General features: G+C 39.0%; 4 protein-coding genes and 2 pseudogenes across 9 annotated transcripts; 4 read left to right on the top strand and 2 right to left on the bottom strand.

The window, feature by feature from the left end:
• Nucleotides 1-6,391: 6,391 nt before the first annotated feature.
• LOC137228588 (chromobox protein homolog 3 pseudogene) lies at nucleotides 6,392-6,934 on the bottom strand (annotated as a pseudogene).
• A 111,044-nt stretch (nucleotides 6,935-117,978) lies between these two features.
• On the top strand, nucleotides 117,979-351,234 carry CDK6 (cyclin dependent kinase 6). 4 transcript variants are annotated; one of them, XM_067746412.1, is made up of 8 exons: nucleotides 117,979-118,113; nucleotides 120,952-121,559; nucleotides 178,816-178,951; nucleotides 228,470-228,637; nucleotides 278,177-278,286; nucleotides 331,000-331,050; nucleotides 335,119-335,254; nucleotides 340,745-351,234. In XM_067746412.1, the coding sequence occupies exons 2-8, from the start codon at nucleotides 121,327-121,329 to the stop codon at nucleotides 340,889-340,891; spliced, it is 981 nt and encodes a 326-aa protein (XP_067602513.1). In that variant the 5' UTR covers nucleotides 117,979-118,113; nucleotides 120,952-121,326; the 3' UTR covers nucleotides 340,892-351,234. The 4 variants fall into 4 exon arrangements, with proteins under 4 accessions (XP_067602513.1, XP_067602515.1, XP_067602514.1 ...); XM_067746414.1 differs by lacking the exon at nucleotides 117,979-118,113 and adding an exon at nucleotides 119,367-119,502; XM_067746413.1 differs by lacking the exon at nucleotides 117,979-118,113 and adding an exon at nucleotides 120,630-120,769.
• A 4,203-nt stretch (nucleotides 351,235-355,437) lies between these two features.
• FAM133B (family with sequence similarity 133 member B) lies at nucleotides 355,438-379,792 on the top strand. The gene is made up of 11 exons (XM_067746420.1): nucleotides 355,438-355,573; nucleotides 361,786-361,883; nucleotides 364,039-364,117; nucleotides 364,803-364,877; nucleotides 365,014-365,046; nucleotides 365,488-365,550; nucleotides 366,017-366,109; nucleotides 367,457-367,507; nucleotides 372,615-372,707; nucleotides 375,262-375,309; nucleotides 378,199-379,792. Exons 1-11 carry the CDS (start codon nucleotides 355,550-355,552, stop codon nucleotides 378,283-378,285), a joined length of 744 nt encoding a protein of 247 aa, XP_067602521.1. The 5' UTR covers nucleotides 355,438-355,549; the 3' UTR covers nucleotides 378,286-379,792.
• Nucleotides 379,793-381,583: 1,791 nt separating this feature from the next.
• LOC137228701 (calaxin-like) lies at nucleotides 381,584-398,402 on the top strand (annotated as a pseudogene).
• On the bottom strand, nucleotides 397,242-405,789 carry RBM48 (RNA binding motif protein 48). Of its 3 annotated transcripts, none has more exons than XM_067746419.1 (5): nucleotides 405,605-405,780; nucleotides 404,884-405,074; nucleotides 402,625-402,770; nucleotides 400,734-401,289; nucleotides 397,242-399,111 (listed from the first exon to the last, which is right to left on the bottom strand). In XM_067746419.1, the coding sequence occupies exons 1-5, from the start codon at nucleotides 405,713-405,715 to the stop codon at nucleotides 399,048-399,050; spliced, it is 1,068 nt and encodes a 355-aa protein (XP_067602520.1). In that variant the 5' UTR covers nucleotides 405,716-405,780; the 3' UTR covers nucleotides 397,242-399,047. The 3 variants fall into 3 exon arrangements, with proteins under 3 accessions (XP_067602520.1, XP_067602518.1, XP_067602519.1); XM_067746417.1 differs by having other exon boundaries at nucleotides 397,242-399,114; nucleotides 400,736-401,289; nucleotides 405,605-405,778; XM_067746418.1 differs by lacking the exon at nucleotides 404,884-405,074 and having other exon boundaries at nucleotides 397,242-399,114; nucleotides 400,736-401,289; nucleotides 405,605-405,789.
• A 236-nt stretch (nucleotides 405,790-406,025) lies between these two features.
• Nucleotides 406,026-486,231, top strand: PEX1 (peroxisomal biogenesis factor 1). The gene is made up of 24 exons (XM_067746416.1): nucleotides 406,026-406,203; nucleotides 411,540-411,683; nucleotides 414,369-414,452; nucleotides 419,358-419,472; nucleotides 419,571-420,337; nucleotides 422,239-422,358; nucleotides 432,092-432,215; nucleotides 432,443-432,546; nucleotides 433,449-433,531; nucleotides 434,914-435,046; nucleotides 439,400-439,496; nucleotides 440,948-441,118; nucleotides 442,961-443,115; nucleotides 451,566-451,755; nucleotides 452,183-452,349; nucleotides 453,860-453,994; nucleotides 457,074-457,138; nucleotides 459,546-459,688; nucleotides 459,771-459,874; nucleotides 460,664-460,840; nucleotides 461,931-462,161; nucleotides 463,171-463,359; nucleotides 463,634-463,764; nucleotides 485,946-486,231. The coding sequence occupies exons 1-24, from the start codon at nucleotides 406,072-406,074 to the stop codon at nucleotides 486,028-486,030; spliced, it is 3,846 nt and encodes a 1,281-aa protein (XP_067602517.1). The 5' UTR covers nucleotides 406,026-406,071; the 3' UTR covers nucleotides 486,031-486,231.
• Nucleotides 486,232-487,587: the final 1,356 nt, after the last annotated feature.

Consider the following 487,587-nt stretch of genomic DNA (forward strand, 5'->3'; position numbering starts at 1 on the left):
ATATAATTCACCACCATACGATTTACCCCTTTAATGTATACAATTCAGTGGGGTTTAGTATAGTCACAGAGTTGTGCAACCATCACCAAAATCAATTTAGAACATTTTCATCGCCCCAAGAAGAAACCCATTAGCACACACTACCCATTCTCCCCACCACCCCAATCTCCCTTCTAGCCTTAAACACCTATGTTTGTAGATTTTATTCTGGACATTTCATATAAATGGAACTCTCAACATGTGACCTTCTGTTACTGACTTCTTCCTTGTAGGATAATGTTTTCAGGGCTCATCCATGCTGTAGCCGGTGTCAGTATTTCAGTATATACCACAGTATATCTATTCATTCATCATATTCTCTTACGGTTTTTTGTATTTCTGTGGTGTCAGGTGTTTCGTCTCCTCTTTCATTTCTTATTTTGGTTATTTGGGTCCTGTGGTTATTTGGGTCCTTTGGTTATTTGGTTATTAAGTTCATTGATTTTGTTTACCCTTTCAAAACACCAGCTGTTGTTTTTATTGGGTTTTTTTTCCTATTGTTTTTTATTCTCTATTTTATTTCCTCTCTGTTCTTTATTATTTCCTTCCTTCTGCTGACTTTAGGTTTTGTTTGTTCTTCTTTCTCTAATTCTTTCAGGTTGTTTATTTGGGATTTTTCTTGTTTTTTGAGGAAGGCCCGTATTGCTGTGAACTTCCATCTTAGGACTGCTTTTGCTGCATCCCATAGATTTTGTATAGTTGTGTTTTCATTGTCATTTGTCTCAAGGTATTTTTAAATTTCTTCTTTGGTTTTATCATTGAAAAATTCAAAATTCGACATCCATTCATGATAAAAAACTCTTACCACGCTATTTATGACAAAGCCACAGCCAATATAATACTCAACAGGGAAAAGCTAAAAGCCTTCCCACTAAAATCTGGAATAAGACAAGGATACCCACCCTCACCACTTCTATTCAACATAATATTGGAAGTCCTAGCCATGGGAATCAGACAAGAAAAAGAAATAAAAGGTATCCAAATTGGAAGGAAAGAGGTAAAATTGTCATTATGTGCAGGTGATACGATATTATATATAGAAAGCCCTAAAAGACTCCACACGAAAACTACTAGAACTGATAAACAAATTTAGCAAGGTAGCAGGCTACAAGATTAACATACAGATTCTTTACACTAACGATGAAATATCAAAAAGGCAAAGTTAAAAAAAAAAATCCCTTTTAAAATCACATTTAGGGCTTCCCTGGTGGCACAGTGGTTGGGAGTCCACCTGCCAATGCAGGGGACGTGGGTTTGTGCCCCGGTCCGGGAAGATCCCACATGCCGCGGAGCGGCTGGGCCCATGAGCCATGGTCACTGAGCCTGCGCGTCTGGAGCCTGTGCTCCACAATGGGAGACGCCACAACAGTGAGAGGCCCGCGTACCACCAAAAAAAAAAAAAAAAAAAAAAATCACATTTAAAAAATACTTAGTAGTAAACCTGACCAAGGAGGTGAAAGAATTAACATGCTGAGAACTGTAAAACACTGATAAAAGAAATTGAATATGATTTAAAGAAATGACAAGATATCCCATGCTCTTGGATTGGAAGATTAATATTGTTAAAATGGCCATACTACTCAAAGCAATCTACAGGTTTAATGCAACCTGTAAATCAAATTCCCATGACATTTTTCACAGAACTAGAACAAATTATTCTAAAATTTATATGGAATCACAAAAGACCCATAATTGCCAAAGCAATCCTGGGGAAAAAGAACAAAGCTGGAGGCATAACCCTCCCAGGCTTCAGACAATACTACAAAGCTACAGTAATCAAAACAGCAGGATATTGGCACAAAAAACAGACATACATATCTGTGAAACAATAGAGAGCCCAGAAATAAACCCACACACCTACAGTCAATTAATCTTTGACAAAGGAGTCAAGAATATACAATGGAGAAAAGACAGTGTCTTCAGCAAGTGATGTTGGGAAAAGTGGACAGCCTCATGTAAATCAATGAAAACACTTCCTCACACCATACACAAAAATAAACTCAAAATGCATTAAAGACTTAAATATCAAACAGGACGCCATAAAACTCCTAGAAGAGAATATAGCCAGAACATTTCTGACATAAATCATAGGAATGTTTTCTTAGATCAGTCTCCCAAGGCAATAGAAATAAAAATAAACAAATGGGACCTAATCAAACTTACAAGCTTTTGCACAGCAAAGGAAACCATAAACAAAACGAAAAGACAGGGCTTCCCTGCTGGCGCAGTGGTTGAGAGTCCGCCTGCCGATGCAGGGGACACAGGTTTGTGCCCTGGTCCGGGAAGATCCCACATGCCGCGGAGCGGCCGGGCCCATGAGCCATGGCCGCTGAGCCTGAGCGTCCAGAGCCTGTGCTCCACAACTGGAGAGGCCACAACAGTGGGAGGCCCACGTACAGCAAAAAAAAAAAAAAAAAAAAAAAACGAAAAGACAGCCTATAGACTGGGAGAAAATATTTGCAAATGATGCGACCCACAAGGCTTAATTTCCAAACTATACAAACAAACAGCTCATACAACTCAATAACAACAACAACAAAAACAAACCAGTCAGAAAATGGGCAGAACCCTTAAATAGACATTTCTCCAAAGAAGACTTATAGATGGCCAATAGGCACATGAAAAGATGCTCAACATCTCTAATTATTAGGGAAATGCAAATCAAAACTACAATGAGGTATCACCTCAACTGGTCAGAATGGTGATCATTAAAAACTCCACAAAAAATAAATGCTGGAGAGGGTGTGGAGAAAAGGGAACCCTCATACACTGTTGGTGGGAATGTAAATTGGTGCAGCCACTATGGAAAACAGTATGGAGGTTCCTTAAAAAACTAAAAGTAGAGTTACCATATGATCCAGCAATCCCACTCCTGGGCATATATCCAGAGAAAACTCTAATTCAAAAAGATACATGCACCACAATGTTCATAGCAGCACTACTTACAGTAGCCAAGACATGGAAGCAACCTAAATGTCCATCAACAGATGAATGGATAAAGAAGATGTGGTGTGTATGTATACACACACACACACACACACACACACACACACAATGGAATACTACTCAGCCATAAAAAAGAAAGAAATAATGCCATTGCAACAACATGGATGGACCTAGAGATTATCATACTAAGTGAAGTAGGTCAGACAAAGACAAATATCTTATGATATCACTTCTATGTGGAATCTAAAATATGATACAGATGATCTTATTTACAAAACAGAAACAGACTCACAGACATAGAAAACAAACTTATGGTTACCAAAGGGGAAAGGGGGTGGGGGAGGGATAAATTAGTAGTTTGGGATTAGCAGATACAAACCACTATATATAAAATAGGTGAATAACAAGGTCCTACTGTATAGCTCGAGGAATTGTATTCAATATCTTGTAATAACCTATAATGAAAAAGAATATGAAAAGGATTATATATACACACACTTATGTATAACTGATTTGCTTTGCTGTACACCTGAAACTAACACAACATTGTAAATTAACTATACTTCAAAAAAGAACAATGATCTATGGACAAACATACTTTAGTAAACTGTTGATGAAAAATAAATTTTAGGATATAAGTGTTGAAAATGGCATTTTAAATGTATTCTAAAATTGATTCTTAAGACCTAAATTGCCCAGGTTTCATTCCAGAGTTCCTAAATGCTTTTATTGCAGACTTTAATAAGATTTCCTCCTCAAAGTAATTATGGATATCTCATTTTTGAATGCTAATATGTACCATGATCATTCTTCAAATTCTGAGAGTGTCTTAAAAACATATTTTAATCAACAGCACAGAATTTCACTGATTTTTCACAAGTGTGTGGAATTCACTTGGGGTACAGAAACATTTTTAAAATAATGAAAGGACTTCAATTATTTATGAAACAACTATTGCCCATACAAAATTGAATGATTCTGTAATAGTCTGGTAGAGGATCAGCTATTGTTCAACTAAATGCTAGGGACAGTTTGCAAAATGAGATAATTCATATCAATGACCAGATTTTATACTATGGTGACACGATTTTTAAAAAAAATATCTATGAACATGTAACTCCTACATCATTTCATTCTTTCAATTTTAAATGTGGCAAATTCTGTTATCAAGCATAATTGGGGAATATGTTCTGCTTAATCAAGTTTCAGTTCATAGAAATGGTTTAAAAATTTATATAGAAATATAATATATAAATACATAATAGATTATAACATATCTATGCACATATATACCAGCTTTCAAAGAATTTCAGTGCCTAAATGAGCCACTAAAACTTATTTAACCACAAATAAATGGTTAAACACAATCATCATCTCATTCTAGAATTTAATCCATGTGTGTGACAATGTTTCTAAGGAAAAAAGCATATATAATTCTTGCCTGTGATGCCTAAAACTTTGTTCCTACATAAAGAAATCGCCTTACTCCCTGTTCCACTTGCCACCCCTGACCCTAAGCAGGCAATAGGAGCTGGATTCCCACAGTTCGTACCCAGTGATGGTAGCCTCTAAAGCCTGATGATCATTTGAGGAGGTGCAGAGGCTGAGGGTAAACTCCAGAAGGCTGAAGAGCTATGATGGAGTGACCAGAGCTCCTCCTCAAAATTCTACGGAAATCTGGGTCAGGGAGGAGAGAATACTTAAGACAAGAACTTGAAGATAAATTTTCAATCTGATAAATTACGTGAGATTATTCACGTAGCAAAAGGATTACAGTGTGTCCCAGGGACATTTGAAGAAACACATTTTCAAGCATTATGAAACACAACTCTTTAAATAATTACAAAGAAAAAAATTAGCTAAAATGTTATAGCTACTGATAATTTGCAAAAGTGGAAGTTTGCATATCCATTTTATTTTATTTTATTTTTTTGCCATACGCGGGCCTGTCACTGTTGTGGCCTCTCCCGTTGTGGAGCACAGGCTCCGGACGCGCAGGCTCAGCAACCATGGCTCACGGGCCCAGTCGCTCCACGGCATGTGGGATCCTGCCGGACCGGGGCATGAACCCGTGTCCCCTGCATTTGCAGGTGGACTCTCAACCACTGTGCCACCAGGGAAGCCCTATTTTATTTTTTAATATAAAACTATGGACCATTGTTCACCAATGTTTACAATAAAGTAAACAATATACAGTTGGATAACATTCTGATTACTACAAAGTTATTGCTTTTTTATGCTTCTGCTGAACCAGTAACCCAGATACTGAAAAGATTGAGCCTGTGTGTAAGGAATCAGTTGAGGGTAAAGAAAAAACATATAGATCAATAGTTTAGATTACAAAAGTTAATCTAAACTATTTATTTAAATAGTTTTATTAAGTTGATCTAAACTATTTATTTAAAATTTATTCTATCAGGTCCTAGATTGACAGCATCTCTAACAACCTGGTTAGGTTTCCATGAGCAAAGTCTTAGACATCCTCTTAGTCAGTACAGCACAGGGATTTCAACTTCTAGTAAAGAAGAGGTTCACTAGAAGAAACCTTTAAATGTCCATTTAACTAAGTCTTGCTTGGCTAATTGAAACACACCAGGATTTTTCTAGTTTTCTCGTCTGGGTGGGGAGATTCTTGGTAGTGATAAAATTTTTCCTGTCAGGAGTTTTGCAAATAAACTTCCATTTATGTGACTGTAGTTATAGATATGGATTCAGATACAACTGCTTTTATTGTCCAATTTAAGTTATTTACATTATATTTAAATTTTCCAATTAATTATGGAATCATCTACCTAACTTGAAAGGTTAAGCCTTCAGGAAAATTTTCCATTTAACTTGAACGCATTTATTTCTTAGGCTGCTCAGAGAGATGGCATCCCAGAAATATGGGCTTATCCCTGGTTATGAATTGGCATTTTTGTTTCAGCAAGTGTTTTTAAAAAATAAAAGAAGGAAAAGAAAATCATTTACATATGTGTTTTATGTATACACACAAAAAACCCCCTCATAAACGAAAAACCCGGAATGGTCCTTAGGCATATATGAGTTAAACACAATCTGATCGCGTAATGACTGTGGAGATTTCCTCCAACATTTAGAAAATTTGTTCCCTAATGCAGAGAAAATAATATATCATGGTATCAAATGTTCTTTTCTGATAAAGGAAGCAACTAAGAAAGCTTTATTTATTTGTTCAATGTAACCAGTGCTATAGACTCAAAAAAACAAAAAACAAAAAAAACCCCTAACACTCCTTCAAAATGAACATACAAAACTTTATTTTCATTAGAATCTAGTTATTTCTTCACACTAATAAACGAAAAAAACCAAGACCCAGAGCTTATATGCATCAACTTATGTGCGTGTGTGTGTGTGTGTGTAATTATATATATGGCAATGCAAACAATTATTGAGCTTCATTTTCTGGACAAGAATGCCAAGTTAGTCTCTGAATAAAAAGCACTGCAATTTGAGGACACTTCATTTTTGCCTCTTTGGTCAGCACCAAGTCTGCCTCATCTGAATCTTCCCATTTCATGAGAAACACCAATTCTCCACTGCTGTCTGTGGCACCAGTTATTCATTCAGGGTCAGACCTCCCACAAAGCCTCTTGCTTTGCCCGGCAGCATCTCTCTTCTTTGATTCACTATCATCAGATTCGCTGCCAGATAAAGATTTTCTTTTTGTACCAGCTTTTTCTGTACCAGCTGTTGGAGAATTAACAAATGTTTTAATTACCGCTGGGCAGTATAGGTTTTCTTCGGGTTCCTAGTATTGTCAGCATCTGTATTCCCTTCCACTTGAGGAAATAACCACCCCCTCACTTTCACTACACGGCAGTTCTGTCTTTTTCCACTACCAATGCTTCAGGCTCTTCCTCTCTGACTTTTTACTCTTTGCATCCTGTTTCTTTCCCATGTTTTGCAATGCAGTTTTATTGGAGGCCATTTTTATTGCAAACTTGAAGAGGTATTATTCCTTGCCTTCGAGCTGCCCCAAGGTATGCTTCGTCTCTGGCCCTGCATGCCTCAGGCTCGAGTTCCCTTTAATCCTCATGTTTCAAGCTGCAGGTACAATCCCAAAGTCCTGGCCGAGCCAGGCAGGAGGGCTCCCATGGGTCTCACCAACATCTCTGCCTCAGGCCCCAGCAACCCCCCTCCTGCCGAAGCACCCCCTTGGTTCAGACAGCATCAGTCATTGCGTCTCTCCACAGGCACAGAAGAGCAGAGTGGAAGTCTCACAGGACAGATATCCCTCATGTGTGGAGGACAGTAATAAAGGCACATCTTTGTGCATGAGAGCTCTCCCAACTCCTCCCTACCTTTGACCCTCACTTTCACAAGCCTTCCTCCTTGGTTGTCACTCCACAGGCCTCACCCTCCCCTGGTCATCTTTTTGACTCAAGCAGGAAAGAAGTCAGAAATGCGTAAGACTCACCATGGATTGGACAAAAGACTGAGGAATTATCTACATTTGACACACAGCTACTCTCCTTTTCTCATCAGGATATACTCGGTGAACATTTCCTGACAGAGCTGTACTGGAGGTAGCCCAGGGAATTCATTCTCTCTGTCTCTGACCTGGTTTTATCAAGGGACTGCTAGCAGGGAAGTAATAAAGGTAAGTGAACCCCCGAGGCTACATAAAACATATTTATAAGCAAGCATTTCTAGGCTGTGTCTCATCACAAGCTAACTGCAGTCTAGAGCTGGTCTTTCCAGCACATCACCACTCCACTAAACTCCCTCAGTGTTTGGTAGCAGGTTACTGGGAAGAAGTGCAGGAAAAGATGCCATGTGCCTCAGTTAGACTGATACATTATCTAAAAATATTTGCACCCGTGAGTTCATTGTGTGGGAAAGAATCTTTTCAAAGAGCATTGGTTGGGTTTTTGTCTGCTTGTGAAAGTAGTGGAAGATCAACTATAGAAAAAGCCCCAAAAGCATAAGGAGGAAAATAAAAATTGTATGTCATTCCACCTCACAGAGACAACCAATGTAAACATTTTGAGATATTTCCTTTCAGCCATGAGAGAGAGAGAGAGTTACCACAATTGGGATCATATTTAATTATGTATGCATTTTTGTGTCTTGCTTTTTTCATTTAACACTACATGATTCATTTAACATTCAACAAATGTTAATGGACCATTATCAATCAGAAGTACACTTGTCTCTGAATTCTATGAGAATTTTCTGATAATATTAAATACTCTTCAAAAGCTATTTTTTTTAATTTATTTATTTTATTTATTTTATTTTTGGCTGCATTGGGTCTTTGTTGCTGTGTACAGGCTTTCTCTAGTTGCGGCAAGCGGGGGCTACTCTTCGCTGCGGTGCGCGGGCTTCTCACCGCAGTGACCTCTCTTGTTGCGGAGCATGGGCTCTAGGCGCACAGGCTTCAGTAGTTGTGGCACGTGAGCTCAGTAGTTGTGGCTCGCGGGCTCTAGAGTGCAGGCTCAGTAGTTGTGGCCTACGGACTTAGTTGCTCCGTGGCATGTGGTATCCTCCTGGACCAGGACTCGAACCCGTGTCCCCTGCATTGGCAGGCGGAATCTTAACCACTGTGCTACCAGGGAAGCCCCCAAAAACGATTTTTAAAAGATACAGTATTCAAAAAATTTACTGTTCTATAACATAATTAAATCATTCTCCAATTTTTGAACATACACATTAGTTCTTTTGTTGTAACAGCTTTATTAAAGTAATATCTGCGTTTATTTAAAGTGTAGAATTTGCTAATTTATGACTTATGAGTGTACCTATGAAACCATCATCACAATCAAGATAATGAACGTATGCATCACCCACAAGAGTTTTCTTGTGCTCTTTTGTAATTCCTTCTGTCTGCCTTCCCCAACCCCACCCCTGTCTCCAGGTAACCTCTGATCTGTTTTCTGATGCTATAGGTTAGTTTGGATTTTTTTAGACTATTTTATGAATGGAACAATACACTATGTACTCTCTTTTGTCTGACTTCTTTCACTCATAATTATTTTGAGATTCACCTATGTTGTTGTGCAGTCGGTAGTTTGTTTACTTTTATTGCCAAGTAGTATTCCATTGTATGGCTATACCACAATTTATTTATCCATTCACCTGTTGATGGACGTTTTTGTTGTTTCCTTTTTTTAAATGTTATTAGAAATAAAACTTCTGTGAACATTGCATGTATCTTTTTACAGCCATACATTTCTTTTTCTCTTGGATAGTCTGTACAAAGACTTACACACAAATGTTTTCGATTCTGAGGATGAAATAGATGTGTTGGTCATATGATGTGGTTGCGGATACTTCTAAGAAACTGCCAAACTGTTTTCCAAAGTGGTTGAACCATTTTCATTCCCGTGAGCAGTTCATAAGAGTTCCACTTGCTCCAGGTCCTTGCCAACACCTGGCATGTTCAGTCTTCTCAATTTTGGATATTCTACTAGGCACATGGAGGTATTACCTTGTGTTTTATTTTGCATATCTCTAATGAGTAATAATTTTGAGCATCTTTTCATATCCTTACCCAATCTATTGGGCAAATTTCTCAAATCTTCAATCATGTTTAACCGAAAGTGATGACTTTCAGTCACAGAAGAGTACTTCAAATTTTATTTTATTTTTTTGGCCACGCCTCATGGCTTGCGGGATTTTAGTTCCCTGATCAGGGATCAAACCAGGGGCTCTGGCAGTGAGAGTGCCGAGTCCTAACCCCTGGACCGCCAGGGAATTCACAGAAAAGTACTTCAAAATGCAAGTTCTTAGGGCTTCCCTGGTGGCGCAGTGGTTGAGAGTCTGCCTGCCGATGCAGGGGACACGGTCTCGTGCCCCAGTCCGGGAAAATCCCACATGCTGCGCCCGTGAGCCATGGCTGTTAAGCCTGCGCGTCTGGAGCCTGTGCGTCCGGAGCCTGTGCTCTGCAATGGGAGAGGCCACAACAGTGAGAGGCCCGCGTACCGCAAAAAAAAAAAAAAGTAAGTTCTTAGAAGATTCTTTCATTAATGATGCACTTGTGCCATTTTGTCTCATTCCTATTCAATGCACTCAAGATGGTCTTAGAGATAAAAGATTGATCATATTACTAGATGTTTAACAGGTGATGATGATGATAATTTAAAAGTCTTACCTAATCATCAGGTGGACAGCTGCAAAACAAATATATTTTAAAGAGGAACATCATTCTTAGTACCCACCACTACTTTCTAAAAGACCAAAGATCCCAAGGTCACGACAATTATGATACTACTTTAAGCCTTTCCTCAGAAATCTACCCACTTCTTCAAGGTCAGTCCTGCTTAGCAATTATGATCACTTCTGGCTCTTTTCTTCCACCCATTTCTCCCTCACACTTTCTATCCCACCCTATTTCACCCCCATTCCATTCTCCCCTCTCTCAGCAGATGGTCTGCTTCTTATTTTCTTGATTATTTCTATCAAGAAAATAATCTATCGGGTGTGATTTCTACTCCCTTCTTTTCCCCAATTTACAAACACATCTGCTTCTTCACTCATGCTTTCCCCCTCTGCCGTGTGTAAGAGAAACACATAGTTCTCTTCGTACCTAAGGCCAGCACTGCCTCCTCGAGACTAGATCTTTTTCCTCTCAATCTGAGGGCATCTAGTATCTAGTATCTGTCTCTTTCCTGCATCTTCAATTCTTACCTAACCATTGACTTCTTTCCTTCTGCATCCAAACTTGTTTAAGGTTTTTACAGCTTAAGATCAAAACCTTCTTCCATTTTGTGTTTTTCTTCAGAAAAATCTTTCCTTCCCTTCAAAGCCAAGCTCCCAGAAGACAGATTCCCCCCACTTCCTCTTCCTCATCTGCCATTCATACCTTATTCCCTGCAGTGTGGCCCAGTTCACCTCTTGGCCAATTTTTGCTAAGGACATCAAAGGCCTCCTAATGGTCAAAGCTACTGGACACTGCTCAGCCCTGATCTTACTTGACAATATAGCTGCTTTTGACCCTCTTGAGAAACTCCCTTCCTTTGATTTCTGTTTCACAATTCTTTTAAAATTGCTAAAGTGGTTTCTGTAATCTGCACCTGAACACTGAATGATCTAGTGTCGTCCTGTACTTTATACTCCAAAAGGATTAAACAAACTCTTCGCACTGCCTCTACACACGATGCTATCTCATACTTCCCAATCTCTGATCATGGCGTTTCTTCTACCTGGAATGCCTTTCCCTTTTTATTTGCCCAGGGTACTTTAGTGAGATGAGAAACTTGGCACGTAATAAAGGAGCTGCCAAGGAACTGTGGTATGTAAATGTATCAGTCCCTAGGTTTGTAAAGCTAAAAGCTTCTCTGTAACATTTCTCCTAAATCTTTCTCCTATACCTGATTTATTAATGACAAAATATGTCACCTCAGATCATCAGTTCATTATATACCCATGAAACTTTGCTGATTTCCAATAGCCAACTACCATCTATTACTATCTCTCCTTTTTTAAAAAAAAAAAAACATTTTAAAATTCCATTTCTATTTGTCTCTCTAAAATTCCTAGAAGCAAATCAAAAATGAAAATCTCTGAGAAATACCCACTCTCTTTCCTCGGGAATCCATTTTCTATGGTATTCGTGGAAAACTTCCATAGTGCAAAGAGAAACAGAAGTGATTAGAGGCATTTTTTTTGGAAAATACAAGATCAAATCCCTGTGAACTTGAAAGTTTTATTCCTGTGAAGAGCTAGATCTCTCAAGCTCAGGACATGACCTCTGTAGTATGTGAAATTAAAATTTTTTCATTGAGTAGTAGAGCATTAGTGCTAGAAGTAATTTTGGCAACCCATCCCCTTCCTTTACAGATGAGGAGACAGAGACTAAGAAAAGACAAATTACATGCTTACCATGGTCTTGCATATTTATGGCAAAGTTAAGTATCCAGTTAAGTACCATTTTCACTATTTTTTCAAAACCTTTCTTTTTCAACATTTCCAACACTGATTAATGGTCTGAAAGATCCAGTTTTTAAATTGTTAATTTTGGGGCAACTGGGAAATGGAGAATTTTACACAATGCAAGCAAAAGCAAAGAACAGCATTTTCAAAACCTGGAAACTAGATTGACCCTTTCAAAAATCATTTGTTCTATCCTAAGTTAGGAGGGAACAGGCCCTGGAGAATTTGTATATGATACAGGACAATTCAGTTCAATCTTTTCTTATATTTCTGCTGAGCCGGAATGGGCAGACTTTCAGTTACTGCCTAGATTCAAAGCCATCCTTCATATGTACTAAACAAGTTTGTGACTTCTCTCATTTCAAGTACATTTTGGGCTTCCCACAAGGAATTCCAAATAAGTACCACTTCTTAACTGAGTTAACATAGCCATCAGAATGTGAGGCCTCTTTCTTAACCAAGTGGAAAGTAAATCTGTTGCAAGCAGACCTGTTTGATTACCATTCCCACTGCCTTATTTTGGAGCTTTCTGACTACCCAGATATCAAGACAAGATCCATAATGATTTATGAACCTCCACAAATTAGGAAACTGGAAAAGTACCAGGGACAGTAACTTGGCACTGTCCCAGAAGCTCACGTGCTGTCTCATACATATGAGTCCCTTAGAGAGCAAAGCCTGAATTATCATTGCCGATGGGTAGGTCATCATCAGACTCTAAGTCAGATAGTAGTTTTTACAGATCTAACTACTGTTGCACAACTGGGTGTCCATGGAAACTAAAAAATTGGTTTGTTGCCTAGAGAAGTGGAAAGAAAACCAAGTCATTTGGTTTCTATGTGGTTTCCATGAAGCTAAAGAAATTTTTTGGCAAATGATAAAAACAAGGATGGCTAAAGCTACATGATTCCCTTGGTCATTTCTTGATCTTATCAAGAAGTATTCTATATATATATTATTCAAAAATATAAAAATATTCTAAATAAAGATGTACCAAATTCTCAGGTTATCTGATTCTTGGTTAGATTGGGAACAATTCCTTAAAAGAGTGACCAATATATGTAACAAAATCGAATAGGTTAAAAAGTCCTTGGATTCATTATATATGGAAAATGTTTCTCATCCACAAATTCAACAGAGTTCCAAGTATGAAAGAAAAAGCTAGTATTTAATAAGGGCAGAGGAGACTGAAACACCTATTCATTAATCCTATGGAAATATTTGTCACTCTTACGTGGTTTTTAGGGAACTGCGTAAAAATAGCACCTTCCTAAGAATTCACTCATCTGGGCATGGGCCTTTATCTATCTGAATAAGTAAATATGACATAACAGTGGACAAGGGATTTGTACAATGAAGTCCCTGATAAACAGGGGTACTGAGGTGACAACTTGGCACATGTTGGCATGATTTCGCAGCATCTGTTGGCCTGCCATCAAATAGAAAACAACTTCTGGCAGATTCTGTTTGTCAATGAATGCACAAAAAATTAGCCGGGCCAAGAAAGGTGGTATACATGAATTACAACCAAGAGTTGGCCTGGCCTCAGCTGTTCAGTATTTAGGGTAGTTAATGCTGCTTTTAGCTTGTCTTAGAATATTTAGAAGAAATACCTATAAAAATTCAACTTCAGACAGGAAAAATCAAAATTGGTGTTATCCATGAGTCACAAGTTAAAATGTCCACAGAGGCCAAGTAGGGAACGAAAATCAACGTATGGAACCAAGTAGAAGCAAAACAAGAGCACTATTGTGATGATAAACACCAATGACACACAGGCTCAGGGTTGGGAAATAAGAGGGAGTAGTGACAACTGTAGCAAAGTTAGGAACATATTTCTTCTTGAAAGGGAACAATCGCGGCTCCAGTCTAATCATTTGATGCCACGTCTTCAGATATTTCAGAGGAAGCTAGGTTTCGTTTGCCCACATCTTGCTGGAGTCCCCACAATGATCTATCTATTTAAGGAGAGAATAGTAAAAGGAATGTGGACACAACCACTAAAACAAATTCATAAATCATTAAAATTGCTGTGTAATTTTGTACAAATCACATATACAAAATGTATTTTTAGAAAAACCTATACACTGCTGAAAATACATATGTGTGTATGTATACAAACACACACACTCGGTGTACATGGCTCAGAGATAAAGGGAAGCTGACTTGGTTAATATACAAAATAGTGAAACATGGGCTCTGAGTCCATTGCGGGGTTGAGGAAAATGTTTTCCTGCTTCACTTCCTTCATGCTCCTAGACCATTTCCTGTGTGTGTGTTTTGGCTTTGTGTTTGGGGTTTAAGTCAAGAGGTTACAGTGAAGGAGCACATGGAGTGACTGCTCACGTCTCCTCTGCCTATAGAAGAGTTATTTCTTTATAAGCCATCCCATATCAGTCACATTATTTTTCAATCCAGAATCTTCCCTGGTTTCCCAATACCTGTGAAACAAAGCCCCAACTCCTTGGTTCAGGCCCCAACGAGCTTCCCGCCTGTGCTTCCCTGCCGCCTGCACCCTCAGCCTTCACCTGACCCTCCTCCTCACAGTTCCTTGTAACCCACAGCCATATTTTCCTCGTCTACCTCTGTAGAATGTTTTTTCTCTGTCCCTCTCACCAAACCCCTACTTTTTCTTTAAGATCAACTTAAAGGATTCACTTTGTATGAATCCCTCCTAGACCAGCCCAGTCCAAGGTGACTGCTCCCTCCTTTAAGTTTTACATGGACTCATAAAAACAGTGATGGGGATCCTAACCAACATGTGCTAGGCTCTGTGCTTAATGATTCATTCGCCTGACTAGTCCCTGACGCTCTGTGAAACAGGTATTATTATTCACCCCCATTTAATAAGTGAGGATTCTAGGAACCAGAGATAAGAAGAGTAGATCTCTTTCCTGACAGAAAAATAACAGGGAGGGATCTCATTGGACAACTTGGATTATTTACTCATTCCTGAACCAGTTACTGTGGCCTAGGCTCTGAGTCACATACTGATGCTATGGGGGTAGGATGAGCCAAACCCCAAATCATACTGACTGATGTGAGAGGGGAGGGGAGTTTCCAAAGGAAAGTTCTCACCTAATGAGAGAAAATGCTGTGAAAGCAAAAGCAAAATATTCACTCTCTTTCCTTACCTGGAGAACTGTTAACTTCAGCTACAAGATTATCCCAGCCTCCAGCTTTCCTTCCTTAAGTAAAGCAAGACTTCTAGTCAAGATGATACAGGGAGTCCACACTTTAATACAGTCCCTCTGTTCCAACCACATAAAAAAGGGAAGGTAAAATAGGACAACATGGGTATAAAAGTAAACACCATTATAGACCGAAAACAATAAAGAAACATAAAGTTCTGAGTAGAGCTGCAGTTGGTAGACATATGACATTTTCAGTATTTAAAGTTAAGAGTAAGTTGGGCTCTCCCCACTTCCAGCTCCATTCTTAATCCTCTGAATTATCAGCCCCTCCGACCATATGACCTGTGACCTGTGAAAGAGGACTGGAAAAAACAGTTACTGACCAACAACTAGGGCTATGCCTTTAACAAGGTGAAAGTCTACAGACTTTCAATGAAGTCTTTGGCTGGCTCACTCACTGAATATGCAATATCCCCAGTATTGCCTTTTAGGGTGAGTCCTCAAAATGCCATTATAAACTTTGTTCAGGGTAGAGGTACATGGTGAGCCAGGTGAAACTACCACCGAACTGTTGGATAGGAAGACATGAGCACAATGTGGAGGTAATAAAATACCACTCCAACTGAAAATGAGCCTTCACACTGAAATTACAAAATGTTTGGGGAAATATACTAAGAAATACTAAATAATTAGACTATCAATTTACTCCAGATGAAAATAATTTATGAGAGTCTGATGAAGACTTTAAAATAAATAAATTTTAAGTGTTCATACAAAAAACAAAGGCATGATTTCCATTTTTTTAAAAAAGAGCAAGAAATGATGAAACAAAAATTATCACTGAATACAGTTTAGGTGAGAATTAGAACCACAATGAGATTCCCCTTAACACCCACTAACATGACTAAGATCAGAAAGCCAGATAATAACAAGAGTTAGCAAGGGCATGGAGAAATGGGAGCCTTCATACACTGCTGGTGGTGATGTAAAATGATGCAGCACTTTGGAAAATATTATGCCATTTCTTCAAACAATTAAATACAGAGTTACCATTTAACCTAGTAATTCTACTCCTAGGAATATACCTAAGAGAAATGAAGCAGATGTCCACACAGAAACTTATACAAGAATGTTTATAGCAGCATTATTCATAATAGCCAAAAAGTGGAAACAACTCAGACGTTCATCAACTGGTGAATGGATAAACAAAATGTGGACTAGCCATACAATGGAATATTATGTAACCACGAAAGGGAATGAGTACTGATACATGCTACAAAATGGATGAATCTTGAAAACGTTATACTAGGTGAAAAAAGCTAGTCACAAAAGACCACATGTTGTATGATTCTGTTCATATGAAAGTCTAGAACAGAGAAGGCTGTAGAGACAGAAAGTAATGCTTAGAGCTGGTGGAGGGGAAAAGGGGAAGATGCAGGAATGGAATGGTGATAACTAACGGGTACAGGGTTTCTTTCTGAGGTGATTAAAATGTTCTGAAATTGACTGTGGTGATGGTTGCACGTATCTGTGAATATACTAAAACCATTGAGTTTTATATTTTAAACTGGTGAATTGTATGATATATGAATTATACTTCTTAATAAATCTGTTAAATTGTTTCTTAAAAGATAAACCCCTGTAAAGTTTGCTTAGAAATTTTTAATTTGGAATTTTCACTTCAATGAAAAATTTTAAAGTGTAATATAAATATTTGATGAGATTATCTAGATAACTAGCCACCCCCAGATAATATTAGTGCCCATGCTCTGTTCATGTTTACAATCTCATTCTCACCACCTGAAAGGCCGAAAGGCTTTGAGGCTAATAGCACAAATTAGAGGTTCAATGTCATTTAAATATAGAGAAGTAATGGGAAAACCCAGCCATCACCCAGTGTATGGTAATAAAGAGGAAACCAGACTCGAAAAACTGACCCACAGCAGTCAGGACCACATTTAAAAGAGTGGGTATACCATGGGTCCTGGTTTATACCTACCATCTTGTATGGTGTTGGCAATAAGAGTAATGGCAAACCCACAGTTAAGGATTTGTTATAAAATAACTTTTTAAACTTTTTAGTATTATTTTTGGGATGCATTATTCAAATGATTGGGTCAATGGTAACACAACATCATTGATTAAGGGGAAAACTAATGATAATGATTCAAACCATGGTTTATAGTGCTCAAAATCAAAAGAATCAAGTTAATATAGATATTTTTTTACATATCTAACCCAAAATTCAAACAAGACCATCCATCACATCAAGCTTATGTTGTTCATCTGAATTACATTACAGTAATTACAAAACTGTAATTACATTACAGTTTTATTTGTATTAGATTCCTAAATTTGTCTTTTTTAATTTTAGTAAGAACTCTAAGTATTATAAGTTTAAATCTGGTTTTACCACTGTACATATTATATAAGTATAAAATTAAAAATAATTAACCTCAGCATTAGAAGTCCATGTAAATTACTTTCCTCTGAAAAGGTTCTGTGCATTTCTTTCTTGTGAGGATTCAGTGAGACAGTTTGTAAAGTGCTTCAGCAAGAAATACAGATTTTAGACTTAGGCAAATAACTAATATTCAAAATTCTCATGTTCTGAAACTGCAATGAAGCTGGACTTCAGAGAAAAAAGAACAGAGTAAACCTCCATAAACTAGAATGTTTGAGACTGTGCTTTGAATAACCAGATATATATTTTTAAGTTTTAAGCCTCCTTGAAAATATTTTTTACAGTGTATTGGTATAATTTAATCTTTATTTTATGACCTAGAAACTGACAGTGCCTCAGGTTCACCTTTCAGTAATAAATTCTTACTATAAATCCATAATTGCAGAAAACAGAGAAGAAATTACTCCTTAAAAAATGTAGATTTTCGGGCTTCCCTGGTGGCGCAGTGGTTGAGAGTCCATCCGCCAATGCAGGGGACACGGGTTTGTGCCCCGGTCCGGGAAGATCCCACATGCCGCAGAGCGGCTGGGCCCGTGAGCCATGGCCGCTGAGCCTGCGCGTCCGGAGCCTGTGCTCTGCAACGGGAGAGGCCACAACAGTGAGAGGCCCGCGTACCGCAAAAAAAAAAAAAAAAAAAAAAAATGTAGATTTTCAATTTCTCTCCTTTTTCAGCAATAGAGTATATAACATGAGTTTTCTTCTGTTGGAATCCAGTTAATTGAAGTTCTACTGTATATATATTGCTACTTTGATGTAGCATTGATAGGCCTAAGCGTGGGGGGAAGAGGAGGTGAATTATTTGTCCCTGTGGGCAAAGCAGCCAGGAAAGTTTATATTCAATTTTATATACTTTCATTGAATGACTACTATGCACATGAAACTAGGGGAGGGATCCAGAGACACATAAAGACATGAGTGAGTTACTATCACAAACTTCTTAGAAGTGTATAGCCAAAGGAGAAATCGAAACTTTGTAATCCTCTTGCTTCAGTGGACCTCAACACACAGTTGCAGTGATCAGCCATAAAGCTGAGAGAACAGTTGAACACTCAGGATTCCAACATCATCCATGGTGGTGGTGGCAGCTGTCTACTGGGCAGTAGTCTTGTAAACCCATGTAATTAACCAATTGATGTCAGGACAGGGCAAGTCCCCGAGGGAGCACACAGGATCTGTGCAGAGCCCTGTCCTGCTAAAACTTTTTAGAAAGATGAGAATTAAAAGATATTTTGCAAATTTATCAGATTTGCAGTTAAACCAGAAAGGACAGCAAACACAGGATGTGAGAATCAGGATCCAAAAGGCTGAAACTTTTGGCTGAATTTAACAAGATTATTACAAAGGGGAAAATGTAAGTTCCTGCACTCTGACCCATTAAACAAACAAACCAACAAACCACTGTGTACAAATACAGGATGGGAGAGGCATGGAACTGTGTGTGTGTGTGTGTGTGTGTGTGTGTGTGTGTGTGTGTGTGTGTGTATTTTAAAGAGTCAGGCTTGAACTGGCCTGAACTGACAACCATACAAAGAAGAAATATAAATGATTCATAAACAAAATGGTTTATCCTCATTATTATTCAAAGCAATTTAAATTAAAACAGTAATCCCTCAATCTACCAAATTGATAAAGGTAGGAAGAATGGTAATTCTCAATGCTGACAAAGATTTGAAGAAATAGGCATTCTTGAGAAAACCATAATTCAGAAAGACACATGCACCCCAGTGTTCATTGCAGCACTATTTACAATAGCCAGGTCATGGAAGCAACCTAAATGCCCATCGACAGACGCATGGATAAAGAAGATGTGGTACATATATACAATGGGATATTACTCAGCCACAAAAAGGAATGAAATTGGGTCATTTGTAGAGACGTGGATGGATCTAGAGACTGTCATACAGAATGAAGTAAGTTAGAAAGAGCAAAACAAACATCGTATATTAATGCATATATGTGGAACCTAGAAAAATGGTACAGATGAACCGGTTTTCAGGGCAGAAATTGAAACACAGATGTAGAGAACAAACATATGGACACCAAGGGGGGAAAGTGGCGGGGGTGGTGGTGGTGGGATGAATTGGGCGATTGGGATTGGCATGTATACACTGATGTGTATAAAATGGATGACTAATAAGAAAAAAAAAATAAAGTTTCTACAAGACATGGTGGGAGAAAAGCGGTATGGATAAGATGCCTCATAATAATAAAAAAATAATTTAACTTCGTATTTTATTTTAATGCTTATATTTACATATATGCCTATGTGAAAGACAAAAAAAAAAAGAAATAGGCATTCTTATATGCTTCACGTCAAAGTGTGAATTGTTAAGTCCTGCAACAATTTGGCAATATGTATTGGAAATCATAAAACCATGCAGACCTTTCATCCTAATAATTACACTTTCAGAAATTTTCTTAATTAAATAATTAAGGATGCACATAAGTGTATAGCTACTGGAGCATTAATCATAGCATTTATTTTTTCCAGCTTTATTGAAATATTATTGACATATAATGCATAATTAAGGTGTGCAAATAGATGACTTGATACAATTGTGAAATTATTACCTCATTAATTAGTTAACATCTGTCACCTCATATAATGACGATTTTTTTTCTTTTTTGTGGTGATAACATTTAAGATTTACTGTCAACAACTTTCAAATATATATTATGGTATTAACTATAGTCACCATGGTGTACGTTAGATCCTCAGAACTTAATTCATCTGTAACTGGAAGTTTGTACTCTTTGACCAACATTTTCCCACAACCACCATTCTACTCTCTATTTCTGTGAGGTTGACTCTTTTAGATTCCACATATAAATGAAAACATACAATGTTTGTTTTTCTCTGTCTGACTTATTTCACTTAGCATAAGGCCCTCAAGGTCCTTCCATGTTGTCACAAAAAGTAGGATTTCCTTCTTTTTTATGGATGAATGCTATTCCATTTTCTTTATCTATTCATTCGTCTCAGAGATTCCTTATCCATTTATTCATTGCTGTACAGTTAGGTTGTTTCCATGTCTTCGCTATTGTGAATAATACTGCAATGAACACAGGGGTGCAGATATCTCTTTGAGATCCTGATTTCATTTCTTCAGACGTATACCCAGAAGTGGGACTGCTGGATCATATGGTAGTTATATTTTTAATTTTTTGTGTAACCTCCATACTGTTTTCCACAGTGACTGCACCAATTTACATTCCCACCAACAATGTAGGAGGATTCCCTTTCTCCATATCCTTGCCAACATTTGTGAGTCTATAATAGTTCCAAAATAAAAGGTAGAAAAAAATAAACTTACTGAAATAGAAAGCTGTTCATGGGGCTTCCCTGGTGGCGCAGTGGTGAAGAACTTGCCTGCCAACGCAGGGAATACAGGTTCGAGCCCTGATCCAGGAAGATCCCACATGCCGCGGAGCAACTAAGCCCGTGCGCCACAACTACTGAGCCTGTGCTCTAGAGCCCGCGAGCCACAACTACTGAACCCATGTACTGCAACTACTGAAGCTCATGCGCCTAGAGCCTGTGCTCTACAACAAGAGAAGCCACTGCAATGAGAAGCCCACACACCACAACCAAGAGCAGCCCCTGCTCGCCATAACTAGAGAAAGCCCGCGCGCAGCAACAAAGACCCAACGCAGCCAAAAATAAAAATAAAAATAAAATAAATAAAATTTAAGAAAAGAAAGCTGTTCACAATATATCATTGGAAAAAAGTGATAAATCAGAAGGTATAATTCTATTTTTTGTAAAATATACATGTAATTCATTAATTATGATGATAATAGAATACCATTTTCTGAAGTCTTGTTTTGTGGTTTACAAACAATACTTCATTTAAATCTCACAACTAATAAGGTAGATGCTATTATTTTCATTTTACCAGTGAAGAATGGGATTAGGAGAAATCATACAACTTTTCAAATGTTACACAGCTACCTAGTATTTCAAAGTTTGTGCTCTTGCTATGTTCCCAAAAAATTCACTACCTAACATACCTTTACAATCTAGAAAGGTACATAACAAAATTTTAACCATAGTTATCTCTGTGTTACGAATACTGGTGACATTATTTTTTCTTTTTGCTTATTGAATGTGTATCATTTGTATAATTAAAAATGTTTATTTTAAGAGACTTCAGTGTTTTAGTTGAAAGCAAGGTCAATATGAGTCCATAGGATGAAACAACTGTCAAAATACCCAAGTTTGGCTACATTTACAGAAGAATAGTATTTAAAATAAAGAGGCCGTAGTAGTGTTCAACAATGCAGAGATCAGATGTGATCTGGAATATAGAGCCATACTTTGGTAAGGGCATCAACATAGAGACTAAAGGGTATTTTGAGGGAAGCAGTCTGAATGGTGAGGAAATCCAAAAATCACTTCATAATATGGATGGTGAAGAGAATTGGGGCCATCTAGCTTAGAAAGAAACAAGACTCAGAGGGAACATGATAGCTGTCTTAAAAGTTTTTTAATGTTATTACTTAGAATAATAATCATAAGCAGCTACCATTTATTGAGTGCTCACTCCATGCTAAGTATATGCATTATCTCAATTAATCCTCACCACAACCCTATAAGAGAGATACTAATATTATCCTCCACTTACAGAAAAGGAAACTGAAGCTCAGAGAAGTCAGGTAACTTGCCCGCAGTCACACATGCATTAATGATAGAATCAGCATACAAACCCAGAACCTGTCTGTGCTGTTAACCTTCATACAGGGCTATCTCACATCCCAACAAAGGAAAACAGACTGGGCTTGTTTGTGTGACTCCAAATGAGTAGAATTAGGACCGCAGAAGAGAGATTCAGGGACACAGATATCAGCTCAATACTCAGAAGATTCATCTCAAAAAAAAAAAAAAAAAAAGCTGTCCCACTCTCAAATAGGTTGCTTTGGAAGGTAGTGAATATCCCTCTGTACATTTCATGTAGTGATACTCTGTGATGTCCGAGAAATCTCAAACTCCAGTACACACTGGAATCACCTGAGAGAGCTTCATAAAACAGATTCCTGAACACCACCCTTAGAGATTCAGATTCAGGTGTCCTGGGGTGACGAGAGTCATGAATTTGCAATCCTATCAGGCTCCTAGGCAATGCCAGTACTGCTCTAGGATCACACATGGGGATTTCTTCAAACCATAAAATCTTATTAGTTTGTAAAAGTCGTACTCTACAAACTGGACAAATTTTGTGTCCTTCACAACCTCTCTCATGGAATGGCAGCCATACTGCCCCTAAGCCACACAACAAGGCTTGTTTGTTTGTTTGTTTTTCCTATTTAAGTTACCAGTCAATAGAGTGTACTACATCTTTTAAAGTAGATGTTCATAGCTAGTTTTTTTTTTACTTCCCAGAGTTTGCTAATATATTAGAGACAGGTTTATTTTTTGTTGTTTTTGTTTTTAAGAAATCCATCTATATTTCTGATAAAGAATGGATAAAAGCAAACCTCATTAAATTATGAGACAAGAGACTGATAAATCTTAGCATGTTCACTCTATCCGAGAGGAAATGTACTTTTCTCATAGTGATTTAATCTTCAGCTGTCTAGCTCAATTTGGAATGAAAAGTGGCAATGCTATCGTCTGCCAAGAAATAAGGACGATAGCCATATACTGTAAACTATACTTTATTATTTTCAACAGTGGCAAACTTAGCATTAAATCATGGTAATTTTTCAGAGCTTCTGAACTCTACTCATGTTTACCTTTAAGGACACCTTCATCTGTTTTTTCCCCCCCACTTTTTGATGAGGTTAAAAATTGCCAAGTGTCTTTGTAGTAGGCAAAAACACTCCAAAATCAAATATCAAGGAGAAAAAATAGGTCCCTGTAGACTGCACCCTTGGCTCTCTCCTTCCTGGAGGGCAGCTGTTACAATGCCCACAGCTACTGCTTTACACACAGGATAGTCCTCGGCCACCCTGAACAGCCAGCAGCCCCATATAAGAACCACAAGTAGCTTTTTAGTGATAAGATAGAGTTTAGCGGCTGTATTTTATGACATAATTCAGTCAGTGTTCCTTTACAGAGTGCCACTGGCTGGCCAACTTGAAACAGTCATAAACATTTGACTGTGGAGTAATTTAATTTAATGATTTCTTTAATCTTGAAATCACAAGAGGCTGTTTTCAAAACATTTTGTTGCCATGTTGATCTTCTTTCAACCTACAGGATTAATAATTGATGTTGAAATATGGTTGGGAAAAAAATTGACAATGAACTTCTTTCTCAAGGAAGCAGCTCTTGGAGGAATGTCAGATTTACACAGTGACTTCCCCAGATAACAGATAACTTTATTGACCAAACTTGTAAAATCACAACATTTTGGATTGAAATATTTCTAAAATGTCTTAAATGCTTTCTTACCATCTTAAACAGGATAATGGAACATTCTTAAACATCCTTTGATGAATCAAAATAATCCTTATAAGTAAGCATTATTCTATAGTATAACCAAATGGTATCCTCAGAGGCACAGTTGAGACTTGAGTTTTTACCTCTAAAATGCCTTCAGAACTTTACACCATGTTAGTCCTTTTATTTAATTTTTATAGTATTACACTTCCCCTTTTCACTTAAATGTACTGACCCCTGTTAATTTTTCCTTCCCTTTTAATTTGCTGTTAAATTTACCATGTGCTAGAAATCTGGATTACTAAATTTACTGGAAGTGTGTGCAAATGAGTGAGGGGAGTTTCTGAGAATTGTCTGTGGCTCCTAATACGTGTAGAGTTTGTGCTGTAGGCTGTAGCCTCTCGAGGAGTTTATTTTGAACTATTCCTGCTGCTTCTCCGTCTTGTCCGATAAATCAGGTTGCCAGATATGTGACCCCTGGTTAAGAAGTCTGACTGTGGTCAAGTAATGATAATCACTGATGTTTGTTTTCTTACTACGCCACTCTAGCCAGGCAAACTCTTTGTATTCAAATCTATATCTTGGAGTATAGCACCCACAGTAGCAAAAAGAATTGAGATGACTTTCCTTTTCAAAACCCAGCATTCTTCCATCTCTTTATCCTTTAGACCTCACAAAGGAAACTAGAGTGAGAGAAGAAAATTTGAGTTCAGATAGGAGTTTAACAGCTCATGAGTTTAATATCTCATGAACTGAGGAAAGTCCTTATGGTGGAGTTTTTCATCTCCCCTAATGTCAGAGATTAAGGAAGGAACAGAAATAGGAAAGCAAGAAAAGTACACCATTTTACCCTTCTGAAAGTCATGATTCTTTGAAATGTTTTTCAAGTTATAGGTACATATTCTGTGTGCTACTGTGAGAAATGGCTTTTATCACTTTCATCATCAAGTACAAGTTCGAACTCTGGCCCTCAAAGTCCTCTAGGATGTGGCTCAATTCACCCTTCTAATTGCGTCTTCAACTGCTCTCTGTATGCCTGACCAAATCCTCCCAACTCCCACATCTTTCACTTTTCTGCTTTGGAAGCACTTATTAGGTGCTAAAATGTGCTCCTCTGAGGGGAAAAAAAGCAGGGTCAGGGTGCCATGGTGAAATAAATTTGGGAAATGCTAGAGTAACCAGTATAAAACAAATTTCTTTACTAGAGTACTTCTCAGAGCCTTTTAAAATCCTAAATGTTCATTTAAATCTCCAAAAGGGGATTATGGTATTGAATGAGGGTAACCACTTAGCCTAGTTTGCCTGGGACAGTTCCAATACACACCTGTTGCCCCAGCATAATTAATATCGTCTCTTTTAGTTTTAAAAATGTCTCAGGTCATACAGTATGGTTTTCCTATCTGTAGCACTTTTTAAATTAATTTGACCACTACACTCATTTCCTATAGAATATCTAAGTATCATGTAGAACAGTTTGGGAAACACGACCTTTGCCTCACTTTGCTACTAGCTGTCAATGCCTATCCAGATCTCAAATCCCATCCCAAATAGTTTACGCTGTAGTGGAGGCTTCCCTTATAGTGGAGGCTTCCCTTATTATTGGTCTTCCTCCGTGGCTGGAAGTACTTTCTTCCTCTGCTGAAAGTCATAGTACCATCTCTCTATCTTTCCCTGTGACATTAGCATTTTCTGCCCTATTTTTGGTTTGGTGGTTCAAGCCTTCCCTCCTCTACTGTACCATTCATAGTAAAAGCCAGGTAGTGTTTCACTTTGTCTTCACCCTCAATGCCAAAATCAAAAACTATCTTTGAAAGATTAAACTTAGTTGCACCAGAAGCTGTCCTGTGTTCTCTCTCTCATTATACAGAAACAGATCCTCAGTGCAGGCTGAGGCAACTCCCACCGCTGCCCTCTCCTGCCTTCTCAGAGACCTCTGCTGATGATCACCACCCTGGCTCCTATCTCTCACGAGCTCTCAAAATGCTCAAGATTCTCCTACTTTAAAAAGCCTATTCTCAACTTTGTTCCTCCAACTATCACCTTAACTTTCTCCCATTTTTTCAGCTCTTGTGAGTCCAAATTCTCACAAGAGTTGAGCAAATGGCCATTTTGGCTTACCTCCCATTCACATGCCAACCCACTCCAATCTGGCTTCGGTCTCCCCACCTCCACCCAAACTGCTCACATCAGGGTCACCAATTACTTTTCTTTTTTTCCTAAATCCAGTGGACACTTCTCACTTGGGTTTGCCTCTGTGATTTATACTCTCTTTAAAAGTGCCCAAACTTCCTTGAAAAGTTTAGCGTAGAATTGCCATTTGATCCAACAATTTCACTTCTAAGTATGTACCCAAAGGAATTGAAAGCAAGGACTCAGATACTTGTACACTGATGTTCGTGGCAGCATTATTCATGAGAGCCAAATGGTAGAAACAACTCAAATCTCCATTAACAATGAATGGATAATCAAAATGTGGTTGACACATGCAATGGAATATTATTCAGCCTTAGAAAGGAATGAAACTCTGATAGATGTCAAAACGTGGGATGAACGTTGAAGACATTGTTCATCTGGCTGAGAAAATAAGCCAGACACAAAGGGACAAATACTGCATGATTCCACTTATATGAGGTACCTAGAATAGACCAATTCATAGAGACAGAAAGCAGAATAGACGTTACCAGGGGCTGGGAGGAGTGGAAATGAGGAATTGTTGCTTGATGGACACAGAGTTTCTGTTTGGGAAGATGAAAAAATTTGGGAAATGAATGGTGGTGATGGTTGCACAACATTGTGAATGTATTTAATGCCACTGAATTGTATACTTTAAAAATGGTGAAAAAGATAAATTTTATGTGATGTATCATCGTGATGGAAAAAAAGAAGAAAAGGAAGTGCCCAAAGTATCAAAGTCCCTGAAATTAAAACCTTCACAGTAAACAGAGAAAAATCAGTTTCATAACTCCCTTCTGTTCAACAAGAATCTCATTCCGGGGGAAAATCTGAAGTGGGGAATTCCCAGCCAAGGTAGGTGTCCTGAACAGGCACCTTGGAAAGAGCTTTCTGCTTCAGCTTATCTCTAGCTTTTCCGGTTACACAGCCACACCTCGTTTTCCCAGTACCGATTGTTTCTGTAACGTTAGAAGCTAAATCATATCTTCCCAATAACTTAGGTTATATAGGCAGAAGGGTTTTATCTCATTTAATTGCTCTTCAGGTGGCGTTGCTCAAAAAGTTTTGCTTTCAGTTTCCTTCAGTCCTCTCCTACCCCGACCCAACACCTCCCTCTCCAAGAGGACAGTGATTTGTAAACAGGTGATTTGTAAGCAAGGAGGGAACCAGCCACTTGCAAAGTCAAGTGAAAAGAGTAGGTATGATGTGACTGGTCCTAGATGATTGGAGAAGCGCCCTGAAATCCACTGCTGCAGGCACAGATTAAATCTTTTATCGAGCCTTATCAAGTTATCGATGCTCCAGTTTCCGGCCCGTGGTGTATTTTATACCTGTGTAATACCCTGTGTTGGTAATGAATGGCCTGCTCCCCGTGCCCAGATTTTCTGTAACAGCAGGGAGCCAAATATGTAAAGGTGATTTCTCTGACGTTTCAAAGGTAACACACTGCTTGTTAGTATTCCTTGATGATGTACCCATTGCCTTGTTAGGAAAGCCCTTATCCTAAAACCTCATGCTTCTCCAACCCCAAGTAAAGCGTCTTGTTCCCTCACAGGATTTGCTGTCAGTCTATCATAGGAAAAAGCCCCAAGTGTTTCTAAGTGTGGCTTTTATTTGGTCTGGTAGCACTTGGGAGCTCCTTGTAAACTTCTCACTCAAAGGGTACGAGGTCCAAAATCGTGCCTGGGGCGATTTTCTCCGCTGTGAATTCAGTAGACTTGGGGGAGGAGAGATAAAAGCACTGAGGCTTCTCAGTGCCTTGAGTTATGAAGGCCTGAACGTGCGCTGTGGTAGTGGAAAAGGAATGATTCCAAAAATACTAAAAACGTGAGAAAGGAGAGCACTTGGTATCTGAAACATCTGTTTCTCTGAGCATCTTTTCCTTAGCTTCTCGGAGCTACCTGAACACATGGGGAAGAGTTCCCTGTTAGAATAAAGTTACAGGAAGCCTCTTTCTCACTTTTTTCCCCTTAAAAAAAAAAAAAAAAATCTTGCCACAGGAGCCTCTTGCTCCCCTGGGATTTCGAGGCGATCCCACGAAACGGTGCGGGAATCGTGCCTCCTCCACGGACACTCCCTCATGAACACGACGCCGGCCGGATTTTGTAACCGTGTTTATGACTGATTTACAGACCTTCTACTTGGCAGGCCGTGCTGTTACTGTTAGCCGGTTACTATGGATCTTGCAACATGCCACTCTGGCACGCTGCATTAAAAATAACCTCCCAAGACTGTACAGAATACATAGAACAACGGCGGTACAGTCATAGCCTCAGACTCGAGGCTCTGTTTTGGTGCCTATGTATTCCCACGTGCTCACATGTGAAGCAGAAGCAGGAAAAAGTTCAGACGCCTTCTAAAATGTCTGGTTGCGTTATAATTTTTCTAAACTTCCCCAAAGCAGAAGTTCTCAGGGATCAGCAACATCCTAAAAAACTGTAGACCAAAAGAATGACAAAACACAAGTTGTAAGTATTTGTGAAGGGCACAGATCCAAAGGCAGACCGTCTGGGTCTGACTCCTGGCTCCAGTACTTAACTAGCCCTGGGATCTTAGCAAGTTGTATCACGACCACAGCTATCTCACCTGCAAGACAGAGTGATAACAATATCAGTCTCAAAGGGTTCTTCTGAGGGTCAAGGGAGATATTCAGGTAAAAGTTCTTGCTTCAGTACTTGCACGTCACAGGTGCTTATTAAATAGATTATTATCCTTTGAACACCATCGCTGCAGCACGTAGACTCGCAGCATTTATCAGCATGCAACTTATAGTACAGTGCCTGGCATTGAGGAGGTACTTAAGAAATATTTGTTGACTAAAAGAGTGATGCCCAGTAATGTATGTACATGCCTGATACTTTCTAGCTTATATACTTCTTAAGATCAGAGCTGTATTTGATTCATTTTTGTATTCTCCACAGCTCTGTGGTGGATGCTAAATAAGTATTTATTGAATTAAATGGAAAGAGAAAGACCATTACAATGTAAGAGGCAACAGTTAGTATGTAAATGGTAGCCAAAAAAAAAGAAAAAAAATCATAGGCTTTAAGTGCAAATAGAATCCAGGGCCAAGAAAACCCTGATGTTCCCTGAAACTAAATGAATATATCAAGCTACATATGAATACAGTATTTGTAATGCTGGGTCTGGTTCAGTGAGTCTGGTTCTAACTGGGTTCTGCAGAGGAGAGAAAAGCTTTTATCTCTATCCCACCCCTGGCCTCAGCTCATGAGCCAGTCTTGCCCATGACTCGAGAAAAGAATTGCTCTCCCAAAGCCAGACACCACAGTCGCCACAAGCAAAGCAGTTTCCTTATGCCATTTCAAACGCCATTGGATTCAGTGGCAGCAGCACAAACACAAGACTCGTGCTGAGGGACATGAGGCCAGTATAGTGTAGACTCTGCCCCAATTTACAGCAATAGTGCTTGGACCAGCATGAACAGAGCTGCACCCATGCAGCGGTGAGAGGAGGCTGATAGGAAAGCCAGTGGGCCATTCAGGATGCTTAGCAAGGATAATAGCAATAGGGTCTGTGACTGTGGACTCATGTCTGACCTCCCAAGCAAAAATGAAAACATAAATCTGGGGTGTGTGTATATGTTTGTGAAGAACACCTTTTTTTTTCTTTTTTGACATTGTGTCAACACTCTCTAGCCAAAGGCCACTGGGAACACAGTAGTTGTAAGTTGGGTTTGTTACTTGTTACAGCAAGGGCTCGCACTCACTCTGGGGAGACCAAAGGGCATCTCAGTAAGAGGGCATTAGAAAGAAACTGTTACAGATTTGGGTCTTGATTGGGTGATTTAGGGGAGGCTCTGGCGAAGTTGGAGTTCATTCTACACTGGCTGCTGTCGGAAAGCAGGGATAATTCTATGATTAGGTATCTCAATAAATCTTCTCTATAGGAAGGACAGACTAGAGTGAGAATAAAGCTGTAATTGCCAAAGAAGCAGCAGTTGCTTAACTGGGAAACGGGATGATTGGTAATTTGTGGCATGGACAATATTCATGTTTCGTCTGTGTTCGGGCATAATTTCCCAGTCACTGTCTTGATCCTTTATGGTCAGAAAGTGGCCTTGTCTGATGTTGCTGTTCTATGACAGTGTTTATGTTCAACAGGTGAAAACCAAGACCTAGCTATGAGTAACAGGCCAGTTGGCAACACCTAGGCCTAGCTGGTTGTTCCTGGCATGGAGTAGGAGTCAGTTACTAAGATAGCAGAAGAGAAAAGTAGTAAACCAACTGGAAATGTATTTCAACAGTTCTTCTGATAAGGTCTCCTGGAGCTTGGTAACCATATATCAATGTTTTTAACATCTTTATTGGAGTATAATTGCTATACAGTGTTGTGTTTGTTTCTGCTGTATAAGAAACTGAATCAGCTATACATAAACATACATCCCCATATCTCCTCCCTCTTGTGTCTACCTCCCACCCTCCTGTCCCACCCCTCTAGGTGGCACAAAGCACGGATCTAATCTCCCTGTGCTATGCAGCTGCTTCCCACTAGCTATCTATTTTACATTTGGTAGTGTATGTATCTAAATGCTACTCTCTCACTTCGTCCTAGCTTCCTTTCCCCCTTCCTGTGTCCTCAAGTCCATTCTCTACGTCTGCGTCTTTATTCCTGTCCTGTCCCTAGGTTCATCAGGACCATTTTTTTTTTTTAGACTCCATATATATGTGTTAGCATACGGTATTTGTTTTTCTCTTTCTGACTTACTCCACTCTGTATGACAGACTCTAGGTCCATCCACCTCACCACAAATAATTCAGTTTTGTTTCCTTTTATGGCTGAGTAATATTCCATTGTATATATGTGCCACATCTTCTTTATCCATTCATCTGTCGATGGACACTTAGGTTGCTTCCATGTCCAGGCTATTGTAAATAGTGCTGCAATGAACATTGTGGTACATGACTCTTTTTGACTAATGGTTTTCTCAGGGTATATGCCCAGTAGTGGGATTGCTGGGTCGAATAGTAGTTCTATTTTTAGTTTTTTGAGGAACCTCCATACTGTTCTCCATAGTGGCTGTATCAATTTACATTCCCACCAACAGTGCAGACGGCTCCGTTTTCTCCATACCCTGTCCAGCATTTATTGTTTGCAGATTTTTTAATGATGGCCATTCTGACTGGTGTGAGGTGATACCTCATTGTAGTTTTGATTTGCATTTCTCTAATGATTAGTGATGTTGACTATCTTTTCATGTGTTTGTTGGCAACCTGTATATCTTCTTTGGAGAAATGTCTATTTAGGTCTTCTGCCCATTTTTGGATTGGGTTTTTTTTTTTGGATGTTGAGCTGCATGAGCTGCTTGTATATTTTGGAGATTAATCCTTTGTCAGTTGCTTAATTTGCAAATACTTTCTCCCATTCTGAGTTGTCTTTTCGTCTTGTTTATGGTTTCCGTTGCTTTGCAAAAGCTTTTAAGTTTCATTAGGTCCCATTTGTTTATTTTTGTTTTTATTTCCCTTTCTCTAGGAGGTGGATCAAAAAGGATATTGCTATGATTTATGTCATAGAGTGTTCGGCCTATGTTTTCCTCTAAGTGTTTTATAGTGTCTGGCCTTACATTTAGGTCTTTAATCCATTTTGAGCTTATTTTTGTGTACGGTGTTAAGAAGTGTTCTAATTTCATTCTTTTACATGTAGCTGTCCAGTTTTCCCGGCACCACTTATTGAAGAGGCTGTCTTTTCTCCATTGTATGTTCTTGCCTCCTTTATCAAAGATAAGGTGACCATATGTGTGTGGGTTTATGGGCTTTCTATCCTGTTCCATTGATCTATATTTCTGTTTTTGTGCCAGTACCATACTGTCTTCATTACTGTAGCTTTGTTGTGTAGTCTGAAGTCAGGGAGCCTGATTCCTCCAGCTCCACTTTTCTTTCTCAAGATTGCTTTGGCTTTTCGGGGTCTTTTGTGTTTCCATACAAATTGGAAATTTTTTGTTCTAGTTCTGTGAAAAATGCCATTGGTAGTTTGATAGGGATTTCATTGACTCTGTAGATTGCTTTGGGTAGTATAGTCATTTTCACAATGTTGATTCTTCCAATCCAAGAATATGATATATCTCTCCATCTGTTTGTGTCATCTTTGATTTCTTTCATCATTATCTTATAGTTTTCTGTGTACCGGTCTTTTGCCTCCTTAGGTAGGTTTATTCCTAGGTATTTTATTCTTTTTGTTGCAATGGTAAATGGGAGTGTTTTCTTAATTTCTCTTTCAGATTTTTCATCATTAGTGTATAGGAATGCCAGAGATTTCTGTGCATTAATTTTGTATCCTGTTACTCTACCAAATTCATTGATTAGCTCTAGTAGTTTTCTGGTAGCATCTTTAGGATTCTCTATACATAGTATCCTGTCATCTGCAAACACTGACAGTTTTACTTCTTCTTTTCCGATTTGGATTCCTTTTATTTCTTTTTGTTCTCTGATTGCTGTGGCTAAAACTTCCTGAACTATGTTGAATAATAGTGGTGAGAGTGGGCAACCTTGTCTTGTTCCTGAGCTTAGAGAAAATGGTTTCAGTTTTTCACCATTGAGAACAATGCTGACTGTGTGTTTGTCATATATGGCCTTTATTATGTTGAGGTAGGTTCCCCCATGCCTAATTTCTGGAGAGTTTTTATATAAATGGATGTTGAATTTTGTCGAAAGCTTTTTATGCATCTATTAAGATAATCGTATGGTTTTTCTCCTTCAATTTGTTAATTTGGTGTATCACATTGATTGATTTGCATATATTGAAGAATCCTTGCATTCCTCAGAATAACCCCACTTGATCATGGTGTATGACCCTTTTAATGTGCTGTTGGATCCAGTTTGCTAGTATTTTGTTGAGGATTTTTGCATCTATGTTCATCAGAGATATTGGTCTGTAATTTTCTTTTTTTGTGACATCTTTTTTTGGTTTTGGTATCAGGGTGATGGTGGCCTCGTAGAATGAGTTTGGGAGTGTTCCTTCCTCTGCTCTATTTTGAAAGAGTTTGAGAAGGATAGGTGTTATATCTTCTCTAAATGTTTGATAGAATTCTCCTGTGAAGCCATCTGGTCCTGGGCTTTTGTTTGCTGGAAGATTTTTAATCACAGTTTCAATTTCAGTGCTTGTGATTGGTCTGTTCATATTTTCTATTTCTTCCTGGTTCAGTCTCGGAAAGTTGTTCTTCTCTAAGAATTTGTCCATTTCTTCCAGGCTGTCCATGTTATTGGCATATAGTTGCTTGTAGTAATCTCTCATGATCCTTTGTATTTCTGCAGTGTCAGTTGTTACTTCTCCTTTTTCATTTCTAATTCTGTTAATTTGAGTCTTCTCCCTTTTATCCTTGATGAGTCTGGCTAATGGTTTATTAATTTTGTTTATTTTCTCAAAGAACAAGCTTTTAGTTTTATTGATCTCTGCTATTTTTTCCTTCATTTCTTTTTCATTTATTTCTGATCTGATCTTTATGATTTCCTTCCTTCTGCTAACTTCGGAGTTTTTTGTTCTTCTTTCTCTAATTGCTTTAGGTGTAAGGTTAGGTTGTTTATTTGAGATTTTTCTTGTTTCTTGAGGTAGGATTGTATTGCTATAAACTTCCCTCTTAGAACTGCTTTTGCTGCATCCCATAGTCTTTGGGTCATCGTGTTTTCATTGTCATTTTTTTCTAGGTATTTTTAAATTCCTCTTTGATTTCTTCAGTGATCTCTTTGTTACCTAGTAGCATATTGTTTAGCCTCCATGTGTTTGTGTTTTTTACAGTCTTTTTCCTGTAATTGATATCTAGTTTCATAGCATTGTGGTTGGAAAAGATACTTGATATGATTTCAGTTTTCTTAAATTTACCAAAGCTTGATTTGTGACCCAAGATATGGTCAATCCTGGAGAATGTTCCATGAGCACTTGAGAAGAAAGTGTATTCTGTTGTTTTTGGATGGAATGTCCTATAAATATCAATTAAGTCCATCTTGTTTAATGTGTCATTTAAAGCTGTGTTTCCTTATTTATTTTCATTTTGGATGATCTGTCCATTGGTGAAACTGGGGTGTTAAAGTCCCCTACCATTATTGTGTTACTGTTTATTTCCTCTTTTATGGCTTTCAGCATTTGCCGTGTGTATTGAGGTGCTCCTATGTTGGGTGCATAAATATTTACAGTTGTTATATCTTCTTCTTGGATTGATCCCTTGATCATCATGTAGTGTCCTTCTTTGTCTCTTAAAATAGTCTTTACTTTAAAGTCTATTTTGTCTGATATGAGAATTGCTACTCCAGCTTTCGTTTGATTTCCATTTGCATGGAATATCTTTTTCCATCCTCTCACTTTCAGTCTGTATGAGTCCCTAGGTCTGAAGTGGGTCTCTTGTAGACAGCATATGTAAAGGTCTTGTTTTTGTATCAATTCAACCAGTCTGTGTCTTTTGGTTGGTGCACTTAATCCATTTACATTTAAGGTAATTATCGATATGTGTGTTCCTATTACCATTTTCTTAATTGTTTTGGTTTTGTTATTGTAGGTCTTTTCCTTCTCTTGTGTTTCCTGCCTAGAGAAGTTTCTTTAGCATTTGTTGTAAAGCTGGTTTGGTGGTGCTGAATTCTCTTAACTTTTGCTTATCTGTAAAGGTTTTAATTTCTCCATCGAATCTGAATGAGATCCTTGCTGTGTAGAGTAATCTTGGTTGTAGGTTTTTCCCTTTCATCGCTTTAAATATGTCCTGCCACTCTCTTCTGGCTTGCAGAGTTTCTGCTGAAAAATCAGCTGTTAACCTTATGGGGATTCCCTTATATGTTATTTGTTGCTTTTACCTTGCTGCTTTTAATATTTTTTCCTTGTATTTAATTTTTAATAGTGTGATTTATATGTGTCTTGGCATGTTTCTCTTTGTGTTTATCCTGTGTGGTACTCTCTGTGCTTCCTGGACTTGATTGACTATTTCCTTTCCCATGTTAGGGAAGTTTTCGACTATAATCTCTTCAAATATTTTCTCAGACCCTATCTTTTTCTCTTCTTCTTCTGGACCCCTATAATTCGAATGTTGGTGTATTTAATGTTGTCCCAGAGGTCTCTGAGACTGTCCTCAAATCTTTTCATTCTTTTTTCTTTATTCTGCTCCCTGGCAGTTATTTCCACCATTTTATCTTCCAGCTCACTTATCTGTTCTTCTGACTCAGTTATTCTGTTATTGATTCCTTCTAGAGTATTTTTAATTTCAGTAATTGTGTTGTTCATCACTTTTTGTTTGCTCTTTAGTTCTTCTAGATCCTTGTTAAATGTTTCTTGTATTTTCTCCATTCTATTTCCAAGATTTTGGGTCATTTTTACTATCATTACTCTGAATTCTTTTTCAGGTAGGTTGCCTATTTTGTCTTCATTTATTTCATCTTGTAGGTTTTTACCTTGCTCCTTCGTCTGTAACATATTTTTTTGTCGTTTCATTTTTTTTTTGATGGGTAGTGCTGTTTATTTGTCTTACTGGTTGTTTGGCCTGAGACCTCCAGCACTGGGGTTTGCAGGCAGTTGGATAGAGCTGGGTCTTGCTGCTGAGATGAGGACCTCTGGGAGTCCTCACTCTGATTGATATTCCCTGGGGTCTGAGTTTCTCTGTTAGTCCTGCGGTTTGGACTCAGAGCTCCCACCACAGGAGCTTGGCCTGACCTCCAGCCTGGGAACCAAGATCCTGCAAGCTTCATGATGCAGTTTAAAAAAAAAAAAAAGGAAGAAAGAAAAAAAGGAGCAGTACAATATCAAAGAATAAAAAACAAAATAAAATAAGAAAAATAAAAAATATATTAGGAAAAATAAAACTATAATTGAAACAACTGGTCGCTGGGGCTTCCTCCCATCCCCTTAGGAGTCCATGGTCCCCGACCAGTGCCTGGTGGGTGCCCTAGTTGTGAGGAGACATGAATTCCGCGTGCTCCTAGTATGCCATCTTGACCCATATATCATTTTAACTGAATGATGATGGTACTCAATGAGAATTGATTGAATAGCAGGTTGAGATCAACCTGTGCTATCTACTGGTATGCCACAGGGCACCAAACTTGGTTCTGTCTTGTCAATTTCCTTATGATTGAAGGCATGTGATCAAAATCTAAGCAGATAGAAAATATATTGAGTGGCAATTTATGAATCCAGGAAAAATCTCCACAGGCCTTAATCATGGCCTGAGTCAAGTAAGATGAAGTTTAATAATAATTAATGAAAAGCATTTAATTTGGGATCCAAAAAATCAGTATCAAGGATAGGATGGGAGAGACTGGCTGAGAAGTAGCAGAAGGGAAAAAAATACTAACAGTTTAGCTGACTGTAAGTTTTACTGCAGTCAACAGTGGCCATCCAAAAAAAAAAAAGTATTGCTATTTTAGGTTGTATTAATGGAAATATGGAATATTTAAATCTTATCTAGGTCTGGGCATCACATTTTTGAAGGATATAAGGCCTCAATAAGAGAAGGGGACTAAAACCCTCCCCTTCACTTAGAAATCAAACATGGGCCATGCCAAAACAAAACCACAGAATAATACCAGGGATAATCGACAAAGTGGTAGACATTTAGCCTGGAACACGGGAAACCCAGGGGAAACATGAACACTGTATTCATGGATTTTAATGATTGTCATGTGGAAGAGGAATTAAACCATTTTTGTCTGTTTTAAGGACCTAGGATCAGTTAAAGTTAGAAAGGTAGATTTTGCTTTTAAAACATACAAACACACACACGCAGAGACTCACACACAGTGACATCAGAAATCATCTTTCTATTGAGACAGCAAATTCCCATGATTATACCTGCAAACAGAAGCTGAAAGACCACTGGTGAGGATATTGTGGCAGGCATTCAGTCACAGAAGATTGAATTTCTAACTCCTTGATTGGAACTTTTATATGGTAAATACCTAGAGTGTGATATTCTCTTAACATCTTTTCAGATTCTGAATCTGCTTGACATCTTTCCAGTAGAAGTTATTTTTCTCTAGGCACACATCCCATTCAGAACCTTATAGAACAGTCTGCACGTTTATCACATTTATGTACAGCTCAGCAAGAATCTTAGGAACTTAGGTGTGTTTTCAAACAATTCAGTGATTTGGGACTTGATAACTAATTTGGCTCTATTCCACCTACCTCCTTGTACGTATTCAAATCTTAAAATATTTGCTTTATATATGAATATTAAATATCTTCTTGAACAAATTCTATTTGTTGTTTTTATAGCTACACTGGTCTGTGCCACATTCTACTTTTATGTAATGATTAGATTTACCTTCACAACAATATAGTTCTAGTTTTGTAGAACTTGAGAATTCTAAACTTTTATAATGATCTCAAAGTTTCGAAAACTTTACATCCTCCTCTGACTTGACAGTGAAAGATTGGTAAATACAAAAAGGAATGCTTTCTGAATATACACAATTATCTCTTAATTTATAATCAATAAAAATGTTATTCTTTACGTTTTCTTAATGTAAATCTTGCATGTAATTAGTACTTTTAAACCTTCGATAAACTTGCATAGTATCAATTCATTTTGCACGGAGGCTTCTTTTAATCTGGGGTCTCTAGAAAGCAGAGCCTGAGGCAGGAGTCCCTGATGTGTTGATGTTTGTGATGTTGTGGTATAATAAGAAATATATATTTCGGTCTTCATCCTGGGCTTCCAGCCAGAGCTCCTAAAACCTTTGTAATTTCCTAAGCAATAAAAGTGCTAGGAGAATCTTTCATTCTGATGTTTGGTCCTTGACCTGGTTCCTGACACAAAGCTCCTAAATCCCTTGGAGTTTCCTGGGTGATTGGATAATCTTTTGTTTTAATGAGATGGCTCCTTCTGTGGACTCCTGGACAACTTTAGGATGGGTGTTGGTCATCAGAAAGACCAAGCCATGATTAAAACTTGGAATTTTCAGCCCAATCCCCCATCCTCTGGGGAGCGGAGAGGGTCAGGAGATTGAGTTAATAATCAATCATGCCTATGTGAGGAAGGCTCCGTAAAAATGCCTGAACTATGGGATACAGAAAGTTTCTGGGTTGGTGAACACATCCACATGCCAGAAGGGTGACACATCCTAACTCCATGGGGACAAAAGCCCCCGCTCTCAAGACCCTTCTGAACTTTGCTCCACGTATCTCTTCATCTGACTGTTCATCTGTATCGTTTATAACAGGCTTTATTATGTAATAAACCAGTAAATATAAGCATTTTCCTGAGTTCTGTGAGCTGTTCTAACAAACTACTGAACTTGAGAAGGGGGACATGGGAGCCCTGAATTCTAGCCAGTCGCTCAGAGGTACAGGTGGCAACCTAGGATTTTGATTGGCCTCTGAAGTGGGGACAGCCTTATGGGACTGAGCCCTTAACCTGTGGGATTTGACGATAACTTGAGATAGATCGTGTCAGAACTGAATTGAATTTCAGGAGACCAAGTAGGTGTCCACCAAGAACAGAAAAAATTCTTAACATGTGGTGGGGAAGGCCCACACATTTGGTGGCCAGAGTGTGAGTATGGGAGTCAGAGAGAGTAAAGCAATAGAGAGGCAAGTGAGGTTTTCCTTACATTGTTTTATCTGGGAATGCAATCCCAAGGCAGCAAGAGTAGGGGAAAAGAAGATGAAGCAGGAAAAGAAGGGAAACCATATAAGGTGAACGATTTCCACGCTGGCCACTGTTTGCCACGCGCCAGACACAGCATGTCTCCTGACTGACCTTGTGGAGAAACTGTGCCTCGAGGGAAGGAAGAAGAAGAGAGAATGGATCTGCCTCCTTCCCTCCTGATTCCCATTTTCCATTCATCAAAGTTTGACCTATGGGCAGTTAGCTTCCCAGCCGTTTCAGGTTGCCACCTTCAGCCCCTTTGGCATCCTCTGGGAAAGCCAGATTCCACACCCTGCTGCGTAGCATTTCATGCAAGTCCAGAAAAGACAGGAGAAGCTAAACTGCCCAGCCGTCCTGGGACTGGTCAGCAGCAGGTGCTGGAACCACCTGGACTCTGCAGCTGAGACTGAGACAGAGCAAGTGGCTGAGGGGCCGGGAGACACTGGTAAAGAATGGCCCTGAGGAAGCACTCATGCTGTTTCTGATACACTTTCTCTGACCTGCCAAGCTTCTCTCACTTTCTGCTTTAGTGAACTTTCAGCAGAACTTGGTCTACACTCTGGATGCACAGACTTCTAGTATCTCCCATACGTGACTCTCCTCTCCCTCCAAGACACACAGCAGGTTTACACCTCCTGCCTCCTTGCCGTCAGATGGGGTCATATGACTGGTTCTGCCTAATGGTTGTGAGAGGAAGTGCCACGTGTGCTCCTGGGCCAAAGCATGTAAGAGGGAGTGTAAGTTCTCACATTCTTTCTCTGCTGCAGTTACCCTGGAAGCTATGCTGAGTTAGGGGGAGCCGCAAGATGGAGGTAGACTGAAGCCCTGAGACAGTGTGTGTGGAAAGGAGCTCGTTCGTTAGTCAGATTTAGCGACCAAGCAACAGAAATCTTCTCTAGCTAACTCAGGCAAACTACAGAGGGAGGCTGGGGAAGCAGAGAGCAGGCAGGAACCAGAGACTCGACAGTAAGAATCACAATCACGTTCCGGCCATAGGAACTATTGGGCCAAGCACTGCTGTCAGCCACACCATCCCTACCCCAATGGACACCACTGCTGCTGGACTCTCTTTGCTGCCATAAGTAACTTCTAAATGATCCCTGCGTCTTTGTATCTCTTCTTTCAGGATAAAAATTTTAAAACTTCTAAATGATCCTTGTGTCTTTGTATCTCTGCTTTCAGGATAAAAATACCAAGGGGAGAAATTATCTTAGCCTACATCATATGTCCACACCCCAGCTACAAGAGGGGTAGGGAAAAGGAGTCTCATGCTCCTTCCATCCCTCCGATACCACACACTGGGGCATTCCTGCAGATAGGAAAGAGCTTGAACACTGGGCAGCCAAAAATTTTTTAAAATTAAAAATCCTAAAAATGTCCACTGCAGTCATATATGTATGCAGTCATATGTGTATTTAGTGATATGTAACACAAGTCTTGTGCTACAATGCCTGGCTACAATGTTTTCTTGAAGTAGTCAATGAATAATTATTTGTGATTGATAAAGAGCTAAGTAGTTTAAATTTAACTATATAGAACATAAATGGGAAGCTACAGAATTCAGTCCCTACATACTGGTCTATTTCTGATGAGCACAAATCATGATATACGAAGGGAATGAAACAGGAACAGAAAGTTTTATGTCAATGGTGCCTATTCAGATAGTTATTATCATACTACCTCATAAGCAGAGCTTTACCATTTCTATGTGGGCCTAGAGATCTCCTAGCTTTTTCCTTCTGAAGTCCCATTTTCTAGGACAAATGAAAAACACCAGATCAAAGCATTTTTCTCTCTACTTCTTTGCTGAGATAAACACATGATCCCAGTTATCACCCCATCTCAAGCATCTCTAGCGTACACACCTTAGGTGACTGTTTCCCAGGGTCTGCAGAAAGCTTGAGGTTAAACTTTAAAAAGATTCATATCCTTTCTCCTTTGGGGCTCTCTCTACCATACAGTATGTCATTATCTATTTCAAGAAACCAATCCTAAGGAAACAAAGAAATTCTAGATATATAGATAATAGGTTATTAGGAAGTTGTTAAAGATAAATAAGGTATCTTCAAAACCTTTTGAGACTCCCTATAAAATTTTGGTGTAGAAATACAATACTGATATGGATAGACCCATAATCTGACAGGTTAGAACATTTTATCTCTTAAATTCTTGAAAGGGGTAATTAAACACTGAACTCTGAGTTTAAGGAAGATTATCCTGGTCATTTGTGTAGAAAGAACTGGAGCAAGGTGAATGAAGGTAGGTGATAAAGACCAGGATGCAGGCTGTGGAGATAAAATGACAGCATAAATATAAGAAAATTCTACTGTCTTATCCAGCAGGATGTGTATGATAGATGCTGGGGATGGGGAGGGGTAGAGAATGTACCACTGGAAGCAAGAGGACTTCAGATAGGCAAACATTCCAGCTCCCCTGTTTCAACATATGGTGACAACCTCAGGGTGAGTGCTGAGGTAGTGATTGTTTTGGCAATAATCAGCAGGGCAGCAGTCAAAGGGGTTCCCCCTTCACTTATTGCCCTAAAAATGTATGGAATGGTTTCAAGTGTTCTGATTAAGGGCAACCAAGGGATGACTGGATTTTTGCCCTTAATAATAACCATCACTGATTAAGTAGCTACCCAGTGGGGACCACTATATTAGATACTTAACATGTACTGCCTCATATACTCTACATAATTTTACAGTTGAGGAACTGAAGCTCAGAGAGGTTCCATAATTTTTCCAGAATCACATAGCAAATAAGTGGCAGACCTAGGAACTGAATCTAAGGATCCCCACTTCCAAGTGCATCCTCTATTTACTGAACCACAGCATCTCAAAACAAACGTGCTGAAAGAGAAGGTGCTTGACTTATGATTAAAAAATAATGCTGTTACCAGAGGGAAGACAGCAGAAGCAAGAAGAACTACAACCATGCAGCCTGTGAAAGAAAAACCACATTCAAAAAAAAAAAAACCACATTCACAGAAAGATAGACAAGATGAAAAGGCAGAGGGCTATGTGCCAGATGAAGAAACAAGATAAAACCCCAGAAAAACAACTAAATGAAGTGGAGATAGGCAACCTTCCAGAAAAAGAATTCAGTATAATGATAGTGAAGATGATCCAAGACCTTGGAAAAAGAATGGAGGCAAAGATCGAGAAATGCAAGAAATGTTTAACAAAGACCTAGAAGAATTAAAGAACAAACAAACAGAGATGAACAATACAATTACTGAAATGACAACTACACTAGAAGGAATCAATAGCAGAATAACTGAGGCGGAAGAACGGATAAGTGACCTGGAAGACAGAATGGTGGAATTCACTGCTGAGGAACAGAATAAAGAAAAAAGAATGAAAAGAAATGAAGACAGCCTAAGAAACCTCTGGGACAACATTAAATGCAACAACATTCGCATTATAGGGGTCCCAGAAGAAGAGAGAGAGAAAGGACCCGAGAAAATATTTGAAGAGGGCTTCCCTGGTGGCACAGTGGTTGAGAGTCCACCTGCCGATGCAGGGGACACGGGTTCGTGCTCCGATCCGGGAAGATCCCACATGCAGCAGAGCAGCTGGACCCATGAGCCATAGCCGCTGAGCCTGCGCATCCAGAGCCTGTGCTCCACAACAGGAGAGGCCACAACAGTGAGAGGCCCACGTACCACGAAAAAAAAAAAAAAAAAGAAAAAAAATATTTGAAGATATTATAGTCAAAAACTTCCCTAACATGGGAAAGGAAATAGCCACCCAAACCAGGAAGCACAGAGAGTCCCATACAGGATAAACCCAAGGAAAAACATGCCGAGACACATAGTAATCAAATTGGCAAAAATTAAAGACAAAGAAAAATTATTGAAAGCAGCAAGGGAAAAACAACAAATAACATACGAGGGAACTCCCATAAGGTTAACAGCTGATTTCTCAGCAGAAACTCTACAAGCCAGAAGGGAGTAGCATGATATACTTAAAGTGATGAAAGGGAAGAACCTACAACCAAGATTACTCTACCCAGCAAGGATCTAATTCAGATTTGATGGATAAATCAAAAGCTTTACAGGCAAGCAAAAGCTAATGGAATTCAGCCCCACCAAACCAGCTTTACAACAAAGGCTAAAGGAACTTTTCTAGGCAAGAAACACAAGAGAAGGAAAAGACCTACAATAACGAACCCAAAACAATTAAGACAATGGGAATAGGAACATACTTATTGATAATTACCTTAAACATGAATGGATTAAATGCTCCAACCAGAAGACACAGGCTTGCTGAATGGATCCAAAAACAAGACCCATATATATGCTGTCTACAAGATACCCGCTTCAGGTCTAGGGACACATACAGACTGAAAGTGAGAGGATGGAAAAAGATATTCTGTGAAAACGGAAATCAAAAGAAAGCTAGAGTAGCAATACTCATATCAGATAAAATAGACTTTAAAATAAAGAATGTTACAAGAGACAAGAAAGGACACTACATAATGATCAAGGGATCAATCCAAGAAGAAGATATAACAATTATAAATATATATGCACCCAACATAGGAGCACCTCAATACATAAGGCAATTGCTAACAGCTATAAAAGAGGAAATCGACAGTAACACAATAATAGTGGGGGACTTTAACACCTCACTTACACCAATGGACAGATTATCCAAAATGAAAATAAATAAGGAAACAAGCTTTAAATGACACAATAGACCAGATAGATTTAACTGATATTTATAGGACATTCCATCCAAAAACAGCAGATTACACTTTGTTCTCAAGTGCACACGGAACATTCTCCAGGATAGATCACGTCTTGCGTCACAAATCAAGCCTCAGTAAATTCAAGAAAATTGAAATCATATCAGGCATCTTTTCTGACCACAAAGCTGTGAGATTAGAAATGAATTACAGGGAAAAAATGTAAAAAACACAAACACATGGAGGCTAAACAATACATTACTAAATAATCAAGAGATCACTGAAGAAATCAAAGAGGAAATCAAAAAATACCTAGAGACAAATGACAATGAAAACACAACAATCCAAAATCTATGGGATGGAACAACAACAGTTCTAAGAGGGAAGTTCATAGCTATATAAGCCTACCTCAAGAAACAAGAAAAATCTCAAATACACAATCTAACCTTACACCTAAAGGAACTAGAGAAAGAAGAACAAACAAAACCCAAAGTTTGCAGAAGGAAAGAAATCATAAAGATCAGAGCAGAAATAAATGAAATAGAAACAAAGAAAACAAAAGCAAAGATCAATAAAACTAAAAGCTGGTTCTTTGAGAAAATAAACAAAATTGATAAACCATTAACCAGACTCATCAAGAAAAAGAGGGAGAGGACTCAAATCAATAAAATTAGAAATGAAAAAGGAGAAATCACAACAGACACTGCAAAAATACAAATCATCCTAAGAGATGACTACTAGCAACTCTATGCCAATAAAATGGACAACCTGGAAGAAATTGACAAATTCTTAGAAAGGTATAACCTTCCAAGACTGAACCAGAAAGAAATAGAAAATATGAACAGGTGAATCACAAGTAATGAAATTGAAACTGTGATTAAAAATCTTCCAACAAACACAAGTCCAGGACCAGATGGCTTCACAGGTGAATTGTATCAAACATTTAGAGAAGAGCTAACACCCATCCTTCTCAAACTCTTCCAAAGAATTACACAGGAAGGAACACTCCCAAACTCATTCTATGAGGCCACCATCACCCTGATACCAAAACCAGAAAAAGATACTACAAAAAAAGAAAATTACAGACCAATATCACTGATGATTATAGATGCAAAAATCCTCAACAAAATACTAGCAAACAGAATCCAACAACACATTAAAAGGATCATACACCATGATGAAGTGGGATTTATCCCAGGGAGGCAAGGATTCTTCAATATATGCAAATCAATCAATGTGATACACCATATTAACAAATTGAAGAAGAAAAACCATATGATCATCTCAATAGATGCAGAAAAAGCTGTTGACAAAATTCAACACCCATTTATATAAAAACTCTCCAGAAAGTAGGCATAGAGGGAACCTATGTCAACATAATAAAGGCCATATATGACAAACCCACAGCAAACATCATTCTCAATGGTGAAAAACTGGAAGCATTTCCCCTAAGATCAGGAACAAGGCAAGGATGTCCACTCTCACCACTATTATTCAAAATAGTTTTGGAAGTTCTAACTACGGCAATCAGAGAAGAAAAAGAAATAAAAGGAATACAAATCGGAAAAGAAGAAGTAAAACTGTCACTGTTTGCAGATGACATGATACTATACATAGAGAATCCTAAAAATGCCACCAGAAAACTACTAGAGCTAATCAATGAATTTGGTAAAGTTGCAGGATACAAAATTAATGCACAGAAATCTCTTGCATTCCTATACACTAATGAGGAAAAATATGAAAGAGGAAGTAAGGAAACACTCCCATTTACCATTGCAACAAAAATAATAAAACACCTAGGAATAAACCTACCTAGGGAGACAAAAGACCTGTATGCAGAAAACTATAAGACACTGATGAACGAAATTAAAGATGATACCAACGGATGGAGAGATATATCATATTCTTGGATTGGAAGAATCAATATTGTGAAAATGACTATACTACCCAAAGCAGTCTACAGATTCAATGCAATCCCTATCAAATTACCAATGGTATTTTTTACGGAACTAGAACAAAAAATTTTTAAATTTGTATGGAGACACAAAAGACCCCGAATAGCCAGAGCAGTCTTGAGGGAAAAAAAACAGAGCTGGAGGAATCAGACTCCCTGACTTCAGACTATACTACAAAGCTGCAGTAATCAAAACAATATGGTATAAAGAAGATGTGGCACATATATACAATGGAATATTACTCAGCCATAAAAAGAAACGAAATTGAGCTATTTGTAATGAGGTGGATAGACCTAGAGTCTTTCATACAGAGTGAAGTAAGTCAGAAAGAAAAAGACAAATACCGTATGCTAACACATATATATGGAATTTAAGAAAAAAAAATGTCATGAAGAACCTAGGGGTAAGGCAGGAATAAAGACGCAGACCTCCTAGAGAACAGACTTGAGGTTATGGGGAGGGGGAAAGGTGAGCTGTGACAGGGCGAGGGAGAGTCATGGGCATATACATACTAACAAACGTAGTAGGGTAGATAGCTAGTGGGAAGCAGCCGCATGGCACAGGGATATTGGCTCGGTGCTTTGTGACAGCCTGGAGGGGTGGGATAGGGAGGGTGGGAGGGAGGGAGATGCAAGAGGGAAGACATATGGGAACATATGTTTATGTATGACTGATTCACTTTGTTATAAAGCAGAAACTAACACACCATTGTAAAGCAATTATACCCCAATAAAGATGTTAAAAAAAAAAAAAAAAACAATATGGTACTGGCACAAAAACAGAAACATAGATCAATGGAACAAGATAGAAAACCCAGAGATAAACCCACACACCTATGGTCAACTAATTGATGACAAAGGAGGCAAGGATATACAATGGAGGGAAGACAGTCTCTTCAATAAGTGGTGCTGGGAAAACTAGACAGCTACATGTAAAAGAATGAAATTAGAACACTCCCTAACACCATACACAAAAAGAAACTCAAAATGGATTCGAGACCTAAATGTAAGACTGGACATTATAAAACTCTTAGAGGAAAACATAGGAAGAACACTCTTTGACATAAATCACAGCAAGATCTTTTTTGATCCACATCCTAGAGTAATGGAAATAAAAACAAACAAATGGTACCTAATGAAACTTAAAAGCTTTTGCAAAGCAAAGAAAACCATAAACAAGACGAAAAGACAGCCTCAGAATGGGAGAAAATATTTGCAAACAAATCAATGGACAAAGGATTAATCTCCAAAATATATAAACAGCTCATGCAGCTCAATATTAAAGAAACAAACAACCCAATCCAAAAATGGGCAGAAAACCAAAATAGACATTTCTCCAGAGAAGACATACAGATGGCCAAGAAGCACATGAAAAGCTGCTCAACATCACTAATTATTAGAGAAATGCAAATCAAAACTACAATGAGGTGTCACCTCACCCCAGTTAGAAGGAGCATCATCAGAAAATCTGCAATCAACAAATGCTGGAGAGGGTGTGGAGAAAAGGGAACCCTCTTGCACTGCTGGTGGGAGTGTATATTGATACAGCCACTATGGAGAACAGTATGGAGGTTCCTTAAAAAACTAAAAGTAGAATTACCGTATGACCCAGCAATCCCTCTACTGGACATATATCCAGAGAAAACCATAATTCAAAAAGACACATGCACCCCAATGTTCATTGCAGCACTGTTTACAATAGCCAGGTCATGGAAGCAACCTAAATGCCCATCAACAGACGAATGGATAAAGAAGATGTGGTACATATATACAATGGAATATTACTCAGCCATAAAAAGGAATGAAATTGAGTCATTTGTTGAGACATGGATGGATCTAGAGACTGTCATACAGAGTGAAGTAATTCAGAAAGAGAAAAACAAATATCATATATTAGTGCATGTTTGTGGAACCTAGAAAAATGGTACAGATGAACCGGTTTGCAGGGCAGAAGGTGAGACACAGATGTAGAGAACAAATGTATGGACACCAAGAGGGGAAAGCCACTGTGGGGTGGGGATGGTGGTGTGCTGAATTGGGTGATTGGGATTGACATGTATACACTGATGTGTATAAAATTGATGACAATAAGAACCTGCTGTATAAAAAAATAAATAAAATAAAATTTAAAAATTAAAAAAAATAAAATAATGCTGTTGTGAATTATATTGATGGGTGATTAAAATGGTATTTCCGGGCTTCCCTGGTGGCGCAGTGGTTGAGAGTCCGCCTGCCGATGCAGGGGACACGCGTTCGTGCCCCGGTCCGGGAAGATCCCACATGCCGCGGAGTGGCTGGGCCCGTAAGCCATGGCTGCTGAGCCTGCGCGTCCGGAGCCTGTGCTCCGCAACGGGAGAGACCACAACAGTGAGAGGCCCGCGTACCGCAAAAAAAAAAAAAAAAAAAAAAGGTATTTCCTTTGGTGGCATACTAACTCAGCAGCAACAGAGCAAAAAGCATTTCCCTGGTAATACTGTCACATTTAAAAAAGAAATTTAGGGCTCTTTTGTCCGTGTTACTGGGAAGTTCTGGTTATAACTTTTTGACAACCTGGTCACCATTTTGTAGGTATGTACAGTATTCTTTATTTAATATGAAACTTCTGCTTAGAAAATCAATTTATAACATATTACTTAAATGCCCCCAAACAAAGGTTAATTATGCATAATTAGGTATAAACACTGCTTCCCCACGAATGTGTTTGCCTTTTCCTTTTGGTAACGATAATGTGATTTTTCTGTTTCTCTTTTTGCCCTGGCTTCAAGAGCCAAATCTGGTTTCAACGACAAAAATCTACATCAGTCTATGTGTTTAGAATACTTGCTTTCTCTCATTTTCCTTGATTCTGATTTTTATTTAATTATTCACTCATTCAGTAACTATTTGAGAACCTAATATGTGTCAGATGCTTTGCCAAGTAAAGTGGTTACAAAGATGTACACAACTTGGTTCCCACCTCCAAGACCCTCATAGTCTAATGAGAAAACAACTAACCGTAAGACAATATGATAAATGCTATATATAATAAAGTTATGCACATGGAACAGTAGAAGGACAAGGTAGAAGGGTCAGATTGATGAGGGGTTTTGAGTTGGATCTCAAAGTTAGAGATTGGGTTTGATGGATGGATGGTTGACTGAGGGTCAGGAATTGGGAAAGAGCATCGCAAGTAATTTTATAATTATTTTGCTTTTTATTAACCTTATTGGGTAGATATATTTTGTTTAAAAATTGCTTTAAATCCTTCTGGAAAAGAGATGGAAGAGGTTAGAATAGACAGACAGTCAGATTTCCATGCCAATGGATTCTCATGCAGTTTGGGCAAAATAGAGGCAGACAGCCAAAACACAGCCTGAGCACAGACTCAAGAATGAAAGGTACATTGACTTGGAAATCCAGAGTTCTTCCATGTCCACTTCTTGAGGAGGTTTGAAGCTGATCCTGTTCATCTCTCTTCATTGCTTTTTTTTTTTCCCGTGGTCACACCCTATACTGCTCCTTTCTGACGGCTCTCCTGGGACGTTAGCCTAAGTCTCAACAGATTTTTCAGTCTTTATTTACTAGTGATAAATGCAATTCAGTTCAGTCGTTTAACCTATCATCAGTGACTACTTTTTCTCACATAAGGAAATGTACCCCCTTAAGTGCTGAGGTGGCTGTGTTGCATTGTTGCCCAGGGTAAACGGTTAGCTGGACTATGCTCTAACCCTCCTGTCTGTTCCTCATTCCTTGACATTCTCTTTGCTTTGCAAGGAGCATGGAGTAAAAGCGTAGACTTTGCAGTCAGATCTGACTTCGAATTCATGCTCATCCACTTACTGTCTGTGTCATCTTGGGCAAGTTCCCTAACTTCTGAACCTCAGTTTCTGCATATGTAAAGTGATGACACTAAATGAGCCTTTCGGAGTTGGTGAAATAATATATACAAGGAGTCTAGCAGGTTGCCTGGCACGTGGTAGCTTCAATACATTGTAGCTGCTGCTAAAGCATTAATGCTGCTTTGCTGTTCATCTAATCATTGTCACAATGAGATTCATTTTTCTTAATCTTTTCCCCTGCTCTCAAAAAAAGTTTTTTTCAAGGGCATTTTACTGACTGAACATCATGTTTACTTTTAAAGGATTTCTTTAGAAGTCCTCCATTCCCTCCACATTCCCATCTCCACCTTTCCAGAGATTTCGGCTTCCCTTCTCTTCTACCTCGGCAGCCTTTCCCTATCTGCTAAGTCCTCCCCAAAGTGAAGATCCTACCCCCACTGTTCTGTTTGTCCACATTGGAACATAAGCTCCCCAGGGCAGAAAACTTGTCTTTCTACATATTTGTCAAGTATTGAGTTCATTTAGAGATGAACTAAATACATAACAAATATACAGTCAGAATACTGTGTTCAATAAATACCTTAGGTATTACCTCTAGGCTCTAATCACACCAACTCTATGGACATGAGATGTATAAACAGAGACCTGGCTACAAAAATAATAACATTAAGTTTTTGGCTGTTCTGCATCAGAAACAGGCTGTCAGTGGATGGGTAGCCAAGGTGTTTCCTGCCCTGCTCTCTCTAAGAGCAGAGCCTCAGCTATCACACCAGGGATCATACTCACAGGGCCACCCATAGTCCACAGACTAGCCCAGTGCATCTTCCTTCCCCTGCAGCATCAGCCATGGCCAAGCTGCTGAAACCTCTCAGGTGCAATTTCTCCAGCACGAGTAGGCTGTGCTTCACAACTGCTTGCCTCTGTATATGTCGTTTCTAATTATTGTATGGGTCTGGCTCTGTCTCAGCTAATCTCTAGGCTCCTAGAAATTGCCTTTTCCTTCTTTTTTCTTCCCTTACAATACTGAGCACTTAATCTGTGCTCAAGAATTAATTTGTTTTGACTCTAAGAGGCTCAAAAATGATGGTCCCTCCCTGTAAAGTTTTGACTGACTTCTCATTTCTTTTTAAAATGTTTTTTTTTAACAATGTTTATGAGATTTTTAATAAAAACTATAGTTGAGTTTTCACAATATAAATCATAACTAATACAGAAAAGATCAAGCACTATTATGTAAATAATTTTTGTAATAAAATTCTTTCCATAAACTTCCTAATAGACTCTTTTGAATGAAATGACTCTTCTCCATTCTTAAATGGATAAGTTTCTGTATAACGAATGCACATTCATGGTTTAATATAGCTGTTATTTGACTGTAACTTTCCCCCACTTTCTAAACCCCATGGTGCCTGCAATTAACTAGTACATTTCTTTTTTAAAGTTTTATCTTTAAAAAAAGGAAAAGGAGGCAGCAAGTTTCATACATAATGAGACTTAAATTTTCATCTCCTTAGTTTTTACTTAACTCCCCCAAAGAAGTAAGAATCTTGACAGACTTGAAAAATAGAAAAGAAATTATATTGCCACAAGTCCACAGATCATGAAGAAACCATTCCAACCTCTCCCCTCACCCCCCATCTCTCCCAATACCTCTCTTCCCTCTCTCCCTTTCTCTCTCTTTTTTCCTTCCTGTTTCCCTCCTCTCTCTCTTGATATTAAGCAGTAACGGCAGGATTACACAAGAAATAACTGTCAAAGCCAGCATTTAAACCTGTATCTTCCCTGACTCCAAAATTTTGTTTTTCAGGTGTCATTTGTGATTTCCTTTTTTCTCCACATCTTTATTGGAGTATAAATTCTTTACAATGTTGTGTTAGTTTCTGCTGTACAACAAAGTGAATCAGCTATACATATACATATATCTCCATATCCCCTCCCTCTTGAGCCTCCCTCCCACCCTCCCTATCCCACCCCTCTAGTTCAAATTCTGTATATAAAATATTTCCAACATCTAGAAAAGAACCAAAAGATAATATGATACTTATGTACCCAGTACCTGGATTAAACAAATGTTAATATTTTCCATATTTTCACCAACCCTCTTTTTTGTTTTTAAATGCTACAAGCACAGAGAAAATCACCCCATTTCTTCTTTCTCCCTCTGTCCCTCAAGATAAGATATCTTTCACTTGGTCCAGTTCATTCACATCTAAGGTTTTTATCTACTACATATGTAATTATCTATAAACTATATATTATTGTTGCAAGTGTTTTACTTCTTTGTTTGAATTTTTATTAAAATATAGTTGACTTACAATGTTTTGTTTCAGGTGTACAGCAAAGTGATTCAGTTATATATATATATATGTATATAAACTTTTTTTAGATTCTTTTCCATTTTAGGTTATTACAAGATATTGAGTATAGTTCCCTGTGCTATACAATAGGTCCTTGTTGGTTATTTATTTTATATATAGTAGTGTGTATATTTTAATCCCAAACTCCTAACTTATTTCTCAAGTGTTTTAAAAAGTTTACATCATCCCTGGTGTTACTGTATATATCTTGCTGCACTTTGCTTTTTTGTACAATATTCTATCTTTGAGCTTCGTCTATGTTGATATGTGTGGGTCCGGTTCATTTATTTTAGCTCCTGAAATAGTAGTCCATGGGTATATCCACCCATTCCCCTTTGGAGGGGCAGTTCGGCCATTCATGCCCTTTTGCTGTTCTAAGCAGTACTGCAGTGACCATTTGTAAACATGGCTCCTGGGGCATGAACTTCTCCAGGCAGAGTTGGGTGGATAACACCTTAGGCTCTGAAACGCAGTTGCCCACTCCAAATGCAAGCTCCACCACAAAGTCACAACAGTGTGACCTTGGGCATGTTACTAATTTCTCTGTGCCTGGGTTTCCTCTTCAGTAAAATTAGGATAATGATAGCACCCCTTTCAAGAGAATAAAGCTGTGAGAACAGAGTCTTACACAAAGTAAGCACTCAGTATATGATAGCAATTATTAGGAAAAGGGTCTAAGCATCTATGGCTTTACTAGGTATTGCCAAATTGATTTCCAATTGGTTGTAACAATATACGCTCACCAGCACTCTCTGAGTTTGTTCCCCACATCTCAAGTTCCCCAGGATTTGAGATTAGCAATGTGGCTTCCTAATCTTTTCAAATGCAAGAAGATCCAAGAATGAGATTAGAGAATAGGAGGAAATAGAGGTGTGCTGGTAATTAGTGATCAGAGAGTCAGCTGACCAGCAGGAGGGAAAGGAATCAGTGGGAGATTTGGGAAAATGGGGGAATGCGAATCATTTCAGGTAGGAAGTAAAAGGTCACTTAGAGTCTGACCCACTGGAAACTCTAGGGACTTAAAGAAAATACGAAGGCATGATACTAAGGAATAACATTAACAGAGGGAGTATGTAGGGTGAGGGGAGGAGAAATTCAGTTGACAACAGGCCTTTTAGGAACCTGTTGGTGACTCTCAGAGAGGGTCTGGGCTCTCTTGGGTGGTGTAAGTAGGGACAGGAGAACTCTTTCTGAAAAGGGACAAGGGAAGAGAGAGAGTAGCAAAATATCAGGGTTTGTAGAGTAGCTGAGATGAGGAGACCAAGTTTCAGAAAAAGAAGTCAATTGGAAATAGTATTTTTTTCTGGAGACCAGCAGACCAGAGTCACCTCTGTGATACAGCATCAGCACCTGCAGCATCTCTGATTTGTTCCTTTCACTCAATTTCTGCAGACCCTGCTGCCCTCTAGATCCTGATTCCATCACGCCTGCGTGGCTGCAGTGACTGACAACAGGATGCTGAACCAGACTGGCAAGGCAGGTATTATCATTCCTGTTTTATCAATACAAGAACTAAGGCTCAGACAAATTCACTAACTTGCTCAAGACTGTGCATCTTGAAAATGGTGAAACCGAGACCAGAGCCTAGGTGTTCAGATTCCAAGTCTAGGGCTCTTTGCATCAAAAGGAATTGGTAGTCATCTTAAATCTTTCATTCTCAACTGAGATCTTAAGAGGGTTCCATTTTTCTCCCAAGACAACCACAACTCTCCTTTTTGACTTTCACGGCTTTTCATGAGTAACTCTTGTCTCTCTCTCAATCCTATTTCCCAACACACTCTTAGCCATACTCTCACCTCTCCACCCAAAGCACGCCTCAGCCTCGGCTGATTTGTGAGTTCACCAAGTTCTTTACCACCTCTGTGCCTTTGTTTATGCCATTCCCCTCTCTTAGAGAAACTTCCCTTCTGTCTCCATCATCCTCCTAGGCCCAGTTCAAGTCTTACACATTCTGTGATTGCTTCAGTGCACACTTTCTAAACTGCCATATTGGCTGTTTCATCATGAAATATGACTCTATTGTACCTTCTCTTGAATTGTCCTCAAATCGTTACCCTGTGCAACAAGATGCAGAGCAGATCACTGCAGGCAGTTGTTTGCTTGCTTTGTATTTTCTTTTTTTTTACCAACTACTTCTTGTTATACAGGGATTTTCTAATTACCCTTAGCCTAACACTAAACATACTTGACAACTTATGAAATATGAAAGAATCAGAATTACTAGGAAATACAAAGTATGAAGACTTGGAAGTTAGGACAAAATCAATAGTCAAGGTAAAAGTCTCAAAGGCATGATAGAAAATTTAAGTGACAAAGTCATAAGGCAAACTGTTTAAAAAGATACAGAAACAGAGATCAGCACCAGATTGAGCCGTAGCTTTTTCTGTTCCTTCTCTGATGGCTCTGGCTTTCTGGCACTCTGCAAAACAAGAGAAGTGACTTCTCATCGCTACTTAACAAACAGGCTCCCTCATGCTCAGAAATAACCAGTATTATCTGCAAATGATGATCACATTGTGTGCTCATACAGCCAAAGTTGTATTTAGCATTTTATGAAATGATGCAAAAGTTTGTGTGCATATTCAATTCTCCAAACTTATTGAGCATCTTGTATGTGAAGAGGTATCAAGAAGGACATGACCCCTGCCCTTGAGGAGCAGAAAGTGTGTATAGTTAGTAGAAGGTACTCATATTTATGCACAAGTAAATTGGTCCTTTGCAGAGCAACACGTGAACAAATGTAAGTTCATGTGACATTGTATGTATTTCCGTGTTGAGGTAACACTGATAAAAAGGAATAAAAAGAATTAAGTGGAAGATTTCCAAAACAAAGTCAGTAAAAAGGATGAACTTAATTTCATGTAAAGGAAGGAGGAAAACATTCTAATGTATGCAAGGTATTGGAAGTGGAAACACATACCTTATCACAGTGCACCTAGTAGAGAATACATTATTTGTATCAGCATAAGTATTAGTATTAGTATTCCCATTTGGTATTAGGAGATGGCTAGACCTTTAAGTTAACTTTTCCTAAAGCATACAGCAAGTTACTGGCATAGCTAAAACAAGTGATATTTTGGAAGCAGTCTTCATGAAACACTGAAGCTGTATATTTTTCAATACATGCAACTACTCCTAGGTACTCCTTGAACAACAGCTAGTAGGAAACTGAAATATATTCTTAAAATGCTTGTTTTACAAATAGTGCAAATAACAGAACAAGAAGTTTTCTTGTTCCCCTAGATCAGGAAATCAGAGGATATTAAAAAAACAAAAAACAAAAGAAAACACAAGACTCATTAACAATATTTCCTGAGGGAGAATATAGACATGCAGACTGCGCCAGAATTCCACATTACTGCCTGAATTCAAAGATTAAGGGTGTGTTTTGCCCACACCCTACATTTTTGGGAACACAGGCCCTGCCATTATGTAAGGGCTACTCACGAGGCTAACATGACTCTTCTCTTCTTGGCGGAGCCCTTATTCTGATCCATAATACATATATTTTTAAATGTACCTCATCCATTAACCAAACTGACAGATTATCACCCAGATTAACACAAATCTATTTATCTCTACGTCTGCCAGCTCCCATAAATGGTAGCACTTACACAAGACAGAAATATCTCTTGGAATGACCGGCATACTTGTTTCAATCATCTACAGAGCCATAAAATGGGAAGGATTCAGAATAGAGGAGTGCCTGGTTTTAAATACGATATAATTTTCCTCCCAGACCTCTACTGAGAGCCTCGCACACTACAGTATAGTATGGGCCTTTGTTGAGGCTTATATTTCCCACCTGTATTTCTTTTTCTTTTTCCAGCAACAGTCTGTCTTTGTGCCAACTCCTAAATAACCATAAATTTTGTTCTTATAAACCTTAATGAATGCTTGGCCAAGATGCTGTAACTATTGGCTTCTACATTGGAGCATAAATGGAAAGGAAAAAAAAAAAGTGTGCACTGTGAAAAACTGGATAAAATGGAAAAAAGATCACAGCAAACCCAAAGTCGCAATTTGCCTTTAATGTGAAGGAGGCCTTGTTTTCACGGTGTGGCAGCTTTCAGGAGTTTTAATCTCAAAGTAGCTGATCAATTTAAGGTAAGTGGCAGGCATTTGGCCTGGTTCCCAGGCTTTGCTTTGCTGCTCTGAGAAAAGAAAGGATTCAGTCAGACACACAGACAACAGGCATCATCAGCGGCTCCCACATTCCAAGCATTTTAACACAGATTAGGTTGGCATGATTCTACTGTTTACTGAAATCTCCTAGGTGTTGCATTTTTCCTTCTCCTTGCCACGGTTATCCAAGATGGTTTTCTCAGGTCAAGACCTTCATATGCCAAATAACTTGCAAGCCTGCAAAGGAAAAAAGAAGAGCATGGGTCAAGGCTTCTGATTAAAATGCTATTTCACTTGCTCACTGCAGAATATGAGACTTCAGACAGCAGGTAATTGAGCACTGAACTTTTTGCCTTAAGCGTGCATCGAGACAGGAACTGTTTTACATGCATTCCTGAGGGGGGAAGAAAACGAAGATAATTTCTTTAACAAGCACAAACCTAATTCAGCCAGAAATGCCCCATGGATTAACAGGGTGATTTGTGGTTATTTTCTCTTCAGATTTTATAAGCATGAGCCTTATACATCTGTCAAGCAAGATTGTAACTGATATAGCCCACTTTTGAAATTAACATTTTCACATTAAATATTCTTTTTTTCAGAACAGTAATATTAAATGAGCTTGACAGATCCCTTACCACTATCTTATTTTCCTAGCAAAAGTGAATTTTCTTAATCCATTTGACCTATAACCTAAGTTACGTAAAATATGCATTCAATTAATCAGACCAAAAATTATATATAAAAATTGTCTTTCATGTGTTTTGGGGCTGTATTTTGTATTTTTAAATACATTATCACAGTCTTTAAAGATACTTTGTCTTACTTTAGTATATTCAAGACGCCTCTCCCTTTAGTCATCCTCATGGCAGATTTCCTCAGGTTTTTTTCCTAAGAATTTTATCAAAACAAATAACTAATAAGGATTTTTAAATATAATTTTTCTAGTCCAAACAGTGTCCAAATTATTATACTTTCTAAATCCAAAATGGCTTCATAACATTTCATCAATTTACATGGCCATGTTTCTTCCAAAACTAATATTGTTGCAATTAAGTAATTTACGTTAAGAATATATATTCTTGTCAATAAGGGTTAGCTTGGAAACTAATGCAATTATATGCACTTATTTTGATTTTAGTTATTGTATATGCAAGGGTGTTTTTAAAAAGATAATATATATTTCCTCATTGATTAAAGAAAAAAAATGGAAAAATAAGAAAGCAGATAGCAGCCATCATTCTGCTGCTTCTGGATGTGTCCTGTTGAGATGTGATGCCTGGAACTACAGCATCCATCTTGCAACCATGCAGAGAGCTAGCCGAAGAGACCAACCTGACATGCTGAGGATGACAGACAGGGAAGGTGAAAAGAGCATGGTTCTCAATTATGCCACTGAGCTACAGAACCAACAATCCTGGGACCACCCAACTTGGGACTTCTTACATGAGATAATAAATTGCCTTTCCTTCACTCAGCACTATTTATTGAGCACCTACCATGTGGGATGCCCTAGGTGCCCTGTTCTAGGTGTTTGGAATATCTCAGTAAATAAAATACACAAGAGCCTACCATGGTAGAAGTAACATTCCAGGTGAGAGAGATAAATTAAAAACATAAAAAGAAAATACCACAGTATGTTAGGAATTAGTAAGTGGGGAAAAGGTAAAAAGGATCAGGACTGCTGAGATGGAGGGGACAGGTTTTGGTGTTGAATAAAATGAGGATTGATCAGCCTCACTGAGGAAGGGAAATTTGAACAAACATTTGAAGGAAGTGAAGGAGTTATTCTTGAAGGCAGTAGGAGGTGGGTTTTTTGGTTTTTTATTTTTCTTATTGATTAAAATTCACTAAATGAGAGGGAGAAGTCAAGAGATCAAGAGATCAAGAGAGAGAAATTGAGATTGATTTAGAATATATCTGATGCCTATTCCACTTCAGTTCTTCCTAATTCTTGTGAGACAAAACATTCCTTCCTTTGCTTAACTTTAAACTGGGTTTCTATCACTTGCCACTGAAAGGGAACAGGCTAGTACATTTTAGAGTGGTCACAAATGAACTATCTCTTGTTCTACAGACAACAAGTCCAAATAGACAGTGGGCCATATTTCCATCCTGTATGTAATGAGCTTTATTTTCCACACTAGGGGTATCTAAGCAGTGGTAATCAAGACAGTGTGGTATTGGTCAAAGAATAGACAAATAAGTCAATGGAACAGAATAGAGGGCCCAGAAATAGACCCCCATAAATAGAGTAAACTGATTTTTGACAAAGGATCAAAGGCAATACAATAGAGCAAAGATAGTCTTTTCAACAAATGATGCTGGAACGACTGGACATCCACATGTTTTTTTTTTTTAAAAAAGGGATCTAGACACAAACCTTACACCCTTCACAAAAACTAACTCAAAATGAATCACAGAGCTAAATGTAAAACACAAAACTATAAAACTCCTAGAAGGTAACATAGGAGAACACCTAGATGACCTTGATTGGGTATGGCAATGACTTTTTACATACAATACCGAAGGAATGATCCATGAAAAAAATAATGGATAAGCTGGACTTCACTGAAATTAAAACTTCTGCTCTGCAGAAGACAATGTCAGGAGAATGATAAGACCAGCCATAGACTGGAGGAAAGTATTTGCAAAAGACATATCTGATAATGGACTGTTATCCTAAATATACTAAGAACTCTTAAAATTCAACAATAAGAAAACAAAAAAACAGATTATAAAATGGGCCAAAGACCATAAGACACCTCACCAGGGAAAATATACAGATGGAAAATAAACATACGAAAAGATGCTCCACAATACGTGTCATCAGGAAAATGCCAATTAAGACAACAATGAGATACCACTATACCTCTGTTAGAATGGCCAAAATCCAGAACACTGACACCACCAAAGGCTGGTGAAGAATTCTCCTTCATTGCTGGTAGGAATGCAAAATGGTATACTTTGAAAGACAATCAGGCAGTTTCTCACAAAACTAAACACTCTTACCATATGATCCAGCAATCATACTCCTTGGTATTTACCCAGAGGAGTTGAAAACTTAAGTTCACACGAAAACATGTACACAGATGTTTATAACAGCTTTATTTATAATTACCCAAACTTGGAAGCCACCAAGGTGTCTTTCAGTAGGTGAATGGATAAATAAACTATGGTATATCCAGTCAGTAGAATATTATTCAGTGCTAAAAAGAAATGAGATATCAAGCCATGAAAAGTCATGGAGGAACATTTAATGCATATTACTAAGTGAAAGAAGTCAGTCTGAAAAGTCTACACACTATATGATTCCAACTATATGACATTCTGGAACAGGAAAAACTATGGAGACAGTGAAAAGATCAGTGGTTGTCAAGGGTTGGGGGGAGATGAAGAGGTGGAACACAGGGGATTTTTAGGGCAGTAAAACTATTATGTATGATACTGTAATGGAGGATAGATAACATGATCCATTTGTCAAAACCCAAAAAGTGTACAACACAAAGAGTGAACTGTAAATGTAAACTATGAACTTTAGTTAATAATAATGTATCAATATTGGTTCATCATTTGTAAAGAATGTACCACATCAATGCAAGATGTTAATAATAGGGGAAACTGTGTGTGTGTGTGGGGGAGAATATACAGGAATATTGCTGCTTTTTCTGCTCATTTTTCTATAGGCCTAAAACTGCTTTAAAAAATAGTCTTTTTTTTTTTTTTTTTTGTAAAGCTGTAACTGTAATAGGAAAGAGTAATCATTTGGACATATTGTAATTTAAAACTTCTGTTCATCAAAAGAAATCATTAAGAGGATGAAAAGGCAAGATACAAAGTGGGAGAAGACATTTTACGTGTGTATACACACAAAGAACTTGTATCCAGAGTGTACAAAGATTTCTTATAAATCAATAAGGAAAAGACAGGCTTAGTTTTTTTTTAAAGAAAGGGTTAAAGACATGAACGGGATTTTTACAAAAGAGGATATCCAAATGGCCAATGAACATGAAAATGTGTTAGTTATCAGGAAAATGTAAGTTGCAAACGTAACAGGATATCTCCGCACACACCCCAGATGGCTGAAATTTAAAAGGTTGACAATAGGAAGTGTTAGGATATAGAGCAACAGAAACTCTTGTAATGCTTGAGAGTGTAAACTGGTAAAACCACTTTGGAAATTTTGTTGCCAGTTAAATTAAGCATATGCCCACTCTATGACTCAGCAATTCAACCCCTAGATGTAAATCCAAAAGAAATGCATACATACGTGCACAAAAGAGAGTTACAAGAATATTCTTATTACATTATCCTTAATAGCACCAAACTAGAAGCAACCCAAATGTCTGTTAACAGTAGAATGGTTAAATAAAGTGTGGCATATATTGCTATACAGCAATGTAGAGAACTGTTTCTATGTGCAACAACATGGATGAATCTCAAATATATAACATTTAGCAACAGAAAGATCACCTACTATAGAATCTCATTTAAATAAAGTTTGAAACAGGCAACACTAATTTATGGTAAGAGAAATCTGTGTAGTGGTACCTCTGGAGGGTGGGAGCACAAAGTAAGCCTCTGTAGTGTTGGTAATGTTCAATACCCTGCTTTGTATGATAATCAAGCTATAAACTTAAGATGCGTGCCTTTTTCAGTCCATATGTTAAATTTAAATTAAATAGGTAAAACAAAATATATATGGTTGCCTAAATCAACCAACCATAAATTAAAATCTGTGAGCCATAAAAATTCCTAGGTTACTTTTAATCCTATTGTTGCAATAAAGAGGGGATTAATTCTTCAACATAACCACTCAGATGGGGTCACAATACTTGAATCTTGAAACTAACATATAATGATCTCTAATTTCTAAAACTCCAAGCTGTAGTTCCTAACTCTAAGATAAATGGCAAGGACCTTCTCATACCAAGCTTCACTCTTACTATAAGCAGTCCAATGTTCTTGTGCCCAACAAATTATTAAATAATAATAGCTAACATTTTAGGAACCCTTACTGTGTGCCAGCACCACAATGAGTGCTTGCATGCAGTAACGTATTTAAGTCTCCTACTAACCCTAAGAGATAGATACTACTAAGCTACTTTATAGATGAGAAAATAGGCTGAGAAAACTTAATAAATTTTTCCAAAGTCATTGTATCAGTCAGTAATCTTAGTTACATTTAAAAGAAACCAAAAATTTGTTTAAGCAAAAAAAACAAGTGTTAAAAGATCATTGTATAACTCCTGGAATTGCCAGCATGGCCAGGTTGAGGACTCTGCAGTCGTGAACAGTACTCCAAATCAAGTCATGGAAAGTTAACGCCCAGCGCTGGACAGTGTGACCCACTCTGCCACTCTGCCAGCCCTGGACCCCAGACACAGCCACCAGCAGAACTGCCAGTGCTCTGCTGAAGCTTGCTGTGATTGCTGCCACTGTTGCACCACAAGGATGACCCTCAGTTCCGGCTGCACCAATCACATTAAGAGCGCAAGATTCATGCCCTGGGGCAAGAAAGAGTGATTTGCGCACACTTGTAAAATCACAAGTCCAGGGGTGGTGAGCAGGGATTTGAACCCAGCCAGCTTGGCTCCATCACCCAGGGGCTCAATGACTATGCTAGGCTGCCTCCAAATGAGTGATGTTAGTTTATCATTTTAAGGACCAGGTGAGACAAGCAAGTATCAAAATGGCCAACAACACTTCATGCCACCATATCATGTAGATCAGAAAACTTCAACCATTTGCTGCTTGACTAATTTGGAAAGATAAAATAAAACTACTCATATGCAAATTGGGCTTCTGAAAACACCAAGTGCTTTAATGAAGGCAAGAAGGGAGGATCTGGTATGACAGCTCATCAAGAGCTATCACTGTACCATATGGGGCCATGTGGCTGCATGCTGACTCAAATTGGTGGTGGAGAAGGGGGGGCGCTTCTGAATCACCAAGACCACATCCTGCCCCTCCCTCATTTTTTCGCCTGGAAGCTGCCCATCAGTCTTCTTGCTGAGATCTCCACCCGAAGCATGGGGCTCAGGTATTTGCACCAAATGGCTGTGAATGTCTAAGAAGTCCCATTTTCCAGGAACATTTGGCCCTGGTTGTTTCAGTGGCATCTATGTGTGAAGTTGACTATGACTAAGTGTGAAACTGATAGTCTGTGCGTGAAGACTCAGGGCTCAGTTCGGGTCATTTATTTATTTTTCACTGTGTTTTTGTGGACACAAACTAACATCTAACATCACATATACTTGCCTTTAACCATTTTTTTTAGCTTATTTAAACTGAAAGGAGATTCTTAATCACAGTGCCAGCTAGATAATAACTTGGGAGAAATGTGTTCTTTTTGAGAATTGTGTCACAGACACATATTCATTATAGCCAAAGACTAAGCAGGCATCTCATCCTGCTCTGATTCACTTTAGAAAAACATGTGGTAGGCAATTCAAAATCCTCCCCCGTTTACTTTCAAATAAAGAGTAAGAGGAAAGGTCAATTTTCTTTCTTTTTTCCTTTTTTTTTTTGTAAAGGCAATTTACTAGAATTAGTATCTGTTGGGGCTTTTTTTGTTTTGTTTTGTTTGGGGCTTTTTGGGTTTCCACTGAAGACAGTAGTGGGAGTTAGTTAGGATTACAGAGACTGAAAAGTCATCAGTAGATGGAGGAATTTGAAAGTTCAGATAAAGGAGTTGGAACTTTACTCTGTAGGCAGGGAGTAATTCATAAAAGTTTTTAAATTTTAATTTATTTTTAATGATTTTTTAAGTCAAATACAACAAAGTGAAAAATGTGGAAGTCATATGTAAATTTAATTTACAAAATGACAAGGCAAAATTTGTGCAGCCACTGTATGTGACGGGATGGAGGTGGTAGCTAATACTATGGTGCTCATCATTTTGCAATTTATAAATGTATCAAATCAACACGTTATACACCTTTAACTTACACAATGTTATAAGTCAGTTATATCTCAACAAAGGTAGGAAAAGAAGAAAAGAGAAATAGAAGACTGCCAGCCCCTCAGACAGTTCCCTAGTGACATTTTTTAAAATTATGAGAGTACAGACAAAGCATAAAACACTTAACGTTCAGTTTAACGTGTCATCACCATCAGGGTCAAAAAGACGAAGATCAACAGCATCTCAGAAGTCTCCTTGAATTCACCTCCCCAATTACAACTCCCTTCCTCCCCCACCCGAGGTAATCACTACCCTAACTTGTAGAAAAATCACTTATTTTCTTGCTTTTCTTTATGGTTTTACCCCCTAGGTATGCATCCCTAAATAAGGTAGTTTAGTTTTGCCTTTTTTGAACTTTGTGAAAGTATGAATGGAATCATACTTTTTGTTTTCTTTGGTTTTTGCTTCTTTCGCCCAACAATATTTTTTGAGAGTCATCCATGTTGATTTTTGTAATTAATCATCCTTCACTTTCTTTATTGTAAATAAGTTATTTATTCATGCTATAGTTGTTACACAATTGGGTTGTTTCCAGCTTGGGACTGTTGCAAACAATGCTGTGGCGTAGTTGTGTGTGTGTATGTGTATGTCTGTGTCTGTGTGTCTGTGTATCATAGAAAAAGAGAATTAGGGAGATCTATCTAGCAGTAGTGTAAAGTTGAACTCACATAGGGAGAGAAGAATCAAGGGGGTATTAGTTGGAAGTGCAATCATATAAGATTTAACATTTGAACTTGGTGATTAACAAAGGGAGTAAGAGAGGATAGATGCCTAGCAGTTCACTAGGCAAAAGGTATGTTCGTGTACAATTTTCATAGATAACTGTTAAATTTCCTTTCTAAAAGCCTTTGTCAATGTACTCTTACCAAAGGATTTTTGTATGAATGAGAATGCCCATTCCTCTGAATTTTTTCCAGCTTTTAATATTACCCACCTTTTAAATCTTGCCAAAATTATCAGAAAATAAGTTATAATTTCAAATTTTATTTTCTTAATTATTAATGAGTTTGAACATTTTCATACATTTTTTTCATCAGACTATTGTGTTTTGTGTATGTATTGCCTATTCATATCCTTTGCCCATCTTTCTATCAGCTGTTTCATGTCTTTCTTGTTGATTGGGGGAACTCAAGAAATTTTGAATATTAATCCTTTTATTATCTATGTTGCAGATATATTTTACCTATCTGCTGTCTCTCTTTGTTCACAGAGTCTTTTGCTGAACATAAATTTTTAATTTGTATGTATGATGGCTTTGAGGTGTCAACTTGGCTTGGTACAGTATCCAGTTATTCAACCAAATACTAATCTTGGTTTTGCTGTAAAGGTATTTTAAGATGTAATTAAAGCCCCTAATCGGTTGGCTTTAAGTAAAGGAGATTATCCTGGATAATCTGGGGGAGGCTGATTCAATCACTTGAAAAGCCTTAAAAGCAGAACAGAGACTCTCTCCAAAAGGGGAAAATATAGTTCCAATCTGCCTGTGATATTCCTTTCCTAAAGATTTGCCCTACTGATTTCAGATCTGCTTAGCCAGCATCCCAAATTGCATATATATATATATATATATATATATATATATATATATATATATATATATATATGCTTTCCCCTGTTGTTTGTTCTGCTTCTCTGGTTGAACCCTGACTGATACAGTGTAAAATTTCTACATAGTCTATCCATCTTCTCACTTATAGCATCCAGGTTTCATATCTTACTGAGATAGGCTTCATACTAAGATGTATGTAAATAATGTTCATACAACATTGGCAGTAATGGCTAAAAACTGAAAAGTCCTCATTTACTCCTCTTTACCATTCCTTACCCATCTAGAGGTACCCACTGTCAATAAATTGTAAGTATATTTTCCAGCCTACATTTTATGTAAAAAACTAATAGCCCACAACACATTAATAAAACAAAAGATAAAAATCACATGGTTGTCACAGTAGATGCAGAAAAAGCACCTGACAAAATTCAGCATTCATTCATGATAAAAACTGTCAACGAAGTGGGTATAGAGGGAACAGACATCAACATAATAAAGTCCATTTATGACAAACCCACAGCTAAGATCATACTCAATGGTGAAAACCTGAAAGCTTTACTTCTAAATCAGGAACAAGACAAGGATACCCACTCTCACCACTTTTATTCAATATAGTATATTGGAAGTCCTAACCATAGCAATCAGACAAGGAGAAGAAAGAAAAGCCATCCAGATTGGAAGAGAAGATGTAAAACTGTCACTATTCACAGGTGACATGATACTATATACAGAAAATCCTAAAGACACCACCAAGAAACTATTAAAACTAATAAATGAATTCAGTAAAGGTGCAGAATGCAAAATTAATATTCAGAAGCCTGTTGCATTTTGAGAACACTAATAATGAACTATCAGAAAGAGAAATCAATAAAACAATTACATTTAAAATTGTATTAAAAAATAAAATACCTAGGAATATAAATTTCACCAAGGAGGTGAAAGACCTGTACTCTGAAAACTATAAGACATTAATGAAAGAAACTGAAGATGACACAAATCAATGGAAAGATATACCATGCTTAGAAATCAGAAGAATTAATATTGTTAAAATGTCCGTACTATCCAAATCAATGAATAGATTCAGTGCAATCCCTATCAAAATACCAATGGCATTTTTCACAGAACTAGAGCAAAAAAATCTTAAAATTTGTATGGACCCACAAAAGATCCTGAATAGCCAAAGCAATCTTGAGAAAGAAGAACAAAGCTAGAGGTGTCACATTCCCTGACTTCAAACTATACTGTAAAGCTATACTAATCAAAACATTATGGTACTGACACAAAAAAGGCACACAGGTCAATGGAACAGAATGGAGAGCCCAGAAAAAAAGTCACACACATGGTCAATTAATCTATAACAAAGGAGGCAAGAATATATAATGGGGAAAAGATAGCCTCTTCAATAAGTGGTGTTGGGAAAACAGGACATCTATGTGTAAAAGAATGAAACAGATCATGTACAAAAATAAACTCAAAATGGATTAAAGACTTAAATGTAAGACCTGAAACCATAAAACTCATAGAAGAAAACATAGGTAGTAAGCTTTTTGACATCAATCTTAGCAGTGTTTCTTTGGATCTGTCTTCTCAGGCAAGGGCAACAAAAGCAAAATATAAACAAACGGAACCAAATCAACCTACTGAATGGGAGAATATATTTGCAAATACCATGTCTGATAGGGGTTAATATCCAAAATATATAAATAACTCATGCAATTCAATATCAAAAATAAACCAATTGAAAAATGTGCAGAGAATCTGAATAGATATTTTTCCAAAGAAGACACACAGATGGCCAACAGGCACATGAAAAGATGCTCATCATCACTAATCATGGGGAAATGCAAATCAAAACCACAGTGAAGTATTACTGTCAGAATGGCTATTATGAAAAAGGCAAAAAAATAATAAGTGTTGGCAAGGAACCACTGTGTACTGTTGGTGGGAATGTAAACTGGTACAGCCACTGTGGAAAACAGTATGGGTGTTCCGCAAAAAATTTAAAATAGAACTGGCATACAATCCATCCAGCAATTCCACTCTTGGTATTTTTGCAAAGAAAACAAAAATGCTAATTCAAAAAGATATATGCACCCCAATATTCATTGCAGCATTATTTACAATAGCCAAGATATTGAAGTAACCTAAGTGTCCTTTGACAGATGAATGGATAAAGAAGATGTAATATATATTTATATATATAATGGAATATTACTCAGCCATAAAAAAGAATGAAATCTTGTCATTTGTGACAACATGGATAGACCTAAAGAGTATTATACTAAGTGAAATAACTCAGAGAAAAACAAATACTGTATGTTTTCACTTATATATGGAATCTAAAAAACAAAACAAATGGACAAATATAGCAAAACAGAGACTCCCAGATACAGAGAACAAACTAGTAGTTACCAGTGGGGAGAGGGGTAAGAAGGATGGGCAAAATAGGTGAAGGAGATTAAGAGGTACAAACTACAAGTTATAAAATACATAAGTCACAGGGATGTAATGTACAGCACAGGAAATACAGTCAATAATATTGTAATAATTTTGTATAGTGCATAATCTATAAAAATATAAAATCACTATGTTGTACAATGGAAACTAATATAATACTGTAAGTCAACTATACTTCAATTAAAAAAAATTATAATAGCCCGTGTGTGTGTGTAAAAGTCTACAAAGTGGGCAGGAAGAATGCACCCCAATAATGGCAATGGTTACCTGTAGATGGGGAAGAGGTGGTAGAGAGAAGTGAAAAAGGAAGTTCAGGGCTTTTGTATTTCTGATTATGTAAATCTTATACAATGAGAACCTATTCACATTTAATTTGGGTATTTTTTTTAACCATCTTAACCAATTTAAAGTGTATAGTTCAGTGATATTAAATACATAGGGTGATTTTTTTTAAAGAAAAAAAACTTTATAAAAAATTATCAGCAATGACTCCAAGATTTAAAAGTTGGGTAACTAAGAGATAATGCCTCCACTGAGATAAATTAAGATGCCAAAAATGAGATGGTTTGTATTACAAGCATTACAAACTCCAAAGCCTTTATGGGCCTGGCTTAAGTGCAGACTAGAAGATAACGTGAAAGTTGAGTGTAGTGTCTGCCTACAGAGCACATACTTGGCCTATATTTCAAAAACCTATGGACCAAATAAAACATACCTACAGGCCAAATTTGGCTGGTATCACCCTTGCAATTGTATAGGAAGAGGTGAGGTTGATTTTAAATGAAGAATAATAGAATTTGAGCCTTAGAGATATCTTTAAAATCACAAAAGCTAAGACTCTAGTAAAAACAACATAACTTGGTCAGGATGTGTTCTGTTTACAAGGTATATTACAGACATATTCATTTTGTGTTTAAGAATTTCATCCTGATATGATTCAATTTAGGCTGAAGTGCTAGGGACAATACAAAATTTTCTTCTCCTACCTTTAGATAAATAGGAAGAGAAAAGACCAATTTCTCACACTTTCTAATAAAGACAATTTAGTAAGAGTCCTGTAAAAATAAGGAAACGAGAAGTGATAAATTACGGATTTGACAGTGTGACGTTCCATAGGAGATGGCATTAGAAATGCCATCCTTAGTATCAAATGGTAAAAACATTTTTGTTTTTGTTTTTTTAATGAAGGATAGCAACACTGCCTGGATTCGGTATTGATCTAACACTGGTCAAGATATAAGTCTGAGTTGAGCAGGTGCAAAAGTGGATAACAGCTCGGGAATGCAAGATTGGTTTACAGCCAAAAATCAATTAATGTAATACATCATATCAATAGAAAAAGAACAAAAGTCACACGATCATCTCAATAGATGCAGAAAAAGCATTTCACAAAACCCAACACCCTTTCATGATTAAAAAAAAACACACACATAAACTTAGAAGGGAACTTGCTCAACCTGATAAAGTGCATCTATGAAAAACCCACAGCTAATACTATCGTGTTTAATGGTGAAAGACTGAATGTTTTCCTCTAATATCAGGAACAATAGAAGGATGTCCACTCTCACCACTTCTGTATAACATTTTACTGGAGGTTCTGGGTAAGCCAGTTTGGGGTGTGAGGGGATGGGATGATAGGACTGAAAGAAAAGATATCCAGATTTGAAAGAAAGAAGTAAAACTATCTCTGTATACAGATGACATGATCTTATAGACAGAAAATTGTAGGGAATTCACTGAAAAACTATTAAAACTAATGAATAAGTTCAGCAAAGCTGCAGGATACAAAATCAATATACAAAACTCTATTGTGTTTCTATACAGTTGTAATGAACAATCTGAAATGAAGTTAAAACAATTCCATCTACTATAGCATCAAAAAGAATAAAATACTTAGAAGTAAATTTAACAAAGGAATTGCAAAACTTTTATTCTGGAAACTATGATAATTTTGAAAGAAATGGAAGACATCATAAATAAGTGGAAAGATGTTTCATTTTCATAGATTAGATACTATGGATACACTCATGCTCATGAGCAATACTTCCCAAATTGATTTACAGATTGAACTCAATCTATTAAAATTCCAAGGGGCTTCCTTGCAGAAATTTACAAACTCATCCTAAAATTAGTGTGGAAATTCTAGGGACCCAAAATAGAAAAAAATCTTGAAATAGAAAAACAAAGTTGGAAGGCTCATGCTTGCCAATTTCAAAACTTACTATAAAGCTACAATAATAAAATAAGGATGGTATTGGCATGAAGATGGAGATATAGATCAATGGAATAGAATTCAGAGTCCAGAAAATAAAGCCTTGCATTTATAGTCAATTAACTTTAAACAGGGTGTCAAAACCTTTTAGTGGAGAAAAAAATAATCTTTCCAACAAATGGTGCTGGGACAACTGGATTTCCATACACAAAATAAGGAGGCTGGACCTTTGCCTCACACCATGTAGAAAAATTACTTCAAAATGGATCAAAGACCTAAATATAAGAGTGGAAGCTATAAAAATCTGGGGAAAAAGGCTAAATTTTCATGACCTTAGCTAAGGCAATGGTTTCTTAGATATGATACCAAAAGCATAGCAACAAAAGAAAAAATAAGTTGGATTACATCAAAATGAAAAACTTTCATGCTGAAAAAGTTACCATCAAAAAAAGTGAAAAGAAAACCAACAAAATGGAAGAAATGTTTGCAAATCATATATCTGATGAGGGACTTGTACTTATATAAAGGACTCTTACAACTCAATAATAAAAAGATAAATAACCTAATTTTAAAATGGGCAAAAGATCTGAATGGACATTTCCTCAAAGAAGATATACAAATGGCCAATAAGCATATGAAAAAAATGCTCAACAACATTAGCCATGATTAAAAAAAAGCAAAACCACAATGAGCTACCACTTTGCACGTACTAGATTAGCTATAATCAAAAAGACAGACCATAACGAGTATTGGTGAGGATGTGGAAAAATTGGAAGCCTTATACACTGCTGGCGACAATGTAAAATGATGCAGTCGTTTTGGAAAACAGAATAGCAGTTCCTCAAAAAGTTAAACATAGAGTTATCATGTGATCCAACAGTTCTGTTCCTAGGTATATACCCAAGTTGAATAAAAACATGTCCACACAAAAAATTGTACAGGAATGTTCATAGAAGCCCTGTTCATAATAGCCAACAAGTGGAAACAACCCAAATGTCCATCAACTAATAAATTAATAAAATGTAGTGTATGTATATACAATGGGATATTATTCAACAGTGAAAAAGAATAAAGTACTGATGCATGAACAACATAGATGACGTTTGAAAACATGCTACATGAATGAAGCCTGTCACAAAAGACCACATATTGTATGTTTACATTTATATGAAATGCCCAGAATAGGCAAGTTTATAGAAACAGAAAGTAAATTAGTGGTTGCCTAGGGCTGGGGGGTAGGAGTTGCAGAGAAATAGGAAATAACTACTAATGGGTACAGAGTTTTGGGGGGAGTGATGAAAATATTTTGGAATTAGTAATGTTGGTTGTGCAACTCTGTGAAAACACTGAAAACCATTAAATTGTACACTTTTAATAGGTAAGGTGTATGAATATGAACTAGTCTCAAGAAAGTTGTTATCAAAATTAAGTTAAAGACTGGATGGCAGAAATACTGCGCAGCCATACCCCTACAGTGAGTGGAATGGGATAACAATAAAGGTGCTCTATTGTTGGATATATGGAAACTGGCTAACTCTGACATCCAAGTCTTTCTTATATAAAGCCCAAAGATTTCCAAATTTTTCTCCTACAGCCCCCAACTTCAAATTGAGTTCAATAAAACACAATTTAATATAACGATAGCTTTGGACCATTCTCTGGGAGTTTTGGCAGACTAGAACACTGAACAAGATCATGCATAAAAATCAGGGATGGGCAAGTTTTTTGGACAGAGGTACTAGACAAGCTAAAAGGCAAGAAATCCCAAACAGTTGCAGCCTCTGAATTGCATCTGTATCTGCAGGCCAAACAGTTTCCGCACTGGCTTCCCACTGAAAAGACTGTCCATCAGTAGTAATGATTGCGTGCCCACTGTTTGTCACACACTGTGCTAGGTGCTGGAGGTGAAACGATGAGGAAGGCAAACTCTCTGCTTCTGAGACGTGCCCAACTAAAGGGAAGCAAATAATTAAAGTAACAGATAAATGCTGTAATGGAGGTCTGCCCTAAGTACTGTGGGAGCAGAGAGGGGTCTGCACAATTGACTGCATGAGTAAAGCTGAGAAATCTTCTTGTGAAAGTGACCTTCCCGCTGGGTCTTGGAGAATGAGCAGAAAATGCATGCAATGCCCTGTAGGCATTTTTTTATGCCTATAAAATTCTTGTTATGCTGTTAAGCCAGTGTTTATATATACCATTATCTAAAAATGAAGCAGAATCAAATAAATACCGAAAAGGCACTAAATACTCTAAAAAGCTACTCAGAGAATAATAGACATGTGTATGTGGTTTGAGACATTTACAGGCATTCTTTATCCTGCATTTTCTTATAAGAACACAGATAATTAAGAAAATAATCTATTGTTGACCCTAATTTATCTGCTAATAGTTAAGGCTCTTCTGTTCTATTTTGCTCTATCAAGCAATTCATTTCCGTATGAAAGACTGGGCTGAACCACAAAATCATTTAATTATAGAAATGGAAGTGACTCCAGTGTTTTCTCTGTGCATCTCAACTTTAGGCCTGGCTGGGTTTAATTACTCCTGGTTTAAAATTTTTCTTTTCTTAAAATAGTTTAGAAGGATTTTCCACTTTCCCTCATAATCTGTCTTCTGTCATCTGTGGTCTTAGATGTCATCTGTTAAGTGAAACAAAGTGGAGTTTTAATGTGCAATTACAAGTAAAAACAAACTGACAACCCAAAAGAATACTAGGATGGAATTTCTGAAAAGCTTGAATTCCTCTGAAACAGGAGCTTATCAGCAAATGGCCTGTGAACTCATTTTGGCCCCCAAATATTTTACTCCATCTCTGAATAAGCAAAGTGCTTTTATCTCAGTATGATTCATCAAGCAATTACAAAGACACCCTACCATTTGATTTCCAGGCTGCCATCTCCTGTTGTGATAAAATTGAAATTTCTGCTGTGTTTAGTGGCAAAACCGTGATATCAGGAAGAAAACTTTTATTTTAGGAAAAAAATAAGAAACTATCCCCTCACAGAAGAGAGTTTTCTTTTCTTCCATCCTTGGACTTTATTGCTAATGTCCTAGGAATAGACAGACACACCTTCTCACCTACTATGCCTGGTTACCCTCCAAATTAGCCAAATAGATTTACTACTTATATTTGTGGGTTCCTTCCCTGTGTTTTGTGCAGCTAACAGTGTAACAGGTTTTGTTTGCTATTCAATACATATGACTTTAAATTTCCACTGCTCTCCATGTACTTTCTTTTTTTTTTCTTTTTTTAAAAGTTGTTACTGGAGTATAGTTAATTTACAATGTTGTGCTAGTTTTCAGGTATACAGCAAAGTGAATCAGCTATACATATACATATATCCACTCTTTTTTAGATCTTTCCCATATAGATCATTACAGAGTATTGAGTAGAGTTGCCTGTGTTATACAGTAAGTCTGTATTAGTTATCTATTTTCTATATAGTAGTGTGTATATGTCAATCCCAATCTCCCAGTTTATCCCTCTCCCCCCTTCCCCCCCAGTAACCAGAAGTTTGTTTTCTACATCAGTGACTCTATTTCTGTTCTGTAAATAACTTCATTTATACCATTTTTAAAAGATTCTACATGTAAGCAATATCTTATGATATTTGTCTTTCTCTGTCTGACTTACTTCACTCAGTATGACAATCTCTAGGTCCATCCATGTTGCTGCAAATGGCATTATTTCATTCTTTTTTCATTTTCATTCTTTTTTATGACTGAGTAATATTCCATTGTATATATATACCACATCTTCTTTATCCATCCATCATTCGATGGACATTTAGGATGCTTCCATGTCTTGGCTATCGTAAACAGTGCTGCTATATGAACATTGGGGTGCATGTATCTTTTCGAGACACAGTTTTCTCTGGATATATGCCCAGGAGTGGGATTGCTGGATCATATGGTAGTTCTATATTTAGTTGTTGTTTTTTTTTTTTAAGATGTTGGAGGTAGGAGTTTATTTATTTATTTATTTATTTTTGCTGTGTTGGGTCTTCGTTTCTGTGCAAGGGCTTTCTCTAGTTGTGGCAAGTGGGGGCCGCTCTTCATCGTGGTGCGCGGGCCTCACTATCGCGGCCTCTCTTGTTGCGGAGCACGGGCTCCAGACGTGCAGGCTCAGTAGTTGTGGCTCACGGGCCTAGTTGCTCCGTGGCATATGGGATCCTCCCAGACCAGGGCTCAAACCCGTGTCCCCTGCATTAGCAGGCATTCTCAACCACTGCGCCACCAGGGAAGCCCTATATTTAGTTTTTTAAGGGACCTCCATACACTGTTCTCCATAGTGGTTGTACCAATTTACATTCCCACCAACAGTGTAGGAGGGTTCCCTTTTCTCCACACCCCCTTCAGCATTTATTGTTTGTAGACTTTTTGATGATAGCCATTCTGACCGCTGTGAGGTGATGCCTCATTGTAGCTTTGATTTGCATTTCTCTGATAATTAGTGATGTTGAGCATCTTTTCATGTGCTTTTTGACCATCTGTATGTCTTCTTTGGAGAAATGTCTATTTAGATCTATCCATTTTTTGATTGGGTTTTTTGGTTTTTTTAATATCGAGCTGCATGAGCTGCTTGTATATTTTAGAGATTAATCCCTTATAGGTGGCTTCCATGTACTTTCTTAAGATTTAGTTCTTTGCTTTAATTCCTTTAATCTGTTTCAATCTCAACACCTCCTCCCTCCAAGAGGATTAGCTTTGTTATGCTAAAAAATAAACCCAAAAAACAAAAAAAACCCTACATATCACTGAAATGTAGGATGAATTTGAAGGTGTCCAGAGATTCCTGGAAGTGTTTCTCCCAATATAATTTGGGCACAAAATGGAATCAGAACAATCTTGAGCTTAAATTAGTACTGAAAGTTTACAGACCTTCTGCTAATGGCATGTAATAATTGTTTCACTGGAGGCCAACTGAGTCACTAGTTTTGCATGAGCAATTTCCTAATGGGCACAAAAGCAGAATGTTATTTCTTCTCAAAGGAAAGGTTAATTGCATATGACTGCCTAAGAATTGAGCAGAGAAATGGGGTATAGGCCCAATTAAGGACCAGCAGGCCTCTGGCCCCCACCACCACCAGTTCTGTCCCCCGAGGCCTCAGATACTGGCCAGCTCTAGTCTAACCACTTCCTAGGAGCCTTTGTACCATGAGCTTTGAAACCAGAGCCTCTCCCAGAATAAATCCAGACCAAGAAGTTAGTTCATCCTGGCCAACTCCTTCCAGAGAGGCAAGATTTAGACTCTTTCCCTGAGTCCATGGTTTCTTAGAAGTGTGGTCAGTCCATAGTGTGGTGACTCCTTTCAACGAGGGTTCACCCCAGGATGCTTCTATTTCCAGTCTTATGGTGGGACCAAACCTGAGAAGTGGTCAGTATAGGTGGACCCATTCTGAACAGTTTCAGAGCACCTTGATCCATCATTCATTTTTTAGACAAGTTTACAGGTGGCCAGTCCCACTGTGCGGTGGGAAACTGAGTTTTGGCAGACCATGCTGGCTATAAGGAGCCCATCAGAGAGCAGCACAGCAGAGTGATCAAGAGTTAGAGCTCTGGACCCAACTGTATGATCTTGGGCAAGTGACATAACCTCTCTGGGACTTAGTACCTTCCTCCATAAAATGGGGATAATTATAGTACTTACCTCAAATGTAAGTGGTTTTGAGGAATGAATAGGTTAATATACCTAAAAATGCTTAGAATGGTGCCTGAAACATGGTAAATGCCATATAAGTATTTGCTATTGTTTTTTTTGAGCATGGCCAACAGATAGGTATATAAAAATCAGTCTGATATAATTAAAAACAAATGAAAGTGCACTTAAATAGGCTTCAGCTTTGACTGAATTTCCTTAGATATCTGGCTATATTACAGCATGTGGGCACATATTTGATAATTGTTCAAGAGCAACTATTCAAAACACTTCTCAAACTGGTCTTAACACAAGATTATTCCAGGAGACGTTTATTAGGTGTGCTAGAAAATTTTTTTCCTGCAGCAATCAAATTTGTTTGTCCCTCCATTAAACAAAATTTAATTGATTTCTTGACTCCAGGACTTCTCAGTCTTTCATGTGATCTGTGCATTATGAAACCCAGGAGAGAGATTTGCTATGCACGGTTTACCAAGTGTAATTGAATGCAGAACCCTTTGTTCTTAGAGTTCTGGTACATTCACTATCTTTCCCAATCTGTGTTCCCAAGGGGATGCTAGTGGATGTTACTTGGCAACTGACAGAAAGATTATTAATGTCAAATAACATTTAAGTGTTGCCTTCCTAATTCCTAATTGGCATGAACAAGTCATATCACACTGGAAACAAAGATTTGCAAGTGTGGAAACTAATGTGCGTTTCTAGATTCAGAGACTTCAAAGACCAGTAAAATCAATGGGTTGCTACTATTTTATCTTGCCAAGAAAGATCATTGAAATAAATTGTCATTTATTATTACCATTGTTTCATAAAAGAAAGATATTTTAACAACCAAAAGTGAAGGAATAATATAATTTAAGAGTAAAGGGCAACTATTGAAACTGAATGTATTTAGCTATATAAAAAATTCACTACATTATTTGCATTTTGTCCTTTTGCCTTGAATCGGGGAAAACTTATTCTTGGTCTGTTGTTTGGGAATCACTGAAGTCTACAGCAGCACATGGAGCTTGTCAAATTAACCTTGCATATTTCAGATTTGTTTTATTTTGCAAAAGATTGCTTCTTTCTTATTTATTGGCCCCATTAGTCACTGTTACGGAGTCCTACATGTCTGGATGGTTATCACATATATGTCTGGATATTATCATCATGTAGAGACATGGTGCTTTTATCTTGCTGGTATGTTAGGAACCCTGTGGCACAGTGGATGGGCCACTCCAGGCATACCACTGTCCTGTAAACACATCTCCATGCTTCTCTGGGCATTTTTTCCAGACTTACAGCTATATCCTCTGGAAATCCCTTCTGTAATAAAGGAACACCCTCTCTTTTCTCAGACTCTCTGAAGGTATACCACCTTGCCTTAATTAAGACATGGTTCTCCCTTGAGGAAGCTACAACTTCCGCAGTCTCTCAAGTAGAAGTTATTCATTTCCCCCCTCCATATGGGTTAGAAGGAGGGGCCAGTGTCTTCGTTATTCCCCAATACAACTTCCAGACCCCCTTGATCCACCTGTGTATAAAAACTGCTTGAAACACTCTCCTCTCAGACTTCAGGAATACTCCCTGCTTCTGGTTTCCTCCTACCTCTCCTGCTTTTCAGACTCCTTCAGAGGATCCTTTCCTCATCATCCCTTCAAAGTTGTCATTCCTTGGCTTGATCTAAGACCTTCCTCTTTCTCACTTTATATTCTTTCCCTAAAATTTCTCATCTAATTCCGTAGTATCAATTACCATCTATTTGCGAATGAGTCTCAGATATTTACGTCTTGTCCAAAACTCTTCTGGGCTTCATACCTGTATCCTCCTACTCGTCCTCCATGTATCCCACAGGTTCCTCAATTCCTCAACACATTCATAACTTCTCCCAGAACCGGGAGAAGAATATGTTTCCTATTTCAGACACTGCGCTGTCATCTGAAGACCCAAAGCTGAAAGCCAAGGGACGTTTCTTCTTTTTTCTTCACCTTCCACAATCCCAGTGTCCAAATCCCATTTTTCCTGGAGATCAGTCCAGTTAACCTTCCAAATATCTCTAAAAATCTATCATTTTCTCTTTTCCTGGACTAGTCCCTGCTCTCATGCAAGTTACCATCACCTCTTGACTGTGTAGACTCCAGCCTCACCCCTTCATTGTTTTCTCCGTTCTGCAGAGTGATCTTTCTGCTCAGATCTGATTACAACATCCCCAGGCCTGAAACCCTTCAATGGCTTCCCCTACTCAAACTCTTTAACTTGATGGCAAGGTCCTTCCTGGTCTAGCCCATGCTTGCTTCTGCAGCCTGTGTTGTCTTCTCTCCACACCCAACGACTTTCAGCTCTTAAAGAAGCCGCACTCTCTTAGGATTCTAGGGCTTTGCACATGTTACTCTGAAGCACTTCTCCCCACTACACATACACCATCCACCCCACACCTCCCTTTGCCCAGCCATTTTTCTCTTATTTCAAGCCTTGGCGCACATATCTCTTCCTCCAGGAAGTTTCCCCAGATGCCTCACTTTAGTATTAGTTTAGGAGCCCCCCACTCTGTGCTCACATAGAATGATATCCTTTCCCTACTGTAGAATTTCATACACAAACAATAATTATTTGTTTATTTGTCTGTCTCCTCCACCAAACTATAAGCTCAGGATGACATGGACCATGTTGCTTTTATTAACCATTATATCCCTTGAGCCTAGCACTTGGCCAGCTCATAATAGGCACTCAGTAATATTTGGAATAAATGAATTAATGCAATTGATGGTTGTTTTTGATTTTAAGTGTCCTAGTAGTGGACATATCACTTAAGTCCCAAGAGGAAACAGCATCATCAAAATAGGATAATTCAGGGACAGGTGACTTACAAAGGGATTACGTATAAATATGGGGTAGAGAAGAACCACTAGTAATGATACGGTTACTGTTACCACCCTTAGTCCAGAAGCTGCTACAGAACAGGAAGGAGAGAGAGTCATGTGCAGTCAGACACTCGAGAGGACCACTGGCTTTTGGTTAAGAGACACAGCCAGCTTAAGGCTACGGCCAGGGTTCAACCGAAGAAATATAACTAGTAGGAGATAAATATTAGGAGATTTATTACAAGGAATTGGCTTATGTAATTGTGGGGGGCTGGCAAGGCAAGGCCAAAATCTGTATAGGAGCAGACCATCAGGAAGGGCAGGGTGGGACTCTCTCATCTCTCGGGATGAAGCTTCTGTCCAGAGGGAGAATTTGTTCTTCTGGGAAGCCTTGGTTCTGCTCTTTGAGGCCTGTCAATGGATTAAGTCAAGCCCAACCAGATTCCTTAGGATAATCTCCCTTACTTAGAGTCAATTAATTCTTGCCTTGAATCACATCTACAGAATACTTTCACAGCAGTATTAGTATTTGTTTGAATAACTAGAAACTATAATTTAGCTAAGTTGCTACATAAAATTGGTCACCTCAGCTAACTTGAAGGAAGGGAGCCAGGGAATATACACCCTGACCTCACTCTTCGGGTTCTCCATTGGCTGAGCCCGATCAGTAGTCAGAGGCAGGATCTATTGATGGAGTCCTTAAGGTTACTGGATTCCACACACTACCTGGAGTGTGAGGGAGGGAGATGAAACCAAGCTTGGACCACTTTGTGGGTTGAATGTGAAATTTCTCAGAGAGACGAATGAGGATTAATTTTCAGTAGTTTTAAAGAAAGAAGCTCCTTAAAGAAGAGAGGAGCCTCCAAATTAGAGAGCCTCCAAATTAGGAGCCTAAAAAGAAGAGGAACCCAAAAGGTTAGAAACAGGGGTATTCCTCTCAAGGGCTCCTGTATGAAAGGTTTGTCTTATTTTGTGCTTTTCCTTTGGGCTAGACAGGCCCACGTAGTGTACAGTTCCACATATTTCCCCCTTAAGTCAGAAATCCCATGACTCATGCCAAGGCTTCCTGACAATTTCGATGCATCTCTACCAGTTCATGTGGTGTGTTATGAGGAATAAAGAGCCAGGGCAGTATAAAGGGATTTGGCGTGACCCACATCCTTTTTCCAGTGGCTGTCCACATGGGGAAACCGCAGCCTGGTGACTGAGGGCCAGCCACTCCTGAAGTGGAAGGAAAGCCACCAGCTGGACTGCTCAGGTACTGTGAGGTAAGCCCACCTGCCAGTCTTTCCCAAATGCAAAATAATGAGATGACACTGGAAAACGGTAAACCGTCTCCTGGGTGATGTTTACTTTTCATGGTTAAAAGTTCAGACTCTGAAGTTAAACTGTCAAGGTGAAATCCACTTAACCTTAAGCTGCTTCACCACTTGCTGAGTATATGAGATTTTAGACAGGGCGCTTAACCTATAAAAAGAAAATTTGCATGGGGATTAAATTAATAAAAATTTCAGAGAAGTACATGGTGTCAAATGAATGCTAGCTATTATTATCACCATCAAAAGCAAATTGATATGTTCAATTTCCTAAATACAATACAATTCAGGAACTCTTCATGAATTTAGAGCAGGGGTCAGCAAACAAAGCCAAATCCAGTGTGTTGCCTGTTTTGTAAATAAAGTTTTACTGGAACACAGCCATGCCCAGTCATTTACAAGCTGTCTGTGACTACATTTGCTCTGCAGAGTTGCATAGTTGGCACAGAGATGGTATGACCCACATAAACTAAAATATTTATATTTTGTAAATATCGAGTATGTAAATATCCTTATCTTTTTATAAATAAAGAAAAAGAGTACCAACCCCTGATTTAGAATATGAAAGTGATAACTTGAAAGAGATTACATGAAACTGCTTTGTATTCACAAGAATAGATACCCTATTACAATACATTACATTCAGTTTTTCCCAAAGAATCTTACCACTCATGACACAATATTCAGAAAAAGGTGTAAAGGATGTTCTCCTCCATGCATATTCCTCCACCCCCTTTTAAAAAATTTTTGCCTAGACTAAAAAGAGAAGTCTGAAATAAGATTTCAAAATTGAATTTTAAAGATAAAGAGCCAGAAAATTCCCTTTTATGCACAACTTTGATGGCAGTCTGTCCATAGCAAGTTAGTTCAGTAGGTTACAGAGGGGTGCTACTGAAATCAACGTCAAGACTTTGACCCATAACTGGGTGCTGATGTTTTGTTCTGTACAATGACCTCAAATACAGATCAATAGCTGTTTCCAGTCAGCTCCTTCACCAAGGTACGCAGGGCCTCATAGTGCTATGCCAGGTGTAACTTTGGCCCTCCAGAATTTATCATCACTACTGATAGAATCAGTCAAGAAATATGCCCTTATGTGGTGATTCAGAAACATCCTGTTTACCTGAGCTAGATGACCTATTTCCATGGACCATACCATTTGTGTATTCAGGGAAACACGTGGGTTGACCAAATAGGGCCTTATAGGTGAGATCAGTTGGGATTCAGAAGAAATATTAAACTACTTAAAACACTCTCTTCTGGCCATCTGCCTATCCTTTGTTGCAATGTTTCCCCTACCTTTTCCTTCTTTACTAATTACTACATGCTCCTGACCTTGACTTGGCAAATCTGGCTTTGTTTTCTAAATCCTGATTTAAAAAGTGGCAGCCTGCTTCTGCTCTCCATCTTTCCTAGATTCTCCCCTCCATGTTTTTATTCAAACCTGGTAACTTGACCCTGAATTTCTGTTACTTCCTCTGTTACTTGTTTTTGGAGAGAGAGGTGAGCCCCTTCACACACATAAAACAGTCCTGCAATGGCAAAAGCCTATCAGTGCAAACAGGATCAAATGTGGAGAAGGTCAAACACTCAGCCTTGTATTTCCTCACTTCCTACTGTAGTCAGCATCACATCCATGATCAGTCTGCACTAAAAATCTTCACGTGAATTATATATATGAAAAGTAGACATTTGGGAAAATGCTTTATTTCTAAAACACAATGTCCTGTCTCATAGCCAAGCATACTTATTTTAAAGAGTTGGTATGCAATTAATGTATTTGGAACACATGACTGATTAAAAATAGCAGCACTGTTAAGTTCTAACTTTGTTCTTTTGCCAGTTTTGAAGTTCTGTGAGAGCAAAGGATTTAACGATCATAGTAACTAGATAAAACCGAAGCTTGTGTACGTTTGCCTGCTTTGTCTCATTGAACGTGTCCAAATCTGCATATGTAATCCAGATCAGGTACTGCGACGGCAGATTTTCTCAGTTCAGTAGATCGTTTAAGACCCTTACATCACTCAAGGTTTTCTAATATATTTTACATGTTAGCTTACTTTATTAGATACACTTGTTTTCAGTGGAGCTGGACTTGATAATAATAATAATAAAGCACAATTTAGAGGGTTGTTCAACAAAATAAGCCTTTATTTTTCAAGCTTACCATACCCTAAACCTTGTGCTTCCTGAAATTCCTTCTGAATTTTATCCCCTGGAACAGGTTTCTTTTCAGAAAAGAAAAAAAAAATTTATTGATCTGTCAAATTTATTTATTTAGCTATTTATTTAGCTCAGTCCTTAAAAGCCATTTCTGCCTTGCCAGTTCATGAAACCAAATGTACCAACATATTTATTTCTTTTACCTCTGTGCTTCTAGAAACACTAAATTAAATAACTATATTAATCAGTTCAATTAAAAGCTTGTGGTTGGGGCCTTCATACTTAACCACATACACTTGTGTTATCTTTAGTCAGCCCCCAGTTATCCTCCACGGCTTCTGTCTGGGACTCAACTAATGATGGAACCTCCTGCTTCAGAAAAAAACACACCTCACATGGCCTCCAGCCAACTCCAGACCTCTGTACCATCAGTTATTCTCTCTTCGCTCTTCAGATTCCCCCTCCTCGTTCTCTCCCTTCAGGCTGTAAACAGGTTGAAGTTTCTCTGATTCTAAAACTTTTTTTTTTTTTGCAGTATGCGGGCCTCTCTCTGTTGTGGCCTCTCCCGTTGCGGAGCACAGGCTCCAGATGCGCAGGCTCAGCGGCCATGGCTCACGGGCCCAGCCGCTCCGTGGCATGTGGGATCTTCCCGGACCGGGGCACGAACTCGTGTCCCCTGCATCGGCAGGCGGACTCTCAACCACTGCACCACCAGGGAAGCCCTCTAAAACTTTTTAAATGAATACATAGAAGTAAAATAAAAAGTAAACCTTGCTTCTTCTATGCGCTCTCTCTCAACCTACAATCCTTTCTCTCATTTTTTAAACTGATTTACTTCTTCAAAGGGTAAATCTATACAGATTGTCTCTGTTGTCCTACTTCCACTGAATTCTGCAAATCTGATTTCTTCCTCACCATTCTACAAAGATTATTTTGGTCCTCTTCCTCGTTATTCTTTCTGTGACATTTAACATGATCAAACACTAATGTTTAGAGGGTACCTCCATTTTCTTCTGGCTTTATTGTTTTCGCGTGCAGCAAAGGCCACGGGTGTAGCACTTTCTTTGCCATCCACAGGGAAGGAGTGAATTTTATGATTAATGAGTTTGGGATAAGGAGCAGAGTTTGCTTCCTCGATAATAGGAAATGGCTTAAATAAATTATAATAAATCCATATGATGGAATAATGCTTCCTCAGCTTCTTCCTTGCATGAGAACACATGTCCTTCCTTGCCTCTCCTTACTGTGAGGTAGTTGGGAGGCTGTCATTGACTGACAGTAAGATTGTATAGTTCTGGTAAGCCTGCCTAGCTAACAGACCTAAAGGCACATCCTCTAACCTTTGTTAGCAATAAAAGTGATTGTTTTGATCTCCATTTGCCTCTCTCAGTTGGTGCCAAAGTCCGTGGAGTAGATAGGTGTTTTGCATGGGTCCCTCTCCCAAAACTCCAAAGCCTGCTTCTTCAGCCTCTTTTTATGGCTTTCATGTCTTTCTCCTCCTTTTGCACATATCCGTAGGTACTATATCATAGCACAAATTACATTGCATTTTGTAACATTTTTCTAATTATGAAAGTAATTCTTGCTATAGAAAATGTTTTAAATAAAAACGCATAAAGACAAACGTGAAAACTTAGAATCCAGAGATGTCCTTTAACAATTTGGAAGCTTTCCTTCTAGTCTTTTTTCTAAGGGTATAATAAAAAATTATATGTGTGTGTATGTGTGTGTGTGTGTGTGTGTGTGTGTGTATATATATATGTATACACATACACGTATAATTTTTCATCATTGGAATCAAATTTTATATACTTTTGTTTCCTGCTTTTTTTCAAATTTACAGTGAACATTTTTTCCCTATCATTAAACATCCTTCTAAAATAAGATTTTCAGTGCCTGTATAACATTCTGTTGTATGAATTTTTCATAATTTATTTAAACAATTTCCTATTATCGAAAACTGTTCCTCTTTTTTACTGTTAAGTATACTAGCTATTTATTCATGTTTATTACATGCCAAGAACTATCTTATGTCTTTTTATAAAGGTTGCTTCATTATTTATCACAACAATCCAGTGAGGAGGTGAGGTCCTCACCATTTGACAGGAGAGGAAATTGAGGTTCAGAGACTTGCTCACCACATACAGCTAACTGGTGGCAGAGTTTAAGCCCTGGTCATCTGACTCCAGCTCATGTCCTCTGAATCACCTCTCTGTGCTCCACCTCTAAATGATGTGATAAACATCCTAGCACATAAATGACTGTAATGTCAATGTTTTAGAACACTTTTTGATCACACAAGACCATCCTTTTTCATTGCAAACAATCAGAATTATCAGATACGCACATATTTTTTAAAAGTTTCAATTCTTACATCACACCATTCTCAAAAATAAAGTCAAGATGAATTAAGAGTTAAATATTTTAAATATATATAAAATGTGGAAGATAATATGGGAAATGTATTTGTAAATTTAACAGTAGAGGAGACACAAACTCCAGATGCAGTAAAGGAAAGGATAGACAGATATAACTACAGAAAAATGTAAAACTCCACTCAATAAAACACACCAATCATTGGACACTGGTTGGATTAGGCTGCCCAGAATCTAATCACCTTCCTTTAAGTAACAGCTGATTCCTGTTTGTCCATCCAACACCCCCCCTCACCGCCCCCCTCAGCTACTGCTGTTCCAGGGCAGTTGGCTCCACTTCTGATTCCAGGGAGGTCAGGAGATCTGTGCTCCATTAATAAAAACAACACAACCACCTAATAGTGATTGTTTCAGAAATGGGCACAAATTCTAAGGCAGAAATATTAGAGTCAAATTCAGTTGTTGGCTTCTGTTTGACCTGTTGCCGAAGCTGATTTTCCATCTTCTCCTGGACTTGGTGTTGAATGATGTGAGCTGTTAACTGCAAAGTAGAACCTGAAAGTGAAGCTATCACAATCAAAGGCACAATGTAAACTCCACAAACAGAAATTTTTGTCTGTTCGGTTCGCTCGCTGATGAATTTTTAGTTTCCTAGAACATTGCCTAGTACATAGTAGGCACTGAAATATTTGTTAATGAATGGAGAGAGAAAAAAGCTAAGTCTTGATGACATCAGTTAAACCCTGAATCCAAGTGTACTTGCCACCAGTCCAAACTTGGGCTTTTTAGATATTTAATAAATTTCCGTTATTACTTAAGGCAGTTTGATTTGACTTTTCTCTCATTTGCAACTTGCTGCGGTTTGAATGACTGTGTCCCCACAAAATGCACATGTTGAAATCCTAACCCCTAAAAGTGATGATACTAGTAAGTGTGGCCTCTGGGAGGTGATTAGGTCAGGAGGGTAGAGCCCTCATGAATGGGATTAGTGCTACAATAAAAGAGATCCCACTTATCATTGCTCTTTTAAACAGTCAATATTAATCTAGATTTACCTATATATTTACTCTTTCTGTTGCTTTTTTTTGTCCTTTGTGCATCTCTGCTTCCACCTATTATTATTTTTCTTCTTTTTTTTTTTTTTTTTCTTTAGCCTAGGGCAGCTGGTGGGAAGTTCTCTTAATGTTTGTTTGTCTGAAAATGATTTATTTCACCTCTTTTTTAAAGGCTGTTTTCACTGGGCATAGAATTTTAAGATTGGCATTTCCTCCCCCACGCTTTGAAGCCATCATTCCATGTATTTTCTGTAGTCCAGTGTTTCTGTTGAGAATACAGCTGTCATTAAAATGTTTGTTCCTTTAAAGGTAGTATGTACTTTTACCCATTTCTGACTGCTAAGATTTTTTTAATTGCCTTTTATTTTCAGCAGTTTTAGTAAGAAGGACCTAGGTTTAGTTTCTGAGCATTTATCCTGCTGTCATTCTGAGAACCTCTTGAATAACTTTCATTGATTCTGAACATTTTCAGCCATTATTTCTTCCCTATTGCTTCTGCCCCATTCTCTTTCTGTTCTCCTTCTGGAGGTTAGATATTTTCACTCTGCCTCCTGTATTTCTTATTTCATTATTTTTTATTGAGTTATAATTGACATAACATTACATTAGTTTCAAGACTGGTATATATTGCAAAATGATTCAATACTTGTATATATTACAAAATGATCACCATAGTAAGTCCAGTTAGCATCCATCAGCATACAGAGTTACAGCTCTTTTTCTCATGATGAGAATCTTCAAGACCCACTCTCCTAGCTACTTTAAAATATGCAATACAGTATTATTAACTGTGCTGTATATAACTATTATCACTGTGCTGTACATTATATCCCCATGACTTATTCACTTCATAACTGGAAATATGTACCTTCTGACCCCCTTCACCTGTTTCACCCCCCCAACTCCCACCTCAGGCAACCACAATCTATCCTCTATATCCATGAGCTCCAGTATTTTTGTTTGTTTGTTTATTTAAGATTGCACAGAAAAGTGAAATCATACAGTATTTATCTTTTTCTGTCTGACTTATTTCACTTAGTATAATACCCCCAAGGGTCCATCCATGTTGTCACAAATGGCAAGATTTCATTCTTATTCATAGCTGAATAATATTGCATTGTATATATATAATACCACATTTTTCTTTATCCATTCATCCATCAATGGACACTTAGGTTGTTTCCATGTCTTGGCTATTGTAAATAATGCAATGAATATTTTCTCTTTAGAGGCACATATATCTTTGATGAAAATAAACACTAAAAAACAAAGAAGAAGAAGAAAGTGAAAGGGATCTCTAGAAGTTAATCAGATATAAATGGATTTCTTTATAGGAAAACGCCAGACAACCCTCTGATCATACTAAAGTGTTTGCATGTTAGTATCTGTCTTAAAAAGCAAAGAGGTTTTTATTTTATTTGTCAGACAATGGAGCATTGCTGTAAACTTTTGAGCAGAAGAGACCCATTTGTTATGGCAAGTGGTGATGGAAAGAAGTAAATTGAAAATGTCTTAGGAAAATTTTTTTTAAATAACAGCAATGCTGCTATGAACATGGGGGTGCATATATCTTTTTGAATTAGTGTTTTCATCTTCTTTGAACACATACCCAGAATTGGTATCGCAGGATCATAAGGCAGTTCTGTTTGCAATTTTGGGGAAAACATCCGTACTGTTCTCCATAGTGGCTGCACCAATTTACATTCCCACCAACAGTGCACGAGGGTTCCCTTTTCTCCACCTCCCCCCAACACTTACTATTTCTTGTCATTTTGATGATGGCCATTCTAACAGGTGTGAGGTGATATTTCATTGTGGTTTTGATTTACATTTCACTGATGATTAGTGATGTCGAGCATCTTTTCATATGCCTGTTGGCCATCTGTATGTCTTCGTTGGAAAAATGTCTCTTTAGATCCTCTGCTCATTTTTTAATCTGATTGTTTGGGTTTTTGCTATTGAACTGTATCAGTTCTTTTTTTTTTTTTGTATCACTTCTTTATACATTTTGGATATTAACCCCTTATCAGATATGTGATTTGCAAATATCTTTTCCCATTCAGTCGGTTGCTTTTTCATTTTGTTGATGATTTCCTTTCCTGGGCAGAAGCTTTTTAGTTTGTTTATTTTTGCTTTTGTTGCCTTTGCTTTTGTTGTCAAATCCAAAAATCAGGTCTTACCTTCAAGTCTTTGATCCATTTTGAGTTAATTTTTGTGTATGGTGTAAGAGAGTGGTTTAGTTTCATTCTTTGGCATGTGGCTTTCCAGTTTTCCCAACACCACTTATTGAAGAGGCTCTCCTTTCTCCACTGTATATTCTTTGATTGTAAACTAATTGACCCTATGTGGGTGGATGTATTTCTGGGCTGCCTATTCTGTTCCATTGGTCTATGTGTCTGTTTTTATGGCAATGCCATGCTGGTTTGATTGCTATAGCTTTGTAGTATAGTTTGAAGTCAGGGCATGTGATACCTCCAGCTTTGTTCTTTCTCAAGATTCCTTTGGCTATTTGGGGTCTTTTGTGGTTGCATACAAATTTTAGGATTGTTTGTTCTACTTCTGTGAAAAATGCCATTGTAATTTTGATAGGAATTGCATGGAATCTATACATTGCTTTGGGTAGTATGGACATTTTAACAATATTAATTCTTCCAATCCACGAATATGGAATATCTTTCCAATTATTTGTGTTTTCTTCAATTTCTTTTATTAATGTCTTATAGTTTTCAATTTACAAGTCTTTCACCTCGGTTAAATTTATTCCTAGGTATTTTGTTCTTTTTGATGCACTTGTAAATGGGGTTGTTTTCTTAATTTTTCTTTAGTGTATAAAATGCAACAGATTTTTGTATATTGATTTTGTATCCTGCAACTTTACCAAATCCGTTAATTAGTTTAACGGTTTTTTGGTGGAATCTTTAGGGTTTTCTATATATAATATCATGTCATCTACAAATAGTGACAGTTTTACTTCTTCCTTTCCAATCTGGATGTCTTTTATTGCTTTTTCTTGCCTAACTGTTCTGGCTAGGACTTCCAACACTATATTGAATAAGAGTGGTGAGAGTGGGCATCCTTGTCTTGTTCCTGATCTTAGAGGAAAAGTTTTCAGCTTTTCACCATTGAGTATGATGTTAACTGTGGGCTTGTCATATATGACTTTTATAACGTTGAGGTACGTACCTTCTATACACACTTTGTTGAGAATTTTAATCAAAAATGGATGTTGAATTTCATTATTTTTATTTTATTTTTTTAAAATAAACTTATTTATTTTTGTCTGAATTGGGTCTTCGTTGTTACTCGCGGTCTTTCTCTAGTTGCAGCAAGCGGGGGCTACTCTTCGTTGTAAGGGGGCTGCTCTTCATTGCAGGGGGGCTGCTCTTCGTTGCAGTGCCTGGGCTTCTCATTGTGGTGGCTTCTCTTGTTGCAGAGCAGGGGCTCTAGGCATGCGGGCTTTAGTAGTTGTGGCACGCAGTCTCAACAGTTGTGGCTCACGGGCTCTAGAGTGCAGGCTCAGTAGTTGTGGCACACGAGCTTAGTTGCTCCGCGGCATGTGGGATCTTCCCAGACCGGGGCTCGAACCTGTGTCCCCTGCATTGGCAGGCAGATTTTTAACCACTGCACCACCAGGGAAGTCCCATCCATTATTTTTAATATTCAATTCTTTTTTACTTCATGCTCCACTTTGGATTTTTTGCCTTACCTATCTTCTAGTCCTTTATTATTTATTTCAAATGTGTTGATCTGAGGATATTAATAAAAATTAATTATTAATATATACAATAAAAGTGATCCCACAGGGCTCCCCCTTTGCCATGTGAGTATACAATCAGAAAAAAGAGCCCTCACCTGACCATGCTGGCACCCTGATCTCCAGAACTGCGAGCAATAGATTTCTGTTGTTTATACACTGTTCAGTCTGTGGTATTTTGTTACAGCAGACCAAATGACTAAGACACAGAACTGACACCAAGGGTGGAACTGCTGCTGTAACAAATACCCAGAAATGTGGAGTGTCTTTGGAACTGGATTATGGGTACAGACTAGAAGAGTTTTGATGTACATGCTAGAAAAACCCTACATTACTGCGAATGAATTGTTAAGGGTGACTCTGAGAAGAGCTCGGAAGAGGAAAACTATAGCAAAAACCTCAGTTTTCTTAGAGAAAAACTAAGTGGTTGTTAACAGAATGATAGTAAAAATATGGATGATAAAGGTCATTCTGTTGAGGTCTCAGACGGAAATGAGGAACATATTACTGGAAACCGAAGGGAAGGCTATCCTTGTTTTAAAATGGCAAAGAGCTTAGGTGAATTGTGTTCCTGTCCTGCTGTTTTGTGGAAGGTGGAACTTGTAGGCATGAAAAGTGGCTATGTGGCTGAAGAAATTTCTAAGCAAAGTGTTGAAGGGACAGCCTGGTTTCTCTTAAATGCTTATGGTAAAGCTCAAACAGAGAGAAATGACTTAAAGATGGAATTGTTCATCAAAAAGGAAGCAGAACTTTAAAATTTGGGAAATTCTCAGCCTATCCATTTTGAAAGAAATAAGAAAGAACACAATGTGGCCAAATTTGATAAGGCAATTGACGTGGATTGACCATCTCAGTGGAAGACAGGAACTATTTTCAAGATAATGGAGAGATCAGGTTGGCCATGCAAACAAAAGCCAGGACCTATTGTTCAAGACAATGGAAGAATAACCCTGAAGGCATTTCGGACTGGCCCTACGTCACAGGTCCAGAGTTCAAGGGCCTGGGGGCACATATCGATTTCAAAAAAGGGGCTGCTGGCTGCCCCACAAAGCAGGCTCTGCTCCCCAAATACCGGTGCTGTGCTCCTCAGCCTCCAGGTGCCACACATGGCAGCCATGGTGTCTGCCCTTGTGGAGGACACAAGTAATAAACCTTGGAGGAGTCCCTACTGAGTGCAGAGTGCAATAGCCCTGGAAGCATGGACAGCTCCACCTAGATTTGGAAGAGTGAAACCTCCCAGAGCAGTGGACTCAGGATGGGGAGGGGCCACTGCAGAGAGTCCCCCATTAGGTCAATGACCAGTGGGGCTGTCGGCGCAGGGCTGCCCCTGATACCACAGTCCCAGAGAAGACGGGCATGGGACTCCAGCCTGTGAGAGCTGCCCCGTGGGCTGCATCCAGCAAAGCTGTGGGAGTGAGGCCACCCAGAGCCTTGGGGGCCCACCGCCCACCCCAGTGTGTCCAGAGGTGAGCTTTAAGGTTTTGGACTTGCTCGGAAACTATTACCCCTTTCTTCTTCCCTATTTCTCCCTTTGGAATGGGAATGTCTATCTCATGCCCGTCCCTCCATTGTATTTTGGAAGCACCTAAGATGTTTGATTTCACAGTTCACAGCTGGAGGACAATTTGCCTGAGGATGAATGTCTCACCCATATTTTGATTTAGATGATATCTAGATGAGATTTTGGACTTAGACTTTTGAGTTGCTGCTGGAACAAGATTCCTGGGGTTGTTGGGATGGAATGAATGTAGTCTGCATATGAGAAGGACATGAATTTTGGAGGGCCAGGAGTGGAATTTTATGTAGTCTGAATGCTGTGTCCTCCCTAAATTCATATGTGGAAATCCTAACCCCCAAAGATGACTGTTGGGCCTTTAGGAGGTGATTAGGCCATGAGTGCAGAGCCCTTATGAACACCATTTATGCCAATTCAGAAGAGGTTCCAGAAAGATCCTTTGCCCTTTCCACCACATGAGGGCACAGTGAGAAGGTGCCAGATACGAACCAGGAAGAGAGCCCTCACCCAACCATGCTGGGACCCTGATCTTGGACTTCTCAGCTTTTAGAACCGTGAGAAATAAATTTCCGTTGTTTATAAGCTACCCAGTCTATGGTATTTTGTTATAGTAGTCATATGAATTAAGACACAACTAAAAGAATCTTAATCAATATATCCAAGTTCACAGTTAAATGACAAAGAGCAGACAAAGAGAAAATACTTGCTACGTACATAACAGACAACAGAACATAAAATACTTCTTCAAATCAATGAAAACAACTACCTAATAGAAAAATGGGCAAAGGAAATTAACAGGCAATTTAGAGAAGTAATACAAACAAAGCATATGGAAAGGAGTTTAACCTCACTGGTAATCTAGGCAACATAGGTTAAGTCAACAATGTGATGTAATTTTTAAAATATAATTGACAAAATTTTAAAAGATTGATATGATCCAGTATTAATAAGAATGTGAGCAGTCTCTTTCCTATACTGCTGGCAAGAGAGTAAACTAGCAAAAACCTTTTTAAAAGAAGACAATATGGCAGTATCCATCAGAATTTTAAATATGCCTACCTTCAGTCCAATATTTCTATGTCTAGGGTTTAGTTCTTGTGAAGCACCCACATATATGCCCAGAGACAATTACAAAGGTATTTACTATAGCATTGTTTCCAATAGCCAAAAATCAGGAATGGTCAAATGAATTATGGTAGACATCTATGCAGCATTTAGAGAGATTAAAGTAGATCTTTATATATTAACTTGGAAATATCTCCAAATACATATTTAAAATAAAAATTACAAAATAATATGTATGTGTAGAGATATCCTATTTATCTAAGAAAAATTATTTACATTGGTAAATATAGGTATATATAGAGAAAAATTAAGAAAGATACACAATAACTCTCAACAGAGTTGATTAACATTTATTAACATCAAGAGATGGGCTAAGTAGGGCTTCCCTGGTGGCGCAGTGGTTGAGAGTCTACCTGCCGATGCAGGGGACACGGGTTCGTGCCCTGGTCTGGGAAGATCCCACATGCCGCGGAGCGGCTGGGCCCGTGAGCCATGGCCGCTGAGCCTGCGCGTCCGGAGCCTGTGCTCTGCAACGGGAGAGGCCACAACAGTGAGGGGCCTGCGTACCGGAGATGGGCAAAGTAGGACTTTAACTTCTTACCCTGTACTCCGAGAGAAAACCTCCATTAATATCTTTCAATTCTTCTAGACCTTTTCTGAGCATATATTACCCAAATATCACCAGGCTTCCCAATACTATGGCTTTTGTTAGAGTGTTAGTTCCAAGTAAATGTAAGAACATGGAAAACAATGTCTTCCTGCCATTCTTTGCCCCAGGGCCACCTGCACTGCTGTGGTCACTAATCTTTACAAAGTTCTGCTCAAGCCCCAGCAGCCCACAACACAATCATGGCTTCACATTTGCACCACAGCCCTATGCTTGACTCAGGCCACTATCTCCTCTCCAACATCACCTCTTCAGCAACTTTTAGGATCCATACTTATCCTTCCTCTGAAAGTGGACAGGAATGGGGCTGTTCTTCCTGGGTTGGGCTCTCTTAGGGGGTTCCCATAATAGGGTGGCTTGGACCCTAAGGTGTTATAGCCCTTTCTAGCTTTACACATGCACCTCCTTTCTCCCATCAGGGTGCATTTCCATAGAGAGGATAACTAGGTGGTCACTTGCAAATAACAAAAGCTGCTAAAGACTCAGAATTACTTATGGAGGAATTTATCATGCAGATACTCATGCACAGGGTGAGAAATGACTTTTGTGCAAAGTCATTCACTGTAGTGTTGTTTGTAATAGCCAAAGATTAGAAACAACTCAAATAAATGTCTTTCAAAAGGAAATGGTTAAATAAATGATGATATATCTACACCATAGAACATTAAGCAGTGGTTTAAAAAGAATGAGGAAGCTTTCTTTATACCAATAGGGAAAGAAGCCCAAGCTAAACAAACAAACAAAAAGCAAAATATGCTACCTTTGTAAACAAGTGAAGAACAGTAAGAAGCTACATCTGGTTTTGCTTGTATTTGCTTGAAGAAACTATGGAAATTGACATAGGAAATGAAGAACAGTTACCAATCTAGGGACTGGGTGAGAATTGGTCAAATGGAGGGCAACAGTAGGATAGTAGAGAGACCTTTTATTGTATATCTTTTTATATTCTCTGGTTTTTAAACCATATTTATGTTTTACCTATTCAGCCTTCAGATTTTCTTGTCTTAAGGTCAAATCCTTCTCATGGGGCCATACAAGTGAAATCCTTGCAAGTTAGCTTCCTGACTCCAATCTTGTTTTGATTTGTTCTCTCAGGAGGTTCTTCTGGGGATGTGTACATTCAGTCAGTGTAAATAGGTGTGAGAGCACAGACCTTTTCTACCTGATCTCCCCTTGCCCAGCATATAGAACTTTGTTTTACACACCCACAAAGACACATGTGTATATAATAACATGTATCATGTTTACATAAATGAATTATCTTTGGGTTACAAATACCAGAAATTCAACTCGAACAATGATAATAATTTTGAGATTGCCCGTGGACACCAAGGTCAAGAAAGCACTTAATAAGTTTCCTAGGGAATTCCCTGGTGGTCCAGTGGTTAGGATTCTGTACTTCCACTGCAGGGGGCACGGGTTCGATCCCTGGTTGGGGAACTAAGATCCCGCATGTTGCTGCATGGCGCGGCCACAAAAAAAGATTCTTAACTTCTAGGTTGATGGAAAAATGAAATAACGCACATAAAGAACTTTGCCATGCACCTACTTCATAGTAAATAGCAAATAAATGTTAGTTGTTATCATTTGTGGAGATTTCAAAGCATAGTATATGTCTGAATATTGTTTATAAATGAGCATGATCTATTAAAGAAGTCTTAGGTTTTAAGATTTGTCCTTCATTTACACACAAAAATCTCTGTAGGGCAAGACAAGAAGAAAAAGCTCACAATGAATTTTGAACTCAAAACTTTTAAATGATTAGAAAAACTCAATTCAAACTTCCAAGTGAAACTGAGACCAAGACTCTATGAAAATGCCAAATAAGAGAAAACAGGGGATTCCAAATGGTGCTTGATAAACACTCATTCAATACCTCAAATACATACAACAGGGGAAAAGATGAATGATTTGATTGGGCAGCAGTTATTGTTAAGGGAAAATAAAGTGGAAGAAACTGAAATATTTAGGTACCTATCGAGAAGTGATGAAAGCCAGCTGTGGAAAAAGATTCTTTAAGGGAAAGTTTCTGTATTACAGAGGAAATAGCTGTACAATGTCAAGAAGGGAATCAGTGAGATGGAAAGCAAGGAAACCCACCACAATAAGATGCCATATTCACAGAAGCATTATTCACATATAACCCCAACATTTTCTTCTTACTGTGCCGTGGTTTGAAAATTTTGCTTCATCACTCATATGAATTTACCTCCAAACTCTTGTGGCTGTCTCATTCATTTTAATATTTGTCTTTAAAAATATCTCTTGGGATCCCAGGAATGTCCTGTGGTATGTCTATTGTTCCACAGGCTGAATTTATTAGTTGGGATGTGGATGGGGAGAATGTCTATGGCAATTTTCAGAAGATAACACTTCAGTGTTAAAAGCCAAATGTCTAGATTCCCACCCATTTATGACAGTAATAAATCAATGACTCTGAATTATTCTTAACATATATGTAAATACTGAACAGCATTTGTATAGTGGCAGACCTGTTGGCAGCACCTTTCTTGTAATAAATATAATAATGGTGATGGCATTGATCACCATTTAGGTAATGACGTCCAGCCACTGGACGTCATTACCTAAAATTTTGTTTTAAAAAGTATCTTGAGGTTGAGCTATAAGTAGTCCACTGAAATGTTTTGCTGTAAGATGTGTGACAACTAGAATGTGAAGCTGACTAGACACACAGCCACAGTTGAAGTTTGTGCTGTTTGAAACATCAAGTGTTTTGAAGCAGTCTTGTGGACTGGAAAGCCAATGATAAGCAAACTGAAAGTAGCTCATTTCAGATATTCATCAACAACATTGTGATGGTTAATCGTACGTGTCAACTTCACTGGGCCACGAGGTCCCCAGATACTTGGTTACACATTATTTCTGAGGGTGTCTGTGAGGGGGCTTCTAGATGAGATTACGGTTTGAATCGGTAGACTGAGTAAAGCAGATTGCCCTCCCAGTGTGACTGGGCCTCGTCCAATCCACTGAAGGCCTGAATAGAATAAAAGGCTGAATAAGAAAGAATTCTCTCTCTCTGCCTGACTGTCAGGGACATTGGTCTTCTCCTGCCTTTGTATTCAGACTCAGAAAGAAACTTACATCATTGGTGCTTCTGGTTCTTGGACTCAGACTGAAACTATACCATAGGCTCTCCTGGGTCTGGACTTCTCAGCTTCCAAAATTGCAGGAGCCAATTCTTTATAATAAATCTCTTTAAATAAATAAATATATATATAGATATAGATAGATACACATATAATGTATATATACACACACATATACTATGTGTGTATATATACATACATTATATGTATATAATATACACACTCATACATATATACTTTTTTTCCCTCCAATTATTTCTGTTTCACTGGAGAACCCTGACTAATACAAACCAAAAATAGTTTGGGATCTTAAAATCGGGCTAGACATCATGAAGGAACAGACAGTCTTGCAAGATTTCCAGGACTTCCTGTGTTCAGTTAAGGCAGCAATGCCATGAGATGAGCCTTTCTTGTTTATTTTTGTACTTCCACTTCCTGTCAAGTGCTGTTTACCGTCGAATTCAGAGGTGTGTGAACATTTAAATAAACTCAAAGTGTGCAAAATTTTGTGTTTAATACCACCCCCAACAAGTTCAATCTCTTTAGAGATTTCTGTGGTTTTCATCGTACTTGATTGGCTGGCAGAATTTTCACTTTCCTCTAATGGGATATGTAAAGATAGTGTTCCTTCTAGGAGAATAACTATAATAACAAAAGCAGTAACACCACCCATCAGTCCTTTATGGCTTATACCAGTGTTCCTCAAATTCTGGTCCTCAGAACAACAGCATTAGCATCATCTGAGAATTTATTAGAAATGTAAATTCTCAAGCTCCACTCCAGACCTTCTGAACCAGTAACTCTCTAAAGTTTGAGAACCACTGGCTTACATCATCACTTCATCAGCATTACTTCATTAAATCCTCAAAACGTAAAGTTGGTACTGTTTTCCCCATTTCATAGAAAAAAAGATAAAATAAATAAGGCTCAGAGATGCTAAGATGGCTTCCAGTGATCACACAAGTAAAAGGCAGAGCTGAGGCTTGAACCAAGTTCTTGTGACCCAAACCCAGTGCTCTTTCCACATTGTAGCCCTAGCCTCAAATAACTCAGGTATATTCCTAACACGTACCCCCCTGCCATGCAAGACTTGGGATACTTTACATAATGACTCCACATAACGGAAATGTGCCATCCTAACAGGGAAACAACAGTAAGTGGCCCTCTCAATGAGCTCCTGTGTGTTTCCCCCCTATTTATGCACGGCAATGAGGCACACAGAGAACCAGAACCTAAAGTGGTTCGGTTTACGTGACAGCAACAGTTCATTCTGTCCCACCTTGCCTCCAGCCCTCCCATTATGAGGGTTTCATGTTGTTCTTTCTGCTCAGTTATAATGCAGTACAGTTTTGTAACAGCAGAAGAGGGCAGACAACCTCAATGTCCATCAAAAGGGAATGACTCATTAAATTCTGCCGTGGTTGTAAAACATAAGGCAGCTCTATATGGACTCATAAGGAAAGATCTCTAAAATACGTTGATAAGTGGAGAAAGTAAGGTGCAGGCAGTGTATAGAGTATGCTATCATTCAAGACTTGAAAAAAAACCTCACACACGTGTATGTTTGTAAATGCATAGAATTTCTCCAAAAGGATAAATAGCAACTAAGTAGCAGTGGTTTTGTCCAGCACTGGGAACTGAGGAAGGAGGTGTGTGGCAGGGAGGGGGGTTATGAACAACGAGCGGAAGAAGGGGGACTTATTCTTCATCGTACACCCTTTTGTAATGTCTGAACTTTTTTAAAACCATAATTTAAATTACCTGTTTAAATATATCTTTATTATACATATGTATTTATTTATATTTGTTATATATTGAAAAAGACAGTTATGAGCTCCCAAACGTCCTGACTACCCTCAATAATCATTTATGTTTTCATTCCCAAGAAGAGTCTTATAATTTTAGCCTAAACTATCTCCTTATGTAAATTCCCAAATTTCATCTCACTGGGTGAAGCTAAATTTATTCTTTTTAAACTTGAAGCACTGCTTCCTAATTCTAGTATACTAGGAGTGCTTTCTTCATCCTTCAAAAGCTGTTAAAAACTCCCAAATCCGAAATCCTATTGCAGGGCTGGGTCATCTCTCTGAGTTTGGGGCTCTCCATCGCCATTCTTTTCTCTTTTATTTTTTAAAACGAATATCACATATTTTTAAATTTTATTTATTTTAACTTTTAGCTACATTGGAACTTCATTGCTGCATGCGGGCTTTCTCTAGTTGTGGCAAGCGGAGGCTACTCTTCGTTGCAGTGCCCGGGCTTCTTGTTGCAGTGGCTTCTCTTGTTGCAGAGCATGGGCTCTAGGCACGCGGGCTCAGTAGTTGTAGCACGTGGGCTCAGGAGTTGTGGCTCACGGGCTCTAGAGTACAGGCTCAGTAGTTGTGGCGCACGGGTTTACTTGCTCTGTGGCATGTGGGATCTTCCCAGACCAGGGCTCGAACCCATGTCCCCTGCATTGACAGGTGGATTCTTAACCACTGCACCACTAGGGAAGCCCCTCAATTCTTTTCTAATGCGGACAAATTGCTTTCCACCCCGATTCTTCCAACCTCCAATCCCAATATGCCTAACAGTTTTCAAATGAGCCAATGCCCAATAGATAATTAATGAGCTGTGATGGCCCTCACAGTCAAATGCTTTTCTCCCAGGGAGAGAGAGAGAGAACTCCCCCCAGATCCCCAGCCTCTGCAAAGAATAAAAAAGATGAGCACGGGAAAAAGAAAGAGGAAAAAGTCTTAATAATTACTTTTTTCCCTTTCTTTTTCCCTGGCTCATCATAAGAGCCAACTATAATTATGCAAACTAGGATGAGCAATGATGAGTTCATTTAGGAGGGATGTTAAAAATATTTCAAGTAAGGGGGGGAAGAGTGGTTGCTATATTCTGAAAAGTAAATATGTAATTTCTGGACTATGTAAAATTTTTGAGTGATTCATAAGTAAAGCTTAGAAGAGTGTAGGAAGCAGGATATGGGCTAAGTGAAAATGGATGTACCTGGGTTGGTAATATTGGGAAATACCCATAACACAGCACAGCACAACATGACTCAAGGGGGAAAAAAAAGAAAGAAAGAAAAAATAAAAGGGAAAAATACAGTGATAGTAGCTATTGGGTTGACTGAAACAGCCTTATTTTATTTATTTATTTATTAACATCTTTATTGGAGTATAATTGTTTTACAATGGTGTGTTAGTTGCTGCTTTATAACAAAGTGAATCAGCTATACATATACATATATCCCCATATCTCCTCCCTCTTGCGTCTCCCTCCCACCCTCCCTATCCCACCCCTCTAGGTGGTCACAAAGCACTGAGCTGATCTCCCGAAACAGCCTTATTTTGAGAGGATTCACCATGCTAAAAGAAAATGTGGAGTTATTCAATATAATTACTAATGATTTAAAGTAGCTGAACTATACAGGTAATGAAGAGTTCACAAAATAACTCACACTTTGTTAGCCCATAGAAAATAGGAACTCTGAAACCAGACTCACTTAGATCAGTATTCCAATTTATAGACCAGGGAGCTTATCCCTGTTGACTGATTTTTATACAGTGAATGTGCATTATCTGTGCAAATCTACAAGAGTAGAGGAACCCAGGGAAGAGAAAAGAGCTGATTCTTCTGATCTTCGCTTCCCCCATAACTTTCCCCCAGCTTGCCCACCTCAGCTGATTTTAAATATAATCACGTTTTCTTCTGTCCCATAATTTGGTGATTATGAGGAAAACACCAGTAGAAAACAGTCTATAGAAACACTATGGTTTGGGGACCAAGGGGATTTTCAGTGTAGTTTTTAATCTTGGTTTTGGGCATAAATTTAAGTAACTTCAGTTACCTTCTTTTTGAGTTTCTCTTTTCCAATAGATGGGGGCATAAAAAGGAAAAAGAAGAAGGAAAAAAAAACCCTCCAGGGTGTGGGATGTTACACATTTATTGGCATTCCAGTGCCATGAGGAAGCACTGTATATCACTTTATGTGTTCACTCCTTTCCTTTTAATTCAGCACTCTCTCAGGCTCAGTTTCCCACAAATCAGGATTGTTTTCTACTAACTTAGTATGATCCTTCTCTAACAAATGAGATTTTTCAGTTTTCTGTGCAGGTGGTGATCATTGTTGGTGAAATGTTCATAGTGAATTAATAAGCACTTAATAAAATGTATCCTATATAGCTGTTCAAAACAAAAGCGCCATTTGACATCTAAAAATAACCCAAATACAAATAATAAAGGCTTAGGGGGGTGGCAGTTTATTTAACAAACGTTTATTTGGTACCTACAGTGTTCTGGGCACTGTGCTAAGCACTTGGGTGGCAATGACAATGAATGAGGCGAGGTTCCCTGCTCTTGAGATACTCAGTCCAGTGGGAGGACATGGAAAAGTAAACATATAGCATCAATATAATAAGTGCTGTAATAGAGAGCATGAATAGAAAATTATAGGAGTGGCGACAGAGGACTACTAATGCTTCCTGAGGGAAGCAGCTAAGCCTGTCTGTTTCATCTTGAAGACAGAGTCGGAACTTGGAGAGCATCCTTGCCACGGGGAGAAGTGAACATAGCTTTGGAGGAGCTGGTAGTCTGGCAGGGAAGACAGGCCAGCAGGAGCACTTCAGGGAAAAGGATTACCTCAATCCTGGCTATGAAGGCACAGATAGATAGGGAACATTCTGGGGTGTGGAAAGGCATATGGGGGTGGGTGACCAGAGGGTAATTAGAAAACTAGACTTGATCATATTCTGAAGGGGATCATGTGCCACACTAAGGAGTCTGGACTAAAATACATTCTGTAGGCAACTGGAAATTGAAGGAAGTCTTTAATCCTGGTAGTGACAGGATCAGATGTAGTTATAGAAATATGACAAAGGAAAAGCCTAGATGCAGCCTTCCAGGAGTGAGATGATGAGCTCTAATCTAGACTGAAGCAATGGAATGAAGAATGAAGGGGCACAGAAGGTTTCTCAGGAGGTAGAACTGAGAGGAAGTGAGGAGATAAGATAGAGGGTCACGGTTCCCTCCAGGGCATCTGAGAGGATGTTGAGGTCCTGACTGAGCTAGGGAGAATGGGAAAGAAATGTGTGTGAGCAATCCACGGAGGAGAGGCGGGGCATGTCAATTCTTCCCTGTGTGTTGAATTTGTTTGTTTGTTTGTTTTTGTTTTCGGTACGCGGGCCTCTCACCGTTGCGGCCTCTCCTGTTGCGGAGCACAGGCTCCGAACGCGCAGGCTCAGCGGCCATGGCTCACGGGCCCAGCCGCTCCGCGGCATGTGGGATCTTCCCGGACCGGGGCACGAACCCGTGTCCCCTGCATCGGCAGGCGGACTCTCAACCACTGCGCCACCAGGGAAGCCCTGTGTGTTGACTTTTGAGGTACCTCAAGGAGAATTCCTATGAGTAGTTGGAGATGCAGGTTTGTGGCTGTCGGAAATGTCAGTCCAGTGCATGAGATTGCCTAGGGCTGAAGGGGAAGAGGATGAGAAAGAAACCTCAGGGAACCCCGTCTTCTAAAGGATGGACGGAGGGACAGTAAACAAGGGAAGAGGCAGAACATTTAGAAGGATATATGAGGGGGACCGAGAGAAGGAAATGAAACAGAACTCAGAAGAGAAGATGCTTTCCTGTCGGAGAGGCTAATCACCAGTGGCAAATGGAAAACAGAGGCGAGTCAGAGGAGAATTGAACAGTGTTCCGTGATTCGCGAGAGCAGCAGGGTGGGGGCAGAAATCGGATAATAGTGGATTAAAAAGAGAATAGAATAAGTCATGTAGTCTTTCTTAAGAATTTGATGATAAAGAAAAGGTGAAATGTAAGGCATCAGCCCAGAAAAAAAAGGAAGTTGAGCTAAAGAAGGAGTGGTTGTTTTTGTCACTGTTTTTTTATTTCTCTAACGTCTGGTGGAGTCTTGAGCACATGTGTACCCAGAAGAGAAAGGAGGGGTCAAGACATGAGAGGAGGGGGGATACTGAGGAAGCCAGGTCTTTGGGGCACAGATTGAAAAATGAGACTTAGAAAGAGGTAGCAATTTTTCTTCTGGGATAGAAAGGAAGAAGGAAAGAATCAGTGTAAGCCTAGAGAAGTCTGAAGGTGGTGAGGAAGACAAACTCAGTGAGTTTCTGCCTGGTGACGTCTTTTTTCTTGAAGAAGCAGCTGGCTAGGAAATCTCTGAAAGTGAAGTGAGAATGAATATACTGAGAGAGAATGTTGTTAATACCTACCAGTGTCTTGTTTGCTCCTTTAAAACACTGCTTCATTTCTTCAGTGAGAGAAGTCAAGTCTTGTCTCAAAAGAAATGGTTAACTAGGACTGTGGAACAGTCAGACTATAAACTTCCAGATACAGAAGTCTACATGTAGCAGAACTCACACCAGGCTTACGTAGCTTTGCCTGGGGCTTAGCAAATCCTTTTGATAACGCTTCCTTTAAGCAACTTTGGGGTAAATTCTGGGTATAGGACTTAGAATTAATTTGGAGTTAAATATTCTGGTACTTCATATTGTAACAAAAAGATCAAAGAGAGAAACAAATAAAAATTCTGGACCTTTCCTTAGTATGAGAAATATGTTAAGCTTAGGAGAGAATTGATGTGTCTCACCAACCTCTTCAGAAACTCAAATCACTGATTATCAGGTCTGGTGTGTGCTGCACGGTCGCCCTGAACAAATGAGCCACAGACACAATCATAAAGAAAGACATCAGACTAGACAAACTATCATTTAGAAAGAATTAGGACAACCAAATTGCATGCTAATCATCAGCTCATCTACTGCAGCTGTGGTGTCACTGGTCTCCAGAGGCTACTTAATCTCATTGAGACAAGACAGCCAGCCTAATTGATACAGAAGATGAAAGCCCTTTGATGTCATATCAAACAGAACCAGACTAAGAGAAGGCTCCAGCAGGCAAGATGACCATCTTCCAAAAGGGAATTAACACTGCAGGAAGGAAAGTAGGAAGGTGGTACTATCTTACTTTGGAATTCCATGGACTTGATTTACTTAAGTAAGGATTGAAAAGTAATACATTCATCCCAATGAATGAGTAGGGTTTGTTTGCTCTGAGTGATAAGGCACAAACAGTATGGTCGCTATGAAATCTTTTGAATTATCAACATTTTCAGATAAGTGTTACAGTAGTGATGAAAAGCCCAACCGAAGCACAAGAAGTGTAAGAACACCTGCCTTTTAGCACTTAACTGTAAAGGACAGGTGTTGGTCAACGTCAACCATATACTGCCCCTACTAAAGAATTTCCTCGGAAGGGATTTTATTATGATTTAAATAGCACTCGCTATGCTTTACCAATAAATTAGGGAACCATCCATGCAAAAAATCGGCTTTGCAATAATCAGAATATCTACAAATATACTAGCGTGACTGTAAAGTTATCAGAACACTATTCATATGTCAGGAAACTTCGTGTTCTCTGTTCTAATGCAAAAGGTACACATTTCAATAATCACATCAGTTGTATTTTACATACTTAGTATAACGGTGGTTTCAAAAACGAGTCCAAGACTATGATTATGGAGTAAGATTAAATACATTATGGCATTTAGGGAGGAAAAAAAAGGAACAATACAGTGTTTTTCTTTTAGATACAGAGGATTACTTTGAAAAAATACATGCTCTTTAGTTTAGTGGTTCCACCAACTGGATCTCATTCTTGATGTATGTAGAAAGCCTAGGGTATCTGGTATTTGGGAAAGTGTATCCTCCCACTATTGGACATTTTTAAAGCTGGGAGCCTCTGAAGAAATATTACAAAAGCAGTGTCAGAAAGAACTCAAGGAAAAATATAAACTAACATCTTTTTCTTACCAGAGACAGTATCTACAGCGATGAATAAACAAATCAACAACAACAAATTAGCATTTATTTGAATGAATCTAGAAAAAATGTGGTTGTCTGATTATATATAGTATATGGGTGTCTTCAAAACAGGTTCTGGCCCCCTTGGGGTTTATTCCTCCAGTAAATTACAAGCCCAGACTTTGAACTTTTGGACTACTCAACTGTCCACTTCTTTTTCCTCCTCATTTAAAATTGACATCAGTTCTCTCTTCCACCATCTTAAAGGCACCACAGATATTGTTTACTGAATTCCTGTGAGACCCACTTCCACCTTCCTAGATGAACACAGCACCTGGCTAATGATTTTCCTCCACGTCCATTTTCCTCCTCATCATCACTTCTGACATCTTCAAACTTCATGCTAGAGCTCCATCCGTCACCTCAACTGTAGAGTCCCATGATCTTGTTTATTCACTGCAGTCTTCCAACTGCACCCTACTTCAGCCATGCACCAGCAAGATCACTCACTGAATTTAACCACTAGAGGTAACTTGGAATGTTTGTTTTTCATAGACAACCCCATATCTACCACTGAACCCCTGCCCCTTCCAATGCCCCTCCTTGCTTTGTGCTCGCCAAGTTCAATGAACACTAAATCAGTTTGACCTACCCAGGAACCCTCTACTCAGCCCCTGTTATTGCCTTCCCTAACAACGAGGCTCCTGTCATGTTCCTGTGACCCACTCTGTCAGTGGGCAAACCCACACCAGGCACACTGTCCAATTTTTCTGTTTGTGCCCAAGAACATTGCTGGAGAAAACCTGGGAGTTCTCTTGCATAACACACTCATGCTTGCTTCCACAGTGCCAGGAATGCCAACAAAAATCCCCTGACTCATTGCTGGGAATATTCTCCCAACAATTCTATGCACATAATTCTCACCTATGTACCTCAAAACCTCCTGTATCTTCTCTGTATCTTTCATGGCAAAGACTTCCTGAAGAATCAAATATAACACATATCCCTTCCACACCTCCTCAACATCACTTGTCTCTCCACTTAACTCCCCTCAATTCCCCTCTGTTTCAAAGACACTTTTTTACTACCATTTATCTGACTTACAGTTCTACATTTTTGACCTTAAGATCTCTCCAATGCCACATTAACAACTTCTGACATCCTTGTACTTAGTACCGAGCTGGCACACGGTAGGCACTTAATAGATATGGATTGATTCAGTGAGTAAATAAATGAATCTACACCTAGATGTCCTACTTCCAGTTCAACTCTATATAAGTGACTTTACTAAAGTAGAAAGAAAAGGATCATCAGAGTGGAAGACTGCTTTCTGCTCCTTCCACTCCGGCTGCTATGAACTCCAACTCTAAGTCTTCGGGGGTTCCATTGATTTTTCAGCAGAGGCTTTTTTCGGAAGTAATTGGAACATGGAATTGGACCCACATATAATTGCTCTAAATGAAATAAAAATAATTGATTGTGTTTTAAAGGGTAATAGTTAAAGGTATATTACTTAAATACACAGTATACGTAAACTAACATACTTGTAAAATCAAAGGGGCATAACATCACCCCCAAACCATCCTGATCACTAGCATTCTTTTGCTGCATTCAAAGTCTTATATCCCGATGACTGCTGTTTTTTTGTGTTCTTCAGGCATGTAGGATCTTTAGGATAGTGTAAAAAATAGTCACCCACCACCCACCATTGTTCTATATGCTTTCCCACATGCTGTTTCTATTATGTATACTATTTTGAATTTCTTATGATCTTGCTTAAAATATGTTTATAAATTGTAAATTCTGTTTTTCTGGTTTCTTCATCTGTGATTTTTTTCCCCTCTAATATGGATGGATTCCAGAAAACCCAGAAACAATATCTAACAATATCTGAGCAGAGGAAGGAGAGGAATAGCAAATAAACATTCTCCAGTGTCAGGTTAGGAAGATATTCGATCTTTCAATGTGTTCAACAAATGGGTTTAATAATGCACATTTCAGTATAAAACAGTTCACAACAGAAATATTTGCTACTCAGCCCATTTATCCTGGGAATTACACAACATGGACCATTTTCAATAACTCTCTTCATTATAATGATTTCCTCCTGCTCAAGCAAGAGAGATGTACAAACCATTTTGGTCTAGAAATGTAATATGATGAGATACAAATGTATTAAAGAAAAATTAAAGTACAGTAATTTTTATCACTTCGTTTTAGTGTTATGTTGTCTTTCTCAGGTAATTTAGTCTCTTTAAATCTTTCCAACCAGAATATAAAAATTGCTTTTTATTCAGAATCCATACAACTAAACAACTTGAAAAAGCAGATTTATTTTAAAGGCTTGGTAAAATACTGGTAGACCAAGAAAAAATTAAGTTATGTTTTGGGGTGCCTAGTTGGTTTCTTTTAATTTTGTAACTTAAAGATCTTGAAGTGCCTTTTGAGTCATAAAAGATAACATTATGTTTAATATAATTTTGACCTTTTAATGTTATGTTCTAATATCAATCCGTATAGATTATGTAGGTAGTAACTTTTGCTTAGTAAGACCATCCAATTATGTGAAACCTTTTCAAACATTCTGAATGAATGGAAGTATAACTTCATCCATTTAATCATTCATTCATTTACTCAGCAAACGGGTACTGAAGGTACATGATGTGTATGGTACAACAGTAGGAACTAGTTCCCCAAGTAATAGAGTAATAAATAATAAGTAATAGAAATAAGATATATTTCCATATCACTATAATTTTTAGTAGTAATTCCCAAAAGGGTGCTATAAAAATTCATAGAACTGTAGAGAATTGTGATAATGTTTTCAGTGGTGTGACAATTTAGTGCTTAGACGTTTTTGTTCTACTAACCTACCTGCATGACAATCCCATGAAGCACTGTCCTTATTCATGGTTTTCTTCTTGTCGTCTTTGTGTACTCAGAATTTTTTACCACGTTTGTCTAATTCTTGAGAAGTAAAAATTCAGGGAATGTTTATTTACTGAACGCATATTCTGAGTAAGGCACTAAGCTGGCCACTAATCATATACACTGAAAATACAGCAGGCACAGTCCCTTCACTCACGGAGTTCCTAATCTAATAGGAGAAAGGAAAAAAAAACATGTTTCCACTGAACATGTCTTTCATTCCTTCCTACATTCTCACCATCACTGGAATTGAACTTTATTAGGCACCAAAACAACCACATTATCTCATTGATGTCTCCTAGGAGCAGCAAGCAATACAATTGGTTATGGTCGATTTTACGGTTAGCCCGTGATTGTTGATAAGACAAGTCAGTGTTTTGTAAAGCGCTGGGTGCTGCTGGCGTAACCCACACATGGGTTAGAAGTGCTGAGATGGCATTTCTGATTAACCTGAGCAGCAAACAGTCCCTCTGATCTCTAAAGCAGGTGCTGCCGGAAAGAGCAAAATTCTACCCAGGAAGTGAGCGCTCTGAAAGATTTGCTTCTGGGGACTCTTCCTGGTGACATGACAGGTCCTTTCCTTCCAGAACTCTTACTCTGTGGATGAGAGCAGAGAGAAACAGTGGAAGAATGGAGGAGAGGAAAGAGAGAGCTAATGCAGAACGGACCGGGCAGTGCATGAGAGAGGAAGTAGAGGAGAAAGTAAGGAAAGGCAGAATTTATGAGAAGGAGAAAGGAAAGGAAGGGGAGGGGAGAAGAGGGGAGGGGAGAGGACGGAGGGAGGAAGGAAGGAAGGGAGGAAAGAGGAAAGGAAGGCAAAAGACTGAGCGTATAACGCTAGCAGCAAGGGCTCCAAGGGTGTGGTGGCTGTACCAGTTGGACACAGAGTACTGTGGAGTAAATCCTGGGCCAGGTGCCCAGGAACAAGGACAGTAAAACTCTTAAGAAGTGACAGCTGTTTCATCAGGAGGAATATTAGTAACAATCATAGCTAACATGAACTTTCTTTGCACCAATCCTCTAAGTGCTTGACATGAATTATCTCATTAAATCCTCAGGACAACCCCAGAGGCAGAGTCTTAACCTAGAAAAAGAAACTCAGAGAGGTTAAGTAACCCATCCAAGGACACAGAGCTTAGATTTGAACCAACATAGCCGAGCTCCATTGCCCCTACTCTGAGGCACTGCGCTCCCCATGGCTGGTGCTCCTCAGGCATGCAAGAACCTGCAGTAATAAGATGGTAGGAAAGAAGTGTGTTGGATTGAGACGTGAATCTGGACATTTCTGGTTCCCAAACTGCTTCCCACTCTTCATGTGAGGAGAGACAAATATTTTAAACAAAATTTATGTTTGTTACACACACATTCCACTGTAAGAGATAATTCCAATCAATTGAATATCCTGACTTTATAGTCATAGTCATTTTAGATATAATTTAATCTATGGTGCATGAATCAAATTATCCTTAAGTGACACCTTTGTGAACAGTCCCAGCTGAAGTCCCCTAGCAGAATATTGGTTGGATGTAAAATACCTAAATTTAGGAGGCTTGCCCTAACGTATATATTATAGACAGTTATTCTTAATAAGTAAACTTAATTAATAAACCCGGCCAAGGACTGACTAGTTGTAAACCTGGGTAATAGGAGGGAAGTTCATTTATTCATTCAGCAAATATTTATTCAGTACCCACTCTGTGCCACGTGACTATTTTAATGATACAGGAGCATACAAAACAAAGCTCTTCTGTAGATTACATTCTGGGAGGTAGGGTGGAGACCGATACAAAACAAATAAATAAATAAACCTATAATGTGTCAGATGATGGTAAGTTCTAAGAAAGAATGATAAAGTGAAGTAAGATGGATAGAGAGAGACTGGAGTGGATGCAATTCATGCAGCATAGTCAGAGAAGGTACCTCTGATGTCTTTTGAGTGAGACCTGAAGGAAATGAGGCAGACAGCCATGCCGATGTGTGGGTGAAGAGCATTTCATCCAGAGGGAACAGCAAGTGCAAAGGCTCAGGGGCGTGAACGTGCTTGGTGGGTTTGAGGAACAGCAAGGAGGTCAGTGTGGTTGCAGCAGAAGAAGCAAGAGGGAGAGAGATGAGAAGAATCAGCACAGTGATGAAGTAGGGCAAGACTATGTAAGGCTTGTCAACCGTGGAAGGGACTTAGATTTTAGTCTGAAACGGGATGACACTGGAGGGTCTTGACGCTGAACAGGAATGGTATGATCTAACTTCAGTTTTAAAAAGCATCTCATTGACTGCTGTGTGGAGAAGGCAGAGGGGCAAGGCTAGAAGCAGGAAGACCAGTTAGGAGGCTATTGCAAGAGACCAGGTGACAGATGATGATGGCTGCTCTAGTGGTTGGAGAGTGACTGTAGGGCTGGTAGGATTTACTGATGGAGTGCGTATAGGGCATGAATAACAGAACGGAGTCATGCTGGGTTGCTAGATTTTGGACTAAGCAACGAGACGAATGCAGATTTACTAAGGTGGAAAAAACTGTGGGAGAAGTAGGTTTGGGGAGGAAAATGAAGAGTTCAGTTTTGGATGTGTTAAATTTGAGATGCCTATTAGACATCTGTGCACGCATCAAACATCACGAAGGCAGTTGGAGATATATATATATATGTCTGGAATTCAAAAAGGATATCTGAATGAAGGTGTAAATCTTGGAGGATCAGTATGCAAATGATATTTAAATTCATGGCACTAGATGAGGTTACTCAGAGTGTGAGAGAGAAGAGCAGGGAAAGGAGGTGTAAGGATTAATCCTCAGAACATAATTATGGACTCCCTGTTTGTGTCTTCCCCCAGTTGATACATTGTAACGCTAATCCCCAATGTGATGGTGTTTGGAGATGGGGTCTCTGGGAGGTAATTAAATCATAAGGGATTAAGCCATCATGAAGGGATTAGTACTGTTATGAGAAGAGAAATGAGAAAGAAAAATGCTTCTCTCTCTGCTCTCTGTCATGTGAGGAGACAACCAAAAAATGACTGTCTATAAACCAGGAAGAGGGTCTTCACCAAGAACCCAACCATGGTGGCACCCTGATCTTGCACTTCCCAGCCTCTAGAACTATGAGAAATAAATATTTGTTGCTTAAGCCACCCAATCTATGGTATTTTTGTTATAGCAGCCCGAACACCCTGACACACACCAACATAGAGGTTGGGAAGAGGAAAAACGACCAACAAGGAGAGTGAATAGGAGTGGCCATGAGGGAAGAAAAGAAGCAAGAGAGTGGGGTCCTGGAGACAGTGAAGAAAGCAGTTCAAAAGGGTAAGCATGCATGCAAGTGTATGGAATTTCTCCCTTCATTTCTTCTATTTTCTCTGTGAAATAAAAAGTAAGGGCATCATTGCAATGAGCATGGGAAGAAAGTGCTGGATATCTGAGAAGACGGAAAATAGGAAATAATCTTTGGGAAACCAAGATAGAGAATGGACTAGGGAAGTATAGTAGCACTGCCGAGAAGGAGGGGCTCTCAAGAAAGTTGGTTATTGGGCAAACACATGGGCAGGAGCAGGATAGGTGGGGTGGCTCTGCGATGCAAAGTTCAATATCAGGCTTGTTCATCTTCGGGGTCAGATACGCAGAGGTAGGGGAGGGGACACCAACAGAGCTGAGACAGACTTGGTAGGAGCGTCGGCTTCTAGCACCCTGTCAAGATGAAAGGCCAGGGCACAGGGCTGGATTAAGCCAACAATTTCCCAGTGTGGCCTAAAACGGTTGGAATTGGGGAACACCCTGCGACGGACTGGTGGTTGAGTAGAGAATTCAAAGGTGAAGACCAACAGAGTAAGAAGAGGCCATTAATTTGAGGAGTTATGAAGTCAACAGGCGGAAAAATTGAGAACAGGTACAGAAAAGGAGAGTGAATGAGGTCGGGTTTGTGGTTAGTGTCCAGGCAGTGACTACTACAGGGATGGTAGAAATCCATTTTTCTATGCATACCACAAGGGACGTTCTGATAGGTTAAATGGGAGTAAGTGAACTCGCAGAAGAGCAGTTCAGCTGCTGATTGTTGAGTCGTAGAGGATACCTCCAGGTATGGGGCAGGACCCAGAGGAAAAGCTGGCATTAGAAAACAAAAGAACATCAAATCAAGAAGTGGCAGAAGTCATGGGTCATGACAGCTAAGACAGGAGAGAATTTCGAGAAAGCATGAAAAACCAGTGTAAGAAGTGCAGAGCCTAACAACTGAGAAAAAACTGGCACTGACTGCATCAATGATGATGTGGGAAAGAACAGTTTCACAGAAGCAGTGAAAGGAGCAAACATCCCTTGAAGAGTGCCAGGTCACTGCTCAGAAGGAGGCCTGAACTGTGAAGTGAATGCCCACATCTGAAATGTCCATCCTAGATGTTCCAGCAGAAAGGCAGGCCCTCTACAAAATTTGCAGGCCCAGTCCAAATGAAAATGTAGGCACCTTGCTCAAAAGTTATTACGATGGCCACAGCAGAGCATTCTACCAAGCACAAGACCCTTCTGTGCAACCCATGCAGCTGGCCCTGCCAATAGGAAAGGGGAAAAAAAGCAGAATGCCATTTGAAAACAGCAATGGGTTTCTCCAGGATGGTGGATCTGGGTGTATTTTAAGGCAGAACCAGGCAAAAGTGAAAGGCTCCCCACTCCACGTGACCACTGGATATTTTCATTTGGCTGTCATCTCAGATTCAGAAATGGAACTCCTAACCCTTCACCAAGCCATCTTTCTTTTATCTATTATACACTATCTTATTAGTAATATTTTAATTATTAATTATTTTCATACCTTGGACCCAAAGCCTGGTTAGAAGTTTGGTCCTATGCTTCAGTTTCGTTGTCTGCAAAATGGAGATAATTAGGAGGTTTAAATAGGTTAATTTATATAAAGTACCAGAGCTGCCCTGACAGGCTATATACATGTTAAATTAACTCGTCTCATTTTTGTCTTATCTTGTTATTAACCAAATCCTGTCAAATGTTTCCTCTGAATTCTCTCTTGTAGCCATTCTCTCTCTCCTTTTTTTTCCCCCATTCTTAACTATCATTCTGGGTCTTTTCACCACCAGCAGGAGCCTGTAATTTGGCCTCCCTGATGCCAGGCTCTTGGCCCTGCTAGTACCAAAGTCATCTCCTTGCACATGACTTCTGTGCTATCACTGCTCTAAGAGCCACCTTCCCTGTTCAAAACTCTTAAATCAGTTTTGTGTTTTGCCTAATAATCGAGTTTAAGCTTCCTTGCCTGGATTTCATGGCTCTTCCTGACCAGCATGAACCCATAGGTCAGATCAATTCAGCTTCATGAGCTTTCTATCAGCCATTCTATGTACTCCTGTATCAAGGGAGGCGGGGATGGTGCAACCCAAAGGTGGAGACCTTTACCTACCCTGCTCCGGGGTTCGCTCTTAAAGAAGACAGCATGGAGTCCAGAGCAGCGAGGACACAGGTGAGCAAGATGTGCCTGGGAGAATGCCAGGTCACTGCTCAGATGGAAGATCATCTGATGGCACCTGTGTTTCCTATGATACTGTAGCTTTCCTTTAGCCAACACCTCTTGTTCACTGACTTTGGGCCAGGATTTAGAGATGAAGCAATAAAAGCTGCAGACCCCTCTTTGAAGGAGTCCACCATCCTGTGGGACCTCAGTAGGAGACAGTAGAAGACAGAACTCCAGGAACTGGGTGGTCCAGGTATCCGATGGCCCGTGGGTAAGGGTGAGAAAGCAATGAGGAAAATGGCTCTCAAGGAAGCATTTGAGTATCAAAGGACAAGAAGCTGAGGAAATATCCCTGGGGAGTTCAAAAAATAAAAATTGAAAAGGGCAGGGGAGACAGGGTAGCTCCCCTCAAGAGTTTCTAAGGAGAGAGTATGGGGTAGGAAATACAGTGTCATCTAAGGAAACTTCTGCTAAGCCAGGAAGACCAGGTTGATGTGTAGGAAAGAGATGGAGAGGATGACAAACAGGGTAACAGTCAGTACTTCGAACAAGAGAAGTAGGAGCCAGTGACAGTGGAGGCGTGACCCACAGAGAAGCTCTTGCGGGTAGGCAGCCGAGTTGCAGGGCTTTTAAGACAAGTGTCCACGAGTATGGGGTACATATTTAAGGGACAGAATGAGTTGGCCCTCAGGCCACACCAAAGCAGCGGAGAAAGGAAGAACAGAGCCACTTGTAGGGAAGAGAGTGAGGGGGACAGTGAGGAACTGACTAAGAAGACTGAGCAGTACTGGGATAAGAGCTGGACAAGACAGAGAGGTCTCAGGCGAGACACCCCACCCTCTCCTCTGTTCCTCACACACCCAGAGACAGTTGTGGTTTGGTCAAAGCCCAAGATAATTTTAGGTGTGCTCTGTTTTAGGCTGCTACTTCTGCAGTAGGTGGATGTTTCAATCCAGTTAAAAAGAATGACATGTCAGTCAAAGGGTTAGCTGCCCTTAAAAGAGAAAGAATAGGAAATGTGATTTCACAAAAGGGATATTGATTGTTTCCTAATATTTGTTAAATGTCTGCTAAATGCAAAATGTACACAGTTGGCACTTGTTTAGTTCTCACACCAACCTATTGTGGTGGAGAATAGTATCCCTACTTTATGAGTGAGGGAAACTAAGGATCTGAAAGTTTAAGAACCTAGTCTAGGATTACATGATGGAGCCAGGCTTCTGATCCAGGACCGTCTGGTTCCAACTGCCTAAATGTTTTTTCCCTGTACATCTAGGGAGGACCTTAAAACCATGCACATGGCCTCATGTGGTAGAAAATTAAAGCACAGAGGCAACAGTCTGTTCTTCTACACATGTTTTAATAATGGCTTTGGATCCTCAGCTCTCGGAATTTCTGCTCTTTGATGGAGCCCCTCAGACTCCCTGCCTTTCACCCACCCTCCCGCCCCCCTCTTTCTACTATCTCATGGGGGGCTGGCAGCCACTGATGTTTTTAGTAGTTTACAGATATGTCCCGTCACATCTCCCAAAGTTAGGCTTCATGATATCTTTGAAGAATTTCTGTGATCGTCCAAGATTTCTAATCTTGAGTATCCTAGTTCTGTATGTACTATTGTAATTTATATCAGATGTTAGTAATGAGAGTTGATTTATTAATGCATCATATTCAGTTTTAGCTAAAAAGATTAAAACCTGGCTCCTCTCTCCCCATCTCTAATGAAAACGCTAGTGAATTCCCCTAATGTTTTTCTAGAAGTCCTCATTTCTATTCAGTCTTGAAAATCCAGAGGTTTAAGTTAGAGAGACCCCAATATAATTCACATTTGAAATCCAGACCCCTCTCTGGGTTGCTGACCTCAGAGTCCCATCCTCCGTCACTACTCTAATTTAGGGCATTTATAAAAACTGATGTATCATGATGGTGCCAGGCATGGACTGGACTACAGCCTTGTAAAGTTGCAACAGCCATACAAATCATCTAGTCTCATCATCTCTTTTACGGACAAGGACCTTAAGGCCCAGGGGCTTAAGCGTGTTGCCCAAGGTTACGCAGGTAAGTTCATAGCCAACTTCATATTAAATTTCATGTGGACCAGCAACCTCCATTCTACTCCCATATCTTCTCTTACGAAGGTAAAACTCTTTGCTGCCTCTCTCCAAACTATTTTCATAACATCTTCCTGAATGATTAGCAAACCCGTTTAATAGGCATAGACACTGAAGGTCAGAAAGGTTAAATATCTGTCCCCTGAGGGTACAGTGAACATTGCTGAGAGAGGAAGAACCACGAATAAAAGACAAAGCTCCTGACTTAAAAATCAAGGATCCTGCCCTTTAGGATACATAGATATTAAGGATATTGGCAAATAAAATGAGCAATCTTTCCAGGTTCTGGGCTCTACAGTATCTAAGTTACCTCCGAGTTTAGTATTTCTTCTTTTCAGAGAAAAATCATTTAATCAGGATTTTCAGGGTTAGGGAATGGAGACAATTACCTAAACACATTTTCTTTCTGATAAGATTTTAGAATTTGTCTTTCAGACAAATTTAGTAATTTATCTAAACGTGTTTTCTTTCAGACAAAAATGTTTTAAACGACTAATATCTGCAACACAAAACATAACAAATCCACACAAAGTAGCAGGATGCCATTGTTCTTTCCTGTTTAAGCAAAGTGGAACACCGTCCTCCACTTTCAAACGTTATCCTAGTTATGTCACACGATTCCAGGCTGCTCTGTGCCTGCTTGACTCAGTAACACTCATGGAGAGAGACAAGAGCCATTGGTGCGTTCACTGACCACCTACTATAGCCAGACGGTGCAGCCAGGTGCTGGGACATTGCCAAAGGGAGCAAGGCACAGTGGATACTCTCAGGGAGCTCATGGTGGCGGGTAGCAGAGCATCAAGCTTTGAGGAAGGTAGGAAGCAGATGGCCTCTAGGAGTTAGAGCAAAGAGGTTGTCATTGGGCTGAGGGAATCTTCCAGGTTTTAAGGAAGAGCTGGGCCCTGAAAGGACTGTAGGATTTAGAGAAGAGGGCTAAAAGGAAAGGGAACAGAAGGTAGAGGAGATACATTCCTGGGGTCCTGAAATCAGCACACTGATCCTTAAATTTTGGAGGGATTATATAAAAAAATTATTCTAATATATCCCCCTGAAGGAAATCAATAGATTGTCCCAAAGAAGAAGGAATAAAGGATACAAAGTCAACTTTCCCATTGACAAACACTTCTTGGACATAAAATACTTGCCAGTTACTGTGCTAGGTATCGGGGATACAGAGCTATGAGAAACCTAGAACAAATTTATAGTAGGGATTAAAACTTGGATCCTCTCTTCAATTTATGGTAAACTGTTTGATCCACAGGGCTATGCTATTATGTACTTTCTTCTAGGCATTCAGAGAATTCTACAAAGAATTCCATTCTATATTATTTTCAGGGAAAATCCATAAGGAGACAACATAAGAGAGTTACCTGAATATGGATTCATACACTAGACAATCTCATTCATTGCATAATAGGATAGACATAGAATGCTGTTCATTCCAAAAGAATCAGTTATCTAGATATGCCATACCTAGAGCACTGAGGCACATCTCTTGGCCTCGGGACCTTAGCATGTGCTTTCTTCACATATTCCTACTGCCAAGCCATTCACAGGAGGTTCTCCCAGGTGACTTTCTTTGTCCTTCTTCCTATCTCCCAGATCCCACTATATCATCGTTCACCCCCACTGTGCTGGACCTTCACTGCTTCATCTGAACAGTTTATCTAGAATATGTACACACCTTTTAGCTCAACCAAAGGCAGCTATGGTGACACAATTGTTAGGCCATGTGTGCAGTTGAGATGCAAGTATAATCTTGGAAAAGAAATGTACGAAGTCAGTGAAAAGTACAGGACACTCTAAATGGAAAGGAAGTGTAGGTATTTCAGTGTGACTATCACCATCTTTGTAAATGTATTTCCATAGTTATTTTTCTGATTACTCAGAATTCTAATATACTTGATGAAAGAATCTTAAGAACATGTTTGGAACGTGTCACAACAATATGCCAAGGAACATACAGGTACTCTCACACACACACAACGGAAAAAGAAGATATGAGTGTCTATCAAAAGGAAAACATTGAAAAGATGATGACAATTATACAAATATGAACATAGTACTGACATGTTGCATAGGGATAATTATAATTTCACTCCATGAAAACGGAATGTTTTCAATAGATAATAATGTTTGGTTTTTCTCCTTAAATTTTATAAGCTACTAACTCATTATTTTTCTTCATGGCAAATATCAAAACCTTTTCAAGTTCCACTGCTCAAATGAAATGCACTAGATAATGTGCAACAAGAAGAGAAAAATCCAGATCATCTCCAAATTGACAGGAAGCAATTTATTTAGAAGGTTGAACTTAAAAAATAATTAAGTCCAGAATTTTACAATTGAAAAAGTTGGTAGTACAATTGATTTTTTTCTAGGATATTTAGCAAATTTTCAATATTATATTTTAAAGACCCCCCTCCCCCAAAAAAAACAGCTTGGAAATGCCTGGGTAGGGGTAAAGAATTATTCAAATCCATTGAATTATATTATGCTTTTTCTGTTAAAAAGTTTTTTATGGTAATTACTCAATAAAGGTAATGTTCACATACCCATATAAATCAAGTTAAAATGAAGGTAACTAATTTCAAAGTTACTAAACCAGAAAAGTTTTTTTATCAAGATGATAAACAGAACTTTATAGACCAAAAGTATAAATTTACATGGACCTCTAATTAGGATGATTGTGTAGTAGATTCTAGTAAAACCTCATTTCTGAGTTTCTAGAAAATGTATTTTATAAATTCAAATGGCTAATATAAATCAGAGATCATTTAGAATTAGATGTACATTATATAATTACTAATTTTAAACAAATTTCTTCTTTCTTAAAGTGTTAAAAATTTAATTCTGGTCTGTAATTTATATTTTTATTTTAGTGAAAACAAAAATTTACAGATATTTGGTATAAAATGTTCACACACAGAATATATCTCTTACGTGACACTAAGGAAACTTTTAGGGTAAGCTGCAACATCATATCTGGAAATAATTCCATGAATTCTAATTTTTAAAAAACTGTAAGATGATTTGCAGCTTTAGAATACCTGAGATGCAGTGTGAAAATACTGGTACAAATCACTATTCCAGAATGATGTATTCATTCATCAAAGACTCCTAAACAAAGGAGTCAGAATTTGGTTCACAGTTTATAAACTTTGTGCAAATTTTGTTATGATAACCTGTTACCCACAGAGGAAGTTATCCATAAACAAAAACAATCTGGTATTTACTAATTTTATACAATCCATTGTAAAACTTCCTGGTCTGAAGTTTTAACCAACCTGGAGTTAATGTGAGCCATAACCAGGGTGAGTGAACATGATAAATTAACAGTATCAGAGAAAGCAGATGACATAAAGAAAGGTAACACTCAGTAATAACATATATAATTAAATAAAGTTTCATTGTTTTTGACATAGCCCAAGTGATGTAGTAAGCTAAATCATGGAGTTTCTAATCCATCTATGGTTGTTACCAAATTCAGCAATTCAAAATGCAACCCAGTGTAGAAAAGACATTTTTCAGTTAATTTAAAAGATATTTACAGCTTAATATTTTTAAACAAATTATTTACTCAAATTCTTACAATCATTTGCTGGTTCCTATGACTATTTATTGACAATTATTTCTGAATTTTATAAATGTGTTAATTACCAGCAAGTAAATCATGTTTTAAAAAGCATTGATAGTGTAAGCAATTATCAAAATGGAGGATTCCCATTTGTGTCTCTGGTTTAAAGTCTAATTAGTGATTTGTAGTGATCCAATATTTTATATAAATACAAAATCCAACAATTTGCTTTCTTAAGTCTGTAAGGTATATAAGATTATAGATATCTTTACACATACAAATTTTGTTCAGAAATTGGATTTCATTTTAGAAGATATGCTTCTAAACACAAAATGTATTTTATGAACTATCTTAAGCATAAAACCCACAATTATTCACTTTTATTTTTTAAGAATAAATTATTACAATGCATTGCAAAATATTCGCTAATGGAAATGCAACAATTTTTATTTACCTAACCTGTTACTTCACACTGTAGTATAGAATCAATTTTATAAAGCAAAAGTTTGATCTACTGTGCAGTCAGAAGATTTATAAGGTAGTGTTTTCAATTCCAACAGAATTTTTCTGGGTTTTAACTTTTCCACAGAGCACTGAAATAAATAAAATTTTTTAGGGTTTGCATTAAGATATTTAAAGGGTTTCAAGTATTCTACAGATAGAGATTTTGGAAAACACTGAATTCTTTCCAAAAAAATAGCTATTTTAAGTTTTGTTTTACATCACTGTAGAAAGTCTAGAAGACTTTTATTTTTCTCCAAAATCTCATTTTCACCTGAAATAACTGTATTCAGGTTTTCTCAGCAGGTAAAGTATACATTCTTACAAGGTTTCAAATTTCAGAATTCCAATAATGCATTTAAACTGAGCACCCACCGAATCGTGTTGTTTCCTCTTTGTGTGTGTGTGCGTGTGTGTCTATTACCTTGCAGTTCTGTTCTTTACAATCAATTTCAGGCTTTTTACCTCCCCAGAAATACCTTAGTGAACCCTCAGCATTTGCTAATCTCTTAATAATTGTGAACCGGCCAGCTCCTTCAAGTAGATCGTTAACCACAAGAGTGCCTGACAATTTCCAAGTCATATCCTCTGTCCAAAAGGAAAAGATAGGGCTTTGTGAGGCCGAAAGGAAGCGAAGGAAAACAAAACAAATGTAGCTCATGCTGAAAGTGAAAAGTGCTTGGACAGATTAGTATTTTCTTTTCTGCAAGGCGTCCTGCCAATTTTTTTTTTTTAATAGAGAAGAGTTATTTTTTTGGTCTGATTTTTCAGTTTCTTGGAAAGTGTTGGTATTTACCATCCCCACCGGCCCCTCATAATTATTGTTGGTTGTTTTGTGTTTTTCCCATCCGTCTACATCACAGACTGCTGATACGCCCAGCCCGCCTCACTCTGTCAAAACCCCAACTCTGGGCGACCCTGGGTTTGGTAACTCCGGCGACTCCCGACGACACATCCCACTCTCCCTCTCACGCCTCTTATTTTAGTCGCAAGATCCCTCACTCCAGTTGCAGTGAAAGCCGGAAATTTTCATTGAACTCCCCCCTCTTTCTCGCCCCCCACTCGGAGCAGAGAGCTAGGGAGTGGGGAGGCTCAGAGCACAGCCGCGTCTCGGCCGCCTCCCCTCTCTCCGGAAGGCTTTAATTTGCACACTCGCTTGCCACTGAGAGCCGAGCCCCCAACCCCGCCGCCGGGAGGGTCTCCGGCAGAGTCAGCCTCCGGGGCCCCCAACCCCGCCCCCGTCGCCTCCCCGGCTCGGGCCCCGAGCGCCGGCCGGAGCCCCGCAGCCCCGTCCGCCCCCAGCGAGCGGCGCGGGCGGCGCCCTCCGCCGCCCCTCCTCCCTCCGCCGCAGTGCCCACCCCTTCGCCGAAGAGAGTGCTGGTAACTCCTTCCTCCAAGCCGGGTTACCTGCTCCGCGCCGCCGTGGACACGTGTGAAGGTCGGACTGATACCCGCAGCCCCTTCGCGAGGCCCGACGCGGCCGGGCCCCTCAGGTAAGGAGCTGTGCGCTCGGGTGGGTGGGCTGCGGGGTGGGGGGGAGGGTCCCCGGGGGAGATTTGGAGGCTTGGCCGGTGTCGGAGGCGAGGGTGGGTAGGGGGGACGGGGACCGGGTGGGGGGGGCGGTAGGTTCTCGGAATAGGCTTTGGTTAACCCCTTACGAACCGAGGCGCGGTAGTTATGGGGGCTAGTTTTGGGGAGCTAAAGGAGTTTCTCCTAATCCGGCCAGAGGACGCCAGATTAGGACGCCACACGAGGGACGACCCCCAACACCGAGATCCTGTGCCAGCTCACACATAGCCTTAAGCACAAACGCACCCACAAACACTTTTTATCCAGCTTCTTCAAACGGAACTCAAACTCCACTCGGAAACTCACATAATAATCCACATTTAGGGTTTAAAATGCACTGCTGTTGGGGACTCCATGGGGGAGAATGTGTTTCGGTGCCTTATGTTTATGTCCCCCGAAAGCTCGTTGAGGTACGGTGTGGGCTCCACCTTACCCACCAAGAGATAAATGTTAACGCAGACTTCTTGCTGGCAACCCCTGCGGGCGTGTTATGCACACTTAGAGGAGTGCACGCAGGCGGCCAGTGCCCAGGCTGGAAGCCCCGCAAGGATGCACGCTTGCTTTAGTTTCCCAGTTTACGTTTCTAATTTAAAATATCGAAGTTAAAACGCACGCCCCGGGGTGAGCACCTTCGGGCCCAGCACCGCGCCCGTCAGTGTGCACGTGGGCGCATCTACTTGTGCGCACACGCGGGAGTCGTGGTCCCTGGTGCGGCCTCTTGTCGCTGCGCTGGTGGCGACCCTTGCGGTGCTTGGCAGGCTTCGGGAGAGGCACATGAAGGATTTCATTGAGTGTGAAGACAGAGAGCAGAGACAGAAAGCAGAAGGAGGCGGCTGCAGCCTTTGTAGTCGCGGAGGAATGCGGAAATGTTGAAGCACTATGTCAAACTTTTTTGAAATGGGGTCAAGACACATTCAGCCAGCGTGGGAAAGCAACAACAACAACAAAAAAAAAGTGGAGGAGAGGGGGGGAAAAGGCACTGCTGCTCCCGTTTCTCTCCGCCGGAGCCTACAGTCCCGGGAGCGAGGGGGGAGAGCGGGGGCGGGCGGTGCGGGGCCAGGCGGGGGCAGCGGGCGCAGTTCCCTGCGGGGGTGGGACGTCCCCGACGCTTCCTTCGCTGCCGAGCGGCGGTCAGGACTGGGGAGCGGAGGGGAGGGGGGGCCGCGGGAGGGGGCGGGCTGCGCAGCCTGCGGCGGCTCCTCAGCTACCTGTGTGGCCCTCGGCCTGCCTCAGACCGCGGTGCTGGCTCTAGGGGCTCGTTCCTCGGCTCCCCCAGGATTCGCCTTCACCTTTTAAGGAGAGTTTTGAATAGAGTGAGTGTGAGGGTCTCTGCCCTCGCTGCGGGCCCCTCCGCCCGCAGGCCGTGGGGGTCGCGCATTTTGTTTCTATAATGCCTGGCAGAAGGCGACCGCGCCAGCGGTTGCCGGGCAGGTAATTCCGAGGTGCCCCGAGAATTTCGGACACGCGGCTGTAGTGGCGAATGTCCGGCCGAGGCCAAAGCGGCGGTGGGGAGGAGGTTCCCTGGGTCCTGGATTGCAGCCGAATGGGAAGGGATAGTGCGTCGTCCCCTACCCACCCCACTTTGTTGTGTGGGGGGCTCCTGGGGGGCCACTGGCTGCTGTTCGGACCCGGCCTTAAGCCGAAAGGGGAATGGAGCAGCCACCTCTGCTGCCTACTTTGGGGACGACCCTGGGAGTGGGGAAGGGTTCGCGAGTCCAGGCCTCAAGGGCGCAACCCCTTCTCACTTTCCCCTGGAGGCTCAGCATTTACTCCCCCCGCCCACCCCTTTTAAGGGGAGGCTGAGTTTTGCTCAGGTTCAATCGGTTGAAAATTTCTAGGCGAGTCACGGTTATGCTGCCTTCCTTCTGAAGTTGTTCTCCAAGGAGACAACAAGCTGAAGTGCGGTGAACACCTCTTTCTCCCACTCTTAGGGTCCCGTGGGCGACTTCCCACCCCACCCCCAGGGCCCTGTCGCTCACCCACCCCCGAGGAGCGGGAGCTCCAGCCCTCCCCGACCTGATGGGTCTCCACCAGGGAGGTCCTCTAGGTCGGAGGAAGAATTCCGCTTCCAATCCAGATTCCTTTACCCTAAAAAGACCATTTGTGTGTGCAAGTCGTTTTAAAATGTGTCCTCGTAGAAAAACTGAAAGTGGAAAGAAAGGAAGCAATTTCCGAGCAGATGTCTGACCACCCCTTCTCGCACACTCCCAGCTTCGGGTTACAGGGTCCTGGGAGCCCCCACCCACATTCTGCGGCCGCACACCAGTGGACCCGCGGTCTCTCCACACCAGGTTGTGCACGACCCCGAAACGCCCCACGGCATCCCAGGAGCCCCTCTCCCTGCACCTCCAGGCCTGGGCAGGCGGGGAGGGTAGCAGCACAGCACAATGATATAAGGATAAATATTAAGCCGTGACATTGACGTGCCCGGCGCCTCCCCTCCCCCGCGCTCCCGGCACACTCTGGGCTGCTTGGCACGCCCCCTCTCGTTCCACTGCGTCTCGCGCCCCGCGCTCATCCCCGAGGGGCCCCTGCAACCTCTCCGCGCGAAGACGGCTCCAGCTCTGCAGGGAAAGAAAAGTAACTTCGCTTTTCTCGGAGGAACCAGGAAGGATTAAGCGGCCTGGGAGAGGGCAGGAGCTCGCAGAGGGTAGCGAAGGGGGCTTCGTAAAGGAGGAGGAGGGGTGTCTACAGGAACCCCGAGGAAGGCGCCTGGGATGTCTGATTACACTTTCTTCTTGTCCTCCCGTCTTCTCTTTTAGGTGGAAGGACTGTGGAGTGAGACGCGCTCGAGCAAAGACTATGTAATCGCCTTGGTGCCTGTACTGAGGACTGAGCTTCGGGGAGGGAAGAGGAGGGATCGGCTTGCTCCTCGGCGACTCGGCAGGCGGAGTTTCGCAGCGGCGGCACCAGGGTTGTGCCCGCCCGCGGGGAGGTCGCTCCATCCAGCCCCGGCGGCCGCGAGAGTCCGAGCGCCGGACCGCGGTAGTCGGCGGGGGTGAGAGAGAGCGAGATCGAGCTCTAGGGCGCGAGGGAGCGGGCCGGGGGTCCGGGAGGAGGCGAGCAGCGGCCACGAGCGAGCCGAGCGCGCCCCCCGCCCGCCCCAGCGGCGCCGTGCCGGGCGGCGTCCGGGCGGCATGGAGAAGGACGGCCTGAGCCGTGCCGACCAGCAGTACGAATGCGTGGCGGAGATCGGGGAGGGCGCCTATGGGAAGGTGTTCAAGGCCCGGGACCTGAAGAACGGAGGCCGTTTCGTGGCGCTGAAGCGCGTGCGAGTGCAGACCGGCGAGGAGGGCATGCCGCTCTCTACCATCCGCGAGGTGGCGGTGCTGAGGCACCTGGAGACCTTCGAGCACCCCAACGTGGTCAGGTGAGCGGTGGAGCGGCGCCCGCGCCGTCTGGGGCCGCGCGCCGTGGGAGGGCCGGGACAGGGATCCTGGGGCCCACGAAGATTGAGGGGCGGGGGGGCGGCTAGGGAGGCCCGGCGCGACCCGTTGACCTTACCGAGTGAGAGTAAGTTTTGTCGACAGAGCCACGAGCCAGAGCCGGTGACCTTGCCAGACAGCGAACAGAAAGACAAGTCATAAAATGTGACCTGCGCAGGCCTCCTTGCCGCTGTGCAAGTTCTAAGTGTTTTCTCCCTGCCCACCCTGAAAGGGATCCAGAAAGATGGGCGTCTTTTAGGGACAGAACAGGCCAACCTGAGACGCGCCCCTCCAGCCCCAGCATGGTTTCCATGGCCATTGGGGGAATTTTTGAGAGAATGAGTGAGAGGTCTGAGGATATGGTGATGATTAGTAGAAAGAAAGCTTTATTGTCGGGGCCTAGTAGAAATAAGGTTTAAAAGTGCAGAAACTTTTAAGAATAGTTTTGCCAGTCACACCTACAGTTTCTTTTTATTAACGTTGCATAATAATAAGGATTTCTGATGGTCTGAGGACTTCAGTGCTGATGCCCAGTTTGTGTCATTTAAAAAATTTCTTCCCAAAATGTTACCTGTTTGCATTACTTTATGTCTCTGGGCCAGCATAGTCCTTAGACTCCTTCTCCAAAGGGTCAGATGTGAGTCCAGGTTGTGGAATCTTTATATTCTAAAGGTGCTGCCCTTGCTTTTCCTGGGTGGGTTGTGCTGGTGGGCGAGGAGGCACCAGTACTTATAGCCTCTCTTGTGTGGTAACCAGTATTAAACCAAAGTGTTTGTCGCTTAAGATATATGATGTTTTCTTAGTGATCCTGGAATTTCCCCATTGTGTGTTTGACATTGTGTGGTGTGTCATCCTTTTCTTTTTAAAACAGAGGTGCATAGTTTTAAGCTGAAAAGGAATGCCCAGAAACTTCTACAAATCAGGGTGTGATTTCACCTTTCTCAACTCCTAAGATAGTATGTTCCAAAAAGGAGGTCTTGAGGTCTTCTTCCTGTCTTCTCATCCGTCTAGGGGTTCTGTTCAACAAATATGTGTCTACTACTGTATGTGTGCTGTGGATGAAATTATGTAAATAAGCACAGCTAAATATTTTTGTAAAAAAGTCAAACAGTTTAACATTAGTCATCAAAGCGGAGAGACCCAAGGCTGACCTTTGAAATACCAAGCCCTCTATAGTTTCAGGGAGCCCAAGTGTCTACAGAATCTTCCTGGGAGGTTTCAGCTTGTCTCCTCTTATCCCAGGTTGGATGATTTGTGTTGTGCTTTGTTCCTGACACAGTCAGACTCAGGCTAGAAGGCAGCAAAGAATCATAAATACCTAAATAAAGTAGTAAATGGCTATAATGACAGGACCCTAATATACCTCTATTTTAGCCAGTAAAGAAGAGAGGGACAAAAGATAATGAGACTGAGGGAATCAGTGTTTTAGGAAGATGGGATTATAAATAAAAGCAATAGATAACCTTTTGTGTGTATGTTTTCTTTGTTGAAAAACAACAAAAACCCTTTTGGGGAGTCTTTTGTGATATTGGAGAGAAAAGTTAAGGGTACATTTTGTCCCCTGTAACTTAGTTATCTTCTTAGTGGAATCACCTAGACACTTCCCAAAGGGTGAATTCCACCACTAGAATTGTAGGTCCAAAGTTCTTGTTTTATTTTGTCTGTTACCTTTGGATAGCGTCCAGTTAAGGATGATTATCATGTATATAAATAAAATCATGTTCTTCCAATTGTAGCAGTGTTACAGAGGCACCCCGGTGTAACATCCTTTAAAAAACACAATTTATTCTTGTGACAGAGGAAGGTTGTTTTTGTCATTGTGCTGGTAGATTTTGGCTAATCCATCTTATTCTCTTGATTTAGTCTCTTGAGGTTGGCATGTCTTTACAGATTTCTAACTAACCCATGTCTTGGATTCTATACTGAGAAATTTTAGGAGACTATACTTTACAAGTTGAAGACAAAGGCATCATTTTCTAAAACTATGTCACATGTTAAGTGGTGATGATGACATCTACCTCTTAAGAATTGTGAGGAGAAACTGAGATAGTGTCTATGAAAACACTTTGTAAATTTAAGAATGCTTCAAATGTCCACATATTATTTGTGTTCAGGCAGGTTAGCGTGGCCCTTGCCATGGAGAAAGTTCCCAGTAAGGCCTCAGTTCACCTGACCTTTCCTGTAGAACAAGTCATACTCAAGCCCAGACATTACAGGCTCTGGAACCAAGAAGCTGCTTGAATATAATGAGACTGTAGTTTGTCAGAAAAGACCATCAGTCAAATGCCATGAAATTCAGTGACACTTCAGAAAATTATTGATGATGTCATCCTCACGGGCTGCAGATCTCCATTCCGTTTTGTTTCCTTCCTGTTTCTTCTCTTCCACTTCTGCCTTGGGGCAATTACTGGCCCCCATGACTTACTTAGCTGGACTAGGAATTCAGATTTTAGAGGATGCTGATATTTGTTCAGGCAGGATCAGGAAGTCAAGCACAGGTGACAACAAATTCTTTCCTTCCAAGGGAGAGTTGTCAAAGTTGGGCCCCCAAACCTGTCATTTATTGTTGTCCCGCAGGATCCGTTTTACAGTCCTATGGCTGGTTCTATAAAGGTTTCTTAAAAGGGCAGACGCCTTAATAAGTGCCTTCAAGTCCCAAGTAATTGATCATGATCATAGGCACCTCCCAGAGATAGTTAAGCTTCTAAGCTTGAAGGAGCATAATAAACATATTCATTTTTCAAAAGTTTAAGATTTAATTTTGATGGATTTGCCCAAAAAACTGTCTTGTTATTGCTGGCACTGGTACTGCCTGCATGCACAGGGATGATAACTTGAAATTCTTGCTTACCTGTGCTTGATATATCCCAGGCCCAGGCTCGATCAGCCAGTCAGTGTCTGGGATGTAGACTTACTTGTATTTTGCAGTTGGTAATCCCAAATCCTGGAGACTTTGCCAGAATCACACTTCAGTATCAGCTTACATTAGAGCTTCTGCACTCCACAAACGAATCCTATTTTACATTCTGAACTAAATATATATAGTAGATAAAGTAATATGTTTTATCAGCAATCTATTCATTCATCAAATATTTACTGAGGGCCCAGTATTTGCCAGACACTGCTGGAAGCTGGGGATACATCAGTGAACAAGTCAAAAAAGTCTCTACATTTACAGAACTTAACCTTGTAATGGGATGAGCAGTTCTTTTATCTTTTTAAAAATTCAGTTCTCTTTATTTCCATTGGCTTGTTTTGCTATATTTAAGCTAACCATTTTTTTCAGAGCAACTAATATTTGTGGTAATTTGGTTACCCTGAATTTGCTGATTGAATAGTTAGATAACTAAAACACTAATCAGAATCAGATGCTTTTGGGGGATTAAATTTCACTTTAGGCACAAAAAAAGAGATCAGTATAAGAAGATGTTGACATGTAATTAATAGATATAGATACGAACATTTGAACTCCACTTACTCAACAAGGATTTAGGAAGGGACCTAATGTTTAAAAAACGTGGGGTTAGGTGCTGGGAAAGATACTTGGGTAAATCATACCTGGCTACTCCTCCCAAGTAATTCCCCTGTTTTTGAAGAAGTAAGATGATCATCATAACCCCCGATACATGATAGTATCATGTCACTACAAAGTCCTGGTAAGTGCTATCAGTGTTGTCTCCAGGGATTAAATTTGTTAGTGTAGCAGTAAAGGTAATTCAAATTCAAGTACTGGTTCATGAAACTACAACTCATGGTATTTCAGTGAGTAAACTTGTGTCTAAATATGTTAAATCATGATTATTAGTATATTTAATCACTGCTTAAAAACGCCAGAAAAATGCGTGCAGCTCAATGATTATTAGGTCATAACCTCAGGTGGGTTAGTTCATGGGAATCCTTCTGAATAAAAGTGGTGTTTTGTAGGTGAATAATATGTTCATTAGGGCTTGTCTCAGTGAAGGCAGGAAAAGCAGGAGTTTAAATTGCCTTTTTAAATGTCAGTATGTGGAAAGTGTGTTTGGTCTTTCATTCTCTAACAGTTCCTGAGAAGGTCCCAATTTATTGAGCTTATTTAGTAAATACACATTTTCACAATGATGTTCTGCCCATTCCTTGTTCCTGCAGAACTTGGTCGTGCTGAATTGTTGCCATTGATTGCACTGTATCCTTTTTTTTTTTTTTTTTTTTTTTGCTGTACGCAGGCCTCTGTGGCCTCTCCCTTCTTCCGTTGCGGAGCACAGCCTCCGGGCGCGCAGGCTTAGCGGCCATGGCTCATGGGCCCAGCCGCTCCGCGGCATGTGGGATCTTCCCAGACCGGGGCACGAACCCGTATCCCCTGCATCGGCAGGCGGACTCTCAACCACTGCGCCACCAGGGAAGCCCTGCACTGTATCCTTTTTACACAACTATTATCACCATGGAATTACTAGAAGTTTTCTATCAAGGAGAAAATGGCTTCTAAAAGGGAAACTTGTATAAATGTGAATATCTTTTGGTGTATTTTCTTATGTTTAAGACAAGGGTAAATGGATATCTATGAAAATAGACTCCTTGTTAAAAGTAAATTACCCTTAAAAAAATATGCCTCACTATTGATGATTTTCTAGGAATGTTTTTTAAGAACAAAACATCCAGTACTCACACTGTGTCGTTGGAAACTCATGAATATTAGGGTTGAAAGATACTTTGGAAGTCTTTCAACCCTTTTATATTATAGATAAAGAACCTAAAGGCCAGAGATCAGGCAGCTTGTCTGTCATGCCATTTTAAAGTCATTGACTTTCTCTAAAATCTGAGTAGAAATTTTAAAATAATTCTTTTTGTTTGGTGGAAGAAGTTAACTCAAGTGAGTACATTTCTAGTTCGGAAAATATGAGCTATATGTAGACAAAGGTGATAGTTTGCCAGGAATAAATGACATATCAACTCAGGAAGTTCCTGAATTCTGCAGTATGCCTTACTGAAGTAAATCTGTAAAAAGTGTGATGATTATCCATTAAATTCTGCTTTTAAGGAAGTTGGGTAATAACTATGATTATTTAAATAGCTGGAGTTAAATAATAATATGGGTAAATAATGTAGTTAAATAATTAAGTAATAATATTGAATTCATTTTAGACAGAATAGTTAAAAACATCTAAATGCTTGGTACTCGTCGTATGAATGAGCTATTACATAATGCAGCTCTGGCATCTAATACCCATTTAGTGAAATAAATACCATAATACTTGAAAATTAGGTAGCATAACAACCTCTAGACACCTAAGCAAATATGTTTTACCCATGCTTCTTGAAGAACTAGTAACACGATTTCTATTTCTTATGAAGTTCAGATAAGCTTCTCAGTCTTCTTAGGAAAGAAATTAATTGTGAGCTTCCTGCTGTGGTAGAACATAGCAGGGATGAAATCTGGGTGCAGGAGGAGTGGCAGTAGAAGAAGGTAGTATTGGTAATGTTGGGCTATGTTCAAGGGCCAGGAGGTAGCACTGAAAATGGACACAGGTGGTTGGTAACAAGCCTGCCTGTGTAAAGGTTACCATTTGAGTGGTGTTCTGTAGATGCTAAGTCTGCTGGGACAGGCAGGTGAGCAGTCAGAGGGAGGAGTTTTATAAGAGCCACTGGGCAGTTGTTTTGAATGTCACCAATGTGCTGCCATACTTGATTTTGTTTTACCAGCTGCACATGTAACTGCTCTCCACTGAGGTGAAATAAAGGCATCTTAAGGCATGTGGCAGGAATCTGTGTGAGTGTGCAGTAGTAGCCTGGAAGTCCATTTGGGATGGAATCATTATTAAACACTTAGTAGTTTACCTAAATTTGGACGGTAACTGACTTTGTCATTTAAGTAGCCATTTTAATTATTGATTCCTGTTTACCCTTCCTAAAGGATTTTAGTTCAGTAGAGTTAGAATCACAGTATAAGAATTTTTTCATTGAAGAGGGTCTTAGGTTTAACCTAAACCAACCCCCTTTGGCCTGTGTAGGAATTGTTTTGTAAATGCATAAAAGAATTGTCGTATTTTTAGTCAGCTATTTTATTCCTTAGTTATATGCATTGTAGATACAAACTGAGGATGACTAAGGTTCAAACGCAGGTTTATATCCAGTGTTAACAGGACAGGATGACTAATGGTCACTGTATATTAGAAAACATTCCCTTGGGATAGAAAAGTATTTTCTGTTTAATGATTTTATGTTTGCTGACTTGAAGACAAGGATTGCATGTATCTTTTATATTCCTGAATAGCAGTGTCCGTACTGTTAGTTGCCCAATATGTTTCCTGAATGAATGATGTAGAATAAATTATAGACCCCTTAGATGAGAACTTTTCATCCTTTTAGAGTTGCGTATAGCATGAGTAGGTATCTCCGCCTAACACTGGGAGATTATTGGTATTAACTGTACAGTATCTGTATACCAAGGCTGTATAATAAGAGCATTCAAATACTTATTGATATTTTAAATTTTCCCTGTGACTGTCCATTTCTTCATCTTTAGTACTAGCTTCAACTTTGATAGGATTTCCTTGTGTTCTTCGTGTGCATTTGCTGCATGTATCCTACAGTCAGACTGACTAATCCATTTCCCCTACATATATATGCTCCTTGCCATCACCTCTTCAACTTTAGTTGGGGCTGATCTCAGAATGTGTACACAGTGTTCCTCCCTGTACCACTCTTTCCACCTGTTGAAGCATCTGTCAGAACCAAGCTCTAATGCCACCTTTTTGTGTGTGTGGTGTACTCCTTAATACCTTCATTTGGATAAAATTTCTGCTTCCTTTGAACCCTGACAACTTTGGCCCTCCCTTATGGCACTTAGTCTATGTCTGCTCTTTAATATTATTATGTCTGTTATGTAAGATATAATATTAATCTTCCCCCCCACCCGCCGTTTTCCACACCCCAGCTGTGAGCTCCTTGAGGCAGGGAATGTGTTTTGGGTCATGTCTGTTTACATTCTACATCCAGTGGAAATAAATGAACAAGTGAATGAAATAATGGAAAGGACGTCCAGTTACTGAGTAAGGCACCACGTGGATTATTTCCATCACATGCATGTTAATACTAAGGAGTGTCAAATAAAGAGGGAAAATGGATCTGTATATTGGGTTATGCTTACTTGGTTTCCTGGGAATAATAAATACTGAAAAGAGAAAGTTTCATTTTTGTTTTATTCCAATCTTTATAGTTTATATTAAAGTGAGTTATAAAATTTAAGTAGTTCCCATAGTTGACTGCACAGTCTTGGACTTAATTTACATACTGTAGAGAAGACATTAACATTAGGAAACGTGCACACATCCAGTAAAAGTTGAAAACGGTTTGCACATCTTTTAATGTAATAATGTATTCTGGATACACTTTAATCAATTGCTTGAATTCTTCTACTTTTTTTCCCCGCTAATTTGGCTTTCTGTACTGGAAAAACCCTTGTTTTCTTGTTCCTTGCTGTATCCCAGGCACTTAGCGTGGTGGCCAGCATCTTGTAGCCCAGAATAAATATCTGTGAATGAATGAATGAGTATGTGCCATCTAGGAATTCAGAATTGATTTTTTTTTTAGTCAGAATTGGGTAATAATGTCTGAAAGCATATGTAAGATCTATAGCTTTCAACAAGTATTTATTGATTATCTGCCGTATTAAGCATTTTGTTAAACTTGATTGACAGTGATTACAGAAAGTACCTACATCTTGAAATGTTTACCCCCAAAATGGTATTAACTCTGAAATTTGTTTCAAAATGGGGTAGAGCTGAAACAAGCTGAACGTTGTTGAAGCTGTGGAAATTCTTTATACTATTCTCTCCTCATTTGTATATATTTGAAATTTTCCATTGTAATAAGTTTAAAATATGTTCCCAGTCAGGGACTAAGAGAATAATTGATTCTATTCTGACTCCTCTATTAGCTGAGTGACCTGGAGTTTCCCACAATAAAATAGAAATTATTACAACTCTTTTGACCTGAGAGTTACTATGATCAAATGGAATTATGTCTATGAAGGTCAAATATTACACAAATATAAGATATTAACAAAACAAATTCTGCCCTTGAGTAGTTTATAATTTTGTGGAGGAAACTGACATGTACACAGATATCTGTATTGCTGATTGGTAGTGCTTTCATCCCCCCCGCCCACACACACAATGTGAAAGTATGAATGGAACTAAGTATTTCTGAAAAGTATTGGATTTATAGTAATTATAGTAAAGTACAATCTTTAATCTATGTATTGGTAATTTGTGTCGCCTTTACCCAATACTGTATCCTATTCACTAATGGATTTATTGTGGGCAGGTCTGAGGACATAGCACTCCTGAGAACACATTGTCAAAATTGTTGGGAGTTTGATGATTTCTTTTTTATTTCACTATTCAAATTAACTCAAAGAGGAGTTGAATTCTTTGTTCGTTCTTTCTCCCTCTCTTTTTTAATTTCAAAATCTCAAACAGAATTATTCCTTTTGAGGTTACGCATTGGAATTGCTGCTTGTTTGTTTTCTGAGGCTCTTATGGCATGACTGCCTTATGACATTTCAAATTTCGTTTCATATATTCTGTGTTTAAGTCATTAAGACCTGTCCACAGAAAGGAAGCAGTTCTCTTTCAGGGGCAGTAATCTCTAGTGAAATATATTTTTTATTTTTTTTCCTTTGATTACTAAGTAATCTCAAAATTTTCTGTGTTAGGTATTCCTAATGATTAGTATAAAACATTTACTTTTCCTAAAATGTTTTCTTTTTAGAAGGTATAAAAGTGTAAAGTTGGGAACGTTAACACTTAACCCTGTTCAGCAGCAGAACAAGAAAAACAAAAGACGTCTTTGCATTTAAAATTTTAGGTTATTGTCTCTGACCAATACATTTTAAAACTTTCTGGTGGAAATCAAGAAACTATCTGAGTAGTTTCAAGCTGAGAGTTTTAAATGATGTCATCTACGTTCCAACTGTGTAGAATCACCTAAAGAAGTTATTAAATAGCCTTGGGTGAAAATGGGATGTTTTCTTGTTGAGCCATAAGAAAGCAAGAGATAGATTTAGAGATTGGGCTAGAATGGACTGTTGTTGCTGATCATGAATGAAGTGTATTTAAATTATGGAAGTCCCCTTAAAGAACTAGGACAGCATCCCTTCTTTGAAATAACACACTTCTTACATATTAAGACACAAAAAAGAGTTGCGACATCCTTTTAGTCATTACAAATTATTTGAAGCCCGTGAAGTTTAATCAGTGGTAATTTAGCTAACCAAGAGTTCATTAGACTAGAACTTAGGGTTGATGATGCCAGTTGGGTCCTCAACTAAACCAGTTAGTTTTGCAAAGAGAAAAAGATTGACTCAGAGGGATGGGATTGGTTTCCAGGAGAACTATACAAAAGCATGGTTGATTCGGTGGTACCAATTCCTGATCCTAGAAAAACAGGATTTTTGAGATGAGTCAAGAGTCGCATCTTTGTTTATGAAAAACGGTATAGTTTTTTTTTTTTCCCACTTTAGTTGATGAAATAAAATTGAGAGGTGAAACCATCATTAGGCCAGTAGAGAATGGTCAAGAGATGTATCTTATGAACTGAAAGGACCACATGCTCATTAAAAGGAGGGAAGAATGTGGCAGAAGATGAGCTAAGTTGGGGTAGAGGTGAGAGAGAGTGTATGGTGAAGATGTAAAACAGTGACAGAACCTGGCATTGCTTACGTAAATCTGAATTTTCTTAGACTTCAAAATTTGAAACCTAGTGATCTGAAAGTAGATGAAAATTCTGGCACGTTTGGAAAGACCACAGCCAGTGCTTGTTGAATAAGTAAACTCAGACTATCATTCTTTTAATTCCATAATGATAAAAATGTCATAGTTGTCTGATTGCTTTTTCTTGGGAGCCTTATTTTAGCCATCTTTACATTGTCCATTGTGCCTCGCACTCAAATATGTTGAAGTAATGCATGAATTAATACAGAATGTAAGTTACCCATTAGAACATAAGCTCCATGAGAGCAGGAAGTTTTGTCCATTTTATTCAGTGCTTTAATTCTCAATATCTAGAACAGTGCCTGGCACATAAATATCTGTTGAGTGACTTACTGAATAATTAAACTGGGAGCAAAGATTACTCTTTTACACAAGTTTTATGAGAGTAAAAGTGTATATTAACACCAAAATTTAGCACATATGTTATTTTTCTATTCACTCATTAGTATTGCATTTAAAACTCTAGGATTACATAGTCTCTAATAATTATAGTAATAAATTGGATTATGACTTAGCGATTAGGAGTTATTTAATAATTTAATGATTAGCAAGTAGACTGGACACTAAGATATATCCTCTCTGAACTAATTCTTCTGATGTTTTCATTCAATTATGAACATAATTTTATATAAACAATATTAACTGGCATTTTATATGGTTGTATCATTTGCGGCAGAATTGACTTAGATGTTTTGGTGGGAATTTTAAGACATAGTTTCAGGTTGTGAAATTTTATAAAAAGGATTGACATACATTCTCTTAAAGAGTTTGACATAAGTTGTAAAGTTGTCGTATAAGCGTCTGTAGCTGTCCTTACAAGTGGCCAGTCCCATCGTGAACCTTGTCCCAATACTCCTATTTGGTGCTGCCATTCCAAGCACCTTTCTTTTCTGCTTAGACCAGTTGATTATCATCATCTAAGGAGTCTGACATTACTTAGTTATGACTACTACTACTACTAATAATAATGGAAAGAAAAGGAGAAAAAAGCGAAAGAGGAAGGAAAAAAGGGAAGAATGGAATGGAATAGAACAGGAGAAGATAGAATAGGGTGAAAATCTGTGGTGGTCCCAGTCGATTGTCAGGTGTGTTGCAAGGAGTTGTTACTAAAGTAGAATACCAAGGGAGTCGTTCGTCGTTTTTTATTTAAAGTAATTACATTTTCTGTTAAAGAAATTGTTCTGATAAATATTGCTGTGTAGTAAATTACCCCAGAACTTAGGGGCGTAAAACAACCATTTTCTTATGTTCGAGGATTCAGTGGCTGGGGAACAGAGCACAGTGAGAATGGTTTATCTTTCTGACGTCTGAGGCTTCAGCTGGGGTCGACACAGCAGCTGGGGGTTTGATTCATCTTGAGATGATGTCTTCATTCTCAAGTCTGGTGTTCATGCAAGCTGGTTGATGTAGGCGAGGACCTGAGCTGGGGCTGTGGATCAAAGCAACTACACCTTGCCTCTCCGTGTGTCCTGGGCTTCCTCTCAGCATCAAGGCTGCAGAGTAATTGGACTTACGTGAAGCCTCATGGCTCCAAAGGCCACTCAGTGTCCTTAGGAACAGGCAGTGTTACTTTTGCCATGTTCTGCTGGTTAAAAGTGAGTTCAGAGCCCCACAGATTCAAGGGGATGGGACATACACCATCTCTTATTAGAAAATGTTGAAGAATTTGTGCCCTCCCTTTTTTTGGTAATCATGACATTCGCGCTTGGTGATTAGTGTAGAAGAGTATGTGATAAAAAAGCAAGGCTCCTGTCCCACCTATCCCTATTCCCAGTACTCAGATACAACTTCTTTTAACTCTATTTTTGGTGCTTCTGATAGTTCCTTTGCCCGTAAATCTAGATAATATGCTATGCTCTATTTCTTTTTCTTCTTTTTTTTTTTTTGCGGTACGCGGGCCCCTCACTGTTGTGGCCTCTCCCGCTGCGGAGCACAGGCTCCGGATGCACAGGCTCAGCGGCCATGGCTCACGGGCCCAGCCGCTCCGCGGCATGTGGGATCTTCCCGGACCAGGGCACGAACCCGTGTCCTCTGCATCGGCAGGCGGACTCTCAACTACTGCGCCATCAGGGAAGCCCGCTATGCTCTATTTCTTGATATCTAAACTTCAGATAATAACTATTGACTTCCTACTCCGAAAGATGAAGATTTAGCTCATCAGTACTACTCCCTGTTTATCTCCCTAATGTTTTGTTATATAGGGATATTTTTATTTTTTATAATGATTTAAAATAATATCCTTAAACATCATTCTTTTGTTCTTTCTCTTTTGATAGTATCTCTTGATCCAGCATTTAGTAAGAGAAGAATTTTTTATTTCCCTAACCTTTCCTCTACCTTTGTAACTCCCTTTAACATCACAACTTCTATCAGCTACTTTGCTAGAGTTGTTAAACATTTGCATTCTGTTTTGCAACCACAAGTGTAGGTTCAATGTTATAACCCTATGAGGCTGAAGGAGTCCTTCTTTCTTAAATAAAGACATCTGGATTCTCTTTTCTTATTCTGCATCACTTTTAAAAAATTACACCCTATTTTAGTGTACTGCTTTTTCAAACCATGACTTTTTTGCATTGCTTTGTTTTTCCTGGAGTTTATAGTTGCCTTTCTGTTTTTCTTGTACTGCTTGCCTTTATCACAGCCTAAATGTTTTCTTTTCAAATACTTCATCATACCGTCTGTTTCTGGTAAATCGCCCCATTTCCTGAAGTTTCTCTGAAGTTTTGGTTTACTTTGGGTTGGTTATTTACAGGCTTGATGAACAGTTGTCTTCCTGGGACTTTTTTTCACTACTTCTCTGACTCTGAGCCACTCATTCCTGCATCCTGTCTCTTCCTCTAGTGATTCACACCCTTCTTTTGCTAGTGTACATTTGTGAGTAACTTCCTAAGAAATTGTTTATGGGAGGTAGACTTTCTGAATCCTCACCTATTTGGAAACATCTTTGTTGAACCTCTCATTAGATTATTACTTGACTGTTTTTAGAAATCTAGGATGAAAAATTTTGCCACAGAACATTGCTCTCTCTGTATTCAGTGTTGCCAATGAGAAATCATCTACCAATATGATTTTCTAATTAGTTCTTAGTGAATTTTTTTGTCTGGAAGCTGCTAGGCTGTGTTCTTCAGAAATATGTGACTAGGCATGGTGCTTTTTTAAGTTCAACTTGCTGGGCATTCCTTGGGATCTTTCTATGTGCGTATTTATTTTATTTTTAAAATACTTCTTTCTCTATTTGTCCTGTTATTTCTTTCTGAGTTTCTCCTGTTAGTCAGATGCTGTCTTTCAGTTGGGACCTCTAAGTCTCTTAAAGGTCAGTCTTACAGATTGACCTCTGTGTCTCTTACCTTCTTTTCCTCTATTTTCTAATTATTCTATTTTTTTTGGTTTTGCTTTGCTCTATTCTAAAGAAATCTTCTATATTATTTTCTAAACATCCATTGACTTTACATTATTTGCAGTTATATTTTTAACCTCACACCATCGTTTTTGTTGTTCTCTGCTTGTTTTTTTTTTTTTTTTAAGCATCCATTTTATGGGTGTAATATGTTCTTGAATTGCTCTAAATTTTGAAAAAAATTCTCCGTATTACCTCTGTTTTAGTCAGCATTTTGTTTCTAACTTTTTTGTTTTTCCTGTTGCTGGATTCCTTAAATGCCTGGTAATGTTTGGATATTCTTTTGTTTTTTTAAAAAATGAAGTTTATTGAGATATAATTTACATCAGTAAAAGACATCCATTTTTTAAAAAAATTTATTTATTTTTGGCTGCGTTGGGTATTCATTGCTGCGTGCGGGCTTTCTCTAGTTGCGGTGAGTGGGGGCTACTCTTTGTTGCAGTGCACCGGCTGCTCATTGTGGTGGCTTTTCTTTGTTGCGGAGCACAGGTTCTAGGCGCACAGGCTTCAGTAGTTGCAGCACATGGGCTCAGTAGTTGTGGCTCATGGGCTCTAGAGCACAGGCTCAGTCATTGTGGCGCATGGGCTTAGTTGCTCCACGGCATGTGGGATCTTCCTGGACCAGGGCTCGAACCCGTGTCCCCTGCATTGACAGGCAGATTCTTAACCACTGCGCCACCAAGGAAGTCCCAAAAGACATCCATCTTAAGAGTTTGTTTTTTTATGAGGTCTGACAAATTTATGCTCTCATATAAACCACCATCACAATCAAGATCTAAAACATTTCCATTACCCCAAAAGTTCCCTTAGGCCCCTTTGCAGTCAGTCTCCTTCTCTACCCGGACCCCTGGAAACCACTAATCTTCTTTTTGTCATTATAGATTTTGTCCTTTCTAGAGTTTCATATACATGGTATCAAACAGTATTGCGTTCTTTTGTATCTGACTTTCACAGATATTTTTGAGATTCATTCATGTTGACTCTGTCAGTAGTACGTTCTTTCTCATTATATGGATTTGCCATAATTTGTTTATCCATTCACCTGTTGATGGTTATTTGTGTTGCTTCCAGTTTGAGGCTATTATGAGTAACGCTGCTATGAACATTCATGTACAGATCTTTGTGTTGATATGACACATGCTTTCATTTCATTTGGGGAAATATCTAGAAGTGGTTTACTGGCTTGTATGGCAAATGTGTGTTTAATTTTCAAAGAAACTGCCAAACTTTTCCAAACTGGTTGTACCATTTTACATTTCCACCAGCAATATATGAAAGTTCCACTTGATTTTCATCCTACTCAACACTTGGTATTGTCAGTCCTTTTATTTTTAACCATTCTATATTAGGTGTGAACTGATACCACATTGTGGTTTTAATTTGCATTTACCTAATGACTAGTGTTGTTGAACATCTTTTCATTTGCTTATTGGCCATTCTCTTACCTTCTTTTGGGGAGTATCTATGAAAATATTTTGACCATTAAAAAAACTGGATTATCCTATTGAAATGTAAGAGTTATTAATGTATTCTGGAATAGTCTTTTGTCAGGTGTATGTATTGCAAATATTTTCTCCAGGTCTTTGGCTTGCCTTTTCATTTTCTTAATGGTGTCTCTCAAAGGGGAGATTTTAATTTTTCCAAAGTTTATCATTTTTTTCTTTGATGGTTTATGCTTTCTTTGTATCCTACCTTTGCTTACCCCAAAGGCACATAGATTTTTTCATGTTTTCTTCTAGAATTCTGTAGTTTTGGCTTTTATGTCAAGTCTATGATACATTCAAGTTAAATCTGTGTGTGGCTTGAGGTAAGAGTCAAGGTTCATCTTTTTCCTATATGGGTATCCATCTGTTCTAGCACCATTTATTAAAAAGACTGTGCCTTCTCCATTTTGAATTACCTTGGCACGGTTGTCACAAATCAATTGACCATATAAATTTCGGTCTATTCATGGGTTCTCTGTTCTGTTCCATTGATTTATATATCTGTATTTTTGCCAATGCCATGATGTTTTACTATAGTCTTACAGTAGGTCTTGAAATCAGGTAGCGTAAGTTTTCCAACTGTTTTCTTCTTCTTTTTGAAAATTGTTTTTGCAATTTTGCCTGCTGAAATTTTGCTAAGAATTTTTACATCTGTGTTTGTGAAGGATATTGTTCTATAATTTTCTTTTTTCATAATGTTTCAGGTTTTGGTTTGGAGGTAATGCTGGCCTCATAAAATGAGTTAATAAGTGTTTCCAGCTTCTCTGAAAGATTTTCTGAAAGATTTCATGTAGCATTAGTATTATTTTCTTTTTACACAATTAATAGAATTTACCAGTGAAGTCATTTTCCTTATGGGAAGGTTATTAACTTCAGATTTTATTTCCTTAAGGTATATGGGCCCATGTAGGTTGAATCACTTTTATAACTTGTGTTTTTCAGGGAATTCATATGTTTCATCTAGGTTTTTAGGTTTATTGGCATAAATTCTTTATCTTTATTTTCTTATCTTTTTAATGTGTAGAATCTGTAGTGGTGTCCCCCTTTCATTTCTTTTTTTTTTTTTAATTTTTATTTTTGGCTGCATTGGGTCTTTGTTGCTGCGTGTGGGTTTTCTCTAGTTGCAGCGAGCAGGGGCTACCCTTTGTTGTGGAACATGGGCTGTAGGCGCGCAGGTTTTCTCTAGTTGAGGTGAGCGGGGGCTACTCTTTGTTGCGGTGCGTGGGCTTCTCATTGCGGTGGCTTCTCTTGTTGCGGAGCACGGACCCTAGGCGCACGGGCTTCAGTAGCTGTGGCACATAGGCTCAGTAGCTGTGGCTCACGGGCTCTAGAGTGTAGGCTCAGTAGTTGTGGCACATGGGCTTAGTTGCTCCGCAGCATGTGGGATCTTCCTGGACCAGGGATTGAACCTGTGTCCCCTGCATTGGCAGATGGATTCTTAACCAGTGTGCCACCAGGGAAGTCCCTCCCCTACCTGTCATTTCTGATATTAATAATTTGTATATTCTCCCTTTTTTTTGATAATACAGGTAGATTTTTGTCAGTTTTGTTGATGATAAACCAGCTTTAGGTTTCATTAATCTTCTTTATCATTTTTCTAGTGTCTGTTCCACTGATATTTACTTTTAGTTTTATTTCCTTTTCCTACTTACTTTGGGTTTAATTTGTTCTTATTTTTAGCTTCTTAAAATGGTAGCTTAGTTCATTGTTTTTACAATTTTCTTCTCTTCATTTTTCTTTTAATATTTATTTATTTATTTATTTTGGCTGAGCTGGGTCTTAGTCATGGCATGCAGGATCTTCATTGCGTCATGTGGGATCTTTTAGTTGCAGCATGCGGGCTTATAGTTGCAGCATGCAAGCTTCTTAGTTGTGGTATGTGGACTTCTTAGTTGCAGCAAGTGGACTCTTAGTTGGCGCATGCATGCAGGATCTAGTTCCCCGACCAGGGATCGAACCTGGGCCCCCTGCATTGGGAGTGCAGAGTCTTACCCACCAGACCACCAGGGAAGTTCGTCTTCTCTTCTAATATAAGCATTTATGTTGTTTTATTTGCTGCCCACAAATGTTGACATATTGTGGTTCCATTTTCATGTGATTCAAAATATTTTAGCCCTATTTTGGTGATTTCTTCTTTGACCTGTGAGTTATTTAGATTTGTGTTTTTAAATTTCCAAAAATATACAGGATTTTTCAAATACCTTTCTGTCTAATTAAATGCTTCTGTGATCGGAGAACAACTCTATATGATTTTACCTTTTTAAAATTTAAGACTTGTTTTGGTCCATATAGTCTATCTTGGCATTTGTTCAATCTGATTCTTTTGAAAATATCTCCCATTTTCCTCTCATTATGTTCATGTTTTCCTGTAAGTCTTTGAGCATATTTATAATAGTTGCTCTAACGTCTTTGTCTGCTCTTCCATAACCTGTGTTACTTCTGGGTCTGTTTCTATTGATTGATTTTTCTCCTGGTTATGGGCTACATTTTCCTATATGCATGCATATCTAATACTTTTTCATTGGATTCCAAGCAATGTGAATATTACATTGTTTACTGCTTGATTTTGTTCCATTCTTTTAGAGAATGTTGAACTTTGTTCTGATGGGCAGTACAGTTACCTGCAGTTCAGGTTGATCTTTCCAAGGCTTATTTTTAGTTTTTGTAAAATGAGGAGGGGAACTACCATACCTTAGGCGTACTTCACAGGTAGTTAAGGCCCACTACTAAGGTGGCATTACCCTTTTGTGGTCTCTCCTCTTTGGTTAGTGGGAACTAGAAAGATTTCTTGCCTTGTGTGAGCTCTAGGAATCATTCAGTTTACACCATCCTGGTAACTGTTCTTCCTCAGAAGCAGTGTTTCACCTGGCTTCACGCAGGTCCACGTGTGCAGGTTGATATTCAGGCAAGAACTCAATAGATCCCAGGTAGATTTCTGAAGCTCTTTTTCTGGGTAGCTTTTTCTTCAGTACTCTGTCTCACAAATTTTAGTCACCTTGGCTTCCTTGTCTTCTCAACTCTGATCTCTGCCTACTCAATTCAGACTATGGACCTCACAGGCTGTTCCTCCTCCCTGTGCCCGTGGTTTGGAAATTGCCTCCAAGCATAAAGCCAGGGCAGTCTAGGGCTCACCTCATTTGTTTCCGTTGTCTCAGGGGTGCAACCTGTAGTCCAGTATCTGAAAACAGTTGTTTCATATGTTTGTCCAATTCCTAGTTGTTAATGGCGGGTGAATAAGTCTTAACCCTTTTGCTTTCTTACTGCCTGTGTATCCATTAGTTTTTATAAAAACTGGGTAGGTGGTATAGCTATTTTTGCCACATTCCCTAATTTGGAGGACAGTATAATGATCTGGAAAGGAACTATAAATGTAGAAAGAACATCATCTCTTTCTTCCGTTACCTGTTGCACCTGGCTGTCTAAATTCATTATCATTCTAGATTTCCATGCTGTTAATATTCCATCCCTAAAGCCAACAGCTGGTATAAATCCATACACGTGCAATAACTAATTTGACATCATACTGGGAATGTTAACCAGTTGATTTTTCTTAAGAGAAAAAAACTGAAAAAATAAACTCACTACGAAGTAGTTCTTTGCAGGAATTTCCCATGTCTTGATGATTTAAAAGAATAAATTTTGCATGTAAATGAATTATTACAAGCTTAATTCAAGCTTGTTGGATACTCAAGATTACTCACTGTAGTGTGTTTTTGATGGAGACAGGAAGTGAAAAAGCAAGGTCTATGAGATTTTTGTGTGTGTGAAGTCGTTTAATGTTTCTCATTGAAGCTTTGGTCAGTAGGGTAAATGACTCAAGGTATCTGTTGCTGCTTAGCTGTTTTTAAGGGGGAATTTCCCCCATGTTCCTCCCCTCCCCAAAATAACTAATTATATGCTGGAAGTTTCAATACATTGTTCACAGTTTGTGAAGTCAGCATATTTCTGGAAGCTCACTGTGAATGTAATTCTTAGCTGTACTAATGCTTTTGTTTCTCCATCCCTGCAGCCAGCACTGTACTGTAAGGACACAATTCTATCGCTATTTTTTTTCCCCTCACATTTGATGTGGTAGTTTGCATACAGCTGCAGAGTAGACAGTTACCTTTGAAAGGAACATTTGGCTGCTCTAATTTGATTAAAGAAAACCACCTCAATCATTTCTAGACTGAGAACGTTTTCATTTTAACTTGGCAGTAGGAGTTGGGAATGTACTCACTGCGCTTAGATATGTGGGAGAGCAGTCAGGGAACAAAACCAACCGCTCAAATGAAGAAAGCTTTGGTGCAAATTTTTTTTTTTTTTTTTAAGGCAAGCAGTGTTATATAGGATTGATTCTCTTTTGGTCCCAAATTTTCTACAACCGTGGTTTTCACCTCCGTCTCCTTTTCACAGTTATTTACTTAGGAATCCCAATAAACTGATTCTGGCAGGGGTAAATTACTACCCTAACACGATTTGAAGGACTTTGAAGTCCTTGAAAATTATCCCATTTTTATATAGAAATAAAACCCCAAATCATAAATGACTGTGAATTGAATGTGCTTTCTCTGCCACTGTCGGGAATGGCCAAAAAAGTTTTTAGACTATAGGTATGCAGAACCAGGGTTGAGAATTTAGTTGTAGCTTGCATAGAAGAAAATTTCTCCCTTTCAGAAGCCCGCAGCCCCAGTGCTAGGCAGTTATCTCACATGTGCATCCTTCGATTCTGAGATGGAAGATCTGATCACCCGGTTAGTGTGACAGTTGAAAATATATTCTGCTGATTGTGGGTTGGCATCAACTTCATAGATATTATTGAGAATGATTGAGCAGGGGCTTAGTCTCTGTCGGGTAAACCGTGAACACATCCATGAAGCACAGTTCAGCAATTTAATGTATGGTATTCTTGGGAAACATACTGTGTGGGCATCTTAAATTTGAAAGTTTGAGTGTGAAATATTAAATGGGCATTTGGAGACACAATGACATTATTATTTATTGAAGAGTCCATGCCCACAGTGGCCGTGTCTTGAAGCTGCTATCTGATATGATGTCTGCCTGCGACTTGCTATCTGAAAGAAAACTAGGCAGACCTGATAGATTCCTGCTGGACTTAATCACTGTCCAAGAGAATGAGATGCAGAAAATATTAGAACTCGAAGAGCACTTTATGGAGTTCAGCCACCTATTCCATGAACAAAATCACTCTCCTTCAAAAAAAAAAAAATATTCCAAGTGGTTGAGTGGTTGTATTAAGGACTGTTCAATAAATGTTTGCTGTTTGATAGAGCTGTGTTGTCATCGTGCATTCTTCTCCATCTTCTGCCATATTCAGGTGCTGGAGTCATTTCTACATTTAATCTCAAGACTTATGCACTTGAAGTCACCCTAGTCTTATTCTTCTTTTTGAGAGTCAAGGGCCAAGAAGCAGTCTTCCTGTTCTGTTTTTACACACAGTAGAGAGAGTGTAAATCTTTTTAGTTCCATCTACATCACCAAAGTGTATGAGGATGGTAGAGGGACTGAAAAGATGACTGCCCAAAGGCCACTGCTAAATCGGGGCTTGGGGGCTCAAGGTTTTTGGTGGATACAACTTTTAAATGTAGGTGAACCCCTGGCTAGCTCACAATGCTTATTCGTTCCTTAATATAACTGAATAATATACTACAATGCAATTAAGTATTGCAAAAAGTAATGCTTGCTGTTTTTGTTTTGCTCAGATCCTAAATAGCATCTTAAAAATAAAATGCTGGGCTTCCCTGGTGGCGCAGTTGTTGAGGGTCCGCCTGCCGATGCAGGGGACACGGGTTCGTGCCCCGGTCTGGGAGGATCCCACATGCCGCGAAGCGGCTGGGCCCGTGAGCCATGGCCGCTGAGCCTGCGCGTCCGGAGCCTGTGCTCCGCAACGGGAGAGGCCACAACAGTGAGAGGCCTGCGTACTACAAAAAAAATTAATAATAATAAAAAAAAATAAAATGCTGATGATTAAGGACAAGTTGGTTTAATTTGAATAAGATATTTGGAGACTTATGGAAATTCTGGAGGAAAATGCTGAATACTGATACTCTGTGTCACTTCAAACTTTCTCTTTCCTCAATAAAGTATTATTGTAATATTTCTCATACATAATTGCCTTTTTTAAAGTATACTTTTGTATAGCCCAGTACTCCTGAACATTGCCCATGTACTATTATTAGTGTTCCCAGGTTTATCTTGTGTGGATTCTAACCTGGGTGACAGCCATTGAAATGCAATGAAATTATTGAACATTTCTGATAAAATGTATAGAAGCTAGCCTGAGACCAAGGCCTTGTTTTGTTTCGATTTGTTTTTAAATAGGTAAGGAATGTATCATTCCTTTCTGCATGGCAGTTGTCTACTTCTTTTTTTCTAATTAATTAATTAATTAATTAATTTGGCTGTGTTGGGTCTTCGTTGCTATGCATGGGCTTTCTCTAGTTGCAGCGAGCAGGGGCTACTCTTCGTTGCTGAGCATGGGCTTCTCATTGTGGTAGCTTCTCTTGCTGTGGAGCACGGGCCCTAGGTGTGCAGACTTCAGTAGTTGTGGCATGCAGACTCAGTAGTTGTGGCTCGCGGGCTCAGTAGTTGTGGCTCGTGGGCCCTAGAGCACAGGCTCAGTAGTTGTGGCTCACGGGGCTTAGTTGCCCTGCAGCATGTGGGATCTTCCTGGACCAGGGCTTGAACCTATGTCCCCTGCATGGGCAGGTGGATTCTTAACCACTGCACCACCAGGGAAGTCCCTGTCTACTTCTTAAATTTTATTAATATTCTCACAGTAACAGTAACAGAGGCTGGGGCAGGATTGTTATTCCCTTTTTCCAGATAAAGAAACAGGCACAGAACAGCTAAATGATCTGTCAAGGTCACCTTGGCTCCTGGTGTTATTTCCCCTTAGGGTTTTCTGTCTAGTACTACAGGTGTTTTAGTCATGCAAAGATCATTTGGACATAGGACTATTTGTCTAAGGCCTGTTTGGGAAATGAAATGCACGTACACTGCATGCTGACAGAGGCTGTGCTGATTATTTGAGGAGGAAACTCTCTTCTGATAACCAGAAACTAGAGGTATAATTGCTTAATTATGACAGGTATTAAATGCTGTATATATAACATATATATATGTTTTTAAATTATATTTTATATTTTCAACCATTTGTTTTAATAGCCATATGTAGAGACAAATGTACATGGAATTGGTACTGTTAAATAGTGTTATTTGTTAGGGTTCATGCTGCTTCTCAACTTGATGGCAATCAGCTTTCCATTCCCTAGGCCAGTGAGAAAAGGAAGGAAGAGCGGTAGGTCAAAGGAAGTATGCTCACCTCTGAATCTGGCACCAGAAGTGCTGACGACAGTGTCACTTATGCTCGAGATGACTCAGCACTTCCTGGTTTCTCTTCGCAGCCTTGCTGCAGCTAATAATATCAAATGACCTTGGTCCAAACTGAGGGTTTCAGGGAACCTTTGGTTTCCTCATCATCAAAACTTTGAAATCAAAAATCATGCCTTCCTTTTTGTTTTTACCAAATTCATGATATTACACGTGAGCCATTAGACTCTGCACTGCATTATGTGCTTTTTGTTCTTAGGATTGGAAGTAGCTTTGGCCTTGAACTATAAATAAATAATATCCTTACTTCTCAGTTTAAGGTAGTCCTGTTATAATCATTTGGTCTTTGTATTATTTCTGTGCAGTCCAGTAACTGGGGCAGGAATGGAAGGACATGAAGTTCAAACTACAGATGCAGTGTATTTGTTAGTTCGATTTAGGAAAGGTTTAGTGACCCAAAGAGGCCGAATGAGGGAGGGATATGATGGATCTGTTCATTGGGACCTCATCACTTTCTGAATAGTCCAGAAAAGGCCCACTATGTGAGTGAAACCAAATCGTTTTTATTAATTAATTAGTTTTATACTTAGAATGAACCAAAATTATTATACCTTAAAATTATTAATATTGAGACATCTGAAGATGAAATATTTCAGAAAACCTTGAAAATTCTAGAAGACTTTTTCTACCTGTTTTCCTGTTAGCATTAGTTAACAGGACCTGGTTGAGAGTTTATCCGTGTTAACAACCAATTTGTTTAAAATTTTATGAAAAAGATATTAAACTATTTTTATAATTTGTAATATAGTTTATAAACATAAAGTTCTTTAAAATTTTTTATTATTAAAGTAGTAGTTTTCAGTGAAGTAATACCTTTATCACAGCAAGAATAATGCTGAATTTAAAACACAGATTCTTATTATTAAACATTTCTTTATGTGTTTTCATCTTTACAGAGGCCTCTAAGTAGCAAGAATTTCTGGCCCTATAACTGCTTCCAAATAAGCAAAAGTGAAAATTCCTACAGAAAACATAGCCCACCTTTTTGCACATGTAATCCAAATGAAAAGTTAGCTTTGAAGTGGCGTCTTGTTACATAATCATACTGAAAATATGCAGTAATATGTATTCCTTTGAATGTCTTTCATTTAGAAACATATTTTTGTTTATTTGACTACTCTACCAGCTGAAAATCGGTTATGTTCTGGTTGTTCATCTAACCACCCAACCTCAAAATACTTGAGAAATTACATGAAGAGCTTCATTTCAAAGCATGAGATTTTCAGGGCTTCCCTGGTGGCGCAGTGGTTGATAGTCTGCCTGCCGATGCAGGGGACACGGGTTCATGCCCCGGTCCGGGAAGATCCCACAGGCCGCGGAGCGGCTGGGCCCGTGAGCCATGGCCGCTGGGCCTGCGCGTCCGGAGCCTGTGCTCCGCAACGGGAAAAGCCACAACAGTGAGAGGCCCACGTACCGCAGAAAAAAAAAAAAAAAAAAAAAAAGCATGAGATTTTCAGAAAGGTTCAGACCACCAGAAAATTGAAAGTGGAATTTCACTCCGTTGATGATTAAAATAAAAAGTAAATAATGGAAGAAGAGAAACAGAATTGACAAACCCAGTTTTTGCCAGTCAGAACATCTGTCCAATCAATAGTAAATTACTTTAAACAACATTTGCTTTCTAGAAGGTGCTTAATGTGAATCATTTTTTTTATTTTTACTTTTTGCGGTACGCGGGCCTCTCACTATTGTGGCCTCTCCCTTTGCGGAGCACAGGCTCCGGACGCGCAGGCTCAGCGGCCATGGCTCACGGGCCCAGCCGCTCCGCGGCATGTGGGATCTTCCTGGACCGGGGCACGAACCCGTGTCCCCTGCATCGGCAGGCGGACTCTGAACCACTGCGCCACCAGGGAAGCCCAATGTGAATCATTTGTTTGAGACATGTCTAAGCATTTCTGCCAAACTATTTGGCCAACTCAACTTCAGTGTATAGAGTGTTTGAAAACATTGCAAATCATTACAGAGAGTATGAGAATAATGACCAATACAGGCAAAAGCAAAGGAAACCCCTTCTTTTCTTGTGCATTCTCTGAGATGCTGCCGTAGAACTCTGAGAATTGGTAGCATATGCTTAAGACTCCAAGTTTCTGGTACTGCCCACAACAATACAAAAACTCACATTTTGATTCCTTCTGGATTTTCTCATCTTCTGCTGATTTAGTGAGCGTTTTGCATATTGAGCTATAGCAGGAAATTCTATGTGATTATCACTAAAAATGAAAAATACCATATGAGATTTCTAATTTTTTAAATTTTTTTTGACTTTTATAGGGGAGTCATTTTGTTAACTTGCATAATTAATTGAGGAATCAAGTGCTCCAGTTAATAAGAAATCTGGTGAATAGAAAGTTGTCATCTCTTCTGAGCATTGTCTCATTTTCAAAGAATTAGAGTATGACAAACTACATTTAACACTGAAAGTCATAATTTAATACTTTGTTGATTAATATTTAATACTTGCAAATATTTCAAGACATACTTTATTGTAATTTTTATGAACTACAGTTATGATGAACACTGACTGTGCCTGCTCTTAGAGAATTATAGTTAATAAAATGTTTACTTGGTTATACTGTTTGGCTATTCATGATAGGTAAGAGAAGGCCTTATATCATGTCTATTGAAGAAACAAAATCAGTTGTATTATGTTTTGGTGAGATATAAAATTTTACTCTTTAAACTTATAGATTATGGGGGAAAAGTAGAGAAGTTGAGGTAGTAGTAGTGAAAGGCATTCAGGGAGTTTAGATGGAGAATAAAATAAAGAAAGATATATAGGAATAAGAAAATTCTGAAAGTATATATAAATAAATAGAAAAAGACCCTCCCCCCAAATTTAAAAGAGATCAAATTAAATAAGTTGTGTCCTAAAGTTTTGAAATATCATTGAAAGATCAAAATTATTAGTATGGCAGAAAATTTCTGATTCTGACCAGCTGTCTCTAGACAGAAGAAATGAAGATAAAGGGAGAAAACAAAGCAAAAAACACACCTAAGAGTACAAAGGAGTCATAGAGAATTAATGCATTTGGCTCCAAAATTAGTAAAAGGTACAATTTCAGTATGGTTAATCTTAAATTGTTGACCTCTAGCCCAAAACCTAAACAAACATACATCTGTTTGTTTTTTTCATATTATGTCTCTTGTGGGAAACATAAGGTAAATTCATCCTGCATTCATCCAGCTTTTAGTCTTATAGCAGAAAAATAGGAATAAAAGTTGTTATACTTGACATGCAAACGAGTTTTTGGTCTGTCCCACATGCTGTAAAATTCCTGTTGGTTTTTGTCATTGGCATTATTATACATGGTATGCTGTCCCCACTATCTGGTTGTAGAGAAACTCTTGCCGTGTTGTTTTAAGACATGAACTGACTTCTTTAAACATATAGATAAAAATCAATTTAGGCCATTGGGTTCTTCTTTTCTCATTCACAGCCCCACCCCGCCCCATCTTCTTTTTCATATGGGTAAATGTGCATATCCACTTGCATTTAATTACATATGTTTATAAAGATGTTAATAAAGTGGTAAGTAGTGACAAAAATAGAGGAATGGTGTTGAAAGGGAATCATTATAAAAAAGGAAGAGTCACTTCAGAGTCTTCAATTGTTTACTTTTTGAAAGGGACATTTTAAATAGTCCTAGATACATTCTCAAATTACATCGCTCAATCTGGGAGAATTTGGAACATACATTTGTATATATTCCATTAGGCGAAAAACCCCAACTATCTAGTTTTACTTTATGTTGAGGATTAGAATCATCTATAGACAGGATGTTTCAAACATACTTTTTTTAACTTCTTCAAAAAGTTAATTTTTTTTTACTTTTTTTTGTGGTCAGATATACATAACATAAAATTTACTGTTTTAACCATTTTCAAGTATACAGTTCAGTGGTATTAAATACATCCATATTGCTGTACAACCGTCACCACTATCCATCTCCAAAACTTTTTTATCATCTTACACTGAAACTCTGTAGTCATTAAATACTAACTGTCCATTCCCCTCTCCCTCACAAGAAGGTAGATTTACAAAAAAAATGTTTATTTATTTGTTGCACCGAGTCTTAGTTGAGGTACGTGGGATCTTCGTTGCCGTGTGCGGGCCCTTAGTTGCAGTATGCGGGATCTAGTTCCCTGACCAGGGATCGAACCCGGGCCCCCTGCATTGGGAGCACAGAGTCTTAACCACTGGACCACCAGCGAAGTCCCAAGAAGATAGATTTTTTGTTGTCGTTGTTTTTATAAAGTTATTTATTTTTGGCTGCGTTGGGTCTTCGTTGCTGCGTGCGGGCTTTCTCTAGTTGCGGTGAGTGGGGACCACTTTTCGTTGCGGTGCATGGGCTTCTCACTGCGGTCACTTCTCTTGTTGTGGAGCACGGGCTCTAGGCGAACGGGCTTCAGTAGTTGTGGCACGTGGGCTCAGGAGCTGTGGCTTGCAGGCTCTAGAGCGCTGGCTCAGTAGTTGTGGTGCATGGGCTTAGTTGCTCCACGGCATGTGGGATCTTCCTGGACCAGGGCTCTAATCCATGTTCCCTGCACTGGCAGGCGGATTCTTAACCACTGCACCACCAGGAAGTCCCGAAGGTAGATTTTTAAATTACATTTTATGACCCGGAGATGAGAACCAGGTAGCAGTACATGACATAGCCAAGTAGGCTTAGTGTTAGGATTGGAAGGAATAGAGACCCACTCTAGCTAGCTCAAGAAAGAGGCATTTTATTGTAAGGGAACAGGGCCCTCATGAGTAACTTTACACATTTGGCTTCCTGGGACAGGGGCTCTGGATTCCCAAGAGTCCATAAGGAGGGCCCATAATTCATCTTGCATCAGGGAATTACTTGCCTGTGAGTTCTGCCCTCACTGCTTCCTGTATGTCTTCATACTCAGGGCTCCCTCAAGCTCCACTTCCATGAGCCATTGTGGTCTTCACAGCACTGGCTCTGTATGAGGTTTTTGCTGTGGTCCCCCATATTCCAGAGAGTCTCAGGCCAGGTTAGACAGGGACAGAAAGCAGACAGGGATAGAAGCCCCAGTCTGCGAAAGACTGGATTTTGATCTTGGTTTCACATGGTTAAGAAAATTGGTTGACATTTGATTCTTTGTTGTTCTAGATAAGGTCTGAGTCTTTAAGAAGCAAAATCCCATGTTTGTCATGAAAATGCAGCTTTAGGATAACTCTTAAATCCTTTCGAAGTTTGACTAAGCATTTCAAAGCCATCTGTGAGTCACTAGACAGGTTTGAAATTGCATGCCAAGACTCAACAGTAGTTTTTCATCATCAAAACTTTGAGAAATTTCAACTGTAGCAGATCCTTAGAACCCTGGTGGAGTTCATGAAGGGTAGGTTGCATGGATGAGCACGACCAGTTACTGGCTGCTGTGCTGTCTCGTGCTTACTCATTTTGGTGGGAAAATCATTGTCTTCAGATGGAAAAGTTGGAACATCATCATAGAAAATGGATTTTAAACCATTGAGCAGAAACGCTGCTTGGCTTCATGGTGGCTAGACGACACCTTAAGTATAATTAACTCACTAGCTTTTGCCTTTATCAACCAGTCCCAGAGTAGAATCTTTTTGATCCCAAATGACTTGAGTCCAGGGAAGTGGCAACATGGTGGTGGTGGTAGCAGTGGTGGTGGAGCGGGCTACGTTATTCAACTTTTAACTCATCCCAGGTCTAGCCACGCCACACTTCACGTGCCTACCTTGGGGCACGGATTTGTGACCAGTTTTCTTTCATTGGGGCTTCAAGCATTCTTGAATCAAGAGAAAGGGCAATGTGTTTTTTAGAGCTGAAGAAGTAATAGGCTTTCAGAGCTCCTCCTATGTATTCCTTCTGTTCATTTGTTCAGCCTTTGACCCTGGATTATATCAGCACTGCTTGACCAGTATTTGTCTCCCAAGATCCCATTACAGCAGTGGTCTTGAACCGGGAGTGGTTTTACCTCCCAGGGACTATTTGGCAATCTCTGGATGCATTTTCTTCGTCACAGCTGGAGCAGGGTGTTGCTACTGGCATCTAATAGGTAGAGGTCATGGATGCTGTTAAATATTCTGCAATGCACAGGACAGCTCCCCACTACACAGGAAATTTAAAATGTCGATAGTGCTCAGATTCAGAAGCACTGCATTACACAAAGGCACCAGTTAGCCAATTTGTAGGAGACAAAAAATTACAAAAGTCTGTGGCATAAACTGGAGGAAACACATGGGCCCAACACTAACTAGCATTACTAAGCTTAACATTCATATAATCGGCACGTCAATGTTAGTGCTTCCTCCTACCATCAAAGGGTGAGAAGAAGAAAACCTGGCACAGGGATAACTTTTTTCCTCAATTGTAATTGGGAGCAAGATGAGATGGCTGAGACCCATGGAATTAAAGGCAACTGGAAAGTTGGGGAGTTGCTTAGAGTGTGGCCCAGAACTGGCACAGTGATGGAAGTTGAGAGGTCAGAGATTGTTTGTTGAATTTTTATGGTTCCTTGTTGAGTTTTTGATTTCATTGTATTTGGACCCTGCTAGGGAATCAGGGTTTTTTAAAAAAGGACTAAGGAAGTGGGAGGGCTCAGTGACCTGTACTTGTCCTTAGGAGAGGATATATTTATATTCAAGTGAAGAGAGCCTGAGATAATTCCAGACAACTGACACCTCAGATTAAAGTTTCCTCCAAATTATGGATACATCGCCTCATCTCTGCTCCTTACTGTCATGTCTGTCACAGTGGTTGGGTGTCATGTTTTATGGGTGTCCTTCCAATGCCTCCATTTATAAAATGTCATTAATCCATATGAGGTGAATAAATAAGCTAATCAGTGGAGAACTCTTAAGATTAGTTAGGGTGGGTAATACTGACATCTTTGAATATGGTAGATGCATCGATAGGTGGAGGCCTCACTTGTCATTCGGACTTGAACCTTGAAGATTAATTTCCCTTCTACTTGACACAGCCTGATATTATCCAAGTCCAAAACGTTTTCCCTTCAGAATGTCCCTGGTGCCCATTTTCCCCTCTTCATTGTCATTGTTACTATTCCAGGGCTCTATCAATTTAGAGTCATATAACTAAATTTTTTTTCCTGTCTTTTGTGTTAACCATCTTCTAGTTCATATCATGCCCTCTTCCCATAAAACTATGTGCCCACCATAAAAAGAAACGAAATTGAACTATTTGTAATGAGGTGGATGGACCTAGAGTCTGTCATACAGAGTGAAGTAAGTCAGAAAGAGAAAGACAAATACCATATGCTAACACATATATATGGAATTTAAGAAAAAAAAAATGTCATGAAGAACCTAGGGGTAAGACGGGAATAAAGACACAGACCTACTAGAGAATGGACTTGAGGATATGGGGAGGGGGAAGGGTAAGTTGTGACAAAGTGAGAGAGTGGCATGGACATATATACACTACCAAACGTAAAATAGATAGCTAGTGGGAAGCAGCCGCATAGCACAGGGAGATCAGCTCGGTGGTTTGTGACCACCTAGAGGGGTGGGAAAGGGAGGGTGGGAGGGAGACGCAAGAGGGAGGAGATATGAGAACATATGTATATGTATAAGTGATTCACTTTGTTATAAAGCAGAAACTAACACACCATTGTAAAGCAATTATACTCCAATAAAGATGTAAAAAAAAAAAACAACAAAACCTATGTGCCCAAAATGACGTTTACTGTCTACTGCGTCAGGTCCAGATTTTTGTGGCTTTCAGAGCCCTCCATAATCTGGGCCTGTCTTAGGTGTTCATGCTCCACCATCCTCTAAATGAACTCTGCTCACGTGGCTATCAGGCAGAGCCTGATTGCTTCCTCCAGCAAGCCTTGCTCACGTGGCTTCCTTGTATGGCTTGCCTTCTCTTCTTCTCCTTATTTGTTTGATATGCACACATCTTCAAAGGTTAGGTAAGCTCAGGTCTCATCAACTCCATAAGGGCCTTTCTGGAAACTTGAGTGCTATTGATCACTTCTACCCTGAGAAGTTTCTTTCACCTGCTTAGCTCTGTGTCCTGTCTTGTCCTGCAGTGCCCGTGGCTACTTCACGTGTGCATGTGCTCTTTCCTCAACTTTAATGAAAGCTCTTTGTGAGAAGTGCCCACGACTTTTAGCTCTCTTTGGTGGTTAGCATAACGCTGACCGTACAGCAGGTGCCTAATAAATGCTCATTTGGTTGATTGTGTGAGATATTCTCTTTCTTTAAAAATTACATCGAAATAATGTGCACAAATTCAGTAACAATTTTTATATATAAGAAAACTTGAAAAGATTAACTACTACTGGTCATCCTAACATCTGGGTTACATGGGAAGGGTATGTTTTAAAAATTGTGTAAGAACATAACGCAGCGTGAACTCTCCTCCTTCAGTAGCAGTAGTTCTCAGCTGAGGGTGACTTTGCCCCCAGGGGCATTTGGTAGATATTTTTTGGTTGACAACTGGAGGGATAGTACTGATGTCTGCTGGGTAGAGGCTAGGGATGCTGCTAAACATCTTCCAATGCACAGGACAGTCCCCCACAACAAAGAATTATGTGGCCTCAGTACCGAGGCCACATAATTATGTGAACAGTACCGAGGTTGAGAAACCCCAGTCTGTAGCATTGTGTGGGCACCACCATCGACATTTTTTGTCACCTAAAGGAATGAGAACATTCAAAAAACGGTGCCGTTTTATATGGAGGGAATGATCATAATTATAAACTCCTAAATGGTGGGAACTGCAGCTATGTACATAAACCAGAATAGTTTGACAGTTAAAAAGTTGATAGCTGTTTGTGTAATAAATGGGCACTTTATGTCTTTGGCCATGCCTTTGGGGAGGAGAGGACAATACGTAGAGAGAATTCTCTTAAGGCTGAGTGCACATATCCCATGATTTTAGGAAATGAGAGGCATTTGCTAACCCAGAAGGATGTATTAGAATATTAGGTCACATTTTTAATAAGGTGAAATTCCTTCGAAAGGATTGATAGTTATGTCAGAAGATTGAAGCATACACCGTTCTACTTTTCCAAATATTTTGAAAGCTTCCTTGAAGAATACTTGATAATTTTTAATGTTCTCTCTTCTGCAGTTAATTTTGGGAGGTACTTTTTTGCTGCATTCAGGGGCAGAATGGTGCAGTGGAGAGAACAGTTCACAGAGAGATCCTGGGTAGGTCATCTTAATCATTCCCTGCCTCAGTTTCCTCATTTTCAAAAAGAAGGACTAAGACTTGATGACCTCTAGCTTTGAAATTCTCTGTTACTGTAATTTCAGTTTCAAGTAGTAAAAAAAATAGATTGTTTACACAAAGTAGTTTATGAAAGAAACTTTGAAGGAGTTAATTATTTCAGTTTGTTTCTTAGAACCTTCAGAAATAGTCCTTTCTATAAAGGCTTAACTCCAGTGTTTAAAGAAAGAAAGGAATTCCTATTATAAGTAAAAGTTGTCCCCACCTCCAAGCAAAATAAAAAGAGTCAAATGAAATTTGCCACTGATTTTAAAATGTCATTGTTAGCTAATTTTGAAAATTTTGTTCATTTTCTCTTACGTGTTTATACTTAGGTATAAAGAAAATATTTTAATAGTACTAATAGTACTGAAATTTTCACACAATTCACGTTAAGCTAGATGCTTCCAGATCTTAGAAATTTCCTGTTTGTAAAGGTGGAACACATTTGGAAACTTTACTCAGGGTTTAAACTACCACTTAGTAAGTTATTGGGCTCTGAACCAAATGATGAAGCTTTCCTGTTTGCTAGATGGAAAATTAAACAGCACCTTGATAATTTTCTCCTTTTTCCATTCTTAAAGTTGACAGTTCAAGATATTCGCAAGGTTGGGAATATTGTGGTATCCCAAGAAATGAAGCTTGCTTCTGTACTCTCTGTATTCTGAAGAGACTAGAAGGTTGGTTCTGGCATATTCTAATTTCCCCAGAGCCTATTCTAGAACTTGGGTAATGAGATTGCCTGAATTGAAGATGCTTTCAGCATAGGTCCAGATGCTAAGGGCATCCAGCTACAGTTTGGATCTCACTCCCAGAGTTAATGTTGCCTACAGGGAATAGCAGTATGTGACATGGGCTATGTTCATCAAGTAGTGCCTGAGATGACATTGCATGTAGCAGCGGTTAACTAGCACCTCCTGAATGCAAGGCACCTCCTAGAGGCAGTGGGCACAGTGGGGAATCAAAATGTGTATCGCTCAGTCCCTGCTTTCAATGAGTTTATAACCTAGTAGGGGCAGAGAGCGGACCCTTTGCAACCTGCTGTAATACAAAGCATACAGTGATAAGGACCGTCCCTAGGTACAGATACAAATCTAGGCTACATCAGAAGAAGAAATGTAGTTTAACTTGTGGGAGCAAGAACATTTGGCTCCCCAGAAGAGGTGACCGATGTGAGCAGAATCACGATCGTGGAGAGGAATGACATATGTGTGACAGATGAGCCTGAGGTGTGGAGGTGACCAGAGTGTGAGGGGGAGGGGAAACGTAGAGATCCTCACAGGTGGTGGGGTCGGAGTAATAGCAGAGGGTAAACCAGGTTGAAATAGAATCTAGAGACTAGTAAACGAGTTCGGAGATGGACCATTTCTTGGGGAGTGAGGAAAAAATGGTGGCCTAAACTGGGATCATTCCCTTGAAATGAGAGATAGCTGAGTGCAGGAATTGGCCAGTCTGGGTAGCCGGGTGGGTGTGTGGGTAGACAGGGCTATAAAGTCAACGAGATAAACTGCAGTTTTAAGCTTGACTGAGAGGATGGTGGTGCTGCAGTCCTAGAAGTAGGATTCGGGTTCGATGGGACACCGATGAGTTCCATTTTGAACGTGTTGAGTTGTATGTGCTCTCAGGAAATAGCCAAGGCAGAGTTATGACTGAAGCACAGGAAACTGAGAGCTCCAGAGAGGAGTCCTGAAAACCTGTGACATTCTTAAAGGAGATGTAGATCTTTTTTGAGTCCCACACTTGGAGCACCACGGATGTACATCAGCAGGGATGTTCCACAGCAGGGAGCAACCCCCAAATGCCCCAGTGTGGAAGCTGAGCACATGACTAGGCTTATGTCACCAGCTGGGTGACTTGTTCACACCTGCCAGCCTTCACAGCACAGGTGGTTCACATCGTACCCCAGACACAATCACTGTCTGTATAGTAGATCTATAGGATATATATATACTACACAGTAGCGTATAGTAGATATATAGTAGATCTTGAAGGTCACTGTCAGATACAGCCCTACATGTTAAATAAGTGAATGAGCAAGAACTCCCATATTTTGAGGGGAAAAATAAGACCGAGAATGAACCTTGAGATTATGTGCATTTAGGATTGAAGGAGAAGAAAGGGTCAGAGAGGAAGGCAGAGACCAGAGAATTAGAGGGAGAAAAACAGAAGAAAACTCAGGGAAGCCGCAGGAGGGAAGCGTGTCAAGGAGAAGGAGGCATTTCACTCCGTTGCCTGAGGTGCCGCCAGGTGGTTGAAGAGATCGAATGCTGCATTTAGCGGTGGGAAGCTGTCAGTTTACTTTTTTTTTTTTTTTTGCGGTACGTGGGCTCCCACTGTTGTGGCCTCTCCCGCTGCAGAGCACAGGCTCCGGACATGCAGGCCCAGCGGCCACGGCTCACAGGCCCCGCCGCTCCACGGCACGCGGGATCATCCCAGACCGGGGCACGAACCCGCGTTCCCTGCATCGGCAGGCGGCCTCCCAACCACTGCGCCACCAGGGAAGCCCCAGTTTCCTTTTGAGAGAGCTTTTGCTGGAAGAGAAAGAGGGGAAGCAAGTGAACAGACAACAGAGAGTAAGAAAGTGTAGCACAGGGGCTTCCCTGGTGGCGCAGTGGTTGGGAGTCCGCCTGCCGATGCAGGGGACACGGGTTCGTGCCCCGGTCCGGGAAGATCCCACATGCCATGCCGCGGAGCGGCTGGACCCGTGAGCCATGGCCGCTGAGCCTGCGCGTCCGGAGCCTGTGCTCTGCAGCGGGAGAGGCCACAACAGTGAGAGGCCCGCGTACTGCAAAAAAAAAAAATTAAGTGTAGCACAAATTGTAAGCGATCCTAAATAAATTGGGGGAACGGAACGTTTTTGGAAGAATGACACCCAGGTTGAAGTAAAAGTGGTTTAACATTTTTGTTATCAGACAAAGGAAGTATGAGTGTGTTTGTAGGTGTGTAGAGGAGAGATTGAGGAGGAGTGATAGGCAGTAAAAACTGATGAAATGAGGACTTAGCAGAGGGTGGAGGGCACCATGGTTGGGGGGGACACTTCTCCCTGGAGAGGAGAATACTTTCCTGTGAAACACAAGGGGCAGAAGATCCATAGATGAGGTGAATGGCTTTGATTTTCTTCTGTTATGGGAAAAGGCCATTTGCAGAGAGAGATGAGGAACTGGGAGCCCTCAGGGAAGGCTGGAGGAAGTCTCGAGAATTAGATGGTAAGAGTGGGCCACATGTTGACGACCGAAGTAGAGGAAGTAGCCGTCCTGAGGGACTTGAACGGGTAGAAGAGTTGCAAGTGGTCAATATCTTTGGAGTCCCTCAGCCACAGAGGGGCTGTCCGTTGTTCAGCAGTAAATGGATGTTTTATAATGTGCTGAAGGCTTGCATCAGGAGAAGCCTTATGCTTTTAAAGAAATAGCTCTAATAAATGAAATAAAATTCTTAAGAGTAAGTCATTTTCATCCTCTTCCTCCCCATCGTCATCTCACAACTAATCTTTAATTGAACATTTAGCATGTCCCAAGCCCTGGTTGCATGTAGTACATGGTTTCATCTTCACAGCAACCCTGCTGTATAGGTGAGTTTACCTTAAAGTAAGTAGTTTCCTTATTTTGCATTCTGTGTTTGTTGTTTAAAAGATATATAACTAAATAGATAGATAATTTTTTGGTATAAACTAAAGGTGATTAATTAACTTATGTGTAGACACTTAAAAATTGTTAAGGTGACATATTTTATAAAAGTAAGACCTCTTTTACGTGGTAGCCAATCTGTCAAAATTACTGTGCTTAGTAAAAGTTGGCTTAGTAAAAGTTGGGTGAGCCTTCCATGAAACACAGTTACTATTTGGTGAATTCCTTTTTCATCAAAATGTTAACTTAGAGTTGAAATGCAAAAGAAGAGAGATTTGATACAGTGTTTTGACATTTGACATTTTAAAGTAATTTCGTTAGATCATCAAGCTATGAATTATTGAAGATTGTTCTACTGTAAACATTTTTTTCCATTATCTTTCTTTGAATTAGAAACAAGTTGCATGCCGTTTGCCTGGAAGAAGATAAATGTATTATGTGCTAAAATATACAAAGATTTTGGCACTATGTTTTCTCTGCTTTTTATTAATGAATGCTTTTGTTCAGTCTTACATCAGATGAATAGAACAAATCTGTGTTTTGAATAGCTAAAGGCAGGAACAGAATTCTCTGTAACAGTGTTGACGAAATTTACTTGAAAAGACTCACTGAATCTCACTCAGGACGAGTCATTTTCAGCCTTATTTCTACACCAGCACACCTGAGACAGGAAGTAGACTTATTGGTTATAGTGGCTCCCCAGGACAATGATTCCAGTAACTTCCTGAGGGGACAGTTTTGCTAACTGCTACGTCTCCAGTGTTGGCACATTGAAAGTATCCAGGAACCCACTGTTGATTCATTGTCTGATGCTCAGTGGGCGGTAAGGAAGAAGTGTTTGACAAGGCCCTATAGTGGGTTTTATAGTATCTGTTCCTCACCCTCCAGCATTTCCCACCCCAGGAGGCAATTCATAAAAAAAAAACTCAATATAAACGAAGTCTAAGAATTAGCCTTTTCAAAAGTGCTCGTCTGTACTGCTCAAAGAGATGGCCTCTGTCGGAGGAGTTCTTCTGGCAAACCTGGGTGAATACATCCTGAGGCAATGTCTTTATTCTTACAGTTAAAAGTTGCATGAAATAAAAGTCAAAATGCAGAAACATTCTGTTACAGTGTGAAGAAAAGGTATGTCTCAAGGTCAAGGTAACCACTGTTCCCTTTTCAGGAGGCAGTCAGAATGATGGCTAGCTGCCATCATTACACAGGGAACCAATTCTGTGGTGTGGTTGCCATGTTCCAGGCTCTGCCTGGCTTTGAAGGCTGGGAGCCCAATTTTATTAGTATACCTAGAGGGATTGAGAGTCCAGGGATTGTGGACTCATGCCAACCTTACAAGAAACCGAGGTTTGAACAAAAATGTTGAGTTAGTCTTTTCCAATAAAAGCTGTACTTCTCAAGGGTACTCTGCTCTGTCAACCAAGGCATTGCCTTCCTTGTGTGCTCATCTATGGGAAAGCCAGATGATAGGGCACTGTTGCGCAGAGAGTATAGGACCCATGAAGGGAGTTGGAAATAATCTTCAGATCTGACAGCCTCAAGCCCTGTGCCCAATGCATAATCTTGACTGCAGGGAAGGCAGTTCTCTTTGTCACACAAACTCCCTTGCCTATGACAGGGTCAGAGCCCCACTGCCAGATTGTGTCTTTCCAGAGTTTGCTTTTATAGAGATAAAATATGGGCTTTTTGTAAAAGTAAATTGGGTTGATTACATTGTGCTCTGTGAGTTGCTGTCATAGCCTGGTCCCTTAGATTTGGGGTGGCCAGAGTCTCTTGGGCCTTTTTACTGGTAGCTCAGCCTCATCACCTACATTTTGATTTTCCCTCCTTCAATCTTAGAGTTTTTGCTTCAGTTTAGTTTAAGGGCTAGCATGTTTTCTGTCCCATGTCCTACTTATGGATACTTTTGTGTCTGTTCATTGAAATAACTTCCCTGACTATAACTAACCTCCTAAAGATAACTTTTCGGCACATCGTTTGATAGTGGTATTTGAAAAAAGTTAACTAATATATAAGTGGAATATTTGAGTTCCCTGTTAATTTATTTACCTCTCCAATTAACAAGTACTGAACTATAAGGTGTATACTTGAGGTTTTAGAATTTCCATAGATGATTTTCTCTGGAATATCTAAAAAATAATATGTGTGTATTTAAGGAGGAAAATGTCCTACTCTCACCAGCTCAGTTTTTCTTTAAGAAACTGCTGTTCTAATTCTGAAAGGGAAATGTACTGTATATCTGAAAAACAAAGAGAAGAGAAGTGAAATATCAAAGAAAAAGCTCCAACAGTATGTTACAATAAATAAGCAATATTAATACATTTAGAAGCTTGTAAAATATAACTTGCAAAGTATTCTACGAGCATGATTAGAAAGACTAAAAAGGGACTGTAAACTATGAGGTTTATTATCATTTTAGCATCTCAAAAAGGTCAGTAAAAACTGTGATCTCACAGAGCTGCTTATCATCTGCTCATTTCTCTGTTGAAGAGGGGTATATAGCTAATTTTACTTTTTGGTTTTACTTCTAACAAAGAAGTACCAGCCAAGAGGACAGTGATTAAATATCCACCTGTCTAAAACTTTTTAAAAATTGTATAAATATGTTCATTCCTAGGGTTATATTTTTCAAAATATAACCCTAGGAATTTATTATCTAATGAAATTAGATAATAATTTATCTAATTTATCTAATTTATCTAATTTATCTGGTTTATTATCTAATGAAATTGAAATATTCTAAGTGAAATTCTTTTTTTTTTTTTCCTTAGGATAGGATTTCTTTTTCCAATTAATTTCTGCTGCTAGTGATGTTGCCTCTTTTCTGTATTTGATAACACTGCTGTGTTTGCTATTTCCCATCGTAGTTGCAGTGCGTATTCTGCAGGCACTGATCTTATACTCAAATAACTGCTGTATGTAAGGTAATAAGAGGGAGGCTTTAGCAGAGTGAAATCCTATCAACAGCTAACAAACACTGGTAACTGACATTACTCTAATAAGCTGAGCTGTGCTTATTGAGCTGATGCTTAGCTCTAACCTTTGTGTGTACTGATTCCAAATGCATCATGTAAAAATCTATAAAATTCTGACATAAGAAAAGCTGGTTAAATGAAAATATATGAATGGTTGTATTTAGAGGATTGGACAAAACCTTTGAAGGGCAGTGAGACGTGGATGGGCTTGTTGGTGTGTCCAGATTTAGACTTGGAAGAAACAGTGAGGTTGGATGTGTGCTGCGGCACAGATTAGTTCTTGTCTATTGTCTTGATAGTGCCCTAAATCCAGATTGGGGCGGGGCTTCTCTAGGATGTGATTTAGGGTGTGAAGTTGTTTCTTTCAGGAACCTTTCTTTTTGTAGTTCCTTGGAAATTTCTCAAAATGTTGGAAGAGTGAAACATGTCGTGTGAAAACATTTTGTGACCTAGTTTTGGCCTAAGTATACTCTTGTACTGGCAAGATACACAGGGGATTTAGGCTTTACTCTTAACAGCTAAATGAACTCAAATGTATACTGCATATAAATTGCTTTGAAGGCTGTGGATCACAAGTTAATAGATTCTGGACCTTATTTTTCCTTTCATGAGCCAGACATTCCTTGGATTTAAGGGTAGGTTAAAATTAAAGAGTAGCAAATTGCTTCCCTCTTTGGAAATAAGCGAAATCACCCTCTGATAATAAAATATTTCTTTAACATGTCAAGACAGTTACTGAGGAAAGAAAGCACAAGGGGAAGAAATGGGGATAACTTGTTTAGTGGCTTGCTCTTTAGGAAATGGAATATTTTTAATAAAAATGAAGTTGTCTTACACCATGTGACTTGAAAATAATGAGAGACAAAGAAAAAAATGTAAAATGCCGTACTAGAACTTATATGACCAAATAAATCTCGTCCCCCGGGAGGCAGTCCAGTTTTTCTAGCTCTGCTCTAATTGAGGAAAACACTTTCAGACTCTTTTGGAATTGTCTTCAGAACTGTTTTATGAGCCAAACCCCAAAATCAACATCTTTACTTTATTATCACACCTCTTTTTGGACCCGAAAGAATATTATTCAGCCTGATCCCCCACTTAATTTATCAGACTTGGCTCAGGCTATTTCCAAAAATACAGTGAACTCTCTTATAGGACAATTGAATATTCTGATTCAATTATTTATTCATTCACACATCATGGCTGAGTGCCTCCAGTGAGTCAGGTATGTTGTGGTAACACATAAGAGTCTTGGCTCTGGAAGGGGAAACGTAGAAGGGAGACAAGTGAGGATCACAGAGGCTGTTCACCCCTGAGCAGTCTTTGCCAGTGAGTAGGAGGTCACGAGATGGACAGAGAAAAAGAGAGCTTTCTAGGCAGAGGTAGCAGCTTGTGTCAAGGCCCAGCATAAAAGCCGTGCACATTTCAGGAAATGCAAGAATTTTAGGGTGGATAGAATCTAATTAAAAGATGAGAATGGAGTGGTAATTAGGGGCAAGATCATGAGAGTCCTAGTACCCATGGAATGGAGCATACAGTGGTTAAGAGTGAGGGTTCTGATGCCTGATTATCTGAGCTCAAATCTTGGCTCCTTTGTTTACAAGCTTTATGACACTGAGCAGTCTACTAATCTTCTATGCTTTGGTTCTTTTCATCTATAAAAGAGATAAACACAGAGAAAGGTCTTAGCACCATGCCCAGCACAGGGTTGTGCAACCATCACCACAGTCAAATTTAGAACGTTTTCATTCCCCCTAAAAGAAATCGCATACCCATGAACAGCCACTTCACTTTTCCCCTCAACACCCACTACCCCTCACCCTAGGCAACCACTAATCTACTTTCTGTTTCTATAGATTTGCCTCTTCTGGCCATTTCATGTGAATAGAATAATACAATATGCAGTCTTTTGTGACTGGTGTCTTTCACTTAGCATGTTTTCAAGAATTATCCATGTTGTAGCATGTATCAGTACTTCATTCTTTCTTTGTGGCTGAATAATATTCTATTGTGTACATATACCATATTTTATTTATCCATTCATCAGGTGATGGACTTTGGGTTGTTTCCACTTGTTGATTATTATGAATAATATAGCTCTGAACGTTCCTGTGCAAGTTTTTGTGTGGACATATAAATTTATTTTTCTTGGGTATGTAGCAAGGAGTGGAATTGCTGGGTCATATGATAACTCTATGCTTAACATTTTGAGGAACTGCCGAAGTGTTTTCCAGAGTGGCTGCACCATATTACGGTCCCACCAGCAATATATGAACGTTCCATTTTCTCTACATCTTTGTCAACATTTGTTATTGTCTGTCTCTTTCATTTTAACCATCTTCCTGGTGTGAAGTGGTATCTCATGGTTTTGGTTTGAATTTCTCTATTGACTAACAATATGAACATCTTCTCATGTGCTTATTGGTCCTTGTTATATCATCTTTGGAGATCTGTCTCTTCAGATCCTTTGCCTATTTTATTTTATTATTTTTAGCTTTATTGAGGTATAATTGACAACCTTTGCCCATTTTTAAATTGAGTTGTTTGTCTTTTTATTATTCAATTGTAAGAATTTTTCATATATTCTGGTTACAAGTCGCATATCAGATGCATGATTTGCGAATAGGTTGTCCCATTCTTTGGGTTGCCTTTTCATTTCTTTGATTGTATCCCTTATAGCACAAATGGTTTTATTTTTGATGAGTGCAGTTTATCTATTCTTTCCTCTATGGCTTGTGCTTTTGGTGTCATATCTTAGCATTGCCTAACCCAAGTTCATGAATATTTACTCCTACATTTTTTTTCTAAGCGTTTTATAGTTTTGGCTCTTATATTTAGGTTTGTGATCCATTTTTAGTTTAATTTTTGTGTATGTTGTGAGGAAGGAGTCCAGCCTCACTATTTTGCATGTGGATTTTCAGTAATCCTCACATCATTTGTTGAAGTCTATTCTTTCCCCATTGAATGGTCTTGGTACCCTTGTTGAAAAATCGATTGAGCATAAACCGGAGAGTTCATTTCTGGATTCTCAATTATATTCCACTGATTGATACGTTTACCTTTATGCTAGGCTAGTACCACACTGTCTTGAGTACCAAAGCATATTATAGTAAGTTTTAAAATCGAGAAGTGTGAGTCCTCCAATTTTGTCAAGATTATTTTGGCTATTCGGAGTCCCTTGCAATTCCTTATGAATTTTAGGATCAGTTTGTCAACTTCTGCTAAACAGTCGGGGATTTTGATATGGATTGCATTGAAGCTATAGGTCAATTTTGGGAATATTGGCCTCATAAAAATATCAGGTCCTTCTGATCTATGAATATGGATGTCTTTCTACTTACGTAGATGTTCTTTAATTTCTTTTAACATTGTTTTATAGTTTTCACTGTACATCTTTTGTTAAATTTATACAAAAGTATTGTTTTCGAAGTTATTATAAATAGGATTTTCTTAATTCCCTTTTTTTCTTGTGATGACATTTTCTTCAGCTGTTTTCTTGCCCACCTTTCTGATTTATTCAGGGGTGCTATTCTTCTTGTTGCATATTATAGCCCCCAAGATTGTTTCACTTGTATACTTGATAACTTCCCAAACTGTTACTTGACCTGTGTCCAAAACTCCAAGTATGTGTTTGTAATTGTTCACTGGACGTTACCACCTGAATGTCACAAGCATCTCAAATTCGTGCCTTCTGGAGTGACCTCACTGAATACTCTTTAAATCTTCTTTTCCTTTTTCGTTTTTTCTTCTGCTGTTTGGAAATAGCACCACCAACCTTGTTGCCTAAACCAGAACTCTGAAAATCATCCTTACCTTCTTTTCTTCCATCAGCTTTTATATCCTAGTTGGTCACCAAACCCTATGGATTCCACCTCCTAGATACCACTATGGGAATATAAATTGATGTGATCTTCTTTAAGGCAGTTTGGAGTAAGAACTTTTAAAAAGTGTATATATTTTGATTCAGAAAAAATGTATACCTTTTGATTTTGCAGTGCCACTTAAAGGAACTTACCATAAGGTAGTGAGCCAGTGTTATGAGAATAGAGAAATGGTTTAATAGATTACAGATATAATGTAATTGAGTGCAATTTAAACATGGTTTTATATATGTGTATACATAGCCTTGTGAAAGTATTTGATACAGTGTTAATGTTTTTAATTGCGTTACGTAAAGCATGATTCTCACTTTGTTTAACAATAGAAAATAAGCTCTAAAAGAGCAGGGATCTTGTCTCATTGACCTTGATACCCCCTGAAGGGAGTAGATGCTCAGTAAATATTTGTTGGTTGTATTGGTCTCTCTCTGCTGCTCCTGTTTATCTAATCTATCTGTATTTCTTACCTGGGCTTTTGAAGACACTTCCTACATGTTTTCCTCACCTCCCATTTTATTCCCCTACAGTCCAACTTCTGTTCTACGGTCAGAGTGGTATTTCCAAGTGCTAAATCTGGCCATAGCATTGCCCACTGTAAAGTCCTTTGGTTCTTTCCCAATGCCCATAAGATAATTTCCAGACTTCTTAGCCTGGATTAACAAACTCTTCGTAATTTCACTTCTGTGTACTTTTCCAGCTTTTCTCTTGCCATCTTCCAAGATAATCACCAAGTCATGCCAAACTATCCACAATTCCCCAAATATGAATTTTCCTGCATACCTACATACCTTTGGACATGCTGTTCCTTCTGCCTGGACCATGCGAAACTTCCTTTGTTTATCTGGCAAATTCCAGATCATCCTTGGAGACTCAGCTCCCCAGCCACTTCCCGTCTAGGCACATTTGAGTTCCTCTTCTTCAAGGCTTCCATAACTTCTTGAACTCTTTTACAACCCTTAATGTATACGGGATGGGCGTCCCTATAAGGCTAGAGAGTTAGCAAAGGCAGGGACTGTATATTCTTCTGCCTTCCACTCATCATCTTACTGCTGAACAGACTTCTTCTCCTATATCTCCATCTTAGGGCTTCTCAGTGTTGGTCTGAGGCCTGGTACCAATTTTCCATCGTCTGTGATGAAATTAGAAAAAAAAAGGGCCCTGTGGTGAATTTTTCAGAAGGCTAAATCTATTTACATTTTGGGTGTTAAAATGTGCTTTCTTTATGAGATGATGTTGATAGTAGATGGTAGGGTATATTTATGTCTTTAGCTGACAGCGTGCTGTCAGAGCCCTAAATTTGTTGGAAATTTTACAGGTCCCTGGAAACCAAAGGTCTGGGAACACTGCTGTATCTCATGGGGTGGCACCAAGTCCCCAAAGTCAAAAGCCTATGAGTCATCCTTGGCTTCTCCTCCTTCCTCATCCCTCCACCCCCGCCACATTCAGACACTTAGCAAGTCCTGCCAATTCAACCTCCTAAATATTTCTGGAATCTGTACTCTCCTCTCCGTCCTTGCTGCCAGTTCCTTAGGACAGGCCCTCTTTATTTTCCCTGTATAACTGTGGCAACTCCTTATACTGGTCTTCTTGCCACTATTCCCCTCTTATTCCTGCTCATCAGAATGAGCTATTTAAAAATCAAAAGAAGATACCCGTTTCCCACAGGATACAAGTTTCTTGTGGCATACAAGAGTTCTCTCCAGTGGGACTTCTCGCTGTCCCTTTGCTCTTACCTTCTCTTGGTTTTTAGTGCCCGCCCTTTGCCACTTGCTTGGGTAACTCTTGATGGTCTAAGATCGTTCCACTGTCACTTCTACAAACCTTTTCCTACGAGTCTGGGTGAGATGCCCCTCTTGATTACTCTTAAAATACCCTGTATTTATCTCTACCTTAGCATATCCAGCTTAGTTGATATTCATCTATTTATGTCTGCCATCTCACTAGACTCTGAACAACATAAGAAAATCTATTTTATCCTTTGATCTTTCTGTCCCCAGCACCCAGTACAATGCTAGAAAATAACAAATATTGAGTGAACGTTTGTTGGCTAAATGCATTTGTTCAGTGTAATGATCAGATGTACATTGTAGAAGGCTCCACTACCCAGAATGAGGGGTGAGTATAGGGAGTCTCCACGAGGCAGGAACACAGGATAAAGGCCCTCTGTAGAAGTTTAGGTAAGAGTGATGAGTACTGAACTGGGGATGTAGCAGTGGATGGAGAAACATTTGAGTGGTAGAATTGATGGTTGCCTGGATATTTGGGGAAAGGGAAGAATCTCGGATTACTTGAAGGTTTCTGGGCTTGGAAAATTGGTTGGATGGTGTGGTTCACCAAAGAGGATGAGCTCTGTCCCAGATACTTTGAAACTGAGATGTTCAGAATACTGGTTGAAGTTTTCCAAGAGGTAAACTGGATGTGGACTTTGGGGAGAGAATTATTTTGGAGAGAGACAGATTGGGGATTTGTCAGCCCTTAGGTACTATCTGAAGCCATGGCCATTTGTTGTTGGTTATGTTGTGGTAGTGGTGGTGCTGCACTGAGTGAAAAGAGAACAGGACCTGAGACTCTGGATGTTGAAGGTCCACATCAAGGAGGAGAGAGAAGTCTGTGAAGGTTTCTAATTGAAATCCTGGTTTTGTGTCATACCTGTTCTATCACTCTGGACAAATTATCCTCTGAGTCTCAGCTTCTTCATCTGTAAAATGAGAGTAATAATACCCACTTAAGTAAAATGAGAGTAATAATACCCACTTAATAGGGATATTGAAGAACTCAACGAGTTTACGTATGTAAAGTCCCTGATAGGTACAGTTCCAGGCTCATTCTAGGGGCTTGTAAATGATAGATTAGAGAGGAGATTCAAGAAAGTATTTCTCAGGGTGTGAAAACGTTTTGAAACAAAGAATTTCTTAATGATTATGCTGGAGATTACAATTAATATCTTAAATTTATAAAAATCTAGCTTGAAATAATACTAACTTACATTCTATAGTATATAAAAACTTTTTTCCTATACAGTTCTGCCTTTCCCCCTTTATGTTATTATTGTCACTAATTACATCTTTATACATTGTGTAGCCATTAACATAAATTTATGATTATTGTCATATGCATTTGTCCTTTTAATTATATTAAGAATAAAGAGCCCAAACCAAAATACAGTAATACTGGCTTTTATATTTACCTGTGTGGTCAGTTACCTTTGCCAGTGATCTTTATTTCTTCATATGGCTTTGAGTCACTGCCTAGTATCCTTTCATTTCAACCTGAAGGACTCCCTTTAGCATTTCTTCTAGGATGGGTCTCATGGCAAGAAACTCCCTCAGCTTTTGTTTATCTGGAAATGTCTTAACTTCACCTTCATTTATAAAGGATAGTTTTTATCTAGAATTCCTGGTTAACAGTTGCACTTTAATTTTATTTATTTTATTTTTAATTTATTTTTGGCTGTGTTGGGTCTTTGTTGCTGCGCGAGGGCTTTCTCTAGTTGAGGCGAGCGGGGCCTACTCTTCTTGCGGTGCGCGGGCTTCTCATTGCTGTGGCTTCTCGTTGCGGAGCACGGGCTCTAGGCGCGCGGGCTCAGTAGTTGTGACTCACGGGCTCTAGTGCGCAGTCTCAGTAGTTGTGGTGCACGGGCTGTGGTGTGTGTGCTGAGTTGCTCCTCAGCATGTGGGATCTTCCCAGACCAGGGATCAAACCCGTGTCCCCTGTATTGACAGGCAGATTCTTAACCACTCCGCCACCAGGGAAGTCCCTGCCCTCCGTAGTTTCTTATGAGAAATTGGCTGTTAATCTTACTGAGTTTCCCTTTTAGGTGATGATTTACTTATCTCTTGCTGTTTTCTTTGCTTTTTGACAGTTTGACTTATACTATGTCACAATCTCCTTGCTTCATGTTCATGTGCCTAGAAAGCACTCAGATAAAGGATCATAATAATGATGCTGAATTAAATGATTATAATTTAATGTTAATAATAATGACCATGAGTCATTCATCAGTAAAACATAATTAGTACATTGGGCTTAAAAAGTCAAGAAAATGTTCAATGCTTGCCTCAAAGAATTCCATTAAATTTTTTAACTTTAAAAAATATTTTGGGGACTTGAGTAAGAATCAGGTGTTCAAAATAATTACTTGTGTGGAACACCCAGTGGCCTAAAAGATTCCCAGGATGAGTTGTTCCTCTGGTTTTTGCAAAAGAAAACTTCTGCCGCGGAAGAGATACGGTTACAGCTACATTTCCAAATTCTTACCTACTTTAGTTTTTAATTGCTCTTAACACTATGAAATATTTACCTTATTATCTAAAATATTCCTAAAACAAAGATCAAACTCTAAAATAAAATTAAAGTGTAGATATATTAAATCATAACTTAATATTTACACATTTTTGCATCTGAAAGAAGCCTAACTTCAGATCCTTAAGTTTAGCAGCTGATAGAGATACCAGTTCTTTCAACTTTTCCAACTGTGTTCTGTTTTCTAATCTTTTAATATAGTTTCCTGATGGTGTTCTTTTTTTTTAATTTTTTAAAAATAAATGTATTTATTTATTATTTTTGGCTGTGTTGGGTCTTCATTGCTACACGCGGGCTTTCTAGTTGTGACTCACGGGCTCTAGTGCACGGTCTCAGTAGTTGTGGTGCATGGGCTGTGCTGTGTGTGCTGAGTTGCTCCACGGCATGTGGGATCTTCCCAGACCAGGGCTCGAGCCCACGTCCTCTACATTGGCAGGTGGATTCTTAACCACTGCGCCACCAGGGAAGTCTGAGACCCAGGTGTCTTATTCCTTCTGTTAGTTTTGACACTCTGCACTCTCTTGGCCTGTGTTTCCTCATCTGTAAAACAACTGCATAGAACCAGATAATCTCTAAAGCTCCCCATATTTATAAAAGTCCATAATTCTGCCATGGAGAAATTTTTTTCTTTCTTTCTTTCTTGGCTTGTATGATGAACAATAGAGTAATTTGAAGAATTTTTGAGCTGTTGTTTCTCCTTTATTTCATGGTAACTCTGCTGCTTTTGACCTTTTAACCAGATATCAGAAAAGTAATTTTATTTTTCCTACATTCTTTTTGTAGAGTTAGTCCATACTGGGGAGGATTGAAAAACACATACCTTCAGTGAGGCAGTAATGCATGCATATTGCTTTTTTCCCCTAGAACAAAATTAAGAATTTGATTTAACATATTTAATTTTTAAAACTACCTTTTCAGAATTGATGGTCAGGATTGTCTCATTAACTTAGTGGAGCAGACTGAAGAAAAGTATATGAGTGATGGAAGGAAAAAAACTTGAAGGAGAAAAAAGCTTTTCTAATTCTTGTTTTTGAAATGGTGATTTTTCTCTTGTTAAAAATTGATAAGTTCTCATTGTAGGAAGTTCAGATAGGCAAATAGCAGAAAACACAATTCCATAATTTCATCACCTAGAGCTTAGCCACTGTTAGCATCTTGATTTATCTTTCTACCATTTTGTTTACATATGTGGAATCATACTGTACATATTCTTTTGAAGCCTGAATTTGCTTTTAATAATATTTCATGAATGCCTTTCCATGTTCAATAAATATGAATCTGTATCATCATTTTAAGGGCCACATGATATATGTGTGTGTGTGTGTGTGTGTGTGTGTTTGTTTTTCCAGATGACTCTTCAAAAAAGCTTTTTACCAGTTTGTACTCCTACTGTCATGTGGGCCCATTTTCACAAACGCTCACAAGTGTTGTGCCATTTTATCATTTAAACATTTTTGTTACCCAGTTTGAGGGGCTTAAGTAGTATATCACTGATGGTTCCATTTATGTTTCTTTAAGTTATTACGATAGTTTAACATTTTTTCTTATGTTTATGGTCGTTTATGTTTCCTTAAAAGGAACTAACTTCAGTGGTTGTTTTATTAGATAATAACGTAATCATAAGTACCTGAGTGAATTAGTGCTGGGATAGCTTTACTTACCTAGTAAGGATGTGATTATGAGAGATTTTTGGCTTACAGTGTAGGTAAAATTTGGTTGGTTTTTTTCTAAGACCCAGCAGACAGTCTTCATCACAGACGGCTGCCTAGTTTTGGCTGATTCGTCGTTTTTCCTCAAGAGAGGCCCAAAGCTGGAGAACAGGGCTTTTACAGGTCAGAAGTGGAGACAGAACTGAATGTTGAAAGTTGGCCAGAATGTTCATGCACTCATTCTGACTCAGGCCAGAGCTGCTCACTTTGCTTTCAAAAATATCATTTAACTCATATATTTCTGAGATTGAAATATCTTTGTCAAGCTCTGTTGGGTGTGTCATTTTCTAGCTAGTCAAGGGAAGGACATAAGAGAAGAGGGTCTAGGAGGTCAACAGTCTTCAGCTTTATTTTATTTTTCCTGTGAATTTTCTGAACATTTTTTTTCAGCCCAGGATGGAACACATATATACTGGTATAGCCAAGTTAAACAAAGACATTTGGGAGTTGGCATTACCACAATACCTGTCAGTAGTGTGTCTCATTTGCCACAGAAAGGTCTCTTGCCCCAGAGGCTGTGCTACATACAGAGGTAGGATTGCACAATGGTAAGGAAATCAGACTTGGGAACCGGACAGCCTGATTTCAGATCCCATCTTCACCACTTACAGTGCCTGGGCCTTAGGCAAAGTACCAAACCTCTCTATGACTGTTTCTTTCCTCTTTTTGTTTTGAAACAGCTTTATTGAAATGCACTTTACATACTATCAAATTCACCCATATAAGTATACAGTTCAGTGGTTTTTAGTATATTTATGAGTTGTGCAGCTATCACCATGATCTTACATTTTATTACCCAGAAAGAAACCCAGTACGCGTTAGCAGTCATTCTTCATTCCTTCCCCTCCTTCGTCTCCCACCACCCCCGACCCTAGGCAACCACTAATCTACTTTCTGTCTCTATGGATCTGCCTATTGTGGAGGTTTCATGTAAAAGGAATTATGAAATATGTGGCCTTTTGTGATTGGTTTCTTTCACTTACCATAAACTTTTCAAGGTTTATTCATGTCATAGCATGTATCTGTACTTCATTCCTTTTATTACTAAATAATATTCCACTATATGGATAATACCATGTTATGTTTATCCATTTATCAATCGATAAGACGTTTGGGTTGTTTCTATTTTTGGCTATTATGAATGATGCTGCAATGAACATTTGTATACATAACGTCTGTTTCTTCATCTATAAGAACGAGTACCGTTTCATAGTGTTGTTATGAACACTAAAAAAGTCAAAATACATAGAAGGAGCTAGTGGGGAGCAAACTAAGAAATGTTAGTTAGTAAATGTGATATATTAGTGTGTGAGTCCTCATTTAACATCAGTTACAAGATTTGGCCTCCTCAGCATGCCATGCTTTCCTAATGGCATCTCTGAAGATCCTCTCTTTTACTTTGCTCCCAACTTTTCCCTGAGTTATAATTTTGAAAAGTTTAATTCGTTCAGTAGACATTGAACATCTACAGTGTGTTAGACACTGTACTAGATGCTCTAGAGAGTTAAAAGAAAAGAGTAAAAAAGTATGGAGAGGTACTTCCAGTTTAAGGCTGTCTTTAGTTTGCTAATCTGTAATCTCTGATCTGCCAGTAGGGTTTATGACTTGGGGCCCCTGAACCCCACCCTCACACCAAATGTCACAGGCTTATGAATCGTTTAATCCATTCACTCTTATCAGGCCCTTATTTTGACCCATGTATCTGTGTTTGTGAAGCTAACTGTTGTGTAAGGAAAAGGCTAAAACTAAGGTAATCATGTCTAGGTGGAGCCTTCACCGGGTGCAAGAGTAATGTCTCATTCCTACACTGTAGCTGGGGTTGGTGAATGGTGTTTATTCTAATCAAGACATAATGGTCCGGAATTTTCTCAGCAGATTTCTTCTTTTTATAGAGTTGACTTTATGTTGTTTCTGAACTTAGAAAACTATTTTGTATCAGAACTGGACTCAGCAGAAGTGTCAAGTCATTGTCTACCTGCCTCTGTTTTCTTTCTCTTGACTTTGTGGAGATGGTGATCCACGTGGTGACTCAGAATATTTTGCCCCTGCTACCATTCTCTTCCCTATAAGAGAACAAGTAGATTTCTGTGATTTCCTCGTGTGTTTTAGCTCTGAAGTAATGTTTCCTTTTTTCCCATAATAGTATATACTTAGCATAACAGAGTGATGTTACTACCTCATTCTTCTCTCTGCCTTTGATTCAGATAAAATGCATTAGCAGTTTGAAGGATTATGCTTGAAATATGAGTGCCTCCAGTGCTTGCTATAGGACTATGAAAGAAGTTTGAACTCTATTATTTAATGTCCATTTCAGGAATTCATCTTGAATATGAACAGAGCAGTATACAGTATCCTATATACCCATTAAGACAGCCCAAATAGCTTATTTGGGGCCCAGCTTACAGTGCACCAGTTTTGCACTACCCTGTGATAGCAGTGTGTTTCCATATACACAAGTTTTTACTGTTTGCTCTATTTTAAATATTTACTGTAGTGCAAGTCACATCTTGTAAACTTGCCCAATATGGGGGATTCCCATTTTATTTGTAAAACACTTTTTGGTTAATGGATGCAAAAATATTAACTCATAGATCCACATTGCCAGGTACATGTAGATAGAAGCTGAAACCAGATTAGTAGAAACTCTAAAGATGAACTGGAAGAAGATGAACTATGAAACTTTCTTATGAACACTCTTTTTAAGGCTATAAGGAATAAAATTAGTTAGTAAATAAAAGATGTTGGCTTTGCATTCCCTTGTCAGATTGTGGTAGCCTTCAGTGTAACAACAGTATGATCACAAAGGGGTTTCCCTGCTTTGGGGTTATTACTTATGGGGCGCCCCTGTGCGTTTCCACTTTTCAACAACAGCTAGTGGAAGGGGGGTTGCTTATCGAGGGGTTTTGGGAGAACAGATCTCTGAGCATTGGACTCAACCTTTAACTAAACTCAGTACCTTTGTATGATTTTTAAATGCTTCTCCTTGCCTCCTCACTTCTCCTTACCCAGGCCTTTCCGATGCTATAGGTTCCATATTCCCATTTGCAATGAGCTTGTCTCTCTTGCTTTCTTTCTCTACTTTTTCTCCATAAAATGCCTCTGTGGTCAGACAAGGAACCACAAGGAGGAATCCTGGGAAGAGGCCGCATGGCTCCTTAGGAGAGATTAATTATTCGGCTCTACTGCTGTCAATTACTCTTTCCCAGCCAGCAGGCTCATGGAGAAACCTCTTAAGGCGAATAGTCTCCCAGCAAGTCAGGGAACTAGTATAGTCACCTAGAGGAAACTCCTACTAATTAGGCTATGTGCTTGAGCTTAATTCAGTTTGTCTAATATATAAGATGTATTTGAGGTCAGATATTGATGTTTAAAGTCTTTTAATTATTTCAAAATGTTTATAGATGTCTTAGGACTATTTTTTGTTGTAAGTAATAAAACCCAACTCAAACTGGGTAAGCACAAAAGCAACATTACTGACTCATCTAAGTAATAAATCCAGGGGTAGGTTGGGCACAAGTGGGTCCAGGTGCTTAAATGATGTCATCCGGAATCTCTTGCCTATCATCTCTCTGCTCTGGCTCTCTTCGGTGTTGGTTGCATTCCATGGTGGGCTCTACAGTGGTGGCAGAGATGGCCACCAGCAGCTGCAGGCTAATCTGTTGCCAGTTTGGTAATCCCAGAATAAAGAGAGCTCTACTTTCCCAGAAGATCTAGTAAAATTCCTGGGACCAATTCTCATGGTCCTGTCCATCCCTAAATCAGTCATTGTCACTCTGTCCAGGGTAGGTTACGTGCCATCCTGCGCATGTACCCCACGAATATATTGCTTGAGTGTATGGGGTAGGAGTGGTTCCTCAACAAGAAATGAGGATATGGTTTCCAGAAGAGAGAATGGATCTTGGAAAGGTAGACATCACAGGTGTCTACTGTAATAGGATGTAGAATGAATCTACTTTGATGTTGATATATAAAGTTTCACATAGTGTTTGTAGAATTAATTTGGAATTAATACATAGCCGTATATCACTGCTTGTAGTTTTACATGTCAGTTGTCTCTCCCCCCAACTGGATATGAAGCTCTTAGAAACGGTCCCCATCTTAGATCTGTTGGAATCTCTAAAACCAAGTACAGTGCCTGCACAGTACAGTGTCCATACTGATAAATGTTTACAGGTACTGCTGAAATGGCGATTTCCTTCTCGCAGCAGGTTCATTATTATTAGTGGCAAATACTTCTGGAATTACACCATTCAGTGCTGGTTGAGAATAAGTGCACACACACTCCTTATTTAATGAGCAAAAGGAGAATACCCTGGCCAGCATCCAGTAGTGTAGGGTTATTGGGAGGTGTGAACATAAATTTGGTGCATGCAAACTGTAGCCAAAGAATGTGCTTCGTGGACTATAGAGGAAGAGATTAGAGATTTTTTAAAAATTCTTCTCAATTCTGAAGACTGCCTGTAGTTCAAATAAAATTTTGTTTAGCACCCTTCGGCAGCTGTGCCAGACATCTCACAGATCTTGAACTATTTGATGTCCAAACATTCAAGAGTATGAAAAAGAGCGACAGGAAAAAAATCCTTATAGAACTTCCTGTGACAGGTCAGAGTTTAATCACAGCAAGTAATGCAGATTTCCCTTTTATTATAACCACAATAGAAAGGCAGGGCTTGTGTTTACAGAGCATGTTGTTTGGGAGACCTTTGTAAATTGTAATCTTTGGAAATCCCAAACCTTATTGGATGTAATCCCATCCATTAGATGAAGACAACTTGCCTATGCAATAGATCCAGAATAGCAAGTTAAATGGAGAACGTGAACAGGAAGCAGTCATTCCGAATTACAATGGGTAGGATGCAGAGTTAATTCATGGAGATATTTTGTTATGAGATAATTACATCACTAGGACAGCTGGAAAGCTGAGTGCTGTGCTGGACCGCAGTGCTTGCTCTCTGCCCTGCAGCTGGGGGGTCAGGACAATAGAGACAGGGAGAGGACTTATTTTATGGGATAGTTAGGGGCTTGGCTGACTTAATTGTAAAATGATAATGACCTATCTGCCTTTTTTGGATTTTGTTTTGCGCAGCTAAACTGGATTCGTAGACTCAGTGAATGCTGAGAACTACTTTTTGAACCTTCACTTGGATCGCGTTAAGCTAAGCTCTAATGGATAAATTTTGAATGGTAGTTTTCATTTCCTCTAAAAGTCATCTGAGATACTTTTGTTCATCCTCAACACAATGTGATTATATTTCTCTTATGGAACTGTAGTTATGCAGTCACTGAAATGGCATTTTTGTCAGTTTACTGAATAGCAAAAAAAATAGAATGGTTTTAGAAAGCTTTAAGTTGTTGGTCGACACAAGGAATCAAAAAGTTGAAGTTATTTACCAGGGTTTATTTTCAAATGTTCAGACCTGTCTGGCTCTTTTGTTTTGCAAGTTACAGAGGTTATAGATAGCTTGACCACATTCCTCATTGATTTATATAAATATATTACAGATTGTTAACCTCCTGCCAAACACCAGGGGTTTCATTCAGTTCTTGTTTAGTTCGGTTGCTTTACGTGAGACTTATTGGTTTTATTACAGCATCTATCTTCTCTTTATTGCCCACTGAAGTGATTATTATTTGCTTTGGGATGATTCCAGACAGAGTCCTTGTAGACAAGAAAGCATCAAAAATATTATGTTCTAAAATTCCTAAGATTAGTATTTATAGCTGTTGATTCAAAATGCATTTTCTACCCATTATGACTAATGTAATTTAATTTTACTATGATAATGTTTACTAAGCAATTAAGTCAGACTAAATATCATGTTTTAGTATAGAGTAATATTTCCCAGAATGTCTTCTGTACGGTACTGGGTCTATTGGATGTTGATGGCCAGCATTAGAGCCCCAAACCTACAGGTTCTTCTAGGACTTTTACTTCGCTCGATGTCACTTTTGAATTTCTAAGGAGACGGTAATAGGCTCCATTTCCCAAATAAAATTGATAACGGCACCTTAAAAAAATAAAAAGCATTATCACCTTGAACCAGCGTGAGCCACTTCTAGTAAACACCATTCTTTTTGTAGCCTAGAAGAATATATGATTATATACACTAAAATTTATACAAGAATATTCTACTCTGTGTCTCTTTAAATGTGTGTCTTTAAAAATCCACTTTAAAAAAAATTGCCAATTAAAATTAGTGCCTTTTCTCCATGGCTTATCATTTGGGGCAATTAACAGGGGCTCCAGGGAGCTCACCTTTTGCATATCTCAGGTGTGGAGTCCAGGTGCTGCAGGCAGCAACAGTGAATCTTAATAAATTGAAGAGAGTGATATAACTTTGAGAAAAATAACTTGGGTGGGTTAGATGTTATTCTTGCATTGTGTCATACAGAGTGTTTGAAAATGGTTTCAGTGAGATGAAGCAACATAGCATGCTGCCAGGGCTGTTAGGTAACTAACAACGGTTTGGGAGCAAGTGACCCTTCGGTTTAGCAGTGTTTTATGATCACTTCATTCTCCAGCTACGTCCCTGTCAAAAAATTTTTTTCTTTTGGAAATTACTAAAACGTTTTATGTATTACAAACCATAAGTGTAGTAAGAACTGGAGTTACTAGTTCTTTACTGACTGGAGGCAGTGATAAACAATGTATTTTTTTATTAAGGAAATGTATTACTTATAATAGAAAACATTTTGAAAGTAATGTTTAAGAAGCACAGCTGTAATGATGCAGTTCCCATGTTTGTATTTGATTTTAGTACAGGCCATTTTTGGTTCATTACTGTTTCATTTTATCACAAAAATAGAAGCAACAGATATAAAGAAGCTTGGTAATTGTGGAACTCCTTTTTCTTCTTCAAAAGGAAGAAAAAATATTCCATTGTATATATTTGCCACATCTTCTTTATCCATTCATCTGTCAGTGGACACTTAGGTTGCTTCCATGTCCTGGCTATTGTAAATAGTGCTGCAATGAACATTGTGGTACATGACTCTTTTTGAATTATGGTTTTCTCAGGATATATGCCCAGTAGTGGGATTGCTGGGTCATATGGTAGCTCTGTTTTTAGTTTTTTAAGGAACCTCCATACTGTTCTCCATAGTGGCTGTATCAGTTTACATCCACCAACAGTGCAAGAGGGTTCCCTTTTCTCCATACCCTCTCCAGCATTTATTGTTTGTATATTTTTTGATGATGGCCATTCTAACCAGTGTGAAGTGATACCTCATTGTAGTTTTGATTTGCATTTCTCTAATGATCAGTGATGTTGAGCCCAGCCATAAAAAGAAACAAAATTGAATTATTTGTAGTGAGGTAGATGGACCTAGAGTCTGTCATACAGAGTGAAGTCAGAAAGAGAAAAACAAATACCGTATGCTAACATATATATGGAATATAAAAAAAAAAAAATGGTTCTGATGAACGTAGGGGCAGGACAGGAATAAAGACACAGACGTAGAGAATGGACTTGAGGACATGGGGAGGGGGAAGGGTAAGCTGGGACGAAGTGAGAGAGTGGCATGGACATAGATACACTACCAAATGTAAAATAGTTAGCTAGGGGGAAGCAGCCGCATATCTTGGTGCTTTGTGACCACCCAGAGGGGTGGGTTAAGGAGGGTGGGAGGGAGATGCAAGAGGGAGGGGATATGGGGATATACGTATGCATATAGCTGATTCACTTTGTTATACAGCAGAAACTAACACAACACTGTAAAGCAATTATACTCCAATAAAGATGTTAAAAAAAAAAAGGAAGAAAGAGTAAAGCTGTCAAAGTATGTGGGTTAAATGGAAAGAAGATTGTTCAAAGGAGCCTATGAATAAATGGTAGTTACCTCAAATTACCAAATTGAAAGAGTTGTTTTCATAAACTTCCCAGGTTTCAGATCCATGAATGATAGCAATCATGTTTTTCAGTACGGCATGCATATGATTTATGGCATTATTTTTAATAAATTTGTTAGTTTTTACTTTGTCAGAAGAATTTTTCAGAATAAGTCACATTAGTGATACTCGAAGACTTTAGAAATTTAGAAAAAGTTAAGTTTATAAGTAGATAATTAAAACTTAGAAGTCAGAATATTTGGAAGTAGACAAACGTAAGGAAGAAATTCTGTTGATCTTAATTGATTTTAATGGAGTTGTAGAACTCACCCCAGGCTGCCCAAAATTAAAAAGGAGTTTGGACCTGGCTATAAAGTATGTGTGGTTGGTGGTGGTGGTGTTCACCCCATCGATTTAACTTAATTATGGTGTTCTTTAGTTTCTTTTAAAGTTTACTTTAGATTAACACTGAAGTACCAAAGGTTATGGAGCCCATTTAGCCCAGAAATGCAGTAGAGTGGCGTGGTGAACCAGCTAGGCATTAAAAATTTAAGAGGTAATGTACAAAGTGGATAACTGAGAGTCAACCCTGCCTTTCAGTAACTGGGTTATATGCACATTTATAGTTAGTTTCTTTGAAGAAGGTGTTGTTTCATTTTAAAAAATGAAAGAAAGTAATATGAGTAGCACTTTTATTAGCCTTTTCTTAGTATTTATATTACATTCTTGTCAAGAAATTTATTTATAGCTTGTTTATGGGTGGTGTGTTTAACTCTTTAAATGTTTGGTGAGCATCTCATGTGCCAGATAGTATCTTTGTCTGTTGAAGCTAAAGGAAATTCTGTCCTTTGTCTTGAAAATTCTTTTGACTACTGAAGGCTTTGTTCTTAAAACTTAAATTTTGAATTTGTCGTAGGATTTTATGGAAGGAATTGAATTCTCCCATCCAAACATAATTATAAAGTTTGTCAATCTGCCTTTATCATCTAAGGGCAATATAGTTTACAAATGCAATTTCTGCCCCCCCCAAAAGTTAAAATTTCACAGTTTTTATTAGCATGATATTTGGAATTTTAAAACTAAGAATTCATGCCCATTCCAGGGAAATGATTTGATTCACCAGGATGAGAAGGCTTTCTTAGAAATAAACCAAATTTCTCCTTATTCCATTATAGTTATTTTCATAGGCATAATTATAAGACCTTAAATTCCAGGAAAATCTAAATTGCAGAGTCCAGCATCTCCAGAAAATGCTCAATCTGTCTCTTTAATAATTCTTGACCTGTGAGCTAAGAACCATATTTTTCCTAGAGGCTGCAGTTTTTGAAACTATCTCTATCAGCAAATTCTGCCTAAGATCTTAACTAAGGAGCCCTCCAAGCAGGCATTCTCATGTTGCAGTCGTGTTGCTTTTTCTTTGCCATTGTGAATTTTGTCACCACTTAACCAAGTGCTCTGCCCCTGAACTTTCATATCGATATTAAACTATCAGATCCTATTAGGTATCCTTACGTATTATCACAAGGAATGATCAAACCTGTCCTTTTTTCCCCCTAATTATGTGATCAAATTGAGGGATATGTGTAAGACTTACAGGTTACTTCTTTGCTTATTACCACCTACTTAATACCTCTTTTTTTTTTTCCTTTTAGGTTGTTTGATGTGTGCACAGTGTCACGAACAGACAGAGAAACCAAACTAACATTAGTGTTTGAACATGTTGATCAAGACTTGACCACTTATTTGGATAAAGTTCCAGAGCCTGGAGTGCCCACTGAAACCATAAAGGTACTAAGAATCATCTCTCTGCCTGGTCAAACAGTCACACTGTTATATAAACAATGGCACTCTTTCCTTATGAAAATTGCCAAAATTAGAGCCTTTGGAACTCAATATATAGTTAAATATATCTAGTATGACTAAGTGGGATGTTTAAAGAATGGGGTATATTCTAGTTCACTAATTTTAGGGCTCAGTGGAAAAAAACCCTTTAGTTCTAATACATATTAAAATTATTGGAAAATATCTATTTGTACGTTATCTGGCCCTAAGCTTAGAAAATATAGTGTAGTAAGTATAGCTCAGCCTTTTTCTGATCGTTTGTGGACTCTGAGGGTTATAATTTAAAACATCATTCATGAGTATATTGAATATGTAATTGTATACTGGTCCTAGGACATACCTATGCTATGTAAATCTGAAATATTGATTGTTAGGCCCTTCTTTCTCCATTTTCTCCTCATTCATAAAACATTTATAGGAAGCCTAAGTGTCAGGTACCATCCCAAACTCTTGGGATTCAAAGATGACTTAAGACTCCTTGGAGGTCAGCAAGCTAGATGGATTGTATTGACTAGAGGTCCTTTCTTCCTTTAGGTCTAATGGGAAGAGCTACTTATAAAGCTCTGTTGGTCTTACTTTGTTCTGCTTAATTGAACTTCCGAGTCGATCTTGTAGATCTGTGCATATCATGGGCAGGTTTTCACAAAGACCTGTTTGTTTTTGTGAATTAGGTGAAACAGGCTCCTTACCTTATCATTCTTTGTGTAGAAATGAGTTCTAGAGTTCAGCATCATTTTAGATAGGAGTTAATAGCTGAAAACAGTTTATCTTCTGAACAGAGTAAGAAATGTCTTTTAGTAATAGCTAGGTGGTGTTCCCAGATACTGATGCATTTAGAACGTGATGTACTGAATGATTTATTTCTTGGGTTTTAGACTAATGTAGAATTTATTTTCTCCTATCTGCCTTTCATAAAAGAATATGGTGCTCAGGAATGGTCTCGTTGCTTCCTGAGCAGTTTCAGGGACAGTAAGGCCCTTTAAACATAGGTATTCCTAATTACCTGTTCTTGGTCCTTTTCTCTTCTATCTCTGCATCCCTTTTTTCACTCAAATTCTATTCCAATCCTGTGGCTTCAGTTCTTTCCTTTATGAGTTTGTCCAAAATACCATGTTCAGCATGCAGGGCAGAGTATAGCCCTGTTTTGTGTTCTCTGCTTTCTGGCCAGATTGGGCTAATCCCCATCCTCTTACTGTGGCTCATAATTTCCTACCTCCGTGGGCTTCCTTCTCGTTGCCATTCCTTTGCTCCCCCCCACCAATAACTCTCTGCTTACATTTTTCAAGGCCCACCCGAGATATCATTTGAGCAGCCTTTATAGCTGGATGTAATCTCATTTGTCTTATAGCTTGTTCTACATCTCTCTCTCTTTATCATATTTTCTACATTTAATTGTGATTATTTGTGTCCATGTCTTACCTATTCATTCATCTTTGTATCCTGACAGTCCCTACTCAGTGATTTATACACATAGGTACTCAATAAATAAGACACATTGCCAACCTTTCTTCAGATATAATTAATTGAAAATTGTTTTTTAAATGACTTCCAACAGCTTAAACACGGACTGTCAAAATAAGCATTAGCTTCTTCTAATCTATTTCTAAGTTCAAAAATTTCATTTGGGGGAGGTCATTTTTTTTTTAAGCAGCGAGACAAGGTAACCATATATTTATACCCTACATTGCCACCTACATGGATCTTTCGAGCTTCACGTTAAATTCTCCTAGGACGTTAGAGGCTGCTGAGTGGAATCATTTGCAAAAGTGTGTGTAGTTAAAATGACTGATAAACCAGAGTGATGTGCTTAAACTAAGGCTTGATCAGGCAAGAGTAGAAAATGAAGTGGGGTGGGGGAAACTCCCAAGGGTGGGAGTAGAGAGGTAAGCAGGATTCAGAGAGGAACAGGCAAAAAGGTGGTCACTAAGGTGAGGTGAAGGAGAGGAGCCGGGGGATGGCCAAGCCAAGGTTGGGGAGCGGGGGATTGGTGCTTATCAACAGAAGCTTTTGACAAGGTAACTTGTTAAAAGTATTTTTTGAGTTCTTCATCTATCCAGGGAAAGGGAGTGTCACTTCGTTCTGTGTTGAACAGGAGATTCTCCTGGAGGCTGTTAAATTTCTTCAGCCATCAGGGACAACAGCCCCACAAAGGTAGAGGTGGGTGCAAGGGCTGTGGTTATTTAAGGTTTGCGGTTAATGGTGTTTTGATGTTTTCGTAGTAAAATAAAACTATGGTCAACTGAAATATTTCAGGCGATTAATTTGTATGTTAACGGCTCATTGAACATCTTTTGCTAACTTAAAAGCTAGTCGCAAGACCCGTTTCGTTTTCACCCTTAATTTTTTTTTTAATTGAAGTATAGTTGATTTACAATGTTGTTTTTAGTTTCTGGTGTACAGTGAAGTGATTCAGTTATACATATACATATATTCTTTTTCAGATTCTTTCCTATTATAGTTTATTACAAGATATTGAATATAGTTCCCTTGCTATACAGTAGGACTTTGTTGTTTATCTATTTTATATATAGTAGTTTGTATCTGCTAATCCCAAACCTAATTTATTCCCCCCTCCCCGCCCCTCTCCCCTTGGGTAACCGTAAGTTTTCTATGTCTACGAGTCTGTTTCTGTTTTGTAAATTAAGTTCATTTGTATCATTTTTTTTAGATTCCACCCATAAGTGATATCATATGATATTTGTCTTTGTCTGTTTGACTTCACTTAGTATGATAATCTCTAGGTCCATCCATGTTGCTGCAAATAGCAGTAGTTCATTCTTTTTATGGCTGAGTAGTATTCCATTGTATATATGTACCACATCTTCTTTATCCATTCATCTGTTGAAGGGCATTTAGGTTGCTCCCATGTCTTGGCTATTGTAAACAGTACTGCCGTGAACACTGGGGTGCATGTATCTTTTCAAATTAGAGTTTTCTTCAGATATGCCCATTCATCCTTAATTTTTAAAAATTTTCTGAACTGTGCTGATCTACTTTTCTTCCTTATTAAATATAAGGGTTTTTTTTTTTAGCATTTGTGTTTGAGGTTCTTTAAGGCCATCCTTAAAAACATGAGTAATCATTTAAAAGCACTATAATACTATCAAATGGATAGTTTTAAGCTGAATATGTGATTGACATAAATTTATTTTTAATGAACACTTTTATCTTTTGTTTCTAAGTTGACATCTTTTTAAGCACTGGTATGAAGGATAAACAGCTGCTCAGTAGGAAGTTCCAGCTAGTTGAGGTTCTGGTTAATTGAATTTTTCAAGCACACAGCCAGAGAACAGAAATATTTTGTTGTTGTAGAGCTCATTTATGAGAAGTCTCAATAACTATATCAAGTGAATATTGTTATTATGAGGAACCTATTGGGAACATGGATTGGATTCTTTATATAGAATGCTTTGTTGTAATAAGAGTTTTTCTGAATATACTCGTACAAAGGTTAATTGAATATTTACAGGGTGAGTTCTGTGCTAGGCACTTTGAGGACACAAAACTGCATAAGTCATGAACCTGCACTTGAGGACCTTAGAATATAAGAGCACACAGAAGCATGTGGGACACTTCTCTATGGTTATTTAAGTAGTTTAGTTGGTGTTTGATACTTTCAGGTTTAAAAAACCCCACTTACTTATGAATAAACACAGTCTGTAGCTGATTCTTTGCATTATGGTACCAAAATATTTTCTAAAATGTTCTTCGAAATCATAAATATTATTATTGACATTGTCTTGCATATATCAGAACTCGCCATGTTGCAAAATAGACAAATAGGTAAAATATTTTAACATGAAATAGGTGTAAAACAGGAAGTCAGGGAAAGACCTCATATTCAGTTGGTTTAGGCTGTGGGAATTTTCCTCCACTACCTGTCCCCCACCATGTTTTCTGTGGCACTGTTTACCTGTTGGTCCGCCTCAATTCACTATATTCGAGCGCACATTCAGGACATAAATTGCATTAGGTGAGCCGTACTTGGGTAAAACTGGGATGTTGCATGGTCTCTGACTAGCTATTACAGAGGTAAACTCTTTCTGTTCAGTACCATTTTCATCAACCTGTTTGTTATAAAAAGAGCCCGTGAGGGCTTCCCAGGTGGTTCAGTGGTTAAGACTCCATGCTTCCACTGCAGGCGGTGTGGGTTCGATCCCTGGTCAGGGAAGTTCCACATGCCACATGGTGCAACCAAAAAAAAAAAAGAAAGAAAGAAAAGAAACAAACAAACAAAAAAAGAGCCCGTGATGGGCTTATTTTCCCAGCTTACATATATCACATAACAATTTTTACATGCATTTAATACCATTTGTTTTTAAAAGTAAAAATGGCAGAAAACCACCCCTGAAGCCCTAAGTATTTGTGAACGTTGATAGTTGGGTGAACTCATTAGGGGAAATTCTGTCATTATCATATGGTCTGGACTGAAAATTGTCATTGAGAGGCTTATGAGAATAAAATAAAATCATAGGTGGTTCTTTCCAACATTTTACAATACACCTGTTCTAAAAATAAATAAATACATTTATACGTCTTATTCATACTTCATCTTGAAGTTTTCATCACATTCTTTAATCTCTTTTCTTGATGTCCTGAGATATATTCATTAATGTTGATGGTGACATTTGCATAACGAAACCTCTTGACTGCTATGCTGTGACATCAACAGATACTCAAACTTTGCCTCGTAGGCTTATTGTTGCCATATCTTGCTTTCCTATTTCTAGTTCGGAATGTTTTTGTTTTTTTTTTTTTTCCGGTACGTGGGCCTTTCACTGTTGTGGGCTCTCCCGTTGTGGAGCACAGGCTCCGGACGCGCAGGCTCAGCGGCCATGGCTCACGGGCCCAGCCGCTCCGCGGCATGTGGGATCCTCCCGGACCGGGGCACGAACCCGTGTCCCCTGCATCGGCAGGTGGACTCTCAACCACTGCACCACCAGGGAAGCCCAGAATGTTATTTTTTGATGTACTTAATTGTGGAGGAATGCAGTGCCGTCTGTGTAATTTTAATTTGATCATTTGAGATTCGACATTGTCTTCTTAGACCGCCATGCTTAAACTTATGAGGCAATAACTGACACCTTATGATTGTCTTATTTTTTTCTTTGGGGGTTCATAATACATTCTGAGTACCTGTGTTTATGTAGCACCTTTCATTTATGGGGACTTTATGAGAAAAGAAAAAAAAGGCTTCCAGATTGTTAGGTTTTCTCTTTCATGCCTTTATCTGCTACCTTATGAGAGAGGATCAGAAAGAACTGTAAACAAATTCCCTCACCTTGTTCCTTAGTCATGTGTAACTGCTACCCAGAAAAAGAACTATATGGCAGGATATATATGGGGAGAGACTCCTGTGTAAAATCTTATGCTTTACATGTTTTCAAAGGTAATGCCTTCTTTTACTAAACTATCATTTGGTACTCAGGCTTCCCTCTCTAGTACATTATCTCTCCTAGTATATGACCTGGCTTCTCAACTATCTTTTTAACGCTTTGAGAACCTAGTTTCATTCTTTGGACATTTTGTACATGTAACACGCTTTTCACGAATAGAAATTCAAAGGCACTGAAAGCTCACAGAGAACACCAGCTGCCTCTCCAAAGTAGAACACAGTTCTTTCAGCTCAAGACCACATGGCCTCTTTGGATGACTCAGTCTTGGAATAAAAATTATATTTTATTTGTGTATCTCTATGACAGATGAATTCTATATGGCTTGAGAAGGCTGAAAGACCTCAAGGTTTATGTGTCTGTGTGGGTCATTTTTCTCTGTGAATTAGATTTCATTTTATCTTCGATTGAATGTTTCTTAGAGATTTCTGTTGGTTGTAATATTTTCAGTAAGAGATAAAATGTACTATTAAGTTTATTTTACAAAACCCAGACTTCAGAGACTGACACACACTGTTAATAGCACCTGTTTTCTGCCTCTGGGAAAGATCTGTTTTCATGAATAATATCTGCTTGCAGTAAACAGTGGCTCTGGTGTCAGGTTGGGATGCCCAGGGCTGATTCATCTTTCTCCATCTGACATAATGCAAAGTGACTGCCTGGTCCCTGGACTCTGATGAGGAAAGCCTCTCAGAGCCTTCTCTCCTCTCGCCCCTAAAGGAATCAAGCCACGGCCCCGCTCCGCTGCTAGTGGTCTCCACTTTGCCTGAATTATGAGCAGGTGATTTGTCTCATCTTTGCAGGACACAGAGCAAATTAACATGAAAATATCGCTTCCCAGAAAACAAGGCAGGCTTGAATGCCCTGTCGCTGCCGGTCATTAGCCATCTGCCACCGACACTCATACTCTGTTTATCACATTTGAAATTCAGAGCAGATGTTGCATAATAAAGTGATCCCAAAAACAAGACAAGAAATTCAAAGAACAAATACTTCACAATAATGATAAGGATCCTGGAAGGAGATTTTTTTCAATCTAATAGCAAGGCTGGACTTAACTGAATAGACCATGGTTTTAAAAACACACACAGGCACATGCACACACATCTTTCCTGGTGTTTAATGCACACTGCTTTTTTTGTAGTCACATGAAATAATTTTTGAAGAAAGTGCATTTGTGAAAGATGCCTGAGAGGACTGTTTAATAAGATTAATTGTAATAAGCAAAGTGGAATGTTGTAATAACACTAGTTCTGGTACAAAGGACCTCATAGGTCAGTCATGCCAGTGTTGGTTTTTACTCTAAAATGGGCCTCAACTTACAGCAATGTGACTTAAATTACTTCACTCCTGTAGTATAGTTGGATCTCTCAGGGTTTGTAGCTAGCCAGTGTGGTTGCCCAGACAGCTTATTTTCTTCTTGGTACTCAAGATCTCATGTTCCCTCTACCCTTTCCCTCCCCTGCCTCCTTCCCTGCCCCCCACTCTTCCCCCCATCCTCCACCCCCCATGCGTGTGCGCATGTGCACGCACACACACACACTCACACACGCATACTCACACACTCTTAGCTTCCCCAGGCTCTGCGTAGCTCTGCCCCAGCTTCCTCCTCAGTCCCTGGCTTTGGGCTCTCTCCAGCCTCAGTCCTAAGAGTCTTTCATTTAAGTTTCACTACCCTTCCACATTAATGTAACATTTTACAGGATTGGTTATTGGAATGTTTTACCTAATCAGCCTATGCGCATTCTAGACCCTTCTTATGCCTTATAAAAAGCACATCATTCGTGGTATATTAACAATTGTGCTTAGAGGCATTCTGCTTTTTAAAACTCAGGCGTCTGAACTTTCATCAGGAATGTAACCTATGTCATACATTTTCTCTGTGGAAAGTCAGCTTGGAATGTAGTCTTCTGACTCAAAAGAAATGCTTTCTCCGCACAGACCACACCCTCGTTCCCACCCTTACCTGTGTATGTGCCCGCCTCACTCCCCCCGCCACCAACACACAGAATTTGGGGGGATTTTTAAAACAGGAACATCAGCCATAATGCTAAGCAAAAGTTAGGCATCCACCCTGGGGGTTGCTAGAGGGTTAAATCAAAGTGGCCCCAGCAATTGACCATCATCACCTCTAATAGAAGAGCTGATCGGAAGGAAGTGAGTCAACACTGAGTTTACCTCAAATTTAGGGGGAAATGTAGGGTGAGTGAGCTACATCTGTGGTAACTTTCAGTAACTCTTCAGGGAGAACATTTTTAGATCATCTAGATTTTGAGGACTCTCCCAGAAACAAATCCTTAAGCAATTTCCCAAGCCCTTGTAGTAGTTGAAAATATCGGAGAAAGAGGACAGAATTATGCAAATACATGATTATCTAAAAGTACGTAATAACAAACTATAACAGAGTTATTTTGTGGTTGTTTTTTTTTTTCCTAACAGGAAATATGGGTTAAAAAGAAAAAAAAGACACTAGTGTCTTTCTAAAGGTACTGTAAGACTGACTCACTAAAATAAATATTGACTCACTAAAATAAACAAATGACACTTTGATCAAGCTAATAATAGGTAAGTTGGAATCTCTTTAGAAAGTGCTTCCTCACCTTGGGCATTAAATCTGTTTATAGAGCCCATGAAAAAGTTGCAGGCAGTATATACCCAGTGCGTATCACCATGGTGACAGATGGCCGAGTGATGCTCCACAGAGAAGAGGGATATTCCTCACCCAAGTTTAGTGTGTGCCTAAGCTCCCTGGTTACAGTATCTTTTCTGGCTCTCTTCCTCTAAATGTTGGGTGATCCAAAGCTTCACCCTCATCTCTCTTCTCCCTGTCTACACTTTCTGGCCAGGTGATAGGTGATGTCGTTCAGTCCCAAACCCTCAGGTATCATTATTCTCCAGCCTGACCTCTCCCCCTTGCTCTAAATGCATTATAGTCGACCAACCATTCCGTTTGATATCTCGCCACCAAAACATTGCCCAAGAATCTTCTCCCCAGCTCAAGCCTTCCCCATCTGCCCAGTTGTTTGAGCCCCAAACCTAAGGATCCTTCTAGCCTTCTTTCCTTCACAATCTTCATCTAATCCCTTAGCAAGTACTTTTGGTTTTATCCCCAAAAGATAACCCCAGTCCGACTGCTTCTCAGTATCTTTGTTGCTAGAGCTCTGGTCCAACCCATCAGACCAGCTTCCTAACTCAATATGCTGTTTCCACTCCAGCCCTGTTGTAGATTATCCTCCATACAGCAACCAGAGGCACCTTATTAAAGCATAAATAAAAGTATTACTCCCTTGCTGAAAACTTTTCTCCAGTAGTTTGCTATGACTTGTAGAATAAAATAAAAAGTCTTGCATGACCTAGAGCTCTTCCTTCCTACCCACCCCCTTCCTCCCAAGCTCTGCTCTGCCTCTACTCCTTTGGTTCCCTGTCCTTCAGCCACACCTGCCTTCTTTCTGTTCTTCCAGCATGCTTCCAGCTCAGCGTGGGTACTTATTGTTCACCGTGTTTGGAATGTTCCATGCCTCTCCCTCCCAAGCCCCACAGGTAGGGTTCCTGTTTCTCACCATTCTAATCCCAACTCAGGTTCTATCCTAACGACTCCTCTGATCACTTCACCTACCACTCCACACCTACTTACAGCTTACCACATTACTCCACGTCGTGCCATTTTATCTTCTTCAACACTTAGCCGAAGTGATCTCATTCACTTTTTTATATTTTTCCCAGCTAGAAGGTGAGAGCTTTGAAGTCCAGACTCTAGTTTATTGCACTATCCCCAGTACTGTCTGGAATATATAGATGACCCCCAGTAATCATGTGTTGGTAACTATATTTTGATGCCTACATTTCAGAGTTAATTAGAGGGTTGATTACATAGGCACCTACTTTCCCATTGTACAAGTGAGGAAGTTGTACTTTTTCAGGCATACATAAGTATATATATATATTTATTTTTCTATTATATATATGCATTTACATATATAACAGAATAATACATATGTATGCATATACATACATATATATGCATATACATATATAAAATAGAAAAGTAAGCTGAGAATATGCCATAGCTCAACACATCTACGTGGCTCTTTCTTCATGGTGGGCAGGGACACTGTGGGATTATCCATATTGTAACTAAGGATTTGCTTGGTTGGCTTGGCTTAGATATAGTCTAAAACCAATAATGGATCTCCACTAGAACTATAAGGCATTTTCTCCTTTAATATAATACTGACTTGACTAAATTCCCAAAATTGTTCTCTTTCAATGTTGGACTCTGCTAATTGTGTTTTATACTAAGGATGGGACACTGAGTCCAATGAAGCGATTGATGGACGCTATGAATCTTAGAGCCCATTCTCATCTCTCAGGGGTAGAGTGACATATTTTTTAAAATTTAAATGTAAGTTTCCATATACTCACTGTGTGTGCAAAGTTCTTTCTCATCCCCACCATGAGAAGTAGCAGCTTCAAAGAGTTAAGTTACTTTAAAAAGATCTAATTGGAAAAACTCTCCTATATTTATTCATTTGGATTTTTATCATTCGTATCCAGAGATTTCAGATACCCATGTGGTTGTGGAGTTTGGAAGTTAAGAAAGCACATTCTACTAGAGCAGTTGCTAATGATTTGCAGTCACTAATTTTTAAATTAGTGAAAGGCATCTAGAGAAAGTATCCACCAGTTATCTAAGATTGTAACTTCTTCCTCATTCCTAAGCAAGGTGGAAAGGCTTAATCAATTGTTTCATTGCAGTTAAAATCATTATTGGTTCTATTAAATATTTGTTGAAATGAGTAAGTGCTTTCACAAATGGTTGTGCAATGAAGTCCATAATGAAAACCTCATAATGGTAGGTATGAGAATCAAATATCTCTAGCAAATGAAATACTGTTGCAAATACTCTCCTTCTGCCCTTCCTCTTTCTCATCACCACTATCAAAGAGCAAAATTCTCCAAAAAGATTGACTCCAGTGGGAAAACTCAAATGAGGAGAGTTTGACCTGAATTTGGATTCATTTATCTAAATCAGGGCCTTGATGCAAGCATCTGAACACTGTGACTCTCGATGTCTTAGGAATTAAAAGAAAATTCTGTGAATGTTAGAAATGACTAAGTATAAATCTAATCTTTAAAAACTCTAGCTACCACCGTACAATGGAAGCCTAATTTGGATGCCTGGAAAACAGACTAAACCCAACAAATTTTGTAAAAATGAGTTACCATCTCATAAGGGGTTAATGAAGTTAAGGTAAACATAATGCTCTTTCTCCAGGTGTGGTCAGTGAATCACCTTATATAGTCGCCTGGGGTGCTCATTTAAATTGACAGTCTTGCCCTAAACATAATCTCAGGAGGGAGCTTCCAATAAGTACCCTCTGATGTTGCTTATAGACACTGCTGTTTAAAAGATACTCCTTACAGTTTGACATATGACCCTACTTGGAAATGGAAAATGTCTGAGATGACTCAAACCTCTGGAATATTTGCTTGCCTATGAGTAGGTGGCCCCGGCCATTCAGAGGACTCTAATCTAAGCTCAGATGAATCAGGTGTGGCATTTTAACTAACGCCGTCTGACTGTATGAATACTTGTTTAAAAGCACTGATGTTTTATTCCTTAAGATGGTCTATTGGAAAATGCTAACTCATTTATATGAATTACAGAGAAAACGCTTAGGAACATGAGAATTCTAACTAGAAAGTCTTAAGCCGCCCAGAAAGCTACTCTTCTCAAAAACAGTGTTCATGGCATATCATGATTTGACCTTTGAAAGATGCTTTTTGTTTCATTTCACTTAATGTTCTCACAGTTCTCTGTGGTCCTAACTTAGTAAACCATTACCAGATTTGCAAGGGTAATGATCAGAATTCCTAACCCTGTTTTATTGATTTGATGAGGAACCGAAACCATATGAAACTTAAGTGAATCATAGGCATAGATTTTTAGTGCTGACACTAATGTGGCCAAACAGTGTTCAGGTACTTAACTTTGAGGCTCACGCATTAGAAGATAATGAGTGCTCAGAATTTCTTCCACTTGTGTTTCTAAGCCTTTAACAAATGTAAGCTAGTAGCTTTGTTGGTTTTTATATTTACCATTGCTCTCTGCTGTCCCTGACCATACTTGTTCATTTTTCCTTTCTTGGACAAAACCAAAGAAATATTTATCATTCTACTCTAGTATAGTCACACCACTTTTAGATTGGAAAGCTAAAATAGAACGTAGCAGGAAATTGGGGACCACAGGGCATAGGAGGTTTCACTCCGAATTAAGTTTAGGAACTGCAATGTTAAAGGGTTTAAATCTACACTGAGCCATCAGATGCTGATTGATCTGGAAACAGATATCCTTAATTGAAGTTGCTCTGTGAATGTGTTTAGTTTTATGAATATGTTGGAACACTTACTGAACACTTAATGAACATTTTAATTTCACTATCACATTTTATTGTTTAAATCTGGAACTCACCATCACCCATAGCTGAAGACCTGAAGTGTTTACTGAGACAAAGGTGTGGTATAAAAGCTGTAGGTGAGGGCCCTGCTTCCTTCCGTCTCTTCCCTCTGTAAAAATATATTCCGAGTCAGGAGGCTGCGGGTGCAAGAAGACGGAAGACATTGGTTTGTAGTAACAAGAGAAGAATTGATTTAATGGGTTCCAGTGAAAAAGGAGAGATTTATGTACCCTCAATAACCACTCCCTAAAAGTTAGCTCTTTTAAAAATACGTGATGCTGAGTGTAAATATCTGAAACATTACATTACTAACTTTTGTTTCCCCCATTATGATTCTTTCTCTAGTCATAGCAGTTTATCTTGTAGACCTGAAGTCATTTAATGTTTCAACCAGATATTAAAGGTGGCTTGATTCATGTCTTCAGTGCAAAACTACATGACTCCAAATAAATGAAAATCAAGGACATAAATATTGGTTAAGTTGGTCTTTGGCATCATATATTCTAAATGTTGCCACTGTATTAACGGCCCTTGATATGCTTCTCGTGATTGCTGTAAGATCCTGATAAAAAACAAGAGTTGGGAAGAAAGTAAAATATAAGTTACATTAGAATGAGTTAAGAAAAGAGTTGCATTTTGGTGTCGTCCCAAGCAGGGAGATTTATGAAAGCATCGCACACCAAGAGAAAGGACTTCTTTTCTGTTTCAGCTCCATCACTTTCACCACCACAGTTTCACAGGACTTCTTACTTTATTTATCACCAAGTTCCATAATTAACATATGGTTCATGTTATTGATTTCTCAGGTTTCAAAGTAAAATAAATTGAGCTTTCTTCCACATTTAGAATATACAGTTTTTTTAAGGAACTCTAAACAAAGACATGCATTATTTGTAAGTTAGAGAGCAGCTGCCAGAAAACAGAAAATTAGGAATGGAGTCATGGGTGAAATAATAGAGATACTGTTCAGAGGTAACCCTTTGTACAGCAGGAAATTTTCCTTAGAAAAGAGACAGCTGAGTTTGCTTGTAAATTTTGCTAGAAACAGGACTGATTTAGTAACATTTAGTGCTGGTTAGGAGGCTGAAGACAGCATTCCAGCTTTGGATACCAAGCAATTGCTGTCTTTTGTGGTTTTGTATAAAGTCTAAACACTTTATAGTTTTAAAAGGTATGTGTATATGAGGGGGGTGCTGCTATTAATTTTTTTAATTAATAGAATAATATATCAAATATCAGATCTGAGAGTACAGGAGGGTTTTCTAAGCATAAAACAGTAGAAGTTGTCACAAAGGAAATACTTCATAGATTAGACCATAAAAATTTTAAACTTAAAATATTACAAATAGAACTAACAGGCAAATAAAATATTTGCCAAAAATACAGCAGACGTTTAATATACTTAACATATAAAAAGCCCTTAGAAACCAATAAAAAGAAAACTACCTAATTCAGATATGAATAAAGAACATGAACAGACAGATTCACAAAGAAATACGTATGCACAGAATCGCTGGTAGATAGGTAGGGGAGGTATTCCACTGCACAAATAATCATTGAAATGCACATTAAAACCAGAATGTATCATTATAGGAGATGATTAAATGAATTATGAAAATTCATTTAACAGAATGATTTTTCAAAAAGACTCATTTTTGAAGAATTGCCTAAAGAAAGATAATATTCAAACTGTATATATAATACAATCCCAATTTTGAAATTATTTCAAATAGATGCATAGAAAACTAGAAGGAAATAACGTTAAAATACTAAGTGTATATCTCTGTTAAGGTGTGGGTTGTTAATATATAAGTGAGCATGTACATTAAGCCATATGCAATTGTCAGTAGTTGACTGATTCAACCTAATATTTTTATAATCTGACAAAAGGGTGTTATGTGTTTTAGTACGGAATGCCTTCTATTATAGAAAAGTTGAAGTTCTTATATCTGAATCTTTTCTTGAGCCCGACATAAGAATTAGCAACATAATATCATGTCGTTTGTGGTTAGGCGACACAATAGGACAGATTTTGTAAAGTAATCAATGTGTGTACATCAAAACATTTAATACTTGTTTATTGATGCTGATGATATGGATAAAAGGGCAAATGTTGAAAGACTGGGGAAAAAAAGTGATCGGGTCTTCTAATCAGTCTTACACCATTGTTACTATCTCCTTTAATCTTATCTGCATTTTACCATTAAATGGTATAATGGGCAATGGAGGAATTTCTGTTTATTGTAAATGGAAGCAATTGCTGGTGAGTCGTAAACTTTTAAATTAATGTCTGCATATAAAATAAAGTTACAAGCCTGTTTTTACTACAGTGGCAGGTACTGGTGTGGGTTTCTTTAATGATCTCTAGGTTTTCAATATTTTTTACATGGAATCAACTTTCAATCCTCCTGTTAAAATCAGCTCATAACACTTACAGTATATAGTTCAGCAAAGGCTGTTTAGGACTATGCATTATTCTGTGCCTGCTAAAAAGGGAACATTTCTTTTCAAACCCTGAATTGGCCTCTACAGGGAGATTGGCCACAGATATTGAATAGATAAGATGTTGTGAATGCAGAGTTAGTTTAATGAAAGAGTGTCAGTTGTCTTTCCTATTTTCCCCAAAGTAAATTATTTAATTTGAGACAAAATGGTAACAGCGATCTTGGTAATACACTTGCCCTTATAATAACGTGAATAACTCCGCTATCCACTCAAAGACAAGCTACTTTTTTTCAAAATTAAAGGGGGAAAGTGATGCCATACAAAGGGAATTTGAATATATGCTTATTATTATTATTTTTTTAACCTTTCCTTAAAGTCTATTGTCTCTTCCCATTTGTGGCCTTTTGAGCACACAAAGATGAACATAGACCAGGGTAGATGATAGTAAATGAAAATTGTTGAAGATACGTCATTTATAGAAAGATGAATACCCATAGCTTTGGTGGTCCCCTTGTTGGGTTTAGAAAACTGCATCACGAAACACATTCAAAATATTGAATTGCTTGTATCCCAGACTGAATCCTCAGTACAGTGGGTAAAATTGCTGTGTTCCAACTTAGCTCTGTGAGCCCCTAAGAAGATACTCTTAAAGTGGACACAGCAGCAGCTCTTGATGATAACCTAAAGTATTGGGTAGGAGGGAGTCCCATTTCACTTGGAGAGAAACCACTGAGCTTTCTTTCCTCCAGCCAAAATAACAAAGTCCTAGCCTCTGGTGATTGATGAGCATGTTGCCAGGGGAAATGGACTGGAAAATCATCCCTTGTCTTTTACTTGCCACAGGAAATCCATAACAGAGATCTCCATTCTTCTTGTTCTGATAAGAGGCCTAACGAAGCATCCAGAAGGGCCGTGAAGCCTGGAAATGTGTTATATCCAGCTGCTTGCTGGGTTGCCTTTTAAAATACAACTCATAATTCCCTAACTCACAAATCGAACATGTGTGCAGTTGGATAGCCTTTGACAAGCCATGCAGCTTTTTGACCATTACAATGTGGCAGTTGAGCCGAGAGAGGCTGTTTTAATAAGTACAGGTATCCCCTGTTTAACCTAACAATATGCATTTCAAAAGGTATCTGTGCAATCAAATTCAATACGTAGCATTCTCTTACTTTGGCATTGTTAAATTGGATATTCATAGGCTGGAAAAACTTGGGAGCTCAGAAATGAAAGCTAGGGCTAAATTTGTAAATGCAAATACAAATAACGTTTTAACTAACCAGAAACGTTGTGAGAAGCACCCCCCAGCACACCTCCTGCCCTTCGTGGGTAAGGCCGCAGCGCTGCTGCTGAAGCTGTGGGCATCACACTGCAAGCTTGGGATTGCACATGCACATGGCTTCGGGAATACTTGCGGAGTCAGTTTTGAGGTGTTCAAGCTCAGACCATGCAGTTGTCACATGAGAGGGACTGTGTCTGAATTTGTTTGGGATTCCTGTTTATTAAGGTTTCCACATTGGTCTTGGCAAAAGGGATCTGTTATTTAGTAGTTTCTCAGCACCCGTTGGATTTGGTGTGTTTGGATTTTCATTAAAATACTACTTTGTTATCAGAAAGCAGGAGTCCTTAAAGACTCCTATATTGGCAGTGAACACTAAAAGAAAGGCTCAGGTAGCCTTATGTAGTATATTTTGGAAATGTGTTTGTTTAAGAGATTAGAGTTTCCACTTCCATGACTTCTTCCTTTGTGTTTTTTCCAGGCCTGCATTCCAATTCTGAGTTAGAAATGTTTTAAACCTTTCCTAAATTATATTTATAGAAATAACAGCCCATCCACTAAAGTTATTCCCAGAGCCTTTATTTGCTAGTGGTAGGCATGCAAGCTGTTTTATGCTTTCTCTCTGGTCTTATGCTTCTTGCCCTAGTGACTTGGAGAATTTTGTTGATTCCGTTTGTTGGTGGAAAGATAGATGGCCAAAGAATGACCATCCTGAGGCCACCACTCTAAGGCTGGCTTTGAAAAGCCCTCTTGGAAGTGGAAACACATGTTCGTTCTCCCCAGGACCAACCTGGTAACACTGCAGGTTATTGCAATCTCTCCTCCCACTATTCCCTCCCCCAAAATGAGAGGCCTGTTGAACTTAGACCAAAACCTCTACATTGTTCATTTGCTGAATTCCCTGGTTGCTGCGAGTGTTCCGTGTCCCTTATGTTCTCAGAAACTGGCTACGTCTTCACATCAGTACACTGTAAAACTTGGGATGGAAACGAAAGTGAATTGAACAGATTCTTGTTTTTATGAGAGTATCCACTACTTCAGAGCACCCAAATTTCACTCCATTGCCATGCCCAGACATAAAATTGAGGCACCTCTTTGTTGTGCCTTTCTGACATGCCCTCAGGGCTTCCAAATTTATTATAAAACACTTACCAGTGTAATTTTCCCATTGCAGCTTTCCATCTTTCTCCTTACACTTGACTTTTGAGTTGTATACAACATCACGGTGAGGTGAAGTTCCTGTTTGCTCCTCCCCCCACCCCCCTTTTAAAAAATTTATATGCCTTTATTTGTTCTTCTGAGCCCAAATCAGCAGGGCCTAATCCATAACAGAGCCACCATTTTAGGTCCCCACCGGCTGAGTTTGATTCCTGATTATATAAAGAGGAAAAAGCAGATCTTGCCAAGGTTGGGGCAGATTCCCCAACCTTGCAAAACGTTGCAGACAATTAATGGGCTTGAACTCGAGATGCTTTTGTGCGTGTGCTTGTATGTGTGAGAAAGAGTGAAAAAGATACCCCATGCATAGAATTTTTAAACTGGGCAGCCCCATGGTAGTTCACTAGAGGCAAGAGATACCCTGTTGGCTCCTAGGCCTTCCTGGAAGCCACCTGCTGGAAAAGCTTCCTTGGAGACGAATGTCACATGGCTTCCTTTGGCCTGAATGATGTTCCTACCCGAGCTTATACCTGAGGAGGCCTTGGAAGAGGAATACTTCTTATACCCAAAGTACTGTGGTGATTGGGGTCCTACAGTTTGCCACTCAGGAAAATAAACCGGCGTGTTAACTCCCAGCAAACGCTACCTCCTTGGTTTGAAGCGGTTTGTAAAGCATTTTCTTCCTGGTTTGTGCGCCCCACATTGTTTCGGCTTCTCTCATCACTGACCAGCTGGCTCGTTGGTGAATAGAACTGTGGGCCCCTCGCCATGTTTCATGTGAGGTCTTGGCTGGGTGGCAAACAGGCAGCCTGTAGCCAGTGTCAGCAATTCAGGAGGAATTGGCACAGCAGTGTCCCCATTAATTTCTGCTTGTCACATACTGTCATGCAAGTTACACCAGAGAGGAAATGACCGTTAAAAAAAAAAAGGTACCCTTGTGGCACTGGGTCCCCTCCAGACGTTCCCCGAGGTTAAACAAGTGGATACAATTAGCTCTACACAGACAGCTGCGGGGAAGGGAAAGCCTAGAAGTAGGCCCCAGGGCAATGTGTCTTTCCTGTTAGCAAGGAGTGTCAGCTATCAACATCTGCCATATTTTAACCCTTCAAAGGGCCCCGTAAATTAAGGGGAGCTATTATCCCACGCTCTGCTGATCATTATCAATCATAATGCCTCGGGAAATTACCACAGTGCTGCTGCCTTGGTGGCAGGTTTTGTCCTGTGGGGAGCGTTCTTTATGTTTTTGCCAGGAGCAGAGAAGGGCAGTGGAGGCAAAGAGGGTGAGGGGAAACTGGCTCTTTAATCGTTGGTAATTTACTGCCACAGGGAAGGGGACTAGAGTGGCAATAAACTCTTCTTCAGTTCAAACTCAAGTCATTAAAATTGGTGGGCTCCAGCCGGCTTCCATTTCCAAAGAGATCAGTCTTGCTGACTGACTTTTGTCAAGCCATCTTCACCAAGAGCGATGGCGGCTTTTAGAGCACAAACAAGAGCTTTGGGAAATGAGAACCAGTTTTAGAGGAGGAAGGCGATCCAAGATGAGAAAAGAAACTCTAAAATAAATTAGAGGCTTCCAAAAACTGTTGTTTTAGTTTTCAAAGATTGAAATGATTAAGCTGCTGTTATCCAAATGGAGTCCTGACTAACCTTTGTAAGCACATACTGTGCTTTGGGGTAGATTTGTCTGGTGAAAGTCTGATTGCCAGCACGGAGCGACGGGTGAATGAGACAGTCCCATGTGAAATTATGTTTGTTGAAATGTACTCGTTTGAACTCATCATAAAAACTGGAGGAAAAAAAAGAATGGTTTATTACCATGTTTTAACCCCAACAGGTATTGGGTTCATATTTGTGTACTTAGAACTTTCTTTTCTGAAAAGATACCATTTTGCTTGGGGGCATGAGTATTTATTTCTCAGTCAGACAGGAGTTCTGAAAGTGGTCAGTAATGATGACTGCAGGGGACCTGAGCTGATGTTCACCTGTATGATTGCACAAGGACAAGACAATGGAGGGAATAATCATCTTTGGATTTTCCTGAGTCGTTACTTAATGTTACTAAGGAAAATTCTGGCATCCTTTAAAATAACTTTAAGTAAGGGCTAAGAGCCACCATCAGAATAACTGAGTAGAAGTAACACTGTGTCATATTATCTAGACTTCATTTCTTCCTATATGGAAGAAAAGGTGGCATGATCACCAAGGAGAGCTTGAAGGTGTTGTCAGCAATGAATGTGAGAGCTGTTGCAATCCTATGGCATCATTAGTCTGAGACCCTCATTTCATAGACCCTCATTTTATAGGAAACAGAATCTCAGGGACTTGTCTACGATCTCACAGTGAAGTAGAGGAAGAACGCAAGTCTCTCCTTCCCAGGTGAACTGTTCATATCATTCCACGGGCTGCTCAGTAGAGCCCATTTCAGCAGCAACAAATTGGTCCCTTTGTCCTGTTGACAGCAGGGAGTAGGAAGGAACCATAAATCTGGGATCGAGGCGACTTTCTTCAGTAAGGGGCACAGTCAACTTCTGCCATGACGTCAGGCTGTGAATTTGAGGCACCAGTTTTAGTTGGCCCTATTAGAGCAAGAGATGCCAATGTTAAAAGATGGTCTTCTTGTACAATTTTAAGTATATCTAGAAATATCTAGAAGTATTTCTTAATTTTAGTGTCAAGATAATATATAGATTTGGGGAAATTAACCTCTTTAGGTATTTACAATCTTTTCAATATTAGATCACAAAGAAGAAAAAGCAAAGTATACATAAATGTGAGCCCACACGAATATGTGGTCAGTCCCTAACTATGAGATCTCTTTTTGTCTTGTAAATGTCTTATAGACTAAATATGCGTTTTTCTATTACCCATGTTACTGATCCCTGATTTAGGGGATAATCAGTAATTGACTTCTGTTTGAGCTTAGGTGAATATTGAAGTATATAATTTAATAAGTTATTAAATGTCACCACAATTTGATGCTCAGGAGTGGCTTTATTCACCATAAAGTAGATTCTTATTTCAGTTAAAAATGAGAACACAGAGAAACTAAATTACTATATTTACTGATGTTTGAATAGCATTGTTTTCTCAGAATTGTTTCTTAGGCCTGATTTCAGGATCTGACGTACAATGTCAGGCTTCAGTTGAAGCACATACCTGAAGACTGCCTAGGCCAGAGGAATACCAGATGATTGGAAACAGAATAGCAGAGAAAATACCAATTTAGTGAACAATAATGAGCCAATTAGTCAAACAACATTGGGTTGAATTTCATGGGAAGGCACTGAATCATTACCAACTCTTGTGGTATTCAGAATCATAACATCAATCATGATGAACCACTTTGGTAGTCATGTGTCCATAATATGTAATTCCATAAAAATTCTCTTGGTTTTGGCATTAATTAATAGTGACTCTATTTTATAAAATGGCATATTTCATTGAAAACATTTGTATTTAAACACATCAACTAAGAACTTGAAAAATCTTTCCTAGCATTCGTTAGAATTATAATTGCTGAGTTCCCATGGGAAAAAGTAGTTTCTCATTTTAAGTCCCAAAGTTTCAATAGGATTTGGTATAGCATTTTGTTTCACTTCTAGTCCTAATGACTCACTGAATTCCTTTCCCCAGAACTTGTCCCCTGTTTACCCTCGGCATTTGCTCTCATGTAGACACAAGCCTAGTGAATCAATAAGCATGACTATTTTCATGAACAGTTAAATAGTTCAATGTTGTATGCAATGCCATTGGAAGACATTGTCTAGTCTGCCGGTTTAAGGAAAATTAACATTTCTTATACCTTTATATCTTGGTTGAATTTGGTTTTTTAAAAACGTTAAATTCTGGGGGAAACTTGTCAAAGCTGAGCCTGGGATATTCTCATGCAGTTGGGAAGTAGCACTGTCTCATTTTACAGGTGGAGGCAGCTGGCATAACCAGCTAATTAATGACTTGCCCAAGTTCACACAAGTAAAATGCCAGGAGCTAGATTTGTCACTCTTACACAATCCATTAGACTGTTTTCATCTAAGTCATCGTAGTAGAATTAAATATAATTTATGTATCTTTGTCAGTACTATTTAATAAGTTCGATTTGCATAAATGTTTTAGTATTTCCGTGCCCTCCAGGCCATTAAGGCAATTAATTTTTATAGTTTTAATTATTATAAGCCTCTAAGTGTATAAAATAAATTCAGAAACAAAATAAAGACAGATACATATAATTTTATTATTATTAAATCCCATGGTGTCAATGATAGTATTCAGAAGTAAAAGCTTTTCATTAGATATTGGCTGCTCATTATGTATATTGCGTTTTGTTTAACACCTCTAAAATTATATTCAGAGTTAAGGAGCATATATTCTTAATTCTGCAGATTTACTTGTAAACCATTCTGGAATACATAGTGAGTTTTCAAAGATAGAGCTTGTTTCTTTAACATAAAAATCCTGTAAAAAGTTAACAGAACTGCCCATGTGATCACTACTTTTGTGATGTTTCCTCACAGATCTGTAAATTTTCACCTGTCTGGGTTTGTTGTTGCCATATTGTTGTCATTGAGAAAAAAATTCCACGTTAGGATAGTCTCTAGTTAAATTGTCTTCTTTCCAATAAAAAGATCCTGCCCCTTCCCTTATTTATTTATTTATTTATCTATTTATTTGTTTATTTATCTATCTTCCTTGTGGTGCGTGGGCTTCTCATTGCGGTGGCTTCTCTTGTGGCGGAGCACGGGCTCTAGGTGCACGGGCTTCTGTAGTTGTGGCACGTGGGCTCAGTAGGTGTGGTGCACGGGCTTAGTTGCTCCGTGGCATGTGGGATCTTCCCGGATCAGGGCTTGAACCCGTGTCCCTTGCATTGGCAGGCGGATTCTTAACCACTGTGCCACCCTTTTTTTAAATTTTGGGAGAATGACACAGGAATTTTAAAGCAATTGTGAATTAGAGCCCAGCTTAGTTTAAGACAAAGTTTATCCCAAATACCCTTTTTCTTCTTAAAATATCAGTAATAATCTTGCATCTGAAATAGGGATTCATTATCACCTTCAGACTTCTTAGCAGTTTTTCTTGTGACTTAGTATCTTATGCCTTTATTTGAGAACAGGTAAAGATTGTGAGAGACCACTGAAAATAGAATTTTAGCATTTTGAAGGAATTACTGTGTTACATCGCTCCTGCAGGCAGTTTAGAAACCACTCCTGGAATTTCTTTTTGTTTATTTAGTGTTTTGTAGTTTTTAGAATCTGTGTCCCCTTCCTTTGTGAAAAATAAGAAGACCTCCCAGACTGTAATTTTTACTATCAACTTCTGTAATGATCACATATGACATCCCTATAGAAAATATACTTTATAGTTGTTTAGGTGGTAATCCGTACTCTGCCTCAAAACCTAGGAATAGTTTTAATAAGCCATTATAAAATCTATCATTAAATATCATTAAACCCTTTTTTAAAAAATTCATTTATGCCAGGTACATTTTTATATTGTGAAAGCTGGATTAAACCAAAACAGAGTTTACAGAAACCTATCAGAATGCACTTGAAATTTACATTGCAAGTGTAACAGGACAGATTTTCAAAGCCAACATTCTAGTTCCATCAGGTCCCCAAAGACTGGGATGTTGAAAAAGCTCACCTTCCACAATGTGACATAAATTCATTTCTTTCATACTTTGCTTCAGAAATGGCTTATTGTACTAATAAGGTTTTGTCACCATGACTATATATTCTTTGTAGATCATGTGCATCTATCCCATTCCCATTTTACCCTTTCTTGTAATTTCCCAAATATGGTATACAGCCAGTTCAACTTGAAATCTTGAGAAGTTGACAAGGTTTATCTAGTAGACTCTATTAGTTAGAAGTGTCAACAAAACCAGAAGAATCATTTTTAACCTACTTAGGAGGGCATTTTTAACAGCTTGAAGGTATCACTTATACACAAATCAATGAAATTGTAAAATTTTCAAAATTAAAAAATAACTTGGAATTGATACAGTCTAGCCTTTGGACGTTACATTTAAGGAAGCGAGTTCCAAACAACTTGAGTAATTTGCCAGAAGTCATGCAGTTTGGACTAGTCCTAGAACTGTATCCCGGTCCCTGGTATTCTACTCAGTGAGCTTTCCAGAAGCCATATAAATGTGGTTTTGTCCTTATTTCTAATTATTTACCATAATAAAGACCTATACTTAAAACATTTTGTTGTTGGTTTGGATGAGTTACTATACTTACTTGCACATTCCTCTAAAAACAATGTTAGTTTGAACTTTGCCCTTGTTTTTACTTACCTAGCCCCAGAATCCCGAATGCTTTCTTCGCTAGAACTTTCATTCCTAACATTTTATTCTCTTTAAATACAGCCTCATTCCACGTGTATTTTTTTTTCTCCATGAAGAGCTGTACTGATTTGTCTACTTATTTCATTTCAGTAATGTTCATGCACTATCAAGAGTTCTTGTTCCTTATTCTGTTTCCCTGGTAGCTTCCAGCACAGTTACTTGCATATTTGTCAAATAAGGATATACGTCAAATAAGCTATTCAATTCAATAAATGTTTATTGCATACCTTCTATACGCAAAGCTCTGTGCCATTCCAGGACTAGAGATGGCTAAAAATAAAGTAAAGCAGAATGCCTTCAAAAACTTACAGGGCACACAGGTCACAGGCTGCAAAGCAGTCACACCTTCCCGGTGAGATATATAAAGGAGGTAAAGGAGGTGCAGTAGCGGCTCAAAGTATCAAAAATACACACATGATTAAAGGAATGAGAACTTAACATCCCCACCCTGAAGAATTTGAGATTTGGCTTTGGTCCTTGGCTTATACTTTATTTTGTTAGTTGATCTTATGATACAAAACTCACCTTGCAGACTTCATATTTACATTCATTAATTCCACAGGTGTGGATGGGGACATGGGGGAGGGGAATACAAGTAATTATATATTTGCCTTTTTTTTTTTTTTCCCCCCCCCCGGTACGCGGGCCTCTCACTGCTGTGGCCTCTCCTGTTGTGGAGCACAGCCTCCGGACGCGCAGGCCCAGCGGCCATGGCTCACGGGCCCAGCCGCTCCGCGGCATGTGGGATCCTCCCGGACCGGGGCACGAACCCGTGTCCCCTGCATCGGCAGGCGGACTCTCACCCACTGTGCCACCAGGGAAGCCCCTATATTTGCCTTTTGTTAAGCCTCAGTAAGCAGCGCTTCAACTGGATTTGGGGAAACACTAAAATACTGAAAGGTCTTAAGGCTCAAGAGATACTGTCTGCTCATTTCATTTTATTTAATTGACGGGGAGAAAGAGAGTCCATGGCTATAAGACTTCTGGTTACTAACCATGTGACCTGAGCAAGACACTTAACTTCTCTGAGCCTTAGTTTCCTTATGTGTAAAACAAGGATTAAAATGTGCAAATCAAATGAGTCAAAAATGTATAAAGTATTTTATAAACAGTCCACCATCCTAAGGATATAAAGGATGATGATTGTTCACCTGTGTACTTTCTAGTTACCCTCATGTACTTTTCAAATGTAGAGACCCAAGCTAGTCACAGCACTACACCAGGGTCTGACTGGTGATGACAGTAGTTGATTAGATTATCTAAAGTGATGCCAGGTGGATTATGCACGGAGGCCTTAATGATCCACAAAGGTCACTTGATCTATTTGGTGTCTCTAAACCCTTTCTTCCTTCTGCTTTGGGCTTTGCTGACTATAAAACTCCATTTGTGGGGTTTCCCTGGTGGCGCAGTGGTTGAGAGTCCGCCTGCCGCTGCAGGGGACACGGGTTCGTGCCCCGGTCTGGGAAGATCCCACGTGCCGCGGAGCGGCTGGGCTCGTGAGCCATGGCCGCTGGGCCTGCGCGTCCGGAGCCTGTGCTCCTCAACGGGAGAGGCCACGGCAGTGAGAGACCCGCGTACCATAAAAAAAAAAAAAAAAAAAACTCCTTTTGTATTCCCTTCCATCTCTTTCTTGCCGATGATACAACAGTTACCTCCTTACTGTAAAAAAAATCTTCAGATTCTCTGGAAAATCAAATCCTATAAACTTTTATCTCTGAAATTTCTAAGTATAGAACATACAATATGTCATCATAAGTTTAAGGAGTTGATTTTAAGAATTTTCCATTGTGTACTGACACACCTGAGAAGTGAAAGCCCTGGAAATAATATAGTATATTTAACATCTGCACATTTTCCCTCAATTTTTAGTCATGTTTTCCTGATGGCAGCTGACCAAATTGAAATGGTAATTTTTAAAATAGTCTAATATTTGATGTACTTCAAATGCATCAACCTTTATTGGCATGCTTTAAATGGGAACAAGAAGACCTGTCTAGCGAAGAAATATAGTTTTTTATCTTATTTATTCTGTAAGTCTTTGTGCAGCAGATTGTTGAAGCCACTATGCTAAATAATATGAATATATCATATAAACACAACTTATAGATAGTTTAAAATCTAGAAAGAGAAAATAAAATATACACAGCCACCACATAAGGCAGTCTATAACAATGCCATATGAGTGTTACAAAATGACAAATGCTGTAGGGATTCAGAGGGAAAAATAAGGACTGGCTTCTTGAAGAAAGTGGCAGTTGTGCAGTACCTTGAAGATATATCCTCTGAGACAACAAGTTACACGAACCAGAAGAAGCCAGGAGATTACAAGAAGTTGGTTGAGCGGGAGAGAAATGGACTTGATCACATAGGCACTGGGAAATAATAGCAGGCTTTTGGGTGGTGGCTGACATTTTCATTGTAGGGTTTTAAGCTGATTAGTCTGCTGGAGATGTGCTCATTTAGGAGAGAGTACAATAGGTCAGTCGAAGGGACTGCTGCTCCAGTAGTTTGGAAATGAGATCATCGGGGCTGTACTACAAGGGTAGCAATGGTGGTTAAATGGAAAGAAAGGAGAAATTGTGAAGAAAGACTTGACAGGACTTGGTTACTCGTCCAGAGTAGTACAGGAGAAGCAGAAATAAGTAAGTAGAGAGCAATTGTCAGTTTGGAGAAGAAGGTGGTTATTTACTTTAGTCTTGTTGAATTTGGCGTGGAATGGGAAATTATATCTGAGGGCATTACAAGAACTTGTGGCTGCAACAGCTGAGCCCCAGGTAACCTTTGAGGTTTCATGGAATTTAGGAGAGGTGCCAAAATACTGGAAATGGGAAATGGTCTGTTTCTCTAAAGATAGGAAAAACATGGATTCTACAAAACACAATCCAGCAAGATTGATACTGGTCTTCGGTTATTAAAAGGATGAGTTGTGAGCATACAGAAAAATAACTGGTTAATGAGTATGAAAAGCTGTCCAAACATCACTATAATCAGAAATGAAAAGCCAAACAATACTGAAATACTTCTCCATCAAGCTGGGGCAAGCAAAACAAACCAAAAAAAGTTTGGTAATGTCAGGTATTATCAAGGCAATTGAGAAATGGATAGTCTCAGATACATCTAGGGGGAATATCAGTTGGTATAGCATTTTGGAAGCAGGTTGACTGTATTTATTAAAACTGAAAATGTATGTATTCAGTGACCAAGCATTTTCACTTCTCAGAGAAACCCTAGTACTAGTTAGTGCAAAGGAGGTATAAATAAAAAAACTTTCCATAAACAGTGGAAAAAATAGAAATAACCTAAGTGTTCATCAGTAGGGAGATGACCAGACAGACCCCGATATTATGAAATAGTATGTGACAATTGAAAAGAATGACATAGATCTAAAAGAAATTGCCTTTAAAGCATAGTGTTGAATGAGGAAAAGGAAGAAGGAGCCAACTTTAGAACTGTAAGTGTACCCTGACTCCATATGTCTAAAGTACATGTATATCTCATATAATCCACAGGACCAAGTCTTGAAAAATATACAAACTGTTAATAATGGCTGCCTCTTTAGAAGAGATTATGGTTAGAATATGTGGTAAGTTTGTCAGATTTAGCAAATAAAAATATAAGATGTTCAGTTAAATTTCAATTTTAGATAAACAGCAAAAAATTTTTAGTATAAGTATGTTCCATACAGTATGTTCAGCCTTACAGCTTACACTGAAAAATTATTGTTTATCTGAAACTCAAATTTAACTGAACTTCCTACATTTTATCTGGCAGCCCTAGTAGATGGTAAAGTAAAACTTTAACTCTGTGTTTAAGTTTTATACTTTTTCCTAAAATAAACGTAATATATTCTTTGTGTGATAAAAAGTAAGGTTTAAATGTGTATAAAGAAAAATGTAATAATCACTGGGCGTTGGCTTAGTTTCATTAAGAAATTGTCCTCGATCTGTTGTCATTTCCATGTCAGTTAGCATTGCTAAACTGGTAGATAAAAGAATATTATAGATATACAAGATTTTTATTGAAAAGGGCTCTAATTTAGAATCTCCAGCATTTGTCAGAGTGCCCACCATATTCTTTTGCTGTGCAGTTAGTGAATGTTTATTGGATGGCTGAATGGATAAATAAATTGTAGTATGAAGCATATTTTCGACATATTTGTGAAAAAACAACAGACTTATCAACATCATGGGTTCTTGGAAACTGTGGAGCCACACTTTAAATTTCTCATGGAAAATTATTTTGAAACCAGAATATGCTGCTCCAGCATTATCTAATTCAATCTTTATAACAGTCCTGTGAGAATAAATATTGTTTTATTAAAGAGGAAACGGGTTCAAAGAGGTTAGATACTGTATTTCATCAGTTCTAAGATGCCCTTTGGGAATGCGTTTTCAGTCACTGTCAGTGGACTCCTGTCACAACTGAGTTCTTACTGACTGCACATGTGCTTGAGAACTTGCAGAATTAGGCAACGGCTAGGGTAAAAATCCTAGAGATAACAGCAGAGTTCGACTTCTCAACCATCAGTATTCTTGAATGTAGAGAGGATAAAATTGTGTGGGAAACCCAGACATGGAGAACTCTAAGTGGAAATGTGATGTGAGGGAGCAGAACTATGAGTATAAAGAAATTCTTGGAATACCTAAATCAGATTATTCCACTTAAATTTTAATTTTGATGTATGTTCAAGAATGATACATGATGAAAATCCAAATCTGAAGAAGGCTACAGAGCCCTTTTAATTTGTATAACTAAAACTTCTATACGGTAAAAGGAGTTGTGTCATTGTTTATTTGGCAGTCGTTTTTCTTTCTTAGTAGTACATTGAAATAATAGTAAATCTTTAAAAAGATGATGTTTTATTTAGTTTTGATGAAATACACAAACATACCCAAGGTCACCCAGTGGGAAAGGTCCAGAGTCAGAACCTCACAAGCATGTACCCTGAGTCACTGCCGTGAACAATATGGTGAAAGGAAGAGGACTGGACAATTTTAATGTTACTCATAATTAACTTTCGACATTTTTCTTTTTTTTACATGTTGGGGGTAGGAGTTTATTAATTAATTAATTTTTGCTGTGTTGGGTCTTCATTTCTGTGCGAGGGCTTTCTCTAGTTGTGGCAAGTGGGGGCCACTCTTCATCGCGGTGCATGGGCCTCTCACTATCGCAGCCTCTCTTGTTGCGGAGCACAGGCTCCAGACGCGCAGGCTTAGTAGTTGTGGCTCACGGGCCTAGTTGCTCCGCGGCATGTGGGATCCTCCCAGACCAGGGCTCGAACCTGTGTCCCCTGCATTAGCAGGCAGATTCTCAACCACTGCGCCACCAGGGAAGCCCCAACTTTCAACATTTTGTGTTTCAAGAAATTGAGAATTGTCAGGGAATTGGCAGTGATAAAAATATTGTGGCCTTAATATTGTTTGGAGAAACTTGTATTCTTCCAAATGCTGGATACAATGCTTTTCAAAGCACTTACACGTGTGCATATTGCCTGATTATTATAATAGGATATGAAAAACATGTGTCATCCCCCCACATACCAATGAAGAAACTGATACAGATGGAAATTAGGCAAAGCGATTATACTACTCAGAAGTAAGAAGAAGTAGATCCTAAAGGAAAACAGAGATCTCTCTCTGGGTCCATGAGGCCTCTAATGATGAGTCTGCCAGAGAGGCCCTGAAAAGCATGCCTGAACTGGGAAAAATTCCCAGATTTGGATGAATATTGGAAAGACAGGGATTTTTTTTTCTAATTGAGGTATAAGAGACATAATAAAGTTAGTGCACTAATCTCAAGTATGCATACAACTTGATGGGGTTTTTTTTTTTTTTTTTTGCTAATATAACCACCATCCAGATCGTGAAAGAGAATATTTCCAAAGCCTTCTTCCTGACCCTCCCCAGCCTATAACTCCTTCCCTAGAGATGATCACTACACTGGCTTATTTCATATAAAAGCGTGTACTGTTTTGTGTGTAGCTTCTATTACTCAACACCCTATCTGTGAGACAAATTTTTGTTCTTCTGTATACCAGTGGTCCTGCCAAATAGTTTCCCAAGTGGTTTAAACTACTTTGTTTTTCCATCAGTACTGTGGGAGGGTCAGTTGCTCCATATCTTTGCCAACACTTGCTGTTGTCAACTTAAATCATTCTAGTAGTATCTTGTCATGCTTTTAATTTTCAATGCTATGATGACTATTAAGGGTAAGCACCTTTTCATAAGCTCTGGATATTTGAGTTTGCTCTTTTGTGAAGTGCGTGTTCATATTTTTCACCATTTTTAAACATTGGGTCGTGTGTCTTTTTCTAATTGATTTGTAGGAGTTCTTTATATATTGTGGGTAATGCTAAAATCTTCTCCCAGTGGGTAAGAATTTGAATGGGATATTTCCTCTCTCTCTTTACTCAGAGCATCAGGCATGATTTAATCATCACTTGGACCTCTCTTATATCTGAGCACTTTAAAAATGCATAGAGGGTTTCCCTGGTGGCACAGTGGTTAGGAATCCACCTGCCGGTGCAGGGGACATGGGTTCAAGCCCTGGTCTGAGAAGATCCCACATGCCGTGGAGCAGCTGGGCCCGTGTGCCCCAACTACTGAGCCTGCCCTCTAGAGCCCACGAGCCACAACTGCTGAGCCTACGTGCTAGAACTACTGAAGCCCATGTGCCTAGAGCCCGTGCTCCGCAACAAGAGAAGCCACCGTGATGAGAAGCCTACGCACCGCAACAAAGAGTAGCCCCCGCTCGCCGCCGCAACTAGAGAAAGCCTGCACGCGGCAACAAAGTCCCAATGCAGCCAAAAATAAATAAATAAAAAATAAATAAATTTATTTAAAAAAATGCATAGAGACAGAACGTTTTCCTAATGCCTTTTTAGCCTGTATTGACAACTCATGATATGAAATTCAATTATCCTATATTGGTACATTTTAAGTTTCCAGTAAAGTGTTTTTGCCTATGAACTAAATATACGTGACAGGTAGTGAAACGTCATAGCTAGGCTTTTAAATGTTAAAAACATTCAATTTCCAGCCTGTATCTCATCTACCAAGAAAATGCTGAAAAGACAATGCCAGAAGAGAAGAGTTTTATGAACTTGAAGGATGAAGAACAATCCTTTTAGCTTATCCATTGTACTCCTTTATAAATACATTGTGTGTGTGTGTGTGTGTGTGTGTGTGTGTTGGGGGGCTGCAAATACCGTATTCCTCTTAGAGGTACTATAAAAGTGTAAAATAAAAGCAAACTATGTTGACATACAAGCTATTAAGGAACCACCAGTAAGCACTGGCAGACCTGGTACCTCTGGGCTAACAAGTGTCGTGTCTGACAGAGTCTGAGATGACCCTAAAGTCTTGCTAAAATCTGGGTTACGGCCTTACAGGTCAGATAAAACATTTCAGAAACCATTTTGAAAGACCATGTGTACTGATTCCAACAAACAAGAGGAAAAAAGCAGGGACTGGAAATAGTCAAGGCAAGATAAAGTCTTGTGATGTGTGCTACTCGGGGTTTTTTACGTTGGTTGTTTTGCCTGCAAACTTTAAGTTTTTGACTCTCAGCCTAAAGAAAGTTTGGGGTTATTCTGATAGTGCATTATTCATTTAGCTTTCATTCTAAAATATTTCAACAGTTAAACTAAATGAGTCTAGAAAACAATCCAATAACTGTATCATTAGCTCTCCCCTCGAATGGATTATTTTACTGTCTTTCTGAACCACCTCTTGCTCTTACTTAATTAGTAAAAGTATACAATTTATTGAGCACTGATTCGTCTGTAGGATGTGTCAGGAAGTGGAGGTTAAAAAAAAACCTGAATAAGTTTTGCTCACAACTTTTAAGCAGCAGTAGTCTGTTGAAGACATAAAGCAACACTATTATCTTTTAGAAAATGAGCTATCTCATTTCTTAGAAAATTCTGAAGCTTTCTGGTATCTGTTTCTGTGGAGTATTTTATAAATGATCCTTATAGGCTTATTCTTATTTCACAAATTTATCAGAGACATTACGTTTTATATTTTCAAAAGATTGCTGGCTAGTAACTTAAAAATTGTCATTCGTAAAAGGGACATTTAAATAAATAAATATATATATAATTTTGGCAACTTTAGGAGAGCACAAAAAAGTAAAAATCACCTATAAGTTGACCATTTTAAGCACTTTACATAAAAAAAGCAGAAGTCTCTTCCCTTTGTTCCTCCTTTTTACCCCCAGCTCCAGAGGTAACAACCTTTAACCGTAGCTGCATCCCCTTCCACCCATTTTTATATGTGTTCACATAGGGTTGGCAGATTTACAGGACAAAATAAAGGCATGCAGTTAAATTTGAATTTCAATAAACAACAAATAATTTTTTCATATAAATAGGTCCCTTATAATGCAAGGGACACATTTAAACTAAAAAATTATCTGTTGTTTATCTAACATTCAAACTTAACTCAGTGTCCTGTATTTTATCTGGCCACCCTAATGCAGACATGTTCACACATACATAAATATGTACACTTTTCTTTTATCAAAATAGAATCAAGCTGTCTGTATTACTCTAACTAAGGCATGTTCTTTTCGATATCAATTTATCTAGCTAGCCTGTTAGAGTTACGCAGGTTCTTTCTAACGGTTGCTTGATATTACGTTGTAGACTCATTATAATTTATTTAACTATTCCCTCATTGGTAGACATTTTAGGTGCTTGGGTTTTTTTTGTTTGTTTTTTGTTTTTTACTCTTTCAGACAAAATAGCATTGATGCTCTTTGTTTTGACTTATTCTGAACCGTGCTGTTGGTTCTGTAGGGTGAATTCCTAGAAGTGGAATTGCTAGGTCATAGCACATTTTTAAAACACTGTTTGTTCATTTCCTTTGTACTCATTCACTGAACAGCTGAAGAGGCCAAGTACACCTGGGGCACCCAGTCAGGTGGAGCCAATACTGTGTGGGCGGCACCTTCTTGACCTTGCAGAATCGGCCTCCGTCCTCCTCCACTGACAGCTCCATGAGACCAAGCACTGTGGTCCTCCAGCCCACACCACGCCTGGCTCAAGAGCTGGCCTGGGACACACACTTAGAATAATGAATATGAGTTTACTCAAGGGGTTGCTGTGAGAATTACATGAAATAATGTATGCAGAGTGCCTGGGTAAAAAAAATAATGTCTGTAAAATACTTGGGATGCTCCTTTATCTTTCTCACCCCACCCCCATTTCCAGTTCCTTCCTTAGTGTAGAGGGGCTCTAATCTAGTGAGGGAGACATCCCGCTTACAGTAAAGTAGGGTAAGTTCTGTAACAGAACTAGACTGAGTGCTGTGGGTTTATAGAAGGGGGGCCGCTTGGCCTAGCCTGTGAGTGTGAGGGGGTTTGCTCAGAACTCGGCCAAACTCTACTTAAAATAAGTTCTGAAAGACAAATTGGAAAGAGCCAGATGTACAAGATACGTGTGTTGGGGAGCAGGGCAGTGGAGGGAATTCCTAGGCATAGGGGACAGCATTGCAAAGGGACAAAGATATAATGTAATAGAGCAGATCATCTTCAGAGCATAGAAACAGTGAAATGAAAACCAGAGGTAGTTCGGGATCAGACATGAAAGTGTTTTAGGCAGTAGCTAGATTCTACCTTTGTCTTACAGTGAATGGTAGGTGACTTCCGTATGATTCAGATTTACATTTCAGAAATATCATTTAGTCAACACTGTGAAGAAAAGATTTAAAATGCTTAAAGCGAAAAACAGGTGCTGTGTTAGGCTACATTGCAGTCATACAGGCAAGAGATACAGGCAACTTGACAGGGACCATAGAGATTGGATTTGAAAGGTAATTTAGGAACTACGATTAGTAGCACTAGGTAACTAATTAGCTCTATGGTTGGGAGAAGAGAAGGAATCTAAAATGTCTGTCAGATTTGTGGATCGATCATCTGGGTGGATGGTGGTGCCATTATATAAGATAAGAAATATAGTCTGGGGCTTCCCTAGTGGCGCAGTGGTTAAGAATCTGCCTGCCAATGCAGGGGACACGGGTTCGAGCCCTGGTCCGGGAAGATCCCACATGCCATGGAGCAACTAAGCCCATGCGCCACAACTACTGAGCCTGAGCTCTAGAGTCCGTGAGCCACAACTACTGAAGCCTGCGTGCCTAGAGCCCATGCTCCACAACAAGAGAAGCCACCACAATGAGAAGCCCATGCGCCACAGCAAAGAGTAGCCCCCACTCACCGCAGCTAGAGAAAGCCCGTGTGCAGCAACGAAGACCCAATGCAGCCAAAAATAAATAAAATAAAAACATTTATTTTTTAAAAAGTAAAAAAAATAATTAATTAAAAAGGTGTTCCCTTTAAAAAAAAAAAAGAAATACAGGCTGAAGAACAGAGTTTGATAGCAGTGAAGAAACTGTATTGTTATTTGGGACATACTGAGATCAGTTGCTGTGGAATATTCTAGAGAACATGAGCAGGAAGCATTGAAGTTTGCATGTCTGAAACTCAAGGGAGCAGTCCCAGCTGCCATTATGACTTGGGATGCTCAGAATATGACTAAATGTTGGAGCCATGAATGAGTGAGGTGAGGAGGTGAAGGAAGAATTTAGAATTTAAGATTCTTTTGAGACACATAATTGGAAACACAAACAAATGCTGAATGTTTGTGGTAACCATTGTGGACAACAAACAGGAGCTTGCCAGAGACACAGAGAAGGCAGTGCTGAGAGCCTAGATGAAATTGGAGACTAGGGCAGGTAACCATTCCAGCCTTCGTGTGGTGGTTTTCCCTCAGCAGTCTTTGGTTTTTTTTTTTTAACATCTTTATTGGAGTATAATTGCTTTACAGTGGTGTGTTAGTTTCTGCTTTATAACAAACTGAATCAGTTATACATATCCATATGTTCCCATATCTCTTCCCTCTTGCGTCTCCCTCCCTCCCACCCTCCCTATCCCACCCCTCTAGGGGTCACAAACCACCGAGCTGATCTCCCTGTGCTATGCGGCTGCTTCCCGCTAACTATTTTATGTTTGGTAGTGTATATATGTCCATGACACTCTCTCACTTTGTCACAGCTTACCCTTCCCCATCCCCATGTCCTCAAGTCCATTCTCTAGTAGGTCTGTGTCTTTATTCCCGTCTTACCCCTAGGTTCTTCATGACCATTTTTTTTTTCTAGATTTCATATATATGTGTTAGCATATGGTATTTGTTTTTCTCCTTCTGACTTACTTCACTCTGTATGACAGACTCTAGGTCCATCCACCTCACTACAAATAACTCAATTTCGTTTCTTTTTATGGCTGAGTAATATTCCTTTGTATATATGTGCCACATCTTCTTTATCCATTCATCTGATGATGACACTTAGGTTGCTTCCATGTCCTGGCTATTGTAAATAGAGCTGCAGTGAACATCTTGGTACATGACTCTTTTTGAATTATGGTTTTCTCAGGGTATATGCCCAGTAGTGGGATTGCTGGATCGTAAGCTAGTTCTATATTTAGTTTTTTAAGGAACCTCCATACTGTTCTCCATAGCGGCTGTATCAATTTACATTCCCACCAACAGTGCAAGAGGGTTCCCTTTTTTTTTTTTTTGTGGTACGCGGGCCTTTCACCGCTGTGGCCTCTCCCATTGCGGAGCACAGGCTCCGGACGTGCAGGCTCAGCGGCCATGGCTCACGGGCCCAGCCGCTCCGCGGCATGTGGGATCCTCCCGGACCGGGGCACGAACCCGTGTCGCCTGCATTGGCAGGCGGACTCTCAACCACTGCGCCACCAGGGAAGCCCTAGAGGGTTCCCTTTTCTCCACACCCTCTCCAGCATTTATTGTTTATAGATTTTTTGATGATGGCCATTCTGACCGGTGTGAGATGATATCTCATTGTAGTTTTGATTTGCATTTCTCTAATGATTAATGATGTGGAGCATCCTTTCATGTGTTTGTTGGCAATCTGTATATCTTCTTTGCAGAAATGTCTATTTAGGTCTTCTGCTCATTTTTGCATTGGGTTGTTTGTTTTTTTGTTATTGAGCTGCATGAGCTGCTTGTAAATCTTGGAGATTAATCCTTTGTCAGTTGCTTCATTTGCAAATATTTTCTCCCATTCTGAGTGTTGTCTTTTGGTCTTGTTTATGGTTTCCTTTGCTGTGCAAAAGCTTTTAAGTTTCATTAGGTCCCATTTATTTATTCTTGTTTTTATTTCCATTTCTCTAGGAGTTGGGTCAAAAAGGATCTTGCTGTGATGTATGTCATACAGTGTTCTGCCTATGTTTTCCTCTAAGAGTTGGATAGTGTCTGGCCTTACATTAGGTCTTTAATCCATTTTGAGTTTATTTTTGTGTATGGTGTTAGGAAGTGTTCAGCAGTCTTAATCGTAGGAGTTGGATGGGCAGGTGTTTACCAAGGTGAGGCCTTGGAGGATCAGTTTAAGGAGAAGTGGAAGATGATTTTTATGGTGCCTGGAAAGAGGGTGATCCAAAAAGCTGACTGGGGGTTTTAGGTGGGCCGGGAAAAGATTTAGGGGAGGGGCATCCTTAAACCAGAACAGTACTTGGTATATAAAATCGACCTGATTTTAGTACATTTGTACATTTAGTAGATTTAAATCTACTTAGTATTTGAGTGCTGTTGAGACTAAGAGTTTCCTGGCCTTGGTGCTGTCCATCTTTCCCTAGACAGTTCCTATTGAATGGCCTATTTTAATGTTAACTTGCTGAATTCTTTGTAAGATAGTCCTTAGGTTCTTAACCAAGTTCTCATGTTTTTTTTTTTTTGTTGTTGTTGTTTGTTTTTTGCCTTGGTGAATGCTCTTCAGTTCTATTTAGCCTAAAGATCCCCCCTTTTCTCTTGGCCTCCATGCTTTTCCTGACTAGATATGACCACCCAGAGTCTCTTCTTCCTGTAGATTGAAGAAGTTATTAGCCAGGAGCATATGGTCCTCCTTCCCCTGGAGATGCATTTGCTGCCTCTCTCCTAACAGGCTTCAGCTTAAAAATTCAGTCCTTGAAACAACACGAAATAAAAAATGTTGAAGCACTGCCTCTTCTGAGCCCCCATAAACAGCTGTGCATGCAGCTCAACCCAAAACAGAGAATATGCACAGATGTGTTTATGGGAAGGAGGCACGAATATGCTCAGTGTGTTGTTTTCGGCTTCTCACCACTGCAGGGATTGCTTTTCTTTTTCAAGGAAGAGGTACATTGTGGTAAGCAATGTTTTACGACCTATAATAAAAACTCTTGTAAAGACCATTTTTTCGACCAAATGAAGCTGTGTTCTTTTCAGGGAACACTTTCCTTTGCTCCTCTCCCCCTCTCTGTATTGGAATGCACACGGTTCAGCATTAATGTGTAACATAAGGAAATAATATCACAAATTCTAGTTCTTATTTAAGCTGGGAAAGCAACCGAAGTTAATTATGTAAAAAAATTCATTAGTAATGTTTTTCCCTACTCAGTAGTAGCTTCTGAATATATATATATTGATTAAGTAAAAGTTTATCTTGCATTTTTACAGTAAATTGTTATTATCCCGTGAAAACACCCATAGGATAGTTTGAGGGAACCTCAACAGTTGGAGGCTCCATAGAAAAATCAGTCCCAGGATAGGTAAAAAGCAACTTAAAACCACCTTAGAAAGTTGGGTCATATACAAAGAGAGACATACAGTGTACTCAGTGAATAATAACAGATGATTTCTAAGGACCCTCCTAGAAACCCTAAAATGCTAGCAAGCTTTAGACTTTCAGAATTAAGAACAGGCAACATAACACTTGATTTAAATAAAATAATAAATATTTTAAAGGTTGTATACTGTGCACACAGTGGTGTTTTTTGACCTTAGTAATGACTGTTTGGGAAGATGGGAGACTGTTCATGTCCTAACTGGAGAAAACTAGATAGATCTGAACTTAGGGTGTTGCTAGATGCCATTGCTAATGGAAGGTCCTCTTCTTGTTTCATGGCACCGGTTCTGAACCCGGTAGCAAGCTGGGAAATTCACACATTGTTTTTAGTCCTCACAGCCTCCCTCAGGAAAGTATTATGTGCATTTACAGATGAGGAGACCAAGGCTGGATGCGAGGGGAGGGGAAGTGGAGGTTAAATAGCAGGCCCAAGTTCACCTAGTGTCTAACCTGGAGATGTAGCAGAGCTCTCAGAAGATGGCTCACTAAAGTTGACCTGTGGAAACGAACACTAACATATTGCATTTGTCTCTTGGATTGCCTTTCCTCTCTTTCCCTTTCTAATGTTTCTAATGTTCTAGTTCAGACTCTTACTATCCTATGTCCAGAGTAGAATAATAGCCTTCTTACAGCACCTCCCATCCACTCTGTGTACTAAAATATCAATAATAATATGCAATTTTTTTTACACATTTTCACCAGCTTTCTATTGACTACAAGACATGACACTATAAACTCCCTGCACCAGGCCAGCAACAAAGCTCTTAGCAGTGTGGTCCCATTTAGCAGTGCACCCCCTCTGGGGGCTGTTACTGGTCTCCAAATACCTAAGCACTTGCCCTCCTCTCGGCCTCTGCCAGTGTGGTCTTCTAGGCAGATGCTTCCCCACATCAAACTGAATAGTAGCCCACCACCAGGATGGGCTGGGATGCTGCTTCCTCCTCAGTGCTTACTCATTGCCTGTAGCCCCTGTGCCATTTTTGGTCCTTGCCATATGCTGGCTGAAGTGTATAGGTGCATATTTATATCTTCTCTCCCTGTGAAAACAGGAGCTCCCTGGGTCTCTGTCTTAGGTGTGTGTGAGTAACATCACCTAGCACAATGCCTTACACATAATAGGGGGTTCATGTTTCTTTTTAATAAATGGTAGCAATTCATTATGTGTATGTACTTTATACTATATAAAGTACTTAAATATTTAATATCCTACTTAAATACTATATATATTTATATATACATATATAGTATAATATTATATAATATCTTATTAAGTCTCTCCTTTTTGAGATTATTTCCATTTTTATAAATGTGAAAACCCAGGCCCACAACAGTTGCAAGTGACCAGCCTTAGATTATATAACTAGTAAACAAAAATTCAGATCCAGTGCTCTCAGCTCTAAATCCAGTGCTCTTTCTTTTAAATCATACTGCCCTCAAAAATGGAAATTTACATCTCACGTGCAGGTGGCTCCCTTAAGTTATATGCATTTCCAAGAGGAATTTCTTTGGTACTTCTTTTGCACCTCCACTTGGCATTCAGTAAATGCTTAGCGAATAAGGGATAAACCACAATGCAGGATCGTAGCCTTTTCACTAATGACTCAGGAATCAGTTTAATTAGTGAGGATATTCTGTATAACTCCTGTGCAGAGCCAAGAGCAAAAGTCATTGTATGTCAGCTTAATGCCTATCTGTAGACTATTGAGTGATTCATCAAATCAAGTAAAATTAACAGATTTCTCTGTGTAAGGTACCCCGTTGGATGCTGTGGAGAGTGTAAAGGTGTACCACATTCCCATTCCTCAGAGAATTTACAGTCCAGCTCAACAGCACTTAAAATTTTGTATCATATACTTGACAAATCAAGTATATTATAAAAAAATAATCAAATATCTCAGTTCCACAGAGGCAGGGCAGGATTTATCCTGATTTTTGTAAATGAAAAACTGAGGTCCAGAAAAGTTAGGACTTGGTTAGTCAATTCGCTGGTGGCGGAGATGAAATAGAATTTAGTCAATAGCATGGGATTAAGACACCATACTTTGAGAAACACTGATGTGACCATATGAGATTATAGTATTATTAGGAAACTTAGCCAGTTGTCCAGTTCTGCATCCAGGTGATGACTCAGGCAAAGCGATTTGATCCATAGAATGCTTCTCTTAGGGATGAGAGAGGGTATGTGACTTGCTTGTAGTCATACCCCTAGCTATAGAAAAATGTGTTCATTATAGGCCTAGGAGTATTATATTTATGAAACAATGAACTGCAAGTCTTAACACACATATGAAGATGTTTTAATAACTAATAGGTAGGAATACTGATTTATATGCTATGCCTCTTTGGTCCTTATGCCCTAATCCAAACCTGTTTTTTTTCTGATTTCCCTGGAATTTTGTTACCTGCTAAAGGATTCCTTCTTGGGAGGAATCAGTAAGTTCTTTTTAAGCTAACAGTTTTTATAGATTTCTTGGTCATTTCCAATTTAGTTTGGGCCTCACTTCTCTCTGAAAAGTCATTGAACATTTATTGGTACCTGTTAATACAGTGGGCTGGGAGTCTAGTGTATGTGGAAGAAGAGTGATTAAAACAGACTGTAGGGCTTCCCTGGTGGCGCAGTGGTTGAGAGTCCGCCTGCCGATGCAGGGGACACGGGTTCGTGCCCCGGTGCGGGAAGATCCCACATGCCGCTGAGCGGCTGGGCCTGTGAGCCGTGGCCGCTGAGCCTGTGCGTCCGGAGCCTGTGCTCCACAACGGGAGAGACCGCAACAGTGAGAGGCCCGCGTACTGCAAAAAAACCCAAAAAAAACAGACCCTAATTCTCATCAGAAGATGGGGCCGTAAGGCAGTTAGTGAGTGAAGATGGAGGAAGTCCACAGGAATTCCAGGAGGCAAGGCCAGAGAGTTAGGTGGGCTTTGTCTGAGGGTGTTCAAGCGTGAGAATGATCTGACAGGTTCAGGTTTGCAAATCACCTTTGCAAGTTTAAGATCAGCTTTGCCAGAGAGTAAATGATGGATTTGAGGAAGGAGATTGGTGGGGAAACAGAATAGTACATGTAAGGAAGGATGAGAGTGAGATCTACTCTAGTAGGGGCCTCAGAGGTGTAGGAATTATATTTTTTAAAATGACAAAACTTTACTGAGGGACCTAGAAGAAGACTTGAATAAAAAATGAACCATACCATGTTGTGTAAAGAAAGACTCACTATTGTAGAAGTATCAGTTTCCCCCCAATTAATCTATAGTTTCTTAAAAAATCAGTGAAAATACTAAAAGAATTTGAGGGACGATATGGGAAGTCAATAAAATAATCTTAAAATCAGTCCAGAACAGTAACATGTAAGAATATCCAGGAACATTTTATAGAGAATGGGAAGAGGAAACCAGCCCTACCTGATATGAAAATATATTCTAAATATTTTATTATTAAAAGAGAAAGTACTCTAAACTGAACCAAGTGAGTCAAAATCCAGAAGCAAGCTCAAGTAATATGGAACATGATAAAAATGGCATTTAGTGGATAATTTAATAGATGCTTAAAACCTTTGCCTAAGATAGTATATTAAAAAAAACAGAATAGCACACAACCATTAAAAATTGAGCAATAGGGACTTCCCTGGTGGTCCAGTGGTTAAGACTTCGCCTTCCAATGCAGGGGGTGTGAGTTCGATCCCTGGTCTGGGAGCTAAGATCCCACATGCCTCTTGGCCCAAAACCAAAACATAAAACAGAAGCAGTATTGTAGCAAATTCAGTAAAGACTTCAGAAATGGCCCACATCAAAAAAATCAAGCAATAGACCTGTATTTATTGACATGCAAATGCGTTCAATATACATTATGATGTGAAAAGACAATTACAAAATTGTATACACTAGCATTTCATTTATAAAACAGAAAATAACTATACGTATGAGTATACATGTATAGAAAAACTATGAAAGGATACACGAATATGTTAACTGTGGTTACCTCTGGATGGAGGAATCGTGGATGGTATTTCTTTCCTTTTTTTCCTTGTGTTTTGATTTTTTTTAATTTAACAGTGAAGATGCATTACATTTCTAATCAGAAACTTAGAAGATCTTTCCATTTTGGAGAACAGTGAAGAGGAGGGAGGGATCCAGTGTGAAAGGCCATGGCAGGATTCAGTTGGGAGTGGAACATCCTATTGGTTGTTGCAAGCCAGGTGGGTTACTGGTGATCTTCCAAGAGCTGCGGCATCTCCATTCACTGCAGCGATGCAGTGTGGATGGGGAATGAAAAATGTGCACCGCTGAGTCAAGACCACTGGCTAAGGAAAGAAGGGGGTTGCGTGGGTTGTTTATTAGTCAAGGGACAATAGAAAGGGAAGTCCCAGATATACAGAAAAGGGGAATGGTTAGTCAAGCGAGGGGAAGGACTTAAGGAAGCTGGAATGAAGGCGATCTAGAGCATAAGAAGAAGGTGAATACTGCATAGAAGGAATGAAAGCTTTTCCACCAGGAGGTGAGGGAGAGGGGTAGATGCCAGTGCTTATAAACGTATAGGTGAAGCACAGGGAGCTGATAGCCTTCCCTTGATCGTCGGTATTTCTCTCGGAAGTGGAGTGCACACTAGTGTGCTAAGAGAAGGAAGAGAGATGATAAGGTAGGGGGACAGCAGTGAAAATTTAGCCTACAGGGACAGCGAGGGCTAACTAGGGACCTGTACGATTACCTGGTGGCACTAACGTAGTCAGGGTTGGGGGACTGACTTTATATTGATAGTAGACATGTATGTGATCATTTTTCCCCCTTAACAGCTCTCTGCAACACAGGTATAACAGCTGAAAAAGAGAGCAATTGGGCTAATTGAGGACAAAGCTTTGTATAGAGGATAAGATAGAGTGACCGTGGAACCAGAGACTTGAGGGAATTGGCAGATTTAACAAATGACGCATGAAGAAGTTGCTCTCCAAGTTTAATTAATTACGCTGTCTAATAAGTTTATGTAAATTTAAGTGGTATTTTGATATCCAAATAAATGTAATTAAAGTAACTTTTAAATTTTTTAATTAAAAAAAGATGAGAGTTAAGTAATACCACATTCCTGGTTTTAGCTGTGGGAGTAGGTGGCACAGAATTGAATGGAGTTGAAGAAATCAGAGTTCTCTGAAGCTAAGGTGTTCTTGGGATGCTGAAGCCAGGCAGGAATATGGTGAGTGTGGGCTAGAGAGGATGAGCCACAGTCCCTGAGGAATATGAAGGATTGACAGCAAATGATAGCAATGAGAAAGGGGATTTTGTCAGCATTAATTGAAGGAGGTATAAGTCTCAAAGACAAAAGGATAACCACTTGGATGGGATAGTTGGCAACAAAAGAATGTTGGTACAGACCCCATGGGGGACGTTTTAGTGGGGGGGGGGCTATAAATGAAAGGTTGTGACCTTACTTAACAGGTTTTACTTAATATAATTTTAGTTAAGTTACATTCATTAGAATAATTCTCAACTGCAAATTATACAACACGATGAAAAAATGGCTTGAAGTTAGAGCATTATTGTTGCCCTAACTACAAGGCTAGAGGTGGGCAGCCCCAAAGTTGATTCAGCTCTTCAGTGATGTCATCGAAGACCCAGACTCTTTCCCTCATTACACTCGGGCATTTCCGTGTGTGCAGGTGATGTCTCCCTTTATGTTTCAAGGTGATTGCTACAGTAGCAAGTTCATGCCCTGAAGCAGTAGCATTTGGTGTAAGATGCACAGGTGGAGAGTGAGGGCTGGGAGGTGAGGAGGAAGTACAGCAGAGAGTTTTCTACAGTGGTCTTCTTATTAGGAGAAAAATGCTTTCCAGACCTTGCCCATATGTCTCATTAGCCAGGACTGGGTCCCATGTCCATCTCTAGATCAATTCCTAGCAAACGGGAATGTGGTTGCCTTGGACCAGTCCTTCATGGCTGGCAACCAACAATGTCTGCTACAGTATGCAAATTACAATATGCTCCACTCTGTGGAAAACCAACTTCTCTAATACATTACCTCGTTTGGAGAGGAGGGAAGTACGGAGTGAGAAGAAAATTCTCAAAAGAGGGAATTGAGGAGAATGGGGAAAGACATGAAGGTATTTTGTCCAGATACAGCCATTAAAAAACATACTGTTAAAAAAAATTTTATTATAAAGAGTATGTGTTAAAATGGGGAAATATCCACAGTATATTGTTAAATGATTTTAAAAGGATCACAAAACAATGAGTCTAGAACAAAAACCATTTGGGGCATTAGCCAACAACCTAGTCACTTATACTCTGTATTTTCTTGTTTATGCAATGTTGATTTTTACATCTTGCTCTGAAGAAGTTATAATTAACATCGTTATTTGTAGTTTCAGTTCCCAATGACTTTCCACTGTGGGTTAATAATAGCCGTCATGATGAGGTAATGATTCCTTCTTTCAGACTGTCCATTTAGCCATTGCATTTTCCCTCAAACACCAACAATATTTCCAGGCTTGGTGAAAATCAGTGGTGATTTTCTTACTTCTAGTTAGTTGAGACTGATCCTGTACTTACTCAGCGTTATCGTCACTTCCAGGAATGAACAATACATGGCTCCTTTTCATTCTCTCTTCAGAATACGTATTTTGTTAATAAAATTTATATAGGAAACCACTTTTATTATGCTTTCATCCAGTTGCATAGAAGCAGTAAAAGTAGAAAGCCAGCACTTGCAATGAGGGAGGGGCCTTGCCTTTGTTTCTGCTGAAGAGCCCCAAGGCGTGTGTCGCCTTCCTCAGCTAGATCTCCCCTTCCCTCCCTTTGGAACAAAGCTGCCGTGTGGCTTGTGGCTCATCTCCAGGTCCTCCCATTTATTACTTACTTTCAATTTACCAATTACTACTTTCCAGGTAATCTGAAGCTTTAAGGAGCCTGCTTTAGCCCTCCTCTTGCTTTGTCGGAATTTGTTTTGCCCTTTGTGATTCGGGATACAGCATTCTCTGGGTACTCCTATGGACCAGAATGAGAAGTAGGGGGATCCTGTTTATAATGCAGTCTTTGCGACCCATTGTTAACATTGTGAATTGATCAGTGAACGTGTGAAGACGCCACTGTCAAGTTTTGAAGTAGAGTACGGTGTGGACATTACAATAAGCTTGATGTGGTAACTTCAGGCAGATTCTCCTTGAGCGCAGAAGTGGAAGGAGCGAGTGAAATCTCCAGTGCATGAATGAACCCACCTGATTGACTACCCAGGACTAGGCTTTGTTATTCACGACTTCATTGCTTATATAGTAATATTGTAGCACATTTTACAGGAGAACTGTGATTTTTAAAATATCCTGGGACTAGATTCAGCAATTCTACTTCTGGGCATATACATCCGAAAGAAGTGAAAGCGGGGTCACAAAGAGATATTTGTATTTATACACCTGTGTGCATAGCGGATTCTTCACGATAGCCACAACAGCCCAAGTGTCTGTCCGTCAGCAGATGACTGGACAAGCAAAATGTAGTATATCCACACAATGGAATATTAGTCAGCTTTAAAAAGGAAGGAAATTGTGACACATGCTACATCATGGATGAACTTTGAGGGCATTATGCTAAATTAAATAAGCCAGTCACAAAAAAGCGAATACATTATGATTCCACTCATATGAGGTATCTAGAGTGGCCAAATTCACAGAAACAGAAAATAGAAGGGTGGTCTGGGAGGAAGGGAGAAGTGAAGAGCTGTTTAGTGGGTCTAAGAGTTTCAGTTTTGCGGGCTTCCCTGGTGGCACAGTGGTTGAGAGTCCGCCTGCCAATGCAGGGGACACGGGTTCGTGCCCCGGTCCGGGAAGATCCCACATGCCGCGGAGCGGCTGGGCCCGTGAGCCATGGCTGCTGAGCCTGCATGTCCGGAGCCTGTGCTCCGCAACGGGAGAGACCACAACAGTGAGAGGCCCGCGTACCGCAAAGAAAAAAAAAATTATAGGAAGAGTTTCCGTTTTGCAAGATAGAAAAAGTTCTGAAGATTGGTTGTACAACAGTGTGAATATACTTACTACTGAACTGTACGCTTAAAAATGGTTAAGATGGGAAATTTTATGTGTATCTTACCACAGTTAAAATTTTCAAATATATGTTAGTAATCAGCAAAAAAGGAAAAACAAAGAGATCCCGGGACTGGCCCTCATTATTGTCAGTAGTCCTCTGCTTTATGACTTTATCATCACATGCTCTGTTACTTTTATTCCTGTAATTATAATCCCTACCTTAAGTCAACATGTTACCAGTTTAGTGTAAAAAAAACCTTTGTGGTGTTGATCTGTGAGATTCCTTTAACATCCTTCATAAGAAGCAAACTGGGTGGGAGATCTTCATAAGAAACAACAAATCGTTATGAAGACTCTTCTGTCAAAAATTGGATAACAAATTTGAAAAGACTGTGATTTACACATTGTAAGGAGAAAAAAATGATTATCCTTGTGCAAGTTGTATATGTCTTTAATGTTTAAGTAGATAAACTACTGATGTATACCTTTGTTGCTAAAGCCTTGAGGATGTGAGTGCATCACTTAGATTTAGGTAGATGCATCCAAAAATACAGAATTGTCTATTGAGAGCTGTCAGTTTTGTGATTTACTGTATGGAATAAGTTGGTGTTTTCAATATCTGTTTATCTTATTTATTTATTTTTGGCTGCATTGGGTCTTCACTCCTGTGCACAGGCTTTCTCCACCTGCTGCAAGCGGGGACTACTCCTCGCTCTGGTGTGCGGGCTTCTCACCGCGGCGGCCTCTCCGGCTGCGGAACACGGGCTCTACGCTCACGGGCCTCAGCAGCTGTAGCACGCAGGCTCAGCAGTTGTGGCTCACGGGCTCTAGAGCACAGGCTCAGTAGTCGTGGCACACGGGCCTAGCTGCTTTGCAGCATGTGGGATCTTTCCAGACCAGGGCTCAAACCCGTGTGCCTGCATTGGCAGGTGGATTCTTAAGCACTGCGCCACCAGGGATGCCCTTCAGTATCTTTTGAAACTAATCATACCTTTTGTGTAGTTGGAAAAAATGACCCAGTGATAAAACTTTTTCCCATTAGAAAAGCTTGAGGTAGATTTTCAGTTTGCTTGTTTGTTTTGTTTTCAAAGAAGTAAGAGGATTACTGCTCTAGAACACCTAAGAGAAACTAATTGTTGTTACAAGGCTTTGAAGACTTCTGGTGTTCAGACTGAAGTCCAGAGTCTTTTTAGGGGAGTTGCCAAGGATAAAACCCCATCTAAAGTCACTGGGAGCCAGACTTCATTCCATGATGGTGTCCTGTTAAAATATGCTCCCATGTCACATGTTTCAGAAAGATACAGATTGAGGGCCTCCAGTGACTGTTTATCATTAGTGTGAGTAGACATTTTATACCAGAATGGTGCATTGTAACATTAAAAGGTTTTAAACCTATATTTAACTTAATTGGCAGTATCCATAGTTACATTACGTTGCATCACTAGGATTACTGGGAAATATTTGAGTCTTGTATAAGACGGATTAATTTAGTTTAAAATCTTGAGGAGCTAATTTAAAAGTATGTCTCATGATACTATAAATTGAGATAGAACAGATGATAAGCTTAAGTAGAGAATCCTTTGAAATGTCTTTGATCAAAGCACTGCTTGTGATTCTGAAGGAAAGGTGTTTTTTATTTTCTTGCCTTGTTTAGTGTTACAGTTGATTCATTCATATAATTCTCAGGAAATGGGACCAGAGTTCTCATTCTATTTGTTACCAGAGTTCCTAACATAGGTGCATATATTTCCCTTTTCAGATTAGGTGTTCCCTTTTCAGATTAGGTGTTGTGATGAAAGATTAGATGTTCCGATGAAAGATTGGGGTGGGTCCCCAAATCACACTTACTACAAGCCCATAATGCTCATCAACCTACCTCGCAATGGAATTACTGAAGGAAATGAGATTTTGGGCAATTTTTTAAAAAATCGTTAACTCAAGTCTTACTAGTTCAAAACTCTAATTATAGCTGGATATTATAGGTTTAAAAGAAAACCCAGTTTGCTAACCAAAAAACTTTTTAAGTAGCCTAATAAAATCCAAAGAGTGGTAATTCCTATGTAGAACCAACTTTTTATACATCCATAGGTGTCATTTACATGGAATCAATGTTAGTGCCAGTATATGTGTTCTCACTGCCTAAACTGTGCTTTTATATGATGTTAAGAAGTCATTTTCATCTACACTAGCCTTTAAACAGAGGAGAACTAGACTCTTAGTATATGTACCAAAATAACACAACTAAAACCAAATAATAATGATTATGGCATACGAAGGAAAACTATGCAGCCATTAAAAATCATATTGTATAAAAAAGTTATATTTTAGAAGAATTTTGTTGAAGTGACAAAATATTCATAATGAATTGTTAAATGTTTTTTAAACAACTGTAAAATGTGTACAGAATAACAATTTTTATAAATATGTTATATTTATATATTAATATTATATTGTATGTGATATATATTGTTTATAATATTTATATAGAGATATAATATATTTATACCTCCAAATATAGCAGTATCTGTTTAAAAGATGTGAAAGATAAAAGTTAACAGTAAAGTTTTCTCTCTTCTCTGAGTGGTGGGATTTTGCATGATGTTTGTTCTTCCTCTGGATTTTTAATAAAATTTTAAAAAAGCTTCTATATGCATTAAGCATGTACCAATTTTATAATTAAGGAAAATGTAGTGTGTGCTGTATAAATACACAAATAAAAGCAATACATATGTATTTAAACTCAGTAGTTCAGGCTTTTCATAAATTAAGATGGGCCTTATTAGTATAATTAATTGGTTCAAATTTTTACATATTTATTCTACTAATTGGCTGCTTAAACTGTTTGAACAATGAAACATGAACCAAGCACATTTATTCTTTGTACTGTTTTAAATGGTTGGTGCTTAGTTTATAAGAAGCTAAAGATGACAAGCCAGCATGACATTAGTTTAGGTTAGTCATGCTGTTTAAAATCCACTGCTTACAAGTCATGTGCATGTGTTTCCAATAAAGACTTATTTGCTGCAACAGTAGATTACTTTCGTTAACATTTTGTGCTTCATTTTCACACTCTTGTTTATTCATTCCAAGTTGTTTTACCCTCAGTGGTTCTTAAGTCTTGAAGGACTGTCTGTCCCTCAACAGTGCAGTCTTCTCCAGAGTTTTCATCTTTGGAAACTTAGAAGGTAACCCCAGCCAGTTCATCAGATCCATTTAGGTGGCGCTCAAAAAGAATTCTAGTACACCTGTATCATTGCACACTTGCTTAGTGCTCTGTTCACTGACCTTGTGGCACTGGCCACATTTTCTTCTAGTTGTTTGTTACTCTGTCTCCCCCAGGAAACGGGACACTTCAACGATTATCATTTATTGAATGCCAACCGTGTGCCAGAAACTACTTCTTTACATGCGTTACTTCATTTAAATCTCGTATTATGAGAAGTAAGCACTGTTTTCTCCTTTTTATAGGTGGAAAACTAAGGCTTTGGTTTTGAATAAGCCAGGATATAAAGATAGAACTCCCTGAAGGAAATACCAATACTGTAAACCAATAACTAAATACAGTCTAGCTGATGAACAAGTGTGTCCTCACAGCCCCTGCCAGCTCTGAAGCCCCTGATGCTACCTAATCATTTCTCTAACCTTTATATGAACAAAATCATTCCATCCTCCCTTTACACACCATTCTCACAATATTTGGGGAGGGGGGTAGGTCAGTCTTATTAACCCCAGATTTCAGAGGGCCATATCATGGTCACTATCTTAAATTCCTACTTTCAGACAGTTTCCGAGTTTTAAATTTTGTATCTGATTTTATCAGCTCTAAAATTAGAAGAAGATGTGACGTTGGTTTATTTTCTGAATGCCCCCCTCCTCCATGCTAGCTGATACCGTCAGCAGTAAGTGCTGCCATTTATTGAATGCTGACTACTGTCAGTGCTTTACAAACAGTGATCCTATGAAGTAGGTTTTCCTATTTTTACAGACCTGAATACTGAGGCTTGGCGAGGTTAAATGGTTTACCCGGTTTTCCATGCTCATTCAATCATTGATCTAATGAAGAAGTGCACTGGGGATTTGAATCCAGTTTTCCTGGACTCTGGTTTGAGTCAAGACTCTGTCTTTTGCTAGTAGTGTTACTTTGGGCTAATTATATACACTTACTATGTATCAGTTTCTTGACCTGTAAAATGGGTCAGTGATATTGTTTACCTCAGTGTTGTGGTGTGGATTAAGTGAGTTACTAAAGAGAAGGTCTTTAGAGCAATGCTTGACACATAGTGACGGCTAAGTGATAGGTGCTATAATAATAATAAGAACTACCATTAATGTTATCATTGTTTACTGGATTTTAATTGTTGGAATCATGTATTAAATCCTATAAAAGTATATGAAGTAAAAAGTGTCCCTCTCTCACCAACTACTTCCTCTCACCAACATTAACCATGGACACCAGTTTGGTGTACATCCTTCCAGAATATTTCCTATGCCATCTGAAACTATTTTTAAATCATCCTTTCATTAATGAAATACAGGTCAAGAGTGAAATTTTTTGTAGTGATCTTGAAAATGGGAGAGTGGAACAGTAGGGGGAAACAAATTCATTCATTCAGCAAATATTTATGCAATGCTTTCTGTATGCCAAGCACTTTTCTAAGTGCTGAGGATTTAGCATGTTGAATTTCTGTTTTGACCATTGATTGATTTTCTTTTTTGGTTTTATTTAGGATATGATGTTTCAGCTTCTCCGAGGTCTGGACTTTCTTCATTCTCACCGAGTGGTACATCGTGATCTAAAACCACAGAACATTCTGGTGACCAGCAGTGGACAAATAAAACTGGCTGACTTCGGCCTTGCCCGCATCTACAGTTTTCAGATGGCTCTTACCTCAGTGGTGAGTGAGAAAGTGCTGTTCTTTCATTAAACTTAGTTTTCTGCTTTTGAATGACAAACTGCCCCCATTCCAGGCCCCTAATGTTATTACTGCCCATGGTCAGTTGGTGGACAGAATGTCTTTGCACTTTTTATATAGCAGGCAGTAGGAGGAAAGTGTTATGCTTACAACTACAGACATATCCAGGCTGGGCTTGTTGTGGACAGAACCCATTGCAGAAATAGACGGTTGCTTCTTAGCCACTAGAAAGGAATCAGTTACAAGTTTCCAAATGGTTTTGCCATATGGCTTTTTGCCATAACCACTGTGTTCAGAGCTGCACATATAGTGTCTAGGGAAACATAGCTCAAGGTCAGTGAGGAGAGAGCACCAGGAATGTTGACCTGTCTGCAGCATCCTAGTTTGAGAAACAGCCAGGTACCTGCACAGGTGTGTGAAAACACTCCTGTGAAGCTGTGGTGTGTTCTTAATTTAATTAAGAAATTAAAATTTCTTTAATTTAAGAAATTAAATTTACAGTGAACTTGGATGATCTGTGAACAAGTAGCACCACCCTGCCGGGTGAAGGCTTCATCCAAGCCAAACTACGAAGAGTAAACCCAAAGGCTCTATTTTGGCAAAGAATGACAGTTATTCTGTTTTTTTTCTCATTCAGACACAAAACCATACTAGCTACTCGCTCTGGTTAGCTTCTATTTCTCCTTATAGTTCATTGTTTCTGAGATGAATTTTCATGAAATTCTGCACCTGAAATATACAAAGAGGAGCCTGGAAGCAGGCATTAATATCCCTTGTCTTTGAAGGACCTGTTTTCCATGCAGTGAATTCACGCATAGATTTATTTTTAAAGCCAAGTCATGTTCCTTTGCTGTGCTACTTATTTGGGGCAGGAGGTTGATATGGAGAATCCCTTTGATTCCATGAAGCCTACAAACATTGCCCTCAAAGCATTATATTAAGCCTTAAGTAAAAGAATCTTCTTGGGTCAGTATGCCATTTTCTACATATAGTCCATCTTTAGCCTCAAAGTGGTTCTCAGTTAAGGGCAGCACTGCCCTGGGGGGAGGGGGAAACATTGTTGAGAAATGTGCGACGGCATCTTTGGTCATCATAACAACTTGGGGAATGGTGGTGGCCGCAAGGAGGCTAATATTCTGCGCAACAAAGAATTGTTTCCCCAAATTCCAGTAATGCCTCAGATGAGAAGTAGAAATTCAGGAGGGGAGTTGGAAATTCTCTAAGAGAGGTAACTTGCCTTAGAAAAACATTCAATTTGCAAAAGTGTTCTGCTTCCTCACCCTGGAAATACAGATACTAGAACCTGGATGTGTAAGATCACATACTTTCCCAACATTATATACTTTACCTAGGGCATCAGAATTTTTACAGAGGATTCCTTAGAATGTGTCACTATTGTTGAAAGATAAATCATTCTTGTTTCCTCTTTGCCCAACATACACCGTCACTTTTGAGAAGACAGGACACGAGACGGTGTTTAAAGGATAAGTCTCCAATTTGGGCTGGGTCAAGTGAGCCCTTGTGTTCTTATATAATCACACCAGAAAGGGCTGAGTCTGTGTGTTTCCCCAGTGGGAAGGGTGAGGTAGGCTAGAGCTTCCCTAGGAAGTAGTTTCGTATGTTGTTTCAGGGCCCTGGGGAGAAGCTTGAATAGGCTTTGCGATCCGGACAGTCATCAGGGGAGCAGATGGAAGGAACCAGTCTCCTTTGGTACATTAATTGAGGGAAGGATGAGCCGTAACTGAGACACTGTATTTTGATCCCCCACAACTGGGCACTGAAAACCATAAATAAAAACAGGAAACCCAGTTGGGTTGTTTTTTTTTTCTTATTATTAAATTTGAGGAATGATAGCCCAGCTTGTGCGTAACACCAATTAACATTCCATTCTTGCTGAAAGTTGCTATGTTCAGACAGGAAAATGGAGACAAATGATTTCATACAGAAAAGGGGAAAGGCAGTCGTAAATACCTGATTTTTCAGTATGTAGTTTGTATTGCATACTCTGTATTTCTTATGTGACATAAAGTAAAAAATATTAGCAACTGGGAAAGACACTGGAACAAATTCAGACTTTATTTGAAAGAGTCATAGTTGGAACTTAATGTCAATAATAAAGAATATGATTCCTGTAGGGTACCGCATTAAAATTTTTTCCCACTGTTTATTTTTCTTTTTAAGGAAAAATCCATTTCTATAGTGATACATTGGTTTATGTACACACAGTGACACATAAAGGCCTGGGATCAGTTTTTTCAGACTGAACTGGTATTTATTTTTTGTATTTCTTGAAGAGAAAAAGACTACACTCCACTTCCTGGAAATACACATTTTTTAGTGAGTTATGTCATACAGGAACTGGGAATCAACTTGATTTGTGGAATGTTAAAGAAATTTACAAGTTAACTGATTCGAAACTGACATTTTGCAGCCAGGAGAAATGCTAATAATATAATACTTACCTTCCAAAGCCTGACTCAAATGTCCCATTCTGGTACCCCCTGCAGAAATTAATCACCCCCGTCCTCCCTCATTGTTTCCAGAGTAACGTCTTATTAATGTCTTTCATAATACTGCTTTCTATCTTGTTTGTAGTTATGTAGGGGTTTTATCAGACTGTAAGCTCCTTGAAAGAGTTGGCCTTTGGGGTAGAAATTAATTTAGGACAGTCATCATAAGTCCGGACTCTAGTTGTGGCTGTAGTTGGTATAACATAGGGCCAAATGACTCGGCTTGTCTTCATCTGATAAGGGAGGGCTAAGTGCCGTTAACTGGGTGCCTCCTGCATGACCTTCAGGTGTCCTTAGGGAGTATTGGGTTCTTGCTGCTCAGTATACAGTCAGAGTGCGCATGTACCCCTGGAGAGGAAGGGTTGTTTATACCTATTTCTCTCAAGGGTGTAGAATCAAGATGTGGATGGCTACAGTGAATGCCTTAGACCCAGGCGGGACGGGCCCCTGGCCTGGGTTTCATGCCTTAGAGGAGCCTGCGCTGGCCCTGCTCCTGCCTTGCCTCCCTTGATGGGGCACAGAATCCAGGGTGCCTGAGACCCAGCCGCACTCAGGGCATTGGAATTCCCTGACTGAATGGGAACTGCACGGGCTTTTCTCAGTCTTTCCTCCTAACGGCAGATTGGGCCACCTGTGTCCTCACCCCATGCATAAGGGGCAGCAGTTTGCAGACATCGGACAGAATGGGGACACACAGACTGGGGTGGCCGTAAACACCGCGTGAGGCCCCTTGTCCTGCAGGGAGGAGCTGGGGATGTGAAGAGAAGTGGGGCCTGTTACTCAATGCCTGGCATGGGTTCTACTTATCAGAAGAGTTTCTGTGAAACCCTGAAAATCAACTTCTGTGACCTGTATTGAAATAACTACATTTGTGGAGAACCAGAGAACAGGTTAGAGGGAGCTTCTTTCCATTGCACGTAAGTGACATGTACGAACATGACCAATGTGATTATATATAATCTTCATGGCAGATGCATTTCAAGAATACAGGCATACTTCGTTTTATTGCGCTCCATTTTATTGCATTTAGCAGACACTGCATTTTTTACAAATTGACGTTTTGTGGCAACCCTGCATCATGGCGCCATTTTCCAACAACACTTGCTCATTTAATGCTTCTGTGTCACATTTTGGTAATTCTAGCAGTATTTCAAACTTTTTCATTATTATATGTATTGTGGTGATCTGTGATTAGAGATCTTCGATGTTACTATTTCAAAAAGATTATGTGCTGCTGAATTTTTTAGCAATAAAGTATTATTTAAGTAAGGCATGTACATTTTTTAAGACATAATGCTATTGCATACTTAATAGACTATAGTATAGTGTAAACACAACTTTTATAGGCACTGGAAACCAAGAAATTCATGGGACTCGCTTTATTGCCATATTCGCTTTATTGTGTGGTCTGGTACCCAACCCACGATATCTCTGAGGTCTGCCTCTGTATGCTTATTCAATAGAATGACTATACAACTAACTAAAATTGTATTGAAAGTCATTCTCAAGTCAACATTTCTAAGAACTTCCCGCGTTGGATGCAGTGTGTAGTGCAGCTCATTTTTGTCTGTCAATATGAAAGGGAAGTAGAGCCCAACCTCTGAGCGGGCAGGTTGGGTCATACCCAATCACACACCCGCGTCTGACAGGGCGAGTCGTAGAAGCAGAGCCTGGCCCATCACTAGCAGCCCGACGATGACTCTGATCATCATGAAGCCCTATGAACAGCAGCTCAGGGAGAGAGCAGGTCTTAACTTCTCTGGTTATGATGAAAAATCCCTATTTTTTTTTTTTTTCCTGAACTGACCCATACAGCATGTAGGGTGATACTGTTGCCATTGGATTTGGTGGTTTGGGAACTCCTTATCAACCATCTCATTTTGAAAGTGGGGAAACTGAGACTCAGACGAGCAGTTTGTAACCAGGTTAAGTCGGAATTCACCAAATAGATTATAAATGGCTTGGAGAGTACTAATGTTTATATTCTGGCTCTCGCCCATCATCCCCTCTCCCTTCCTCTTCTCCCCACGGTGGGATCCAATACTTTAGAGGGTATCAAACTAGGTTCTGTAGACCTCTTGGGTTCTACAAAGGGTATGCAGAGATTCCACAAATATTCAACAATCCATTTTTTGAAACATGTTTTAAGTCTTGTTAAAATTGTAATTAAAAAACAACTAGCTCATGTCATATTTTGACACAGTGGGGAACACTGAGGCATGAACTTGTACCTCCTGGTTAACTTGTTATTTATGTAGACCTCAGAATAAAACTTCTTTTGCCACAGTTGTGAATACTGAAACCTCTTGTAAATGTATCATTGCTTAGGAAAAATCAAGTGTTCTCTTGATTCACTTCTGTGTGTATCTGCTCCCTTAAAATCATCCAAGTGCCTGTTCACGACAGCGCACGCATCGTGCTATGCTCACTGTGTGACATGAGACCACTTTGGGGGCCGTTCAGAGCAGTGCTGGGGTTGACGTTTTTATATCCAGATGTAATTGCCAACGCCCGTGCAGTTAGAACCAGTCACTCCCCAGGACAGCCACCGTGAAGCCACCTGTGGATAGAGAGGAGGCTGTACCTTAAAATGAGGTCATTCCTTTTGGGGCCTCAGCAACTTCACATGCTGGGATGAAGTCCAGGATTGGCCTGCCGTAAACCAATTTGTGTTCTGCAGTGAACAGTATTACAGTGACTTTTCAGTGTTTTTTTGGAGGGCCTTTATACAATCATTAGACAAAGGAGAGAATTAGCATTTTTCCTCCAAATGCCTGTGCCTAACACACAGTTTGGAGAAAAAATCCACTTTGTACCATAATGAAAGAGAGAGAATATTCTCCTGTCTTTTCAGTGACTTAGTAAAATTCTCACTAAGTGAATTACATTCTCCTTCGCCAAAGTTCTTTTTTTCCATATTATCTTTCCTATTACAAGACTTACGTCTTCATATGAAAACATTTTCCACTCTGTAGAAATAATCAAAAGATAACAAGTAAATAGTGAGCATGGAAAGACTTTTGACATCTCTACAAATTACAAAAGTTCACTCAGGGATTTTTTTATATGGAACTGATAAGATTCCCCAAATTGCCTTATTTAACATCACTCATTTATTTAGTACCACAAGAATCACAAAAAAACAAATTGCTGGGCTTCCCTGGTGGCGCAGTGGTTGAGAGTCCGCCTGCCAATGCAGGGGACACGGGTTCGTGCCCCGGTGCGGGAAGATCCCACATGCCGCGGAGTGGCTGGGCCCGTGAGCCATGGCCGCTGAGCCTGCGCATCCATCCGGAGCCTGTGCTCTGCAACGGGAGAGGCCACAACAGTGAGAGGCGTGCATACCGCAAAAAAAAAAAAAAAAAAAATTGCTTACATCCTCTCCTTATGCCTCTGGCAATAGATGGTTTCCTCTTCGAATGCCAGCATTGGTAGCGTTTAATAAACATTAAAGAAACCTTGTGGATTCAGAAACTTTTTGATAATCCTGGGGTAGAAAATTAATGAAATGGAGTTGTGGCAGTCAGTCAACAAATATTGATCACTTTCCATGAGCCAAGCACTGTCAGTGAACCTGAGGGACCATGGTGAATAGAAGCGGACAAGGTCTCTGCTCTCATGGAGCTCATAATCACAATGGGGAAACAGATCTTAATCAAACAGTCACACAAAGAAATGTATAGTTAGAAACAGAGACAAGTGCAATAAAGGAAAGGGACAGAGTTCTATGAGGCCCTGTGACTCCGAAGCCCTCGTGGGCTGGGGGTCAGGGAAGCCCTCCCTGCTCACCCACACCGGTATGTGAGATGCTCAGAGAGGTCACCAGCCCCCTTCGCTCAGAACCCGCCTGGATGTGGGCCCCACGGATGTGCACATCATGCAGTCTGTGCTTATTTTCTCTGTTTCTGTTTGGAATAGTTCATTTTACAGCACCCAGTTGGCACCACCAAGTTGACAAAGTGAAGCAGGACCAGAGATCAGAGAACAATGTCATCTTTTACAGGAGAAAATAAATTGTTTATGCTTGTTTCCTCTTCGTGCGTGTTGTATTTACTGTGGGGACCTGGCAGGGTTTGTGCCCCGGCTTGGGCAGCCGAGTTGCTCCCACAGAAGCCTGCAAAGGCTGCCAGTGAGTACTGAGTAAATCAAACCAAGAGCATGAACCGAGTATAATGGAAAAAACCCAAAGCCCTGTCGCCTCAGCACCTCAGTGAAAGTGCAGGACACACCTCAGAAGCCGAAAAAGGCTCCTGTAACTCCCTTCCCACTCGACCTCTCCTTGCCATGACACAACCAGGTCTGTTTTGTGAAAACTTCCAGTTGCCAGTACATATTTCATAGTTAACAATGGAGTGTTTGTGCCGGTTTCGTTTTCACTTTCACCAGTGAGGGAAGTAGAGCACAATGGGGCAGTGCACAGGGCTGGGAACAGGACACGTTTTCTTTAGGATTCCCAGGACTGGGTACGTGGAAAATGCCAGAGCCAAGACAAACATGAAAACCCATCCAGATTCTCCGTTACGCATTCTCAGTGGCAGTAAAACACATTTTGAGTTGCCATCTGATAGGTTGGCTCTGCCTCTGCAGTAAAGGCAAATGCTCTTGACCACTGTGAGCATTGCTTCCATGTAGAAAGAGAATGTATTCCATGCAGTACAGGATGCTGCTGTAGGTGCGCACGTGTGTGCGTGTGTGTGTGTGTGCACGCGCGTGGGGGTGGGTATTTAATTGCTCCAAGTATACTTGTGAAGTTCATCAAACAACTGCTTTTCTTGTTTATAAAAGATAGTCATTCATTTGACTCACCTAATTCTAGCTCCTTCCTGAGTTGTCACTGTTGAGAATCAGTTCTGGACAAAAACAGTTTAACTGTATCGTTACTGCCTGGAGGATGTTTTACTCAGAGAAAGGACGGGATGTTCTTTTCTTCCTCCATACGTCTGTTCAGCCAGCTAATGTCCTACCAAGGTATGGTATAGACAGGGTCTGGTTGTCACCTGGTTGTTTACATTCCATCCTACAGACACCCTGTGTGATGCCATTCAAATTTCAGAAGCTTGAGGCCAAGTTTGAGTGTAAAGACCAACTATTGTCTTAAGGTTGACGAGACCAAATGCTTTAAAGAAGTTTTGCAGCCGAAGGGTTTCTCAGAGATGCAGAAGATGGAAAAACTTTTGTTGCCTCTTCCACTTAACATTCTTATGGGAATATGCCTTCTGTGCTTGGTCAGGGACTAGTCTGTCAAACTGTTTAAGGAGATAATTTTGTCTCCCCTAAATTTCCTTAACTCGTGTCCCGTTAGGTCCAGTCAATGGAGTATGAGACACAGTCCTTGGAATTGAATATAAAACAATGTCTCTATAACTTGGATTTTTACATCCTCTTTAATTCTTGGGATGTGTGCGCTTCTTGTGTTTTACAGGTGTCACTGCTTACTTCCTTGTATGGAAGGGAAAGGTGGCAGTATCTTCATTTTGCTTGGGCTTCGCTAGTCTCCTAGTGCGAGTTCCTGAGTTGAGATGTGTCATTGAAATTCTGTTACATTGGCCATAGCCATTTTTATTTGCACAACTCCAGGGTTGTACTACTTTTGTGTTTCCCACAGTGCCTTTCTGGCACATGGTAGGCACTTGATAAATACATGGTGAATGAATGAAACGAATCCTCGTGATTCTCCAGTGCCTAAAGAATGAATTCCAACTCTGTAGCATGGTATGCAGAGAGGGTTTTGCAGTGTAGCCCCAACCTGCCCCTCTGTACTCTCACTCCCACCCAGAAATCACCCCCATACACATAAAGGCATATTCCGTATCATCTAACACCATCAGATTTCTCACTACTCTTTAAGTTCTTTCACAACTCCCTACTTTCACAAATGAATGAATTTCCAACTCTGCTTTTTCCATGTTGCTGCTGGGGGTCATTGCATCATCAGTGATAAGCATCTAAAGATTTGTTTGTTTGTTTGTTTGTTTGTTTGAGATTCAGCTTTCACCTAAATCTTGCTAGTTGCCCACAGCATCATTCCCTGATAGTAACTGGAGCTCTGAGGGAGTAACAGTTACACTTCGAATATCTGTCTGGGCAGCCAGTCCTAACCTTCAGATAATTATTGTTCTTCATCCCTACTTATTCGAGATGACAAGCCTTCCTACACCTCCCCAACTTGTGCACTTAGATTTTCTATGTGGTATGTTTAAATTAAAAATTAAGACCTTTAGGGATCTTTGAAGGAACCGTAGTGTCACAGGAAAAGGTTGAAAATGTCTGCATTATTGTTTCTTTTAGTCATTTTATTTAGTCCACTTGGGTTCTTGAGAAGATCAAGTACATGTTTTTCTTTCTTCCTTTTTTTTTTTTTTTGCGGTACGCGGGCCTCTCACTGTTGTGGCCTCTCCCGTCGTGGAGCACAGGCTCCGGACGCACAGGCTAAGCGGCCATGGCTCACGGGCCCAGCCGCCCCGCGGCATGTGGGATCTTCCCGGACCGGGGCACGAACCTGTGTCCCCTGCATCGGCAGGCGGACTCTCAACCACTGCGCCACCAGGGAAGCCCCATGTTTTTCTTAATCTGTATAGGTCTCTCCAAAAGTTCAGCTCAGACTTTTATACGATTGCTTTGTCATGCTGGATTTTCTTTCATATTGTATTGACTTTATTGCTGATATTTCAAATGTGTTTCTCAGTGATGCTCTTTGGGCTGCTGAACAATTCCTCTTGCTGCTACCACTTTCTGTTTTCCTTTTCTCTAGGGATTGAAACACAGGGTGAGTAACATTGTGGCACCCAACATCTGTAAGAATACTTATGATTTTTAAGTCCCTCATAAATTTGAATGTTAAAATTTACAGTTGGCTTTGGAGGAATAATCTACCTTCAGGTCTCAGGGAAACATCCAAAAGAAGGAAGGGGAAAGTGTAGGAAAATTTACTTTAGCACTGCTCTTATATTTATTTTGAAGGCTGGCAGCATCTAAAAGTTGGTCTGTAAATTTAACAACTCAACCATAAAAACCCCAAAATAAAGGAGAAAAATCTCTACTGCTTCTAGGTTTGGGTACTAACATAAAGTTACAAGATTTCTCTTCAGCCATTTAACAATTTTTTTTTTTAATTTCTAAAGCTATCCTTCCCTTTCTTCTTTACCATTTTTATTTTGATGAATTACTTTTTAAAGGTCACGATGCTTTGAAATGTATGGACATGTTTTCTGAACACTGTTGATAGATTCCACGGTGATGCTACGGCTATCTGCACCTTATGTAACGCTGGATGATTTCAGTGAGGTGGGGACCGCACATGGTATCAGTTCTTGTGGGAAAATATGCTTCAGTGGCTTACTGGCACTGCTCTTGGAATGTGGCATTTAAAAGTACCTTTTTACAGTGGGAAAGAATTCTGTCAAGAATAAACAGTCTGACCTTGTTAAATGGGCCAAAGTTGGTCTGTAACCTAGTTCCAGAAAACTAGCTTTTACTAGTTTAGAAAAAGCAGATGAGAAAAATTACAACTAAAACTTTCTAAAGAATGGAAAAAGTTCCTATGAAGAATATGAAATAAGTTCCAGAAATGAGGGTCTTCATATATCCTCATGAAAATGTCTTTACTGGACTATAAAATCCCATTTTTCCAGAGTGGATGAAAGATGAGGGGTACAGCTCGTCAGAAAAGCAGATTTTCTTTTTCCTGGAAAGACAAGACTGGCTTATTGAAAGGAGCTGTGGGAGGGGCCTTGTAGCACGGACCAACCGTGGGAAACCAGCCGGCTGGGGGAGATGAAGAAGAAGTAAAAATTGCTGCTGACTCCCCATTGCCCACAGGTTAAAAAGTCTCTGTACTCTGAGCTGTGGGTTGCAGCAGTCTGTTCCTCACCTTTCTCTCCATCCCCTCCCGCCCCCCCCACCTCAAACCCACCCACACACACCCATGCTCTTGCCACTCCAGACCTCCTTCCTCTTGCTTGAAGGAATATGCCATTAGATTTTGTACCTCTAGGCCATTAGATCTTCTCTCTGCTTACCCTGCCTTTCCCCTTTTCAGCCTAACAAACTCCTACTCAATCTTCAAGACTCAGGGCAAATGCCACTTCCTCCCAGAAGTCGGCCTGACTCTCTAGGATAAAGTTAGGCACTTCCTCTGTGTATCTTTGATTTGCCTCTAATATAGTAGCTATCATGTGATAGTGTCCCCATGGGTTTGCCATTGATTTTAAAAAGAATAACATTGTAATATTTGCTGTAGCACTTAAGGTAGCAAGACACAGGCATGTGATATTGCTCTGTGAGTGTTTGTAGTGTGTGTGTGTGTGTGTGTGTGTGTGTGTGTGTGTGATGAAATAAGAGGTTTCTGAGTAGAGGAGGTAGAGAGAGGCTGGCTTGGGCGGGGATACTGAGTGAGACTGAGAAAGGGATGCTTCCCCCCAAACATCGGCTTTCCTGAAAGGTGTCACTACAGCCTGTATCTGCATCCATTTTGAAATTTCAGTGTCAGGAACAAAACTTGTTTTATTAATCAGTTTCATTGCTAAATCCTGTGTTTATATTTAAATGATATTCTGAAAAAAGAAGATTTCACTGCTTTTACTCAGATGCATGACTGTCAAGGAGTTGGTTGGTTGGGTGTTGTCTGAGTGGGCTAGAGCTCAAAGATGGTGGTTCTAGTCACAACCACTTTTAATGTTAAACAACTAATCTATCAGTAATAACTTAAATTGAGGAAAATTTTTAATGAGTTATAGTAAAAACTAGACTTTGTGTTCTAAAAGAATGTGTAAGTTAAAAAAAACTTTGTAAGTTAAAAAAACTAAAACTGTGCAAGTTAAAAAAAACTAAGTTAAAAAAAACTAATGTGTAAAATAGATAAACAATCAAGTACTTTGCAGATGGGCTTATGGCAAGGTTTTTCAAAAGTAGCCTCTGCAATCGAAACTAAAATTTAATAGATTAAAATTCATTTTCTGAAGTCTTCCCAGGATTGTATATATCATGCAAAACTACTTATTCTATCTGACCACTCTAGTTCTTACTGGTTCTTACACACAAAGGTAGTAAAAAAAAAAAAAAGCCAAAATAGTCCATTGTGAACTTATTTTTTTCTTAATTAATTAATTTATTTTTGGCTGCGTTGGGTCTTCATTGCCGCACACAGGCTTTCTCTAGTTGCGGCGAGTGGGGGCTACTCTTCGTTGCGGTGTGTGTGTTTCTCAGTGCAATGGTTTCTCTTGTTGAGGAGCACGGGCTCTAGGCATGCGGGCTCAGTAGTTGTGGTGCACGGGCTTAGTTGCTTCGCGGCATGTGGGATCTTCCTGGAGCAGGGATTGAACCCGTGTCCCCTGCATTGGCAGGCGGATTCTTAACCACTGCACCACCGGGGAAGCCCCATTGTGAATTTAAAAGTGTTACCATCCAGGAAAAAAAGAGACTCACAATGGTACAATGTTCGGGTACAATGTTCCTTTTGTACCTGAACAAAAATTGGCCACTATCATCATGGCTTTTACTGGCATGTTGAGGTTAAAAATGTAGCACAACATTTAGGATTTTGACAATATTGAGTAAACAATCCATTGAAGTGAGAAAAGCATCTTCAGGTTTGAACTTTCTTTAATAATGTTATAGTAAATCAAAATATAATCTTTGGGGACGTCCCTGGTGGCGCAGTGGATAAGAATCTGCCTGCCAATGCAGGGGACACGGGTTCACGCCCTGGTCCGGGAAGATCCCACATGCCGAGGAGCAACTAAGCCCATGAGCCACAGCTACTGAACCCGCATGCCACAACTGCTGAAGCCCATGCACCTAGAGCCCGTGCTCCGCAACAACAGAAGCCACCACAATGAGAAGCCTGTGCACCGCAACGAAGAGTAGACCCCGCTCACCGCAACTAGAGAAAGCCCGTGCGCAGCAACGAAGACCCAACGCAGCCAAAAATAAATAAATAAATATATATATATATATATATATATATATATATATATAAAATCTTTGTCTTTTCTTTATACCTATTATTCTATTTTTATTTCTAAAATGATTCCTTGATTTTAGGACATGGGACTGAAATACCACATTTAAATGCCATGTTGCTGCTACCATACCTATAGTATAATCCAAATTGTATTTTCCATCAGGTTTCTTTTTCATTGGTGGTTTATATGCTCCTATTTTTAAAGGAATCAAATTTTCTCAATATTGATTATAGTTCACAAGTATTGTTCTATTATATTTAAGAAAAATATATTCATAGATTGCTTTAAATATCCAATAATTATAGCATCCACTTGCTCTGTAATTTTATTTTTAGAAATTTGATGTAAGGAGACAATTTCTGGAGAGAAATTGAACAATTTGTACGATACAGTTCACCAAATTTTCTGCAGACATTTTCTCCAGTTTTTTCTCCAGCGTTTCCTTCCCTTTGTAGCATTTGTATACATGATTCAGTCCCTTCTTTTAAACTCTCATCTTTGTTTAATCAATTTTTTTAAATCTGCATTCTTTTTTGATTGCTAAAATTATTTGAAAATTCAAACATTCCAGATAGGTAAAAAAATGATAAGAAAAATTTCGCAATTATCTTTCCTCTCAGAAAAAACCACTATTAACAGTTCGGTGAATGAACTTTCATATCTTTTTCTATTTATATGCAACCGTGTGTGTGTGCAAACACATAGAGCACAGTGTCCATACAGGTTATTTTTGTGTGGGTTTTTTTGTTTACTTTTGTCCATTTAATTTATCTTACACAGTCTTCCGTATCTAACATATAGCCTGTTTATTCTTTCTCTTAACCTTCATGGTGTGAATATACGTAATAGTTTTACCTAGTCTCCTGGGATGGACCTTTGGGGAGTTTCTCTTTTGGGGCTACAGTGAACATCCTGGGCTTATATCTTTTTACCCAAATACTAATATTTTTGTAGGATAAGTTTCAAGAAAGGGCATTACCAAGATAAAAGATAAAGAGTATGCACATTTTTTTCCTTTTCTTATGTTTAGTTTTATAAGAAACTCCCAAACTGTCTTCCAGAGTGGCCGTACTGTTTTGTACTATCACCACCCTCAGCAGTGAGTGAGAGTTCCTGTTGCAGCACATCCTCATCAGCATTTGGTGTTGTCAGTGTGTTAGATCTTGGCCCTTCTAGTAAGTGTGTAGTGGTATTTCATTGCTGTTTTAATGAGCATGCACACTTCAGACTCTGATAATGCCAAATTGTTCTCCCAAAGGATTTCGCTTTCCCTCCTCGCCTCTTAACAGAACATGATTGAGCTCTCTGTCTCCTCTCTTCTTTTTTTTTTTTTTTTTGGTACGCAGGCCTCTCACTGTTGTGGCCTCTCCCGTTGTGGAGCACAGGCTCTGGACACGCTGGCTCAGCAGCCATGGCTCACGGGCCCAGCCGCTCCGCGGCATGTGGGATCTTCCCGGACCGGGGCATGAACCCGTGTCCCCTGCATCGGCAGGCAGACTCTCAACCACTGTGCCACCAGGGAAGGCGTAAACTAATTCCCTTTTAAAGGATATTAATTTTATTAATATATTATTTAGATATATTACTATAATATATCAATATTTCTATTACAAGCATACCTCAGAGATTTTGCAGGTCTGGTTCCAGACCACTTCAGTAAAGCGAGTATTACAATAAAGCTAGTTACACAAATTTTTTGGTTTCCCAATACATATAAAAGTTATGTTTACGCTACACTGCAGTTGTTAAGTGTGCAGTAGCATTATGTCTAAAAAAATGTACATACCTTTATTAAAAAATACTTCATTCCTGGGAATTCCCTGGCGATCCAGTGGTTAGGGCTTGGCACTTTCATGCTTTCACTGCTGTGGCCCAGGTTCGATCCCTGGTCGGGGAACTAAGATCTCGCAAGCCATACGGCATGGCCAAAAAAACAAACAAATAATTCATTGCTAAAAAATGCTAACCAACACCTTGAGCCTTCAGTGAGTCATAATCTTTTTCACTAGTAACATCAAAGATCACCGATCACATAACAAATATAATGATGAAAAGGTTTGAAATACTTTGAGAATTACCAAAATGTGACACAGAGACATGACGTGAGCAAATGCTGTTGGAAAAATGGTGCCAATAAGACTTGCTCAACTCAGGGTTGCCACAAACCTTCAATTTGTTTAAAAAAAAAATGCAGTATCTGTGAAGCGCAATAAAATGAGGTATGCCTGTAGCTAGCTAATATATTTTTTAGTTATTAATATACTTACATGTGTTTTTTAAAGTACTACTACTTACTTTTAAAAACATATGTATGCATAAATCTGAAGTTGCCTGTACTTCTCTATTCTAACCAAATAAAGCTAGGTGAATCAGGAGGCAAGCATTGTTAGACATGGGAGAGTCAGGGAATGCTTCACAGGGGAGGTGATTTTTGAGCTAGGTCTTCAAGAACGAGGAGGAGTTTGCTTGGCAAGCAAAAGAGAAAGGTGTCCTCTAGGTACAGAATTGGGAAAGAGCAGAGCACGTGCACAAAAAAGTGAAAAGTACGTGGGTTGATGCGCAGGGTGTCTTGGGAGAACATGATCAAACTGTTTCTTTGTTTTTAAGGTTTCATTTTTTTTTTTCCAAAAGATCACTCTAATGCAATGTGATGAATGAATTGATAGGAGGCTTTGGCATAAATTAAGAAATTGCTGGAAGGGAGAACAGAGTGGAGGCTGTTTTAAAAGAGATACATGATGAGGGGCTGAGTGAAGGCAGGAAAGAGAAGAGATAGAAACTGTAAATGGAGATACAGAGAAAAGTAGGGAAAACACGTCACAGGCCGAAGTCTGAAATGAAATTTACCTATGGAAAAAAAAGAAATAATGTTCGTTTAAATTGAATAAATATCTGTGGTCATAATTCTCTTTGTATTACACTTGTGGATAATAATGTAGACACATACTCAAGACATAGCAGCCAATATCGATGTAATCATTATTACTATTTTTATTGGCAGTGGTATAAATATATATGGTAATTTTTCTTGATGTGATGAACATTTCCATTCAAAATGGAATAGATGGTGTAATGTAGAATCTTCATGAGACATCTCACTAGTAGTTGTGTGAATCAGAAATTTTCCAGTGGTTTAGTGTTTCTCCCCATTGTAATTAAGATGAATCTATCAAAATGGCTTTTTTTCATTTACAAACAGAGCCTTTTTCTAAAAATATATCCTTTCATCAGGATTTAAATGATATGTGCTTTAGCTTATTGGTCTGAAAGACCCAGTAACATGGTTATAGTGTATCTAATCAGCCACCTGTCTTTCTGTTTCTCCTTTTTCATCCCCATAATCCAGCTTTTGCTAAAGTTGGCAAATTATATACCTCACATGTGGTCATTATATGACCAAACCCTAATGAGGGTTATGTAACGTAAATGGCCACAAAATGCCGTTATTTACTCTTTTCATTAGACAACAAGCACCTTGAGGGAAGAAACCGGACATCACATATATTATGCTCACTAAATAGTAGTTGGTAATGATGATGTGCTCTTAAGATGTTTATGTCCATTATAAATGTAACATATCCTCATTACGGGCAAATTTGTGTGGTCTCGGTTTATCTCCTTCTTCATTCTCCTGGTCCAGCTTGTTCATTCATTTCAAAAAAAAATGGTACCATGGATTTACTTTTCAGTTTTCAACGTCAGAAAGTCAAAGCAGGGTTTGAAAGAAAGATGTCCATAAATAAAGGTGTAAAATTAAATTAAAATTTAGCCATCACCACCATGTGTCCACCTCCTCCCAAATATCATACACTTGATAATGGCCGTTTCACTTAAAAGAACATTGTCACTTTCTTGAGGCTAGATGTTAAATTGGAAGCATTCGAGAAGATACCAGAATTTCAGACTTTAAACATCATATGCCTGGAGTTCTTTTTTATGTTGCATTGGTTTATCGTGTGTGTGTGTTTTCTATATCTCATCAGGTATTGGTGAATAAATAGTTCACACCCTCCCAAGAGAATAAGTTCTTTCTTTTCTTTAAACAGTGACTCCATTGATCCTATTTTAGAATTTCTTCCCTTGTTTCTCTCTTCCTTCTTGGCAACCTTGTTTTTGAACTCTTAAATTGATTCAGGTGTTCCTGGAATATTCCTTTTCCTCTTCTACCATTTTCAACTACAGGCAGCGAGACTTTTTTTTCCAAAAATCTTGCTTCATTCAAGAAGCAGTGTACAGCACAGCCCATTGTCTAAAGGGACAGATTCTGGAACCTACTAAACAAGCTTTATGAACTTAAATAAATTCTTTAACCTTCTCTGTGTTTCTTATTTGTTAAAATGAGAAACATTATTTCTCAAAATAATTGCACCTACCTTATAGGATTGTTGTGGGAATTAAGTAAATTCATACGTGAAAAGAATAAGTACTTGATGTAGTCCTATAACAGAATTACATAGTAGTAGGATTCATCTTTGCACGTAAACATGAAGACACGCACAGAAATGAGTATAACTAATTAAACCATTTTCCTACTACTAACCACTTATTACCTAGGGACCACTCATATTATGGTTTAGGTTACTAACATCTCAGGGAGACCATTCTCTCCTTTTTCATTATTATTTGTTTCTCAAAAGGGAGAACGTTTCTAATACTCCTGAAATGAGTATGTTGAGGAAATCTTTCTTTCCACTATCAGCATTTTTTAAACAGTGCTGAAGTTTGGAAAAAATAAAATATATTCTTTCTAAGAGTATACACGTAACCTGGTCCTTGAATACAAGAAATTGAATATGTAAATCCAAACAGTTGCAGAATTTTTACTAAGAGACTAAGAATGGGTGCATGTGTTATTGTGAACGAACTGCAGAGACAGTGTAAACCCTCTAGCTTCCAGGCATTCTCGCTTTCTCAGTGTGAGAATGCAGAGTCCCAGAAATCCAATGCTGTTTTTTCAGTTCTTGCAAGCTGCTTACTTTCACCTGCCAGGCAGGTAGTTGAGGGTAGAGAAGAGAAACTGAGTTTTGAGCGTGAAGCGCAAACCTGCATGATTGTACTTTTCTTCTTTACCACCTGTAGGACAGACTCCAGAAAGATAAGAAAAAAATTTTCTCAGGAAGGACATATTCTGTATTTAATCTCTGTAGAGAGGAAGGTAGATGACTGAAAACCAACATTCCTAAATTATGAAAGTAAATTCCTTTCCTTACTGTAGTCAAAATGGGCCTTTTAATCTTATTTCTAGACTAAACCGTTTTGTATTCCAGTTATCACTATCTCTTGGGTGTAGGTGCTCAGTAGTTAATATTCAGAAAGTTTCATTTCCCAAATAGGTTAGATTCTTCCCCGGTCAATAAGTGACTCATTGTACCAACCACGGATTAGTAATTAATGGCACAAATAACACACACTTCTTTCCCATAGTCTGCTTAAGATGTGTCACAAAAGAACTCTTCCAGCTGTTAACCTTTCACAAAAATTAGTTAAAAGAAATTCCTGAGGCTTTCAGCCCAGCCCTTGTATAACCTGCACTGTCTTGTTTTGTTTTACAAAGCCACGCAGGAATGCCCCCCATTCACAAAAGGAGTTGGTACATAAGTGAATAACTCAATCTGTACATTCAATCTGCCATTCATGGAATTTGTGTGTGGCATTTTATACAATTGCTTACTCTCCAATTTAGGTTTTTTTCAAGAACATTTGTCTTAATATGGCTCTTATCTACCTCGTGCCTGATTCAGGATTATGTCTAAACCATGATACAATTTCTGAAGAAAATGTACTCTGCCTTTTCTTGGATTCAAAGTAAAGGTGTGGCTTGGCCACAGAAGCAGTGTTGTGTGGAAATGTAATTCAGGAGCTTCTGCAACCTGATCTCACTGGGATCCAGCTCTCTTAAGACACTTCCTGCTCTGAACTCCCATCGCATTTCTGAAGCCACCCAATTCAGCCTTTACGTGAAGGCTCTCACTCTGTATTTACGTTTCATGTGACTTCCATTTTTTTCATGCTGCTCAGAGCTCCTTGAGATTCGTAACAATGACTCTTTGCTTAGCATCATTAGTGTGGACCAGAAACTGCGGAGATGGTTGATTGCTTGGTGAATATGCTGTTCCGCTCTTGGTGCTGATAGGACATTGTAGTGAAAATACCACTACTATTCCAGATATTTTATGACTATTAATGTGTGTATGTAGATTCTAAATACAGAATACACTCATGAGGTAAAGACATTTTCAGATAAACAAAAACCAAGAGAGTTTACCTACACCTTTTCACTAAAGGAACTTGTAAGGGACATACTTCAAAAAGAAGGAAACTATCTTAAAAGGAATGTCTGAGATGCAAGAAAGAATGGTGAATACGTAAATTGGTAAACATGTCCAAATAAATTGTTAATCACAGTAAATGTACAAAACTCACCGGTTAAAAGATGGAGAATGTTAGGTTGGACTTTAAAAATACTTATCAAATACCAACTCTGTGCTTTTTCAAGAAACACCCCAAATTTTGATCCTCTGACAGTGAGAGTGTAAAGTGGTACACTACTTTGGAAAATGATTTGACATTAACTGTGTAGCTCAGCATGCTCATACCGTGAAACCTTGCAATTCCATGCCTAGTTACGTACTTCAGAGAAATTCGTGTACATGTGCGCCAAGAGTCACATTCAGGAATATTCACAGCAGCATTGTGTGTAATAGCAAAAAACTGAGACAACCCAAATGTTCACAGACTAAAGAATGGTTAAATCGACTCGGTATATTCACACAGTAGAATTATCCAGCAGTGAAAATGAAAATGAATGAACTATTGCTGTAGGCAATAACATGGGTGAATCTTAGAAGCAGTATTGAGTAAAAAAAAAAAAAAAAAATCAAAGATAGTTACAAAGTATATGAAATTTTATAAACTTCAGATAACAAGTAATACTAAATATTATATTATTTAGGCATATTTATGTGATAAAACCAACATTTCTTCACAGCAAGGAAATGAAGAACACTGGGGGCACAGAGGGCTAAGGAGGCAAGAGGACAGAATTAGAAGGAGCGTAAACAGTGGCGGGGGGGCTTCCCTGGTGGCGCAGTGGTTGGGAGTCCGCCTGCCGATGCAGGGGATGCGGGTTCGTGCCCCGGTCTGGGAGGATCCCGCATGCCACGGAGCGGCTGGGCCCGTGAGCCATGGCCGCTGAGCCTGCGCGTCCGGAGCCTGTGCTCCGCAACGGGAGAGGCCACGACAGTGAGACGCCCGCGTACCGGAAAAAAAAAAGCACAGGGGGGAGCAGGGCTCCGAGCCCCCGAATAGCTATAAAATCCCTAGAGCCTTGCTCTCACCTCTGTGGGCTCTTGTTTAGACTTATGTTCTTATTTAAAATGATTTCTTAAATTTTTGCTATATGATTTCTGCTGTACAGGCACTGAATTGAAAGTGTAGAAATTGATTTAGACAGATAAAAATCTCACCCCTGTGGGGAAGATGAATGGGATACACAAGTAAAATTATTATACACAGTCATCCCTCTGTATCCTCGTGGGAATTGATCGCAAGTGCACCCCCCCCCGCCCCCGCCACCATCACCACCGCGGATACCAAAATCCACGGATGCTCAAGTCCCTTGTATAAAATACATAGTACAGTCACCCACCGTATCCACAGATGCAGAGCGGAGGGCCGATTGTAATTGCATGTTCGAGGCACTGTGAGGGAATAAAGTATGACAGACTAGACATGTATTTACAAGAAGCAGGGTTGTCAGAGAAGGTGTCTTATTAAGGAAGTGAGGGGCAGAACCAGGCTAAGATCTAGAACTGAGCATTCCAAGCAGAGGGGATGGTGAATTCACAGGCCCTCTGGCAGGAGGGAGTTTGGACAGTCCAAAGAAAGCAAGGTCATTGTGACTGATGCAGAGTGAGTGGGCCGGAGAGGGATCAAGGCTGAGATCAGGGAGGTGGTCCCGGGTCCCTCTCTGGGGGTCCTCGTAAAAGTGTTTGCGTGTGTTCTTAAGTATAATAGGAAGCCATTTGAGGGCTTTGAATAAGGGGCCTAGTCCATATTAGAAGCAGAGACTCTGAAAGGAGTTAGGCTGAAAAACACAGACAGTGATAACAGCAGGAAAATAGACAACTGGTAATGGGATACAAGCAAGAAAACATTTAAATGATTAAAGTGATATATTTTCAGAGCTCGAAGAGAGAAGCTTAAGTAATCTGGGAAATTTTGTTATATTTAAGTCTTCATTCATCTTCCCAGATAAATAAGATGTTACTTGTATACATACTCACTCATACTCAACACATATTCTTTTCATAACACATCCATGTCATAAATATGGGACAATTTTATTCAGAGAATTAAGAATACTTATTTTGTGCTTTAATTACTTAACTTTAAATGATAATGTAATGATTAATGAGGTCATTTAAAATGTATTTTTGCCCATCCTGAGATTTGCAATATGTGTATGACATGAGTAGTAGTATCATTAAGTATTATGTAGTATAAAAAGAGACTTATTTAAAAACCTGTTATTACTCGTTACTAAATGAAGTTCAGCTGAGAATTGTTTATGATGAGAAGAGGATTTACTGTGCCTAATGGGTTTTAAGCTCCAGAGCCCCTAACTTGCAGATACACACACACACACACACACGCGCGCGCGCGCGCCCAAGGCCATGGGAAAGGCCCCAGCAATGTGTGCATATGGTGTTTTTCTGTTGGTTTTTTATTTTTTTGCAGAAGTAAGCTGTTCTAAATGCAGTTGACTAACCCTCTGCTTCTCCACCTTGTCACACTTTCTCTCATCTCAGGTAGCACTAGAGTGGTCCTCATTCGGGGTGCTATTAACCCTTCAGTCTCATACAGGTAGCCTTCTCCCACCGTGCTACTGCAGTAGATATTTAAAGCCCTTATCTTGCTTAGCATCATCCAGTACACATCTGCTTCTCTCTTCTTTACTTCTTAATAATATCCACCTTGGCTTCTGTGACACAGAGTTTCCTGCTTTCCATCCTACCTATCTCACTCCTTTTTGCAGAGTGCCCTCCTCTGTCTTCCCCTGGCTTCTGTCCTATGTGTGCCCTCTCGCTCAGCAGTCTCCTCTGCTTCCTAGGGATGATCCTGGAGGAAGAGAGCTCATCTTCTTTCCAACTCAGTCCAGTCCCTTGAGCCCTAGACCTGCATATGCAAGTGGACGTCTTCACAAATAGCAAGCTTGCGAGTGACATTTGCCTTTTGGGTCCCCATTCAGGTCGATGGCCCCACCATCCACCCTGTCACCCAGGCCAGAAACCTGGGATTTATCCCAGATTTCTCTCCCTGTGTGCTTCATTTGACTCATTTAAAATTATTCCTCCTGCTTCTCCTCCCCTCACTGCTGTAGGTTGGTAGTTCCTCCTCCCGAGGCAGCCTGATCATTGCAGATTATATATATATATATATATATATACACACACACACACACACACACACATTTATTTATTTGTTTGTTTATTTATGGCTGTGTTGGGTCTTCGTTGCTCTGCGCGGGCTTTCTCTAGTTGTGGCATGCGGGGGCCATTCCTTGCTGCGGTGCGGTGGCCTCTCCTGCCGCGGAGCACGGGCTCTAGTCACACAGGCCTCAGTAAGTTGTAGCTCGTGGGCTCTAGAGCACAGGCTCAGCAGTTGTGGCACACAGGCTCAGTTGCTCTGTGGCATGTGGGATCTTCCCGGACCAAAATTTATAAAACCAGCACTTGCAAAGTACTTTTTAGACCTTATCTCATATGATTCTCCAGTTGTCCTGTGAAATAGGTGCTATGAATTTCCCATTTTGCAGGTAAGGAAACAAAGGCATGGAGAGGCTAATATATTTAGCCAAGTGATACAGCTCACACAAGAGGAGCCAGGATTTGAAGCCAGGCTCTTAAATCATGTACCTCTACCCGGTGCAGGAACTTATGCAACTGATAGTTACCTGTCTGCCTCCCCTGCTCAACTGTGAGCTTTTGAGAGCAGAGTTGGTATCTTCAGTAATCTTCACATCATCTTTATAGCCGAGATCCAGCGCTTGTCACATAGTAGGTACGTTAGTATCTGTATGAACAAATGAATGAATCATTGAAGTGACTTTGTAAATGTCTCATAAACTGCATGAGAAGTGATACCAAGAGTATGGGGTACATTTGTATTTCACCCACGTGTATTTTGTCCACGAGGCTCTAACAGAAGTAAAAATGTTATTACTGCCTTTATCTGAGAAGCTTAGGCGAAAGAACTTAAACATTGAGCTTTAAAAGCCATTCTTATTCCTGTTACCAATGGACATTATTAATATTTATAGGAAGCAACCTATCTTTTTAAGGGTTCATCATGTGCTGATAGCTAACAGCATCAGCAGTTTAATTATTGACTTATTCCAGATCTAGAGCAGACAGACTTCCTAGTACTTTGAGAACTGTTGGCCACTTTAAATGTCAGCCTTGCTTTTTACAAGGGATCTTAAACAAGTGTAGGCTTTCCATCTTCCGATGGTAAACTAGTTTATCAGTTAAAATGGAAGGGAGGCTTCTCAGCCCAGATGAAGTTGTCAAGGTTACCCATCTTGCATATATCAAATGTATACATAAGAAAGATTTCAGTTGCTATTTTAAACGCAAAAACAATATGCTTAAAATATAGGTATGAGCACACTGCAGTTTCTGGAGCTGTCCTCATGGAGAATCACTGGAACATGGCCTCCAATGTTCTTTGTAATAGTAACATGCTTATTTCATAAACCAGAACCCATATAAGAAAAAGCTTTCTCCCCGCATGCAAAGGTTTATAACTGAATGAAAAAAAATCAATTAATTACATGAATATTAAGAGGTTACTTATCTATTATAACATTGGGCCACAAGTTGACTAATTAAAAGGAATGCGGGTTGGAAAGCTGCCACAAATCTGCTCCTTTCATTTAGAGGGCCACAGGCTGAAGCCAGTGATTGTGCGTGACAGACTCTGGGAACAATGGTGCAGCGCACAGACCGTCCAGATGAAGCATGCTCGTCTGAATTACACCGACGACGGGGTGGCCTACAGGCAAACAAAATGGTTAAACAATACATAATCAAGTTTTTATTTGGTATTTCCTGCGAGGCTATACCAGTTGCCAGGGAGTGTACTGTATTTTCTTCTTCGGCTGTATTAATTGTTGACCATAGCTGGCAGAGCACCAAACAGGGACAGATAAGGAGGAAAATGGCATCTGGACATTAAAGCCCCAAGTGTACTGGGGGGAGAAAAAAGCACAAAAAAATTACAGCATATATCAGGAATTTTCCAGCTAACGATGTGAGGATGTGGTAGCGCGAGGGAAAAAGAGCCAAACTGAGCTTGCTTTGTTCACTGAGAGAGGCCCCCCCCATAACATTCCTTTTAGCTGTGCATATTTTGGCTTCATTTGTACAGTTTTAACTTTATACTGTGTGTGGAGAAGCTCAGTTGTAACTGGTTGTTCCTAATAATTATATTGCAATAATTAAAGTTCACGGATAGCTGTTATGTTCTTAGTCATTTAGAAGCCGCTTCGAAAACCAAGTCTAAGCCAAAAACTTCTTTTAAGTGACATTTCATTGCTGTATAAAGGATGGCAACAATTATTTCTTTGATTTAACAACAATTTTTTTTTAAGACAAGATTCATTTATGGAGACAAATGAGAAACAAGGTCTTTAAAACTTGGGATACGGGGGGCGGGGGCAGACGAGGAGTGATGAGATCTTGTAGCCTGCAAATAAAATATTTCCCAACTGGTTTGTAAAACATGAAAATCTGTGATAGGGACAATCCCCTTTGCCACTTTTAGAAGCCATTTAAAATGCAAAAGTAATATATAAATATTCATAAATCTTTTGTAGAAACAAAGTATGGCAATTTCGTGACCTCGATTAGAAAGCATATGTTACTGTTTTAATTGAGTAATAAAATGAAAAATCTCCAACTGAACACAGCTCCCTTGAAAGATGGATCAGCCTTGGGGTCTCCAGTAATAATAATGATGATGATGATGATGATGATGATGTATACTGAACCATTAGGGCTGTGAAATATGCTTGCCAGGGGCTTCTTTTGCGGTGGTAGTTATCTCTCTGCCTGTATGGCTGTCAGGCCCAGTGGTTACACCTGCAGCCTCTGGGGTTTCTGCATTTGAATTCTAGCTCTGACAGGTGGCTGGCTATAGTTATTAACGTGTTCTGCACATCAGTTTCCTACCTTGAATATGGGTAAAACATGCAGTGCCTACCTCACAAGTTATTACAGGATTTAAATGACATAAAATTTGTAAAGCTTTTAATGAAGTGCCAAACATAAGGAAAACCCACAATAAACTTTGGCTGTTATTACATCTCCTCTGTTGTGAAGCTCTGAGGTTTCTTTTAGCTTCTCGAAATATTTCTAGTTGGTGTCTGCATTAGACTTGAATGTATTTACTTAATCACCATTGACTTCTACAATAGAACAGGTTGTTTGGTCTGTAATGAAAGCCAAGATAGTGGTTTTGATTACTCTTAAACGTTCTTGGAGAAGCTGAAATTTTAATACACGTTTTCAGAAGCACTTATTAAGACCCAATTATGAGTTGAGAAAAACTAAAGAACAGTATTCTCAAATAGTGTCATTCTTCTAGAGATGGACTTCTAACCACAGGGTACACATACTTGATGATGTTATAGACAGCTGCCTGGTAACACAAAGGCCATGACTTCACCTCCTAATGCTAAGAGAAAATCCTCTCTTATTACTGTCTCATATTTGATTGAATGATTTTCATAAGACTTATTTTAATAACTTTTGTTCATTTCAGTTACATTTTCTGGTGTTTGTTGTTTTTCACTTTCATCTCCAGAAGTCTTAACCCTTAACCTTAAACACATGTTAGGGATTCATAGACTCTAGATATTAGAATTGCACAATTCATTTCAACACCCCAGGAATTCAGTGTGCTTGTCCGTTCAGTAAAGGGACGACATTATTAATGGTGATCAATGTATAGATACCAAACATTTTTAAATCCACAAAACTTCTTGTAGACCAAAGCATTTGTTAAAATAGACATGAGTCCTCGACATCAGACCAGTTTTTCTCAAAGTAAATCTTATGTCCTGAAAACATTTTGAGGTCTTAAATAATATTACTATTGAATAACATCTTTTGAGTCATCTAGGAAAGACTGTAATAAAACTTACACATATGTGGTAAGTGTTTTTTATGGGATCTTTACATCTTAGCGTTAGGAATAAAAGATTATTAATTCTCCTCCACCGAAATAGTAACAACTGTAATAATAAGTTGAATGTGGTCAGCTTTAACTTAAAACTGGAAAACTCCCTTTCCGTTTCTACAATTGGCCTTTTCTCTTCAGCCGCTTTCTAAGTTGGGCTGTTAGCAATTTAGCCTGTCTTTAATTTTAAGCACCATTCTTCCAGTCCGGAGATCCCTATAGGAAGCCCCACTCTCATAGCCTCGCCTCTCATTGGCTAGCTGGGAAAAGAGCATTTCTGCATAAATTGGATGCTTCCTTCTCCCCGGGAGACCAAATATGCTCATGTTTCACAATCCCCCGGTTTGTAAGCTTGAGTCCATTGCCTGAAGCTGGAAACTTTCACTTTGTAGAGCACAGCACACATCGAAATCCAGATCCAATACCCCTGACGCACCCATGAGTCCGATAGCAGATTGAATACATGTTTCTCAATCCAGTGTTTCTGAGCTGCTCTGACTGAAATCAGAAACCGATGTGCGTGAGAGAGGTATCCTTCAAAGAAAGGTATTTCCTTTGTGCAGCCCCAGTGCACACAGAATCCAAGGGGTTAACCTGAGAGCTGCTTTGAAAACAGAGGCGAAGGTCACTGGCGGCAACAGCAAAGACTTTTAAAGCCTGCCGTCCTGAGCCTTTCACCCTGCCTTTCCCACCCAGGGGATTGTAAACATTGGCTCCCGGCCACCATGTCCCACAGCACAGAACTTCTCTGTGCTTTCAGCATATACATTTATGCTTTTTTATGGAAGCTGAAGCAAAGGCGCGTTCTTGCTGTGAGCACAGAGAACATGTTTCTGGTCAGGGAAAGGAGAGGGATCCTGTCCCCCCTGGAATGTGGAAGCATGCAGATATGCTTATTTAGCGGTGCTTCACATGGAACTTAGCCGCCGCTCTTAGTATGACTTTCTCAAGTCAAAAGAATGTGTAGAATGCTGTCACTTAATCAGAAGCCAGAAGAGCTCTTTTATCTGCCATTTGTTAGTAACTAGCAATATCGCCCTTATCTCTTTGTCCTTTAGCTCAGTCCAGTGCCCTCGGATATGAGAACTGGTAACATGAAAGCCCTTTTTACCTTGAGCATTGCTTCTTGTTTTTCTTTTTTAAAACTTCAGAGTTCTTTAATCACCAAGAAAGAAGTTGTAGGGTCGTTTTTTTTTTTTAATTTATGTAGAGTTGGCTTAGTCCTAGGACCATTGTTGTTTGGTGATGTTTAAAAGAAACCAGGATGATTCATATATTTACCTGGTCCTTCAAAAGTCTGTTATCCATGTAACTTATAAATAACCTTCACTGATTCAGCTGTATGAAAACAGAATGGAACTTCCAGAAATATTATACGTAGCTTAAATTTCTCCCTCCTCAATGTTTTAATATGTTGTGTGTGGGAGGTTACTATCCTTCCGTCTATTTTAAGTAATTTCATGTAATTTCAGTCATTTGATGTAATAGTTTTTCTCTTCAGTGATTTCTAAAGACACAAACGGAAAACTCATTTTGATCAATCTGTATGTTATAATAGGTCAGGGCAGAAAAAAATATACCCCATACCATTCTTTTGTTTTGTTTGTTTCATTTTGTTTTGTTTTGTTTTGTTTTGTTTTGTTGAAGTGACTGTATTTCAGAGGCAGGCATGTAAAGTCTTACCCTTTTCTTCTGAAATGGCTACTCTGAGCACATTTTGGCATCAATTTGGATGCTTGCCTACAGAAAGGTCAGTCACTAAGCATTCCTGTTTGTGTGATGATGCTTGATTCTGAAAAGCCCTACAACAGCCCTACCGCACTGCATAGACATGCAGACAGGACTCTGCTCTAGCCTGTGGCTGCAGCTGATAGGAGGTGTGTGGCTTTGCCTTTTGCCTTTCAGCCGAAATGCCTCTTAAAGGTTCTTCACAGTCTCTTCTGGAATTCCAGTTTTGCTTTATGGAATCACAGAGTCTGTTGTGTACCTATAAATGTCCTTCACGTTTTCCTCTTGATCAAAGTTCCGTTTCTCTAAATGTGAAGGTTCTGTGAACAGCATCCCTGACCCGGATGTGTGGGTCCACGGTACCATGTCCAGGTAGTGTCACTGAGCATGTAGAATTTATTTATTCTTGATTCTTGGATTCCAGGGTTGAAAGGACTTTAGAAGTAATCTGACATGACCTTCGGATTTTATAATTGAGGAAACGGGGGCCCAATGATATAAAATCACTTTTTTTCGAGACAATACACAGAGATTATTTAGGGGTATACCTGGAACTCAAACCCAGATCTCCAAAGCTCAGTCCAGGACTGTTTCTCGTACTCCATCCAGGCTTGTACCCCCTGTACTGTGTGATGAGTTCACTGACGACCAAATATGGGATTAATAAATGCTGATATTCACATCATGGGTGCACCTCAGCAGGTTGAAGTCGGCGTAAGTGATTACGAACAGATGTTTTGTACACTGAGCTGGAAGTAACATGAAGTCTTGGTCACTACTTGTTCCTAAGGCATCTGGGGACTAGCATTTCAACTCTTTAGCTCATCAGCTTGTCACGCCTCAATTTTACTGTGATAAGTTTCTCTCAATTTCTGTAGAATCCTCTTTTTCTCTTGCCTATTTAACAGGTCTTCAAGTAAGGCTGACTCTACATTACTACAGGGAACGCTACATCAAAGCTGACAGTATAACCAAAGCTATACATGGAGGCTTTTATGAGAGCACTAAATGCTTTTATGACTAGATAAGAAAGATTGAATATAACTGTAAAAGCCTCAATCCAAGGACCATAAAAGAAAAGGAATTCTTTTCAACAGGCATCTATTGAATTTACTGTTTTTTAAAAACAAATGTTATATCTACTCATTATGAAAAATAGAAATATTGTTGAAGTACATAAGGATTAATTAATTAATTAATTAGAAAAATACCTATATCGATCAGGAGGCAGGAGTAAATAAAGTTTGAAATATAAATGAACGAATTAGGAAACAAAAAGAGTAAAATGGAAAAATAAACCTAAGAGTTGATTCTTCATAAAGAGTAATACCAAAGACAATCTCCTGGCAAAGCTACTCAAGAAAAAAGAGAGTCCATTTATGGAGCACACCAGTCACCTTTGCTACTGGCTAGTAGAGCTTTTCAGAGAACTTGGTGGCATACGAGTCCGGATCGGGTAGAATAGGATGGAGTGCTGATCAGGGAACCAGGAGCATCAGGGCTCCCGTGAGCCTGGGTGCCCCCATGTCTCCCTCTGTGTATCTCTTTTCAATAACCTAGGTAAGAAAAACAAATGTCGCTTATCTATATGTTTTAGGTACTCATGCAAGCAACAGAACAGAGAAAATATGTCCTGCAAAAAAGAGTTTGGGACTGAGCAAAACACATTCCTATTATAATTTTCGAATGTCCTGTAAGTCATTCTCAGCAGACCCTGTTTACCCATGACCTCTGTGTAAGGAGTTAAGTGCTAAGTGGTAGGGGTATGCGGTGTTAGGAGACAGATTACGCTTAAGAAGTTTATAGTCTGTTATAATACGGTAAATGTGGTAAAAGTTGCAACTGAAGAGGTACAAGAGGTACCCTGTAAAGAGCAATGACGAAAAAATATCATGGAGGTACCAAAGAGCAAAGTGGGTAAAAATGCCTGGTTTTCATTAATAAAGCTTTTTTCTCATAATACTCCCCATGAGAAAAATCATAGAATGGCTTGTAGCTCCATTAAAAAATGAATTTATTGTAATAGTCACAAAGGATTTGGGTATCTTAAGGTAGAAGCTTCCGTTCTCTTCACAGCTAGCAGCTTCTCAGTCTTAGAAATTGAGGCAGAAATGTACTGCGGTTGGTTTATATGGACTTATCTCTGGAATGAGACTCAGCGGACGGTAGCTCTGGCTCATGAGCAAATGCATTGTTGAAGGTCCTTCCTATTAATGTCAATTAGTTAGATTTTGCTGCGAAATGTGTTTCTTATTGCCAGGGCTTTGAGATGGTGTAGTTCAGACTTTCAGTCCTGTAAGTCTCATGGGAGCAATAGGATGACATCCTTCAGTTTATTCAATGATTTCTTATTATTCTGCTGCATTATATTTCCAGAACTTTAACAATATAGTTAAATCACTTCCCTACATTGGAAATATGTGTCTCTGCACCCAAGTTTTCTTTCTTTTATGTCAAAGGCTTTCTTTACATCTCAGGTCTTCTATTTCTCCTTATATACTTGAGGCTTTCCTTTGAAGAGGTTTACTCCCTCTGCTGGCTCTAACTGTGTAATGAATGAACGCATGTAATAAGTATATTTCTGATGACATAGCTCAGGGATTGCTTGCATATGATGTTCTTTGCCTTAGACTTTTTCCAAAGTGTAAAATTATACTTTAGTTTGGCTGGCTCTAATTCTGGATATAAAATCGCCCAAGAATCTGAGAGATATTTTATATTCCTTTTGAGAACGATATGAAATTCTATGAGACTAGTAGTAATTTGACATTTAAGTAGGTCTGGCGTGCAGATTTATAGTATGTAATGTAATAGATGCTCAATAAATATTTATTAATTTCTTGATTGCAGTCACTTTTTTTGTATGCAGACAGATTGTGTGTACTTTATCGTAGGAGTAATAAATCACCCATTCTCTTTAATGAAGTCATCTGTGTTTTCATAGCACTTTCTCCATGCTTTACTGTAGTTCTAACCACACTGTATTACAGTTACTTCTTTTTATATTTGCCTTGCTGAACTGTGAACTCCTTCAGAACAGGCATTGTCTGTTAGTCTTTAGAGTGTCAGTCCCTGTCGTGGTAGGTTGCCCAGTGAATGTTGGTGAACTTCAACATTATACAACTGAAAACTTCCTCCCAAATGGTGTACAACAGCCAGAAAGTTTAAGTAACCAGAATTTTTTCTGCATTCTATTTTTACCATAAAAAGGTTATTGAAAGTAAATGATTTATTCAGAATACCCACTTCCTAAATGTGAACACATGTGTACTAACAGAAATCATATAGTTAATACAGACATAGAAGACCTCCCCACCATCTCCGTTTGTACTATTATATAGTAGTAATCAGTACTATGATGGTTATACCAAAGCCCTGAAGGGTCTTTTTGCAACTTATATTTTGTTTTTGTACCTTCATTTTCAATGCAAAACCAGATTTTCATTTAATGTTGCTTGCTTAAAGCAAGATATACCCGCTCTTATTTTTCAAAATGATGTTAGTTAAGAATGTTAAGTTGCATGCAAGCATACATTCCAAATTTATTTGGGGTTATTTGTGCTCCTAACCCTGTACATTGTCATAGACTATTGCTTTTCAAAGCATTTTACAAGGAACCCTAATTCTGTAGGATAGTGACAGGTATTATATGAGGAGGAAAAATCATTCCATGGACAATACTTGGTAAATGTTGAATTAAATAGGTTTCTTTTTTAACTGTAGAACTTCTCAGATCGTTTAATATGTCAGTATGTGAATTTCAAGAGAGTAGATTTAGCATATTCCCGAAGTTGTTTGATTTAGAACTGTTTTTCATGAAACATCTCTGGGCATTATTGTCCTCTAAATTCCCTTTGGGAAACAGGTGTATAGACAATCAGAACTTAACGATATAGCCAAATGGGTTCCTCCCTCATTTTCTCCAAGATACTACCAATATTCATCTCTTACTGGAAATGTCTTTGCTGATAGGAAATAACGATGGAATGATTTGAGGCTGTTTTTGAAGTCATATGTAAAATTTCACAGATTTTGTATGTTTTCCTCAATAGGCATAACTTTCTGGGCTGAGTGACAATATTCCTTCCCATCTTTTCCACTATACTTTTGCAGTCAGACACTAACGCCCCATAAGTGCAGGAACCGAGGTTCATTCACTAGCACAGAGTGCCCACTGTCAAGTAGCACTTTGCAAATGTTTATCTATCAAATGAAGAAAATAATTTTTACAGTCGTTCGCGTTTCTAAACAAAGGAAAATGGTACCACATGTATACTGATTATTGTCCTGCAGTGCACCCCTCACCCCCGAAATAGTTGCCATGGTTCCCCATGTTTAAATTTCATGCCTGGGTGAATGTGAACGCAGGCTCACCGCAGATGGAAACGTGGCTACATGACCTCTTCAGAGGGAAATGTGGCAACAGGGGCCAATAGCTTAGGGTTTGCTTCTTAACTAGGCTACAGGAGTATATACTGACAGGGATGGTTCTGTACTTTAGTTTATAATGATGTTTCAGCATTTTGTTCGTAGAGGAAATGTAGTAAAAACCACTGTCCAACAACTTCTAAAGCTTTTATATTATTAATATTTTAACTTAGAATCTTGGCAGAAACATTTCAAAATATTTTTCTGTTTAGTTTCCCTATTCAGTACCCAAATTATCTAAGAACTCTGTATAAATAGTTTGTACACCTCCAGAGAAGGACAAACAGATGCTTAAAGAGTTAGGAATTTGCTAAAGTCAGATGTAGCAGGAGCAAAAGTGAGAAGAGAAGCCTAACGTTTAAAAAATTGTCTTTAAGCTATTGAAGCTTTAAGCTATTAAGCTATACACAAATGATATCATTATTGATTCTGTCATTTCAAAGAGTCTAGTTAGTGCTTTAATAAATCCAGACTATATTATTTTTTGGAACCCTATATTCTTATAAATGATCAGTCAAAAGTATAAGAGGTACCACAACACACTAACTTGACTGGTTGGGAATATCAAGTGGTGGCAAAGTTATGGAGAAACTGGAACTCTGATGCATTCCTAGTGGGAGTACAAAATGGTTCAGCTACTGTACTTGAAAAAACTATTTTGTAGTATCTACTAAATATATGCCTTCCCTCTTAGATAGATAGATAGATAGATAGATAGATAGATAGATAAAGATATCCAAGAGAAATGAGTGCCTGTGTCCAATAAGAGACATACACAAAAATGCTCATAACAGAATGTTCATTCACCATAGCCAAGAACTAGAAACACCCATCAACAGAAAAAAAAAATGGCTAAATAAATTTTGGCATGTTGTCACAATGGAGTACTACACAGCAATGAGAGGGAACAAACTACTGATATGCACAACAAACTACTGATATGAACAAGTTGTTAATAAGACAACTTACTTATTAAGTTGAGGAAAAAAACCAGACACAAAATCTGCATGTTTCCTTTTATATGAGGTTCAAGAAGAACCAGCAGCATTAATCCATGATGATGATAGTCAGAACAGTGGTACAGGAATGGTATTGGTTAGGAAAGGCACACCACCTTCTGTGGTGATGTAAATATCCTATGTCTTGGTCTGAGTGGTGGTTAACTAGGTGTGTACATATGTAAGGGTTGGGGGTAAGGAGATAGAGAAAGAGAAAGGGAGAGGTGGCAATAGGTAGCTAAAACTTATTTGCTGTTTATGAGAAATTTCCTCTAAGGTATGATGTATAAATTTGATTCTGCGTCCTTATTTATGAACCTGAAACACCTTTTGTACCTTCAGAATAATCTAAAAATAGATGTATTTTTTTTCTTCCCTGGTTTTGTTTTGTTTTTGTAGTTTGGGAAAAGATTTGCAGGAACCTCTTGGTCATAGGTTGAATGCCTGGTGTGTGGGAGACACTGTACCAGGCTTTGGAGATCCAAAGATAATTAAGGCCCAGTGCTGCCACTGAGTCTTGTCGGGGTGACGGAGGTGGAAACAGATTCTTATGGTCACATCACACATCAGCAGGGGCTATAAGAGAAGTGTGCTTTGGAAGTACAGAGCAAGGAGCCTCTCTCTCTTAGAATGTTCTGGAAGGCTTCACAGAAGGCACCACTAGGCCTGCTTCTGTTTTTGCCATGTATCAGGGTCCTTGATGTATAAAGCATCTACAACGGTGATTTAAGGCTGCTTTTCAATTACTGAAGAATAATTAAAATATTTTATGTAATCTTCACGTTTCCTTAGATATCATTGTAATCACTTCTTAGACCATTTTTCAAAGCCCTAGCAGTTTCAAGGATAAAAGAAGCTACCTGCGACAGATTTCTAGAAAGCAGCAACATTCTTTGAAATGCTTGTAAATGGAAAAGCAGTCTTTCTTCGAATTAGCTCTGAGGTAAACGCCATTATACCCAAACCGGAGAGTTACTTTTCCTTTCAAGTAGTGTTTGCATATGCAGCTACCACACTGCCCAGAACACACATACAGCATGAGCTCCTGAACCTAGGTGAGAAGCCTTCTGCTGGTTTTTATGTTCACACATGTATCTCTCCTGATAGCGGATGTACCTAGAAATACTCTGTAGAGTCCTTGGTATTAGTGTGGTTCTTCCTAGAAACTGAGACAGTTTTAAGAGAAGCATCTCAGCTCATCAAGGGCAAATGAATTCTGTACTTTATACGTATTTAAATAACAGAACTATACTCCCTTTCGATGATCCTTCTCCTCGCAGAGAAGATGCAAAGATATTAAAAATTCTGCAAGCATAGAAAAGTGTTTTTTAAAGAAAGAAAGAGAAAATAAAGGGCTAGGACTCATGTTACCTATCAGACTCATCTCTTTTTTAGTAATTTCGAAATCAGATCGTAAAATCTAGAATGATGTCATCACATCCATACAATTACACTGGGTCTTCAAACTTGAAAATATCTTATGCCCAGTGATGTGAATTTTTTATTTTTTTTTTACTTGAGTTTGATATTATAAAATGGTGGGTGATAGTATCCAGGTGGTCCAAACTGTGTATTTTCCATTCTCCTGTTTCCACAGCTCTAGTCCTCTGTGCATTTTGCTCTTTTATCAAGTTAAGAAGGCACCCTCTTTACGTGTGCCTGCGTAAATGGATGAGAGGTGAGTCTGAGGAAGAGTCTAGCTTGGGGAACTGGTTAGAGGGGGATTTCACTTGCAGAGATAGGGAATACAAAGGAAGAACAAGTTTGGGAGGAAGGTCTTTGCCATGGCCCCAGAGAAGGAATATTCTGGGGGGACAGCATGAAGCATGCCTCCGGTGATCACACAGAGCACTGCGGGTAGGGAGGCCTTCCCGGCCCGCCACCCGTGACCCTGAGTCCTCAACCAGTGACATCTTGGTGAAATCCTTTGGGGTATTATTATCCTGGAAAAAACATTTCTTTTGTTCCTGTCAGTTCTTCGGTTTAACTTACATTGCTATGGAAATGATTGTTTCTTTTTTTTGGCGGGGGGGGGGGGGGGGAGGGTTTGTTTTTTGTCTTTGGCACTCAGCGTGGCTTACAGGATCTTAGTTCCCTGATCACGGATCGAACCCCAGCCCACAGCAGTGAAGGCGCCAAGTCCTAACCACTGGACCACCAGGGAATTCCTGGAAATGACTGTTTTAGAAATACAGACATTTAAAATTGTAATTAGGCCTAAGACCAAAAAAATAAAAAAAGAGCCAGTTATTCAGTCTCCACAGTGAGGAGAGTCAATCTGAATCAGATAAACCCTGTTTCAAATCTTGGTTCTACCATTTACTAGCTGATTGGGTCTTGAACAAGTTGCTTAACTTCTGGAGACTCAGCTTCCTTATCTTTAAAAATAGAGTCACTGCAGGAAAAAAGACACAGACGTAGAGAATGGACTTGGGGACACGGGGAGGGGAAAGGGGAAGCTAGGATGAATTGAGAGAGTGGCATGGACATATATACACTACCAAATGTAAAATAGATAGCTAGTGGGAAGCAGCTGCATAGCACAGGGAGATCAGCTCCATGCTTTGTGACCACCTAGAGGGGTGGGATAGGGAGGGTGGGAGGGAGACGCAAGAGGGAGGGGATATGAGGATATATGTATACGTATAGATGATTCACTTTGTTATAAAGCAGAAACTAACACACCATTGTAAAGCAATTATATTCCAATAAAGATGTTAAAAAAAAAGAGTCACTGATACTCACTTTATACCACTAAACTGAAGATGCTATAAGGGGACAGATGAAGTCCATCCAGCACAGTACTTTACATCTTCTGTGCCTTACAGATGTTTTCTTTTCCTCCTTCTCTAGCCCACCTCTTTAACCTCTAGATGGGATAAAAGTGAAAAATTTTTAGAGAAGAGATCACAAAATAATACAAAACCCCACAATAATCCATGTGACATTTAACAGTTCTTCTTGTCAGAAAATGCTTCCTTCTTTCCAACCAGAATTCCTAATGTTGCAGTCTAAGTCCTCTCCGTTGTGGCCTTCTCCTATTTTGTTTGCAGTTTTAATCTTGCTAAACAAACAGCATGAAACATCCTAATCTTCAGGAGCATATTTTCTTTAGTTCTTACCTTTAATAGCTAAAGCACAAAATATAGTGGGAGCTCCAGAATCCTCTGTAGACCTTATCTTCATTTCTGGTCACCCAGATTGATTAGTTAGCATGTATCTCTGTGTACCTTCTAGATGAAGATGTGTTAAGTAGAAACTTTGGGGAGAGTGGGTATTGCAGAATGAACTGTACCTTGGTAGCTCCTTCCAGCTGAGGAACTCCAAATCCTTCCCATTTAAGGAAAGTAGTGCCCACAGATTTTAAGATGTTGAAGAATGTTTGAGCCTGCACTTCGGTTCTAAAACTCTGCTTCCATTTCCCTCATCACTTGTACTAACCAAATAAGTTGCAAGTGTTCATTTAATAGTTTACATGCAGCCTGTGTAAGGATGAACATAGTAACCAAGGAGGAAGAAGGCATGGACTTTAGAGACATTCAGCTGTTTTCATCATAAAAAGTCAATTTGTAAATTCTCTTCCAAGTCTTGAGTGATGATGTGGCCTCCCAAAGCATATAGATTTTCTTAAGAGTTAAAAAAACAACTTTTAAAAGGAAACAATGAGCTCTACAGCCTGCCATATCCTGTGTTCAGAATAATTTTCATTTCTATTTATCTGTGAAGGTTGAAGGAATGTCTACAAATATTTGCTTGGTTTCTATGGTGAAGGCAGAGAGAGATCAAGTGTGTGATTGTTCAGTGTCAAAATCAAAACTACACTATACTGTACTTCTAAAAAGAGAGTTTGTTACTTGAAACATAATAGACATTTAGCAAGTGGTAACTATTTTAAGTTTCACAAGTTCAGGATGAAATTTAAACAATATGGCCTGAAGGAAAACATGGGCCCTTCAAGCATTTTAAAGCTTCACTTTTCGAAAATAAAATGGTCCTCACACTTTATTAAAAAGTCATCTGTTGATTAAAGATAATGTTGGTGGACTCTCAGGATGCCTTGTGTGGGTATGGGGGCATGACCATTGGTCTGTAAATTTCTACTATACTAGAAACCCCTGCATCCTGCCCTAGGTTATCCCTCCTAAATCTGTAACCCTCCATTCTGCTGGCTTCTGGCTATGCGTACAGTTTTGGAGCAGACGCAATGCTTTGCCAGGTGCTGGGGATGAAAAGTCTGCTTAGAAACAGTCTCTACTCTCAAAGGGCTGATTTTAGGTCTAGTAGGCAGTAAGTACACAGTGAATGGGATACAGTGTGATAAGCGCTATGTTTCCATGTAATTGGGAGGACTAGGCCGGGCAAGATTCACAAGAATTAAGAATGGGGTGATGAGAGGACATTCCAGAGAAAGGTCTCAGTGTGTGAGAAGGCCACGAGGCATGACACAGCATGCATGTTTGTACAACCATAAAGCCTCTGAGCGGGTTGAGGAAGCTTTCCCGTGAAGGAGGAACAGGCAATAAAGCCAGAGAGAGGGTGGGAGCCAGACCATGAGGGTGCCGTGGGTCAGCTGCACTTGAACTTGACCCTGAAAGCTCTCAAGGATGGTTAAAGGATTTTAAGCAGGTACGGAGTGAGCACAGCTGCAGATATAGTAGAGAGGACAGAGTAGAAGGAGGCAGACTAGTAGGAAGAGACCCCAGAGGAAGCTGTTGGGCCTGCAGGAGAGGACAGGCTCATGGTGGAACTGTCAGGATCTGGTGATTTCCCTCATAGCGGGGGTGAGTGGGAACCTGGGTAGGTGGTGATTTTGCTGTCAGAGAGAGGGTATCTAAGAGGAGAAGCATGTTTCAGAGGAAAGACAAAGCGTGCATTTTGGAATTGAAGGACCTGTGGGAGTACTGAGTGGTGATATCCAGGAGACGGTTGGATATGTGTGTCAGATACTCTACAGAGTATGGACTTGAGGGTTATCCACAAACGATGCTCCCCAGGAATTGTGCATCACGTAAGAAAAGCAGCGGCCTGAGGATATAGCCTTAGAGAAACAATTATTTAAGGGACTGATTGGGGAAGAGACCACCAAGGAGTTACTGGAAAGTCACTAGGACAGGACCCCGGCATTCTGCACTTATATCACTACACAGACCCAACACACCCACCCCAGGTTCTGCTTCAGCCAGCTGATTTGACTTGCTGCTTTTCTAGTTTGTGACCACCCATCCAGGACTAACAGGGTACCTCTCATAGAGTGGGCACTCACATGATGAACTGAAGTTCATTTGGACCTTTAAAGACTTGATGTCTAGAGTAACACCTTTTTTAGGTAGATCTGCTTAGACATTAACAAAATGAGAGAGAGGTGTAAGGCTCAGAAAGAGATGGTAAGTGCCACTGATACCATGAAAGGTCAGAGCCTGGATCCTTGAACTCCACCTTCATTCATCCTTCAGTGGGTCATTATCATACCCCCTTGGACACAGGATGCAGGCCTCTGTCTGCTGAGTACCTCTTCCCCAGAGATTCCCTTCATCTCTATCTCAGCTTATTTTCCCTCTGCCATTGCTCTTTGAGTCTTCTTATGCATCCTCTGATCAAATCAGGTTCAGCCTCACCTCCCTCCACAGATCCAGTTCCTTTTTCAAAAATTCATGATTACTGAAAGGTCCTCAATTATTACTAGACATTGTAGTCCCCATATTCTCCAGACTAGAGGACTGCCTCTGTCCACCATCAGCACTGCCCCCAGGAGTTAGTTCCCCGTGGTTCATTCATGTATCCAATCATCAGATAATTGATGAGCACCCTCCATGCATGACACTATATATATACTGTGGCTGGTGAATTGAATGACTGTAATGGAAAATAGAAAGGGTCAAGAGCTATAGAAGTACAGCAGAAGTTCAGGGGCGAGCGATCACTTCTAGCTGAGAGATCAGGAAAGGCTTCCTGGAGGAAGTGATATGTGAGAATTCAGAACAGCAGACACTCAAATAAAGAATGTCCCACAGAGAGAACCACAGAAGCAGTGGCCAGGTAGCTGGAAATCAGCACATCTAAGTGGGAGCCAGTGGCCCCAGGACAGTCTGCACAGCTGAGGTTCTGGAAAGACAGACAGCCTTCCTGCTGGTAGTAGATGCATAGCAGAGGCCATGATCGTAATTGGCTCAGTGCTGAGAATCTCATTTTTGTGTAGACTTCGGCCATTTTTTGTCATGTATCAAAACATCTTTTTCTGGCCTTTAGGTCAGAAAATGCATCCAGTTGAGGTGACTCCATTATTATTTGTTGCCAAGTACTTTGTGTGTTAACTTTTATTGGTATTTAACTCTTTTAATAGTTCCCATTTAACTGGCTTATAATGACAAGACTGTGCTGGGAAGAATTAAAATTCTGATTGTTTGTGATATCTTAATTTAAATGTCTGATTTTAAAGAATTGAATTTTGAGACCCTTTAGGAAAAGTCAGTGAAATTACCACAAATTTTTTTTTTCTTAATTTATTTTTGGCTGCATTGGGTCTTCGTTGCTGCACATGGGCTTTCTCTAGTTGCAGCGAGCAGGGGCTACTCTTTGTTGCATTGTGTGGGCTTCTCATTGTGGTGGCTTCTCTTGCTGTGGAGCACGGGCTCTAGGCGCGTGGGCTTCAGTAGTTGCGGGCTCAGTAGTTGTGGCTCGCGGGCTTAGTTGCTCCGCGGCATGTGGGATATTCCCGGACCGGGGCTCGAACCTGTGTCCCCTGCATTGGCAGGCAGATTCTTAACCACTGCGCCACCAGGGAAGCCCATTACCACCACCAGTTTTGATTTTCACTTTGCAAAACATAGAAGTCTTCTGGAGGGAAGGAACATACTAGAGAGTTTTATACTGGTGTGAAGCAAATAAACAGCTTAGAGAACAGCTTAGAAAGCCTTCACTTTGACAATATAAAAATCCTGAGTTATTCCATATTTCTCAGAAATCATTACAGAAGTTTACATTTGAGACTTGTTGAAGTCAGCCCCAGAAGAAGAATCACCACACTGGTCCCCCCCATAAGTAGTCACTAAACCAAAGGTCAGGCAAGGATGTCTTGGTTCTGTACAGTATATGCATTTTTAAAATCTTCACTACCATTGCCACATCATTTAGGGCCTCTTAGAATGCTAACAGAAATCACCTTATAGATTATCCAGTCTAAATGTCCTCTTTGACAGATGTGAAAGCTGAGAAAAAGTCGCCACCCACATTCGTTTCTTCATCTGCAAACTGGATGTGTTAGTCAGGGTCCCAACAGGAAATAGATGGCACACTCAAAATAAGACACTTCAGGGAAGGTTTGTTTACAAACCTTACAGACACGATTTACAAAGAAGTGGATTCAGGGGAAGCCCAGCGAATGGTACTAACTTGAGTCTTAGTTGCATCAGACTGTTACCATTCCCAGGCTTGAAGCGAAGATAGGGTGCAGCTACTGGAGTTGGGTAGAGTGGGCTGCCCGGGATGGACATTGACTTTGTGATGGCAGCACTGCCAGCTCTGGACAACCTTGCTGGGAGGAAATCAAGGTGTTAAAGACTCAGCCTCACTCTTCTTCTCTCCAGACTCCTGCCTAGGCTTCCCATTGGCCAAACCCAGTAGGAAGCTGGGGGCAAATGGTAGATACAGATCCACCTGTGAGCACTGGGCCCATCCAGAGAGGCAAAAGGAAGATAGCCAGCACAATGTGCATACCATGCTTTTCTGCTCTTTAAGCATGTAGCCATAGAATAAGGATGACTCAGATAACATCTACTAAGGTTTTCAGGATCTTGGTGAAAGGGTACATGAATAAAAGGCTGTAAAATCTAATATTAAGTAAGAATGCTTTACTCTGACATGTATTTTGAGTCAGAGTTGGCCTTGGCTCTACTTTATCTTATACTGTTATTGAACTGTTTCAAAAAAAATGTGAATAGAGATCAAAGCAGTTTAAACAGATATATCCACTTGTGTAAATATCCTTGAACTCCCCCATCTTCCGCTCCCCCTCCTGTTGCCAAATCCATTCAGCACCTCTAGAGGCTGTTAATACATGTAATGATTGTAATAAACATAGTATTTGCTTTGGTTCCAGCTGGCTCCAACCACCAAACTCTGTCCATAGCTCCTATTGTTAACTTTGCTTAGTAGACAACTGCATTGTTACCATTAGAAGCCACCTTTGTCATAGATTTCTAAGTGTTGATCTTTATACATTGTATTCATTGTTTCCTTCAACATCTTTTGACAGTTACATTTTGTGTTTAAGGATATGTAGAATTATTAAACTTAGAGAACATGTAAGTAGAAGTTAATTGATTACATTGTTGAAAATGTTCCATATTACTTCATGCACTAAAACCTTGAAACATTTTTATCAGTTTTGCCTATTCTTATAAAACCTCCAATTAAAAACTAATAAATCTTCTTACCTGTGACTTAACTGGTTTTAAGTTAGGCAGTCTTCCATCAGAAGTTTTTAGAGGTACAGAACTATAATAGTTCCTAAGGAAACAATTTATATTTTACTGTGCGGGAAATTTGTTCTCAAAAACTTGGAAATTGCAGAAATTGTCATTATTTGAGATATTTTAAATTACAGTGACTTAAAGTAAGGATTGAGGGACTCTGGGTTAGAGAATGGACCAGCCACATAAATTAGCAAGTTAAAACTGGGGAAGCTCTTGATACATGAGATAATATTATATACATAGGGAACAACTATTAGATTTATGTATACTGCAAAAGGCAGTAATTTGTTATTTTAAATGTAGGCTGTAGGCAGTGTTGAGGTTATTTTCTTGGAGAATTAACTAGAAATGTACAATTCATACTTACTTTGGAATTGAAGCACATTGAATTCTACAAGGGTTAAACCAAAAAGATTTCTCTTTAGACAAACGCTGATAGTTCAAATAGAGTATAAACATAAACCTAATAAATGAATCTAATTCCTCTCACCTTGTTACAATGATTTACACATAAACCAAGCAAAACTCTTAGGGATACCAAAGAGATTTTTAAATCTTAACTTTCATTGAAGTTATCAAATGGGAATTTGATGAATACATGTCACACCATACAGAGCACTGTTGTGGTTCAGAAGTAAGTTTTGAAGTTATAGAAACCTTTTTCTTAAACGTTTTTTTAAGGAAATCATTTAACCCCAAAGGATAGTTGCATTTTTGAGATTTGTAATCTCTTTTAAAAGTTCACGTTAAAATATTTCAAAGTAAATTTAAATTCTTTTTCTGTTGGTTCTTTAATTACAACCTGTATGTTTGCCTGTTGATTTGTGGATGTTTGGAATACTGAATGAAAGGTGCCAGGTTGGATGTTGAGGAAGGAGCACAAGGTTGAAATCAGTCCCAGGGAGAATCCCAGCTCTTCCAACGTGTCAGCTCCATGACCCTGGCTAAATTACCCAACCTCTCTGAAATTGTTTTCTCAGCTATAAAATGTGCTTACCGACAGCAGCTGACTGATCTTGTGCCTCTGAAATTGTCGTCCAGCCCCTCCTTTCCTTTCCACTTGCCACCTCCCACACTGCCATGTTTCCACGACAACTGTCCACTTAAAGCTTGATGTCTATGTATAGAATCCTGGCAGACATTTTTGTATGCATAAATGATTATTATATTTACACCGACACGTAATCTGTTAATAAAAATTGGAAAATATTTTGTACTGCTCCAAAACTTCTCTATTCACTTAACAGTGAATCATGGACATCTTTTTATGTGAGCAGCAATGAGCAGGATGAGAACTAGCTCATCTTTTTTGATGGCTGAATAATATTCCCCTATTGGGAATTACTGTGGAGTAAACATTCTTGTGAATACCTCTTTGTATACTAGTCTGAATATTTCTATAGGATAAATTCCCATGAATGGAACTCTGCTTCAGAGACATGGGGACTGTTAATTTCATAGATACCACCAGACTGTCCTCTAAAAAGATTGTGCCAATTTGCAATTTAAAACATACAGGGTTCCCATGAATTTATGGTTACCAGGGGGAAGGTGGGGGGAAGGGATAGATTGGGAGCTTGGGATTGACGTGTACACACTGCTGTATTTAAAATAGGTAACCAGGGGCTTCCCTGGTGGCGCAGTGGTTAAGAATCTGCCTGCCAATGCAGGGGACACGGGTTCGAGCTGCAACTAGAGAAAACCTGCATGCAGCAACGAAGACCCAACGCAGATGAAAAATAAATAAATTAAATAAATTTTTTAAAAGTTAAAAAAAATAAAATAGATAACCAACAGAGACCTACTGTATAGCACAGGGAACACCGCTAAATATTCTGTAATAACCTAAATGGGAAAAGAATTTGAAAAAGAGTAGATACATGTATATGTATAACTGAATCACTTTGCTGTACACTTGAAACTAACACGGCATTGTGAATGAACTATACTCCAATGTAAAATAAAAATTATAAATAAATAAAATAAAACTTACAGGTTCCCATACCATGACTGAATAGTGTCATTCTGTCCTTTCTGCCCATCAGGCAAAAATGATACCCTCTTATTGTGATGGCTTTCTTCCTTTCTTCCTTCCTTCCTTTCTTTCCTTCTCTCCTTCCTTTCTTTTCTTCCTTTCTTTTTATGAGATTGAGTATCTTTGATAGTTTTTTCTTCTTTTGAATTGTCTTTTCATATTTTTTTATCCATTTTTCTGTTGTATTGTTTTATTGATGTAATTTGTTTTAGATGTTTTCTCCCAGGTTGTCATTTATCCTTTCCTTTACTGTATTTACAGTGTTTGGTGAAGAAAATTTCTGGGTTTTTTGTTTTTGTTTTTTTAAATATATTTATTTACTTATTTATTTTTGGCTGTGTTGGGTCTTCGTTGCTGCCCGCAGGCTTTCTCTAGTTGCAGCGAGCGGGGGTGCGCGGGCTTCTTATTGTGGTGGCTTCTCTTGTTGCGGAGCTCGGGCTCTAGGCATGCAGACTTCACTAGTTGTGACTCGCGGGCTCTAGAGCGCAGGCTTAGTAGTTGTGGTGCACCAGCTTGGTTGCTCCGCAACATGTGCGATCTTCCCAGACCAGGGCTCGAACCCGTGTCCCCTGCATTGGCAGGTGGATTCTTAACCACTGTGCCACCAGGGAAGTCCAGGATTTCAGTTTTAAATAGCTGGATCTATAAATCTTTTCATCTCAAGCTTCTAGATTTCCCGTGATGCTGAAAAAGGCCTCCACATCCCAAGGTCCTCTTAGGTTTTCTTCGAATACATTTTTCTAGCTCTCCTTACATTTAGATCTTGCATCTATACAGTTTCTTCTTATACATGGTGTAAACTAGAGATCAAACTTATTTTCTTCCAAATGGGTGGCCAGTTGTCTTGCTTTCACATATTCTAGTGCATTTTCTCTCTAAGGTGAAAGAGAGACCACCTATAAGAATATCTTATAAATATCTTGTAAATATCACCTTGTAAACCAGTATCTCATTATCTTGCTGGACTTTATTCTTTTTTTGTGTGTGTGGTATGCAGGCCTCTCACTGCTGCGGCCTCTCTCGTTGCGGAGCACAGTCTCCAGACGCGCAGGCCCAGCGGCCATGGCTCACGGGCCCAGCCGCTCCGTGGCATGTGGGATCCTCCCGAACCGGGGCACGAACCCATGTCCCCTGCATCAGCAGGCAGACTCACAACCACTGCGCCACCAGGGAAGCCCCCTATTCTTTTTTTTTTTTTAATCTGTTAGCACCTACTATTTTATTTGCTGTATCTTAGATTATATTTTGGTGACAGAGGACAAATCCCCTTCATCCTTATTTCTCAAACTATTTTTGGCTCTTCTTAAGTGTTACTCTGCCAGAGGCACCTGATTGTCAAAGTTAACTTACTCCCCCAAATCACTGGATTGTCTTAAATTTTTGTGTTAATACAGGAATAATGATTATCTTTATGATATGGCTTTTTCCCATCTTAGTCATGGTCTGTCTCACCATTTATTTAGATTTTATTTTATGTTCTTCAATAATAGTATATCATTTTATTTATATAGATCTTGCTGTTTTTTAATTCCTCAGTGTTTCACATTTTTTTTGTTACTATATGAATGGGATCCTTTTTTCCATTATGTTTTGTAACTGATTTACTAGCATTTGTGTATTTACTTTGTATCTTATGTCTACCATCATCTAAATTTTTATTATCTGAATAATATTTTTTGTAATAAATTTTATTTTCTAAAACATAAGGCCAATGTGTATAAGGCAGAAACCCTTAGAAGTACAAGGAGATTCTGGGGGAAGGAAAACACAAACTCAATTCTCTTTCAAAGTTTGACAAATAAAGTGTAGAAAAATATAAGTAAGGATCTGTATGAGACAAACTCTGTTTAATAAAGAACTTTACTCTTAAAAGAGAGTATTCTCCTTACACCCTACAGAACAAAAGCCAGTTATGTGCATAGTCATAAAGAAAAGAAATTCTAGGGACTTCCCTGTTGGTCCAGTGGTAAAGAATCCACCTTGCAACGCAGGGGACGCTGGGTTCGATCCCTGGTCAGGGAACTAAGATCCCACATGCTGCTGGGCAACTAAGCCCGAGCGCCACAACTACTGAGCTTGCACGCCTCAGCTAGAGAGCCTGCGTGCTGCAAACTACAGAGCCCACTCGCCCTGGAGCCTGCACGCCACGACTAGAGAGAAGCCCATGCACCACAACGAAGAGCCCGCATGCCTCAATGAAGGTTTTTCTAGAGAAAACCACATGTCATGACTAGAGAGAAGCCCGTGCACCACAACGAAGAGCCCACATGCCTCAATGAAGATCCCTCATGCCGCAACTAAGACTCAATGCAGCCAAAAATAAAATAAATAATAAATAAATCTTCTTTAAAAAAAAAAAATTCTACAGGTTACATTCTCTGGCTATGATGAAATAAGACTAGAAATACAGCAGCTAACAGTTAAGTGTAAATAATCTGATCATATGGAAATTTTAAAACTCTTTTCTAAATAATTCTTCAAATTAGTTTATTCTTGGATTAAAGAGAAAATTAAAGGTAAATTACATATTATTTAAAGCTGAACAAAAATGAGGACAGTTTATTTAATAATATATAACTAAATGTTCTATCACTAACCAAAACTAAAATAATAAATTACCCAAGTTTCAACTCAGAAATAAATTTTAAAAAACAAAGAAACTAAAAAAAAAAAAAAAAACAAAGAAACTAAGAGGGGGGATTTAAAAAGATAAAAGTAGACGTCAACAAATTATTAAATAAAACAATCCTCCCAAAATAGAAATAAATCTTGAAGTCAGTTTCTTTTAAATAAATAATATAGCTAAACTCCTGACAAACCTGATTGATATAAAGAGAAATATTTTTTCTTTCTCAGAAAACCAAGAAAATAGATGAGATTAAAATAATTACAAGAAATACTGTGTACAAATTTAAGCCAATACATTTTAAAATCTAGATTAAAGAGTTTCATTGGGAAATTCCTTATTATTACCAGAATTGACTCAAAAAGTAGTTGAAACCTGAACAGACTAACTACCAATAAGAAATTCACGAGATTGTTAAAGACATAATGCTAGAAAAGATCCAGATCCAGATGGTTTTATGAGTCCTTTCAAAGGACTGATTATTATGTCATTTATAATATTCCAGAATATAGAAAAGGATGGAAAGTCTGCATATCCTTAATACAAACCTGAAAAATTACACACAAAAAAACTATAGATCAGTCTCATTCATCAGTATAAGTTTATGTCCTAAAATAAACATTGACAAATAGAATCCAAAGATCTAGTAAAAGAATAATAAACCATGATTAGGAATGATTTATTCCAAGAAGGGAAGGGTGGTACAATATTGGGAAATCTATTAATGTAATTAATATATCATTAATAGAATAAAAGAGTGATCAAATGGTCATTATTAATAGACATTTTAAAAAGCATTTGAGGGGCTTCCCTGGTGGCGCAGTGGTTGAGAGTCCGCCTGCCAATGCAGGGGAGGTGGGTTCGTGCCCCGGTCCGAGAGGATCCCGTATGCCGCGGAGCAGCTGGGCCCGTGGGCCATGGCCGCTGGGCCTGCGCGTCCGGAGCCTGTGCTCCGCAGCGGGAGAGGCCACAACAGTGAGAGGCCCGCGTACCGCAAAAAAAAAAAAAAAAAAAAAATTTGATAAAAGTCTGTTACCCATTTTGAGTGGTCACTAAATTTTAAAAGGAATAGAAGGAAACTTCTTTAATATATCAATATTTTTCTTATTATTTTTGTTGTCTAATCATTTATTTGATTATCATAAGTATCACTGATTAAAGTACTGAAAATGAAGATAGTGCTACCTAAAGTGTTTTAGAAAGGGTAATCAATCAGAAATCACAGACTCTTTAGAACAGCTTAAAATAATGCTGTATTTGGATTAAACTTTTCATCTCATATGATGTTAGACTTTATTTCGAACTGAAGTGAGAAGATAAGTATGTGATCTCACAATATCTGTGTATGTCTGTAAACCACTGAAGTGGAACTTTATGGACAGTTTGCCCCTGCACTTTGGTATACAGTGTATTAGAGAAATAGGGAAATGTTCCACCAGCTAGAAATATTGGTAAAGCAGAAATAAATTATTTAACTAAAAACTAGCACCCAGAATTGGATACTCTTCTTAACAAAAGTAGTGAGTATCTTCTTTTTGGGGGTTGACTGGTAATTGAATTTTGCCCACTTATCTTCTAGGAATGATTGCCTTAAAATCATCAATTTGGTATTTGCTAAAACACAGTTGTTATGTGCGCAGTATTATGATGGGCATTTACAGGCATAATGATGGATGAAATTGGGTCCATGCCCTCTGGAAGGACCCATATTATGAACTATTTTACAAAGTATGATTTTTAGGTGGCAGTTGGTTCAGGGAGGTGATGATGTCAAAACTGAGCTTTGTAGGGTAAGCAGAATTTCAGCCTGTGAAGGAGAAAGTAGAGCTTCCCAAACTAGAACAGTGTCAACAAAAGCATGGAGGCAGGAACTGGAGGATAAGTTTGTATAATTGAGTGGTTCTCAAACCTAGCCAAGGGTTAGGGTTACCTAAAGAAGTTTAAACAAAAAAAAAAAGAAGAAGACGAAGAAGAAGAAGAATTTCAGTGGACCCACCCATGGAGATCTAATTCAGTTAGGGGCAAGATAAGGGCCCAGACACATGTGTTTTTCTAAAAGCCCCATGGATGATTCTGATGTATAGTCAGGGTTGAGAGCCAGTAGTGTGGTCTCGTGCGGGAAGGATATGGAGGTACTTTATGATCACTCACAATCCTGTGAGTTGACTGGACTCAACTGGGCAGTTCTTCTGCTCCATGTGACATTGGCAGGGGCACAGTCACCTGGGGGACCAGTCAGGATGGAATGTCCAAAATGGCTAACTCACATGGCCTTTCAGCTGAGAGCTCAGCTGGGGCTGTCAATTGGAACATCTTTGTGGGCTTCTCATTGCATAGCAGCTGGGTTCCAAGAGGAAGCATCTCAAGAGCAAGCATTCAAAAAGGCCCAGGCAACCAGACTTCCTATGACCTATAGCTTTGGTAGTCTCAGATGTTACTTCCACCATATTCTGTTGGTCAAGCAAGTCACTAAGGCCAACTCAGATTCAATGGAAAGTGGACTAAACTCTAATCCTTGATGAGAGGAGTGTGCATATAAGGAAAGAAGGAAATTGATGGCAACCATTTTTTTTGAGAATTGCTACTGCAGTCTTTAGGCACTAAGTACTATAGCATCAAAGTACATAAACAGAATTTCAGGAAATTTAGACATCAGTGAAAGTACAATTAAGTAAGACAATAAGTAATGATAAAAGGAATCTGAATAATATAAAATGCTTATGTAATAGATTTATGTATTGAATTCCTTTATATACCTTCATTTCAGACATCCATAGAATTTCTGTTCCCCACAAAAAAGAGGCATTTGAACCCCTATATACTCTTATAAATGTGGAGCCTTAATGATATGGTTGTGTTTGTTTTATCTATTATTATACAGTGCTCAGTATTAAATGGGGTTCTTCCCATATTGGAATCTCTTCCTCTGGATGACTTTTTACACATGGTATAAACAATTGGGTTATACATTCTCTCGCAAGTTCTTCTTCATGTTTTGTTTTCTGGAAAGAGTGGCATTGAAGGGGGCTTTATTTTGATTCCCCACAGTCTCACGATAAGAGTAGTTTTGACTTGTTCGGGTGCTTTGTAGACTTCAAGGTCACCATCCAGCAGCCACTGGAATAATCTTCCAATTTCCCCAAATTGCTGACGTGGGAATTGAGCTGCAATCGTTGCCATCATCTGTTTTCCATGTATTGTTTTTTAAAGCCCCTTAAGAAAGAAAGAATTGTTTTAAGGTAAGGGTTTGTTTAAGTCTTTGCTTTTGCTTTCTGAAACTCAGTTATTTTATCATACTAATAAGACACCCAGAGTCCGAGGTGAGAACCCAGGTGGTGGAGGTGATGTAATTTCCTGGCCTGCCCGTGATGAGTCCTGGTTACTTATTGCTTCTGTCTGTGTCCCCCATGTGATTTGAGGAGTTCTTTCCGAGCTGAGTCTTGGCATTAAACCACCCAGGGTGAGGAGTCAAGCAAACAACCGTCCCCCTCAGTAACTCTCCACTCCGTTTGCCGTTGCAGGTCGTCACGCTGTGGTACAGAGCTCCAGAAGTCTTGCTTCAGTCCAGCTACGCCACCCCTGTGGACCTCTGGAGTGTTGGTTGCATATTTGCAGAAATGTTTCGTAGAAAGTAAGAAATACCTTTTGTTTCACTCTGTCTCCCTTGGAAAGAAACGTTTCGGGTCTTGGATAATTTAAGTGGCAGCCTAGCATCCCTGTTTCAAGTAGGAACATGGTATCCAGCTCCACCTGCCTGCGGCTCCCACTTCCAAGCATGTCCTGAAACTGCCTTCTCAGTCCTTACAATGTAGTTGGGTGTGGTTGTAGCTTCCGGCTCTTGGAAACTCTGTTTGGAAGGGAACACTCCAGTGTTCATACAATTTATTTTGTTTTTGTTGGCGATGAGAGGATGTGGCAAACATGAAGCGCGTTATGGGTTTTTTGTGTGAGGAAACATCCTCAAGGTGGACTTTTCCACAAGAAGAGGACCAGGGCTGTTAAGTATATGGAAATTTTGATGGTGGGTTGAAAAAACAAAATGTTTAGACTGAAAAGGCACAGGCAAGAAAGATGTCTGCGCCATTTCAGAATACTTTAAATGCTGTCATGAAGAGGAGAGGTTAGACATATTCAGGCACTATAGAGAGCAAAACCAAAGATATTAAAATTACAGAAATAAAGATTTTTGCTCAAAGGCAAAAAAAAAATCTAATGATTAGAGTTATCTGAAGAGAAGATCAGGGTTCATGAAAATAGTGCTTTCTCAATGGGTGTCCAAGAAGAGACTGGACCACTACACACTGTAGATGTTTTCAGTGGCATTCCTAGAATGGGTGGGTGGCCTAGATGACCTCCAGGGCCCCTCTGAGTCTGAAAGTCTGTGGTTCATTTGTTTGATTTTCAGGTCATAAGAAATAGCCAAACAATATAATAAAGATCTGCCAGGAAAATAATCCAGACCTGGGTACTAAATTCAGCCTGGTCAAAATTAAACAGAGAGCCTAATCATAATCTAATCTCTCTTTGTCTTCTATTTTTATTTCCATGGGAAAATGTGAGTTGGGAAGTTGAATATTTTCCCACTGGACATGTTATATTCAAAACGTAGTTACGTGCTAGCTCACAAGAAAAAGAGGTGGTCAGCCATTTCTTGCTTGTCTGTCTCTTTGTTTGTTTGTTTTAACCAAATGAAGTTTTGTGCATGTAACAAATTTGGGGAACTATTCTAGACCTCAGCAGATTCATCTGTAGCTCACAGAGGGGGATCATGGCAAGGTGATCAAAGTGCACAGATGTTTAATGCAGGCCTATTGTGTGCCAATTACAGGACCAAACCTCTTTTCCTTGTGTTACCTTTTTATTCCTCACGATAAGAGATAACTGAGATGCAGTGGTAAATTTATTTGTCTAACATCAAACAGCTAAAAAGTATGAGGGGTATTACTCCAGAGGAAGTCTTGTGACTCTGGTGGTGTTTTTCTACCAAGGAGGGAAGAAAAAAAAAATATATTGAATTCAGCTGCAATGTTTGCCAAATAGGCTAAATAAGTGGTTTTGGAAGTGTGGTTCTTGGACCAGCAGTATCCAAAAAGGTGACCTTTTTTGGAAGTGCAAATTCTTGGGCCTCACCCCAGACCGACTAGATCAGAAGCGCTTGGGCTGGGGCCCAGCAACCTTTGTTTTCACAAGCCCTCCAGGTGATCCTAATTCATCCTCCAGGGTAAGAACCACTGAGTTTGGATGAGAGAATCAGCAGGAATGGTCAGTCGTTAAATGTGCAACTCCCAGACCTCTCTCTTGAAATTCTGATTCATTATTGGACTGAGGCCTGACGTTCTTGTTTGTTTTGGTTTTTTTTAACATTTTTAAAAATATTTTATTTATTTATTTATTTGGCTGCATTGAGTCTTCGTTGCTGCACACGGGTTCTCTCTAGTTGCGGCGAGCAGGGGCTACTCTTCGTTGTGGTGCGCAGGCTTCTCACTTCGGTGGCCTCTCTTGTTGTGGAGCACGGCTCCAGGCACACAGACTTCAGTAGTTGTGGTATGCGGGCTCAGTAGTTATGGCTCGAGGGCTCTAGAGCACAGGCTCAGTAGTTGTGGCGCACGGGCTTAATTGCTCCGCGGCATGTGGGATCTTCCTGGACCAGGGCTCGAACCCCGTGTCCCCTGCATTGGCAGGCGGATTCTTTAACCACTGCGCCACCAGGTAAGTCCTGGCATTCTTGTTTTTAAACGTGTATCATGTAATTCTTTTCATCAGGCAAGTGTGGAAAATTTGGGGTTAAAGGCTTATTGTCAGAACCAGGAATAATTTACTGTCAATATTGCAGTGTGGGAGTTGGGACAGTCATTTCAGTTCATCCCATGAATAAATTGGTGCAGCTGAGAGTTGATTAGAGAAGTATTTATTGGAATTACTTTGATGCGTCTAGGATTGTCCTCAAATGTAAAGATTGGGTCCTTCTTTTGTTATGGGGGAAGAATGATCAGTTATTTTTCAATAGTACAAAACTTGAATACCAGCCATCATTGACGATAAAAACAATCTTCTTCTGGAAGATGTTAAAAGAAAGATGAAATTTAAGATATGTAGTGTTAAAGTGTTCTCTAGTAAGGGATGTACTTTATTTTTAAGTATAGGTAGTCAGCACTTATGGAACAATTGCAGCCCAAATTTTCATTTTATAGCATTAAAACATTCTCCCACGGAAGTGGTAGTATAGTTGGTAATCTGGTCCCAGTCTAGCTTGCAGAGAATCCTGTATAACCTGGAACATATACAGAATATTATTTATCAAAACCTATTTTCTATTTACAACATTTTTTTTCTAGGGTAAAGTCCATTCTATGTTCCAATCCAGGATGACAGGAATACCCATCTCTTCAGGCCAGCATTGGGTCTCAGAAGGGAGACTCAGTATTGGAGGCTCAGAGAGAGACTCCTTTGACAACAGCAGCAAGTCTGCTTCACTTTTCTGGGAAAGTGAGAGGTTGGGTAGAGACCCATTGGCTCTTCAAATGTGCACAAAAGAAAGTACCCCTCTCTTGGAGCCTTGCACGGAGATAGTAAATTGAGAAATAATTGCCGGGAGCGGGAAGCAATATCAGAATCCAGGCGCATGTGCCTTTAAGGCTGAAGGACAATGGATCCATCTGGGCCTGCCACCCTTCCTGGGGCGGGTGCTCTGTCTCTTAGGTAGTTCCTGCCGGTTGGGATGTGACCTTGAAAACAACCATGGGATCTGACCCTTGTTCCTGCTCAGTTCACGTTTGGTATTTCCTATGATAACACCCAGATATCTGAATGTGAAGCCTTCTCACTTATGCCAGCTGAGTTCAGGGGTCCAGCCACCGGCTTCACCTGCTTCCAGCTTAACTCCTGATTCAGTGCTGACCCACCTGTTGCGGTGTCCAGCTGAGAACTCACAAGCCGTGGATTCTGGAAGCAGACTCCCTCATTGCCTTAGGCTGACCCTAAATCAGGGAGTCCTGGTACGTGTCCACTCAGGGTTCCTCCTTGTTGCTATGGCAGTGTTCCCAAATTGTGTCATCTTTTTTAACACCTTCATGGTTTTTGCCATATTCATGATAACTATACTTAATTTCTTTACTATCTTAAATTAATTAACTTTTTATTTAGCCTCATCTTAAGCAAAAATATATAAAATCACAGAATTGATTAACCAGTTATTTGTCTAACATACACTAAAATTCATATATAACCCTTAAAATTAAACAATTTAGTCCATGTTCAGCCCCTGAAATCATCTCCCATATCACCCAGGTGTGTGTCACATGTTGGAAACAGATGTTTCATTCATTCTACAGATAACTTTACTGAGTGGCTACTATATGCAAGGTCCTTTTCTAGAGGGATAATTTACACCCTAGTGCAGAAGAGAGGCATTGCATTTGCAATTAGTCAATTAACCAGAGCTGGGGTAAATGCTGTGAAGTGTAGGTTTCTATGAATGGGTATAATGAGAAGCTTGTCTCCACAGAGGAAAGAGATTTCTCAGTGGAAGACTAGAAGTCAGGATTAACCTTCTCCAGAGGTCGTATCCTAGTTGTTTATATAAGAACATTGAGGAATAACCATTTATGCATCAGCAGGGCTCACCATCCTCCCTAATCTAGGGAGAAAAAAAGAAGCAAAGGGAGTTAACAGTTGTCTGTCATGTGACAGACCCAGGGCCGGGCACTTCACATCTATTATCTCACTAAACCCACATTGTGAGGACTGTTTTCCTGTTTCTAGATGATAAACCAAAGCCTTCCACAAGGAGTATAAATAACTTGTCCATAGGCATACAGCTCTTAAATGGCAGAGCCAAATTTGAACCTAAGTCTACCTGACTCTCTAACCTTTGATTTTCCCACTCTGCCATGTTTCTACCCTGGCTGTGGTTTTATTAGGTACCATATTTTTTTCTAGAATGTTTCATGCATTATTACAACGTAGCAGCAACAATATTTTAGGGAGGTCAAGAAGCAAACCACACATCTAATAGCTTTGATTTCTAGCCTTTCCTATAGTGGAAAGGCTGACCAATTTCTGTGATATTGTAAAGAACTGCATGCCTTTTATTCTAAAATGTGATACCTAGCAAATATGAACTCAGGAAAAAGAATCTTAGGGCAGATGGTTGACAAAGAGCCAGAGAGTTTAAATACCATCTGTCATTATTTTCTGGGTTTAATAATTGCCACACTGACCTTCAGTAGCGTTCTACGAAAGTAGATAAGAGTTGTTGGATCTTTTATCTTCCTCCTTTAACTCTTCATCAATGGGTGATCCATCTTTACTCCACATTGACTTTTTTATATATATATATATATATATATAAATTTATTTATTTTATTTTTGGCTGTGTTGGGTCTTTGTTGCTGCGTGCGCAGGCTTCTCATTGCGATGGCTTCTCTTGTGGCAAAGCACGGGCTCTAGGCGCGCGGGCTTCAGTACTTGTGGCACGCAGGCTCAGTAGTTGTGGCACGCAGGCTCAGTAGTTGTGGCTCGCAGGCTCAGTAGTTGTGGCGCACAGGCTTAGTTGCTCCACGGAATGTGGGATTTTCCCAGACCAGGGCTCGAACCTGTGTCCCCTGCATTGGTAGGCGGATTCTTAACCACTGCGCCACCAGGAAAGCCCTTGAGTTATATTTTAATACTAAAAAACATTTCTATGAATTTGGTCAGTAGACAACTACCCAGCTTGAAGATTAGGATGAGATGGAGGGAGGGATGGACAGATGGATGATACCAACTGATTTTTAACTTCATGGCAAAATAGACTCACAAACGTTAACTCTCCAGGTATCTGTCCGTTGCCTTGTAGTCCTGGTCAGAACTATTGTCGGTGTGGTTTGAAAGTTATGGGGTTTTCCAAGTGACGGCAAAGTCATAAAAAGAAAACGCACATTTAAAAAATAAAACATGCTACTAATTCTTTGAATATGGAGATTGTGGTAAACAGATAGTAATTCTTAGAAGTTTTGAGTTGCCAGCTCTACTGATCCCTAGCTAAGAAATGCCAAATACCACCAAGAAGAACATACAGTCACTGTTCGAAGGAAACAAACAAGGCTTCATAGTTATACTCCCCCTTGGATGGTGGCCTCTCTAGGCTTGCCGTCATTGGTTTCTATGAATTAAACCCCCAGTAGCTGACAAACTGACAGGGAAACTGTCCTTTGTGGCTCAGTGGTCTGTGAGCAAATATCTTTAAAATGTCACTGAGTGCCTTGCCAACTGTCCTACTGGTTACTGTGTTGGTGTTCCCCATATTTGAGCGCTTTCCTTAGTGACATCAGGGAAATGAGGCCCTTGACCAGATGCCCTGAACACCAAGACACCAGCAGGCAAGCCCTAGTCTGTGAGAGGAAACCCATCACCTTAGGTTAGATCAGAACACGCGTGTGGAAACGAGGGCACTCACCGGACCTTCAGGTTTCTTGTCTTTTCTTGGATGTTTTCTTGGACCTCTTTTTTTCTTTAGAGAACCAACCAAATGGGAAGAACTCCAAAGAAGCGTTTTCTTGAGTGAGGAAATACCCAAGGTGGTACCGAGGAAAAGATCTTTTTGAATAATGCATACAGGGTAGTTCTAAGTAAGAACAAATGAGTACTCCCTTTTAATGTAATCAATGCTGATTTTTTCTTATTCTTGATGTGTATCTTACTTTATCATGAATTTGTTTTCATGGAGTATACTGAGAAGCCACCATCAGGCCAGGTCTTTCCCTGTCAAGGCAGCTCTGCAGGCTTCCAGCTTCGCAGCCCTTTGCCACTCCGATTTGGCACCCAGAGTCTGCCTGCCAACCTGTTTTCCTGTTTCCTGACTATTTGTGGACTTCCGATAAATTAATCTTTCTATTGTCACCCTTTTCCAAAAACTTGCCTTAAGGTTTTCCTCCTTAGAACCCTTGCGCTTCTTTTATTCTGGGTGCCCACCTGCCCTCCCTCATCTTCCAAAGCTAAACCTAGAAGCTGTCTCTTCAGGGAACAGACCTGCCCCCGCTCCGGCCCCACCACTCCCCCCGCCATATTTTGTGTGCACCTGTCCAGCAGTGCTTTTCTCAGCCACATTCCGTCTGCGCGCACACGTTGTCCACACAGCTGCAGTCATTATGGATGCAGAGCACGTTCTTTCTGAGGAACCAGATACCTGAGTCCGTTCCAGCCCTGCCTCTGCCAGCTCTGTGACTGAAGGCAAGCCCTTGACCTCTGGAGCTTAGTGTCTTTATCTGTAAAGTGGAGAGGCCGGGATAAGACACCACATCCATGGCATTCAGACTGCTTCATAGAGACCTCATATTCCTGCCTCTATATAGTCCAGGAGTGCCCAGCCCTTCTTGTTCCCACACTCAGCTTTGTTCAGAGCAACTTGATTTCATCTTTTTCATATACTGGGCTTCTGAGATTTAAAAGGATTTTAAAACATGGGAGTAGATAATGTCCAAGTTTCACTCCAACTCTAATATTCTGTGCTTTGGGGTAGAACTGTGGCTTGGTCATTTCTGGAACTCTTATCATGTCAAGCACAGCTAACCCTTGCTGACAGAGGTTATTACACATCCTTGTCATGGTCCTGAGGATCTGACATACATTATTCAGTTTAATCCTCCCAAGTGACTTGCCCCAGGATCCCACATACAGCAGAGCTGTATGACCTATGACAGGAACAGTGAACTGTAATGAACTACCCTAGGAAGCTAGGCAGGCATGAAGTTATACAGGGTTGCAGTGTAACAGTTGGCGGGGGGCGGGGTGTGCATGTGTGTACATGCCTCCCTCTCTATCCTACTGTTCCTTTCTTTACACATTTAAATATATAGATATTCCATGTGGAATGTCTATGAAAGTCTAAACCAGATCTGTCCAATAGAAAACAGAATGTGAACCATGTCACTTTAAATTCTCTAGCAGTCATTAAAAAGGCAAAAAGAAGCAAGTAAAATTAATTTTAATAGCATATTTTAACACAGTATATCCAAAATATTATTATTTCAACATGAAATAAATATAAAAATATGAAATATTGAAAAAATATTCTTTTTCAATACTAAATTCTTAAACTCCAGTGTGTATTTTATGCTGACAGCACATCTCAATTCGGACTAGTTGCATTTCAAGTGCTCAGTAGGCACGTGAACTATATTGGACACCACAGGTCTAAACCATCAAATGAAAAGATAAAGAAGAAACAGACAACTCGCCGTTTTTTGGGAAGGGGAGAGAGAATGAGTCACTGCCCTTCTACCCTAGGCTCATCGATTTCTCAGTCTTCTATCTCCTACGTTGTTCTCAGTCTTCTATCTCCTACGATGTCATCTTTTCTAGTTTGGGTGGAGGCTATAGAAGTTGGGGTCCTTGATGTAAAACCAATAGAGCCGATGTTGATGCAGCTGCCTGGACTTTGTCCCTGAATCAGTGACGCTTGGGTGCCAACCTGCAAATACAGTGTTTATCAGCACTGGCAGATCTTCCCCAACATGTCCTCTTTAAAAATTCTTGCACCTGGGCTTCCCTGGTGGCGCAGTGGTTGAGAGTCCGCCTGCCGATTCAGGGGACACGGGTTCGTGCCCCGCACGGGAAGATCCCACATGCCGTGGAGCGGCTGGGCCCGTGAGCCATGACCGCTGAGCCTGCGCGTCCGGAGCCTATGCTCCGCAACGGGAGAGGCCACAACAGTGAGAGGCCCGCCTACCACAAAAAAAAAAAAAAAAGTGCTTTCACCTGGAGCCTCAGTCTCAGCGATCTCTCACTCCACAAGCCACTTTCAGAAACAGGAATTGTTGCGGGAAGGAGCAACTTAGGAGATGTAGATACCAGGTAGCTTTATTTTAAAAAACAGAATTTTTTTTAACCACCAAGTAAAGTACGCTGGTAGCAGAAATGCCAAATGGCACAGAAATATAAGAACTGAAATTGTCTTTCCTACACTCCCATCCAAAATCCACTTCCCAAAGATAACCCCCTGGATATATTTCCAGATCTCCTTTATTGCAAATTCAAAAGTGTGTGTTTACAAATACATACACACATGCACACATCTGTCAGTTTCTCTCACAGAAATGGGCTAATACTGTACACCGTACTCTTCTGTACGTTGCCTTATTCACTTTATTTTGTCATGATATATTATGTCAGTTCATAGCGATCAAACTCATTTTGAAACTGCATAATTGTCAGCTCATTTATTTCATAGTTTAATTTCCCATTGATGGACATTTAGGGGTTGGTTGGTTGGTTGTTTTTGGTCTTATTACAAACAATATTGCAGTAATATCCTTGTGCTTATTTTGTGGAACATTTGTCCAAGTATTTCTGTATGGTAAATTCCAGAAGTGAAATTATAGGGTCAGATAACATGCCTATTTAAAATTCTGCTAGCTAAACCAAATTGCCCTCCAGCAAGCTTCAAGTAAACTCTGTTTTTACCTTAAGGTGGGAAATAGTATTGAGATTCTCAAAGATGAAGAAATATTGTCAAAAATAAAACAAGACAAGGCCTCTTACGTAAGCCTTGGCTTCCTCCTACCTCTGTTACCCCTTTTTAAAAATATTATCCAGAGGAAAACCTAAGTGACCATGGTAATTATAAAAGCTGCTGTTAAGTTGGTTTGAAGCATAAGAGACCTTTTTCAACTGTAAAATTAACTGTGGGTTTCCTTTTTATCAGTTGTGTACGATAGGAAAGGAATCAACCTCATTTTGTCAGTTAAAAAAAAATTATCTTAAGATAAATTCCCAGGCAGTTTTTTGGGCTAGTTTTTTCCAGTGCACAGACAGCATGTGGAGAGTAATGTATATTGAGTTTTGCTCTCCCTTCCAGGCAGGATGTAGAGCATGGGTCCTCTCTTCTTCCTTAGTCATCTTAGTCACCAGACCTATTCATCTTTACTTCAGATTTTGCCTTCTGGGTCTACTCATTGGAATAACTCTGGAAACCCTTGCATCAGCCCGGTTCTTGAAATAGGAAAAGAATCAGACTAATAGTCTCAGTTCTGCTTTAGTCAGAAAGTCTTAGGTCTTGCTGGTCACATCTTTCAGCCGTTGATTTGGATAACAAATATTTGATTTGAGTCAAGAAGCCACCCATTTTTTAATCATAAAACACTGGCAGACAAAGTAGCTATTTTATACATCGAAAGACAGTTCTTACCAGTCTAGTCTTTACTCAGTCAAAGGCAGACTTCTCATCATTGTCCCTGGCTCTCATAAACATGAGTTGCTTCCCAGCCCTACAAAATAAAAAGTACCAGGCCTGCACAAAATTATTTTAGCTGGCGCTTGGACCTCTGATCTGAGTTGAGTCCAGCCTTAGTAATGCCTTCAAAGCATGACGTAACATTACATTTGTTGCTTTATAATGATCATGCAAATTTACTGGACAAGACAATAGATACAGTGAATAGTACAAGGTATTTCAGATAAATGTAAATTTTATGAGATTTCATTGTATGCCTAAATAATTTTCCATAGAATGGTACTAAGGTGCTAAGTTACAATAAGTGGTACGGTGTGACAAAAGATTCTACTTGGTCTTGTCCTGTAGTGATAGGTTGTAGTGACAATCTTTTGGCAGTCCCATGTGGCCACTGCTATGGGGTCTGTGTCTGTCTGATACCCATGCTGCCTTGTTTTGCACTGCGTTTCTGCCTCCCATCTGGCCTTGCTATGGTGGCTGGAGGAGTTAATGTCTGATAAGACCCATACTTGGCTTAACTGAGAAGCATTGGGTATTTTCTCATAAAAATCAAAGATATTACCTAGCTCTCTTTTTCTCTTTTATAAATTTTTTTTTTGGGCTGCGTTGGGTCTTCATCGCTGTGCGCGGGCTTTCTCCAGTTGCAGCGAGCAGGGGCTACTCTTCGTTGGGTGCGTGGGCTTCTCATTGCAGTGGCTCCTCTTGTTGCGGAGAATGGCCTCTAGGCGCTCGGGCTTCAGTAGTTGTGGCTCGCAGGCTCTAGAGTGCAGGCTCACTAGCTGTGATGCACGGGCTTAGTTGCTCTGCGGCTTGTGGGATCTTCCCTGACCAGGGCTCGAACCCGTGTTCCCTGCATTGGCAGGCGGATGCTTACACTGCGTCCCCAGGGAAGCCCTACTTAGTTTTCTTTCTTTTTCTCCTTTCATCTTCTTTTCTCCTCTACCCCTCCTCCATAGTTCTCTCCTCCTCTTCTGTCCCTCCTCCCTTTCTCCCCTCCACTCTCCCTCTGTCATTCTTTCCCCTCTTTCTCCCAGTTTAACTGTGGAAAATACAGAGCATTCAACATGGCCTCCCATATATACCTTCTCTGATAATACGTGGTAGTATTGAGTTTCTGATTAACTGCTCCAGTTTTGCTAGATAAATTAAATTTGCAGGGATCCAGATTTACTCAGAGATAGGCTGAAGAGCTGTTGGCTACTTAGGAGTGTGTGTGCATGTGTGTGTGTGTATACGTGTGCACACACTTTTATAAAACTAATAATCTGAGAAATGTACTTCTGAATCTTCTTGTTTTCTTATAAACATTTTACAGACTCTTAATATGAGAAAAAAAGTGTTCCAGAGACAGCTACAGACATGTGGGCTGTATTTACTCACAAACTGAAATATTGCAAGGGACAATTCAAAGGTTTCTGGTGGAAATTAGACTTTACTACGAGCTGAATTGGATGCTACCAGCTCTTCTCTTATCACTGGCACAATTAGACTTTGCTGGACACTCTCCAGATCTGGGAGAAGATCCAAAACTTTGGAAGTTAGGCATCAGGAGCCTGTCAAATGTGTTTGTGCTATAATGTCCCACTGTTTAATTGGAAATAATTTTACCTACTAATATTTCAATAGTAAGAAGTAACTTGGAAACCAAATGCTATGTCCGTTTTGTCGGTCAGAGAGTCATATTGAATTCTCCAGATATCAGCATACAACAGAGTTAATTTCAAAGGCACTCAGTTAAACGGGATACAGCCCCAATTAAAAGTGGTACTGAACTGAAATACATAGACATTTCTCATTTTTATGTAAACTGATACCTTTTTTATACATTGCATATGAACAGTTTCTTCTTGTGTTGCATCTGTGAGCCCTCAATCAGAGCTCGTTAAAAGTATTAGGAGCTTTTAGTTTAAAATGATACCTATTGCCCCTCTCTGTTTCTTACTAAAAAGACAAAAACATCCAACACTCAAAATTAAGACTGGCAATGAAATAATTATCAAAGTTATTTGGAAGAATTTCCATTTAGCCAGAACTAGATTTAAAAGCCCATTTGGTGACTCAGGTTATGTTATGTGTACCTGGAAATAGTTAGACCTTTCTTTTCCTCCCTCATTCCCTTTTTGAGAAACACAAGGTTGATTACAGTTCAAAAAATGGTCAGCTGTTCCCACCACTGATCCTGTTGAGATCACCACAGTGGTATTGACTCCCCTCTGCCATCAGTATGATATCTCTTTCTCTCTCGGGTATGAGTACAAATACCAGAAAACCTTATGTGCAAAAAGGGATCAGGGGAGGTGACGAGAACAAGGTATTTAGTAGATGGAGACAGAGACATGAGAGCAGTATTAGGTGAAACATGTGAGATATTAAAATTGATCTAAGAGCTGCTCAGAGACCGTTATATGTACAGAACGAGTCAAAGTAATGTCTACATTTTGTTGACTATACACTGTTTGTCTGGGTAGATTATCCCTCTTAGAAGAATGAGAAAAACTAAAAGAATAAAATTCTTGTGACTTTTGAAAAAATACTACCAAACAAGCAAGTATTGATAGATAAACAATAAGGACCTACTGTATAGCACATGGAACTATATTCAATATCTTATAATAACCTATAACAAAAAAGAATCTGAAAAAGAATATATATATATATGCATATATATGTATAAATTACTGAATCACTTTGCTGTACACCTGAAACTAACACAACATTGTAAATCAACTGTACTTCAATAAAAATAAATAAAAGAGAAACAAAAGGCAACAAGAACCGAACATTCTGAAATGTAAAAACAGTAAACTGAGATGGAAAAAGAGATACATAAGATGTGAAATTAAAATGAAATCAAGTACAGTGGCACAATTGAAATCTGAGAGGAGGGAGTAAAAAGTAGAATTAATACTATAGAAAATGGAATCCTAGATGTAAAGACAGTATTGAGAAGTTCTCACAAAATGCTGATGAAAAGAACAAAAGGTTTTAAATGGTGAGAAAAGGACAAATATGAAGAATAGAGAATGGAATCTGGCATAAGAAATCAACAGTCTTAGTCTATGTTTTTGATTACTGCATTTCGTGAAATGCAGTAATCAGAACATTGACTAAGACATGACTTGAGTATGTGGATTAAAAGGTCTCACAATATTTTGGAGAAAATCATTGCAGAAGAGATACCAGTAGTTTGGGATGCTCAGGGCTGTGGGTACAGAGAACTCAATTTAGATAAGCTAAAGAGTAAGAAATTTGTTAGCTTACATAAACGGTGATTCCAGAGGTAGGTGAGCTTCAGGGTTGGCTTAATCTAGAAGCTGCAGCTCCATTTCTTTGAGACTCTTTTCTGTGTGGTGGCATCTTTGAAGACTGTCTTCCCTCATGGCAAAGTGGTATGGTAGTTCCAGGTTTTGCACCAGGACACTTGGACAGTGAACACATTCTTTTCTACCAGGGTTCCAAACAGGTGTGCTGAAATTCGTCCTCAGGACTGTTTATAACATATGCCTGCACTTAAGCCAGGGACTGACGCCAGAGAAGTGGAATTTGCTGATCAGATAGATGGTGGTCTGAAGAACATCAGGGTCTGTAACAAGGAGAAAGGGGAAGGTGGATACTGGGGAGGCGACCCATGGAATCCACTTGAGACCGACATAAAGCACATCCTGGGAAATGTTAGAATTGCATGGAGAAAGAAAAAAGCCTATGAAGACCAAATAAATGTATTTGAAAGCTATACAAAAAAGAGGGAAAATCAGGCTGGCCTCAGACTTCTCTTCTATTTGACTAAAAGCCAGAGGAGAACAGAGAAATATCTAAATTTGTGGGGGAAAGCCTATGACCCAAGAACTTTCTTCTCAAGTGACTTGTCCTAAATGTGTGAAGGCAACACAAAGGTTCCAATATGTAAGGATTCAGTTACTGTTTGTTTATTAAATACCACTTGGGAATACTTGAGTTGACTGAGAGGGATATCAGAATTAGCACATCAAGAATGGGTGACCACATAGCACAGGGAGATCAGCTCGGTCTTTTGTGTCCACCTAGAGGGGTGGGATAGGGAGGGTGGGAGGGAGATGCAAGAGGGAGGAGATATGGGGATATATGTATATGTATAGCTGATTCACTTTGTTATACAGCAGAAACTAACACACCATTGTAAAGTAATTATACTCAATAAAGATGTTTAAAAAAAAGAATGGGTGACCACAGGATGTAAATTGGTATAGCCACTATGGAAAACAGTATGGTGGTTCCTCAAAAAACTAAAAATAGAGTTGCCGTATGATCTAGCAATCCCACTCCTGAGCATATACCCAAAGAAAACCATGATTGGAAAAGATACATGCACCCCTATGTTCACAGCAGCACTATTCACAATAGCCAAGACATGGAAACAACCTAAATGTCCATCGACAGATGCATGGATAAAGAAGATGTGGTGTATATATATACATTGGAATATTACTCAGCCACTGAAAAGAATGAAATAATGCCATTTGCAGCAACATGGATGGACCTAGAGATTATTATACTAATAAGCAAAGTAAGTCAGAAAGAGAAAGACAAATACCATATGATATCACTTATGTATGGAATCTAAACTATGACACAAATGAACAAATCTACAAAACAGAAACAGACTCACAGACATAGAGGATAGACTTGTGGTTACCCAGGGGGGATGGGGGAGGGAAAGATTGGGAGTTTGGAAGTAGTAGGTGTAATCTATTATATATAGGATGGGTAAACAACAAGGTCCTACTGTATAATATAGCACAGGGAACTGTATTCAATATCCTGTGACAAACCGTAATGGAAAAGAATATGTATGTATAACTGAGTCACTTTGCTCTACAGCAGAAATTAACACAGCATTGTAAATCAACTATATTTCAGTAAAATTAAAAAAAAAAATAGAATGGGTGACCACAGTATGAATGGGCTGGTGAGATTCCCTGAGGGACTGCCTATAGGCACCCAGCTCTTCACAGAAGTTCTGAGAACCTGGCTTCAGCAGCCTTCACCTGTTTGTACTGGCCATACTAATGACCCCATAGGAATGTGGTCGGGCTAGTATAGTTTTAACAACAGCATCTGGATGAAGCTTAAAAGCAGACAATTTCATTATAAATTAATAGTCCTTATTATGAGAATAGCCCCGTAATTGGACTTCAGAAATTCCCCTGAAAAAGCTTCAGGCAGAGTGTACCATCAGATTTAAAAGTCTAATTAAATGGGACTAAAATTATGTTTCATTTTAGCCCACCTATGACTACAAAGAAACGGTTTCTAAAGGCCTTTAAAAAATAGAGAAGAGTAGGTCAAAGGAAAAGACTAAAGATGAAAATAGAAAGGGAGATGAATGGGATAAGAAACAATTATAAAGACGGAAAATGGAGTAGCCAGATTACAGTCCCCTGAGGAGGCACAAAGAGCAGAATTGACACTTAGGAGAATTGAGGAAATGATGCAAAAGGCAAATTTGGTTAAACTTTCAAGTGAGCGATATATTTCTTTTAATGTAATTTCTTACATTTTCCCATAACACTGCATTTTTTCTATTTAAAGATGATCTATATTAATACAAAAAAAACTGAATTGATCAAAATGTTCAACATTGGTGGAATTGCTTAGTAAATAACCATGTATCTATACAGTTTATGAAGATGGTTGAAATATGAAAGTGTGTGCTGTTGTTTTCCTAGAAGTGAGAGTGTTAGCGCGCATGTTATTCATGTCACTTGATGTCACTGTGTTGTTAATATTACGGCATCCATTACTCGTTGTTAAAATATTGACATGCTTCCAGTTTTACCATTGCTAAAAGATCCACAGCCCAGAGTACCCCCAGTTCCCTACATGCCCCTGCCTCTCTCCCCAGATCCCCAGGGCTTCCCTGGGATCCAACTGAAGGGTTACTGGCTGACATACCAGGGTTATCCAGAATCCTGCTCCAGCCCTTCCATGTTTTTTTTAAAAAATTTTAATATTACCTCAGGCTGTGGAGATGCTTTCCTAGGAATATCCATTTGCAGTAACTCCTATATTCTCTTAAATCCCCGGAAGTCATCCTCTGTTCTGTCAGTCGTTTCCTCCAGCTACCATTTGCTGATATATGGGAGATCATTTTTCTCCCATTATATCAAAGACCTTCCACCAGTTCCCAACCAGCTGCTGATTTTTATCCTGTTTCCCAGGCCTTAAAGGCTTCTGGAAATGGGTTAAAACTAGGAACTTAACATCTCACTGTGAAATTCTTCCTTTGCTTTGTTTGGTTTAGTTTTTTGTTTTTTTGAGGCAGGTGTTTAGCATTATCATTCATCCTTTGGCCATCTTGGCACAGAAATGTTCACCAAAAGTGGTACCCAGAATGGCCCCTAAATATGTCTAAACATGCCCCTAATTTGTTTTGTTACAATAGCAAAAGGGATTTTGCAGCTATAATTAAGGTTATGAACCTTAAAATAGATTATTCTGGGTTATCTGGGTGGGCCCAGTCTAATCACGTGAGGTCTTTTTAAAATTTTTTATTTTATTTTTTTGCGGTACGCGGGCCTCTCACTGTTGTGGCCTCTCCCGTTGCGGAGCACAGGCTCCGGACGCGCAGGCTCAGTGGCCATGGCTCATGGGCCCAGCCGCTCCGCGGCATGTGGGATCTTGCCGGACCGGGGCACGAACCCATGTCCCCTGCATCGGCAGGCGGACTCGCAACCACTGCGCCACCAGGGAAGCCCCTAAAATTTTTATTGTATATTGGAGTTTAGTTGATTTACAATCTTGTGTTAGTTTCAGGTGTACAGCAAAGTGATTTAGTTATACATATATCTATTCTTTTCCTATATAGGTTATAACAGAGTATTGAGTAGAGTTCCCTGTGCCAAACAGTAGGTCCTTGTTGATTATCTATTTTATATATAGTAGTGTATAAATGTTAAACCCAACCTCCTAATTTATCCCTCCCCCACCTTTCCCTTTTGGTAACCTTAAGTTTGTTTTCTAAGTCTGTGAGTCTGTTTCTGTTCATGAGCTCTTTAAAAGAGATAACTTTCTCAGGCTGGAGGCAAAAGAGATGGGACAGAAGGGGAAGTCACAGAGATTCCAAGTGTGAGAAGGATTTGACCCACTGTTGCAGCCTCTGAAATATAGGGGCCCATTAGAACCGGAGAGAGACCTCTGGGAGCTAAGGGTGGCCCCACTGACAGCCAGTGAGAAAATGGGAACCTCCGTAAAACAACCACATGGAACTGGACTCAGCCAACAACCCAAATGAGACGAGAAGCAGATCTGAATCTCCAGAATGGAACACAGGCCTGCCAACACCTTGACTTCAGCTTTGTAAGACTAAACAGAGAACCAGTGAGCCAAGCCATACCTGGACGTTTGATCTACAGAACTGTGAGATGAATCATGGGTGTTGTTTTAAGCCAGCAAATTTGTGATAATTTGTTGCAGCAGCAGTAGAAGACGAACACACCAACATATAAAATAATAGCAACACAACAGAAACAAAAACCCTACAGGATGTGATGGAAGAAACAGTAAACACTGCAGAGCACACGATTCAGAATGGCTGGGGAAGAGCTTTCTGGCTGGGAATGTCTACACAGTGAACAGCACCAGTTCTGAAGGCCAAGAGGGCCCAGAGGGATTCTGTGCTCAGCACTCAACTAAAAGTATACAAAGGATTGGGCCTCTGGGGGGAAAACACATATATCATTTTTTGTAAGAAAAGTTTTTTAGAGACTATTTTAACAAAGTGGCCTTGCACGGTGCTGTGATTCAAAGAGGGTGAGTATATTTGTAGGTTTTTGTTTGTTTTTTGTTTGTTTTCATATTTGTAGTAAGAAGTTGGTGAGAAGAAGAAATTATGCAAAGGGGAGATTGTTTTGACAATAGGTCCATGCTGTCCCATTTGTATTTTATTTCTTCTAGTACAACTGTAAAACTTTGACAAGCTTTTCAAGATGTGTTAGCGCAGTTCTGGGTGTTATTTTAAGGCTATTTACATAAGGCTTCAACTTGACTTGAAGGTCCAGTGAGTTGCTTTGTGATATGGATTACACTGGTCATATGGAAGTTTGCTAATATATGCTGTAATTCCAAAGGTAGCAGAGCATAAGTATTGACACTCTGGAGCCAGACTGCCTGGGCTTAAATCCCAGCTCTTTCACTGACTAGCTGTGTACTCTTGGGCCAGTTACTTAACTTCCCTGTGCCTAAGTTTCCTTTACTGTGAAAATAGTAAGTATAATAATAGTATATTGTGAGAATTTAATGTAAAGTGCTCAGAATAGCACCTGGCACATTGATTGTCAGCAATAAATGTTAGCTATAATTATGAGTGTTACGCTTGCCATATTCCTGAAACATGGAAACATTCCTGAAATTGGGTCTTTCTGACTCCTTGGATCCAAGAAACAGCTGAGCCCAAGGATCCCCCAACTGAGGATGACCTACCCATCCTGTATCAGCTGGCCAATCCAGGAAATCCAGTTAGTTACCTGGCATCCCTTTCTGTCCCTGCTTACTGTCATTTTCCACTTCAGATTAGTGGGGCTTTATAGATAATGTGGCGTTATAGCTGTATATTCCTTACCAGATAAATCTTCATTTGTTAACACCTTAAAAGAGCATTCTCTATCTGCCATTTTATGGAATGATGTTTCATAAGATGAGATAGCAGGCATGCTGTGGTCTGGTAGAATAATATTAAAATAACTTTGGAAATGCTAGGTTTAGTTTCCTTACTCAGGACTTATCAGAGCCCTTGTTATTAATGTGAATTTTGAATGCCCGAGGATATATAGTGCATTGCTCCCCAAACATATTTGACCATGGGACATATTTTTCAAGATATGCCTCTTAGAATTTTCTAGAAGTGTTCTACACATCCAGTTTGGGAAACAACTGCCCTAAAATATAAGCATATTTTACCAAGATTATTTAATATTTAAAAATTAAGGTTTTTATGCATTGTAGCTTGTTCTAAGGGAGATTTTATCGTTCCAGATCCCAAGTACATATGTATCTATGTATGTATATCCAAATTATACTAAAGCAAGGGAGAGTCTAATTCTTATTTTGTAGATTAAAAACGGCCTTACTAGGTCAGATTCATGACCTTTCCCAATAGTCCTTCTTTGAGACAGAATAATGAAGATCTCATTGTAGGACACGATCCTCCACTTGGCAAAGATGGAGTCATCAAATGTGTATTGAATTGGGCAATCCAGGTCTGTCATCCATAAATTTAGTGAGGCCCTTTTTTTAAAAAAGTTTGTATTTTCAGCCAGCACTGCTTATTGAGATGGTAACTTCTATAAAGTTAGTACCCTCTCTGTGAAGAAATTCCTTTCTTTTGTTCTAAATTTACCTCTCCCAAATGTTAAGGATTGCTTCCTTGGTCTGATATTCAAGATAAGTGGACACAACAAAGTTTCCTCTTACTGATTTTGTAGACTTCAGCCTTATCCCCTTCTTGGTGTTTTCCTTTCTAAACTAAAAAGTCCTCATTCTTCAGTCTGTCAGTTGACTGACACCAAGAACTGTGAAGGATCTGAGATTTTACACTATTGCAAGCTAACAAATTAGCCTGCCACAGTTTCATGGATGCTGGCAAAAAGCACAAGACTCTTGGGTTAGAGACACAGGGTAGTTTATTACTCACTGCAATAACAGTAGCTAATTACATATTTATTATACTTCCTGGTTTAAAACCTATTTGTCCCATCACTCATGAAACTCTGGACCATCTCTATTTTGCTCACCACCGTATACCTAATATCTAACAGAGCATGGCATGAAGTGGGCACCGAGTAGATAAATAATGAATGAATGAACATGTTACAGCCTATCTAGCTCAGAGCCTATCATTCTGAGTAGCTTGGCATAAAATGGGCCAAAAGCATTATTTAGTCCACGCCTTCCTCCAAACAGTTTTGCCATATTTCTTCCTAGTCACACAATCTCAAATTTTTTCTTCAGTGAAGTTTGTTTTTTTTATATTCCCAGAAAACACTTAAATTTTACTTTAGAGTTGTTACATCATTTTGCTAATTGGAATGATGTAAGCATATTAAATAGATACTAGTCCTAGCATTGTTTCTTTGGGTAATTCTAATGTTTCCACTTAACCCACGTGCATCACAAGGAAATGAAACTTACTGAAACCAGGGATTCGGATGGTTTTTCAAATATCCTTTGAAAAGCTACGTGGTTAAGATTATTCTGGGCACTGTGGGAGACAGCAAAGAAGTGAAAGATCGCGTCTCACTTATACATGCCAAGATCTGTGGCCAGGACCTCAAAGAGGTTAGAGTCTATATGAGCAAATAAGAAGAATGGACTTGATGTGTTAGCACGTAATATTGATAATAGTAAGCAAGCAGCGTTAGAATTTTGGCATATGTGAGTGCTGAGCTACGTGGTACAGATTTAAATACCCGCAAGAGCTTGGAAGAGTTCGATATTACTCTGAACTGGACTAGAATACTAGAGACTTCATGAAGTGAGCTCTGAGCTGGATTTTGGAGCTCTTAGATTGGATCTTTAACAAGAACTTCATTAGGCAAGCCACAGAAATAGCAGTGTATTCTTGGAAAAGTGAGCCCTGGCTGGAGTGGTAGGTGTCCAATGGGAAATAGTGTCTTTTGTGCACAGTCACCATTGAGCTATAAGAACTGCACGCAGCCTTTATGTCTCCTTTTCCATTCAGTTTAACTGTGCGTAACGAGGAAGCCACACCTTTGGGCAAATACAGCCGGGATGAGGGGGGCCAAAAGACAGAGCCCTTCTAAGGAGGATCCATGAAGTAAATAAACTCTGAAGGAAAACCTTGGAAGGTCATCCAGTATACTCATAAATTCCAGCTATTACCAGAGATGAAAGGGAAGTGAGAAGAGCAAGGAACAATAGGCAGGGGTGTTCCCTGGTCCCTTCTAACTGCCTGTTTACAGTAGGGGAGGAGCGGCAGGGCTGCCCAGATGGCAGAGCCAAAGTGAGAATGAAGCTTCCTTGCCCTAAGACCTCTTTAGGAAATCCTGTTTGTGCCGGTGGCTTCACTGCAAAGTAATCAGGAGCTCTCCCTGTGTTATACAAGCTCACTTCTAAAACCATGAGCAACCACGGTTTCTAAAGAGTTTGAAATCTCATTATCGTGTCCATTCAGCAACATAGAAACTGTGTATCAGGTGAGGCTTGGATCAGACCTTATTTTGCAAGCCTTTAACTTATCTTTCTTGTGCCACTGAAATGCTGGTAACACAATAGCTTAACAAGAAGATAAGCCTCATCTTTTTTCCTGTGTGGGTATGTTAGGGAATGATGGTTTTGATGGCCTTTAAAAAGCAGGAAAAGGCAAAGCCCCATGATACCATTTCTTTGGCATTGCATTACTTCGGTAAGAGAATTATCTTAAAAGCCTGGGAAATACAGCTTAAGATTGTTGAGAGCTGGGTAAAAACAACCTCGAATCCAAACCAGATTAACCAAAAGGTCCACCCCCGAAACGATCCATTTTTACATCCACACTTGGGGTCTGCCCTGTTCTCCTCTTTTCCTTCCACCACTCAAGTGCTTTTGGACATAGGGGTGGACAACCTACTTTCCATGCCAAGCCTCATGAAATGGGATTTGTCTTCCCTCACAGACAGGTGGCCAGGCTGTTACAGAGAGGGCTCTGCCCGGCTGCTGTCCTCTCTGGGTACGCGGCACTGTGACTGCTCAGCGCCAGGCCACATATCTATCTGACCCCGCGGCCTCACAATCTGGAGGCCCACGTTGGCAGCCTTGGGTGGTGACAGCTTCGGTCAGTTGGTGTGGAGTTGCCCTGGCAGACAAAGGAGAGCAGGAGAGCAGCTGCCCCGCGTCACTTCTGTGCGATAGAAGAAACCTCTGAGGTCCTGGGTATTTGTAAAACCGAAAATGGCTGCCCCAATAATGAGAGTACTGGCCGTCCAACCTCTGGGTGCACCAGGGCTTGGGAGAGGAATTTGGGCCTTCTCAGACCGTACACATTACTTAATACGGCCTTGTATACTTACTCTATGCATCAGGAGCAGATTTCACAAGGCTTTTTCCTGTGAGACTAGATGAGTCATTAGGGTTAATTATTCAGTAGTTAGAGGAAATATTATGATGGAGAAAAAAATAGACTTCTGGAGGCCAGGAAGTGGAGGGTGTCAGAACTTCAAATTGCCCCATGAAGAGAGTAGGCAATCATTTTACTGCAGTCTTTGTACACAGAAAAATAATCATGATTTGAATTCTCTAAACATCAAAAATATCCCCGTCTTAGCTATAAATGGCCTCCGGTTCCAACCCCGTAATATATCATTAGGGAGTATCTCTTCTCCCAGAGAAAATACAATTGGATTCTAGTAGAAAAGGACCCTGGGTCTTCTGTGCTATTGCCTTCAGCAGACTCTACCGAATCTCTACTTGTGACATGATAAAATTACCATTCCCAGAAATAGGAAAGAGGCGGCTCAGAACTCCCCAGTGCTGGTCCAAAGAGCCTTTTGGTTTTGAGTGCCTCATCTGACCACTACACAGCGTTGATAGAAAAAAGTCTGGACTCAATTCACTGCTCTTGCCTTCCACTCTCCCCCAAGGGCCCACGTGAAAAGCAAGTTTGGCCTCATTTCCTTAGGATCCCCTGGGCCCAATTCTTTTCTTTCATCATCTTTCCTAAAGCTGATATGACAGTTCCACAGGGAAGAAACAAATAGTACACTTGGATGAACTCTGCAAAATGCAAAGAGTTTTTCTCTTGTCCCTGATTCTGAAGTATTTCTGTATTTAGGAAAACAAAAATGAGGATAGCTCTAGACTGAATAGTAAAATATTGTTCATATCATATTTGTGATTTTTAAACTGGGTAGAGAAAGTATTAGTGATAAAGCATATGGATTGTAAGGTAGTGGTTAATCTGCTTAAAGGAACCCAAATTGTAAACACCCTTGAAAAGTACTCCAAAATTCCACTTACTACCAGAGATGAAAGGGAAGTGAATAGACGTCATCAGCTCTGCTTCTTCGGTGTCATCCTCTAGGTTAAATGTCACCTCCTTAGAGAGGCCTTTGCTGACCGCTTTATTATTCTTCACCAGAGCATCTTATTTTCCTCATAGCACTCACCGCTTATTTAATGGTTGTTTCTCTTTCTTCCTACCTGAACTGTAAGCCCTACAAGGTCAGGGACCACATCATTCAATCATTCCTGCATTCCCTGCACTTGGCACAGTGAAGAGCGTCCCAGACCCCCACAAGTGCTGAAGGAATGAATGAGCTATTGAAGTCCTGTGTGGCAAGCTTGTTCCATGTTCTTAGTGGACTCACAGTTCCTTGGGATCACCTCTTTCTTTTCTCAGATTCAACTGAAGAATGCTACTTGGTCTCAACACTCAGCTTACCAGGGTGGTTCCCATTCATTAATTTTTCTTTAAAAAAAAAAACACTGGAATTTTTGTTCAGTCAGAGTCTCAGGTCCACTAATAGTTCCATATCTGAAGGATGCAGTGTAGTGAAGGGGTTGCAGGAACCAGCTTTGGAGCATCTAGTTTTGTCTCGGTCGCTTCTTAGCTGGGTAATGGTGGCTCATTATTAATCATCTCTCCACCTCCGTTTCCTCAACTGTAAAATGAGGATATTGCTATAGACCCGTCACCTAGTGTTGACCTGAGGTTAAATAAAACAGTGCATGTAAAGCAGTGAGCTTTGTGTTTCACATTGCATATGCTTAGTAAAACTTAGCCCCTATTATTTTGTTCATACTGTTAAGTTACCTTGGTGTATCATTTTTCTAGAACAGGATAAGGAGTGGCTCCTTGTCAGAGGTAACATCGGACATTAGAAGAATCCAGAGCCACAAAGCCTAGGACCTGGAGTACTGGGATCCAGGCAGAGCCTCATGCCTAAAGGCACAAAGCCTGAACTTAGGTCACAGCCGCCTGGGCGGTATGGCCAAATGACTCAATATTGACGTAATGACTAATCGTCGCAGGGCTTCTTGTGTCTCTTCCCCTCCACCCCACCACAGTCACCACAAGGCTAGAACTGATCCTGGGGTCTGGCGAGAGGCTGAGCATACAGTGAGTTTCAGCAAACCCTTCCAATAAGATTGGAGAAACCAGGCAGGGCACTCTGGGCTGAGGGGTTTGCTAACTCCTTGACAGGGTGGAATTGGGGGCTCCTCTTTTGCTTTCCTTTGTGCCTCACAGAATCCAGAGTGCAGTCCCCAATGGCTGTCAGAGAGTCTTGTTCTGAGCCACAGGAGGAAGTGCCTCACACCAGCTCATAGGGAAACTCCAAACAGTCAACAGGAAGAAAATCACATATGAAAATTTTTTTGTCTCACCATTTTTCTATGCAGTAATCTGAGGGGGGAAACAGGGAGACATTTGGCTATGAGACATTAATTGAACAGAATGTACTTTAACTGTTCCCTCTCACATCTGGGGTTGTGTGGCTGGCTCACTGATCTCAATCAAGAAAAGAGCAATGACTTATGCATTTAATGATCTTACTGGACATAATTGCCTTTCATACTGATTTGTAAGGCAGGTGCTCCCCTCTCCCACTTCAGTTGGAACTCAAAGAGGAGCCCCACTGGTTTTAATATTCTGAACCATGTAGGGTCAGCAATCTGGACTTTTAAAATAAATGTTAACATTATGTATTGTGTTCTTTCATTTAATAAGAGTAATACATGGTTATTGTAAAACATGTTTTTAAATATGAGTAAAGAGTAAAAGATAGGCCTAGAGCATCTTATTGTATCAGAAAGTAAGAAAATGCTAAAAAAAATAATAATGGTAACATGTTAAAAGGGCACGGAATCTAGCTTAAAGGGACCACTAGACAATTCTGAAACAATTTGAGCATTAAGGTATATAATTATAGTAATGGATTAAACCCATTGAATAAAACAAAAATCTGTGAGTCCATACTTAAAAATGGATAAATGAAGAGAAGAGAAAGCTCTTTCTTACAATAAATGCCAACTAATAAATGTAGACAGAATGATAGAGTTAGAAAGGCATCAATGGATGCTAAAACTCTGAGTGAACATATTTGATACAGATCAAGAAATTTATCTGATCTCAAAATAGCTCTCTATAAGATACTTATTTTCTTAAGGTGTGGAGAAAAGAAGAAAGAAAAATAAACCATAAACCAGTGACCAAGAGATGACCATTATTAATGACTTAAGTGTCTTTCAGTCTTTTTCTATATGCTATAATGTTTTGATTTTCTTATAAAAATGAGCTCATGCTTTTTTGTAACCTGTTTTTCTCGTATAAAATATATCATGATCTTATTTATTTGTATTTAAATATTAGTAGGCAAGTAGTGAATATTCATTGAGTGAACTAGCTAGTGGTAAGCAGCTGCATAGCACAGGGAGATCAGCTCCATGCTTTGCGACCACCTACAGGGGTGGGAGGGAGACGCAAGAGGGAGGGAATATGGGGATATACGTATGCATATAGCTGATTCACTTTGTTATACAGAAGAAATTAACACAACATTGTAAAGCAATTATACTCCAATAAAGATGTTTCAAAAAATTCACAAGCCTTTTTAAAGCAAGGTTGTGATGTACGTTCTTTAGTACTAATTCCTGGAAGTGGAATAGTGAGGTAAAGAAGATTCAGAACCCTAAGTCCTCTGATGCATGGAGCCAAAGTGCCCCCAGAAAGATTTTTCTACTTTATTTTCCCACCAGTGGTGTATTAAACACATGCCTTTCAATACATTTTAAGGAGGAAGACTGGGATTAATGTGTATGAAACACCCAGAGTAGGACCCAACAGTCATTAAATCAGAAAATAATAGTCATTCAAATCCTCTTCTCTCCACGTGTAGGTTAGATTCTGTCAGGACCAAAAGATGGGGATCACTAAACAGTTTTCCAAAACCTTCACTCTTACGGCATGGAGTTTTTGTTAATGTGGAAAGCTCCAAGTTGGGGTAAACCTAATTTTAGTTGAGCCACTAAGAGACCATATCATACACCAGACCATCCTCTTCTAGTCTTTTTTTTTTAAAATATTTATTTGGCTGCGCCGGGTCTTTGTTGCGGTGCGCGGGATCTTTTAGTTGTGACATGTGAACTCTTAGATGTGGCATGCGGGATATAGTTCCCTGACCAGGGATCAAACCCGGGCCCCCTGCATCGGGCACGTGGAGTCTTAACCGCTGGACCACCAGGGAAGTTCCCTTATCCTCTTCTAGTCTTTATCAGAAAACCCTACCACCTGTGCTAGACCTGGAGTCTGCTATGTCAAGGTAAATGATGAAGAGAAAAACCTGGTTCCTGACTGTGATAGGCCAGCACTGAGCACCACTGTTATCAACACAGAACCTCCAAAAGGCCCTCTTCATTTGGACTTTGATGCTGGCTTCTTAACACACTTGAACACCAGCATCCAGTGCAGTTTCCAGAGGTGACAGGGCAAGGTGCGGATGCACACGCACTCCATGGCAACTGAGCAGGTTGCCCTCTTATGCTCGTTGGTACCCATGGCAACCCTCACCAGCTGACGTAAGGCTCCAGCTAGTTGGAGCGGAGATTTGCATTTCCTCCTGATCCATACCTGATACTGATTATTAAGGAGAACCAAGAAGAGGATATTCAGAGAAGGACCTTTGGATTCAAAAGACGAGAAATCAGTAAAGCTATAACCATGATATGGATTTGCTTATATTTTCCTTTTTGGCTTCCACTGGCTCACATGTTCTCAAGTGATGACAGTTGGGCTGATTGAGAGCCGTTAGTCAAATCCAGTAATAGTATTAATCTGTGGTTGGAAATGACTGTTAAAGTAAGTGCCAGGCTATTCAGTTGTGGTTTTTCTTCCAGCTTCCAGTCGTGCCAGGCTTCCAGCGGGAGGAATAGAGGCTGTGGTAAAGGAAACCGTTGATAAACGAAAGAAACCAGAAACTGTCACTACCCATAACAAGGAAACAACAAAAAAAATTACAGAAAAGAGGGGGAGACAAAGGAAATTGTACAAAGCGGTTTAAGCCTGCAATCTGATGTGATCATTAGGCATGAGGCTAGCGTGGTGGTGCCTCAGGCACTGACTCCAATTTTCCAGGGAGAACAGGAAGGCTATAAGTACCAAGTAACACTGCTGAGCAAGAAAGCTTTTCGTAAGGGAAGAGAAAGACTGGAGTTTAAATGAAGCTATTTTTATCAGCTTCCTAATGTGCTCCTCAGACCACTGATACACAAAAGGAAGCTAGGGGTCTGGTCACCAAATTATGTCAAAAGAGCTTACCCCATAATCCTCTTGACTGAATTTTCCAGAACAAATGTTTAATAATGTTGCACCATTCTTTAGTTTTCAAGAAATGCATGTTGTAACTGAGAAGTGCTTAGCAGTCAATGTCTTCTATTTGCTGTTTTTATTTCGAGAACTTTAGACTGGCAGCTCGCCATGTGTGTTCACCAAAGCTCCAAGATGAGTTTTTTTTATACTTTATTTATTTATTTTTTCAAGCTGACACAGGGAATTTATTTTGTAGAAAAGCAACATCTAGAGAATGCCATACAACCCTAGTACGTCTAAAGTACTATATATAAAAATGACAATTGCTCACAACAACAACAGTGAAGCGTTGAAAGATACCAAAGTACTTTCTGAATCCAAGAAATCAAATTATAACCAGTATGGTTTTAATGTCCTAATATATATCAAAATTCTAATACGCTGACATGTGGTAAACCAGATAACCAGAGCATCCAGTAATGTGACTTGGGTGACACGTAAGTTAACCTGGAGACATCCAAGTCTTTTGACAATACATAAACTTGCTCTTACTCATCTGGTAGATCTCCACACAAATATTTTAAAATTCCAGTTTCTTGGTCAAGTGATATATTTTGCTTGAGTTGGTTAAATACATTTAGACGTCTCGATTATACAAAGTTAAATGTACAACTAAATTAGTAAAAAGTGCTGAGATTTTATGGCAGCATTAATACTCTGACAAAAATGTTTATCAATGTACTCTATACTCGATATTGCCTTTTTTCATTTAAATCTAAATTTTTCCCTTCTGTTTTTAAACAAGTTTTGTGATTTTTTTATACAGTTTTTTCTCTTTTTTCCCCTTATTTCTTAGCTTAAATCCAGTTTAAGCTTTATTGGTATCTTAGGCTTCATGTGTATTGTTACTCCTAAGCACCAGCAGTTCTTCAGAGGCCTAAAATCCGGCATGGGAATTATTATATTAAATTAGTTCTAGGAGGGCTTCCCTGCTGGCGCAGTGGTTGAGAGTCTGCCTGCCGATGCAGGGGACACGGGTTCGTGGCCTGGTCCGGGAAGATCCCGCATGCCGCGGAGCGGCTAGGACCGTGAGCCATGGCCACCGAGCCTGCACGTCCGGAGCCTGTGCTCCGCAACGGGAGAGGCCACAACAGTGAGAGGCCCGCGTACCACAAAACAAACAAACAAAAAAATTAGTTCTAGGAAAAACATTAAAGACATTTTTTTCTGAAATATACAGAACATGTCATGCCAAATCTCGTTTATACAATAAACCAGTAATATTGGTAAATTGCATATACAGCTTATATTCCCAAAATAAAATAACTTAAATACTAAAATGTACCTTTATGTTACCACCATAACTGACCTTATAAGCATAACAAATGTCAATATCAATATAAAAATCACAAAATCCACTAACCTTAAATGCTACGTATCACAGCATACACACTCATCTCCCTATGACCTGTTCAAACTACAGACAGCAAACTATAGCTTTAAGCTACTCTAGCATTTACACCCTAACTAGAAATTTATACGAAACAATTTTATGTTCAATTATGGAAATAGCAACATAATTCCAAAACCCAAAAGTATCCCAGCATTCTGTAAAAAGAAATATCCCCAGCGGCTACATCCATGGTCACTAGCATCATTGTGCAGCGTCTCAGGTACCATGTCAACCAGAGCCACATATGTGAATAAGCCCGCAGTAACTGCAGATATCCACATAGAAACAGTTTCAGCATAATGACCAGTGCAAATTCCTGTTGCCATTCCAAGATACGCCAGCATGGCTGACAGAGCATTATAAAGAACAGCCTGCTTAACAGTCATGCCAACCTTTAGTAAAACGGCAAAGTCACAACCATCCTGTTTACAAATCCACTGTATACAGTTGAGTCGAGCAGTGTGACCATTCAGGTTGGTAATAACAACACTTTTCTGAGGGTCGTAGAGCACCACAGAACAGGACATGCCGAAGGCCAGAAGCCCTCCGGGCCCAGAGCTCCAGCTCAAGGCTCCCCGCACCCGGTTCGGGCAGCAAAACACGTGAGAGGTCTCCAGTACAGGTGCCATCATGTTGCTGGCTGGTTAGCAGCCCTTTATATACTTTAAAAAAGAAAGAACTGTCAGTAAATATGTATTCAGTGAACTGAAAAGTTAAATGGTTCTATAAAGGAACAGCAGGTATAAGTTCCAGAGTAACATCAAAGAGCATCTGAACATAGTACACCTGAAGCATTTCACTGTCTCCCAACAAGAAAACAGCAATTTTCATTGCTACCATGTTTCACATATTGCACTTTTTTTTTTTTTTTAAAGACAGCCTTGCTCTGTCTTTATTAAAGATACAGTAAGACACAGTTGAACAACATATAGCCCTACATCTTAGCTTTGGGATATGCCAGTGGTTCCCAAACTTTGTTGCACGTTGGAAACACTTCGGGATATATTTTTTTTAAATACTAATGCCTGGCTCCTACCCCCATACGTGTTAATAAGGGGTACAAATTGGGCATCAGGGTTTTTTAAAGCTTCTACCAGTGAGTCTAATATGCAGCCAAATATGGAAACCACTGGGCTACCTACTTATCCAGTGAGGAAGGATGCCAGTTGGGGAGAAGCAGAGTACTTACTATAACTTGGTCGAATCCCTTAAGAAGCAGCAGGGACTCTGTGATGGGAAAGAAGCTTTAGATAGCCTCCCAGAAAAGCCTGAGAGGAGAGACAAGAGTTCGGTATCTTTCTGGAAAAAATCAGATCCACAGAGTTGAAAGGTGGTGATGATGAATCAATTTTGACATTTTGTGCTACTTAAGGTAGAAGGGCTTAAGAGGTAAACAGGAAAGATCAACAGGAAATACAGAAAAGTCAATTACATTCTTAAAATAGTAGATGGTAGCTGTCTTTTAGAGTATGTGTTAGTTTAATTGCCAGCCTTGGATGGGTTATCACAAAATGGAGATTAAGAAATACTTCACATTATTACTGAAGAGCAGACATAGCTTTTTGAAGCAGTTGAACCATCATGGGATAAACTAGTGCAAACTCTTTGCCTTCTCTGCTTTTTACTGATTGAACATAAGCTTCCAGGATGCCCCTGATGAGGAGAAGCCACTGGGAGAAGCGTGCGTGGGACCACTCGGCCCTCTGGAAGGGGGATCTCAGCTCAAGGCGTGCTCTTGTGAACAAAAACTGAATAATGATGCTGAATGGAATAATGTCCCCCAGTGCAGGGCTGCTGGCCACGTGTTCACTTGTCTGGAAGAGCAGTGGTCTGAATGACCTCAGCATTCGATAGGACTTTCCTAAATCAGATACTCTTCTGCAGAGGTCTGGTCCAAAGTGGCTAAGTTGCACCGGGATCCGAAAGCCCCTCAGCAGCTAACTCCATGGAGCCAGCGGCCCCACCCATTTTTTCCATTTTTGATTATTTCTAGAATCAGGATGTAAATTGGAATCAGTTGGTAGCATCTTAGGTTCAATGAAAGATGGTGGTTCTGCTTAAAAAGCAAAAGTTAGTAATTTTCTGCATATCATTGGTGTCCAATGGCTGGTTAACTCTGGGAGTCAAAAGACAATTTTAAGCACTGGTAGGGAAAACGCATTTAATTTATGGACTTTTTTTCTTCCGGTTTTATTGAGATATAATTGACATACAGCACTGTGTAAGTTTAAGGTGTATGCATAATGATTTGACTTACATGCATTGTGAAATGATGAGCACAGTCGGTTTAGTGAACATCCATCATCTCATGTAGATACAACATTAAAAAGTAGAAAAAAAATATATTTTTTCCTTGTGATGAAAACTCTTAGCATTTACTCTCTTAACAGCTTTCATACATAACTAATTATATTAGTTATGTGCTAATTATATTCATTATGTTGATGAATAATTATATTCATAATAATTGAATTATTATTCAATTCAATAATTATATTCATCAGTTATATTCATCATGTTGTACATTACATCCCTGGTACTTATATGTCTTATAATTGGAAGTTTGCACCTTTTGACCACTTTCCTCCAGTTCCCCCTCCCCCGCCACCCTATCCCCACTCCTGCCTCTGGTAACCACAAATCTGATCTCTTTTTCTATGAGTTTGTTTGTTTGTTTTTGAATAAAATTGACCTACAATACTATGTTAGTTCCTGGTACACAACATAGTGATTTGTATTTCTCCGCATTTCAAAATGATCACCATGATAAGTCAAGTTACCGTTAGTCACCATACAAAGATATTATGTAATTATTGACTATATTCCCCACACTGTACATTTCATACCCATGACTCATTGATTTTGTAACCGAAAGTTTGTACCTTTTAATTTCCTTCACCTATTTTTCTGCTCCCCCCAACCTCCTCTCCTCTGGCAACCACCTGTTTATTCTCTGTATCTGTGACTGTGTTACATTTGTTCTGTTTTCTAGATTCCACATACAAGTAAAATCATGCAGCATTTGTCTTTCTCTGTCTGACCTATTTCACTTGGCATAATACCCTCTAGGTCCATCTACGTTGTCACAAATGGCAAGATTTCATTCTTTTTTATGGCTGAGTAATATTCCACTGTGTGTGTGTGTGTGTGTGTGTGTGTGTGTGTGTGTGTGTGTGTGGACAACTTCATTATCCATTTTTCTATCAGTGGTTACTTACACTGCTTCCATATCTTGACTATTATAAATAATACTACAGTGAACATAGGGATACATATATTTTTTTGAATTAGCGTTTTCATTTTCTTCAGATGAATACCGAGGAGTGGGATTGCTGGGTGATATGGACTTTTTAAATTATAATTTAGTATGTAAGTGATGGTCCTTGGGGCATTCAAGGAATAACCTAAAGAACCTAAGGCTGAGAGTTAGTGTTGCCCTCGTTGGTCACTGCCCGCCAATGGCGATGGCAGAGCGGGACAGGGGTCTGCCCAGCCTGGATGGTCCACACAGGGTGTGTTGTCCTGCCGCCTGTCAGAGTCCACGCCTTACAAAGCAGGACTCTGAGGCAAACCCCACATTTGCTCTGAAGTGTCCTTCTATCTGGGCACTGGCAGAACTCCCAAACAAGTGGGGAAAGGTACCAAGTTCATCCTCAGATGAGTGGATCAGTTAAACATGAGACAGTAGAACATTGTTCCATGAGGGGCCGTGGGATTGGTATGGCTGCGTTCCCCAGCTGCTCCATGCTCAGCCTGCAGACTCTTCCCTGGTATCGAGGTCTTCCTGCTTTCAGGTGCCAGGTTTATCTTTTAAAATAAACCATTTATTTTAAAAATAGTACTGATGCTAATAAAATAATAAAATAAAAATGCCAAAGATATGCTAAATATATAGTATATTTTGGTAAATTAATAAAGAGGAGCAGTTCAGTTACCATATAAAATTTAAATTTAAATGTCTTTAGACTTTTTAACATGCAAAACCAGAGTAATCTAAAGTGTGTATTAGTTTTGTGCTAAAGCTGTACAACTTGAAAGTGCGTTTTATGAGCAAGGCATACAATGTGCATTATCAAACTATACCAATATTTTATTTTAAATATATTAGATACTCTCACCTATAATGCTTTGTAAGTTTTAAAGGGCTGTACTTAATTAGCTGAGATGAACGCAGTACAAACTTACAAGTTTGTAAATTTATTTTGGGCCTCACTTTTTTGTGTACTTTCCCAAAATACGGTAATCACCTTGTATGTGTACCATTGGGTTTGCTGTCTGCTGTTTATTACCTAGTAGATGTTAGAGTTTTACAATTTGATATTTGATCTTAACCTCTCTAAGCCTCAGTTCCTCCTTTTAAAGTGAGGATAATGCTATGTACTTAGCAGAGTGTTTTTACAATTAAATGAGATAATACATGTAGAATAAAGCAGCTCCTGTTCTATTAGATGTGCTAGGTAATAGGTAAGTTGCCTCTGTTATTAATAGCCATCAGTGTTGAAGAAAAGTTACCTACTTAACATTTTTTAGGTTGCACTGGTTTTTATCTACATAATTTCTTTAAGATAATGGTCTTAAAGGCTAAGGTTTCTTATATACTTCCTTAAAGTTCCTTTCAGTTTTAATCTAGCCAAATGTGGTCAGAAGTTTGTTTATAGGTTGAAAGAATCTAAATTCCACTTTCAAGGAAAATGTGTCCCTCAGTTACAGTGCTAGGCCTACCAGTGATGATCAAGAAGTCCAGATGATCAATAAGTAATTATACTTTATAATCAGAAAGTAGACATTTATATGCTTAATATCTAAAACTGACCAGAGTATTTTCTGAACTCAGAACCCGTTTTTGAGTAAATGTTCATATGCAATTTAAATCTTCCATTTAGTTAAGAAGTGTGTGAAACCTGATGTAACCTGACAGCCCCTTGTGGCCACATAGTCTTAAATATATAAAAAAATACCTCCCAAAGCTTTTTTTTTTTAATGTCTATATATTCATCTTTTTCTAAGACCATAAATTTAGAGATGGCAGAACATGACTGGATTTTTACTTCTCATTTTTAACAACCTTTATTGCATTGTTCCTCTTAAAAAGTAATATGTTAGCAAAATTTTAGAAAGTTAGATTTAGGAAAATGCAGAGAAGCAAAAAAGACAGGGTGAAAATTACCTGTAACCCATAAATAGGTAGCATATATCATAACATTTTCATTATATCCTTCTTTCTAGTCTTTTTGATATATATTTTTATACAGTATCAATATGTTTTATATTACGTAAACATTTAATATATATTTCCAGTTTTTAAATATATAAATTTATAGTAATTATTACTGTACATATTTTTTACTAGTTATTTCCTTTGTATGACTGACAAAACTTTATGCCCATGATGTCCTCCTCTTGTAGTTGTAAAGTCAAATGCATGGTGGATAGAGTTGTACCTCTCTAGAGAATGTGTACTGCAAACAGATCATAACTAGAATATGCCTTTAACCTCCTCATTCTTATAAGTTCATTTGTTTCATAAATAAATTAAGTAAGGCCAAAGATTGACCTTAATATCTCTTTTGTAACATATTTTTAAATGTGCTATGGTAGATTGCATTTAAATATATGATATAATAATATCAATAAGAAATCATTAAGAATATTGATTCCAGCTTTTGTACTTACCACATATATGACTGTGTCTGTTAAAGTTACAAAATCTTCCTGAGCCCCAGCTTCCTCATCTGTAAATTGAGGAGAGTATTGCCTGTGCTTCAGGATTGTTTGTAAGGATTAGAAAAATATGTCTTACCTATCGCTCCTATCCCATTTCATTAGGCAAAATTATCTGGCTTTGTTTGGCAATTGAGAAGTAGAAATTCACAGAAGTATTACCAATGGTGAATAAGCATAAAAAGTGTTCAAACTTACCACTAATCAGGGAAATAAACATTCTAACAAGAGTTTATTAATGCATTCAGAGAGAGAGGGTATTTCATTTACTACCGTATTCCTAGCATCCAGAACAGCATCTGGCACTCAGTAAATATTCTCTGAAGGAATGAATAAATGAACAGATGAATGAACAAAATATCAAACCTTGAGCAAGTCATTTAATCTTGCAGGACCTCAGTTTCTTCATTAATATAAGGAAAAGACCATATTCAAGCTCAACTGGTGGGGGTAGAGAGGAATGCTCTAACTAATTAGCCTTACTGCCATGGGTACTGAATAAAGAAACACATTTTCCCTCATATTTGTCATTGTCCTGACTACATCATCTTTAAAGTTTTCTGAGCCAGTGATCTTGGTAAGTAGCACAGCAGAATATCATGGGTAAATTACATTCAGAGATTTGGTCCAGAGGTAGGGCCAAAATAATAGCACTGAATTTTTCTTTGCATATTTAGCCATAATGAAACAAGGAAAAGAAACTGCCAGTAGGGAAAGGGGTGGGGGGGGGAGAGGGTGGGATGGAAGATAATACAGTATGAAGCAAAAAGGAATAACTTGGAATGAGTTAGAGTTCATCATATTTGCTACTTTTTCTTTTTGGAGTATAGTTGATTTACAATGTTGTGTTAGTTTCTGGTGTACAGCAAAGTAATTCTGTTATACATATATGTTCTTTCTCATATTCTTTTCCGTATGGTTTATTACAAGATACTGAATATAGTTCCCTGTGCTATACAGTAGGACCTTGTTGTTTATCCATTCTATATATAATAGTTTGCATCTGCTAGTCCCAAACTCCCAATATATTTGCTACTTGATTGGCATTACTTTTACCGAAGAGCTAATTTTACTTCCCAGCAGTTCTGATTTGTCCACCTAGTTTATTATTTTTGCAGCACATCTGTGGTGTACAGTGGGACAGAAGCTGTGATATCGGTTCTTTAGCAGATGAGCAGAGGTTAAGTGGCTGGCCTGCCTGCACTCAGTGATTTGTTAATCAGTTACAGAGCCAGCATTAAGAGCTGGGTCTTCTGTCTCCTGGGTTATATACTCCTTTCCATTGCACATGGCTCAGTGCTTCTGTCTTGTTCTGAAGAAGGCTCTACAGGGGACACAGCCTTGCCCGGTTCTAGAAATAGCATCATTACCTGACAGGTTGGTCTGCCAGGATGACCATTTTCATGTATTTAGGAGGCTAGGGTTTAACCATTTTTTTCCCAAGAGGAAGTAGCCATAACCATGCACCAAAAATAACACCTTAACTGCTAAATTCTGCTTAGTAGGTGGTTTCCCAGAGATGATCCAATGCAGTGAGTCATCACTCTGAGCTCTCATTAACACACTATTTCTCTTTTTCACTAACCTCTGGTGCTTTTGGTTACGTGTTTTTTAACCTTTAGAGCCTTTCTGAGAGGCTCACAGTCTTCATGCTATGCATATAAACCATCCCCCACATGTCCCTCTTTTCCTTCTGCTTCCACTTTTCAAATCTAAGTTAACCCCTGATTCAAGAGAACAGTCAGGATCATGACCTCAGACAAAAGAGCAACAGTTTCTCCAGTTGGAAGCAGCTCCATCTCGCTCCCAGTAATAATAAAAAATGTAAATTAATGTAAGCAAATGTGAGGGACCCATATCAAGAAAACTATAAAACTTGATTGAGAGATATAAAAGACCTACGTAGATGTAGCGAATATTTGAATATTGGAAAGATACTACATTTTCCTGAAAAGATTGAATATTCAGAGGATACAAGATCTTTCCAAATTAATTTATAGGTTTATGCAACTTCAATCAGAATCCCAGTAGGATTTTCTAAAATGCATTTGGAAGAGCTAAATTGGTGAAAATAGCCAAGCATTGTTTGAAAAAAGTTATAAAGGGAACCTCCTACCTCCAAACACTAAAATGCATTATGCAGCTACAATAATAAAAAAATTTGGTTCCAGCAGAAGAAATGACAGACATTAATGGAACAGAATAGAGAGCCCAGGAAAAAACTCTAATTTAGGAAGTGATATAATTTATCATAAATCACAAATCCTGGAGGACAGAATAGCTTGTTCAACAAATAAGATAAGGTGACTTGGTTGACTCATTGGGGGAAAAAAATGGTAATCTGATTAGATTCTCTCTATTCTTTACCACAGAGCAAGTAACAGATGGCTTAAAGACTTAAATATTAGTAATGAAACAAAAAAAGGATAAAGAAACTATAGAAAATATTGATGACCCTAAAATGGAGATAAACTTTCAAGGCATTAAAAAGTCACAAAGGGGCTTCCCTGGTGGCGCAGTGGTTGACAGTCCGCCTGTCGATGCAGGGGACACAGGTTCGTGCCCCGGTCCGGGAAGATCCCACGTGTCGCAGAGCGGCTGGGCCCGTGAGCCATGGCCACCGAGCCTGCGCGTCTGGAGCCTGTGCTCTGCAACGGGAGAGGCCACAACAGTGAGAGGCCCGTGTACCGCAAAAAAAAAAAAAAAAAAAAGTCACAAAGAAAAATATTATTATATTTTTGTAATATAAAAATATTATATTGACAATATAAAAATTGAAAACTTCTGTTCATCAAAAAATAAAAATACTGCAGACAAAGTTAAAAAGCATATGGTAATCTTGGAGAAATTGTTTGCAATGAATATGACAAAGGCATAACATCCTTAATGAATAAAGAGCTCTTAAAATTAATTGGGAAACCACTAGCACATCCCAGTGTAGCTGTACCACTTTCCTATCACATTATGTACATGACAGTGCTACATGGTTTTTTGTTGTTGCTGTTGTTGTTAATTTTTATTTTATTTTATTTTTTTGGCTGTGTTGGGTCTTCATTGCTGCATGCGGGCTTTCTCTAGTTATGGCTCGCGGGCTCTAGGCAGGCAGGCTTCAGTAATTGTGGCTCGCGGGCTTAGTTGCTCTGCAGCATGTGGGATCTTCCCGGACCAGGGATCAAACCCCTGTCCCCTGCATTGGCAGGCGGATTCTTATACGCTGCGCCACCAGGGAAGCCCACTACATGGGTTTTATAAACAGAATACAGTTCAGATGACACAAGTGAAAGAAATAAAGATCTTATTTTCCTTTCACATACTCTTTGTTCAAAGGCAGTTTAAAGAAACTACACATTATGCTATAAATACTTCAGGACAGTTTGTCCACATTGACACTTCCATTTCCTAAAATGAAACCCTCGCTGGCCCACAGGGAGAAAAAAAAGGCTGGCTTTGTTAACCAGCTTTATTTCAACAAGCACATCCATATGGTAAGAACTTCCTCTGATGAGTCATCCACAGTTGTCAAACACCAACTTTCCTTTGTTTGACCCATGTAGAAATAAGATCTGTGGAAGCATAACGCAAGAGCATGAATCATTTAATTGTGTTTTATTCCTATCTGAATTTGTCACAAACAAATTTTGTGACTGTCACAAACCCGCTATGTCCACCATGAAAAATTGCATTCTTCAAATATCACTGAAAAAAAATCCTATTCAAATGGGTCTGTTCTGTCTAGATAGTCTGTGAAATTTCTAAGGAATGTTGTGGGCTTTGCTTCCTGTGCTGAATTGTTGAGTTATCACACATTACTGGATTCTACCCAAAATGTTCTGGATAGGAATATTATATTCATACAGGATACCAGTTGTCTTTCCCATTTAGAAAGGAATAAAGGGAAAGGTTTTCCTGCTCCTTGTTGTAAGATATAAACTCTAAAAGGGTAGGTAGAAATGTGTGTACAAATAACATTTTATTAATATGTCCTTGATTTTTTTCTTCATAGAGGCTTGAGTCATATTCAGTCCCAGCTTTGTTATGACTGCTAACCACTGTCTTGTCTTTTTGTTCTTATTCAAACCAAGGACTATATAGCCAGGATTCCGATCCTGGTCTGGAGTATGGTGCCATCTTTGTTTGAAAGAGAAGAGACCTTTAGAGATCCCATCTAATCCATTTGCATCTAAAAAGAGAAAAGAAATGATGCTGTTATTTCTTCTTTTTACTTTTGTCTATTTTCCAGACTTTCTACAATGCATATATATTTCATAATCAGAAAAATTATTTTTTTTAAAGTAGCCACCCATCATTAAAAATATAAATGCAATAAGTAAGCCTTTTAAAAAATTAAGCTGGCTCTTAGGTCAGTAAAAATTTATCCTGAGAAAAGAAACGCTAACTTTTGTTGACTGATCCCATTAATCTCTCAGTACTAGAGACATGTAGACAACCTCACTGACATTCAGTGACCAGTGCCCATGTTTGTACGCTAACCAGATTTTTTTTTTTTTTTAAGGAAAAAATGAGAAAATCAGTTTTCCACTGTTTGGAGTATTTTTAACCGATGATTGAATCCAATTTGAGGATATTTTTGGGTCATTTGTAATACTGTATGAGTGATACTTTTGGTTCCCTCTTGAGCAAAGCTGCTTTTTTGTTTTAAATAAGCCACTTCAACCAACAGACATGTCTGTTGCAGAAAATTCCTAGTGATTATGTTCCCCCAAAATCAACATTAAAACTTTTAGCCTTGGATTATGCATCGTTTTGCTGACAGCTGGCTGATGTCAATATTAGAGTGTTTGCAAGAGAGAGCATATGCATATGAGCATAGAGGTGATCATAATTATATACTCAGAGACACGCCCACATTAGAGCCCATAAAACTCTCTTTGGCAAAATTGCTGTGTCAAAGACAAGACCAGTGGATTCAAAGATTAAAAGTAAGAGTGTTTGTTTTGTTTATTTATTTATGGCTGAGTTGGGTCTTCGTTGCTGCGCGCGGGCTTTCTCTAGTTGCGGTGCGCAGGCTTCTCATTCTGGTGGCTTCTTTTGTTGCGGAGCATGGCTCTAGGCATGCGGGCTCAGTAGTTGTGGCTTGCAGGCTCTAGAGCACAGGCTCAGTAGTTGTGGCTTGCAGGCTCTAGAGCGCAGGCTCAGTAGTTGTGGCGCACAGGCCTAGTTGCTCCACAGCATGTGGGATCTTTCCGGACCAGGGATCGAACCCGTGTCCCCTGCGTTGACAGGTGGATTCTTAACCACCAGGGAAGTCCCAGTAAGAGTGATTTTGAAAGCCACATATTGGTTACCATAGTTTAAGTAATATTTGTTATTGGAGTATGTCACTATTAGACGAGCTTACTTTAACATTTTCTAACTTTTACTCCTTGTGTATTGCTTTGATGTCAGCCTATCAGAAAGAGAAAACTTGGCTCACCTGTGTCACCTTGGTTCACGTGGCTAGTCTGTTTTACATGGTATGTGTTGCTGATTAGTCACAGTACTCTCTTCTACTGCACCTATATAGCCCTTCAGAATCATTCTCAACCTAGCTCACAGCCTGTTGCTACCAGTCAGCCTGGACAAGACGAATTCTCTTTGTCATCCTAGATGTGTAGTAGCTCCACCACAGTCTCTATTGGTGGTCTCCTCTTTAGACCATGTACTTCCCTCAGACTATTACCTTAACCGTGTGGATTAAACCACAGGCAATGCTCTTTGCCTAGGCAAAGTGTATATGGTTTTACACGGTCTTTTGCTAACACAGAGAAATAACAAGTTGAATTATGGTTTGTGGAGGGAGCTACAAATGGTCTAGTCCCTTATTGCATAGAAACAGTGAGTTATTAGGAAAGACAAGAATGAAATCTGTCTATCTGGACCACCTTCATTCTTATTGTTTTGAGAGATGCTCATCTAATATTTTAAAGCCATCCTCTGAAATAACAAAAACACTTTTCTAAAGATTACTCTTTTTTTTTTTTTTTCCAATTTCCTTTACTATAACTTCTTGTACTGGGTCTCCTGGGTAGGGTGACCAACCATCCTAGTTTGCTTAGGACAAAGAGGTTTTCCTGGATACAGGATTTTTAGTGCTAAAACTGGGACCATCCTGGGCATACTGGGCCATTTGGTCAACCTTTTCATGGGTGCCCTACCCAAATAACCAGTATTGAGGAACATGGGTGCTAAGGTTCGCACTCATAGACCAGCAGCCCAGATATAGGTTTTCTTTCTCTCCCAGGAAGGCACAGTATAAAGAAAGGCTAGGAATTGTGGGACAGGGTGGTTTTATTATGTGATATGGTGAGGTTCTAGTTTGCTTAAGTGATGGCTCTAGTTCACATTTCTGCAGAGTGAAGGTACTTGATAAGCCCTGGGCCCAGTAAGTAATTAAAGCCTGACTAATCAGTCTCTGGCACTGATTTTGTTAGGTGTTCCTGGTAATCTCTGATAATCTATTCTATGTCTCTACACGCCACCATCACCCTTGCCCCAAATGATCTTACAGCATGTCATCATTAAAGGTTTTCAATACCAAGCCCAACTTAAAATATAGTGCATATTATTACAGCTTGAATTTCCATATGGGAGGAGGAGAGTCGTCCAAGCTCTGTGGTTATGTGAAGAGACAGAAGACACCGTTCCCCAGGGCATTGAACCAGAGATGTCTGACTATTAAAGAAGCTTATTGCCCATAGTGAGAGAGGTGATTCCATGGAAGTCCCTAGACCCGGACTTGTCTCAGTTTCCTAGTAATTAGTAATACTAATCCAAATGCTTTTCCCTTGCAACATATCACTTCTTAGGTTTGACTCAGATTTCTTTTTCTGGTTCTCAAACTTTGTTTCAAATGCAAAGTTACTTAGTACTTGCTAGTTGTCTGACTTTAGGGTTAGAGTGGGAATGAAAATGCAATATTATAGTTAGGAACCCAGGCTTTAGAAAGTGTCCACTACATGATCATTTCTTTCCTGCCTTAAGAACTCCCCTGAGCAGCGTGATTAGAGAGCAAGAGATAAGGTAGGCATTGGAAGAGTAATAAACATGTAATTTGGCAAGAAAAATTATCAGAAAGTTTATTAAATGAATACCTGAATCCCAGGCACAGAATGAGACACATCCTGCTTGTTGCTCCTATTGGATCAGAACATGCCTGCCCAGCTTTCTAATTTTAAAGGCATGAAAGGTATTGTATTTAGTAACATGAAGAAGGAAGTATTGTAGACTGAATGTTTGTGTGTGTGTCCCCACCCCACCCCACCAGAATTCAGACGTTGAAGCCCTAAGCCCCAATTTGATGGTGTTTGGAGATGGGGCCTTTAGGATTTAATTAGAGTTAGATGAGATCGTGAGTGTGAAGCCATGATGAGATTAGTGCCCTTCTAAGAAGAGACACCAGAGAACTCGCTCTTTCTCTACCATGTGAGTACACAACGAAGAAGGTGGCCATCTGCAAGCCAGGAAGAGTCCTCGTCAGAAATCAGTCATGTTGGCACTTCATTTAGGACTTCTTAGTCTCCAGAGCTGTGAAATAAATTTCTGTCATTTAAGCCACCCAGGCTATGGTATTGTTATAGCAGCCCAAGTGAACTAAGACAGGAAGAAATAGCACTGGGAGAAGAGAAAGGCAATTCTTTAATTAAATAAGTATATACAAGAAATAATGATTTCTGGCAAATGGTAGATACTCAACATTTGTTAAAGTGATCAGAAATTATTTTTTTAATCTTAATGACCACTGAGGCTTCTTGAGTCATATATGAAATTGACTAAATCAGTAAATATATTAGTTTGTAAGTTTTGTAATGTTTCAGAAATCTCAGGTGGTTTGGTGAGCTCTAGTTTAATTTTAATTGGCAATTTTGAATTGAAACCCGTTGGGGTTTTCCTCTCTTTCTTTTTCTCTCTCTTAAGGAAGTTACTCATAGTCCAGTAAATATGAGTCTTCTGTGGAGAAATAAATTATTCACAGTTGGTAACAAGCAAAAATTAATTCAGCTATTTACTTTTAAGGAAATTACCAGGCTCAGAGTCCCCTGCTATGGACAGATATGGCAGCACTCTCTAACTTGTGTTCATCTGGTCTTTGCTGTAAGTAGCACCTTCCTTCCCTGGTAGAGGTTTTTTTCTGTCTGTCTGTGTCTCAGTGACAGAACTTCATCTCAGATTCTTTTTGCCCCAGTCCTTCCCTTTTATTACTTGTACTTGTAATCTTTTCCCTCCTGTGCTCTTTCCCACCAGCCCTTCTTCCTTTCTGGACTGCTCTCCTTCAAGCTTCTCTTTCCCCTCCACACCCTCTTTAATCCCTCACTCTGTTTTGCCTTGCTACACTTTCTCTCAACACTTTTGTTTCTTTGTCTTCCAAGGAGCCCTTCCCTGTCCTGCATACTTGGGTAAAGTAAGCCCCTGAGGGCAAAGTTCCTATCCTACATGCCTCTTGCTGCTTCTCTGCTGGTTTAGACAAGACTTTAGATTTAGGGGACTAATTGTCAGACCACCTGGTTTTTAAATACCCATTATTTGCACATATTGTCTAGTGCCACAGAGCAGGTAAAGCATAAATGGATGCAACAATGTAAATCAAATCCAGTTTCAGCTCTGGCGGTGTATACATCTATTCATATATATGTATCTGTGCAAACACACATGCTCACACTTGAATTACCCAGAGGTGAACCAAGGAAGCAAATTTTGAGACATGAGAGACTGAAGCTTGTGGAAAGAAGAGAGAGGAAAGCCTTCTTCATAGAAGGAACAGTAACCATTGAGTATGTATTTAATGAGTGCCAATTATGGACAGAAAGTTATGTGCTCTAGATATAGAAGCAAGTAAAGGTTGACCCTGTCCTCAGGGAGCTTCCAATTTTGGCTGTAGAGACCAGCAAGTAAGTGAGGAATAGAAGTGGGTTGGCACAGGAGTGGGGAATGAAGAAGTGGGGTGAACAGATCACGTACATGCAGTATATGGCAAGTAGCCGTGTTGGGGCCTTTTCCTTCTGATTTTAAAACTAACTGATGCTCATAAAATGGTGAGTACAGAATAATAGAAAAATGCAGGAAAAAAAAAAAACCAAATCACCCATAATGTCACCATCAGAGGAAAGCATAAGATGGTTTTTTAGACTGTCTTTTTTTATCCATACACATTTTGGGGGTTTATTATTTAATCCTAATCTGATAAATCAGGTGTTGGGGAGATTCAGATCATATTAGTAGATTATTCAGAACTTCCAGAGCACATCTCTCCAAACGGGTTCTTGATTGAGTATATGGTAGAATAAATGTTTGTCACTGTACTGCAATACGATGTACTTAAGCCTTTCATATATTTAGGCCTAAAGCAGTTTTCTTAGCAGATTTTTACTGTCCTGAATCTGTAATGTTTGCTTGGAAATATAATTTCTAAACTACTTTTTTTAAAACAGCTTTATTGACATATAATTCACATACCATACAATTCACCAATATAAATTTCACACTTCAGTGGTTTTTAGAGTAGTCTATCCAGAGTTGTGCAACCATCACCACAGTCAATGTTAGAATATTTTCATCACCCTAAAAAGAAACCCCATGCCCATTAGCAGTCACTCCTCATTTCCCCACAAGGCCCCCGTCCTAGGCAACCACTCGTCTACTTTCTGACTCCATAGATTTGCCTCTTCTATATATTGGAATATATGGATTCCAATAAATGGAATCATACAATGTGGTCTTTTGTGACTGGCTTCTTTTACTTAGCATAATGTTTTCAAGGGTCATCCATGTTGCAGCAGTGCTTCATTCCTTCTTATGACTGAATGATACTCCATGGTATGGCTGTACCACGTTCTGTTTATCCGTTTATCAGCTGATGGACATTAGGGTTCATTCTACTTTTTGGTTATTATGAATATGAATATGCTATGTACATTCATGTACAAGTTTTTGTAAGGACATATGCTCTCAATACTCTTGGGTGTATGTCTAGGTTTACTTAACTACCTTTTTTTGCATATTTTTTATTTTATATGTTATTTTTATTTTATTTTAAAGGAACACATCTAAAACTAAATTAATTATTTTCCAATTTCCTCCTCCCTGTCCCCCACCACCGTCTCCCCACCTTTCTCATTCAGCCTGGCTTTACTAGTAATGCAAACTTCAAATCATGCTTCTCCTTCCAAGTCCCGTTCAGTCTTTCACCAAGTTCTGATCCCCTTCTGTTAAACATCTTTGCATCCTGGCCCATTTCCTTGTCCACCTAGTGCAGGTCCTTGTCATCTCATTCATGGCCTGGCCTTCCCATTGGCATCCCCAGCGCCATCTCCATCCCGGCCAACTGGCCCAGTGAACCTCTGTCACATTAATCTTTCTAAAACACTGCTTCTATTTGCTGCTCATTGGAGTCACACAGACCAGCTTAGCCTCTTACTGGTCTGTGTTTCCTGGAATCAGTTACTTTACTTCTCATTGATAAAAGGAGGTTAATCAGACCACCTCCCAACATTCTAGTAAAGATTAAATGATTGCCCTGGGCTTTCAGCTCCCACCAGTAAAATTAGAGAAACTTCTCTACTTCATGACCCTGCATTTGTATATCTTGTCTCCTGTGGAAGCAAGGATCATTATGGTAGTATGTAGTATAGGTATGTATATTTATTTATAAAGTTATAAATTTGTATTTTAATATAAATTTATAATGAACTTACACTATTATATAAATATATAATAATTATTTTATTATAATATAAATGTATAAAATATATATTATAATTTAAATGTATGTTTATTATATATTTTTAAAATTTAGTTATTTTATTTATTTACTTTGGGCTGTATTGGGTCTTCATTGCTGTGCGCAGGCTTTTCTCTAGTTGCAGCGAGCAGGGGCTACTCTTCATTGCAGTGCACGGGCTTCTCATTGTGGTGGCTTCTCTTGTTGCGGAGCGTGGGCTCTAGGTGCACAGGCTTCAGTAGTTGTGGCACGTGGGCTCAGTAGTTGTGACTCGCAGGCTCTAGAGCACAGGCTCAGTAGTTGTGGTGCACAGGCTTAGCTGCTCCGTGGCATGTGGGATCTTCCCGGATCAGGGATCGAACATGTGTCCCCTGCATTGGCAGGTGGATTCTTAACCGCTGCGCCACCAGGGAAGCCCTGTTTATTATATATTAAGACCATACATTATACAATCTAATTTATATTTAATATTTATTTGGGCGGGGGCGGGGGGGGGAGGGATAATCTCCTAGCACCTAATGCAGCCCTTTGTGCTTAGTAGGTGATCACTCGATTAGTGTTTACAAAGTAAATCAATTAATTGATTTTCTGCTTAATCTGGTTATTTGAATAGGTGGTAATTGTAAGGTGATAAATTGACATTTTTAACTTAACAGATAACAACTTTGGAACTGAACATGGGTTACAAGTATTAAAAAGCAAACATTCCCCTGGGTAATATTTTTCGAAAGGTCATTTTATGAACATGGAAAATTCCTCTGCTAATCAAGAAAGATAGCAGCTAAAGCATAGCTGCAGTTCAAATGCAGGTTACAGAGGTGTTCTATAGGGTGATCCATGACTTCCTCATCTTTTTAGTACAATGAAAGTACTGTAACTAAACAAAATCTTTCATCTTCCATGATGCATGAATCATTACCTTTCTATAACAGGTATATCAGCATACACGTCTCATCTGCTAGAAAACATACCCTACTTTTAATTGTTGTTTTGCACTGTCCATTAAGATTATGAATAGTATTTATATGTTCTTTTAGTTGTTTGCTTTAAAAGGCATGAGTCCGAAACTTGGTCCCCTTTGTAATTTGACCCAAGCAAATTCACTTCACTGATAAGACAATGGTGAGTGAGTTGTTTTGCTAAACCTACATTTAGAATTGCCAATTCAAAATGAATTAATGTTTATTGGAAATTTTGACATTCATTCTTTCTTTTCTTGATGATAAAGGTATAAGGATTCTAACAGGTGTAGAGAATATATATAGTGACGCCAGAGGAAGGACTATTAGGTTTAAGTTTGACTCGAGCACCCACCACACAGTGACAGATGTCCTCTTCCTTTCTTGTTCACCATGTAAAATATTTTACCTTATCATCTGTGTGTAATAGCGGCCAGGAACCAGAAATATCTACCATGTATACGTGTGAGAAAGTGTGTATATTTAGCTGCTGCATATTATAGGGCTATTATAAACTGGACATTTTACAGAGGCTAAATGACTTTCTAAGGTCATACAGGGAGAAGTGGCTGAGTAGGGGTTCGGTCACACCCAGGACAGTCTATCACCAGAATCTATGCCCTCTCCCCAGTCGGCAAGTATCCTGAAAAATCAACATGTTGCGGGGCGGGGGAGGGGGGGAATGTTAAGGTTTAACCTCTCACAGATTTAATAAAGCCTTGGGGAAATCCTTGATTAAAACCCCAAGGTCTACACTTGTTTTGGCACAGCAGTGCCTGAGGTGAGGTGAGAAGAGAAATGACTCTGCTGTGGTTTGAAATGAATGCAATTTGCCATTGTATTTTGCAGGAATCTCCCTTTGGTTAGGAAAAAAGAAAAAAAAAAACATGTATAAATGAAAATGTATGTGTTTCATAGAGTTTATTTTATCAGCATTAACTATTATCAAGTATAATGGTGAAGAAAGATATTTGAGGAAAATACTTGGAAATAACCTAAAATCCTCTTTCGTAAAAACATAGCAATGTTCAGTTTCAGATATTGTCCCCCAAATATTGCTTACCTTGTCAAATAAGTTGCCTTCTAAGGGGAGCATGGCAAAGTCCTTCCAGTAGGCTCCTCTGGAGTTTATGTGGGAATTCATAATAGAAAGAGGCTCAGGGGCATGAGAGACAGAAGGAGGGTTTCTGCAATAGAATGTAAAAGTCCCAGAGAGTGTGGAGAAAATCTTCTGAAGAATAACAACAATCATAAGCAAGGGGAAGAGAAAAGAAATGTAGGTATAAAATGGGAAATGGATTCATGATACTCAGATTCAACAAAGGTCTTTAGCAATAATGTGTGTGCGCTGTTACCCAGCCACTTGGTTAAACTACTGAAAAGTATCTAAATGAAGTGATTAATTGTAGTTTTTGATGTAGTAAAATGCATAAAAGTTACTGACCTTCAGTAATGTTCTGTATAATAAAAGGATTTTTTAACGTGTTAATTCAGTAAAGCAATTGCAGTCTTCATTTTGGGATGTTTTTGGTAGGAGTGATCTTTCCATTTTATTATTTAACCCCCCAACCCAAATATGTGTATATAAGAATTTTTTTAGAAATATAAAAACAGCCCTCAGATTTACTGTCTTCAATAGAATATCTCTGTCGTTAACTGTATTTTTAAATAATTAGTTTAAAAGAATTCCTGAGTATGTCACCTGGGAGGCTTATGTCTAAAAACAGACAAGATAGGATAGCTTTGTGGACCTTCTCCCTGCAGTGACTTTTTCTAAAAATGCATGACGTTTTATCTTTGATGAGGCTCTGTCTCATGATATATACCAGAGCATTCCTCTTCCATCTTCCATCTCCATGCGGGGCCTCTGTACCTAACATCCTAGGATTACCAGGAGAGGTAGATTCTTAGGCAGTGGGAAGAAACAGAGTTTAAAGTTATTGTGAACCTCCTCAGGTTGTCTCTCTCTGGCCATCTCTATCTCAATCTCAGTCTTTCAGTCTTTCTGTGTCTTTTATTCTCCGCCATTTTGCTCCTTCAACCCTCTACTTCCTTCCAGCTCAGCTTTATGTCTTGATAATAAAGAACCAGCCAAGTCGGACTCATACATGTGTGTGTTTTAGCCAAATCATCCCTCAATTATACGGTTATTCCAGGCAGTAGAATTAAACTCTCCCTCATCACTAAACCAAAGAATATAATCAAAGATTATGTTCATATTTGTCCACCTAAAATATGCCATAAATTATATGAATTGAAGCCTCTTTGGCTCAGCTAATATGGGGGAGGAAGAATATTCAAAATAACCTCAATGAAAATCCCGGTCCTGTGTGCTTCTTCAGTTCATGGTGCACACATACCTGATACAGCCAAGACTTCTTACCAAAGAGCCTTATTTAAAGATAGAATAAGGTCCTTAGGGTGATCTTATTCTTACGTCTCCACACTCCACCACAGTACACCCAGGAGTTCATCATGATGAAAGGTTTCATCTCTCCTCTAAATCCATTGTACCTCTCCATGCTCCTTACGTTCATAGCACCCACTATCATAAAACCAGCTCATACAAACTATTCCAACTTTTCAGCTGAAAACTGAATAGATGGTTCTAAGAGTTTGATCAGATTCATGACCAACCTCTTGGTCAGCTGAGAGTACCAGTTCCAATTAGGCCTGTTGTCCCCTTCATGTGACCCATTTCTCTTGTCTTGTGACTATGTCTTTGCATCCAAAGATCCATTTTATAGGAGCTAATTGCATGCAGTCAGGGTTCAGTAGCTCTTATAACTCAAGCCAACCCACATTTGCTGCAAAGACAAATTAATAGACCCCAGAGTCACATACCAAGTCTTCCTAAGGTGGCAAAAGGCAATCTGAGTGCTACACCGAATTGCAGGCTCTGAGTTTCTAGTATCCCCTAGCAGGTTTTACTGAGTGTTCACAGAAGAGTGGTTATGATTCAGACCTTCTGCTTGCTGCCCTCATTAAAGGAAGCCAAACTGATGGGCCAGTCCTAACTCAGGGATGGCAGGCACATTTCATATTGTGGGCCAAGTCCAACCAATAGAGATACGACTTCAGGCTCTTGCAGTATGGTAGACCACGTGACTTGAAAGTCCTCTGCTAAAACATGTAGCAAATGTAAGATAAAATAGAGCAAACTTAAATGCATAGCAGAACTAGCAAAAAAGTTAGAATATTGCCAAGGGACAAAAACAAGAAAAGAGCTCAAAACCAAAACAGTAGGGACATGAGCCACTGCTGCAGCTGAGCTTCAGGCTGGGGTCTCAGTGCCCACCCCAGGAAAGAGATGTTCTTACGCCTTTGCCTGGAGACATCCATTCACGTTAGTCTGCTTTGTTTGTTTCCCGATAGCCATGCCAACATATTTATTTTAAACTGCTCCATAATCCTCACAAGTAATTTCACTCATGCTTCTGTGGATACCAGTCTTCTTCATGAAGGGTGCGGGGCTTGGCAATGTTTACATAGCGACTTAACCAGCTCAGCAGATTAAACTGATGCTCTCTGTTCCCTCTGTGCTTACTGACCTGGCACACTCACCACTCCAGCCATTTGAGATACTTGCTTAGCAAGAAAGGGTCATTTGTGTTTGTTCCCAAACCTCATAATGCCGGCTATATTTAGTTTTATAATTTCATACTTTATTTTATTTTTAATTTTTTTTAATTTATTTTTGGCTGCGTTCGGTCTTCATTGCTGTGCGCAGGCTTTCTCTAGTTGTGGCGAGCGGGGGCTACTCTTCGTTGCGGTGCGCGGGCTTCTCATCGTGGTGGCTTCTCTTGTTGCGGAGCACGGGCTCTAGGTGCACGGGCTTCAGTAGTTGTGGCACGTGGGCTCAGTAGTTGCGGGCTGTAGAGCGCAGGCTCAGTAGTTGTGGTGCATGGGCTTAGTCGCTCCGCGGCATGTGGGATCTTCCCAGACCAGGGATTGAACCCACGTCCCCTGCACTGGCAGGCGGATTCTTAACCACCGCACCGCCAGGGAAGTCCCAATAATTTCATACTTTAATATTAAGAAAAATAGATGAGTGTGAAGAGAAAGAGAACTGTTGATTCTTTGCAACCCGAGTTCTATGCTTTGGAAGGAATTTTAAAATGGTGCATCAATTAAGATGTGTGAGCTAAACAGCTATAAAAGATTGGGCTGTAGGAAGATTTAAAGATCTGGAAGGGCCTTCATCAGTTAGTTTGTGGAGAGACTAGAGAGTCTCAATCTGGTGAACTGCTTTGTTCCTTGTTAAAGTAGAGCAAGACTTTAAAGACATTTAGACACTTGCAAAGCCATCTGAGTAAGAATCCCATAGGCACCCGCTTATGAGACACAGGTTCTCTACACAGCGCTCTTCACAGGGTCCCTGTGCTATTTCACCCCAGAGGCTCAGCTAAAGTGACTGTCTGTGATTGCAGAGAACATTAGTAACCAAAATAAAAGTATTACGACATAATAATGAAGCATACAGGCTTTGGGGCAAGGCAGACCTGGCTTGAATTTTAAGTCTGCAATTTGTTATGTGTCCTTAGGTAAGTCAGGAAGCTTCTCCAATCCTCAGTTTCCTCATCAGAAAATAGGGATGATAATAATACTACCTTGCTCCTGGAGTTTTTGTGAGAATTAAATGATACAATGTTTGGGGAGCATGTGGCACTATGTCGGGTACAACACCAGTGCCCTATGAATAGTAGCTGTTAAGATTCCATTGTTTAACTTTTCTAAAACTTTCACTTCTCACCTTGCTATCTTTCAGGACCTGTCTAGATGTCTTTTAGAATCCAAATCCATATCTTTATTAATTTGGCTGTGTTAGTGATGTCTGTATCCGTTTTCTAGGGTTTGCCATAACAAAATACCAAAGACTAAGTGGCTTAAACAACAGAAATTTGTTTTCTCACAGTTCTGGAGGCTGGAAGCCCAAGATCAAGGTGTCAGCTGGTTTGGTTTCTTCTGAGTTCTCTCTCCTTGGCTCACCTCCCTGCTGTGTCCTCACATGATCATTTCTCTGTGTGCACGCATGCCTCTGGTTTGGATTGGATTAGGGCCCACCCTAATGGCCTCATTTGGACTTACCCATCACTTTAAAGGCCCTCATTCTGAGGCACTGGGGTTGGACTTCAATGTGAATTGGGGGCACGGGGCGGGGGGACACAATCCAACCATAACATTTACACAAGTAAATTATTTTCCACTTCATTTGAAAATAACCACCTTCAAGAATCATGGCCTGAATAGAAAGTGTATGGTTCAGTGTCTCCTAGCCACTGAAATGCCATGACTTTGTAGGAGTCTCCATATATAGCGTATATAGCAAGTTCGTTTATTGTGTGTAAAAAATATTTAAGAGGTCTGGTTTAAGGCTTTATAAATTGATATATAATATTTCTAAAACATGATCTCTGATAATAGGCTGCACATATTTTTTAAAACACATTATTGTTGAAAAATACTTTTTTTTTTTTTTTTTTTGCGGTACATGGGCCTCTCACTGCTGTGGCCTCTCCCGTTGTGGAGCACAGGCTCCGGACGCGCAGGCTCAGCGGCCATGGCTCACGGGCCCAGCCGCCCCGCGGCATGTGGGATCTTCCCAGACCGGGGCACGAACCCGCGTCCCCTGCAACGGCAGGCGGACTCTCAACCACTGCACCACCAGGGAAGCCCGAAAAATACTTTTTTATGTCATTTGTTGAGCAAGGAGTTAGGGAACATTTACATGTGTACCATGGGTATATATAAAATCAAATAAGATATGTATTAACTGAGCACCTGTTCAGGTAAAGCGCTAAGCCACAGGTTAGGGGCAAACCTAGAACACTCCCTGCTCTCTACTTAAGAAAATGCCAGAAATGTCACCAAGTGAGTTCATTTAATTGTCAGTTAAATGCTCAGTATAGATAATGAGTCTTGTGTGTTCACAATTGCCTCTGAAGCCCAGAGTTAGGATTTTGAACTTGTGATGTTTAGCTACCATAATATTGGGAGAAAGGGGAGTGGTATAATCAGAAAAACAGACCCATAGGTAGCTCACTGCAGCATTCAGGACAAGTGGAAGGAGAGAGAACTGTGAGGAAGTACTGCGATAGCAGAGTGATATTAAGAAAGGGTGCTCTGTCAGAAAACAAACTTATGGTTACCAAAGGGGAAAGAGAGGGGAGGGGTAAATGAGGAGTATGAGATTAACAGATACAAACTACAATACATAAAATAGATAAGCAACAAGACCTACTGTGTAGCACAGGGAACTATATTCAATATCTTCTAATAACCTATAATGGAAAAGAATCTAAATATATGTGTATATATGTGTATGTATTTGTATATATATAGTTGAATCACTTTGCTGTATACTTGAAACTAATACAATATTGTAAGTCAACTATATTTCAATTAAAAAAAGGAAGGGTGCTCTGAGAAGGATCTGACCAAGAATAATATCAAAGAATTCCACAGGGCTTCCCTGGTGACACAGTGGTTGAGAGTCCGCCTGCTGATGCAGGGGACACGGGTTCGTGCCCCAGTCCGGGAAGATCCCACATGCCGCAGAGCGGCTGGTCCCGTGAGCTATGGCCGCTGAGCCTGTGCGTCCGGAGCCTGTGCTCCACAACGGGAGAGGCCACAGCACTGAGAGACCCGCATACAGCAAAAAAAAAAGAATTCTACATACCTCTGGTTTGAGCCTATGATAGCGATGTGTTCCAGCCTACCACAAAGTTAAGTAGAACTTTGAGGCCAGGGCCTGTATATGATGGTGGCAGTGTTGTTACAATGACTGAGAATAGGTTACCCAGGATTATCAAGTATGGGAGTCAGGCACCGCCAGATATTCATAAGAGATCTTACTGTAAGGGGAATGCAAGAAAAACCTTCATTTACCAAAGGTTACTGCTTCCCCACACAAAGAATATTTTGATTCCTGTTAAATAATGATCAAGACAAGTATGATTGAAATGTAACCAGAGAAAAACTCCTTGTTTAATATGTATCTTGTTTCTTTCAGGCCGCTTTTTCGTGGAAGTTCAGATGTCGATCAGCTAGGAAAAATCTTGGAGTAAGTATTAACTGTAATTTTACATCTGTGTCTGTAACATTAAAACATTACAGTGACCTTCCTCTGACGTTTATGTAATATGTTTATCTCTTGTCTTTCCTACCCCAAGCTGCTGCTGCTGCAGACAATGTTACTGTTTGTGTGGTGAGTGGGGACATGGTAGACGTCTGCTGTTTTGTGCAGAGCCCATCATGCCTTGTGGCCTGATTGCTCTGCTCTGGAAGCTTTTATGTTGCTCGTGTGGATCTTTTGACAGCTGCCCTTTCTCTGCTTGGCTGAGCTCCAGTTCTTTAAGTTCAGCTGTGTTATCTGCTTGGGGTCATTTCAGATGCTTCCACTCAGAGGTGGGGCGCTCAATGACCAGGTAACCCATCCTTACCCACTGGGCTTCCTGTCCCCATTGAGTATCCTGTAGTCATCCAGGTTGGTTTTACATTGTTTTGTTTTGTCTTCCTGGACAAAGGATGGTATGCTACAAATCCATTTTTCTTTGGAACACTGAAAAAGGAGATAAGGATCCTAGGTTTCAATCCTACGCCTGTGGCTAAATAACTGTGCAGTCTTGAAAAAGTCATTTAAAACACCGGGTAGAAGACTTACACAGTGCCTGGTACATAGTACATGTTTTTAAAAAAATGTTAGCTATTATTATAATTCATCATTAATTGTTTAACCTTTTTGTTCCTTAACTTCTTCGCCTGAGAAATGAAACTTTAAGGCTTTCTTGTGCTCGAATTCTTTGGTTCCAGTTGTCTGTGACATAGCTCCTTGATGATTTTCAGAGTTCCACTAGCGTACATGTTTGTGCATGTGAGAGTATGGACGCTTTCGTGTGTCTAGAATGGGAAGAAGAGGCTTTTCTTCTCACAGAGCATGCAGTACAGCAACCTTTTGGGATCTATGTTGTTGCCAAGCCCCATCAGGATTCGGGTGGAGTAGGAAGAAAGTGGGAGTTCTAGAACCAAAAATAGCCCTGATCATTGCTCTGTACCATTTTATAGGCATCTAGTAATTTTTATGATATTTGCAGCCTGTAAAACTGATGAAAAGTCCCCCTAAAGAAAAGCATTATATTTTAACACTATTTTCTCATGTTTAACTGCTTAAAACAGTCGGAATAAACCCGGAACCTGAGTTTGTTCTTTCAGTGACTGGAAGCAGCTCCAATAGGCTTCTGTTAGTGCCAGAGTCACTGCTGAGTCAGAACCCAGTGGCTTTAAGGCCTGAAAAACATTTGCTAGTTTTATTGTCTGGGGGCTTCCTGGGTCCAGGGCAGCTGCCACGACGGCTGCTCCTGCCACTGCTACTGTCCGCTCTGTAAGATGGATGAACTCAGGACCAAACTTGCACATTACTCTCTGCTTCTGGGTGTCACGTTCTTTGATCACTCAATGATGAACTCCCATCTGTTCTTCCCTATCCCTGTTGAATGTATTTTGTGTGCATGTGATTGTGAAGAGGGAACTGTGAAAGTCAGGCGTACCAGTGACTCTCTTGTTAAAAGTAAGAACAGTCTTGACTGAAACCAGCTTGCCAGACACTGACGTCCTTCACCTGCTTTTCCTTACTGACTCCACCTGGGCGTTCTGTCCACCTCTAACACCGATGTCTTCAATCATGTTAACGCTGCTGGTGCCCCTTAGTACGTGAAGCCAGTGGGACGGACCAGAAGGAACCTTTGACGAACACGTTTGACTTGCTTCCAAGGGAAAGCCATTTCCACTTTTGGCAAAGGCCTAAGATCCCAGGTTGCCAGCAGAAAAGAAGCCATAAAGTTTGATATGTTTTGTGCCTTTAGATTTTACTTCTTGGTTTCTGGCATTGTTTCATTGAAATTATATTCTGTTTCCTCTGAATGTATTCATTGCTTTGGCAGAGAGAAGAGGGACAATGCTGCACCCTAGTGTCACGTCTGAAGTACTTGAAAAATGATTTCTGTCTCAGCCACCACTGCCATTTATAGGTTTTGTGCTTTGTCAGTGTTTCCAGTACAAATGTCAACTTTTAAGGCTTATATTCGGCTTTGTCCAAATATTGAAATTTGATGCAAGCCCTTTTTAATGGACCTATCAGAATTTCACAACACTCATATATAGGCCATAAATGTTCACACTAGATATTAAACTGAATATTTTTTAAAAGAAAGCCATATTCACATTCTCTTAAGGGGAAAACTGTTTCTGTGTTTTGGAAGATTTATACTTTCAAAGAACAGTAAGTACTTTGAAAGTGAAACTGAATGCTTTTAGCCTGTGACATTTTAGAGCATTTTTAAGAGCAGAGTCATAGTTAAATGGAAACAAAATACTGGATTTGGAATACGTTTGCTCCAGGCTCTGGGCTGAACTATGTGTGAAGTTGGCAGTTCATTTTATTCCTCATCCTCAGTTTCCCCATCTATATAATGGAAATAATAATACCTGACCTACTTGTCTCAGGAGGTGGTAGATTTAAGAACACTTTTATAAGTTATTTATATAAACAGGTATGTATATGTATGTATGTATACATCACACATATACATACAGGGACACTGTTTTTCTGAGAGCTTTTGGCATTCAACTGCCCACATTGCCAGATTTAGCTCAATATAAATATATTCAAAACTGCAAATAAAAAAGATTTTAAACTTGTACTAAGAGTTGTTATAATCGATTTCTAGGTGACTGGTGATAATATGCAAAAATATTGACATAAAAATGGCTAAAAGGCCAAAAATGACTGAAAGACAATTTTTTAAAGTTATTTAGTAAGCATTCTCCTGTTCTTCCTCTGCCTGTCCCATTCTATCTAAACACACACATTTTTTTTTAAATAATAAATGGTAATTTTTTGTTTTCCTCTTTTTATTCTTATTCTAGATCTTGCTATTAAACAAATTAGTATGTTGCTCAAGTTGTCATTTCCATTCATCTGTTCCATAAACATGTCCATGAGTCTGTTTTTATCTACCTCAATAACCTGGCTCTCCCCACATGTCTGACAGAGGTAGGATTACTATGTCTTTCCCCAGACACCCAGTGATAGGTGTCTGCTCTTCCCAGGTGAGGTCTGTTACCTGGGCTCTGTTGAGGTGAGGGAAGGGGAAGAAAGCCCTACAGAGATCTTGTGACATTTACCACCACGTGTTCCTGCACCCTGGAGGACTTGTTCAGGAGGACATCCCCTGGGTCTTAGTCCCAGTGAGTGCAGGCCAAGAAGACGACAGTGCAGGCCAGCACCTTTTCTAACTGTAGTCAAAGGAGTTTTGCTCAGTATTTGAATAGTCATATAATCTGTCCACTAAACAGCCTGTGCTGTTTTCATATCACTTGATGCTCTCTCTACCTTTCTGATCCCAGGATGGTTTTCAGGGGGAACATAAATGATACTGTTTTTATTAATTGTTTGCTCACTTTGTAATAGCATAAAATAGTTATATAAAATATTTAAATTATGGAAGTTAAATTTGATATTAAATTATAAAATGGTATTGCATAATATAGGACTACCATACCTTTTAGCCTCATTTTTTTGGTCTGGTTCTGATTTATGTAATTACTGTGTGAGGAATTATTCTTCAACCAAAAATGCAACCAAATTTATGTGTAAACAAATCATGTTAGATGAGTATCATAAAGGCATGTCAGTACAGGAGTGTTCGATCAGAGCACGAAAAGCACTCCTGGGCATAAAGGAAAATATGATATGCCCGTGCGGGTCTCCTTTGAATATATAGGTCCTGCTCTGTCAGTATTTCAGGGCTTATTGGTAATACAATAGTTTCCAGTTCTGCATGCTCTCTTACATTTTGTGTCTTCCGCCAAAGTAATCTCTTATCTCTTCCCAGTGGTTTTTACAGTTCTCCTGTGAGATTACCCTATTGCAGCACCTGATTACCCTGCCATGATCACCGTATTGCAGTAGGACAGAGAGAAATGGGAGTCCTGCCGGTCATACAAGTGATGAACTCCTGAGGCTCTGTGTCCCCCATGCCTGCCCCTTAGGCTTTACCTTCTTCTAGAATTGGTGGAAAAATCGCTTCAGCACAGCAGCTAATGCTTACATTCACCTGTGGTTCTTTTGTAGTGTAATTGGACTCCCGGGAGAAGAGGACTGGCCTAGAGATGTTGCCCTCCCCAGGCAGGCTTTTCACTCAAAATCTCCTCAACCAATTGAGAAGTTTGTAACAGATATTGATGAACAAGGCAAAGACCTACTTCTGGTAAGTTCACATGATGCAGAGTTGGTCTGCACTGTGCTCGTGAGAGACTTGCCGTGTCCATACTGGGCACTGGGCACAGTGTCAGTTCATCATCATGTGCCACAACCACACGGGGCAGAGGCCACAGTCTCTCTGCAGCTTTCATTTCCAGCCCTATAGCAGCTAGTGGCTTTTGATTCTGCAGTGTCTTCAGGTCCTATAGAAAGAGAAAGAGGGACTTCCCTGGTGGTGCAGTGGTTAAGAATCCGCCTGCCAATGCAGGGGATACGGGTTTGAGCCCTGGTCCGGGAGGATCCCACAGGCCGCAGAGCAACGAAGCCTGTGCACCACAACTACTGAAGCCTGCGCTCTAGAGCTTGTGAGCCACAACTACTGAGCCCGCGTGTTGCAACTACTGATGCCCGCACGCCTAGAGCGCGTGCTCCACAAGAGAAGCCACTGCAATGAGAAGCCCGTGCACCGCAACAAAGAGTAGCCTGCACTCACCACAACCAGAGAAAGCCCGCATGCAGCAACGAAGACCCAACGCGGCCAATAAATAAATAAATAAATAAATAAATAAATACTGTGTATCAATAGATGCAGCCAAAATTTGAAAAAAAAAAAAAAATGAAAGAGTCTGATCCACACCCCTTCAGTCTGCCATCTTCGAATGTCCTTTTGAATGCAGCCTTAGAATCCTCTGGGTTCGTCTAAACACATGCTTCTTTAGAAGTAAATATTATGTTTCCTTGTTTACACTTTCATGCTACTTTAAGCAGCTTGTTTGGCATTTTAATGTGTCTTTTCTTAAACAGGCACATTTTTAGGAAGATGTTTTTCCAAAGGAACTGGATAGCAATACTCCTTTTATTGATTGATTTATTTAATAAGTATTGAACGTGCCCTGACATATAAAATACCTCACTGAAAATAAAGACTTCTGTGCCCTGTTTGAGACTCAAACTCATAATACTTGGCTTTGTGCATAATTCTTTGTATTTGGAGACCAAACAGTAGGTAGAAGAAAGTACCTATGGGGCTACTCTTGGTGTTTGGAACTCAGTGAGTAGTAATGAGTATCCTTTACCAGCTGAATTAACAACCTTTGATATCTAGCCAAGAAAGTGCTCCTAGACTCAGAAGCTTACTCCCATTCTGTCAGTATATTATGAATTTTAGATATAGACCTAAGAGTCTATAGGTCCTAGTAGACATGTTATGTATGCTTCAGCTCTGTGTGGACACAGCCATCGATTGGCATGTTTGCAGAGCCAAGGATTTTCCCACTGAAAGCCCTAACTCCATCGTCAGCTGATGGTGGCTCACTTTCTGATGCTTAGGCAAAAGTTCCCTCCACTGCCAAATATAGACAAGGACAGCTCTATTCCTCCCCACTGTTGATTTGTAAGATACCTACTAGTGTGGCCTGGAAATGGAAAGCCATCCAGAGTGTAAATGCTCTGTCTCCGTACTGTGCATCACATGCTCTTAGCAACTCTGCTTTTCTCTGCCCTTTTCTCCACCTCATTGCTTCTTTTCAGTCCTACTGTCTGCTCCCCTAACTTTAGCTGGTCCCTTGTCTATCAGAACTTCAACTAATTCACAGATCCTTTCAGCTCTAATCCCACTGCTAGCATTTGCCCTGTCACTGTTTCCTATATCAGATTCCTACAAGGAGGAACCTGGCTGCCATACCTCACCTTTTTTGCCAATCCGTGATAAGGGTTGCTACCTACGGCCAGGCTGCACTCCTGGCCCAATCAGGTATGCCAGGAGACAGTGAGGACTGCGTGTTATAAAATATAGCCACCATAGGATTTCCTTTTCAGCAGGAACTTTGAATGAAACGTTCCTCTTAGTAGAGGATTCTGGACAGACAATGACAGTGATGAACAACTTTGGTAGTGAAGTAGCCCAGTCCTTCGGCTAACGGAACATCCAAAGACAACCCAAAAGATCTCCTGGCTCCAACATTATTAGGAATCATCAAGAAGAACTTAAAATGTAAAGATAACAGACAATGCCATGTGTTCATTCAGGGTCCCCCACTAGAGGTGGTGGCTTCCAAAGTCAGACCACACACTAGTGCTAATCTGAAGAAGTAGCAGGAGACAAAAAAGAAAAAGGAGCAAAGAAACCTACTAAAGAGAGAAGGAAGTAGGTAGACAAGGAATGGCAGCAGAGATTAGAAAAAGGAGAGGAATAAAAAGCAGAGCCAGTAACATCATGACCAGGTAAAACTTAAGCATAGAGCATAATATCCACAGGCATGCAGGGAAAGGACAGTCCAAGACCTTAAACCTCAGCAGTCTCTGAAAGCTCTCACTGTTTTATCCTAGAGGGACACAAGCTAGAACTCTAAAGCAGAGAAGGCAGGCCATTTGGTACAAGAGAGGCAGCTGAGATCCCAAAAGTAACTGTTGCCGCTATTGAAAATTTTTTACTAAGGAAGAAAAATAAAGAGTATTTTAGAAAGTTGTTTTATTTAAGAAACAATTAACATTTACAAGTTTAGCACTTTAAGAGTTATCCTTCATTTTTATCTGAAAAAAACAGTTGACTTTATAGAACGCCTCAATCTTTCATGTATGGATGTATTATACATCAACATTTATAAATGCTCTTATGTAGATATATAAGTAGTGTGCAGTAACAAGACGATTCAGGGGAAGAATTATTTTTAGCAGGCAAAACCTACATATCTTTATAAGTTTTGTCCCCTTCATCATGATTAACTTGGGAGTCTGGGTACTTACTCCAAATATGATGCTCTTGCTGAAAAAAGTTTTGGAGTTCTTGCTATCAAACTGCTTTCAGAGCCTGAGGTACTTTTTTTTTTTTTTTTTTTGGTCCTTGTATTAGTCTGTTTTCGATGCATAACAAACAACAAAAAAAATCTCACTAGCATACAGCAATAAGCCTTTGTTTCTTGCTCATGTGTCTTCACATTGGCAGAGACGGCTCTTTGAGTCATCTAGAGCAACTCTGCTTCAGCCGGTGGGTCAAGTACTGGTCTTCGCCACGTGTCTCATTCTGGGGCCCAGGCCCTAGGGCCTTTGGCTCCCCGCGACATGTTTTTCTCATCCTAGAAGGTAGGTGCTCCCAGAAGGGCAAGCAGAAACCTACGATGCCCCTGAAGGCCTAGGCTCGGAAGAGATAGCCTGCCATTTCTGTCCACATTCCATTGGCCAAAGGAAGTTACATGGCCAACTTTAATAGAAGAACGAATACTTCTCCCATGGAGAGGGGGAAGGAAAGAAAAGGAATATGTGTCAGAAAATGATCCAGTCCACTGTAGTAGTCAACTCTTGACTAGATGGTAATTCAAAAGCTCATTTTTTAAGCAGTTATTTGACAAGCAAATTATATTTTTTTGCAGAAACAATATTATTATGCAAGATTTTAAAATTAGTTCTCAAAATAGCCAATTGTTCTACTGAGGTAGAGCAGTAATAGGATTCAGCCACCTTTTCTAACAATATTTCTATAGGACAAAATGTATTACAACCTCCAACTTGAGATTCTCACACACACCCCACCTTAGGCTAAAGATTTCTCCTTTTCTCTACCCTCTTCCCAGACCTAAGCCATCCGTATAGTGTGGGAACAGGGATTCCTCTCAGATAATCCTCTAGGGACATGTCTCTCTGTCTTGGACATATCTCCACAACTTCTTTTTTCTTTTTCCTATATCCTGGGAATTAAACTGGCTGCTTCCTTTTCTAATGCCACTACGTAATTTTTTCCTTCTTGGACTCTGGGAAGAGAAAACTCAGGCTCAAGAATTTTGCCCCTGCTTTCCTGTCCTTTGGGAATTCAGCCCTTGTGAAGCTTTTCTCAAGATGTTTATTGCTATTAGAGACAGTAGAACCATTCTACGAACAATCTCCTTCCTCTGCTTGTCGTTTGGGTCTTTGATTTTCAGAAGACACTATGCGCAGGTTGGCGTCAACGGACTAGTAGGGAGCTCAGGATAAATAAGATTTCAGGGGACCCAACAGGTCACCTGAAGTTAAATGTAGAATTTTCTGTTTGTATGTGTTTTTCTAGCTCAGTTGCATTCAGCAGAGTTTTAGAGGAGTCCTAATCCACTCAGGACCTAAGACTGTGAGATACTTAAGCGCAGAAACCCAGATTAAATGGAAGAGGTCTACATAAGCATGATAACGTTAAGTCTAGATTACACAGAGGACTGAAATCAAGAGAAATTTCAGATCCCCAGCCCACTTCAGTAGACACTGCATCACAAGGATGGAGAAGCTGGTATAGCTTCTCTGCTACATGTGAGCTCCTGGGGCAGAGGGTGGGGGAAGACATTACTCATCATTAGTGCTTGCCACCTGCTAGGCATGCTGGAGGAGTTGGTGGAAGGAGAGGAGGAGGACTTTTTTTTTTTTTTTAAAGAAGATGTTGGGGGTAGGAGTTTATTTAGTTATTTATTTTTGCTGTGTTGCGTCTTCGTTTCTGTGCGAGAGCTTTCTCTAGTTGTGGGAAGCGGGGGCCACTCTTCATCGCGGTGCACGTGCCTCTCACTGTCGCGGCCTCTCTTGCTGTGGAGCACAGGCTCCAGACTCGCAGGCTCAGTAGTTGTGGCTCACGGGCCTAGTTGCTCCGCGGCATGTGGGATCCTCCCAGACCAGGGCTCGAACCCGTGTCCCCTGCGTTAGCAGGCAGATTCTCAACCACTGCGTCACCAGGGAAGCCCCGAGGAGGAGGATTTGAAGAGCGAGATTACCTGGGGTTGGAGTGGAAATGGCACTGAACTAGGGAAACGTTGTGACTGATTATGTATCAACAGCTTGGGAATGCAGATTGCTGCTCCAGAGTTCACCTTTCCCTCCTTTCACCTTCTACGTGCACTTGAGTCAACGCCTGGAATAGAGTTTAGTGACTTGACTTGAATCTGATGGTCCCCTTGTAGGGCTGCTGCTAGCCCATATGGCACCTTGACTTGAATTAGAAGGAAGGCATCTCTTTCTCTGGGTGGCGCAGCCCTGGGGCAGTGGATCAGGATAATTAGGGTCTAGGCTTTAGCCCTTACTTGTTGCCTTCTCCACTGGCCCTGGGTTCAGTAATTATCCTTTACACCTGAACAAGGCAACCCCCTTCCATTCCCTGCTCATTGATAAAATCAGGGTAAAAAATTAGGGTGAAGATTCTGACTATAGCACTAAGTTTGCTAGCATCAGAAAAATCACTACCCTAAATAAAGTTATATGCATGCTGTAATAATAATATGATAGGGTTGGAGAGAAATGCTGGGTGGGTAACAGTCCACAGGCAACCCAGAAGGTGTTGCCTTTTCCTGAGCAGACATATATGAGTACTGTCTACATTGTATTTAGTGTCCCTTGAAGTAGATATTCATTCTCTTTTATAGACACATGTAATACGGGACAGTGAGTAGATGCATAATTACGTGTGGCAGTGAATAGACGCATAACTATGTAAGCACGTTATTTAAATGGATATGTTTTATGTCAATCTGTTATTTTTTCTCTGTCACAGAAGTGCTTGACATTTAATCCAGCCAAAAGAATATCGGCCTACAGTGCCCTGTCTCACCCATACTTCCACGACCTGGAGAGGTGCAAGGAAAACCTGGATGCCCACCTGCCGCCCAGCCAGAACAGCTCAGAAATGAATACAGCCTGAGCTGCCTTGAGCTGATCATCCGGACAACCTCCTTGGTAGCTGATGGGTCCCCTGAGTAAGCCCTGCAGAGCTGCTGAGGATCACTGGCTGGAGACCTTCTAGCTGCCATCTTCTGGATGGGCTCTGCTTCTCTGAGGAAACAGCCTCGTTTACTGTTTTGAAATCAATGCAAGAGTGATTGCAGCTTTATGTTCATTCGTTTGTTTGTTTGTCTGTTTGTTTTAAGAACCTGGAAAAATTCCAGAAGAGAAGCTGCTGACCAATTGTGCTGCCATTTCATTTTTCTGATCTTGAATGCTGCCAGTGTGAAGTGAGCAATCCAGACACAGCTGAGTTATGATGTAATCTCTCTGCAGGTGCTGGAGCCTGATTTGGTACTTTTGAGTGAGTGTGTGTGCGTGTGCATGTGTGTGCGTGTGTGTGTGTGTGTGTGTGATTCTTGATCTCTTAAAAAGTGTTACTTTCTGTAAACAACAAGAATAATTGAATTTTAAAGGCTCAAAGTGACCGCTAAATAACAGGTGTCTGTTGACTAAAGGTGATTCACCAAAATGGGCTTCTCAGATTTAAAGTTGAGCCTATGTCCTTAGCATTTCTTTTCTGGCCCAAAGCAGTAAATTTGCTAATAGTAAAAGGTCCACTATCTAGGTGAAGTTTTATACACACAGCAAAAAGAAAAAAAAAAATTCTACTATCTTTTAAGAAACCTGTTTTTTGAAGCACAAATTCTATTTACTTTTCAAAAAGCTCATTTACTCCTTGTAATTTTAACCTGTATAATGTGCTTTATTGTTTCTTTTGAAAAATACCTATAAGCTTTTTCTTAACTTGCTGTAGATTTAGGGAGTGTACCTCAACTAGGTAAATCGTCAAAAAATAATAGAGAAAGCCTTTATTTCCTGGTTTGGAATTTATTTTCTTTGTGGGTTTTGTTGTTATTTTGTTTTGGTTTTGATTTTAGGAATTTGTCAGAAACTGTTTCCTGTTTGGGTTTGGAGGATAGTTCTCTCTGACTAGAGACAGGAATGGCATTTAAGTTTTCCCCCACCTATTACACTGTACTTTTTCTACCGTGCACTGCCTCATTTGCAAAGTATCCATCTTATCTATCCGCCAGCGCATCTAGTATGTATTACTACCCTTACATAATTAATAACAGATTGCTTAAGCTGTTCTCATGCACCTCCTACTTTCTTTCTTTCAATGAACCTTTCATAAATAGTTTGATTCAGATTTATGGCTTATGGCTCCAATTCCACAATCCTAACAGAGTCCCATATGTTCTCCCTCTACTGCAATCTTCCTGCCTGGCATTTGGCATTCACGGTTGTTACCTAGGCAATGAGTAGAAGACTGGTTCTTCTCAATCACCAGCAAGCAGACTGCTTTAAAGTGTAACTTAGTGTTTTACAGCTTTATAGAATATATTGTCAGTGTAGTATCTGAGGGAATGTCCTTAACTATTTTTTAGAAATATATATTTACTCTATAAAATTACCTATTCTCCGTCGCCAGGCTGTGCTTGTTTCTAGTGCCTTATGCACATGCCCGCTCTCTGCAGAGCCAGCCTGACCTGGGCATTGTGAACAGCTTTACTTTTCCTCTTGCCATTTTCTCTACAGTTCTTTATATTCCATACCATCTCTGCCTTCTGTGTGGTTAGTGCTCAGTCGGCTCTAGTAACCAGAAGACACAGAGATGAAGTATCTTTTGGTAAGTTTAGCTAATTTCGCTTCCTGATTCATGTTTTACGAGCATGCAACAGTTAGACTGTGTTTAGAGTTAGGGTTTTCAAAGAATGGACATTGCTTCCCTCAGAAGAAAATGTGCCAGATGATGTTTATGCATAATCAGGCCTTTCTGAGTTCTCCACAGCTTAATATTGTATACAACTATCTTTATATATATATATATATATATATATATATATATATATATATATATATATAGTTTAACATTGTTCTAATTCAGTAACTTCAAGAGCAGGAAAATTTTTCTAAAGCAAGATATGATGAGAAGATGGGCCATAAGAATGTTTTATACTTTCTTCCTTGTGACAACATCGATTATATTTTGTCATCTCTGTAAATGCTTGAGATATAATGAATCCAGAGCATTCAGGTCAAGCGTATTTGCGGTCCCCCTGGATAAATGAGTTCTGCCTTTCCTTCGATCGGGGGTCAGAACACAAAGACCAGGGGCCTAGAAGTTGAATTTTAAAACTCACTGAACTAATCCGTCATGAGCTTTTCAGTTAGTATCCATGGTTAGAGTGAACATAACTTGGGTTTTTGCTTTTGCAAAAGTTTTTCATAAGTTCACTCAAGAAAAATGCAGCTGTTCTAAACTGGAATTTTTCAGCATTCTTCAGCATTTTAAACATGTAGAGAGTTCAACTTTTATTTCTAACATATGCTCCTGATTCGTTTCTTGGTAGTGTTTATAAAGAAAACTTAAAGCACAAACATTTTGACATTAGATACTTGCCAGATTCCCCTCTGAGAGGCAGAAGGAGAGGGCTTTTCAGCCTCTCTGAACTTGTTAACGAGTCTGTCCCCAGCTCTTCCATCCGGGTGGTTGTTGCACTTGAGTGATTACTCTCATTTTATGTCTTTTACATCCGCCTCACCACTTCTGAAATCCAGATCCCACACAAGCACCCTTTGCCATTAGGGCACTTTGAAGCACAGAGCAGAATACAAGCTTACTGAATACAGCTTATTCTTCTGCTACATATGGTTTCAAACATGTTTGCCAAAAGCTAGGCAGTGGTTAGCTGAAAAGGTCATACTGCCCCAGGGCTATACTGAAGCAGCTTATAGCAAGTAAGAAACAGGATGACAGACTTGAACTCACATTTGAATTTCTTACTAGGACTGGGGCAAGAATATGCCTGATAGTTTCTATATGATATTTAGTTCTAGTGGCCCAAGCTCTGGGAACTGCTGTGCTGGGGTGGAGTTGTAACAACCTGCATTTAAAGAGTCCATTTAGGCATCATAAGCTATCACGTGGCAAAGCTAGTAAGGCCCTAACCTTATAACCTTAAAAACACAATCCCTGAGAGCTTGTCAGAACCCAGTGTGTTGGAGCCTCCCACTTTGTCTCTCCTTTGAAGTAGATGGGAACTCAAGGAGCAAAGAACCTGTTTCCGAAGAAAGCTCCAGGCCATTTCTGCCCTCTGTGTTCTCATGATTTTCTCTCAGGAAACACACTTTGAATGGCAGAATTTTCATTTTGCACCAGGTGACATACTAAAAATAGTTCAAAATATTCACCTAAGACCAGAATCTCAGCCTTTTAGTTTTAGGTGAAAATGAAAATTTTGGAATGCACGGGATGTTAATATCTTAAATAAAACATGTACCTTTTCTTTTGTTTGTTTTTTGTTTCGGTACGCGGGCCTCTCACTGTTGTGGCCTCTCCCGTTGCGGAGCACAGGCTCCGGACGCGCAGGCTCAGCGGCCATGGCTCACGGGCCCAGCCGCTCCGCGGCATGTGGGATCTTCCCGGACCGGGGCACGAACCCGTATCTCTTGCATCGGCAGGCGGACTCTCAACCACTGCGCCACCAGGGAAGCCCAAACATGTACATTTTAATAGAGAAACTTATGGTCTGACTCCAGAATGTGATACTCTCCATCCTGATGGAAAAAACAAATATTACCAAACTTTTGAATCTTAAATCATGTATTTAAATTACGTTTTTAACTAACTATAGCTGCTTCTCTTAAAAGTGGTACCTGTAAAAGTCAGTAATGGTAATTCTCATTTCTTAATGGAAATTAAATCATGTAAGCTTCCTAATATCATAAACATTAAAATTCTTCTCTCTAAAGAATTACTTCTTTTTTTAAGTGACAACTTTACTGTAATTTTTATGATAAGCACATGAGAGTGTCTCACATTTTCCAAAAACAGGCCTGTGTTGCATAGGTGGGTCTAGGAAAGAATAATGTTGAAAGTTAGTAAGCCACGGTAATTACTTGTGTTAGTACAGTTTCTTGGAAAGAAAATATTGAAATATGATAAATTCCTAGATATTGATAGAATTCAAAAGAATGCATAAAGACAAAATGATGTCTTTATAAAAAATAAAGATGTGATTTCTAAATCTTTAAAAACCATGAGACACTAGGCAATGGATAGAGGAAATTCTGGAGAAAATGAAAGTATTCAAAGAAGGATAGTTTCAAAGTTATGTATATTTTGAAGGGTATATATTTTATTAACATGTATTGCAAGAATTTATATTCAAGTCACCTGGCAACTATGAACTTAATATGGGCAAAAACAAATTTTATGGAAAAGTCACTCCAAACAGTTACCATTTCAAAGGTTGAGCTAATCATACTAAACCATCCCTATTCCTTCCTCATTTCATGGAAGGAAGCAGCCATGTGAAGCTACACTTGTTATGCAAGCCTAAAAATGTTTGTTGTAAAAAAAAAAATAAATTTTTTAAAGGTGTGTTTCCTATGTCACCAGGATTTTTGAAAACTTGTGAAACCCAAACCATTTATCATGTGCATTCAGTACATTCAGATGTATGATTAGGAAGATAATTACATGTTCCTTCCCCACAGTGGAAAAACTTCTCAAGGCTACCAAAAACCTGTCAAGCAGTGTAAGTCCTCAGATAATTAGTAGTGGTGTTTTCCTCAAAAGCATAAGAAAATAGCATTTTCATTTTTTATCAATGCAAATTTCAACCTGGTTTTGTTACATATCTATATCTCAAGCATTTCTAACTTGTACTTTTTCAGAAAATAAACCAAAAATATTCCTTTGGCCTTTTCCATCTTCTGACCTTTGTTAACAACAAAAAAATGGAGAAAGAGGAGGGGTCTGATTTTTACATGTTTTTCGCGATTAGTTGTATGTTTTCTTTAATGAAGTGCAAACCAGCTTTTCAAAATGTTTTCTATTTCTTAGCATTCCCAGGGAGTTAATTTAGATAAATGAATGGACTTCCATCAACATATTTATGTTTCCTTGATACTGGTGCTCTGGCCTTGAAGAAGAAAACAAGACTCTCCTGAAAATAAATACAGGTTTTTTCCAAGCATCTGTTTAAATACTATTACAGCAATTTGAACTTAATATGGTAGGAAAGGGAGGCGGATTTTCTTTGAAATGTCTGTTTTAAAATTCACACTGTCCTAAGGGGTGAACTTTCTTGTTTTATTCTAGTATATTCCACAAGGTGGCACTTTGAAGCAGGGTGTGGAATCTGAGCAAGGCTTCTACCTTTATTTTTCTGCACACATTTAACTCTTGCCTAGCGCTCGTTTTTCAGGATGATTAATAATCTTCACAGTGTTCTGTAACTCAGATATTTTAGTTGTTAGCTAAGTTCTGAACAATTGTCTGCAAGTAAATTGTTCTTGAGGATGAATAATACACCTATTTTGATTATTTTAGTGTATAAAGAGAGCCTAGTCATTCATTTGGTCATGAAACATTTTTTGAGGTAACTAATTACCTCACTTTTCTAGGTGCAAAGTTACAAAGATGGACATGCTTATTACTCAAAAGGCAACACTCATCTGTGAAGAGGATAGTTTTGTTAGGAGTGTAAAACTCCTACAGAGGTCCTAGGCAAAATGCCCATAGCCCCTGTCACCTGCTTTCACATTCCCTACCATGGTGGCTGTTAGGCGATTAAATTTAAAAATACTAATTTAAAAAATCAGATGCAGAAACTAAGTAACGCATCAGTTACTATATAGACAAAACTATTATTTCAAAGAATTGCTATGCTGAAACAGAGCCCTAAAATACTAAAAGACCTGGTAATTTTTACACTTATATAGTCACAAGTGTAAATTCACAAGAAATTGTAATTTTTTTAAATTTTCAGTAAGCATATGAGCTAATAACTTAGTATATCTACATAAGTGTTTGATTTCTCCGCTTGCGAAGTTCTTTGGCAACTTATTATAAATATATATGTACATACACTTTTTTCATACACTTTTGTTTTAATCCACAGATCCGCTCAGAGACCCATTATCTGCCACATGATTTTAGCTAATTTTAGAAGTCATTTTCTTTAACAGTGTCACTGAAATTTAGGAGGAAGGAAATTGTGTTATTTTTTCAGAATTTCCTTAGCACAACCCAACGGAAGGCAGTTTATTCCTTCTGAGTGGCAGAAACTCCCTAGTGCCTGCTTCACTTTCCTCCGGAGTAGCCAGCGGGCAAGTCTCAGTAATTCATTCTGAATCAAAATACCGCACACACTGGGGGCTGTCAAATCTTCGGCCTCATCCCTCTGCTTAAAATCCCACTGAAGTATTTAGATTCCAGTTTAAGCCCCTAAGTGGAAGGCCGAATTCAAACCTCGAGTTTGTTATCAGTTGGGCCAGTCTGAACTCTTATCTGCGCGCGTTCAAAATTTCCCTCCCACCGAAAGCCTTTCGGGTGCGTTGCGCCGTCGCCCCGCCCCTTTGGCAGTAGAGTGGCAGTGGGCGGAGCTGGCTGGGACCCGCCCGCCGCTCACCTGTTAGTGCCTGAAATGATGTACAGACCCGGCGGGATACTGTCCGAGGTCCATGTGCCCTGCTGCTGTCTCAGAGGCATCTGTTCTGCAATCTTAGGAAGTAAAATATCCCTAGAAGCAAACAGGTGTCATCTGTGCGTAAATAAGTACAACACAATTCTCCGAGAGTTCGGGTATAAAGAGATGCTGCTCTGTATGAAGCTATCTACCAGGCATCTCTCAAGCTCTAAGCTCAGATTTTTTTTTTTTTTTAAGAGAAGATGTATAATTACAGGAAAGATTTTTTATTTTTTTATTTTCTATCATTCTACATATATGATGGCAAAAGATATGCCTGGAAAAGTTTTGTTTGGAAAATTTGTTTATTTTCTGCTTCATCCTCAGTTGGCAAAAGCTCCTAACTCTTTACTTTCTAATTTCTTTCTCTTTTTTTCTTTGTCAAGTAGTTAAAGGTATGTGAGCAAATTATCTCATGTGGGAGGGAGACTTTCCTGTTTAGAGGAACCTTTTGTGTGAATTGTTTTGTCAAACAAGTAACCCCTTCTCTATTTAAGGAGTTTGGACCGTCAAATGTAGGTTTTCTTAAAGGGGACACATAACTGTACATAACGCTATAAAGAATTATGACTATAGCACTAATCAGCAAGCATAAAGCCACAAGTTATATCATTTCTAACTCCCTGTGGTTTCTAGCCAAATCCGTTGAAGTGCTTAGGTTACAGTCCTGAAGAGACCTTTCGTACCCTTACTTGAAAGTTTCTAATATTAAGTTTTATGAAATGCAATAATGTGTATTAGCTAGCAATATTTCTGTGATCACCAGCAACTCCAAATTTGACCTTGAAGTCTCTGGATAATGAAAATAGATCCCAGCAGTAATACACTTCTTGAACACCCCCCCACCAAGTGTATTATGTATCTTTCTTATTTTGATCCTGTGTTTGCAACAAATGTATACGGGAATATTTTAGTTCCTTACTTTGTATTCATTTATTTTCCTATGACCAGTAATAAATATACTAGTTAGTACATGGAATCAGTAGCATCAGCTACTCCTAGGATCAGCACTTAACAAGGTGGGAAATTTCTATTTCAAGTTGTTCTGCATTTGCATAAATTATTTCTATTATTGTTCATGTATATTATTTATTTCTCAATCACACTAGTCCTGTGAAAGTGCAACAGAAGGCAGACCACATTAGGATTTGCATTAAATGCTCATTATCATGGTCTTGATGGAACTAAGAAAATTAAAGTTAGACTAAGCCCCCAAATAGCTGCATGCATTTTAATATGATTAGTAGAATTTAAGTCTAGAGAGATAGCGTTTTTATGTCTAGGTGTTTTATCATTATGTAAAGGAATTAAAGCAAAGGACTTTGTAGTTGTTCTTTTGTCAAGTATGCATATACTATAGTGTGAAATACAGCAAAACTTAAAACTGCAGGTAGCAAAGCATCAAATACTGCCTTAATTTAGGAACGCTGCCAGGTGGCCCTCAGAATAGATGCCAGGCAGAGACAGGTGCCTGGGTGGCGCCTCCTCTTATCTGGCCTGGAAAAGAAGCTTCCCCCACACCATCTAGTACCCTTGTAGGTGGTGTGTCCTGTAGTGGGAACAGGTAGCACTGTTGAAAGGAGAGCAGTGTGAGAGGTTTCTGTAGAAGCAGACCTGTCAGCGTGTGCCTTGAGGCTTCCAGAACATGCCAGGTGGAGAAGTCCAAGTTTCCATGCTTCAAGCAACTTGGTTTTGTAGAGAAGCAATCCAGTCTGGTAAGTAAAACAAGGATTGCGTATACAGTAGTCAACAGTGGGGTTTTAACAACAGTCCCCAACACCTCAAAAGCTTGTTGCATTTCTGGTATTTTAAATTTTGATCTGAAGGTTAAATGGCAAGTGTGTTGTAGAAAAGAGCAGTATGTGGCAAGAAAAGCACAATGTCGGTTCCCGTAGAGTGCAGATTAGAACCAGAGGGTTTTATAGGCTTATCATTTCTGAGATGTGTAAAAGCACGTTTTCACTGTAAAATGTATTAATGTTTCTGCATTCCTATAGGGCCTAGTTAAAACTTTATTCTAGATTTCAGCAAGGGTGTCACAGCCAGTGAGCTATTTTTTTGCTTTTTTTTTTTTACTTATTTTTATAGTAGAAGATATTTTAAAAGTAGAAGAAAATCTTAATTTGGACATTCGACTTGTTGGTTTCTGTGTTTGAAATCACGGTTCTGGAGATGTAGAGATTGTGCATGTGCATGGCAGATACTAATCTAGGCTGTGTGAACCAGCCCAGGATAACTGATACTCCGCCAGCCTCTGCATCCTTTCCTCCTTTCCTCTGAAGTGCTCTCTGCCCCCTTTCTGGACTGTCCACGTGCTGCTCTCCATCCTCCTCTGCTGTACTTTGGGGTCAGGGACATGATGAGAGATGCTTTAGGCATCCCAGGTATGCCTGTCCAGGCTTGGCCACCACCCCTACTTGACCTCTCGCTGGCCACAGTCATGAAGAGAAGGTTCCTGGTGCTGAGCACAGTGCATGGTCAAGACACCAATCACAAATGCCCTCTAGCATCTTCGTATATGTCTTGATTTTTAAACCAAGTCGTGCTACAGAGCATTCTGTTTTGGCTGTGGTGCAAAGAAAAAGACTAACCAAGAATATAAACCACATTCCAGGCTGCTGTTTTCTATCCATCTACAGGCTATACTTTTACTGTATTTCTTCATACTTGAAATTCATTCTGCTATTTTAATATCAGGGTACAGACTTATAAGGGTGCATGTTCCTTAAAGGTGCAAAATTACTCTCATTCCGTTTGCTTATATTGCTACAGAATGCTCTGTTTTGGTGCTTTGGGTTCAGCAGGTCAAAGAAGCAGTGTGGAAATTGACTGCCTGGAACACAGTCTTACAAGAATGCTGGCAGATGGCTTGGTGTTAGATATTGCTTCTGCTTTTTTCTCTGTACACAAGATTGAGAGTTACCACACTGGTCTGTCAGGTTCACCTGGGTATCCTTCCTCACAGGGTCCATAAACCCTGTGCTCTCCCCAAGTGTGGGTGTGATGCCGCTCTCTGAAAGCAGGGATCTTCCTACATATCCAGATCTTTTACCCCTCAAAGAAAAATGACCTCGTGTGCAGACAGGAGGAAAATGGGAAGAGCCGTCTCACTCTAGCGACCATCCATGTAGAAAGCCCTCCTGAGGCCAAAAAAAAAGAAAGAAAAGGAAAAAAAAGAAAGCTGACCTGTAAAGTTACCCTTACTTATAGGTAGATGAAAATATAGGTCAGTTTACCTAGGCTCTTCCCACCTGAAGAGAAAAATAGAAAAGTAGGTATTTGTGTCACGTGAAATATGTAATCCAAGGACCATCAAAACTTACATTAAATACCCCATTGCTAGCAATCAGTTTTACGAATTAGCTCAAGTAAGTGATGCTTGATGACCTGGGGTTTCTGAGGGCAGAGGTAGCTCTTCTAGCATGCACCTTACTCTTAAGACTTGTTTGGAGAGGGAGAACTACCAGTGGTGACTGTGACAATGGAAAAGGTAACATGTCAGAAAATTCAGAGGGTTATAGGTCAAGAATCCTTTGGAAACTGGATGTCTTACTGGGTGCTAGGATGCAAATTTAGGTGTTTATTGTCAGATAATGGAATTCATTGTTTTTTAAGAATTGGTGTTGAAATGTCATTGTCCAGTTCATTGTTTTCACTTATGCACAAGCTAAATTGAAGCAAAAAGAGAAAATGGTTTGTGTATTTGTCATACCTTTTGTACTTCTTACAATAAAACTGTTGGTAGCAAATAAAAATAATAAAAACAGCAATTTTAACCTGCTTTCTTGGAGATGAATTACTATTCTAGCTATTTTTCTTTTTACTTTAATGTAAAATAAATGTAATTGCAGTGAGTAAAGTAACGTCTAATTCAATAGCAAGTTTTAGCAGAATATGTTTCAAATTCTTGTTTTAAGAGACTCCTTTTCAGGCTTCAGATGTTTAAAAAAAGTAGCAGCTCATTGAACTCAAAAGTTCCATAATAAGTACTTAGTAAGCTCTTAATAGTTGACTGTGGTAAACACTGAAGACCCAAAACATGAATAAGGCACAGGCAGTCCTTTCTGAAGCTTACAGACTGAGACTGTGAAAAAGGTTTGTGTAACCAATTGCCGATAACCTGGGAAGGAAAAGAGATTTCACATTGGAAATGATGCTTGAATGGATTCAAAAACAAAAGTTAATGCTGGCCAGTCACAGAAGGAGAAACACTTTGTGTGTGCAATGGTCTGCAATTATGAAATAGCAGACAGGAAAGGGCAGGAAGATTGGTGAGGCCACACCTGGGGCAGTGGTTTCCAACATTTGGATCATAACCTATAGAAAGACATATAATCCAACAGCGTGGCTGGTGCACACAGATACACATGGAGACATATATCAGAAACTTATTTTCCACAAAATGATGCTGTGCGCCCCACACGTTTTCTTTTTTTATTTTATTATCCTCCACACTTTGAAAATACTGGTGGCAAGCCACGAAATTCATTTCACAACCCCACCAACAGGCCATGACTTAATGTTTTAAAACAATTAGTAAGGGGCAGAGGGGTGGTGAAGGAGGAGGTGAGGTCCAGAAGTGCTTAATATACCATATAAAGGAGTTTGGAGCCACTGAAGGATTTGAAAGAGAGAGATCATTTCTGTTAAATGTGTGCCTATTTTTGTTCGACTTATATACTAGACGAGAGTGACAGACGAAGTAGCTCCTGAGGTGCTACAGGCAAACCAAAAGTGGGACTGTAGTTGCTGTTGGATATTTATATTCCCATCTTTGTGTACAGTATCAGGTATTTTAACATTAGTCCTCCAGAATTCCTTGGGAGCTCTCATTAGGACTTGCCTTAATTTTTTTTTAACAGGCCCCAAATTGCATCTAAATTTGTAAAATCTACACAGAATATTCAGAAGGGATGATACAGAGAGTCAGGAATTTGATCTTTATTAAGTAAGTGAAAGTTTGTAGTTTATTAAGAGGTCAGTCATGACTACCTGTTTCTACAAACCACAGGTATTTACAGCCAGGTTTGGCAGGACCATTTTTTTCAAAGTGGTTTATCAAAGACCTTAAGCTAGTTAGTTATCTCTAGTTATCTCTGCTATACTCACTTAGAACCTCAGTCCATTGAAAGCCCAGTAGGCCTTTGCCACTGATTTTGCCCTCTGGAGTGTGAGCCCAGTTTGCACCTCCCTGTTCTCTAGCAAAGAACTCCTTGTGGATGGTGATGGTCATATTTGTTCCGCATATGCCATTTTTCTGGACATAGCAGATGAAACAACCAAAGCATCCCATGGGATGTGGAGCCAAGCCAATGACTGTGTGTTGCTCTCGTACACGTCTGGAGCTGCTACTGCCTGTACATTCCAAGCTGCGCGTGGCCACATTTCTAGATTCCAGAGATACAGCAGTGAACAAGATAAATAAGGTGCTTGATCTCATGGAGCTAACATTTTAGCGGGGGAGACAGAAAATAAATAAAAAAGTGTATAAGTACATTATGCTTAATGCTATAAAGGGAATACACGGGTCTTAAAACAGAAAGTACTTGGAAAATGGTGGTCAGGAAAGGCTCCATGAAAGCTTTGAGTTGAGGCATAAATTAGCATGAGACTGAGGAAGCCAGGCGATGTGCTGAGGGTAGAAGAACTGAAAGCCTCACTAGAGTGGATTCAATAAAGAATTGGTAAGTGAATATGGAAAATGCCCAACATGAAGTGAGAGGTACGAAGTGTAAAGTAAAAGGTGTGAGGGGTAAAGTGTGACCGGGTACTGGATTGAGCCCAAACAGACTTTGATAGGTTCAACATACTTTCTTCCCAAGATCAAGAACAAGGCAAAGACGTCAGCTTTCACCACTTCTGTTCAACATTGTGCTAGGGTAATAGGCAAGAAAACAAAAGGCATAGAGATTGGAAAGAAAGCAAAGCTGTCCTTATTCACAGACAACACGAGAGTCTCTGTAGAAACTCCTGAAGAATACCCAAAAAAGCTACTAGAACAAACACATTTTGCAAGGCCAGAGGATACAAGGGCAATATATTTTTTTAAATGTATTTCTATATACTTTAAAATTGCAAACCCACATTTAAAAACCAATTACGGTAGCAGCAAAAAATGAAGTCATCCTGGATTCAGGTGGGCCCTAAATCCAATGACTGTTAAGAGGAGAGGGCACATGGAGATGCACACAGAGAAGACAGATACGTAAAGATAGAGGCAGTGATTGGAATTATGCTGCCACAAGTCAAGTAATGCCTGGAGTCATCAGACGCTAAAAGAAGCAAGGAGGGGACTTCCCTGGCGGTCTAGTGGTTAAGACTTCGCCTTCCCATGCAGGAGCTGTGGGTTCCATCCTGGTTGGCGTGCTAAGATCCCACATGCCTCACAGCCAAAAAGCCAAAACATAAAACAGAAGCCATATTGTAACAAATCCAATAAAGACTTTAAAAAAAAAAATCCACATCCCCCCCCCCAAAAAAATCTTAAAGTAAGGAGGAATTCTTCCCTAGAGCCTTCACAGGGATCATGGCCCTACTGACACCTTGATTTCATACTTCTTGCCTCCAGAGCTGCAAAAAAATAAGCTCCTCTTCTTAAGCCACCCAGTCTCTGGTACTTTGTTGTGGCAGCCCTAGCAAACTAATACAGTAATTCAATGTGGAAAGGACACTCTTTTCAACAAATGGCTCTGGAAAAATTGGATATCCATATAGGTAAAAAAATGAACCATGACCCTTACTTCACACCATGAAAAAAATTCAAAGTGGGTCATGGACCTAAACGTAAGAACTAAAAGTACAAAACTTGCTGAAGAAAAATAAGAAAAAGATCTTCGTGACTTTGGGTTAATATCTGTAAAGTTCCTGGAATATTAAAAACACTATCAATAAGCCATGAAAACAAACTTCCTCTTGTGCATACAGAAAAGCCTGTCTGGTCAGAGAATCCCCAGCTTAAGTCAGGGGTGATGGAGGAGGAGGGGGAGAATTGAAAGCATGGAGGCCCAACTTATAGTAAAAAGCAAAGTGGGTTACTAAGGAGAATGAACTTTCAGTGCAGAATAGAACCACCAATGGCTGCATTTGAGAGAGTCTGGGAAAGTTCTGAGAGATAAAATGGGAGTTGGCGTCATCTGTTGTGCGATGCAGCGATGCAGAGGGAGAGACAAATTGGGAAAGATGATTTTAAGGAGTTCTCATATGTTTGAGTATAAGCCCATTTTGCCATTTGCTAAGAGCCTAGAAAAGACCCAAATCGATTTTCAATGACTTTCTAATGATGTTGCACTGAGATGGGTCCAGCTTTATCCAGATCTATTAATTCTAAATAAATATAATGACACCTTCTCTGAAGCCCAGACCACCTCCCTTGAAGTTTTAGTATTGTACTGCCATTATTATGACATGCCATGTGGTAAAGTTGACCCTGTGTGTATCTATCTCCCCTACCAGATTACAAACATGCCCTTTGAAGGTAGCACTTGTGTCTTATTTTTATCTTTGTGTCCTGCTCCATATCCATCTTCCACTCAGTGAATTACACCAAGTAGATGTTCAAAAAATAGTGTGAAATGAATGCATGAGTGATGGATGAATGGAATTTAACTTAAAGAGCAATTTCTTTAGCAACATCTATGACAGCAGTGTCTTCTCCCGCACCGCCTGATGGACTCTGAGGGACCACGTCTGTCCTGGTCCTCACTTTATCCCCAGCATTTGCACTATGCTAAGCACACCATAAGCGTTGGAATAATCATTGTATCCTCTAGAAAGGATTTCAGCGCATCAGGAATGGAAGAAAGCAAAACAATCCAAGGCTGAACGGAAGTGAGCTGCCTGGGCGAGGCTGTCGTACTCGGTGGGCGGTAAAGAACAGGAATCCCCAGGCGAACCCTGGGAACCGCGGGTGAGTGCGGGCGCCTTCCTCTCCTCCGAGGCGATAGGTGGCGCTGTGGCCGGCCGCGGCCCCCGGGTCTGCGGGGCGCCGCTCTCTGGACGGGGTGGGGAGTTGGCAGAAGGACCTGCGGCGGGTCTGCTTCGGCCGCCGCTCTGGCCTGGTCTACCCCAGCGGCTGACTGATCGCTCAGTGCGGCACCATGGGGAAGCGGGACAATAGGGTGGTGAGTACCCGGTGGGGAAAGCAATGCGGCGGCGCGGGGCACGGCGGCAGGAGAGCGGGACCCCTCGCTCTTCCCGGCTGGGCCTGAGAGTCAGCGGCGACGCAGGGACCTCAAACCAGGAGACCCAGCTCCCCTCCCCGCTCCGGCCCCAGACGCGCGTGCGCCGCGCACGAAGTTGGCGCCTTCGGCTCCCCCGCTCTCTTTTCTCTTCTCTCTAGTCTCCCTTTCCTCTACACCCCGTCAACCCTGCCGCACCCTCTGGTAGTGTTCTCTGGCATCCTTCCCTTCCGCACTCGGGCCAGCAGTGCCCAGTTTGTAGAGCTCTAGGGTCCCCTGCACCCTCCTGTAAGTAAGTCCAAAGTCTGAGGCCCGTGGAGGTGCCGGGACTCGCCCCCCACGCACCGCGACCGGGATCGCGCACCCAGGGGGGACGGAGGCCATGGACGTTGTCCCTCCACCCGGGGGCCTGCAGGGCTCCCAGTTCTAGCAGCAGTCGGGCTCGCATTTGAGAACCAGGATCAAAGCATTTGGCTTCGGGCCCCAGTGTCCAGCACTACCTGGCACCTAGTAGGCTCTGTAAAGGAACGAATGGCCTAGTAATGTTCACTCTGGAGTCAGGCCCAGACTGGAATGTCAGTTCTGGTCCCTCGGGAGTTGGGGGACCTAGGATGAGTTGCTTTTCTTCTTTGAGCCTCAGTTTCTTCATCTGTAAGAGGGGATCAGTGTTGCCCATAACTTTGCAGAATAGTTGAGAGTGCAAAAGGCAAGGTGGCCGGGCGAGTGCTTGGCATGCAGGTTATTCTAGTAAATGAGATAAAAGAGATGCAGAAGTACCTAATAGCAGAAAGAGTAAGAAATATCTGTAAGTAAGAAATTCGAGGTTCTGAGGGCATTTTGACAGGCGGAGATGGGAGGAAGGCATTCTAGGTGGCTACTAGCTTGGTGTGGACAGCCCAGGTTATGAATCAGTTTGAATGGGCTTTAAACAGAAGCGATTAGCAGTAAGCTTAGGTTGCAGCCTTACAGTTCCTAGGCTTGGCTATGATAGAGTTTTAAACCACTGAGCAGCAAAATAAAAAAAAATAAATGTCGTTGAAGCTACTGTACTAAATTTAGTGAACTAGCTTTTTAAAAATTAAGTGATTATTTCCTTTGGGGTTAGGGGGTGGGGGGAGATGGGGCGAGGTACTAAAAGAGCTTCACTTTTATGAAATATTTCTTGTCTTCAAAACGTTTGTTTTAATTTTATTTAGTCTTCATAATCAAAGATGTCTAGGAACCACAGTGGTGAACTTTGATTACAAGGTTGAGGAATGTTCTTTTCTCTTGCTTTCCTGGCTGTAAGTCAGACCTTGTGGTATTCTGATTCTCATAGAGTTGAAATGGTGTTCTCCTGGAGCATCCTTAGGTTTAAGGTGTTAAGAGTGTTTGGGCTCTTTAATGACCTTAGGCCTTAAATGCTTAGAAATTACCGGACCTTGGGTACAGTTTTCATGCAGAGACCTAAGATGTTTTGTTTTACTGGCAAAAGGTGTTGGTTTACACATACTTTTAAAGCATTTGAAAAAGTTTCCAAATTAGTTTCATTTACTAGAGCATTTTGATAATTCCGAGCTCTGCTTATTACTTGGTATGTTGTCTTGGCCCGTGGTGGTTCTGGTAACATTTTATATGCACTTCAAAGGTTGTGGAAAGGAAAACAGGAAATTAAGAGGTAGAAGACGCAGATCTTCTCGTTCAGTCTCCTCATTGCAATGGAGGAGGAGATGGAACTGTTTAAACTGGGACCAAAAAAAAACCTTGGGTCATCTGATAAGTTAGTTTAGTACATCATAACTCTTGATTTTTTTTTTTTTTGCGGTACGCGGGCCTTTCACTGTTGTGGCCTCTCCCGTTGCGGAGCACAGGCTCCGGACGCGCAGGCTCAGCGGCCATGGCTCACGGAATGCCGCTCCGCGGCATGTGGGATCTTCCCGGACCGGGGCACGAACCCGTGTCCCCTGCATCGGCAGGCGGACTATCCACCACTGCGCCACCAGGGAAGCCCATAACTCTTGATTTTAATTAAAATGAACATGTGCCTCTGAAAATAATGGCTTTTTTTTCTTTTTACATTGATGATAAAAATCATGGTTTTAGAGATGACAGAATTGCTTTCTAAAATGCCATAAATTTCAGGTTGAAGTTTTTGTAAAAATAGGCTTTACTCTTTAGAGCTGTTTTGGTCTCAAGGCAAAAATTGAGCAGAAAGTACAGAGAGTTCCCATATGCTCCCTGCCCATAGACATGCTCAGCTTTCCCTACTTTCAACTCCCACACCTGAGGGGAACATTTGTTACAGTCAATGAGCTTACATTGACACATCATTTTCACCTGAAGTCCTTAGTTTACATTAGGGCTCACTCTTGGTATTGTACGTTCTTGAACGGCTTTTATTTATTTTTTCACTGAACATTTTAATTCTTGAGATTTGTAAAGGGCACTTTAATTTGTGATGGCCACCCTTTGTGCCCATTGTTTTCCAGAAGTTTCCTTCGTGTTCTTTTCTGTTACTAAAACAGATGTATCCTCTAGATAAAAATAGGTAATCAAAGTAGCAAATGAAATTCTGCGCATTTTGTCCTTAGCAGTTTCACTGCATTGCTTTTTTCCTAGCTGCCCACTTATATATTCCCTTGAGCTCAATTTGCCATCCTAAGTTTCAAAGACAAATCGTTTTCTGTTACCCAAACTCACAGCAGCAGCTTGGAGCCACAGGCAGTTCTAGTTACATATGAGTATGAGTGTTTGCTTTAAAAGGGCATAGTATTTAAAGTGATTGTCATAGACATTTAAAGAAATTGCAGTTTCTTTATTTTGATTGATGCCCAGCCACCCACCGCCTAATGTTAGAAGCATTATTTTTCACACTTACGCATAATAAGTGAAAGAGCTTTACCTTTGTGAAATACTTTTTTGTTTTTAAAACCTTTCTGTTGTGCACAGTAAAATGAGCACTGTTGCTTAATAATTATGAGCACAGAATTTTGCAAGGAGCTTGTGAGATGCGCTTCATAAATATTGCTATTATAATTGAAATAAATAATGGAGGTATTTAGAGTGGTTGAATTTTTCTCATTTTGTTTACTATTAATATTATGGCAGTGTTTGCATGTAGTATTTTTATTTTTGTTTTATAAAGGTAATGAGTTATTTTAAATTTTTTTCTCCATTGTATGAAATGATGAAAGTAGACGTCTTCCTTTACATTTTGGTGCACATGCATCAAAAACTTTTTAAAAATTTATAGTTATTTATTAAAATGGTATCTTTTTTTTTAACTTGCTTTTGCTTTTCACCTGAGAAATTTTGGACATCATCTTTTTAATGGCTACATAGTATTTCATTTTGGGAATATAATGTATTAAATTAATCTCAAATTGACGGCTCTTTGGGTATTTTCAGTTTTTCCTATTTTAGTGATAACAGTTTTAACATCCTTGTATATATTTACAACTTTGAAAATAAAGTTTTTACAGTTTTAAACTTAAAATATTTTACTATTGAGTACTGCTAAAATTATGACATACTACCAAAGAAATGAGGTGATAGATGATAGATATTATAGTTTTTAAAGTGATGATCTTAGCTTGCACATTGTACTTGCTTTTGGTTATGATGATTGTCAGTGTCATTGGTTGGGCCAGCAGCTGCTCTGTTGTGGCCTCTGTTGGTTGTCATTTCCACATGAACTGATTGAAATTCTCAGCAGAGACAGTTGAATGAAATATTTGAGGGCATAACATTTGATATAAAAAATAGGACTTTATGCCTCGGTCTTAAACGTTGCATTTGATATCCACATGTAGCCCTGATTCAACATCTCTGACCGTAGGAGCTCTAGCATTCATTCCTGCCAGTAAGAAAATTATATTAAAGGTTTAACTTTTTCATCTCAAGTAAGTAGGCAGTATCCAGTTGAATGGAAGTAGTTCTCGATATGTGTTGTTCATAGTGGTTTTATATTGTTTATTCTGCCAGAGTAATCTAGAAATATATAACTTATATTTGTTATGAAGGTGGGTGATTTTGTCATTTTTAAAGATATTGTTAAATAAAATGCATCAGATGCATTGTACCCTTTCACTTCTTTTCAGATGTTAGGTAATTAGGTTTAAAATCAACCTTGGTAATAGTCATTTTCAACCAAAATTCTTTTTATTTATAAAGTAGAAGAGTTTTTATAAATGTTGACTTGGATTAAATTTGGAAAGCTGAATCATATGGTCAAGAGGTTGAGACTGAATTAAAGACCAGATTTGTGAATTCTGTTTAATAAAGCAACACCTCTTTGCTAGACACTGTCATTAACAAAGAAATATTCTGGGGCTTCCCTGGTGGCACAGTGGTTGAGAGTCCGCCTGCCGATGCAGGGGACACGATTTCGTGCCCCGGTCTGGGAGGATCCCACATGCCGCGGAGCGGCTGGGCCCGTGAGCCATGGCTGCTGAGCCTGCACGTCTGGAGCCTGTGCTCCGCAGCGGGAGAGGCCACAACAGTGAGAGGCCCGCGTACTGCAAAAAAAAAAAAAAAAAAAAAGAAAAAGAAAAAAAGAAAGAAAGAAACAAATATTCTGCTTTATTTTGTCTCAGTGTATTTTGGGGGAAAGTGTCTAAAAATGTGTTTTACTGCTATAGTAAGTGTAGTATACAGAGCATAATATAATTTCTGTGGTTTTTGATTGTACAAAAATATGTATAACAAAGTTCACCATTTTAAGTGTATAGTTAAGTGACATTGAGTACATTCACAGTATTGTACAGCTATCACCACTGTCCATTTCCAGAACTTTTTCATCATCTCATACAAGAAGCTCTGTACCCATTACACAGTAACTCCCAGCCCCTGGTAAACTCTATTTTCTGTCTCTATGAATTTACTTATTCTAGGTATCCCACATAAGTTGAATCATACAACGTTTGTCCTTTGGTGTCTGCCTTATTTCACTTAGTATGCTTCCAAGGTTCATCTGTGTTGGAGCATGTATCAGAATTTCACTCTTTTCTAAGGCTGAATAACATTCCATTGTATGTATATATCACATTTTGTTTATCCATTCTTCCATAGATGGACATTTGGGTTGTTTACACCTTTTGGCTGTTGTGAATAATGCTGCTATGAACATGGGTGTACACATATCTGTTTGAGCCCCTGCTTTCAATTATTTTTCAATCCTACTTAGAGGTGGAGTTTCTGTTTAACTTTTTGAGGAATCATCAAGCTTTTCCAAAACAGCTGCACCATTTTTTATTCTCACCTGCAACGCTTAACTGTTCCAGTTTCTTCACATCCTTGACAACACTTGTTTTCTGTTTTTGATAGTAGCCATTCTAACTGGGGTGGGGTGGCATCTCGTCGTTTTGATTTGCATTTCCCTAACGACTAGTGACTAGTGACATTGAGTATCGTTTCATGTGCATATTAAGACATTTGTACATCTTCTTTGGAGGAATGTCTAAGTCGTTAGCACATTTTTGAATTGGGTTGTTTGGGGGTTTTGTTGTTGAGTTGTAGGATTTCTTTATGCATTCTGGATATTAACCCTTGTCAGATACGTGATTTGCAAATACTTTCTTCCATTCTCTGGATTGTCTTTTCAGTCTTTTGATAGTGTTCTTTGATGAACAAATGTTTTTAATTTTGATGAAGTCTTGTTTATCTATTTTTTCTTTTGTTGCCTAGCATGATTTCATTTTTGATGTTAACAATTTGTGTATAAAATTGCTCTCAGCATGGCACAGTATTTCCTGAGATAGAAGATATAGTAGAATAAGCAATGAATTTAGAGTTAGGTCTTCTTTAACTTCTTTGGAATCGAGTTTCTTCATTTACCATTGTGCATAATATTATTACCCTCAGAGCTTTATTGGGCTTTAGGAGAAAGCACTGTAAAGCCATCTTAGAGTAAGAGAGAGATGTCATTATTATTTTCATCAAATCTCTGGTAAAAACACATTTTCTGTGAAAGAGCAGTATTACTTATCTCCCAAACTTATGAGGCTTAATAGAGCATTAAATCTACTTTTTGTAATGAAAAGTTGGTTAGTCAGATTGTTCATCCTTAGTTGGATATAGTATGCATTTATAATAAAGATTGCGTTATGAGTATGCAAATGTACTTTTGTGTTTTCAGTGGTTATTTTAATGGAGTTAATTTTTGTTTTTTCCTCAAGGCCTATATGAACCCAATAGCAATGGCCAGATCAAGGGGTCCAATCCAGTCTTCAGGTCCAACGATCCAAGATTATCTGAATCGACCAAGGCCTACCTGGTATTTGTGAAACAATTTACCTATATATAAGGTTTTCATAAATTTTTAAAGGTTATTTTTACAACTTTTATTGATTACTGAGCAGTTGCTAGATACATAATTTTTTGAAGTGGTATTTGATATGTGCTTTGTTTTGAATGTATAAAACACATGCATGAATGTAAAGCAAACATTTGAGAACCCACCACCCAATATAGCTAAAGCACTGCCAGGGAATCTGTTTTGTTTTGTTTTGTTATTTATTTATTTATTTATTTTGTGGTATGCGGACCCTCTCACTGTTGTGGCCTCTCCCGTTGCGGAGCACAGGCTCCGGATGCGCAGGCTCAGCGGCCATGGCTCACGGGCCTAGCCGCTCCGCGGCATGTGGGATGTTCCCGGACCGGGGCACGAATCTGTGTCCCCTGCATCGGCAGGTGGACTCTCAACCACTGCGCCACCAGGGAAGCCACAGAGAATCTTTTATACCAAGCACATATTTATGTCTTAAAACAGACCTTAACCTTGAAGTGTTCTAAGCTATTTTAAATGGTAGGTTTGAATAATTTTGCCCTTCCACGGGGTATAACTAGGTGTTGAGAAAGATGACTTTAGACCTTGTTTCTAGTTTTATCCGCTGGCTTTTCAAAGAGTTAGGGTTTCCCATTGTAAAAGTTTTTTTTTTTTTTTTTTTGTAAAAGTTCTGTTTTAAATTTTTTGTTTGTTTTGCCCTTGTTGAGTGGCTCTGATTTTTTGTAAATAAAGTATCATAGCACTTACATTATTGTTTTTTAGTATGTCTTATTATTAAATACCCATACTCCTGAGGTAACATAAGGCAAGCTTCAGAGTTGTTAACTTTGGACTCCTTCTAAGGGCCCCTGATAACTGGGCAACTATAGTTGAAAGTTGTATTTACATACAACAGGGAATCCTTCCTTTGGGTTAAATAGGAAGTAAGCTGTGTCTGCCTCTTAGAATGTTCTTGAGTGCTATTGTTTATTGTTGCAGCTTACCAAAAAATAAATTATCTCATGATTTTAATGAGATCTTTATATGTGAATTTCTGTGTTGCAAAAAATATGTGTATTAAATGGCACTGTAACGTGAAAAAATATAAAAAATAAATTATCTCAAAACAAAGTATATTTTATCTTTAAAATTGGGGAGAAGGGATGAATTTTAAAGGGGAAGTGCCTAAGCTAGTGGATTACATGTATGGTCAGAGGTCGCCAAGACAACCCTCAGGTTGGGTAATTGCTAGAAGGGCTCACAGATAGTCGTACTCGTGGGCAAGATTTATTATGGTGAAAGGATACCAGCCATAGTCAGCAAAGGAAAAAAGTGCATGGAGTGAAGTTCAGGGGAGCCTGGACGCAGGCTTCCAAGGCTGCTTCTGTGGAGTCATACAGGATGCATTTCATTTCCTTAGCAATGAGTTATGATAACACATGTAAGGTATTGCCAACTAGTGTGATTCAGTGTGTCCAGCTTTTTTATTGGCGACTGATCTGCCTCTGCCTGTCAGGTGCCAAAATTCCAGACTTCCAGAAGGAATGAAGGTGTTCATATAAACTATATTATTTGTATAGACAGGCACAGTAAGCCACTCTTATCAGGGGGTGGTACCAAAATCTAAGTTCCCAGATGCCAGCCAGGGCTACTCGTTCTTAAAAGCAGGTACATTATAAAACGGGTGATTTAGTAATAGACTATAGTAATTCAGTCATATAGACCTTAACTCACCCTAACACTGAAACTACTAGCTTTGTGACCTTAGGCAGATTTTCTTACCTTCCTCAAGTTTCAGCTTCTTTATCTCTAAAATGGGGGTAATAATACTACCTTTTCTCACAGGATTGTTGTGAGGATTAAAGGAAGATGTATTTAAAGCAGTGCCTGTTGTATGGAAGTGCTCAAATGTTTGGTGTGTTAGTTCTTATAATCCGTGTTTAGAAGGGGAGTGACTAGTATTATCTGATAGGCTTTATTATGATAATTGATTTACAAGGACGTGAACAAAGAAAGTTAAAATGTAGCAGCACTGGAACTAGAATGGAGGTTTATTAGGATATTAAGAAAAATTTATTTATGAAATTTTTGTTGCCTTGTTTGTAAGCATCCGTCTCAAATTTGAATAGCTTGAAAACTTACTTGTACATTCTATTTTTTTAAGGGAAGAAGTGAAAGAACAACTAGAAAAGAAAAAGAAAGGCTCCAAGGCATTGGCTGAATTTGAAGAAAAGATGAATGAGGTTTGTAAATTGTGCCTTTAAAAAAAATAATCTTTTTTCTTATAATAAAAAAATGAAATCTTTTTTTTTTAATAAACCAAGAGTTTGGGCCTAGCTCTTTAGGTTAAGGGTGCTCTGTATTATAGAAGTGTTTTTGTTATATTGAATACGGTTTGTATATTTTGATTTCTTAAAAAAAGAAATAGAGAAAAGCCATCTTACAGTAATTTAAATCATCTTAAGTTTTCTAAATGTTACGTTCTTCCCTTCTCTCCCCTTATCCCCAGGTCCCCATCTTACCCTGGGATTTCCATGGTGATGTTTGCTTGTTTTGATTACAAACATATATGTAGTATTTCAGCCACAGTATAGATTAATTCAACTTTTACTGTCTGGAAAGAGAATCTAACCACCATTGTTAAAAAGAAAAAAGTTCTCAGCCTCAGTAATAATACCTACTCTTCCTTTCAGTATACAGTAAGGAGCTCCCACCTCATAATATCCTCTTTGAAAGGAGCTCGTAGAGGCTCCTTTGGTGACAGGGTAAAGGATTCTGGCACCTGCAGTATCTTTTGACTGTAATTAGAGGCTGAGATGAGAGCGAGGTAGTAGAGGATGGAAGGAAGAAAGTAGTGGCTGTCTCTATATATTTAGGTGTATTAGAAGGGGATAGGTAGCCTCTAATGTGTTTATAACTTTTCTGCAGAACTGGAAGAAAGAACTAGAAAAACACAGGGAGAAATTATTAAGTGGAAGTGAGAGCTCATCCAGAAAAAGACAGGTAATGCCATTTTTAGTTTATTGCTATTCTTAATCTCAGAGTTGGGTTTTCATAATAATGCTGTGTACTACTATTAATAGATACATTTGAAAACACCACCTTATTTAGATTTGTACTTGTATTTGTTTGCTTTTAGAGAAAGAAAAAAGAAAAGAAGAAATCTGGTAGGGTGAGCAAAAGTTTTCCATTTTTCTAAATGTTATAATCAAGAGCGTACAAAAAAAGTAAGAATAATTGATATAACCTGTATGCTAACTCTAGATAAGTCAAGGAACCTGGAGGTCCTTTGGTAGTTACGGGTGGTTTTGTTCTATTAGTGATAATAAAAGAAAGGTGCCAACCTCCTTATAACCTAGTGACTCCTTCATTACTATTAAAGAGGGAAAATCGATTACCGTTGCTACATCTGTTGTTACTTTGTGTGTGTGTCTGTGTGTGTGTATGTCTGTGTTTGTGAGGGAATGTGAGATTTGACATTTTAGTATTTAAGTCATGAATATGGCATCTGTTTCTCAGACACTAGATTAATTTCGTTAAGTATTTGAGAGACTTAGTAAAAGAAAAAAATTCCTGCATCTCACAAGCTTTAATTGTTTTGTGCTTGGTCAAGTATTCATCTTCTTCTTCATCAAGCTCTGATTCTTCCAGCAGTTCTTCAGATTCTGAAGATGAGGTAATGTTTGCCTGTAATGATTCATGAAATAATATCTCTGATATCTTTACTGACAAGTGGAAGAAACCCATTATGAAATATCTGTTAAAAATGTTTACTTCCAGTTTTTGATTAATCATCCATAACTGAGAGCGCTGTTGTGAATAAATAACTAGGTATTTAAATATTGGTAAATGTGTTTTTTAGATTCCTAAATTTGTCTTGTTCATTTAAAAATATTAGTAGAAGAAATGGATTTAAAAATCAAAAATTCTGTTTTAGCTAAGAATTACATGTGACTCATCACTTAACATTTTTTAATAAAACAAAGTGATGTAAGTTACATTTTAAATATTATTAAGTAAAACATATTTACACGCTGGTCCTTTCATCAAGTTTTGTTCATTGATTAAGTTTTGATGTTAATAAAATGCAACGATTATATTTTTGAAACAGAAAGCAAATATTTCTGAAATGTTTCATGTAGGATAAGAGACAAGGAAAAAGGAAAAAGAAAAAGAAGAGCCGTTCACATAAATCTTCTGAAAGTTCCATGTCAGAAACTGAATCAGACAGTAAGGTAAAATCATTTAAATGAGCAATATTTTGGATAGCAGACATTTAATTAGGTTCTTCTTTAAGTTCTTCCTGTCTTAAATTGCTCTCAGTTTAGAAATGTGATACTGTTTTTGTACTTTGATGCTCTGTGTCACTTAATTGATGTACTTAATAATATTGTACATAGGGCATTTAATTGTTCTCTAAGTACTTTGACATATAGGTCCCCACATCTCAGCATTTTTATGACAGCTTTATGATAAAGCATGGCAGACATTATTTTTCCCATCTACATAAAAAATTTGTAGTGCAGATGAAAACATCTTGCTTAAATTCATACAGATCGTATTAGAATTGGAAGTTGAATCTATCTTCTAATATCTGATCCAGTGTCCTTTTTACTGTACTGTACCTAAATCTGTTCTGTACTATCCAGAATTATCAGATGCAATTAACTCTCAAACATTAGTGGTCATAAGAAATACATGCAGGTTATAATAAAAATGTGGATTCCTGGGTCCTATCTCCAGAGTCTGATTTAGTGAGTCCGATTAGGATCAGAAGTCTACATTTTAAACCAGTGGTCCCTAGGATTCTGATGCAGTGCTGTCCATGGGCCACAATTTGATGAGCACTGTCCTGGGGTCCCAGGAGAACAAAACAACTGTTGATATATGGTTGTATGGCAGATATCTACTTGCCCTACTGAGACTTCTTTTGATAAAATGCCTGGCATATATAAAGTATTCAGTAGATGTTGGTTTTGTTTTTTAAAGCCGAAGAGCCAGTCTAATGATACTGATAGCTAACATTTATAGAATGCCTACTATAGATTGAGCCCAGTTCTAAGCACTTGACTTGTTAACTCAATCCTCTCAACACCCCTATGAAGTAGTTTTTTGTATATCCCACTTCATGGATAAGGAAGGCTCAGAGAGTTTAACAGCTAGCCCTGAGGGATTCAAAAGTAGAAATTCTTGCCTCCCCACTTTATAAGGAAGAGTAGGGAAATCAAATTGATGTCTGAGCATGGTGTGAATTAGAACTTCAGTGCATATGATCACTACAGGTAAAAATAGCAATAGCATAAAGTCTTATTTTAAAATAAACCCTGTGGTTATACAGATAACGTCCGTTGTTTTAGTTGTACAGAGATTTGATATACAGCCAGATAAATGAAGAAGTCTCATTCCCTCATAAGCACATATATACACAACCTGTATTTCTCCCGTATTTTCAGAATAAAATTCTGGAAGTAAACTTTTTTTCGGTCATAGAGTAAATCACTTTTTTGATATTTTTCTTCCTTCTGTCATAATGCTGTATCTTTCACATTTAAAATTGATATATATATATTTTATTTGTTTAGGATAGTTTAAAAAAGAAGAAGAAGTCAAAGGATGCAACTGAGAAAGAAAAGGTAATTTATACTTTACAGTGCCTTAAGATAACTTCTTTTACTTCAAGAATTGCTTCAAAAAATTAACATTAAAGCATTCCCCTTTTTACCTTAAAAGATTTCTTTTGCTTATTGAGTTCATTTTTGAAGGTAAAAGATCAGAAGAAGCTTCCTGCAGAGAATTTGAGTTTGTATAGATAAATGTATTATCTCAGTTTAAAATTCAAAATAATGAAGATTCTAAACATTTCCTGTTTCCTCAAGTCATTTTAAAGAAGGTCCTTTTAATGAAAGAACATGGACTTCTGTTTCAAATTGAGTGTACCATAGCTAAATTTGAAAACTTTTTTTCTACTGTAAGTAGATGTTTTATCTTCATTTATAGCTTATCTATACCTAATGCTTAATTTATCCCTACCTAAGTTTCTGGTTTATATTTTTAAATCTTTCTTATTATTAAAAATAAAAGCCTAAAGAAAGCAACTACTAATAAAAGGAAAATAAAGACCAGTGTCACTGTATTTTATTCAGTCTTTGTATATCATTTCTTAAAAATTGAGGTGAAATTCACATAATATGCTATTAACCATCTTTAAATTACAGTTTGGTAGTATTTAGTGTATGTACAGTGTTGGGCATTGATCACCTCTCTAGTTTCAAAACTTTTTCATCGGGCTTCCCTGGTGGCGCAGTGGTTGAGAGTCCGCCTGCCGATGCAGGGGACGCGGGTTCGTGCCCTGGTCTGGGAAGATCACACATGCTGCGGAGCGGCTAGGCCGTGAGCCATGGCCACTGAGCCTGCACATCCCGAGCCTGTGCTCCGCAACAGGAGAGGCCACAACAGTGAGAGACCCGCGTACTGCAAAAAAAAAAAAAAAACTTTTTCATCATTCCATTAAAAACAACCCATAGTCACTAAGTAACCAGTTTCCTTCTCCCCACCCACCCCCAATCCCGTGATAGCCTCTAATCTGCTTTATGTCTATGGATTTGTGTATTCTCGATATATCATATAAAGGCAGTCATACTATATGTGACCTTTTGTGACTGGCTTCTTTCACTTAGTATAATGTTTTCGAGGTTCATTCACGTTGTAGCATGTATCAGTACTTCATTCCTTTTTATGAATGCATATAATATTCCATTGTATGTATATAGCACAATTTGTTTATCCATTCATTCGTTGATGGACATTTGAGTTGTTTGTACCTTTTGGCTAGTGTGAATAATGCTGCTTTAAATATGCATGTTTCTGTATGGACGTATATTTTCATTTCTCTGGGGTATATACCTAGACATGTTTTGGTTTTTTTTTAATCAGTTTGCAAATAAAAATGCATTAACACTAAAAAAAGAAACCATATTGACAGAGTTGGTTTAATTAATTCCAAGGATTCAAGGATAAGAAATTTATTAATATAACTTGCCATATTAACTGGTCAAAGGAAAGAAACCGTGTGATTATTTTAATAGTTGCCAATAGGGTGTGATATAATTTCAACAGAACTTCCTGATTTTTCAAAACCATTATAAAATAAGAATAATTGGTTACTTTCATGTTTTAAAAAAAATTGTAAAACTAAAAACTGGCAATTTGCAAACATGAAATGCTAAAACAACTGCACTGTGATTTTTGAAGTACTTCAAGATATACAAAGTATAGAGTAATATACACATATATAAAAAATCACCCATATGTATACCAACTAGAATTAACAGATGGTTTAAATTTTGTCATATTTGCTTCAGGTCTTGTTTTATGAGAAAAGAAGAAGTCCCAGGCACTTTCTCCTTCCTTAGAGACAGCTGTTTCTGAAATTACTGTGCCTCCTTCCCATCCATATTTATACACTTTTATTAACATAAGTATGTGTTCAGAAATAACTTAGAGTATTTTCAGAAGGGTGTCACCATGTTTCCTCTGAAGCTTGTTTTTTTCTCTCAGAATTACTGTTGACATTTATCCTTGTTGATACTCTCAAGTTTGTTTCTTTGGCTTATAATATTCCATTATTTTAACTCACCACAACTTGTATCTCCATTCTCCTGTTTGTGGACATATAGGTTATTTTCATTCTTCAGTAATGCAAACAGTGCTGCAATGGCTATTTGTTACCCATTTCTCCTTTTCCTTAAGTTGTCATTAATTTTCTGAGGTATACCTGGGAGTATAACTTCTAGGTCCTAGGATGTACATACGTTTTACTTGTCTACATTTTGCTTACCAAAGTGCTTGTTATTAATTTACATTCCTACTAGTAATGTATGACAGTACCCTTGTTCCTCATACATACTTGTCACGCTGTGAAACCTCCCTTTTTGCCAGTTCAGTGTGTAGAGATGTTTGAGCCCCTTTATTTGTTTATTAGCCATTCAGATTTCATTTTCTGTGAATTGCCTATTTGTGGTCTTTGCCCATTTTTCTGTTTGATTGTTATTAATCTTTCTGATTCATAAGAGTTATATACTTTGGATGCTAATCTTTCAGACAGGTAGTTAACATCTTTTGGTCTATGGCTTCTGTTAATCCTGTTCAGGGTGTCTGTTATAATCTTACATGGTTTTAATTTTCAGTTATATGTATCAGTCATTAGTTTTAGCTCCATTTTTATTTTAAATTGTTCTGAAAGTGCTAGGCAATGGAATACCTAATTAGAAAATATAGTGGAAGAAAATATTTCATTTATGATGGTAACAAAAAACATATAGGAAAATCTTAAAGAAGTGAGCAGGACTTATTTGAAGAAAACTATACAGATCTATTCAGAAACGCGAAAATTTAATAAATGTTCCTGGGTATGACTTGCTCTGCTAAAAGTTAAAACATTTTTCATATGCTTTGATGAAAAAATGTGGTATGATCCAGGAACAGAAAAAACAATGGAACAGTGTAGAGTCCAGGTAAAAATTTGTTAAGTATTTGTGGAATTTAATATATGATAGAGGTGGCATTTCTTGGACCAAAATGACTAGCCATTTGGAAAATATACAGTTGAGCACTCCTTAAGGCCAAATATATTCCAGATAAGTGAAAATTCTAAATGTATGAAAATGCAACTAGAGAAAGACATGGGTGAGTATAACATTGGTATGGGAAAGGGCTTTACCTCAAATCTCATGAACTTCTGACCACATAATTCAAATGCTGAATGGGAAAAAAGACATATAGGTTATAAAAAAATAAGCTGTGAACGAAGTTTAAATATAATGAACAGACTAAGAAACACTACTAGGAATACATAAGGCAAAAACTTGATCTTCAGTAATTAAGGGAAAGAGAATACCTCACATACACATAAAAATAGGTAAAATACATGTTGAGGCAATTTTTAAAGAAAATATGAACTATATTCTAATAATCTGAGATTGATATGGCTGATAAAAGAATCTGACGAAGAGGCTTTTTGGTGAAGTGTGGTTCATAAATGAATGAAATAAGAAACAATTTTGAGGGTTATGGGAGAGTGAGAAAATCATTTGGATGAAGGCTGCTTTGGTCTTTGATTTAGTCATTATTGTTAAAGATTTTGCCCTCACGTACCCTTTACTATATTTCAACTTTGTTTTTAATAGCGAGGAACTCATATGCCTGCCCTCCAGAAGGAAATGGGTTAAGTAAATTGTGGTATCTACTTTCAGTGGTATATACTTTCAGTGAATGTCAAAGGCAGCCAAAAATGATGGTGTAGTTGGCATGGAAAGATACTGTTGGGTGAGAAGACTGGGTTCCAAACAAGTATTTATGTAAAATTGTATATACACAGAGATGTTTCCCAAAATCCCTGTAGTGGGATCTTGGTGAATTTTCTTAAAATGAACATTTATAATTTCTACCAAAATAATAAAGCTGTTTGCAGAAACAAATCACCTGTAATCTACCACACATATCATCACTGTTAATTTCTTTTCTTGTTTGTTTGTATCTTCAAAATTGGGTTCATGCTATGTAAAAGTTTTAGGTCATTTTTTTCTGTGTAAGATTAACTGGTGAGCATTTTTTCCTTTGTGCGGTTTTGTTTTTGTTGTTATGAACTACTTCATACGTACTGATGAAGCATATAGAAAAAATAAAATGACAACCAGCATATTCACTATGCAGCTTTAATAAATCTTAACATTCTGTCATATTTGTTTCAGATGTTTTCAGAATGTTTTATTTTTTTTTTGGTACTTTATTTTTTAATTTATTTTATTTTATTTTTTGGCTGCATTGGGTCTTCGTTGCTGCACGTGGGCTTTTCTCTTGTTGCGGCGAGCGGGGGCTACTCTTCGTTGTGTTGGGCAGGCTTCTCATTGTGGTGGCTTCTCTTGTTGGGAACACAGACTCTAGGTGCACGGGCTTCAGTAGTTGTGGCACACGGGCTCAGTAGCTGTGGCTCGTGGCTCTAGAGTGCAGGCTCAGTAGCTGTGCCACAGTAGCTGTGGCACATTAGTTGCTCCGCAGCATGTAGGATCTTCCCAGACCAGGGATCGAACCTGTGTCCCCTGCATTGGCAGGCAGATCCTCAACCACTGCACCACCAGGGAAGTTCCCAGAATGTTTTATTTCTTTAAAAATGTTTTATTTCTTAAAATATGTACTTAAGCCCCTAAGTACTCCTCCCCAGAATTATACATTTTCTCATCATTAAATACTTAGAGATGAAGTTTTGTTTTGTTTTTTAATGTGAATTTAACACTTTAAATGCACTAAGGGAACTACGGTGCAGAGACCTTTTTAGGCCATCACAAATAATTACCTGTTGATTTTCTTTTCTGTAACACTAGGCCTGTCTGATCCAACCCAGGCTAGAAACAAAAAGAATTAAACTGCAAAGGACCCAATTCTTATACCATATGTTTTCCTTAACTTTTTAAAACTTCATCATGTATAATTAAAGAAAATAAGGAGGATATTACATCTAAATGGATGTATAGGTATTTCTTTTCAAGTTATTTAATAAAAGCATTGCTTTATTGGAATTAGAAACTGATTGCTGATAATTGTCACCAATTTTAGACGTTTCTAAAATGAAAATGGATAATTTTTGTGATAATTGGGAAAATTCTTAAATAGAACTTAAAAACTTAAAATTTGTGTGGCATTGTATTATATCTCAGTCGGCATACATGTATTTATTTTTCATAGGACATTAAAGGACTCAGCAAAAAAAGAAAGATGTATCCTGAAGATAAACCTTTATCATCTGAGTCCCTGTCAGAATCAGATTATACTGAGGAGGTAAGTCTATGATCAAATCCATTTTCTTTACTTTAAAATATTTAGTTACTTGATTTAATAAATACGAATTAGTAAAAAAAAATTTTCATAAGATATTTGATTTACTCACTTTTCTAATATGTAAAAGAGACACCGTTTCAGAATAAGTTTTGTATTTTTACACAAGATAGTAATATGGCTTTTATTTTGAGAATCATATTCCCAGATACCTTTCCAATCTGAGATCTTTTATTTTTACTCTTCTAATATTTTCTTTTTACTACCATTTTGATGGCATGAAAGATACTGTATAGCATGTACCATACTAAAACCCAAGCATTCCCTTGTTTTTGTTTGGTGCTACTCTTTTTTTTTTTTTTTTTTTTTTTTGCGGTACGCGAGCCTCTCACTGTTGTGGCCTCTCCCGTTGCGGAGCATGGGCTCCAGACGCTCAGGCTCAGCGGCCGTGGCTCACGGGCCCAGCCTCTCCGCGGCATGTGGGATCTTCCTGGACCGGGGCACGAACCCGCGTCCCCTGCATTGGCAGGCGGACTCTCAACCACTGCGCCACCAGGGAAGCCCCGGCACTACTCTTTAGGGAGTAGAAAGGTGATACGGTGGAACAGAAATGTTGACATGACTTCAGTTTTCCTATCCATAAAATGAGGGAGTAGAATTAGGTAATCTGTACAGTCCTTTTCAGCTCTAATATCCCTGTCTTAGATTTTGTATTCTCTTGGAATTAGAGTCCATTCTTAGTTAATTTTAGGTTTATAAGTTATCTTTGAAGTATTTCTCTGCTTGGATTTGATTTCCTCATTTGTAAAATAGGACCTCTTGTCCCCATGTGTAGCAATATTTTGTAATACTCCTTTAATGAAGTTTGTAGCTAATATAGGCTACCTGTACACATTTTTATATTAGTGTCCCCTAAAGAAATAAAAATGAATACAAGAGAATAATTTTATAAAATTATATTTCTATGCATAAGTACTTGCGCCTAATAACACTAGAAGACATAAAATATTAAGCTGTGACAAAATTCAGGCTGTAGCAGGTATGTTGACCTATGCCCTTCAAAAGCCGTACAATAGCATTGTCACCAATGACATTTTCCAAAATGGTGGACAATTCCCAGTAAAGCTCTGAATGAAACAAAATACAGTCTTCCCTCTATTTATATGACATAGCTATTCTGGGACATCCACTGTACGGTCATCCTTCGATATCTGCAGGGAATTTGTTCCAGGACCCCTGTGGATACCAAAGTTCACAGGTGCTCAAGTCTCTTACATAAAATGGCGTAGTATTTGCATCTAACCCATGCACATCCTCCCATACGCTTTAAATTATCTCTAGAGTACATCTAATACCGAATACAATGTAAATGCTATATAAATAGTTGCTGGCATGTGACAGAGTCAAGTTTTGCTTTTTGAAACTTTCTGCAATTTTTTTTTCCCCAAATATTTTTGATCCATGGTTGGTTGAATCCATGGGTGCTGAACACACGGATACGGAGGGCCGACTGTATCTTAAAACCCAGTACAAAATACTTTGTGTTCATATTGTAATATACTTAGATTTTATATTATAATTGGGCCCATTATATGAATGTCAAGCAGGCTATTCTAAAGTTATGTCCAGGCTCCCTGGATATCGCCTGATGGCACTCCCTGTCTTGGCCCCACCCCCTCAGTCACTGAGATGACAAGAATAACCACCAGACACAAGGATTGCGTTCTCCAAGTTCTTTCAGGAGAGAGCTACCGCTTCTATTGAAAGTTAATAGTCCTTAATGCTTCTGTGTTCTATTCCTTCAGTCTATTTTAGTTTATTTGTGCTATTCTTAGTTACATTTTCATGTACTTGACATACAGTAACCTAGCAGATAAACCAGACAATTCAATATTTCAGCAATTTTTGTGCTTTATTATTGTATTAATTATGTTTGTCTTAATATAAAATATGTTACATTTGGATTTAACATTAATACACATCAGCTTTAGCAACTTTGAATTTAACATAAATCCAGTGTATCACACTTTAAAATATTGAAATAACATATTAATGGGGTAATAATTGTTACTTGAAAAGATTTTTATCAGTTCATTGATACTGAGTACACTATATACATAAAACCACCATTCGTTAAACACCATAGGTAAGAGAAACACCTACTGTGTTCCAGGCATTCCCCCTTGAGGGTGGATATTACCTACATTTTACAAAGACGATGAAACTGAGGGTAATACATAGCAGAGGTAGGGTTCAGAGTTTGGTCTGTTTTATTGCAGAGCCCATGTATTTTATCTGCTGTACCTCACTGCTGTTTTTAGGTGGTGAAAGAAAATCTAAGAGAAGCCCTCTAGAGATTTAATTTTCTTTCCTTTAAATGTTTTTCGTTGAATCCTCATTGTGATGTAATAGAGGTTTGAGGTACAATAATGCATTTAAAATGTTTTTTGATTGTCAAAAAAAGGTTTTTTACATAAAGGTATATTAGTGAATGAAAAAAATGCCTTGGAAATTACATATTTATCTTCTGTTCTCCACAAAAATTTTAATTTTGTAGATACGAGCAAAAAAGAAGAAAAGCAGTGAAGAACGAGAAAAAACAACAGCAAGTATCACTTATGTTTTTACATGACAACAGTATAGCTGTTTTTAATATAAAATTAGTCATTGTAAAGCATGATTACACTTACTAGAACTAAATAAATATTTATTGGGAAAGGTGTGGTGTTCAGCAGCTTCACTTAATGGGTTGGAGAAAATTAAATTGGCTCAGAAGAAAGGAAGCATATCCTGATAGCAAATATCTCTGTTTCATTTTCAGTATTTTACTGTTAGAAATGTAAGCTTAAACTATTGTTTGACTTTCTTAAGCTGTAACAGGAAGTATGAGAGTAAAGTATGGTGATTCCCTCCATCTTCGATAGTAGATACTCCCAGATCTGCCAAACCTGGTAATAATAGAAAAAGGTTCATGAAGCACACGCTGCAATGAAAAATAAGAGGAATGTTACAACATAAATGATTCACGAATAAAGATGATTCTTTCAATCATTTCTAAAGCCAGCTCTGCTATCATGCAGGTTGAGAAGTAGAAAGAGGAGAATAGGAAAGTGGAAGTGGTATCCAATGAGAAGCAGACCAACCTAGAGAACGTCTGTAGCAAATTATCAAGGAGAAATGCAGATCATATCAGCAAAGTAATTTAGGAGCACCCACATAAGTGTGGGCTATGGCCTTTGAAGGCATTTTCTTAGGGAGGAGTAAAAGAAAAATGAGAACAGCATCATTTGTAGGTTTGAGAGTAACTGCCCCTTCCCAGAATGTCCCTGACTCTTAAAACGAGGGTCCTTCTCTGAGAAGGTTCACCTGATAATGTGTGATTCGGAAATAACATTTTATATGCTTCAAGACCAAGGAGACATTTAAGAGACATTTTTCCTGAGTGGGAAAATAACTTGGGTGAAGACTGCATCTTTGGTTCAGATTATTAAGACATAAAGTTAATTTTGGATAATTCTAATTTATATTTGCATACTTTACTGTTTCATGCATTCAGCTAGCATGTATTTATTAAGCTTCTCTATGCAGGCACTGTTCTGTCTTGGTAGAGCTGTTATAATGGAGTACGAGATAGATAAGAGTGTGACAAATGAGAGGCTGACTCAGGGAGAGAAAGCCTCTTTGAGGACGTAAAATTAAGCTGAAATCTGATTTACAAAAAAGAGACAACCATTAGAAGATGAAAGATAGAACATCCTAGACAGAGAGAAGAGCTCAGGACCTATGGTGGGAGTGAGCTTGATATGTTTGAAGCAGTGAAAAAAGGTAGGCTTGGCTTACACGTAGTAGATAAAGAGGATGGCATATAATGAGGTTGGGAAGTAAGCAGAGGCCATCTCACAGAGCACACTATTTAGGTTTTAATCAAAGCAAACAGGTAACCTAAATCAACTTTACATTTTAAAAATATTTTGGCAGAAGTGATGACTGGACCTAAATGAGGAACGCTGTTGTTTGTATTACAGTGGTAGTGATGGAGATGGACTGGCATGATGGATTTGAGATATGTTTTGGCCTTAGGTGGTAGGACTTGCTTGGTGCTTCAGGGGTGGAGAGTGGAGTTAAAGAGTCGAGTCAAAGATAGTTTAGATTGTTTGGCTTAAACAATATGATGAATTAGTGGTGCCATGCACTAAGATGGTTGAGAAAGGATTTGGAGGGAAAAATTAAGCATTTTTAATAACTAGCATGGTAGAGCCAGTAATAAGGCACTTGCAGTCTTGAGTTTAGAGCATAGGACTGGATATAAAGATTTGGTCTGTTAAGTGGTATTTAAAGCATGTTACTGGGAGAGCATGTGGAAAAGAAGGGAAGGAAGCCCACAAAGGTTGAGCAGAGGAAGAAGAACCAGCAAACAAGGTCTTTGTGATAGAAGGAAAGCAGCAGAGTGAGGTGTCATGGAAGCCAAGAAGAAAAGTGTTTTAAGAACAGAGTGGCCAACTATCCTTTTATGAAAAAGTAACCTATACCCAAAACTTATTTTTAAAAGCCCAGATATAAGATTTTGGACTCTCTAAAAGTCCCTGCATACCTGGGCTCCTAATGAAAAGAACAGTGAAAGTTTGTTAGTGTCACAAAGTGATAGAGGCCTTAGGGAAGGCGGAGGGATGGAAGTTCTAATAGATAAGGAGATGGAGAGGAAGTTTTATTTTTGCCACCCTTAAATTAAGGCTCTTGCCTTTTCTTTTTACTTCTGAATATCAACAACTAGTATATTATGTGATGCTACATTTCCACATATCTGTTTCTAAAAGTTCTGCCTTCTCTTTTACATCAGAAAGTCAAGAGAGTCAGCGTTCAGCAGAATTCTAGCTTCCTTTGTCTAGTCACAGTATGACTACTTTTACTAGGCCTCAGTGGTGTTTTCCTCTAAAAACCAAGCGTCCATTTTTCTAAGCTAAATATACTTTTCAACTGTACGTCAGTATTTTGTACCAGATAGTTGTTAACTTAATAATTAAAGTAGCGCTACCAGTCTAAGCAGTACTTAATACCTGTTCCTATTTACTTAAAAGTAGCAGGTTTAATGTATTCTCTAAAAGTTATCATTTTACAAACAATTGTGTTTTGCTGTGGTATGACGATTCCTTTGCAGTAACTAAAATGATTTCACCTTTAAAAATTAGATAACATGAAGTATAACAGTTGATACCATAATCCAGTTGAATTTATTTTCTACAGGAAATCTTGTTAGAAGCTACATTAATGTGCTACTGACTAGAGTTTTCCTCATCTTTTGAAAATTGACAAGCACTCTCTTAGTCCCCATACAATATTATTGAGACTTTTCGAGAAATGTTTTCAGTAGCTTACTTGTTTGTGTGGATTGTTAGAAATAACTATACATAGTAGATTAGAAGTACCACGGTGAAGTTGTTGTTTTTAATTTGCAGATTTTCATGTAGCTGTGTCTAACATGGAACTATCTTTTCAGGAAAAAACAAAAAAGAAAAAGAAGCATAAGAAACACAGTAAGAAGAAGAAAAAGAAGGCTGCTAGTTCAAGTCCTGACTCACCATAACATTAAGAAGAATCAGGATTCACTTATAAAGAAAGTGCAATGTCTAAGGAAATATCAACTGTGAACATTATGACATATTTACTAAAATGCATGAATTTTCTTGTTTTTAGAATTATTCCTGGACTATCAGTAGCCACTCAGATGCCGCTGTGTGAAAGGGCCATAATTGTTGCCTGCTGCTTGAACATCTGTTTTTTTCTCATCCAGTGCTTTATAACTGGGAGATAACACACCGCAGTCATACTAGTGGTTAAGATATTTGGGAATAAAGTTAATATTTTTGACTAGAAGTATCTAATGATAAATCAACAGAAACTGAATCTGGATACATCATTAAGATGTAATCAGACATGACCAGATGACTCTAGTTAACATTTTTGAAGTAGGGATTACGTTGACGTTTCAAAATCCTTACTCTGTAGATAAGCGTATTTTAATTTTTTCCCCTTGTATACTTTTGTTTACCTGGGGAAGAAGCTTTTAGGGGTGGGGGTGGGGTTTGATATCACTTCAGCTAGCAGAATAGCGTGCCTTTATCCTCACACATCTTATTTTTGTGGACACAGTAGCCATGCTTCATGGGGAGGTCAGGGCCGGGTATGGCAGTCTTGCCCTTTACTGAGCTTAGTGACATCGTTGGACTCTGTCATATGCTACTTTGAGTGAACCAGAGAAATAGCCTTTTGCAGCATGAGAATGCCCCAAAAGCTCTGGGATTTACCTCCACTTCAATAATACTGAATGTTTTTTAGCATTAGAATGTGTTATAACATTTGAACTAATTTTGACTACACTTTGGCTTTGAAAAGGAATCATTTCAAATGACACTGGTACTTTTTGAACTTGATAGCTAAAGATTCTAAAATGCATGTTTTATACTGTTAGGTTTTAACCAGTCAGGAAAATTTTATGTAATCAGTGATAGTTCCTTTATTTTTTGTATGAGTTTTGTTTAGGCTGTAATGTTTAGCTTTTTATTAACTCCTTATTCTTGCTATTCTAAATTCCTTACTGTGTTTAACAGCATACTTGCCAAGATATTTAGCATGTAAAAAGCAGGTTTTTGATTTTTTTTTTTTTTTTTTAACAGCTTCATATTGAAGCTGAGACTTAACCATAAATAAGTTGAGTGACAGGCCTGGTATGCTGTGTCTTGTTACACAAAACTATTGCCAGAATCTTAGTAAATATAACGTTTTAAAGGTTTGTCTCTGTATATTCACAATGGATTATGACAAGTTAAATTTAAATGAGAATTACATATTTGCTTTTCCTGTGTCATATTTTACTAAGATTTTGTGCCTCATGTCTCCTGCTGAATTGTTTACTAGTAATGTTAAAAAGAATTGATAAATCATTTTCACTTTACATTTTTATATAATCAGGTAACATGAAATATAATTTGATGTACAATTTTGCCTGTTACAGAGGGTGTGCTAATTATAGTGGTATATGCACAAAACATTTTGGCATGACAAGCTGAATAAATAGCTATTTTACTTAAAAATAGCTGTGTTCTTATCAGCTCCCTTTGAGTCTCAAGTTATAAAGATTAAGGAACACTACTAGGTGTTAAGTGCTAGGTGGATAAGTCATGTCCCCAAGTTTTTAGCCATAAAATATAATACATTTCTTGGTAAATTTTCCTAAATTTTACGCTTAAAGCTTCATAATCTTTCCTAATAAAAGAAATCTATAAGCTCTTGAGTACACAGCAAGTTTGGGAGACATTTTTTATCCAAAAAGAAGTTCCTCAGAATTGTTCGTGAAAATGCTAAAAGATAAGGTTATCAGGTTATCTGTTAATCAGTTTGGCCATGACATAAAAGTGTACCTTTGCAGACTGGTCCAGTATATGATGATTATGTCCCACTAGAAGCAGCAGTTCATTTTATTAAACTGGAAAAGAAGGTGATTTAGCAAAAATTGTATTCTTTCCAGGTTGTGTTGACTGCCTGGGAAACACCTTTTTCATTATTCTTCTTGTGGTAGCCTTAACAGTTTTCTAATAAGGTATACAAAGAAAATTTGACCAGGTGATATTATGTGCAAGTTAATAACATCTCTTTCTTCACCAAACCACCCTTTTACTTGAATAATTATATACTAATTTTATAAACACAAAGCATGTTATTTGGATAATGATGCCAGGGTAACTGCAACAAAATTGGTGAATGTCTGAGTAGGAAAATTGACTTTATACCTGGTGCTGTCTTTTTCTGGTGGTTTTGGATTCCTTGGGTTGCCCTTAGTATGTTTAGGTGTTTTAAATACCCTAAGAGTGTCTTGAATTTATTTTATCCAGAGTATAGATTCGTATTCCTCCAGTCAAGATGTGTTAAAAGCCTATTGCCTAATTTTCTTTAATTTTACAGAGAACAATAGACTAGGCACTAAGAACAGTTATTAAAAATTGTCAGTTTTCAACTTAAAATCTATGAACGTTTGGTATTTCCTTAAACGTTTGGGGAAACTTTTTTTTTCCCCCAGTTGTATTTGCCTTATTTTAAAATTTGTTTTTATGTGTTATTTAAAATTTAGTAAGAATACAGTGTCCTAAATTCTAAAAATCATTTTTGTACCTTTTTTTTGCCTTGCCACAGTGAAGGCCAGCAGACATACACAAGAAGATGTTTGTTCTTTATACCAGGATTTGACAATGGACATGAGAACAGTTGCCATCTTGCCCAGCTTTGGCATAATCATACCATGTTTTCCTAACCAGTCAGTCAGATAAGTTGGAGGGGTAAACGTGAGGGGTTTTACATTTCTCTAGAAGCTCCCAGATTGAGGCCTTTGTTTGCTTATTATGAGAAGGTGCTTGGTTAGAGTTTTCAAAGGAGGTTATAACCTTTGAAGGAGCTCTTCGTAGCCTGAGAAGTTATTTTATTTCTACTTAAAGAATCAGGTCTTTATAGTCTTACTTAGTTATTATGTGTTCATCCGTAAACATTTTCAACTCTAGAATTTGTGCTCAAGAAGTATAAGTGGCAATAATATCAAATACCACTTTAAATGGTGTTTAGCCCCAAAGAAGAGATAAATGTTGGAATTGCTGTAATATTTCAGATCACATCATTAATGAAATCACTGCATTTATACTGAGTGGTAACAATCATTGTTGCATATTTTTCCAATTACTTGAGAACCTTCTGTGTTTGGTTGCTGGAATGTTGCCATGGTCATGTTCTGTGCTGGGTATGGAGTGGTGCACTGTGGAATCAGTGGCAACCCAGGACACCCAGGCTTGGAATTAGGCTATCAGAGAAGTCTGCATTGTGTTGAAGCCACACTTGACATGGACCAGAAGGTTCTGAAGAAACTAGTGGAATCCATCAGTAATACTGTCAAGAGCTGTAAGTACTGACCAAATATCCAGCACTGCCTGAACATATTCAATCAAATAGAAACGTTGGTAGACATACTAGTTGGACCTTAACAAGTGCTTTGTAACCCCCCAGAAGTAGAGTTGCTCTATTTTCTATCTAGTATTTTGGCCATTTAAAAAAAATAGTTAGCAAGTGAATGATTATCCCTGCACTTACTCTGAAAATATTTTAATCATCAGATGTCCTAAAATATACTGCATACGTGGGAAGACTAGCATGAGAATTTACATGACATCATAAATGCTAAAGGATTATCAGCCAACCAAGTACTGATTTTATTAATGGTCTGAAATTTAACCAGAGATTCCAAAGTATAAAGGTGTACTTTGGCAACTTCCCTGAGTTCTCTGGCACAAAAGCCATAGAGGCAGATGATTGCTGTACTTCACAGTGTTGATAGAGATACATAAGATAGTTCAAATGTTGAAGAAAGATGGTGCTTTTGCACATGGCAAGTGTTTATTAAAGCTAAGCTAACTTAACAGATTTTTTTAGGAATCCTTGCCCTGCCAGACCTTAAAAAGTAATCCTGTGAATATTTGTTTCTCAAGCCCGGCCACAAGCAATCCTGACTGATAATTCTAAGAATTTGTTTTTATACTTTAAGGAAATTACTTTTATTTCAGCCGGCTTTACAGCCTCATTATTGGGTGCTTCCATTTTCCATTGTGTGACCTTGGCAAGATAGTCACCACCTTGTCTGAGAATCTCATTGTGGACATAATTCAGTTTTTTCTTTTCTCAGTTGGATTTTAAATGATCTAAGCTCATCAAGCACTTCTGGGCCCTGTTTTCCCATCGTGCTGTTATACTACCCTTTAAAATCCATCTGGCAGATTTAGCCAATATTGAATATAGTAAGAAATGCCTGCTGTCATGTGCTACTTTCTTAACAGCCTGAGTTTTATAACATTCAAAAGGAAATTTTGCATGCTTGAAAAATCTGACTCCTCTCCCCATCCTAATGAAATTATTTTTAGCAGTGTCTGCTACCCATATGTGTGTTTAATACCGTTATTTGTTATTTGAAAGCAGTTTCTGAAATAGTCTGTAGATATGAGTATGTAATACTTGATGAGACCCATATCCCTTATAGTCTTCTACAAAGAAGATAACTTATAGCTGTTTGAAAAAAGGAATAAGTTGCATTCCTTTCTTTTTCCAAAGTTTTTGACACTTAACTGATTTTTAAGTTATTGTTGAAAGTTCAGGCCCTAAATACTGAAACATAGCTATTGACCAGTATAGCCAGATTACTAGATTTCTAACAGCTGATGTTTATTGAGCTCTTCGTTGGCAAGACAGTGCAAAATGGTTTATGTTCATCATCTTTATTCTCAGAACAAACCCAGTGAGGTAGGGGATGTTATCCATGTTTTCAGGTGAGGAAACCTCATCTTAGATTGTTTGTGTAAAGCTAACAGTGGACTTTTCTTGTTGAGGCCAAGCTAGTCTGATGCAGAGTCTGCACTCTGTTTATTTTTCAAATTAATCCTACTGATCAGCATTATAGTCCCTCATGGTCTTTCTGTACAGTGTTTTCCCATAGTAAGGGGACTATTAAAATTTGTTCAAATCAGTTTAGTTCTTGAGTCCTTCTAGTTGAGACCAGGATAGACACTGGTCCTCTCATGACTAGAATTTGGTTGTTAATGGGTAGGAGAGGGAAGGACTAGAAAGCTAGTGCTGCCTTGACCTTCTCAAGAAGGGACTGTCTTTATTTCTCTTGGTGTACAAAGTTCTAATAATTGCTCTATGTGGCAGAAAGTTGAAGTGATTTTTCCTGGGCTTTGCTTTAGAGCTTCTTGTTAGTCCCTCATGTGCCACATGGCCTCTTTCAGTCCAAGCCACTACCATTGCATACTCTCCTCTCAGATCCTCAGCCGGTTTATCCTCAGTCCAGTAGCTACATTTGACTATTCAAATGTAAATTAAAATTAGGTAGAACTTAAAATCCAGTTTTGGTCACACAAACCATTTTTCAGGGCTTAGCAGCCACATGTGGGTTGTGGCTACCAAATTAGCACAGACAGAGAATATTTCCATCATCTCGGAAAGTTCTGTTAGACAATGCTGCTCTGGAGTCATGCAAATAAATCTATTTCCTTTTCCAAATAATAGCCCTAATCTGGTGGGAGAGGCAGATAATTACCTCAGGGTGTAGTGCATGGCTTCATGGTGTGTGTAACCTATGTGTTCTCATAGGGCCCCATGCTTAGTTTAATGCTCTGCTAACACTGACTTAAAATTAATTTTTTAAATAAGAGGCCTGCATTTTGATTTTGCATTGGGCCCACAAATTCTGTAGTTGACACTGGCCACGTACCTCTTATTTGTAGTATGGTAGGAGTATTTCCACCATCAGAATCACCTAAAGGTTTATACTGAAGATGTAGATCCCGGAGTACCATCCTTAGTATAGTACAAAAAAATCTCTGGAAGTGGGGCCAGGCGTCCAGATTGTTAGCTCTGTGTGTTCTTAGACACTGAAGTTTGAGGGTCCTGATCAGAATTGTCTTTTCCACTTGAAACTTCAGTTCTGTCAGCCAAATGTCAGTCCCGGTTTGATTGATGGTGAGTTGGGAATTGACCCAGTCTTTTCCACACAGATTGTCATTTTTATACTTAGGTACATTAATGAACTTTTTAAAAGATAAGCGAAGAACTTTAAAATTATTCCTAGTAATTTCATGTGGTTTGATTCAACTGATCATTTTGGCATCTCAAGGTTACTCTGGAGCTTGACTCTCATCCAGCGTATTCCTTAACTTCTCCAGTTTACAAGTGATTGCTTATCATTTATTTAGCAAACATGTATGAGAGCCTTCCACTGTACTAGGCACTACTGGTTACTGAATAGATATTAACATAAGAATAAGATTTTGCTAAAATCCCAAGTGTTTTGTGAACTGCATTTCTCTGATCCATTCTTATCAAGTAGAGGAAATAGTTAAATGTAGTATGATTTGACCTTGTGAATTCATGAGCCTGTCTTTTCTGAGCACTCATGAGTTTTTAATACAACTGATCATCTCCTTTAGGACTCAGCCCAGGAGCACCTAAGGGCCCATTAGTCCAGTATTTGGCTTTTTCTGTATTTGTGAGACCTAACATGGGCCACGATGTGTGCATATGTAGGTTAGTGTATGTACATATTTCCTAGCTATGTCTACTAAACAGGCTTAGAAATATTAGCACCCCAATAGTGATTAGCATACCCAGTGACTAGACCTTGGTTTCTAAATACCAAACTAATAAAAGAACCAGATTTCCTTGAAAAAATAGCTGAACAGAGCATAAAGGAAAAACCTACACTACTCCTGCTTTAACACTACTACCATACTCACAGTTCTCCAACTATGTGGGGGTTTCTCCCAGCAAACAGTTCTCTGTGACATTAGCTGGGTGTCCCTACAATTTAACTCAATTCTGACACTACCTGGAGAGTGTCAGATTCTACCGGTTAAGAGTTCAGTCCTACAAGACTGCTTCTCACCAGATGCCAATCACAAGTCCAGGTTGTTACCTGTGCTTCTGACCAACTGGCTATCAATCCGAGGTTCATACGACCCCCTCCTTGTGTTCAGTTAGTTTGCTGGAGCAGCTTACGGAACTCAGGAAAGCAGTTTACTCTCTAGATTACCAATTTATTGTAAAAGGATATAATTGGGAATAGCCAGATGGAAGAGATGCATAGGGCAAGGTATGTGGTAAGGGGTGTAGTTTCCAGGCTCTCTCCAGGCACCTTTGTGTGGTCACCAACCCAGAAGCTCCCCGAACCCCATTCTTTGGGGATTTTTATGGAGGCTTTATCACATAGGCATGATAGATCATTAACTCAATTTCCAGCCCCCCTCTGGAGAAGGGGTGGGGGCAGGACTAAAAGTTCCAAGCTTTTGAACATAGCTTGGTTTTTCTGGTGACCAGCTCCCGTCCAGGAACAACCAGCAGTCACCTCATTAGAACAAAAGACATTGCTATCAACAAGGAAATGGCTAAGGGATTTAGGAGCTCTGTGCCAGGAACCAAGGGCCTAGACCTATTTTTTTTTTTCCTGTTATCTCACGCAGGGATGATACAAGATGAGCCTGGCAAGTAGTGCCAGAAAGCAAGGGAGTGTTGCAAAAGCAAAAGGATGAGGGTATGTGAAAGAGGAGTCAACTTGAAAACTCCCAATGGCCAAAGCTGAAACAATTAGGGCAGCAAAATTAGTAGCACAGTATTGGTCTAAAATAAATATATGTGACTGCATACTGAAAGAATTGAATAAATGGAAAAGAGACAAATCTTCCTTAGAATAAATTAATAGTATAAATACTTTCCTAAGAAGTGGAGCTTACTTCCCTTTACCTTGAGAGACTGGCTTCTAAAGACTAGATGATGGAAAGGGAAAGTAGTATCAATAGATTCAGTGGAGAAACCTGTAGACTCACTTAACCGAGTGATCGAGGTTATCAGCAGTGATAGGTCATGTTATTGATAATACCGTGTATCTCCTGATACATGACAAGAACAGCACTTGTAGTATTATTCCCCAAAACACAGTCTAATCAGGAAAACGTTAGGCAAACCTAAATTGAACTTATGCAAAGTAAAAAATGTCAAGGTCATAAAGAGGATTAAGACTGAAAACTCACAGGTTGGTGGAGACATGACAATCAAATGGATCCTGGATAGGATCCTAGAACAAAAAAAAAGGACATTAGTGGAAAAACTGGTAAAATCTGTAATTTAGTTAATGATAATGTGCCAATGTTAGTGTTTTAGTTTTTTTTGTTTTGTTTTTATTTATTTTATTTATTTTTGGCTGTGTTGGGTCTTCGTTGCTGCGCGCGGGCTTTCTCTAGTTGCGGCAAGCGGGGGCTACTCTTCGTTGCAGTGTGCACGGGCTTCTCACTGCGGTGGCTTCTCTTGTTGCAGAGCACTGGCTCTGGGCACGCGGGCTTCAGTAGTTGTGGCAGGAGGGCTCAGTAGTTGCGGCTCACGGGCTCTAGAGCGCAGGCTCAGTAGCTGTGGTGCATGGGCTTAGTTGCTCCGCGGCATGTGGGATCTTCCTGGACCAGGGCTCGAGCCCATGTCCCCTGCATTGGCAGACGGATTCTTAACCACTGCGCCACCAGGGAAGCCCAGTGTTTTAGTTTTGACAAATGCACCATGGTTATGTTGTTAACATAAGATGTTAACAGGGAGAAACAGCGAAGAGCCCTACTATTGCATCTCTTACGTAAATTAAAATTATTCCAAGCTAAAAAGTTTAATAAATAACACGGGCCAATCTAACATATCAACACCATTCTCATTACCCACAATTTCTCAAGTATCATTTACAGTGGTTCCTTGACCACATGTGTAAGGTCTTTAGATATAATGAAATGTGAGTTGTATGGATAAAACTCAGAAAAATTTACTAGCTTCTGCAGATTGTGTATAAAATCCTTGATTGTTTTGTTTGATGACTTGTCGGTATTTAACCCAGAGCAGCTGCTGACTGAAACCTCGCTTTCTTCGGGGATCCATTTTCACAATGCTGTTGCACTCAGATGTTGATTCTCCATCAGAGTTGAGCAGGGCTAGTTTCAGGAAAGCATTAATATACTATGCACTCCATACAGTGTGTCCACACCTGAGGTTCTTTTTTCTTCATATTCCATAAAAGAAAAAAAAACACTTTCCAAGTTTTTGTCCTCAGAGCACCCCCTTCTATGACCAAGTCTTGAAATTTCCACCATACTCTTGGTTAAAATGGTCAAAAATCCATTTTGACCATTTATTTCCACCATACTCTTGGTTAAAATGGTCAAAAATCCTCCTAGTTTCAAGTGAAGGAGACACAAACCCCATCTTTCTAAAGGAGGGGTATCAAAAGTCTATCGTAAGAAGAGCATATGAGATGGGATAGATTGTTAAAATCGTCTTTGGGAAAATACAACCTGTCACATCTGGATTCACCATTTGTAAGGTAGTTTCAAGAATCTACTGCCAAAGTGATCTTCCTTAAATGCAAATCTGATCCTGTTAACTTGCCAGCCAGAATTTTTCAGTAAGCCCCTCGTAAAGTCAAACAATTCTGCCACCTGGCCACACCAAACTTTGTGGCTCTCCGAACATGCCTCCCTGCCTTCAAGCTGCCTCCTCTAGCACATGCTTACTCCTTTGATGGCTTTAGCTCAAGTGACATCTCTTCCTGGAGCCCCTTCTTAATCTCTTATCGCCTCCCCCCTGTTGATGATGCCTTTCTTTGGGTCACTACCAAACACCATCAAGCCTAGTGTTTGTGATACTTCATTGCACTTTTATCTCTTGACCAAAGTGTAATAACTTTGAGGGCAGGAACCATGGTGTATTCATTGCCTGGTTCATGGCAGGCCCTTAATAAATGCTTATTCGATGGATAAAGATTACCTTTATGTCAAATTTGGAGCTATGTGTGAAGCCTGCGAACCTAATTCAGTTCATAAAATAATATTACGAGGTACCTTTGTAATCGCTTATTCTATAGATTTATCAACCATTACCCTAAGAGTCAAGTCATTCTCTGACCATATTAGAAACCCTAATGTAAACTGCATATTTGCTAGGGGTTCTCATTGGTTTCGGATGGGTAACTTGAAATCATCTCAAAGAAAAAAATCTAAAAATATGTCTTTGCCCCCACCTCCCCCCGCCAAAAAAAAAAGGGAGGGAGGAAAAGGAAGAGAAAAAATAGTAATAATAACCAGCTTTCCCTCCTAACTCTTTTAGTTCTCTCGAATAATCTTTAATTCATAGAATCAGACTTATAGAACCTGAAGGAATCTCAGAGATCATCTAGGATAATACCCAAATTTTATAGGTGAGGACTTGAGGCATAAACAAGCTGAATTGTCCTAAGTCAGCTATATAGGATAAGAAATGGAAGTGGAACCCAGATACTTAAGTCTAGCCAAGCCACGAAGCCTAATCCCTTTGTTTTCTGTCCTGACAGTGCATTAGAATCACTGTGTGCTGCTTAAGCAGCATCTCGGGCTCCCTACCTGCTTTCTGACTTCATTTCCACCTCCCTAGCCAAAGCCCTATCACTCCAAGCCTGACTTCTATGCTTCCAGTTTTCCCCTTCAATACAACTTCACCAGATGTGTTTCTTAAACCACTCCTCAGCCCTTAGAGCATAGAAGAATCAGCTGAGCTCTTGTTTCAACGCTAACCCCTAGGCCCACTGTTAGCAATTCTGATTTAGGAGGTCTGGGGCAAGGCCTGATAATCTGCATATTTAACAAGTATTTAACAAGCCATGCGGGGGGATGATTTTGACGCAGAGGGTCCAAAGATGACACCATGAGAAACCCTGCTCCAGTAAAATAAATGTTAATCCTCTGACTAGGTATTCAAGGCCCTCTACCATCAGCCTGTCCTCTTCAATCTTGCTTTTCACTTCTTCCCAACTTGCTGTGCTCCCAATAAAAAGTGTTCTACCTCAACCCCAATTCTTCCTCTTTCCTTTACTCATGTAATTCCTCTTCCTGGAAGTCTCCACTTCTTTACCACCTTCAATACATTCCTTCCTGTATAAATACTATACATTCTTCAAGGCCCATTTCGAAGTCTACTCCCATGAAAAAAGCACAAATCTTCTTTCCCATACTGATTCCTCTTCATATGTCTATAGTGGTGAGTGTTATACCACATAATTTATTATTTATATACTGTCTTATGAGAGTTCTAAGTAAAGCCTGTCTTGATTGTGTGAGCTCTTAAGTAGCAAGTCCATGTCATACTTTTTTTTTTTTTTTTTTTTTTTGGCTGCGTTGGGTCTTCATTGCTGCGCAGGCTTTCTCTAGCTGTGGTGAGCAGGGGCTACTCCGTTGCGGTGCGCGGGCTTCTCATTGCAGTGGCTTCTCTTGTTGCGGAGCACGAGCTCTAGGTGCACGGGCTTCAGTAGTTGTGGCACACGGGCTCAGTAGTTGTGGCGCACGGCTTAGTTGCTCCGCGGCATGTGGGATCTTTCCAGAGCAGGGATCGAACACGTGTCCCCTGCATTGGCAGGCGGATTCTTAACCACTGCACCACCAAGGAAGTCCCTGTCACACTTTTTTAAATCACTAGAGCATCTAGAATCATAGGAACAAAATAGCTGCTTAGTAAAATATATTTAATTGGGTTGGAGAACTCAGTGGTTAAATCTAAGTTGTATCCATTTGTATTTTCATTTTACAGTAAAAAAAAAGTGAAGTAGAGTGTCTCATAAGAATTTTTCACAGCTTGGTGGAAAGAGCTGTTGTAAGACTTGATAACACTGGACTAGATCATAACACATTTCGAGCCATCCTGCACAGCATATTTGGAATGACTGATGATATGCTAATGAATAGGGGTAAGAAGTCATGGAGACTGAAATGGGCCAAGCTGAGATGACAAATATGTATATATTTATTTATATATATATGTTAATACATGGCAAGTTTTCACCAAAGACTTTGCATTTTTCAATACCAGAATTAGACGATTCTGGTAGTGCTACCAATTTAAAACAGTAAATTTGATTTGATTGTGAGGATGGTTTTTAATATAAACTCACTCAGAATTTCATACTTCATAGCTATACCATTCTGAGAAAGAACCAGTAATGACCTAAATAAGCTAGCAGTATTGATTTTTTTTAAAAGATAAGCTTGTGGTTTCAATTGTCTTTGGAGTCATATGCTGTGTAGACATGTAAATTATTTACTTCTTCAGCACAAAAAAAATGAGAATTACTCATTATATTGAAAAAAATCAATGAAACAATTTGATTTTCAGAATAGGAAATTTAATGTGATCCAGTCAGTTTCACTAACAGATTTTTAGTGTTCAACTTGATATGTCTTGATGTATGTATACACCATTGAAACCATAACCATAATGAAAATAATTAATATATCTATCACCCCCAAAAGAGTCAATAATATTTTATAGGATAATTCTAAGATTTCACTGGTAATTTAAAAAATAATGTGTTATTTTGGTAATTTATCTTTAGGTATTATACAGATTCTTTAGAACAGGATTTTGCCACTCTTTAGAATAAAAATTATCACATTGATTATCCCTACTGTTGGTCTTTTTTTGCTGATAGTAACTGTACAAAACATCACAAGTGAAGCTCATAATTGACCATGGAGGAGAATGGCTTCTTTCTATAAAAATCTGTTGGAAATACATTTCCAGTAATTTTGACTCTTTCAAGAAAGATTGTGTCAAAAACTTTTTTCCCCCTCATTTTGGGAGGAAAGATTTTTTTAATCTCTTAATAATACTCTTGAATTATAAAATAGCTATAAATTACAATACACTTACACGTTCTTTTTCCTTCAGTATTTTTTGCATTTGAGAAAGACATAACTACATAAATGTGAAAGAGTGTGTTAAAGGATTATCAGTGTTTTTTCGAGGGACTTTTGAAGAAAAGCTGAAGTGTAAGATTTCTATGTTATTATTAACTTAGTAATATATATTGTCAATTTTGTATTAGTTAATCCTTATATTTATTTATTTTGGCTGCGTTGGGTCTTCGTTGCTGCTTGTGGGCTTTCTCTAGTTGTGCTGAGCGGGGGCCACTCTTCACTGTTGGACACGGGTTTCTCATTGCGGTGGTCTCTCTTTGTTGCGGGGCACGGGCTCTAGGCACTTGGGCTTCAGTTGTGACACACAGGCTCAGTAGTTGTGGCTGGTGGGCTCTAGAGCACAGGCTCAGTAATTGTGGCGCACGGACTTAGTTGCTCCGCGGCATGTGGGATCCTCCTGGACCAGGGCTCGAACCCGTGTCCCCTGCATTGGCAGTCGGACCCTCAACCACTGCACCACTAGCGAAGTTCCTAAATATTTTTTTAATATAAATTCATTGTTCTCTATATCGCCCTTGCAAAAATAGTTCATGAGAGTTAAAAAAACAAAAACAAAACACAGATGAAATGGGTGTCCTATTTTATAGGAGAGTCCCTAGATCCGGAGTCTCCAAACACTTCCTTCACTAGTTCTGTAATACCCCAGTGTCACCAGGATGGCTCTTCGGCTTAAGGCCCAGGCAAAGGACAGCAACTGAAGTTCAGGACATGTGCCAACTCTGATCAGCTGGCAAGGCTGAGGTTTCTGGGGCTGCCTCTGGGCTCAGCAGAAAATGGCCTTGAATATGGGGCAGCATATAGTTCACAGTGAGGCTATTCCTTGTCTTTCCATCAGAGAAAATGTGAGGGATTGACACAAAACACGATAAAACACACAACCCTCAGACACCAATACTCTAGTGTTAGACTAAAAAGAGAGGAAAGAAGGCTGAGACAGTGAAAGAGGAAAGAAGGCTGAGACAGTGAAAGCCCAGAGGAAGGAGGGTTATAAAGGGAGTTTCCTACAGAAAAGGACCAGGGATTCCAAAGACAAAGATCTCCCAGTTCACAATTTTGTAGGAACAGCTCTGGCCTCACCTCACCCTTACCATTGATGTGACGTATATTATCTGTGTTTTACACCTCCTGTGCCAGGATTTGGGGTGTGAAACCCTGGAAAGAGAATAGGAACAATTTTAAGTAGCAGTTTTCAAGGGAGCAAATTGCTTAAAGTGTCAAATTACTTAAGAAAAGAATGCAGAGTTCTGAGTATATAAGGAAATTTTTATCCCTTCTTGTTCTTCCACTTGAATTTGGATTTGGGATGTTCAAAAGATCTCTAAATTAAACACACGTTTCAAAAATGATAGCAACATTTTAAAAACTCACCAACTTTATTTGACATTTATGACTTTTTTGTTTCTCTGTTTTGTGGGGGGGGTTCCTTTTTTTCTTTTCTCTTTTTTTTTGCTTTTTTAAAAAATTGAAGTATAATTGGCATACATTACATAATTCTTTTTTTCTCCTTAAAACATTATGTGCTTTTCTTCCCCTACTTTTCTCCAATCTAATTTTTCATGGGATAACACGTATATATAGTTGTCACTTAAGTTTCTTATAGTTGCAGTGTTCTTATACAGAAGTCTCACTGAGAAATGAAAAGTTAAGTTTCGTGGTTGTAAATTCTTGTGAAAGTGGTCGTGACATAATGCAGCTAGACATGATTGAATAGCATCACACTATCAAGAATTTTTTCCTCCTCTAATCCCACTTCCTAAAAATGTTTCATATACATTTCAAGATATGTTAATTTGGGGAAAATACTACTTCTAGTAGGGTTGTGTCACAAACTCATATATGCTATATATTGGAGAAATGCAACAAAAGACAGAATTAATCTGATGCTTTGGAATTTTATACCTGGTTTTTTTTCTCCCCCGCTTCGTCCCTTCCTATCTTTCTCCTGCTCTCTCTCCCTCCCTCCCTCCCTCCCTCCCTTCCTTCCTGTCCTAAAACATTTAACTAGATTACAAACTCCACAAGAACTCCTTCACTGTTATATTCCCAGGACCTGAGTAAGGTCATTTGTAGGATGAATGAGTGAACTGTAGTAGTGCTTACACAGTGCAATGGAAGTCATGGAAATCACTCTCTAGGGAGAGATGGATCATTTTGGATAGTGCAGATGGGTAGACCCCAAGGAGGTGACAGACTCACTACCCAAATATATTGAAAAATGTTCTTTGTCAATGATATAGTGAAGTGTACACACTAGTTTTTGCACTCTGTAAGAAGGACATTATAACATTAAGATACACACATATTTATATGTATATGTGTGTATATATATATATGCACTATATATGTATGTGTAAATTCTTTCTTTTCATATCCCCAGGGGTATTTAATCTTGTGGAAAGATTTATAAAATTCCTCCACTATGTAGAATATAGGTTGTATAAATTGTTTTTGTCCTTCTTTAATTACATATTGAAATAACTAAGGAGAAGACTAATGACATTTTAACTGTTCTTATCCAAGTCTTTAAATTTCGTATGCTTTAAAAAGTCTGTTTTGAAGTTTACTGTTTCAATGGTGATGGTTACATTTCTCGAGAGAAAACGTTTGACATGTTGAACAGTCTACACTAACAGTCACCTGAAGAAGATACTGATGAAGGAATAAACGAGTTGGTGGATATAACACTGAAGAAAATGGTAAGAATAAAAAAAACTGTAATTCATTATATCTAATCAAATGGATGTTAGATAAAGCTAAAGACGGAGAAATGATTTATTTCCCTACGTAATGAACGTAACCATTATGAGGGCAGGAGTTTGTTCTCTGCTCTATCCATTGCCTAGAACAGTGCCTGGCTGATAGTGGCTACTTAAAAAATACTTATGGAATGCCTGGGTGATTAAATGAATCACTACATTAAATGAATGTTAATTTTATTATTTTAAAATATTTTACTATCAGTAAAACCTCATTATTTGGGAAGTGGGGTGACAGATTCAGTTCTTTTAAAATTGGATGCAAATGTAGTCTGTCTTCATGACTTTTGCTCTCTAATCCATCTAAACACTCATTATAAAGTAATAATAATAAAAATAGTTGTCCCTTATAAATTGCTTACTATATGCCAAGCCCATCACAGAACTTTAATATATGAACTCATTTTATCCTCAGAACAACTCTATGAAGTTGAAATCATTATCTCTACTTTGCAGATGAGAAAACTGAAGTGCAGATAGGTTTATACAAGGTCATGATAGAAAATGAGGTGCAGAATTCATCTTTCAATGAAACTAATAATACCTCTTTATTATGGACATAGTGATTTCTCTCTTTTTCTTACTGTGACCCTAAACTGGATACCAGTGAAGGTTTATGACTCTAAGGTGGCCCGGGCCCAGCTCACCTCCATTACTTTGGAGCTCGGGAAAGTAACAGATGATGAGGTCTGCCGAGTCTCAGATTCAGCTAACACAGACTTCAGGATGTCCTCTTCCATTAGAAATACTCAAGAGCCATGGCTAAGGCTGAGGGTAGACTTCTTGAGAGACAGTATGCTTCCCACTACCACACCCACCCCCTTCTTTTTTTGAAAGAAAGTTATGGAGTGAATCTTTTTCTGAAAATTATTCAAACCTTTCTTTAAACTAGACTCTCAGCAACCCTGATTTAGTTACGCCCAGAAGTGAAAAAACAAGGACCCATTAAATCAAATCCAAATTGGATTAAGTGGTTAAAGGTATTCATAATCTACACACATGCTCCCTCCATGATTTAATCTTCCATAGTCCCTGTCATGAATACTCCATTCCAGGCTGGTCTGTCTTCTTCCTGACTTGCATTCCTGCTTACTGTCATAATCCATGTTGGGCCATTCGTCTGCATTTCCTCCTGACACCTCTCCACCTATCTAGATCCCAAACATCCCTAACGGCCTAACAGTAAGCTGCAAGCTTCTTCTCATGACCCTAGTCCATCTTGAATTGTTACTGTTCTCTCAGTGCCTTGCTCCTTATTAAGCAACTTCACTGTTATACTTTTTACATTATATCCTTATCTCAAGTAAGAGATCCTTTGAGAAACAAAGCTAAAAATTAAGCTTAAAAATCTTTGGCACTTATTTTATCACAAAAGTATTATAATGTATAATGGGCTTCCTCTAATTTTCTTATTTCCCCAATTAGGGTATAAGTCCGTTAGGGACAGAGTTTTTATATGTCTAAGGTAATTCAGGTATCTTAGCCTGCTTGGGCTGCTGTAACAAAATATAGACTGGCTGGCTTAAACAACTGGAATTTATTTCTCACAATTGTAGAAACTGGGATGTCCAAGATTAAGGTGCCAGCAGATTCACTTCCTCACTGAGGGCTCTCTTCCTGCCTTGCTGACAGCCACCTCCTCAATGTGGCCTCACATGGCAGAGAGAGGGAGCTTTGGTCTTTCTCTGCTCACAAAGACACTAATAACATGACGGGGCCCTACCTTCATGACCTCATCTAAATCTAATTTACCTCCTGAAGTCCCCCACCTCCAAATATCATCATATTGCAGGGGTTAGAGCTTTTAAGACATGACCTTGGGAGGTGGGGAGAGACAAACATTCAGTTCATACCAGGTATGCCTATTAGACTAATAGGAACAAAGTAAGTGGCCTCCATAAATTAGTACCTTTTGATTTGTGTAAGCAGTGCCTACAGAAGTGTGAACTTACAGTTTGACTTGGTAAAATCTTTTATTCTAGACAGTTATTTTCCATGCAAAATTAAAAACTACTCTATCATTTATCAAGAAATTATCTCCTCTCTAGGATTATGACAGCAATGGCAAGATATCTTTTGCAGACTTTGAAAAAGCAGTGAAAGAAGATAAACTTTTGTTGGAAGTGTTTGGACCATGTTTACCAGAAGCAAAGGTACAGTGCCAGCAGCCAGACTGGTTGAGGGAAAATTTCAAAGGATCAGAAAACAAATACTTGCTAGACACTTACCTCTGTAGGACTTCAACACACTACTGAAGTTCGGGCAACCATGAAGATCTCAGCCCCATCCTAACATTTGGGACCCAAGACAGTAGTGACTAATTATATTCAAGACCTTTTTTGAGCTTGTAACCACCTTAGCCATACACAATTCCTAATTTCCTGTAAATATTTTCCCCCAAAAAACCCGAGGTATATTGGCTTGCTTAAGGGATAGAACAGTAAATACAGAGTGGATTCAGCAAGTACCCACCATAAACTGCTAGGAGGAAACTTGATCTCTTTCTCTTGTTTGTTGTCAAACAATGAGAATAAATTAAGCTTTTAAAATTTTGGACACGTATAGTACTTTATAGTATTTTATTTGTGCTCATGAAGGATTTTCGAGTATGAATATGACAAAGGTTTTCTAAGCCAGAAGAGTCAGCCTGATAATTAATTTCACTAATTAACATTTCCTTTTTTTTTTTTTTTTGGCGGTACGCAGGCCTCTCACTACTGTGGCCTCTCCCGTTGCGGAGCGCAGGCTCAGCGGCCATGGCTCACAGGCCCAGCTGCTCCGCGGCATGTGGGATCTTCCCGGACCAGGGCACGAACCCGCGTCCCCTGCATCAGCAGGCGGACTCTTAACCACTGTGCCACCAGGGAAGCCAACATTTCCTTTCTTAATTCTTCCTTTGACCAACTGTGCTTTGCAAACATGATATAGGAAGAAACTTTTTATTCTCTGCAGTAATTTAGATGGTGATTTTGTGGATGAATTTGCATACTGTTAAGCTATCCTTAGCTATGTCAGCTCATCTAACTTGTCCCGTTGTCGTTTATTCTCACATTTTGTCTGGGAACCTGATGGGTGAAAGAGTTCAGAATAATGGACTGGATTGGAGTAATTACTTAGGTTCAGATGGAACACCAATGGTTCTTCAGCTGCTCCCCAAGTGTTCATCTGTAAGCCAGTTATCTAGAGCCTTACTATTCGAAGTGTAGTCTGTGTACCAGCCGCAATGGTATCACCTAGGAACTTGTGAGAAATGCAGAATCTCGGACCCCACCTCAAACCAGCTGAATCAGAGGTTTTGTTTTTGTTTTAAGTGCTTGACACAAGAAAGGTTTATTTTTTCTCATTGTGGTCAAATTTTGTGTATGCTGGCAGGGACAAGGAGGGCTGGCCTTCACACAGTCACAGATCAGGAATCCACTCAAGAACACAGAACCCACTTAGCAGCTCCTCCCTTTAGGGCTATCAGAGAAATTTTTTTTTTAATTGAAGTATAGTTGATTTACAGTGTTGTGCTAATTTCTGCTGTATTGTGGTAAAATACACCTATCATAACATTTACCTTCTTAACCAATTTTATGTGTACAGTTCAGTAGTGTTAAGTACATTCATGCTATTGTGCAACCAATCTCGAGAACTCTTCTCATCTTGCACAACTGAAACTCTATACCCATTAAACAACTCCCAATTTCAGCCACCCACCAGCCTCTGCCACCACCATCAGAGTCTGCATTTTAATAAGACAAAAGGTGGAGATTCACAGCACCTTAAAATCTGAGAAGCCTGATCCAGAGAGAAACTTGCTTTTTCCAACTCTATGCTGAGGTGACTAATGTACTTTTTAAACTGAGAGTGCAGCAAAAAGTTCAAACCCTTGAACAACACGGGTTCGAACTGTGAGGGTCCACTTGTATGTGGATTTCTTTTTCAATAAATACATACTACAGTACTGCATAATCCATGGTTGGTTGAATCTGAGGATACAAAACAGCAGATATGGAGGGCAGACTGTAAAGTTATATGTGGATTTTTGACTGTGTGGAGGGTCAGCAACCCTAACCCCGTGTTGTTCAAAGGTCAACTATATATCTAATTAATTACCTCACAAGGAGGTAGAGCCAGTCAGACACCTTGCCTGCAGCTTCTTTTAATACCATCCACAACTAAGTGCCTTCTTAGCAAGTTTGAATCAGTAAGTCATAAATGAAGGTGGAACTTCCTAACCTTTATATTCAAATTCAATCCATTAGGCAAGAGGCCCTTAGGACAGGGAGAAAAACAGACACCATTTTGTATGGGCCTCCTTAGGTTATTGTTATCAGTAAAAAAAAAAAAAAAAAGGAAACAGCCTGGACATACTTGGATTTCCAATTATGTGATGCACTGCCAGGAAAAAAAAAATGTGGATGTGCTAAAAGTAGTGGTAATAAAAGTCTAGCATTTACAAATACTGATTTGTTTCTGCCATAGATGAAGTAAATTACTCTTTGAAGTTAACTAAAGCATATAAGTTTCTAATTTTAGCTTTGTTCTAATAGTTTAACTTTTTTGCTTTATAGAATTGTCTTGATTTTGAAGCCCTGGCATTCCAACACATCCTGACTTCTAGTTTTTGAATGTGAATTACTCAAAATTATTAAATTCAGAAACAGATCCTGGTTGCCTATATTTACATTATAAAGTTTCTATATTTGCTTCAATTAATTTACATATAGTGATTGCAGTGTGAAAGGTAGTAAGAATGATTTCTGTAATATTAAGTATGGATCAAAATAACATCTATGATAAGTAATGATAAACTAATTAATTAATTTGTTTGTTAAGTTAACCAACAACCTTAGATTTGGGGGCACATATTGTGAATCAGCCATTCACAACCCTCTTTTCTCTTGCTTCCTCAACCACAGAAGTTGGAAACCCAAACATTCAACATTCTAGACTCCTCTATAAGGAACAGCCACGGGCCCAGTTCTAGCCAATAAGATGTAACCAAAGTCACTGGGTGGAACTTCTGGAAAAGTTTTAGTTTTTTTAAGGGACATAATTGGCTGGCATGTATTTTGCCCATGATAAACTAGTTTTAAAAGATGAAACTATATGAGACAAGTAGGTTGAATGAAATTACAAAGAGGAGTGCATTAAAAAAAAATACCAGCAGTAAAATCTCTTTAAGAAGTAAAATGACAGCCTAAAAATAAAAAATAAATAGGCCTTTAAAAATATTAGTTTACTGCAGACAATTTATATTCTTCTTCTTTGTTTTAAAGGATGATTTCCACGCACACCTTCCAGCTTGTCCTCTGGAGGCTTCGGCACAGATGAAATTACCTAGGTTAAAAAAAGAGAACCACCAACACTATAATTTTTATAGTACAAGAGTAATAAACCATTAGAATAGGTAGGATATACATCCAGTAGTTTAATCTTTGCCATCACATTTAAGGCAGTTAGCCCAAGTTCAAGGTGCAACCTACGATCTAGGCACAGAGCAAAGTTTTCTGTCCAAACATTGATGGGAGTAAAATTTCTAAAGCCATTTAACAAGAAAGAAATTTTGAGGGGAGAAAAGTAAACATATGCTCTACTTTAACATTCCTTTATAGATCTGTTATTTTATGATGAAGTCACTTGTAATTTTATAAATACAGATAGATACCCTGGTTATGCATAACTTGAAACACTTATAATATTTGATATATTTACAGACATTGAGGCTCCAGTGGGGATGGGGGATGAAAAATTTAAAGAAATAAGCAGAAAATGCTAGAATCCTCAATTTCTTAGGGAAAAATGAAATCAAATACATCAGAACAACGTAGACAGTATAAGTTAAAGCACAGTAAGACAGTCTTCACTTAAAATGGAAAATTATTAGAAACTGTAGTAAACTGTATTTAGTGTTTCTCCTTTTTGTTGTTCTACTATTTCTATATCTAGGATTTGGACCTAACTCTTTTTTTCTGGAAAATACAGTCAGCTCTAAGATAGCTATGTATCTGTATCTATGTCTCAGTTTAGTTGTATCTGAAGGAAGGGTGCCAGTACAAGCAAAAAAATGTTTAAAGAGGCTTAAGCATAAAAACTGTGTCCATGGATTTTTATTATTATAAAACAATTCCTCATCCTCAACTGGATAATTTTGAGGTTAAAAAAGGGTACATAAAGAATCTACCTTAGCCTCTCTTAATTACATTGTAAAATATATGTACAACTATGTGAAAAGCACTTTCTGAACCTGAGTTCAAGTATAAGAGAATGGTCTTTCTCCAGCAGATTATGATTTCTGAAAGGCTTGCCCCACGATAAGGTATTTTTCAAACGCTAACTCAAATGTTAACTTTCTTTTATTTGTGCTTAGAAAATGGAAAATGGTTATGTAAATAACATTAAAAAACTGCTACCTAAGTAGAACAATCTAGCTCTAAACTATTTAAGAAATTTAAAATTAAAATTCAGACCTTAAGGGCTAATCTTTAGAAATCTCACCTTCTTTTATGGCTATCTGTATCAAAGAAGCAAAATAAGCATTTGAATTTTATGTAATTTTGAACTTGAGAAATAAATTGTAATAATTTTCCCTCAATGCAGTAGTTCTCTATGTTGGCTCATATTAGAACTATCTGGAGAGCTTTTAAAAAAGGGAGGGCCTGGGCTCCATTCTCACAGATTGATCTAACTGGCTAAAACTACTGCTTTTATATTTTCTACTTAGAGTGATATAAAATGTTTAAAGCAAGGATTAAAGATATCAAAGCAAATACATATCTGTGAGTCAAATTCAGTTACTGTACTTCAATAGAGAATTGTAGGAAACACATCTAAAAAGTAAAAATGAAAAAAACAAGAATGATAATACTGTAGTTCCCAGAAATAAGTCTCCATTCAGTTGTTAGTCCTGTAACCAAATCGTCTCTTAAAACTTTTTTTTTTTTTTTTTTAATGATCTTACCTCTTTAAGTTTACTCCGAATTAAATTCGCTGTTGTATTCAACGAGTCATCATGCATGTCTACTTTAGGAATGTCTGGTAACTGAGGGCCAATCATAACCTCATTACTACTTGTGCTTGCTTCAAGAAGAGTTCCATGTTTACAATCATCTTCTCTTCTTCTTTTCCGCTCCTGCAGTTGTGTTGTCCTAGGCATAAATCTGTCAACTGCCTCTGAATGAGTAATAGCCTTCTGTGCGCCAGGGAAAGCCAATGAATTTTTCAAAGTTTTCATCTGCATTTTTTGCAGAGAGTCATAGTGGTTACAATGCTCCAGTGTTTCATCATGGTTTCTACCATCCTGAGAAGAGTTTGATGCTCTGTCCACATGTTCTCCTGATGAACATGTACATTTGGGGGAGAAACAGCACAAAGGCAACTCACAGGAATAAGGAAGACAAAGATCTGAGTTCCCAGTAGATGTGTTCAAAGAGGCTGCAGGAAATCCAGAGGTCTTCGAATAGAAGTCCTGTCTAAAATCTTTTGTATCTTTATGCTTCTTTGTCATGTAATGATCTTTATATTAGAATTTAAAAGGTGAGAGAAAGGGAAACAGAAATGGTTCATTTATTGTTTTCATCATTCAGAAACATGTACTTTTAAAAAGAAACATCACTTTAAGATGTTAATGAACACTACCCTAAAAAATTTACTTCTTGAGTAGGGAATACATTCACATGGTTTATAAAAAGGATATCTGTCCAGTATGTCTTACCTTTCTTCCTCCCACTTACCCCTCTTTTTCTCCTGTAATACCCATTTCTCTGAACCTTTCTGCTTTCCAGTTAACTCTAAATCTTGCAGAGTTTTTCCATGTCATTACATAGAAAACTTTATGGCTTCAAAGTATTTTACTGTATGAATGTATCATGCTGCTTAGTTTGTATTTGTAGCTTTTAAAGGAGACAATACGCTGGGTCCATATTTTATCATTTCTTTGGTCACACATACAGGTTTTCCTGAAGCTAGTTATTCACACAGGTTAAAGTTCAGCATCTACAACTGACCAGAGACTCCCAACAGCTCTCGCCAAAATTTTAGGTAAGTTTTACACTTTATTTCTCTCTTCACACTGCCACATGCCCCTTACTCAATCAGCCATAAACTCATCATATTTGATAGCTGTATGGACACTGTCTTTGTCTTTTAACCAAAGGGTGGAAATTTGGTAATTTGAGCCTCTGGAACTATTCAGATTTCAGACCACACACATTATCTTAGTCCAATTCTGACTGTTCTAGTTCTACAGTCCATGTGCCAGATCCTATGACTCCATTCGGTGCACTGGGAATTTGTGTCTAGGGCAACTTGGATGGGCATATTGGGCATTTGGCCAGCTGGTGTTCATCAAAAGTGGAACTTATCCACTTTTTGCAGCTGTAACTGGCCTGCACATCAGAGGTGTTACTCACTGCCTTTTGGTCAAAGCCTTAATTCCTCAGCATGGACACAGGCTTTTCAGGCTTTACTTCCTGTCTCCTTTTCTCTTATCTCTCACTGAAGCTGTGTTGTGGTTATCAGGTACTACTCACTGTTCCTTAAAATGCATGATGCTCATTTATTCCTCTGGCCCATCTTTCCGTCTCCTCCTCTCCCCTTCCAAGTAATGTCTACTTACCCTTCAGAACTCAGCCACCTCTCTCATCCTTAGGAAGCCTTCCATGAAACAACACCTCTCCCTTCCCAGCCCAGATTACACAGCATTCTGTAAAGAACCCTGTAGTCTACAGATATTGAAAATTGTGATCCTTTACTTGTCTGTTTTCTCACTAGACTGGGAACTCCATGATGATAAACGTAGCAAAATATCTGACACATGGGAGGTGTTGTTTAGTAATAGGCTTTCCATACCTTTATTTTTAGTAGTTCTTGCTACATAAGCATTCCTCTCTTGTAATTTTTTTCTGGTTTCTTCAACTGTCTCAAATTCTGGAGCATAGCACACATGAAGCAATCCACCAAAGAAACTTTGTTCATCCATTTTTCTCTTGGCTATCCTAAACAGAAATACATATCATGGTTTACTAATCTAGATTTACTTAGGATGAAAGCTTAACTAGTATACAATACACTGATCTAAAGAGCAAAGTCCAGCTTTTGCTGTGTATATATATTCTATAGCTTGGGAATTAAGATGCTCTGCTTGTGGATGGTATTGACCCTACTGATCCACTGCATACTCTCTTAGAGCCTTTCCTCCCCTCTCCCAAGAGTCTTAATAGGTTTTAACTAAGTCATCCATACAAGCGAGATTCCCTTTAACGAATATAGGGTCCAGCTTGTTGGTCTGAGGTACACAATCTGTGGTCATGAAATAGAGGTTTTTCTCTGTGTTAAGTTAAATGGCGCTTGAGAGTTAGCTCATACCTAATTTAGCCTTTTCAGCACAATGTTTTCCTATAATGGAATTCATATGTAAGAAATTAGTTAAAAATATTGTTATTGTAAACCTTCAATAATGGAGGAAATATTGAATATGTAACAAATAGTGAGAAAATAAGAGGATGGTATTCATTCAACAAATACTTACTAAACATCTATGACGGGCTTCCCTGGTGGTGCAGTGGTTGAGAATCTGCCTGCCAATGCAGGGGACGAGGGTTTGAGTCCTGGTCTGGGAGGATCCCACATGCCGCGGAGCAACTGGGCCCGTGAGCCACAACTACTGAGGCTGCGCGTCTGGAGCCTGTGCTCCGCAACAAGAGAGGCCTCGACAGTGAGACGCCCGCGCACCGCGATGAAGAGTGGCCCCCGCTTGCCACAACTAGAGAAAGCCCTCGCACAGAAACTAAGACCCAACACAGCAAAAATAAATAAATTAATTAATAAACTCCTACCCCCAACATCTTAAAAACAAAACAAAACAAAACAAAAAAAACATCTATGACTGGCCAGGAATTACTACAATAATTAAGTACTTCTATGCCCAGGGAAAATGATAAGAAATATTCATTGAGATTTTACCACGTACCGCAGTGTCCTAAGTGCTTAAATGCTTCACTTGAATTAACACTTTACAACAATCTTATGATGAAACTAAGGCCTGGAGAGATTTATAACTTGGCCATGCCCACATTGGTTTGTGGAGCTAGGATTCAAATCCAGATGTCACACTGCATGGTCTACTGTCCTAGGTGGTGTGGGAGATGTAAAACCTCCTTAGAATGAATGCACAATGAGAAAATATGCTTCCCTCACCATAAGGAGCTGGCAAGTTGGTTAGAGCAGTGAGACTATACATAAGAGCAACTGGACAACACTACATGACCCTGTGTACCCAAGTGTTATTTGTAGCACAGAAAAGAAAATAAGAATTTTAATAGCCACGGAAGGATGGGTCTTGGAGTGTATTAGTGACAAGAATAGGAATCAACATAAAAAGAGATAAGGCATTTCACATTTCAGCCTTATTGGAGCAGAGAGTTTATGTTATATATAGAAGGATAGAAGAGATGGGGTCAATTCATATAGGTGCATAACAATAGCTCAACAGCTAATCTTTTTTTAAGATTTTTTTGATGTGAACCATTTTAAAAGTCTTTATTGACTTTGTTACAATATTGCTTCTGTTTTATGTTTTGGTTTTTTGGCTGCGAGGCACGTGGGATCTTAGCTCCCCGACCAGGGATCGAACCCGCACCCCCTGCACTGGAAGGCGAAGTCTTAATCGCTGGACAGCCAGGGAAGTCCCTCAACGGCTAATGTTTATTGCATTCTGAACAGAAGGCATTTGCTAATCCCTTTACGTGAATTATCTCATTTCATCCTCACACAACTTCAATAAGTAGATCCTTTTACCATATGGATTTTACAGAATACGAAAACAGGTTTAATGGGGTTGAATAACTTGTCCAAGGTCACAATGTAAGCAGTGGAACCTGAAAACTTAACCCAAACCCAATCTTTAATCTACCACACTACACGACAGAAAATTGTTAAGTATGGGAATGATTTATGGACAGAGTTTTGGTAACGCTAACACTTAAAAAAACTGGAGAAAAATAATAACGGCCATGTTAGGTTATTGGGTAATTCAGGAATGAATGAGAGAGGACAAAATGATACCAATGGGAATGGAGAAAATGAGACCCTGCTTAACTTGCATATTACCTTGCACTTTGTAAATTAAGAAATTTAATAAGGTAAACTTCTGTAAAGTCTTCTGCTGGGTATTCGTCCAGAGCATTATACTGTTCAATTGCACCATACAGAGCAAATCGCTCAACTAATTCCTTCATCGCTCCCACTGCAGGAACTCCTTGTATTAATAAGTACCGAGATTCCAAATTGACTGTATATACCTAAAAGAAATGCAGACACATTAAATGTATTTCACAAATAAGCCTAAGACAAATCTGCTCCTATTAAAAAAAAATTGAAAACGAACTATTCTGTTCAGAGAGTCTGCAAAAAATAAAGAATCAAAAATTTGCCCCTCTCTCTGCATAAAGAATTCACCCTACGTGTGAAGGCCTCTAGCTAAAGTACCTAATAGACTACCTTCAATCGACACGTTTTCCAGAAGTTGGCTCGGTAGATACGACAGGAAAGAGTTAACACAGTCATTGAGCCTTACCGTGTGACAAGGACTAGTGTAAACGCGGATGATACAATGACTAAAACACAGCCCTGTTTTCGCGGAGCTGAGGTTCTGTTGGCTAAAGAGGTCGCAAGAATATCTGGTACCTGAGTACCAGAGTTCCTCACACTCATCTCCAGTGAATGGATGTGACCGCAGCCTTTCAAGATTTTATTTACGTAGGCTAGGCATGTGAAGCTAGAGCTCACATAAAGCTACTGAGGACAGCGAATGAAACCAAAATCGCTTTACCTTGACAGCGCGAGGCCGTCGCCCCTCCCGATACTTGGCCCGCGAGTCGCACACAGCCTTTTGGACGTGGTGGTCGAATACGCCCCCAAGCTCCCCGCCACTCGACGCCATCTTGCTGGTTTGGGCCCTCGCAGAGACGACAACATCCGCTTCCTTGCCCTCTTGTGTATCCAATAAGAGAGAGGGCTGGGTCAAGGCGTGCCGAGATTGGCTGAAGAATCGACAGCGTCAGCCATCGTTTCCTGTGAGCGAGAATTCGGTGAACGAGGTGCCGCCCCCCTGCGGCGCGGCGGAGAGGCCCGGAGAGCCGGAGCAGGCTCGCACGCCCCTCCCGCTACAGACGCTCGGCAGGGCTATGGGCGGGACTAGGGGCGGGGCCGATCGATCTTCTCCGGCTTCGACGTCCTCGGCCTGCCGGGTTAGCCGGGGTCGGCTAGGGTGAGTGGCCGCGGGAACAGCGCTTGCGGATGATGTGGGGCGGCGGTCGCCTGGCGGGTGCTGGGGGTGACGGGGCGGTCGTGACCGTAGCCTTCACCAACGCTCGCGACTGCTTCCTCCATTTGCCGCGGCGCCTCGTGGCCCAGCTGCATCTGCTGCAGGTAACGCGCCTGACCCGGACGGGATTCCCGGCCCCGAGTCGAGGCACCTGGCGGGCCGTCTGCGGTCGGCCGGGACCCAGGTCTGTTAGGGACGCAGCGGCCGCTCAGGCCTCTCCCGGCGGCGGGACGCGGGCTGCTTTGCCCGGGCCGCCGACCGGTTCAGAGGCCAGACTGTGGGCCGGTCTGGGCGGTCTTTGCAACCATACCACGTCTAGTGCAGCCCCGGGCCTTTCAGTTAACTTGCCGCATTCCAGGTCTTTTACTCGGTGAAACTGGGCTTCCAAACATCCTGATATTCTGCGACTGCGTTCAGCTATTCTTCACTCCAGGTTGGAAAAGCTTTTGAGAAGTCAGGTTTGTCTTTTTGGGTTTTGTTTTGTTTCATTTTTAAAGAGTGTTTTTCCTACCAATGATTTCCAGGTGCCTGCACGGCTGTGGCCCGGGCCTCCAGAAGGAGGGGCAGCCTTGGTTTGTGGAGCCCCTGTAGGTTAACAGAGACTGAGCTCTGTGTCCCACGAGCGGGATAGCTTAATAAGATGAAGGTTCTTCCAGCGTCTCCGTTACTCGGAACACCTCTGAGGTGTGCTGGGAATGTGCAGTGAGATTATGCATATTTGGACGTATGTAGTTAGGATTACTTGAACGTCTGCTTTCAGTTGCCGTCTGAACATTGTGATTGTGGTAGTTCATAGCTCTAACCACATCCCTACTTTCATTATTTTAAAATAGAGGCACCTGGCCTACGAGTTTGAGTGTGCTTCTGGGGGCAAAAGGATAGAATATTCGAAATCTTTGAAAATCCTGGATGCCTAGTACCCCACTACTGGCTAATCCTTGCAGGAAATATTTAAGAGTTTGCAATAATTTCAAATATCCCACCTTTCCATTTTAATAACTACTTTTCTAGATTATATTTGCCCCGTCTTTCAAAGCACGTTAATTTCAACAGATCCTGCTATTATTTGTTTTACCATAAAGTAGGTAGTCTCTTGGCCCTAATGAGCTCCCTTCATGGCAGGAGATGAGTTAGTTATGTCACCAGATCCCAGGTAGATCCTGCCTGCCCTGTGCTCTCAGTCAGCTTTGATGGAAATTGCCCACAGTGCCTTCAAATCTCCACCTAATGAGTTTATAGGAAACACTCCCCACCTAATGAGTTTATAGGATTGCTTCCTTACAGTAGCTCTAAAATGTGGATGCTGTGTTGCATTCATCACTATTTAAGAATTTAGTGGTCTTGATCTATTTTTAAAATTTTTAGCCTTCAATAAGTATTCATAGGCATTAATTCGTAGATATATTTTTGAAACTTAAATCCCTTTAGCCTTGGAACAAACTGTTGTTTCGGTTCAGCCTGTATCAGCAGAATAGGCCAACTTTTCTCCCCAATTAGAAAAGTAATACATGTTTTATAGGAAATTTGGAAAGCATGGAAAATTATAAACAAGAAAATAAAGTTACCCATAATCCCCAAACCTAAAGATAACTAATGTTAACAGTTTGAATCAAACCTTCTAGTTTTGTTTCTAATCTCTATTTTTAACAGAAATGGAGTCCTACACACACCCTTATATGTAGTTTTGTATCCTGATATTTTCCCTTAGAGTTATTATAAGTGTTTTATTTTGTTAAAAGGTAATTGTCACTTTTAGTGGCTAATTAGTACTCTGTCATAAGTTTGACATAATTTACTTGTTCACTGTGATGGAATGTTTATATTGTATTCCATTTTTAGACATTAAAAGTGATACTGTAATTATATTTTAATAAAAGTTAAAAATAACATATCTTTGTTGTATAATATATAATAAAACATTGTTTTATTTTCTGGTTATTTAGGATAGGCTCCCAGAAGTATTGAGTTAGAGGGCGTAGATAATTGTTAAAGTAGAAAGTCATGAGTCGGGAGTTAATAGGTTGAATTATTTTACTTCAGCTGAAGCATTGAATACATAATACAGATAATACTGTAATGGGTAAAGAGTCAGAGTGATGATTTTCTGGCCTGTGTCAGGTTTACCTTTTTTTCTTTCAGTTTTGAGATATAATTGGTATACAGCCCTGTGTAAGTTTAAAGTGTACGCATAATGATTTGACTTACATGCATCATGAAATGATGAGCACAATGTTTAGTGAACATCCATCATCTCATATAGATAAAAAATTATAGAAGTAGAAAAAAATGTTTTCCTTGTGATGAGAACTCAGTGTTTACTCTCAACAAGTTTCATATATATTAATGCAACAGTGTTAATTGTATTTATCATGTTGCAAAAGGCTTTAAAAATAGCGATGTTCTGGTTCTTCCTCAGTCCTACTGAATCAGAGCCTTGGGGAGTGGGCTTCAGGCATCTGTAGTTTTAGAAATATCTTAAGGCTACTTGGATGCACAAAAAGTTGAGACCCGTTGTTCTAGAATCACAGAATATTGATGGTGAAAGAGACCTTAGGTATCTAGGTCATTTCTGTACTTTGACGCATGAGGAAGCTGGCCAGTCCATTTCCATGCAGTTAATTTGCCCTCGTCTGTAACTCACCTGCATCATCAACACTCGCCTCCTCGCTGTTTCTTCCATAACCCAGCTTCTTCCCACTTCTGTGCTCTTACTCAAGCTATTTTTCCCTAAAGCATTTTTCCTCATTTCACGCTTTTAAAAACAGCATAATTCTACCTCCTCCACGTAGTTTCAGATTCTCTGTTGCCCACATTTGTCTCCTTTTCAAAACTTCACTGCAGTGTTTATGTGACACAGCTCACTTGTTATATTCTGTTCTGTGTTTTAAGTATTGTCTTCTTTTGTTTATCCAAGTCCTGTTTCAGGACTGGGTACCCAGAGGATCCTTTAACTCAGGATCTCTTAACCTTGGCACTATTGACATTTTAGGCTGGGAAATTTCCTGTTGTGGGGAACTGTCCTGGGTATTGTAGGATATTTAGCAGCATCTTTGGCCTCTACCCACTAGATGTCAGCAACACCCCTCCTCCTGGTCGTGACCAAAAATATCTGGAGACATTGTCAAATGTCTCCTGGGGGAGAAAATCACCCTCAGTTGAGAATCACTACTGTAACTCAGTTACTTTGTCTGCATTACTGAAACAGGGGAAAGGATTTATATCCACACTGAGAGCAACCAAATGAACCTAAATCACCCTCCAGAAATAGCCATTTTGTCATCTCCTTTGTGTTACCCAGGCCTCGGACCTGGCCGATCCTAAGGCACTGCAACCTATGGTTTCACCCAGCAATTCCCTTCAAGTGATATGGATACCATGGGTTTAGGCAAAAGCAGGTCAGTCATTTGTTGATTAGATTGAACTCCTGGAAAAGGGGCTCCTTTTTCTCTAGGCTGTCCTTTTCTTCTCTCTACCTGAGGGCCCAGGGGCTCTGTGGTCCAAGTGAATGATTTTTGACGTAAAAATGAACTCACAACATTAGTCTGCAAAGTTTATATCTGAACATATATTATGACTTTATGGGGCTGATTACTACCTTTTGACCAAATGAATAATTGAAGTATTTTTCATATTTAATGAAGTTGATTTTTCCCTTTTCCAGGGAGTTGGTAGGTTCTCCTTTTTGATATTTCAGGGCATATTTCATATTTCCTTATTTAACATCTGTGGTTTTAAAAGTTTCTTCATATGAAATAGGGCAGCTGATCTGCATTATATGTCAATGACTGATGAAACCCCGTAGAAAGTTTTTGGGGGATTGGTCACTTTGACTCTTATAATCTCAGCTCACATAGTTACAGCTGACTTAGTAACTTTGGACTTTGACTGCAAATCTGAGTCTCTTTCTACTGTATCACATTGTTCTCAGTGGAAAGATTTTGTCAGCCAGAGTGGTGGAACTGTCCTGTAAAGAATTGTAAGAAGGACTTCCCTGGTGGCGCAGTGGTTAAGAATCGCCTGCCAATGCAGGGACATGGGTTCGAGCCCTGGTCCGGGAAGATCCCACATGCCACGGAGCGACTAAGCCTGTGTGCCACAACTACTGAGCCTGCACTCTAGAGCCTATGAGCCACAACTACTGAAGCCCATGCCCCGCAGCAAGAGAAGCCCGCGCACCACAACGAAGAGTAGCTCCCGCTCACCACAACTAGAGAAAGCCCTTGCGCAGCAACGAAGACCCAGTGCAGCCAAAAATAAATAAATTAAAAAATATATAAATTTATTTAAAAAAAGGATTAGCCAGAAATAGACTAACATGTTTGATATTCACATGAGAATATCAGTAATTCCTTTTTTCCCTTCCAGGTTTATATATTTCCCAAGGTTTCTTTAATAGGTTTGTAATTTTTAAATCATAGAAAACATTTTTTAATCCTTGAGCACAGGCATACATATTTTATATAATTTCTCTTAAGAAGAATAAATTTTATACTTTGCTTTTTTTTACTTATGTTTCCATAGTTCAAGACTTTTAAAAATTATTATTTAAGAAGCTGCGTAATATAAAATTTCTGGAATGTACATAAGCTATTAACAGTAATTACCTCTGGGAACAGGGACCAGCCCTCACATTTTATGCTTTTATACTTTTTGTGCTTTTACCATGTATTACTCTTCTAATAAATAAATACTATTACATTTTTATTGATTACACGTTTCTACTTATTGACTTATACTTCACTAAAATGGTAAATTTACAGCTTATTTAGTAATTTCCATATTGCTAGACATATAAGACAGTTCTAACTTTTTTTTTTTCATAGAGGAGTCCTAAGTTTTCACATAGAAAATACTGAAGAGATATGTTCTGGTGTAGTTTTTTTCTTCTTCTTTGAATCATTAATTCTAAATAAATAAGTAAGGTCAAAGGCTGTGTAAGTTCATTGGCTACCTGTTGCCATTGTAAATTCTGGAATGGTTGAATCAATTTATAATGCCATCATAAGAATGTAAGGGTATTGGTTTCACCCATAGCATCACCATCATTGGGTACTGGAAAAGATTATAGCTTTTTTGTGTGTGTGTGGTACGCGGGCCTCTCACTGTTGTGGCCTTTCCCGTTGCGGAGCGCAGGCTCAGCAGCCATGGCTCACGGGCCCAGCCGCTCCACGGCATGTGGGATCCTCCCAGACCGGGGCACGAACCCGTGTCCCCTGCATCGGCAGGCGGACTCTCAACCACTGCGCCACCAGGGAAGCCCAGATTATAGCTTTTAAAATGCTGTGACAAATGTGGATATAACAGAGTGCTATCAACTATTTATAGAACTCTTTTTGTATGTGTGGATTGCAATAATAGTTTATCTTTTATGTGAATCCAGAGAAGCATGTAAAAACTTTCAAAACTTTTCTCCCCCATTTCTTATTTTTTGAATAAATAGAATCAAGCTATAGAAGTATCCTGGGGTCACGAGCCTGCATTCTTGAGCTGGGTGGAAGGTAGACATTTTAGTGATCAAGGTGAAAATGTGGCTGAAATTAGCAGACAATTTGGTCAGAAACTTGGACTTTCAAATGGGGAACAGGTAAGCACAAGATGTGATGACAATGACTTTCTTCTGATGTCACATAATACAGCAATAGAAATAAAAGTTCAGATATATTTTTTAAGGCGGTAAGATGACACCTAACTTGTGTGCTACTATAACCAATCCAGGATGTTCAAGTTGACTATAACTGTTGTTAAGTCACTATCTACCATATACTCCATTAAGTCATTATCTAGTAGTCTCCCATGGTCCCTAGTTGATTTTGTATTCTACTATTTTACTCACTCTCCAGGTACCTTAATTTTGTTTTTGTGCAATTTTTTTTGCTATATGAATTAATGAGTTTTACTTACTATTATTGAACTTCATTTTATTTGTTTCTGACAGATTTTCTAACCTTCCAGGGTCATACTTGATTGGAAAAAATCTGTCCTACAAAAGAGAGTTATTATTTTTCCAGTTTCATCTTGCCTGTGAATTTCATGTGCTTAGATTGTAAACTCTAAAGCTTAAGGACTCATGTTTCTCTTCATTTTATCATATTCACCAGTTTATGGTTTTAACTATTTTAAACTGCAGAAGTAATACATATTCAGTACAAATGTTTTACAGTTGAAAGTAGAAAATGTTTTTCCCTTTCTCTAATCCCAGCCTCAGAATGATTGTGTACTGTGGGATCTCATTAGACCTTCAGGATTTAAAGAATGAGATCATACATATTTTCTGCAATTTTTTCCCCCACAAACTATATCAGAGATCCTTTCCACATATTACAGACAATATACATTGAACATGTTTGTATATGTATGAAGTGAAATAAATATTAAAAATTGAATTGCCAAGTCTAGGGCACTGCACATTTAAAAATTTGATAGATGGGGCTAAATTGCTTTCTATTACCAGTTTCTCACAAGAATACTGAAGAATGTCACATCTTTTTTTTTTTTTTTTTTTTTTTTTTTTTTTTGTGGTACGCGGGCCTCTCACTGTTGTGGCCTCTCCCGCTGCGGAGCACAGGCTCTGGACGCGCAGGCTCAGCAGCCATGGCTCACGGGCCCAGCCACTCCGCGGCATGTGGGATCTTCCCGGACTGGGGCACAAACCCATGTCCCCTGCATCGGCACGCGGGCTCTCAACCACTGTGCCACCAGGGAAGCCCAACATCTTTTTAACTTGTTTTGAACACAGACTAATTTTTTTCATGCATGTTTCTGATAATGAGAATAGGCCACTGATGAGAAATCCATAGGCCTAGCACTAGTCTTTTGCTTACCTTAAATTTTTGCTAGAATCTTAAAACTTTAGCAGCTTAGTGACCTTAGAAATCACTAACTTTGATGCCTTGCTCTGCAAACCTAGGGAGATGGACTATTTTGCCCAGGATTGCATAGCAGGTTATAGTTCTGCTCTCTTTGAGTATATGGCACTTCCCTATGGGAAAAATCAACTTCCTATTCCTGATGTTGATGTCTTTATCAGCACCCTGAACAGTCCTGCTTGTTTTTTTTGTTTTGTTTTTTTTTAAATATTTATTTTATTTATTTATTTTTGGCTGCATTGGGTCTCCGTTGCTGCGCGCGGGCTCCCTCCAGTTGCGGCGAGCGGGGGCCACTCCCCACCGCGGTGCGCAGGCTTCTCACTGCGGTGGCCTCTCCTGTTGCGGAGCATGGGCTCTAGGCCCCCGGGTTTCAGTAGTTGCAGTGCACGGGCTCAGTAGTTGTGGCGCACAGGCTCAGCTGCTCCGCGGCATGTGGGATCTTCCCGGACCAGGGCTCGAACCCGTGTGCCCCGCATTGGCAGGCGGACTCTGAACCACTGCGCCACCAGGGAAGCCCCCTGCTTGTTTTTAATTCCCATTTGCTTCAAAGTGAACTTCTATCCGATTTTCTGCACATTCTTTGTATTGTAACAACACCACTAAGGCACTGTCTCGCAAACAATCATTGATAGGAACAGAAAGTGGACTGGCTTGGCCAGGATGATAGCTTCTTGTTTTGTGCTTCCTTAGAGTCACCGCTTTCAAATAGGGTATATGGGAGGTACTGATGGAAATAACTGAGGAACAGGTGAGGCACTTGGGGAAAGTCTGCTCCAATCCACAAAAGGCAGAGAAGGAGCATTTAATACTCAGTGGCTTTGGATTTTACTCCTCTAATCCCCAGAAATGCCCATAGAAGAGGAAAGAAAGTAAGAAGGTTAATTCCAAATTCTTGAGAGACACTAGGATTTCCTGTGTATCTATAGACTAGAATGAGGGGATATTTGTTTTGCTATACTTTTTAGCTGTGCATGATTATGCTTCTAAATAATTGGTTCTGATCTCTATTTCAGTGTGTTTTTTACTTTTCCAGAAGCAGCATGGCTTGAAGTTAGTTATAAAACTAAATTGCAGAACTGCTAGAAATAATAGTATTTATATATAAGATCAAGCCATGACTTCATGACATTATTGTTTTTTCTTGCATTTTTAACTTATATTTCTTTTCTTTAAATGGCTATATTATTTTTTAAAACTTATATTGTGCTAGAATGTATTTTCCTTTATTTTATAATTGGTTGTAAAATAATTTTTTCTGAAATGCTGAGTATATCAGGGCCTACCTAAGGACTACACACAAACACACATGCACACAAAATTAATTACATAGCTAAAGAGAGAACTTCTTATTTTCTAAATAAAAAAGTCTTTTAATAGTAGTTTTGTACTTTAATTTTTTCCAGGTGTTTCTCAAGCCTTGTTCCCATGTGGTGTCTTGTCAACAAGTTGAGGTGGAACCCCTCTCAGCAGATGATTGGGAGATACTGGTAAAGAAAACAAAATGAGAACTATCCCAGTTTAAGGTTAAACTACTTCAAAATATCAGTGTCTTTTTTTTTTTTTTTAATTATAGTTGATTTACAATCTTGTGCTAGTTTCTGCTATACAGCAAAGCAATGCAGTTATACACATATATACATTCTTTTTTTAATGTTCTTTTCCATTACGGTTGATCCCAGCAGATTGGATATAGTCCCCTGTGCCATACAGTACAACCTTGTTGTTTATCCATTCTAAGTGTAATAATTTGCATCTACCAACCCCAAACTCCCAGTCCATCCCTCTCCCTCCCGCTTCCCCCTTGGCAGCCACAAGTCTGTTCTCTGTGTCTGTGAGTCTGTTTCTGTTTTGTAGATAGGTTCATTTGTGCTATATTTTAGATTCCACATATAAGTGATATCATATGGTATTTGTCTTTCTCATTCTGACTTCCTTCACTTAGTATGATAATCTCTCGTTGCATCCATGTTGCTGCACGTGGCATTATTTTGTTCTTTTGTATGGCTGAGTAGTATTCCATTGTGTATATGTACCACATCTTCTTTATTGATTCATCTGTCGATGGACATTTAGGTTGTTTCCACGTCCTGGCTATAGTGAATAGTGCTGCTGTGAACATTGGGGTGCATGTATCTTTTTGAATTATAGTTTTGTCCAGGTATATGCCTAGGAGTGGGATGGCTGGATCATATGGTGGTTCTATTTTTAGTTTTCTGAGGAATCTCCATACCGTTTTCCATAGTGAGTGCACCAACTTACATTCCCACCAACAATGTAGTGGGTTCCCTTTTCTCCACATCCTCTCCAGCATTTGTTACTTGTAGACTTTTTCATGACGGCCATTCTGACCAGTTAGAGGTGGTATACCTCATTGTAGTTTTGATTTGCATTCCTCTGATAATTAGTGATGTTGAGCATCTTTTCATGTGCCTACTGGCCATCTGTATGTCTTTGGAGAAATGTCTATTTAGGTCTTCTGCCCATTTTTCGGAGGGGTTATTTATTTTTTTGTTGTTGAGTTGTATGAGCTGTTTGTATATTTTGGAGATTAAGCCCTTGTCTGTCACATCATTTGCAAATATTTTCTCCCATTCTGTACGTTGTCTTTTTGGTTTTTTTATGGTTTCTTTTGCTGTGCAAAAGCATGTAAGTTTGATTAGGTCCCATTTGTTTATTTTTGTTTTTATTTCTATTGTCTTGGGAGACTGACCTAAGAAAACATTGATACAATTTAGTCAAGAGAATGCTTTGCCTATGCTCTCTTCTAGGAGTTTTATGGTGTCATGTTTAAGTCTTTAAGCAATTTTGAGTTTATTTTAGTGCATGGTGTGAGGGTGTGTTCTAAGGTCATTGATTTACATGCAGCTGTCCAACTTTCCCAGCACCACTTACTAAAGAGACTGTCTTTTTCCCATTTTATATTCTTTCCTCCTTTGTCAAAGATTAATTGACCATAGGTGTGTGGATTTATTTCTTGGCTCTCTATTCTGTTCTGTTGATCCGTATGTCTGTTTTTATACCAATACCACACTTTTGATTACTGTAGCTTTGTAGTATTGTCTGAGAGAGTTATGCCTCCTGCTTTTTTTTTTTTACCCCCTCAGGATTGCGTTGGCAATTCTGGGTCTTTCATGGTTCCATATAAATTTTTGGATTATTTGTTCTAGTTAAGTGAAAAATGTCATGGGTAATTTGATAAGGATTGCATAAAATCTGTTGCCTTATTGATTTTCTGACTAGAAGAACTGTCCATTGATGTGAGGGGGTGTTAAAAGTCTCTTACTATTATTGTATTCCCATCAATTTCTCCCTTTATGTCTGTTAGAATTTATTTTATGTATTTGGTGCTCCTATACTGGGTGCATATATATGCTGACAAGTGTAAAATCCTCTTCTTGTTTTGATCCTTTTGTCATTATATAGTTTCCTTCTTTATCTTTCTTTATAGCCTTTTTTTTTTTTTTTTTTGCGGTACGCGGGCCTCTCACCGCTGTGGCCTCTCCCGCTGCGGAGCACAGGCTCCGGATGCGCAGGCCCAGCGGCCATGGCCCACGGGCCCAGCCGCTCCGCGGCATGTGGGATCCTCCCAGACCGGGGCACGAACCCGCGTCCCCCGCATCGGCAGGCGGACTCCCAACCACTGCGCCACCAGGGAAGCCCTAGCCTTTGTTTTAAAGTCTGTTTTTTCTGATATGAGTATTGTGACCCCCACTTGCTTTTCATTTCCTTTTGCACGAAATATCTTTTTCCATCCCCTCACTTTCAATCTTTGTGTGTCCTTTGCCCTAAGGTGGGTCTTTTGTAGGCAGCATATTGTAGGCTCTTGTTTTTTAATCCAGTCTGCGACTCTATGGCTTTTGATTGGAGCATTTCGTCCACTGACATTTAAGGTAATTAGTGATACATATGTTATTTATTGCCATATTAAACCTTGTTTTTCAGTTGATTCTTTGCTTCTTCCTTTTTGTTTTTCCTTTTGTAGTTTGATGATTTCCTTTTATTTTATGTTTGTGTTCTTTTCTTTTTGTGAATCTATTGTATGTTTTTGATTTGTGGTTGCCCTGTTTTTCAAGTATGTTAACCCCTTCCTATATCTGCTTGCTTAAGACTGATAGTCATATAGGCTCAAACACATTCTAAAAAACAAAAAAAAAGAATCTGTATTTTTTTTGATGTCCTTTTTTACATCTTCATGTTTATCCTTTTGCTGTTCCTTGTATTTATCATCACTTTCACAGACAGGGTTTTTTTTTTTTCCTCTCTTTTTGATCTATATACTGGCTAATTTAAGTGGTTTACTTTCCAATCATGATTTCTTCCTTCCTATATCTTCTTCTTTTCTATTTAGAAAAGATCTTTTAATATTTCTTTTAGGATAGGTTTAGTACTGCTGTATTATTTTAGTTTTTGCTTGTCTGAAAAATTCTTTATTTTTCTTCCTATTCTAAATGATAATCTTGCTGGGTAGGATATTCTAGATGGCAGATTTTTCCCTTTCAAGACTTTGAATATATTTTGCCACTCCTTTCTGGCCTGCAGTGTATTTGTAGAGAAATCAGCTAATAGCCTTATGGAGGTTTCCTTGTAATTAACTCTTTGTTTTTCTCTTGCTGCCTTTAGAATCCTTTCTTCATCTTTAACTTTTGCCATTTTATTATAATATGTCTTGGTGTAGGTCTGTTTAGGTCCGTCTTGTTTCTGTGCTTCCTGTATTGGGATATCTGTTTCCTTCTTTAGGTTTCAGAAGTTTTCGCCATAATTTCTTCAAATACATTTTCAGTCCCCTTTTCTCTTTCTTCTTCTGGAATCTCTGTTATGCATAGATTGAGATGCTTTGTATTATAAGTCTCTAATACTGCTTTCATTTTTTTCATTAGGCTGTGCCTGCTGTTTTAATTGAGTAATTTCCATTATTCTGTCTTCCAGATCACTTATTCTTTCCTCTGCATTATTCATTCTGCTATTCATTGCCTTTAGCTCAGCTTTTGTCTCGGCAAATGAATTTTCTAATTTGTCTTGGCTCCTCCTTATAGTTTCTGTTTCCTTTTTACAGTAGTCTGCATTTCTGTCTCTAGGCTTTCTTAATTCCTTCAGTATTTTCATTACTCCCTTTTGAAGTCGGTGTCTGTTAGACTGAAGAAGTCTGTTTCCTTGTTTATTCCTTCAAGGGAATTCTCTTGGTCTTTCAACTGGGAGCATTTCCTCTGCTTCTTCATTTTGCTTATATTTCTCTTACTCTGTGAGTTTAGGAGAAACAGTTATCTCCTCTAGTCTTGGAGGGCTATTTATATGTGGAAGCATCCCTGCATAGCTTGTGTGGGTTTAATATTTTTTGGCATGAGGGCTGTTTTTGGTTTGGATGCTTGCCATCTCTTTCCTCAGTGTGCGCTGGCCATTATCCCCTTGATGGGACCATGCAGGTGCATGGCCCGCGCACGCTCCCAGGAGGGGAGGGGCAGCGGTTGGTGCCCAGCCGTGGGACACTTGGTGGCGGCAGTGGTCTGCACCTGCCTCTGCAGTCCAAGATGGCAGTGGCGGCTTGTACCCGCCCCCCAAGTGCACATAGGCTGTACCCTGCTGCCTGAGAGTGCACATGTGGAGAAAGAAGCTCCAATGGTATTACTGCCCCTCTCCTTGCATGCCCCCCAACAATGGCACCTTACCTCTCTGGCGGGCCCAGGCTTATTCCTGTACTCTCTCGGTTGTGGTGCACCACACCCTAGCCCCCCTCAGGCTGTCTTCATGCAGCCAACCCCAGTCCTCTGTCTAGGTCTGACCTCCAAAGCCCAAGCCTCAGCACCCAGCCCCCACCTGCCGCAGCGGACAAGCATCTCAGGCTGGGGAATGCTGGGCAGCACACTGACCGTCTGTGCAGGTCTCTCTCCGCTTTCCCCTCTGCAAACTGGTTGCTGCGCTCTCCTCCAAGGCTCTAAAGCTCCCCCTCTGTCCCAGCTGATCTCCCCAACAGTGAGGGGGCTTTCCAGTGTGTGGAAACCTTTCACAGTTCCCTCCCGGGAGTGCAGGTCATGTCACGATTCCTTTCTCTCTTTTTTTTTTCTTTATTCTTTTGTCCTACACAGTTACATGGAGATTTTCTTGCCCTTTTGGAAATCTGTGGTGTTCTGCCAGCATTCACTAGATATTCTGTGAGAACCGTTCCACACGTTAGATGTATTTTTGATGTATTTGTGGGAGAAGGTGAGCTCCCTGTCCTGCTCCTTCACCATCTTGATCTGATCCTCCAACATATCAGTGTCTTTAGATTTCTCTTCTGTGACTGGCATTATATATTCTGAGTTGGTTTGATTTATAAGAATGAGTTGAGATTTCCTTACTAGGCCTGGAATAGACAAAATGTAAAGTGAATTGATCTTTGTGTTTATTGATTCTAGGAGCTGCATGCTGCTTCCCTTGAACAGAATCTTCTAGATCAAATTCGAATAGTTTTTCCAAATGCCATTTTTCCTGTTTGGGTTGATCAGCAAGCTTACATATTTATCCGGATTGGTAGGTGCCATTGTAATATTTTCCATCATACTCTTCACAGTAGCACTGAATCCAAAGCAGAGGTAAATGCACACTAATGACCTTTATTTTCTACACAGTTGCACTAATACCAGCTGCTCCTTATGGAAGGCTGGAAACTGATAGCAAACTCCTTATTCAGCCAAAGACCCATGAAGCCAAAGAGAATACATTTTCAAAAGCAGATAATGCACATGGAAAATTTCATAATTATGGAGAAGACCAAAAAGGATTGACAAGAGAACTTCAAACCAAGCAACTTCAATCAAATACTGTAGGAGTCACTGGGTCGAAAGAAACAGATTCAGAGGATACAATTGACTCATCATTAATACCAAGCTTATGGACTGTGATAGGAAGCATTTTTTCTTTTGGGTCTGAGAAGAAACAAGACACATCCTGGGGGTTAACTGAAATCAATGCATTCAAAAATATGCAGTCAAAAGTTGTTCCTCTGGATAATATTTTCAGAGTATGTAAATCTCAGCCTCCCAGCATATGTAATGCATCAGCAACTTCTCTGTTTCACAAACATTATACCATTCATGTATTTCCATGGGACCAGGAATATTTTGATGTGGAGCCCAGCTTTACTGTGACCTATGGAAAGCTAGTTAAACTACTTTCTCCAAAGCAACAGCAAAGTAAAATGAAGCAAAATGTCCTGTCACCTGAAAAAGAGAAGCAGATGTCAGAACCACTAGATCAAAAACAGAGTAGCCCAGACCATAGTCAAGAAGGTGGCAATGCCTGTGTGCTAAAGGTAGTCTGGAATGGACTTGAGGAATTGGAGAATGCCATTAAATACACCAAAAACTTAGAAGCTCTTCATCTTGGGAAAGTTTGGGTTAGTATAAATCTTTTTTTTTAATTGAAATATAGTTGATTTACAGTGTTAATGTTAATTTCTGGTGTACAGCAGATGGGTTAGTATAAATCTTATAATTGGGGAGGAAGTAATTTTATGTTGCTTGAACTTCCCCAAATTATGAACTAAAATAATATTTTATATACAAATTGAAAACCAGTATAATAAATAGTATCTAAAGTTCCTGCAGGGACACATTTCTGATTGCAGGGTAAAGTCCCTGTTTGGGTAGGGTTTGTGTATTTCCTGGCTAAGTAAACTTGGACCGGCATAAGCTAAGATTGGTACAGGCCCAGAGAGGTCAAAATTATTTGCCTGGGGTTATTAGCTAATAAGTAGAACTAGGATTCAAACCCAGGCAGGCTGACTCTTGAGTTCATGCTTTGATTGGAGTGCCCTACAAAGCCTCACATCTTTAATGCCTGCAGAAGATGTGTTTCCCATTTCTTGAAAGCAAAGGAAGGACTTGTTATGTATTGGGGGAAATGCCCAGTGTAGGGAGAGACCCACTACGTGAGATGACCTGGATTCAAATGTACCCAGAAGGTCCTTACCCTGCTGGTATTGGCTCTTTAACTTGTGTGTGATGGAGAGCAAAGTAGAGCAGCTAGCGTTTCACCTTCTCATCCTGGCCTCAAATATTTTTTTTTTAAGGTTTTTTTTTTGATGCAGACCATTTTTAAAAGTCTTTATTGAATTTGTTACAATATTGCTTCTGTTTTATGTTTTGGTTTTTTGGCCACAAGGCATGTGGGATCCTAACTCCCCAACCAGGGATTGAACCCACACCCCCTGCATTGGAAGGTGAAGTTGTTTTTTTTTGTTTGTTTGTTTGTTTTGCGGTACGCGGGCCTCTCACTGCTGTGGCCTCTCCCGTTGCGGAGCACAGGCTCCGGACGCGCAGGCTCAACGGCCATGGCTCATGGGCCCAGGCGCTCCGCGGCACGTGGGATCCCCCCAGACCGGGTCACAAACCCGTGTCCCCTGCATTGGCAGGCGGACTCTCAACCACTGCACCGTCAGGGAAGCCCAGAAGGTGAAGTTTTAACCACTGGACTGCCAGGGAAATCCCTGGCCTCAAATATTAACACGAATTTTATATGAAATGAGTCACCAGCCCCCTTTATTTGAACCTAATTTTGAACGATTGTGAAATGAAACTTCAGGGTGAGAAGGGAGGAAATTGTTAGGACAGGGAAGAACAATGGGAAGGAAAGGGGGTCTCCTTTGTAGGTTTCTTTTACTCTCACAGTTTTACCAATGACCTTTATGTAGGCGACTTACAAAATTTTAATCTCTCAGCCTACATCATTTTCTAAAGCTCCAACGATGCCTCATATTTTCTGTTAGCTCTAATCTCTTACTTAAGAAGATCCCACTGCATCTTCAAAATCAAATTGTCTAACACTGAACTTACTATGACTTATCTCTTTCTATTAATGGTTCTGCCATTAGGTAGGAAATACCATTATTTCCTTGATATTACATGGTGAGGACGGGGTGAAAAAGGGATAACGGTCAAGTCCTGGAGAGCAGGTAAGATGGCATTGAGTAGCCTGCACTTCCCATTCTGCTTTAAAGGTTGGGAGAATGACCAGTGAGGAGTGGCAATAGCTGCCATCAGGTACTCAAACAGGCTTGACTGGATAGATCAAAACTGATCACCTTCTGAAGAGGATGTTAAAAGAAACAAATGTAGGGGAAAAATTGAAATGTGTTATAACAGTACCTGAACGCCCATCTGGTTATATTATAAATTATGATAGCGTCTATCGTTCGCCTGAATTGATAGAAGTTAACATCAGTATTTATGCTATGGAGTATTTCTTAATGAAGCTTTTAACATATTTATATTTTTTATTTATTTTTATATATTTCAGATCCCAGATGACCTGAGAAAGAGACTAAATATAGAAATGCATGCAGTAGTCAGAATAACTCCAGTGGAAATTACCCCTAAAATTCCAAGATTTCTAAAATTACAACCTAGAGAAAACTTAGTGAGTTCAGATTTATATGTTACATCACAGTTTTACATGTGTTGTAAAATTTCTAGTTGCTTTAGTTAAGTAATAAGAATGTACTCCTTTATGCTAGAAGGGCAAGGAAGTCTTTTTTTCTTTTTATTTTATTGTAAAATATATATAAGATAAAATGCTACTGTAACCATTTTTAAGTGTGCAATTCAGTGGCATTAAGTACATTTATAATGCTGTGAAATCATCACCACTATCTATTTGCAAAACTTTTCCATCACCCCAAGCAGAAACTCTGTGCCCGTTAAGCCATCACTCCCCATCCTTCCCTCCCCCAGTTCCTGGTAACCTCTCATCTGTATTCAGTCTCTGTGAATTTACTTATTCTAGATCTTATATGTAAGTGGAATCATACAATATTTGCCCTTTGTGTCTTGCTTATTTCATTTAACATGTTTTCAGGGTTCTTCCACACTATAGCATATATCAGAACTTCATTCCTATTTATGGCTAAATAATATTCCATTGTATGTATATACCACATTTTGTTTATCCATTCATCTGTTGATGGACATCGGTTATTTCTGCCTTTTTAACTATTGTGAATAGTGCTGCTGTGGATGTTTATGTACAGGTATTTGTTTGAGTCCCTGCTTTCAGTTCTTTTGGGTACATACCTAGGAGTTGAATTGCTGGGTCATATGGCAATTCTATGTTTAACTTTTTGAGAAACCAAGAAGTCTTTAATAAGCAATACACATATAAATTGTGCCAATGCAAATATGGATAATTTGGCTTTTAAAAGTTTGGTATTTTTGCTACATCTGGGTAATCTTTAAAAAAATTCTCATATGTTTCGGTATTAACATTGCAGCATAAAAGAGAGCTAGATTGTTTTACTTTTCAACACTGTTAATTTAGTAGAAACTGATATGGTCAGGAAATGAGGTATGGAACTTAACTTTAAAATCTTTTTAATAGGGTATCATCATCTGTACCAGTTTAGATTACCAGTTCTCAGAGAATTATAATACAGGAAAATTATTATATGTTTAAAAAATTCCAGACATAATTTAATCCTTCTCTGATAATTTGAGTGATACTTCTGGATCCTCTGGATATCGATGGTCATTATGTCAGGGTCATTATATAACCATTTTAACAGATCTTTCTACTTGATGAAACCCCAGGTAAGATAGCTTATATTTTGTGACTAGAGAAGAAGAAAACAAATAGAATAAATGCCATTTCCATAATAGTATGCAACTGAGCATTTAACACATTGGCTGAACAGTATACAGTGATTTGTAGTTTTCTTTGAACTTTTTGGTTATTGATCTTAGGGTTTTTTTTAATTTTTATTTTATATTACAGTTGATTTACAATGTTTCATTAGTTTCAGATGTATAGCAAAGCGATTCAGTTATACATATATCTATTCTTTTTCAGATTCTTTTCCCATATAGGTTATAACAGAATATTGAGTGAGTTCCCTATGCTATACAATAGGTCCTTGTGGATTATCTATTTTATATATAGTAGTGTGTATATGTTAACGCCAAACTCCTAATTTATCCCTCCCCCCCACCTTTCCCTTTGGTACCATGTTTGTTTTCGAAGTGTGTAAGTCTGTTTCTGTTTTGTAAATAAGTTCATTTGTATCATTTTATTAGATTCCACATATAAGTGATATCATATGATATTTGTCTTTCTCCGTCTGACTTACTTCACTTAGTACGATAATCTCTAGGTCTATCCATGTTGCTGCAATGGCATTATTTCATTCTTTTTTATGGCTTTTTAAATATATTCCATTGTATATATATATCACATCTTTATCCATTGCTCTGTCGAAGGACATTTAGGTTGCTTCCATGTCTTGGCTATTGTAAATAGTGCTACAGTGAACACTGGGGTGCATGTATCTTTTCAAATTAGGGTTTTCTCTGGATATATGCCCAGGAGTGGGTGGGATTGCTGGATCATATGGTAGTTCTATTTTTTGGAGGTTTTAAGGAACCTTCGTATGTTCTCCACAATGGTTGTACCAATTTACATTCACACCAACAGTGTAGGAGGGTTCCCTTTTCTCAACACTGTCTCCAGCATTCATTGTTTGTAGACTTTTTGATGATGGCTCTTCCGACCAATGTGAGGTGATACCTCATTGTAATTTTGATTTGCATGTCTCTAATAGTGATGTTGACCACCTTTTCATGTACTTTTTGGCCACCTGTATGTCTTCTTCGGAGAAAGGTCTATTTAGATCTTTTCTACTCATTTTTTGATTGGGTTGGTGGGTTTTTTTGTTTCTTTGTTTTTTGTTTGATATTGAGCTGCATGGACTGTTTGTATGTTTTGGACATTAATCCCTTGTGGTTTGCATCACTTGCAAATATTTTCTCTCATTCTGTGCGTTGTCTTTTTGTTTTGTTTATGGTTTCCTTTGCTGTGCAAAAGCTTTTAAGTTTAATTAGGTCCCATTTTTGTTTTTATTTTCATTACTCTAGGAAGTAGATTCAAAAAGATATTGCTGTGATTTATGTCAGAGAGTGTTCTCCCTTTGTTTTCCTCTAAGAATTTTATAGTGTCCAATCTTACATTTAGCTTTTTAATCCATTTTGACTTTACTTATTTTTTTATTTTTTTGCGGTATGCAGGCCTCTCACTGTTGTGGCCTCTCCCACTGCGGAGCACAGGCTCTGGACACGCAGGCTCCGCGGCCATGGCTCACGGGCCCAGCCGCTCCACGGCATGTGGGACCTTCCCAGACTGGGGCACAAACCTGTGTCCCCTGCATCGGCAGGCGGACTCTTAACCACTGCACCACCAGGGAAGCCCCATTTTGACTTTATTTTTATGTATGGTGTTAGAGAATGTCTAGTTTAATTCTTTTATATGTAGCTGTTTAGTTTTCCCAGCACCACTTATTGAGACTGTTTTTTCTCCACTGTATGTTCTTGTCTCCTTTGTCATAGGTTAATTGACCATAGGTGCATGGGTTTATTTCTGGACATTCTATCCTGTTCCATTGATCTATATTTCTGGTTTTGTGCTAGTAACATACTGTTTTGATTATTGTAGCTTTGTGTTATAGTCGGAAGTCAGGGAGCCTGATTCCTCCAGCTCTGTTTTTCTTTCTCAGGATTGCTTTGTCTATTTGGGGTCTTCTGTGTTTCCATAAAAATTTAAATATTTTTTTTTCTACTTCTGTGAAAAATGCCGTTGGTAATTTAATAGGGATTGCATTGAATCTGTATATTGCCTTGGGTAGTATAGTCATTTTGACAATATTGACTCTTCCAGTCCAAGAACATGGTATATCTTTCCATCTGGTTGTGTCATCTTTGATTTCCTTCATCAGTGTCTTATAGTTTTCAGAACAGAGGTCTTTTGTCTCCTTAGGTATGTGTATTCCTATGGTAAATGGGATTGTTTCCTTAATTTCTCCTTCTGATCTTTTGTTTTTAGTGTATATAAATAAGAGATTTCTGTGTATTAATTTTGTATCCTACAACTTTACCCAATTCATTGGTGAGCTCTAGTAGTTTTCTGATAGCCTCTTTAGGATTTTCTATGTATAGTATCATGTCTTCTGCAACAGTTTTACTTCTTTTCCAATTTGGATTCCTTTTCTTTTTCTTTTCTGATTGCCATGGCTAGGACTTTCAGAACTATGTTTAAAAAAAAAAATGGCTAGACTGGGCATCCTTGTCTTGTTCCTGATCTTAGAGGAAATGCTTTCAGCTTTTCACCATTGATGACGATGTTAGCTGTGGGTTTGTCATATATAGCTTTTATTATTTTGAGGTAGGTTCCCTCTGTGCCCACTTTTTGGAGAGTTTTTATCATACATGGGTGTTGAATTTTGTCAAAAGCTTTTTTGCCTCCATTGAGATGATCATATGTTTTTTATTTTTCAATTTGTTAATGTGGTCTGTCACACTAATTGATTTGTGGATATTGAAAAATCCTTACATCCCTGAGATAAATCCCACTTGATCATGGTGTATGATCCTTTTAATGTATTGTTGAATTCAGTTTGCTAGTGTTTTGTAGAGGACTATTGCATCTGTGTTCATCAGTGATATTAACCTGAAATTTTATTTTTTTGTGATATCTTTGGTTTTGGTATGAGGGTGATGGTGGCCTCATAGAATGAGTTTGGGAATGTTCCTTCCTCTGCAACCTTTTGGAATAGTTTCAGAAGGATAAGTGTTAACTCTTTTCTAAATGTTTGATAGAATTTGCCTGTGAAGCCATCTGGTCCTCAACTTTTGTTTGTTGGAAGTTTTAAAATCACAGTTTAAATTTCAGTGCTTGTGGTTGGTGTGTTCATATTTTCTGTTTCTTCCTGGTTCAGTCTTAGAAGATTGTACCTGTCTAAGAATTTGTCCATTTCTTCTAGGTTGTCCATTTTATTGGTGTATAGTTGCTTGTGGTAGTCTCTTACAATCCTTTGTATTGCTGTGGTGTCCATTGTAACTTTTTTTTATTTCTAATTTTATTGATTTGAGCCCTCCTTTTTTTTCTTGATGAGTCTGACTAAAGATTTATCATTTTTGTTTATCTTTTCAAAGAACCAGTTTTAGTTTCATTGATCTTTTCTGTTGTTTTCTTTGTCTCTATTTCACTTACTTCTGCTCTGCTCTTTATGGTTTTTTTCCTTCTACTGACTTTGGGTTTTGTTTGTTGTTCTTTCTCTAGCTGCTTTAGGTGTCACGTTAGGTAGTTTATTTGAGATTTTTCTTGTTTCCAAGGTAGGATTGTATTGCCATAAACTTCCCTCTTAGAACTGCTTTTGCTGCCTCCCATAGGTTTTGGATTGTCATGCTTTTTTTTTCATTTGTCTCTAGGTATTTTTTGATTTCCTCTTTGATTTTTTTTCAGTGATCCATTGGTTGTTTAGTAGCATATTGTTTAGCCTCCATGTGTTTGTGTTTTTTACAGTTATTTTCTTGTAGTGAACTTCTAATCTCATAGCATTGTGGTGGAAAAGATGCTTGATATGATTTCAATTTTCTTAAATTTACTGAGCCTTGCTTTGTGTCCCAGCATGTGCTCAATCCTGGAGAATGTTCCATGTACACTTGAAAAGATTGTGTATTCTGCTGCTTTTGGATGGAAGGTCTATAAATATCAATTAAGTCCATCTGGTCTAATGTGGCATTTAAGGGCTGTGTTTCCGTATTGATTTTGTGTCTGGATGATCTGTCCATTGATGAAAGTGGGTTGTTAAAGTTCCTCACTATTATTGTGGTACTGTCGATTTCTCCTTTTATGGCTATTATTATTTGCCGTATGTATTGAGGTGCTTCTGTGTTGGGTGCATATATAATTACAATTGTTATATCTTCTTCTTGGATTGATCCCTTGATCATTAATGTAGTGTCCTTCTTTGTCTCTTGTAACATTCTTTATTTTAACGTCTATCTTGTCTGATACGAGTATTACTACTTCAGCTTTCTTTTGATTTCCATTTGCATGGAATGCCTTTTTCCGTCCCCTCACTTTCAGTCTATGTGTCCCTAGATCTGAAGTGGGTCTCTTGTAGACAGCATATATACAGGTCTTGTATTTGTATCCATTCAGCCAGTCTGTGTCTTTTGGTTGGAGCATTTAATCCATTTATCAATACATTTAAGGTAATTGTCAATATGTATGTCCTTATTGCCATTTTGTTAATTGTTTTGGATTTGTTTTTGTAGGTCTTTTTTCTTCCTTTCCTCTTTTGTTCTCGTGTGATTTGATAGCTATCTTTAGTGTTGTGTTTGGATTGGTTTTTCTTTTTTTGTGCGTATCTATTGTAGATTTTTGGTTTGCAGTTCCCATGAGGGTTTTTTGTTGTTGTTGGTTGTTGTTGTTTGCGATATGCGGGCCTCTCACTGTTGTGGCCTCTCCCGTTGCGGAGCACAGGCTCCGGATGTGCAGGCTCAGCGGCCATGGCTCATGGGCCTAACCGCTTGGCAGCATGTGGGATCTTCCCCGACTGGGGCACGAACCCATGTCCCCTGCATCGTCAGGCGGACTCTCATCCACTGCGCCACCAGGGAAGCCCTCCCATGAGGTTTTGATATAGCAGTGTATATATATACGAGATTGTTTTCAGTTGCTGCTCTCTTAACTTCAAATGTATTTTCAATATGCTGCATTTGTGCTCTCCTCTTCTCATGATTGCTGGTTTTGGTATCCTGTTTGTATGTGGATGATTTCCTACCTTTGCTCTATGTTTGCCTTTACCTTTGAGCTATCCTATTTATAATTTTCTTGTTTCTAGTTGTGGCCTTTTCTTTTCCATCTAGAGAAGTTCCTTGAGCATTTGTTGTAAAGCTGATTTGGTGTTGCTGAATTCTCTAAGCTTTTGCTTGTCTGTAAAGCTTTTGATTTCTCCGTCGAATCTGAACAAGAGCCTTGCTAGGTAGAATGTTCTTGGTTGTACGTTTTTCCCTTTCATCATTTTAAATATATTGTGCCACTGCCTTCTGGCCTATAGAGTTTCTGCTGAAAAATCAGCTAATAACCTTATGAGGATGCCCTTGTATGTTATTTGTTGCTTTCCCCTTGTTGCTTTTATTATTTTCTCTTTGTCTTTAAATTTTGTCAGTTTGATTAACATGTGTCTCAGTGTGTTCCTGCTTGGGTTTATTCTGCCTGGGACTCTCTGTGCTTTGTGGACTTGAGTGAGTGTTTCCTTTCCCATTAGTTAAGGAAGTTTTCAGCTATTATCTCTTCAAATATTTTCTCAGGCCCTTTCTCTCTTCTCCTTCTGGGACCCCTATAATGTGAATGTTGGTGCTTTTAATGTTGTCCCAGAGGTCCCTTAGACTGTCCTAATTTCTCTTCATTCTTTTTTCTTTATTCTGCTCCGTGGCAGTGATTTCCTCCAATCTGTCTTCCAGCTCACTTGTTCATTCTTCTGCCCCATTTATTCTGCTATTGATTCTTTCCAGTGTATTTTTCATTTCAGTTATTGTATTGTACATCTGTTTTTTCAAGCTTCTAGCTCTTTGTTAATCATTTCTTGTACCCTCTCAGTCTGTGCCTCTATTCTTTTTTCGAGTTTTTGGATCTTCTTTACTATTATTACTCTGAATTCTTTTTCAGGTATATTGCCTATCTCCACTTCACTTAGTTGTTCTTCTGGGGTTTTATCTTTTTCCTTTGTCTGGAACAGATTTCTCTGCTGTGTCATATTTTCTAATGTTCTGTGTTTGTGGTCTCTGTTCCTCAGGCTACAGGATTGTAGTTCTTCTTGTTTCTGGTGTCTGCCCCCTGCTGGGTGAGGTTGGTCCAGGGGCTTCTGCAGGCTTCCTGGTGGGAGGGACTAGTGCCTGCCCCCTGGTGGGTGGAGCTGGATTTTGTGCCTCTAGTGAGCAGGGCTGTGTCAAGAGGTGTGTTTAGAGATGGCTGTGGGCTCAGGAAGACTTTAGGCAGCCTCTCTGCTCATGGGTGGGGCTGTGTTCCCACCCTGTTGGTTGTTTGGCCTGAGGCGTCCCAGCAGTGGAGCCTGCAGGCTGTTGGGTGAGGCCAGGTCTCAGTGCCAAAAGGTGACCTCTGGGAGAGCTCATGCCATGAACATTCCCTGGGGCCTCTGCCACCAGTGTCCTTGCCCCCACAGTGAGCCACAGCCAACCCCCCACCTCCCCAGGAAACTCTCTAAGACCCGCAGGTGGGTCTGGCCCAGGTTCCCATGGCATCACTGTTTTGCTCTGGGTCCCAGTGCATGTGAAACCTTGTGTGCACCCTCCAAGAGTAGAGTCTCTGTTTCCCCCAGTCCTGTGGAGCTCCTGCACTTAAGCCCCACTGGCCTTCAAAGCCAAGTACTCTGGTGGCTCCTCCTCCCAATGCCAGACCCCCAGGCTGGGCAGCCTGACATGGGGCTCCGAACTCTCACTCCTGTGGGAGAACCTCTGCAATATAATTATTTTCCAGTTTGTGGCTCACCTACCCGGCGGGTATGGGACTTGAGTATATTGCAAAAGCACTCCTCCTACCATCTCGTTGTGGCTTCTTCTTTATCTTTGGGTATAGAATATCTTATTTGGTAGGTTCTAGTCTTTTTTGTAGATGGTTATATAACAGTTGTGATTTGGGTGTTTCCTTGAGAGGAAGGTGAGGTCAAGTTCTTCTGTTCCACCATCTTGTCTCTGTCTAGTTGCTCAGTATCTTTTTTAAAAATATGTGAAGGAAATTTAACATTGTCTTGATAACTGCAGGATTTTCAAAGTCAGATATTTTGCTTTCTATATATATTACCTTGATATTCTTAAGAAATCTTTAAACATGTAGACCATATTATAAAAGTCTTTGGAACAGGGAACTACCATGGCTCTTGACTTTTTTTAAGTTTTCTTTTTTAAGTTTACAGGAGCTCTGCTTTTACCTCGGTTATTGATCTTGGTGGGGTTTTTTTTCAAAATTTAGGTCTTATGTACAAAAATAATTAGCCACTGCTCATTGTTTTTTTGTTTTTTTCTGGTGTCAGGAATGGAATATTACTACCGAATTTCTTTCCTGTCCTGAGTTGCATACTTTAGTGTAAGCTTTATGACCTTGGAAGGTCTCTCTCGGCTGATCATATCACTTAGGACTTAAGGATGTTTGATTCTAGAGGAACTATGAGTTGCTTTCTGATCCTAAAAGTCTTGATTTTAAATAGTTTTCATTTTCATTTTATGACTTCCTTTAGGTCTTTAATCCCATTGCACAATAATATTCAAAGAAGTAACTGACTATTTCTGTGATTTTTAAGAATGGGAAAATGATGCCTTTTCTTAGCTTAGGTTGCTTTTGGTGGTAAACATATTCTCAACTGAGCTTAATCAGTGGATCTAAGCTTGACTCTGAATAAAGAGAGATAACAGAAATGGACCAGTTGAGAAATGGTAGAATAGAGGTTTATTTTCCTAGGCAGATATTATCTTTCATTTAAGAATTTTTGTTATTCCCTTTTTAATTTCAAATAGATTTTTAAAACAATGTTAATCTAAAAGCATCAAAAATTAGCAGTGTTTTTCTCAGAATTTCTTAATACCTTTTGAACAGTTTATTAACACTCTACTTGTTGAGTACATCGGCCATATTAACAGGAAAAAAAAAGTGACACTAACATATAAAAAGTTTATTTTTCTCATGCGCAAAGAAGTTTGGAGGAGCTCAACGGGGTTAAACCATGTAACCAAGGATCTAGGCTCCTTTGGTCTTTTTCTTCTGCCATCTTTAGCCTTTGCCTCTCCTCCTCTTAGATGCAAGACATTTGCAGTAGTAATAGGTATCACGTCTGCATTCTTGGCAGCAGAAGGAAAGGCACAAAGCAGAATTCTTCTCCTTGCAAGGTTTCTCTACCTTTTAATTAGGAAGAGAAGGCTTTCCCATGGATTGCTGATTGTAAAGCATTGGCCAGAGTGCAGCCAGATGCATGCACACACAGTTCCAAGCTGGGAGTAGAGGAGTTTGCTCTCCCACTGTAGCGTTTGCTCTACAGTAGAGGGAGGCAAGGGAGAATGGGGCTGGAATGGTTATCAAGTGAGCTAGATTATGGTGTGTGTATCACTGGGCATAGAGAAAAGGAGCATTTAAAACTTTGCCACTTGTGTAAATGTTTCTTCAGGCTGTGCTGTACTCGTACTGTAATGTCAAATCCCAAATCTGTGCCTGTGAACATCATTTATTGGCAAGATAAGGTGTTAAAATAAGAATGTTAAGGTTAAGTTCATGTATTAGAATATCATTACTGTTCTTTCCTTTCCTCTGGCAGCTTAAAGACATAAGTGAAGAAGACATAAAAACTGTGTTCTATTCATGGCTACAGCAGTCTACTACTACCACACTTCCTCTGATAGTATCAGAGGAAGAATATATTAAGTTGGAAATGAAAGATGGTGAGTATATTTTATTTGTTATTTCAATATTTTTTCTATTAAAGTCAGAAAAATTTCATTGTTTTTCCAACTTGTGATATGTATGAACAGGAAACCTAATAATGATAATTAAACAGTAGATATTACGTATCAAAGAATGCCTCTGTTTAAATTTAAATAAATTTAAATTTTAAATTATTTCATCTCAGCTTTAGTACTAACTACATTTATTACCTTCCTTTTAATAGGGTTGAAGGAGTTTTCTCTGAATATAGTTCATTCTTGGGAAAAGGAAAAAGAAGAAACTCTTTTTCTGTTGAGTACCAATCTGCTACAGAAGATGACAATACAAGTAATGACATACTATTGAATATTTAATGAAATAATATTTTCACATGTGATTGATTCTAAAGTATGAATTTACCTGTTACATTGCATCCTAAAGTGTATTAGAAACTTGAATGGTAAGAGTAAGGAATAACTTGACTTAAAATATTTTATTCTATAATCTCTTTAACTTATCTAAACAAATTGTTGATTTATCCTAAATTTGAAATTGATGCCTCCACACAATTAAGTTTTAAGAATAGAATTGATCGTGTTAACTGGCAAGTGGATCATGATTTTAAAATCTTTTAGTACTGAAATAAATGAAAACTTAGCTTAGGGGTTTAATTTTTTTAATTCATATTTTTATTTGCAGTTTTGCTGCACAACCCATGTTGTTTTGTCGGTTCTTTATTTCTCAACTCTTCACAAATATTATCAGATCACTTCTCTTCCAGAAATATTTTTAAAGTGCTCCTTTTAGAATATTGTGTTTTGGTTAGGATATTCACTCTTATCCTTAATAAATTAAAGATTCTCTAGTCATTTAGAATTTCGGTGGTTTGAAATTAGACATTATTTGTCTACTTTTGAAATATAATTTAAGGAATACCATTCAGAGAAGATACAAATGTAAGATTGTGAAAAGAAATAAATGTGACAGAAATCAAAATTGCAAATAAAGATACATCTGTAAACTGTATTAAGAAGATGACATTCTTTACTGCTTGTTAACTGTAAATATTTATATTCCTTGGATGAGTAAATTATTATTGTTAGGGCTATTTTAAGTTATAATCTTGCGTGTACAATATATCTTTTCTCTCTGGTGTAACAGAATCAGCAATTCAGTTTCCTGGGACCCAAGAAAAACAGGCAAAAGGCATAACTTTGAAATGTAAAATTGATTTTTCCTTGCTACTATAGGTCCTTCTGGATCCTATGGTAAAAGAAGAAAACAGTGAGGAGATTGACTTTATTCTTCCTTTTTTAAAGCTGAACTGCTTGGGGTAAGAAGTTATGGCCAAACTACCATGTTTAGACACATTTGACATTATCTCTTCCAGGGCTTTTATGTGTAAATGTTAAATTAGATGTTAATATCATTGAGTAGTCTTACTAATGCAGTAGTAAATATTTTTTTCAAGGATTGTTTCTGTTTTCACACCTGGCTTAGTAATTTGCCTTCTCTTCTTAGATAACTAAAAGTCTGAAACTTATTAGAAATTTTACTTTGAGAGTTGATTTGTGAAAAGAGAGCCAACTAGATATGACCTGGATCATACATGCTTGAATAAAACAATAATCCTTTAAAATTAATAAATTAATTTTAAAAGTTAAATCTAAAAACATTAGTTGAATGTTTAAAAATATTTCAAATTAAGTTATTCCTTCACTATCTTATTGATGTACCGATTGGGGTTATTAGTGTTTTCCTCAACTTTAAGACAAACAAACCTGAAAAGAACCTCCTCAATTTCTTTAGCTCTTAATACAATATAATCTCACATAAACATTACTTCTTAGAATTCTTCACAGAGGCCTTTAGTAGATATAGTAGTAGTGATTTGATTTCCTGCAATAGTATAGTCTATAAATATTTTAGTAAAAGGATTAAACTATAAAGTAACAATGCTTAAATGTGGCATAATATTCAAGTATAAAGTAAAATCTCTTCAGTTCAGACTAATTTTAGGAATTTATGATATTTATTTTCAGAAATAAACTGGCAGTCAGAGTCAGGAAGTAGGTCAAAGTTCATATTTATATAATCTACAGATTGAAACTGGATTTCAAAAATGACATTTAAGAGGAAATAAGTCTTCAAGTATGCTAACACTTTAAAAACACCCATTTATGATAATGTTGGATGACAAACCAGAAATCATTTTCAGGGGGATATTTGTATGCATTAAGACAAATTCCTTAAGGAGTCCTATTAGGACAAAACTTTTAGTTACTGCACATGTTTGAAAGTAATAAAAATAGTTTTAAAATCTGTGACTCAGATTTGGCATTAATTCATTTTACTTTCAAGTAAGAGATCATTTTTAAGATTTTACTTTTTTTTTTTTTTTTTTTGGCGGTACGTGGGCCTCTCACTGATGTGGCCTCTCCCGTTGCGGAGCACAGGCTCCAGATGCGCAGGCCTAGCGGCCATGGCTCACGGGCCTATCCTGTCTGCGGCATGTGGGATCTTCCCAGACCGGGGCACGAACCCATGTCCCCTGCATCGGCAGGTGGACTCTCAACCACTGCACCACCAGGGAAGCTCAAGATTTTACTCTTTTTATTAACTCATTAAGTAGCCTGGGAAGAAAAGTTTCAGAATTTTTTATAGCTAGATTTTACCCTGTTTCAGTGTTTTATCATGCAATTTACATGTTTGCAGAGGAGTGAACTCCTTAGGCATCTCCTCCATGGAGCACATCACTCATAGCCTCCTAGGACGCCCTTTGTCTCGGCAGCTGATGGCCCTTGTGGCAGGACTTAGAAACGGAGCCCTTTTACTCACGGGAGGAAAGGTATGTGGTTAAAATGTGCTCGTTTTCACTAATTAGCAATTTTTAATTCTTCTCTTTGGGTTTTGATAATCTGTTATATAGGGTTGTTGATACCAGATATGGAAAGCATTCATTCATTCACTAATATTTTTGAGTGCCTGCTGTTAGATATTGGGAACGTGGTGATGAATAAGGCGATAGTCTCCCTGCACTTTTTCTATATCAATTGATATGATTGTATGAATTTTCTTTTTTAGGATGTTGGTAGGGTGTTAATAAGGTTGATTGATTTTCAAATGTTCAACCAGCCTTGCAAAACTGTAATAAATCCCACTTGGTCGTGGTCTGTTATTCTTTCCATAATATCTTATGGAAAAACCCAAATGAACTTTTTGGCCAACCCACACATTCCTGGGTTCTGTTTGCTAATATTCTGTTGAGGATTTTTGCATGTAAGTTCATGAGCAATATTAGCCTATAGTTTTCTGTTTTTGTACTGCATTTGTCTGGATTTGCTCTCAGGGTAATACTGGCCTCGTAAAGTAAGTGGAAAAGTATTCCCTCCTGTTCTGTTCTTTGGAAGAGATTGTATAAAATTGATGTTAATTCTTTAAAATGTTTTGTAACATCTCCACTGAAACCATCTGGGCCTAGAGATTTCTTTATAAATTCATTATAAATTCAAAGTCCTTAATTGTCTGTTTCATTTTGGCAGGCATTTGGTAGTTTGTAGTTTTTGAGGAACTGGTCAAGTATTTGAGCATAAAGTTGTTTGTAGCATTCTCTTACTGTGCTGGTAATAGATGCAGAATCTGTTGTGATGTCCCATTTCCTGTTATTGGTGATTTGTATCTTCTCTTGTTTTAATCTTTGTCAGTCTTGCGAGAGCTTCCCTGCCCTTTTAAGGGGCTTACGGTTTTATTCTCTACCAATGCATATTTTTTCCAGGGCTACGGTGTGGTCTTTGTGAGTCTTCGTGCTTTTTTTCAATTCAAAATTATAAGGCTTTTTCATTTCTATTCACTTTTAACTCTAGTATCATAACTTTTTTTTCCTCTTACTATCCCAGTTGCTCTCTTTTGATTCTTACTTAAAATATAGCAACTACTCCAATAATCTAAGTTTTCACTTTAGGAAGCTAGAAAAAGAAGAACAAATTAAATCCTGTGTAAGCAGAAGAAAAGAAATAATAAGAATTAGAGCAGAAATCAATGAATGGAAAACAGGAAATCAGTAGAGAAAATCAGTGAAACCAAAAGCTGGTTCTTTGAAAAGGTCAGTAAAATTGATAAGCCTCTATCCAGGCTAAGAAAAAAAAAAGAGGATACAAATTACTAATATAAGAAATGAAAAAGTGGATATCAATACAGATCCCATGGACATTAAAAGGATAATAAAGTAGTAATAGTAATAAACAACTCTGTGCCTAAAAATTTGATAACCTAGATGAATAGACCAATTCCTTGAAAGACACAAGGAGTCTGCCAGAACTCACAGAAGAAGATATGGACAATATAAAAAGGCCTATATCTATTAAAGTAGTTGAATCAGTAATTAATAACTTTCCAAAACAGAAAGCACCAGGCCCAGATGGGTTCACTGGTGAATTCTACCAAACCCTCAAGGAAGAAATTATACCAATTCTCTACAGTCTCTTTCAGAGGATAGAAGCAGAGGAAATACTTCCTAACTCATTCTGTGAGGCCAGCATTACCTAATAACAAAACCAGACAGAGGCATTACAAGAAAACTACAGACTAATATCTCTCATGAAAATAGATGCAAAAATCATCAACAAGAGATGAGCAAATCAAATCAACCAATATATTAAAAGAATTATATACCACAATCAAGTAGGATTTATTCCAGGTATGCAAGGCTGGTAAAATACAGCAACTACTCTACATGTTTTCTAGATGACCTGTGTCAAATTTCAAAATATATCATCGTGGTAGAATATTTATTTTGAAAAACAATATCCTACTGATGCAGAAACCAGAGTTCCTCCTTCTTACATAGAGGTAGCGTGATTAATAGAGCAAGTAGAAGACCTGAATTTGAGTCCCACCTTTGTTATATAGTTACTGGCTGTAACCTCAGGCAGTTTTCAGCTTCTTAACCTGCCTTTTAGGATTAACCTCACTTAAGAGAAATAATATATATGAAAGGTGCTATACAAATGTGAATTACTTTGAGTGAGAGAAAAGGCCCTCTGATTCAGCAAAAAGTGACAGGTGGGGCCTATACACCAGCACCCCTAATTTCTTTATTCTTTGGGGTCCAGTGACTTTAATTATAAATGCAATTCTGTAAACTATAATGATGGTAGTATTGTTGAATGCCTGCTAAATTTCAGACTTTGCACAATAAGCTTGGCTGTTTTTTCCAGTTCACAGTAATGAAAAGCAAAATATTACAGCTGGTACAGGGGTGTTAAAGCTAGACAAAGCAACAATGGTAAGAAATAGTAGTAGATTGGACTTCCCTGGTGGCACAGTGGTTAAGAATCCACCTGCCAATGCAGGGGACACGGGTTCAAGCCCTAGTCCAGGAAGATCCCACATGCCACAGAGCAACTAAGCCTGTGCACCACAACTACTGAGTCTGCGCTCTAGAGCCCGTGAGCCACAACTACTAAGCCCGCATTGCACAACTACTGAAGCCTGCATGCCTAGAGCCCCTGCTTTGCAACAAGAGAAGCCACCACAGTGGGAAGCCTATGCACCACAATGAAGAGTAGCCCCTCCTTGCTGCAACTAGAGAAAGCCCACACGCAGCAACGAAGACCCAACGCAGCCAAAAATAAATAAATTTATTAGGGGGAGAAAAAGGAAAGAAATAGTAGTAGATTGAGGGAGGAAACCTATATTAAAAGAATTATAGGGCTTCCCTAGTGGCGCAGTGGTTGAGAGTCCGCCTGCCGATGCAGGGGACACGGGTTCGTGCTCCAGTCTGGGAAGATCCCACATGCTGCGGAGCGGCTGTGCCCGTGAGCCATGGCCGCTGTGCCTGCGTGTCCGGAGCCTCTGCTCCACAAAGGGAGAGGCCACAACAGTGAGAGGCCCGTATACCGCAAAAAAAAAAAAAAAAAAAAAGAATTATAAAAACCTAACAGTGGCAGACATAGAGAATGGACTTGAGGACATGGGGAGGGGGAAGGGTAAGCTGGAACCAAGTGAGAGAGTGTCATGGACATATATACACTACCAAATGTAAAATAAATAGCTAGTGGGAAGCAGCCGCATAGCACAGGGAGATCAGCTCGGTGTTTTGTGACCACCTAGAGGGGTGGGATAGGGAGGGTGTAAGGGAGGGAGATGCAAGAGGGAAGAGATATGGGGATATATGTATACATATAGCTGATTCACTTTGTTAAAAAGCAGAAACTAACACAGCATTGTAAAGCAATTATACTCCAATAAAGATGCTATAAAAAATAAAATGAACACAGAATCCAAAAAAAAACCTAACAGTGTTCAGTCTTCTAAGGGGCACTTATAGCAATGTTTAGCAAAATTTAAATATGTATACCTTTTGATGTAGTAATTACACTTCTAGAAATTTATTCTGAAGGTATAATCTGACAAATAAGTAAACATATATGTATGGATATTTATTTTAGCTTTACTTACAATAGTTAAAAGTGGGAGTAGCATAAATATACAGCAGGAAGGGTTTTGATAAACACATTATGGTCCAGTACATCCTCACAGTGGTATTGTGCTAGGGAGCTGATGCAGCTCTGTATCTGTTGATAAAGAGGACAATGATTTATTATAAACCCTCAGGAGTACTGTAATCCCATGTTCTTAAATTTACATAAAATGTGTGTGGAGTGTCTGGAAGGATGATACAGCAAAACAGTTGACAGTAATTCTGTGATGTGGGACGATTACAGATTTTTAAAAAATTTTTTATTTATTTTTTGTGTGGTACGTGGGCCTCTCACTGCTGTGGCCTCTCCCGCTGCGGAGCACAGGCTCCGGACGCGCAGGCTCAGCGGCCATGGCTCACGGGCCCAGCCGCTCCGCGGCATGTGGGATCTTCCTTGACCGGGGCACGAACCCGTGTCCCCTGCATTGGCAGGAGGACTCTCAACCACTGCACCACCAGGGAAGACCCTATTACAGATTTTTTTTTTTTTACCTTTCTCTACTAAGTATTTACAATTATTTCGTATTTTTTAAATGTTATTTTATAATCAGGGATGTGGATTTTCTTTTTTTCCCAGCCGTATTGAGATGTAATTGTTATATAACATTGTGTAGTATATACTTGATTGATGAGGCTGAATCTTGGTGGTTATCACAGTGACAGAGGCTATTTCTGTGACTGAATATATTGAGAGTTCTAATTTAAGCAATTATTTTCTAGGGGAGTGGAAAATCAACTTTAGCGAAGGCAGTCTGTAAAGAAGCATTTAACTTATTGGATGCCCATGTGGAAATAGTTGACTGTAAAGCTTTACGAGGTATGAATATGGTAATACTCTACATAAATCTTTTTTCTGGTAGAAAGAAATGTTACTATTTAATGCTGGTAATCTAATAAATACAAATACCTAATCTTTAACTTTTCTGTTGGTCATTTAGTCATTAAAATTACTTAGAAATTTTAAATCTGGCTTTCGAATGTTTTTAGTGTTTCTAATAAAAATTTTAAAACTCTCCATATTTGATGGAGGCCTTTTTTTTTTTCCTAGCCAAAACTCTTTGTAGACTATATTCCTGAAAATTCCAACTTACACCACTCTGAAAAAGTTAGTATCTAGAATATACTCTAATGGGTATAGGTTACCTCTGACTTGCTTTGGGAAACATGTAGGGTGGCTGCTTCAGGGGAGGGAAAGTGGGTGACTAGGGACAGCAAAGAGGAGACTTACAGTTTATCACATACAGCTGACCCTTGAACAGTGTGAGTGTTGGGGTGCCAGCCTCTATGCAACGAAAGCCCTTTGTGTAACTTAGAGTCACAGCCCTCTGTATACGTGGTCCCTCTGTGTCCGCAGCCAGCCTTGGGTGGTACAGCACTGTGGTATTTACTGCTGGAAAAACCCACATATAAGTGGACTTGCACAGCTCAAACCCATGTTGTTCCTGGGTCAGCTGTACACTTGTACTTTTGAAAATCTTTGACATTTATATTATCTATTCAGTTTTTTAAAAATCAGAAATATTTTACTGAGTAGTTAATTTTTCCCCCCTTGGCTACCACTACCATATAGTCCCAGCTAGTCATTATATTCTGCTTTTTAATATAGTATATGATAGGAAACTAAGAAATGGCCTTTGAAAACCCATTACTTCATATTCTATAAATGTGGTTTCAGAGACATTGTCCATCTCTTTAGAGTCTTGCTTGAAGCCTCATGTGAAAATTTTGTTTGAGAACTAAGTAACAGGAACTCTTTATATTGGTTTATGAATTGGTATGTTCTCTGTTCTTTGAAAATTAAGTTGTAATTCACCAGGATGATTGAAGCCAAATTAATGATTCAAATATAGCAATTCTAGGATCTCTAGGTGGCTACCTTTGTGTTTGATTTTATCTGACTTGTGATCCCCTGCTTTCATTTATATTTTCCCACATCCTGCTTTTATTTTACTGTTTTGTTGTAAGCCATCTGAAGTTCTCCGTGGAATGAGGCAAGGATAAATAAATACATATGTATAGAAATTATAGTAGCATATTCCTTTTTTCAGTTTTATAAAATTCAGTACTTAGTCCTTTGAGGCTGTATTATTTAAACCATGTTAGTGATTAACGGATTTTAGTGATTGGTATATATATATAACAAAATACTGTATTGATTGAATTTTCATAGTCAAATCAATATTGAGCTTTTCTAATGCTTTCAATGGCAGCCTGACCTTTCCCAGCCCTCAAATAACAATAAAACTATTTCATATCTTCTGTGTTAAGGAAAAAGGCTTGAAAACATACAGAAAGCCCTAGAGGCAGCTTTCTCAGAGGCGGTGTGGCGGCAGCCTTCTGTTGTCCTGTTGGATGACCTGGATCTCGTTGTTGGCCTGCCTGCTCTTCCAGAACACGAGCACAGTCCTGAGGCTGTGCAGAGCCGGAGGCTCGCACATGGTAACGTAACGCGTTCATTCGCTGGCTGCAGGCCCTTGTCCTTTATCAGACAGCATTTCCAGTCTTCGTAGTAAATCTGCTCTCTTTAGAGAACAGAATATGTGCTATGTAATGTGTTGCTTTTGAGGCCTCTGGTAGCATTCTAATGTTGCTCTGTATTAGCAAAATCAGTAGAGTCAGAGCAGTGTGAAAATTCTACGAATTCATCATTAGTCTTTGGGGCCTTTTCATTCTCCTCCACTTATTAGAAATTGCTGAATTGTACAGATTTACTCTTGCTTTGTTCATTTGACAAATATTTCTGTGCACAGTCTATATTCTCAGAGTCTTGGAGAGGAAATAAAAGTAAACAAGTACAATGTTAGTACGGAAGACTGATAGTCATAATGGTAGCTACCATGTGTTGACTGCCCTTTCGGGGCTAGGGGTTGCTTTGTACTCTACATGCAGATATTCTCCTGGTTTTACAGGTGAGTAAACGGAAATTCAAAGATTATGTAATTTGTCCAGGATGACACAACTAGGAGGTAGGTAGGATATGTTCTCCTAGAAGTATGTACAGGGTGTGATAGGAGCACATACACTAAATTGAGGGTGGTATGGGAAATTATCAGGGTCTTTTAGGGGGAGTTCATAACTGAGATGAGTTTTTTTTTTTTTTTTTTTAATTTATTTTTAGCTGTGTTGGGTTTTTGTTGCTGCGCAAGGGCTTTCTCTAGTTATGGCGAGTGGGGGCTACTCCTTGTTGCAGTGCGCAGGCTTCTCATTGCAGTGGCTTCTCTCTTTGTGGAGCACAGGCTCTAGGCACATGGGCTTCAGTAGTTGCAGCACGCGGGCTCAGTAGTTGTGGTTCGCGGGTGCTAGAGCACAGGTTCAGTAAGTTGTAGCGCATGGGGCTTAGCTGCCCTGCAGCCTGTGGGATCTTCCCGGACCAGGGATTGAACCCATGTCCCCTGCATTGGTAGGTGGATTCTCAACCACTGCGCCACCAGGAAAGCCCCCTGAGATGAGTTTTGATGGAGTAGTAGAAGTTAGTATGGAACAGTTTCAGGCTAATGAAGATGCAAAGGAAGTGTGGTCCACAGGCAAAGGTACAGAGGTAGAAGAAATCACAGTATGCTGGACAATACTCCTTTGCCTAGAGCTTAGGGTTCAAGGAGAGGGTGGGACCAGGGTGGGGGTTAGAGGATTTTGCAGTCTTCTGCTGCCTCGAGGTTCTTAAGAGGTGAAATAGATAAAAAATGTAACCACAGTGGCTTGGGTTACTGTAAACTGGTGTTAATCTCACATTTGGAATCCTGTAGCATCTGCAAGACTTGTTAGTCTAGTGTTTAAGGGAATGCTGCAGATTTCTAGGTCAGGACTCGGATATATGTTATTAATGCCTGTTTCAGTTCTAACCTCGTGCCAGCCAAACCTTGCAAAAGCTAGGGTTGAAAGAGATTGTTCAGGAAGTCATAGGAGTATGAGCTGTATTTTGCTTACTTAAACTTCCATATTGTGTTCTATTTTCATCCTTCTATAATATTTATTTCAGAGACCCCTTTTCATTTACTTAATAAGATCTAGATGAAGGAACCTCACCTAGGCATTGTTCTGAGTGTACAGAGTTTACAGTGCTTCCTATACCTTCATTAGATTGACTAGAGCCTGGCCAATATTAGGTCCTCAGTAGATAAACTGATGAATGAATGGAAGATTAACTTAAACGGTAAAGAGGAGCCATTCCATTCATACTCCACCTTAAAGCTCAAGTTTAGGGTATTATTTTTAATGAATGTATGATTTTAAAATTTCATGCTTTTGTGTACTAAGTTTTTACACTATATTACTTAATTCTAGCTTTGAACGATGTGGTGAAAGAGTTTATTTCCATGGGAAGTTTGGTGGCACTGATTGCTACAAGCCAGTCTCAACATTCTCTACATCCTTTACTTGTTTCTGCTCAAGGAGTTCACATATTTCAGTGTGTCCAGCATATTCAACCTCCCGACCAGGTAACATACTACTTGTGAAGATTATTGAAATATGTCCCTTTTTTTTTTTTTGGCTGTGCTGTGTGTTATGCAGGATCTTAGTTTCCCAACCAGGGATTGAACCCATGCCCCCTGCAGTGGAAGTGTGGAATCTTAACCACTGGACCGCCAGGGAATTCCCATATGTCACTTTTTATATAAATTACATATTTTTCAATTTTATTCATGATTTATGGCTTTAAAGTAATGCTTATGTTAGTGATCTTAAGGGTTCTTAAAAATCGACCTTCAGTGAATGTTTTGCTATTAGATGCACAATTTTTGTTTGTAACCATCCGAAATATTATCAGGTACTTTCCAAGGAAATGTCTTTTTATAAAACAGCATTTCTTTTTTTTTTTCATTATTAAGTTTTCTTTTTTTATTCCATTTAAAAAGAAACAAAAACCCTAAAAATTCTGAACTGCTTCATTTCGCATTGGTAAAATCTGTAAATATACTATGGAAATTAGAATTTTTTTTCCACTTTAGTGAGATATAATTGACAAGTAAAATTATATATATTTAAAGTGTACCACATGATGATTTGCTATACATGTACATTGTGAAATCTTTACCACAATCAAGTTAATTAACACATCCATCACCTCACATATTTACCTTTTTTTAAGCATTTCTTCTTTTAAAACTTTGACTAAACTGGTTTTTTTTTTACCAGCACTAATATTCTGTACCCATTATGACTCTGGCACACATTTCCAACATGTGGGTTTTTTCCCCACACCATCAAGCAATTTTTGGACACCAACTGGGTGTCCTGCAATTCAGCTCAATTCTGACACTACCCAGAGTGAGCATCAGATTCCACAGGTTAAGGCCTCAGTTCTACAAGACAGCCCTCCACTTTAGATGCCAATGTCACCTGTGCTTCTGACTGGTGATAAGTCCGAGGTTCCTACTATTCCCTCTTTGGGTTCAATTAATTTGCTAGAACAACTCACAGAACTTGGGAAACTAGTTTACTCACTAGATTACCAGTTTGTTACAAAGAATATTAAAGGGTACAAATCAACAGTCAGATGAAAAGATACATAGGATGGAGTCCGAAACAAAGGAGCTTCTGTCCTTGTGGAGTTCGGGGCCTGGCCCGGTGGCACATGGAAGTGTTCTGGTTCTCCAACCTGGGAGCTCTCCAACCCCGTCCTTTTAGGTTTTTATGGAAACTTTGTTACATAGGCATGACTGATTAAAGCACTGGCCATTGTCATTGATTCAGCCTTCAGTCCCTCTCCCCTCCCTGGGAATCAGGGGGTGGGACTGAAAGTTTCAATCCTCTAGTCAAGGTTGGTTCCCCTGGCAACCAGCCCCCATACTTAGGTGCTTTCCAAAAGTCACCTCATTAACGTAAACTCAGGTGAGGCTAAAAGGGGTTTGTTATTAATGTCAAGACACCTTTATCACTCTTATCATTAGGACATTTTAAGGGTTTTAGGAGATCTGTGCTAGAAGCAAGACAAAGACCAAATATATACAAGCACATACAGCCCATCATCTCCTCAGGAGACTTCAATCCTGATGGTTTTAGTGGCAGCACGCTCAAAAAGAATGTTCTGGGACAGGCAAGCATATTTTAACTTCTTGTTTAAAATTCTTACGTCTACTCTAAATATTCAGACCCTGTGCTAATTAACTGTTATTGAAGAATAAAAATACACCTGTTATTAAGCATAACAGAATGGTAGTGGTATTGGTCATTGAATGTGTTTTTAGAATATGTTTTTTTAAAAAGTGGTTTTTTTTTTTTAACATCTTTATTGGAGTATAATTGCTTTACAATGGTATGTTAGTTTCAGCTTCACAACAAAATGAATCAGTTATTTATATACATATATTCCCATATCTGTTCCCGCTTGCGTCTCCCTCCCTCCCACCCCTCCAGGCGGTCACAAAGCACCAAGCTGATCTCCCTGTGCTATGCGGCTGCTTCCCACTAGCTATCTACCTTACGTTTGGTAGTGTATATATGTCCATGCCTCTTTATCGCTTTGTCACCGTTTACCCTTCCCCCTCCCCATAGCCTCAAGTCCATTCTCTAGTAAGTCTGTGTCTTTATTCCTGTTTCACCCCTAGGTTTTTCATGACATTTTTTTTTTTTTTAAATTCCATATATATGTGTTAGCATATGGTATTTGTCTCTCTCTTTCTGACTTACTTCACTCTGTATGACAGACTCTAGGTCTATCCACCTCATTACAAATAGCTCAATTTCGTCTCTTTTTATGGCTGAGTAATATTCCATTGTATATATGTGCCACATCTTCTTTATCCATTCATCCGATGATGGACACTTAGGTTGTTTCCATCTCTGGGCTATTGTAAATAGAGCTGCAATGAACATTTTGGTACATGACTCTTTTTGAATTATGGTTTTCTCAGGGTATATGCCCAGTAGTGGGATTGCTGGGTCATATGGTAGTTCTATTTGTAGCTTTTTAAGGAACCTCCATACTGTTCTCCACAGTGGCTGTATCAATTTACATTCCCACCAACAGTGTAAGAGGGTTCCCTTTTCTCCACACCCTCTCCAGCATTTATTGTTTCTAGATTTTTTGATGATGGCCATTCTGACTGGTGTGAGATGATATCTCATTGTCGTTTTGATTTGCATTTCTCTAATGATTAGTGATGTTGAGCATTCTTTCATGTGTTTGTTGGCACTCTGTATATCTTCTTTGGAGAAATGTCTGTTTAGGTCTTCTGCCCATTTTTGGATTGGGTTGTTTGTTTTTCTGTTATTAAGCTGCATGAGCTGCTTATAAATTTTGGAGATTAATCCTTTGTCAGTTGCTTCATTTGCAAATATTTTCTCCCATTCTGAGGGTTGTCTTTTGGTCTTCTTTATGGTTTCCTTTGCTGCGCAAAAGCTTTTAAGTTTCATTAGGTCCCATTTGTTTACTTTTGTTTTTATTTCCATTTCTCTAGGAGGTGGGTCAAAAAGGACCTTGCTGTGATTTATGTCATAGAGTGTTCTGCCTATGTTTTCCTCTAAGAGTTTGATAGTTTCTGGCCTTACATTTAGGTCTTTAATCCATTTTGAGCTTATTTTTGTGTATGGTGTTAGGGAGTGATCTAATCTCATACTTTTACATGTAGCTGTCCAGTTTTCCCAGCACCACTTATTGAATAGGCTGTCCTTTCTCCACTGTACATTTCTGCCTCCTTTGTCAAAGATAAGGTGACCATATGTGCGTGGGTTTATCTCTGGGCTTTCTATCCTGTTCCATTGATCTATCTTTCTATTTTTGTGCCAGTACCATACCGTCTTGATAACTGTAGCTTTGTAGTATAGTCTGAAGTCAGGGAGCCTGATTCCTCCAGTTCCTTCTTTCGTTCTCAAGATTGCTTTGGCTATTCGGGGTCTTTTGTGTTTCCATACAAATTGCAAAATTTTTTGTTCTAGTTCTGTGAAAAATGCCAGTGGTAGTTTGATAGGGATTGCATTGAATCTATAGATTGCTTTGGGTAGTAGAGTCATTTTCACAATGCTGATTCTTCCAATCCAAGAACATGGTATATCTCTCCATCTATTTGTATCATCTTTAATTTCTTTCATCAGTGTCTTATAATTTTCTGCATACAGATCTTTTGTCTCCTTAGGTAGGTTTATTCCTAGATATTTTATTCTTTTTGTTGCAGTGGTAAATGGGAGTGTTTTCTTGATTTCACTTTCAGATTTTTCATCATTAGTATATAGGAATGCCAGAGATTTCTGTGCATTAATTTTGTATCCTGCCACTTTACCAAATTCATTGATTATCTCTAGTAGTTTTCTGGTAGCATCTATAGGGTTCTCTATGTATAGGATCATGTCATCTGCAAACAGTGACAGCTTTACTTCTTCTTTTCCGATTTGGATTCCTTTTATTTCCTTTTCTTCTCTGATTGCTGTGGCTAAAACTTCCAAAACTATGTTGAATAAGAGTGGTGAGAGTGGGCAACCTTGTCTTGTTCCTGATCTTAGTGGAAATGCTTTCAGTTTTTCACCATTGAGGATGATGTTTGCTGTGGGCTTGTCATATATGGCCTTTATTATGTTGAGGAAAGTTCCCTCTATGCCTACTTTCTGCAGGGTTTTTATCATAAACGGGTGTTGAATTTTGTCAAAAGCTTTCTCTGCATCTATTGAGATGATCATATGGTTTTTCTTCTTCAGTTTGTTAATATGGTTTATCACATTGATAGATTTGCGTATATTGAAGAATCCTTGCATTCCTGGAATAAACCCCACTTGATCATGGTGTATGATCCTTTTAATGTGCTGTTGGATTCTGTTTGCTAGTATTTTGTTGAGGATTTTTGTATCTATGTTCATCAGTGATATTGGCCTGTAGTTTTCTTTCTTTGTGACATCCTTGTCTGGTTTTGGTATCAAGGTGATGGTGGCCTCGTAGAAGGAGTTTGGGAGTGTTCCTCCCTCTGCTATATTTTGGAAGAGTTTGAGAAGGACAGGTGTTAGCTCTTCTCTAAATGTTTGATAGAATTCGCCTGTGAAGCCATCTGGTCCTGGGCTTTTCTTTGTTGGAAGATTTTTAATCACAGTTTCAATTTCAGTGCTTGTGATTGGTCTGTTCATATTTTCTATTTCTTCCTGATTCAGTCTTGGCAGGTTGTGTATTTCTAAGAATTTGTCCATTTCTTCCAGATTGTCCATTTTATTGGCATAGAGTTGCTTGTAGTAATCTCTCATGATCTCTTTTATTTCTGCAGTGTCAGTTGTTACCTCTCCTTTTTCATTTCTAATTCTATTGATTTGAGTCTTCTCCCTTTTTTTCTTGATCAGTCTGGCTAGTGGTTTATCTATTTTGTTTATCTTCTCAAAGAACCAGCTTTTAGTTTTATTGATCTTTGCTATTGTTTCCTTCATTTCTTTTTCATTTTTTTCTGATCTGATTTTTATGATTTCTTTCCTTCTGCTAGCTTTGGGGTTTTTTTGTTCTTCTTTCTCTAATTGCTTGAGGTGCAAGGTTAGGTTGTTTATTCGAGATGTTTCCTGCTTCTTAAGGTGGGCTTGTATTGCTATAAACTTCCCCCTTAGAACTGCTTTTGCTGCATCCCACAGGTTTTGGGTCGTTGTGTCTCCATTGTCATTTGTTTCTAGGTATTTTTTGATTTCCTCTTTGATTTCTTCAGTGATCACTTCATTATTAAGTAGTGTATTGTTTAGCCGCCATGTGTTTGTATTTTTTACAGATCTTTTCCTGTAATTGATATCTAGTCTCATGGCGTTGTGGTCAGAAAAAATACTTGATACAATTTCAATTTTCTTAAATTTACCAAGGCTTGATTTGTGACCCAAGATATGATCTATCCTGGAGAATGTTCCATGAGCACTTGAGAAGAATGTGTATTCTGTTGTTTTTGGATGGAATGTCCTATAAATATCAATTAACTCCATCTCGTTTAATGTATCATTTAAAGCTTGTGTTTCCTTATTTATTTTCATTTTGGATGATCTGTCCATTGGTGAAAGTGGGGTGTTAAAATCCCCTACTATGAATGTGTTACTGTCGATTTCCCCTTTTATGGTTGTCAGTATTTGCCTTATGAATTGAGGTGCACCTATGTTGGGTGCATAAATATTTACAATTGTTATATCTTCCTCTTGGATCGATCCCTTGATCATTATGTAGTGTCCTTCTTTGTCTCTTCTAATAGTCTTTGTTTTAAAGTCTATTTTGTCTGATATGAGAATTGCTACTGCAGCTTTCTTTTGGTTTCCATTTGCATGAAATACCTTTTTCCATCCCCTTACTTTCAGTCTGTATGTGTCTCTAGGTCTGAAGTGGGTCTCTTGTAGACAGCAAATATATGGGTCTTGTTTTTGTATCCATTCAGCCAATCTGTGTCTTTTGGTGGGAGCATTTAGTCCATTTACATTTAAGGTAATTATCGATATGTGTGTTCCTATTCCCATTTTCTTAATTGTTTTGGGTTCGTTATTGTAGGTCCTTTCCTTCTTTTGTGTTTCTTGCCTAGAGAAGTTTCTTTAGCAGTTGTTGTAGAGCTGGTTTGGTGGTGCTGAACTCTCTCAGCTTTTGCTTGTCTGTAAAGGTTTTAATTTCTCCATCAAATCTGAATGAGATCCTTGCTGGGTAGAGTAATCTTGGTTGCAGGTTTTTCTCCTTCAACACTTTCAATATGTCCTGCCACTCCCTTCTGGCTTGCAGAGTTTCTGCTGAAAGATCAGCTGTTAACCTTATGGGGATCCCCTTGTGTGTTATTTGTTGTTTTTCCCTTGCTGCTTTTAATATGTTTTCTTTGTATTTAATTTTTGACAGTTTGATTAATATGTGTCTTGGCGTATTTCTCCTTGGATTTATCCTGTATGGGACTCTGTGTGCTTCCTGGACTTGATTAACTATTTCCTTTCCCATATTAGGGAAGTTTTCAACTATAATCTCTTCAAATATTTTCTCAGTCCCTTTCTTTTTCTCTTCTTCTTCTGGAACCCCTATAATTTGAATGTTGGTGCGTTTAATGTTGTCCCAGAGGTCTCTGAGACTGTCCTCAGTTCTTTTCATTCTTTTTTCTTTATTCTGCTCTGCAGTAGTTATTTCCACTATTTTATCTTCCAGGTCACTTATCCGTTCTTCTGCCTCACTTATTCTGCTATTGATCCCATCTAGAGTACTTTTAATTTCATTTATTGTGTTGTTCATCGTTGCTTGTTTCATCTTTAGTTCTTCTAGGTCCTTGTTAACTGATTCTTGCAATTTGTCCATTCTATTGTCCATTCTATCTCCAAGATTTCGGATCAACCTTACTATCATTATTCTGAACTCTTTTTCAGGTAGACTGCCTATTTCCTCTTCATTTGTTAGGTCTGGTGGGTTTTTATCTTGCTCCTTCATCTGCTGTGTGTTTTTGTGTCTTTTCATTTTGCTTATCTTACTGTGTTTGGGGTCTCCTTTTTTGCAGGCTGAAGGTTCATAGTTCCTGTTGTTTTTTGTGTCTGTCCCCAGTGGCTAAGGTTGGTTCAGTGGGCTGTGTAGGCTTCCTGGTGGAGGGTACTAGTGCCTGTGTTCTGGTGGATGAGGCTGGATCTTGTTTTTCTGGTGGGCAGGTCCACGTCTGGTGGTGTGTTTTGGGGTGTCTGTGGACTTATTATGATTTGGGGCAGCCTCTCTGCTAATGGGTGGGGTTGTGTTCCTGTCTTGCTAGTTGTTTGGCATAGGATGTCCAGCACTGTAGCTTGCTGGTCGTTGAGTGAAGCTGGGTGCTGGCGTTGAGATGGAGATCTCTCGGAGATTTTTGCTGTTTGATATTATGTGCAGCTGGGAGGCCTCTTGTGGACCAGTGTCCTGAAGTTGGCTCTCCCACCTCAGAGGCACAGCACTGACTCCTGGCTGCAGCACCAAGAGCCTTTCATCCACAGGGCTCCTTAATTTGGGATGATTCCTTGTCTATTCAGGTATTCCACAGATGCAGGGTATATCAAGTTGATTGTGGAGCTTTAATCCGCTGCTTCTGAGGCTGCTGGGAGAGATTTCCCTTTCTCTTCTTTGTTCTCACAGTTCCCAGGGGCTCAGCTTTGGATTTGGCCCCGCCTGTGCGTGTAGGTCGCCGGAGGGCGTCTGTTCTTTGCTCAGACAGGACGGGGTTAAAGGAGCCGCTGATTCGGAGGCTCTGGCTCACCCAGGCCGGGGGGTAGGGAGGGTCACGGAGTGCGGGGCGGGCCTGCAGCGGGCAGAGGCCGGCGTGACGTTGCAGCCTGAGGCGCGCCGTGCGTTCTCCCGGGGGAGCCGTCCCTGGATCCCGGGACCCTGGCAGTGGCGGGCTGCACAGGCTCCCCGGAAGGGCGTGTGGCTAGTGACCTGTGTTCGCACACAGGCCTCCTGGCGGCGGCAGCAGCGGCCCTAGCGTCCCATGTCCGTCCCTGGGCTCCGCACTCTTAGCCGCGGCTCGCGCCCGTCCCTGGAGCTCTCTCAAGCAGCGTTCTTAATCCCCTCTCCTCGTGCACCAGGAAACAAAGCTAGAATTATGTTTTATAGGAATAACAACCCTTAAAGGAACCAAAATAAAAATCTTCTTACTGGAGAAAGAGAGCAATCATTATGAATGTGATTTTTTTTTTTTTACAACTTTATTAAGGTGTAATTGAAGACAACATACTCACTATTTAAAGTGTACAATTTGATGAGTTTTAACACACACACATATATATATACACACACACACACACACACCATGAAACCATCACCACAATTAAAGTAGCAAACATTTCCATCCCTCCTCCCGTATGTTTCCTACTGCTCCTTTGTGTTCATTCCTCCCCAACTCCACCAGCAAGCAAACACCAATCTGCTTTCTGTCCCTGTAGATTATGTCAACCTGATATTTCTCAAAATACATGTACAAAAATTTGCACTTGAGTAAAACTATAAATTTGAATTTTGTGTTTTTTTCTTTAGGATCAAAGATGTGAAATTCTGTATAATGTAATAAAAAATAAACTAGACTGTGATATGAGCAAGTTCACTGATCTTGATCTGCAGTGTATAGCAAAAGAAACTGAAGGGTTTGTGGCTAGAGATTTTACAGTGCTTATGGATCGAGCCATACATTCTTGTCTCTCTCATCAGAGTATATCCACCAGGGAAGGTAAGTTTTACTGTTAAAACTAAAATTTGGACTCTTCTTTCCGTCGTGGAGAAGTGTAATTGTAGTAAGGTAAGAATTAAATATATCCATTTTAGTATTCAAATAAGCAGCTATTTGAGTAGAAAATTGGCATTTCCAGCTAAATTGATGTCATTTTTTTTAATTGAGTTAAGATTGGCTAAGTGAAATCAGACGGAGAAAGACAAATAACATGATTTCACTCATATGTGGAACATAAAAAACAAAAAAATAAATGAACAAACCAAACTAAACATAAACACTTAGATACAAAGAACAGAGTGGTGGTTACTAGGGTGGAAGGGGTAAGGGAGGGGAAAATGAGTAAGAGAGGTCAACTGTATGACAATATGTTTTGAACATTCATATACAAATAGGACTACCAAAAGTTTCGTTTATTTTTAAACAGAATTAGTTTTAACAACATTGGACTTGCGAAAGGCTCTCCAAGGATTTATTCCTGTGTCTCTGCGAAATGTCGACCTGCATAACCCTAGGGACCTGGGCTGGGATAAGATTGGCGGATTACATGAAGTTCGGCAGATACTTGTGGACACTATCCAGTTACCAGCCAAGGTACTTAAAAAACAACCAAACCAAGCACTACCAACTGCCAGAAGAACCACTGAGTCATCCATCGGTTCTGGCTGTATATGTTGGCTTGCCCAGCTTCCGTTTGGTCCAACAAGTATTTATTATTACCAAGTAAATGTCCAGTCCTACTTTTGGCGCTCTAACAGATTTTTAAAGTATCTGATGTATTCCTTGCCTGGAAAGAAAGCTGAGGTGATATTTATAGTAAACACATTTTGATGTGAATTTCAGAGTTCTTATGTTTTTCTTGAATCGTCCAGGTTGTACTAAAGCAAATGAACTGTCAGCTAGGGTTGAGCAGAAACAGATAGGAATAAACTGGCAGGCGGGAGAGTCATTTAGATCCACAGAGCTGATGGATTAAGCCAGATTTCTAAACTCTGGGTGCCAGTCTAGAAAGGCAGAGTTAGCAGGCAGCATAGACCAGGCAGACAGCAGGATAGAGGGGGCAGCTGTAGATTGCTCGTTAGAAGATCAAAAGTAGAATCTAGGAGGTGGTGTGTTTGAATCAGAAACCTGAGAGAAAAGGATCTTTGCATGAGATCAGGGGCCCATCCAAAGAGATAAAGAAATGGGTAAGGATCTCAGTTACATGTAAGGACCTCAGTTACAGACAGTCCTGGGAACTGTCTGGTAGGGCCTGGGAGATACTGAGTGCAGCCCAGGACTGGGGGTTAAAGCCTGTTTGGGAGAACAGGGGCGTGGGAAGTACTTGCCTGCGGATCATGACCCCAAATGCTGGGTCTGGGCACCAAACATCAGTATCCAGATACATCCCGGGCCAGGTACGTGAGGCCATCTGCGTAAGTGCTGACTTTGGGGCCTCCTTCAGATTAGAATGGAGGTCGAGGTGAGGTTGAAATTGTGTCAACACGTGGTACTAAATAGGTGTACTTAATAGAGGAGACTAGGAGATTGCTGACAGTAGTAGCCTGATGTTTGGCTCACCTGTTCAAAAAGTTTTCTTGCTGAGAAGCTGGTGATTTAGAAGATAATTTAGAAGCAGTCAGTTACTTGTTCAGCATTGAGACTCTTGGGAGATTTTACTGTCGATTATAATTACACATGCTTCTCTATTATTTATTTTCTTCCTTTGATTGAATATATTTGAATATACATAGCTGTCATAACTTGCCCCATGAACCATACAAGTGGAAGGCAGTATACTTGTTAAAAGGTTGGGTTTTATTTTCTTAATGTAGTACTATTATAATGTTTGAAAAAAAAAAAAAAACAGGAAAAAATGGAAAGAAGTTCTGATGCATTTATATGCTTTTTATGTGGACTGTATTCCATGGTCCAATTGGGAAAAATCTGTGGTAGTTCCTTTGAGTTCGTTTATTATTCTGAGTAGGAATGTTTTTTTCTATCATTGTACTGTCATAAAGATGGCCACTGTTACCACCCAAGTACTTTTTTCTATACATTGATCTTTGGCCACTGCTTAGTCATTTGTTTTAGAGTTGAGCTCTTTGTCATATTTTTCTTTCAGTACCCAGAATTATTTGCAAACTTGCCCATACGACAAAGGACAGGAGTGCTGTTGTATGGTCCTCCTGGAACAGGAAAAACCTTACTAGCTGGAGTAATTGCACGAGAGAGTGGAATGAATTTTATTAGTGTCAAGGTATGTTTGGCATTTATCTTTTTTCTCTTCTTTTTTCTTTAACTGAGGGAAAATTTACATAATTAACTATTTTAAAGTGTACAGGTCAGTGGCATTTAGTGCATTCACAATGCTGTGTAGCCAGCACCTCTCTCTAGTTGCAAAACTTTTTCAGCCCATTCTCCTTCCCCCAGCCCCTGGCAACCACTAATCTGCTTTCTGTCTCTATGGATTTGTCTGTTCTAGCTATTTCATATAAAAGAAATCATGCAATATGTCACCTTTTGTGTCTGGCTTCTTTCACTTAGCATAATGTTTTCAGGGTTCATCCAAGTTGTAGCATGCCTCAGTAGTTCAGTACTTTTTTTTTTTTTTTTTAGTTCTTTTTTTTTAGTTCAGTACTTTTTATGGCGGGATGATATTGTCTTTTTTAAGGTGGTGTGGATATGCCACAGCTTGTTTATCCATTCATCACTGGTGGACATTTGGGTTGTCCCCATTTTTTGGCTGTTATGAATAATGCTGCTATAAACATTTGTGTATAAATTTCTGTGTGGACATATGTTTTCATTTCTCTGGAATACATATATACCCAGGAGTGTAATTTCTGGGTCATATGGTAATTCTATGTGTAAGTTTTTGAGGACCGCACCATCTTACATTCCTACCAGCAGTGTGTGAGTGAGTATACCTATTTCTCCATATCCTCGCCAACACCATTTATGTTTCTTGATAGCGGGTTAATCTCATATTTGGAAAACTAGTAGGAGCAGTGATCCATCTATTAGTTAAACTGTGTGGGAAATTGAATAATGAGGCATCTCTCTTTTGGAGGGCTTATTATGTTCTTGCTTAAGGCAGATCTTCATGCATAATCATGCATTATAAAATAGAATTACGCCTAAATAATCAGATAAAAGAGCAAACTTGAAGGGGGAAGAAAACCTAGAAGACTAGGGGCTGGAGACCACACTAAGGCAGGAAGCTGGGGTTTTTATTTGTTGGCTATATTTCACCCTTGCTGTGTCACACCAAGTTAAATTTTTTCAGATACAGGGTGAGTATGGTCATTAAAGGACATGCTAGCAGATCATTTTGGGTACTGCTTCACACTCCACCACTGGTGTGTCATTATGGTCTGGGATGTGCTGTCTTATTTGTACAGCTTCAGCACCCCAGCAATATTTGTTTGCCAAAGAGTGGTTACATTTCAAGGCAAAGTAATCATATGCAGATTTCCCCCCACCATCCGGAAGTAGAGTGTTTCTATGAAACATTACTGTAAACTGAAATGGTAGAAAACAAAGAAGCAATTGGACACATCTTGCTAATGGATGGACAAAATAAGTCGAGATAAAGCACAGATGCTCCCAGACACAGTTCAAAACTATGATGGCTTGATGCTGTGTGTAGTTCCCTAGAAAGAAGCTTCGTGGCGCCACTGTTGCCGCTGGGGTATGTTCTGCCTCTCCAACAGCTCACAGCGGGATAAACACTGAATGCTTTTCGCTTTTCACCCTTTTTCATAAACGTGAACATTTTCTTTGGATTTCTTTGTTAGCGAAAACAGTTACTAATGTAGGTCTTTAATAAAAGTGAAGTAGTGTAAAGCAAACTTCAAAAAGTGAGGGAAACCTGTATTGTAAACTTATTCAAAATTGATTTATAATCTGAAACCCAGTTTATTAATTTGCAATTGGGTTATGCCTACCCTCTTTTTATCACATGAGATTTTCTGAGCTGGTTATGTGGGTATCCTGGCATTGATGGAGAGCTATAACTTTTAAATTTCCCTATCTTCTTTTTTTGGAATTTGGAATAACTATGACCATATTCTTCTTTTTTACTTGTCACTAGAATGTAGTTTTACTTTTTTTTTTACATATAATTTTCAAGATTAACACTTGCAAATATTGTTGTATTTTAGATTGTTCCATTAGGGAGGACATCTTATCTCTTCCCTTTAGTAAATGTTCAAATCTCAATTGGGATGAGTTCTCAATGCACAGGTTTCGGTAGAGAGTTGAGGCTGTGTAGGTCTGGGTGGATCCCAGGAGGCATGTATCAAAGACAGCCCTTTCACTGACACCAGTTTGTTGCCTTTTTCCTAATATTTTGCCTTAGTTGTTTCTTGTTCCATCCTCTGTAGTTCCCTGACTATACTGAGAAAATATAATCAAATATTAGTATATTAATAGCTATCTAGATGGCTGAGTATTAGAAATTCTTTATTTTGGTCACATATCCTGATCACTTTTTGGTCTTTTTAAGGTAATGATTTTTCATTGGAGATCACTTTAGGGCCTATTCAGTTTTTTAAAATATCCCAATTTAAGGAAAGACTGTCCTCATTATTGATATTGTTATATGTAGTAAAGTTTGTTTTGAAAGTTTCCTCAGTTGACTTTTAGAAAAAATGATACATTCTTCAACTTCTGAGCAAATAAATTGGTTTCAGTTACTGAAGATGCTAATTAAAGTAATTCATGTCACATTACATATTTTTTGGAGTCTCCAAAGATGTGAGATAAATGGAACATTTTCCCTTTTTAAACCATTCATTACCTTACTAAACAAATAATTATTCAGTACTTATTATGGAGCAGGCACTGTTTTTGGCACTGGAGATTCAGTAATGAACAAAACTGCCTTTTTGGAGCTTATATTCTACTAGTGGAGGGAGGGAGACAATAAACAGACACATTCAATGTATAATATACTGTCAGGTGGTGGTAGGTACTAGGTAGGAAAACAGTCAAGGGAAGGAGGTGTAAAGTAACTGGAGTGAGTCATAGATGGGTTTGTCAGACAAGGCCTTTCTGAGGATGTGGCATTTTGTCAGAGATCTAAATAAAATGAAGCAGTGAGCCATGAGACTATCTGGGGACAAATGTTCTAAGCAAAGGAAACACCAAGTATAGAACTTGTGGTATGATATTTAGTCCAGCCGCATTAATTTTTTAAATGTAGTTCAGAGAAATCCATTAATTATATTAAAATTTTTCTGTTATTGCATTTAGACTTAGTCATGAACAAAAAGTATATTTTGTTTTTAGATAGTTTCGAATGAATTCTAATTTAATTTTATTTTACCTAATAGGGACCAGAGTTACTCAGCAAATATATTGGAGCAAGTGAACAAGCTGTACGGGATATTTTTATTAGGTTAGTTACCAGTGAATGTTTTTTTAAAGTAACTGGCTCTGTGGTTATTTATCAGTCAATGCTTTTTGGTCTTCAGTTGAAAAACTGATGTTTGAAACCTGTGATTTATGTGGGTTATTAATAAACTGAAGAACAAAAATTCACTGTTTTACCAAATACCACTTAAATATAAAACATTTTTGATATTAAGTTTTGGAAATTATTTGGTTTTATATTTACAATAGAAATATTTCTGAAATGCTGAAAGTGGAATCATAAGTGGTTACTCAAGGATTCTCAAAGTATATGAAGCAGATAATTACCCCAATTTATCTCTTTTATAAATTAAGATTCCATCTGATCAATGTAATTAAAATAGAGTATAATTATTACTGCATTTATATAAAAATACATATGAATACAGAAGCTAATATTTAAGAGTAAAAAAATTACTTAAATGTGATGGGATTACAGGAAGCTTCTAAATGAAAGAGCTACTTTGTTCTATTCCACTAAAATTTTATTATAAAATATGCAATTAGGAGAATATATATAATGTACATATATATTTTAAAGAATAATAAAATGAACTCTTGTATTGCTACCACCCAATTTAAGAAAAGAATATTACCAGAAAAGCCTATTACAGGTAAAGACAGTCAACCACATATTGACAAAAGGTTCAATTTACCAGAAATCTATTACAATTATAAAATTATTTGTATCTAATACTGTAACTTCAAAATATTTAAGGCAAAAATTTATAGAACTCCAAGGAGAAATTGACAGATCCACCTTCATAGTAGAAGATTTTAACACAGTTCTCAGTAATTAGTTAGTGAAAAAATAGTTTTAAAAAATAGTAAAAATTTAGAAGATTTAAACAACATATTCAGCAAGGTTGATGTAAGCATATTTAGAACATGTACCCAACAATTGGAGAATACACATTCTTTTCAGGCACACCTGGAACATTTTTGAAAATTGGCCATATGTCAGGCCATACATAGTGATTGCAGTGTTTCAAAGAAATAATATCATAGAGACTCCATTTTCTGAAAACACAAGTTAAAATAATCAAGAAAAGGATAAGCCCCCCCATACATTTAGATATTTTTTAAAAAACTAAATAAATCATAAGTGAAAGAAGAGATCTAATGGAAAATAATGAGCACTAATAAGGAAAATGCTGTTTATTAAAATTGTGAGATACTGCAAAACTTATTTCAAGGAAAATATAGCTTTTAATTTTTAGAAAAGAAAAAAGACTGAAAGTTAATCACTAGGTATCCATCTCATGAAATTAGAAAAAGACAGATATAAATGAAAATAAAGAGGGAAATAATAAAGAACAGAAATTAGTGAAATAGAAAACAATTCAGTAGAGAAGTTCACAAACCCAAATATGTTTTGTAAACCTGATACAGTTGATCTCCAGCAAGACTGATCAAGAAGAAAGCAAGCATGAATAAACAACATTAGGAATAAAGGTGAGGAAGCAAGACTAAAGATATACCAGAAATGTAAAAGATAATAAGGGAATATTGTGAAATAATATTATAAACTTTATGCCAGTGTTTTTGAAACTTGGGTAACATAGACAAAATATATTTGACCAAAGTCAAGCAAGGAAGAAACGAAATCTGAATAGTCTTGTAAAGGTAGGAAAACAGTGGGCGCTAGTTAAAAATCCTTGCATAAATCAAACATCAGACCTAGTTGGTTTTTTAAGAGAGTTTTGCCAAACGTTCAAGGCACAGGTAATCCAGTGTGTTGTTGGCCCCAGATTTATCTTACTTGCCATGTATTTACTAAGATATTTGTTGGGTTTTTTCCGTCACCATGACAGATATTTTGTATTAGGGGCGATTCTTTAGACATCTAGTCCATCCTTTTACCAGAGATGGAACTTATGTTACCTTCTTTTTAATGAAAACAAAATTAGTTAATAAATTAATAAAACTATATGTCAAAGTTCAAGTTAGAAAAAATGTAATATGTATAACTAAAATATATTTTATAGAGAGCCTTACAAAATAAAAGTACTAAGCTCGCCAAAATGTAATGGACAAAAGACACGAAGAGACATTGCACAAAAGAATTGCAGGTGGCCAGTAAGCATATTAAAAAGAGTTTACTTGTAATAAGAATCAAAGAAGCATTTCACTCATTGAGTAAGACTGGTTTTTGTTTTAGTCTCTGTCCAGAAGGCATGTGTCTTCCCTGACCTCTCTAAGACCTGGTTTACTGAAAACAAGGATAATTACATATGCCTTGCCTTCCTTAAGGGTTTGTTGTGAAGAATTAAATAAATACATAAGTATATATATATGTGTGTGTATGTGTATACAGATATAGATATATATATGAAATTACTTTGCAAACTCTGAAGCCCTATTCAGATAGGAAATACTGTTTGTTTCCCCAGAGCACAGGCTGCAAAGCCCTGCATCCTTTTCTTTGATGAATTTGAATCTATTGCACCTCGACGAGGCCACGATAATACAGGAGTTACAGATCGTGTAGTTAACCAGTTGCTGACTCAGTTGGATGGAGTAGAAGGCTTACAGGGTAATAATTGTAAATACAGAAATATCTTCTTATAACAAGATTTCACCAGGATTTAGTAAAGGATTTTTATTCCCCCCCCCAGGTGTTTATGTATTGGCTGCCACTAGTCGCCCTGACTTGATTGACCCTGCCCTGCTCAGGCCTGGCCGACTAGATAAATGTGTATACTGTCCTCCTCCTGATCAGGTGACAATTTCATGTTTTGAGTCCAAAATCCAACAAATGCTATACTCTTTCCTTGTGAACTTTACTTCTGCCAGGTAATAGAAGCCGTCCTTAGAAGACCAGCTTTCGGCAAAGGCCTTAGTCAGTGCTTTCTTACAGCATGAAAAGATTCTGAATTAGATGCAAAGCCTTTTTTTGGCCCAGCCATTCCATGCAAGTCTGAAAACTTTATACTCTTTCAGTGTTGGCCAGTTGGAAAAACAAGTATTGCATGGCCATGTTCCCTGTGTTCAAAGATCACACACCTCATTATCCAGACAAAAGACTGATACTGAATCAAGCATAGGACTAGGAAGCATCTATGCATGTTACATAGAGATATGACTTTTTCCTAGTCCTATGTTGATGGAGCTCTTTTTCCCAAATTTAGAAATGAATGAGTAAAAGAAGAAATAGACAAATGAATAGTCAAAGGTATAAAATGTCTATATATCACATGTAGCAGTTATTTTTTCTTTCAAAACACTTTCTTGGCTCATTTGCCCAAATCTAGAAAATAAGCACTGTCTGAATTAGAAATGATTTACACTAAATAGTTAAGAATGTTGATTTTCATTCATTTTCCTATGTTCCTTCTGTTAGGGAAAAAGTTCCAAGGAAGATAGATGTAGCCTACTGGTACATTCCTCAACTTATTTGTAAAGCTTATAAGATATATGAAGTGAATTTATAAGAAAAATTCTAAGAGACACAGTTTAAAATAACGTATTCAATTTTATTCGTTAAATCAATTAGTTTTTCTCCCTTCAGGTGTCACGTCTTGAAATTTTAAACGTTCTCAGTGACTCTCTACCTCTGGCAGATGATGTGGACCTTCAGAACGTGGCATCAGTAACCAGCTCCTTTACGGGAGCTGATCTGAAAGCTTTACTTTACAATGCCCAGTTAGAGGCCTTACATGGAAGGCTGCTGTCCTGTGGGCTGCAGGTGAGTTATATGAGGAGATCGTTACTATGGTGTCTTATGAGTGATACGAGCAGTTCAGTGTCAAAATTTCAACCTTAAAAGAAATTCCTACTTTTTAACAACTTTAGTTAACTGTATAGAAATTTACCTTTAGTCGAGTGTACCATAATTGGAATATTGGCTTTGCAGAGAATTTGTAATTATTTGAAGAGTTTAGTGTCTATTTCTCTAACATTACCTTACTATTGGCAAAATATGTTGGTGTGTGGAAGGGTATTCTTTGAATTGAGGTAAGAATTATATTGAGATTTTAAATTCATTTTTTACTTTTAAAAAAGATCATCAGATAGTTATTTTGAAACTCAAATTGTCCCAGATATGGCCAATAGGAGCCCCTTTTGGATGGCTTCTGTGTCCTTTTGATATGTCCTCATCATCCTTTGATCACTTACTTACTTCCCTATACAACAAAATGTTCTAGGTTTATCTTATCTGTTCTCCAGCACTAGAATCAGTTTTTTTCTCTAAGGATAATATTTTAATTTTGGCAGAAAATAATTTGATCTCTGCCACATTATGGACTTTACCATATATTTTCTGGGAAGGGTTTTCAACTGTATACTCCCCTCTGCTACATTTTGTTAGAGATTCTTGCAGGGACTAAATTTAGATACTGCCAAGTTTTTGCTATTTATTTTGGCAAGCCATTGAAGTTTTTTTTCTGCTAATGAAAGGGGAAAAAAGGTGTTTACAAGTAAACTACTCTATAATGATGAATCAGCCATGTTATACAGTGCTTTATCATTTCAGAGTAGAAAAATGTGAATTGAAAGAGACATGAAAATAAAATCGAGGTCTGAGTCCTAGCTTTGTTAGTTTTGGGGGAGATGGTTGGCAAGTTATCTACACATTCCATATGTTCTTTCCTTATTTTAATAGTTAAAATTTTGTGATGTGACTCAGAACCATTAGAGAATCAATAAGAGCTTTTGTAAAAAAACGCCTCAAGTTTCCTTGTACTGGTCTATTAGAATGCTGTCTCTGTGTGGTTTATTTTTGAATTGTGGACTATTTAGAGCTTTACAACTGGTTGTCCTTTTGTGTGTTTTAGGATGGAGGTTCCAGCTCTGATAGTGACCTGAGTCTGTCTTCAATGGTTTTTCTTAACCACAGCAGTGGCTCTGATGATTCAGCTGGAGATGGAGAATGTGGCTTAGAGCAGTCCCTTGTTTCTCTAGAGATGTCTGAGGTGCTTCCAGATGAATCAAAATTCAATATGTACCGGCTCTACTTTGGAAGCTCTTATGAATCAGAACTTGGAAACGGAACCTCTTCTGATTTGGTACCTTGTGCAGTCACTGTACAGTTCTGAAATAGACAGCTGTATGTTGGTGTAATTTATGTCCTAACTAGCCCCACATGTTCTTTCTGGTTGGTTTGTCCTTCAGTAAAACAGTCTTTTCTTACACTAATCATTTTCACTCCGTGTTAAGACAGAGCTGGCAGTAAGGGGAGCCGAAGTAGCCAGTGGTTGTGATTACCCTTTGGTTTCTTTCAGGTTTTTCTCCCTTCATTAGTGGCTTTAAAACATCTTTAGTAGCAGATTCATTTTGTATTAAACTTAAATTCTGTTATTGTAGAACAGTTGAGGATAATGAGAAATTTGGTACAATAATGTCAAAAATTCTGACAACCAAATGTTATCTATTGGTAATACTTCTGGTGGAAAATATAAGCACAGTGAAAAACTTAGTAGTAGTAATGTTTCAACAAGGAAAATGTTTAGATTAAATTTGGGCAATATCATTGTTTTTCTAAGCTAAAATAGCATTTGACACATATCTCAGAAAATTAACAGTGGTTCACTGTTGCTTTAGTGGTTAACATTTTTACAAATATTTAGTAATTTGGGGGTAAATTTCCTTTATTAGGTTTTTAAAAATATAAACATAACCCATTTTTATTCTCAGGAATAGTAAGCTGTTTTAATTCTAGTCTTTGTTTTCTGTTTAACTTACATGTAGAAATGTCCCAGAACCTATACCCTATCATTAGGGCATTTGTGGTGGATTTAATAACAAAGCATTATAAAAACCTTGTATGATTGGCAGTTTTCACTCTGTGGTGGTTCAACAACATAGGTATAGATGAACCTTTACAGAATATGAACGTATTTTAAACTTGCTTAATTTCAGTTGATTAAAATGTAAGCTTACCCATGTTAAAGTTTTATTGCTTAAAGTTCATAATTCTATCTTTGATAAATAATTTTTTTCTCCTTTGCTCTTTTTCCCTCCCTTCCTCTCTCCCTTTCTCCCTTCCTTCTCTCATTATTATGCTTAACAACGAAGAGCTCACAATGCCTGTCAGCACCAAGCTCCATGACTCGGGATTTTCCTGGAGTTCCTGGGAAAGATCAGTCCTCACCAGTCTTCAGAACAGCCTCACAAGAGGGTTATCAAGAGCTCACACAGGAACAAAGAGATCAACTGCGGGCAGATATCAGTATTATCAAAGGCAGATACCAAAGCCAAATTGGAGTATGGCTTTTTCCTCTTCATTATAATTGTAAAACTTTTTAAAAATTGTTTTTCCTTTTTAATATGTATTTTTTGATTGGTAAATGAGCTCTCTTTATAAACAAGGGACTGAAACACATCAATCAGTCAAATGATTATGTGCTAACAATTTTTAGTAATCTTATGAGAAAGGGAATGTATAGTCTCCTAAGAAAACTGGCAAAAAGAAATAACACTTGGACTTCCTTTTCCATCACGTCTCTAAGTTAACTTTTGTCTTTTTTTTTTATTTAAGGAGGATGATGCCCTTAACCAAGCAGGCCCCATCAGAACCAGTCTGGCTATTAGTCAGTCACATTTAATGACTGCGCTCAGTCACACAAGGCCATCCATCAGTGAAGATGACTGGAAGAACTTTGCTGAGCTGTAAGTAAAAGATTCTGATCCAGAAGTATAGATATTATTACAGGTGACAGTTACTCAAACTTTTAAAGTTCTTTTAAAATCACAAGTAATACTTTGAATATTTAAAGCAATTCAAAACATTTGCTTAGTAGCCATGTGTTTAAATACCCCAAAACTTCAGGAATATAGAAGTCAAAAATGAATTTTCATTATAAATGAATTTTCATTATAAATAATTCAAATGTAATCAGATGAATTGGTTAATGACTTGGTTTAATTTTAAAAGCGTCAAAGAAAATAAAGGAAAGTCAAAAGCCCAAAATGATTCCACTATACAGTTTCCAAAAATTATGAAAATATAACTGTTTTGTTTTCAAAATAATTTATATTTTATTAATCTCATTAATAATTAAAGACCATTTAAATACCTTCACATTTATTCACTTGTAGACCGTGTTTAATATACATTTGAATTTATACATTTGAATTTATAGGCTTGCAGTTGTCTCACTAGTAACTTTGGAGTCTGAGACCCATAGACTGGGAACCATTCTAGGTCAATGATTCAACTTAATTCAAGAAATGCATTCCTCTGTAATGTACAGCATGAAGACTACAGTTAACAATACTGTAGTATATATTTGCAAGTTACTAAGAGAATAGATCTTAAAAATTCTTTTCACAAGAAAAAACAATGTAACTGAGATGATGATGGATGATATCTATACTTATTGTGGTAATTCTTTCACAATATATACATATATCAAATCACTATGTTGTACACCTAAAACTAATATAACCGTATATGTCAATTATATCTCAATTTAAAGAAAGTTAAAAATGGGGGAAAAAAAGAAATGCATTCCTGGTCTTTAGAAGTTACAACTTTCTTGTTGAATTTTGCTATATTCTGGGGTATGCATGCACATACGTGTACATGTATGTGTACACTGAAAGGGTAGAAAAATTTTCCCTTCCCTTCTAGATTCTTTGATTGGTCTAATAAATAAATTGACATAAGATGGATTAACAGGAGAAAAAATAATTTTGTACATTCAAGATCTGCATAAAAATAGTAGACTAAAGTCAGTCAGGCAGTTAAAGCTTATATACTGTCCTGAGCTAAGGACAGAGATAAGGGCCTGGACTTCAAAGGGGAGGAGGGTAATTCACAGGAAAATGGGAAGAACAGGTGTTTGGTAATCAGACGTTTGTCCTGTCATGCAGATAAGTCTTTTGAGATTAAAAAAGTTATCTCTGGTAATAGCTCATTCTGGTGCAGGCCCCGTATCTAAATTCTTTTAAGGCAGTTAAGGGATAGGTAAAAAAGCTTTTCTCAAGTCTGCTGGGTCTTGATTCCCTTTAAGTCAAAATAATCCACATGGCAGTTTGGGGTGGAAACTAGAATGATTCAGGATCTAGTCTAGTTTACAGGTAGAAACCCAAACGTCAAAGATAACAGTACTAGAATCTGATATCCACAAAGCTGTATTACTGAAACATGATTTCTCTCTCTACAGTGACCCCCATTTCTAACAAAGATAACCACAGTAAGACTAAACTATTTTCATTCTAGTTGCACTAAACTTGGCCTGATTATTTACATAAGTTCGACAAGAATAGTAATGGGCCATATAGATGCTTTTAAATCTCCTTTCCTGGAAATTTTCATAAGGAATCTCAGATTGACCTTTTGAAAGCCTCTTGAGGCTAGGAAGCCGAGCCAAGGACTTACCATCAGATTTTGCTTGCAATAGCTATGTACTGTTGACCCTTGAACAACATGGACTTGAACTGCGTGGGTCCACTTATACAGATTTTCAATAAACATCTACTACAGTACTACACAATCCATGGCTGGTTGAATCTGTGGAGGCAGAACTGTGGGTACAGAGGGCTGACTGTAAATATGCAGATTTTTGACTGTGTTTAGAGGGGGTTAGAGGGTGGAGGGGTGGGGGAGGCACCCCTAACCCCTGTGTTGTTGAAGGGTCAACTGTATTTGGGTTAATTTCTCTTTTAGAGGTCCCCAAAATAGCCTGAAGTCCTTGTACTTGCCAGGAAATAACCTTCCTTACTCACCTGGTAAGGTTACTGGGAACTCTGTAAGCAAGGTCTTCCTTACTCACCTGGTAAGGTTACTGGGAACTCTGTAAGCAAGGTACCAGGCTGGTTTTCCAAGGAGGTTTATTAGCTCCATAAAATCAACCTTAGTTCCTTAAAACTGTCTAGTTTTTCTGTTCTATGCACATTCTCAAATAAGACATTCCAGTCAAAGCCTTGAGGATATAACCAGTGTTTCCAATTGTGTCCTGTTACGAGGAGAAAGGATTCTTATTGGACTTATGGAAATAACTGTATCCATGAAAATAAGAATACTCACTAAGAGTTTCTGAATTCTGGAGGGATCAGGTAGGAGAAAAACATGTTTCATCTTTGTTCACAAAGGTATATTTTACCAAATTACTGATAGCTTAAGAGAAAAGAACAAGGTTTCCTTAAATCTGGAAAAACAAAACATAGCAATGTTTCAAACAAAGTCATAAAAATTATAATGATCCTCAGTAGTTCATTCAGTCCTATGTAGTTAATTTTTATGGATCTTTTGTTAGTTTTATGAAGCCATCAGTTTCCCCATTAGAGTTCTGCAAATTCTTACCTAATTCAGTGGTATAAATTGAAAATTATCAGAAACCTGTTCTTGTTAGAGTCCTTTCCATGAGTCTCATTGAAGATGAAGCACTTTTGCAGGAACACTTTTACAATAACGATAAACGACAAGAGACTTAAAAATGTCCATGGTTAAAGATCTGATGAAACTTCATTATAATGCATTTGATAAGGAAATTTGGTTATTTCTCTGACAGTATTTTAAGACAACTGGAATTATGGTTGATAATATTACATATCAGATATTTAGGAATTTTATAGTTTCTATAAGACATATTAATAACATCCATATAATAACATATCCATATAAATATAACTTTTAGTATTATGTCAGTGTTTCCCATGTACTTTAATATATCAAGTAATCCTAATTTATATCTCTTTTTATAAGGGGAGAGAGAGAACAAATCTTATGAGACGTTCCAGGGGCCCTCTGGAAAATCCCAGAGTTAAAGGTCAAAAAGCCTTATTTAGAATTTGATTTTGGAGAGATTTGTCAAAAATATTTGGTTTTAAAACACCATACTATCATAGGTCACTGTTAAACAATATTATTCACTTAACCAAAGCAACAATTAAAGACTTTGCAGGCAAATACAGAAAGTTACATAGTTGTAAAACAAACAACAAAAAGCGCCTTAGACAAGAGCATTTTCTTAAGCAGTCAGACATGAGGCATAGGAAGTTATTTTTCTTTGTTTTCTAGGCAGACTACTTAAAAGGTAAAGAAAAACCTTTCACAGTCTTATCAATAGCAGACCAGTAGTCCAAAAAAATTTTGTCCTGAAAGAGAAGTTTTAATATCAGTAATGTACTTATATAAAACTAAAACTTATTTTTTAGAACCCTTATAATAAATTCCTTCCGTTTTAGCCAGCTTGACAAAGTAAAAGTCTCTTTCCAATGTTCCATACCCATTTAGTTTGTCCTTTATTCTCTTTCCCATTCTGAAACAATCAGAATAGAGTTGCATACAGTTGTTTTCCTTATTATTTCTCAGTTTTAATTATATAAATTAGAATTCTTAACACTTAAACCTTAATTTCTAGTGATTGTGAACTGTTACACCAGCATTCTGTAGACTAGCAAATTAATGCATACATTTCATAATTTCTAAAAGAATATACTTTAACAGTACAATTCTTCAGTGTAGAATAGGACACATTTATTTATACATCCAAGTATTTTTAGTTCCTTTGTAGTAAGAAGCCAGAAGTAAATAGATGTTCAATAATTAATGTTTCAGTATTATATTTAGAAATGATCAAGATATCCAAAGATATTTCATCACTTACCAAAACTCTAAGGGTATAAGTTACCAAAGAGATTCTGGAAACTATTTAAGTAGACATATCATAAAATTTAATTATTGTTGAGAAGTTCACTTAAGAACTAGTTAAGTTTTAAACAATTATATTTAGATTACTTATGAAAATTTCATGAGACATTAAAACAGCCACCATGGCAAATTTTGTAACAGATACATACTTAAACTAGCTTTTATTTACTGAAAATTATCCCAGATCACATAAACTTGAGAAGAATTTGGATTGGTTTGTATTATGTTTCTGAGAGTTTAGATATATTAAATTTGATGAGTGCTTTTTTCTTTAAGCCAAATAAATAGATCTTTTTACAAATTAATTTTGGCAATATTCATCCAGAGGTAGAAAAGTATCACATATACATAACATATCCATAGACGTAACAAACACACACAGACAAACAGACCCTGTAGCTTCCATCCCAAAATTTTAGCCATGGAAGTTTTTATACCAGTCTATTTTCTAAAAGCCTCTTCCCCTCAACTCCTTTTTTTTCCCCCAGTCTCAGGTGATTATAGGCAGTACCTTAGCTATCTCCTGGGTGTTTACATTTCAAAGACATGATAAGATTTACATCTTCAAGGGACAGAGGAAGAATGCAAGTTTTCTCATAGGAGTTTTTTTTTTTTTTTAAGTATAGTTGATGTACAGTATTAAATTAGCTTTAGGTGTACAACATAGTGATTCAGTATTTATAGATTATACTCCATTTAAAATTACAAAGTAATGGCTGTATTTCCCTGTGCTGTACAATCTATCCTTGTTGCTTATTTTATACATAGTAGTTTGTACCTCTTAATCCCCAGCTCCTGCCTTGCTCCTCCCTCCTTCCCTCTATGGACTGGTAACCACTAGTTTGTTCTCTATATCTGTGAGTCCATTACTGTTTTGTTTCGTACATTCATTTGTTTTATTTTTTACATTCCAAAATAAGTGATAACAGAGTATTTGTCTTTTCTGACTTACTTCACTGAGCATAATATTCTCTAGGTCCATCTACGTTGTGGCAAATGGCAGTATTTCATTCTTCTTTAAGGACTGAGTAGCATTCCACTGTGTATACATACGACATCTTCTTAAGCCAGTTATTCGTTGATTGACACTTAATGTTGCTTCCATAACTCGGCAATTCTAAATAATGCTGCTTTGAACATTAGGATGCATGTATCTTTTTGAATTACTGTTTGTTTTCCTTGGATATATACCCAGGAGTGGAATTGCTGGATCTTAAGGTAGTTCTATAATTTCAGTTTTTTGAGGCACCTCCATTTTGTTTTGTTTTTTTTTAAACATCTTTATTGGAGTATAATTGCTTTACAATGGTGTGTTAGTTTCTGCTGTATAACAAAGCGAATCAGCTATACATATACATATATCCCCATATCTCCTCCCTCTTGTGTCTCCCTCCCTATCTGACCCCTCTAGGTGGACATAAAGCACCGAGCTGATCTCCGTGTGCTATGTGGCTGCTTCCCACTAGCTAGCTATTTTACATTTGGTAGTGTATATATGTCCATGCCATTCTCTCACTTCGTCCCAGCTTACCCTTCCCCCTCCCTATGTCCTCCAGTTCATTCTCTACATCTGTGTCTTTATTCCTGTCCTGCCCTTAGGTTCTTCAGAACCTTTTTTTTTTTTTTTTTTTTGATTCCATATATATGTGTTAACGTACACTATTTGTTTTTCTCTTTCTGACTTCACTCTGTATGACAGACTCTAGGTCCATCCACCTCACAACAAATAACTCAATTTTGTTTCTTTTTATGGCTGAGTAATATTCCATTGTATATATGTGCCACATCTTTATCCAGTCATCTGTTGATGGACATTTAGGTTGCTTCCATGTCCTGGCTATTGTAAATAGAGCTGCAGTGAACATTGTGGTACATGACTCTTTGAATTATGGTTTTCTCAGGGTATATGCCCAGTAGTGGGATTGCTGGGTTGCATACTGTTATCTGTAGTGGTTGCACAAATGTTCATTTATACCAATACTGTAGGACAGTCCTCTTTTCTCCACATCCTTGCCATTATTTGTTATTTATAATCTTTTTGATGATAGCCATTCTGACAGGTGTGAGGTGATATCTCAATGTGGTTTTGATTTCCATTTCTCTGATAATTAGAGATGTTGATCATCTTGTGTCTGTTGGCCATCTGTATGTCTTCTTTGGAAAAATGTCTATTCAGATCCTCTGCCCATTTTTTACTCAGGTTGTTTTTTTGATATTGACTTGTATGAACACTTTATATATTTTGGATATCAATCCCTTATTGGTCATATCATTTGCAAATATTTTCTCCCAGTCAGTAGGTTATCTCTTTGTTTTGCTGATTGTTTCCTTTTCCTAGGAGTTTTAAGGTATATTTCTTTATTATCAGAAGTCTAGGGTAACTGCTATTTAAAATTTCCTATATCTTTTTAGAACAGTTCTCTTCTAACATCCTGATCTTCTACAGTATCTGCAAGCATTTTGAAATGAATAGGGGAGGTTTGGGGATTGGTAAAGTGAGATGAACTTCTGAATTGTTTCTAGAGCCACATTTCTGGTTTTGCAGACTCTAATTTGTAAAATAAGGACAGTCTGTTTTATTTCCTCAGAGAACTGGGTTGCAGCCTGAATGCAATCAAGGGGCTGACCCACCTATCCAACTACGTGAGGATTTTTAATTATGATGGAAATCAAAAGATTACTATAAGAGCCTACAACATGCTGCCTACAAGAAACCTACTTTAGGGCAAAGGACACACATGAATTGAAAGTAAGGGGATGGAGGATTAGCTTAAGACAATGAAGTAGAAGGATGTGAGCTCACCCTCTTCCTACGAAAACACCAAAAGTCACAACCAACTGGTGAATGACATTGACAAAAAAACGCTGGAACTTACTGAGAAAGATACCCTACATCCAGAGACAAAGAAACCACAGTGAGACAGTGGGAAGGGTGCAACCGCAATAAAATCAAATCCCATACCTGATGAGTGGGTGACCCACAAACTGGAAAACAGTTATCCCACAGGAGTGAATGTTTTGAGCCCCATGTCAGGCTTCCTAGCATGGGGGTCTGGCAACAGGAGGAGGAGTCCCCAGAGAATCTGGGTTTGAAGGCCAGCAGGGTTTGATCATAGGATTACCACAGGACTGGGGGAAACAAACTCCACTCTTGGAGGGCACACACAGTCTTGTGTGTACCAGGACTCAGGAAAAAAAGTAGTGACCTACTGTTTTTAGTGACTGGGCCAGACCTACCTGCTAGTATTGGAGGATCTCCTGCAGAGTTGGGGGGGCAGCTGTGGCTCACTGAGGGAACAAAGACACTGGCAGCAGCAGTTCTGGGAAGTACTCATTGGTCTGAGCCCTCCCAGGGGCCACTGTTAGCCCCACCATACAGCCTGTAGGCTCCACTGCTGGGATGCCTCAGGCCAACCAACAGGGTGGGAACAGTCCCACCCATCAGCAGACAAGGGGCTTATTAAAGTCTCCCTAAGCACAGCCCTACCCAACAGAGGGACAAAACCCAGTCCCACTCACCAAGGGGCAGGAACCAGCCCCTCCCATCAGGAAGCCTGCACAAACCTCTTAGACAGCCTCAACCACCAGAGGGCAGACAGCAGAAGAACTAAAATCCTGCAGCCTGTGGAACAGAAACCACAGTCACAGGGAGTTAGTCAAAATCAGATGGAAGAGGAATATGTCCCAGATGAAGGAACAAGATGAAATCCCAGAAGAACAAAGTGAAGTGAAGATAGCCAACCTACTGGAAAAGGAATTCAGAATAATAACGGTGAAGATGATCCAAGATCTCGGAAAAAGAATGGAGGCAAGGATCAAGAAGGTACAAGAAATGTTTAACAAAGACCTAGAAGAACAAAGATGAACAATATAATAACTGAAATGAAAAATATACTAGATGGAATCAATAGCAGAATAAATGAGACAGAAGAATGGATAAGTTACCTGGAAGACAGAACGGTGGAAATCACTGCCACAGAGCAGAATAAAGAATGAAAAGAAATTAAGACAGCCAAAGAGACCTCTGGGAAAACATTAAAGGCACCAACATTAGCATTATAGGGGTCCCAGAAGGAGAAGAGAGAAAGGACCTGAGAAAATATTTGAAGAGACAATAGCTGAAAAATTCCCTAACATGGGAAAGATAACAGTTATCCAAGTCCAGGAAGCGCAGAGAGTCCCAGGCAGTATAAACCTGAGGAGGAACATGCCAAGACACATAGTAATCAAATTGACAAAAATTAAAGAAAAAAAAAACTATTAAAAGCAACAAGGGAAAAATGACAAATAGCATACAAGGGAGCTCCCGTAAGGTTATCAGCTGATTTCTCAGCAGAAACTGCAGGCCAGAAGGGAGTGACACGATATATTTAAAGTGAAGAAAGGGAAGAACCTGCAACCAAGAACATTCTACCAAGCAAGGCTCTCATTCAGATTTGACAGAGAAACTTCTCTAGGCGGGAAAGAGACCAGAAACGTAAAACAACCTTGTACATATATATATTGCTATATCAAAACCTCGTGGGAACAGCAAACCCCAAAACTACAATAGATACACACACGAAAAAGAAAGCAACCCAAACACAACACTAAAGATGGTTATCAAACCACAAGAGAACAAAAGAGGAAGGGAAGAAAAAAGACATAGAAAACCAAAACAAGACAATGGCAATAGGAACATACATATCTTTAATTGCCTTAAATGTAAATGGATTAAATGCTTGAACCAAAAGACGTAGACTGACTGAATGGATACGAAACCAAAACCCATATATATGCTGTCTACAAGAGACCCACTTCAGCCCTAGGGACACATACAAACTGAAAGTGAGGGAATGGAAAAAGGTATTCCATGCAAATGGAAATCAAAAGAAAGCTGGAGCAGCAATACTAATATCAAACAAAATAAACTATGAAATAAAGACTGTTACAAGAGACAAAGAAGGACATAATGATCAAGGGGTCAATCCAAAAAGATATAACAATTGTAAATATATATGCACCCAGTGTAGGAGCACCTCAATATATAAGGCAAATACTAAAAGCCATAAAGAGAAATTAACAGTAACACAGTAATAGTGGGGAACTTTAACAACCCACTTTCATCAATGGACAGATCATCCAGACACAAAATCAATAAGGAAACACAGGCCTTAAATGACACATGAGACCAGATGGACTTAATTGATACTTATAGACCATTCCATTCAGTAGTAGCAGAATACACATTTTTCTCATGTGCACGTGGAACATTCTCCAGGAGTGACCACATGCTGGGCCACAAAGTGAACCTCTGTAAATTTAAGAAAGTTGAAATCATATCAACCATCTTTTCAGACCACAATACTATGAGATTAGAAGTCAATTACAAGAAAATGTAATGTAAAATGTAAAAAACAAACATGTGGAGGCTAAACAATGTGCTATGAACAACCAATGGATCGCTGAAGAAATCAAAGAGGAAATCAAAAAATACCTACAGACAAAAGCACAATGACCCGAAACCTATGGGATGCAGCAAAGGCAGTTCTAAGATGGAAGTTTATAGCAATACAGTCTTACCTCAGGAAACAAAAAAATCACAAACAACCTAACCTTACACCTAAAGCAACTAGAGAAAGAAGAATAAACAAAACCTGAAGTTAGTAGAAGGAAAGAAATCATAAAAGATCAGAGCAGAAATAAATGAAATAGAAAGAAAACAATAGCAAAGATCAATGAAACTAACAGCTGGTTCTTTGAAAAGATAAACAAAATTGATAAACCTTTAGCCAGACTCATCAAGAAAAAAAGAAGAGGACTCAAATCAATAAAATTAGAAATGAAAAAGGAGAAGTTACAATGGACACAGAAATACAAAGGATCATGAGAGACTACTACAAGGAACTGTATGCCAATAAAATGGACAAACTGGAAGAAATGGACAAATTCTTAGAAAGGTACAATCTCCCAAGACTGAAACAGGAAGAAATGGAAAATATAAACAGACCAATCACAAGTCATGAAATTGAAACTGTGATTAAAAAACTCCAAACAAGCGAAAGTCCAGGACCAGATGGCTTCACAGGCGAATTCTATCAATCATTTAGAGAGAAGTTAACACCTATCCTTCTGAAACTGTTCCAGAAGATTGCAAAGGAAGGAAAACTCTCAAACTCATTCTGTGAGGCCACCATCACCCTGATACCAAAGCCATACAGAGACCACAAAAAAAATTACAGACCAGTATCGCTGATGAACACAGACACAAAAATCCTCAACAAAATATTAGCAAGCAAATCCAACAATACATTAAAAGGACACACCATGAGCAAATGGGATTTATCCCAGGGTGCAAGGATTTTTCAATATCCGCAAATCAATCACTGTAATACACCACATTAACAAATTGAAAGGTAAAAACCATGTGATCATCTCAGTAGATGCAGAAAAAGCTTTTGACAAAATTCAACACCCATTTATGATAAAAACTCTACAGAAAGTGGGCACAGAGGGAACATACCTCAACATACTGAAGGCCATATATGACAAACCCACAGCAAAACATCATACTCAACAGTGAAAAGCTGAAAGCATTTCCTCTAAGATCAGGAAAAAGACAAGGATGTCCACTCTCACTGCTTCTATTCAACATAGTTTTGGAAGTCCTATATACAGCAACCAGAGAAAAAGAAATGAATCCAAATTGGAAAAGAACAAGTAAAAATGTCACTGTTTGTTGATGACATGATACTATACATAGAAAACCCTAAAGGCACTACCAGAAAACTACTAGAGCCCATCAATGAATTTGGTAAATTTGCAGGTTACAAAATTAATACACAGAAATCTGTTGCATTTCCTTTTTTTTAATTTTAAATAGAAGGGTGACTACAATTGTTTTTTTATATATATTTATTTATTTGGCTGTGTCAGGTCTTAGTTGTGGCACATGGCATCTTTCGTTGCAGTGCGTAGTCTTCCCTCTAGTTGTGGTGCGTGGGCTGTTATGGTGCACAGGCTCTGTAGTTGTGGCATATGAGCTCTCAAGTTGTGGCACATGGGTTAGTTGCCCTGTGGCATGTGGGATCTTAGTTCCCCAACCAGGAATCGAAATAGTGTCCCCTGCATTGTAAGACAGATTCTTTTTTTTTTTTGTATGTACGTATGTATTTATTTATGGCTGTGTTGGGTCTCTGTTGCTGTGCGCTGGCTTTCTCTAATTGCGGCGAGCAGGGGCTACTCTTTGTTGTGGTGTGCGGGCTTCTTATTGCAGTGCCTTCTCTTGTTGCGGAGCACAGGCTCTACGTGCATGGGCTTCAGTAATTGTGTCATGCGGGCTCAGTAGTTGTGGCTTGCGGGCTGTAGCACGCAGGCTCAGTAGCTGTGGTTCATGGGCTTCATTGCTCCGCGGCATGTGGGATTTCCTGAACCAAGGATTGAACCTGTGTCCCCTGCATTGTCAGGCAGATTCTTAACCACTGCGCCACCAGGGAAGTCCCTATATTGCATTTCTATACTCTTTTGAATTTCTGATCTTTTGTTGTTAAACAATCCCATTTACCATCGCATCAAAAAGAATAAAATACCTAGAAATAAAACTACCTAAGGAGACAAAAGACCTTTACTCTGAAAACTATAAGACACTGATGAAAGAAGTCAAAGATGAAACAAACAGATGGGAAGATATACCATGTTCTTGGATTGGAAGAATCAATATTGTCAAAATGACCGTTCTACCCAAGGCAATCTGCAGATTCAGTGCAATCCCTATCAAACTACCAATGCCTTTTTTCTCAGAACTAGAACAAAAAGTCTTCAAATTTGTACGGAGGTACAAAAGACCCCGAATAACCAAAGCAATCTTAAGAAAAATGAAGCTGGAAGAATCAGGCTCCCTGACTTCAGACTCTGCTACAAAGCTACAATCATCAAAACATTTTGGTACTGGCACTAAAACAGACATATAGATCAACAGAACAGGATAGAAAACCCAGAAATAAACCCATGCACCTATGGTCAATTAATCTACTATAAAGGGGGCAAGACTATATGGTGGAGGAAAGACAGTCTCTTCAATAAATGCTGCTGGGAAAACTGGACAGCTACATGTAAAAGAATGAAATTAGAGCACTCCCTAACACCATACACAAAAGTAAACTCAAAATGGATTAAAGACCTAAATGTAAGACCAGACACTATAAATCTCTTAGAGGAAAACATAGGCAGAAAACGCTCTGACATAAATCACTGCAATATCTTTTTCAGTCTGTCTCCCAGAGTAATGGAAATAAAAACAAAAATAAACAAGTGGGACCTAATTAAACTCAAAAGCTTTTGCAAAGCAAACCATAAGCAAAATGAAAAGACAACCCACAGAATGGGACCAACAAGGGATTAGTCTCCAAAATTTACTAACAGCTCATGTGGCTTAATATCATCAAAACAAAGAACAATCAAAAAATGGGCAGAAGACCTAAATAGACATTTCTCCAGTGAAGACAAAGAGATGGCCAAGAGGCACATGAAAAGATGTTCAACATCGCTAATTATTACAGAAATGCAAATCAAAACTACAATGAGGTATCACCTAACACCAGTCAAAATGGCTATCATCAGCAAATCTACAAACAAATGCTGGAGAGCGTGTGGAGAAAAGGGAACCCTCTTACACTGTTGGTGGGAATGTAAATTGATACAGCCACTATGGAGAACAGTATGGAGGTTCCTTAAGAAACTATAAATAGAACTACCATAGGACCCAGTAATCCCACTACTGGGCATATATCTGGAGAAAAACATGGTCTGAAAGAGCACCTGCACCCCAATGTCCATTGCAGCACTATTTACAATAGCCAAGACATGGAAACAACCTAAATGTCCATCGACAGATGAATGGATAAAGAAGTGTTACATATATACAATGCAATATTACTCAGCCATAAAAAATGAAATAATGGCATTTGCAACAACATGGATGGACCTAGAGATTGTCATACTGAGTGAAGTAAGACAGAAAGACAAATATTATATTGCTTTTATGTGGAATCTAAGAAAAATGATACAAATGAAAGTAAGGGGATGGAAAAAGTTATTTCATGCAAACAAATGACAAGGAAACGGTTCGCAATACTCACATCAGACAAAATGGACTTTAAAACAAGACTATAAAGAAAGATAAGGACACTAATGATAAAAAGATCAATACAAGGAGAGGATATTACGCTTGTCAACCTATATCCATCTAATATAGGAGCACCCAAATACATAAAACAAACACTAACAGATATAAAGGGAGAAACTGACAGGAACAGAGTAATAGTAGGAGGCTTTAGTACCCCACTCATGTCAGTGGACAGATCTTCGAGACAAAATATCAATAAAGGAACAGAGACCCTAAATGATATAATAGAACATTTAGACTTAGTTGATATCTTCAGGATATAACAAAAAAAAAAACCCAAAATACACATTCTTTTCAAATGCACACAGAATATTCTCTAGGGATGACCACATACTGGGGCACAAAACAAGTCTCTACAAATTTAAGAATATAGAAATTACTTCAAGCGTCTTTTCTGATCATAATGGCATGAAACTAGAAGTCTACCACAGAAAAAGAAACAAGAAAAAAAATTACATGCAGAATAAACAATATGCTACTAAAAACCAATGGGTCAACAATGAAATCAAAGAAGAAATTAAATACTTTGAGGCAAATGACAAGAAAACACAACCATACAAAACCAGTGGGATGCAGCAAAAGCAGTTCTTAGAGGGAAGTTCTTAGCGATACAGGCTTCTTTAAGAAACGAGAGGGGGCAGCTTCAAGATGGCTAAAGAGTAAGATGCGGAGATCACCTACCTCCCCACAGATACATCAGAAATACATCTGCATGTGGAACTGCTCCTATAGAACACCTACTGAATGCTGGCAGAAGACCTCAGACCTCCCAAAAGGCAAGAAACAAGAAAAATCTCACATAAACAACTTAACCCACCACCTAAAAGAATTAGAAAAAGAACAAACAAAACCTAAAGTCATCAGAAGGAAGGAGATAGTAAAGATAAGAGGGGAAATAAATAAGATGGAGATTTTAAAAAACAATAGAAAAAAATCAATAAGACCAAGAGCTGGTTCTTTGAAAGCGTAAACAAAATTGACAAACCTCTGTCCAGGCTTACCAAGAAGAAAAGAGAGAAGACCCAAATAAACAAAATAAGAAATGAAAGAGAAGAAATCACAGCTGATACCACAGAAATACAAAAAAAAATGAGAACACTATGAACAATTATAAGCCAACAAACATGACAACCTAGAAGAAATGGACAAATTTTTAGAAACATACAGCACACCAAAACTGAATCAAGAAGAAACAGATAATTTGAGCAGACCAGTCACTAGAAATGAAATAGAATATGTAATTAAAAAAACCCTCCCTACAAACAAGAGTCCAGGATCAGATGGCTTCACTGGGGAATTGTACCAAACATGCAAAGAACTTATACCGATCTTTCTCAAAGTCTTCCAAAAGATGTAAGAGAAACGAACACTCCTAAAGACATTCTATGAAACCACCATCACCCTGATACCAAAACCAGACAAAGACATAACCAAAAAAGAAAATTACAGGCCAATATGTTTGATGAATATAGACACAAAAATTCTCAACAAAACATTAGCAAACCGAATCCAACAACACATAAAAAAGGTCATACACCACAACCAATTTGGATTCATCCCAGAGTCACAAGGATGGTTCAGCATATGCAAATCAATCAGTGTGATATACCACATCAACAAAAGAAAGGACAGAAACTACATGATTATCTCAATAGATGAAGAAAAAATCTGATAACATTTGATAAAATTCAATGTCCATTCATGATAAAAACCCATAAGAAAGTGGGTATAGAGGGAACATATCTCATCATAATAAAAGCTACTTATGACAAACCCAAAGCCAATATAATACTCAACAGTGAAAAGCTGAAAGCCTTCCTGCTGAAATCTGGAACGTCTTAAGGCCCACTCTCACTTCTCTTCAACATAGTACTGTAAGTCCTGGCCACAGCAATCAAACAAGAAAAATAAAAGGTATTCAAATTGGTCGGGAAGCTGTAAAATTATATACAGATTACATGATACTATATACAGAAAATGCTAAAGACTCCAGACAAAAACTACTAGGACTGATAAACAAATTCAGCGAAGTAGCGGGATACAAGATTAACATACAGAAATTGGTTGCATTTCTTTACACTAACAATGAAATATCAGAAAGGGGATGTAAATAAACAATCCCTTTTAAAATCACATCAAAAAGTAAAATAAAATACTTAGGAATAAACCTGACGAAGTAGATGAAAGACATATACTGAGAACTATAAAACATTAATAAAGGAAATTAAAGAGGATTCAAAGAAATGGAAAGATATCCCACTCTCTTGGATTGGAAAAATTAATATTGTTAAAATGGCAACACTACCCAAAGCAATCTACAGATTTAATGTGATCCCTATCAAATTACCCATGACATTTGTCACGGAACTAGAACAGATAATCCTGAAATTTATATGGAACCATTAAATTGCCAAATCAATCCTGAGGAAAAAGAACAAGGCAGGATGCATAACCCTCCCAAACTCCAGACAATACTACAAAGCTACAGTAATCAAAACAGTGTGGTACTGCCACAAAAACAGACATATGGATCAATGGAACAGAATAGAAAGCTCAGAAAAAACCCACACACCTATGGTCAATTAATCAACAAAGGAGGCAAGACTATAAAACAGAAAAAAACACAGTGTCTTCAGCAAATGGTGCTGGGAAAGTTGGACAGCTGCATGTAAATCAATGAAGTTAGAACACTCCCTCACACCATGCACAAAAATAAACTCGAAATGGCTTAAAGACTTAAACATCAGACATGACACCATAAAACTCCTAGAAGAGAGCACAGGAAAACATTCTCTGACATAAAATATTACTACATAAATTGTAGCAATATTTTCTTAGGTCTCCCAAGGCAATAGAAATAAAAACAAAAATAAACAAATGGGACCTAATCAAAATTACAAGCTTTTGCACAGCAAAGGAAATCATAAACAAAACAAAAACACAACCTATGAAATGGGAGAAAATATTTGCAAATGATGTGACAGACAAGGGGTTAGTATCTAAAATATACAAATAGCTCATAGAACTCAATAACAAAAAAACCAACCCAATCGAAAAATGGGCAGACCTAAATAGACATTACTGCAAAGAAGACATACAGATGGCCAATAGGCACATGAAAAGATCCTCAATGTCACTAATTACAAAACTACAAAGAGGTACCACCTCACAGCAGTCAGAATGGCCATCATTAAAAAGTCTACAAATAGCAGATGCTGGAGAGGGTGTGGAGAAAAGGGAACCCTTTTACACTGTTGCTGGGAATTTAAATTGGTGCAGCCACTATGGAAAACAATATGGAGGTTCTTCAGAAAACTAAATATAGAGTTGCCACATCCAGCAATCCCACTCCTGGGCGTATACCTGGACAAAACTATAATTTGAAAAGCTACATGCACCCCTATGTTCACAGTAGCACTATTTACAATAGCCAAGATACGGAAACAACCTAAATGTTCATTGACAGATGAATGGATAAAGAAGTTGTGGTATATAAATACAATGGAATATATTACTTAGCCATAAAAAAGAATGAAATAATGCCATTTGCAGCAACATGGATGGACCTAGAAATTATCAACTAAGCGAAGTCAGAAAGAGAAAGACAAATACCATATGATAGCACTTATATGTGGCATCTAAAATACGATACAAGTCAGGCTTCCCTGGTGGCACAGTGGTTGAGAGTCTGCCTGCCGATGCAGGGGACACGGGTTCATGCCCCGGTCCGGGAGGATCCCACATGCCGCAGAGAGGCTGGGCCCGTGAGCCATGGCCGCTAAGCCTGCGCGTCCAGAGCCTGTGCTCCGCAACGGGAGAGGCCACAACAGTGAGAGGCCCACGTACCGCAAAAATAAATAAAATAAAATAAAATACGATACAAATCAAAATAAACATATCTACAAAACAGAAACAGACTCACAGATAATAGAGAACAGAACTGTCATTGCCAAGAGGAAGGCGGGGTAAAGGAGAGAAGGGATGGGAGTTTGCGATTAGCAGAGGCAAACTATTTTATATAGGATGGATAAACAAGGTCCTACTGTATAGCACAGGGAACTATATTCAATATTCTGTGACAAACAGTAATAGAAAAGAATATGAAAACTAATATATATATGTATAACTGAGTCATTTTGCTGTACAGAAGAAATTAATACAACATTGTAAATCCACTATACTTCAATAAACTTTTTTAAAGAAAAGATTCCTATGTTCTGAAGCTTCAGGGTTTAATGCAGTATGCCTTTAAAATTTTTGGATAAAGCATTCGGAGGACTTCAGATGCTTTCCTTTTTTCTGCATGTATAATTCAACCTTAGATCAATTCCCCTTAGGGGGAAAAGCCTCTACTATTGCTTCTCTCAGCCCCTGAACATTGCCTTTGAGCTAGCTGATCCACTTCCTGATTATTTGTAGAAGAACCTGAAAGAAATTCTGGTCATCTGTTTACCCTGTGAGGGGGGTTTTCCCCGGGTACCATCTGGCTTGTCTGATGGCTGCACTGTAATCACAGGTGGGCAGAATACCCCTTAGCAGCCAGTCAGGGTCCCTGTGAGTGAGGTTATAGATAGCCACTAATCTTTCTAACTCCTTTAAATTCGGTAGGACGTTCTGAAAGTGCAGGTAAAAGGTCTTTATGATTTATTGGATCTGCTCCTATCCATGGGACATGAATTCTTTGCAGTGGCAGTCCAGGCTACATACACAAAGGATGCTGCATGGCAAGGCCCGAAGGTGGCAGAGCCTGATTACAGGGCCCTGGAAAGTCAGGGGAGTTGTAAAGGACAGCAGTGCTAGCCTTACCACCCATCCCGGGTGATTCTCCTAAATTCACTTCCTGGCTTTTAGCATCTACACAAGTAAGCTGTATACCCCTTGCCTGGAAGTCAGGCCAGTGCTCTCTGTAAATCTTGTAAGGAAAGGGAAGTTAAAACAGGTAGACAGGGCCAGATTTTGAGAAGGGGGATTTACATGGAATGTGGACTTTAATTTTGAGTCTAAATTTCTGTTCTTCCTGTTAAGGGAGTCCCCAAGGCTGGCTGTTGTACTCCTTTGTGTCCTCTTTATAATTTTGTCTTTCCATCGGTTGATGGAAAGACAGTTGTTGCTGGAAATGCAGTTGTTTAGCATGAGAGCTCACTCACTTTCTTTCTCAAAAACAGAAGTTTTTCCAATTCAAAGGATCCATTCTCTGGCCACTGACAAATATGGTCTTATATTAATCTTAACGGTGACTCAAACCCATAAGCCTCTTTATGGCTTAACCATGAACACAAGAAGTGTCCCAAAAGAGTGCAAAAGATGTAGCTTTCACAAGATCCACAAAGTTTACTCCCAGAATTAGCCAAAGAAAGCAAAAACCTTCATTGTCACAGGTAGTAAGAATGGTATAGTGAAAACGGAATTCCCACCAGAATGCATGATTCCTCTAGTCGCAGACCTGCTCATCTCTGACACTGGGCAGGCGTTACTGGAATGGGACTTTTCCAGCACTAACAAGACAATGAAGGTTGAGACAACAAAGTCCCCTTATGGGCTGGGACACCTTAAGACAAACTTCCGAAGAACTGGCACAGTTGGACAAAAAGAATGCTGCTTGTTGCACTATTTACAATAGCCAGGACATGGAAGCAACCTAAGTGTCCATCGACAGATGAATGGATAAAGAAGATGTGGCACATATATACAATGGAATATTACTCAGCCATAAAAAGAAATGAAATTGAGTTATTTGTAGTGAGGTGGATGGACCTGGAGACTGTCATACCGAGTGAAGTAAGTCAGAAAGAGAAAAATACCATATGCCAGTGCATATATATGGAATCTAAAAAAGAAAAAATGTACTGATGAACCTAGTGGCAGGGCAGGAATAAAGACGTAGACATAGAGAATGGACTTGAGGACATGGGGTGGGAGGGGGAAGCTGGGACGAAGTGAGAGAGCAGCATGGACATATATACACTTTCGAATGTAAAATAGCTAGTGGGAAGCAGCTGCATATCACAGGGAGATCAGCTGGGTGCTTTGTGAACACCTAGAGGGGTGGGATAGGGAGGGTGGGAGGGAGACGCAAGAGGGAGGATATATGGGGACATATGTATGCATATGGCTGATTCACTTTGTTATACAATAGAAAAACTAACAGTATTGTGAAGCAATTATACTCCAATAAAGATCTATATATTAAAAAAAAATCATGCTGCTTGTCACTTCATGTCTCAGATCCTGAGTCTATTTGGCTGCCCACCAGTTACAAGCTGATACTTGCATCTTCTGGCTGGCTTCTCTCTGGTTAAGTCAGAGAGAATATTTTCACTGGTCATGAAGCCAAGCTCTCAAGACAGAACAAGACGAGGGGAAACCTCACCCATTTTTTAAATATAAGGGACCCACAGCAAAGTTTGTCTAAACAGATGCAGGTCCATTAGAACTGTGAAGTCGCCAGTCTGTGAGGCTAGCCGGAACAACAGGCTCAGAGGACCTATGCCTGCATTTCTACACTATGGCTTTCCTCCTTATGAAAAGTGACACAAAAACTAGAGACAAAAGAAAACAATAGGGCTTCCCTGGTGGCGCAGTGGTTGAGAGTCCGCCTGCTGATGCAGGGGACACGGGTTCATGCCCCGGTCCGGGAAGATCCCACATGCCGCAGAGCGGCTGGGCCCGTGAGCCATGGCCGCTGAGCCTGCGCGTCTGGAGCCTGTGCTCCGCAACGGGAGAGGCTACAATGGTGAGAAGCCCAGGTACCGCAAAAAAAAAAAAAAAAAAAAACAGAAGAAGAAAATAACCATGGAGGAATTGGATCAATAGAAAACAAAAGTACTCAGAACATATCTTTTCCAGAGTCACTGTTCCTAAGGAACTAGTTTACACAAGTATTTTTCTCCTGCTAAATTTAGAAATGGACTGTCACCACTTCCAGGAGATTGACGTGGTAAGGATTCTTACCATCTGCTGGCTCTTGTCAGAGGTCCCAGGATCTCCCAACTGCAGCCCCAGAGCAAGTGGTGTCCAGCCAGTGGAGCCCCCCATGCATACCAAATTGTAGGGATAGAAAAATTTTCCCTTCCTCCCTTCTAGGTTCTTTGGCTGATCTAATAATTAATTGACATAAGATGTTACCAGGTGAAAAACTAATTTCGTACATACAGGAACCCCATAAGAATGAGACTCAAAGGCAGTCTCCAGTTGAGGCTTATATACTGTCCTGAGCTAAGGAAAGGGATAGGGGCCTGGGGCTTCAGAGGGGAAGAAGGCAATTTACAGCAGATGAGAAGAGCAGATGTTTGCCACGCAGATTAAAAAAAAAAGTTCTCTCTGGTAATAGCTCTCTTTCTGGTGCAGGCCCCCTATCTAAATTCTTTTAGCCAGTTAAAGGAGAGGTAAAAAGCTTTTCCTGAGTCTGCTTGAAAGGTCTTGATTCCTTTCAGCTCAAAATAATCCACATGCCAAAGTGGTTCATTTTGAGGGTGGCATATTCTCTCCCCCCTTCAACATAATATGTACTCATTGCAGAAAAATCAGAAAACAGAGAACGGGAAAAAAACCAGAAATTTCTCTTAACCCCACTACCTCCCAAAGCATACTTATTTGTATGCTTGTATGTTTTCTCTTACTAAAATAAGACATTCTGCACATATTGCTGTAGAGTAGCCCCCCTTTCATCGATACATACATCTTTAATATTCTTCCACATTTTAAATACGTTACTACTTTTTTATTATTATTTTTTTTGCATGTATGCGGGCCTCTCACTGTTGTGGTCTCTCCCATTGTGGAGCACAGGCTCCAGACACACAGGCTCAGCGGCCATGGCTCATGGGCCCAGCCTCTGCGGCATGTGGGATCCTCCCGGACCGGGGCACGAACCTCTGTCCCCTGCATCGGCAGGCGGAGTCTCAACCACTGCGCCACTGGGGAAGCCCCATACTACTTTGTTTTTACTGTCATTTTATAATATAGATATACCATAACATCCAATTTTTGGACATTTAAGTTGAATCCACGTTTTCACTATAGGCAATGTGATAATGAACAATCTTATACCTAAATGTTTGCACATATCCTTACTTATTTCACTGGGATAGAGGTAGAATTGTTACATCACAGTGTACTCACATTTTTTAATGCTTTTGAAATCTATTGCCAAATAGGCTTACATAAATACCATACAATGTATTTTGCAACAGCAATATAATTATAGTACCAGCTTCACCTCACCCTAATGTTAAATATTGTAGTATTTCTCTAAACTTGGCCAATTTGATTGGACAAAAATTATATCTTGGGCTTCCCTGGTGGCGCAGTGGTTGAGAGTCTGCCTGCCGATGCAGGGGACATGGGTTCGTGCCCCGGTCCGGGAGGATCCCACATGCCGCGGAGCGGCTGGGCCCGTGAGCCATGGCCGCTGAGCCTGCGCGTCCGGAGCCTGTGCTCCGCAACGGGAGAGGCCACAACACTGAGAGAGGTCCGTGTACCACAAAAAAAAAAAAAAAAAGTTATATCTTAAAATTTTACATTTCTTCAGTTAAAATACAGAAGTTATGTTTTATATATTAATCATTGCCATTGGGTTTTTTTTTTTTTTTCGGTACGCGGGCCTCTCACTGCTGTGGCCTATACCGCAATGGAGCACAGGCCCCGGACGCGCAGGCTCAGCGGCCATGGCTCACGGGCCCAGCCGCTCCGCGGCATGTGGGATCTTCCCAGACCGGGGCACGAACCGTGTCCCCTGCATCGTCAGGCCGACTCTCAACCACTGCGCCACCAGGGAAGCCCCTGCCATTTGTATTTTATCTTTTCTAACTTGTCTATTCATCCCCTTTGTTCTCTTTTTCTATTAGAGTGTTCAACTTTAAAAAATTTACGTGTAAGAACTTCCTTTAATTTCTTGCAAATATTTTTTTTCCAGCTATTTCTCTTTTGTTTCTTAAAAAATTGTGTTTGGAAACAAACCATTGTTTTTTGTTTTATAAGTTTAGCATTTACACGTGTTAAATGTTATTTATTTATTTATTTATTTTAAAGGTATGAAAGCTTTCAAAATCCAAAGAAGAGAAAAAGTCAAAGTGGAACAGTGTTTCGACCTGGACAGAAAGTAACTCTGGCATAAAATATACTTCTGATTTTTTTGTGTGTTTATGTGTGGTGGTTTGTCCCTGTGTTGTAACAGTGAAAATGGTGTCTGTACATTTCTTTTTAATTTAACTTAATTTGTTAATCTATAAAATCAAAGATTGGTAAACCTGTGTTTATGTAATGATCAGGGTTACTTGACATTAATAGTTTAGAATAAATTGGGATACTTATAAGAGATTCTGTATTTTATTACCTATATATTTAAATCCTTAATGAAGTAATATTGGCCACATGGAATAACTGATTTTTTCTCCTTTGAAGAAAAAAAGAGAATGTAATTAAATACATTTCTTAGAATTCAGTGACAGTTGCATATTCAGCATCTTTCTTGCATTTGACAAGCTTTATGCTTAGCACCTTCTTGACTGTTTTGGAAATGAAATATCCAATTATCTATCTACTGATCCAATTGTCTGTTCTGATTATCTGAAAATGTGGAATTTACACACAATTTAAATAAATTTAGTTGTTCCTTCAATCAGCAGTGAGATGACATCCCCCTAATATACTACATCAGCTGCAAGGCCAGGAGCCTGAATGATGTCCATTCCTCCCCCAGCTCCATGACGACTTTATCTGGATGTGCTCTGATCTATGAACTAAATTGTAAAGTCAGTCACTATCAACACAAACTATATATAGTAATGTGGTAAAGGGAAAGGAGAAAGCTAAGTAGAATATGCAAATAAATGCATAAGACAGCAAAGAAAAATGCACAGGCTGTAACCATTGCCCTTTCTGCAATTAATCATGAGGCCATGGCTGATGTGTTTCATTTCTCTCTTCCATTACTTATTCCATGTTCCTCTGACTTCAGCCCTCACCTTAGTGGATTAGAGGCCTTTACTAAGTGGGATGGTCTAAACCTTCATTTCCATCTGCACCTTTGGTGGCTTAAGATTGCAGATGTCTTCCATTAAATTTACCATGAACACTCAGTATTACAAGGTTCCCGTCATACTTCTCCCATCCCCCACTGTATAGCACCAACTCTGTATTCACTCAGCCAATATTGTAATCCTCCCCTTTCAAACCATTGGAATCATCACTATGTTCCCCTCATACAAGCAGTCCACCTTTGCTTCCCTCTAAACCAGCAAAGCTCAGAATCACAAGGAATGCAAGCAAAGATGTTTGAGTCACTAGGTATTAACTGAGAAGTGCCATTCTCCCTTGCACTTTGGTTCCCAGATCCTTCTATTAAAGCCATGGTCACTGGTTCACAGTATATACTATATGCACTACATCTTGCAGAAGAGGACTCTACCCTCACAGAGTTATCTCGCCAAAAGGCCAGCTGTTTCAGGGTGAGGGGTATTTACAGTAAGTCCAGGGAATTCCCTATAAAGTGAGTTTCATGATCAGAAGCAAGTGTCGTAAGGGGTAGCATAACAGTGAAAGCCATCTAGTGAGTCCCTGAAAGATGGTGGTGGCAGAATTTTGGAGGACAAGGCAAATCCAATTCCAGAATGTGTCACCTTCAGGGAGGACAAATTGCTGCCTCATCTCTTTTAGGAGAGGGACAAATGTA

Source organism: Pseudorca crassidens, chromosome 8, assembly GCF_039906515.1.
Source record: "Pseudorca crassidens isolate mPseCra1 chromosome 8, mPseCra1.hap1, whole genome shotgun sequence".
Taxonomy (NCBI): Eukaryota; Metazoa; Chordata; class Mammalia; order Artiodactyla; family Delphinidae; genus Pseudorca; species Pseudorca crassidens.

Bases quoted from the DNA above. Each gene is read 5' to 3' on its own strand.
- CDK6 (XM_067746412.1), top strand. From the start codon at position 121,327: ATGGAGAAGGACGGCCTGAGCCGTGCCGACCAGCAGTACGAATGCGTG. The intron at 121,560-178,815 runs GTGAGCGGTGGA...TTTTCCTTTTAG, and splicing joins GAGCACCCCAACGTGGTCAG to GTTGTTTGATGTGTGCACAG. The intron at 178,952-228,469 runs GTACTAAGAATC...GGTTTTATTTAG, and splicing joins TGCCCACTGAAACCATAAAG to GATATGATGTTTCAGCTTCT.
- PEX1 (XM_067746416.1), top strand. From the start codon at position 406,072: ATGATGTGGGGCGGCGGTCGCCTGGCGGGTGCTGGGGGTGACGGGGCG. The intron at 422,359-432,091 runs GTGAGTTCAGAT...TTCCTCTGGCAG, and splicing joins TACAACCTAGAGAAAACTTA to CTTAAAGACATAAGTGAAGA. The intron at 432,547-433,448 runs GTAATGACATAC...TTGCTACTATAG, and splicing joins TACAGAAGATGACAATACAA to GTCCTTCTGGATCCTATGGT.
- FAM133B (XM_067746420.1), top strand. From the start codon at position 355,550: ATGGGGAAGCGGGACAATAGGGTG. The intron at 367,508-372,614 runs GTAATTTATACT...TATTTTTCATAG, and splicing joins ATGCAACTGAGAAAGAAAAG to GACATTAAAGGACTCAGCAA. The intron at 372,708-375,261 runs GTAAGTCTATGA...TTAATTTTGTAG, and splicing joins AATCAGATTATACTGAGGAG to ATACGAGCAAAAAAGAAGAA.
- RBM48 (XM_067746417.1), bottom strand. From the start codon at position 405,715: ATGGCGTCGAGTGGCGGGGAGCTTGGGGGCGTATTCGACCACCACGTC. The intron at 405,075-405,604 runs GTAAAGCGATTT...CATTTCTTTTAG, and splicing joins GACGGCCTCGCGCTGTCAAG to GTATATACAGTCAATTTGGA. The intron at 402,771-404,883 runs GTAATATGCAAG...ATTTCTGTTTAG, and splicing joins CTTAATTTACAAAGTGCAAG to GATAGCCAAGAGAAAAATGG.